This window comes from Vanellus vanellus, assembly GCF_965231255.1.
Source record: "Vanellus vanellus genome assembly, chromosome: 19".
NCBI classification, from domain to species: Eukaryota; Metazoa; Chordata; class Aves; order Charadriiformes; family Charadriidae; genus Vanellus; species Vanellus vanellus.
The window spans coordinates 3,578,853-4,139,917 of NC_138924.1; the positions used below are offsets into that span (position 1 = coordinate 3,578,853).

Below are 561,065 nucleotides of genomic sequence, written 5' to 3' on the forward strand. Positions count from 1 at the left end.
ACCTCGGAATCGTGTTTCTTTGTTTCCTAATTGGAGATGCCACAGGTTTGAGCATCAGGCAGAAACATGAAAGACTTCAGATTTTGATGCCAACTGCTCAGATGTCAAACTGTATCTCTAATTGGGGTCACTGATACAGATCTTTGCCCTTCTTTTGGCTGCTGTCTTTGTGCCGTCTCCTACATTTGTTTGGGCTTTTATTAACTCATGTGATCATTTGCATCTAACTCCACAGCAAATGCAAGTCCAGAGCCAGAAGCTAAAACTGCAGCGGCCTTGAAACACTTCTACCTGCCATCAAAACCCTCCGGTGGCCTGAAAAGACCAAGATTTGAGCGGACCGAAATCCCATAAAACAAATAAAGCGGCGCATTACACTGGGAAAAGCTGTCACGAGCGACTTTGATCCTGCGTCTGCTACCATCCGCCCTCCAGCAGAGCGCGGCCGCTGCTCTCAGGGCAGGTTCGCTCGGTGAAAAGGCTGTGACCCTCCTGCAGCCCGGAGGGATGCCCGGCAATGACCACCCTACGGTGACACCGCGCGTTGCTGCTTGGGACGACAGCAAAGCCACAAGCCCCAGGGCATCTCGCTTCGCCGGTGGCTCGTGCTGGGCTGCCTTTACCTACAGACAAGCCGGGATGTTTCTTCTCTTTGGCTTCTCACGCCGCCCTCACGCCGGCATTAGCTCCCACCACGTCTCGCCCGTGCGCGGCTCTCAGCAGACACAAAGCACAAGTTAAATCCGCGCGGTGGTTAGTAACTGTTCGGCGCCTTTAGGTTCTGCTGCCAAACTCCACCAGTGGAACAGAAGTAAAATTGCAGGAATTTCAAAGAACATCCCTCAATTTACAGGGTTGCTTCTTATACGGGGCAAAGCAGCCCAGGGCTCCCCTGGACGCTCTCAGCAACGCCACTCGCAGCTCCTGGTCCAGCATTATGGAACCTGTGGAGCATCAGCGGGATCAGCCTGTACTTACTGTGGGAGCTTCTCCCCCCGGAAGGCATCGAAGCCTCTTAGAAAATCATAAATAGTGAAGACTTTTGCCAAATGAAAAGCTTTTCCTGGTTCAGAAGCCGGTTAAATGCACACAACCGAAATTGCTTTTGTGCCTTTCCAAGTCTGGAGCGGCAGGAGGGTGGACACGAGAGGGCCTGGAGGGGTCTCGCTCCTTGGGGAGCCCGAAACCACCTCCCCACTTAATCCAAACCTGTTCCTGCTCCAGAGCAAACGGGACTCGAGGGTGCCGGTCTCTGATGCTCGTAAGGACTGGTTCCCTCATCTGTCACAGCGCTGCAGTTTGGTACCACTGCTCCTGCAGCTCTGCAGGTGAATTTTTACACCTTTGATCTAAATTGAAGACATCAGTGGCAAACGAAGCATTAAAACGTGTCAGACCTCTTGGCTTCAAGCGCTGGGGACACTAAGGATTTTCTTGAGCGGCCAAAGCATGACAAGGTCTGTCCGGGGGTGGCCCTCCTGCGCTTACTCCTACCTACAAATGCTATTTATCAATAATATACGTAATAAAATAAGTACTTTTAAGAGCAAGGCAACACTTTTTATTTTTATTTAAAAAGGCCTTGATGGCAGGAATATAGTGTAAAAATCATTGGAAAAACTAAAAGGCATTGATACATATTGGAATATACACTTTTTACATAAATTACATTTATTTATTTATTTATTTATTCTTTCATTTGAGGTTCTTATTCGGTATTGAGGTCTAATAGTTAATAGGTCCTGGGATCTGGACGTTTAGACCACCATAGTCTAACATGTACATGTTCATGGGCCATTGCTGAAAGAGAGGGAGAGAAAAAGAAGGCAAAAGTCTCTGTTAGGACACAACACAAAACCATGCATACATCAAATCTCTGACATGTTCCGACAAGGGCTGTTGCTCCCACTTTCCAAATAAGATAAAAGAACCAACCCCAAACCAAAACACCACTGGCAAACCTGACCAAAAAACCTTCTAAGTTTAAATTTCTGTTGTGCTGGTTTTTATAAATTATTTTTTAAAAGCATTTGGTATGATCCACAACCGAAGCCAAGCCCTGAGGGAGCGCAGTTGGACACATCTCCCTGATTTCGTTTCCTATTTTCGCAGTTTTGCTGCATGCCGGAGCTCTGCATTGCTCTTGGGACGGAGCCGGAGTGACGCTCCTGGTGCAGCTCAGACCACGGGGGGACTGCCGAGTCCTGCCGAGCCCAGTGGGGTCGGGGGATTTGCTCGAGCCCATCTCACGTGCGGCTCCCGCCAACACTGAGCATCGCCCCGAGGCACTCGGCAGGATTGATGCAGGAGAGCGCTGAGGGGCAGCGGGAACTTTGCTCCGCTGACCCCCTCCCCCAACAAAGCCGGCAGGAAAAGGGAGTCCCAAAACTGCGTCCCCTCCTTCGCCAAACCTGCTTGTGCCATTTTATGTCACACTTTATAGTGTTTGTCAGGCGGAGGGACGTGGTGACGGTTCAAGGAGAGCAGAGAGCAGCATCCTGAAGCGGAAAGATAGGTAGGCAGTAACCCCCCTAATATTTGGAAGGCTTTACCACAAGTGAGATCTGATTTGTTGATGATGTAGACTCCATATTGGAAGAGGAGGAAGAGGAAGATGAGGAAGAGGAAGATACCGAGTTCCCTTCGGAGATCCTCTTCCGCTTCCGTTTGGGAACGCTGGTGTCTTTCTCTGCAGGGAGAGAGGGAAAGCATGAGGTGTCCGAGCCCTGCCGCTGGGCCAACCCGCCGCTCCAACCTCTCCTCCAGCTGAGCATCCCCCCGCGGAGATCCACTGTGCCACCGCTGGTGACACGGGCTTGGCCTCCAAGGACCTGGCGCAGAGCTGCCAGCTTTCCTCGGGCAGTGGTGAAGAAAATCCCCCAAATAAATGAACACCAAACTCCAGCACTTACGGAGCCTGACATCCCACAGACTTGTGTCCGTGCTGGATGCTTTGGGGCTGTGAAGGTGCCAGCTGTGATGACAATATGTCCATATATATCTTTCTGCATATATGATATACCCATATATATCTGCATATATAAAGTTTCTCGTGCATCTCCTTTTACATCAGGTTGCAGGGATGCTCTTGCTTGCCAGATCTCTCTCTACCTAGCCACCTATTTTCATAAATCTAATAGGTTCCTAATTATCTCTGGGGCTGCTAATTCTGACACATTTGATTAAAACTGGCTGAGATTTATTGGGGAGGATGGGACAGAGAAACACATTTGCAGTGATGACAGAAACCTTGTTCCTTAGAAGCTCAACTGCTAAACGATGGCCCAAATTAAAGGCTTTAACCAGTGAATAAATTGCTCATGGTGAGTAAATTGCTAATGGGAAAGGGATAATCAAATCCTCCAGAATATGCTGAAAGTTTGAGTTTAAGCCCGGTCTGTCCCTAGCTCACAGAAGTGCAGTTGTCTGAGAGGATGGTTTGCTCCTGAACAGACACTGAGCCTGACTTTTCTTTTTCTAGGTAGGATCTTCTCCCCAGCCTCCCCCTGTCCCCATCCATTTTACCCATGTATTCTCTCTGCCACAGGGCAGGGAAAACCATGATTATTTCTTAGCCCTCCGCTTACCTGTTTGTTTGGCCTCAGTGCAGATTTCGGCAAATGGCCTGTGTAAGAGACAAGGGGGTGAGAGCAGGCGGACGCTGTCATTTCTCCCCTATGCTCCTGTCCACACCGGCACGCAGCCCAGACCCTGACCCCGACCCCGAGCTGCCTCCTCCAACACCCTGCTGCGTGGGCATGGGACATGGAGCCTCCCCACTGCTCCCCGGAGGGAAGCAACCCGAAATTACTCAGCCGGGTCTCTGAGCTGTCCTGTTATCTGCCCCTGCGCCATGCTCCTTCCCAGCATCATCATCTCAAATGGTACAATAAAGAGGGGATAAAACATCTCTGCTAACGCTTCCCTGTGCCCACCCGTGGCCGAGTGCATCCCTGCGGCACAGGACAGTGGATGCTGGGGATGGAGCGGGTCCTCCATGGGTATGCGGTGGCATAGCCCCACTCTGGTAGCCCTGTGGTGACTTACCCCACTTGCGGCTGGAGAAACAAGGGCAACGCTTAAGCGTCAATTAATTTCTGTTGTTAATGAACAGAAACCTTCCCCAGTCATAGAGCTGGGGGAACTTACTGGAGCTGGTTTATAATCACCATCCGGATGCTCTCCCGTGCCTTCAGGATCTTCTCCAGCCGATGGATGTCGTAGGTATTGGGGTTTCTGAAAGGGATATCGTCCGGCAACCCGGTAACCTCCACAGCGTCAGGACTGTCCCTGATGAGTTTATAGGGCACCATGACGGGCCGGTTCAAGCCCAGAGCCTCTCCTGTAACGGCAGAGCAGAGGACAACACACCGGCTTTACCCCACAGGGCTCCAGATCCAACCTACCGAAGGACCAAGAGTCCTGGGAGGACTTTGGGCAGCCATGGCTGCTGTGATGCCCAACCTTTGCTGCAGCCACGTCCCACCCCGCCGGTTCACGTCTGCCAGCCCGGTTTATTGCCTGCTCTGTTAGTCTCCATTTAGCATCCTGCCAGGAATCTCAGGGGAGGGCTATTTTACAGGACCAGCACTTGCAGATCCAGCTCTGCTCCATGCAGAGGACTCCTATAGCACCAGCCGGTGGCTGGGCCAGCAGCAGCAGCGTGGGAGACAGCCCAGGAGAGGGGAAAACTGGGAGAGATTTGCCCATCTCCTCTTGCCTCCAGCTGTCTGCAGGCTTGGGGGTCACTGCAGTAGGGATCACATCCATCACTCATCGTCACATTGCTCCTGCCCATTTTTTGCACCACTGTATCTCTTTGGCCTCCACAACACCCTACGGCAGCGAAATACCGTGATTTCATTCCTTGCCGCATTAAAAGCACTTCCTTCTGCACGATTTAAACCTGCTGCCCATCTCTCCGAGTACCCTTTTCGTTCCTGCACCAGGGGGAGCAGTGAACGTCCCTCTCCTGTGCCGGTCCTGACTGCAAGAGCTCGCTCTTGCCTCCTGTCGCTGCAGCCTCCAAACCTGGAGCTGTGAGCCGCCCCGCAGGCACATTCCTGGCTTTCCTTGCAGGGGGTTTGTCCCTGCAGCCCACCTGGCATCTTGTGCTCCATAAACTATGCCTGGACCATGGGAACCAGGGGATCTGCTGTAGGCTCAGCCCCGCCATGGGCCAAGTGCTGCTGAGCCGGGGTGGATGGGGATGCTCAGAGCATGGTACCAGCTTCTCTAGGGAGCTGCGCCCAACCGCTGGCACCTCCAAGGGGGAAAATCCGCCCCCAAAGCAGCCCATGCTGCGAGCAGCACCCCAAAAAAAAAACGGGTTTGTGGGGGATGAGCAGCCTTGACAAGGGGAAAACAGAGAAAGGAGGGCAATGACATTCCCTGCTGCTTTGCTATCATTTGGGCTATTTTCCTTCTCCTTCAGGCAACGATTCTGGGGAGAAAGATGAGACGCCGCACCAAACAGTGGGGTGCCATCGAGCCGCCGTGGCCCAGCTGCGCAACCCTGGGGTCTCAAGGGTTGCCAAATAACCGGCCAGCACTTACACAAGTCATGCCCCAACAGGGACAGCCACAAGCAGCGGCAGCCTGTACCCACAGGGCTGAGAGGGTGACGCCGCTCGGGACCGTGTGTCCCGCGCCTGGCTCCTACGCTCCCCCCACCCGGCTGCTATTCCTCCTGCGCCTTTTCCCAACGCCGAGTGGAAGGAGGGATTTGTTTGGCAGCACGAGGAGCCTGCAATTGGCATTTTTAGATCTTCTTCAGTCTCCTGACCTCCTTTTCCAGCCAGCTTTTCCCCAGCCGTGCCCCACGCCGGGCTGCGGCTCCAGCCTTGCTCCCAGCCCCGCAGGCAGAGCGGGCAGGGGCTGCCTGCCAGCAGGCTGGCGCAGGGCAGGCACGCTCAGCGCGCACGCCATGGCTCATGCCGGCTCGGGACATGTTAAAAACACATCAAAGGCCGACAGCAGACTGAACAAATCCTGCTCCTCGGCTGCGTTTTTGCATCCTCCCTTCCCTCGCCAAGGAGGAGCTGTCAACAAGAAGGTCACGGTCCCACCTGCCGAGAGCGGGACTCGGGAATGTCCCCGGGGACGGGCTGTAATGGGAAGCAGTGGGACGAAACCTGCGCTGCAGCAGGCTGCTGTGCGCTTGGCCTATAAATAGAGGCCTTCAGTTGAATTAATTTTAACTATGGCTGCTGTCAGCAAAAACAAACCCGCTTGGCGATGCGTGCAGATGGGAGACTCACCGTATTTTTCATTGAAAAGCTCTTTCACTTGCTCTCGGAGAATCACCTTCTCCCCGAGCCTGTTGGCATCGTCCTCATCTGCAAAGCAAAAAAGGACAGGGAATAAAATAGCCCGTTTCTTTCTGAGCCCCTGGAAAACCCATCCCACTGTCACAAAGCACGACGGTGTCTCTGTCCCTCTGCCCCAGCGTGGCGTGGGGACACCTCGGAGGCGGCTGCTCTGCACTTGCACCTCGCGTCGCCTTTTAGAGCCGTGCAAAGTAACTATAAAATGCTGCCAAATCTGCATTTGCCACACGCTGCCACGGCTGAGAGCATTTTACATCCACTTTGCGGTGCTGTAAATGACTGCAAAATATGCAGAGCAACGGAGACTCAGGCCCTCGGTGCCATGAATGCTCCCACAAGTGACATCAAGGAATGAGATAGCACTTTTATAGCTGGGCTCCTAAGTACAGTATTGTTTTATAATATGCCATATAATCAGCTTGGCTTTACTAGCTTTTTTAATTAGCCTCATCGTGCCAAACACTTTCTCCTCCGTTCTCTCATTTCAAACGACGTGCCTATGGCGGTAGATTTTTCCTCCCGGCTACTCAGCATCCTCCGGGGGCTCCAGGAAAAACAACTGGGGTCGGTACCAGCCCCCTTTGATGCTTTTTAACCCCACAGGTATAAAGTACCGATCGAATGAACCTCGTCCGCCTCTCAATGGGGTCACCCCTCCGGCCCCGAGCCAGCTGGGGTGCACAGACCCCAGTGGGGTCTCCTCCTGGAGAGGAGGCATCACCACCACGAGCCTTGCTGCGCCCAAGGCAGGCATTTTCACCCAGGCTGGCACGCCACGGGGTGGAAATCCAGGATGGTTATTTAAAACATCAAGGTGAGCGCTGCAAACCTCAACATGAGGGACCGGAGTATCCTCTGCCCCAGGTCTGCAGCTATTTAATTGGATTTTGAGCAATCACGTGATATTTGACTCTGATTTCGAGCAATCACACCATTTTGATTTTGGTTTTAAGCAATCACGTGGCTTGCAATTTTTGTTTTAAACGCAAGCTGAAAACCTGATGTGAGTCCCTGCCTCCCTGCGTGGGGCCCCAGAGCCCAGCGCTCAGCACCCCCAGCAGAAATCACACGCCTCGGCCATCCTGCTGCTGGGGGTCCTGGGGAGAAGCTGGCACCCTTAAATCTCCACACCCTTCTACTGCAGGGTACGGCCTCCAAAACCTCTTCTTCCCATGGAAAACAATAGTTTTGTCTGAATATAACTAGGGGAAAAAAAAAAAAAAAAGGGAGAAATTTCTGCGAAGGAACCTCTGGGCCAAGTCATGCTTCAAATCCAGAAATGGCAACAAAGCAGCTTGAAAGGGATGGAGCAAAAAATAAACAAAATAGAAGAAAATCAAATAAATGTCACCAAGGAGCTCTGATTTCAAGAACCAAGACCTTGCCTTGCGGTGCCGCTCCCGAGGCCACAGCAGGCCGGCGGAGGCAAAGCCTGCGGGCTCCCTCTGTGACTTCCTTGTCATTGATGCTCAGTTTCTGGGCTGTATATACACACCCGTACGGATGTGTAGATGGTAGCAGACAAAGAAACACCCAAATTAAGTGCTCTCACTCATGTAATTCTGTTGGACTGAAAAACGCAGCAGCTCTTTCCTTTCCGCTCATGCCCCGAGCAACCCGAGCGCAAGAAACAAGATCCCAAGGGGGATGTTCTTCCACCTTGTGGTGGGCAGGACTCCCCAGTTCCCATCCAAGGACTTGAACGCCATGAAAAACCCGGTACTGAGCATGCGTAACAGAGAAGCCAGAGAGGAGGCTCCAGCCGGTGGCACTGCTTCCTGGGAACATGCCCCTTCATCCCCAAGAGGGATCTCCATCTACCTTTGACTTTATCCATTTGGCTTTGGGGAATAATCAACTCAAGGAAGCCACTGGCACCTCTGGAATGTGCTGAGTCCTTCCCATAAAGCAGGTTGATGCATGCTGCTAGGTTCAGCTCAGCGTTATCTTTTTTTTTTTTAATTAAAAAAGGTAGCCAGTTGATTGACTTATTTTTTTCCCAATCCTACTTGCCTGAAGCTAGGACACCTGCACTCCGTAGGCACTCGCATACGAGAGGTCCCATTTTTAAAGCACCATTTGCTCTTTTCCAATAGGACTTGTCAGAGCCTGACATTTCTTTTAGAAACACCAAGTCATATTTAGTAGTTATTAAAAATGGGGTTTAGGTGTCTGCTGTTGGACAACGGGATCTGAAACACTGCCTGTTCTTCTAGTGACTTTAAAAAACCACAACAAAACCAAATCCAAAATATCCCATGGACCAATAATGGTTCTGTCTGGGTTTGCGATGCCACGTGCAGAGCCCCGATCTCAGCGGTGGAGCCGTGGCACGTCCGGGCAGGGTACCTGGCAGAGCCTTCCTCCTCCCCGTGCCCCCGCCAGCATCCCGGGGTGCTGCTCCAGGTCATGCACGTCCTCCCCCCAGCCACCGCACTCGGAGTAACACGCTCCCGTTAGCCAAACCCCCAGCGTGAAGCCTGTTTCATCAGGGAAACAGCCACTGCCCAACACACCCCACCGGGAAAGCAGCTCAGGTCCCTTCGTCAGGCAATCCCGGTTGTGTCCCAGAAACACCCAGCCGGGGTAGGCTGCTTACAGCGCTCAGGATCTGACCCTGAACCTTCAGAGGATAAACACACACCTCTTCCCCCTTCCAGCTTCGCTGGGTGCAATTCAGTTACACCCCTGTGCGAACTGGGAATAAACCCGCTGACGGCTGAGGCTCTCCCACAGTCACTCAGGTTTAAATACAGTTCGAATTAGCTCAACATATGCATGTTTTCAAAGCGGAGCTCCAAGCTTGCGGGAGCAGGCAATTAACAGCTCAACACGCGGCCAGAATCCCAGCTGATGGGCTAAGGCTGGATCTGCTGGAGATACGCCATGCCCTACCATGGATACAGGCAGGAGAGCTCTTCTTTACTCCGGGAAATTAGTATATATGTTAAATCCCCGGAGCCTACACGACTGCACGCCAGCTCTGGCGCAGAGTATGTGTTAAAGCAAAGCAAAAAAAAAAAAAAAAAAAAAAAAAAATCCCAACCCAAGTCCGTGCAAGCTCTCCTTGTGAATGGCAAGTGGATTTTTTTTTAACAAATTAATTGCTTGGACACATGGATGAGCTGAGGATAACGTGGAAGGTTGGTTCGTCTGGAGCAGAACCGGCACAGCTGCCCAAGGACTGCAGCCACAGTGCTTAGAAATGCAGAGAGGATTAATAACAACAATAAAATACTGTTAAACACATTCTGCATAATTCAGTTCTTGGTATCACAGGGAAACAGAGCAGAGAGGAAAAAAAAAATACCTGAAATTTGGGGGTTTAAGACATTTTCATTCCCATATTAAAACGCAAGTGCATTTCTTGTCTGCTACCATCTACGATGCATCAACTGAGCTACGTACCATTCAAGGCAGCGTAGGCTTTTTCCAATGATGTTATCCGTCTAGGGGCTACAGCGCAAGTTAAAAGAAGACAAAAAAAAAAAAAAAAAAAAAAGAGAGAGAAAGAAAAAGAGAGCCATGAGTGCCGCAGCTTGGTTTCTTGGTCACAAACAAAAGCAAAACCCAGGATGACACTGTCCACTGTCCCTAGCAGCTTAAAATTCCTCCGGTCCCAAGGCCCCTTGGCACAGAGATGCTTTCAGTAGCTAAATAACTGCCCGGTGAGCCGGGCGGGCTGGGCTGGGCTCTCCACCACACACCAGGGATCTGGTTTGGGATGTGCTTGAGCCAGTGAGCATCTCCCGAGCTACGCCGCATGCCTGAGCAGCTCGAGGTCCACACGTGCCCAGGGACACGCGGCCGAATCGCAGCGTTTACGGCACGTGCCAAACCCGCAGCGGTTGTGCTGCGCGGCCACGCCGGAGGAGAAAAAAAAAATATCTGAGGTTAAAGCAGATGAAAAGCAAACAGGGAAACTGTGTCAGTTCTGCAGCAACAGGGAGGGAACAGGAGAAAAAGAGATCCCTAAGGAGAGGCTGGTGCTCGCCACCAACTCCGAAGTGACGAGCGATATCAAAAAGAAATGAATTTCCTGGGGAAAAGCAGCAGCGATGGGGGTTAGGGCCAGAATTTCTATGATGGGCAAAAGGAGGAATGAAGCGGCTCATCACACTGAAGCCGGCAGCCATGGGGAGAGCTGGCAGGGGGGACGGGGGCTGTGAGTCGCGGCACCGGGGAGGCGCTTGCTGCCAAATTGCAGCACGCGGCCACCGGCAAACTGGAGGGGATGGGGGGAGAGAGCAGGGGTGCATGTCCAAATTTGCTGAGCGGAGATACGAGCAATTTGAAGTAGCTCAAACTATGCACCAAAGATTTCAAGCAGGCTCAGGAAAGCAGCCACTGCAGCCCTTCAGTTCAGCAGCACCAAAGGAGCAGGGTTTCGGTGCAGACCGGGGCGCTGAGCCGAACCCTGCACCGCCTGGGCTGCAGGTGGACAAATCCTGCCGTAAGGGGCTGGCGGCTGCAGCACGGCCGCTCGCTGCCACGCGGCACGACCCAGCCAGAAGATAAGCCATGCTGCCCATCACCCGGTCCCCTCAATCGCTGGGTGACATCCTGCCCCTGTGGACACCCTGCGGGCAGCACATATGCAATGCAAAGGGGAAGAGACGCAGATGGGTCCCACCGGTGCAGGGAAAGCCAAGCTAGAGTCCAAGCCAAGAGGGGACAAGGTCCTGGCATAGCTCCTGTCAAGGAGAAATGCAGGCAGGAGCACAGGCAGGAGCGCAGGCAGGCAGCGAGGAAGAGAAGCACACAACAGCATCTTTCCAATGGGAATCAGAAACGGTTTAAGAAGGGCAGCACGGCATTGCGTTGGGTTGGCAGCATTTGCAGCGTTTCAGGTGAAGATTTCAAGGTGCTGTTATGAAATCACACTGATTAAGAAAGAGAATTAAAATTTCTTGTCCTGCTAACCCACACGTGCTGCTCAGCTTTAACCAGCATCCCGCCAGGCTCACGGCTGCTGCGCTGCATGACCCGGAGCACATCACTAAGTGCCGGACCACAGCCAGGATGCAGCTGCACCCATCTTGATGGGCACCCTGAAAAAAGGGGGGTTTGGGGTTTCTGAAGGACGTGTCAGGAGGACGTGAGGCTGGTGGGGTTGGGAGGGAGGCAAGAGCAAAGCAAACACGAGGGCTGGGATGAGCTGGACAACGGCGCTGCCTTTCCATCGGCGCAAGGATGCCACGCATGCAGGAAAGGAGACAAAAAAGAGGCAAAGAAAAAGGTGGTTGAAATCGCAGAGGTGCTTAAAACCAGAAGTGGTAGAAACATTAACCAGCTGAACACTAAAAAATAATTCACTCCAGATAACAGGAAAGCAGATCAGAAGGAAAAATAACCCGGCTGCTCCCGTGGGGGTTAAACGTCAGGGCTGGGGAGTGAAGGGAGAGGGGCATGGACCTCAAAAAGCAACCTGGTGATGGAGCTAGATGCACTCTGCTCCCATCACCGCTCCATCAAATGCTTTCCTCTTTTCTTTTTTTCTTGCTAAGAGTTTCCAACGTGAGGCACATCTCATCAAAGTCTTGAGGAGGATTGTGCTCTCGTGATTAAAAAAAAAAAAAAAAAAATATATATATATAAAAAGCATGCCTGGATGTGTGGTTTTTTTAATTAAAGAACACTGCCTGCCCTACTTTATTAATTGGAGTATGGGAAATAATCTATCAGGGTGGTAGAGAGTTTGGGGAATAGGACAGATGGAGCTGGTGTACATTTTCAATCAAAGCACATAAAAATTAACATACAGAAAGATTTTTTGTGTGTGTGCTAGATTACTTATGCTTGATTTTTTTTACTTTTTTTTTTTTTTCAAAGGCTCAAATTAAGCCTGTTTTGTATCTCTGTGCCTCAGGAAAGAAGAAAAGAAAGGATAAGTGCTGTGTTTATAGCACTGGAGCTTCACCCCTGCTCTCCCACTTGTGTTTTAATGCCGAGAGACCGTTCTGCTTTCAAAAAGGGGTTTTGAAGGTCTTTTTTGCAGAGCAGAGACCAGTGGTGGGGAAAAAAGAAATTGGAAAGCAAAAGGAAAATCTCTGGATGCCAGGAGGGTTGTGCACTGGGTCAAAGCCCCCGGGGGCCCACGTGGGTACAGTGATGGCAGAGGCACCGGTGACCTCGAGGCCATTGTCCCACCTTCGAAAGCAGCTGCAAATCCACACTGCAGAAGGCGACTGCAGCCACTGACCTCCTCCGGGAGCTGGGCAGCACCACCGGCTTTATTTTTCCAAAAAACAGCCTCATTCTCCCCCAAAAACCACGTTCTTCTGCAAACAGCATCCCTGCAGGCACGCACCCCCCAGCTGCCTCACCCCCCCACTGCGACACATTAGGGGGGAGATACCGCCTCAACAGAGAAATTACAGATTATCTTGAGCAAAAAGCACGCGAAGCGCTCAGATTATATTGAAATCCTTTTATCTGTTTCTGTCGCACTTAAAAAAACGGGTGTCCCCAAAAGAGAGCAATAAGGAGGGCAGCCCTCCGCGGTCCTGCAGCTATCTGGGATGCTCTTTGCAATGCAGGAGGTGCACAACTTGTTTAAAGCAAATTAAACCCTGGAATTTAACCTAAAGGCAACTCAATTCATTCCAAAGTGATTTTTTAAAAAAAAAAAAAGCTAAATTTCCCTTTTCCCTTAAAACGTGTACTTTTCATGTAATTTTTAGCCAAAATGATCCACAATAACCGTAACTTCCCTTATATTCATACAGTCATCTCCTGGGCTTTCCAGCTTTTAGACGCCTTTGCAATGCCATCCTGCTTGGGAGTAACTATTGCTTTCATTTTAACGCTCCTCTGCGAAATAAGAGTGATTTTCATTGATTTTGTTTTAACGCCAAGCACGCACTTCTGTCGCTGCTCTTCATTTTACATGGCAGGACTTTACTACACAAGACTGAGGTAAAAAGAACACTCTTAAATTTAAATTTTTAATGATCTATGACTAGTTGGCAATCATTAATTTTGTTAAGGCAGATGAAAAGCGATCAAAGCCAAGGCAGCGAACGTACCACTGTGTTGCCACCATCCACTTTGGTGTAATGGGGTGGAAAAGCAGACGCGAGGTTAATTGCTCTGTCAACGGGGATTTTTTGGGGGGCAAAACACAAACAGCTTTTTTTTCTCAAGGAGAGGTTCCAGTGGTAGTCTGACTACTAGAAAATAATTATAAGTCCTGGAATTGTCTCCAAAGATTTAGCAAATATATGAAAGAGTCTATAACAAATTGAGATGTCAAGTAAGAAAAACCCCTCACCCGCGACTGCCCTTATTTAAAACCCCCATGGGAGGAGAGGGTGCGAAGCCCCGAGCCCAGCAGGGATGCCGCGAACTCCTCCCGAGCCTGCTCGGGTACCACAATACACAGAATAAAATGTGTCTTTGGGTTTGTGCTAGCATGGGCTAGCCCATGGCGGGAGCGTTCAGCTGGAGGAGGAAAAAAAAATGTTTTGCATCGAAAAGAAAATCAATTTCCTCTACATCTCTATCTATCAGGCTGCGTTTCCAAGCCAGCTGGCAGGTTGAAGTATTTGCCTTCTGATGTGCTCCTTTGTTAATGGTGTGATTTGTGTCAGATCAGCGTCTCTTAACATAATTATACCGATTACGGCAGAGGAATGGGAAGACAAGATGCGGCTGGAGGAGCGGATACATCCTCGGCTCACTCCGGTGTTACAGCCACGTAATTCCGTGGAAAACCAGAGTTCTGCGAAACTTGCATTTCCCTGAGGGCTTATTTAAGGTCCAGCGGATGCGAGCCCACACCTTGCTGCTTAGGACTGAAAGACAAGAAGTCTAAATCCAAGGTGCACGGCGGTCTTGGGGGACCTCCCCATCGACTTGGCTGGGCCATAAACAAGGATGCAGAGGGCTGACACTCAGACTATGCCCTGGATTGAATTTCTCAGACAGCTCGCCTTCTGCTAGAGCCCTCTCGGGTGTCTAACACCTTTTTGCTGTTCCCAATAAGGGCATATAAATGTTTTTGTCTCTATCATATCTGTCTTCTCTAAATTGTGCCATCCCCATGGAGGCTGGCCAAGGAAATGAGAAGCCATCAATAAAGACGACAACGCTTTTTGCACCCATCTGTGCTCTTCCAACAGTTGTAATTACAGACATTTAAAACCGAGACAGGTTTTTACCCGCGTTTCTGATGGCAGCTCTCTTTCCTGGGCAGCCCAGAAGTGAGAGACAGAGCTACCGCAGCGATGCACGGGGAAGGATGCGGCTCCGGGCTGGTGATTTCTGCAGCTGAGTACGGAGTGCACCCGGGACACCCCGTCCTCCCCTCTCCCCTGGTGTTTCCACACGCGGGATGCCCAAGAGCTGGCGAGGGCTTTCACTGCCACGCTGCTACAGCCCGATGCGGACCCTGTGGTTAATCACCCCCTCACCGTGACCCTCCCACGCCACTGAACCTACCAGCTCATTGCAGCACTTATTTATTTTTAAGAAAACGCTTAAGAAAGCGAGTGCTTTCTTAAATACAGAACGCAGACCCCTGCCCTAGATTAGCTCTTGAAAAATGCTGTCATTTCAAGGCAACAGCAGCAGTACCGATGGGTGATGCTGAGGCCAGCTGTCTCAGTCAGGGGAACTTCAGCCAATGCACCAAACAATAACAAAACCAAAGTGGGCACCCAGGAAAGTGAGGTCAGGGCACCCTTCCTCCAGCTGATAAAATTATTGCTCGCCATCCGCACCTTACAACTCCCTGACCAGCACTAAACACTCGGCCAACGCATTGCTTAGGCAAAAAGGCATCATCACTTACCGGGTTTGGGGATGAGTCCTTGAAAAGGCCTGTAAAAAATAAGGAAAAAAAAGAGATTTAAAATGAAATGCCACTGGGAAGCCAACATGCCTGGACCGAACATCCTCCTGCAGCCCAGGGAGGGTTAGGGATCAGCCGGTCCCTCGCATGCTGTGCTATGACTCATGTGGGACCAGCAGGAGCTCTGCGGGGAGGGGGTCCCTGCGGTCCCTGGGGACACACGCCCTGCTCAGGCAGCACGTGCCATGTTGGTAAGAAGCCAGACAACGTGGCCCAATAACAGGGTGATGAAGCCACTCTTAAAACCTGTTTTTTCCCTGTCTCACGTTACAGTGATAAAGTGTCTTTCTCCTCCTCGCTTGTGGCCCATCACATTTGGCTGCAAAACCTGCAGGACGCCCCGGGAACGGCCAGTGCCTGACACCTCTCGGAGTGCTGCGGGACCCTGAGCACTGCGTTTCACCAGCAGTAAATCCAGCAACGTTTCTCCCGTCTCAAGCCTTCTAGAAAAGGGGCTGGGATTTCTCTGCCTGTGCATCCATCGCATCGAGCACCACGTTTTCTCCCACTGGTGCCTTCCCCACCACCTCCCCAGGCAGCGGACGGGAGGAAAGAGCAGGAGTCTCTATTTTATGGTCTCCTCCTTTCTGTCGAACCACAAGCTGCCAACTTAATTGTTGCCTTGGGGGCTGGAGGCATTCATAGTATTTACAGCCCTGCTCTGATGGGGCTGGCAGAGCCTGGGGTTCATTTAGGTCAGCTCCCTCCTCTCCCCATCCTGCCCGGCAGGGTGGCTGACACCTCTCGCTACGTACCTCGTCACGGTGAACTTGATTTTATCGGCCACGGCCAATATCCTCTCCAGGTTCTGCGAGCCAAAGGTGCACGGCTTCCTGAAGGGGATCCCGGGGGGCAGCCCCTCTATAATCACCGACCCCGGATTGCTCTTGATCCGCTTGTATGGCACTTGCACGGGGTATTTAATCCCCAAGGCCTCACCTGGGAGAGAAGCGAGCGGTAAGCAAGCAGGACCCCAGGGACACCATTTCTACCACAGATCTGGTGCCATCCCTAGCCCTGCCAAAGGACAGCGCAGCGTGAGCAGGTCGCTCGAGGCACCGTGTCAAGCATTAGGACCCACATTTTCAGGCTGGGAGTGGAAGGGTCCCAAAGCAGCCACGAGCACACAGCAGAGCTGGTGGGGCCAAGGAGAGACATTGTCCTGTATGATGATGCCCATGCGGTGAAAAGCCGCTGTTCTTTGCTTTGGGACATAATTCAACATGTTTGTCGGAGACATGGACAGTGGGGTTGAGTGCACCCTCAGCAAGTTTGCTGATGATGTGTGGCGAGGTAGACACGCTGGAGGGGAGGGATGCCATCCAAAGGGACCTGGACAGGCTGGAGAGGTGGGTCCAAGCCAACCTCATGCAGTTCAACAAGGCCAAGTGTAAGGTCCTACATCTGGATCGGGGCAATCCCCAAGCACAACTCCAGGCTGGGCGGGGAATGACTGGAGAGCAGCCCTGAGGAGAAGGACCTGGGGGCACTGATTGATGAGAAGCTCAACAGGAGCCAGCAATGTGCGATAAACAGCCCAGAAGGCCAACCGTATCCTGGGCTGCATCAGAAGAAGTGTGGCCAGCAGGTCAAGGGAGGGGATTCTGCCCCTCCACTCTTGTGAGACCCCACCTGGAGTACTGTGTCCAGCTCTGGAGCGCCCAATGTAGGAAAGACATGGACCTGTTGGAGCGGGGCCAGAGGAGGGCCATGAGGATGATTCGAGGGCTGGAGCACCTCTGCTGGGAGGACAGGCTGAGAGAGTTGGGGCTGTTCAGCCTGGAGAAGAGAAGGCTCCAGGGAGACCTCAGAGCCCCTTCCAGTGCCTAAAAGGGCTACAGGAGAGCTGGGGAGGGACTGTTTACAAGGGCATGTAGTGATAGGACGGGGGGGAACGGGTTTAAACTGGAAGAGGGCAGGTTCAGATTAAACATTAGGAAGAAATTTTTCCCTGTGAGGGCAGTGAGCCCCTGGCGCAGGTTGCCCAGAGAAGCTGTGGCTGCCCCATCCCTGGAGGTGGTCAAGGCCAGGTTGGACGGGGCTTGGAGCAACCTGGGCTGGGGGGAGGGGTCCCTGCCCAGGGCAGTGGGGTGGAACGAGATGATCTTCAAGGTCCCTTCCAACCTAAACCATTCTATGATTCTATAATTATTTGGAGATAACTCCATAGGCACTTTCCCTTTTTGAGGTCTGGCTGCAGGACCAAGACTACACATTTTCTTGCGAGTAATTGCTCTTGCGGGTACCTGGGAAGCTGCACAAGTCTTACCCCTGCCTAGAAAACGGGGATAGCGGCATTTCCCTGCCTTGCTTGATAAAGCACAGGGGCCAGGGCAGGGAGGCCGTGGGAGTGCCCTGCAGAGCCCGGGTGGGTGCCCTGGGGACAAGAGGAGCAGCATCTACTCGTTCCCCAAAACTCCTGCGAGTGCTCGCTACGGCCTCTCCTTAATCCCTTTCCAACCTCCCGCCACCCCCAGCGCTCCCACAGCTCTGCAATTCGCCGCTAATGAATTTACCATCGTTGTTCTTCACGGAGAGGGGGGTTAAAAGAAAAACCAAACCGTGTCCAGGGAGAGCAGGCAGCGGGAAGGGCTGCGACACACTCCTCATCACGGGCTCCCCCGTGCTGCACGGGAGCTGCCTACGCAGCAAAGAGCACCGATTCCCAGACCCACCGTTCCCTCCCCGGCCCCGGGAGGTGCCAGCCGCTCATGGGGGAGGCAAGAGAAAGCACCTGGCAAGGAGGAATTGGGAGGAAAGGGGAGGGATAGGGAGCAAAAAAATCAGGAGGCATAAGGGGGAATAAAACTGACTCCCACCCAGATTTCTCACCGTATTTCTTATTGAACAGGTCCTGGACTTGTTCCCGCAGCGTGTTAGCGATGTCTATTCTGGAAAGCCTGGCATCATAATTTTCTGTAAAATAAAGAAACAATTATGGACTTCTGCTGGTAAATTAAAAGGCACTCTGTGACTTTTAAGTAATGCCATTTTCTAATTATAGGAAAGTCCTTATCTTGCAATTAGCTAATCTCTGGAGTGGCCCATTCAAAGTCCTTAAAAATAATCTAAACAGAAATATGTTTTTTTTTTTCCCCCGCCTGTTTGCTAAGAATAAAAGCCGCATGAAATCGAAGATTCAGTTGCAATAATTACCGGCGTTAAAATAAAACGCACTCCAAAACCTCTCTGAAAAGCCAAAGCCTTTGAAAAGGCTCCGTCCCTCTCTGCAAACCCTTGCAGGCCCCTGTGGCCCGAGGTAAAGGGATGCTCAAGCAGGGCAGCGCTCGCCTCCCCAGCCCCCGGGCTGCTCTCCATCGCTCCCTTCCCTGATGGAGCCACTGTGCTGGCTGTGTGCTGGATGTGAGCAGTGTTTATACAACCATCACCCAGGTGGAAAAAGCCCCAGAAAAGGCAAACTCCGAGGCTTGCAAGACTTAATTATGCATCTCACAAGGTCAGACGGTGAGATAAGCAAAGCTGGTTAATTAGGGCACCAGCCAGAGCGTTTCAAGCCTCTTCCTTGGACCTACGGGACTGCCCGCCCCGGCTGTGCGTCTTGTCTTCTGGTTGTCCGTCCTTCCCATCCTTTCACCTCACCTCCTCCTGTCCTCTACTCTCCCTCCCATCCTTGCCTTGCCCTGCTCCTCTGCCCACCCATGGAGCCCTGACACCCCACGCTGGACCCTTCCCACATCTTTGCTCTACGCAGCCCCCAAAACAGGTCAGGGACTCTGCCTCCAACTCCCCCCAGGTGCCTCCAGGCCCTTACCTTGAAATCCCTGTCTCTTCACAGCATCCTCCAGCAGCGCCTCGCTTGAGTCCCTCTCGCTGGCAGCTGAGACAGGGGACATAAGAGGAATTAGGGTTTGCAGTGCTGCCGAAGGGGATGCACAAGAGGGGGTTTCCAGCCAAAAAACGAGGTGGGGAGGGAAGGCAAGAGACGCACTGTAGGAAAACGCTCTCACTCCTCTCCTACCTAGTCCTTAACGGCCCGGCTGCCGGGCGTCTCGCAGCCTACCTTTGGCTGCCGGGCTGTCCGATGCCGGCTCCTTTACGCCCTCGGCCAGCAGCTCCGGTCTGGAAAACAGCAAGAAGCAGTGGGCACACAGGTGAGCTTGCTGGCCAGCAACACCCCCCTCCTCCAGCATCCCCTAGGACAATACTCGTACAGCCACAAACCACTAACCACATCTGCCTAATGCAATTTTAAGGCTCCTGCAATACAGCGGGGAAACTTTGGAAGTAATTTTCATGCTGAGACTCTTTAGTGAGCTGACATGATGCTCCCTGGGATGAGATTAAGCTGGTGATGGCTGAGCAGCTTAACTCAGCAGCTACAGACTTTTAGGAGACACGGTCCTGCACATTTCTCAGGAATGGGAGAAGACATGCACGGCTCCTTTCATCATACTGTTGGCCCCCAAAATTGTCACTTGGGTATCTAGTGCTAAAACTGCACAGCGGGGCTCATTATAAGCTGTGCTGAAGCTGCGCTACAGAGAAACAAATCTGGGATGAGGACAGGAGAAAGCCCAAAGCACAGTCAGGCTGGCCTGGGAGCTGCTGGTCTGATGCCACATAATCTCCGTGCTCCCAACATTTATTTTCCATTTCAGCCACCCACTGGCACTGGATGCATCACCTCTCACCTCTGCAAGGGAGGCTGAGTGAGCATTTGGGTGAGACACCCCAGAAAATACTGAAAGGCATTTTTAAATCTGTCTCTGCTGGATCCGTTCCCTCTGTCAAAGCAATGCTGTTATGTCATGTCAGTCGTGGCTTCTCACAGCCCCCCAGCTCCTGGTGACACCTCCCTGCTCCCTAGCACAAGGACAGCATCTTCCCTGATGCCCACAGCATCTCACTGAGGCACAGATGTGCACATCTGGACCTCAGCCAGAGCCACTTCCCATAAGAAAACCCTCCGGGGCTCCCAGCACCTCTCCTTCCCCCACGCCTCAGCACCCTGAAGGTTAAAGTTAAAGGTTCTGGCTCCTCTCGCCCACCCTCGGGTGCTCCCTGCTGCTGTGGCCAAACCTTTGCAAAAGTGGGTTAAAATCCCAAAAGGCATCGAAGGAGAGATAACAACAACACTGCTGCCTCTCAGGGATGGCTCCAACAAGGCAACAACCCTTGGGTTACTTCTAATCAAGCAAATTTATTGAAAATGACCAAGTGATGGATGTTGCCCAGGACACTGCACAGCAGCCAGAGCTCCGAGCAGGAACATCCCCCCAAGGGACAACCGCTCCACCTGCCTTACCTTTTAATGACAAACTGGATGTTGTTGCTCGCTTGCAGAATCTTCTTCAGCTTGGCAATCCCGAAGCAGTTGGGGCGCCGCAGCAGGATGCCCTCCGGCAAGCCCACGACAAACAGGTCCTCGGGATACATCAGGAACTTGGAGTAGGGAACTTTGACCGGCTCTGATATTCCTATGGCTTTCGCTGCGTGGGGACCAAATCTCATTAGTTTGTTGGACCTCCACATCAGGTCAAAGCAGCTGCATCCCCAGCGCTTCACCTTGCCCAAGAGCATCCCAGCCCATCTCCTTTCCCCTGGTCATGACGGGCTCTGGCAGTCCAGGGGCCCCAGCTCAGCTCTGCCCCCGGCTTTCGGGGACTGCCAGGTAGAGCCACGTCTCCTGGTCCTGCCAGTGGCAAAAACTTTCTGCCAGCTCTCAAAATGCACATGTGACCTCACTTGGATTTTTTTCTGGGTTAAATAATCTTCATAAAAAGGGGTGAGCAGAGCATGCTGAATGCCAGCCCCCGGCACTGGGGTCCCACCAGCCTTCCTTGGCTGACCCCCTCAGGTGGAAAACCCCCTCTGATATTTCATACAAGTGATGGGGGAAACACTTTGGTCCTTCCCTCCACAGGAGGAAGGCTGAAGGTGATGGCAGCAATTCCTGGGCTGCAGCCAGCAAAAAGGCATCGAGGAAACCAAGGGGAAGAGCTGCAATAACAAGGCCCGGAGAGATTTCAAATGCATTTGTAAGCCCAGCAGACAGCAAATGAACAAATTAGATTGCACCTTTACTCAGCTGCTGGTTTGGAAATGGTAGGTGACATTTCTGAGCAATTAGGAGCTCCCCACGGCAGAGGCCGGCACTCGGCATGATGAACGTGTGTTAATGACCATCTTACCATATCTCGTGTTGAACAAAATTTCAACTTGTTTCCTCAAATGACTTAAAACGTCCCCTATACCATCTGCAAAAAAAAAAAAAAGAAAAAGAAAAGAAAAAGAAATTCTCTGAGGCAAACAACGCACAGTGCAGCTGAGCAGCCCCTGACCCCCGGCAGAGCCGGCCATGCACTCTTCATGCCTCCCAGATTGGTTCCAGTCCTCCGGCAGCTGCCTCCAAGCTCATCCCCGAGCAAGGAAGGGCAGCAATGCACCTGCCTCAGAGCCGTGCTAATAGCAGGGAGGAAAAAAAATAGGGGAAAAAGTAAATCTGGGCAAGAGAGGGGAGGAGAGAGCCCAGGAACATGGCTGTGCTTTTCTGCACCCAGCTTTTCCCAGGCTGAATGATAAGGTAGGAAACCCAACCCAAAATACATCTGTGTTCATCCATCCTTCCCAAAACTTGCAATCATAGAATCATAGAATGGTTTAGGTTGGAAGGGACCTTGAAGATCATCTGTTTCCGACCCCCCTGCCCTGGGCAGGGACACCTCCCCCCAGCCCAGGTTGCTCCAAGCCCCGTCCAACCTGGCCTTGACCACCTCCAGGGATGGGGCAGCCACAGCTTCCCTGGGCAATGATGAGGTGATGTTTGGGGTTCATCGTTCACTCACCTGATCCCTCCATCTGCTTTTCTTCATGTCGTGACTCCTCGCTGGGCCCCTTCTCTGTCCCTGCTGAGGGAGAGGAGGGTTAGCCATGGCCAGTGCCAGCGAAACCAGACCAGACATGAACAGGAGGGCTGCGAGTCTGCCACAGTTCCCCAACCTCCCTCTCCCCTCACTAAGCTCTGAGCACGCGTCCCAGCACAGGCTCAGGCTGGCAGCATCACGCCAGGAGCTCCACAAGTGGAATAAACCCATCGCCTGCATCCAAGAGGTCTGTCCGCCCTTCGACATGGGCCTCCTGGGAGAGGCAAGACCCAGCACTCGGCATGAGTGAGGGCAGCTGCAGCATTGGCACAAATGCCTCAGGGTAAATCCCAGTCATGAGCTGGGTAGAGGGTTTGCAGCAAGCTGGGCCTGGAGAGAGGCTGAGAAGGACCAGCGGTGCTGGAAAAGTCACGAGAGTTTGTTCTGTCAGAGCTCCCAGATGGCCTGATTGAAGCCACAACTCCAGAAGTGGGTCCCGACTCTATCGCTTTGGCTCTTAAATGGGGTTTACTCATTTCTGACACACGCACGAACTGCCGTGCCCCCGCACAGTCCCTCGGATGCTTCATTTCTGGTACCTGCTACCGACTCTAGGATGTAGTTCGTCTCCTCCGAGGCCATGTGCGTGGGCACTGGGTCGTGCATCTCATCCGAACCAGGCGATCGGTCTGCGGACAAAACCCCACGGGCAGCTTTTGTTTCGAGGATGGGGGCACCGTCCCCAAAACAGGGTTCAGAGGGTCCTGGCCCATCAGCAAGGGGTGTGCAAAGGGTCCCCTGCTCCCAGGAGGCCCACACACCACGGACCCCCACCAGGAGCTGCTCCAGGGGTGCATCTGCCCTCTTCCTTCCCCGGACAACTCGGAGGTCGTCCCTGAAACACACCTGATCTCTCAGCCTGAGAGAAAGGAGCAAAAGTTTCTTCCTAACCTATGCAGAAGGTGAAGAGCAAGAATAGTTCAAAATTATTTACTTGGTTTAATTCCATGTAGACACTCAATTTTGGCTTAAGAAGTTAATGCTGCTTGATTTAGCTACTCCACTGTGGGAAAACTATTCCACTAAAAATGCTTTCCTCCCCCAAATCACACCTCCTTGGGTTTCCCTTACGTAATCTGTATGCCCTCTTCATTTAAACCCGTCTCCCCTAATGCTGGACTCTCCAGTGCCCTCAAAGAGCTATCCAAATTTAGCTTTAAATAAGCCTTCAGCTAGTTTAAATACTTCAATCAGGTCACTTCTTAATCGTCACCTCACAGGATAAATAATCCAAATTTCATCAATTTCTCCCTGTAGGTGAACATCTCTTTTCTATTAATCCTCCTCCCTGCCCTCAGCTGTACTCCCTCTGATTGAACTCGATCTTCAAATAAACTAAGAAAAGGTGGACTCTGGACTTGAAGTGTGATCTGCCCGGCACTGGAGAAGTGATAACACCTCCTCCTCCTCCTCGCACACACCGCCAGCTCGCCAGGTATTAGCTTTCTTCTCTTCCATTAGCTGCCAAGCTGAAAATTAAAATGTTTGATCTACTGCTGTACCTTGTGCCTTCTCCCTCCCCTCAAATCAGGACATAACCATACGTTAAGTCCATTCTATGATAAGCCTGGTGTGACTCCCCAAATATCCCTGTATTAAGGAGAATGCCGGGTGCAACAGAGATCGCCCCAGCCCGGTGGGGCTGGGTGTCACTGCTGTCCCCAGCATCACTCACCATTGGGCATGTCAGGAGCCCCGTTGCTGCCCTCATTCTGGTGAGATTATTAATTAATGTTTGTAAAGCACACTGAAAATGCAAAGTGCTAACTATCCAGTCATTAAACCCTGAGGATCATCCTACCATCCGGTATGCTATCCAGGTCAGCTAAGTGGAAATCGACTCTCCCGGCTGCCCCTCAAGCACCCAACCACTCATCTCCATCACCACCCATTGCCACTGACCTCTCGGGGCAGAAACATAGGGAAATACATCAGCATCACCGATTCCAACACGTTTTCAACACGTACTTAATATTAAACCTGTTCTTATGAACACTTCATAACCAGGCTGGTTTTCTAAATTAAGGTCCTCATCAAAAGCATCCCATGCTTGATACCTGGGATCCTCCAAGCCTGCGCGTGAAGGAAAGCAGCAAACCACGCTCGCTTTCTCCAGGGGAAAGGCAACACAGAAAAGCGATGAAGGAGAGTGAGAAACAAGAGCAAGCCCTAAACCACCTTGCACTACTGCCAGGAAACCCACTAATTCCTGATATGATCCTTAATATGACCTCCAGTGAAGAAAGACTAGGGCATGGGGGGACCTTCCAAGCGAGGAGATACCCCCACAAACACCTCTTCTCAAAGCAACACGCCGAGATGCCACACAGCAGCGCTGCCTGTGCAGAGGCCACTGCACACAGCCGGTACCCCAGCACCTACCTGGCACGGTGATCTGGATGATGTCCAGCTCGTCCGGCTCGATTTTGATCTGCCTGATCCCACCCAGCTCTCCTGAGGTACCTACCAGGGAAAGGCAACGAAAGGCAATCGCCAACAGGAACAAGAGATGCCGCATCTGCCCACCAGTGTGGGCAGGGAAACCATGGCAGGCCATGACTTCAGTGCCAGCTGAGCATCCTGCAGCAACGAGGCTTTAGCCAAGTGGCCCAGTGGCATCAAGGCCATGGCAAGGAGGAACCCAAAGGATGTCTGCGGGCATGGCCTCTGCAAACAGTTCAGCTGGCAGGAGCTGTTAGTGCCCTCAAACTGGCCACCAGCCCTTGTTACGCACTCGTTTCCTGGCGTACTTCACTTAAAACAAACTGGGTCGCCAACAATCACTGGTTGGGACACAGGAGGACCCATTTCCAGTGGGCGTTCCTGGCATTTTTAATGCTCCCAAACTCATGTTTGGGACCAGCTCCTCTGTGGACCTGTGCTTTGGGAGGGCCGACTGCAGCCACATCACATCAGGGCATGACCAGCTGAACCCCAGCAAAATTCAGCGTGGTTTGAACGCCTGCAGAGGCTGCCCCGGGAGGATGCTGCCTACTGTGCTGAGCCCAGCTGCCTCTTATCTCCACATAAATTTCCCCATTTCGGGTGGGACCTCAGCTGCCTGGAGCTGAGTCAGAGCCTGCAACTTGGGCGGGCAGGACAGCCAGGCTCAGTGCGGCATTGCAATGGGTCCAACCTGCTAAACCTGGGGAAAAGCACTTCTCGTTTGCAGTGCTCAGAGCACTGACACCACTGATTTCTTGTGACCCAACAGTGGCAGCTTTCAGGGAGAAGGGAACTCAAGCATCATTTTTTAAGCACGTGCTTAAGTCTTGTTATTTCAATTTATGCACTTTTGGGACCCAGCTGGAGGGTCACAGGGTAGGAGTTTTCATCTCTGCATCTATCAAATGGGGATAAAATCCTGAGAGAACTGCCCTGTGGGGCAACCAGGTAACTGGTGCCACACATCCAAGTTACTTTGCAGGAAGCTTTGTCTAGTTCCCCCCTCCCCCATCCCCCAATATCACTATTTTGCAAGAAAAAAAAAAAAAATTATTCCTCACCTGGTTCACAGCTTTCAGAAACACTACACTTCTCGGACCTGGCAAGGAAAGGAGACAAGAGAGGTGGTAATGGAGCAACCAAAGAGAGAGCTTAAACCCCAGCGATGTTGTGTAGGACTGAGCCTGGCAGGAGGGAGAAACACCGCAGCTCCCTGCGATGCCAGGCAAGGGCTGCGGAGGGGTCCTCGGGGACACTGTACCCACTGTCCCAGGTGTGGCACGGCATCCGTGGCTGCAAGGAGAAGCCAGGGTCTGTGGGTTTCTCTGCAACCAAGCCCTGCTCCCAAACTCTCCCCTGGCATCAGCCCTGCTGCTAGACACTGATGGATGTAACCACAGCAGAGAGCTCCTGAAAGCAAGAGGGGTTTTAAGCTTGGTTTTAAACTTGGTCGACTCCATCACTTTGCGGCAGAGAGTGGTGCATAAAGTATCATTACAATGTGGTTACTCGTGGAGCTAAAGCAAATAGGGAGAAAGGAAAAAAGTCAATTGATTTGGTAAATATTTATTCTGCCCTGAAAACTGGGCGCTATCCCAAACCTGTGTCTACAGTTAACTTTGCAGGCTCAGGAATTTACCCAAGGTGTTCAGCATCCAAATGAGATTGCTTTGCATTCTCAGGATGCATTTGCTTTCTGTCTCTCTCCTTAAACAAGAACAACCACAGCGCTTTGGCAGTAAACGATCTAAGGAACAGCACTGGAAAACACGCTCCTCCACAACGCTGGTCCTTCAGGAGGAAGGAAAACCCTTCTGAGCCAGCACCACATCCCTGTTGGCTCAGGGGGATGTTCAAAAGCACTCCTCGCTCGCCTAAATTCACTCAGTGGTGTCAGCAGAACAAATTACGGGCACTGTGAGGGAAGCCAGGAGTGCTCTTGAAATGTTCTCCCTAAACGTGGTATGGGTGGACAGGATCTCTGGTTTTGAAAGTACTGTATATATAACCTAGGAGCCTTGGGAAGGCGGGGGTTAAACTCTCCCACTTCAGGTCAAAGTCAACCTTTCCCAAGGGAAATTTGGGAGGAGGGCTTCCCTGGGGGGTACGTTTCCACCCCGCAGTGTCTGGCCCTTCTCCTTGGAGTATCTGGCACTGCTCTTTCCCTGGGACTGGACTCTGACCTGGGTGGACCACTGCTATGGAAATGCTCTGCTCCAACCAGGGAACCGAGGTTTCTCATTCCCAGGAAGAACAAAGTGGGATTTGAATATCCCTGTATTTGAATATTCCTGCAGATAGGTGTTACCGATGCATTGGGAGATTTTGGGGGATTTAAGTTCACCCCCGCGGCAGGTGAAGCAAGCTGTACCCCACCACTGCAGTTCATGACTCCCTCTGTAACCAGAGGTGCATGAGAAGCTTGGGGTCCGTGGCCCGATTCAATATGCACGCACACAGCGTAAAGCAGGAACAAGGCACAATACACACAGCACACATAGCTAGGATAAATTTGAAAGGGACCCCAGGATGATCTTCACGTTGTGTGACATTCACACCAGTGGAAGGTTGTCGGCCCGGCCCAGCCTACATCACAGCACCACCACGGGGAGGGTGATCTGCATGCGTCTGGGTACAAACCACCCCTAAAAAACCCTATTTTTCCCCCACAGGGTCTTCTAGAGCGGTTTTACCGCACCGTGCAACCCCTACCTGGCCCACAGCTGGGGTGCGGCAGGCGAGACTGGGATGGCACAGCATCGGTGAGGACAGAGTGGGGAACACAAGCCTCTGGCTGCCCTCAGAGCTCTGCAGCGGCAAACCTCAGCTCCCACCCCATCGGCACACTCCCACAGACACACGTCAGCTGATTGTCTACCTATTTCTTTGCAGAAACCAGCTCGGCATCCCTAATATCCTGTCCTTCCACCTCCTTGTTTCCAGTCACACCTATTTAACTGCACAGTAGGATCTTCTGCGGGAAAAATTAAAAGTGTCCTAATTGCAAATGTTAACAAATGAACGGGAAAACGAGAAGCCTCAGGCTGGGTTTCAGCCCTGCAGCGTGCTGAGGCCAGTGGTATTTGAAGCATCACCGTTCCCCCTGGCATCCAGCACGCAACGGATGCTCTGCCACTCCCCAAGTCTAAACGCCTCCAGACACGGAGCGACTCAGCAAGGTGCAGAGAGCAATCCAGAGCTGGCTAAGAAATGGTTTTGTAGCTAAGCCCCAGCTGGGGATCCTGGAGATTCAAGTTTAATTCCCCATAACATCAGTGAAGCACCTCAGGCTGAGACCCAGCCCAGTCGAGTTCCCACCACAGACATCTCTGGTGAAGATTCTCATCCAGAATCCCTTCATCACTGGGAGGAGAAACAGGCACTTGTGGCGTGTGATTCCTCCAACCCGTTTTAAATGGTTGGAAAGGGCCGACTCTCCCGGTGCACTGAGCTCACTGCTGATGAAAGGTGCCGGAGTGACTCAGCCAGCCCCGCTCCGGCACAGATGCTCAAAGGCGGCCATCGCCAGCCTCCCTCCGGCACAGCGGGCAAGTGGCCGTGCTGCCACGGCCCTGCTTCACCAGCACAGCATTTGGGGTTGCTGTCCTTTGGGGGTGACACCTGCACGCTGAGCACCGACCATTTCAACCCAGGTACAATGTCAATGCCCAGAGCAAACCAACATCACCCACAGAGACCTGGTCCAGGCAAGCCAACCCAACCACTCGTCATCTTAACCCCCTTCCCATGCCCATGGTTGGCTCTGCCTTGCATCACAGCAGGTTCACGTCAATGAAGAACCAAGGAGGGAAGGGAACCCCACGCATGCCACGGAGGAGACAAGCTACCCCATCTCCCCATCCCAGCCTGCAGAAGATACTGACTCCATAGCACAGTCCACAGCCCCGGCTGGTGGAGATGTCAGCACTGGGCAACAAGACTTTGTGCCAGAGAGGCTGAGGAGCGCTTGCTCCTACAGCCCTGCTCCTGAGCCTCCCTGCAGCCGGTGGCCCCCAGCATGGGTGTGCGGATGGACATCCCAGCAAAGCTCATTTTGCTGCTCGTAAATCCATCCACAGTCGAGCAGTCTGTGCGGGGCAAGACTGGGAAAGGGCTCCTTTCCCTGCGGCACAGCCTCACCCGCGAGCACCAGTCATACTGCTACAAACTGCTGCCCCACTTCTCTTATTTAAAGTGATCTTAAAGATAAATGTTGGGGCTAAACATTAACTTGCTTCTGACCAGCTGAAGCAAAAATGAAGGAAACTGGGGCTACACGGAGAGAAATACCTTCTGGATCTCCCAGCACGGGTTGGAAAGCAGTGCCGTATGCTCCATAGGCACTGCCAGCACGTTACTGACCAGTCTAGATCGTGGCACGGTTTTACCAGAAACCGGTATTCTCATAAAAAGCCTCCTGCCCCAATGAACTCTATAACCCCACCTTTATTAAAACATCTGTTAATCCGCTATTAGTGTCCCTGTGAGCTTTATAAACAAGTAACGCTTAATTAGCAGGATGTTGTGTGATGATGCTGGCTGAGGGTGAATCCTTAGGCCATGCTTCAACACCAGAGATTGTTCCTGCAGGTAATCCCATCCTGCCCAGGCGCAGCCCTGATTTCATCAGTTTTGTACAAGATCAGTGATTCCAAACTTTGCTATTTTGGCTTACAATAGGACGGGGGTGCTCAGCCTCCTCGGGTGCCGGCTAGCTGAACCGTCGCAGGGGGTTTTTAGGGAGGCAGGAAAGCAAAGCCCTTACAGCCACTCACCTTCCCACCACCTTACCTACAACATCTCCCCAGCGCTGCACCTTACCGAATTGCACTCTCCCGCACCCATATTTCCCAGCTGATGTGCGCAGCAATAACCTGCTGTGCACGTTAACAACCCCAAAATAACTCTCTGAGGGATGTCACTTTGTGGTGGCTGAGGGACAGGAGTGCCACTTACCTGCTGTTGGCCTGAGAGGTCCCCACCAGGTCCAGCGTGGCCCCGCGGTGCGGCTCGGGGGAGATCTCCCCGGGGGGGCTGGAGGGCTCCAGCTTGGTTGGATCTTTGGTAAATTTGCTTCCTGGTGCCGGGCGCGTAGGGCGATTTTGGAAAGAAAAGCAAAACCAGAATTAGCAACCAGAGATGCCAACGATGCAGTTTTTCCACCCCGACTTGTTCCCTTCCTAGTCCCAGAGCTGAGGTCAGGGTGGGGGACAGGTTTTCAAGAGCCACCTGCTTGCAAAGAGACGGGTGCAGATTTAATTGGGTTTACACGTTAAAATAATAGCAAGACATTTGCTTAAACCTCTGCATAATTAAGTGTGTGGTAGGAAGCCCTGCTGGGGATGGAGCATCTCCAGAAAGGGCTGTCTGCCGGGACAGGGTGCTGAGAGGTGGGGACTGGGGTTGGGAAACCCAGGCAGGGCCAGGGCCATGGACCAGTGTCCCCAAAGTGGGGACAGCCCTGTCCCAAAGGAGGGGATGGGCTGTGCTGGATGGGAGCTCGGCAAAGCCCAGGGCAGCGGTGATACAGGCAGCTCCAAGCCCCACCTGCAGCAGGAGAAATCTCTGCTGCAGCAACACAGAGAGGGACAAAAGCATCCTGTCACCATGAAAAACCTCCTCTTTCCCTTCCCCGTTCCTCAGCAACCTGAAAGGAGCTGAAAAGAAACCTCAGCAATGACCTTGGAGATGAAAAGAGCGGTCTGAAGGCAGGGTAGGAAATGAACATTGGGCAGGGAAGGTGAGCGAAGAGCTGAAGGATTAGCGCTGGGGGAAGGAGGGAATGAAATTACGCCGCGAGGCTGCAGAAACCATGTAGGTGTCTTGTTAAACAGCGGCTGCCAAAGGCCCTTCGCTGGTCTCAAAGTGCCACCGTGACATCCCCACCCTTCCAAAACACATCCCGTCTGTGGGAAAATGAAGCTTTTCCTTTCGGCTCCAGACTGCAAGGGAAAAGGGCAGGGCTCTGGCAATGGGACCAGCAGCAATATAGAGCCTTAAAGACATTATTTATCTACCGACAGTCCAAAAGGCTCCTTTTAATTTGTGCTTTCTATGGACCAAATCTTGTTCTTGCAGCAGCGAAGCCTGCCTGAAGCTGCTACCCAGGGGAGTAGCAAAAATAGGTTTCCTAGCAGTGGTGGGTATTTTAATTAAAGGGTGAGCAAAACTGTACGGGGAAGCTTTGGGATACTTTGCAGTTGGCAATTTAAAATACAGCTCCGCTTGGAAAATAGTGTCTTTGCAAAAATGGCACCTCCTGACTCAGCAGATGCTTTTTTTTTTTTTTTTTTTGCACAGTCAGATGTGCTGACGCGAATCACAAAAAGCCAGGTTTAATGTGTTTTGCTCCTGGTAGCCCTGCAGGGACCAGGCAGGGGAGGGGGAACTGCCATCCGCCCCAGTCCTGCTGGGTTTGCTTCCTCATCTCCTAATTTCCACTTGCACCACCATCAGCGGCTCTTGAGCTGATGTACAGACATACACAATGCCTCCCCCCGGATACCAGCAATCCTGATGGATTTGCAAGGAAAATCCAAGCATCCCAAGACACAGTTCCGTGCTCCGTCCCTTGGGGACGAGTTACAGCTTAAAGAATCCTTTCCTTGAGAAACAAAGTCATTAATGGGGCTGGAGACAAAGAAACCCCCCACGGAGGTGGGACCCCCTCCAGGCTCTGCTGGAGGTCCCCTTTGAGTGGCTCTGGCATCATCGTCCCCAGGGAGCACCCCTGGGGCTGGGGCTGTCGTGGGGCCACAGGGGTTAATTCAGCCAGCAGAGATGCCAGACGAGAAGGTGGTGTCTGTCGGGAAAGCTGCCAGGCCAGTGTGCGGGGTTGGCAGCTTGAGACAAAAAAAAAACACCACAAAACAACAACCCCAAAACACGTCTTTACTTGCAAGCCAAGCCCAGGCGATCTGTGAGTGGGGCTGGGCGGTGATAAATTCGGGTGCAGTGCGACAGTTCAGGCAGGTATCAGTGCGGTGGGATGAGGGCAGCTGCTGGAGTGAGGGTCGGGTCGGACAGCACCAGTACCCGTCTCATTTTATTTGCCAAGAAGCGCTTCGCCTGGCTTCCCCAGCTCAAACCAAAACGAGCAAAAACACAGGGCAAAGAAAGCCGAAGAAACCCCCTCCCCAGGGTTTTGTCACTGAAAAAATGAATTTTTCTTGTTTTTCTTTTTAAAACAGTCAGCGGCTGGATGATGCTAGCACTTTGCAGCCAAAAAAAAAAAAAAAAAAACCAGAATAATTTACTAGTGAGGAACCCAGCAGTGATTTTTTCTTCCTCCTGAAAGCACAGAAACATGCTGTGTGTTGCCTGTAGCTGCAGTTTAGCCCGGCACAGAGAGGGGGAATTTCTCACTTAGACCTTCAAAACACTATTTAAGGGGCGCACAGTGCTTGTACAGATCCCAGGCGAAGGCAATCTCAGCACGCCCGGGTGTAGGGCACAGGCGAGGCTTCTCCTCACTGAGCATAACTGCACGTGTCCTACACTTTTGCTGCTTACAGGTGACATTATTTCAACTCTGCTTCTCTGGATAAACTTTCATTTTTGTGGGCAATAAATCAAAGGACATGGAGAACGTACCTGTAAAAATTCTCTCGTCAAACATCCTAGGAGGAAAGGAAAAAAAAAAGAGATTAGAAATAGGTGCTACTAATGACTGAATTTTAGGTTTTATTAACGAAGAACATTAAACCAAGTCAAAATGGTAGTTTTATTCATTCCCTAAAAAAAGGGAATGAATTTTCAGGGGGGGGAAAAAAAAAGCCTTTTAGCCTGTTGTGCAACCAAGCAATCTTACAGCACATGCTTTTTAACTAAAGTACCTTTAAATCTGCTTATAAGTCACTCTCTTCATTTAATTAACTTATTAAATGAGGCTGCAACAGCCTGGCTTTACCAAAAGACACAATGGGATTGAAGTAACTGTTGCTGGACCTTCACTTTATGATGTTGACCATCGACCAGATGCCCCCTCTCTCCTGAATATCACATTTTGGTGCCACCCATAACTTTGCTCATGGGAGCAAAGAGCGTTCAAGGGCACGTCCTGGGGCCTGATCCAGCCTGGTGCAGCCCAAGCAGTGCGGGACAAAGCTGCTCCTCCACTAGTCGACATCTGGAAAGCTAATTCCTTTTAGGATGCCTGAGTCCTGTTGATGTCAGTGATTTTAGCCCCCTTGGGAGCCTTAGCCGGGGTTTTTCTGCACCATCGTTTCACACCTCTAGCAGGGGAACAAAACAAGTGCTGCACAGGCAGGGATCGAATAAATAAATCATAAAGCGGATTTTCCTGACAGAGAAGCAAAGAGGGGTTGCATGGTGCAGAGATAACCGGGAAAGCGTCCACTCCTACTCCAGTGTAAATGCAGACACCAAGACACTACGCCCTGCCTGTAGGCGATACATCCTTATCATCGTATATATAGGATGTCCATAAGTGATCACCACAAAACAAGGTGGAGGGGAATCCCCGTGCGGCATGAATATGGATGTTCCTCCTCCCACCCAAAGGCACCGCTCCCATCCGCTGAATGCCATTGGAGAGAGTCATGCTGCAATCAAAGGGTCTCGATATCGCCCGAAATGCTTAGGGTGGCACCAGCAATGCCTGCACGGACTTACAACAGGGTGGCGGGGCTCGGGGTGACCATGGTACGGCCAGCCCTGCCACAGCCTTGCAAGAAAGACAGAGTGCGAGGGAAAACAGGGGTTGAGGAGACGGGGGAGGGAGGGGGGCAGAGCTGTGAAGCTCTTTTCCATAAAAAAGGCTAAAGTGAGTTTTGGGTGTCGAAACAAACCCTGTGAGCATGGAGGGAATGTAGCTTGAATCCCCGAGCCCCCTCGAGGCCATGCACTCTCCCTTGCCTTCCTCGCCACCCACCCACCTTTTGATGACAAAATGGATGTTGTGCCTCTCCTCCAGTATCCGCTTGAGTTTGGGGACACCGTAGGTGCAAGGTCTTTTGAAGGGTATTTTGTCCGGGATGCCGATGATTTCCACTGCCTCGGGGTCGCAGGCAATCTTCCGGTACGGGACGGGGACCATGTGGTCTAACCCCAAGGCTTCGGCTGAAAGGTGAATGCGTGGTTTTCACTTAAACATGCTTTTACTTTTACAGATGATAAAACGAAGGTGTAAAGGCTTGAACTCAAGTGCCTCCTGCCCTCTTCTCCTTTGCTTGTCCCAGAGGTGAGCCCTGGGAGCAGCTTGCCCACGGCAGATGGGACAACGGGGAGACAATGCAGCAGCAAACACAGCTAACGATGCCCTCCAAAACCCCCAAACACACCCGGTGTTGCTCAAACCAGGGGCGAGCTGGCCCACGTGCTGTCCCCAACCTCCCTGTGACCACAGCAGGTCACTGAGCTATATAATTCACAAGTTGCATAGCACATATTCAGTTCATAATTTACAGAGCTCATCTATAGCCCATATATAACTCACAAGTTACATAGCCCGTATTTATAGCCCATCTTTAACTCATGAATTACACAGCCCGATGAGGACGGTACAGGTGACAACCTCCAGCCCATCAACCCACTCCTGAGCTTACAGCGACCCAAACACCCAGGATCTAACCCAAAAGCACTGTCCATGGCAAGGGAAGTGCCAGCAACACCAGTAAGCCATGCAGGTGGAAAAAAAGCAGCTGCAATAAGGACAATTTTCTTTTTTCCCCTGCCACGTTAATTGAAAACGGTGGCGTGCCGGCGCTTCCCCTCGCCTGCAAGTGCCAGCAGGACCCGGGTGCTCTGACCTGGTGTGTCATGCTTCAGACCGGGGCTGTTTTACAGCCCAGTTGTAAATTCCTCGATGGTGGGGGGGGCTCCAAATAGAAATATTGACATAACCTTCAGCAGGCACCCAGAGACTGGGAGCTGCTGGGCTAAATGTGTTAGGAAGAGAAGGGAGCTCTAGCATATGGCTTCTGCTGCTGTGTTAGGGAACAAAAATGATTGCTATATAATGATATGCAAACCACAAGCGCTGCAGATGCATAATGGGATATTAACTCCTACTCACCATATCTGCTGTTAAACAGAATTTGCACGCACTCCCTAAGGGTGTTGATATCTTCAGTTTCTTTTATAAAACTGTCCCACTTATCTATCAAAACAAAATATAAGAAATAAGGAACTTCCATATGGTTCATACACAGCAGATGCACTTTTCTCGTGCGAAGCGCTGGGAAGCAGGAACAAGACTTTGCTTCTTTAAAAATAATGATTTCCCTCTTCCTGAGCAGATTCTGCCAGGCTGGCAGATAAGGTTTGGGCTTCCCCAGCCCCAGCCCCAAGCAACCTCCTCTGCAGCCGCGTGTGTGCAAAGCAGATTCCTAAGGAATGACCCCATAAAACTTCTCAACCCTGAAATGAAAGACCCTCCGGGACAGAGCAAACTCAACCTGAAATGAACTTTTGAAAGGCTCGGCCATTTCACAGAGGAGCTTTTTCATCTCCTTCTCTTTTCCAACTTTCCCACCCATATATACTTTTTTTTTTTTTAACGCAGGCAAGCAAGGGTTTTGATGTAAACACGTCAGCATTTTTAGGTTGCATTTCCCTTGGGTGGGGTGGAAGTGGGGAAATGGCAGAGTCTCCTCCCCATTGCTGATCCCCCCGGGCACCGCTGCAGAATCACGCCGGGGTTAGTGGGTTTTAGTTATTTTGAAATAACGCCAAGCTTTCGGCGGGTATTTGCTCTTTGCAGCTCGGGCAAACGGCCTCACCCAAAGCCGTGCCTCTGTTCCCCGTGCAGGAAGCGGGGATGGGATTTCCCAGCCGGCTGCCAGCGCTTGAGGACCCAGCGTCGTGGAGATGGCAGGGACAGACCCGTGCAGGGATGAAGGTCTCGGCTGTGATGCTGAGATGTTGCAGCAAGCAAAGGGAAAAATATCCCCCGCTGCAGCACCTCCAGCGCTGCTGGGTCCCTGCAGAGCGTGTGGTGATGGCTGGGAGACCGCTGGGGAGAGATGGGGCCAGGGGGAAACCTTTCCCTAAGAGGTGGCTGCCGGCCGCCCCCAGTGCCGGAGTGGGACACAGACCTGTCTTGTCGTGGACGATGGAGAAGAGGATGCGCTTCGATGAGTGCACATTCTGGATGAGGGGACCTCCGGAGACCGACGATTTCTGTCCTGGACAAGAGGGGAGACAAGGAGAAAGGGCTGATGAGAGCCTGACCGATGCTCCGGGCACCCGAACAAGCCCCAGGGTGCTGTCCCCCTTGCTGGTGATGCCGACCTGACTCCATCGGCTCTCCTCCATGCAACCCGGCGGGGTCCTGGCCAGACCAAGCCCCCACCGTCCCCCCCGGCTGCCCCTCCAGCCTTGTGGCACAGCACCCGGTGTTTCAGGGCAAAAATGGAGGTGCGCCTCAGAGACACCCGGGGAAGGGCCGCAGCAGCGCGACATGGCGGGGGTGGGGGGTGGGTCTGCTCATCTCCATACGGGCCAAGCTTTGCACCAATTTTCATCCGAGGACCACCAAAACACCCGGGCCTGTCCCCTGTCAGCGCCGGGGGGGGGTGGGCTTCGCACCAGGCCCTCGTCTGAGAGCAAACTCCAGGCTATTACCACAGCAGTCGCTGTACTCCTGTGAGGAAGGCACCTTCAGCTCTCCCGCGGGCCTGGGCAGCAGCGCCTCGCCGGCCGCGTTCGGCCCGGGCAGGCCGGAGGACACCTCTTGCTTTAGGTCGACGGCGAGCTGGGTCGGCAGCGAGACGCCGTATAAGAAGTTGGTGACGGCAACGGCGGAGGGGGCGTCCTGGCCGGCGGGTTTGGCCACGGGGCCGTTGGCACCAGAGTCCCGGCCGCCCTTGGAGGCGAGGGAGGTACAAGTCAACTCGACACTGGGGTTCGGCTCTCGGCTGGGCTCATCTGCTGGCCTGAGGGAAAGGAAGGGAGAAGAGGAGGAAAAAAAACCAGGTTCCTTCGTGTCTGTGGCACTGTTAAGCCGTGACAAGCAAGGATGCAGAGGGGGAAGGAGAGCCATGCCCGGGAGGGTGGGACAGGCTGCACTGCCGCTGCCGGGCTCTTTGTTTCAGAAATTACAGCCATCACCCAACCTCCTCCAGCTTCTTTAGGCACCTGCATCGTTTTTGTCCTCTTTAGGTGGAGCAGGTTGGTCTTACGGCAGTTCAAAGTGCTTATATTAGCTAGGGCAGAGCCACCTAGCTCCACAGCCCAGAGAATGTTTAAGGAGTAAAATGATTCGTGTGACCATAACCACTTGTCTCCATTGCCCATCCTGGCCCCCAGGACCCATGGCACATCCAACAGCGACCTTAGTCAGCCCAAGGATGAGCTTCAGACCCAGGAAGCCCATGTGCTTCACGTGAGACAAGCGGCCGTGAGCTTACAGACTGCTCAAATTCTGTGTGTCCTACTTTTAGCTGTCTCAGCCTGATTTTCCAGAAATGCCGAGCCTTCAGAGGAGGTATTCGGTAGTGCTCAGCATTTCTCTGAATGGATCCGAGGTGCCGCCAGCCAGGCAAACGCAGAAGAAACGCACCCAAAACCGCTGAGCCCCTTGCAAAAACATGGCCAAAATGGGGAGTTCGCCGCACCACGGTCCCCCTCCTCCCTCCTCGTCTGGCATTAAAAACCCCATTTCAGCCTGGGAAGAAGCTTGCAGCATTTACACTGGAAACCCCTCTGGAGACAGAAAAGCACTTAGCTTACCGCAGCGGAAATTTTGGCGGAGACACGTAAAGCGATGTGGTTAATGCGCACGTTTACACACGCTTATTATAGGAACAAGTCCAAAATGGTCTCGAGCCACCTGACACTGATGAACCTCCACGCAAGGCTGGGTTTGGCACGGCTGGACCCAGGTTTCTGGGTCTGGGGGAGAAGCTGGGACATGGGAGGGACCCTCCTGCCTGTTCCGCACAAAATCTCTGCCATCCACTGGTGTCTATAAGAGCCGCCATGCCAAGCGCTTGCTGCCCTCCTGCCCCTGTGGGGATCCCCCAAATTACCTTTTTAGCCTGAAGCGGATGCTGTGGCTGTGCTCTAAGATGGCCATCAGGGACTTCACGTCGTATTCCATGGGTTTCTTAAAGCTGATCCCCTCGGGCAAGCCAGCCACCGCCAGCGAGCCCGGCTCTTTCAGGAACCTCTCATACGGCAAAGGGACCACGCTGCTCTTCCCCACAGCTTCACCTGGGGAGGGGGCAGAGTTACACACCAGTGGGCACCCCACGCTCCAGACCACGGCCGAGCCGGGCTGGAAGAGTAAATGCAAGAGCAAGAGATCCCGACGGAAACGTTATGAGAAGAAAACCGCTTCCTACCTCCGCACTTAGCATGCAAGGCCCTCCAAGCCCTTTCTATAAGAGCTAATTAATAAAAAGCTCACAAAAGCCAATAAGCAGATGTCTCATCTTTTGGGTTGCACAGTAAAATCCTCAGTTGGGGTCACTTGGCACAAGCCCACCCCCCCGGCAGCGCCCGGACGCCTGCCAGCAAGGGATGTGGCCGCCGGCAAGCCGGGAGGGAGCCGAGAGCTGACAAAGGAGGCTGAAGGGCTCGCGCTGATTTTTATCTCGTGTTTACTGAGATATTCTGGGAACCTTATTTTCAGTCAGTTTTCTTATTTTACCTCCTGGAAGAATGGAAAGTACTCTGATTGCTGGTGCTGTCAGGTAGCCTGAATGCACTTTGAGAGACGAGGCAAAAAAAAGCCAACAGTCTCCCTTCATCCCACCATTCGCAGGCAGCACGAACGTCGATACGCTTGACTGCATCATCGCCTCCAGCAGCCCGGAAATCTCACCCGCTCCCCTTGACGATGGGCACAGAGTCCCCCCCGTGTCCCCACCACGCGAGGCTGGCTGCGTTGTACCTCTGACACCAAAATGCTTCCAAGGAGTTGGGAGCAAACGGCTTTCCCTTCCCTGGCAGTGGAAGATGACCAGCCAGCATCACAGCTATACAGAGATTTCCTAAACCGGCTAAAGAGCCCACGTGCCTAAACCGGGGATGCGTACGGTGCTCTCCAGCCAAGACACCGTCAGAAAATCAGCCCTTTCTGAAGGGTCTCAAGGAACGACCAAACTCTTGAGCTGCTCTCTGTGGAAAAATTACTTTGGAAACCTACCCAGATCACCGCGACCAATAAAGCTGGTGCTGAAAGCATGAAGCAGAAGAAACAGCCGTGCAGGAATGCGACCTGTCTGGCAAAGCACTGTCCAGATGCAGAACATCTGGCCACATGGCAAGGTGTCTGCGCCTTCGTCTCCAGGTTGAGGGGCAGGCAGAGGAGATTATAGGACCTTTAAATAGCTGTGGGATTTTATATTGTTGCTTTTCTTCAAAATCTTTTCTTTTTTCTCTCGTCTTTAAAAAAACAAAACGCCACCAAAAGATCTTACAGAAACCCTGGGAAACTTGTGGCACTGTCAGCAAGTCCTTATTAAAAGTGATTTCTTCAACATGTTCTTTGAAGCAACACGTGACAACTAACGATGTGCGACTTGCATGAGCCATCAAGGCTCCTTATAGGCAGGATGATGATGTTTTAATTAAGCCAATAACAGAAGTTTCAAACCAAACCTTTGCACCACAACACCACGAGTACAAGCCCGGAGAGCTCTGACAGTTTCCCTGCCCCGATGTACCAACTCTAGTGGCTTTCCACCTCCCTCCATCAACTCTCTTCACGATGGGGAGAAGCTCCCGATGCCCATGGCGGCTCCTTATCAACCCAACACTCAACAACTCCCCAAACATATTTTTATGGGGAATGCATCACTGTCAAAGTGACCTTCACCAAACCTCACGCTGCCGTGCAGAGACTCGTGGTTTAGCTAAAGAGAGACAATAATCATCATTAATGCCTGTTTAATAGAAGCCAGCGGTAATCAGTCATCCTGTTGGTGCGGAGATTACCCGGCTCTGGAGGGAATACGCGATCTTTTTGACTGAGCATTTTCTAAGATTTTTTGTTTCCAATCCCTGCTGATGGGAGGTGACTGAAAGGATAAAAAATAACCCCAACCTTAAGAAAGATAACTGTTAATTTCTGACAGTCCTCTCGATGTTGGGAACAGAATCACCCTGGGGCACATACTATCTCCTGCGGTATTTCTCCCCACTCAACCAGAAGAAGGTCTTCCCAGTGGGCATGCCGGGAGGGGAGCATCCACCTGGCGGGTTTCCCCTTCCAGCAGCTGGAAAGGGCTGATCCTACTGAATCAGCAGCAAAGGCAGAATTACACCCAACGTCAGAATTTCACCCAAAGACAGAATTACACCCAATGCCAGGCCAAAACCACCGGCCTGGGGATGCCCGGCCTCCTCCTGCCACAGCAATGCCGGCCACCCTGGGTTGGGGACCCGGCCAGCTTGTCCCCACGCACGTCTGCGCGCCTCAACAAGGTAAAGTGCATCACAAACTCATCCTGACGGATGGGCCACCCGGTCTGAATACCCCACGCAAATGCACCCTGGTCAAGAAATGTTATGCAATTACTTATTTATGGTATGTCATATATGAATAAGTCCCATATTCCTAGGAATTAAAGCCTGGGAGTCTCCCGGCAGCAGGACAAGACCTGCAGCTCAGAGCAGGGATCCAACCAGCGCTGAAACACCCTCACCGCCACATTCCCTTGGCTCTGCTGTGTTTCTCCTTCCTTCCTGCTTGGACCCAGCCTTTTGAAGGCAGCGAGAGGATTTGATTACCCCCGTTAATGGGAATATCGCCTCCAAGTCCTCTAAGTGGTTTCAGAAAACCTCAGCGACCGCTCGTCCCCGGGGAAAAGGATGCCATCTCCCCTTTCTGTCTGTGAAGCCTGCAGCAGGCGCTGGCGCGGCGAGGGTCGAGCAACAGCCAGCAGCAGCGAATCCTGCGTGCGAGCCCAGGGCGGTTGGTGGGAGCACCCGTTATCCCCCTCCCGCTGTGGTGGCAGAGCCTGTCCCCAAACCCAGCACATAAACAGGGGTAACACCTGCACTTCAGGCTCAGGGAGACCCGCACAGCCCCGGCAGAGCTTGGCAGCACACTCCAAATCCCAAATGGCAATGGGGAGTTGCACCCAGGAAAGCAAAACACCCGGTTCTGTAGCTGGTCCGGCCACACGGCCTGAACCCCTCCTTCCGCCCCAAAGCATCACACTGGGCTAATGCAACCCTCTCAGTGGCACGGGGGAATATTGGGGTTCACCACTCTGTTTTTCCAACCCAACCTCGCTTTTCCTACCCGCGCCAGCACAGCTCCAGAGGTGCTGCCGGGGGACGAGCCGGGAGCACTGCAACCACCTCCAGCCACTCCTTGGGGGCTCCAGCAGGGACCTCCCGAGCAAGAAGGCGGCGCTGCCGCCGCTCGAGCCTCCGCAGATTGGGCCCGGAGGGAGCTCTGCAACCCACTGGGTTACATATCAACAGCCATATGGTCATCTACATTTTAATTGCAGAAGCTTTATTGCCGGGGATGATGCATGTGCTGGAACGGCACCAGCTCGTCTCTCGGAGTCGGGGCTGCGGGGCCGCCTGCTAGAAAAATCATCTTTTTTCTTTTAAATAGACTTGCCAGGGAAAGGGGTGAGAGAGTCTCTGCAGAGCCCCGACACAGCACTTGAGAAAGAGGTGCTGTAGATGTGGCGTCAGGGGTAAAGGGGTGCTTGAAAATCACACTCGGGGCACGGCAGAGGCTTCCCCTGGCCGAGGGGACAGAAGATGCTCCCCCCAGCACGGGGAAATTTTTTGCCCAGTTTAGGGCACTGGAAAGTGAAGAAGCAGTGGCCGGGTCCCATCTCAACGCAACGCTAACCCTACGCAGGAGCACGTCCCGCCATGCCGCCCCTGCCAGGCGCCTGCTCCCTCGCTGGGGAGCCGGGCTGGGGCCAAAAGCCGCATCTGGCGGCAGCGCTGGGCAGCTCAGCGAGCCCCGGGGGCAATCCAAATCCCCAAATGGAAGCGTGAAGGTTCTTACTATAAAGCACATCAAACACTTCCTCTACCATCTTCCTGAGGAGGTACACGTCTGATCCCTGGTCCGGGGAGACCCTGAGCACGCTTCGCCCGCACTCCTTTGCCTTCTTCTGCACCTCCGCGTCCTGCTCCTTCCTCTGCTGGACTCCTGCGGGGGGAGAGGAGAAAACAGGAGATGCTGGGGTGCGGAGAGGGTCCGTGGGTGATGCCGTGCATGCTTTTGAGTGGCTGCAAAGCGATCAAACCCTCTGGATGGGTTACGCCAACTTCAACCAGGGCTGAACAAACTGCCCATCAAACCCCATGCAAGATGAGGGGGTCCCATGGGTGCCAGGCTCCTCTCCACCCCCACGGCGTCTGCTAAGTCCTCTGGCCAGGTCCCCTGCATCTCCCACCCCCCCACCCCCCCCAGACCCCGGCTTAGATGGGGCCACGGCGCTTGGCACCCCGCAGCGTGCAGGGGAAGGTGTCAGCGTGGGCAGCAGTGCCAGCAGCGCTGCCGAGAGCCGGGCTGGTCCCCGCCAGCCGGGGACATGCTCATCCCATGCGTGCCCCCCCCCTTCCCTGGTTTTACCCTCTCAGCTGCACTGAAACTGTTGTGATTAATTGGGCAGCGCATTTCTTTTCTCTGGTTTCAATCTGCTTAGCCTTCAATCTCTCAGGAAAAGAAAATCCGCCTTTCTTGGAGGCTTTTTTACCCTTCAGCATCACGTAGCTTGGTAATACCAGCTATTTCCTGCTAATTTCCCCCATTAAACCTCAAATAAAGCATATCTTCGGCAACGACTTCCTTGCATCTCTAAACGCACAGAAAATTAAACACTACAAGTACATTATTGCCATTCTATCCAAAACGATTCGCAAGGGATTTTTGGTGGCGGACTAATTCCTTCATCATCCTCGACAGGCTCCTGCCGGTGATCGGCCGTGGATGCTGCCTGGGCGCTCAAGGAGGAGCTCGAGGATCCCTCCCGTGAAAAGAGCCCGTGGCTGGGACATCACTGGGATGGGGACGAGGACCACCTGTGGTACCCACAGAATTAGACATAAGAAAGAGGACAGCCACCCAACACCGTGCAACCCCTGGCAAGCTCTGCATCCCTCCCACAGCGCAGGGAAATGGGCCCTGGAAAACTTTTTTGGGGTGTTTTACCAAGGTGGTGAAATGCATCCGCACCCACACCCTCCTACAACTGACTCTCCCTCCTGGCTGGGCGCTAACTCTCCTCCGTTGACATTAATCCTGATCACTGTCAAGTTCCCCCCGTGCGCCAGGAAAGGCTGAGCCAGAGGTTCAGATAAAGGAGGGCGCTCAAGCGAGGTCTGCGCGCCCAGAGAGATAAGAGGCTTCTTACATCTCCCAGCGATGTCTGCTTTAGATTACTCCAGATCCTTTCTAAGGGGGCAGCTAGACCATAAATCAGAGGCACTTCCAGGGATGCTTTCCACTGCGTGCCAGTTGTAAGAGCTTTATGGAGGGGAGTTGAGCCTGGGCCATTTATAATTCAAGACAGAGTTATCACGTTTCACCCTGTCTCCAGCATCAGCCGCTTCGCCCAAACCTCATTGTCAAGATTTTGTGCTTTCAACCAGACGTGACCGTTTCATTTTGACAAAGGCGTAAATGAAACCAAAGGAGAGGGAAATCAGGATCTAATGCCTGGCACCTTGCCCCAGCACAGCGGTAGGTCACCGGTCAGGATATACATATACATATATATTTCTAAAAGTGAGATTTGCAGATGGTCATCAATATTGCGAGCTCTAGGGAGACGCAGTTGGCATTTAATACATAAGAAGGAGCTCCCTCCCTTTGGCCACCCCACTGCCGTTCACCGCTCGGGTACCTCCCTGCCTCTGGCGGGTGGTGGGAAGGGGAGGCAGAGTCGCCCACAAATGCAGGAAACGTCCCCAAAACGCCTCCTGTCCTGCAAAACGCAATTCACCAAAGCGGAGGACAACCAGTGGCGGCTCTCCCAGATGCGTATGGCATGGCGGAGGTGGCGGGCAGCTGCCCAGGGCAGGCAGGATGGGGCAGAGCAGAGCCTTGGCAGGGAGCCGCTCCTGCAAAGCCGTGCCGGCTCACCTCGCACACGTGCAGCGAATAACCCGAGCAGACAGCGACCCTGGCAGCTTTACAGCGCTAATGTTTTCACTAGAGCGGACTCTTCCTGAGCAATCTCGCCAATGGATTAAGCACCAATATGGTTTCCATCAACACCACGTGTGCGCACACACAGCCGGGTCCTTTCTCTCCACCGACATCCCGCCGTGGGCAGCGTGTGTGAGCGGATCAGGGTCTGGGGTCCCCCCAGGTCTGGGGTCCCCCGCAGCACCAAAGCCAGATCCCGTCCCAGCTCTTGCACGGAGCGGGGAAAGCAGTGGTAGGTTCTCCATGGATGATGCCATCCAAGAAATGCAGGTCCCCTTCCACAGCACAGCTCCCACCTTCCCCTCAGCTCCCAGGCTGTTTTCAGGGAGCCGGCAGAGGCACGGCGGCAGGACAGAGGGCTGGGTGCCAGCCTCACCACACGCAGGGCTGCCACCAGTCCCACGTGTCCCTGCGATACCTAGTGACCCCAATCTGAGACCGGAGAGACCATGGCTCTTGCTCAAGTCATCTCTTCACCACTGGTAACCCCTCAAAAAAATAAGCAGCTCCACAACCAACACTCCCAGCTCCCAAATCCATCCCTGTTTTTCCAAAACCAGGAAAAAAGCCTTGGCCCAAGAACGCCTCTCTGCTTCTGGGGGATCACCAGGACAAACTATTTCTGCTAAGTCCTCAAAAGCCACTCTGGCACACCGGTAATGTGGCCACAGGCTGACAGCAGCCACCCAGCCCCGTGCTACCTCAGGGATGCTTTCGGAGAGGAGAGCTGAGGCACGTAGAACCCTCCCTGGGAGTGGAGAGGATCCGGCCGCAGTTCCCACCCACTTTCTCCATCACTTTGAACACCGCTCAGCCCCACGGACAGACAGCGCCGCGGTGCCCCCCGAACCACAACCCCTCCGTGCACAGTGGGGGTCCCGGCTGGCACAATTGGTGCACCAACGGCGGTACAGGAGAAGACCGCGCCGGCAGAGATACTCACTGCAAAACTTCTGGAAGTCGGCTTGCAGCTCCTTGCGGGCGCTGAGGAAGACCCGTCCCTTCTCGGTGCCCACCACGAAGGCGCTCTCCTCGTGGACGGCGATGCAGGCCACCTCCGCGTTCAGCTTGGAGAGCGCCGAGCACTGCGGGGAGGCACCGGGGAGGTCAGAGCGGCCACGGGAGCATCCGCGCTTGGCACCCTCTGCCATTTTCCAGTGGGATTTTCTTCCCCCCATCAAAAGCAATGTTCTGGTTTTGGTCAGAATTTCACGGGGTTTATGACATCCCCTAAACACTTCAGCAACTTTACAGCTCCAGAAGGGTGTCTGGCGGAGCTACGCTGTGCTGGAGAACAAGAACTATTTACCCATCATTTCGCTTCACTTTTTCCTATCCTAAAAGTAAATATTTTATAGTATTTCTTGAAAAGAAAACATTCCTGTAAAACAACCCCAAACCAACAACAATTTATATTTTTCCACCAGGTCTAATGAAATAAGGAGCACGGGAATCTTATTTCAGCTGCAGAACACTAATATGGTCAAAGTCTGGATTAGTTGAACAATTCTTCTTGTACAGTTATGCAAAACATTAAAGAGATGGAAAAGACTTCCTCCATTAATCCATTTTATGTAACGTGCGCTTCCTGCTCGACATAATACACATGTATATGCGTTTTTATTATTATTTTTTATATTATAATAGTTACGCAGTGCCGGCAGCATGAGTCATATTCCCATAGCTACAGCGCTGACGCTATGAAGACGCTATCCCCAGGTCACGATTTAAATGGGTGAAACGGGGGGGGATTTTCCCATCGGCAGCCCCGGTTAGACACGTCGCCTGTCCCCCGGCACCACGGAGGGGCTGGAGGACGCTGGTGGCCGGGGAGGGAGCAGGGCAGCAGCTGCCCATGGACCAACCCGCCAGAGCTACCTTCAGCTCCCCGCATGCATTTACCGCCAGTCTTTGCGTGGGCTCAAACCAGTCTCTATACTGGGTCATTCTACCTCCTGCTCATCTTCTTCAAGAAGAGGGTATTGAATCACATCCCTCAAAATAGCTATTTTTAAGAAACCTCCCTTCAAGAACCCAGCAGCAAATCAAAGTGTTTGGCTCAAAATACCCAACTCTCAAAAAATAAATATAAAAACTAGGGGATGTGAGATTTGGAGGGCAGACCGAATCCAAACCCTGAGCCCGCTTGGCGATGCACGCGGTGGCCCCATGGTTTATTTATCATGCGCGCAGGTAGGCTTCAGTGGGTGCAGAGCCCGGCCCCGGCGAAGCGCTGGGATAAAGGCTGAATTTCAGGAGCAGCCTGGCCTCCTAGCCCTGGTGTCAGCACGTAACGAGGACTGCGGAATAATGTATATTCATCAAGAAGCCAAACTACGATAACACGATTTGCTGTACGGGATGGCACGTGTATAAATCATCAAAGCCACTTGGGGTGCGTCAGCTTCGGAGAACCTGCTCCTTAGTGGGGTGGTGATGGGTAAAAAGAAGGAAATTAGTATTAGCAAAAAAAAAAAAACCCTACCTGCATAGAGTAGAAGACGCATCCAAGATAAATATGTTAAATACGTCTTGGCTTTAAAAAGGGAGGGCTATTTAGCACGTCGCATTGCATTAGATATTTGTTACTACACACCCGCTTTCCCTTCTTGATCACATTCACAGTTAAAAATAAGATTAGCTCTGGTCCACAAGACTTAATCCAGACAGTTATCTTGTTTATGTAAGCACGGCTGACTTAGGCAAGGTTTCCACCGGGAATTCTACGTCAAAAGATATGAAAGTTATTTTCTTTGTTCTCGGAGATAAAAGCCATTGTTCTCCTGTTGTGTAAAAGCTCACGGTAACATTGGTAAAACATCAAGAAAAAAAAAAACCCAACCACCCTACATTCGGTTGATACCAACATAAATATTAATGGGAAAACAATACACATCTGAGATTAACTTGGGCTGACTTTATGATCCTTACGGCTGTCAGGGCGGGAGAGGATTTTTATTTCCCGGCTCTGGCAGCTCCCTGGGTTTTCTGGCAGCGGAGGGGAGCGGGATGAGCCCGGCAGCCCTCCTGCTCCAGCCCCGCTCCCAGCCAGCCCCGTTAGAGGGAGGCGAAAGGAAGGAGGGGGACGGGGATGCCACCGGCCTCTTACCATGGAGTCTAAGGCAGACACTAAGCTGGTGATGATTTCGTCTTTCTGGGGAAAAAACATATTCCACTGGTCAGCTCTGGAGGTGCTGAGCGTCACGTCTAAAGGCTTCCCTGCCAGGGCCATATTCACCTGGAAAGAGGAAAAAAAAAAGGTACATGCATTGCTGTTACTGCCGGAGAGCGGGCTCTGAGCATCGCTGGTGCAGCCCAACACCAGCGTGTGCCATAGGCTACGTATGGTACAACACCAGCATGGATGCACAGGGGAAACTGAGGCACAGAGCAAGGCCGGTACCAGCCTGAGCCCCACGTTCCCCACATTTCTGCTAAAGGCAGATAATTGCGGACGCTGCCGAGCTGTAACCAGACCCCAGGGCCGATGCTGCGTGTCCCAGCAGTGGCCAGGTCACCTCCGCCCTCGGGACTCCCCGTTGGGGAGATGCCATCACCACACAGGGCGCGCCGGACCGACCGCGCGGTGGGACACCCTGGACGAGCAGGCTGCGGCCGTGCCGAGCCGGAGGACGCAGCGCTGAAGCGGACACAGAGCACTCCCATGCCCGAGCTGTGCAGGCAGCAGAGAGCAGGAGGTGACGCATGCGTCCCTGCGAGGACACTGTGCCGACTGCCCCCACCCCTACACCCTGGGTAAGAGGAGAGCCTGGCACCCAAAGGTGTTCCCAAAACTGGTCAAAGCCACTGGGTGCTCTGCCTTCACCCCGCGGGAGAGAGGCAGCTCATGGCGAGGGGCTCCGTCATCAAATCATCCCACCCTGCAGCTCCTGGGGGACAGTGCCAGCGGGAGCAGGACCGGGCGGCACACAGGGACCCCCCATCCGAGAAGGGGCTCAGCCTCCTTCCCTTGCCACAAAACGGGGAAAAAAGGGGGGGAAATGCCAGGGCCTGGCCACATGTGCAGCGACTGTGCCAGGTCTCTGCAGCTGGCACACACATCTCCCCATGACGCATATTGACGCCGATGCTGCAGGGGAAACTGAGGCAGAGGTTCACCGTGCATAAATCACCCCACTCCCATGCTGGGGCACCCCCACCCGATACAGCATCACCCCCCAGCACCCAAGACGGTCCCCGCTCTGGCTATCGCCCCTCCATCCGCAGGGCAGCGTCGCACCGCCTGGCTTTAATCCTGCGAATAAAGGGTGGCAAATTAGCCGGCAACGCTCGGGAGCCACTCAAACCAGATCGTAAATCATGTGCTCGAAGCCGCAAGCGGATAAAAGAGGCCGGAGAATTTCTAACGAGGCGAAACCGGCAGGAGCCAGGGAATATGAATGAAGCTGCCCGCGCGTAACTCGATTTGCGGCGCAGCCGATAACCACGGCCACTCGGCCCCGCTGAGAACAAGGGTTAAAAGTCAACAGCAAAAACCCAAATTCACCTTCCCGCGCCGGTTCGCGCCCATGTCCAGGCAGACGGAATTTGCACGCAAAGCGGGGCCGTGCTGCCCCTTGCAACCAGGGAAAAGGTGGGTTTTGGCCCAAAATGACAAGTGCCCCCATGCCGGCCTCTCTGCAGGTGCCTGAGCACGCACAGGGCAGGGGGCTGAAAACCTCGCTGTTACGTGGCTGGGCAAATCAAGCTAACGGGGGTGCAACACGCTAACGAGGGCGGAGACAACTCCCTGTTAAACAATAACGCCTGAATTTCAGAAATCGCTCTCGTCAGGACCTCCAGGCTGGTCTTAACAGCACCGACTGCCCAAACAAAGCTGACGGCTCAGTCTTCTCCTCCAGAATGATCTTGGGATAAAAAAAAAACCCCAAACCAGGCATCACCTTGGAGAATAAAGCCGGAAACGGAAGGCAGGGTCCCGCAGCCTGGGTGCTACCGCCTCCGGCACGGCCCCCCCGCTGGGGACAGGGCTCTGCCGGGCACCTCCAGCTTCACCATCACCAAGGCTTGCGGCAACGCCGGGAAACGGTCTGCCTTGCTCCAGCCCTGCACTTTGTGCACGCATGGATGGACGGACGGACGGATGAGGGGCCGTTTCACGTGCAAGCTCCCGAGCAGCTCCCTGCGCGCAGCCCTGTCGGTGCAGGGAACTCAAGATTCCTTCTTTTAATCGATGCTGTCTTAATAAGAGGTGCCCTGTTGCAGCTGGCAGGGAGCAGCGAGGCGACGGCGGTGCCGATGCCGGCCCTGAGCCGCTCTCCCGGCCCGCAGGACACGGGGCAGCCCCTACACTGGGCTGGGACCAGCCATCACCTGGGGGTTGCCACTGGGAACGGGCTCGGTCCAGCGAGCATCAGTCCCTTCTCAACCCCCTCACATGCACTCACTTGGAAAACAGCCTTATTTTGATGCCTGTATCTATTTCTGAGTGTCCTAATTATTATTAAATATGACTGCTACGACTTGGATGCCCTTGTTGCCTTCCGGCAGCGTTTTGGAGAGCCGGTCCCTGCCTCGGTGGGGCTGCTCGCGGCCCCTCGGAGAGCTCAAGCTGCATCAACCTGCTCGGCCACGGCCTCCCACGGGAATCGGCACTCACCGGGATGAGATTCCTCTCCCTTGGCTGCAGAGAGCAAAGCCATGAGCTGGATCCGGCCCCAGAGGGGGAACCAAAGGGAAAACCCGGGATAACGTCAGTGGGAAGTGGGGCAGGACCCCTGCGCCCCCTCCCTACCCGCTCCCGGCTCTGCAGGAGACCGGGATAAAAATAACCCCTTTCACCTGGCGGATCGTTTAATAAGGAAAAGGACAAATCACTCAACAAGAAAAAAAATCATAATAAAAATATGACCCAAGTAATACAACAGGAATTTAAGGGATGGGGGCACAATATTCCTGTAAAGCTTTTAATCATTTATGGTCACGAAGAGCAGTGACAGCGGATTTAGAAAAGGGGGGAAATAAAAGGGAGGAAAAAAACTTCACGGCATGCGCTAGGCTTATTCAAATCAAATTAAGACGTACGGCTTGAAGTTGTTTGTCTAATCAAAGGGAAAGTAATCTTTAGGAAAACTGGGGTAAACCATTCTTATAGCAGTTAGGGCCAGCGGCAGGCAGCGAGGCGGGTAGGGTGGGTGCGGAGCATCCTACCCCCCTTCCCGGGGCTCCACACAGCCATCCTGCTGAAATCCCACCTCGGGGCACACAACGAGGGATTGACTTCCTCCTCCCGGATGACAGCAGGGAGAGGGGTGCTCAGGTCCAGCCCCAGCCCCATCCCACCTACGCAGCCCGAGTCCCGTCCCCAGGGCGCAGGGTGACTCAGGGACCGTCACGTCGCTGTCACGGCAAACGTTTGCAGATTGGCTTTATATTTTTTAATATTAAAAAAAGTAAATGAATTAGTCTATTATTTATTTTTATTATTCTTTAATTATCCCCGACCCCGAATGAGTCTTGCGGGGACGGGGGTGCAGTGCCACAGCCGGTGCGGCACACGGGCCATCGCCTGCTCGGCTCTTACGACACCTCCTTCCTCGCCTCCCTCTATAATCCTGGGAAAGATTAGAAATTTGGCCCCGGGGGAGTTTCGCTCATGAATCACCTGGGCTGCCGCAAAGGAAAAGCAGGCGCGCAGGGAGGCTCCCGAACCCCTGCCGAAACACCAGTGCTCCCCCCCAAACCCTACGCCCGCAGCACGAGCATCCCACCTCCATCCCCCCGACCGCTGCCGCGGGGCAGCATCTCTCCCCAAAATAAACATCCTCCAGTCTTGTGTGCTGCGTCACCATTTCCAAAGTGTTTGGAGCAAACAAAACAGTAAAAAAAAATACCCAACAAGCCAACGACAACCCCCCAAAGGAAATTTCCAAGCAGAAAACTGTGTTATCGTATCCCCTGCCCAGGGAGGTGGTGGAGTCCCCTTCTCCGGAGATTTTCCAGACCCGCCTGGATGCAGTCCTGAGTGATGTGCTCCGGGCAGTCCTGCTTTGGCAGGGGAGTTGGACTCTAGAGGTCCCTTCCAACTCTGAAAATTCCGTGATTCCATGATCCCTTAAATTATAAACAGCTACAATTAGGAGAAAGCAAGGGGAGTTTATGCGAGCCAGCAGCTCGCACAGCACAGCACCGCACCAGCATCGCCTGCCGGGCTGCCGTTCGGTTCACGGGTGCTGCAAACTCCTGGTGTTGACTTTTGTCCCCTTTCTTCTTGCTCATTTTTTCAAGCCTTACAGCAATTCCCAGCCCCGTGTCGCAACCAGAACCAACAGAATCCTATTTATTAAGCCGAGCTGGTGTTTCCGCACTGCATGGTGGAGCTTGAAGAAGGACCACTGCCGTGCTCCCCGCTGCTTTCACCTTGCTGGGTATGATAAGCCTTATTTAGCATAAACCCCAAAATCCAGTTTCCCAAAGGGAGCCATGCACTCGCCTGGGATTCACAAAACCGAGATGAACTTCTTGCCGGCTCTCCCTGTGCCCGCTGCTCCTTTGGGCCACCCCTGCCATCAGTAAAAAGGCAATAACCCATTTTTTAGGAATTACCCTGGGTCAAACCCAGTGCAGAGCAGGAGGTGCCGTGAGATGGGAACAGTCAAACGCCCAGGAGGGACCGAGGACATCCTGCATCGGCTTCCTTTTACATTGCTTTCTACCAATACTGGTTTTAAACTGAATTCAGCGACTGATACATTTTATTCCTGCAGCTCTACTGTGTCTCACAAGTGTAACCTTGGGGATTTTCACCGCATGAAGTATCTCCCATAATGAGGACACCAGACCACTCACAACCATTGCAGGGCAAAGCATCAGACGGTCCGTGCCCGGACCCAAACCCACCAGCGCCAGGTGGGTACAACGGCTTCCAGCTCAACCCTTAAACCACCAACCGCATCCACGGGCGACAAGCCGGAGGACACCGGCTCAGCCGCGGCACCAAGGAAATGCCACCGGCACGGAGCGTGTCAGGGTCTGATGGCAGCAAGGGAGAAAAGAAAAGCAGGGAAGCAGCGTGGAGAGCCCCAAACAGGCACCACCAGTGCTCCCCCCCTTGCCCTACGGACATCGCAGCATCACCACGGAAATCCCCCCCGCGCACCCGCCCGGGATGTTTATAAAACCGCCGGCCGCGTGGGCTGGCTCCCAGTTCGGGGAACCAAACACGGATTTAAACTAATGAGAGCTTTGACCGTTCAGCATGTTGGGGGCAGGGGGGAGAAGGGGGGAAAAAAAAAAAAAAGAAAAAAAGACTATCACGCCAGTCCTGCCTACAGCTCTACTCAAGAGTGGCTGGAAATCATCCACTCGTTTTTCCAGGAAAATTCTGCCTATTGCTTCAGCCGTGCTGGTGAGACCATGGGAAGCCCAAATGAGCCAGTCCCAATTGCAGCAAAATATTTAAAAAATTTAAATAAATCAATATATATTGAATATAGATATTCATATATATATCTATATCTATCTTAGTGGTAGGTCTTGACATGGACTTACAGCCCATTTCCCCTCTCGGGGAGAGGGGGGGCAGCCTGGGGGTGTGCTAGAGCAGGGGAAGGCGCTGCTGGGTGGGGGTAATCAGGCTACCAGGCACCAAAAGGACTTTTGAAGGTGGCATTTGGGCTTCTTGGCCACCCAAGACACTCAATAAGCCGTGGGACATTGGGTGCCACGTTCGGCTGCCTCCATCCTCCCGGGACCAAGGGACCAGGACCGGCACCCGCAGCCCATCTGGCAGGAAGGGGATGTGACACCGCACATGGATGTAATGATGACCCGATGAGACGACAGTGATTTTATTTGTAATTGCCTTTTACTCCAGGAGGGCATATTTAAAGGGGATTTTTAAAAATTACACTGGCCCTGGAGGACATTTAAGCAATTAGCCCTGGCTATCATTAAACACGCTTTAAAATCCATCAGGACCTGTCCTGATAGGAGCCAGAGGGACAAATAATGTCCTTTGCTAGCACCGGGACAGCATTCCTCCTCCAACGGAGGGGACCGTCCCCCGTGTCCCCGCCAGGGACATCGCTTTGGGGCAGGCAGGACCCACGCTAAGGGTTATCTCACTGACTCAGGAGGTATTTCTCTGCCCCCCCCCTCCATCTCGGGGAGTTTTGAGGTCCCTTTTTTGGCCGGTGCCTGTTAGCGGCGAGGTGCCCGGCGAGCTGGAGCCGCTTCAGCAAAAAGCCCTGGAAACCACACAAACCACAGTGGGGCGAAAGCTGGGGGTAGGGACCAGGCTTCAGTTTCAACTTGCGGTTTTTTTCTAATCACTCCAGCAAACACCGGGATCAGCGGAGCGGGCGGATGCGACCGAAGCTGTATCAGATGCGGGAACACCGCGGCACAGCCCCGTGCTCCCCGAATAACCGGCCCTGGGGTTTTTGCGGCAGCGGTGGAGATGTCTGCCCCACGCGGGCGACCTGCTTGCGGCACGATGGCTTTAACCCGCCCGTGCCACCTGGCTAAACCCTTATGCCGAATTGGGTGCCAGCCTCCGGCCCCTGCGGTCACATCCTCTCCAACCCGAGCCGGCGCAGGGCAAAGCCACGCAACTCGTGCTGGGACGGTTTATTGCTTCCCTAACGAAGCTTCGTTAGCAGGCAGTCGGGGAGCGGCGCGGTCGGCACCGATGCCATTGGCGCAGCGCATAACTGGGGTGCTGGGCTCTCACAAAATGCCCAGAAACACCCTCAAATGTCTACACACCCCAAGAAGCCCTCAAATTCCTAATCCCTGCCCCCCATGTGGGTGCCCCTGAGGCATAGCCTTCCCGGGGCAGGCAAGGGGGGGGGCTCTGGGTCTTTGGGGACCCCAGGTGCCACCCTGCCGATGCACCCGCTGTGAACCAGCACCCACCGAGGTCACATCTCCATCCGGTGCACCCTCAGCCCCATAACCTGATCCAACTGCTGCCCCATAACCACTGCCACATCTCCACATCCACAAATTCCCTTTTATTTTTTTTTATTTTGCTACTTTTCAAGCCGATACCTTTTTGCCAAAGTCTGAAAGCAGCAGAGGTGGGGGGCAAACAGCCCCCGGCACAGACTGGGGCACCCGACAGCTTGTGCCCACCTCCTCGCCGTGCCGGCAGCCCTCACCCCGCAGGCTCTGCCGGCTCTCCCCAAAATTATTTCCCCCCAACTCCTTCCTGCCGGTTGGTCCCAGGCAGAACGAGCTCCCACCACCGGACTCCTCCTCCCCTGTTTTATTTTACCGACAAAACCCAGGGCAGCCGCTGGAAAAGCTCCTCACGTACACGCCGGCACCACAACATCCACCGGCATCGCCGCCTCAGCTCCGCTTTCCCGGATAATCCGGCGCCTGCCGCGGTTTAGTCCCACTTATAAAAGAAGCAAAGAGCAAACCGGGGGCTCCCGCGGGGGGACGTATCCGCAGCAGGAATTTAGCATCCCCCCCCTCCCCAACCAGGGCGTTGCATTCTGCTGCCGCCTTGATTTCCTTAAGCCTGGCCTAGGCGCGCACACACGTATAATATAGTAAAATTATAGCAGGCTTCTGTCTAGCGCAAAGAGAGACGGATGAGGATCAAGTGCCCTTCAGAAGCTGCGTCTCATCTCCCCCAGGATAAACACTTTCATGTCGCGGCGGCTGCTGGGGGGGATCGCTCTGCCTGCGGAGCTCGAGCAGCGCAGCTTTCAGCTCCAGACGAGTTTCCACGCCGCAATCTCACGGCAGGCAGGCGCAGAGGCTCTCGCTTCCAGCAACTGCCTCTTCATTTATTAAAGAAAAGAGAAAAAATAATAAGGAAAAAAGGGGGTGGGGGGAGTAAGCGTTAATCGGAGCGTTCCCACCATTGCAGGGATGCTGTGAGCACTACGCAAGGAAAGCGGCCGCGGCTGAGCCGGATCCTGCCCCGGCGGCCCCACATGGATGGTTGGGGGCGGTGAAGCTGGAGATGAGGTTCACGGTGTTCGATGGGTGGGCAAAGGCACCCAGCCGTGGGGACCTGGGTGCTTACACGGCTCCCAGGGTCCAGCCTCCCTCTGCAGAGGGATGCCCAGCCCCGAAACCCAGCCCGCGGTGGGGAGTTCAGCACCCCGTTCCGTACAGCCCGGACACAACCCAGTGCTTTGCAGTTCCTAGAAGGAGAGGCGAGCAGCGAGGGCAGGGATCCGGCGTCCCACGCGCCGGGGCTCAGGTTGCACTTCCCAGAAGCGGGCGGCCGGGGGAAGCCAAAATTAGCAGGTGACGAATTCTGCCCCTCGGTACATCCCCTGCCCCAGCGCCGCAGCCACTGCCCGCAGGGAACCGACCGCACAGCCTGGCTATGGCAAGGAGATGCCGGAGATACCTTGCCTAGATCAGAAACCCAGCTGAAACGAGCCCAGAAGCCACGGGATGACCTGCAGGGAAGGCCTTGGGGTTGCAGCGACCTCAGTGCCCGGCCCCGTATGCCCTCGCACCCCTCTACCGATACCCGGGTCCAACGCTGCACACCCGAAGGGGCGCTGGGGTTGGGCGGGGGAGGACGGGAGATTGAGTTTCCAGCCCCTGGTTCAGCGGCGCGTAAGCTAATGCTGGGGTTATTTAAAGCCCGAGTTTTAGCAGCGTTCAGCTACTGGTTGCGTGATCAGGATAAAAAATCGCAATCCTAATTCCTGGCCCCCCGGTGCCTATGGCAACTGGTATCCGTCTCCTTGGAAACTAATCTCGTGGTATTTGAACAATGTACCAAGGGCCTTTAATCTCCCAAACACTGTAAATCTTTATTCTAGCCTGCTCTCCTCCTACCCCAAGAGCCAACATAAAAAGCCTGTTGTTTTCCGTGCAGTCACCGAGAGCCTAACTTGAATTTTATATTACACAGGCACATGCTTTTTTGCCTTTTTTTTTTTTTTCTTCCCCCTTCCCTTTTTTTTCCCCTCTAAATTAAAGAAAAATCCCACGTGTATGATGTCCGCAGGTGCTGCAGCACCAGCCCCGCATCCCAGTACGAGGTTTGCTTTCTCCGGATGGTACCCCATGCCCCATCCCGGCTGTCACCCCAGTTTGCGTGCCCCACCTTGCATTTGTCTAACTGGCCGCTGCTCCCGATAATAACAATAATAATAATAATAAATTATCTAGCAAGAAAAAAAAAAATGCCCAAACTGCAAATACACAAAACCACAGTGCCCGGGCTGGGGGCAACGAGTTTGCAAGGGCTCAGCAGAGGATGGTCCACCCCAGCCCTCGCCGTGGGAGCAGATGCTGGCGAGCACCTCGTCTTCCTCCTCCACGCTCAACCCCGATGCTTTTTTCTTTTGCGAAGCCGCTGTTGATGGCACCGACCCCCCCCCACTCCCAGGCAAGGCTGGGGTAGCCCCATCCCCCCCTACGCTGACCCCGGCCCACGGCCACCACTGCTCATCGCCCGCTTTCTGCTCTGCCCAGGTAATTACCTCTGCGTAAGGAGGTCTCTGACAGAGAGCCGCTACCTAATCTCATTACGCTTTAATTTTATCTCTAATATTTCTCTCTGGTTGCCAGTGTCTCTGTATCGAGTATTCCCCGTGTTACAGGACAGGCTATTTGTTAATCCCAGGCCTGACTCTATGCTACATAAATAAGCTCAATAAAAGGATAAAATGGCTTTCTAAGGGGATGAAAGGATGCTGGGAGACGGGAGCTCCCTGCTCCCTCAGCTCCCCCCTCCTGCCCCGCTCCCTCCTCCCTCAATTTATTTTATGGGATGAGTCGGAAAGGCAACAGCACGTCCCAGGTCGCCCCAGCGCTTGCCCTCTGCTCCGGCGCCGTGGCGGGGAGCACATGTGCCGCGAGCCGGTGCTGGCTGCGCCGCCTCGACGCCTGCCCGGAGTCGGGCGTCCCGCACGGGCAGGTGACTCACCACCAGTGACGGAGGAGCGTTTGGTGAAGCCGAGCACACACCCGCCCCGGTGTGACCCTTCAAGGCAGCCGAGCAGTGCCGCCGGCGAGGAGGGATGCTGCCGGCAGCTGCCCGCCCCGACTGGCCGGGATCCCCATTTCCTCCCCGGGCAGCCTCTGGCCGCGGCACCAGCCCCAAACCTGCTGTTTCTCAGCCAAACCCCGCCATTACCACGGCGCTATCAGGGCTCGGCATCACCGCCGGCTGCCAGACGCAAACAGCCGCGGGTGCTGCGTGGCCCCCACCCACCCCAGGCAGACATCACCCTCCATCAGCGCTCAGCTGACATGCCAGGAGCCACCGGCTCGGGCCCAGGACGGCTCTGGCTTCCCCAGGTCCTGGTGACACAACCAGGGACGCCACACCGGGTCCTGCCATACTGCTCCTGCAGCAGCAGCTCCGTGGCTTGGGGGGGGTCCCCGAGGGTCCCCAGCCCGTGGTCGGGCTCCCCAGTGGCTGGTAGAGCCGTGCACCTCCAGTCGAGGTGTCCCCACTGGCGTGACCATCCCCACAGCCCTGGAGAAGGAGATTCGCCGGTGTCTAATATAGCTTGGGCGCACATCAAAATTCCCCCCCCTGTATTCATGGGAGGCTCGGGTTAGTTGTTTTTTTGTTATGTTTTTTTTTTGTTGTTGGGGTTTTTTTGGTTTTTTTTTGTTGTTTTTTTTTTTTTTAACGCCTGAGCACCACAAGTAGTGGCGCAGCCCTGCCATGCTGGGTGGCAGCCAGCCAGCAGGCGAGGGACAGGCAGACAGACGGACGAGGACAAACCCACACCCGGAGACGGCGATTACACCCCGGCAAAGTTCCAAGCGGCCGATTCCTCAGCGATGCCGCTGTTCCTCGGGGAGCTGCCCACGTCCATTGGGGGCCTTCACCCGGGAAGGGCAACGGAGCATCCCGGCGGGGTCCCCGGTGGTGCCGGGGTGCCGCCTCACCACCCCGGCGGGGTTTGGGGTGCGGTGCGGTGGGGAGGGCGGCAGGCGCGGGGCGGAGGTGGCGGGAGCGGCTCTGATCGCCGGCGATTTGCGCCGTGACTCAAAGGCTGGTGGCGACAGGGCCGGCCACGGGGAGCCCCGCGAGGGCTGCCCCGGGCTGGCCACCATCCGGCCCTCAAATACAGCCAGGCCCTCTCCCGCGTGCTTCTGCTGGGAGTCACTCCAGGACAAAGTGACCTGGACGCTGCCATCTCCTCCCTCCCGGCACACGCCGGTGCTCAGGCTCCGACGCGGTGTCCTGGGCCTGCAGTTCCCTTCCCCTGACGCCTCAACCCCCCCGAAGCACGCGAGCCCTTTTTTCCCAGGGGAAAGCTGGCTCCGGATCAGCCCCGGTCCCTATAAGCGCGGGGGGCCGGTGGGTCCCTCCCCGGTGTGCCGGTGTCCTGGTTTGAGGTTCAGCTCACCCACCCTGCAGCCGCCCAGCGCTGCCCTCCTGTCTCGCTCGCCCCATTTCAGGGGGGTTCAGCAAGGGAAATCGGTCGGCAGAGGGGTCCGTCCCCCCCCAAGGACACTGAGCGCCAGCCCTGAGCCCCCGCGGCGCCAGCACCACCGCGACACGGGTACGGGGCCGGAGGAGCCCGAGGTCTGGCAGGAACGCATGTTCCCCCCTGTTAAATTCCAGCTTAATTCTCATTTCCATTGTGTTATGAAACACATTATCTGTTGAAACTAAGTCAACAGTTGTTTGCATTTACGTGTAAACACAGCGAATATTAGGAACGGGGCCAGCATTATATTTGCATCCGAAATGCCGCCTGCACTGCCCTCTCTCCCTGGCTCCTCTCCATCCCTGCAGTCAGACACGGGCACGTGGGGAGATGGCGAAACCCAAGACCAGAGCAGCCTGAGAAGAGGAAAAACCACCTTGTTTTTCCCTCTCTCTATTTTTATTTTTGTGCAGCGGGAGGAAAAAAAAAAACAAAAAAAAACCACAAACCAAACCCCATCCCTTTAAACCCACAAAACGCACCGACACGCGCACCCCTTCATCTCAGGCCCAAACTCAAACCGCTTCAAATTCCCAATGATACGCATATCTTATCGGGCCTGCTTTGCATAGCGCATAAATATTTATTTGCTTTTAATCCTGCAAAGCAAACCTGCCTCATGGCACGTTTCCCTTCATGGGCAGCTCCGGCGCCCGACGAAGCGCCGTCCCAAATTCGGAGCCAGCTTTAGGTGCAAGCAGGGAAACCGGCAACCCAACGCCCAGCACCCAACGCCTCTTGGGGTGCCCGGGGTGGGTTCGGGGGGTGCCGAGGCGGCTGTAGGGTACCCCGGTTCCTCACCGCTGTAGAAAGCAAGAGCCCAGCTCAGACACCCCACAAACAACAGAAAAATAAACACATGTGCATCGTGGTTTGGGTGTGGGAGGCGGCTCGACGCCGATTTAGCTCCGGGATGGTGATGCTTCCAGGAGAGGCCATACCTCTCTGGGCCAACCCCTCAAAAAAAAAAAAAAAAAAAAAAAAAGATTTTCGGAGCTCTGCAAGGGGAGAGCACCTTGTCACGGGGAAGGCAAAGCGCACGTAGCTCTGTTTTTGGGCTCGCAGCTTGTTTTTCATACATGCCGGGTTGAAAAATGGAAACCCTCCAAAGTCTTCAACCATGAGATGGGAAATGAGGGGTTGCACCACTGGGTACCAGCTCAGGCTCTCCGGCACCCCAGTTCAGGATGCCACCAGCACGGACCCGTACCCTGAACCCTGCCGAGACCCACACAACCTCATACCCCACCAAACTTATAGAAAACCATAAAAAAATGAGAATTTTCAAATACCAAATCACCCCAGTGCCAAAAATCCCTTAATTACCTCTTGCTTCAGCCAGGAGGAGGGGAAGCAGTGCGCTCGCCCGCATCCGTCCGTGCTCCGCTGCGATCAAAGCATTCAGCTGGGGACCCACGGACCCAGAGATTGGGAATTAATTTCTTAATCAATTCCCCTTAAATGGGCAGTAAGCGATTAGGCAGCGGGCTGCCGCCACCGGGCAGCGCGGGTGCCGAGCCCGGGAGAGCCGGTGAGCTCCGGGCACAGCTCTTCACACCGCACAGAGCCGCAGAGTGGGTAAACACGGACTGCTTTATACTGGGCAAGTAAATATTTAAATAGGCGGGTTTATTTCGGCTGCTCTGCCGCCCTGCCTCATCCTCCGCGAAGTCGCTGACCCAGGCGGAGCCCAAAAACCTGATTAAGAGTAAAATGCCGCTTCCCACCCCCGCCGCAAGGTGGGAGGAATTGCCTTAACCTCTCCCCGAGAGCGGTGATCTGAGACCAGGAGGAGCAATAGCCCCAGCGCCCCTACAAGAGGCCTTCCCTGGGTGCCGAGCGTGATCCCGCATCTCTCCAGCATCTTCAAGGAGCATCCCTCGCAGCCCGAAACCGCGACCCCTGGGATGTCAGCACCTCCGAGGAGAGGTACCGCTCCATCCCCACAAACGCCTCCCCCGGCCCATCGCCTCGCTGCCGGGGACACGAAGCCCCCCGAAGAGGCAGCCCGGCTCTCCCCAGCATCCTTCCAGCTACTCGACATACCAAGGGCAATAAAAAGAGAGACTCAAGCAGAAAGCAAAATCAATACCGAAAAGGAAGGTTCTGGGCTTGAACGCCTTTCGTAGCATCACTGGTGAAAAGCAGGTTAGTGAAGGGGGGGGGGGGGGGGGGGGGGGAAGGACAGAAAAACCCTGAGTGCACCCACAGCACACGGATTTAAAAGGGATGGAGTTTGCCGTAAGGTCTCCCATAGGCGCCACTGATGGTTTCTAGACGGGGAGCACGCAGGGGGGTGCAGACCCAGCCCGGCACCCCCCCCAGCCTGATCATCCGACCACAAGCGAAGAGTTATGGGGAGAGGAAGAGCACGCAGACCCCGGCGCCACATCCTGGCCCCCACCCGTGCCATGCCGGCGTGCAGCCCGGCTGCTGCTGTTTGGCTTTTGGGGTGCGCGGAGATACGAGGAGGGTGGGGGGGCCTGGGGACAGCCGGCGCCAGGAGGAGAGCCGCCCTCCCACTGCGCTCCTCGCCCACGGCCCCGACAGGAGCCGTCTCCCTTCCTGCTCTTCTGGTCCTGCATCTCCCACACCTCCGACGGGCTGACTCCAGCTGCCGACGGGCATCGGCTCCCCAGCGGGGTCAGCAACCGGGGGGAGGCGGCCATGTGCCGCGGCAAGGCCACCCACCGCTCTGGGTGCGGATGAGACCCCCATGCCAGGAGAAAGCCGGCATCCCGGAGCATCCTCAGCAGCAGCTACCCACAGCAGCGCCAGCCTCCGCATTATTTTTAATTATTGGGTTTAAAATAATAAAGGATGCCTACGTGCTCCGACGCATCGATGGCAACCCAGCACGATCCCCGCTGTTAAAAATAGCCCTTTCCAGGAGCGCGGCTGCCAGCCACCCACGGGCACCCTTGGCCCCGCGGGACGGGTGCTCTCCGCTCCATCCATCGGCATCACCGCGCCGGGTCCACGGCACGCCGGAAGGTCAGCGAGCACAGAGTTCTGCATCATACACGCAGAACAAAAATAAAATAAATCAACCAAGAGCCAGAAAAATATTCAGATTCTTCCGAACGCTGCAGAAATGATACCTACGCTGCTCAGCAAGAAAGAAATAAACCAGGAGAAAGAAAATTTATGGGCGATGAAGCCACGACCCAAGCGTTCTGCTTTCAGGGAGCATGTAAAGACGAGGGGATTTGTGCGCCACAAGGTGCGGAGGGGAGGCAAGCATCGCCCTCGCCGGCAGCTAAAGTAGAGGAAACTTTTGCATGGCTGCGGCAGCGCTGGAGTCGGGCTTTTATCATGGAGAACCTCGTGCGCAGGCAGCGATAGGGCTGGATTTCGGCAGGTGTAATTCCCACGGAGATAAAGACCTTGTTTTTCAACAAGCAGCGGCATCGTACATAAATTACAACGGCAAACACGGGGAAACAAAGAGGTTTTCAAGAGAGCGCGTAATCCTTGGAGGGGCGGCTCAGGGAAAGCTGGCGGCTGGTTGCGGGAAGATGATGTGGGAGAGACGCGAGGCTGATCTCGTGCTCTCCCACCCCCCAGGAAAGGAATAAACCTTTGGGCAGGGTGGGGGAAAAAAAAAAAAAAATAATCCACCTGAATGATAAGCATTTGAGGGGCCTGGGATGGAGGTGAGATTTTTTTCATGCCGGATGCTGGGTGCCCGCTCTTCCCTGCGGCAGGATCCAGCAAGGAGCCGTGGGAAGGGCATGGACCACGGGGAAGGATCCCATGTGGGAAGGGATGGATCCATCCCGGAGCCAGGTCTTTGCTCCGGGAGTTTGCACAGGGAGGGCTGGGGACACCCCGCACCGGACTGGTCATCCCACAGCGCTCTCCCCTCACGTTCGCCTCTCCCGTGTCTTTTATTTTATTTTTTTTCCTCCCCCTCTCTTTTTAAATAAAATAAATACAACCTGACGCTAACTCTAACGGCTTTAATAAATGCTTAATGTCCTGTTAAAGGTCGCCCGCCGCCTGCTCCTGCCACAGATGTGTAGTAACGGCACACGGGCCGCTCGGTTGGCACCGCGCCGTCTCGGCGGGGTCCCGACGTGTGGCACGCTCCTCTCCCCAGCCCGGCGTCCCCCCCAGGACGTGGCCGGGCAGCGGTGGCAGGGGGCTGGCGCATGCAGCGAACCCCCAACTAACCCCCCCTGCGGTCGATGCAAGCCGAGCTTCATCTGGGCGCACAGGAGGTGTTTGAAGGGTTTTGGTTTGTTTTTTTTGGGGGGGTGGCAAAAATACCGAGCTCCAGCTCAGGGTAAAATGCCGTCATTTCACTTCAGGGGTTTCCAGGCATTTTTCCCCAGAAAGACGAGATGAAATTACAGCCCGGTGATGCCCCTAAAGGGTGCGGAGCAATTTATTTTCAGTGATCCTCCTCTAATGAAGCTAATTTATAACCTTGTCAGAAAGCGCACGCAGACTTGGGGCACCGCCGCGGCTCCCTACCCCCCCCCCTCCCCCCCCAAGCCTTTCCCAGGATGAAAACCTCCAACCCAAACCCCAACCAGGATGTTTATTTAAGGCCCAAAACCCCAAAGGCACTTTAAACAAGCAGAGTTCCTCACATATTTTGCCGACCGAGCGTGATCCTTCCTGCCGGCGATTGCAAAAGGGCTTCCAGCACCCCGGGGGGGGGGGGGATTGCCGGGGGGGTCCCTGCTGCCACCAGGACAGGGCTGTCCCACCGCTCGGATGGGAGCAAGGATGGTGCTGTGGGACCCACGGACCTGGTGGCATCTTGGGGTGTCCCTGCGGACCACAGCACCCCCACGCATCAGGGTCTCCACAGCTTGGCAACGCGGTGACCCACTTTTGGGGGGACTTTGCCGATGACCCCATTGCCATCCCAACAGCCCCACGGCGCTCCCACGGGCATCGCTCCTCACCCGCCGGAAGGGTTCAACAGCTCATCCCCCGCCTGGTTAAAAGGGAGGAAACCAAAAGGAAAAGTCCTTTTTCCACCCGTACCAACCACTCGCGTTTCTCCTAGGACGTGCAAGACCCGCGGCGGACACCGGCAAGAGGGAGCCGGGGCGAAGCGGCACGGCAGGCAGCTCCCACCACGCAGCAACGCTTTAGCGGATGGTGGATCGTAACATCGTTATATTTACCTAACGAGATGGCTTTATCGTAGCCCTCCAACAATATAGCCAGAGCGTCTAAAGGCGGCGGCCAACTCCTGGGCTTTGACAACCCAGGTGCCAAAAAAAAAAAAAAAAAAAAGAAATAAAATATATACTTTTTAAACCTATATATAATCACGACTTCAGAGGTCACGTTAATACACTGATTTTTTTTTTTCTCCCCCTATGCTAAAATGCATGTGACTCGTATGCACCAAAAACGATGTACAATTCAATGCTTTAAATCCTTCTAAGTGCCGGCGAGCGGAGCTGCGGCAGCAATTTGGGTGATGCCACAGTGCGCAGGGCTCAAACCCCAACGGACCCAGCCCAGGACACGCGACGCGTGTGCCAGAGACTATACTCCCCCGTGCAAGGATTATCGGTCACTATTTGCACCGCAAACGGGGTCCTGGCTTGCTAAATACTAATGCAATACAAATAATAAAGATAAATCCCACATATTTAATCATTACCAGAGCTCTGGGTGGAAATGATAATCAGGCCCCTACTAATTAGGGAGACATAATCCTGCCTTTCCTACAGGTTTTTCCATCCCTGTCTCCTGCCCTGCAACGAAAGAAGCAGAAAACCGACCTGATGAGGAGGAGCGTGACTTTGATGGGAACCTCAAATAGGTCCCAAAGCCCGACCGCAGCAGGCACAGCCCCGTCTCACCGCTGCTGGGGGACCTACGCCAAAATACCCATCCCGGGGGGTGCTCAGCGCCGGTCCAGCCCACGCAAACCATCCAGAATGCAAACCATCCTTTGGGGCTCCTTTCGGGAAGGTCTGAGCAGCAGCATCCATCCAGGGAAAACCCTACCACCGCAACGGGGTCTCTGCCCTGCAGCGGGGCACGGAGCGGCAGCCCAAAAACCTCATCTCAAGCTTTGTCCTAAACCTTTCAGCATCCCGGAGGGTCTCCCCGACGGCAGGCAGGGGAAGGCAGCGTCTGCCTTACCGGCACTGCTCCCCGCTGCCGTCACCCACGCGACACGCCACGCGTGCTCTCCGGCGCCGAGCGCTTGTAAAGTGGCCGGGCTTAATTTCAGGCGCGAGGATTGCCACTAATTGGCAGGGTTGGCTTTGCCTCTTTCATCTGTGCGTGCCAGTGGGGGGGGGGGGGGCGGGGGGGGGGGAGGGGGTTCTACCCACCTCCGGGGAGCCACCTCCATCCCTGGCACCATCCCCACCGCCCAGGGCCAACCCTTCGGTGGCACCAGGCTGGAGCTCCAGCAGCAGACGAGCGAGGCGGCGGCCAGTGTCCCAAGGCAAGGTCACCTCACCCAGGCACTAAGGAGCGGGTGGTGTCCCAGGCAGGAGAAACGTCCACGGGAACGCAGCCGGAGGTAAAGGCAAGATGAGAGCTCTGCCAAAACTCAGGCACGGAGACCCACTAGTCCCCCGTAAAGACAGGCAAAGCATCTTCTTGCACAGCGACCGGATAAAACCAAGGAGGTCTTCTCCACCCGCTACAATGATTTCACTTCCCCACTGTCACCTCGCTCCAGAGGACTCCCTCTCCACTCACCACGAGTTTTCCCTAAGCCAGACTAACCTCCTCTATGTTCTTCCAACCAGCAGTTACCACAGGGAAAACTTTGAGGGGTTTTTGCCCTTTTTTTTTTTTTTTTTTTTAAGCGAGGGTGAAGGAAGCTCCTGGACGGCTTCGCCACTGGCACAACCCATGGCTGGGGTCCCACGGGTCCACCCCCTGCCTCCAGCGGGGACTGGGCTTAGCTCCAACCTCTCTACCAAACATCTCTTCTCACGTAAAAGAGATTTTTCAGCCCCACTTCAAACTACCCCACCAAGTGGTTACCAGGGCCTGGGCACCATGCGTTTCTCTTGGAAACATGCAAATCCCTCCAACCTCTGTCCACCCATTACAAGGGGAAGTTTCTCCTCCAGGAACATCCCAGATAAGCAGGACGCACAACCCCTGGCAGCAACCAGCACTTGCCCACATCACCAAAAAGTGCAAGAAATGCTCCAAAAAAGGTTACAAAAAACCCATCCTGCCCACCAGTTTTCCTCCTGGCCATCTCCAGAGGGACCTATGCCCCAAAGCACCCTCCGAGCTCGCAGGTTTTACTCTGCCCGTTGGGGGTCCAGGAGCGGGGCAGCAGCAGGTCCATTGCTCCCACCATAAGCATTTGCGCCCACCACTTGCGCGGCTCAGGGGTGCCGCCAGGTCCCAGCGCGCCCCATAGGGGACATGACCCACAGGCAGGGGACATCGGGGTTTGTGCCCTCCAATCTTCCAGGGCAGAGGTTCCAGGCACGCAGGAAGGCACTGGACAGCACATTTCCAGGATCCCTCCTGGGTCCACACCGACCTCCCCGCCGGCGTTTGCTCCTTTTGATGTTGCAGATTTAAAGAAAATGAAGACAGAAACCTCATCCCTCACGTGAGAGGTGGAGATCAGCTCTGAGGGGGGAAAGCCCTGGTAAAGGACGGTGACATCCATGAGGGTGTGCAGCAGCAGAGGGATGCTCCTCACCGATCCCCCGCTCATCCCACTGCGGTTAATTCTCCTCTTAAACCAGCCAGAGCAGCACGGAGCAGAGACAAGGCAACGTGAAGCCAGAAAACTCAAACAGAAGCTGTTTGTGTGCAGGAATGTAAATCCCACCTCGGTGCAGCCCGGTCTTGAGGAGGGGATCTGCGTACCGAGCGCTTTTCTTCACGGCATCCCACCTACGGCAAAACCTCGCTGCCGCTGTAGGCGAGTCCCTCCGGAATCACCACCAAAGCCTTTGTAAGGTGGCGTTTGGCAGTGACCCCCGATCCAGGACAAGACTGGGGGGTATTCCCACAGCAGCGATGCCCCAGCTGCTTTGGGGGATTTCTCCAGCAGCAGCCCCCCAGTCCAGCCCATCGCTCCACCACCACCGTGGGGGCACCACACGGCAGGGATGAGCTCCCACCCGGACATTTTTCTCTTGGGCTCAAAGCAAATCCAACCAACTGGGCTGCGCTAAGAAGTGAAGCATCGAACTGGTGAGCAAAAAAAACCACCCCAAATTCCCAATCCATAAAGCCCTTCTGGACCCTGGCCACCACACAGCCCCGGACCAGACCGAGGGCTCCTGACCTCTTTTTAAAGACAATGCTTCAAGAGATTTAAATAAAACATGTCCGGGGAAGAGAGAGACGGCAACAGGGCAGAGTAAGGTCCCAAGAAACCTTGCTCCAGTCTGCAGAGACCCACTGCCCCTCCAGCAAAGGTCCGGCCGGAGCTGCTCGCTGTCCCCAGCCCCGCTGCTTGGGCCAACATCCAGATGGACACCAGGAGGCCCTTCCCGACAGCTTCCAGCTGGGCTCTTCCCAAGAAATGAATCAATAAATACATTTTTAGCCCCTGGATGGATATCTCCATCCTCAGAAGGGGGTCCCAGTAGGTCCTTTCCTCTACTCTTCCCTGTCCTCGAGGAGAAGGCTTCTAGTGGTGGCAAACCCACCCCGCGTGCCTTCAGCATCTGCCTCTGCTGCCCCTGAAGGTTTGTCCTTCCCAACGAGGCGCAACACACGCAGCCGTGGCCGGAGGGCCGGGAGCAGGGTGTGGGTACCACCACAGCCCCTCGCCCACCCACCCCCTTCCCCTAAGCTCAGCCACACGGGGAGCAGCAGTCCCCATCCACACCTCTTCTTCCACGATGAGCCACCACCACCACCACCGCCACATCCACCCGCCACAGGCATCTGCAAATGGATGCCGGTGGCACAAGGAATAACCGCACCCCTCCACCGAGGGGCAGGGCAGGGCAGGGCGCTGCTGGCCAAGCCGGGGATGGCCACGCTGAGCCCTGCACCCACCCCAGGGGCCAGCCCTGCAGCGGGCAACCAGCCGGGGACAGGGACGAGCCCGGCTGGAGTCCCTCCGCATTCCTCCAGCCTGGCCGGCGGGGCGCAGCCAACGAAATTCCCGAAGGAAGTACAGGGCATTGATAATTGCCGAAAAAAATCTGAGCTATTTCCTGCGGGAGCAGCAGATGGGAATCCCCCGTTAGCTCCAACAGTGAGAGGTCGCTTGTTTCGGTCTGTGATTTTTGGGGTTTGGGGTTTTTTTTCCTCTTTTCCTTTAAGCAGAGCATCGCTCAAGTCATACATGATGCACATCATGTGGGACAGCCAGACCTGCCTCCTACGTGCTGATCTGAAAGTTCACCCTCCTTGTCACCTCCTGCCCCACACAAAGTCCCACCAGATGTCTGCCAGCACCGAGCTGGGCTCCTGGGACAGCGGCGGGCTGCCAGCGAGGGCACCGCGTCTCTCCTCCGGGCTGGTAGGACAGGTTGCTAAATACATCCCCGAGCAGGTTCCTTCCCTCCTTTCCCTGCTCCTCATCAGCAAACCTACACCAGCAGCGACCCGCGGCAGCACCAGCAGCTCCTCCGCCAAGATGTGAAAGCCCTCCCGGGAGGGGACAGCAGAGGGAGGCGGCGGTGGCCAATGGCACGTGTCCCCTTTGTCACCCCTCGGTTCCCGCAAGCACCCATGAGGGCAGCCGCCCGACCCCTTTGCCTGCCCGCACCCAGCGGTGACACATCCTGGGCAGGATTCACCCCAAAAACATGGCCTTGAGAGGCAACACCAGCTCGGACAGCAGCGGCGCATGGGAAAACCAGTGGCATGGCCCCAAACCGGGGCACCCCCTCCCTGGGGGTCACCGGGACGCCAGCTCCGCAGGGGCGAGGAGACAGGAGCAGGGGACCCACGGGCGGCCGCAGGGCCACAGCGTGCTGCCGCGGCTCAAAGGCGACCCTGACACCTGACCGGCTGCTTGATATCACCCCGCCGGCGGCACGCGCTGCCGCGCCGGGGGCCCGTGGGACACGGCAGAGGCGCTGAGCTGTGGCCTTTAGCATCCCATCCCCTCGGCCACTGGTGGGGTCGGGTCTGGTGCCGGTGACCGCCGCACCGCTTTCCCATTTCAGAGCCAGCGCTGTGGCCGTTTCCACAGGAGGAGGGAATTCCACAGGCTCGGACAGGCGACGGCCAGCGTAGTGGGTCTGGCTGTGTCGGTGGGGACCGGAGACCCGGGATCCCATGGAATTAAAGGTGCTCGCGACTGCAGGATTATTCCCCAGTTGCAGCACTTTCAGCAGCTCCTCCGGCAGGAGCGGCACAGAGAGCAGACACCCCGAAGCCAGGGGCTCCCATCATCCGAGGCTCCATGCCGACAGCCCCACGCGGTCCCTCCATCCGGAGCGTGCACACCAATGGGCGACGGATGAGTCAGGATGCCAAGCGACCGACCCCGAAGCCCCCGCAACACCCGGCCCCGTGGCTCTGCAGCGATGCGATGCTCAGCAGCACCGGCACCTCCCGAAGCGCTCTCGCCCAGGCGTGCCCGGCGCCCGCCACGAACACCCGGGGATTACCTGTGCGGCGCCGCCGGGTCCAAGGCTCACTCCGGCGCAAGACGCATTAATAGGATCTCTCCGATTTACAGCTTATCCCAGATAAACCCACCGCCAGCCCCACGCACTGGAAGGACAAGGGCACACGCTCCCCAGGGAGCAACTTTCTCCCCACCACGGTCATCCCCGCGCACTGGGAAACCTCCGCTTGTCCCTGCCAGCACCGGGGAGCCGCAGAGGATGTCTGTCCCTCCAGTGCCGGTGCCGAGGCCGGGTCACCAGCCCAGCTGAAGCCCCGAGCGCTTCGTCAGCTCAACCCTGCGTTTCTATTTCCAGCCGCGCTGCCGCCGTTCCCCGCGCCGGCGGAGAGGGAGGCGAGCCCCGGCAGAGCCCTGCTCGCAGCTTCCCTTCCAGCCCGGCACCACCAGACGCAGCCGGGGCAGGTGGTGGCCCTGGAGCTGCCTTAGAGGGGACGTGGGACACCGTCGCGCTGGTGGGCACCAAAGGCCAACCCCACATCCCCTGCCCGACTGCCCCAGCACCCCCCAGCGCTATCAAACCCTCCCCCCAGCCCTACTGCTCCCTGCATCCCCCTACCCTACCACCCCAAACACCCCCCCAGCACTATCACCCCCAACCCCTAATGCCCCCCCCCCCCCGCCTCCTGGCATCCCCCCACAGCCCAGATGGACCTCACCAACCCCAAGCCCCATCATCACCCCAAGCGTTTACCCCCCCTGCCCAGCCCCAATGAGCTCAACACCCCTCCAGCCATAATACCCCCAGCATCTCCCCCAAGCCCTACAGCCCCCCCGACATCCCCCCCCAGCCCTAATACCCCCCCCAACATCCCTGATAGCCCTATTGCCCTGCAGCATCCCCCAGCCTTAATGCCTCCCACACACACCTCTCAGCCCTATTCCTCCCCAGCATCCCCCAACCCTAATGCCCCCCTGCCCCCCCCAGAACTATCCTCCCCAGTATCCCTATTGCCTCCCTGCACTCTCCCAGCCACGGTGAGCCCAGCATTCCACCTTGGAGCCCTACTGCCCCCAGCCCTGTTGCCCCCCTACACTACCTCAGCCCTAATAAGCCAAGCATCCCCCAGCAGCCCTATCACCCCCCAGCAGCCCCCCCTAGCCCTAATGCCCCCCTGCAATCCCCCAGCCCTATCACCCCCCAGCATCCTCCTGCAGCCCTGATACCCCCCGTACACTCCCCCAGCCCTAATAAGCCAAGCATCCCCCCTCCAGCCCCATCACCTCCCCAGCATCTCTCAAGCCCTAATGCCCCCCTGCATCCCCCAGCCCCAATGCCCCCCAGCCCTAATGCTCCCCTGCATCTCCCAGCCCCATCACCCCCCCAGCATCCCCCAAGCCCTAATGCCCCCCGGCACTCTCCCAGCCCCAACGAGCCCCGCATCCCGCCCAGCCCTATCCCTCCCCAGCCCTCTTGCCCCCCCCCCCCCGCCAACCCCCGAGCCCTAACACCCCACCACCCCCCCCGCACCCCTCCAGCCCCATCTCACCCAGCATCCCCCAACCCCCGCATCCCCCCGCCACCCCCGGGGACCGGGACCGGGGAAACACACACAGGCACAGACACACACACACCCCCACCGGAGAAGGGGAAGGGGAAGTGGGGGGGGGGGGCAAAACTTTTCCTTACCGCGGGCGTCTCGGGCGCGGCGCTCCTGCCTCCCCCGGCGAGGCTGCGCGGGAGCGGCGGGGGCGGGCGGGCGGGGGCCGGGATGGAGCCGCCTCCCGCCGCCTCCCGCCGCTTCCCTCCTCCCCGGGCGGAGCCGCTACTCTCCGGTGGGGGCTTAAAGGGAAGAGAAGAAGAGGAGGAGGATGAAAAGGAGGGGGGTGTTAAAAAAAAAAAAAAAAGAACAACAAAAAAAAAAACACCACACCACCCACCTCTAAACCCGTGCCGGGGGGGGGGCGGGGGGGGGGGCTGAGGGGGGGTGGAGAGCAGCTCTTTGTTCTGTAATCCCAGTAAAAGTGCCAGCCATTCGCCCCGCCGCTAATCCCAACCCCGCTCAACGGCACCATCCATTGGCTGCCATTTACATACGGGATTAACCAGCCCGATAACGGGGGGGGGGACGGACGGACGAACACACAGGAGTCCTTTAGAGTCGTTTTAAGTCGTTTCATGCCGTGCCGAGGCGCGCCGAGCCGTGCCGAGCCGGAACGGCTCGGCACGGCTCGGCGCGCCTCGGCACGGCGAGTGCCGGAGGGGTTCTTATGGGGGTGCAATGGGGACCTATCGCCACCTGTTGGTGTTGGCACGGCTGGTCTTGGCACGGTGTGGCTCGGTACGGTGCGGTCCGTGCACGGCTTGGCTGGGTTTGGTGTGGTTTGGCACGCTACAGCGTCGCTTTGCCCGCTTACGGCTCGGTTAGGTTTGGTTCGGCGCGGTCCTTGGCGTGGATCGGCGCGGTGCGGCATAGCATGGCTTGGCGCGGTGGTTTGGCACAGTTTTGCCCCCTCGCCGGGGCTCGGCTCAGCTCAGTGTGGCATGGTATGGCCCTGCCCGGTGTGGCATGGCTTGGTCTTGCACGGATCGGCACGGCCTGGCCCCACACGGCTTGGCCGGCATGACATGGCTTGGCACAGCATGGCATGACATAGCACGGCGTGGCACAGCTCGGCACAGCCTTGCCCCACATGGGTCAGCATGGCATGGCAAGGCATGGCACGGCACGGCACAGCTCAGCACACCCTTGCCCCACGCGGCTTGGCGCAGCATGGCTTGGCCCAGCCTGACATGGTGTAGCATGGCATGGCACAGCTCAGCACAGCCTGGCCCCGTGTGGCTTGACTCGGCTTGGCATGGTATGGCTTGGCATGGCTCAGCTCAACACGGCATGGCACAGCTCGGCATAGCTCAGCTCAACATGGCATGACATGGCATGACAGCACGGCATGGCACAGCTCAGCACAGCGTTGCCCCACGTGGCTCAGCATGGCATGGCATGGCATGGCATGGCGTGGCATGGCACGGCACAGCTCAGCACACCCTTGCCCCATGCGGCTTGGCGCAGCATGGCTTGGCCCAGCCTGACATGGTGTAGCATGGCATGGCACAGCTCAGCACAGCCCGGCCCCACGTGGCTTGATTCAGCTTGGCATGGTATGGCTTGGCATGGCTCAGCTCAACATGGCATGGCACAGCATGGCATGGCACAGCTCGGCATAGCTCAGCTCGACATGGCATGGCATGGCATGACAGCACGGCATGGCACAGCTCAGCACAGCCTTGCCCCACGTGGCTCAGCATGGCATGGCGTGGCATGGCACGGCACAGCTCAGCACATCCTTGCCCCATGCGGCTTGGCGCAGCATGGCTTGGCCCAGCCTGACATGGTGTAGCATGGCATGGCACAGCTCAGCACAGCCCGGCCCCACATGGCTTGATTCGGCTTGGCATGGTATGGCGTGGCATGGCTCAGCTCGACATGGCATGGCATGGTGTGGCACAGCACGGCACGGCACAGCTTGGCACAGCCTTGGCCCATGTGGCTCGGCTTGGCTCAGCGTGTCATGGCTCAGCTCAGCATGGCATGGCATGACACGGCATGGCACAGCTCAACACAGCCGGGCCCCATGTGGCTTGACTTGACTTGACTTGGCATGGCATGGCATGGCTCGGCATGGCACGGCACAGCTCAGCACAGCCTGGCCCCACATGGCTCAGCTCGGCAAAGCTTGGCTCAGCACGGTGTGACTTGGCACGGCACAGCTTGGTATGGCCTGACCCTAAATGGCTTAGCATGGCATGGCATGGCATGGCATGGCATGGCACAGCCTTGCCCCAGGTGGCTCGGCGTGGCTCAGCATGGTGTGGCACGGCATGGAATGGCATGGCATGGCTTGGCACAGCATAGCACGGCTTGGCACAGTCTTGCCCCACATAGTTCAGCTCGGCATGGCTTGGCTCAGCATGGCACAGCTCAGCGTGGCCCAGTGTGGCACCGCACAGCCCTGCTTGGCACGGCATGGTCTGGCTTGGTGTGGCACATCACGGCATGGCGTGACGTGACGTGGCACAGCTCGGCACAGCATGGCACAGTCTGGCACTCTATAGCCCACCTCTGCACAGCCCAGCCCGGCATGGCACCGCTTGGCACAGCCTGGCACAGCCCAGCCCGGCGTGCCCATTCGGAGCACACTGTTCACCAGAGCCAGACACGACGATGCCGGCAGTCCACCCTATCTGTGCTGCTGCCATCCCCGGTGCCGTCCCCGGCTGTCCCTGCCCGGTGGCACAGAGACCACGGCCACGGTTGCCGGCTGGGAAGATGACCCACAAGGCGGAAATGATTATTTTCCGAGTTCCTCGCTGCATATTAAGGAATGGCAAATTAAAACAAATGAAAAACTATTAAAAATAACTTGACAGCGTTTTAACCTCAAAAGTTTGGAAACTGCTGACAGGTTTTTTTCCCTTTGAAGCGCACACATTATGCAGCTGCTCCATTAGCTGGATTTTGTTTTAAATAAGTGATGATTTATTACCGCTCCAGGGCCATGGGGAGCAGAAAACATTTTAAGAGAAAACACTTTTTTTTTCCAGTATGTGGAGGAGCGGGGAAGGGGCTTTTCGGCACTGTCGAGCCCCACGCAAGCGCCCAGCACTCTCTCCATCCCTCCCCGTGGCATCAGGCCTGGCAAACTCATGGCACTGGTAGCGGCAGGCTGGGTGCTGTGCGGGGTCCCAGCGAAACCCCGAGAGGGATGAAGGGTTTGGTGGGACGGGGCTCCTCGGGGCAGGCTGGGGTGGCCGGAGCTGGTCCCAAATCACACCCGGCATCGGCTGTCCCCGGGAGCGCGAATGGAGAGCGCAAACACACCTGCTGAGGAATTCAATGGAAGATCTCACTCTGAAAAAAGAAATCAGGGCATCTTTTGGCTAATTATCTTTAAGTCAGACCCACCCTCCCCCCCCCCCCCAAAAAAAAAAATCCACCGAAATTAATTTAATTAGGTCACGGGAGCGCAGGAGTGGAACGAGGGGGAGCTGCCTGCCAAGGACGGGCAGGTTTCTGCGCAGGACTCGGCTGCCCCGCTCTCGCCGGGGCTCTCCATCACCTCCATGGCACCCGTGGCCCCTGACCAAGGAAAACTGTGCAACTTTAAATAAAAAAAAAGGAAAAAATGTGTATTATGCTGCAACATGCAGCTGCCTCGGCCCCCGCTCTGCGCCCCGGCGGGGCTGTGGCCCTGAGTGCCCATCGCAGCCTCGCGGTTCCCATAGCCCCAAAGGAGCAGCTAAACCGGTCAGAGAAACACAATGCGGTCGGTATTTTGGGAATTAAGCAGCCCCGTGCGCGTGTTTGACTCACCACACTGCAAATACGCTGCAGGGCGACGCTTCTCGGAGCCCCCCGGAGGACGCCGGCCCTCGGAGGGGACCTTGGCACAGAGGGTTTCTGAGGTCCTTTGGTTGAAGACCAACATCTGGCTGGCTCCAGATGTGCAGGGAGCCATCCTGCTCTTTGGCCTCACTCCAGCAGGGACCCCAAGAGCTGGTCACAAGGGACCCCAGTGCTGAGCCCCGGGGGATGGCTCTGTGCCAGCTGGCTTCGGGGTCCCGTTTTGCTCCTCACCCTTGGGGACCGTGAACCAAAATAAGGTTGGAGACCCATGGGTGCCACCTTCAGTCACTGGTGTGTGAGTGGAGAGCTCAGCTCCCACGGCCAGCAGCAGGTCCCAACAGAGCCTCTGCGTCGGGTGGCTGTCCCCAGGCAGGGCTGCGGGCGCTTGGGAAGGGGAGAGGCCAAAACACTCCTGAAATTTGGAGAAGGAACCCAGGAAGATGGTGTGGAGGAGGGTGGGCTGTGGGCTGAACCGCACGAGTGCCGGGAGGGACGGGCTGAACCGCAACTCGGCCGCTCGGGGAGGTGTCCTGGGGCTGCTGCCGGGTGGGGGCTACGGCCTTCAGGGGGGAGGTTGACCATCTGGTGGGACCCCAGATGTCCTCCAGATGTTCCACTGGAACTGAGTCCACGCAGGTGCACTGAGCGGCCCTGAGCCCCCATCCTCTAGGGATGCTCACGCTTACTAAAAGGCCGCCCCGGTCCACCCAGGGGACGGATGCGATGCCTCAAATTTTCCCATCTATGCCCATCTCTAACTGAGCCCACCACAGGAGGACAAAAGCGGGGGGCAAGACATTTTATTTGGGGACCGAAACAATGAGCCGCACAAACCCATCCAGCCAGGCGACCGGTGCGAGAGGGATGGTTTAATCTGCTCTATCTGCAGCAATAAAGAAGTTCCTTGTCACAGCGCCGACAAAAGAAAAGGCAACATCGCCAGAAAACAATCCTATCTGCAGAAAGATTTCTTTTTTTTTTTTTTTTTTTAATTTGTTAATTAGTGACTGCTGGGCATCACAAGAACCGTTGTTTTCTCTGATATGCTGATTTCTTCTGTCTCTCGGTGGAATTGGAGATCACAAAAATAAAAAAAAAAAAAGAAAAAAAAAGAAAAGCTGCTTCTTTAGAAGAGGGAACGGGGAAAAGTTTTAGTAAGGTCAGGAGAAATTTAATTGAAAGAATGAGTTTATTTCTTCTTTCCTAAAGGGGTATTGTGTTCTTTTGCTAGAGCAAATTGCTGGTTAAAATGACTGAGGCAAAACAAAATGGTTTTTAAATTATAGATCAAAGAGCGGGACGTTTCTGGAAGCCCCCCACAACTCCTCGCTGCCCGGCACGTCTCGGGTGGGCAGTGGGGACGACGTGGGGAGATGGCACTGCCCTGCGCGCTCCTGCCACCGGCGTCACCTGGAGCGGGGCTGGGAGACGCAAAATCCATGCGAGGAAAAGCCCAGAGGAGAAAGTACGGGGGGTCTGCGGCTGTGGGTGAGAAGCTTGGAGGGTTAGAGGGGGGAAAAAAAGAGCTTTTCAATCCAGCTCTTGCACTTGGAGCAACAAGACTGTGCACGCAGCAAATTAATCGCTGTTTTTCCGGCTGTGTTTGCAGCGAATCCCTCCCGTGCCGAAACCACCTCGTGCGGGGAGAGCCGTGCGCTCAGGCAGCCGAAAGTACTATTAGTTCTTTTGCAAGATAGAATCATAGAAAGGTTTAGGTCGGAAGGGACCTTGAAGATCATCGAGTTCCAACCCCCCTGCCATAGGCAGGGACACCTCCCACTCGACCAGGTTGCCCAAGGCCACGTCCAGCCTGGCCTTGAACACCTCCAGGGATGGGGCCTCAACAACCTCTCTGGGCAACCTGTGCCAGTGCCTCACCACCCTCACAGGGAAAAACTTCTTCCTAATGCTTAATCTGAACCTGCCCTCTTCCATTAAACCCGTTACCCCTCGCCCTAGTAAGAGTCCATGCCCGAGTAAGAAGTCCCTCCCCAGCTCTCCTGTAGGCCCTTTAGGCACTGGAAGGCCTCAATAAGATCTCCCCGGAGCCTTCTCTTCTCCAGGCTGAACACCCCCAACTCTCTCAGCCTCTCCTCACAGGAGAGGTGCTCCAGCCCTCGGATCATCCTCGTGGCCCTCCTCTGGACACGCTCCAGCAGGTCCATGTCCTTCTTATGTTGGGGACTCCAGAGCTGGAGGCAGTACTGCAGGTAGACGCTATTGAGTAAAACTGGCCGGGATTCCCTGCAAAACCCCAGCTGGTATCTGTTGGGCCCAAACATATTTGTAGAAAGATCAGAAAGAAAACAACCCCTCTCTCCGTTCCCTGCCCGCTGGGGCGTAGCGGGTGGCTTATAGCGCGTATTTACTCTGCCTATCTGCGTTCCGCACATCTCTCTGCGGCGCCGGCTGCCGGCAGCTGTGCCGTCCTTTGAACGCTGCGCTGCAAAAAGAGTTTGCTCCGGCGCAACAGATAAAACGCTTTTCCAGTTGTGGTGCGTGCGCTCGCTTGAATTATTTCCATGCTAATGAGAGCCCAGCCAGGCGCTCCCAAACCGGAGCCTCCGGACAGCATCCTGGGGAGCAGAGCGGGGAGATTTCCATTTTCCGACCTCCCGCGGGCAGGAGGGCTGCTGCGGGTTCCGGCAGCATCCCTGGGGGGGTCCACCAGCCCAACCCATGGCCCCGGGATCCCCTCTGCAGACTTCAGGTATCCACCCGGGACCGGGGAGGCCCCATCCATGGAAACCCCGGTGTGGGAAGGCAGGCATTGGGGTTATCCCTGCGCCCCGTTTCTGCCGAAAGCATCACCTCCTCCGGCGGCGGGGGACGAGGGGCTGCCGGGGGAGCACCGGCCCTGAGCCCTGCCCAAAGGTGCGCTGATATTCATATATTTTTAATCAAACCCGCAGCTAAGGTTACAGCCCCAGTCCTTGAAATCACCGCGTAATTTCGCAGTGAGGCTCCGGCTTTGCCCATCGGCACTTTCCCCGCGGGGCTGCAGCCCCAGCGAAGCTCCTCACCCCCCGCCCCCTGCCCAAGCTGCTTTTGGCCCCCCAACTCGTGCCCAGCAAAGCCGTCCCCACTGGAGGACCCGCTCCCTTGCAGCCCACCCGCTCCCACGCCGGGTATGAACCGAGAGCATCGGTGCTCTGCAGGCGTGGGGGCTCGGTGCCGGTGCTCCCACGGCGCTGCCGGTCCGGCACAGCCCACCCGGTGCCCACCCGCTGGCGCCCTTGCAGCGCCGATGCCAAGGGCAGGAGGCATTGACATTCCCGGTGGGTCCGCGCAGCGCTAAAGTAAACTTAACGACGTTATCCGCCGATCTGGTAATTAATACCCTGGATGCTTTTTATTGGAACGAGTGAGGGCCAGGACATGCCGGGGGTTTTAATGAAGGGCCATGCCGAGAGGCGCATCCCCCCCGGTGTCCCCTGGCAGGGGCCGTGCTGGGGGGATGCCGGGGGGAGGTTTGGGGTCCGGGGGGCTGCGTGGGGTGCCTTGCGCCCCACATCGGGTGCCTCGGAGCGGTCCCAGCCCCGCACCCACCTCACCAGCCCGTGCCCCGGGCTTTCCCTCCCCACGCGCTGCAGCGAAGAGCCACGCCGGACCCCGCTGGGTCTTTTTTTGAATGAGATGCTTTCAAGATCTTTAAATATTAGGCAAGAAGCGTTTTCCCCAGCTCTGGCTGTGCCACGCTCCGCAGCACCCGTTCGGGGCAGGGACAGGCAGAGACCCACTGCCCGACCCCGGCGGGGACACGGGGAACCGTTTTGCTCCAAAACTGCTGTATCTTCCGTTGATCCCGCTGCTATTTTTAATACAGATGCCTTATTGAGATTCAAATGAATGTTTCAAATCCTCACTCCTTTGCATAATTCTTTTTAATTAACACTTCAAAGGTTTGAACACAAGATCTGTGCTATTTCCCTAACGAAGTTGACTGAACCTCCTTTCCCCCAAAGCTGCCGCGCCACGTTTCCGAGGGCGAAAGCCGGGGACGGGGCTGTCCCCCGTGTCCCCTGTGTGGGGGGGTGACGGCGCCTGGGCTCGGGCGCTGCAGAAATGGGAGCTAAGGGAAGAGAGGGGGGCGATGGCCGCGGTGCTGGGCAGGGGCCGCCATGCCATCACCCACCGCCGCAGCCTGCTCGGCACACGCCGAGTGGGGATCCGGCCCGAGTTCGGCACAGAAACGGCATTTGAAGGGAATACGGTGAAGGCCACCGTCGACCGCTGTCCCCTGACCCGGCACCGGCTGCTGCTATAACACAGCCGTGACCCCCCCAGGGCGAACAGAACCTCCCCAAAAAGGAGCACCCCGTCTCCAGGCTGCATTTGGGTCACATTTTCAATTTTGGCAGCGCCCGAAAGGCCTAAAGCTGCTTCTCTTCCTCCTGAAATTGTACTTTAAAAATAAAACCTGAAGCTGTCGCACACTCGCCTTCACTGGGAAGAGCAGCGGGAGCTTTTCCTCAGCCGTCCCCAGAGCCGGGAGGGCGCAAAGCCCCGAGGTTGCGGCAGACCCGGGAGAGACGGAGGGAGCTCAGGTCCCCCTCGGAGCCTCTCCCCATCTCCGCACCCACGGGGTCCCCCCAGCTGGAGCCGGAGCAGCCCCACTTGGCAGGATCGGGCCCCTGAAGAGCAGCGCGGCGCAACAACCGGGGAAATGAGCTTCAGTTTTAATTCCTGCAAGTGCAGAAATGATTAGACACAACAAAATTGTATAATTAGTAGGATTTAATAAGAGACCGTCCCAGACAGGCAAAAGAAGTGGGTTAGACAGTGGCCTTTGTTCAGCTACAAAAGACATTAATTTGCAAATACTCTTAATATTCATTTTTTGTTATTTAGACTGATATTTTGAAAGTCTGCGATAAAATGAGAAATCTGGACTAAGCATTCCAGTTGCATTTCCAAGCGCAGGAATCCAGCTTTGATGTTCCCCTTGATAACATCTTTTTAGAGCCTTGACTGCATCAAATTAAATTCTGATTACCCTGATAGTGCAATACAGCTTCCAAATGTATTCAGGTGACTTTTTGTTCTGGAAGGAAATTAGCTATTTTGACAAGGATGCTTGTCAAAAGAGATGCAGAGAGATGGGGAGGAAACAGCACGTTCTCAGCCCCGATTTCGGCACCGGGGCTGCGGCGTCCCTCCAAGCCGGGCTCGCTGGCGCGGGGGCTGCAGCAGGGAGGGGACACGGGCAGTCCCTCCAAAAGCATTTTTGCACCTTTGGTGGCCCACAGGTCTCCCAGCACCAAGAAGAGGTCTGGTACAGCCGCCCCCTCCGGAGGGGACAGCCCAAAGGGACGTGCCCTTGGGTGGCAAGTCCTGGGGAAGCCTGGACCACAGGTGGCCAAAGGATGCGCAGTTACAGCGGGGCGGCCACATCCACGCAGAGATGTCCCCTCTGCATGTGCCCCTGTGCAGAGAGGTCACTTCATGTCTCATTCTTACCTGGATTAAACCCATCTCTGAAGCATCCATCCAGCTGGGGGCACGAGCACAGCATCCCCAGGGGGATGAGGTCCCTAACGTGGATGAGGAAGGACGTCCCACCCATCGCCTCTTCTGTGCCCCAGGAGGAGGTCGGGAACCCCGTGCCATCCTCACCCCATCCATTTTCACGCAGCGGCACCGCTGCCCGGCCCGGGCTCCGCTCCTCGGCTGGATGCTGGGATGAAAAGAAAGTGCAAATATTATTGTTGGCAGAGATTACCAGCTCCCCCACAGTGATTTAGGCATCTTTAAACTTCATGTTTTATTAATCCTCGCCGTACGATTAACAGCGCTGAAATGTGGTGTCTGCAAACAAAGGCAGGAGCTACAGCGTTATCTCTACGAGATACCGGGGCCTGGGCACCTGATGGTAAATATGCCTGTTAATGAATTATATAGTGGAACTATGTAAAAGATGGAGCTGAAGTCACCTGCCCTGAGCAGGGACGTGGTGCTCACGGCCTTCGCCTCCTGCCTGGGGCTGCCCACCCCCCGCCCAGAGCCCAGGGAAGGGCTGGAGTGATGGAAAACGCAGTTTGCTGCCCGCTCTCCTGGGGAGAGCCTCCTGTCCCCAAAAACCAGTCCTTCCTGGGTGCATCTCCCTCCAGGAGTGTTGGCTGCAAAAGAGGACGTGGTTGGTGACCTTACGGGCAGCGTGGGGGCCGCTCAACAGCCACCGCTGGAGCGGTCCCCTCCCCCGCTGGCAGCCCCGGCAACGCAGAGGGGACCGACGGAGAGGGGGGTCACAAACCTTGAAGGGGCGATTGGGGGCTGAGCCGTGACAGCGGGGCCACGCACGCGCTCCCCACGGCGGAGCCGCTTGGCTGGGACAGGATCGCACCCTTCGGCGCTGCCCAGCAGCTTCGCACCCGGTGGTCCTTAGGGGCGAGCGGCAGCAGCCGCCTCCTAAAGCGAAGAGCGGGGAAGATAACGACTGCTTCAGCTGCCTCCCCACGCCGGGCCGAGCCCGGATGGACCTCCCTGTGCCCGCAGATGAAGTGAAGTTCAAAGAAACCATCCTCCTTCCCGCCGCTGGAGGACAGCGAAGCGCACAGCAGCAGCAGCAGATGCCATCAGCACCCGCTCTAGAAAGGGGCAATGGGGTGACCCAGGGACTCGCCCTTCCCACCCCAGCGATTTTAGGAGAACCCGAGACCCCGCGCAGCGCCAGGGAGCTGGCGAAGGAAGGGAGGGGCTGAAGTTCTTTGGTTTCGGCAGCAGCTCTTACACACCTTGAAAAAACAAAATAGCAGGGTGTCACGCACCGCACGGTCCAGACCGTGTTACAGCTCTGGAATAAGACTACTGCTGGTTCTCAGGGTTTTATGGTCAGTCACCTCTAATTTTCCGGGGGCCTCGCTCCGGAATCCACCCATTGCCTGCAAACCTCACCAGCTATTCAGAAGTTTAAAACATTCAGGTAATGCTGGTGGCGGAGAGCTTTGTGGAAGTCCAGGAAAAGCAGCAGCCAGGAGACAAGGAAAAAAGCACCCCAGTATTTTCTTAAATCCCAGGACAGCTGGCAATACTGGGAAATGCCAGCCTTTCTGTAGAGCATCTACAGCCCGTGGGCGCAGGAAAACACGGGAGAGATGGATGGATGGTTGGTTGCTTTATAGGGTGCTGCTGAGCTGTGGCAGAGCTCGTGGGCAGTCAAGGAAATTCCCAACTGAGAGATGCTGTACCATGATAAAGAAAAAACAAAACAAAACAAAACAAGACGAGAAAAAGCCCCCCAAGCCCTGGAGTAGATTCCCCCAGTCTTGACCCATGAGCACAGCATGAGCCCACGATGCTCAGAGCACCCATGGGGGGGGGGGGGGAGGGGGGAATGAGGGGGATTCAACTACCGTCTCGGCCCCAGCAAAATGAAGGGAGCACCGCTCAGGGGAGGGGGTGCCAGTCCCCAGGTGGGCTTAGATGGAGCTGCGCCCCGCGACACTCCCAGTGGGTCCGGACGAAGCTCCAGTGCCGCTGGCTCCGGGTCCCGCTTCGGCAGGAGGGACATGCCAAAGCCCTGGGGTGGAGCTGGGAAGGGAAAGTACCCCCCTCTCCCCTTGCCCCCAGCCCCTTCCAGCTCCCCAGGGCTTGTGCGCCGCACACCACCCTTCACACACCCCCAGCAGCCCCGGGGCGCCCGACTTCAGCCACAGAGTTTATTGTTTAGTAACGAGCTCACCACACCAGCAAGCCAGGACAGGGGTCAATGGTACATGAATACAGATCTGTAGTAGTTACACAGACTGAGATTTGTACAGCTTTTGTACAGAGGAAGAAATAAAACGAATCAAATAACAAAATAGACATTAGCAGTCGAACCTTTTTTTTTTTGTCTTTTTTTTTTTTTTTTATATCATACTAACAAAATCTGATAGCCAAAAAATGACTAAGCTACAAAATTGTAATACATACTGTACGGGTAAAAGGTTATCATCCATTTATACATCTAGTATCGTCTTTATTCTGGTAACTTACATGAGGCCTATAGGATCTTAGTGTATTAATAATTCCCTACGAGATAGTGTTGAGCTGCTAAAGCTGCCGAACAACGGAGTAATAGAATTTTTATTAAGACTTACAGTGTCATTTGCATCATTTTTGTTTTAACGAAACCCTCATGCATCTCTACTGCAAGCCAGAGGAACCGCCGGCGGCTGGGGGGAGGCGAGAGCTGCAAAGCCTTGGCTGGACGCTTGGCACCCGTCGCTCCGTGCTGCCCCTCGCTCCCGCTCTCCGGAGGCTGCAGGAAGGATAAAGCCGAAATCACCAACCAAGACCGATTCTTTTCCCTTTGGTCTGGAGGGTTAGAGAAGAAACCACTAAACACGGAACGGTCTCCATTTCAAAGACTTTTTTTCGCTGGGTAACGTGTCGGCCTTCAGCAGAAGAGCATCGCTAACGGCTGGGGCGACGCGGGCGGCCGTGAGGGCTGCGCTCACAGCCGGCGTGCCGGTCCTCCCCCTGGTGCGGAGGGCTCCAGCGGTGCGCTGCCTCCCGCTCCCCACCCGGCACCGCTGCTGCCAGGCACGATGCTCGGGATGCGGCTCCAGCTGTGAAAGCAGCCTGGCGCGCACAGGCTGGGAGAGGGGCTGGGGAGAACACAGACACCCCCCCAGTACCACCTCACGGGGACTGAGATGCGCGCAAGGCTGAAGCCGAAGGGGGAGCGAAGGCACAAACAAGAGGCGGTCCCCGACCGACAACAGGAGCCGGGATGCCCCCGGCTCCAATGCCCTTGAGAATCTCCCCGAAAGAACCAAGCCAGTAAGACCAAATATCGTGAAGTACTTTATACACCACCACATCGGCAAAAATAGCACTTAAACTTACAAATAAATAGAGGGGCTGGGGAATCTCCTCCTTGTCCTTTCCAAGTTTGTCCCTAGTTTGGTCTCGCACAACCTCAGAGGGGCAGCCGGAGGCGGGTGCCCTTGGGAAGCCTGTGGCAGTTTTGGAGAGGGAGGACACGACGGGTGTCCAACCCCCCTCCTGGCCACTTCACAGGCTTGAGCCAAAACCCAGACGACACGGGTGATGACATGCCCTGTTGACCCTGCAGCCAGTCCTGTTTGGGGGGGCATCTGCCACGGACCTGCACCCCAGGGGGGTGGGGACACAGGGGACCTGGCTGTACCCCGCCACCCGCTCCGATACGGCCCTGCAACACAGAGACTGCACAGCCTCCGCAGACAGCCAAGAAGTGCCATCAGCTCCTGGCTGATCCTTAGGGAGCAGCACAGCTACTTACAGCCAGAGGAGCCCATCACCACTAACTTTAAACCTGCTCTGACCCATCTGCTGCTGCTCTGCATTGTCACCCGAGCCAGGTCTGAGCCGCTCACAGGGGATGGTCCCTGGGAGGAGACAGGAGCCAGAGACTCCTCTGCCACCACTGCCACCCTAACAACTTCAGATCTGATTCATGGAACTAAATATGTGGTCCCCATAACCACTCCTGGGGGATCCCGCCCTGTGAGGAGCCAAAGGTTCACCAAGGAAGGTGGAAAGTGCAGGTACCTCTCCTCTGTAGATGAAGGCAGCTGGGTCACAAGTCACCAGAAGACCTATCAGGGAAAATAAGTTACAAACCAGCATGGGCTCTGCCACCTGCAGGTGCCTGGGAAGCCCTGAGCACAGAGACAGGAGGCACTGCAAGCAGCACCATTAGCTCCACTCAAGCCAGGAGGCACCGTTAGCTCCACTCAAGCCAGGAGGCACCGTTAGCTCCACTCAAGCCAGGAGGCACCGTTAGCTCCACTCAAGCCAGGAGGCACCGTTAGCTCCACTCAAGCCAGGAGGCACCGTTAGCTCCACTCAAGCCAGGAGGAGCTGCAGCCGTGACTTCAGAGACCATCCAGCCAACAGGAGCGCTTTGGGAAACACCAGCCCTAAATTCTTCAAAACAACAGCTCCCAATGGGGTATTCACTGTCGTGGGCTGTAACAACGAACAGCCCCTCTGGGGTTTTCCCAAATTGCTTAGGAGATGAACACACCAACCAGAAGGATTTCGGAGATTACCCCTGTAATCCCTTGGGAAAGTTCCAGAGCTCGGCAGAGATGTGGCAATTTTCCTGGTGATTCGTAAGAGCTGATGAAACCCTTCTACAAGGCAGGACGGGACCCCATCCGAATGATTTCCAGCCAATTAGACCCCAGGCTCGCTCTCCCTCTCCCTGCCACATGCCGGATTTAAGCCATGTTTTTGGACCTGCTTTATTCCCCTGAAACCCTCTTCCTCTCTCATCCTCCCGTCCAATGGAGGGAGATCACCAATCCTGCATCAAAGGAGCAGGGTCTGGTATTGTATAGTGGCCCAGATTCAGCAACGTCCTCCTCGTGGCAGAATTGCAGCCAGGAAGCCCAGGTCCTTCCCAGGTTGCTTCTGGCTGCCCGTCCTTCAAGGAAGGAGGAGTGTGACAACCCACTAAGAAAATGTAACACAACTTTGTAGGAAATCAGGGCCAAAAGCAATGAAGCCAACACGCCGTGATGTTCATCTGCCTGTGGTCTGGCTCAGATCTCCTCTCTCAGCGGTCTCTTCTGTCTCATCCTCTTTCACAGGTGCCCCATCGTAACGAGAGCTTCTGAAGACTGGAGGAGTCGGGCACTAACTGGGGGAAGTCTGGTAAAATATTGCTGTGACTCTTCCCTGTGGTACTGAAGAGTGAATCTGAAGTGGACACCCTCACACCTTTAAGAGCATATTGTCCCCTTCCTCCACCCTAATGTCCCTCAGGAGCTGCGGTGCAAAGTTGAAGAGAAGAGTAAAGCCTTCGGAAGAAGGAACAAGCCCTTGCCTGGGCCTGCACTGCTGTGTGTGGACACAAGAGCTGTGTGGGCTCCAGTCTTGGATTCCTTCTGCTCCCAACGCTCGTACTCGGGTCACGCACAGAGGATCGCTGCGCCCACCAAATACAGCCAACCAGTACTGCGTGAACGCTCACAGCAGCACCTTGGCCTCCTCCGTTCCTGGTAGCAGGGGATGGGTATCATACTGAAGAGCCAAGGACAGCCCTGGAGGGTGGCCAGGTGATCCCCAATTAGCTGTTAAATTAAATAGGCAAGGAGGGAGCCACCTCCTCAAGGCATCTGTCGCACACTGACTGCAGCCAGCGTGGAGCCCTCAGGCCGGCGATGCCGAGATCCGGCCAGCCGTGGAGTCCTGCGCTCAAAAAAGACCCAATAAACCACAGCAGGAGTGAGGAGGACCAGGCTGGGCAGCCTGGCCGCAGCCAGGGCACCCGAGGCCCGCTCAGCCATCTCTGCAGGAGTGAAGACCAACCACACCTGAGCGAGGTGTGCCTGTCCCCAAATTCAGACCCACCACAGCTCCTCCCCAAACAGCAACGGGTGAGAAACAAAATAAATATCCCTCTGAAATCGGATTATTTCCCACTACATGCTATGATACAAGGACTAAGTGCAGCCTCCGTGCTCTAGAACAGTGATGTCTTCTACAAGGCGAGGAGGGAAATGTGTTCCCACACCCCATCTTCCTCAGCCTACGCGGCAACAGTCAGCCCAGCAGGTTTCACTCGCTTGTGCAGGTCTTCAAGACACCGGGGTGGGTGGAAGGGAAGGGACAGACCACGTGGGCAGCACGCAGCCTCTGGGCACGCGCTTTGGAGTTGAACACCACAAGGAAATCCCTTTGCAGCTCTCCTGTGGGGTCACTGGGACTCGCTGACACTTCAGCCACCGTTAGGGGCAGCTGTCATCCAGCCCACATCAGCTGGTGGGACAAGGGCAGCTCACGCAATACAAATTCCACAGTCAAAACCAATACAGTAAGAAAACCAAACCCAGAGAGTTCTTTCTGCTCCCTCCTGGAGCCTTGGAAAACTGGGCGCCAGGATTGTCCTGATTACATCAGTTAGTATATTATAAACATCGTCCTGCTTTAAAGTGAAAATACTGTGTCTGGTCTTCTGGAGGTGCTAAAGCCAGATGGGGTATCGTTTTTCCTGACTGTGCACAGGAGCTGATACTGGCGTGAAATGGTCCTCTTCACCTCTTCTCCATCAGAGCTTCTCCTGGAAGAGAAGAGACCTTGTTAGGCAAAACGAAGGTAAGCACAGAGGTCTTTATACAGAAGAGGAAACGGGCGGAGAGCGGGATGCCACCAGGCCTGCCATGTCCTGACCCACTGCTCTGCCCAGTAAGCCACACCACCTCTTCCTCAGGCTGGCCAGCCTGCCTGTAAGGAAGTGAAGTCTGAGGCTACATCATGAAAACCATGGGACACCAGGACAGCATGTCCCAAAAATGCCAGCCATGTAAAGGGGACAGCAGAGATCTGAGACAGAGCAGGCTCCAGCTGAGGCTGCCAGGAGAAGAGTCATACAGGCACTGACTCAGGAGATGGACAGGGAACTCCCTTCCCCCCGCGTCTCCCAGAGCAAGCGCCCGTCGCACCTCAGCGTGCATCTCACGAGCACCTTCCTGACGGCTTCAAGTAGTTCCAATGGTGAGGCGAGGTTCCCACCACGCTGGGAACTGGAGTTGTGCAGAGCCCCACGCATTCGCTGTGAGAATGGCGGAGTCAAGCTTTGCTGGCCAAACTGCCTCCATCCAAGAGCTGTCCCCAGCACAGCAGGCAAGAAACCACGTGAAGCAGTCACCGTTTTAAACTTAAACAGCATTCTGCTTATAACTTACCTCTTGCTTGTGGGACTTATCCTGCTGGTGAATCCCGTTAGCAGACCCAGAATTTCCAACAGTCTGCAACAGAGAATGGATAATACTGAAGAGGGACACAGAGCGTCGTGGTTTTGCCTACAAGCGCCAAGATGTGGCAAGACTGCCGCCTCCTTCCTTAGCAGCCCGCTCCCACACAAGGAGAAGAGAATGCAAAAATCCCACCCCGCTTTTGGCAAGAAGCTTCCTGCCCTCTGCACCCCGGCCCAATCCCCGCGCATCCCGGATTGCATCCTTCCCAGCTGCAAAACATCCCCCAAGTTCCTTACGGACACAGACCCGCTCTTCGCTTCTGACTTAAATCCCGATAAACAAACCCTCAGCCAAGGGCAGCGTTAGCTGCAGAACACGGCACGGCGAACGTCCCAGCAGCGAAAAGGACATTTGCCATTCCCCATTTCCCGTCTCTGGGGACAAGTCTGGCAGTCAGGACAGGCTGTGCTATCTTTAGAAAGCTCAAGAAACATTATAAATGTTTTAAAAAGTTCTTTATCAGGGATAATATGGAGCCCTTCAGCTTCAAAATGACAGTACAACCAGCACAAGCAAGAGAAGAAAGCTGCAGCCCGAAGTCACAGCACGCCAGATGTCCGTTGCTTGGGTCTTGGTAATCAGATTCGCAGTTGTTGGTGAATTGCTGATGGCAGCAAACCCAGACATTTAGGGGAGACAAGACTGTAAGGTTTAAACCCCATCATTACAAGAGTCCCAGCTCCCCAGCTTCTGTTCTCTCTGTGACCATGAAGGTGCATAAGATCAACCCTATGGGACAGAGGTTCAGTCTGGGCAGGAAAAACGGGCAGAGACTGAAAGCGAGCTCTGCTTTGAGAGCCCAAACTGTTTGCCAAGCAGCGAATCCTACCCGGATGGATGGCGGCTGCAGTGAGTGGGTCTGCACCCACGACCGCAGGCGATTCAGGCCTTACACAAGGCAACACACCCTACCTGCCGCACACCCCATCTGTGCGCCAAGCGGCTATGGGATACCAGGAATTCGGTTTGAAATTTGGTCTCAGCACATGGCCACGATAATGAACACAAAGTGCTGTAATTCACTTGATATTAAATAAAAAAAAAAAAAGCTCCCAGAGCAATCACGGCAAATTCTCCAAGAAAAGGCCCGAGTGCCAAATCCTCGGCATTTCCTGCAAAGCTGCGAGCTCGGGGTCTCCCAAGACATGGAGAAGGCAAAGATCCTCTTCCTCTATTACAGGACAGACACTTTGCAGCTGCAGGCACGGAGACAGCAAGGCAGCAATTACTCCACAACGAGGCGAAGACCCAGTGCCGTTACGCTGCCCCAGCTCCTGCACCGCCTCGTCCAGCAGCAGCAAGGCCGGCCACGCACATGGAGGACGGCGGTGGGCGATGAAGGCTGCGAAGGGAGAGCAGCAGCAGCAGCTTGTGGTAATTAGAGATTTCCTTCTGGAGCGCGCTGCCGAGTGAAGGCTTTGCAGACAAAGGGAGAGCGATGCCAAGGCAGAGCCCTGGGCAACAGCTGCCGCCGTCAGAGAGGAGAGGGGAGGTCAGGAGGTAGTGCAGAATGCGTTACAGCAGAAACGTGGCTTCGGGGGGGGGGGGGGGAAGAACCATCAATTCCCTGACTATCGCACCAGGATCTCTTTAGGCCAACAACATCCTCAGGCTCAGCCCGAAAGCCCCCAGTTACCAATTCCCCTTCGTACGGGGAAGGATGAACAGATATCATACTGAAACTAGGGAGCTTTGATCCAGGCGTCCTTGTAACCAGGCACGTTAAAAAGCTGACATCAATAGAAGTTTGAAGCCTCGCTTCCCGCAATAATCCTCCGTCTGTCTCTCAGTGCCACGGTTTGTAGTTGAAGGCATAATACTATCTTGTCGTATCTCTAAGATTTCTTAAACGTGAAAGTATCAAAGTAATACTGGGGATAGATTAGCTGACCTCATAAGGTCCATTCCAACACACTTTATGTAAGATTAGTTATTTTCTACAGTTGGGGAAGAAATAATTACCACCGGGAGACAGGAATGCGAGAGGGAAGATTTCCTGTTCTCAAGGGACTTGGCATTAAAGCAAACGGAGAATAACTTTCCCCACCCCTCCCATAGCTCACAGCAGATGAGGTTGTCATGATGCATTCTCATTTGACACACAGCAATTACGGCAGAAGCTAAAGTCACTCCGGAGGTACCGACAGGATTATAGTACGTCTTGGACTGCCACAAACTTGTCATCACGACTACAGCTGTCCTGTCTGGTGCTGGCAGACGGCTGCTGCCGCTGCGCTGCGGGATATAAAGAGACTGTCTGCAACACACAGATGCTCAGCTGAGCCAGCAGAGCTTTCAGGGCTGCAATTTTTACCGTGTACCCTTCTCCTTGCTGCCTCCCTGCAAGTACTACTGCAATGCAAACGGCACTCGGTGTATCCGCAAACGGTGTGGAAGAAAATGACACAGGAGGAGGAGAAGACTTGACACCCCCAGATTACCTACCACGACATATCTGCACCTGCATCAGGGAAAGCAAGCGCTCTGCCCGTTCTCCGTGCCTAGCGGCTTGTCCTGTACTATCCTAAGGTATCTGCTTGAATGTGAGTTGTAGCTCATTACTGCAAGAGAAAGACATTTTTCAGCTAAGAATTTAAATGAGCAAGGACAAGCGGAGCACTGGTGGCTCTGAAAGCCAAGAGCTGGTTGCAGACACAAGAGAAAATACAGCTAGAAGAATAAAAAAGGACACGAAGCACAAAGCTTGGCACAAGGGGCAGGTCGCTTCACAGGAGGAATCAGTCACAGGTACGAGACAAAGAGCCAAATGTGCAGAGTCAAGTTATTTGCAGCCTTCTAGTTCACAAAAAAAGATTGCAATGAAAACAACAGAACCGGTTTTGCTTTTTTCAGAAGAAACAAGGAGGGACCAAAGGAAGTTGGGAAGAGAAGATAGCAACCGGAATGGGAACCTTCATAGTCCATCAGCAAGATCAGATACAGAGGTGCCTCCAGGAACTGGTTAGAGAAATGGAAAATGGTTTCCCAGTTACCTCCAAAGTTTCTGCTTATAGACTGCAAGGAAATAAACTTCTCGAAGAACAGGGATGGCAGAAACCCTCAACTTTTATATTCTAACGTGCCTAATTCTAACGCAAGGATATGCAGCCGCACATCACTGTACACAGAGAACAGTTACTCACGCTGCAACCTTACCCAAAACACCCCATTTAGCAATCAATCTTGCAGAGCACAAGAGGATCGGCAATTACCAATTAGCAAGGCTTTTCTTAGTTTTAAGCTACCTGTGTTTTCTCAGAGGAGAGCCTCATCGCTTCCATGAGCTTCTCCATCTGGTGGCCCTGCTCCAGCGCATTGCGTAGGACATCCTCCGTGCTGACGAGCCGGTGCTGCAGCCGGATCACTTCCGACTCTGACGAGGGGTCGATCAAGGAGTATCGCCTCTGATCTGTTACAGATTTTTCCTTGTCCTTGTACAGCAAAGGGAAAATAGGAGCACGTTAGATTAAAGCCAGTAACTACAGACACTAAGCAAAGTCGAAATCCACAGTAACTCATGTAACTGTGTTTTGATTTCAACAGTAGATGGGGTCAGAGCACAACTCTGAAGGCAATCCTATCAAATGCAACCAGCAGCAGCTCCAATTTGTTCCCAGTCAAGTTCAAATAAATTATTCACATTTCAACCACTGGAGGACACTGAAGTACACAGGAATTAGAGGACATTGCTTATTCCTAGACCAGAGGATGCGTAAGACAACGTGGGGTAGCTGACTGACCTTCAGTTTCTCCTACAGATTTTAGCCCTATTTATCCATGGATCTAAAAACCAGTGGGAACAGAACGCTGCAGAAAGGGCAGATGGACATTTTTGCTGCTTAATGAGGTGCTGCTAAGCCAGTCCACAGCTCACCGGCGCTGTCAAGGAAGTTTCCACCAGATGCTCAGTAGCACAAAGGAAAGGATGAGGACTTGGAGTAAGGGTGAAGGGCTACAACCCCCCCATGAGCAGCACAGAGCCCTCCGGCCCCCAGGCCAAGGCCAGGAGGGGTTTTGGTGCCCTCACCAGCACAACCAGTTTCTCTCGCAGCCCCTTGATGTCATCTTTGAGCTTCTGTTCCTTCAGCCGCCACTCTGCCTTGTGCACCTCCCGGCTCAGGTCCCGCTCTGGCCCAGGCGAGTGCCGGTTCGCCTCCAGTAACAACGCTCTCAGCTCGTTCAGGCTCCTGGAAGAAGCAGCACAAAAAGGTGAAGACCTTTCCAGAGCCCCCACACCAACTGCGGTCCTGCCACATTCCCTCCCCACCTTAGTTACAGGTCCAAAGAAAGGCCAGCGAGCAATCCTGACCCAACTCCCACCACTTCAGGGGCTTCAGCTCTCCTGTCCTCCCCACCGCACCAGCTGCGAAGAGACTGGGACCCCCACCGGGCGCCGTGTTTCAGAGCCAGCTTAGCTGGCTTGTAGAGGACTTCATTCGGCACCTACACGGGCAGCGCGCTGTCTTGCAGCTGCAGGTGAGCAGTGAAAGGGCAGTCGCTCTGGTAATTCACAGCCCCTAATTTTAACCCGATCTCCCCACGAGCATCTCTAAAGAACAGGAAAGCCGGGGGCTGGACTTCAATTCAACCTTCAGATTGTTTTTTTTGGTGGTAAACTCCAGCACTCCGAACGAACACACACACACACAGCCCCCTGTCTCCAGCTCCGTCCTTCAGACCTGCACACTGACCTTTCCTTCTTGAGTAGCTCCTGGCTAATCAGGACCAGCTGCCCTGAAGCATCGTGTGTTTTCTTGGTCAAGGCTTCTAGTTCACCTTCCAGCCTCTTCTTTTCTTTTAACACCGTATCGGCCTTCTTTTCCACCGTTTTGCATTTATTTTCCAAAGCTACGAGAAGCGGAGGATACAGGGGGAAGAAAAGCCGCTTAGTCCTTTACTTACACTCCCGCTTTTTGCCTTATTCCCTTCCCACTCCTAACAGCACAGGTTTGATAAGCTCTGCATCTAACTCTGTTTAAGAGGAGATCTCGGAAACACCACGCCCGACTCCTTTTATTTCTGCCTCTTTCAACTTTTGCCATTCAATGAGCCCAAAAACCCCTTCTCACAGGATACAGAAATCTTCTGCAGGATTTTTTATTCACCTCCCGATAAGAGACCAGAACTCCTGAACAAATTTTTTTTTTTTACCAACAATATCCGCTAACAGACAGGCAGTGCCACGTTTTACCCCTGCCCTTTCCGGCACCCGGGCCCTTGTTCAAGCCCCGTACGGAGGAGGAGCAGGGAAACACCTGGTTCCCACCAGCACTGGATTAGGGAAACTTACCACTTACTTGGGCCCTTAGAGTATCAGTCTGGGACACCAGCGACGACACCTCTTTGTCTCTTTTACTCAGCTTGTCTTGGAGGTCTGCGGGACAATGAAAAGGAAAGAGAAAGATGAGAAGTTTGGAAAATGCTTTGCGCAGATTCAGGAAGGTATCGAGCGTCCGGCACGGGTCGAGGTGCGACAGGGGCACGGTGCGGGTACCCTCCATTGGCAGAGAAGCAGCAGGAGACAGAAACGGGTGTTTCTCACTGCATCTCCGTCAGATCTCATCCAGGTATTAGGAGGCGGGATGCACAGCTGGGAAGCCATATCGGACAGGTTTAAGAAAGCAACCACAAGGCGAGGGGGGGGGGGGGGGAAATAGGGAACAAAACATTAATAAAAAACAAGGAAAGGAAGTTTCAGCACATTTCTTTGTGTTACCCCGCACACTGGAAGGCAGAAAGAGTTTCAAAAGACATGTTTTCTGGAACTGATGTATTTCCACACTTAGAGACGTAGATTTGAAGTACGATGCTTTTATCTGAACTGGTTGTTTTTAGTACATCCTATATATGGCTCATCCTGTGTTGAAACATGCTGGACCTAGTTACGTTATGTACTCCCAAGGCGGGAATTAGCTTTTTAACCAGCATAAGATTTGGTATAGCATACATATCATCCTGTACCTGTAAAGACAGCGATGAGGCTGACTGAGCTCCCAGCTAGCGTTGGGGGCAGGCGGAAATAGGACAAAGCACCTCTGTCTGAATCCACAAACAGCTGGAGGGACACTCAAATGAGGGTTCTATTAAGCAAAGTTTAAGCCTGCAAAAGCCCCCAGTAACCTCTGTTTAGATGGCTACATCCTCAGCAGGACTTCAACAAGGGCTTTGCAGAGAACAGACTCCTTAGATGTGAACAAGTGAGAAAAAGCTATGCTCCCATAAGCCAAATGCCATTTGAACTGTGGCAAGTTAGTTCTTTAGAGATCACCTTTGCAATCTACACTGGTAAGGCTCTTCTCATTAAAAAAAAAAAAAAAAAAACAAAAAACAAACAAAAAACCCTTAAGGAAAGTGAAGAAAAATGTGAGTTTCCTGGGAATGAGCAAGGGAAGAAGTGATCTGGAAGCACCTTACATGTTGGAAAAGCCCTGGGTCCCTCACAGACACCCAAAAGCATCCACCACGCACAGCGATGTGGTAGGACATTGCTCCCAGCAGAGACCATCTGGGCCATCCAGCTCCAGTCTTGCCAGGCCTGCTGTTGCTCAGACCAGGGGTTACAGCTTACCCTCTTTGGGAGGGAGGCCGGGCACAATTCAGTTTCCAAGCTACATCGTACAAATTTCCCGAGTGCACAAATTCCGTCTCTTGTTAAAAGGATGGGTTTGATTTATAGTGAGCTTAATATAAAAAGTAACCCCCATTATCTTAAGCCAATCACATGAATATCTACCATTAACAGTCCCCTCCTAGGAATTAATTACGTTTAGTGTCTGCGTTTTACCTGCTGCACAATCAGGGATGGGATGGGATGGGATGGAAGCGTGCCCGTTTCCCCAGATCTGCCTCCAGCTTGCACCATCTGCATGGTGAGCGTGTAACATAAAAATGAAAACATCTACCCCTACATTTGCTCAGCTAGATTAGACAAAAAAAAAAAAAGCCAGACAACAAATGCCATCCAGCAAAACCCGAGAGACGAAACCGCTTTCTCAGCCCCTTCCACACAGCCGTCCCTGCGAGAGCAGAAAGTCAAAGGAAGGCACAGGAGTCACTAGAACAGGGTGTTCCAGGACAAAATGACAAAATTTCATACCTTCCATAGTCTGCTTCATCTTTATCTTTTCTTCTGAAATATCATTAGTTTCAATCATCTGAAATGTAAAATATGAAATGTAAAACAGCCTTTTGCCCAAAGATTCAAAGCAAAGTTAACAACCAAAGCCCCATCCAAAGCAGAAGTGTACCCCGCACCCAAGTTACGATGTTTTACATCCTTCCTGAGAGAGCAACAAAGGCTTTTGAGGAGTTGCTTCTCTAGCTGGGTACCACTGAAGGCGAACCGGTACCATCCGAGAGTGCCAATGCCCAACAGGCAGCTGAGCGCTACAGTGAGATTCACCCGGAGGAAAAAGACCTCAGGCTTTCCCTGTGAGCTGTGGTTCCGGCTTTCACACCCCCAGAGTTTGTGCAGCGCGATGGAAGAGCTGCTCTCCTTCGACCCAGTCTCCCACGGTTATCCACAGCAAATATTCAGGTACAAATGCTCTTTAGCATTCAACTTGAGACCCATCAGGCAACAAGTTCCTCAGCTCCTACAGAATCTAACTGTACCCAACTGTACCTTTGGCCAACATCAGTGGTATGAGTTTCAACAAGGGCAAGTGCCAGGTCCTGCACTTGGGCCACAGTAACCCCGTGCAGCGCTACAGGCCTGGGGAGGGGTGGCTGGAAAGCTGCCGGGCAGAAAGAGACCTGGGGGTTCGAATGGACAAGCGGCTGAATGTGAGCCGGCAGTGTGCCCAGGTGGCCAAGAAAGCCAATGGCATCCTGGCATGTATTAGAAATAGCGTGGCCAGCAGAAGTAGGGAGGCGATTGTGCCCCTGTACTCAGCACTGGTGAGGCCACACCTCGAGTATTGTGTCCAGTTTTGGGCACCTCAATACAAGAGAGATATGGAGGTGCTGGAGCGAGTGCAGAGGAGGGCAACGGAGCTGGTGAAGGGCCTCGCAGGCAAATCATATGAAGAGCGGTTGAAGGAGCTGGGACTGTTTAGTTTGAGGAGGAAGAAGCTGAGAGGAAACTTCATCACTCTCTACAACTATTTGAAAGGACACTGTAGAGAGATTGGTGCTGGTCTCTTCTCACAGGTAATTAATGACAGAACAAGAGGGAATGGCTTCAAGCTCCAACAGGGTAGGTTTAGACTGAACATTAGGAAAGAATTTTTCACAGAAAGGGTGGTCGGGCATTGGAATAGACTGCCCAGGGAGGTGGTTGAGTCACCATCCCTGGATGTGTTTGAGAGACATTTAGATGTGGTGTTGGGGGATACGGTGTAGGGGAGAACTTTGTAGAGTAGGGTAGATGGTTGGACTCGATGATCCCAAGGGTCTCTTCCAACCTAGACAATTCTATGATTCTATGATTCAAAGTTATAAAAACTGTAATAAAACATTGATAAAATAATTACTAGAGAATAAATAAATAAATAAAAAATAATAAAAAGCAAATGCTGGTCCATATAGAGGATTCTGCCTTTTCCCCATTCTCTTTTGTATTCTGCTGCAATGAAAAGCATAAAGCCAGAGACCACGGAGCTCACAGCCAAGCTTTCCATTGCGGAAGCCACAATTCAGCCCTTCGAGCCTCTTCATGTGCAGCAGCAGCCTTCGGTGGGACCTCAGCGCACACCCAAGATCAAGCAGTTGCTGTACCCACCACTGCTGAAAGCCCCGAGGTCAGTCCCCGAGAGCCTGAGTGGGCTGCAGGATACGTCTAAGAGAAGCAGGAGCACACCCAAAGGGGAAATACGCTGCCTGATGTACTTTCGGTGCAGAAAAACTATTTAACTGCTCTTTGGAAGCGCAGTTGTGGCTCTCCCTTGAAGGTCTAGGAAAAACAGCACCATTTGTGGTCACAAGACATCTGTTTGTTTAAAGTATTTAGACAGTTAATACTGCAGCCACAGTAAATCAGCTAAGATAATTTAAAATAGAATTTGTCCTATGACACTCAAAGGCTTTCACCCATGCATTTCTTCTCCCGTTTTCCTGATTTTAATCAACACATAGTTAAAATAATTATTTCAAGACTCCCTGGTTCTAATCCTGTACCTATGTCCCCCAGAGCCCTCTCATTTATTTATCGGGCTCTGGAACAACCCTCCAGCTTCTTATTTCACATTCATTCCTGTTTGAATATTGGCTATAACGTGTGACGTGTTCTAATAACAACCCGCTTCTCCCAGGGCCTTGGCTGTACTTATTGTTCACGACTGTCTTTACTAGATGAAAGACGCTGAGCAACCCTTGAAACACCATTAATGCTGTAGACTCTTCCTTGAACTTTTGCCTCTCCTGTCCAGTTGAGCGTGCCCTTTTGCAGGTATGAACCTCTGACCACAGTAATTCATGGGCTTGACTTTGCTGCCCAGAGGTGCAACCGATTTCAACGGGGCCATCGGCAAAATTAAACATAGGCATTGTATTCACTTCATTGGCACCTCAGTCTGGAGCAGCGACTACATCGCCAGCGACAGATTTCAAACGAGTATTCTTAAAACGTGCGCATTTCATGGCTTATTTTCATTTTCTGCATCCCCACCGGGACAAGTTGTAAGTTGGCTTTTTGCTCATTTCCCATGCAAAACCCAAACACAAACAGGGGTCCAGCCTAGAGCCAGGAGTGGCGATCTCCCCCCTCACTCCGGTGTAAAGCCTTGTGTCCCTGTGCCACACCACAAAGATAGTGTCGCAAATAGTCAAAAAAATGAGGATGATGTAAAAAGACACAAAGGCCGCAGAAAACGGACCTCTTTATATTACTGCCGCTTTCATTCTAGCCTTCCCAGGGAGGCTCAGGACCCACATTCAACCAGGCACTTTATTTGCCCAGCCTGGTGCCATCCTGACCGTCGCTAACAGCCCTTCCACTACCAATTCTCAATGTCAACATTTCCATGGGGCTCCCATAAACGCTGCGAAGCCTCCCCGCTGCCTCTGCCGCATTGCTGGCACACACCTCCCACCCAGTCCCATCAGCTCAGCCCCCTAACTGAGGGGGCTCAAACCATGCCCCACGTGCTGAGCATACTCCATGCGCTATCTCAGCACGGACAATGACTCTTCTTCCACCCCGTCCTCCACCTGCCCCTAAAGGACCTTGCTCACTAACACTTGCTGCAGCTCCTTGGAGGACGACAGCTGTATTCTAGAAACACTTTTTCAGGTAAGAACACTGCTTGCTCAGGATGAGAGCCCACCCCTGCTCAACCACAATAGCCCTATTCTGCTGCCACAGCACTCAAGTGCCTTCAAGCCCAGATGTGGCCCACGTGCTTCTCTTGACTCTTATTTCTTCTAATGGTGCCACTGTACTGGCTTTCAAGAGTGGAAAGACACCTTCAGCATGGAGATGCAGTGCAGGAAAAGCACTATCAATGGAAGGTAAAAACATCCAGATACTTTGAGGCATAAAAGCCTCAGAAAACTGCACGAGGCAGCAGCTGAGGGCTGCTCCTAGGAAGGGTTACTAACAGTGATGATAAACAAGCAAAACAATCCAGAAGTCATACATTTGCATGCTGAGAAGGATGTAGGGCCTCCATGGACTGCAGCTTGTTCTCTAAGACAAGCACTTTTTCCTGCAATCTGTGGATCTCCTGTTTGCTCTGGGCTTCTGTTTTCTGTAATGTTTCATAGTCCAACATCTTCTTCTCAGCCAAAGAAATCTGCTCTTTCAAGAAAGCTATCGCTTGTGTCTGATCTTTATATTCACCATGAAGTTTCTCCAGTTCATGTACCCTCAGCTCAGCATCCCGACACTTGTCCTTCACATCCTGGAGCTCAAGAAGGTGCTGATTGCTTTTGGTTTCCAGTTGCATTTTCCAGTTGCTGTTGCTTTTTTCCACTTCATCCACAGCCTCCTGCAACTTCAGTTTCAGACTCTCTTTCTCCTTTATATGAACGGCTGTCTCAATGTCATGCTTTGCTTTCAGGTTCTCCAACTCAAGCTGGTGCTCCATCTTTATACTCTCCACCACTGCCTTCAGTTCCACAATCTCCTTGTGCTGGGTGTCAGGGCCTGTGTTCAATGTGGCTTTCAGGTCCTCCAGAGACTTCTGGTGGTCAGATGCTAACGTGTCCAACTTGGACTTCCAGTTGTCCATGAGCCCCATGTTCTCATTAGTGGCTTGCTGAACTTTATGCTTTAGGTCAACGATTTCCTGCGAGTACTTCTCATTGACAGATTTCAGCTTCTCCATCTCCTGCTGGTACTTCTTTAATGTCTTCTCGTACTTCTCCTTTAGCTGGCTGCTCTCCTTCTGATGCTCCTTGTTGGCGGACAGCAGTTGATCTCGTAGACGAAGAGCCTCTGACTGCAAGCCAAGGTTGTGCTCAGGGGTCTCTGCTTGGTGAGAGCTCCTGAGGCACTGCCGAAGCTCATCCACCTCGCTGCGCCTCAGGCTCAGCTCCTCCTCCAGCTGCAGGATCCTGGACTTCTCTGCTACCGTGGTTAACTGCAACACGACAGAGAAGACAAAGTCAGTCCCCACCTCCCATCGCTGCATCCTGCCTTAAAAGGCAAGTGTGCTCCAAAAGTAAGTGTGCTCCAGTGGAAGTAAATCCAAAGTACATTAGTCAAAGTTCAAATAAACAGGAAAGGAATACCCAGCACCCTCCAATCTGAGCACAGCTTTGCACCAGGGTAACCATCACCGATAACTCTTAACAGTTATGTCTTTGTGCCAATTGCAATTTGTTTTCTTCTAATAGGAACCTCTCGTTTTCCACAGAGAAACACACATCTTTGAAACAACCCTTGAAATTCGCTAGAGAGCAACAGTGGTTTATGAAAAATAATGTCCTGAAAGGGCATTATGTTTCCAGACCAGGCATCTTGCCAGATGATGCACAGAGGAAATGTGACTGCACATGCAGGAATATCACAAGCATTGAAACCAGCATTAAGCATATCACGTTCCCTTTATTGCTCAGCAATCCTCAGCCTACAGACCTCTCCTCTGCATCGTAATTCATTTACCCTGGTGTAAAAAGGAAAAGGGATTTTTTTTTTTTACACGTGAGTAATTGTTAGAGTTTATTAGCAAAGTAAAAATAACGTAGAAGGCTGGAGGATGCAAGACAATAAAGCTGGCCATGGTTAACATTGAGCACAAGGGCTACGGATCAGCGTCTTACGATCTGAACGTAACCTAACAGGGCCGAACTGCCTGCGAGTCACAGGGAGGTCAGGGGGCTGCAGCTATGGATGGAGAAGAGGAGATTTGACCGGGTGAACCATTAGAAAAAGGCAGAAGAAACAGGAAACCAAGCCAAAACACAAGCGATCAATTGCATTTCATTTCAATTGCCATGTTCCCCACTAACCATCAGCCCCGGAGGCTGGGTGGTTTTATTTTAGATGGGCAAGGAGGCGTTCAAACCACTTCGCCCGTTTGGAGAACCTCACGTCTGTGTTTTCTACAGCTCTAACAAATCCACTGGTGAGGAGCAAGCTCGCCGCGGGCAAGTTCGCCGCTTCCCACACCACACCAGCACGAAAAAGCCCTTTCCACATCTGGCTGCTTTTAGGTTTGGGTGCGTTGTTCATCTGGGCAGCCTGTCCTGTCGCAGGCATGGCCAAGGATCAGAGCTGGTCCACCTGCACTCACCAGTATCTTCCATTTCAGACGGCGGCTCCCACAGCTGGAGGGAGGACAGAGGGAATGCTGATTGCAATGTTATTTTCTGTTACGGCCTGGGGGAGCCTCGAGGCAGAATGAAGTGTGCAGCAGGGTGCAGATATTATTCGGGCATGTTAATTGAAAGATGAATGTGAAGAGTTCATGTGTCAAATGGTGGCATGGGGCAGAGAAGCAAACTCAATCCGAGAAACAAGTCCCCACACAAGAAGCAAAGCTCAAAATCATATCATACTACCGATTCCAGGAGAGAGAGAGCAAAGAAAAAAACAAACAAACAAAACAAACCAGGGAAGCCTAAATCCAAGCCAAAACCCAATCAACCCCACAAACCAAATAAAAAAAAAAAGAAACCCAAAGCGAGGCGTCATGAGCATCAACGCAGGGGGCAAGCGCGCCGTTCTGCAGGCAGGGCAAGTGGGGGTCGATTACCCTGGTGTCCTCTAATTCTCTGAGGAGTTTCTCAGCCTGTGCCTTCTCAAACAGCAGGCTCTGCTCGAGCTCCCGTATTCGGGCATGCTCCAACTGCGTCTGAGTCTGGTCACACATAGGGAAAAAAGAACAGCGGAGATGGGAAAAGGGGAAGGGAGAGAGAGAGAAAGAGAGGGAAAGAGAAGGCTGCAACATCATCTTCAGTGTACAAGACAAGGAAAGGCAGTTCACAACAGGAGGAGAATAAAGATCCAAACAAGCAGGAAAAATCCAACCAAACAGAAAGTGGTCACTACGGGATTTTACATGGTACTCGTAGCGGCTAGCCACAAGAAAACAGAATCTGGGATGGGAAATCATCCCTCTGCATTAGAAATCTGCTTCAGTGATTTCCTGCACCAAGACTATACCGAAGACGCTTCCTAAAAAGCAAAGCCCCCGCTGCTGCAGACCACCAGTACAAGACCCTTGCACCACAGAAGAGAATGCAAAGACCTTGCAGTGATTCTCCGCATCTCTCCTCAAGACGTATCACGCCGTAGACTGAAAAGAGTTGGACATTCCCATCCTCTTTTTGCTTCGGAGACAGCTTGAACCCTGTACTATGTGAGGGGGGAAAAAAAAAAAAGCAGGTCGTACTGTACACAGCATGTTGCTAAACCCCAAAATACACTGCACTGAAAGCAAATCAAAGAAATTTAGACACCAAACTGTTACATAAATCAGTGCTTTAGGTTTGAATAGGACTGCTATGAATTTCAAAGTGATTTTTGCACACCATGACTCTAACAGTCTTGTACAGAAAAGAGAACTATTTTTTGCTTTGTTGGTGTGTTTTTTGGTTTTTGGTTTTTTTTTTTTTTTTTTTTTTAAACAGATAAGTAAACTAAGCACAAGAAGTTTATGTAACCTGCCAAATCCAGGAGCGTTGACTCAGGGCATTGCTTTGGTGCCCTTCACTTTTAAAGCAGAAGTACCATATAGCTGCACTGGGTGGCAAACCTCACTGCAAAACGACCACTGCAATATCATGTAAAATTTCCCATAAATAAAAGAGGGGATGTGGGAAAATGCATGCAGACTCTGGCCTTCACATTTATTTTTTTTTTAGCTTACAAAACCAACATTTTCCTTTGAATTAAACCAGACCTACCAAAAAACAAACAAACTTTATCAGAACTTTTTTTTTTTACCCCTGTTTTCTGCCCTTCATTTGCCATATAATTATTCACTTCCTCCTCTTTCTATTGGAACCAGTTTTAGGGATTTTCTGCCCTTTCCTACAATAAGGCAGGTTTTGGTTAGTTGGGTGCGAACGATGGTAACTGAAGTCTGCAAAAATCCATGTTTTCTCTTATAGCTTGAAAGGTATTAAGTACATAGTCATAGATTGTCAAGATCTCAACTGCCAGATATATCCAGACTACTCCATATTTTATGTGGTTTATATTTGACCCCGGAAGGAGGCAAAAAAGATGTGGTCTCAAAACCCCAAATAATATCACTGAAGTGCAAAAGTTGGCTGAAAGCATCCTAATAAGAAAAATAAAGAAATTTCATTTTGTACTGAGTGGCTTCTCTCGCTCTCTGCAAAGCTCAAGGATGCACATCTCAAGATGGAGCTCCAGCCTCGATTTAACTTACAGAGGTAATTATTCCATTGACACTAAAGAATTTTCCTCAATTTACACTAGCTCAAAATCCTCAAGTCAAACTTCAGCCATACAAACTTTTGAAATTATCTTAACTGGTGGCAGCATGTCAGATATTGGCTACCTGAAGATGCTGACCTAGTACCAAACTAATCTCTGAATGTCCCAAAGAAACTCTCTCAAGACTCCTGAGGTTGGCACTCAAGTTCCCAGCCAAGCTTGCTCAGTATCTACCAATCCTGTTATTTTCCAACTCTGGAAAAACACATGAAATTAGAGGAGAAAGATAATCAGGGAAGAAAGTTAGATTAACTGTTTTACAGTCCTTAAAGATAGCTTCACTGAAGATTTGCATCAAATCCTGTGTTATTTCTTACTTTATGCAACTTGGTTTGCCTAGCCAGTATGACTCAGAGCCTCAAATCCAAAGTTTTCCTGCAATTTGAGGAATTTCAGATCTGAATTTTAGACTTACTTCTTGCTATTAGCCTTAAATTACTCGTCACAAATTACAAACTGACTTTCCACCTGTGTTCGGTCTATGAGGGAGGCTCCAGGAGATGAGCACGAGAGATAAAACTCTTCAAGAAACTATTTCCTATAACAACAGTCTTCCACCATAAAAAGCCTTTCTTAAAAGGTTTTGGTTTCCTGCAATTGCTTTTCACCTTCCAAAGCACTATAGCATCAGCGTTGCCAACCAGGATGAAAAACGGGTTGAATACACAACTACGTTTCAAGGCGAAATCCACAGCTCCTCCTTCTCTGTCAGAGGTCCAAAAACTGGACCCGTATCTCCAGGCTTCAGACACATTGATTTCTTCGACCAAAGAGCTCCTAGGGATGCTGCCTGCCACGCTCACCACCCGAGAGTCCCAGCTTTGTTCAAAACCCACATGATATTATGAGAAATACCACGGGATTTAGGCTAACCTTCAGCAGAAACCCTAGATCCGGGGACCACGGAGGAGATAATTGTTTCTTACCATCATCCTCCTCCAAGTTACTCAGAAGAGGGCCACTGGCATAGGAGGACTACAAGACCAGAGAAGGGAAGACAACTGTCACTGGGTTTTGCTTCTGGTATTTGGATGGTCAGTCGAGCTCTAGCGAGGGATGTGAAGGGCTGTGCTAGCAGGTTGGCTTCATTGTGATTTTACGTGAAGAATATCAGGGACAGTCATTTCCGAGGAAACGTACTGCAACATGAAGGAGGACTTATCCCCCCGATTTCCAATGAGAGATTTTTTTTTTCTTTAAGTGAATTACTTGCTTCTGGAAATCTTACCTGTCTCCACCACACAGCAGGAAGGTGAGAACTAACTCCAGCAGGTCAATCATTCAGTCTGAGCATCCAAATTAGACAGGACAAAATGTAAAAACTGACCACAGCAAAGCCCTCTGACAGTGTCTGTGCTGTCACTGGTGTTGGACCCACAGGGGAACATCCCAGTTCTCTGGATCGCAGGAAACCAATCTGCTCCATGACTCCTTCCTAAGAAGTTATTTGTTCTTCTGTACAGGTGAACATGGAAGCGGGGACAGGACCCTGGGAGCCTGCAAGAAGCTTGGCCACATCCCCATTGCAAAGCAACTCTTTCTCAGCCCAAATGAAAGTTGGATCTATCCTCTATTTGGGACCTGCACTCATAAGAGCACTTATGTCACAGCAACTTATCATCTTGCTAAAACATCGTGGCTTTTTTTTTTTTTTAAATATATCTAAATATACCTGCTAGGCAACCCTGGTCCCATTGCCATTATTCCACTCCAAAGGGAGCGATGGATCACTCACTCTTCTCTCTAAAGCACTGGGGAAACCTATCGTCTAAGCTCAGGAACCAACAGAAACCTGACTTTGCACCCACGCACCAGGCAGAAACTGCGCTTGCTGTCTTTTAGCAACAGTCTGCTACCAGCGCATTGCCGATTTCTACCCTGTCAAAGACATTACTCTGCTTCAACTTCTGGATAAAGAGGAGAGCTTTATGCCAAGAGCGTCAAAGCCATAGCAACACACTCCATCGCCTAGTTTTCCCATTTTCCTGGGCTTTTATTGATATGACCGACAGTGAAGCACAGGAGCAGGTCCCTTGGCATTTCTGGCTGTTACTAACCTCACGCTCTAGCTAAAGACAAGGGAAAGTCCCAATTTAGACACGTAGAGCAGAGCCTTGCTTTCACAGAAGTATTTTCTTTGCCTCCAACCCCCCAAAAAGCCTCCCACTCAAGTGCAAGCCCCCAACACCACTTCCAGTTTGCACAACATTCACTGCAACAGCATCACTCCGAGCGACCGCCCTTCCAAACGAAAGGGTATCCTCGCGTCAAACCCCACGCTTGTGAGCGGAGGACTCCAGACGAGGATACCGCAGGTCAAATAATACACGGCATTTCAGCTGGAATAGAACGGCCTCTGACTGGGAGACCGTGCACGTGCCAAGCTGCTGCTAATAACAGGACACTGCAGGGACGGCGACTGAGCAGTCAAATAATTTCTACAGTGGAAAAACGTATGTTGAAATGCATTCAAGATACAGTCAGATTTTTAACACGGCTTGGCAACTTACGGTGACATTTAAAGCCAGGCTGGCTGCCTGTGATTAATTCTAGGCAGCTCCTGGCATTATTAGTCACTGGCAGCGTACCAAACGACCACCTTCACAGTTTATACCACCGTGTTCGCAGCAGGTCCAAAGCCATCAATATAGATAAAGTATTGTTTAGAGTTGAGTAAAAGGTGGCAGGAATTACTCAAGTGAGGCCCCACATGCGATTTCAGGTTTTGACCCCACATTTTGGTAAAGCTGTTAGGAATTACCTCCAGATCCCCCTTCGTGATGGATTCTTCCTCCACAAGGAACTGCAAGTCCTCCACTTTCCTGGGGAGGGGAAAAGGCACAAATAGCAATCAGTAACGCTCAGATGAGCATCCCATTCCGGAGCAGCCATTGCACATGGGCCTCCCTTGCACAACCAAAGTCTGAGAGATACAGACAACCTTTGTAGACCAGGTTGCTCCAAGCCCCGTCCAACCTGGCCTTGAACACCTCCAGGGACAGGGCAGCCACAGCTTCTCTGGGCAACCTGGGCCAGTGCCTCACCACCCTCAGGATAAAGAATTTCTTCCCGATATCTAATCTAAATCTCCCCTCTTTCAGTGTAAAACCGTTATCCCTTGTCCTATCCCTACACTCCCTGACAAAGAGTCCCTCCCCAAATTGTCTTGTTCCACACAGAGCAAGACAGTTAATAAACAAGCCTTCCACATCGCAAACGCTTGCCTTCGCGCAAGGTACACGCTCACAGACATGCTGCTTCTGCTGCACCACCTCTCAGCAAGCACGATGGCTGTTCACCGACACCAGGATCCCAAAAACATGAAAGCCACAACCAGGTTTCACTGGTTATCTTACTCTGTTATCCTGCAGCTGAGCAGTGGGCAATTCCTCTGCCAAACGCACAGGGGCCATACGAAATATTCCATGGGAATCGGAGCCTCTGCCTTCTTGGCAGAGGGTGGGCAACGCTGAACGTTTCCACAACGTGGAACTGGTGAGCTACCCTGGCAGAAACGCCTTCACCAGAGACCGTATAGGCCAGTTGTGCATAAATGCACCTAAAACCACACGCAGAAATGCGGACGTGCCTAGGACTCTTTTGCAAAGTCTGAAAGGTCCAATAACGATAAAAAAAAACCCAAATTCAATCTTCTGCTAAACTCAGTCCTCTTTACTGCTTTTAAAAACGGGCAATAATGAGGACGTCGAGCTGGCAGCCAGATGTAAGGACTCCAATTCTGTTACAGATAAAAATAGCTGTGAGTGTACATATCTAACTTCATAAACAAGCTTCCTTGTCTAAACCTCCTCTAATTAGAGGAGGCATCTGTTGATATTTAGGAAAGAACTCAGCTGCCTTGGGTTAAAGGGCCTCCTGGAGCTGGGAAAGCGAGCTGCCTACCAGGGGAACGGGGAGACTTGTGCACAAAAGAAGTTTGTCCTCAGGAGGGGCATCACTCGATTGAAATCAACACTGTTTTCAGTTACTTAATACACAGACATGTCTTTCTATTCCCACTGAAGAGTTTAATTATATATATGGAGCAGCTGGACCGCAAGAATGACAAGCAGATCTTCACTCTTATCCAGAGAGGAAATGTATGCATCTTCATATATACACGGATGGGGCCTCTGGGATGCGGGGAGATGACGAATCACACTAAGTAAGGCTGTACGCCAGTTTGATTTCCCTTCCTCAGAAGGAACGTCCTTAAGATCAGCACATCACAAATAGAGGAGAAAGATGTGGTCTTTAATAAAGCCAGGTTGTACATCTGGGATGGCCCACTCTGCAGAGCCCTGTTTATTACCCAGTCCTGTTATTTCATACTGTATCCTTAGCCAAGGACACTTGAAGGCATGGCTTTGTCACCATCCACACCCTTGCCGTGAGTTAGCCCCACCTGCACCGAGTAATTCCATTTTACACAGTGACACGGCTGAGTTTGGTCAGGGGATCAAATATCAGAGTAACTGGTATTACCGGAGCCCTTCGTTCCTTCAGGCAAATAACACTGCTTCTCCCTGCTTTCTGCTGGGAACTGAACTACAGGGAAGATGGCTGAAAACCCTCAATAACTTCACTGCCCAGCAGAAGACAAAGACTATTTGGCCTTCTACTGGCAGTGGCAGATCAACTGTTGGCCACTATTGTATTGTCAGTGCAACATTTCCCACGGGCAAATGCTCTTGGACAGGCAAGCAGCCTGTCAAATATTTATGAGGGGCATCACAGAAGTGCCAGCACTTAGAGTCCTAATCAGCAATGGAAGCTGATGACGGTTTGGTTTTTTCGTTGTTTATTATTTTTCTTCTAAAGTGCTACACGTATTTGGCAGGAAAGTATGTCCAATCATGAAACTCCTTTTGGCAACAAGCCAGAGCTGCCCCTATCCCAAGTGAGAGCTGCCCTGGCTGGGTGTTCATCTTCTGCCTCCCAACTGCATTGCAACAGCAGGGTACGTTCAGCTGCGCATATTCAAAAAAAACTTGGGACTGCTCACGTCACAAAAATTAGCTCACTGCAACCCCACCAAATGCTATAGCCTCGAGCCTCCTCTAAGAGCCATAAGACATAGCAACATATTTGAAGTACTGGAAGACATCCAAAGATGACTTTCCCAGTCACTTTCTTCTGCTTAGATCCAACGAATGACGTTCTCAGGTCAGAGCCTCATCTCCCCTGTGACTTCACCTCCTCCACACCCATCCACTCCCGCTTTACCTCTTCTCCTCTTCCAGCTGGTTCAACAGCTCAATCTTCTCCTTCTGCATCCCATCCACCAGGGCTCGTGCTCGCTGGAGGTTTCCTTCTGCCTCCGTGACATACTGCAGTAAAAAAACAAAAAAGAACCCGAGCCACAGAAGTTAGCAATGACTGAAGCACAGAGTTGTTTAAAAAAGGATCAGAACAAGGGAACACAATGTTTTGATGATCTGTTTCAGAGAACGCTATGGTAAGAAGGTAGATTTTCCAAAGAGCCCAGTATGTAGGTATTAAAAAGAAAAAAAACTGCTCAATCGCCGGCAGCTGTAAACTTGATCCATGTCTCAGTGCCTCTCTGACTTGAACCCTTTGGAGATTCCAGCTCTGATTAAGAGTTAAGAACTTGAAGCCTGAACAGTTTTGAAAATCTGGTCTGAGGTTACTAAGTGCAATTCAGCCCTGGTCATGAAGGATGAGAGACATTTCAGACTTGTGTTAATTCACTTCTCACCAGTAATTACTGGAAAATACTATACACGAGGAAGATGCCAGCTTGCAGTTCATTTGGCAATTTTTCCTGCGTTTCCAACAGGCAGGTGTGGCCCATCACACAGATATACAGTGCCACCCCTGCTCCCTTGTAGCTGACTGGGGTTTAGAAACACAAGCAAAGAATTTAGGGCAACAGCAGTCATTGAAGAGCCACATATTAACCAACAGCACAAACACAACTCCTCTCTAAGCATTCAAGTGCATAAAACATCATTTGTACGAATGCTTGAGCAAAAAAAGCTAGTATGATCAGGCTGTTTTCCTTACAGATCTCTTCACCTTATTAATGTGATAAAAACATCCTCTCTGACCTGAAAGCAGTGACATATGAACAGCGTTGATGTTCTCAGCGGTGTCCAATAGCATCAAAAAAACTACTGCAATGCAGTCACAGCCAAGGCCAGATTGGGTGGCTAAGGGGAACAAGTTTGCCCTCCACTTGCATTTCAGCATTCAAATGTATTGATCCACCAGGCACAAACCATCTACTGTCCTTTTTCTGCCACAGCCCTTTTTCTGCTCCTGGCTTGGGGTGGAGAAAGCGCGTGTTCCACTGGCAGGAGTTGGGAAAGAGACCCAGGTTAAACCCACCATGCAGGAAGCTGTCTCCCCGTGACAGACAGATATTCAGAGCGCAGGTTTCACATCAGGAAGCTATACACAGGTAACATTATCATGATCTGAAACTTCCAGAAGATGCCAGGTATTTGCGTGCTAGCAATAAAGCCACATAACCTCCTACCTGCTCGTGCTGGGCCTTCATGATGGCAATCTCTTTCTCCACCTCACAGATGTGGCTGGTGGCTTTGGCAACCTCAGCCCGCTCCAGGTCACGCTCTGCCAGTAGCTGTTCGATGTGCTGCTGCTTCTCTTTCAGCGCCTCCTGGAGAGCTGTGGTGCCAGAGATTTTACGGGCATATCGAGAAGAGGTCTCTGTCAGCTGGAAAAGGAGTTTAAAGAGAGACGGGGTAAAGCTATGTCCTTCCCAGTCTAGAGTAGCTTGAAGTCCCCTGTTAAATCTAGAACACAGCTCACCTACTGATCACAGAACCATAGAATAGTTTGAGTTGGAAGGGACCTTGAAGATCATCGAGTTCCAACCCCCCTGCCATGAGCAGGGACACCTCCCCCCAGCCCAGGTTGCTCCAAGCCCCGTCCAACCTGGCCTTGACCACCTCCAGGGATGGGGCAGCCACAGCTTCTCGGGGCAACCTGCGCCAGGGGCTCACCACTCTCAGGATAAAGAATTTCTTCCTGATATCTAATCTAAATATACCCATATCATTTATTAGGCTGTACAGAGCTGCTGTTCTGGCTCTGGACCCTACAGGTGGGGTTAACAAGTCTGCAAAACATCTGGACACTGCTGGCAAACTCAATAGCTCTGTTATGGTGCAATGAAAGGACCATTTCCCAAAGGACAGGACGTGGGGTGGGAACTGGGTCAGGAAAGACTATCATGTATTGTATGACCTGCCTTCTTAAACGTATGTTATCGATGCACTGCACTGGTGCAGTCCCAAACAGTGAGCTCAGCTGGGAGGACTGGTCTCAGCTGGGGACTGGTATGGGTTAGTTGGATTCACTCCCAGTGATGGATACTGCACTCTCGGCCCCTGCCAAGACGACTGCAGGTGCTATGCAGCACACACTACGGCAGAGTCAGAGCTTTGAATAATATTGCTGCCTGCTCGGGTGTCCGCCTGCTTGAATACCTTCCAAAATACGTGGCATGTGATCCAGGACAGTGTCACCCCTCCACAGTAAGACGCAGTCATTGCAGCAGCCACAACCACGCAGGACAAGAAACAATGGCATTTTTCTGCAGGGGTCCTGTATAAAACCTGCTCTTGACATCGGAGCTGAGATTTGTCCCAATGCAAATAGAGTTCAGGCTTTTTAATGGTCACAACTGCTCAGTTGTCACAACTCTTGTGTCCACGGAGGGAGTCCTGTTTATAAGGTGGGTAACAGTATCCCATACCCCACTCCCCTCATCTCATTGACAGTGAAGGAGCAGCTGCCTCAGTGCAGCTGCTGAAACAAAACCCCAACCCTCCCACTTAGTAGAGCCGGGTCACGGCAGAAGCGGACCACGACTGCACAGTCTGTTCAAAAAAGCCACTTACCAGCCCGCTGCGGCTGGGCCTGCCCCCAACAGACGATGCCACCGAGCTGACGGAGCTGATGGAGGAGCTGCTGGGGCTGTGGGTTAAGGCAGACACTCCCATGGCCATTCGTTTGCTCTTCTTTGCCTTGGCAGGGCTGGTTGACGGGAACCCAATCCGGATCACCTTGTGGATGGGAGCGAAGAGGCCAAACTTGGGAGGGCACTGAAAATACCTGTAATACAGGAGATGCACCGAGTCAGAAGCAGTAGAGCATCCATCTCGCCCAAGCGTCACAGAAGGGCCTTGCTAAGCAATGGGCAACCCCGTTCCTCAGCTCATCTCTTGGCGCTTTGCTGTGACATCGTTTCCTGCGTGCGAGCGGTTGGATTACTCTCCTCTCCTGCCACGTACAAGTAGTGGTAATCTCCATGTTTTCAGTTGTGGTGCTTAAGCGGGGAAACCCGAGATAACTGCCACGCGCTAGTTGCTGCGCACTTTGATGAGGTGCCAGGAAAGACCCACCTGGCAGCGCGGATAGCGCGAAGATCCCGGTACACAAACAGGGGGAGAGCACACGCGCTCCTTCCTTACCGCGACAAACCCACCTTCCCAAAACCTGCGTGTGCTCCCTACCCTGCTTTGCAAGAAAGTCACAAAGCAAAGCGCGTTGAGTAAAAAGATCTGAATCACACAGCTCTGTACAAACGTTCCTCTCAAAACAGAAGGGCAGAATGGCAGCTCCTAACTTTGAAGCTAAAAATACCATTACAGCAAACTCCAGCGTGTGCCATCTCCTCTGGGTGGCAGAGAAAGAGAAACCGGTTCCCAAGCAAACAAGCTTAGGAAGCAGCAAGCATAAAAAAGGGTAGATCAGATAATTACGGTGCAAGCTCTTTCCGCAATTGCAGTGAGTCTGATGGTTATGCCTCTCTGGAGCCCTCTTACAGAATACAAATGAGCCAAAACCCACAGAGTCAAACCTTGGAAACCCCTTCAGTACTTGGGCCGACCGGCTCAAGCCAGGGTTTATCTGTTGCTGGCCAGATGCACTGCGGCAAGTAAAACCAGATCACCTCCAGGCATCGCATCGCCTTGTTTCAAGGGAGTAGTCAATGCAGAAAACTGTCTCCATTACGAGTTCTTTCTCACAGGCTTCATAGTAAGGCTAGGACTAAATACGGGGCCCTATCCTAGTCTGTCTTATGTTAACATAAAAAACAGGTCCTAATGAATAAATGACACAAATCCAGCTTTGCTAGCACAAGTCTTCTGCCAGATGTGAGCAGCTGCTTTCCCAATTCCCTTTTATTTTTAAGTGCTGGCAGCCACACGGCTGTGTCACAGGCACATCTCTGTGCTCGGGAGGCCGGAGAACAGCCCCATCTCCAGCCAGATGAGAAAGTGATTCGTTTTCGACCATCTGCTCAAGCCTATTTTTTTTTCTACAACAATCTTAAAATAACAAACCAAAACCCTCTACCATCCAAAAATCACTTAGCCCTCTCTGCCTGCTGTTACCACAGGCTCTTGGCCTCGGAAGACCAGCCATACCGCAGGCTGACCTTGCTACGGAACAGAGACCCAAGGAAGAAAATCAATCTGACCTCTTGCAAACCAGCCAAAACCCGGCTCAGCATCATATTCTCCAACTGAAGTAGGCAAAGCCCCTTCCGCGGCTCTAAGCATAGACTGGTACTTGTGGCAGTACAACAATGCCAAAGTCCCTCAAAAGCCCCCCGACACCTCTTAGCTGTGTTTGCTCATTTTCTTTCATTCTGGACTAGAAGTGGTTGCAACTAACTTTTATAGTTCAGAAGCAGGAATTGAGTCCAGAACACTTGGCAGCAAAGGAAAAAAAAAAAAAATAAAAAAAGAAAATCTGCTTGAAATCCAAGAGCTGCTCTCACTGAGTGCTAAGGAGCTCTATACCCATGTCACAGAAAAGAAACGGGGAGGAAAAGTGGCATTGTGATGGCAATGCAAACTGCAGGTGGGAAACAGCACAGGAAATTTTGAAATAGATTAAAAAAAGTAAAAAATATCTTCAGTGTCCAAGGCCTGTAGCTGACGTGTTTCAGACTATGCAAAAGCAAAGGCAGTTTAGTGGGCAAAGACTCCCATAGGAACAGAGGCAGAGAAGGAATAACAGTAAATAAACGAGTAAAGGTTAATATATCAGAGATGAGTAAGCGGAACTTGCTCGGCTTGATGGATAAGAAACCAGAAAAACCACACCAGCATCTCTCTAGTTTCCTATGCAGACAGGAAAGCAGATGCAGCAAACCCCACGGTGTCTCAGCAGCACCCATCTGACGTATGGAGAGGGGCTCACCACCGTGAAATCCTTCTCCTCTCCATCACTGCTACCGAACCACAGCCTGCAGGCAGCCTCCGTCAGAGACCCATAAGCTGCTCCGGAAATCCTGGCCCTTCATCCTTCCCTTGATGCACATGAAGACCTGGATGTCCCTCCTGAACCTGCAGGAAAATCAGCGACCCTCCTCAAGTTTCAGGCGATTTACATTTGACTCAACTGGAGAACCCACAGCAGCAAAGATGGTGACAGAGTCCTTTGCTCACTCATTTGCCCACGTTTGCTCCCCTACTTCCACCAGCCCCCACTGTCTCGAGTTGCTTCTTTGGACCCGACTCCTGCTGTACCAGACAGCTCCTGCAGCAGCGAGCGCTGGCCTCAGGCAGCCAGGCAAAGGATGCTCACTAGATGGCAACCACCACCAAAGCACAGAGACTCTGAAGTCCTGGGCGGTCTCTGGCCAGGCTGATAACAAGGCCAAGTGCAGGGTCCTACACGTGGGTCAGGGCAATCCCAAGCACAAATCCAGGCTGGGCAGAGAACAGGTGGAGAGCAGCAGGACTTGGGGGTGTTGCTTGGTTAGAAGCTCAACATGAGTCAGCAACGTGCACTCACAGCCCAGAAAGCCAACCACATCCTGGGCTGCATCCCCAGCAGCGTGGCCAGCAAGGCAAGGGAGGGGATTCTGCCCCTCTACTCTGCTCTGGTGAGACCCCACCCGGAGTACTGCCTCCAGCTCTGGAGCCCCCAAACACAAGAAGGACATGGACCTGTTGGACCAAGTCCAGAGGAGGCCACAAAGACGATCCGAGGGGTGGAGCATCTCCTATGAGGACTGGCTGAGAGAGTTGGGGTTGTTCAGCCTGGAGAAGAGAAGGTTCCGGGGAGACCTTATCGTGGCCTTCCAGTACCTAAAGGAGCCTACAGCTGGAGGGGGACTCTTTATCAGGGGGTGTAGCGATAAGGCGAGGGATAACGGTTTTAACTGAAAGAGGGGAGATTTAGATTAGATATCAGGAAGTAATTCTTTACCCTGAGGGTGGTGAGCCCCTGGCGCAGGTTGCCCCGAGAAGCTGTGGCTGCCCCATCCCTGGAGGTGGTCAAGGCCAGGTTGGATGGGGCTTGGAGCAACCTGGGCTGGGGGGAGGTGTCCCTGCCTATGGCAGGGGGTTGGAACTAGATGATCTTTAATGTCCCTTCCAACTCTAACCATTCTATGATTCTGGCCAGACAAGCTCAGGGCAGCATCAGGAACCTCATGCCGCAGTGGCAAACTTGGGGAAGACTGTCTGAGGGGTGTCTGCACGCACAGAGGGAGTCAGTTGTACTATGTTGGCTTCTCCTCCAAAACCCTGCTGTTGAAACCAGTACATGCTATAAGAAAAATCAGAAGATTGGATGAAGGCTCAAAGGACGAGTAGGGACAATGCTGCAAGCCTGCAGCCACATCCCTGGTGGACAGAGAGCCCTTTAGCTGGAGGGTCCACATGTACCAATGCTGTATGGGCGAGTATCCGTTATTGCTAGAAGATCTGCAAAACCAGCCTGGATACAAGGGGCAGGGATGTCTTACAGACTTCCCTCAATCTTTGCTGTTTAATCCAAACCTCTTAATTCACTCTTGCTCCCTGATCCCTGCTGCGGACCTCATTTTTTCCTGCTCTTGGTAAAGTGTGGAAAAAAAAAAAGAGAAGCCTTGCAGACAGGGTACACACCATAACAACCTCAGCCAAGATGTAGCAGTTTCAGAAGATAGATGACTTCCAAAAGTTGGATTTTCAAAACACAGCAACAGAGGTGTGAGGACGAGAGGCAGAGCGCACACCCTTCCACTCACATCTGCCTTCCACACCTTCCGCACGCAGAGACAATAAATCATTTCTGACTACCCTGAAGATTCAGCTTAGAGATAATTTGTTGTATATGATAAAGAAAGCAGGGACTTGGATTCACTCCCTGACTTATTCTCTACCATCCTGGTTCTTTTCTTCTGAGAAAAGGCTGGAACTCAGCCATCTGCTGCCAATCATTTTCTACTTTCTTGTCCTGACATTGAACAAGGCAGTGTTTCTCTCCTTTCAAATGAAAACACATGGCTGCTGGATAAAACAAGGCTGATCCAACACAAGAAATGTTTATTACAGAACCTGAGATCTAACAAGGGAGGAACCAGTTCCTTGTTTCAAAGCTAAATCTCACCTCTAACGCAAGATTCCCTTAAGTAGCTCCAAGAAATCAACAGGATTTCCCACTAAAGGAACTTGTGAAAGACAAGGAATCGGTTCCGCCTGCATTTGAAGCGGGGTTAAAGTGCCGCTGTATAATTCAGATTTGAATATCCCCAAGCTCAGGATCTGAGGCTGGGGTTCATTCCCTTCTCTAACTTCCACAGGAACAGAAACAGCTCCTCAACAAGCCTGCCAGATGTCCTGCCTAGTTTTATAGATACTGACTTTTGTAAAGCTTTTTTTGAAAACAGTGGAGGTGGCTACGGAGTCAGAGGTGGTAAGATCAATCAGCAGACAGTTGTCACACTACAGAATTAATACAAGGACAGACAATGACCATCAACCGTTCTTTCATATCTCTGGAAATCCGTCCCCAGAAAGAACAGAACAAGCAACATTAAGCTGAGGAAAAAGAGAGAGTTGCATCTTTATCTTCTATAATTCTGACAGGGTGAATTATAGCGCAAGAAGCAAGTCTATGAAGGGACTACGTGGTAGAAAGCTGAGCTAATACGATCACAGAATCAATTTCTAGTAAAAACGAAATCCCACTATAAGGTACCTTCTCTCCCTACTCTCTCCTGTTTCCTGAAGTCACTCAGGTTACTTCTTTACAGACCTTATCTGATCCTGTTTTAAAATGCTCCAGTGATGAGGTTTCTATTGATCTTCCTGCAAAGATAGCCCAAAGCTTAAATGACTCGGAACTGGACTCTTCCTCCCAACTCACAATGTCCAACCAAACGCAGCCACACGCAGCCCTGAGTCCTCCTCCCCGGCCCCTTTGGCCCCCGGCCACCCTAGGAGGTGTGCAGGACCCTACATCCCCCAGGCTGGGTTTGAGCGCGCACAGTACCTTGTACCAGCAACCGCCCCGTCGTTCTTCCCCAGGGGTTCATCCAGCTCCACACCACACCACTCTCCTTTGGCAAAATCCGTCTCTCCCACGTAGCGCACAACTCCCGTCTTTGTCCCACCAACCTGTTGGAGATAAGATGCCAAGGGTTAGAGACAGCAGCAGGGGCACTGCCACAAGGGGACTGACGCTGGGATGGCTACGGGGGTGGGTGGAAGACATCAGTATTTTCTGCTTCAGATCTAATGAAACCAGAACAGATAGTTTTCATATCAAGTTCTCCTAGCACTAAAGCTGTCTGTCCAATAACTACAAGCAAGTTGACAAACTCCCACTTTTGGACCTGCCTGCCTGGAAGATGTCAGTACAAATATCATAGAATGGTTTAGGTTGGAAGGGACCCTAAAGATCATCTCGTTCCACCCCTCTGCCCTGGGCAGGGACACCTCCCCCCAGCCCAGGTTGCTCCAAGCCCCGTCCAACCTGGCCTTGAACACCTCCAGGGATGGGGCAGCCACAGCTTCTCGGGGCAACCTGCGCCAGGGGCTCACCACCCTCACAGGGAAAAATTTCTTCCTGATAGCTCATGTAAATCTCCCCTCTTTCAGTGTAAAACCATTCCCCCTTGTCCTATCACTCCATGCCCTTGTAAAAAGTCCCTCCCCAGCTCTCCTGCAGGCCCCCTTTAAGGTACCAGAAGGCCACTATAAGGTCTCTCTGAAGTCATCTCTTCTCCAGGCTGAACACCCCCAACTCTCTCAGCCTGTCCTCCCAGCAGAGGTGTTCCAGCCCTCGGATCATCTTTGTGGCCCTCCGTGGACCCGCTCCAACAGGTTCATGTCTTTCCTATTGTTGGGGGCTCCACAGCTGGAGGCAGTACTCCAGGTGGGATCTCAAGAGAGCAGAGTAGAGGGGCAGAATCCCCTCCCTCGCCCCGCTGGCCACACTTCTGATGCAGCCCAGGATACATATGAAAACATATTTCGAGGCGTCAGCAAAGTTCCTTGTGAGGCAATGAAGGAGTTTAAGCCCTCCAAGCGCAACTTACACCTGCCTTCTGTAAAGAACCAAGATCTGCACTAACGGGGTTTCAGTCCCGTGCTCTTTCAGCTGGCACTTCTGAGCAACACTGGGACAGGCCATCAAAGGGACAAGCTGAGCCAGGAAGGCACTCATCACTCCTCAGCTCATCCCCAACGCAGGGTTTGCTCGGATGGAGCGAAGAGCCCTCCCAGCAAACCTCTCCAAGTGGAAGTGTTTCGTACAGGAAAAAAAAACCCTCCCCTTTTACCTACACATCCCACATCGATTCGCGGCGGTAGCGTGCTGCACAGGAGAGGGTCTCGTCTCTCTGCTAGGCTGCCACTAGCACAGATTTATTTTTTTTTCTCTCCATGGAGAAATAAGAATAAATCACGCCTTTTGCTCCATATGTACACCTAAAGCTTCCAGTGTTCGGAGTAGACTCTAGGAGAGCATAAGTCAGGAACGTTTGAAGCTGTGTTTTGATCACTGCTATGAGAGCACATTTCGCCGAGCAGCAGCTGCCTCTGCGCTAGGGGCTCCTACTTACATACTTGTGCTGAGAAAAGAAAGACGGAAAAGTAGGAGGGTGGTTTTAAAGGTTCATATTTCAAGTAAATCAGCATATGAATTAAACCTTTTTCAGCCTACCTCTGCTAAAGCCTAGGTCCAAGGAAGAAAGCTTAAAAAATAAGTCTAAATTAAATTTGCAGCTTTATCTTGCATGACGGGCGGTTATCAATTTTCTTAATGTTAGGTTTCACATAAATGGTTATCAACAGAGTAATATTCTCCCACAGAAAACAAGTGATAACACTGAATTCTCCAGTTTTGTGTATTTTGTGTATTTACAGATTTACCAATTCTGAGTCCCTGAAAATTGTTTATGCAAAGGAGAAAATTTTCCCAGCCTAAAAAATCACTGCACCTGAATGGACTAGAGAACACAGCTCTGAAGCCTGGGTCCTACCTCGAGCCCTGGGAGGCTGCGTGGCAGCACACAGCTCGAGTTAGTCCGCTGCAATTTCTCTTGCTTAGCGATTCAGAGTGCTGCTTACGGAAAGACCTTTGTTGATGTTGTTCTCTTTGCTATAGGAAGGAGGAAAATAATTGCCAGCAGGAATAAGTATCACAAGAAAGCTTTCTGGTCCTACACTGTGTCCAGGAACAAAAAGATGATTGAATCTCAGTATTAGGTACTTGGCACGTTACAGATTTGAACAGTCATGGTAAAATTTTTTACCTAGCCCCTTTTTGATTTATTTGAGTTTGTACAGATTTAGTCTCTTAATATTAATGCAATGATACAATACCATTCTAATACATTTCTTTAGCTGCAAGCTGAACTCAATATAGGTGTAATTCATCTTAACGTGATTTATAGGACCTTATCATTGCTGGTAAGCTCCCTCAATCTTATTTTTATTGAATTTTAATTACAGATATTGAGCCACATTTCCTTTAGCAAGCCACCTGATTCTCTGACCCCACAGAGCCTCATGTAAACACCTTAAAAACCTGATGAGCTCCCTCCATCAGCGTGACTCTTACCAGGCTATTCTGGGACCTCTGCTAGAGGATGGCACTATCCTGTCCACGCAAACACCGCTCAGCTGCCTCCCCACAGATATTACTTGTTTTGAGAAAGCTGTTTCCAAGCAGGAGAGAAGATACCCAGCCCTACTGATACGCATGCCTAATTGCGCCAATACCTGAACTGCTCAGTAAGAGAGCAGGTCACGCTCCTACCCGAAAGCCATACATCAGTGAAGATGCCCAATGCAGACTGGGTCTAACACTCCCCCAAAAGGCAATGTAATTCTCTGCTTCCCAAGCAATGTATTTTCTTTTCTCTTTCCAAGCATTAATTATTCTGTCGTCTTTTCTATGAAATAGAGCGTTCTCTTCTCCCCCAAGGCAGAACGGACACATCTGCTCCCCGACAGCCTGGGCTCCCCCCATCCCCACAGGGTGGGCAGTACCGTCGCAAGCCAGTATCGGGCTGTCACACTCACATGCCAGCACTCGACCCTCTTGTTGAGCTTCCCGTCTTTTGGCAAGGCACACAGAAACTCTTATGGATGTAGAGCCTAGAAAATTCATCCGACTCAGACACGCAGATTTATTCAGCCCTGATAATCTGCTAATGCTGCTGAAATAAATAATGCGTTTTGGAAAAAGCCAGCTGGCAGGTCATATCTGTGCATGAAACAGCCTCGTCAAAAGAGAAGTGTTTGTTTCTATCAGACCTTTCAATAAATCAGAGGTACCACCTTGGAAGGAGGACAGAAGGCAGCTGTGAAAGGCAGGGGGGTAGGAATTGCACAGCGTAACTCACGGCAGCTCACAGCCGCCCCTCCTGCCCGTGCCAAGCTTTGACACCACGCTCCACAACCCAGGCATGAAGGACAGCCGGGCAGGGATGGCTCCTACTGCACTAACGCGACTGCCATCACCGCGCCAGAGCATTTCCACCCCACGAACATCTCAGCCTTGCCATGAGCATCAGTGCCACGAGCTTCTCTATGGAAAACTCGTCCGCATCAGTAACCGGAGCCACAATCACACCTTCCACTTGCCGAGTGTCTGGAGTGAAGCAGAGACAGACTTGAGACGGAACCCGTCCTTTTGCTAAAGCACCAGACCGCCCAGAGCTAACAGGGCTGCCAGCGAGCTCAGCTACACCCCACCAGTTCAGACAGGCCACGGCTTTTGGAGTTGACGGGTTTTGTTCAAAAAGGAACAAAGCTCCCAAAGCTTTTCCGAGAAGCCTTTAATAGTTACTTCACCAAAACTCTTACTGAGATTATTCATATCCAAGAGAATAGGATTTTACCAAAAGTAAAGTGTTTTTTTTTTTTTTTAGTTATAGTTGGTTTTGGAAAAAAAAAAAAAAATAAAATCAAAAAGCACCTAAAAATAGCTCTTTCTTGAAGCTCAAAAAAATATTGACACAGTGACATAGGATCTTTTGTTTTGGATGGTATTTTGACCAGCATCAATGTTCTAACAGTTTCTCTGCTTCAGGTAAAACCACTTACGATTAACTTCCAAGAAACTCATGGTGGTTCACACTCTCCAACCGGATTCAAGCGGCCTCAGAGCCACACGCCTCTGCTCCAGACTGAAGTTCTCTGCCTCGGCTCCAATGCCCTTCTCGTGCCTTTGACTAAAGGCCATCTTCCTGACCTGGCCTTTCCTCAAGGAAAGATCTCCAATAGTCTCAAGAGACAGTCTTGGGCTTGACCTTCACAACAAAATGAAGCCAGGAACGTTTTACGGACGTGTCCTAGCTGGTGAGTCAGAGAGGACAATGTGCGCTCGTAGGACATCCACATGCCTCCCCTGCTAACTCTAGTATCGCTGACGTGTTTTACCACGGTTTTCTCATCAAAACGACAAAATTGGATTCAGACCAGTATCCCAGGGCTGAAAAGACAATGATGCTAATCCTTCCAGACACCGTCTTCACCAGAGCTGCTAATAGATCATTTAAACAATTTACCAAACTAGCACCAGGCCATATCTCAATCCGGCTGCTGCAAGTCAGACTCCCTCCAGCCTGTGTTTGCTCTCGTCCCCTTACGTCCTCCCTGCTCCCCCCACAGCAGTTTCTCGCTCTCGGCAAGAACCTCCTACGCGGTCCTCAGCCCAGGGCGTGTGGGCAACGCACAGCTTGCGATACGCTCCAATACTGCTCAAGGAGAAAAGACAAATAGAATTCGTTCAGACCAACAGGGACTGTTCCCCACTATGGCACGCACGGTTCAGGGGCCAGCGGTGGTTGCAGACCCCTGTTTGGGCATTTCCCCAGGCGGAAACCAGGAGATGATGCTGTGCTCTCCGCTTAACGTTCCGATTTACCCATCTATATGTATTTTCTCAGCTGCTTTCCAAAACATTTCCACAAGACAGTGCCGCTGAGCAGCGGGTGGAGGTGGGAAGAGTAACCGCCCAAGTGCGGCACACTGCCATGCCGCCTCCGCGGGCTTCCCGTGCCTCACGCTGGGTCCCGGCGGAGCCCTGAAACTCTCCTACTGCTTCGCCTGTGGACGAGAAAGGAAAGGGACGGTGGGGAAAGGGCAGAAACAGACACTTTTACTCTGAGGACTTCTAACTACTTTTAACGTGCAGCACATAAGCTTACTCTCCGCACTGTTATGGGATGATACTACCAAGAAATAGGAGCTTACCTTTTTCGGACAAGTGCTGCTTGTTCCAGTCGGAGCCGCAGGCTGCAGCCAGCACGTGGACTGAAGCAGGCATCCTCTCCTTTGGGGACACGAGGGTTTTCCCCTCCCCCCCTCACACTCATCCACCCAACAAGCAGCGTATTTCTACCTGAGCTGAGCGTGGTAGAAGCCGCGTTTCCCACCGCACATGATTTAGCTCACGCGCCCTTCCGAGCATCGAGGCGATTTAGCTCTTCCAAGCGCTGACGGCAGCAGATTATCGTACAAGACTCGATTTATAGATTTTTGCAGCAGCGTGGATGTTTGGGTCCAGCCGTAACAGATCGCATGAAATGATGATCTGTAAGGACAAGGGGTGAACGCGCGCACCTATGGGAAATGCATCCCACGGCTTACTGGGGCTGCGTCCCCACTGACAGCCGGGCACAGCGGTCAGCCAGCTGGTGGTAAGGTGGAGATCTGGCTTGCGGTCAGGTTTGTCCGTAAATGCAACTTCCTTCAGGTGGCATTCGACCGTCAGCAGTTTCACCTGACCGGATAGTCGCTATGCCATCCGCGAACGCCAGAACGGGCTTTGAGGGCGAGGGGAAGAAGAGACAGGCAGGAATTACAGGACAGTCCTCCCTGCGTGAAGTGACAGGAATTTTTGTAGTTTCTTTTAATTCAACCGCTTATCTTTGTGCCTTCCCATCCCCATATAGCCCAACTCAGCATTGCCCGGGGACGAGTCTGGCAGCGCTGCTGACGCAAGACATTTGGGCACATTTATCTTTCAGGCACCAGTGAGAAAATAACATCCTCGGGATGTGGTGTAAGAGGAAAGCCTGGAATTACAGCATCCCCTCCAGAGGCTCGCTCTGATACAAAGTCCGCCCACGTTAATAATACATTTTGCTCCACCACAAGCCACTTACAACTCCTATTTAATGACAGATCTTGCACACAGAAGACCAGGACTGCCCAACGCATCGGCCCAAATGAATGGGCAGGAGGGTGGGTGCGTGCACAAAAAGCCTCCAAGGGTTAATGCGGCAGCGGGGCAGTTGCTTCAGGCTATTTATTTCCTCAGTTTCACCGCACTGACAGCGAGCGCTTGCTCCTGCGGGAGCAGCGGTCACGCCGCCGTGTTTCACACCACACCAGGGCGACGATCTACGGTGAGGAAAGAGTCTGGACTAGGAGACCTGGATATTTCCCTGTCTCTTAAATCCTGCAAACAAGGAGAAGGCTGCACTTCCCACTGCCTGTCACAAACCTCCATAGGGATGGAGCTCCATCCTTGCTACGCTCCTGGGCAAGGTCTCGGGGCTCTGCCGTACTGCTACGTTCTCCAGTAGTGAAACAGCAAGCGCTGGTCTCCTTACGGACCGTTGCAGGCTTTCAGCAGGCAGTGAAATAATAAAAATAACTTTCCCCGAAAATCCTACCTTGGTAGAACTACAGAAGAGGATCCTTTCTTCTTTGCTGCCTGGTTTGCAATAAGGAAACAGGTGTTGTGATTGTGTGTCTGTAAAGCCCATACAGGAGCATTGCTGCCCCTCTGAGACCCCAGCGAGCCAGGAGAGCTCTGACAGTTAACGAGGAAAAGAAAGAGGAGGAATCCTTCCTTCGTGACACCTCACGTGCCTTCGCAGCGGCAAGGCTTCCGTCTCAGGCACCGGAATAGCTCAAAGCGAGCCGGCAGCGGCAGAGCAAGCAGTCGTCTCTGCCCAAGGAGAAGGGCTTAGGCTGCAATTCTCCTCGCCGGGGGAGGCTTCTAATGGAAGTGATTTTCCACTCAGGTGGTTAACGGCTTTCCGCAGCTTCAGGCTGGCAGAGCAGGGCTGGGGTGGGGGCGTGCAGGGGGGATGCTAAAGAAAAGGACGTGATTAGCTTATACACGATAATTTTCTGTCATTTGCCAGGAGCCAGAGGTTGCAACACACCGCAGGCAAAAAACACTTTGCAGGGTACAATGGAGAAAATTATTATTAAAACCACACGCTCAGGGGGGAGCCCAGAGTCTACTCCACCAGCCTAGCCCAGCCCGCCGCGGCAGTCCTGCCCGTCCATCAGCTCTGTTGGGATCTCCCTGCTAGCGCCGCTTCTGCTGCTCCAGCATCTAGTCTGGTCTTGGCCACCTGCAAATTCTAGCAAAAAAAAAAAACCACAAACCCAGAATCCATCCAAAGGGTATCTGGGGCAACACCCCATAGCAATGGGGTCAACCAGCCCCTGGGACATAACCTGGCCTTTAAATAGTCTACATTTCAGTGCTGAAGAGTGCAATTCCAGTCAGGAGACCGAAGGATGGCTGAAGGGCAGAATACCTCTATTAAGAGGAATTTATTTTTTTTTTTTATTATTTTTTATTTAGACTGATGTATAGAGAACAGCCACCACCTTCCTACCCTTCTTCTAGAGCAACCTCATCTAGTTGAAGACGTCCCTGCTCATTGCAGGGGAGGTTGGACTAGATGACCTTTAAAGGTCCCTTTCAATCCAAACTATTCTATGATTCTTAAGAAAGCAATCACATCTAGGCTGGAATGAGCTCAGCTGCTGAGAATGCCTCCCCCCCCCCAAAGCATGCAAAATACATTTTCTTAGGCAAAAAACACAGCAGAGATTCCTCCCAAGCTGAAGATGCTCAGTTGCTCCATTGCTCTATTTCCATCCATTCTTTCCCTGGAGAAAGGCAACAAGCCAGCCTCACATTAACAGCAGCACTGCAGAGACTATCATACTTTGGGAAGCTCTATTCTTACTAAAGCAAAGGTTAATTGTTCCACATTCATTTGCCAGACTTCAAGAGATGAGTTCTACAATATTAGGGTGGGTTTTTCATCTCTCTAATGCAATTTTTGCATCTGTAGGAAAAAGTCCGAGTTAGAAAGTGCCAGAAGCAAATATTATCTAATTCTTCTAATGGAAAGCTTCTAATGGAAAGCTAAAAGTCACTTTTCACAACTGCTACAGTCAGAAAGGAACAAAGCCACTGAAAAGCAAAAAATGTCTCCAAGCTATAATGGACTGTAATGAAGTTAAAGAAAACCACTAGCAGGAAACGACCAGAACGCAGAGCAGTCAGGTGTCCGTCTTACAGACCTGGAAGGGACCCCTGCAACCGTGTGCTTCATCCATTGAGCAATTACAGAAAACACGGGTCCTCCCTCCCTTGAAAAGCCTTTGGTGGATCCCATCTGCCTAAAAGCCCTGCTCAAATAAAAAGATAATCTTTCAGAAAAGCACGGGCTAAGAGTAACAAAAACAACTAAAACTGTACCAATCCATAGAGGACGAGAGCAAAGATTTACTCAGGGAATTCGAGGCAACTCAGGTTACCCCAGAATTACTGTTTATGTATTCAAACACCAAACATGATTAGCTGACAACTCCATTACTAAAAAAAAGAAAAGCCATCTGCCAAGCCAAGCACGTGTTACTGAACCATAACAGCAAATTATTTCTTCTTGTTGTCCTTAGCTTTTCTTTTCCTGGACCTCTACTACTGCATGCAAACAATTCCTGATGTTTCTTTAAGCTGAGCAGTCCTGCTAGAGCCACTGAGATGCTGAGCTTGTTCCAAATCCACTCTTTTGGAACTATTTATTACACTAACAAATTTTACCTTGTAATATCCGGGGTGGATCAATCAGCAGGCAGGGAGGGAGGGCTTTTAAGGATGCACCTTCATTAAAATCAACCAAGCAACAACAATAAAAAAAACAAACAACAAAAACAAACAAACAAAAAAAAAAAAAACAACAAAACCAAAACCACCCCCAAAACCAACTCAACAGAAGCCAAGGGGAGAGATGCTAACAGCTTGTGTTGCACAGGTACGCCGAAATCTCAATCTGCGCGGGCCTCACTGCGGTAAGCGGAATCTTGAGTGGACTGACCCTGCCTCGGTGAGCTCACGGTCAGGAGAGGAGAGGAGTTAAACTACTAAGTCTGGAGAACGCTATTCCATTGCCTGGCTGGTTCAGAAAGAACAGAGCTAAGTTCACCACAGATTTTGTATTTTGCACTTTACCTTCTCCAACTGCTGCTCCTAAAATGGGAAGTTCCCACCTAATTGCTCTCCCCACTGCCTGCAACAGGCAGAGGGGAAAACGGGAGCAAACAAATAAACTCGAAGGAGGACAGACTCCCCAGGTTCATTTTTCCCCCCATGTGTGGCTGCTTTAACACACCAACACGAAGCATCGGTGCGTGTGTACACAGAGAAGGTCTCTGCCACCTCCCCCTGCCCACCCCTGCCCCGGGACCAGCAGCAGCTCTGCTGACAGCGGGGATGGGGAGGGAAGAGAGGCAGACTCTGGTGAACTCAGGAGGACGACAGACAAGCAAACCCTCGAGCAGTTGTCAGCTCCTGCTGCGATACAGAATGCAATGCACATTTTGGGCAAAATCTAAGAATATAAAACTTTCTCACCTCTACAGCTAGGACTATGAGCCCACATGTTCACCCCAGATTTACTAAGTGTCACATCCAGTGGGCACAAGCAGAACCCATCTTCACTTTTTTTTTTCCTTTGAAAATGAACAAACTTAAAACAGTCTTAAACTTTATTTAAATAAAGTGAAAACTATTGGACAACCCAACAGCATTTTGGTGTGCAAGCGCACTGCTAGCTTCAAAAGTGTACTTGCAATGCCAGAGATGCCTGACATTTGGACACAATAGGTCCCAAAATCGTCAGAGCTGGTTGGGGCATGTGAAATTTTGACTCAGAAGATGCTCACGGTCTGTCACAGCCTCTCAGTGCTCCCCAGCCTAGGGCTGCTCTGACACGGACCAGGCTGCCCATGGTCCCCATGGGACAGCAGAGAGGAAAGGAACCAACCCCATCAGCTTGAGCCCCAGCCTGCCCAGGGTTGCTGCTACGGCCAGCAGAAAAACTCACTCTCTGAGACCACAAAGGCCATTTGAGGCTGCCTCTTGCAGCCCCCCACCCTGCACACACTCCTGGCTCACATCGGCTGCGGAGCCACGTTCTACCAAAGCCGTTATTAACCAGATGGCAAGTCTGTCTACACTTCCCCTACCACCACTATTGGTATTGGAACCAGGTGCCCCAAGAAGGAAACGCTACACAGCTAACTTTAAATGGGAGCCAGATTGTCCAGGATGCGCAAAGACCGACCTGTCATCGCTGTCGGCCAGAGTCACCTTTATCTTTTAGATCCAGGGATATTACTGGGGATGCAGTCGCAACAGATCCGTCCTCAAATGCTTGGCTCTTCCAATATTTGATATCACAGTATGCATCACACACGCTAAACAAAAACTAAACTCTCATACAGAACTGCAAAACTAAACTCAGTTTTCCCATGTTTTGATATGTTTCTTTTTCTTCTAAACCTCCACTGAAAGCACTACTCCTTTGCTAGGACACAAATGGTGACGAGCTTGATGGCAAACTTCCAGTAAGCCACTTTTAGCACACGTGTGGCATTTTGGTTTAGGGTCATCAGGTACTCTAGTCTAGATAATGAAAACAACAGCAGAAATCAGATGTGAAAAACCCATCCACCAGAACAGTGATCTCCCCTGAAGTCCCACCCTTTTACAAAAATAATTGCAAGTTCCTTTCTGTACAGGAAAGGAGTTAGTGTCATCTCCAACATAGGAAAACTGAAGCACCAAGAGGCGAGTGATCAGCTGGGAGAGAGTCTTTACATATACTTGCAGAATATGTACGACCACATGCAACGAGACGCTCTGTTACAAGTTCCTCGAAAACCCTTATACACACCATTATGGGGAGTACCACTGGATTAGAAAATAATCATCAATGATTTTTCTCCTGTTTCCCTCCCACATTTCAATTGGCCTCTCTGACCTCATTCTACTGCTCAGGACTTGTCCAGTACAAGAAACACTCTAAAATATGTTCTCTTGCGTCGATGTGGAAAGAGAGAAGACACAGCATCCCAAATAACAGTGAATGCAGAAGTTCAATGCCTGCTTGGTCCAGGCATCCCCTTCCAAGGCCACAGTCCATCCCACACCTCACCACCAACTCTGTCCTCCTTTTGTCTTGTCCCGAGCTTGACCAGGAACACTTAGGGAGGGGACAAATCCTTGTCCTTTGCCTTTCTAGGAGGGCCCCGCAATCAACTCACCAGCACACGATCTCCAAGCCGTAAGTCCTTCTCCCCTTTTTTCACAGACCCACTGTCCGAGAGGTTAGATCCGGACTCGTTCCCCGTCTTCATGGCACTGTTGAGGACGCTCTCCCGCAGGGGGATGACGCGAGTGGAGAGAGGTGGTGTGGCTGTCCCCGAGTGCAGTGACAAGTTCTGAGCCGTCAAGGAGTCCACGGAGGGGGCGTCGCTTCCCGAGCCCTCAGCCACCGGCTGCCGCGTCAGCTTGGACGGTCGCGTAAAAATCCCTTGCAGCGGCTGGCATTCAAAATAACGTACTCCACCGACAGAGCCATCATTCTTACCCACCGGGTCATCCAGAACGACCCCTGCCCACTGGCCTGGAGCAAACTGCGTCTCCCCAAGATACTGGATCACACCTGGCTTCACTCCATTTACCCAGACACGTTCGCCCACCACAAAGTCTCCCAGGAAATCATCGCCCACCTCGGCAACCTTTGAACCCGACTTCTCGGCGCTGGCGGTGGAGGTGGTACCCTGCTTGTGTAAAGGCGAGCCTGTGAATCAAGGGAAAAGAGGTTTTGGTATGAGGAGAAATCCTAGAAGGCAGCCAAAACACCAGAAAAGGGTATTTACAAAAAAGAAACATCTGGGACCATGACTTGGGTTGCAGGTTTACACTAGGTGAAGGTTCAGAGCTGAGCGACCCCATTACTTACACATCTTCATTGGCAGGAAAGCAATCTCCACCGAAATCCCTGTACGCTGCCCAGTTTCTGCAGGTCTTGCACACAACATAAAGAACCAATCCTATGTCTTCATCCCCCTTCATAATACCCACTTACCCCCAGTCCCGGCACAGCACCGGAGGGTATTTTGCATGGCAGCACTAATGTGAATAAGCTCAAAGAGTCAGGAGGGGTGGTAGGTGCTTGAAGATCAAAAGGAGACCAACGCTGCTTTGAAGAATGATGCCAAAGTCATACTTTCATCCAAAAAAAAATAAAAAATGAAATAAGTGAGGTACTGATGTTTTAGTACCTGGTGCTATGAGAACTCCACGTGTCTGGATTCAGGCAGTCAGCCCAAGCATTGAGAGTCCCACCAAGGGCACTAATAGCTCCTATGGGACCGTGCAGCTGCCTTTGCAAATTACTCAGGTTTCCCAGCTGCTGCTGGGCCCTTTGCTGGAGCAGAAGCCAGCAGTGAGCAGACACCTGGGGTACGTCCAGTATAAACAGCATGGCTATAAACAGGAAGCATCTACGAACCCCTCCATGGGCCGACACACCGTGCACTGAACTCGATAAAACCTCCAAAGAACGCTCATATTCCGGCATCAGCCCGTCAAGCCGAATCCAGACCTCCAGCAACACTTTGCTGTGCTGGGAGAAGGAAAAGTGCAGGTGATGCTGGAAATTCACTGTCCCGCTCACACTCTCCAGCACACCCTTGGATGGGCCAAGCTCTCCGTAATACACAAGGAGGCCCTTAAACACGCGACTGTCGCCTGAAGGGGAGCAAAGACAACCCGAGCAAACGAGTTAGCAGTGACCCCACTCTTGCTGACCCCAGTGTCAAGCTCCTATCGCAAGCTTTCAGCCCAGGCCCCAGGGGAGAGAAAGATAAGGGCATATGGACTTCATTAAAACTCTCTGAAGGTTAAAGCAAGAGGTTAAGTAAAGCCCTAAGAGAAACCACACAAGAGATTGGGGAAATAAACTTGCAAAATAAGCCCAGTTCGGGGCTCCCCAGCTCAAGAAGGACAGGGAACTGCTGAAGAGGGTCCAGCAAAGGGCTACAAAGATGATGAGGGCACTGGAGCATCTCTCTTATGAGGAAAGGCTGAGGGACATGGGGCTGTTCAGTCTGGAGAAGAGAAGATTGAGGGGGGATCTTATCAATGCTTATAAATCCTTCAAGGGAGGGTGCCGGGGGGATGGGAACAGTCTTTTTCCAGTGGTGCCCAGTGACAGGACAAGAGGGAACGGGCACAAACATCACCATAGGGAGTTCCATCTCAGCCTGAGGAGGGACTTCTCTCCCGTGCGGGCGGCAGAGCACTGGCACAGCTGCCCAGAGAGGGGGGGGGAGTCTCCCACTCTGGAGCCATTCCAAACCTGCCTGGACGTGTCCTGTGCCACTGCTGGAGGTGCCCCTGCTCTGGTGGGGGGTGGGATGGGGGAGCTCCAGAGGGCCATTCCAACCCTTCACCATTCTGTGAAATAAGATCCAGCAAGTCATACACCCTGAACCTTCAGTCATCCTCAGCTCTGGGTAGCACTGAGGTGTGCTTGAAGTAGGGTGTATATGCATGAGACTTGGTCCCACATCCCCTGCGCTCAATGAAAGCTATCTGCACTCTTCGGCCAAACTTCAAGCTGAAATTTCCGGGTGCCACCAACCAGAAAAAATCCTAAAAACACATGCAGGATGAAATTTTTATGTGCTACCAGACAAGGCTGACAGAGAAAGTCTGAGCAGCTGCAGAGACAAGCCAAACTTGAGTGCTTATCTGAAATGAACTGCGAAACTCGTTCAGCCTCAGCCATCACTACTGCTCAGCCTGCACCATTTCTAGAGCTCTTTCAGAAGAAATGGGCCTGACAGATCACGCTCAGCTTCTAGAAAGCCTGAAGAAGCTCTCAAACCAAGATACTTCAAAGCTTTGCTAAAGGTCTAATGTCAGGGGAAAGAAAAAAGCAGGAGTGCTCCAGTGGTAGTATAAAGAATCCACAGTTTCTGCTAAACCAGCTGCATTAAGAGGGATTAAAATTGACGCTTTGGTTCTCATTAGACTCCAGAGTCGACACTCTTGCAAATCCCTATGGCACAACTGCACCGGTTGGTTTGTTTGTGGCTCCCGGAAGACAGCAGTAGCTCTGCCTGGTCCGAACCCGGCCTGGCCTGGGGCAGAGCAGCAGTTGAGGTACGATCGTACGAACTCCTCTTATGATCAGAATCGCCTCCAACCTGCTCACTAGGCTTGGGCTGGAGCTGGATTGGGAAAGTTAACCAAACGGGGCGTGTAAGAGGCCCATCCCACGATGGGTACAGAAAGCGCAGTAGCAGAAAGGCTGTTCCCAACCGAAAAGGTCAGCAGCAAGCGAGTCCGCGGCACTCCCAGCAAAGCTCAGCCAGCTCACCAGGAGAGAGGGACGTGCCGCAGTCCCTGAGCTGCCTTCTCTCGGCCTTTGGGCCCTGCTTCCTCAGCCTCACGCCTTCATTAACTAGTTGGGGTTTTTGGGGGGGGAAAATGCCCGACTTTCAAGCTCGTGTTACCCTCACTCTTGTAAAAGCCTACCTCAAAAGGAGCTCCATTAGGGGTATGGCATTACATCCAAGAGCTAGTTTCACCTTAAAGACTGGAAAACAAAAGACTATAAGGATGCTTAGAGATTTTGAGCTTTAGAAAAGACTTTAAATAAAAAAAGGGGGGGGGGGAAGAGAAAACAGGGTTCCATCCCTGTGAATCATAAAGACAACCATAAGCAGAAAATAAGGCCATCATTTTCATTTCAGTCTTACTAGCTCAAGACAGTAAAGCAGTTGGATTAGGAACCAACAAGTTACACTTTAAAAAGACTCTTTCAGTTTAATAACCAGAGTTGACTACAGGGTTTTAACACCAACGTCGTCTGTGGTACGTATAACTCTCCTTTCATGGGTATGAGGAAAAAAAAAAAAAATTAAATTAGAAACACAACTTACATCCTGGTTTCATGCTCGGCAGAGTGCCGCAACACACAGATCTCATGCCGCTGACGTGTTTGCGACAGATATGTGCAACGTGCCAAGCAGAACAGCCGAATTCAACTCTACTGAACAGGGAACTATACGCACAGAAATCGGGGGGGGGGGGGGGCTCTGCATCTGTATTCACGCAAGATCAAAGCTGTTTTTCTAGTCCTACTGGAGCCTGAGTTTCAGCACACTGGCAGTCTTTATTAGGGCCGTTAGTTAACGATCGAGATACAGGTTACATTAGCTCTCACCACCACCTCTGCAACGCGGCTGGGATAAGCAAACCCTTCAGCGGTGAAGCTCAAGCAAAGGAAGGCAGGAAGGCTGCCCAAGGCTGGACAAACAACGCAGCAGCATTTAAAACCACGACTAGACTCACCGTATTGCACTGCAAGAGCAAACACCTTCAAAAACTGACTTGGACTGGAAAAAAAAAGAACAGTTCGTTGGACTCTTGGCGTAACATTGTGTTCCCCGTAAAGTCCTGCTAAAATTTTGACTCTATGCGCTTCGTTCATTTTAGGTGCCTGTCTGACAGGCAGGGCTGCCCAACTACAGTAATTATACCATCTCAGGGAAACAGTCTAATTACAGGCTCCCAAGCAGAGCAGTGCAGTCAGAAGCATTATTAGTCTGTAGCATGAGGTGAACGAATGAAAAAGATAGGATTTAAAAGTGAGGAACTGCCTGAAGGTTCACATTCTTCTTTATTGCCGTGCTGTAGAAACTTGTACTTTACACGACCTTCATTACCCGCATATAAAATAATAACTAACCACCAATTTTCCTACAGTGCAGCTAACGGGCTTTTTTGCACTAGATTTCAGAGAGGCCAAGAGTCACTATGATCAAGCTAAATCCATTCTTCTTGGCTTCAGGTCTGATGGACCGATTAACCAGATGGCCAGACAGCATCCAGAGTAGTCTGAGAAGACTGAGCTCTGCTCCTCCCCCTTAGGGAGTCACCAGCCCTTCAGAAGGCAAAAGGTAGAGGTGAGCACCTTGTCTTCAATCCATGAGTATCTTAGGATAGCCCAAAACAGACATCAGATGACAGCACTGCTCTCCAAGACCTGACACCTGGAGTTACCCACTCTCCAGGCAGCTCTTACAGCTCATGGGAAAGCCACTTGAGTGCTCAGAATTCCTGAGCTTTCTCCAGCCTACAGGCACCGAAGGAGCTGGTCTATGCCTGTCTCGTTTGGATTTGCTGTTTCTGGAGAAGAAAAATCTTCTTGTTCTCGTCAGATTCCCCAATTAAACACCAAGTTTTAAGAAACTCACTAACAGCAAAGCGAGGGTACAGATCTCAGATATGAAGTTGGGAATGGAGCTACACAAGAGAAACAAACCCAACAAAATGTAGACAGTAGTTCCTACCCCAACCCTGCCATTACCTGATGATGCCAATAAAGAAGCCACACGAACTCTTGGAACGCCACTATTAGGAACCTAACTCACCGGCTCACCTGGAAGCCAGAGATGAGGAAAGCCCTTTCTCTCTTGGTCCGAGAGGATCTCCCGCTGCTGCTCTGTCCAAGACAAACCTTGCTTGCTAGACAAGACTGCGACAGCAGCTCCTCCCTCCCTGCCTCTCGCTGGGACCGGGCTCCAAGACACAACAAGCAGCAAGCAGGATCTCTTCCACTCGGGCTTTCCAACTTTACAACCCTATTGTGTTCATTAGCCGGCTCATTCTTTTCAGTTTAAATGGTCTTCCTGTAGGTCACAGCTTTCAGGGCTGAACAACAATGTATAAATCGAAGTCATACACAGCATCCACTAAAGGCACATCTTATCCGACTCTAAATCTCTATTTTCCCTTTAGCTTTTGTAACACCCGCACACGACGCATTAATAACCACCACAGCAGACCTGGTGCTCAGGACCCTTTCTGCAAACTTGTCCCATCAGTTTTAGAGGCCCACAGTGACAGGGCACCCCATACTGACAGGGCACCAATACTTCAGGAGCTGAACAAATTCCTCAGCCAGGAGCTGGAGAGGTTATAGGTTTTAACCGCAGCTTCAGCCTCTTCACATGACTCTTGTTACCGTGTCAATGAAAGCCATGTGTCTGAAAATCCCTGGAAGCACAAGGAGTTCTGCAAACAGGAGACGGACTTTTCCAGCTCTTGGAAACCTCTGCTGTAGGAAGGGGTGAACAGACAGCTTTGTAAGGCGAAGGAGCAAGAAACCTCCCTTCAAACAAGCTCTGAAAGTTGAAGCAGGAGGGAGAGAGCACTTGCTCTGCAGCATCAGCAGGAATAACCTTCCTTGCAGGATCCCCAATGAGACGCTCAGCCTCATACTATGTCTAAGTGCCATCCACATCCAGTGAAACCACGAAGCCTCTCACTCCCTCCACATCTTTCGACCTCCCACAGCACTTCAGTTGCTCCTTTCTTATCACTGAGCGAGTGAAACAAAGGGGGAAGGAAACTTCTTTCTGAATGGGAGGAGGGAGAGGAAGAAAAAAAAAAAATAAAATAGTTTAGCACGAGAAGCAGTGCATAGTGAGTGTTGCCCATGTATTTCCTACTCCCTGCAGAACCCTTCTGTAATGTTACTGCTCCCGAGACACATGCCAGGCACCCCAACTGCCAAAGAAATCAGAAATGCAACAGCCTGTTGCGTTGCCATGGGAATCGGGAGACAGGCAGTTAATTGATAAAATGGAGGCACATTAGATTTAAAAGAAAAAAAAAAAAAAAAAAAAAGAGAAAAAAAGAGATATACCAGAGAAGTGTCTCATGCCAAGAAGGGAGGGAGAAATGAGAAAACGCGTGATATTTACAAAAAGAGCTTTACAATGCCCCCAGGAGAGGTCTTTTTCCTTCTGCATTTTAATTTTCACAGGTTTTTACCCTCAAATCCCAGCACATCACAAGACAGCCTTACAAGTAGCACAGAACTGCCCATCCCCTCCTGGGCTGCATTCCCTCTCCATGGCAATCAATACGCTTCTCATCCACCAGCCAGGCAAGAAAAGCTGTACTGGCCTGGCAGAAGCATCGCTGTCACAAGACCTGAAGACACTACAGCCTCATCTCACTGGCCCACACTATAGATGTCCCCAGCCTGCGACAGGACACCATGCCTGGCAGCTCGTGAGCATCTCTGAGTGCGCAGCTCTGCCACCAAACTAACTAGTCAAAAAACTTTGGTACCAGCTCTGCTGCCTCCCAGCCCAGGCAGGGCTTCAGGACAGCCCTGTGACCAGGGGACCGTAACGCCCATTCGAAGCCAAGAGAGATTTTGCCAGCTGGAAAACCCCACTGCTGGTCACAGGGGTACCACCTGAAAGGAATAATGCAGGTTTTTACTGCCACAAGGATTCGGTAAGAGCCTAAGAGGCACGAGAGCAGCCTGGCTCACCACATGGTTCAATGCGCAGGTCTCCCGTGGTCTCAGCTGGGATGTCAGACACTGTTCAAGCTGCAGCCTGTACTCAGGGCACCAAACTCTTGTGGTGGATGATACTTTCCCACTCAACAGACCACCACTCTCCACTGAGAGCTGGAGGAATACAATAGCGGTGTGCTGTCTTTACAACCAAGCACCTATCACCTCCTGGCTCTGTTTTTTTTACCCGTTGCTCTTACATTGCAAGCATTGTAAGCCTCTCTGGGTCTGCAATGCCATTTCACCTCCAACCATAATACTACAGAAATTCACTACATGACGGACAGCAGAGCTGATTAGAGCTTCCCCTAAAGAGAGGGAAACAAAGAAGGACGTGCGGAGCAGGTCTACTGGGCAAGAGACAAGGAGGAACAACCTGCTGCACCTCCAGGAGCTGCCACCTGCATGGGCAGGGAGACAGGGCTTCATTTGATAGGATGAGGGGTAACAGTTTTAAACTGAAAGAGGGGAGATTTAGATTAGATATCAGGAAGAAATTCTTTATCCTGGGGGCGGTGAGCCCCTGGCGCAGGTTGCCCTGAGAAGCTGTGGCTGCCCCATCCCTGGAGGTGGTCAAGGCCAGGTTGGACGGGGCTTGGAGCAACCTGGGCTGGGGGGAGGTGTCCCTGCCCAGGGCAGGGGGGTGGAATGAGATGATCTTTAAGGTCTCTTCCAACTCTAACCATTCTACGATTTGGCAGCATCATCAGCAACTATGCAGGCGGATGAGCTCTCCCACGGGAGAAGGGCTGGTGTGCGCTGCCTTCGCAGCGCTCGGTGATGGTGCAGCTTCACTACATCTATTTCTAGGTTCCCACACAGGGACTGGAGCTTCTCAAAGCAGCTTGGATTACATAAACATGACGTTGTTGGCAATCAAGTGAAAGCCAGCCCACCCTGCTGTACCCAAATTCAAAATTATTGAGCGCAGCAACAAAGCAGCTGTTTTCTGAAAGATTTATCACGGCCCTTTCAAGCTGAGGGATAAGGCAGAAAGAGAGAGGGAAGAAGCAACCGACTGCGAGAGAAAGCAATGCTTTGCCAGTGACAGCCGAATGCCCGGCAGCACATTGTGGGAGGAAGCAGCCCGAGAGATTTATGGCTGACTTAGAAACAACGACTGAAAGCTCTGCAAGTTCAAAGCTGAAAAGTTGGGGCTGTAATCGCCTGTCCCATGGGACTTAAATGCAATCACTGGCAAGAGAAAAGCTCCGCATCTGGCACCCTGGAAATCTATTGCCCCTGCCGTTCCCTCGGATAACCCCCGCAGTGTGGGTATTAAGGTCTGGTACAACTTCAGCATCACTGGCTCTGGCTCCTTTGAAGAGGAGATGTACCTAGAAAGAAACTTGCAATGAGGGGGAAGGAAAAGAAGACAGTAAGAAAGTGAACAAGAATTATGAATGAGCAAGTAAAAGCGAATGAGAACCACCGCGAAGTTGCTTCGCACTGAATGCGAGGAGATGCCCATTGAGGCAGACATTTGGCTTCACAAGGGCAGCTGGGAAGGGCACTGAACCTCAAACAGACGTACTGAACAAAGGCTTTCTTATAAAGGTCTCATTCAAGAGGCTGACTGGTACAAAATCTGGTCGGCCATGGGCGAGATGTGCACTCGTGGCGCCCGCTGGGGACGGGAGGGATGGAGGACCCAGGGGTTCACCAGCTATGCTAGATCAGATGCAGTATAATTCTTCAAGTAAACAAACAGCAACGATCTATATTTGTCACGCGTGAGGATTTTAAGTTTTTCAAATAAACAATGGTATTCAACAGAATATGCAAAGCAGATAGGTTTTGGCAGCACAGGGCACTGGGGAGGCGAGTGACTAGTAGAAAACGCACGAGATTTCTTTCACTGAGGGATAATTAACTTGCAGCATATGGATGGATCTATTCATCTCAAGATTACAGTCTTAATTTTTACATAATTATTATTTTTAAAACCGTAAGTATATTCTTTCAACGTTCATGTTTCAATACCCCATTCAACATTTTCCAGTCTGAAAACAGGGCCCATCTATCACACCTTTGGGGCAGCAGCCTGTTTTCCCAGAAAATAATGACAACAAAAATCCCACAATTTCAAGGGTGTTTCAGGTTTGATAAAGAGAACAGCACACCCGTGCCTTTCTCCCCAGCTTGTGCCACCCCCAGTCTCCAGAAATAAGTCTCAGACACATTTGAAAAACTAGTACTATACTAAAGTAACCCCTCGTATATTACGGAGTAATACAGGCTTCATTCTTTCATAAATAAATAATAAAATCACTTCACCTAGAGAATACTCCACTTGGAAGCATTACTTACTTTATTCACCATAGCTTATTCTGACTAAAGGATAGCTTTTTCCCACTTAAACAAGCCCTTAGCTGTAAATCTCCAATAAGTCCTGTCCCACCAGCCCCGCATCCAAACTGGGCTACCTTCCCAGACCGTTGCAACTAATAAAAGACCTAAGGACAGAAAGGAGCGTTAGAAAGCAGCCCGATACGGTGGTAACCCATGAGACAGCCCCGAAAGCGAGCACGCCAACTGGGGGAGATACACTCACAGGGATGGTGAGCTTCCTTCCAGCAGCCCAAGCGATGCGCCGTGTAACACAACCTCCCCTCGAACCACCAGCACGCACTCACACGCCTCTCTGGCTCTCCGGCTGCATAGCTGTCACCACACCATATGTTCAGCTTCTTTATAAATCCCGCACAAAGCTAACTTTCTTAGAGTCTTTTCTTTTCAAAGAAGCATGGAAAAGCTTGGGGATGAGCTCAGTCTCAACCCGCCATGTCTGCAAACCCCATGCACAGTCCGCAGTTTCTCAGGCTGTGGGAATCTGTAAGGCACAAGCGTGGTTTCGGGGCTGCTATTACGGAAGTGAAGACAGCTGCTCTCAGTGAGCTGATCCGATGACAAAAGGAAAGAAAAGGAGGCAGACACAGGTCTTTAATGAGACATTTATAAACGATTTCCCAGGCAGAGCACTGGCACGAGCACAGAGAGAGGAGCAGTCTCAGGACACCTTCTGAACTGGAGAAATTTATCTTGAGTACCAAACATCGTAAAGGGCAGCCAAGCAAAGCATAGTGCTTTCGCTCCACCAGAAAAGCGATCAAGAGCAGGGTTTTGAAATTTCACAGCCTTTTTAAGCGTAGGATTTTCGCTCGGGCATCAGTCCCACGTAAAACCCACTCGGACGGGCTCTGGTGCCATTCCTAACCAGCTACAGCACTAACTGGAAAAGATGAGCAGGCAAGCAGCACATTGCTCAAGCAGGTGCACACAGAAAGGACATTGATGTATTCACTCAGAAACAATGGAATTAGCTCACTACCAATAAAACGCAGAAGAAAAAGTACCAAAAACCAGCCTGGCTTGGTCCATCAAGAGAGTAATTATTATATGATCATATGGGAGCCAGACCAAGAGATCAGCGGCTCCAAGACCAATAGTTCTGTACCGGGAACGTGATGCAGAAGAAGTCGCTGTGTGCGCGTAACTCAGGATATTTACTCCCAGGACATAACCCGAGCAGCCGTGCACAAGCAGAGTGACCATACATCTAACAATCCAGGGGAAAGGAAGGTTAAACGACCCGGAGAGAGACAAGTTCAACTTTGACTTTGGCACAGACTGCCTTTGGGTATAGTACTTACTCCAGCTATCTAACGAGCATTATAACCCTCTCTTACACCCCTGCAGCACTCAGATGATCTGGTTACCCCCCTCAAGTCAGATTAGCCGCACCGTAGGGCAGCATTTTGGCTGGCACGCCAGTTGATGAGCCATACCGCTCATACCTGTGCTCCTGCCGCACTAGCAGCTCAGGCCCAGCAGCGTTTCGGAGGCCCCCGCGGCCCCAGCTCAAGCTTAAAGCATCCTTGAATTCAAACCAGGGGTGCATTTGCGCAGCTGAAAATTGTAAGCTCAAGGCAGAGAGTGCTCTGCCGGCACCCGGGAGGTGCTCCCCATGGGAAGGGCTAGACATGTAGCAACAGACCACATCAGTAAGATCTTCCCTACTCTCGATAACAACTTCTCATTTCTACCTGCTGAACCTCAGCAACATTTCCTAGCTACTAGCAGAAGCTTTTCTCCGAGTTTCTGATATTATCTCGCTCTGCTTCCCTCTGGCAGGAGGTGGGCTCATCTTCACAGCGATTGCTCTTTGCAAGAGCTCACAGCCTGCAGCCCTGAAAGGTGCCTTCTCTTGCCCTGTCTGCAACTGGTTTTGGGGGGGTGGGGGGGAAGTACAAAAACTTAACGCCTGACATGTAATAACGAAGGAAGATACTTGGTTAGCGCCTTATCAGCGTGCTAAGAGAGGCTCGTTCTCGGCGTAACCGGCTGTCCTGGAAGACAGCAGAGAGTAAAGCCACTGTTAATTGAACCACGGGGACAGTTGCAGCAGAAAGGCAAGCACCAGGCTTCCTGCCTTCTATGTAGGTTTTTTCCCTCTTCTTCGTAGAAATGTGACAGTAACACAATTATACCATCTCTCTGAATCATCCATCCAACTTGCCTGAAAGAGGGACGCTTTAGGGGCCATCTGCAGCATCCCCAGGATCCCAGGGGAACCGTAGGAGAGGTAAGAGACCAACATCTCTTAATTGCCAAACAAACTCGTGCACAACTCTAGGGCTGCGCTCTGCTGCAACACAGCTTGGATTCATTACTTCATCACCCATTTATTTTTGCGGCCATACATCCGTGCGCAGATCGCACAGACTATACATCTCCGCAAAGGTCACACAATAGACTGATTGTACACAGATCCAGGCTACGCAGAATGCAGAGTTTGTTGGGCTGGTTTTGTTTTGCCTAATCTTATAAAAAGGATATTTGAGAGCAGATTAACATTGAGTCATCTACTTTATCCCAAATATCTGGCTTAAACAGCTAAGTACCCAATTCAAAAGGCAATGAGCTGTACACGAACAGGCACTATTTGCAGAAAACCCAAATCACCTATGTGCAGCGGATGTCTAACCCTTCTTTTTTTTTTGAGAAAAACAAACAAACAAACAAACAAAAAAAAAACAAACAAAAAAACAAACACACGCCACGATCCAGATCTGACCCTAAAAAATATCTGAGCTATGACATGAACATAGAAACCCGCAGCAGGTATCTCAAACCCAACAGCTATAACTCTCAGAAATGATACGTTATACCCTTCCAGGGGTAATGGTGGGCAAAGCGAGAAGCAGTGGTTGTAGGGAAATCCATAATGTGAGCTCATGGACAAAGCTGTGGAAGCTGGATAGTCGAGCTGCAGAAAAATCTCAGCCCATGGTCCCACCAGGCTTACTGCCTTTGGGCACACGGCAGGATCCCAGTGCCAGTACATCTTACCGGTTTGAAAGACACGTGTGGACTACCCCTCCCTCTTATGCTACTTCTTCAGAAGTTTTTAGGCTTTTATCCTGTGAACGCACCTGGCCAGGGCAGCAGTCAGTCAGTGAGGATGAAGTCTCCAAGTCTTTTTTGGGGTCAGGATTTTCTCAACATCATACATTCCTTATTTGAATCTTTTTGTTCAAGGTCTGCATCAAGCCTGTCTAATTTCTGGCATTGGTTTTTTTTTTTTTTTTTTGAGCAAATACCTCCAAATAGAATACTTTGCAATAACCTATTATGTGAAATAAATTATACAGCAATACATAAGGCTCCTGTCATCTTCAGCGATGTGAATCCAAAACAACTGTGTGAAATAAGACAAGCACCCCCCAAGCGCAGGACTGAGATGTTTGCCCTATACGCTTAATGACTGCGTACCCTCAGCCAAATTACAACTGCGCTAATGCTTACAGACGCAGCACTTCAGTCACTGAAAAGGACTACGGGAAGCAGCGGCAGAGAAGGGAGCTGCTGGTGCCAGGAGCGGGAAGGCAAGAGGCCAGAAAGACCTGCTGGCCAGAATAACCGTTCCACTTTCACCGCTGACTCGCAGGGTGACACGGGGCAAGACCTAGTTAGTTCTCCAGCTTGTCTTGTGTGGTAAAACGTGGCAAATACTGATCTACCTCAGAGCCTCAGGCTTCATGGGAGGGGGGGGGACTGACTCACAGCTCGTGCTTGGTAGGAATTCCTAAAGCAGCTTGGGAATACTCTCGCAGCAGCAATTAACTCCTGCGTAACAGTGCCCTGCAAATTAGAGCAGCGGCAGTGTGCTAGACCGCACAAAGCGACTCCCGAATGCTTGGCGTAGGTTTGGGTTGTAAGAGGTACTCACGGCAAAGTTCGGCACTGCCTTCCTCCGCAGCCATTTAAAGTCCCCGGGCACAAATATGTCCTTTCTCACAAAGGATTCTGTAAACAAGAGCGCGCGAGTAGAGCGCTCTGCAGCATCCTCCAGCCCATCCGCCACCCAGACGCAGCACACAGGACACACATTTACTGTGCTGGAAAACAGCATTGCCGAAACAGCCACATTTTGTAGTAGAGACACCATCCACTGTGCCCTCAACCGAATTGCTTAAGCCACAGACAGCCCAGTTTTGAGAACGCGTATTATTTTAAATTAAGTATTGTAGTATATGGAGGTTTTTTTTTAACAGACCACACTATCACATAAAAAACAATTTCTTTCTTTTATGGAGATATTACTTCCCAGCATCTTTATTAAAAAAGGAAGTAAAAACCCTACTAAACCCAAAATAAATAGAGAAAAATATCCAAGTATTTTAAAGGCTTTTGTGGAGACCAGCTCACCCATTTAACTCCTTGCAAGGAAGATGCTCACATGCGGGGTCAGTGCGTGACAGTTAAATCCAACCAGTGGCCAATACTATGGAGCAACAGTCTGATGCCACTGTAATCCTATGGATTCTCATCCCAAATCCATCTATGCCAAAGGGAATCTTTCCTTTGATTTCAATGAATATTGGCTCAGGCCGCTAATGATTAATCTGCTCTTGCGGGATTAGTTCATTTGTTTGAGGCAGAACATGCAGGAGCAGATTCGGCCCCGAAGCTGCACCCTTACTCCAACGGGTGTAACCGCGGACAGACTGACGTTACTGCAGACTTACACCAGCCCCACTGAATAGGATTTGGTTCATTATATTCAAACCACCATAAGCCGAACATCTGTGGGAAGCAGATTTTCTTTCCCTGCTGCTCTGCAAGGAGCTACAGGCAGAGAGAGCGGGAGGGCATCTGACCTCCATATGCCTTCGGCGCGCGCTCGCATCTCATTCTACAGCGAGCGCGCTGAATATTACGGATTAACTATATCAAATCCTCCTAAGAGCATCTAATGATTAAGACAATTAAAACCAGACTCCCAGTTGTTGTCTCTAGATGTCACCCGTAAAGCTGATTTAATCAAGATTGACTCCATGCCCATTTATATTGCTCGCAACGTACCAAACCACCTCTCCTTGGGAGAGCAACGCTGCCGAAGGTCCTTCCCTTCTTCAAGGGCGGGAACAGAAGGGGTGGGGGAACCACCACCTCCAAGAACTCCCTAGAAAAGCCAGTACAAGAGGCATTTCAGACTGCAGGTTGGCAGACAGAGTGGATCATGAAGGGGATGTGTGAGCTGAATGCAAGCCCTATGCAAATAGTCAAGCAGTTGGTCCACAACCGTGCCAGAAAACACTGGGCTTCTGGATGGGGATTAGAAGCAAATACGCAGGGTCCCACCAGAGCATCCGTGTCCACGAGCAAATGGATTCATACAGAGCATCGTGACCTACACGCAGGGCATTTCAGTCACCCCACAGTAACGATGAACCAACACGCTCAGGCTCTAATGAGCGCTCAGCAAAGCTTCTACGGTGGTTGTCCCAGTTCCTACACCACAGCTGTGCTGACCATCAGCCACCACGGCTCCTCTCCCAATTCAGCTGTACATCAATCCTAAATCAGCAAACCAGCAACTCTCACTTGCAGTTTTTTCCTGGGCAGCCCTTGAAAACCCACTCTTGTTTTCTTTGAGATATCTGATAACTTCTTGAACCGACGCCTGCCTGTGTGTACGCGGATACCCTAGCTGTTACTACTCAGTAAGAGAGAATCTGCTGATACAGCAGTAGTCAGAGGCATTTGGTCTTCAGACATGCTCCTTGGCACTGCCCAATTCCCCCAGGAGCCAAAGATGCTGTGTACACAGACCCGTTAAGATAAAGCAAGACCTAATCGAACTTCACAGACACCGATGACGCATTTCCAGCGCCAATCACTCATCTGACTTGAGGAATATCCATTCACGCTTGCAGCACGGATTTAACTGAGGACAGCGCTGGGATGAGAGCTGACAATACCCATCGCTCCATGAGGCCTGAAGCAAAATAGCAAAAACCAAATGTTTGCTAGAAATAATAGCAGCCTTTGGCCCCACGATGTGGGGGCTTTTCTCGCAATTCACCAGTGCGCTACACCCCAAGTTAATATTAATCAAGAGCCACAAAGCCTTTGAATAGACAAGAATCAGCTCCCTGTGTCTGTGCCAGTCAATCAGCTGCTCCGGCTACTACAATCCCACTTCTTTTGCTTCAGACAAAACAGTAGTTTAGTATCTTTCATATTTATTTGGGAATAAGAATTAATAGATTGATACAAAACCAGGCAGCTTCAGCAATATTTCTTGTTAGCTTAACAAAAAAGTCTATGCTAAGGCACTGCCAAACCATCAGCGAGTACCTGAGAATAACCTACCCAAGCTCTCTCTTACTACCAAGGCACGAATTCTTCATCCAGGACATCTTACCTCCCTCTGCGTTACTGCAAAATAATCCCAGAGGCAACAGAAATTACTTCTTATTGCTGTGCATCCAGCCAATTTACTCCAACAAAACCCTGAGAAAATTTAAGGGCAGACAACTGATTTCCAAGTTAATTTACCGAGATGCTGCTGTTAACCCTGTTGCAGATAAGTAAAAAAAAAAAAAAAAAAAAAAACAAAAAACAATGATTTCCCACTGAGGGAGGTAAGAGCAAGGCACTAATCCTACAGAGGAGCTCAGGTGAGATTTAGACTCCTCAGGCAGAATTCATGCAGGTATCGGTCATTAACAATGGGGCTTAGATGTATGTATGTGAAGAAACTTTTCTGTATAGAATTGCCGAGTCCCTGAAAACTATAGCAGCAGCCCTCAGAAGATAGCTGCGTTCCTAGAAAACACATCAGAAGACAAAATTAACTCCACCCCCTTCCCCCAAAAATTCAAAACCCAATTCAACCCTGACAAAAAAAGATTACGCCGCACAATTTTCATAGGAAACCTCTTTTAATTGCAAAGGGGAGCCTGGGATATAACCCGCGGAGTCCCGTCTGTTTGACCCCCTGTTGGCCTCTCCTCCTCATCCTCCGACGCTGGGAGCGATCCGTCCTGTTCGGGCTGGAGGGACAGCTCTGATCACACATCCCACCTACCCACGCGAGCTCAGGGACTGCACGCAGCGAGCCCATCCCAGCCAAACACCATCCCCACCCGAACCCAGCCCTGGACAACGTGAGGCTCATCCCCTCAGCACACAGTAACTGTCCCCCGGCCCACAACCAGCCTCAGCTGATTAGGAACCAGAAACCAAGAGCAACTACCCACCCCAATAACAAGCTTATAAAACCCTCATTACAACATACTTCGTTTAATTACCCTACGGAGCCAGTCATCTAGCACTCTTTAATAGCCCTGCAAGCCCTCCAGTCCGCTTTGCTTTTATTTTAGCGAACAAAAGCGTCGTACGGTGTTTGCAAAGGCGGACATTATGTCAGCAAGTAGTTCTGCACGTTTATTTTTCATCAAAAATAACGTATGTACACTCATATGAACATGAGAAGGCATTCCCAGGCTCCTGGCAACGCTGTACGGTTTAGCTATGAAAGCGTAGTTTTTGGCGGTAAAACCGGGCACCCGCCGAAAAACAGTTTTGAAACTCATAGCCGTGCCTAAATAGGATATTCAGGTCACAGATACTCGCACCTGCCCCATCAGAAGGACGGGGTCCGTCTGTAAGATTCAAGATCCAGGCTGGATTCAGACTGGATGCGTTTAAGTTTCACAGAAAATAGAACAGGTTTAGGCTTTTTTGCCTACAGCGCTGAAGTCCCAGTGCTGCCCAGCTCCATCTGCAAATACTAATTTCCCTTTTTCCCCCCCCTTCCCCCTTTTGCCAGAGTTCTTTAATTCAAGAAGAGATTTAAGAACCATAAAAAAGCACTGTAAGCGAACACCAGAGCCAGCTGACAGCAAAATGCAGTAGGGAAGGCAAGATTTTCTCCTCTAACCAAGTTACTCTAATGCTGCTCTGCGCAGACAAAAACCACTCTGAAATGGGAACGGTTCCTTTCCCCGCGGCTTTCACCTGTTCCACCAGCTGGGAGGGCTGTGTGGACCCATTCATCACAGCTTCCATTCTCTCTCCATCCTGCAACTCCAGGGGAAAGCAGGCTTTTCCAGGGGGAGAGTGGGAAAGAAACCAAGACATATGAGCTTTGTAAGTAACAAGAAATCCAAACATTAGACTGAGCCCTTTACCAGTGACCCACACCTTTTGCACAGAAACCTCTCCTGCACATGGGGTTGAGAGCAGTAACTTTCTTTACTTGAAGCATGGGAAATAAGCCAATGCATTTGTGGGAAACCCTCAGCCGAGACAGCTAGAGATGAATTTTCAGTCTGGTTTTAAGGAAAGTAGTTACCACAAAGCAGCAGAACTTATTTTTTTCCATTGTTCCAGCTTTATGGGAAAGAAGGGAGGGAGACAGTCGATGTGGACACCACTCATCGAGGCTAATGATTTCCAAGAGCCCACGTCAGGTGCCAGTGCCCCACTGACTTTCACTGGAAATGACCATTTCAGCTCCTTCACAAAAAAAAAAAAAACAACCAAACAACAAAACAACCAATCCCAAACGCACAACAAGCCAATGGACCTAACGCAGAATACCACCACAAAAAGCCCCGATACCTCACAGGCGGTTGAAAGTGCCAGCTCAGGCAGGAGACACGGTAACTCTCCGCTCCAGAAAAATTCAGAGAGGACTCTCCACGAGCTGGTAAGAAACAGGGGCTCTGAATAAGTTTCGAGGAAAAATAACTTGGGTATACTGAGCCAGCTTGTTACACACACTATGACTACATCACATACGGTCTCTGTGGAAACCTAAAGCCATGAATCGTGAAATTATATATATATATATACACACAGCATCGTACATCTGCATCAATCCTCTGTTCTGCTGTGTAAGATGTGAGTTATTAAGAGTATATGGAAGTGTTTAACAGGGTACATCTCCACTGCCTGGGAAAGGAAGAGAGATGAAAGACGGATGAGAGACACTTGACTTCCTACAAAAGATTACGAACAGAGAGCTGGGGAAAAGAGAAAGAAGAAATCAAAGCATCGTTGTGTATTCCGGTCTAAGTACGGTACACCTCCTTGCACTTTTGCAGACAAGACTGATCAGTTTGTGGGAAGGTAGGAGGAAGAAAGAGTGAAGCCTTCCAAAATTCATTTGCATCTAATGGCTCGCTGACAACTCTCTGGTGCAACTGAAGAACAAGCACCTTCTTTTGACACCCAATCTGGAAGATACAACCTAGATGTGGGGTCTTTCTGAGCCAGCCCGGGGCTACCGCAGCCAAGAGAGAGCTCAGAGCCAACAGCCTGTACATTGTTACAGTTTAGTTCTGTACTTTATTAGATTTATGGTTTTCTATTGCAGCTGTATTTCAAGCTTTTGGGATTTCTGCCCGCCCCCAAGGTAGCAAATTCAAAAAGAGCAATGTTGCAGCTCTGTATTTTGTAATCCAAAGCACGCCGGTTTTCCTCCGCTAAGCTGCAGGGCTCAGACGGTTCACCAAATGCCTAAGAAAACGGAGAAGTCTCTACTGGTGCTTTTGGCAAGAGGCAGGTAAGTGGGGAGGCAACGCCTGAGTTCAGAAAAACCCAGTACTCCGAGATCCCCCCAGAGTCAGGCAAACCCCGACAGGCTCCCAGAAGCGCTCTCAGTGCGCAGACGAGCCCGCAGAGCTCACGCGGACGGACGTTCAGGGACAGCACAGGGCAGAGCTCGTGGTTTCTGCAGGGCTTCCCAAACGCCTCGCGTACAGCCTCCTTCCTGCGGCTTTTGAAGATGTGATGTAAAGCTTGGTATCTTTAGAGGATCCTTCCATCCCATCTATCGCATTGAGGGCACTTTCCTGGAGAGTGACATAAGACGGGAGAAAAGCAGAAAAAGCCCTTTGCAATATTCACATTAAACACACAAAAGAAAGTTGTTTTCGGCCGCTCCATCTCTGCCATTGTCCCAACACTGTGACAGCGGGGAAAGCCCTCGGTGCTGACTGCACACCTGCAGATCTAACAGCCCTCCGGCCGGCACACAGCTACCTCCTCCGGAGAAAGCCGGGTTATCCGTACTGCTGGCAATTAACAGCAGTGACGCACTTGGAGGCCAGAGGTTGAGCGGCGCAGGTCAGCAAGAGAGAAGAGCGAGGATGGGGCAAAGCTCCATCACCTTCCTGTGTCCCAGACCCGATTAATCCCCGGAAAGGTAATGAAATCCAGTCTCCAGGACCATCTATCACCAGGTCCTGTGGCTGCAAGTATCCTCCAAGTTGTGGTTAGGATCCTCCTGCTGTGGTTAGGATCTTAGTGATGTGGACACTTGGTTCTGAAACAGAATTAAACCACTTTGACAGGAGAAAAAAATAAATAAATTAAAAAAAAAAGTATTTTCTCTTGGCGTTTCTCCCCACCGACGGCTGAATCCCACGGCCGTCTGTGCTGCAGTGGGCCCCGCAGCCAGCAGAGGTGCTGCCGCTCTCAGAGGGGCACACAGCAAAGTCAAGAGGATTGCGAGACGCACGCTTTGCTCACCACTTCTCACTGTCATTGGAAAGGAGATGAGCAGGAGGCAGCGAGGGGCCGGCCAGGCCTTTGGAGAGATTTGCAGGAGGAAGAGCAGGTACAGGCCACGCACGGACACGGCGGTAGCTCTGTGCAGGGGACAGAGCGAGAAAACGATGCTGGGGATGACAAAGAGTCCTATCGCAGCCATCCACTGAGCACACGCTGGGTGAACCGCCCCGCCACGCTCTGTTCTCACCTTCCAGGTAGGAACAGCTCAGTGCTGCGACTGCTCCGGCAGCGCCGCGACTCCGGCAAAGCCCCCTGCACCATCCCGAGGGGCAGAGGAGCAGCAGCGCAGCTCACAGCACAGCGGTACAAACCCACCATCCCAAGAATCCTCCCCTTCTCAAAACATACGTTTTTCCAGGAATATAACTCATTTCAGAACTTCTCAGGCAAAGGTCAGACTGAGTTTGGTGCAGATTCTGCCGGCGCTCGGCCGGCTTTGCTGCACATCCATCACAGTGACGGATGGCTGTGGCTGAACAAGGGACAAAGAAGCTCCAGCAAACAAGCGCCGCATTCAGCTGGAGGGCTGCGTGGGACCCCGGTGCCGACTATCAGTGCTGACTAACTCTTTCATACCGCAACACACGCATCGCCTGTGTTTGCCGAGATGCCTCTGAGCAAAGCCTCCCAGGGGAAGACAGGCCTGGCATCTTCTTCTCTCATTTTTGGGTGGCTTGGTTTTTTTTTGGGGGGGGGGGTGTGTTTTTGTTTTTTGGGTTTTTTTTTTTTTGATTGATAAAAATCAACTGAAGATAACCCCACGCCACACCGCGACTATAAATCCAGCATGAAGCACCTTGAGAGGGTCACAACCGGTAGCTAAATAGTCACTTCACTGGAGTTCTTCAAGTTCATTTCTCAAAGACAGCTAGGCACTAAGAGAAGCAAGGGGGAGATACAGAAATGGGTCTGGGGGATAACTTCAAAACAGACAGCCAAACCTATAAACTTATCCTAAGAATTTCCTTTCTCAATCTGTGCTTCCCTCTAGCAAACAGAAATAAGGAAGCTTCAGTGTCTTTGATTTGGATGCTGAATTAAGAAATTAGTCTTTCCAACACTGAAACCCACTCAAACACAGAAGAGTGCAATTCAACCGTCTGCCTCCACATCTAGGGCCAAGTCCTCAGCTGAGGAAGAGCGGTGCCGCTCCCCCTCCCTACAGGGCTGTATTACGCTGAAAGATCTGGAACTCAGCCCAGGATCTCATGCAGTAACCGGCCCCTCACACAAGACCTTGCACACGTGCAAAAGAACAAGTCAAAACTATGGTTTTTACAATACCGTTCAAGGAAAGAAGGTACAGAGCGGGAGAGATGATACACATGCCATCAGTCACTGAAAGAAGAGGAGGCTCAGCGGAAGAAATCCATGAGCAAAGCAGAGCCCCTGATGCGCAGTAAGAGAGCAGAGCCCGGGTCGCCTGGCAGTGAGCGGGGTCTTTGCACCGAAGTCCTGCGTGGAGTCCTGTGCCTGAACCACCCTCTCGATGGAGAACGGTCATGGGACAAGGGCACGTGGCTCCAGCACAACGGAAACTTCAGAGATGGGTTTTTTCGTTTGTTTTGTTTAACTAACACTTCCGCATTACCCTGACAAGAGACAGCGTTGTCTGCTGACCCTCATGTTTGCAGTGTCATTACCACAGACTAATTTGTCATAGCATGCTAAAGAAAATTTTGTCCAATATTATTCCCTATACTAAAAACGTTGCCTGACAGGTACAAGGCTTTCCTGCTTCTGCCAAACACTATATATTTTTGGGGACTGAAGCATACAGCAAAGTAACCAGGCACATGGGCAGTGTCCCGAATTATTTTGGGACAAGAGGCTGACAGATCTCAAGAAGCAACCAGCGGCATTGTCCAATGAAAGTGTAATATACAAGCAATTGATAGGATAGGCATCATCCCGATGCTTTTCCCCAGAATGAAGAGGAAAGCCTTTGTCAAAGGGAAATGAAAAACATTACATACAAAACTCGCACTTTGAATATTTGCTAAATTATACGTAATAAAAAAAACAACCCAGCAGTCAAAGAGGCCAGAAAAATTAGTCCTAAGCGAAACACACTTCAAACTCTTTTGCAGTGTTAATTATACTGTATAATGGCAGTCTGTCTAGCTTAAATATACACTGGATATAGATCAACGGACAGTAAAGCGTGCGTATGCATACCTACATAAGCCATTATTCAACTCCCAGTGCTTCAAATGATTCTGTTCAAACAAAGGCACTAATTTGAGGTAATCAGCACAGGACAAATCGCCTCGAGTGCCTGGTTCTTATTCTTGCATTATCACAGGCCAGAAGCAATGGCTACAGGACAGTGTTTGAGAAGGATCACGGGTGAGGTTCCCTTCTCCCCAGTTATTACCAGCTCTTCAAATGTTAGTGTCTGTACAGGTACGCACACGCAAAGAAGCAAGACAGTAGGCAGCACCTCTCTGATATACTGGAGGATCCATCTGTCTCCCACCCACTCCACAACCTGCCCGGTTTGTGCATTACTCGGGAGAGGGAGGCCATTTACTCACCCCATTACACTTGTTCTGATCCACGCTCACGATCAATCTACGTACAGATGGGGAATTTCACATCCTACTGAACGCGGGCACTATTAGGCCTTCGCCTTTAAGCCAGGTGATCGCCCGGATCAGCTCATGCCCCTGCTGAATTAAGTCCTTACCTTCTTTTGAACCAGTGGTGACGGCAGCTGCAGTGGTCCCTGACGCCCGTCCCACCGGGCTGGAGTGCTTCCCGGCCCTGCCGGGGATTTTAAGTCCACTTGGCTTCAGCATGTTTGCCGTCTCCTGTGTCTCGGGCTCGTATTGCCAGTGCCTCAAAGAGCTCTCCTGGTATCACCGTTCAGGCTTCTCGATGATGGACCTCTTCTTCCATCGTCACAGACCTGGGAGAGAAGAGCACAAAGAAATCAGATCGAGAACGGGTGGGAGAGCACCAAACAAGCTCCTGAGAAGAAGTGCCCAGCTGCCTCCTCACCTCCCTGGGAGGGCCACGATCTTTCATTCCTTCTCCTGTAAAACAAGGGTGATCATTGCCTTCATCTCCCATCTTAATGTTGCATTCTTTTCCCCAGTCTTGCAGTCCCACTTTAACCCTGGAGTCCCGGACCAAAGCAGAAGCCTCCCAGAACGACCAACCAAGAATTTAAAATCAATTTGGGATCCGAGTGATGGGAATTGTTGTCTGGTTTTAAATTCTAAAGTCTCAGCTCACGCATCAGCCAAGAGCCGGTTCTGCTGCTCTATGAAAGCACTGTCAGAGCCCTTAACGAAGGCATACTAACGACCCTCAGTACGACACCTTTGGCGCACGACCCCCATTTTCACCAGACTTCAGGGCAGCCTCTCCAAATTCACAGGAGTCATCCAAGATGGGGCTTTTCAGATCCCTTCATTAAGAACAAATCCAAAACTTCATTACAGAAAAAGGGCATCTAACCCCATGGATTTGCAGTAACACTGAAAAAAACTTTCCAAAATCTCAGCATGACTCTACCAAACTACTCGTGAAGTCACATAACTCTTCCCTATGCCATTCCCTTCCCGGTAAGCAAACGGAATAACGCCTCCGAATTTTTTTGCAAGGATGTTGCATTAACAAGCACACAACTCCTCGAGCAAAAAATTTTATGACAAGAAAAGAAAAATAAAGGAAATGACTAAGCTGCTTTAAAAAAAAATATGCAAAAACATTCCTAATGGATAAAGAAAAAACAATCAAAAACTTGAGACTATCAGCCAAAAGGAAGCTAAGGCTGGCTGGGCGAGCAGGGTGCGATGCGGAGGGAAGAAGGTGTGAGCCAGGGACAATGCCAACGTAACAGAGGGACTTGCAAGAAGAGCAAAGCAAGGACCAGCCAGATGCCAGGGGACACCCAGACCTGCCTCCTGGGCCAAGGGAAGAGGCAGCCTGCTGCAGGCAGCACCCCGGAGAATTAACATAGCAGAGATTTACAGATGCTGCGAGGGGGGAACTGCAATAGCGGGGACGGGAAGTGATTAAGGCATGAGTAAGGATTTCACCAGAGGCTTGGTCAGAGCGAGGGGAGGGCTGGCTGGGCTTCCAGGGAAAGCTGCAAGCAGACACAGAGGAGGAAAAACCGCAAGGAGAATTCCAAAACTGTATTCTTGATGGCTCACAAATATCTGAGACACCAACAAGCATTTCAGCAGTAAGAGCCTGTTGTCCCACGCCAGCTTAGAGAGACAAAAGAAAGGAGGGATCAGCAGAGAGCGCCAGGGGAAGGAGCCTGAGTGAGAACCCAAGGGATCAAGCCCCATCTCTTCCCCACGTCCCCTACAAAGGATGTTCAACACCTGGAGTGGGTTCAGACACCTGCAGACAGCACCAACTGCGGAGCATTCAGCTTACACAGAAGTCAGGGCTGTTTACGAGAAGCGGGATGCTTCGACCAAATCATGGGCAACGGCCAAGAGCAAGCAGTTCTTGTTAAGGCAGAGAAAAACCAGTCCTCCTGCAACAGAGCCAGGGAGGAGCAGACGCTGACCCAGAGCTGGACAGCAGGCTGCAGCTTCCAGCTCTATTTAGTAAAAAATAGGGAGATAAGTAACAGAATCTGGAGGTGAGAAACATTGATCAGCCTGGCTCATAAGCCATCAGACATCTCCCTCCCACCCACTCCATCTCATATGACACATTTTGCCCAGGGCTAGCTTTGATTTTACAAAGCAACTTGATTTCTAGCACTTCTGCTGGCAGGTGATGGGCTCTACCGAGAGATCCCACCCCACCTCCATCACCTTCAACCTGAAGGTTCGCTCTCTTCACAATACGGCCTTCCTCCTAGATTTACACATCTCGTCGCCCGGTCCTACCTTTTGGTTACGAGGTTTGTTGCCATACTTGTCATTAAGCAAGCTGGGGACGCTGCTTCTCCCAGATCAAACACGATGGCTGGTTGAATCCACAACCGGGAATGTGCATGGGGGAAGGATCAAAGGACACAGGGGAAGGATAAAACAGCAGTGGGGAAGAATCTAAGCAGGAAAGGGCGCCAGAAGAATGAAACTATTTTACAGTTTGTCAGGCCTCTGCTAGAGGGAGTCTTTAGATCCCCAACTTTGCAGCCAGAACCACGTAAACTTTAGGGAGACAGCGAATTTAGTCTGTTCCTCTATTTTGCTGCTCATCTATGAAGAGTCAGGAAACTTCAGTTCGTTCTCCCTCCACTAATTGTCCCTGAAGATCAGCTGGGCACAGAAGTCACAGGATATTGTGATACTCTGCTCCTTCTCAGGATAACTGGATTTTATTTTTACACAGGGGGAAGAGAAATAAGAGGAAGTGCATTCCCACTGCATAAAGATTTCTGCCAGAAACCTTTATGCAAACACATTTGCTTTCAACATACTAATGCTGAAAAACAAATGAACTCCACAGGCTGCTAATTAAGCTACCCTCTGAACAGATAGCTTCTTTTATCCAGAAATACAATCACCACGGCTAGTTCATGGCCACGCTCCCCGGGGGCTCCGCACCACACACCACATTCAAGAACTTCTGAAGTGCCACCCTGCAGGACAGCCAGGCACCCCCCGCGTGTCCAGCCACGCTCGGCTCATAGCAAAGTCTGATGGGGGTTAAATCCCGTATCTGAAGTTCATCCTCATCTCCAAGAGCTTCAGACCGACCAAAGCCAGGAAACGGGGATGACTGCCTGAGCGTATACTTGCACACTCATCACCACACAGGGAAATGAGGACAAACTCGAGTAAATTTTACTATAAATGCAGCTTGTTAGAAACACAGATAAAACTGGACAGGATAAAACTTGACACTGGCGCAGGTTGCCCCGAGAAGCTGTGGCTGCCCCATCCCTGGAGGTGTTCAAGGCCCGGTTGGACGGGGCTTGGAGCAACCTGGGCTGGGGGGAGGTGTCCCTGCCCAGGGCAGGGGGGTGGGACGAGATGATCTTCAAGGTCCCTTCCGACTCTAACCATTCTATATTTCTATGAAGAATAAATGTCTGGGACATTTTTAAAGAAGTCTATGCCTTCTGCTAGGGACAGGCACTCCTGCTCTGTCACTGGTTTCTCCCCCACTTGAACATAAAAATATATGAGCAGATCTTTAGGAAGCTCTGTATGCCGAGCACAGAGCTCTTCTGAATGACACCATTAGGTCATCTTCAGAACCCAAAGCAGTGCTGCCCTGAGCCATCCAAGTCCCACATTATCGTCCAACTGAGTGATGCAGCTTTTGTGCTGCAGAAATATCCTCAGCCTGGGACACAGGCCAGTATCTCCACAGGGCACTGCCCTGCTCCATTAGAGATAACAACCTGCTCTGAGCTCCCATATCGTACCCTCGGCATCCCAACAGGCTCTATTAACAGAGCCCTTCTGAAAAAATCTGTTTCCAGCAGTAGACGCTGAACATAGGAAAACATGATGGCATAAGAAATGCATAAGCTATTTTCTCTTTCCTACTCCTCATATTACCTGCACACGCTGTAAGCTTTGCTGTCCTGTATAACTTCATGGAATTGTTACTTTCTCCAGACACACTGTTTAAAAAAAAAAAAAAAACACCACAAACTACCATCTTCCCCTGTGGATACTCTGGGTCCCTCAGCTCTGCTTATTTTGTTTTTCTTCATTTCCCAAGATGACACAGATGATAAGGATTTTCTAGATCTCTGCTAGATTCTCCCTGCAATCTTTTCATACTGGGATGAATGGTTCTGTCTGTTCCCACAACCAAGAAAAGCATCCCAGGAATGCACACTATGAAAGCCTGCTTCAAATGACCAAAACATTCTGTTCTCCATCTTTCCATCAGAAAAGGGGACAGCTGGATCTGAGTCACCTAGGCTCAGACTCAAAAAGGGCAACAGTTCTCAAATAAGTACAGATGTACATCCAAAAACTATCTTTCACCAGGAGCAATATCTCTGGATATGCAAGTGTCTACAACGCTGGCCAGTCATCAGAACAGCACGCATTGAAAACAGAAAAACAACTGGAGATGCTTAGACTTCAATTATTTCTCAAATGTGGTAGAGGAATAACAACACAAAGCACGGGTCGGAAGCAAAAGCCTTTGTCAGTCTTGGCAATATCACTTATCTACACATTTCTCCGCTTCATCCATCCCTCCTACCCTCATCAAGGCACACGAGTACTTTCTGGCCACGTGGAATGCTATCCCATTCAGGATGGAGAGAAGCAACAAAGCAGACTCCCAGGTTCAGTCTGCATCCCAGAAGGAAGACCTCATGGGTATGTGCCAATGTGAGGATCTGTTCACCTCGACATATTGAGCGAAACAACTGCAAGACACAGGAACAGGTTTCCAGACACCAGACTGAGTTGGCCTGCATCCCATCCCGCGCCTGGGGCCTCCTTCTGGATGGATCTAGATGCAAGAAGTGTTTACCCACTGCGAAACCCCAGGCAAGGCACAGGGGCTTCGCTGCGAATGCAGACCCAAGCGGAATGTAGACCAGCTGCGTCTGAATACTACTGTAACAGTATGTATCTTGCAGGGAAATAACTCCTTATTTCTTAGAATTAAGCACATAGCCAAAAAAGCGAGTACCAAAATTTAGGTTTCTCATTTTCTAAATTTGGAATTCCACATGTAAGAAGTGAAATTTAAAGTCTGCAGTCACACACACACTTTTCAGGACAAGGGCCCATAAAAAAGAAAGAACAGTATCTAGTTACCAGACTGAAGGAAATCAAGGTTATCGTGTTGTACGGAAGGTTGGTGATAAAGACAGACAATGCAGAGAAGCAGTAAAAACACCTTTTTTTTTTTAAAAACAATCTTGACTCATGCAAATAATCAGCGACTTCAAAGGGAAGAGTTTACACAATAAAGTCTTTCTGTTTTTACCTACTCCCATCTAAGATAATCTTTGGAGAAGCAATTGTTTGTGCCATTATTTAAAACGCTATGCCAGCTTTCCTCACGCTCATACTACGGATTAGGGACACGGGGGTTTGGGATGCAGCCCTATGGCAGCACATCTCCAAGCGGAGAGAACGCAAGGAAAGCTTCAGCCATTTTCCGGGCTATCGTAAGATGACGTGGAGGTGTGGCTGAATCTGCACAAAGACTCCTTGCGTTAGTAAGAGAGTCACAGCTCGGAAAAACCAGGAATTCTGTCTGCAGCTGCTCTGACAAGGTAATAACAGCGACTCTATATGGAGTTGTGGAAAGTGCATTTTATGTCTGCAAGGTAAACCCCCATCCTCTACAGGAAAGAGGAACGATCCATGCAGTGTGTAGCTGGGGAAGGTCCAACAGCACTTTGGTTTCAAGACATCCTTTGCATGCATGCTCAGGAGAGTTAAACATGAAGGAGGAACTACATTTTCTACGCACGTTGTGTCTTTCAACAAGAGCACAGAGCCTTGAGCAGGTTGCTGGGTTTGGCCCCGTAGCCTCCGCCATTCAGGAACCTCTGGGACTCTGGACAAGAGCAAACCTACCTTAGCACAGCCCCAGAACAAGCTCTGCTGCCCACAGACGCACAGCTGCCTGTCCAGCAATTTGTTCTCGCACGTGTCACACTCCCCACGCAGAATCTCCCACTGAAAACAGCACTTCAGCATCAGGCCCGGTAAATGCTGAAAGCAATACCCGGAGGCCAACATCTCCCTGAAAACAAGCTGCTAGAGAATAATTTGGTCCACCGATAGCTGGAGGAGCTCTTCACTCACTCCAACAATAAGCACACAAAATAAAAGCGAAAAGCTTTCAGTGCCAACTCTGGTATTCGCTTACTAGGCCTTACGCAAAGCCTTTACTGGCCTGAAGATACTGATTTTTTTTTTTTTTTTTTTTTTCTCCTAAGTTAAAGTTTTTTCTTTTCTTGTTTCTGAGTATTTGGTTGCATCCACTTCATATTTCTAAACTTTTTCCGCACTTTCCCTGCTTTGGGAAAATGAGCTTGTCGGGCAATAAAGCTCCATCTCCCGGAGCTGTCACTCTGGGATACGTTATTGCCCAACCGACCGTCAGCCAGAGGCACGGACAGGCAGAGATTCGGTGCCCCAGGCTCACAACCCCACAATACCGACCGTGCTGCAAAGACAGGCCAGGGATTTAAGAATATAATTTTGTCTTGAAATCAAAATCCAAAGGCCAGGCTCAACCCTCTCGGTCTTCTGCGAAAGGGAGAGGCAACGAAGCCGATCAACACAGAGACAGGATCTGATAAAGCCGAACCGCAGCTTTGCAAATAGAGACAGAGATTACGCTGAGAAGGAAGGGCAATTTATCTTTTAATTCCTTAAGACGTTCCATCCGGTCCAAGGTAATCATACCGTCGCCTTCTCACTTCTCCGATTAGTTACTCCTTCTGACAAGCAATCAGAAACCCATTTCTGAAGCACGTGGCAGATTAGGATTAAATCCTTTCACTTAATTGAAGTATAGAGGAAATAAGAGATGCTCATTCTTAATTAAGGCCAGACTCCTCTCCCAAGAAAACCTTTCCTTCTCCCACAGAGGGAGCAGAAGTAGAGTACTACAGGAACGAAAGAAAGGAGCATATTGCCTTCAGTTACACACAGGGAAAACCAGAGGATCCTGGTGTCCTCCATCAGCCATCAGGGTTTTTTCTCCCTTCCCGCTGAAGAATTCACATTGGTTCTCCAGCCCTAAAGCTCTATTGTTACTATGTAGTCCCCCTCACACAGCCGAAAGGATGTTAACCTCTGAAAAAGCCTGTGTTTAGTCTTTTTTTCTCACTCAAGTTTTGTAATTATTAGCACAGAATGCAAAGGGAAAGCGTAGAGATCTTTTATTTAAAAACGTAGATATTTTTTAAGCTAGATCTAACCGCTATGATAGATTAATCACCCTGTGATTTAGTTACAAAACAACGGTCATTAGAGGAAGAATGTGCAAAAACAGCCTATTGCACTCTAGCTAAAAACTACAGTGCAAAACCCGAGGCAGTGTGGGGAAAAAAACCCAAAGGACATTCAAAGAAGTCATCATATACAAACTGGGGAGTAATTATGGGCTTGCTGATGAGCTCAGGCTCCCCGCGCTGGCAAAACGCCTACCGAAAACTGACACAGTAGATAGCAGAGCAAAACTAGCTCTAATTTGTGGGAAAAATCCCGGGGATGATCTTGGATCTACATGAGCTCCTGCACGCTGGAGTTAAGCCCTGGCAGCAGGGGACAGTGACCCTCCAGAAATACATTGGGGCATGACACCAAAACTGCAGAGCTCACTTGGAAAGCAAACAGAATACCCAGGGAGATTTCAGAACTGCTATCCTCCAGGTCGATTCAGCCGTCATACAAAGGCCATTCCATTCCACAAAAGGTTTCTCTACAATTCAAGGGGCTTTGACAAAATTCAAGTTTCCTATTTGCAGAAAGTGATGTTTATCACAAAACAGTATCGCAGAATCCTAGAATAGTTTAGGTTGGAAGGGCCCTTGGAGATCATCTGGTTCCACCCCCCCCGCCCTGGGCAGGGACACCTCCCCCCAGCCCAGGTTGCTCCAAGCCCCGTCCAACCCAGCCTTGAACACCTCCAGGGATGGGGCAGCCACAGCTTCTCGGGGCACCCTGCGCCAGGGGCTCACCACCCTCACAGGGAAAAATTTCTTCCTAATATCTCATCTAAATCTCCCCTCCTTTAGTGTGAAGCCATTCCCCCTCCTCCTATCACTACATGCCCTCGTAAAAAGTCCCTCCCCAGCTCTCCTGTAGCGCCTTTAGGGACTGGAAGGCCACAATAAGGTCTCCCCAGAGCCTTCTCTTCTCCAGGCTGAACGACCCCAACTCCCTCAGCCTCTCCTCTGGAAAAGTAACATGAAGAAAGCACATAGAGTGCAGGAAAGGCAATGATACATGATAAACGTACTCTGCTAATGGCTTGGTATTTTACTATTGGAGAAACTATTTCTTTAATTAAATATGAGCTATACAGTAACTAAGCCATGCTACACACCCTGTGCAAAGCTGCACAAGCATCAGAACTTTTGGAATTTCCTGGCTTTTCCCCTGCTTGATTTACTGCACCATTAAGGTTCACCCTGGCACTTAATCTGTTACTCACTGGAGCTCAAGTTAACGTACAGATTTTGATTTGTGCGCTCCTCTAATCTACCCTCTGCCCTGGACTTTGATTATCACAGAATCACAGGATTTTCAGGGTTGGAAAGGACCTCTAGAGATCACCCAGCCCAACTTCCCTGCCAAAGCAGGATTGCCCAGAGCACATCACTCAGGACCGCATCCAGGCGGGTCTTGAAAATCTCCACAGAAGGGGACTCCACCCCCTCCCTGGGCAGCCTGTGCCAGTGCTCTGGCACCCTCACAGTAAAGAAGTGTTTCCGTGTATTTGAACAGAACTTCCTATGTTCCAACTTGTGCCCATTACCCCTCGTCCTGTCACTGGGAACCATTGAGAAGAGCCTGGCTCCATCCTCCTTCAACCCACCCTTTAGATACTTGTACGCCATAATAAGGTCTCCCCTCAGCCTTCTCTTCTCCAGGCTAAAGAGTCCCAGCTCTCTCAGCCTTTCCTCATAAGGGAGGTGCTCCAAGCCCTTCATCATCTTAGTTTCCCTTCGCTGGACTCGCTCCAGCAGTTCCCTGTCCCTCTTGAAGTGGGGAGCCCAAAACTGGACACAATATTCCAGTTGTGGCCTCACCAGTGCAGAGTAGAGGGGGAGAATGACCTCCCTCGACCTACTGGCCACACTCTTCCCGATGCAGCCCAGGATTCCATTGGCCTTTTTGGCGACAAGGGCACATTGCTGGGCCATGGATAATTTACTGTCTACCACGACCCCCAGATCCTTCTCCTCCGAGCTGCTTCCCAGCAGGTCCGCCCCTAACCTGTACTGGTGCCTAGCATTCTTCCTCCCCAGGTGCAGGACCTTGCACTTGGTTTTGTTGAACCTCATTAGGTTCTTCTCTGCCCAGCTCTCCAGCCTGTCCAGGTCACGCTGGATGGCAGCACAGCCCTCTGGGGTGTCAGCCACCCCACCCAGTTTGGTATCATCAGCAAACTTGCTGAGGATACACTCTGTCCCCTCATCCAGGTCATTAATGAATATATTAAACAAAATTGGACCGAGTATTGACCCCTGGGGGACACCACTGGTTACAGGCCTCCAACTAGACTCTGTGCCGCTGATCACAACCCTCTGAGTCCTGTCCCGCAGCCAACTCTCAATCCACCTCACTGTCACCTCATCTAGCCCATACTTCCTCAGCTTCCTAATGAGGATGTCATGGGAGACAGTGTCAAAAGCCTTGCTGAAGTCAAGGTAGATGACATCCACGACTTTCCCCTCATCCAGCCAACCAGTTATAACATCATAGAAAGCTATCAGATTGGTCAAGCATGATTTACCCTTGGTAAATCCATGTTGACCACTTCCAATAACTTCCTGTTCCTCAACGTGTTTGGAGATGACATCCAGAATGAGTCGCTCCATTACCTTCCCAGGGACAGAGGTGAGACTAACTGGTCTGTAGTTCCCTGGGTCCTCCTTCTAGTCTTTTTTGAAGATTGGAGTGATGTCGGCCTTCCTCCAGTCCTCAGGCACCTCTCCTGTTCTCCATGACCATTCAAAGACGATGGAGAGTGGTCTAGCAATAACATCCGCCAGCTCTCTCAGCACTCGCGGATGCATGCCATCAGGACCCATGGACTCGTGAATGTCCAGCTTGACCAAGTGGTCTCTGACACGGTCCTCCTCAACTGAGGGAAAATCTTCCAATTCCACTGGCCTTTTTGGCAACAAGGGCACATCGCTGGGCCATGGATAATTTACTGTCTACAGTAAACACAGTATTATACAGTATTATGAAACAAAACCAGTACCCAGGTCTCTCCCACCCTGATTTTTCCCTCTTCTACGAGCTGCACCTGCAAATGAAGACTTCTTTGCAGGCCAGCCCTGGTTTGTAGACTGTAACTGAAAGGCTGGAGCAGCAAAGAGCTGAAAACAGGTAGCAACCGCTCTCCCTAGCTTTTTTTAATTTCTCTTTGCACGTTTAAGTTTTTTGAAACTGGGAATTTTGTTTTCACTTTCAGTGCAGTGTTATGACAGCCTGTCTGATGGCAGTGCAGCTGGACCAGTTTAAACTTGCAGATTGTTCGATTAAAAGACAGCAAAGAAAATAGCATTGGAATGCAACGTGTTTCAGGGGTAACAGAAACCCCCTTGGGACACATCGGGCTTGCTGCTGAAGCCCCCCACTGTGTTCCACTGATGCTGCCCAATATCTACACACACTCTCAAAACAGGAAAAGGGCTGACATTAATGCAGTCGCACATTTAATGTGGTTCGGTATGCAGAGGGGACCTTGTCCTTACAGCAGGCACAAGAGCGAAGCCTGCGCCGGGCCACTGGTCCTGCAGGGGTGAGGTCTGGCACAGAGCCCCTCTAAGAAAGCCCCAATGCAAACGGCGGCACATTAAGGGAAAACTGACGCTGCCCCTCCACAAGCTGCTGATGCTCCAGGCAGGGATGCAGGATAGGAAAGGACCGCCCTGCACCCGACACAACCCCTTTCGTTCCGTTATAAAGCTGCCTTACAAGATTTTTTTCACTCCTGCAGTTCAGCAGTGTTGGTTTCGGCTTCTGTTGGCTGGGAACCCCCCACCAGTTGCCAGTCCAGATTTCTTCAAGCCGACCTCCTGCGCACGTACCTGCTCTGCCCTTTGCACAACTCTGACACTCTCCCATCGTGTCCAATCCGCCTGTGACAGCTTTGTCCCTTCTCCGCCTTCACCGCGTTGTTTTAAACAAGCAGTGCTCTCCTTTGAGAGGTCCTGAGAGACAAGACTTGCCAATTCCTGGTTCATTTTAGCAGACCTTCTCTAAATCTCCATCCCTTGAATTCAGTCTGTTTCAGAGATGGGCAACCTGCAATGCACACTGCATCCTGGGCCACGTCTCACCAGGCCTTGGAGAAACTCTGTGCCAAATACGATGGGCTAACATGATCTCATTCCTTCAATCAAAGCAACTGTTCCCAAAAGCTGAAAGAATAACTAACCCATCTTCACACTCTGACTGTTCAGAGCAAGGCGAGACACAACAGGAGGTAAGCTGGAAAGGAGATACACACCATCACCGCATGGTTGAGACGCAGCACTGACAGCCAGGACTCCTGCTTTCTTCTACAGTGGTCAGGACTCTCCTTGCCACAAGAAGAGGGATGACAATGGTACCAAGCTGGCAAACAGAAGAGTGGTAGACCAGGAGGGTTACACCACTGGTACCTATTGAAAGATCCAAGATCACCACACCAAAGATGCTGCAGAGGAGCAAACCCACTCTTCTCCCAGAGCACTAAGGCTCTGTGTGAGCCCATCCCCTCTACCCACACTCAAGCACCCTGCTTCCCACCACCACGCTGGCAGCGGTAGAGCAACACTGGATGCCGTTCTCCCCTAGAGGACCCTCCTCCTCCTCCCAGCCCATTCACCAGCCTGCGCTCAGCCTCGCACCTAAGCAGCTGACTCCTGGGCTACGTGCACTAATTGCTGCTTTCTCCTGAGCTTCTGTACAAATACTTTCCCAGGACCTCAGCTGAAACCAACATATCTACACAACTCCCACCAGAACCCATGGTGGAGACAGGGAGACCAGTAATCTAGGAAGCTTGGGTTTGGCCAGTATGCGTTAATCGTGGAGTTTCCTACTTTACCACCTGCAACGCCAGTACAAAGGTGCTTAGAAAACCTAGTTCAGATAGCTCACAAACCTTATAGCACAAGAAAGAACATGTCTCTTATTCTAATTACATCCCAATCAATCACCAAAACCATAATCATTTTGGCAAGTTATATCAAATTGGATCTTATCCATCAACCTTGTTCCATTATTCCCTCCTGCCTTGCGGTTCATCTCACCCACACCTTACCATCTGCAGAGGCCGTAGAGAAACAGAGATCGTAGCTCAAAGCCTCTGGGCACTAAGGCACCCACTAAGGCACCACAGCACGGCAGGATGGCTACCTAGTACGTTATACCAGAGGAGGTTAGAGGTGACCGTTTCTAGGGGGTGCTAAAAGAAACCACCATCCTATGCAGTCAGACGGCAAGGCAGGTGGAGACCGAACATGCTCAGCGCGCTGCCCATGCTCCAGCGGGACTCGTTGGGCTGGCTAGGACAAGAGAGGCTGTCACAACAGCAATCGCGCACATCTGGGAAAGGCTGTCGATCCCAATCTCCTCCCACAGCAGCACAGACCTCGCAAGAGCTGGACTGCTCTACAGCCTGGTTTTAATTCCGTGCCACCGGGAAGCACGCGTGTGCCTAACGTATATAGATGCTGGCAGCCAAGAGGAACAGGTCTGGCTAGATGGATTGGTGCTAAAACGGGATTTAACGTATCGTATCCCTGGAGATAAGAGTGATGCTGAAGGGGTGAACCCAGCCTGCACGCAGGTAGGCAGGACAGATGGATCAACCCACCACACTCCTGGAGTGTCGCAGCACTACATGTTCTAGCCGGAGCTTTAGAGAGCCACCACGTGTCCCTAGCTGCTCCTTCACTTCTTACAGAAACAACCCATCTCTAACGCAAGCGTCGTTAATCTCTCCTCTAATGCAGGTAAGACCACAACCATGATTTTGTACAGAGATCAAGACATAATCTCACCTAGCCAAGCAAGCACGGAGCTGTTACAAGCAGCAGCCCGAGTATGTTACAACGCAGGACATTGGCATGACATCTCTAACACAGACAGGTCCTCTTTCAACAAAAAAGGAAGAACAAAAACCAAGTCGTCACTTCTTCTAACAAGGACAATCAATGTTTCCAGCGCCCTAAGGCAGAGTATATCATAGCATTCCATAAACCTGAACCCAACAATCACCCAAAAGACTTTGACACTTCCATGTCAGTGTGCTGGAAGTGCTCCCACACCTTCCTGCTGTCTAGCCAGTGTGCTTCAGGGGCACATTCAGAGACAAAAAGGGAAAAATGCTTGCAGATGCTTTGGAAACATCAAGATTAAGCTCATAGGAAGAATTGCTATCATCAGTATCATTCACCAGAAATATATATAAATATACATACACATATAAACATAAATTTTGCCGATGGATGAGATGTAGCAAGTTCAAAAAGCTATTCCATAGATCCCAATAAAAGACTAGGTAAATGGACATGTAACAGGTGACCTGTGTAAGGCAAAGTAGCTTCCTCTGCCTCAGCAGCATGTTCCGCGCCAGCCTGCCTTTTTGTGCCGTACTGCCCATCATTAAATCCCCATTCGGAAGGGCTGGCAGACTGGCCATCAGCTAGAAGGTCCCAAACTTGCCAGAAGTTCGGGGGGGGGGGGAGGGAAAGGGCACTTACTCAAGGTTGCTGACTGACCTACTCCAGTTTGCATAGTAAGGATCTCGGTTATAAAACAAATAGCTATAAGCTAAATATAGCTAAGGAGCAGACTTTAATCACCAGGATAGGCTTCACACAGAGGGCTGACAGGAGCCACTGAGGTAGCCCGGCACACAATATATGACAGTGAAATATGAGGCTAAAAAGCCCATCAAACACATCTCATGACATAAGCGCCTCTCCACATCTTCCAGGAGAGGCCTCTTTTTCTAGGGAGGTTTGTTCCCCAGCCAGGACATCCAGGGGACGCGCTTGCAAGTCATGAATGGGAGTATTTGCAAGGGATGGGAAAGTGCTGCTTGTTTCAACAGGCAGCTGCTTTTTGCGCCTGTCAGGATTACTGAAAAGTTTCCAGCACTAATTGGCAGACACAGAAGTTTTCAGAGCATGATGCAACAGATAAAGGGGGAGGAATACGTCAAAGGAAGAGAAAGAACAGACCAGCCACAGAAAGCCTTCGTTAGTGACGATGCCAGAGGTTAGTGCCTTGGTTTGGAAGCCTTCCTCTGCCCCTCCGGAAGATGTGCTGCAAGAGAAGTTGGCGCTGCAACAGAAGTTGTGCTGGTTTTGTCAATGGAACACCTTTGTACAACAGCAGGCAGACACACAGAGTGACAGTGACAACAAACAAAACAAGGGGAGACACACACTACGCAGTTCTAACTACAACATTAATTCAAACTGTCCAGAGAGGTTCAGAAACTCCCTCATTGCCCACGCTACCCCTTAAAAAAAAAAAAAAAAAGTCTTCAAACCTCTGCCTTGAATGACAGAGATGAAGACAGATCTAACCTGAAACAGCCAAATGGATCAGACGGCCTCTTGAATTTTCTGCCACCCCAAGTTTTTGTGAAGTCCTTTCAGTGTAACCAATATCCACGTAGCCTTTGCTATACAACGCAAGTTATTCACCAGAACAAAACAGGATTCATTTTGACCAAGAGCTCTGGCACAAGCAATACAATTTTATTTGCATTATCTTTTCAAAGGAATGGTGTGAGGGAGCACAGGAGAGGGATTAAAAAGCACCAAATAGTGATAAAAGAGTTCCAAGATCCAAATATCCAACATCCATAGTGCATTTCATTCACAGACCTCAAAGGAGGTCAGAACCGCATCACCCATTTTGCACCTGGGAAAATCAGATACAGAGAAGGAAAAGATTTTTCTTAAGATTACTCAAAAAACAGTGTCAGAGATGAATAGTTGCCTGACTCAATTAGGCATCACTCTCTCTCTCTGAATATCCAGCACATCAAAGGACCTGGGAAGTCTTTCTGAAGTGTTTACTTTATAGACACAGAGTATAAATACTTTTCGAAAATAATCATTTGGCTTTCCCAGGCACAGATGGAGTTATCAAGGGAGTCAGCGTCAGAGTTCAGAACATTCGCTCTCAAAATAAACCAAACAAGCTTCAGATTGTCTCTGTGCTTCAGCACAGACAGGGATGGGGAGATAGAGACTTCATTGCTGGCTCAGAACCCGCAGCACGGCATCTCGCTAGTCTGTGCCACATTTCTCTGCAACTGGCCAGGTGGGCAAACACAAGCATAATAAAAATAAATCACTGAAACGAAAGTACCATCTAATTCCAGTGCCAATTCAAGTCAGCATCATATTTCATTCCATCACAGTGAAGTAAAAAAAAAAAAAAATTAAACTGTGACAACAAAATATGACAATGCTTGGTTTGATTTCTTCACGCATCTTTCATTGCTTATGCTGCCTCCAAAACAACCCTGGGTATTTTACAGACACAGCTTCGCACATTTAGATAACAAAACCAGTGCCACTGCATGGGAATGATTTCCAGAAAGTCTGATGCAGAGATATTGTGAGGTTTGGGGTTTTTTAATAGGTTTTCTTTAGGTTGTTTTTTTTTTTTTCCCCCCAGGAGTAGCAGTAAGTATCAGTTTAAGGTGCCAAACTCAGAGTCACATGCAATGAAGTCATTTTTCCACTGGTAGCTACAGCAAGAGCTACTGCACAATCACATAAGAGCAAGGAATTAAAGCCAACTATGAGGAAAGTGAAGTCGCTTTGTCCTGTTTAGCATCGCAGTCCAACAAAGTACAAAAGACAAACAGCCCACAGGGTCCTCTCAGCAGAGCAGGGGGAAATGCTCTGAGCACGGTGGTACTGCAGAAAAAGACTTTGTGCATCGATGCACTGACAGACTTCTGTGTTTCTCTGTCAGCATCAGCCAGAGACGAGAGCTTTCCCACGGGGTGGGAAGGACTGCCGCATGGAGAAGGCAGGATTAGAGGAGACTCAGGAAGACCAAGGCCAATTCCTTTCTCTAACCCGGGCTTCTGGAGCAACCTCGGACAGTTAGTCACCTTTATTCAGCAACTTACCTAGTTTTAGAAAACTGGCCAGTAAAACAAAGCCCCAGTCTTGCTGGGGTCCAACATCACCAGTACTACCAGCCAAGGTGCTCTCCCAGGCAAACAAGACCTGAAATTCTGCTGTAAATATCACAAGAACAGTGATAAGAGAACAACAGCCAGAGACTGTTGGCCAACTCAGCAACAGAGCAGCAGAAAACACGCTTTCTCGCCCCGTGTCAGCAACTTTCTTGGTCATTCTTATGCTCAGACCCCTTGGGAGATGGAGGGGGAAAGTGGTCACAAGGTATTTATAAATTATATTTATGAAAAAAAAATAGATCTCTCTATAAATACCTATGAATAACTCTATAAATAACCATACCATAATATGCATACCAACGTCTAGCATAAGTTAGCAATGTTACACTCAGGCCTAGCTCCCTGTACCTGGGCTTCCCCAGAGCTTTAAAAGTATATAAACCTCGCCAGGCACCGTACGCACTCTGCAAACTGGTACTGACACAGCGTATCCGGGGGATGGAACTTGCTTTATATATTGTCTCTTGTCCCCACCGGAATTATAACATACACACCCCACCCAAGCTTATTCATTTCTCCAAGTTTCATGGCTAGAGGAGGCATTTTGATAAATAAAACCAGCAACCTCAATCAAGAGGTGGAATCTGCGCCCTTACCCATTTGAACCACCCAGTAACACAAGGGAAGAAGGACTGGCATGTGTGTACTCTTACATAGCTGTATCCCTTGACACTGGGAAAAAAAAAAAAAAAAAAAAAAAAAAAAAATCACACTTTGGGTCCTTCATCATTTCTTCTGCCAGAGCAAAAGCACAAGTGAGGAAAAAGAGGAAACACACCAGGAACTGCTACTTGCTGGAGTAAATTATGGCAGTCTCCAAGGCTAGAGGCGGCAGGAAGCCAAGCAGGAGAGGAGCACATACCAACCCCTGGCCTCAGTAGATAATCCAGTCCATACTTATCCCAAGAGCATCTCCAGAAACACATCGGTTCTAATTGAAGGCAGACCCCATACCCATGTGCATGAGTGCTCCTGAAATGATTCCAGCACAGCTTCTCTCCGCTGTGCCTGCAATGGCTGGTGCTAAGGGTTTAACTTGTTGTTTGTCTCCGAGCTGAGCCTTTGAAGTCCTGTGCTCTCAGTCATCTCTGGCAGGCACAGTGACACCTTTTCGTGACGACACAGCTGCTTGATGCAGACACCTCTCCTTCCTAGCCCTGACAGGCTATAACAGCAGGCAGGTAACTTCTTAAAATGCCAAATCCCAGACCCAGGTTTAAGACCAGGCAGCTACACCATTTTTAAAGCACCGCTTCCCCGGTGACGATGGGGCAGGACTGACCCATGCTGACTAAAGGGGCTCTCTCGGAGCACCGCTGAGTAGAGGGATGCTGCTAAGCAGGCGGCAGAGCAGAGGCTGAGGCCAACAAGCCCGGCCAGGCACCCTGAATATATCTCTGTCCACACACAGACCAATTCTTCTCAAATTGCAAGTCACCTTCAAGGAAGCACTTCTAGCCAACAGTAACGGATGGGCTGGTGAAACTTGACATCCATTCCAGCAGGATGAGTTCCTGAGATGAGGTTTGCAGGACCACGAGACTGACGCTCAACAGAGCGGCAAATAAAGAGTCGGTGCTGACACAGTGCTTTGTCTCCCAGCACTTCCCAAACGCCGCTGCAGCCTGCCGATACCCCGCAGATAACAACGCGGGCCTCTGCCTCCGTCCCTGGATGCTTCCCCATCAGACAGACCATTTGCTGGTTTGTACCGGGAGGTGCGAGGGGCAGAGACCTGCTCCCCCTGCCCTGCCATCCACCCCCCGAGCGGTACGCGCACGCCAGCAGCCCGACCCAGTTGGGCCTTCCCCAGATGCACATCCCCTTGCCACAAACCAAAAAAACCCAACCCTATCAGACCCTGCAGTATGTAGTTAATGTCACTATCTGTCTCGTTAAAGAACAAAACGCCAGGGAGGAGGCTGAGCCCGGCTTCCCGCAGACAAAAGAACATTTTTCCTCCCGTTTCAACCCCGAACCTCGCCGGGCACCGAGCACCACCGGTTCTCACCTCCATCCTCCCGGCATCGGGCCCCGCTTCTCCCGGCCGGAACCGGTCGCTGTGACACCCCCCCCCCCCCCCCCGGGTCCGTCCGCCGCCAAACCCACGCCCCGCCGCCGAGCTGCCGCGGCCCCGCGCGGCTGTGCAGCCCCGCAGCCCCCCGACCTCCCTCCCCACCGCCCCGCTGGGGTGGCCAAGGCGGCGGCGACCCTCGGCGGCGGCACCGACCCTCCCGGCCCATGGCGGGGACGGTGCCGTTCCTCCCCCGCCCGGGCTCGGTGCTCTCCCGGGGCTCAGCCGCCGCCCCGGCAGCGCCGCACACCCCCGCTCGCCCCGGGCTCTCCCCGCACCGGGCTTCAGCCATCCCCTCCTTTGTTGCCGGCGCGGCGCGGGCCGGCGGAGGCGCTCCCCGCCGTCCCCACCGTCCCCCCGCCCGCCACGGTCCCCCTTACCCTCTGGCAGCCCGCCGGGGAGCGGAGCGGCAGCCTCCGTGCCGCCGCCGGCTGCAGCCCCTGGCAGGCGGCCGCCGTGCCACTCCCTGCGGGGCCGAGCCGGGACGGAGGGAGCTGGGCGGGACTGGCGGAGGAGGAGGATGATGATGAGGAGGAGGATGCTGAGGCCGCCGGCGCGGCTCCCCCCTCCCTCCCTCCCTCCCTCCTCCCGGCCGCCGCCTGCGGGGGCGCGGCCGGGCCCTGCGGCCCGCGCGAACAAAGGGGCCGGGCCCGGAGCCGCCCCGCGCCGAAATCCTCTTGGTTGCCGGGCGCCGGCGCCGCCGGAAAACGGGTGGGAGGGTGGAAAGGCAGCGCGGAGGCTCCTCCTGGCTGCCTACAGCCCCTGGCACCCCTCTCTTTAAAAAAAACATATATATATATAAATAAAATAAAATCATTAAGTTCACCTTTTGCTCGGCTGAGATGCGGCCTCCCTTCTTCGCGGCCGTGGGTCGGGTCTCTGGAAAGGAGGAGCTCTCTGAGCCCACTTGAATTTACGTGGTAGCGAATTTGATTGATATGGGAAGGGCAGGAGGAGTCGGAGGTGCTTCCTGGAAAAAAAAAAAAAAAGAAAGAAAAAAAAAAAGAAAAGGAGAGAGTCCTAATTACTAGGGATTTGCTATGGACTGCAGCAAAGAGAAAGCACCTGCAGCCGTGGTAACTGGTTCATGCAAAGCTGGGCAGGGTGGGCTGAGCTGATCATCACCACTGGTCCATCACCACCTCTCTGCTGGTAACTCCCAGAACCGCGCCTGGGCTGGCGTTGGATGGAGACGTAACAGCGTAGGGACATACCCAGTGTCTGCGCCCTGGGATTGCCTCTTTAATTTGGAGGGGAGCGGAAGTGCTTCATACAAGGGCCACGACTGTATCTGCTGTGCTCTACAGACCCCCCCACACCCCCCAACGGGCAGTGATTTCACACACCAGCCCCTCGGCAGGAGACCCCAGGCCATGCACTAAGGAAGGAGCATCCCACCTGGCAACAGTCCTGAAATCTGAGGCTGTCGCTCTGCTCCGTATCCCCTGCGTGAGCCCAGCAAAGCACAACTGAGATGCAAGTGAAGGAGATGGAGGCGCAAAGCGGAGGAGAACAAAGCTGAGGTCAACCGAGCATCATCCGGAAGATGAGATTTGACAGCCCTGGCCTCAGCAAGACAATCCACCCCAGGAGGCAGCCGCAAGCATCCTCATTTCTCATTTTCCAGCATGCAGAGGGGAAGCCAAAGCGAAGAGAAGTGAAATTGGCTGGTCCAAGTCAAAAATAGAACCTGAAGCACCTGACTGACGCCTCTGCTTCAACTGTCGGTTCACTGTCTTTCCCTGATATTTTCCCGACATCCAAGCTCAAGTCATTGCTTTGCGGTTCTGGATACAAGATTTTTTTGTCTCCTCTCCAATCTGTAGTTGCCCAGGGAGACAGTATGTCACCAGAAGAAGAGCTAGATGAGAAGGTGCCTACTGAATCAGGCTCTGGACTCCAACAGGAGGTCTCGTTTCTCTGGCCAGCGCCACCCCTGCCAGTTCATATCCTCAGGTCCAAGTTTCTTTCCTTATCCAAACAGTGATGGAGCGATGATGGTCACCTCCCTTTGCGAGTTCCAGAGAGACTAATGAGAAGCGTTACATGCACTTTGTAGGAAGGAAGAATGTAAATGTAGAGCAGTTTAAAAAAAAAACCAAACCAAAACAAACAAACAAAAAAACCCAAAAAACAACCAACAACCTCTTTAATGTTTTCAGGTGCTTCAGGGCAGGATTTCAAATCTGCTATTGCTCAGAAGTTAAACCTTCTCATTTTTGCTCAATCGCATGATTTTATGCTATATTTTATATACGCTAATTTGTTCTCATTACAAAAACTTCCATATAAATGTTTCATTTACAGCCCTACATCTATGTTACAACAAAGAAGGGCAGCAAGTCCGGGGCTCTACTTTGCCTGCCAGTAGCCTGTGGTACGCGCAGCCACTCAACGCCGTCTCCTGTCCTCAGTCTCGAATTGTCGCAGACCGGGGGCCACGCTGGCGCCTTTCTCCTTGCTTCTCCATTTCAGCAGCAGCAATCTTAAATTTTCCAAGCACTTTTGTTTTCTTCTTTAGAACTCGGTCATCCCAAGGGCTCTGCGTGCAAATAGTCATACACTGTAAAGACAATACATATTTATATTTTACGTTCCAGCAGTGACTGGAGGCATCCTGGCCGTCGCGGCAGGCACCGTGTGCTCCCCGGAGAAGAGGCAGACCCGCACCACGGAGTCAGGTTTCCCTCGTGCGTTCTGCAGCGCTGATGCAAAACCGAGAGGAGAATCGAGCCCACTGGTTTCAATAAGATGAAGCTGGAAAAATTTCTCTCTTAAGTCATTTCCTTGCATCATTTTGATAAATCTGCCTCTCTGACTAAACTTTCTCAGGGGAATTTCCAGGGAGAAAAGGAAAGATCATCCAGGGCCAGAGCACTGATGTGGCTGAAGTACCTGTAGACTTGAATTTGTGTCTTTCCCATCAAGCGTGCTCCCACAAAGCCGGCCCTCAGTTTTTGCTGTACCTGCTTTTCACAAACAAAGCTGCAGGATGAAAACGAATGTTGAAATCCTATAATTCCGCAGCACGGCGCTACTGTTTCCCAATAACCGTTTAATTATTCACAGGGGCTGAGTGCAGGCTCACAACCCTGCACCGGTGATCCCAGACACGGGGACGCACAGGAGCCCCTTAAGTTTTCAGCCTATGAATTCATGGGGACGTGTTAATTCTACACAGGTGAGCAGAGCCACGACTTTCAATTAAACCATTGCATGTAGAAAGCTGGTCCGCAATCTCTGCCACTTCTGAGCTATCACATTTCCTAACAAACCTCTTGCTATGCACTACCCTCCTATTTTACGGATATGATATATATTTTGTTTTGAAAAGCAGCTTCTCACAAATAGTCAAAACTGTCTGCACTTGACTGATCCGTTATTCTGATTTAGTAAGTATTTGCATTAGCTGGTGGGATCACTAAAAAGCTTCACAGCTGTTTTCTTTTGAATTATCCTGACCAACCGAAGCATTACACAGATAAAGTAATGTAAAAACCAAGGGAATACTCACGCATGCATCTAGGGAAACCAAAAGAGCAAACATTTTGTGTTTTGCTATTATCTGTATTGTTTGACTAAGGACAGCAGATAAGAAATGGCCAAAGCGTTCGAGTATCTTTCCATTTTATTAGCCAGCAGCAGGAGATGAAGCACCTCTCCACAAAGAGCTGATGAGACACTTGATTTGTCACATACCAATAGGTTACACTTCCTAAAGCCCCGATCCTGCACTTCTTCCCCAAAGGCAGCTACCTTTGAAGGCTACAGAGAGCATATATAGGTCATGTGAAGTGGTGACATCAGGACCTCAGAAGTCAACAAAAGCGTCAGAGTTGAATCCTTTCAGTCTTTTCCCTACCACGTGCCTAGAAATCCCTGCCAGATACACCCCGTTGCCCTGCCAATGTACTGTGGGAACTGAGCGGTGGCAGCAACAACTGTCTTTCTTTGAAAATATTGTGCAACTTCATTACTGTCAACTTGCAGTTGTGTGATTTCCATCATCTCAAAGGTGCAGCCGCAACAAAAGCGCAAGTTCTTACTATTCATTCACGCTGACACTATAAATAGCCTGCTGCGTTCGGTGGCAGAGCACAACATTCCAGCATTGGTAGGAGAAACAAGATTAAAGCAGTGATGTAAAGAAAAGCTGCTTTATTTCCTTTGATTACAGAGCTGCTGAAATAACTTCTTATCTTGAGCATGAGGGACTGCTTTAGGCCTTACCCATTCTAGGCCAAGACTAAAGTTCAGAAACTTCTTGTAAACAGCTTTTAAACTCTTAAGACTTCACACAGTTGCAAGGAGTTGCCAAGCGGCGCCATCTTTTCAGGCATTTGAGAGCCACTGCAAAGCCCCTAATATCCAGCAGATTCTGTTGTGGAAGATTCCTTAGGTGGAAGATTCCTTCTTAGGTGGAAGAAACCTCTCATCGTTCTTCAGACGTCTGTACCCCGGCCAACCGTCTAGACTTCCTATATAATGAGTGCAGAGAAACAGGCACAGGGGCGTAATTCCCCTCATCACACTGCAGACGTCTAAAATGGATTAATCGCTCTCTAACAATGCTCGCTTCCATCCAGGAATTACAGGGGTAGTCGAGAATTGGGCCAAATGAGATGTTTAAAGTTAAGTGATATAAATTCCACTCGTCTTCCTTCCAGAAACGCTCAGCAGAGCCGACGACGCTTATTTGGGTGCGTGTAGACCAGACATGCGTGTTAGGTACGTTCTTGCCTGAAGGCCTGACTTTGTTCTGTTTCCCCGAAGGAAATTAGACTGTTGGCCAGGATTCAACAGGGGCAAGATGTGGCTCCAGGACCCTTCAGGGGAGCACACGTGGCTGGTACAGTGTGACGGAAAGTGCTCTGAAAGAAGGCTTTCTACTAGGCTGACTGCCGGGCGTTCCTACACACTTGTTCACATGAAAGAAAGCGTGGGTGGAAATATGTTGAAGGATCATGGCAGTTCTCACTAGTTATGAAGATCAAGAGGAGCTCTTACTGCTTTTTTAGTGTATTTCCTATACTGAAATTAGTGCGTTAACTGTTACTTAAACTTCAACCATCAGTATAATTTAATCATTAGCACAGTCTGGTTCCTGTTGTTCTACATTTTTCAAGTAAACTACCTTGCTGCAGTAGCAATGACTCAGGAACGTGGGACAGCACTCCCTGCAAGTGCCACACGCTAAAATGGACCACACCGCACGATCGAAGAAATAGTGTAATTTTCATCCCAAAGACTGTTCCCTATCCACGAGCCCAAAGGCAAGTGGGGTTTTCAAAGAAATTCAGCATCCATTAAGAGGAGGCCTTCTGAAATTCTGTCCTCTGATACTATGTTTGTCCAAATGACCTACACAAGGTCACACTGGCAGTGCAGAACTTGGAATAGCTCTTTTTTTAAAGTAGATTGTCGCCAACCTTTCATCCAAAGATGACGCTCCTCTGTACAGATGAAGTAAATGAGTCATGGAGAGAAAAAATAACGTATCTGTGAACATCCAGCTGAAACAGAAATATGTTGGTGGACATCTACATTTCAGTGTTGAACCTCTACAACTAAGCATCAGCAACAGAAAGTAATACGGGAAGACCGGAGCATGGAGAGACTGAAGGGAGATTTGGCACGAATGAGTATAATATTCATAGGGGGGCAGCAAAAAACCGGAGGTTAAGCAGTGGGCAAGCCATTCTAAGCAGTGCTCCCAGCCCAGCCCAGCCCCACGTATTTATTTTCATTGTCTTTGTTATTGCCCAAAAGCTTGTTGCTTGTCTGAATCGAGACTAAAGATCAGGCTGTCTTTTGCTCGTCCATTTTTTAAAGATCAGGACCACTGGCAGTTGCACTTAGCCAGGCTTGTACAAATAAAGGGACTTTTATGCCTACTGACCTCAAAGGTGAGCAAACATCACCTCTATTTTATAGACTCGGGAATCGAAATTGGGAGGGATTGGTTTCTCTTGCCAAGGCCCACGCTAAGGCAGCAGCACAGCCGGGTGCAGCACGCAGGTGCCCAGGCTCTGGGCATTATCGTGTTGTACTTCACTCAGTTCATGCATTTCTTTTTATACACATCCCAGTCAGAGAAGAAAGGCAGCCTTCGAGCTCCCAGCACGCTCTCCTATACCCTATTCATCAGGTGAAGCTGCAGCCTATTTTATAAAGGCTCTGGTAACTCGCTGTATACTTCCGTGTCGCTCAGTGTATCCTCAGGAAAATACAAGTAGACAAAGATCACTCATAATGGGGCAACTCTGCATTTTTCCAGTTGTCAAAACATCATGTATACCAGCACCGTTTGCTTGCAAACCATCCAAGCTCTGTCTCTGTGCGTTGCAGATCAAAATTATTTCTGGCTCGCTTACTATTTTTCATTGTACATCAAAAAATTATTCCCTTCTGCTGCTGCCACTCCAAGTACGTGCCACCAGACTTTTCCCGTTGTTGTCAGCGGTGTGAAGATCTATTGTTTTCTCCGACCTGGTTGAACGGGGACTGTAACAAATTGGAGCCAGCCTGTACTTGATGAAAAAAAAACCAAAACAGTCTATTTCCCTCTTGTTTGGGCCCTGACACAAATACTATTTCAAACCAAATAGCAGCACCAGATGTTTTCTACCAGAGCTACAGAATGTGCAGCGGCTGTAAGAGGCATGAGTCCCGTTTCCTTTGCATGAACTGGAGTGCGTTAGAAGATCAAAGATGAAGGACGGGAGGCAGGACAAAAAAGCTTCCTATCTGTGCCTAGAACTTGAGAAAAGATTTCAGTATCTACAACCGAAGCTGCGTTTACTGGGGAAGGGGAGGGAAACGAGCTCCAATTCCGACACTTAGAGAAAAGCCAGACTTTTTAAATGTCTCCGGCAGGCAATGAATGGAGCTGGCGTGGACAGCTGGCCTGCCTGCGGGCACTGACCGCTGAAACACCCAGTCCTGCCACTTCAGTTTCTTAGCCTTTAATTCTCCAGAAAAGCAAGGCTATCCCCCCAAAAGGCACCGACACTGTAATTTAACATAGGGCATGCTTTCCCAGAAGATCCCAAAGCACACATAGAATCACAGAATGGTTTGGGTTGGAAGGGATCTTAAAGCTCATCCAGTCGTGTGTCCCCCCTGCCCTGGGCAGGGACACCTCCCCCCAGCCCAGGTTGCTCCAAGCCCCGTCCAACCTGGCCTTGACCACCTCCAGGGATGGGGCAGCCACAGCTTCTCGGGGCAACCTAGGCCAGTGTGAAAAATTTCTTCCTAATGTCTAATCTAAATCTACCTTCTTCCAGTTTGAAGCCATTCCCCCTCGTCCTATCAGACAAAAACGATCTTCATAACAAGCTGCAGATGAGAAAAGTGAAGCATAAAGACTTAAGTTTACGTGACTTACAGTCCCCTTGCAGAATCACTTACAGTCCACTAATTTCCAGCCATAAGCTAGTTGTTCCCAGCCAGCTTTGCCTACTGGGTGATAACCCCAAATTAATGAGCTGTGCTGGCTCCATACCGAGGTGTGGAGCATTAGCAGTTTTCTCGTGTAAGGCAGAAGGAGCGCAGAAAGGGTAGGAGGCCATCCGCAGCGCAACTAGCTGCCCTCTACTTCCTGCAAACGTATGTGTGTTTTTAATTAAGGAGAGGTTTCAACCAAAGACCCTGACCAACCTAACTTAAATACCGCAGTAATGAGCATAGCATAAATACACAGCTCAAAACCCACAGCACATCCTGTTCCAGAGTTGATGCAGGGGAATGGGCTGCTAGCCTGTCTCTGGGAGAGTGCTGGATGGTAATTAAACTGCATTTTGTTCTCTTTCCACAGAAATGTCCATGCAACTGAAGCAAGCTATTCTGGTACAGAGGAACTATCTACCATACCTTAGAATTTCAGTTTTCCCACCATAGCACGTTTCCACCATCAGCCCATTCAACCATCCACTGATCCCAGCTGTCATTTTTCAGTATGACATGAAAAGGTTTAAAGAATCGGTGTGATGTCTTTATAAAAAGGAGATTATTTCTTTATGCATGTGACAGCAGAGTAGCAAGATGCCCCAAAAGACCTCACTCACTGACTGGATATAGCTGCAGTGATTACCAGGTGGAAAGGGCAGTCATGACTCCCAAAAATCCCAGTCTTACCAAAACGGATATAGAAAGGTTGAGAACGCCTGATCCTTTGCCAGCTGTTTGTTTTCAGTTTAGAATATTTATTACAGAAAATCCTTTATAATGTGGATTTTGTCTGTCAAATGCCGTGATATAACCCAGATCCAGGAACTTTGCACACACTTCTTCAGTTTCCTGCCAATTTATTTTTAATTAATTGCACCACATAAATTTTATTATATGTTCCAATATGGAAGAATCACTGTGACGATGCTGCCAGTGTGGCTTTCTATAGAGCATTGTATGGGGACATGTGACTATTGGACTCTAATCCAGTTTCTGGTTTTATCGCTAGTGTAAAGTGGGAACTCCCTCTGTCTCAATAGCTGTTTTCACTAACAGCGAAAGAGGAACAATGATTCCGACCTGGTCTGTAAAGTGCTTTGAGTTGACCAGACTAGATGTGGAAGGTACCCATTCCAATAGCTTACGCTGCCTACTCTGACGTCTGTCTCAGCCCTGAATACTCACAGACAAGCTCAGTGAACGCTGCAAACACTCAGTCCTCCTCAGTCCTGGCAGAACTGACAACTAGCCCTGATCTTGAATGTGCCCTATAGCCACTAGCCACTAGCCCAACAGCGCCCGTAAAGCACACGCTTACTCCCTTTCATAACGAAAGGCATGCAGACACACAAGAGCTGCGTTTAGAAACAGGGCATGCAGTAATTACACTCAATATTCCTGATAAGACCGCGTGACGTGTCCCTCTCTGAAAATGCCAGGGCAGTCCTACCTTCACACAACGCAAATGCACTATAGGCGTCGCGGGTTTGTCCGGTGGAAAATACCAACTTCTCAGCTGGGAAGATATAAAGGAAGGAAGGAAGGAAAGGAGGTAAACGGCCTGTTCTTTCACCCTCTTCAGAAGAAACGCAATCTGAGGAGGGTGGCAACAAATATGAAGTTAACAAGTGGAAAAATATAATTAAGGTAAATTAACCTGTGGAACTCAACGCCAGAATATATTAAAGGTAATTAAGATAATCATACTGCAGCAGCAGCTATGTTAATTCTAATTAGAATAAAAAAGTATTAGGCAACCCTTAACTCTTAATGAAAAATAAACTTCTCTGAACGGATTCTATAATTGTTTGGTGTCACACTTGAGGTTTGACTCTCTTTTCTTTGAGCCTGTGATAACAGTCAGCTTCGCAGAGGGGATGTTTGCTTGAACGCGCTCTGGTCTGTTCCAGTAGGTAATTCACCTGTACCTTTTCTTTTATATTCTTTGCAATACACCTAAGAATGCTTGTGGCAAAAGAACAGAAATAATGGATTACTATCGGAGATATTTATTGAAGAAAGGAAATAAGACATTAATAGAGTCTTTTTTTGTGTGAAAAAAACCATAAAAATATGAATTAAGCCATGTCGCACCCGTCTAGCATGCAAATTGTACGTATAGCTACAGAAATGAGATGAAGAGATTTGCAAACTGGGCTTAAAATGTCATGGAAACAGCTGGCCTCCCAACAGACTGAAAATTCATTTCCTTGTATACAGGCAAGTATGGCAGAGAAACCCACCCACTCGCATCCGTACCTATGTATCGCACCAAAAGCTACGACATTTAAGCAGACTATAAATACTGACCAAAAACCCTAACAAATAATCAAATCTCATTGAGTTTGGTTTTTTGGTTTGTTTTTTTTTTTTTTTTTTTTTTTTGCAAGTGGGTTTGTTTTAAGAGATTATTAATACTTTGTGACATCAAGGTCGTAAAACGAAGCCACCGCCATATCGCAATTCCAGAGAAAATTGCCTTGAGAATGACATACTGCAGTGACCTTCAGGCCCCGCTAGTTAAGGAGTTGAAGTCTGACAGTTTCCCCACTTCCAATCCCCAGCTCATGCAGATGCCCCTTCACAGGGCTGACATGACTGATCTGAGGAAGAACAGCTCAGCCCCGCAGTTGTTTCCATAGAAAATAAAGAGGATATTAGATGTTAACCCCTCTAAATGGCCCTTCAGACTCACCGGGCAGTTTCCCTCTCCCTATCCCCACGCTGCAAAAAAGCCTTATCGCTACATTTAAAGATCAGTTTGTGTACCTGGTGGATCTAGAAGTGCGTAAGCAGGTCAGTCTGGGCGGCAGATGAAAAGAAACTAGAACTTTGTTGGATTCGTTCCATCATCGCTGCCTCAAGACTGTATTGTTTTGAGAGGTGTGGTGTGCGGAACACGCTCTGCAAGGCTGTATCACAGAGGCAGGCAGGAGGGGGTAATACTTCTCCCCTACGAGTGTAGGCTCGAAGGAGGCAGGTGTCATTCCCAACACAAAAGGAGACCCGTCCCACAACAATTTTGGCACTTGTTTGCATGGGACTGCCAAAGCCACGGGCTTAGCTAGGATGCGCTGCCGCCCAGCTCGGCTGGAAGCCAGTCTCCGATCTCTGCAGCAGCAGATTATTTGCAATCGTTTTCCACCTCCGCAACCCTCTGGCCTACAGCAGGCTGTATGAAAATATCAATGAGAAAGATGGTTTTTGTCCCCCACTGCAATGAAATCGCATCCAAGCGCCCGGTGCTGGGAAGCACGTCATGCTGCCGGTCCGCCCGTTTCAATAGCGAACCGAGGCCCCAGTTTAGCAAAAGTCCTAAGTGCGGGTTTAACTTCACACGTGGGAGCAACCCCTATGAAATTAATTAGATCAGGCAGACCATGGAAGTCAGCTCCATACTAAGTGTGGACTGTTCTGCTGTGGCTTGCAGGTGCACAGCCCCCTGTCAGGATCAGGCCTTTCCCTGCACTATATTGTCTTGAGGCAGCAGAACACAGGTGCGATGGGATGCCGTTAGAGACAACACTAAGCTTTTAGTTTGTAAATCCTTTATTTCTTCAAAAAAGATCATCTTTACTGCAGCATTTGATTTTCCAATTATATTCTTGCCTTTTACCCTGTTTTCCAGCTGCATAAGGAAGTCAAATGCCTTGCTCAAGGTTACACTGACTGATCTACCGGGGAAATAAAGACTATTTCTGGCAGCTGAGGTGTCTTTTCAACCATTCATTTTCATAAAATTATAGTTTTAATAAACCCCTTTATAACCTACAGTCCTGCCAGATGAGGTGTGTCTAGTTCATCTGCACTGCTTTCGCTCCACGTGCCTGCCTCTACACACTATATTCTGTAGCACCTTTACCATGAGGTTACTTTCAATAAGTAATAATAATATTTCCATCCCGAGATGAAATTTACTAAGCACAGTTGTGTATATTACAGTGCACTGAAACAAGCGATGTTCGTAAAGGGCATTTTGCTGTATTCTGGTTGCATCGTGTCGAACCTTCACATCCACTAACAGTTAATTGTGTCAAACCTTCACATCCACTAACAGTTAAACCCAACGAAGCGGCTGACTGATAAACCATACAATCAAACCCGTTCGTATAGCTGCTATAGATTCGTTTTACAACAGAGATTGCGTGTGCAGCCGTCTTTCTCTATTCTGCTCCAACACGTCTCCTAAGATGAAGCAATTCAGTGCGGGTGGCATTTGTATTCTGTATCATCTATCTAGAGATGAACTCCCGAAAGGCAGCTCAAGCCCGGCTCATATTCACCTTAACGACTGTATGTAAGATTTTTCTGCCCTTTCAGCGCCTTTAGCACTTGATGTCAGCATGCATTTCAGGAGGTCGTTAACTAGGAATTCACTGATCAGACAAAGAGGGTTGTCTCCGAAGAACAGTATGGTCACAGAGGACTGACTTATGGCACACGCAATTTATAGAGCCCTATCTGCTTGGGAAGCAGCTTACCTGGTGAAGAATCCTCCTATCGTGCAGCAGTAAACAATATCTTACATTAATGGCAACAGAATCACTGACCAAATAACTCGAACGACTGCATTTAACACCCAGAGAAGCGGGTGAGATAACTGGATAATAATCAAATAACCATTGTAGGGGTGGGGGAATCCGTGTTTCATGTTTAGGGGTTAAAAGGAGTATTTTTCAACATCTAAGACCTTTTCCTGAGCTACTGGTCAGTTTGTATTTATACAAGTAAACTTATATAGTGCCATACACAAATGTCCTGCATGTAGAAACATGTAGGTGGACATGTTCTGCAGTGCACAAATGTAATTGGGTGAGTAATTAAAGGAAAAACTCAGTTGTACTCAATGTAGTGGACAAAGGCCATATTCTAGGCCAAAACACCCTCTTCTTGGGCAAGACATTTCGCACTTTCCTGTTTCAGTTTCGCTATCTGTATATTGGCAGTATCTTTTTTCCAGCAAGCGTGCTGCCTGGATGAACAAAGTTTTTAGCCATTCAGTTAAGGATTCTATCAAAATATTGCTAGTAAGCGTACATGCAGAACTGGAAAGCTGAATCCCAGAGCACTCTTGGAAACTATTATAAAAATACACGTATATCTAGCAAACTGGCCTGTTCTCAGCTGATAGGAGTACTGAATTCAGGTGTTGTGTTAAGAGAATGATGAAGAAAGGGAAACAGTAATGGTGTAGGAGTCAGTCTCTGTTCTCAGCTCTGGTACCAGTCTAACAGTCAAAAGCAATCCCTGCATAAAAAGCTTTGCTTGGTGACCTGGAAGTCTCCAAGAAAAAATTGTTTAGGGAGATAATAGTTCCCAAAGCCCGGGAAGAACATACTAAATACTTTCGTGGGTAAGACAACGCATTGCTATTTACTCATATGGGTAAGAAAGTGGCATTCAACACCCCTTCACCTCATCCGTCAAGTTCTGTCTTCAAAGTATGGGAGTACAAGCACAGCCATCAAGAGGCTAAATGCTTTTATTTAACATTATTAGATGCATAGCATGTCTATTAAATCTGAACAAGATGCCAAGTTAGGAGGAGCTGCAAGGAAAGCAGAAACGTTAAGCTAATGCAAAATAATCTTGATAAACTGTAGAAACAGATGCAAAAAAAGAGATGTGATTCAGCTAAGACAAGTGATTGTACAACTCTGCGTTCATCTGGACAAACGTACACAGAAAAAAGGGGAACACCAGGAAAATATTTGCTGGTTGCAACAGCCTGAAAACCAAACATTAGCCAGCGATGTGCTCTGAGGAAAAGATAAATCATGGATAATTTCAGTTCAAACTGAAACATTTAAGTTGCTCAGTTGCAAACTGCTTGAAACAAAGCGAGCTGCTCCTCAGTCTCAGCTCCAGGCAGCGCAGTTCTCACTGGAAACAGTCCCAAGACGAAATCCTGGAGCTGCTCCCTCTCTTCCCTGGTCTCCCTGCCTGCGAGGGCGGAGGCATCACCAACCACAGCAATAAAGAGCAGTGGCCACACCAGCTGGCAGTGGTTTCCTCCCTTCATGGCTCCAGGAGAACGGCTCATATTTTATTCATGAAAAATGAGGCCTCTGGAGGACTAAGCAAAAAAAAAAAAAAAAAAAAAAACACCAACCAAAAAAAAAATCCACCAACAAAACAGGAAGTAAATAGTTCTCGGGGCCACTTGGTCGTGAGCTGGCCAACGTCCAAAGCCTCAAGGAGGAGAAGCGGGGGCGGAGGGTGGAAGCATGACAGCTCCCTTCCTACCAGCCCTCCTGCGATGGTAGGAAGGAGGATCACAAAGCGCAAACTGCACCCCCGGTGTCCTGTGCGGTGACCCAGGGCGGCAGGGAACAGACTCGGCTGGTGCCCTGCAGTGGGGGTCCTGCAGGGAGTCCCAGCATCGCGGGGGGAAGGCATGCTGCTGGGTCAGCGTGGATGCACACCAGATGGGATAGCTCCAGAGTTTGGTTTGGAGAAGCTGATATTCACCCCAACCGTTTGCATAAGCTTTGGGTTCTCCAGGTAATCCCTCTCCCCACTTTGCCGCACTCCTCTTGCACCCTAAAACTACATCACCCTAAAGGGTGTTCTGCACATGCTTTCAGAAGAGGATCACAACTGAGCTGAGAATAAGCCCCATCGTGGGAGAAGAGATCTTGTCCTCCCACATAGCCAGGCAGCCCTCATCCATTTCCTTGTGCCCCCAACAACAACCACCCTTAATATCAGTAGAGAAAATTTTCTGCAATCCTGCACTTTCCTGAGAAGACCCACATGAAGCTGCAGATGTAATTTGTCGGCCACTAACTGGAGACACACAAGTGTCCCGTGAGCTCTAATTGTGTGCGGAGGAGCAACCGTCCATCCCCTCACGGCTCAAACCTAACGCACAGCACTGGCTGTTCCTAATTTCATAAGCCTGTTTCTGAACGCTAATTATTTTGCACAGGACGCTACAACAAGACCTTTCCGAGAAGCCTGAACTCCTCCTCACAGATTTCTGGAATCTGCAGGGAAAGAAAGAAGCTACCTATTACTTTCTGACAGATTTCCTAAAAGAGGACACACGCAGGAAAAGATTTATCTCTTGAAAATTACAAAAGAAATGTAGCATTTTACATTAACTTCCCTCCTTCGTTGTTTTAATTACCCTCTAATGAATATTAGCCCTCAGAATATCTCCCCTGCAGGGCTAAGCAAATGAGAAGCAAGTCATAGCAGTGCAGGCAGAATGAAGGAAGGGAAAAAACCAAGACAATAAAAAAACCCACACATCAGGAGAGGCAGAAAAATGTGCCCTGGTAGGCAGCAGCCGACAGCCATTTAATAATGTCAACATTTCATATGCAAGGCTTTCCTGGGTGGCAGTAAAACGTATGGATTAATAACGGCATGTGGTGGGATTAGATAAAAAATAAATTAATATTTAAAGTGCTCTTAATGGTATGGGGGGCAAGGGGAGGAAGAAATAATTCTCTATCAGTGCAAGCATCACCTAAGATTACTGTTGCAGAAAGAAATTTCAAAAGTGACAAAACCCCCTACAGACCACCCTCAAATTAAATCCTGGTTTTACTCAAGTCTGTGGGAGTCTCCTCCTGCCGTACCACAGGACTAGGACTACACTCATTTCTCATTAGCTAGCTTGTTTTTAAGGTCCCACTCCAACGCATCCAGCTGCCTCCAGCATGCAAAGGCGCAAAGCCCACTGGAAACTGAAGCTCAGGCAGACAAATTCCGAGTTGGTATCGGAAACCTCAGCCTTCAGGGCCAGGACACTGCTCTGCTCCTCAGTTACCGACAGTTTCTCCCTTGCAAATGCACGCACCCCCGTTCCCCGCTCTACAAAACTTAGCCGCAAATATCTACAACTGAGATAAAAAGAAAACCACAACACTAAAACCTCCCATAATAGAGAAATAGTTTAAGTGCTCTAACCAAAAGCCAGTTTAAACAGACAGAAACTCTTCACCCTGTGACTTGCAGTGTGAAAGCTATACAAACCACCGAGGAAGCTGATCAAGCACAGCTTCTACGCAACCAAAGTCCTCTTCGATGCTTTGGACGCCTGAAACAAAGGAGACTGGTACAAGCATTTTCCCTTCCTGATACAGTTAAAGCTGCTCTGCGGAACCGCAGGTAAAAAAAACTACAGAAGAAGGGATATATGAGCAAGTGTTTAACTTGATTATATTAACTGTTAATTTGTCACACCATTAAAGCAAGAATACTAGACAAGACAGGCAAACCGTCTAATCTTGTTTGAAGCACTCTGTATCCTTACATAGCACTCAAATGCAGCAAAAAGTGACAAATTACTCTGCTACTTATACGGAGCTATCGACATCGGAACTTACTGCCCTTTTCTGTTGGGTTTGCATTTCGGAGGACTACCACCTTACAACGGGTCAGTAGAAAGAAGAGGAGCAACCTGGCTGCAGGGAAATCGGGTACCTTCAGGGAAGTGACTACACACCAGGAGATACTCCAACCCGACTGTTCAAACCCACAGGTGAATATCACTCATTCGGTAAGGCGCGCTCTGGTATGACTTTTTCACTCGGAAGGTGCAAACCCCAGACAACTGACACAGGGAATAAACTTTTTCTCGCCTCACCCTCATTTCTCAGACTTCTGTGAGAAAGTCAATACTGTAGCGCTCGCAACAATGAACAACAAAATGTCTTTCATGTGAGGATATACTGAACCGAATTAAGGCAAGGGAAACTTAGGGAGGCAGCCCTAAATTTAGGGAGTTAGCCCAGGTGGGATGGAGCCTGGATTGCGGGGTTAATATCCAAAGATTTACCTCCGCAGGAGTGTCTTGTCACATCTCAGGATGGTACCGGGAGTTCTAGGGCCACCCTGGCACCACGCTGGACTGCGGCCAACTCTAACCACACAGTGCCAGCTAGTGCAGCACCCGGGTTTCGCTGGACTTTAACCCCATAAAACAAAATACAGCTTCACCCAGTAACGCAGACTGTTCCCTTTCATGTTCTTAGATTAAGGAAAGGTTCGCGAGCCGTTTTCTCTTGGGACGATCAAAGACTGAGAACATATATTGGTATTATGATTCTATGATTATGCTCTAGCCTTAATATAATATACCGATTCATCATTTAAATCCCAAATTGATACACTGCTACTAAAATGAATCTTAAGAGTACAAGTCCTATTTTTCATTGCCTATGTAGGCAAAACCACACCAAACATTTGGAGTAAAATTCATCCATACACACAGAAATCTGAAGATAACAACCACATTTTTATTTTTGTCAGATTTTTCTCACTTCCTCTATCATTAGCACTCTACAGTCAAGCCAGACTCGACTCTTACCATAATCTTTTGCTAAATTCCTCCTTTACGCTTCGGGAACTTCCCAGTTTGGAATACTGCAGCTCTTCCTTCTGATATTTCTAAATCCACGCTCTGCAGACTTGAAGGAATCCAGCCTGCTACAGTCTGATAATTCCTGGGCTCCCGATAAACAACAACATTATTGCGTTTTCATCTTTTACATACAGAAAATGAGCACAACTGAATTTTATTTAAGATTCGTTGCATTCAGCCAAACAAGGACTCTGATCCAGTTTTGCCCAGCATTTAAGAGGCTACAACTGAAATGGATTGCATAATGTCATGCAGTACCCATTAGGGGCAGTCAGTGGAGTATAGTACCAGACTGCTGACGTAAGGAATGAACACAAGGAAGTACAAATGCCGGATGCACTAGAAGAAGTATCGTGCTATATCATGGCTGCACTGTGTCTGACCAAAAGTCAAACAATACTGTAACTATTAAAAGAATAAAATCCACTTTGTATCAACTTTGTTGCAAATTTCCTTTGAAGTTTCTGATAAAACATCGGTTGAGTCAGTCCACGTTCCCATTATTATGGGAAACGGAGCCCACAGAGACCACGCATTATGCCTGAAAACACAACCTAAGTGGCACACTGGTAAAAGAATGGATGAACCCAGACTGTCTACCTCCATTTCAAACTACTGGGTGGTACCATTCATCAGAGCTTCGCTGACACAGCCCCCAAATCACCCTGGTTTTGCACCAGCTTGGGGCTGAGTCTTCAAGCAGAAGGCTCACAGAGCCATCAGGTTCTTTCTTCTTCTTCATCAAGATCTTCTTTCTTATGCAAGGGAGTCCCAGCAAGGCACTCACCACTGCAGGATGCTCTTTGCAACGCCTACATTTAGCAACAGGATTCATGCACGCAACCGCTTTCTCAGCTTCCTCAGTGAAAAGGGGGAGTCTGTGTCCTCCCCAGAGGGAGGCGCTTGTGCAAAAGGAACCCTGCCACAGTCACTAACGGTGACAGGAGAAGTGGAGGAGAGAAGGTACTGCTCCAGGCCAGCCCCAAGCTGCGAGCGCAAGCATCCAAGCGCTCACAGGGTGACTGCCGCAAGGAGAAAAGCACGGCAAGGACACAGGATCATTCCCCTCTCCTACGCTTTCAGCTTTATCAACAGTGTTAGCAGCCAACAGCTGCATTTTGGCATCTAGGAAAATGTGTGCTTAAAGGAGTTACCTTTTTTTTCAGACAAAAGAGGAATTCTAGGAGAAAGTCTATTCTCTTGGCTGTCACGTGTGACCCTATGTGGCTTTTAATACAGGTGTCCATACTCCCTCTACTGACTGAAGCTGTAACCACATGGCTGGTCTTGTACTGGACACTCGTCGTTCTCTATTATGTGCTTAAAAAAAAAAAAAAAGAAAACAAAAAGAAAGGAAATTTCAATTACGTTGTCTTAAGTATCCAAAGAGCAGGAGAACAGCACTAGCAGGTCACTGCTCCTGTATCCTTTTCTTGGAACCTAGTGTAAAGCACTGGACGAATTAAAATCTGTTCGTCAACACACATAAAAAAATCATAATAAAGCCTCTCTGGCTTAAAACTGCAGTGACCTAAATCCATGCTTTTAAGTATTTTCAGATGCTTATAGAAAAGAATTGTAAATACTTACAACATTGGAGTCTACTGGTAGCAATAAGCTGAAATTGATCTTTGCAGCTACTCTGTCACCATGGTCTCTGATTTGCCTCACTGCTGGCAGCATGAATTTCCTAACTGCAGACTAAGACGGCATGCTGCCTATAATTTCGTGTGGTAGCATTAAAAAAAAACCCAAACATTGAAAGGTACTTAATGAAAACATAAAAAGCAAGGAAATGCTGTGAATAAAAGCGCTCAGGTAACAGGGCAGGCAGATGTCACGCTGTATTTACCCAGACTGTGCCGGTGAGCTGCCATTGCTCTGCAGCTGCTAGAGATGCTAATGAGAGGGGAAGGATAAGGCAGTGGATGGGAAAATAAACTAGGAGATGGCAATGTGCTGGTGGAGAGTGAATGTTGCAACCTCAGCCATTATATTTAGGAAGAAATTTTAAATGGCACACATAACGTTGGCTCAGAGCAGCACAACTGTACCTCCCAGAGACAGTCTATGGATAAATACATGAAGGCTGCAGGGTGCTATGATGCTACAAGAACAACGACAAATAAATAACCTGCGTATACTGACAATGTTATCCCTGGTTTTGCTCTTGGAGCTCAAGCAGAGCAGCTCTACAGCAATCAGGGTCCCTGTCAGTCCGGGTGCAGACATGTCAAGCCCATGAAACCCCCTAATACGGTGATGCCCTATTTCATAAAGCACCAGTCCAGCCTCCCTTCTAACCACCCCATCATTACTTTCACTCCTGGTATTTTTTGTACCAGCTTCGCTTTATGCTTTCAGCCTCAGTGAGCACCAGATGAAATGGTTGGTAGCATCAGAATTCATTCTACTGTCTCCAACCTAAGTGTGTGAAAGGGAGAGAGCGTGATCAGGGAACAGCCTCAGAGGGGACTGCAGACTCCGCATTTCCCTGGCAGCAAGACCATCTGTGCTACGTGACCTACTTGTGGCTGCTGAACAACAGCACGCTGCAATAGGAGGTGACAGCTTTAACTGAGACCGCAGGGCTGATGGGGACGGGCAATGGACAGCCGAAGGAACTTTACACTTCTCTTAACACTGTGATTTAAGATCTCAGCCCCTGGCCTTTTAGTCCTGCTGGATAACTTATATTACTGTTAGCCCTAACAATAATGGTAAGCTGAACTCACAGATTTAACCTAAAAGCAAAACGAACTTGAATCCTGAACAGTTCTCGCCTCCCTCCCAAAACCACAATAAGAATTTTATTACTTATCTGTACTGAATATGCAGTACAGATACTTACTTTCACTAATGATAGCCTAAAGTTTGTTTCTTCTCTTATCCTTTATTTCTACTGCTTTCTGGATTTTACACCTGACATCCCCTGTTGTAATTTCATCACTGTTGCTCTTCGCTGTCTTTAACTACTGCCTCAGCTTCAATGTCTTCACTAATTTCAACTTCTTGTTCAAATTCAAAACAAATTTCACCAAGCATAGCATGCAAAACAGCAATTCTTTTGCCAAAACTTAAGCATTTACCCAACACTGACGAAACCTGCTGCATTGGGCTTTCCTTTCCCTGCAGGAGCTAGAGTACGAGCCCTTGACTGGAACCGATCTGAGAAAAGCCTCCATATGGTCTTTACAGGACCCGTTCCCTACATCAAGCACCTGCAGCTGGGAGTTCCTTGCTCCTGGGATGACCACAAGATCACTGTTTATTTCTCTGATGTTGATCTCCATTACTAGTAGTACATGTAGTTTGAATACACTCACGAGGAGCATTCCCCTTGCTAACTAAGTCACTAGCAAAAAGCCTTTATCTATACTAATTCAAACACTTTGTAAGTTTTTCTATATATCTTTTGGGGTGGGAGGGAGACAGGTCAGAAAGAATAATCTTAAATTCAGGGTTATTCTCCTTTCAGGATAATACAGTACATCTACTGCATGCATGTGTATTTGGGCACTGTTGATGACACATCAAAAGAGTTCTGCCATTTCAGCACTGAATTTGGAATTCATTTTATCCTGGATCTACCCTGTGATCTCAACAGACGGACTACAATATAAACAGTTCGCACTTTGGGACAGATGGGTTTTAAAACTCACTTAGGCTCAGGTCTGCCTATCCACCTGACACACATCCCTAGTGATATCGTTGTGCCCTCAATAAATACTCTTTCCATGTTTGGTAAACCACAGAACCACTGCGGATGAGTGAGGAGTTACTACCTATACAGGGACTGCAGCGCTTTAGAAGACCGTGCTCCAGAGAAACACACATTGCAACTGGTTTGCAGAAACATATCACAAAATCTGTCATCAGGCTCTCTGCAACAATTCTTATGAATAGGCTTTCTTACTGTCCTCTGGGTGCTTATCAGCAGCAATCCTGTACATACAGTGGGAGAATTAACGCTGGCCAGAAAATTGTATCTTATCTAGAGGCTGGTACTTCCTAAGAGCATAACAACTGTTTAATTTGGCAAGAAACCAAAGCATGTCCGGTGTGCTGTACTGACAGACTGTTATGACCAGCAGTGCTGTATGCAGCTGCAGTATTTCACTGTCTCACGTCAGGCTCTGCTGAGTACTGCAGTAAGTTGAATCCGAAGACAAGAGTAACATAATGAGTTTGAGGTATTACAGGAACAATGTATTCATCCGGTATGCATGCTACAGTCCGAATACTGAAAAAACATGCCAACTGTTTCACCCTCATGGGCCACATAATTGTGTTATTTAATTTCCTACTCTACCTCCAACAGAGGCGAAGTTAATCCACAGTTAATTCAGCCAGCCATGTAAAGGCTGCAGACCACTTATGATTTCACCTTTATATAACACATCATAGACCACTAAGAACCATTTACAGCTATTAATAAAAAAAAAATGCAAAAAAAAGATTAAAGCACTGGCCACCCTGCCTACCTAAAAACTCCAATATAAGACTGCACTTTGCATAACAGAAACATCACCCTCCAGAGCTTTAGAGCCTTACAAGTAACTTGGCAAAATCTATCACTGTCAGGCCACAAGCCGACCCAGTTCCACAGGCTGAAGGCAACGCTCTCTCACCTGTAAACATTTGTGTGCCAACCTCAAAACCCCAAGTAACAGGCACTGACAATAACACTGGAATGCAAATGTTGTGGCAAGTGATAGGAAGTTACTCCCTTAAAGGGGCATCACCACTCACAGAGCTTCAAATATGATCCATTCCAAGCTCCTGCCTCGCACCGGTGTAAAAGTAGAAACACTTCCCAATGAATCAGAGCCCAGACTGAAGGGCATATCCTCTGCTCACTGAGCCAATACAAATGTCATTGACTATGTGGAGCATAAGCAGAGCTTAAAGATGTATCAAGGCCCCAGTACATACTGAGGTTTAAAGCTAGCACTGATACTGAAATTCTAACGGTAGCACCAGAACCACGCCCTTCCATTGTAACATAACTACTTGCAGTATTTTGCGATGCATCTTTTGTTGTTTTCATTTTATAGGGGGAAATGAAGGTAGCTAGAAGAAGAAACAAAGGTTTAGACTCCTGAAGTGCAAAGATACTACTGTTTTTATTAATGACTTTAACACTTAACCAGTCACCAGGACAGGAAAAGCACCCAGACTCCCGCCCAGGCGAGCACAAGGCCCCCCCTCAGCCGTGCAGAGAGCGGCCCCAGCCCTGACCGCCAGTCCGCCCTCAGCAGAGCCCAGCCCCCGCCCAGGGCCCGGCCTGTCGCCCCCCCGCCTCTCCCCCGCGGCCTCACAGAGCTCCCAGGCCGCCAGCCCCGGCAGCAGAACGCCTGCAGCGCCCACCCCCGCGGAAGGCCACCGCAGCCGCGCAGGGAGCGCGGGGGAGGACCCTCCCCGCGGCCTTCACCGTCCCGCCCTGCGAGGCGGGCCCGGCAGCGCGGCCCTCCCCTCACGGAGGCGGCGGGGAGACAGGGGCCGGGCCGGGCCAGCCGCCGCCGGGATGGAGATGGAGGTGGAGGCCGTAGAGGACGAGAAGGCCGGGCCCGCGGCAGGCGAGAAGCGGGGCTCCGCCGACCCGCCGGGGGCCGGTGCTGCCGCTGGCGGCCATTACGAGCTGCCCTGGTGAGCGCCGGGGGCGGCGCGGCCTAGCCGGAGAGAGCGGGCGGCTCTCGGGCGCCTGCGAGATGGAGCCAGGGGCGGGCGGCAAGGCCGGGGGCGCGCGGCCATTGGTGCAGAGCGCGGCGGGAGGCGGGGCCTGGCGGCGCGATAGCCTATGGAGCGCGAGGGGGGGCGGGACGCGCTGTTGGCGGGAAGGTGGGGGCGCGCGCCGCTCCGTGGGGCCTGTAGTCGCAGGGCGCCTCCGCTGAGGCGGTGGTGTAGGCCCATCCCTGACTCCCGCTGCGGGGCGGCCCTGTCCCTGTCCCTGTCCCTGTCCCTGGGCAAGGCCCCGGCGCTTACGGCCTTGCCCCTGTGCCCGCCGAGCTGGGTCTGACTCGGAGGTGGGGGGTCATGGTAGCCATGAGGGCTCTCTGCCTGCACCCGGTAACCTGCCCGGGCAGGGCTGGGGCCTGTGAGGTGGGAGAGGGCACCGGGCAGCCTCGGGTGGAAAGCAAGAAGTCGCTGTCGCGTCCAAAGTCAGCCCCGCCTTGGGTTAATCACGGAGGGACGAGAGAGCGCACAGCACCGAGCTTGAGGTTCCCGGTGCACAGGGCGACATCTCCCCTTCACCCCGATAGCAGGCTGAGGCGCCAGCGCCAAACTCCTCTCCGAGTTGAGCACTTTCCTACTCCTTTTCCTTTTTTATACTAGTGGAAGTAAAACAGCCTTTCGGGAATTAGTGGGATGCTGTGCTTAGCGGTGAGGGGGGACCCTGTGGTGTCTACGCTAAAGACACGTTATGTCGTCTTTGTCCTGTGCTATCTTAACGTGATCCTCCTTTCCTGTCCGTGTAAAGCACTATTAAAGTTTCATTAGATGTGCTGAAGCGTGTGGGGTTTTGCTTTTACAGGGTGGAAAAATACAGACCCATGAAACTATGTGAAATAGTTGGAAATGAAGATACTGTGAGCAGGTTGGAGGTGTGTAGCTGTCCCTTTGGTTTTTTAGGGGTTAGCTCAAAAAACCCCACATTTCTGCACAGTTCCACAGAGCAGTAAAAGCACTTTTGTATTTTTGCATCCATACTTGGGTATGTGGAAAAAACCTTTCTGATTTATGCAAGAAATTACATGTTTAAGGACACATTTGAGTGGTGTTTTAAGGAAACGTGCCTTTTTGAAATGGGATATTGTTTAAATTGGCCCTGTTTTGATACAACTTAGAAAATTTGTAGCTGTTATAATAATATTGTTTCAATGAATAAATATAATTTATATAACAACAGAAAGAAACACAAATATCATGTTTTCTGGAAGAAAAATATTTTCTTTGACAAATTAGTTTGTAAACATCGCATTTGTTAACAGAAAGTTTATACTAGCAAACATTAACAAAGAAAAGGCAAGAGTACTAAAGACCTGTGAGATTAAGCGCTTCTGAGTTTTTCCATATTATTCTAGGGGCTGATTTCTAATGGTTCAATAAAAAAAAAAAGAAAGCAGCAAGGTCCAAAAAAATGAAAGCACAGTTAAGAAAATAATGGGTTAGCTTTGTTGCTCAAAAATAGAATAGAATTGGAAACTATTTGTTCCCATTATTTTCTTATTTAATTTTATTATTGTTCTTCCTTAGGTCTTTGCAAAAGAGGGGAATGTACCAAATATTATAATTGCTGTAAGTATTGCTGTGTTGTACTGTATTTCACTGTGTTGGTCCTGGCTTCTGAAATCTAGCCACAATAGCCTCCCAGTGTAGATTTGCATTGTGCCTGAATGTATTGGTAAGAGAGATGTTGACTGTAAGGTCACGGAGCAATGTTCTTGGGAGAATACAAAAGAAATAAACTACTTGGTAAAAACTTACTTGGCCCTTAGGTGCCAAATGAGGCATCTCTTGTGCTTCTTCCTGCAGCGTTTCTCTCCTGTTGGAGGCAGCGTCCTGAATTCAGGCAGCTTCTAGCCTGATGTTCTCTCTGCAGATCCTCCTTTGCAGCTGTTTTTCATAACTGGGGAACACTGTAGAGAGTACAACTTCGAAAATGACATTAAGCTTACTAGCAGTTGCTGCATTTTTCATTTTTAGGGTCCCCCAGGAACAGGTAAAACCACCAGTATCCTTTGCTTGGCTCGTGCTCTGCTTGGTCCTGCGTTAAAGGATGCTGTTTTGGAGCTGAATGCCTCAAATGACAGGTGAGAATGAATAAACCTTATTTAACTTAAAACTTTTAATGAAGAAGCAAGTATCCATTTTTGTTCAACTCAGGCTGGCGTGATAGGCTTAATGCTATATTAAGGCCTCTAGTACTTATTTTAATGCATTTTTTTCAACTAAAAGTTAAGCAATCTTTGGTGTCCAACTATCAATGTAGATATTATTACTTGATGTTTTATAAACTTGATGGATACTTTCATGCACAAAAATAGGAACAGATGGAGTGCAGAATCCATAATGGTACTGTTTTCTTGAATTTACTTTGAAGAATTAAGCTTCCTGCATTCATGAAGATCCTCTGAAGAATGAAAAGCGAACAAAGTGTTTGTAATGAAATTCTTCAGTGCTTAGGAAAAAAAGTGAAGTGATAGAAATTAGGGCTATAAGGGCAGTTGGGGATTAAAATGTAGCATAAAAGTGTTAGGTATGTGGAGGACACTGACTCTACCCCAAGGATCAGGCACTACGGGCTAATTATATTTCCCAAGTTCTGTAGCGACCCATCCTGAAGCATTCTGAGGACGTTTCCTAGAGGATTGTTTATGAGCCTTTGTTAATATCAGTTATAGAAGAGCTATAGAATCACAACATCCATTTTTCTAAACAGAACAAAAAAAGTAAAATCCTTTATTTTTAAAAGAAAGGTTTTGTTGGAACTCTGTCTAGGAAAGCGTCCGTGTTGTACTAAAATGGTGCAGTCTATCCAGTTGTTTTTCTTACACTCTTCTGACTTATAGCTGGATTTGTGGCTGTGGCTGTATGAAGCACTGGCAAAATAGCAAAGCAGTCTTAAATGCTTCTGCCTTTGCTCATTTATTACCCCAACCTTTTGCCAAACTTTTATGGCAACTCTTTTGTCCTTTTATGGCAGTACTGTAAGAGAGGTTACTGATATATATATACACAATACTGTTAAATTATTTTTTCAAAACCTCCAAAAACCGAGGAGTATCGGTGTTTAAATCTGAATCAGTTAGGCAGCCTGGCATATAACATGGCTTCACAACAGTTATACTGGCACAGCTGAAGGGGCAGGAACAAACAGCAGGAGAATAGGGAGCTCAGCAGGGCTTCAGCCACCGTGGCTGATGAATAAAATCTATTATGTCATTTCACCCAACTGATCACAAATCACTTGAATTATTGTTCCAGAGGCATTGACGTTGTGAGAAACAAAATCAAAATGTTTGCCCAGCAAAAGGTCACACTTCCAAAAGGTCGGCATAAAATAATCATCCTTGATGAAGCAGACAGGTGCGTCGTTTTTTTTTTCTTGACCTCAGCTACTATGTGAAATGCATTGTATCTGTCCTGTCTTCAGAGCTGCTGTCTTGGATGGTGTTAGATATTTCTGTCAGGCTCTAATTTGATAGGAAATAAATACACATTGAACACTGTTCTTATGAGATTACTCATATCGGAGATCTTTGCTTCAAAGAAGATGCTAAATATTGGGGTGGAAGGCTCTGGCATTTAGCTGGATGTGCAATAGCATCTTCCAGTTTACTGGTTCTTTCTCTTTGAAAAGAGTCTGGCTTATGTGGACAATTTCAGTAGATGAAAACAGGACATTCTACTCCATCTGTATACAAGTAGTAGTATTCTTCGTAGCATTCTTCAGAGTATTAATGGTTTAATTTTGTGTGTTAGTTTTATGGGGGTCTTGGTGACTACCTGCATTGCGGGGTGATTTATTCACATGACTAGAAAAAGCTGCTTAGTTTACCAAACCAGAATATTAAGTAATTTACAAAGCACTGTCTAATACCAGTAAACTCTGAAGCTTGTCTAAAAATAGGTATTAGGCTGCACTTATAAGTCAGTGAAGGGCAAAATCTGTCCTAACTCCTTTTCTCCCTCAGCATGACAGACGGAGCACAGCAAGCTTTGAGAAGAACAATGGAAATTTATTCCAAAACAACGCGCTTCGCACTTGCGTGCAACGCCTCTGACAAAATCATAGGTAAAGTGCTGGTAGTCCCTGGGTGTTTTTGTCATGTGTTCTCCATACTGTTGGCTAACCTCCAAGACAGTTTTCAGAAGTACCTCAGACGTGCTTATTGCAAGAAACCACGGTACTCCCGAAAAATCAAACCACTTTTACTTACAGCTAATAAAAGAAGAGTATATTTGTGTAGTCAGTGAATTGTCTGAACAGCTGTTTTTGATGGATGGTGCTATGGATGACTGCAGAAGCAGATTTCTCATACTTTGGGCTTATTCTCCATCCAACTCTGCCACACTTTAAGATGTATTGTATAATGGGTATTGAACCCCTTTTGTTGTCCTGCTTTCTGAAACATAAAAGTTTGCTTATAGGCTAATATTGTAGACCTTTAGACTTTTCTTGTTTAGCAATGATAAAAATATACATTCAGAAAACCAGGAGAACAGAAGAAGCTGAGCTTCTTTATTTGCACATATCTGGGAAAACTCAAGTAGCACATTTGGGCTCAAGTGAAGGCCTGTAACAATGCTTAAGGAGATGCTATATTCTGTCTGGAGCTAACACATTCTTTTTTTTAAAAGACAAAAAAATATGAGTTGGAAACTGAAGTAGCTTCTTCCAAGATGAAAACAAATGGTATTTTTATAAGAAAAGAAGGAAATGCTAATTACACATCTCTGTCCTCAGAACCTATTCAATCCCGGTGCGCAGTGCTGCGTTACACCAAGCTGACAGATTCACAAATCCTTGCAAGGCTACTTAAAATTGTTGAGAAAGAGGATGTACCATATACAGATGACGGACTAGAAGCCATTATCTTCACAGCCCAAGGAGATATGAGACAGGTAAAAGAAGAAAGGCTATTAAACAAAGGCTTCTGTTCAAAGCAAAAAACCTCTTGAATTGTTGCTCTTGAGGATTTATCTTTGGAGGGGTAAAGCAAAGGGGTTGTGACCTGTGGCACAAGAAAAACTAAACTATTTGTGTTTGTGAGGTTTTAAGGTGGGTCTGCTCCTTAGAAATGAATTGGTGGGAAGCAGATACCAAGTTTGGGGGAGGAAGCAAAGTCTGCATACATTTGTGGTTTACTCTGTTGCTTAATTGAAAACTGCTTATTTGGTATCAATTTCTGAAAAGTGTATTTCACCCTGAGGAGGGGAGTGAGAAGTCAAGCACTTCAGAAAATAAATGAAGTCTTATTTTTTATTTCACAGGCATTAAACAACTTACAGTCCACGTATTCTGGATTTGGCTTTATAAACAGTGAAAATGTCTTTAAGGTTAGTCATAGCGTAAAACAGTGATGCTAGAAGTTGAGCACTACAGCTGTGCGAGACCTTCGGTCAGGTATCTGAGTCTTTGAAAGTGCTTTGCCAGTTTGCAGACAGCACTATGTAAGTAGCAATTATGGCATTAGGGGGTGAAAAAGCACATGTGCCTTTTGAAAAGGGAGAGAGCGCTTGCAGTCCCTAATGGCACACCTGAGACTTTGTGGCTTTCCAGCTCTCTCAAAGCACACGAATCGCATAACTGCTGGGAAATTTCACAGTGATAAGTTCTGAGTCTGTTACTTGGGCGTTCTCATTTCGTGCTATTGAGTGTGCCACGGCAGGAGAGCTGTGTTACCAGAAAAGTCACATTACATAAAATTTAACCTGTGTTACAGAATGTGTCTGATTCAGTACTTCAACTGTATAGAAGCTTGGTGGAAACACCAGGTGTTTAACGCAGAGTCTTCTAATATTTTGAAGTGTAATATTTCCCTTTGATACAGGTATGTGACGAGCCTCATCCTCTGCTTGTGAAAGAAATGATACAACACTGCATAAATGCAAATATTGATGAAGCATACAAGGTTGGTTTTCATGTGTCATGTCTGTGTAGACAGACACTTTTTCTCTACAGAATTCTTGTCTGTTTTGAAGAATTCACAGTGTGCGGGTTTTTCTAAGATAAGGGCAATACCATGTAGAGGAGGATGAATTAAGTCCTTTTTATGCAGGGGTCTGTTCAGATGAATAAGCCAACAAGCAACAAATCAAGTTGTATTGAAATTACTTACTAAACAATTGAGGTTAAATAATTTGATAAATAGTACATGCAGTTCCAGTAGTTATATACAGCTGTTCCAAAAGTGAATATGCTTGACTCACCTGGTAAGTTTTGCAAATAAATGTAGGATTATTCTTGCCTGCACAGATTCTTGCCCACCTGTGGCGGCTTGGATACTCTCCAGAAGATGTGATTGGCAACATCTTCCGTGTCTGTAAAACCTTCCAAATGCCAGAATATCTGAAACTGGAATTTATCAAGGTTAGTACTAACCTACCTCCAGGTCTTTAGAGCCTTTTTAAGAAAAGGACATGATTCCTAAAACAGGGGCAGCCTCAGGGTTTTCTCTTTGAGATTTGCTGTGTATTCATGCAAAAAAGTATTTCTTAACTTCTTATTACTTTCTTTCACACTCTGCGTCATCAGTTTGTCAGTAAGAATGGTCACTTGAAGTTTAAAGTCTAACCACCCACAGGAATGCCAAAAGTCACTTTAGTGATCAACCAGAATTAATAACAAATGCAACGCTGGCTGAATTTATTATTTACATCAAAGCTTCAAATAACTCCTTGAGAACTTTCTTCAAGACCATACTTGATTCTAGTCCAACAGATAGTAAAATGTTAAATTATATTAACAGCCAGTTGATAAATGGTAAACTGGTGTAATGGAATCACTCTTCAGATTTAAAACCTGTCCTCAAATATATGCACCTTGCTCCTTACACAAAGGGAGTGGGGAAATAGAGGCTTTGATTAAAAAAAAAAAAAAAAAGAAAAAAAAAACATTCTAGTGGGTCTACATGAGAAGATATGTTTTTCTTAAGTTCGGGTGACTCTGAAGTTGGTCTGTTAGCAGTAAGGGCTATGTTCTATTTATTCATTAATCATACTATGCATAGACTGGGCGAGAAAACAGGAGATTTCACAATGTCTCTATCACCAGGAAATTGGCTACACTCATATGAAGATAGCAGAAGGTGTGAACTCACTTTTACAAATGGCTGGACTGCTGGCCAGGCTGTGTCAGAAGACCGCAGCCCCTGCTGCAAGTTAGCTGTGCCGCCGAGCAGGAGCCCGCATTCTGGAGGGGGGAGGACGGGTGCACAAGGTCCGCAGCTCCCTCTGCTTCCTGAACGCTGCATGCAGACAGCCTCTTCCCTTGGGTTTGCTACAGAGCGGAAGACTAACAAGGTTCTATTGTAAAAATGGTTTGTACTTTTTTTATTTAGACCAATAAAGCTTTAAAATCTACTTTAACCCAAGAACTCTCACCTGTTGTGTGGCCGAGGTAGAAGAGAGGACTAGGACAGTCCAGAGCAGTAAGGTCTGTCTAAGGCGCTCCACAAAACTGCTCATGTCAGTGGTACTGAGCCATAATGTCAGGAGAAACAAAAATTGACTCTTGTTGTTAGTGATTGCACTTCAAGCCCGGTCACCAGTGGTGGAGACCAAGACGAAAACATTTTTGCACAAAATAAGGCATTTAACGAAGTTATAATTAAGGGAGGCTGAGCAGGTGCCACTCCGGGGTGCTCTTTATGTACTGTGGGTAAGGAAGGTATTTTCACTAAACATATGAAAGAGAAATATTACACATTTCTTAATGGTGCCAACTATTTATTTTGGATACTTCTTTAAAAAATTTACCAAGTTCTGGGATGATCTGCATTTGAGTTCCCTTTTCTGTTCTTGCTGTCCAGGTTAGGTAATGTCATTTTACTATCGTTTGAGCATAGCAAACAGCTACAGCATCGTTTTCCTGTCTGTTCAGCTTTGGAAACCACCCTGCCAGCACAGATGAGCAATGGAGTGTGAAACGCAGAGTGAAAGCAAATATAAATTGAATTTGACCACCTCCATAACAGCTCTGAGAAATGTGTCTCCATGCAGAGCTATCGTAATCTAATCAAGTGCATTCTGATTATAGCAGTCTAATGAAGCATGGTAGAGGTACAAGTTACTGGTGTCTGCATTTCACCCTCCCCGTTCTGTTGAAGTTTTGCCCCCCCAAGTATTGAACTGCCCCCAGCACAGCGGTGTCGGTGTCAAAGTGATCTCCACTGGCAGCGTAGCCGGCTGCAGTCTGAAGACCTTGACAGAGAGCTGCTGGAGAGAGTCCAGCGTAGGGCAACTAAGATGATTAAGGGAGTGGAGCATCTCCCTTATGAGGAAAGACTGAGGGAGCTGGGTCTCTTTAGTTTGGAGAAGAGGAGACTGAGGGGTGATCTTATTAGCGTTTATAAATATATAAAGGGGGAATGTCATGAGGATGGAGCCAGGCTCTTCTCAGTGGCGACCAGTGATAGGACAAGGGGTAATGGATTCAAGCTGGAACACAAGAGGTTCCACTTAAATTTGAGAAGAAACTTCTCAGTGAGGGTGACAGAGCACTGGAACAGGCTGCCCAGGGAGGTTGTGGAGTCTCCTTCTCTGGAGACATTCAAAACTCGCCTGGACGCCTTCCTGTGCAACCTCATCTAGGTGTTCCTGCTCCGACAGGGGGATTGGACTAGATGATCTTTTTGAGGTCCCTTCCAATCCCTAGCATACTGTGATACTATGATACTGTGACCGGCCCTTGTCCTGGCGCAGGAGCTGGTCGCGGGCTGGTCATGGCCTCTGTTACTGTCTTCACCACAAGGGTAACGGCTTTCAGCAGCAAGAGCTGGTAGCATCATAAATTGCCCCGTCAAGACTTTCTGCGGCTCCTCTGACAGAGCCTGACGACAAGCCGTTTTAATTCATAGCGCAGGAGAGGAGGTTAATTGACAGCTGAAGCGCAGACACATTTAAGCTTGCTCCCAAATGGAATAAAGCAAACAGCTCTTAGAATAATGGATGTACCACTCAAAAGTACACTTTTTCCTTCACTAGATGTGTATCAAATTTACCTTTTGATTCTCAGCCAGGGAATTGTCACTACTAGCACCAACACTGTTAAATATACAACTAAGAATTTAGTATTAAGGGGTTTAAGCTGCTGAGTTCTCTACAGACACAGAGTCAGTTTTTTTTCCCTGAAAACCTTAAATAAAGCACACTTAAAGAGTAGTTAATTTTGCTTTGGCTGTACGTCCCAGCCAGCCTACTCTGTCATTGCTTTCTAGTCAAATGTGTTCAGGGCTGACTGGGGAAGGAAGAGGTGTTGCTGTGGAGATTCCACAGGACAGCACACGTCGTGTTGGGAGGACCCATGAGGTGGGTCCGTACCCCACTGGACGTACCCACCTGCACGTCGCCTGCTTTGCTGTGGTGGTGCCAGTAGAAGAGGCAGGAACACGGAGCGTCACAGTCCCCGTTCCTACCTGGTTTAAATGGTTTTCTTCTTGGCTGTACTCAGCAGCTGCTTTTCAGCTCCGGCTTGGAGCTGATTCTTTTCTGGGCTAATCCTCTACAGCACTGGGAGGGACGTAGTCATACTCGCTCTTCCTGAGAAGAGGAACAGTTTCGATCCGAGAGGCCACCAACGCAGCCTGTTCTACCAAAGGTGGTTGCTCACCCTCTCTGAGAGCAGAGCTCCTGCTCCCTGGCAGCTCCCCCGCTCCGTCAGAGCCACGCCGGCCGTGCCAAAACTACTTTTCTAATGCATCTTAAATTGAAAACAGGAAGCGAATTGCTCACTTGGCTGCCTACCTGATGCGAGGGAAGAGATACAGGGACCCAGGGGAGCTCGGGGAGATGTCGTTTCTCCTTGCATGATGTTCAGACGACGCAGGATCTGGCAGTTTTGGTTGAGCACCCGAAATCCTTGCACACCTCAAAACGAGTCCTGAAACGCACCCACACGTATGTACTCGCTCGTTGCAAAGAAAAAACGTTAAGGGGTTTCAGAACGAGAGTGTTCATAACGGCGATGAAAGTTCCCGTAACAGCCGCTGGATATCTTCCAGCGTAATGAGATCACTGGCTGAAAAGTACTTCAGGAGCTTCGCAAAGCTGAGAAAGGATTTACCCCTCTCTGCGGCTGGCTGTCGGGGGGAGCGGCAGGGGGACTTGCTCAGACTCCCGGTAAGAGGAGGGAACATACTCCATACCCAGCTCCCTGCCCTGCCTGCTTCGGCACCGTGACTTTCAAACTCAGACTTTGGCAGTGAAGGAACCTTATACCAGGAAAACGTAATCGGTCTAATCCGCCTCCCTGCTGAGCGAGGAGGGCAGTAAATCTTGTATTTTAATGTTTTGATTGTGTACTCACCTAATGGCTAGAATGTTCTGGGAGTTCTCTAGCTGGATCTGCTCCTGTGTGCCAAGGATCTTCTACTGCTGCTAATCTTCTCCTAATCATTTAATGGCTCTCTCCGGTTACGTGGTGAATCACCAGTAGGTGTAACACCACGGAAAACAGAGCTCGCACTTCCCCTCCAGCACAAAATCCAGTCTGCAGCACTCCATGGAAAGCGGGAGCGTCTTGAGGTGCTGAGTTAGCCACCAATGACGAAGCAAGGATGACAATTCCATGGCCCTGCGAGGGCAGGGCACACTGTCTCAGTAACGAAGGCATCTCCTCCTGCCTGTGAGCCTGGGCAGAGCCAGCGCAGGCTGTGGTTGGCGCCGTGTCTGCCCCGGGCTCACTGGGACGCTGGCGTACCCCCCACCGCAAGCTTTTTGCAGAGCCTTTAACCATCAGGAAACCAGTGGGCACGAGTAGAAGCTGGGCTGGGGCAAGCAGAAAGCTGGGCTGCAGCTGACTGCATGTGCATACAGCCCTGAAGGACGCTAGATTTTCACTGTTGTAACAGTCCTGTGGAAGCTGGAACCAATGCATTCGTAGGAGCTACAAGGAAATCTCCTCCTCAGCCACACTCCAAACCACCCACCAACCGTGGCCACCCTTGGTCTCAGTGATTCTGCTAAAGATACAGCCAAGTCATCTGCAGGAGGAAGCATCCAACATCATAGAATCATAGAATGGTTTAGGTTGGAAGGGACCTTGAAGATCATCTCGTTCCACCCCACCAGCCCAGGTTGCTCCAAGCCCCGTCCAACCTGGCCTTGACCACCTCCAGGGATGGGGCAGCCACAGCTTCTCTGGGCAAGCTACGCCAGGGGCTCACCACCCTCACAGTGAAAAATTTCTTCGTTTTATCTAATCTAAATCTCCCCTGTTCCAGTTTGAAGCCATTTCCCCTCGTCCTGTCGCTACATGCCCGTGTAAAAAGTCCCTCTCCAGCTTTCTTGTAGGCCCCCTTCAGGTACTGGAAGGAGCTATAAGTTCTCCCCAGAGCCTTCTCTTCTCCAGGCTGAACACCCCCAACTCTCTCAGCCTGTCCTCACAGCAGAGGGGCTCCAGCCCTCGGAGCATCTTTATGGCTTATTCTGGCCCCACTCCAACAGGTCCATGTCCTTCTTGTGCTGAGGACTCCAAAGCTGGATGCAGTACTCCACATCTCCTCCCACTCCAGGGCTGGCTTGCCTTTAGCTCCATTTCTCTGCTCACTCTTACCTGCCCCAGAGTCATGAGTATGGGCTGTGTCCCTTCTTGAAGGACAGTTTTCTGAACTCATTTTGAAGAAGGCAGCTTTAAGGAGCTACCTTTTCTCCCCATCAGATCCCACACACCACTTCATGTTGTCTCACTTGCTCCCATCTCTGTCTCACTCAACCACGCAGACACCACCTGCATCACAGCAAACCCTAATAAAACAGTAGATTTTCTCTGGAGGCTTTTCAATTTTAATAAATAAGTGGTACAATGGTGACAAATCTGTGCTTCGGGGCTCAAGAGACAAGGGTTACGTTTCAGCCTGATGTTCCCTATGGCAATACTGAGAGACTGGTGGAGTTTGAGGCTGGCAGCTCTGGCTTGGACCTTCTCCGTTGTTGCAGGGTCTTTGTATAGTTATAAAACAGGTACTGAAACTCAAGGAAAAGTGCCATAGACAAATACTGGGAATTACAAGCTGTATATAAGGCAGGATTTAATCCTCTTTAGTCTTTAGCTTTTGTGAACAGGTCAGTATCTCATTTAGTTCCAGCGAACCACTGCTGTTGTAAAAGCAAGCCCTGCCTCGCCGGTTCCTCTCTTGTAGGAAACCGCTTCTGTCGGAGAGCGTAGGAACCGAATCGGAACATAATCCCTATGTCTTAACACCATCCTGCAGGAGTCACCCTGACAAACTAAGTAGCTGGCTGCATCACTGCTCAGCAATTTAAAGATTCATTTCAAGCTTAACAGGAGAAAACATTGCACGGACTGGCCACCCTCCCTCAAGTAGTCGTGGAGGGAAATGAGACGGGATAACGAGCTCTTGGCTTGGCTGTGGTCGCTGTCGGGCAGAGTGCTTTCTCCAGTGGCGGGTTTGCGGTTGGACTTCTGTGGGACTTCAGACGGAGCATTTCTTCCTTTGAGCGGTGCCCCTTCTACGTGATCTTAGGCACAATTTGGAGAAGAGATTTCACCGAGGGATCGAAGCCTCCCCTCTCCCTGTGTGTGTGCTCGCTGGGTGCGCTCTTACAGCTCAGCAAAAGATTTCTTCAGACTTTATGCAGAATACTTGAAATAAGAGGGAGAAAAAAATAGTGAGTCCGCTGACTTTTAATCCCTCCTTTCCACTTCTTACCTCTGCCGCCTGCTACGTTTTCTTTCCAGGGACAAGTAGTGAGGTACACCACAAACTGTCCACACCTAAGCAGAAGCTCCAGTCCTGCTCCCGGACAATGCTCCCTGAGCTGAGCAGAGAGCACAGAGGTGCCAGGAGCCCAAATTCACCCCCCCTTGGTGGAGAACCTGTGCTGGCATTTGTTGGCTGTACATGGGGATTTTATAGCATTACTCCACTAGCAAAGGCCATAACAGAGACAATGTTAGTTTACTTACAGAGCTGCCAGAAGCTACTTACACACATATATATGAGATAGCATTTTGCTAGGGCTTATGAGTGGAGGTTTTCCCAGAAAATCTGTGCAGGACAGCAGGACAGCTATTCCTCCCTCTTCAACCTTCCCAGCATCATATCACTCAGGGAGAGTGGATTTATGGGAGCCTCTATGCTGTTTTCATGATTGCTCTCCACCAAATCAGGTGTGGTCATTACAGCAGCTTTGTTAATCATTTTGGGCATCGATCAGCCCCGATTGTGCCTCTCCCAGCTCTGAAGGCTGTGGGCACCCTCCCCGTTACAAACGGCAAACAGAGCAGGTTGGTGTGATGGAGCCACTCTCAGAGCAAAAAGCAGTGCCACGCTGCAACTAACGCACAAATGCAACCCCTTCCTCCTCAAAATTTCTCTGTGGAAGAGAAATAAATGCAGAATTGCTTATAAAAGTTACCATTATAGCACTTTTCATTTTTTCATGGATAATGTGGCCTCCTTCCCTCCAGGTGCGTAGCCAACGCAACGCCTGGCTATTCCATAAACACCTTCTGAAAAGAAGTTGTTTCTCTGCAAACAAGCAAGTTGCTCTGCAAACCCATCTGAAACAGTCCATTTTTATGATATTCTCTTGGTTTGCTCCAGCTGAAGCCAGGAGAAGTGCCTGGCAGTGGGCTCCCACGTTCAGCCGCGTCCCGGCAGAGGCCGGTGCGGGAGTGTGGGGAGCAGCGGTTGTCCGTGGGCAGGGAAGAGACGTTCACCAGGCTGAGGTGTATTTGCTGCTGGCCAGACCACCCTGCGTCTGCTGTTGGGAAGCGACTCGCGTGCCACGAGTGACACACACTGAATCCTTGGCCAAAAAGCACAACCTGCCTTCGGCGCAGCTTCCCCTTCCAGCACAGGCTCTGCGAGTAAGAGCGAACGCTGCTGGGACGGGCTGCTGAAGTTCAACGCACACGCTGTAACGGGGAGAATAGGGTCACTGCGCTTTGCCTGGCAGGGACAAATCTTAAACTCTCTGCATGGCTTCGGAAAGATCCGATTTTGGGGGCTGCCCGCCAGCGGTGCCCACAGTTTGGGGAATATGGAACCCTGTAATTAGAGCTGCCAGCACGAGGCATAAGGACGATCCTGCTGGGTCTCTGCAGGTGCTCAAACAGTAAAAACCCGACAAGGAGAGCGATACTGGTCCCAGTCCCTCTCCCCACTGGAGTCCTAGTCCAGTCTGGAGCAGGGTGAGCAGCACCACATGCTCTAACCAGCATGTAGAGACACCACAGATCCATACATCAGCACAGCGGTGGTTTATTTTCCTCTTTCCCTTTCCCAGTGAGCCACGTACGCTTGTCTGCTGAGAACTCAGCTGGCGTTTGCTGCAAGCTCTCCACAAAGCCTCTAAGAGCCCATTTGGAGCTGTGACAGCCAACGCAGAACCTGTCACTGCGTTTGGTATATCTGGGGCTGCTTTTCTTCCATACATCACCATGCATCTACTGACACCGTCTTGTATCACCCGCTCATTCAGTGTCATGCAATCTCCCTGCAGCTCTCTGCAGATGGTTTTTACTTTTAACTGCCTTGAGTCATTCTTTATCAGCAGCATCAGGTTGCTGCAGATAACGGGGCAGGATATGCGGTCGTAGCGGAGCAGGCAGGGCTCAGCTGAGCCCAGGGAATCCCTTACGCCGCTCAGCCTCCGAGCTGCACAGACCGGAGGGCTTTGGGGGTTCCTGCCTGCAGCACCCAGCAGTGCCGCCCAAAGCTGCTCTGAAGCGGTTTTTGAATTCCTGTTAGAGGAGGGTGGTGCTGGGACACGGGTTTTGACAAATTTGTCGGTGTTAGTCAGGCTTGGTGTCAGCCAGAGCCCTGGCACGGCACGGAGAGGGCTGCTGGGCACTGCCGGCAAGGGGCACAGCTCCAGCAGAGCTCTCTCTGGCACAAACAAAATCCTCCCACCCCGAAATGAATACATCAACCGTTTGCTCTCTTTTTACCTTTGCTTGGACGGCGGGGCAGGGCCTGATGCAGGGGTCGTGTTGACATAGTCTGGCTCGTCGTCCGGGCTTTCTGTCTGCAGGGCTGGGAGCGAGGATGGGAAGCACTGGTCAGTAAGCGGCGCGGTCCAAAAACACGTACACACTATAGACACACTGTGCATCCTGCCAGTATTTAGTCTTTGGTACTGGCACGTTTTTGCGCCTTGGCTAAGAAACCTTAGATCACAGCATGAAGGTCTCCTCGAAAGGGCTTCGAAGTGGTCACGGCAAATCTGCAAACACTCTGCGAGCAGCTGGTGTGGACGGCTTTTGGGAGCCAAAAGAGGCAGACTTCGATTTAATCAAGAGAGTGCGCAAACAGGATAACAAGAATCAGTTTGCTTGGGCAGCTTCCACACCAGAGACGGAAAGCTCTTCAATATATATGTATACATTCACCACTATCTCCCAGGCCAGAGAACCCCCTGCACTGCACAGGAAGCCACGTGTTAGACGAAACTGCTGTATAAAGGTTAGCTTAAGAACTACGCGCCCCCGATTAGTGCAGGAGAGTCACCAGCTCGACGTGCATGCTGCACATGTCTTTGTCAGAGGGGATTACAAGGCTGAGCTTGCACCAGGGCAACTTCAGAACGTAAGAGGATACAAGACATGAAGAGCGCCGTTCTTCTGTAGCATCCCGTGGTCCGGGTTTAGGCACAGCCACCTCCATGGTGGCCTTTCAAGTGCCAGAAACACCACGGCCCATCAGAGCAGCATTCAATCACAAGCGCGTGTAGCATTTTGCACATTGCCTTAGACGTTTATCGCATATGATTGGGGAAAAAATAACTGAAGACAGGAGTGATGGCTGCATTGCCCTGAACATGGTCTATACTGGTCACCCTGCCCACAAGCCCCATCCCTAAATAGTAAACAATTGCTGAGAACATACCTTTTGCGTGCTGGAGTTTCCAGACGTGTATCGCCGGGCTGTTCTCATAGTCTACACCGTCATCTGTGACTAAGAAGAGTTTGGACAGGATGATGCTGAACAGTGAATGGACTAAAAACAGACCTTTGTGAAACCCCCCTCCTACCGCCGCCCCCTGACCGCCCTGTGCACGTGGCCGAGTTTCCAGCTGGGTGGCTGCCGTCCTGCCCCAGGTCTGCTGATGCTGCCTCATCACTTTTCCAGCCCTGACCACGTGCCTGGGTGTCTGCGGGCACAGACGGGGATCAGACTGGTCCCTGCTGCTCCTGCCCCCTCTAATCACCCCGTACAAAGCCAGGCAGGAGCAGGGCAGGCTCCAGCACTGCAGAAAGCGTGTTAATTCGCTGAAGGAAACCGGCTTGACTTCCTATTTTGATTGCAACATCCTAGGAGAGAAGCTGGAGGGCCCTAAGCAGACACTGTGGTCCAACATCATCCTCCAGCGGCTCACTGCCTGGATGTGGTGAGAAACCTGAGCCGGGGGCTGGAACCATCATCAATCTCGGCTGTAACAACACTGAAAGACCTACAGAAGCAATGCAGACCCCAAAGCTCCTGAATTGCTGCAAAGATCTCCTAATCAAAGGGATCAGCTCGGAGGTGAGCTCAGCCAGTAAGGTATCACCATATGTGTTTTCCTGCAGAAAGGGGAGATGCTGCACATCTGCTCTGTGCCTGTGGCAGCCCCGGCAGCCCCGCTCCATGGGGCTGATAGAATCATAGAATCATAGAATTGTTGAGGTTGGAAGGGACCTTTAAGATCATCAAGTCCAACCATTGATAGGGAGAGCTGAGCCTGTGAACGAGGGGGGTTTCCCTCTGCTGAGCAGGTCATTGTCCCTCTCTGCGCTTCCTGATACCTTTGTGCGACACACACGGACCACGACAGCAGCACACCTACCCAGATCGGAGCCGTGAGACACTCCAATGACGACATTTTGATAGGAATGGGAATCCTCCTCTTTCTCTGGCGGAGAGAATAAAGATGGGGGAAAAAGGGCTTAAGGAAGCATAGGTGACCAGGGAAGATCCCTCAGCACCTGCAGGAGAGGGCTGTTCCCCACAACAAAACAGACATTAGCTAAAGAAACGTTAGTCTTGGCGACAGCCTGCGCTCACCCAGGGATGGAACATCCCCAGCACAGTAGAACCAGGCGATCGCTGCCCCACAGGAGAACCATCACCGATGACGTGGCGCACTGGCCGAGCCTCTCCGGCCACGGCACCATCCACAGAGCCACCTGAGGGCAGCGACCAAAGCTGGACCTGGGGCACCATAACTTTTCTTACATGTAGGACTAAAACCCGATAAGCACAATTACTAGCCCTACAGCAGCCCCTAAGGCGAACAGGGGGAGGGCCAGCTCCAGCGAGGGGTGAAAGCCCAGGCTCCCAGCCCAGGGGAGCAGTCGGGAGGGGGTTTTCCTTCCCAGTGAGCGTTAAGCTTGTGGCTGCCGCGTCTTCTTGGGCTTAGTTTCAGGGAAGGAACCGAGCCCCAGTCCAAGCACAACATCTGTCTGAGCCCCATACACAAATCTATTAGCGTCTAGAACCAAAATCTGCTTAAAAAAATTAAAAAAACAACCAACCAAAAAAACCCAACAAACGAAACCAAGCTCTTTGTTCTGTTGCTGGTTATTTCAGCTCTCTCGATGGGCCCATGAGCAGCTGAGCCACGTGAGTCCCTGTATTGCTAACCTCAAAACCTGCATCCACCGATGCTGACAACACCGCCGACACCCCACAGTCGGTGCGCTCACGGCACCCGAGCTGGAAAAACCTGCAGGCAGTGTCACACTGCTGCTGCCCACCCCGCTCCTCCAAAACCTCACTGAAGGGGAGAAGCACCGAGCACGGCAGGTCGACCCATCTCAGCCATGACGGCAATAACGCACAGATGTAGGGAAGAAAAGCCTCATGGGCTCCCTGAAGCCAGGGGACAGCCGGGCTGGTGGCTGGAGGAGAAACCCATCTTGCTGGTGTGGAGACCTTACCGTTGGGTGGTGTGAAGAACCTGACACAGTTGTAGTAATCCAGAGATATGGGCTCCCTGCGAGAAGAAGAGCTGCCGTTAGCTTCTCCTGCCCGAGGCGGCCCAGGGCCTTCCCAGCCTGAGCCACAAGAGAGCCAGGACCACACTGGGACCAGTATGGCTCCGTTCCACCAGGCAGCAACCAGTTACTTACACGTAGGCAGCGTCTCCTCGCAGGCAGTCCTCTGCAAGCACAAAGGGTCCGCCGTCAGCACGCACCACACCATCGCACGGACTCAAACCGCCATCCCAAAGCACAGCCGGGGAACTTCCCCGGGCGCAGCTATGGCGGATGTCCCCGGCAGCCAGAAGGCCCCGACACGTCCCCAAAGCCCTTCCACAGGCAGAGCCAGGGGGGAGGCAGCCCTGACGCACCCCTGGCCCTGAGAGACCACTTCTCCTGGACGGATCCCGCTGGCTGGCAGGGGGATGGGGAACGTCCTCCCGCGTTTGGGAAAGGAGAGCGCGGCCCCACATGCCGATAATCCTCTTAGGGCAAGCGCCAGCTCATGCTGCCCTGGGAGGGAGCCGGGGGCTTGCGAGCATCCCGGCCCCCTCCGCTCCGACCATTAATGAGGTCAGCGCACGTCTTATGAAGCAATCACTAAATTAACCAAGCCGGAGCTCCGCCAGCTGTGGTGTTGGCCGCCTGTGCACTCCCATCCCTGGTAACCCCCCGGCGCCGCGGCAGCCCTCCCTCCCCGCACCCCCGGGCTGTGGCCGCACCATTTACCTGTCAGGAAATTCTGGTACCGGAGCTCCGTCCCGCTCCCTGGGGAGATGCAGAGCGGCTCGTTACGTTCGGGCTGAGCGATAGGAGCCATTTGGTGATGGAGCCACTGACTATTTCCATATCAGCAGCTCTGCCCGGCTTCGCTCGGGGGACGTGGCAGCAAGGCTGGAGGCCCCAGGGCAGCCAGGGATGACATGTCAAATAATGTGGCCCTGTGGCTCTAACCAGGGCTGGTCAGCTGTAGCAGCATGAGCACTGGATTTTAAACTGAGACCCAGTCTAGTTCTTCAGAATCTTAAATACTCTACCTGGAGCACTGCCTCCAGCTCTGGAGCCCCCAACGTAGGAAAGACATGGACCTGTTGGAGCGGGGCCAGAGGAGGCCATGAAGTTGCTCTGAGGGCTGGAGCCCCTCTGCTGTGAGGACAGGCTGAGAGAGTTGGGGGTGTTCAGCCTGGAGAAGAGAAGGCTCCAGGGAGACCTTAGAGCCCCTTCCAGTCCCTAAAGGGGCTACAGGAGAGCTGGAGAGGGACTCTCAATCAGGGAGCGGACCCATAGGATGAGGGGGAACAGTTTTACACTGAAAGAGGGGAGATTTGCATGAGCTATCAGGAAGAAATTTTTCCCTGTGAGGGCAGTGAGCCCCTGGTGCAGGTTTCCCCAAGAAGCTGTGGCTGCCCCATCCCTGGAGGTGTTCAAGGCCAGGTTGGACGGGGCTTGGAGCAACCTGGGCTGGGGGGAGGTGTCCCTGCCCAGGGCAGGGGGGTGGAATGAGGTGATCTTCAAGGTCCCTTCCAACTCTAACCGTGCAGTGATTCTACAATTAAGTGTTGCTGCACAGACCAGCCACAAGTATCGTGGGTAGGTGCTAATAACAGCAGTTAATTTTATCATCGCCCAGCTTGTTTCCAGGATAACCCCCAGTCCTGCCCTGCCCGGGGTCCCGGCACTGAGTAACCAGCCCCTCAGAGGCTCCATCTTCCCCAAACTGGTGTGAGCTCCCAGCCAGCGCCTACACAAACGAGCTGAGATTTGCAACATCCCCATTTGTGAATTTTGTGGTAGGTGGCTGCGGGGATGGAGAGAGCTTTGACCCAGTGCCCATCCCGGGGGAGCTGCTCACCGTATCCAGCATGGCGGGAGGCACCGAGCTCCTTGGGGGCTTTCCTGAAAGAGAGAAAAGGGAGCTACAATCCCAGGTCTGAGCAAACCATACCAGGGGTTACAGACCACAGCGATGACTACGTCAGAAGGACCATCCGTGAAACCTCCCTGTGAGTTTACACAGGAAACACATCAAGCAATGGGAAATGAAGAGTTTGGGGTCAAATCCCAAGATGGGAATAGCTACGTCTTAATATCACAGCTGAGTTATTGCAGCCATGTAGTTCTTGGGTGTTTTGGTTATGGGGAGAAGCGGATTTCTCGTGTCAAACTGCTTATAACCAAAGAATGGCCATTTCTTTTTCATGACGTATCTATTACAGACAGCCACAGCTCATTTCCTTGGGTTCAATTTGAATGGTTGCCAGTAGAATTCAGTCAGACTGAAGAATATCCAGAAAAAGTCTAAACCCACTATTGACCATCAATAAATTAAGCAACCTGATCTACTTGAAGATGTCCCTGCTCATTGCAGGGGGGGTTGGACTAGACGACCTTTAAAGGTCCCTTCCAACCCAAACTATTCTATGTTTCTAAGAATATCCCAAGCCACATTTATAGGGTCCAGAACCCAATCCCAAACATTCACATACGTTGGGTGAACTTCATCCAACCTCGGCTCTACAGCTAGGTTTTGTTCGGGTATTTTTACCTACCTTGCTATTGATAAGTTTTCAGTTTCCTTAATTTGCTCCAGCCTTCGGGTTGTAGCTAGCACCAAGAACAAAACAAGATGTTAATGATTATGGCAGCAGCAGATATTTCAATGAGCACAGAGCATCCACGAGAAAGGATTCCCAGGCACTGCCAAGCATTTTTCTAATGCATCCCAAAACAGCTTCCAAACCATTCCTCAAAAGTGCATAAATGGCCAGAATGGGAAACAAATAGAGGAAAAGCTGATGTCTGTGCAGACTGCAGAGCGAGCAAACACACAGTGGAGGAAGCTACAATCCCAACCGTGGCTTTTTTTCCCATTGTCCCCCAAACCCGCTTGATTCGGGAGCCTTTCCTGCGCTCAGCACCCTTCCCTTCACACTGTGAGGTGCCCTGAGAAGGTCGTCAGCTTTGGTCGGGCTGGGCTGAAGCAAAGACTCGTAGGGCGGGTTGTGGGGCTCGGGCCAAGACAGGTCCCGGGGAGGGGAGCGTCCCCTTAGAGCCAGTCTGCAGGCGGTGACATTTAATACAGACCCCGTCGGCAGCTCGTTTCAGGGTAAAAATCAAAAGGTTATCGCCTAACCCAACTTGCCGCAGGAAGCAGCAAGACAGTGATGATAAATGAGTCACTCCTATCGATTCGGGTTCACCCACACAGGGCGAGCAGAGTTGTTTGAAGAGCCCAAGTTAATAAGGCGTTGCATTTCAATGACATTGCTTTGGTGATTTATTTTCAATGCGAAGGGAGATTTTTTCCTAGAGCTCAGAATTCGCATTGCTAGAAGCATCTAAGGTGGCTTTGACGTCTCAGTGTAATATCATTTCACAGCCTGGCTTCCAGGTGACCCTTTTATTTCTACTTTCCCGCCGTTCTGTGCAGGCAGGAGCCCTGTGCAATGTTCATACTCACTGGAATGGGATCGAATCACCTCAAACCTCTGCTGGCTTTCGAGCCTGGAAAAAATAGAGGTACAACCTCAACTGAATGTTGGGGTCTACGTCAAGAAAAAGCAGATGCAAGAGACCTCCCTGTCTGGCGAGCGGAGGTGAAATACCGAGGTGCATCGCTCAGCGCGGCAGGCAGGACCCACACGAGCTGGGAGCAGTTTCCCAGACTCCTCTTTGACCCTTTAAAGTCAAAATGTGCTTATGGACCACTGGCAGAGCCGCCAACATCTGCTCAGGGAAGGAAGGACCCCGGGAATGAGGAAAACATCATTTAGGATGATTCCTACTCCGACAAGTTATGCAGCAGTTCAGGCCAGAAGAGCATTTTCACCCACAAAAAAAAAAAGTTGTTCACCCATGAAATGGCATCAAATCCCACTGCTTCACCTCTGCCGTTGTCCCTGCCCCTCCCAACATCCCTTACCATCAACCCAAAAGAAATAACATATGCGATCAGCAATAAAAGTAACAAACGTGCCCAATAACCTCTCTACTTTTTAGTTAACAGGAGAGCTGCTCTTCAGAGCACGACAGGATTCAACGGCTCTTCTATTGCAGGTGCACAGAGGCACTTATTAACTCTCATTTTGGGACCCTGAAAGTGTCCCTCTCTGCCCCCAGCCTTTCATTCGGGTCACTCCCCCATCCCAAGGCGGCATTCACGGCACAGGGCTGGCGGGGACATGAGGGGTCAGGCAAAGGCCCTCACTGCAAAGGCTGCAAATGTACAGAGGTAAACCACTTGGCTCACAAAAAGCCCAAACTAACCCAAAACACAAAAAGAGCACACAATGCCACGAGCCTGAAGTCCAACCCCCTCACCCAGATATAAATTTCAAGAAGTGGGGACGATTCACGCCGAGCCCGCGGGGGACGGAGCCTGCGCTGCCTTTTCCACGGCTCCGCGATGTCCATCGCCGCAGCCTTTGCCCCGGGCGAGCGGGGCAGAAAGAAACACCCCGACCCCACGGAGGCCTTCGCAGAGGCCCCTCTGCACCGCGTTTGCTCCCGTATCAAAGCTTACCAGCCAGCTTTTTTTTTTTTTTTTTTTTTTTTTTTTTATATATATCTCATTTAGCTGTGGTTTGTCTGTTGCTGAAGGAAATAAGGGGGTGTGCGTGTGCGTACGCGGCGTTTCCTTCGCTGCCTGCGCGGCAGGTCGGTGGTTGCTCTGGCACAGGGTCCCGCCAGCACCAGCCCAGGGAAGGGTCTCCTTTACGAAGTTACCCACCTCTCTACCTCGTCTCGGGGCACGAGGGGACAGGATAAGGACTCGCCCTTCCAATTCTCCCAGACCTTTTTTCCAACTAGTTAATGACTCACAGGCATCACCGTCACAGCTTCAGTTTCATTTTGGATTATTCTTTGTGAAGGCATCACACCTCCGGCAGCGCCCCGGGCTGAGGCACGCTGCCCCGCATGCCCCGTTTCGGGAATATTTGTTATAAATCCAGATTTCAGCTGTGAAGCATGGAGCGGGCCTGGCTCTGGCCAGGCTCTCACCCCGGCTGAGCTGTTTTGGGGGAGATTGGAACGCAATTGTGAAAGGCAACTTACTGGCTCCTCCGCTCACTCGGCTGCTTCTCGCGCTTGGTACCTGCAAGACAAGGGAGGGGAAGAAAAGCTCTCAAGAAAGGATGATTTGGGAGTTAAAGATCAGAACGCCCAATGAAACACATTCACAAATGTGCACGCGAGGACAGCGGAGGCAGCCGGCAGCAGTTGCAATAGGGTTTTGATTTTTTTTTTTTTTCAACCATGTCTTGAGCATCGCATTTGTCTCGCACACCGCAAAGCAAGCAAGCCATTCCTGTCCCCAAACCCCCACCCCGCAGCCTCTCCCGCCCCCAGTAAAGCCCCCCCAGTGCTCAGAGATGGGCTCGAACTCCCAGTGGGGAGGGTGCTCGCCCCCCTTCCTTTGTATTTAATGTACATATCAATATATCCCCCAGGCTCTCCTTTCATGCCTGCCCACCCCAGAGATTTGTGCATGCAGAGATGCTCCTCCCGGCTGGCGTGTCCCAAAGCCACCCACCACCGTGCCCGTGGAGAGGGGTCCGCAGCCCACAGCACTGCACCCGCCCTGGGGAAGGGGTGCTGCAGGGTTGGGGGGTCCTTCCCCCCTCCATCAGCTGCTCCCTGACCACCAGCAGAGACCTTTCCCACCTCAACCTGCTGGGATCATCCCTGCGAGGGCAGAGCTCCACATGGCTCAGCAGGACCAAACCCACCCGGAGGGGCCATCCCAAGAGGAAAGGGTCTGCCCAGTGTGACCGCCCCGGGGGAGCCGCGGGAAGGACCTTACCGGAGAGCTGGCACTTGATGCAGAGGCTGACGGCGGCTCCGAGCAGCATCAGCGCGGCGGCCGCCCACAGCAGCTCCAGCTGCGCCATGGCCCGGCCGCATCCAGCCTGAAACACAGCGCCGAGGGGCATCCCGTGAGCATGGGGGGCTGCACCGCTCGGGAAGCCTTCACCCCCCAAAGAGCCACGTGCTCTCCGCCTCCGCAGCCCCAAAGAGCCAGGGGATGCTGTAGAGACGTTAGGGTGATATTAATTACCTGGGGGCGGCGGTGGCAACGCCCGTTCCCCCATCTGCTCCGCTCTGCACCCGCTTGGAGCCCCAGGAGGACCCGAGCACACCCCGGCGCCCACCCCAGCGCCGAACCTTCATTTCACCGCCGGGACGGAGAGGAGGCTCACCGGGTCTCCCCGCAGCGCACCGGCACAAGGAGGAGAAACCCACTTGGGTGTACTCAGTGCCAATCCCATAACCCACATTCCCATCATCAAACATTAGCAGCAGATATTATTTTTTAATATTCAGACGAGAGGGCAAGAGGGGAGGCACTCTGAAATATTCAAAGCTGCCAGGGCCTTTGTACAAGCGCTCCGGTTATTTCCCTGCAGCGTGGAATTACTTTAAATGTTAAATTCCACACACTTTTTTCCTGCGCTGGGTTGGCTCAGGCACCAGCTCTTCCCCGCCTCCCCACGACAGGCTCTTCCACAAACAGCAGCTAACATTTTGTAATAATCAGCATGATTCGCCTTCAATTTCTTCCTTTAAAATACAAAACATCCTATAAATACCACAGAAAACAGCCTGCTGGGACTGGGAAAGATTGTTGAGCCCATTCCTATTCCCCAGGGCCGGATTTTCTGTGCTTACAGATTATTTTAATTTATTTTTGTTTTTAATAAACTACTTTGGCCCCGAGGGATGGAGATGCTTCAACTTGCCAGAGGCCAGTGTGTCGTTGCTCTGCCTGGGAAGAAGCTTTCCTACCGCCTAACCCGAATCTCCCTCGTTCCGAGTCATGACCGTATGGTATTGGCATAGCCACTGTGGATGAAAAAAAGTTCATATATATATATGTATGTAAAATTAATAACTAAAATAATTCAAAATCATTAAACAAGTATCAATAACAGACGATGGAAAAGAGCAGCCTGATGCTGCCCTGCTCAGCACCTTCTGCCTCCATGTGCGTAAAGCAGAATAAATAGCGTTTCCCTGCCCAAACCGCAAGCCAGAACGATACCCCCTTCCCACGGGAGAAACACGGAAGGTCTCCTCGCAGCAGCCGACCCTCTCGGTGCCGAGCAAGCCCGTGCGGCCGAGGATGCCGGTGGGATGTTTGTGGTCCGGTTTGGCACTGGAGTCCCAGTCCTACACCAGAGTCCTGATTGCCAGGGCACGTATTCCTACTCGCAGGCTGCCTGGGCTCCCCAGGGCACGGCGGCTCCCGGCACTCGCCCCACCGCGGCTTTGCTCTTTGCAGACCCCTCCAGAGACCTTTCCCCGCAGAGTTTCTCGCGGCGCTTGCTGAAGAAGCTGGGATGAGTCGTTTTAGATTAACGCCGCGCTCAGACCCCCGCGGACCCACCCCGGAGGGGCAGGACCAGCACCCCCAGCCGCAGCCGGGACGTCGGGGACAGAGCCTGGTCACAACCATGTGCTTCCTCACATCGTTTTTCCATGGCTCGACATCCCCCCTGGAAATCATGAGCTGTGGATCATCTCTGATGCATCTGCAAGAGGCAGCTAAGGGAAGTTGGCCCACAGCTGGTGACCGAAATTCATCATACAAAGGGCTGTAACGCTGCTGGTTTGGGTGGGGTTTTTTATTTTGGTTATTGTTTTTTGAGGGGTTTTCGCCTCTTTTTTTTTTTTTCCCCCCTTTCTTTTTTTTTTTTTTTTTTTCTCTCAAAGTAAAGGCAAGGCAGAGCTGAAGGCACCCGACAACACTGACCTAGTTTGTACCTTTGTAGGACAGACCGCCGTCTCCCTTCTAGAGCCGGTTTTGTTTCTGCAGCGGCGCAGTAACGCAGCGAACCCCGGCTGCTCCCGGGCCCCTCGCTCGCCACCAACACGAAAAGCGGTTATTTGCAGGGGCCGCGACCCGGGCACCGCACATCCCATCCCCGGCACGGCCTCCCCCAGTCATATCTCCCACGGGCACCCGGTGACGAGCACACCACCAGCCCCGAGGTCGTCATTTGTGTTCGCAGACCCCCACGTCCCTGGAAATCGTTCCTTTTGGTGCAAAACCTCCTCTCGGGAGGAGCTGGTGGAGGAAGGTGATGAACAGATTTATGACAAGCAGAAGGCTGGAGGCACTTACTCACGGCTGGCGGGATATAAATAAAATATTTGGAAGGCTGAACGTGCTTTCCCTCTTCTCCGCCTTGGGGAGAGGGCGAAGAGAATAAATGAGGCACTGGGGGCTGCGATGAGGCCCCACTGTCTCAGGAGGACGCACGGAGTGAATAACTTGCTGATCAGCCCTGCTCTTGAGATGCTGAATTCAAACGCGGGGAGAAAACAGGTTCCCTTCTAGTTTCAGCTCTTCAGGAGTAAAATTCAGAGCGCGGCAAAATGCCCTCTTCTCTTTATACACTTCTCTCTTCTCCTTTTATATGTTGCTTTTTGTTGGTTTTTTTTTTTTCCCCCACCTTTTTTTACCAGCAGAAGTTTCTCCTCACAGGAGGAAGCCAGTTTGGCCACAGCGTGTGCCTCCGGCACCGAGTGCTGCCCGAGCACCGAAATGCCCCCGGAGCAGCCGCTGCGAGCAAGCCGTGGAAGGCGAGCGAGATGCCGGAGGCGGGATAGAGTCGTGATCTCCGCAGCGCGGCACCGCTCCTACGAGGAGGAAGCGCGCCGTCCCCAACAGGGGCTGCTCTTCTCGTGGCCTCAGCTATTTTTAGCAATCAAGAGAAATGAATTTTTTTTTTTTTTTAAAGAAAACAAAAAAGAATTAATGGGAAGAAAACAAAAATGGGAAGAATTAATGAACTCGCAAAAGATCATTCACTCCACGCGTGCCAGGTCTTGCCAGCCCGGCTGCTGGTGCGGAAGGTTTCTAGTCCTAAATTAAGGATTTAACCCAGTAATGGGGCTCACCGTACACAGCCAAGGGAAGGAGAGGTTGTTTTATCAGGGGAGACCGAAAGGTCTCTCGCTTTTCGGTCAACTAAAGCGGAGAGTGAGAGTACCTGGACATTCACTGTCCGAGAGAAAAACCAAAGTGAGAAAAACTGTTTAAATTTAAATAAGACAACACTGGCGTAAAAACAAATGGGTATAAGCTGGATTTGCGCAGGCTAGAAATCAACCTCCTAATGGATGGAAAGTCTGGAAGAACTTTCCAACAGCAGCAGAAGAGGCAAAAAGCTCACTTAAAACCCCTTTAAGAGTACTTAATACGTACTTCAACTTTTCTGCCGAAAACCCAGGAGAGCGAGGAATGCGTTGATGTGGTGTCAGTGAAAATGGCTGCTTTTCTGTAAGATCGTTTCTGCTGAAGTCATTTTAGCCCTTCGCAGATGTCAAGCCCACCCCTCCCCCCCCAAGTTTACAGTGCAAGATAAAGACCAAAAATTGCAGGTTTATGTCAGGTATTCAACCTATTTGTAAAAAAAAAAAAAAAAAAAAAAAAAAGGAAAAAAAAAAAAGCCAAAAGGGAAATACAAAACAGTCGTCTTCTCTCCAAAAAGTTTTGTGGTCTGCACCAGTTTGCGATGATAAATTAAGACTAATCCAGACCGATTCGATGAGTCACCGGCGTGAAATATAAAGTGGAGAGTTTATTTAAAACCTCGCCATATGAAATTTAGCACACGGACTTGTTGAACAGATGCAATATTCAGCTTGACTCAATGTCTCTAACGTTTCTAAGAAAAGCAGCGCTACTTTTCTGTTTGTCTACGTCGCACAGATTGCCGCCGAAAGTGCCCTCACTTTAGAAATTCAAGTCTCAGATCAAGGACACTCCTGTGGTTGGAACCACTTTAATGGCTCAGCAGCGCTGAGCCTCCAGAAAAACTCCTTTCCAGGGTCTGCTCATCCCCTTTCCTACCAGATTTTATGCCAGCAGATGTTTTCTTAGGAAAGCTGCTACGGCATAGATAAAGTCTGGGTTTGTACAGCTCTTCATGCTTTATTTTATGCCAGGGGAGCAGTAGATGCATTTTGGCAGAGCACAGGACAAGAGGGAAAATTGCAATTGATAAATCAACTTTAAGAGAGATTATAACTTTGTAAAATGCTTTAAAAAAACTCAGTTTTTTTAAATCCTAATCACAACAAGCACAGCAGCGTAAGGAGGCGATTCACAGAAATATCTTGTATCGGTCCTTAACCCCCCCGCCCCCCCCCGTCTCAGGCAGCAGCAAAGCCACGCTGTGTCCTTCGCCACCCCCGCCGAGCCCGGGGGGCGCCGCGTTCCGAACTGCGGGCACAGGTGACCCACACGTATGTAACTAAGTACTCGCGCGCACTCCAGAGCGATGAAAATGAGCCGATATCACACAAGATTATCCCATAATTATCCTGTTTCGCTAAAGCGTTCACCTCAAGGCCCGTATGAGACTGAACATCGACCGCAAGAGAAAACTGATGCAAAGATAAAGCTCTTTCCTACCTACGATCAGCAACCGCCAGCACTTATATGCGGTAAAATAAAGATATTCATATACATGACACCAATCAGCCCTGAAATGGATGGAAAACCCAGAAAGTGTAGTTAAAGTCATCTATTTCGATTGGGCTTTGGAAGGGGAAACAGCACGGGCTGCAGCGGTCCCAGGAGCTACAGGCAGGAGCCAGAAGCAGGATTTGGGATAAGGGCGGCTCAGCTCATCCTGAACCTTCCAGAACTGTTTAGCAGATGTTAACACAGAAATAATGCAATTTAAAAAAAAAAAGCGCCGTGCTGCCATCAGCAGCTGGGGTGGGGAGATGTAAAGAATAGTACGGTTAAACGGGCAGTCCGGGTGGGATGGGACAGACCCTCATTGTGGGTCCAGAGGGGTGTCAGCGCTGCTGAGAAGAGATATTTGGTAATTTTCCCACCTTGGAGCTCATCAGGTGATGGCCGTGAGCAGCGGCGAGGGGTAACGTCCAGCGTGTTGCTTTCCAGAAGGGTTTGGCAGGGATGACCTTGGACCATCTTTAAAAGGGTCACCGAGATGTGGCCTGGGATCTCTGAGCTCACCCAAATGAGTGGGACACCCCACCTGCCCCAAAGCCTCCACACGAACCCCGTGCACCCCCATCCCTCCCCCCCCATCCCGCCTTACCCGCAGCCTCAGCCGCTCTCCCCCATCCGTCCCATCTCCTCCCGCGTCTCACGGCCGCGGCCACCGACGCTGGAGCCGGTTCCTCCGGGGCTCGTTAGCCAGTTTCTGGTTTCCTGTCATCATCTGAATGACTAACCCCGACATCCGCCGCTCGGCCGGTCAGCCCCTCGCCGGCTCACGAGGGGACCCGCGGGCGGCGCTCGCACAGGCTCACCCCGGGCAGTCTCTCGCAGAAGCTTTTCCGTTTGTCGGCCGCGGGGAGAGGAGAAGCTCGGGCGGTGAGGAACCACACACACCGCCGCCGTCCCTTCCCGAGCAGCTCCTGCTTGAGGTTCACATGGGGCCGGTGCCCCTCAAAAAAAAGCCTTTGCTGGATTGAACACCACACACTGGAAGCAGCAGTAAAGCTCATAGCGGATAAAGCAAATAGCAAGCCTTCTCTTAGTTTTTGCAGAAAAGATGATATCAAGCCTCAAAAAAGCAGCAAATAGCCTGTGGTCACCATTGCTAATGGCCAAACCTGGAGCTCCTGCCCAGAGCTGTAAGGATGAAACAATTTCTTGTGCTTCAGCGGTGGCAGTTTACAGACATCAGGCATGATGTCACCATACTCTAAAAAAAATTAAAAAAAAATTAGTAGCTCTTTAATTTTTTTTGGTGCTTGACTAGAATAAAGATGGTTTATGAATTATTGGGAATTTATCTACGGGCTTAGAGCTCTGTCACGGTATATGAACTACGTGCACTGCTCTAGGACCAGGACAGCGCGCAGCGCGCGCAGCAACCGTGTGTAGTTGTAAGTACCGGAGGGCAACAGCGCGCCGGGCACAGGCTCTGCCGCGCAGACCAACAACGCTCCACCCTGCCTCTCGCTAAGGCTCTGTAACACCTCGCTTACATACAGCCACGTGAAACATTCCATAAAGGGAAACTTCATTATATTTAAATCGGAGCACTCCCAAGCTGCCACGACCATCGTCTACATCCATCTCTCTCCGTGTCAGAAGGGGACTCTTCTATCACAAAAACGATAAAGAGCCACCTGTTTTCAACTGTCGCAACTCTGGGATGGAGCTTCGCTACGGCGCTTTCAGAGGAAGCATTGCTTCGCTAAGCTACTTCACCACGGTACGGGCAAAGACATCCAGGCTTCCTCTCTCCCAGTCCTAACCTGAGGTGCAAAAATAATTGCTCACACGCGCCTCCGAGCTGCTCCCACACAAAACGCGGGTGCAGACGCCTCTCTTGAGATCCGCGCGTGTAATCTGAACCAGAGACCAGAAGAGAGACAGCCAGCTCCGAACTGCCTGCACGGTTTCTGGCTGGTCCCTGTGTGAGGAATATCGCATAGCGGGAAATGCTTTTCTGACTGCTAAAACAGCTGCTACAAAATTGGCACTTCCTGCAGAGGTCTTAGCAGTGAAGTTCTTTAGAGCAGAACTGATGCTCTGAACATGCCAGAAACAATCACCGTTTGTCTCTCATATGAGAGATTTCTTTCGTTAGGAACAGCCGCTGCTGAAAAGGCACTGGGCATTTGCTTATGGGTTCCCTGATGGGTCTCACAGCTTCAGAGATGACTCACCGCGGCGGCAGGGACAGTGCCACAGCTGGCAGGGGCTGCGGCAGAGCCACCTCCCGTTAGTCCCCCGGTTGTCTCCTGGCCTGAGGCAGGTCCAGCTGCTCCAGCGCAGGTGGAGGCGGCCGCCGTGCCCGGGGAGCCGCAGCGCGAGCGAGGAGTGCCGGCGGTGCAGAGCGATGGGGTCACCCACCCCCAGTGCCTTACGGCAGCTCTCAGGCAGAGCGACGCCCTTCAAAGACATCAGTCCTTTTGGGAGATCAACCCCTCAATTTCTGGCTTTGATTAGAAGGTGACTACTGCAGCAATACAGAGTGGTACAGACACCGTCTCCCTTCTTTGTATCTCTGACGAGAAGGGCGCGATGCAGAGGTTTGGATGAGAGCCCTCACACTGAGCACCTACCGACGCAGCCACACGTTCTGCTCTTTGCGGGGACAGACCATCCCTCTCCCCGACACGCGGACAAGAACCCGCCAGACATCAAACCTGGCTTGTCACACCAGGCTTTCCCCTGTAACCCCTGTGCCTCACCTAGACCTGCCGCTGGAAACCCTTTCTGCTCTGATAAAAGGCCAAAGACAGAGGAGCACCACGCTTTAATCTACTGCGACAAGAGATAGAAAATGCCACGTTACAATTTCACCTTTCCGTGTCCATTTCAAAGCTTTCCCGTTTCAGCTGGGTTTTGTTCCACCCCCCCCCCATAACAAACACAAAGCATTGACTCCTTCAATCAGTTTTATCAGCTAACCAAACCTGCCTTTTTTTTTTTTTATCCCCGCTGTGACCCCTAGCTAACGGGCTGGCAGAAGAGCTCTTCAGGCCCAGAGAGGCTGTGAGCACCCACCTTCCCCCCGCCCAGCTTACCTACTGGGGCTGGGAGACCCAATACCCCAGGGGACGGGTTTATATCCTTTCAGACAAAGGTGGGGGCTGCTCAAGGACCAGCTGGTTCTGCTCACACCAGCTGCTGCGACTAACGCTGATGAGAAATCCTCAGCCAAAAGACGATGAGAAATGAATGTACCATCTAAACTCGACCTTTCCAGAGAAACACACCCCAGGCTGAAAGTTTTGAGGAACCCTTTCCGAGCTCCAAAAGGCTCTTTTTCCCAGAGCTCGTAAACTTTGTGAGTCAAGCGTTGCCCACTTTGCAGGAGACCGGTGCTCAAATCCCCCTTGCTTTGGGACCAGAACAAGCCCACACCTCATCCCAACCGCTAATTATTTGCTTTGCCAAATTTTCAGGGCAGCTTTAACGAAAGCCACGTCCCGGAGGAAATCTTCTGACACGCTAAGGTAGCGCACGCGCGGTTTCGTATCAACCGAGAAACGGCTTTCCTCTTGGCTGTCACCACGCGAGCGTGTCCCCAGCTGCAGGGGAAGTGCCACCTCCTCCCCTGCCCCAGCTGCACGCCCCGCTGCAAATCTCATCTCGCCCGGCCCGACACCCGGAGCTGCTGCCTTACAGCGGAAGGTACGTGCTGCCACCACCCAGTGGAAAGACAGCTCGCAGCCAGGATTTCTGGGTGCTTTACAAAAATTTGGCCAAATAAAGTTTGCAAAGACTGATCCCGTACATCCTGATAGCGCTATAAAGCTTCTCCCCATTCTTATCCTGCTTAGTTCGTCCTCGTAGACGCAGTAATTCTTACATTTGAACACAAAACCCTAGAAGGTTTGAATGGTTTTATTTGATTTTTTTTTTATACAGCAATACAAATTATACAGATTCATTACAGTACAGATTTCGCAGGGGTTTATAGAGGTACTTAGTGATTTTTTTTGGTTTATTTAAAAGAAAGAGGCAGATCTTGGGAGCACGGTGACATGAACAAAACACTTTCATGGTAGGAAGCAAACTCCTACCGTGCTGAACACTAACCTGGCTGAAACTTACTGGGTGGAAAGGTGGTGGCAGCGTTCCCGGTAATAACATACCCAAAACATCAACCCTGGGGTACTCCAGAGCTTTACACAAGATTTGTGAGCTTACAGGTAAGCAGGTTGTTTCTCTAACAGCGCAGAATGTCCTTAAAGCCTTTGGACGCACTTTGCTACAAAGGGGACAGAAATGAGGGAAGCCGATATGAAAATTAACCTGCCGTTGAGCGGGCAACGTCGTGCAACAGTGTCGTTGCAGCTATGGAAAAGGAAACCATAAAATTCTTCAGATTTAGTCACCCAAACAGCTACAGGAGATGAGGAACATGATCTTAGACCTAATAACAGCGACAGCATCATTCAAAACTGCCCCAGGATGGCAAGTCTTGGCCACAGTCCCTCTCTGCCATGACCGGCTTTGGGACACATAGCAGAACTTCGGAAATACAAGGTCAACATTGGAGACTCTTTAGCAGGGCCAGCGCATCTCAGCAGTTGGGCGAACAGCTTGTTGCTACTATGGGAGGGCAAATAAGTCACCCTCAGGGGCACAGATTTAACTTGACTCTATCGCAGCTCGTCATCTGACTATGTGAGCACTCCTCCACCTCTTTCTTCAGCCATCAGAACAATGTTCATGACAACACGCACAAAGAGCCCCCTCAGATGCCGGGACAGACTTGCACGGTCCAGTGAGCTGGCAACGCACCAGTGCCAGCACTGGGCTGCTGCCATCAGAGGACTGGGATTAGCTCTCCCAGGAGCACCCCTGAGCTGGGGAGCTCAGCGGGGTTTGTTTTGGTGGTCGACAGTGGAGTTTTGCAGCACGTCGGATGCGCATTGCTTACTCCTGCGTGCTGTCCCACAGCTCTTCCAGGGACACCACACCGGCCTTCCCCACCCGGAGAAACACAACAACACGCCTCCTAATCCAATTTCCCTTCCAAAACCCGTCTGCTGCATTCCTGAATTCACTTTTGTTTTTTTTTTTAAGTTCAAGCTTGAAGACAGCTCTGCACAGCTACTAGAAATAACTTGGTGAAAATATGAATAGCCACAAAGTGAATGATCTGTTTGTTATTGCTGCCAGTAACCGCCTTGGTCTGGGCTTTGCCATGCCAGGCTCAGCTGTAAGCTGCAGGTACAATTAAGCATTACAGTTTAAGCCCTAACTGCTTTTTGCTGGTGGGAGGGGGTAAAATAATCTCGCTTCCTCCTACGAAACGTAAATGCCACATTCATCTACTAAATCTAGTTTTGTCAACTGTCGATACAAGCTAGTTTGATAAGCTTCTGTACAGGAAAATGTTAATCGATTAGATTTTTGAAGGGGGAAAAGAAAAAGGAGTAGAGGAGTCTGACCCTAAGCCATACAGGAAGCATGACGCAGAATGGGCCAAAGAAACCAGGCAATGCGTTAATGTTCACATATGAAGAACTACTTAAAAAAAAAATAAAAATTGGATGATACTGGAATTAAGACTGCATTCAGTAGTGGGAAACACTTGACCAAACAAGTATTAGCAGATGCAGAAAAGTATTTATAGGAACGAGATGAGCCGTTTTCCATCTCTGTACCTTTCTTACAACTCAGAGTTACTTTCCCCCATGCAGAGTGATGAAATTATTGCTTCCCCTGCCAGGAGGTTTGAGAGACCGGCTACGAGCACGCCTGGTGGCAGCAGCTGAAGGCCACCGCCTTCACAGAGCTAGCCCTGCTCTGACACTCCAAACTCAGGCCACCATTCTTGCAGGGCAGCCAGGACACACGCTGCTCCTGCAAGAGGCTCCAGAGCAGGAGTTGGATTCTGTGCTCAACCTGTGGTCAGAGCAGGTCTAGAGAGAGTGCACCGAGTAGCCAGAAGGCAAAACACTTCCCATCCTTTCATGCTATGGAAAGCTGCAACACCAGCAAGGTAAGAGCTTGTTTCCTCAATAAAAACACAGCTCTCCTTCTTTTAACTTCCCCTGCAGCGCGCATATACATCAAAGACACAGGGCAACAGCCTCATTAACAGTTAAGTCTAGTGGGAAACAGGGCAGCTGAGAAAAGTTGGGAGAAACCAGGCAAGCCAGCAGCAAGCTGATCTATTTACTTTGTCTTGCCACAAGGACTCCACATGACACCAATCACTACTCAAAGGGGAAGGACGCACATTTCACCATGTACTGGGCAGAGGGCAGCAGAAACCAGCCTGTGGGAAAGGGCAGGACCAGCTGGATGACCTGCAAGCACAGCACTCCCAAACCCTGCCCGGCAGCCTCAGCTATCTAACGGACCTTACACTGAAGCCACAGGACAAAGAACTTGGCTTCGCTTCCATAACTTCTACTTCCCTGTGTCCTGCACGTTCCAGCGCTTGTTTCAATCAGATTCCTCCCCTTTATCTTTTCCTCCTCCCCCCCCCAAATTTCTGTAAGAATGGGTCTGGTACAGCTTCCCCACAAAATTTAAGGAAGCAAGTTTCCAAATTAACACAATGTTTGAAAACTGAAGAGGGGAAGAACATGCTATAGCAGACTCAAATAAAGACCAATGTTAAATATTACTTAATGTTTTCTTTTATTTAAAAGATCATTCACAAAATACCATATCCATAAATTTATTTTGTTATGAAGCAGAATGTGTTAAGTGTTTGAAATTCTCTTTTCCTTTTTTTTTTTTTGTTTTGACATTTAAAAGTCAACTGTTTTGACTAGATGTGAGCTTTTATATGGGAATTCGTTCTTAAAAATCTTTTCCACATTGAAGATGTAAATAGGTCAATTATTGGTTTGGAATACAACCACACAAATGCATGTCTGTCTTAAATTAAGTATTAGTGTTAGACAAATGGTTCTTATCTCAGAAGCAGATTAAGTGACAGGCAGAAGGAAGGAAAGAGTAGTTCTGTAAATTGCTGGGACTCTGACATTACAAAGGTAACTTTAGGGAAGAAATTCACTACTAGCAGCAACGCTGCTGGTAGCAAAGGAGCTTCCAAACTCCTCTTGTGAGTACTCTGGTGTGCTGGCTGTTTTTTCTGGAAGCTGTCAGCACTATCATTAGGGGCCCAAGATTTGCTCATGCATTGGACGTACCCACACTTCAGTGTTATAGATCCAGGTTTTGTTTTTTAAACACTAATGACCTCTCTCCTCTTGCTCCAGCCTCCCCTCCCTTCTCCCACACAAGAACTGGCACGAAACATTTCAAGTGAAGAGAGATGCAGCAATTAGAGACGCTTTTTACCCAAACTTCTACATGAAGAGAATCTCTAGCAGAATGATTTCTAATCTGCTATTTTTCAAGGTATCCTGAAAGCAGAGGTCTTAAAACTGTACACCACTGGGCAAAGAAATACAGGGGATAATGGCAATTACATACTGCAATGGTGAAGTATACACTCCTTAAACAAAAATAAAAAAGTCAATTTTATTGGTAGAAACTTTAAAAATTTACCAAACATGTAAAACCCAAAAAAAAGTAAGCAGAAAGAGCCAGTGAGGAGTTGTGCTCAAACAGGCACATTTTTGCAGCACTAACCTTGAGCTCAGAGGTGTAGTATCACACCATTTTGACACCAACAGACAGCCCCCAGCAAGAGCCTGCTGGCAGATGCTGTATCCATACTGATTCCACCAGTTATTCACCAGGCTTCTTGTCAGCCAATTTCATTTGCATCTTAAACTGATACTTCCTGGTAACCTGTGTGAAAGGGCAGCTTTACCCCTTTAGTTTCATAAGGGGCTCTGCTGTATACAGTAACTGTCATCAATTGTCATAAATGGTATTTCACTACTCTGTTAGAACTGTAAATTTCTCTGTTCAACTCATCTGGACTCTCCAGTTTTCCTCTTCAGAGCCACAGCAATACAGAACAAGACATGCAGGTCAGAAGAGGAGCACTGAGGAAGTAAAAGGAAACGATACAGGGCAATAACTAAGTCTAACCTGTGCTTCTAAAAGTAAAACAAACCCAGAAAGGAAGAAGTTGAAGCAGCACCTTTGTCCAGAGACCTCCACACTCGTGGAAGCAGCTACACTGCCTTATCTACTGGCAACTGCGCTGCTTGGAAGGAAACAGAAGAAGGAAACTCAGCACAAAGCAGGCACTAGATACAGCAAAGCCAAGAACGTACTAAAAACCACTTGTTAACAGCTGACATGCATTCACAAGCTCTGTGTTTTCGGTTTCAAAGAGGACAAATGCCAGATGGCAGGAATGGTAAACTGCAGGGTTGACATTCCAGCAGAGCTAGTCACTCTGTACTGTCTTGCTTTTTCTCCCGCCTCCCCATTCCCTCTCAACCCCAAACTCAGTCGTGCTCTTTTACTACTTCCTCCCGGGGCTTGGCTCCACCGAAGATAGCAGAGTTTGGGTTGGCTACTTGATTGAGTGGAGTAGCAACTGTTCGAGGTTTGAGCTGAAGTCGGGGCCGCTGTGCTCTTTCCTCTGAAAGAAAAAACATTAAGGTTTTAAGATCCGTCTGTCAAGGGTAGTAGCTTTAACCTGACAAAGAAAGCAAGAGTCTCCTTCATGAAGGAAGACTGAATTTCAGAAGATATAAAGATTTTACCTTCTGTTGGCTCTCTGAAGTCCATGGAAGATCCACGAAGGGGAGGCCCATCTCTGAAGCGACCAGTGCCACCACTTCCCATTGAGGCACCTGGTGGTCGCCGGTCTCCAGGGCGGGTTCCTCTACCCCGGCCTCCCAAGAAGTCGTCATCTTTGAATCCTGAAGACGGAAGACAGTGAATTTAAGCAGCATATTTTGCGATGCTTTTAAACTAGATTTTTATGCGGGTGACTGGAAAACTTTGCAAGTCACTGCTGTCAATCCAAGATGATGCACTGAGAGGCTTTGTCTGTAGACAGAGTGCTTCACGGATCTCTAACACGTTCTAGAAGAGTCATACAGATTCCATTTGATACCAAGTATACTATGCCAAGTTCAGAAACCGCTTTATCCACCTAGAGGCTTACTGGAGCATTGGAGAGTGGGTCATAAAGTGAGCTTAAAATAAGAGCTTCAGCTGCAACTTCAGACTGCTAACACCATTAGCTGAATTCAGAGACAACACTGGAAGTACCCAGAGTACTTTTGTAGCCAGAAGATCACACTGGCTACAGCCTTAGCGTGAAATCGGCAGGAGCAGAGCAAATGGGAAAATAGCTAGGGAGTAGTGACATATACAGTCCTTATAAAACAAAGCCTTTGAAAAACAGAGCAAAACACCAAGGCTTTTAGTTGTACTATAAATGGAGCAGGCATTTACTAGACTATTGAAAGAGCTGAGGGGGAAAAAAAGTAATTAGACTTTAAATATGAAACTGATTACATTTCTTCAGTTTATGATTGAACAAAAATAATTAAGAACTGTCACTGGCCAGAGTTTCATTCTGTACCAATGACTATCCTAGAATATCTCTCCAAGCCCTCATCATCTGCAGTCAATGGGAGGAAGATACTTCAGGCACACCTAAGGGGAATATACTCCGTTTTTCAGGAACTGCCTGGAAGAGAAAGTTGTTTTGCTCCCATCTGAGATTTTCCTTTCCACTTCAGTATTTGGCAGAGTTGCAGAACTGTCCCTTACTTCAGTGCCAAACAGCCATCTTTAAAGACTTGATCCGGAGCAAGGTTGTACAACCTGAGAAGAAAAGCTTCCGTAGCAACTAATACTTATGCTAAACTTCTGGCTCACAAATCACTCATCCAGCATCTAACAAGCTGAAACGCATCCACATTTGAAGAAGCTGCCAAAAAAAGTATAAAGCTATGACACCAGAGTGCTCAGCTACGAAGGCAGGTTAAGCACAGCACTGCAGCAAGCTTTCTCTCTCCCGCACCATGCTTCAGTTTCATGCCAGTGGCAAGGGCACACTTTGTTACGGCTCCTTCTACTTTGTCCATTCCACTCACGCAGAGACCAGACATGGCAAAGTTGCACTTGCCAGCATCTCCCCATCAGAAAATGGACCAAACCCACAATTTCAGAGGACAAAAGCAATTCTGTTAATGTCACCCTGGAGTCTAATAGCTAGAAACTGACTAGAAGTGAAGAGCAAAGCCAGTGGCTCCATGGCAAGCTCAGTCATTTTGCTGCAACTTGCATTACTCTAACAGGTCTAAAAGTTTAGGAACATTATGCATTTAAAAGTGCTTTGGAAAGCTAACACATCTTTGGAGAAGTCAGTTGCTTCAGCGATACACATGTAATGATGTCACATCTCCTTAAGAAAGTGAAAGCCTCTGCTCTGAAAGAATACAATACCAGCTTTTTCACAGGATCTGTCTGTTTCTGCTACTATTCAAGAAAGGTACTTGGCCTCATGTTTGAGAAATGCTTAAAACCTAGACACCATAGGCTACATTTGAACAAGTATTTTGTTATTTAGGATTGTTTCATAAAATTTAGAATCAGGACTCCTCCCTCTGTTATATGGCAATGGAAGATTGCCACAAAGAATCCCACTGCAGCTGTAGGTTGTCCAAAGTTGGCATACAGTAGATTCAATCAAAACAGCAATGGGGACAAATGTAGCCGACATGAAAAAAGGCACAGAAATGTTCTTATTAGGCTGCCTATCTGTATAAGTGTTAATACTGATACCAGAATTGAAGTCATCTCTGGAATCCCATCCACCTCCTCTGGATTCTCGGGAACCTCCTCCCATTCCTAGGAAAAAAGCCACAATTGTGTTCAGGTCTGAAGCTGTGGGCAAAACTGATCAAGGGGATACCAACCCAAAGTTTCAGTCCTTCAATATCACAAGTCATGCTGCTGGAAAATCCTTTCATTTCGGTACTACCAAGTTCCATTTCACAGGAATAAAAGGTTAGCTTAAGTTAACCAAGAATAAGCCGTCAGAAAAGTTTCTCTAATACACATTCAATGGAAACCTTCAGTGAGTCTAGTTCAATTACGCTTCAACAACAGCAAAGCCTGTTTTTACACTGGAACAGGAGATCCATAGCCCAAAATAAGTATTTGTCAACTTGTGATTACTTAGCTTAGTCGCTTTTCTTACATCATAATAAAATAGTAGCAGATCAGACTGTTGAGCTTACAATTGTCCTCTGCAAAACACTGTACATTACTAGGGGTATTGGTCTCACTTCCTGGGCTAGGAGTGACAACACGTTCAGCTTTTGGACACAAAGCGCATCTATTCCAGACATTTCAGGAGCAGCAGCGGCTAGGTTAGAAATGTATATATACATATAAGATTTCTTCTTCCTACATAAAGAAAGGTGTCTACTTGCATGCCGTGTCTTAGCATTAGTTAGCACCAGAAGTCATAACTACAACCATCATATTTAAGAACCTAGTCAGAAAAATGCAGGTCACCTCTGTCATCAGGCCCGCCACCTTTTCTGAAGCCAAAGCCACCTTTATCCTGTTTTCTGCCTTCTGCTATGTCCACTCGGAGTGATCGATCACCCAAAAGCTGTTAAAGAAAGGGGAGAATCTCTTCAGAATGTACCATATGGGCTGCCAAGGAGTTTGAGACTTGTGCTTATCTTTTTATTTCACAAATTAATTGCAAGTATACTTACTGCACCATCATACGTAAGAGCTTCCTTGAGTGACTCCACCTCATCGAACTCTACGTAACAAAATCCTGCAAGAAGAACCTCACAAGTTAATACCAGCACTTTAAAAGGCCTTTGTAAGAAGCTATGCTTCCTGCATATCTGCTAATAGCCTCTCTTCTCTTTCAAACATCAGCTACAATACAGTAACTGCAAGACGTATGCAACTCAGACACCAAACATTATCAACAATGAATGCGTTACCTATGCCTATTAATGATGGGGATAAATCCTGAAACAGAACTCTGCAAGGGCACTAAGCAAAACACCAAGAGCCTGATTAATTCCCCTTACCATAGGGTTCTTATGACAGTGTAGATTTGATCTATGCCTTTAGACAGTTATTTAGATGAATATTGACATTTGGTTATTAGTATTTTTAAATAAGAACCTGAAGTACCCACTCGGCCTGATTTTGTGTCATCGCATCATTTAGTGAATTTATTCCACTTCTAAGACCCTCTGTTAACAGAGCCAAGTCTTTCTCCCCACTAAAAGTTATAAATATACTCTTTCCACTGGCCAATTCCAATGGAAATTGGATTTGCATCCTCTAAAATAATTGTCTGAATGGCTCATCTACTTGCTTTTCCTCCCTGTCTACTTAAAAAAAAAAAAAAAGACAGAGCCGAAGCAATGGGACTCTTCTGAACTAAAGAAAGATCGTGTAAGTACTCAACACTGAAGGTCATGGATCTTAAGTGGGTCAGACACTTCAGTTTTGTACTAATTCATACAAGAGAAACAAGGTTTGAGAAAGTGCCATTATGGCAGGGCAAATATTGACTCTTGTCACTCAGGTTAGTCTATCTTAAGATGATGGAAGTAACAGTGAATCTCATTCAAATTAATGTTTATTTTTGAGTGAATGAGAAACCTGCATAAGTCAACATAAAAAAAAAAAAACCAAAAACAAACACAGACCAAGAAAGTAACCACACTTTATAAAGTAGAGACTGAAATTCCCCATTAGAAGTACCTTATTTTTTCCTACCGGTTAACCATGTACAACCAGAACAACTCTGAACACTCACCTTTAAATTTGTCTGTTTCCTTGTCTCTGACTAGTCGTACACTCCTTACACTGAGATCCTTGAAGATGGCATCTATGTCTCCTTGAACAGTGTTGAAAGGTAAATTTCCCACATATGCTGTGAAAGGGGGTTCTGTTGGCAGCTCTTTCTGTTTGCGGGAACCAAGGCCGCCACCACGAGACCTGTTGAAAAAAAAAGAAAAGCCCACTGTCTTTGGAACTTGGCTCCCGGCGCAGCCAGTGATACAATATATAGCACTGCTCAGGTGCTGTTTGACTTTTTGGAAGTGGATTTTTCCAGAACTTCGGTTAGTTTTTCTATCCTTTTGCCTGTATTTGCCACCTCCACTATCAGCCAACTCCTTTCTAGTATTACCTGGTGCAGTACTTCAGGAGGAAAAACAAATGAACAATATATTTAAATACATTACAGGTGAACTCAATAACAAAGTGATGAATGAACTTTCTCATCCCACAATCCATTAAGAAAAGCAACATAAGGTTCTCTCTACTGTCCCCTACTCAAAAACAGTACTTCTTAAGAAACACATCCTAGACCACATTTTAAGATGAATTTATAGCAGCAAAGAAATACTTGCATGGCACAGGCTTGTCAGCTTATCCTGAAATTAAGCTGGATCCAATGCTTTTAACTAAATAGTATATTATCAACATCCACTCCAGTCATCTAAATTATTGCAGCAGCATTTAGCTTAACAGAAACATCTTATCCTAACGCTGAAGTTATTGCCATAACTGTCAGATACCTGGACTGGAATACTTTGAATTGAACACATAATAAAAAGCTTGGTGTTCTAAGGCAGAGAAACCAATTCCAGTGCTATCTGGGTGTTTACTTCTTCCTTTGCCTCATGAATTACAGGCTGAGGTAACTCTCAGTCTCAGTTAAAGCTATAGGCATTGGTTGCTGAAAAACTAGACTGTACCACTTAAATTCTTTACTGTATTAATGTAACAAATCTGTGCATTACTTTCCTGTAGACCCTAATCTTCTAAAACTAACTTTGATCTCCTTTACAGAGAGCAAGATTTGTATTGTGGGTGCACAGCAACCTTAAGTTATAGCTCCTGGACTTCCAGACTACAGGATGCCACTGTCACTGGTTCTGACACCATTTGCCCCACCTAAGCAATCTTTGACTTTCACCCGAGATGCCTACTACTCTGCCCATGTTCTCTTCAACACCTTACTTTCACTGGCCTTTGTTTATGTCTGCTTCCTTTCCCAGAGGCTCACTGTGCATTTAAAAGCACAGCGGAACACAAACTGTACCAAACCAGGATTTGCTAGTGTGACATGGACTAATTAGATTTCTGCAGAGTCCCACCTAAATACAGAAGGTCAAATAATTTTATTATTTCCTTTTATTTTGGCTGGCTGCATGCAGCCAGAAAATCCATTGGGCTATCAATGTACTTGTCCACTTTTTTTTTTTCATTCCTGAATAAATATTTTATTACTAACAAATCAGATAATGCAGAAATCTTGAATAAGATTCCTTAACTCTTCCTAGGTAAGCCTGTCACTTGTGCCTTTTTATGGTAGCAGCTCTTGCAGGAGTCATTTGTCACCAACACTATCAGCAGGCTGCTAAACGTACTCGAATCACAACCTACATATCTTTAATTAGTGTCCATCCAGGTTCATATTTTAGCATTTTTGACAATATCCCTTTGTCTCATTAAGAAGGCAGAGTCAAAAACATACTGGAGAACTAAAGCTGCTCCAGTTGGGTGCTCTGTACGTACAGCAGAATTAGCTTTAGTCACAAGACTTAAGTTTTAAGAGGAACTCATGAAAGGCAAGTTGCCCATCTAAAAAATTCCATAACATGCAGTCCTACACCTTTGTCCTTAATTGTCACCTATGGCCTTACAAACAGCTATAAAAATCAAGTTTTTGGATGCAAATTAAATTAAATTACAGGATTTTAGTGTTCTATAGGAACATCAAAATTGCTTCAGCTGAGTTTAAAAGGAGCATTCCCTCCTTCTACACATTCTCACACAGTTTCTTGGACTGCCAGTCATCTGGTTCAATAAGCTGAGTCACCTAAAATCTTGCCCTAAAGTTGAATTCTCAGCCAATCTAGATCAACAAGGTGATCTGGACAGCTGCAAAGAGCACTCATGACAACACAGAAAGAAGAATGAAAGCAAGGGCTTGAACTACAGCTTTCAACAGCAACCTCTGCTCAGATCTATTTGAGCTGCTTCTGAAACCACACCCTCAAGTTAGCAATCCCCAAAAGAATTTTTGGGCTACAGACAATCCTTGTTTCTACCATAGCATACCACAACTTCACAGGGTGCATGTGTGGAAATCCATGCCCTATTGTGCAATCCCTACTGATATAAAGTCAGAAAATGAAATATTCTTTTTGAACTTGATTCGTTAGGGCCTCAGTTATCAAAGATATCAAATATCAACCATATATTTGTTATTTTAATCTCCATTTGAAGAATAGGAATGGTCAATAACTAGGTTCCAAACTAAGTTTTCTACAGAATCCAGGTATAGTAACAAAAAAAGAAACTGTTTCTACACTTCCCTACAGTCTTTCAATGCTGAAAGGCCAGGGCCGGGGGGGGAAGGCCAACTTCAGTAACCAAACAATGAGATTGAAAGAAGATGCTCTCATTTGTAACAAAACAGGACAAAAGTCAACTATAATTAAAAACATCTCTGAACTAAGTGAACTGGGTCACACCAACCAAAGTGTTAAATGAATATCTGTATTTCCCACTTAGTGGAACTTTTGCTCAGACACAATTAGGTAATAATTATGTCATCTTAACGTGGGAATCTGAAACACAACTATTTGATTTCTTTTTCAGGAAACCAAAGCAGAAAGCTAAAGAGAAAGCTTGCTTCTAGCAAATGCAGATGCAAACATCCCTATAATTAGACTCACTTTTTGCTGGACTGAGTTAAATGACATCATAAGGCCATATTGGGGTGAAAGAACAACAAACCATCATTTTGAAGACATTCTTTTAGAAAGTTTAGTTATTCTCTCCAGAACACAAGATCTGTCAAAAGTCCAAAACAAAGAATATTCTGAAAGCTAGTTTTTAATTTTAATAGCTTTTCACTAAGGATCAAAACAACAGCTCAGTATTTGTCTTTTTGCACAGCAGAGAACAGCCTAGCTGGATTCCAACATTAGTGCTTTACCAGAGGCAGCCTAAGGCTCAGCAGGACGCAAGTTTTGTCCAGACTCTCCAAGACCACAACTCTAAATAAATACCCAATTTATCCAAGCAATCCAGTACATCTCTACAGTGAGCATTAAATGTCTAACAAAAACCTTACCCAAGCATAAAAATTAGGAGACATTTATTAACACTAAATTGGTTAAGACAAGATCCAAAATGCCAGAAGGATAAAGACTAGCTCTCTATTTTCACTTATTAAAGAGCACTTCAGCAGATGAATCTTAACTTTTGAGTAAGGTGCCCAGAACTAAGCCCAGTGCTTAAAGCCACACCAAAATAAACACCCTACCAGCAAGTCAGGAGTGATAAATACTCAGTTTCTTTCAACTTTGAGAAGCTCTACAGATGTTTGGGGAGTTTCAGCTAGACCTCAGTATGCTCACGTACAGATTTTTTTTTTTTTGGTCAAATTTTGGGCTCCAAAACACTTATCAAAAAGCTTTTATAGTAAGCCTTTTGTTACTAAAGTCAGCAGCATGTTCTGCATCTGGAATAACCTGACTTTTGGATACCATAGTATTATGCTTCAGCTTTTTATCAGTGCACTGGAAAAATCCCCTGTCTTGTCACACCAGTCATATTCTGTTGCTCTTCCACCATAATGCCAAAAAGTATGAGAAAGAGGCATGTATCTTATATAAGTTCAAGCTTATGGGGCACTACTATTTTCTACCTGTCACACTTAAATCCTATGTTCACTCTCTATACAGACCAAAGCTTATGCAAAATGCAACTTCCACAAAAAATAGAAGCACCTAAAAATGAGTAGGATTCACTTTAAGTTAACATGAGATTCTTTAATTAGAACCTTCAAGAACAGTCATGTTTTCATTACACTACAGATATTACAAGAATTCATACAAAGCAGAGACTTGTTAAGGTCTGAAATTGTGAATTACCCATTAGTAACTTACTAGTAATAGTGATGAATTAAATGCAAGTAGGAGTTGCACTCCACATTAATAATAGCATCTGAGGCTTAAAGCTACAGCTAATTCAGAATAAGTACATTTTATCATCTGCAAAGGCATCTACTAAACAGCAGGACACCTTTAACTCACCAAACCAAGTATCCACATCTTGCCTGAGAGGAAGTTTAAGTACTCTATTAAAGAAATCTGAATATGAAAGTAACATTTTAACTTTAAGTTTGTTACTTCATAGAATGTGCCTGCATTGACTAGGGCAGACTGAATAGTAACAAGTGAATTTATTACGTGTGTCAAGTGCCACTTTACACTGCTGTGAAGGTTATTTGTTAAAGAAGTTAAAAAACAATATAACTGTAAGTTATCATTACACTCGTTAAGATCTGTTCACAAAGACAGTTTATTTCACAGGTTTATGTCTACTTTTTTATTTTAGTGCGCACAGAAACTTATATGGCACCAACCTTCAAAAGAGTAAATTGCTAATTGTATCTTTCTAACCTGATTTAAGACAAACTTCGTAATTGCTGGTTATTGCTTTTGGAGCTCCTCCCCCATAGGTACTCTCCAGCAAAGAAACTGAGATGAGACAAGCCTTATTCCGAAGGATCAGGGATTTGGAGTCAGCACCCGGAGCCGCGGATAAGGCAGGACAGCGGCTCACAGCCCTCCCGGGCCGGAGGCACCACAAAGCCCTCCCGCTCCCTCCCCGCCGCGGGCATCGCAACGCTGCCCGCTCTCAGGGGCACCTCGCCGTGCCGAGCTCGTCCCGCCACAACAGGGGCTTCTCGCTCCCCTACAGTCTTTAACGGGAAGCTCCCTCCTCCCATCTCCCGGTCCGTCCCTCCAGAAGCTCCTCACGGCCTACCTTGGCTCTGGCCCAGCATCTCCCCAAATCCCCCACCTCCCACCCCCCCTCGCCTCCGGGCCGGCGGGAACACAGCGACACCCTCCTCCTCCCGCCCCTTCCCGACGCTCCCAAACCTCCAGGCCCTAAACCTTGCGGCACTCGCCCCGCGCAGCGAGGGGACGCCTGCTACCCCCTCCCGGGGCACCGCAGCCTCCTCGCCTCACAAAGCGTGCCCGCCAATGCCGGAGGGAAACGCGCCCCGCCGGCCTCACCCCCATCCCCCGGAGAACGGAAGACGGCGGAGCAAGACGGGCCCGAAAGGTTCATAGGGGCACCGTCCCCGCGTCCCTTTCTCCACCCGCCCCCCCGCCGTGCCCGCCCGCCATCTCCACAGGGAAAGGGGCAGGCTAGGCCCTGCCCGGCCGCGCCCCCTCCTCGCCCGGCCGGGGGGGCGCGGAGCGCCACTCCCTTCTTCCCTCCCTGCTCCGGGGGGAGCCCCTCGGCGCTCCCCAGCGGCCCAGGCCCCAGCACCGCCCGCAGCGCCGCGCTCACCCCCGGCCGCCGCCGAAGCTGCTGTAGGCCCGATCGTCGTAAGGATCAAAATCCGCCATCGCCACCTCAGCCTCCTCCCCGTGCGAGCGTGACAGGACCGCGCCCGCAGGACCCCGCGCCGCTTATATACGGCGGGGCCCGGGCCAGGGCTGCCCCTAGCGGTGCCTGTCTCCAGCTCCCCGCCCCGCCGGGGCTGTCCGCGCTACTGCCTGTCACGAAAGTCCCGGCGCTCGGGCGCTCCCCCGCCGCCGCCGCAGGCTCTCGCTTGCCCGGCCGCGGCTCTGGCTGTGCCGCCTTCCCGGGATCGCCTGCGGTACGGGTTGGGAAGGTCGGGGCTGGGCGGTTATCGGGGGCGCAAGCCTAGGCTTCTGGCCCTGAAGCGTGCGTTGGCCGCCCCGGTGTGTTCGTCGCTGTCCCTAAATCGTCTCGGGGTCGCTGCGGAAGAGATCAAAGGCGGAGGTGGCTCGTGCTCCGGGCGGTGCGGTTGTTCCTCGCACCCCTGCGTCTGGCAGGAGTGCAGAGCCGGGGAGGCAGGCAGCAAACGGGCACGATTTTTGTGGCGAATAGTGCTGCGGTTTATTGTAAATAAAGATAATGGGCTGATTTGTTGGAACGGATACGTTTCCTTTCCCTAGGCTGTTACTTCACGCTTTGTAATAAAACCACAAGGCAGATTCTCATACCACGACCGATTGTGCCAATACGCCTTAATGTCCCTCTGACCCACCCCCGGCTGGAGCACCGGACACGGGGACGTGGGGGGGAATATGGCGCCGAGGGGAACGCGGGGCTGAGGAGAAGCCGCGGCCCTGAGGGAGCGCGAAGCTGCTGAGGGGAGCGCGGGGCTGAGGAGAAGCCGCGGCCCTGAGGGTACGGTGGAGGCCGCGGCCGCGGGGTGTGACAGGCCCGTCCCCGCGGCCCTGAGGGAGCGCGGGGCTGAGGAGGAGCCGCGGCCCTGAGGGTACGGTGGAGGCCGCGGGGGGGTGACGAGCCCGTCCCCGCCCGGGCCCCGCTGCCCCGGAAGAGGCGGGACGGACGGCGGCGGCCCCACGTGCGGCGGCATGGCGGAGCGGGAGGGCCAGGGCGGCGGCGTGGTGGCCGACCCCCGCGGGGTGCTGCGGCAGGGCCGCGTCTTCCTCGACTTCTTCTGGGACATCGCCAAGCCGGAGCAGGAGGTGCGGCTGGCGGCCACCGAGAACCTCCTGCGGCACCTGCAGGAGGGCAAGAAGGTGAGGCGGGGGCCGGGGCCGGCGGAGGGGCTGTGGGTTCGGGCAGCGGCACGGCGGGGAGCCGGCCGGGCCTGCGGCGGGGCGGGGAGGGGAGGGGGGTCCGGGAGCCCCGCGGGGTTCGGAGGAGTGTGGGCACCGCCGGAGCTGAGGGTCTGTTTTTTCAGGACGATGAGCTGAAGTACACTCTCAAGCGTCTGGTGGAAGGACTGGGAGCCACCCGCAAGGCCGCCCGCCCTGGCTTCAGCCTGGCCCTGGCGCAGGTCAGTGTTTGGCAGAGCAGAGCAGAGCAGAGCGCTCTGCGGCCCCTCGCCAGCTCCAGTCAGTTCCTGGGGTCCCCCTTTGCTGCTTGTGAGGAGGCTGGAGGGGCTCCCATCTTGGCAGCTTCTGCGTGCAGAGATGGCAGAGAAGGCTCTTTCGGCGAGCATAGGAAAACTGTGCCGTTTTAAATGGTGCTAGTCTCTTTTAGAAGCACTTATAAAGATATGAGCTATACCGATATCACACTCATGCCACAGAATTTTGCCCTGCCTCAAGAACCATCACTAATTTGTAAACTCTGATGAGTTTTTCAAATATGCTGCATTTAGAACTGTTGTGAATTCTTAAAATTGATGTGCTCCTGGTGTTGGGTTGTTTATGTGGGAGATTGGAAAGGGCAACCCTTTAACATACACTTCAATGATTTTTTTTTTTCCTCCCTGCTATTTGAGTCTGTAACATAGCAAAGAGTCCCACCAATGGGATCACCATTGGGATCTGACCTCATCTCACTGAAGAAATTGATAGTGCAGAGGAGCCTGTGTTCTTCCCAGTTAGATCAGGCTTTGCATGTGATGAAAAGCCTTGTTGCTTCTGTTACAGGGTCATGCAGTTGCAGCAAAATGTTCTCATTAGTAATCCTGCTAAGTTACGTATAGGGGAAAAAAAAGGAATACCAGCAGGTATATTTATGTCTACATATATTTATGTCCTATTCTGACACATTTTCTACTGATCTAGTTGTCTCTATTCTGGCCTAATAAAGTAGCACATCTGCTGCTATGCTGAACAACAGTTTGGCTCTGTTTTGGCTGAACTTGATAAAACTTCATAAAATGGAAGAACTGCAAACTGAACTATTCCATCCATCTCCTCAGGTTTTACAGGCTTTTGAGGAAATTCCAATGTGCAGTGTCCTGGAACAGATAAAAGAAAAACACAATCTGGAAAAAGGGAAAAAGGTGAGTCAGTTCATAGCAGTGTTGACCACAGCTAGTTTAAATTAACCATTCTCTATTCTTTGAAGGCTTGATGCCTGGATACCATAGTTTTGGGGTTCTTGCTAAGGCAAATGACCGTAATGAAACAATGGAAATATTTATAAAAACTGGAAGTTGATGACATTGTCATCTGGCCCTGTTTAGCTGACATTCGTGTGACAGAAAGGTAATCTAGGATAGTTCTTAAACATAGTGGAAGGGCTTGCTTTTCAGTGTGTTTTCTTCATAAGTCAGGGTGTTCAAGACTAGATCTTCCACGAGTCTTGTTCCACTGATCAGAGCTATAGCTGAATGTGAAATCTAATGGCTCGGTGAGGTGGATTTTTAACCCTCCCTTTTTTTTTTTTTTCCTATTCAGAAACTTGTGGAAAGTGCTGCTTTTGGAAACTTCTTTGGAGTTATGGCTCTGTTTCAATCTGGCCGGCTTGTTAAGGTAACGTTACCGTTGTTGTTTGTCAGTACTGGTTCTAGGGCTGTCTGAAGCAGAGAGAGGATCTGGAGGGAAAGGCTGGGTTGTTGGCTGGCAGACGAGATGGCACTTGAAGCATCACATTCAGTTAATTTCTTTTACATTGTCCATCAGCTTTTTGTGCCTTTTAAATGTCTGTTCCTTTCCTGACTAGAATGTAGGAACTGTGTTAGATAGTACAGAAGGTTTCTACCTCTCCTGGAAGGAAGGCATCTGTTTTCATACACAGCCAGAAACACCGCTCTGGGGAAAGCTGAGTGGCCTCTCAGGAAGAAATTGTGTAGATTTCTTATTACAAGTGGATTTAAGGGTCTCGAGAGTGGACTATTACCTGAGCCTTCAGCTTAATCTTTGATATATGTCATCTCGTTTTGGTTTATCTTTCCTTTCTAGGACCGGAAGGCTCTGCTGGAGAGCATCCAGCTTCTCCAGCAACTGGCACATCACCAAAAATACCTCAGAGATCTCCCTTGCAAAACTCTTATTGACATCATCTCTCAGGTATAGCCACAGCGTGTGGTGGGTGGGAGGAGGGAGGACTTTGCTTCAGGGACTGCTTTCTCCTTAGTTTATTCATAGTTAAAAGTTAAAAGGGGGTGTGTGTGGAAGAGTGAACTTGAACTGTGGGAGCTGTTTTCTATATTGTCTGTGGGCAGATGCTTTTATTCTGGGAAGAATGCTCTGGTTTAGCTTAGTCTGATTTCATCATGGACAAACCCATAGTCTGTTTTTTCCCAGTTGACTTGCTTGGGTGGTATATTAGACCCTCTGCTCTTTTGAAAAGAAGTATGCTGAAAACTCTGGACAGCAGACCTTTTTTATGCACCAAGCTGGGGCCTAAGGTTGAATTTTGGGCTGTTGGGAGTGAAAGGTTGTAGGGACATGGAGTAAAGGAACTCTTGAGTATGTAGTAAAAGAAGAGAGTTTGTTTATTTCCTTCTTTGTGGATATTGTTTGTAGATGTGAAGACTAACAGTGTTAAATCAAAATTAAATAATGTTTCATATGGAAGTGTTCTGGGTCATTTAGCCTTGATGTTAAATTTAAATGTATTTTGAATCCAATCTTTAAAAAATACAATTTAAAGCAGGTTTTGCGCATTTCTTATTTTATTGATGAAAACGTTGGATCTAGTTTTCTCCAAAGCCATTGAACAGTTATTTACCAGCAAATCCTATTGAAACAAATAATTTGTTTTTGGAAAGTATAATTAAAAGCTGGTACAAGAGTGTTTCCTCCTCCCTGGGCTGAATAGCTGTACAGTCAGGAGCAGTCAGACAGCAAGAGAACAATTGCAGCTGGAGTCAGTTGACCAGAATTGCTATCTGATGACAACATATTGTCCTACTCCACATGGTTAAGCACCTGGGGACTTTATGTCAGTACTGGACACATCCATTATTTATTTTTGATTGTGTCACCATAGAGACTATTTCCAAAGTTTCCAGAACACTGCAAGCTTTTAGTAAAATGCCCTACAATGTGGATATTTTAATATACTACACAGCAAGTTAGTAAAATGCCCTCAGATGTTTCTCATGTGCTCTCACCTTCATTCTTGTCTAGGTTCCTGAAACTGTGTTTGAGGAGGTCCTGTTTGGCATCTTGCAAAATGACCTCGCTTCAGCCTTCACGTCTCCAGATAACCTGCACCTTCTGCTTGTGGGCATGCAGAAATTCCCCAGTGTTCTGAAACCTCGAAATCTGAAGAAGCTGTTTGGCTCACCTACTGTTGTAAATGAGGAAAATATTCCCAGGTAGGTTCTTAAGTAAAGAGCATTAAACGCAACATTCTCGGTCTCTTGGCTAGCAGTGAGAGAAATGTGGCTTTCATTCTGATGCCTGCCTGTATTTGCCACTGCAGGTGCTGTTAAGGGTTAGGCACCAGCTGTTATGCAGGTTCCTAAATTACAGCGCTCTCATTTCTCCCAAGAGGCACAGCCTCAAGTGCTTAGGAAATGTTCTGTGTCCTTCAGCAGGATGACTTTGGCCTTCAGCAGTCCCCTTCCAGGCCATGTCTCGCTCATTATTTTCTTTCTTCTAGACTTATAGGACTTCTGCAAAGTGTTGCCAAGTCTGAAAAGAAGGACAAGAAATTGCCCAATGTAGCGTTTGATTTGTTACAAGTTTCACTGAAGGAAGGTGCCTTTGAACTGTTCTGGAAAGAAGGTGTAGAGGATGGGCTACTGAAGGAGAAATCGGGACCTGTGAGGTTTGTTTTAACATATGTTGTTGTTTTCCATATTATCCTTCTATTTCTTGCCCCAGTCTTTCTGCTGCTGCTTGGTGGTGGGATGGAGCATGTGGTTTCTCAAGAACAATGTGAGAACACTTGCTTTTGGTTATTTAGGTATTCATGAGAAACTATAGGGAGCCTAAATCTAGGAGTTAGTAAGATTTCTCATAGAATTGTGATGTTTAAAAGATTTGGGGTTAAATTTTAACTTGGACATAAAAGTGATGCACCTCATTGGGCATAGAGGTGTCTTAGATAGCTTGCTCCTACAAGATTTGTTAGAGGAACTGTACTGTCCCTTTCTTTCTAAGTGGTTGAGAGGGAGAGTCATTTGGCTTTGTGTGGTTTAAGGACAGCTCCTGTGTAGACAAACCCTAGTTAGGAAATTTGTGGACTTGTGCTTTGTGGGATGGACTGAATTAAAATGCCTGGATGTGTTTGGATTCTGACATAGTCTCTGTTTTTAAGTAGGATATGGCTGTGGCTGACATAACAGTAGCTATTTCAGCTCCTTTTTCAAGTCTAATACTAGGTCTTAGAGGGATTAAGTGGTCTGTTGAGACTCATGCTGTATAAAAATGATGCAATGGAGTACAAATCTGCGAGCATTTTGGGGGAACATAATTTAATTTGGAGCATAGCAAGGCAGTCTGTGGCCAGGTTTAAATCTTTCTTAGATCAAGAGTTTAAAAGTTGTAGAGGTGCACTGACAAAAAATTTTCTTAACATATTCCATGAGTATCACAGTGAAAGGAAACCATTTTCCAAGCCTGAGCAGTTGAGCTCTTGTTTTTCGTGGCTTGGGTAAATCTGAAAATACCCTTTGTTTGCTCAAGTGTTGCTTTTTTTAGCCGGATTTCCTGCAGAAATCAGGCTAGTGCTGTCCATCTAATAACTCCTGGGCCTGTTGACCAATTCTGAACAAATTTGACAGCAAGTTGCTGTCAAAACTAAGTATATTTGTGTAGTCAAAAACTAAGTTTTTATTAGGCCTGTGGAAATAAATATCTGGGGAGAAGAGATCCAGAAAGTGGATCAAGGAAGGAACTGCTGGTGAAGGCTCATCTTCAACAGCAGAAGACCTGCTATAGGGAGAGTTCTTAGCAGCTATACTAGTCAGAAGGAGAGCTTTGTGCAGTAGGATTTTTGAACCCAGGATCCATGAATTTTTGACTTCTGCCTTCCTGCATGCTCCATGTAGCCTGCCCCACCACTTCTCTGTCTCACCCTTGTGTGTGGCTTTACTGCTGTGCCTCTACCTGAGGGAATCTTCTTTGTTTCCACTCAGTTACATGTGCTACCGGTTGCTGGGCAGTGCTCTCCCCTTGTTGTCTCTGGATCAGCTACAGATGGTTCTCAAAGGGAAGGTGATGCAGCACTATGGAGAACACGTGGTAACGACTCAGGTAGGTCTTCTGAAAGTACTCATGCTCAGGGGTAAAGACCCTGTCCTAAACAGAAGTCCTCTCTACCCCCCTTTCTAGTTTCACATTGTCTTGTATAAAAAAAGTTTATGTAATTTTAGACCTTGGACTCTTACTAAAAGTGAGGTTACTATACGACCACTGTTTGCAATGGGCTGAGTATGGACTGTGTTTAATTATCATTGCCTATTTGTGTATTTTCATCCCAACTTATTTTAAGGGTTTTGAAATGGTTCAGCACTGATCCACCTGCTTTCATTGATGTTGCTGAGAAAGTTCTAATGATGGGGGAAGCAGAGGAAGGGCAGCCCTCAGCACATTGACAATGTCATATGTCATCCTTTAACAGTCCTTTTGATTTTGCGTGTCCAGAAACTCTTTTTTTGTCTGTCATTGTGCTGGGTGTTGCATGAACATTTGAAGGCAAAGACAAAAAGGGACAACTCATGCTTTTCTTTATGTTAGTGGCTTGTTTCAATAAGCACATCTGAGGTTTAAGTACAGATTTTATTTGGGAATTGGATTTTGGAACTCCTCTTTCTCCTCCTCTCCTGGGAAGCTGGCAAACAACACAGCCTTGCAATAAAGGGAGGAAGAATAAAAGGGGAATACTGATAAAAACAGGTTTTGGCTTGGCTTTTTGTGGTAACATAGGTCCAACTCCTCACGTGGGTCCAAAAATCATTGCCTTCTCTTGGGAGGAACAGGACTTTGCAGTCTTTCTCTTCTGGTATCAAAGCAGCAATAGATGTGCCTGTTTGCTCTGAAAATAATGCTTACCATGGGGCCGCCCTGTATGAACCAACTCTCTCCAGGCTTTATCCACCGACTTAGTTGTTTTCCTGTTTCTTGCTTTTTATGCATGTTGGCACAGTGAATTAGGCCATGTTCTTTCATGTCCATCAAAAAATTTGTTAATTTAATTCCTGTCTGAAACATGCAAATCCACTGAAGACAATGATTGTCTAAATGGAAAGAGAAACCCCTAATATTGTTGATGATGAGGAAGTAGAGAAGATCTTAGTTTGAATTTGTTGTTGTTGTGGGTTTGTTTCGTTCCTTGACACCGGTTGTTTATTTTGGAGAGCAAATACTGTTGTTTTGTACTTTCTTAGGGGATTCTAGTTGTTGGAGATGGAACTAGACAAAGCTCGAGTCTGATATTTACTGACAGTTATCTTCCTGAATCCACTTTTTTTCAATGGGGGAGCCAATGTACTTGATTTGCTTTTGTTGAGAGATGATTGATGATGCCCCTGTTGTGAGTTATTAGCCTAATTACAGCAATCTCTCCTGGAGTTTTTATCCCAGTTTTCATATTGATGCACAAGTATTGAGCTCTCCAACAGTGGAAGCAGGAGCTTGCTTACTTGTGTTTTGTGTGAGATTTCTTGCAGGGGTATTTATATCATAATTGGATGGATTTGCAGTTAATTAGGAATTTATAGCCCCTTTATTTAACAGAACAGTGTTCCCTAGACTTTCATTACTGTTCCTGCTCCTGCCAGGTCACTGTATTCATTGTGACACTATAGCAAACAAGTTGTTTTATTAATTCATGAAAGTTGCATTACGTTTTTGGAACGAAGCCACAGTTTGCCCTCTTTGAGGTTTCTACAGTTATGGTGTTTGTTTTTTTCCCAGAACAAATGAGTAGGATTGAACACTGGGGGCCATGAAAGAACATAAGAAAATGGGATGTGTGGTGAGATGGGACATGTCCTGGTGGTTTGCCTGCTGCTGGACAGCCTTCCAAGGCCAGCAGCCTGCCAGCTGTATGCCTTGCAGATCAGTGGCGGGGCTGAGGATAGAACAAACTGACAACACCTCAGGATATGTTTTTTAGGTTAAACATGTCAACTCCCCCTCCTTTCAGAATGCTTCAACGCTTCTGAGACACCAGGGAGAGGAGGTGGGATTTGTTCTACCCACTGTAGGTCAGCAGGCTCTGGGGCTCCTAGATGAGACCAGAATTGATGTGGGGGAGTTTACAAATTGAGGGAAAGTCTAAGGCAGATGATGTGAGAAGCATCCTGCGCTTTCACCCAGATAAACAGCTCATCAGCCTAGGAGCTTAGCCGCACTGGCCAGCGTGTGCTCCAGCCCACTGAAGCTTGACTGTTTGGGAAAGCCCATATTAAAGGGCTGAAGTTGGTACGTGATAGGTTTCTGTGGTTCCTTACAGTGGTTGCTCCTATATGAGGAATACCGTAAGGTAAAATTGATGACCTGCTGTATGCCTTATGACAAATGTTCAGGCACGTGACTTTAATTTACTTACTGCAATCAAATCTGTAAAGTGATTTGTACTCATAAAGACACTGAGATTCAGTGTGAGGTTCCTAACCTGCTTGTTTGACCATGTTTTTCAGCTTCCAGACCGATTTAAGTTTGCTCCAGAGATGGAAGCATATATAGATGAATTTCTGAACAGCTGTGATGACCTGGAGAGGCAGCTGGCAGTGATGATCGGCTTCTCTACGCTCACCAATCACGGCAATCCAGTGTTTTCCAGCTCCTCCAGGGTAGTCAGACACCTGCAGCCAGTGGCATTGCAAAGATACATTGACTGGCTCAAAGATATGTTCCTCAGGCCAGACTTGGACTGTTGTTTAGACTTCTCAAGTAACCGGCAAAAACAGAATCAGGAAAATGTAAACATGTGAGTGTATAGATGATGCACCTTCCTCTTTTCTTTCTGTTTTGTGATTAAAGTAGCTGCCTGGGTGAAGTCTGGTTTGGGCAGCTGCCGTCGGCTGGTTGTTTTGCTATGAATTGACAATTGTCACCTGTTCTGTTTCCTCTGTCCCAGAAGGTTTAGCCCCAGCATCTGACTCTTGCTGGGACAAAATTCAATTCTGCAAATAGGAGCAAACATGGTGAGAACCAGCCTGCCTGACCAAAGCAGACTGGATGACCAAAGAAGCCTTTTTTCTTGTTTTTCTAGCCCTGACAAGCCCTTTGGCAAAAATCTCCAGTGGCTTCCATTTTCACTACAGACTCTCAGGTCTTTGTAGGAATTGTGCATCTCTTTTATCTGATTATTAAACTGGCTTGAGTGCTCTCGTCTCCTTAGCCCACAGCAGAGCACCCACTTCCATGTCTTAAGAGTAGCCTGTAAATACTATATCCTTGATTAACATTTGTAGCAATTTCTAGATAGAGAAACTTCCCAAGAGAAGGTTCTGTCCTTTGTGGTGCTGCTGCTTGCTGAATACCCACAACTTGGTGCTGTGGTTATTGGGTTACTTGAGAGGGCCTTTTCCAAGGAAGATGTAAGCTGTTAAAACAGTATGTCTGTGTGTTACTTGTGCACCTGTAACCCCTCTCTACTGACTACTGCAATTCTTGAATTGCTTTTTGCTAAACTGCAGTACCTGGGTAAATAGACTGTCTTTGGCATAGTAAAAGGCAAACTTGGGAAGATTATATCTTTTCTTATGTACCTATTGCTTTCTTAGTACATAACTTTGCCATCATTAGTGTAAGCCTCTAAGTGTCTGAAAGTCACTTCTCACTGTAGTGGATTGTGTGGTTTGCGTTTATTTTGGGATAGTGTTCAAACTACTGATTGTGTCCACTTCCTTATTGAAAGAGCACACCATAAGATGGCTCGGTTAAGAAAATGGGTCATGCACCGACTTTCTACCATCATTGAAAGTCCAGTGAAAAAAGAAGAATGCCTTGTGATGGACATTTCCAGGTAAGAATGATTTAAAGACTTAATACCACATGGGCTTGGAATAGTTCTGTTTAGCTCCATAGCAGTATTCGAAGTAAGCTGTCCCCATGACACTAGGCAAATTCCGTAATGGAAATATTCCATAACATAAATTGTTTAAGAGACTACGTTCTGTTTTCAAAATACTGTCTGCAAACTTGAGCAAACTCTTGTCCTAAGTAGTTCAGTCACTTAAAATCACCTTAGTCACATCTGTTTTCAGTCAATTTTAGGTTCCTGTTATCTAGACTGCTTGAGGATATTCATTGTAATCTTTGCATCAGATCTTAATAAGTATTTATCTGTTGGTTTAAAAGTCGTGGAGAATAAGACCCGAATCTGACAGTCTGAGTATTGTATTGTGTGGTGTCAAGTGTTGGCACTTCACTTTTGTGAAGTCCTGAGCATCATTCTGTCTTCTTTACCCTGTGTGTCTTGAGGAAAGGGTATTATTAAAAATAGTGACTTTTTTTTTCAGTGCATCATCATCCTTGAATAAAAACGTGGTGAATATCTGATGCTATTTGGTTTGCACATGTGGGCTGGTTTTGCTTTGTTAGGACCAAGCTGGCTCTTAATTTTGTCCTTGTTTCTGTCTGTTCTAGGTTTTGCTTCTTCCATGCTTTCTTTGAAGCTAAGAAAAAGACTTCCCAAATACCTGAGGCGAATGTCCTTCCATCAGACCCCCTAGATGAACAGTTTCATTCAGTGGCAGAAAACTACTTCTTTGGGTAAGGATTTTGCATGCTTTAAGCTTGGAAATTTCTCTTTTTCCTGAGGATAAGACCAGCCTACAAATGGCAGGGCAAGAGGTTTGGGATTGTGAACTGCTATTGGAGCATTTGTTTGACTCCAGGACTGGGGAATGGTGTTTTTTAAGGAAATCCTAGATGAATTTCCCAAAGATCCTTAAGTTTTGTCCAATAAAAACATAATTTTGCATGGCAAACCTGCTGAGTATGTTTGTGATGATCAGGTAGGTGTAGAGTTGAGCTCGGACTGCTTTTTCTCATAAGGTTTCCATTGCCTCTGTTGCAAGCTGGAAGTGGAAGGACACAAGAGAGAGGTGTTGAGGTTGTGCGGGTTGCTGTTGGCTTTCTGTCCGCTCTGCATGCGAGCTGCTGATGGCTCTGCAGTCTTCCCTGTACTAAGGGAAATGGAGTTGGTAATAATAGATGCTTTTAGGTGATCGCCAGAGCTGGTGCTCCAGCCTCAGTAGAGAGAAAGCAGAGGACATGGTGGGGCACAGAATAGGAAATAACTGTCAGTGTCCTTGGGGGCACCAGCTGTGCTTGGAGACACCAAGACAATGAGCTGTACATTACTGTGCTTGAATACATGCATGGGTTGAAACTTAGGCCCTGTGAATCTGGGTTGCAATGAGTGACCAGAGCTCTGGGATGAGAGTACCGTACTGGTGGGCGTTATTTTGGAAAGTGTGAGAAGGTCATTTGGTTCCTCTGACAGTAACATGCTGGCTGTTTTTCTTTGCAGGTTGCTTCAGACTTTAAACACCTTGGCTGTATTGGGGGATACAGCAAAGGCTGCAGCCTTGAGGGAGAAGCATATCCATGGTGTGACTGCAGACGGGAAACTGTGGATCTTTCTCCTTGTTGAGTATGCCAACAAGCTGCTCTCTAGTGAGCATGTCAAAGTTGTGAAGCCTTTTACCAAGGGACAGAGGGATGCCTGGGAGAGGTGAGATTTGACCAACACAAGAGAAATTTTATTCTCTCGTCCTGCTGTTGTTCTGGCAACTGTAGTAGAGCTATTTCACAGCAGTGGCAGTTCTGTTTCTTCCCTTTGAGTATCCTGCACCTGTGACTAGGTTTCAGAATGCCTCTGTCTTTCTCATCACCCCGTTCCTTTATTCCTCTTCCTTCTGTTTGTGAAGTATGTGTAGGTGGCCGTGTCCTTTTCTATTTTTGCTCATAATCCCTGTCCCAAACATGATTGTAACTCTGCTAATCTTTTCCCCTAATAATGCCTGTACTAATTTCTCAGTGACACTTTTCTGGTGCTCTTTTCTGAGCTTGATTTCCCATAAAGGTCTATGCCTTGGCTGTAGTATTAGGCATCTAGCCTGTGCCCAAGTGCTGAGGTTTTTATAAGCTACACAAGGTGAGATGCTCTTGTTGGGTTATGATTGTATACCGTATGTATGTTCAAATTCAATAAATTAAATGTTAAGTACAGAAAATGGAACTATAGATTTGGTCATGGTTTTTGTCTGATCATAAGAGATGATTTGCTGTTGTGAAAGACTCAAAAGGGTTTATTTCTTCAGAACACTTCAGTCTGTGAAGAATCTGCAGAAGAAGGAAAATAAATCAGACAGTGCCAAAGTCGTTGCTTTCCAGCAACTTCTGCTTTTAATGGCCATTCATCTTTTCAAGGTAAGACCTCTGAAACATATCTGAGTGGTGTAAAATGATAGCTGGACTTTCTGAGCACTGAGCTGAAGAGTTTCTTTGCGTTCAGAGATCCAACCTTTCACAGCCTCTGGCTGCTAGAAATGAACAATTGGCAGCTAATAAACTGATTTGTACACTGACTGTAGACAACTTAAAAAGGGCAAAGCTTGGCCTGAACATTGGTTTTGCCCTTGATTCGCTGTTGAGTGGAGCAGTTTTAATTAGACTCATATTTTCTTCTGCAAAGGGGTTGTAGTAGCTCATTTTAATAACTGTACCTATTTCGAGAGGTGCTTAGATTTGGGATGTATTCTTTCTGTTGCTCTTGGTAGTGGGGAATTCGGAGAGGGTGTTTACTGTCTGCTTGTGATCAAACAGAATCCATCTGAAACAATGGATGTTCTGAGTGACCTTCTGAACTGCACAGAGAGGGCATTCAGCAAAGAACCTAAGACGAAAAAGGCTGGTGAGTCCTTCCTACAGAAAGAAATGAAGTGGATTTATTAACGGTCTGTCAGAAGACGGCAGTTCTGCATTAGTGAAGCACTCTGACTGCATCAGTTCTGGCTTGATGCACTTATCCCCAGGAGAATCTCCTCTCCTTCATTCTCTTTCTTTGTCTTTCTAAATCTCTAGTCTCTTGCTCCAGATGTCTATCCAAACCCTCAGTGAGTTGCGTTCCTGCATGCCTATTAAAGGATAGGTGGGCTTCAGAGCTGGCCATTGTTCAGATGAGCAGTGTCCAAGGGAGTTTATTCTCTTTGAGTCCTTGTTCTGTGCTGGCCAAGAGCTTGGAGCGGTGGTATCTATCTGCCAAGGCAAAGCTGTGGGCTGTCATAATAGCTGGCAAGCCTGAAACTTAGGACTTTCAGAGCTCAAATTCTGGGCAAACTAAATGTGTCCTGAGTGTAGATACAGCCTGTTTGATGATTTAGGCTAGTCTTCATTTAGGACCTGCGGAGCTAGGTTGTAATTCGACCAGGAAAGAACCTGGCTTCGTCTTCAGACTTCCTCTCTGTCTATGGTTTTGTTGTTCTCCTTAAATATGTGTGTAAATTTGAGGGTACTGTGAAAATAAAAGCTGTAATTCTATGGTGGCTTGGTTTTACGTAGATCAGGATTCCCAGACTTTTGGACTAATGGACCATTTTCAAATGTGAGCACTTCTCATGGGCTGCTGTGACTCCTGATTTCGTTGGAAACACTATAAAATGTGTATACTTTTGCTGACTAGCTGCTGATTGCTTTAATGTGGCTAAGTAGGTGTCGCGTGATTTGCAGAACCGCTAATCTAAGTAATGATTTAGCGAATAGTAGGTTTTGTTACCTGGTAAGGCTTTGGAGTGGCCTGAAGACAATTTCAAGCATGTTTCTCCCTATGGTTAGTAGCCTTCCAGTACAGCTACAGTCTTTAGCTTCACCCCTGATTTTTTTCTGGTCTGTACTTCTAATAGTCAGGTAGGAGGACTGTCATCTTTTCCTTGATGACGTTTTCTGCAGTCTGTTATTGATGTGCCAGCACAGTGTTTTTGCCTCTTCCTGTCATTGTTTGTTTGTTCCTGTGCAGACAATGCAGAGCCAGGATGGATTGAGGTGATGGTGGAAATCCTTCTGTCCCTCCTTGCCCAGCCCAGCCTACTCATACGTAGGATTTCCAGGAGCGTGTTTGTACGGATATGCCCTAATCTGACCAAGAGGGGCTTGCAGCTGATCCTGGATGTAAGTAACTAGTAGGGCATTGTGTTGTTCACCTGTCTTGTCTTTAACAGATATATAAGCATGTCTCTATTTTGGGATTAAATAAAAGCTTCCTAGATTTAGAAAATGTCTGATAATGTGTGCTACTGAATTTTAAATGTAGCTTACATGTAGCTTGCAGAGAGTTGTGTTTTTTTTTTTTGTTTGTTTGTTTGTTTTGTTTGTTTTTTTTATGGGAGCCTGAGACCTGCTATCTTTAAGCTGTATTCTTTGGTAGTTTTAGGCTGAAGAAATTCCTGGGTCAGTTTATATAGCTGATAGATTTTATACATTAGTATAAATGGTAACAACTTATTTTTCCTAGAAAGGCTAAGCATAGAGGTGCTAAAAATAAGTGATACTGAAAATCTGAATTGATCGTACCACTGAGTAAGGTGGTGTCTTCTGAGAGAGTAATATGTGGATTGCAAAGGTGAGCTGTCAGGTGCTTTATATGATGAACCTAATACTTCATTTGTAGAAAATCGAAATGTGTGATGTCACTAGTCTCTTCAGTTTTCTCCACCTTTTTTGTTTCTTATAGAAAGAACTTAGAATATCATGTTTACTAATACGCTAAGCCATGAAGTTGAATGCCCTTACTTACTATTTCATTATTTAACTGGCATACTGTGCCAAAATTCCTGTCTGTTGTACAGAAGAAATGCATCAAAACAAAACACTGAAAAAACAAAAGTCCCTCTTATTTGCAGGTTCTTGACCCATACCAGGAGCAAAATGAAGAAAGTGCTGTTGTTGTGATGGAAGAATCGAAAAAAAAGATCAAATCTGCCCAGGACATGGTAATTGATGTGCCATTGCCAGTGACAAATACTGTCCAGACCTTCACTGTTTAAATATCATGTTTTTCCTGATCTGTGGTAATAGACATAATTGTATTTCTCTGTCTTGAGTAAAATGGCTATTAAGATTTATTTTAAAAGTGCAACACACAAATGGCTTGTTGGAAGTGCATGTTTATTAGTCTTCTGGCCTTGAAGGAAAATGCTGTTGTAGGTATGGCTGTTTGAATAGAAGACTTCCTGAGAGCAAGTGACTGCATCCTGAAAGTAGCATAGACCTCCCTCCTTTGCAGGCACAGACCGAATCACTGCTGTGATGCACAGCCATCTGAATTCAGGGTTTAAGAACTGCAGAGATTCTAGTCACAAAGCATTACAAGCATTAGCAGAAAGGAGAGGCAGATTGGGGCTGTTACTTCAGACGTTCCTTGCAAACTTCTTTTTGATGCTCATTTAATATGACAGAGAAGTCTGTATTATGTTCTGCTTTTGGCTTTTGTGAAGATCTGGTATCTCATTATCTGAGGTGTCTTTACTTGAATCTGAGGGCTGGAAGCAAGGTAGGGGGGTGAGGGGAGGCTTGAGTTTTTATTTCTGAACACCTGAGAATTGAGTAGGGCTTGAAGAACAGTGGAGTCAGGAGATGAACTTTTGTTCCTCAGGACGAGGAAGGAAGTGAGGACTCCTCAGATGAAGGTGACACTGAAGAAGAGAATGACAGTGGAGAGGAGGAAAAGAATGAAGAAGTTGATGATGATTTTCGCAGTCAGCTGATGAATGTTCTCCAAGCAGGGAATGCATTGGTACGTTTTCACTGCCTACCTTGATACAGATACCAGGAGGTTTGGGGTGGTGAAAGATTAGCTAATGCACACATCCTGTCTGAGCCCATGCAGTGATAACCCTGGCCGTCATCTTTGTATGGCATTTGAAGCAAGAGGTCAGGATCTTCAAAGCAAGCTGTGGGAATGAGTCACTTGTTCTTTTATTTATTGTTAGTGTGTCTTGAGTGCTTTAGCTTGTCCAGTCTAGCCTGATGTAGCTTGTATTCCTGCCTGTAATAAATGAGATTGATGTGAACTAAAGCACTGAGATACTATTACATGGTGCCTGTATTGGCTGGCCTGTGCGGAGGAGTGTGATCTCTGTAGGCCACTCTGGAGACTTCTTGTAGCAGCGTTGGAGTGTGGTTTAATGATTCCTATAAAAGCTACAGACATAACAACATATTAACCTCTTTACTGAAGGAGCAGCAACCCAGAGGGAGTCAGTGTCAAAACCTCAGCCTCTTCCCTCTCCTGATCCTCTTACTCTACATGTTAGTACTGTGCAGCCTGGATTACCTGATAGAAAATATAACCTAGATTTCTCATGGGTCTGAGCATCTGTTTTCCCTCCCCATGTTGTTATTCTGGGTCTAGAGGTAGCTGCATCCCTACTGGGAGTCTGGTCTTGGTTATGGTTTTCTCTGCCCTGTCTTTTTGAAGTACATGAGATGACATGTTGTTTTTGAATTCTAAAAACAAAAGGGAGGAGATGACAGTGATGAAGAGCTGGATGATGAGGCTATGATGGCTCTTGACAAGAACATCTCAGCCCTTTTTGCAGAGCAGCAGAAACGGATCCAGGCGAAGAAGGATGAGAAAGACAAGATACGGAAAGAGACAATCCTACGGAGAGATTTCAAGATTAAGGTGGGAGATAAGTGTTTGGTGTGAAGACCTCTGGCTTACTAGCACATTAGTTGTAACCTACTGCATAGCATGAACTACTTAACACTGACGAGTTTGGACATTCATGTATGTCATAAGATCGTGGAGGTTGGGTCTGGGTTGTTTTGGCTTTGTACAGCACCTGGCACAGCAATATCGTGGTCAGTGCCTGGGGCTTCACGGGCCTACTTCAAAAAAAGACTGTGCTTTCAGCAAGTGAACTGTGGTTTCCATTTGCTGATCTGAAATGCTTCAATTTATTAGATACTTCCCCACACCTACCCAAAGGTAGGTGTCTGTCAGTTTTGGTAAACTGGACAAGTTTGATCTCCCCTAATGTGTCATGCATAAAATCTCTCTGGTAATTTTGCAGTGTAAGTTTGGGGGGGTTTTGGCTTGTTATGCTAGTAAAATCAGGAGGATTATGATTAACACCCTGTCCTGGTTTGAGGTGTAACAGAACCAATTTTCTTTTCAGTAATTTTACTTTTGAGTAAAATCGCGACCCACACTCTGGTTATCTGTGACTGCAATACTGACTTCAGGCCACCTGGTGTCAGCGTGGACTGTCTGGGATATTCGGGCATCCAGGGACAGCTCCAGCCACTCGTGTATGGAGATGTCTGTTGTGAGGTTAGCCAAGATGAAGGCTCAACGGTGTAGTGAGCCATTGGCTTTACTGCATTTTCATTCTGATACTGTGCTCTGAGAGGCTGATTTTATGCTAATGCACTGTCTGGAAGTCGAAGGGGGCTTGCAGGGGTGAGAGCTATCAGTGATGCTAACGGAGATCTGTGCCTAGTGATAGTGACTGCAGGTCTGGCCAGGTAGCAGTGAGTCTCATACCTGCTGTTTCTAAATAGTGTCACTGCACAAAATAGGCTGAAGTCAACAGATAGCCTTTAATCTGCAGTTTTGAATTTTTAATTTTCTGTTTCTCGTGCCCTAGCAGTACAAATGATAGCAGAAGGTGTACAGATCTCAGCTTCAAATAGTTTTCTTCAGCCCCCTCCAGCTGCTATGTAGCCCACTCCAGCCTGAAGGAGCTGCTCTGGGTAGATCCATCATGTTTCCCTGACTGTATTAGTTCTCACATCAGTACTTGTTTGTTTGCAGGTGCTGGATCTGATTGAAGCATTCCTGACTAAACAATCAGAGAACCCATTGGTGTTTGACATCATTGAGCCCCTGCTTCATGTGATTGAACAATGCATGAGCTCAGACTCTGATAAGCAGGAGATTGACTTCCTCCAGAAAACGGCCAATATCTTCAGGTAAGTGTCCTTAGTCCTCCAGTAATAGGCAATGGCTTTTGATAGACATCAGTGGTGCTGGTTGAATCCCAGAAGTTGGTCTTTCTAGGTCCAAAGAGAGTTGCTGTGCTTATGGATTGTGTAGAATTAGATTACCAGCACCACACACGAACACAATGCTTAGTCATAAGCTGCAGGAAAAACATCAGGATCTGGGTTTTCTAGTCTAAGGAACTTCATGTGTCAAACCTGTTTGCAGGTGAAAACCTTAGGAATGAACTTTGGTATTGCAGGCATGGTGCCATGTCACTGAATATCTCCACAGGCCTCTGACCTCTGAGTCAGGCCATGCAACAGCTCCTTAGGCTTACAGCGTTGCTGCCATGGCTGGAATGAAACTCCCAACACGTTATTATTGAGACAGGCAGAGTGCAAATTCTCTCTGTTCATGGCCAGAAGTGAGGCATCATACAAGCTAGACACAGACATAGTGCATGATGTGTGACATGGTGTGTCTTCTGTACACCACTCCCTGACATCCTCAGCACTGCTCTAAAGCATTTTCAGCACTGCTCTCTACCCCCTGTTGAGAAACAGTTTGCAGAAACAGGGTTTGAGGCAGCCAGTCCCCTTTGTGGGAGCTCTGGAGGAATGCTGGCTGATGCCTAAATAGGTGCTTGAAGGTGAAAAGCAGTAAGTTTCCTCATCTGTCTTGCCACAGCAGTGAATTCCTCTTTTGCTGCCCAGAGCTAGCACCATTTTTGTTCATGTGTCGCCCTGAGCCCAGTGATAAGGATTCATAACCACCTGTCTCCCAGAGCTCTTTCTGTAGGTAATGGCTTTGGGTTTGTTTCTAATGCTTTTCCAGGAACTCATTGTGCCGAACTAAGCAGTACTGCAAGAGAGTGGATGCCCTGCAAGAAGATTTGCATGCCTTTGTGGAGAGGCTTGTGAAGAAGGCCTGCAAGCACACTGACTCTTCAGTGGCTCTCTATTATTTCAGGTGAGTGTTAAAAAGGAGCGTCTCTACTCGGCGCTGTGGGCTGGTCTGTAAGCAGATGTAATACTGCATGTTAAAACAGAGAAGTGAGAGATTGGATGAAGGCTAGGTGCCAGCATCTGTGTCATAACATGAGGACTAGTCGGTCATCCTGGCAGTATGGAGCACTTTCAAACAGATGTCCGTTTTTTGGTGATCATTTTCTATGGGCTCTGTGATACAGAAATGATCTGGTACAGCTTTGCGGATAGTGATGGGAAGTGCTTCCTTGAGGCTTCATCGGGGAGTAATGAATTGTGTGTGATTCAGGGCAGGCATGAGTGTAACTTACAGTCAATCTGCAATGATTGCTCATTACAGTCAAACTGCAATGATACAGTGGTTTTACTGTCTCCGTGATAGCATAATGAGGACAATAATGATAATGAGTCGTGATTGTACATACCAATAATTACTTTGCTGCTGAATACAGGTGAATTAAGATAAGCTGTATGCGTATTTGTTAGGAAACATGGGCAATCTTGCTGTTTCCTGGTTTAAATGGGAGTGACGCTTACCAGTAGGCCCTCTTGGGACTTGCAGGCAGTTTCAGGAGGACTTTCATACTCTGTCTGGGATTTCTCAACACAACTGTGTGTGCAGTGGGTAGCACATTGCATGGTCAACTCAGCCTGGCTTGTGGCTGTGAAGGAACCACGGTACTTCCTGACAACAAGGGGCTGGCTGTGTGTGCTGCATGGCTCCCTGACAGCTTCCTGGCAGTGGCAGTCCTGAGTGGAGCCATGCCCAGTTAATACAACATTTCTCAAAAGCAGCAGACTGTCTGCACGCTCTCTCAGTTGATATGCCCGAGTTCTTCAGGCACACAGCAGCCTGGGCTGAGAGGGCTGCACTGCAGCGCTGGCTGAGCTGGGCAGGCTCGGAAATTCTGGGCAAATGCAGAAGTCCTCAAGCAGTGCTAGTCAAAAGCGTGAGCTTTAGGAAATCAGGCTGATAGTGGGGATGCCTGACTGCAGTGATAGATAATGAAATGATGCGGCGTTCTTAGATTTATTTTTCTTTAGGTCTGGCAAGAGTGGGTTAGACTGAGAGAAGGGGCTCTCTTGGACTCTTTAACCTCCCTTGGTACAGAATAAGCTGCCTGCATCATTTGGCCTCTGCCCTCAGGTAGTTTTGCAGTAGCGCCGTGATGCTGTGGTAACTGCTACGTTCTCCCCTTTTCCTTTTCTTTTTTAGTGCCTCATTATACCTGCTCAAAGTGTTGAGAGGAAACACATCTGATAAGTCATCAACAACTCCCGCCCCTCTGCCAGAGAAACAGAGCAACACCGTCCCGCAGGCTTGTCAGGTAAGACAGCAAGCTTCTCTTGAGGCAGTGATTTTTGCCAGTAATGTTGCATTACCCCATTTCTGTGAGTGGGCCTTGTTTATTCAGTCTCACTATTCCTTCTGCCTCCAGATACGTGGGTTACAAATTTCAAAACTGTCACCAGACCACATACTCTGATGTTCACAGAAAAAAAACCCTGTTGCATTCCCTTTCCCCTTCTGGCCCTCACCCTCCTGCCTCTTCAGTGCCTGCTTGCCCATAGCCACCAGGGGCTGCTGATGTACCGTGGATCCAAGTTAATTGCTGAAGAAGCCTGATGTGTATTTATGCTGCTTTTCTGGCTGATTGGCTGTTCTTTTCTGTTAACCTCTTGGCAGTCAGTCTGAGTTCTTTTCAGGGAGGGTGCTGAGGAGCAGGGAGGCACAGGACAGTGGTGGATGAGAGTGAACTCCTATCTCTGAGGTTTGGCCTGAGTTATCTCAGAGAGAAGAGAGTGTGGAGCAGCCCTGATTGTGGTGGTAGTTGTCTGCAGAGAGTCTTCATCTGGTTGCGTTATGGGTGTCTATTACTTGGGGAGCCTTACTGTCTGGTCCCCTTTCACCTACTGTCTCTGCTGAATTTCACAGGTCTCTGAACTTGGTGATCCTATATATTGGGCAGCCCAGTCCAGTCACCTCCACTAGAGGCCTAGCAAGTAATGTTTCACCAGCTAGCCTCTGAACCGCTCAAATTGTGTGCAGGAATTAGTGCCTTAATCCTGTTGACATTTTGCGTGGGAGGAAAATAAACAGGGTTACCTCATGACAAGGGAGGGCTTGGAAGTTACAAACACTGAGATATTATTAGCGGCTGAAAAGATAGCCAATGTTTCTAAGGCTTAGTGAGAGACTGAGAGTGTTAATCCAAGCAGCTCTTGTTCTGTGCTAGGCTTTTCTGGAAAGAAAAACAAAGTGGGAGATTGGTGGGGAATATAAACAACATACTTAACGTTGAGGCTAGAGTGGGACATGCTTCACAGCATCCTTGTGTAGATTCACAGGGAAGGCACTGTTCCTGCAGGAACAGAGCTGTGGTCATGACCAGCCAAGGACACAATCAGTAACTCAAGTGAGTTACCGGTTTGAGGGAAGTGACACAGTTCAGATTGTGTGGTGCTGATGCTGTGTTGAGGCTGGGAAGGTTTTGTAGTGGGAAACCAGAGACACAGGTGTGGGGTGTTTCCAGTGAGCAGTGCTTTGTGAGCATATATGGGGCTTTTCAGTAAGCAGAAAAGTGGAATTAGAGCAGACCCTATGATGTAGTGGCCAAATTTATGGAAAAGCCTGTTACTATAAAAGAAATTTTTTACAGTAAACATCTGCATGGGAGGAGGAATCAATTTTTTTTCCCTGCAGATGTGTATGTCAAATAAGTGCTATGTATAGACACTTGGCTACGAAACAGGTCATATATTTCAAGAGCCATCTCCCCTGTTCCACTCTAGGCTGCATTCAGCTGCAGTAGCACTGGAGTTTGATGTGAGAAGGGAACACATGAACATGGCTTTAACTTGCTATGAGGCCATGGAAAAATTGCTTGGGCAGAGATTTGCAAAAGGCCCACCCACTATTGTGAAGATCACTTCTTTGAGCCCCTGGGCCTTAAGTTTTTCTTTCTTCCTAGAGTGCTGTGCTTCCCTGGCAATAGGAGAACAGTCGGGAATGTTGGGATGCGATGCTCCACACTTAGCTCTTCATTCACCTCTGTGTTGTTAGTTTAGATCCATATGGCCGGTTGCTGCATGTCTGGGTTTCTTATTCCCCGCCAGAGGGGGATATTAGAACGTTTATACGGTTCTGGGATTGCTGGATCCCTGATCAGAGCTAGGGCTTGTCTGCTGATTACTCGGACATAGCTGCTAAGTGTATATAGATCTGGATATCTACATACACTAATATTTACAGATTCAGATAGCTCTACAGCTGAGAACACGATGTGCACAGCACAGCTGCTGCAGGATGGTCTTTGAGCGCTCTGTGAACCTGATATGTGTTAGATATGCCCACCACAAACCTAGAAGCAGAGCCTCCACACTACATCACACTACATGTAGTGTATGTAGTCTTACTAGAAAGCTGTGCTGCCCTTCACTAATGTGGTCATACGGCTGTTGGTATTTGAGAGAGCATGTTTGGGGCCCACTTTGTTGTATCTTCATGGTTCTGTGTTGTATCTCATAGGCCTGTATCATATCAAGTACCCAAGAATATCTAGTTGTTGGAAAAATCCATGTGCATTGGTAGAAATGAATTACTTCATTTCTGGTGATTCACCCTTGCATTTCACAGGAAACTTTTTTGTTCTGCTTTTTCCCTATAGCTTTTGAGCACAGGTTGTTTGGATATGGAGAGGGTGACTGTAATATATCGGCAAGCACTGACACAACTCTTGACTCAACGGAAGAGTGCCCTTACAAGCTCCATGTTCCATGATCTCTTCAGACGCTTCCCGGTAAGTGTTGCTGGTTGTGTGGTATGTTGTCTTCCGGTGCTTACAAAGTATGGTTGTAATTCTAGGGGAAGTAGGGAGAGAAATTTCTCCGCTTTATTGCAGGCTTTTAAAACCGCAGTAAGGTTTCCTAGGATCTTCTCCCGCTCAGACTCTTAATACTGCGTGTTTTGATAGCAGCACTGCAGAAGGCCAGGATCTCATGTGTGGTTTGGATTGGGGTACTTACTGCATGGAGAACATCAATGAACACAAGGCTGCTCTTCAAAGCATAGCCTAAGAAGCTCTAGTTTTTAACCAGTATTCAAGACAACATGGATTAGCAAGGTTTGCACAAAGGCAGAGGGGGCAGCTTGTTTAAACAGCTAATATAGCTCCTGTCCAGCTTTGCTGTGATTGCATGCTCAGTTTATCACTTTTCTTCCAAGAAGACTGTAGAGCAATGAGTCTAACTGGAATCTAATCTGCAAGCTGGATGTTCAGACGGTGTCAGTGTCTGAAATGTTTGAGGTATTTCCTGCAAACTTGACCTATGCCTGGAGCTGGTCTCCACTATGAGGACAGCCAGTTTTTAAGAAACAGGCCTTGAGTCTGAATGTTATACAGTTCTTCAAGGATTTTTAGGTCAGAGTGAGGTAGAGACAGTTGCCAGAAACCTTTTCTCAAGAGGTTCAACCTGACGGGATGGTGGGAGGAGACATAGGCTTGTGTAACTGGGGGAAGATGCTTTCAGACTCTGAGGGAATCTGTGCAGGAGAGAGTTCTTTTGCATACTGGGTTTCTTAGAACACCAGCCCGTGATGCCACGCATGTAAGTTTATGAAATAGGGGGAAGAGAAGAGTTGTGTCCACATGGACAGCAAGCTTAAGATCCCATCTGCAGTTTTCTAGAGCCGGTGGATTCCATGTGACTGTTCCTTGCAGTCTTTTAAAATCTCCAAGCTTATCCCTTTTATAAAAGAAAGGTAATGATATATACAGATACTGGCCTGTTTAAAGCTGGGCTTTGCCCATTTGCTAGAGCTGTCTGTTCTTTTAATAGTCTTCTTACTCCCAAAAAGAAGCCATTTTGGGTGGTGTGGTTGGAATAACCATTTGCACAATATGTCAGTGAACGGTGCAGCAAATTGCTGTCCATGCTTTGTTGGGGCCAGACCTTCCAGTGCCTGATAGACAGCGTTAGAGATATGCCAGTAAGGTACATGCAGTCCAGATACTTTCTCATTTCTTGCGCCTGGGTTCCTTGTGCCCCTCAATTTGGAAATATTTTGCCCATAAACATAGAAAGTGATGGATTGGGCCAGAACAGAGGCTCATCAAGCTTTGCTGACAGGTACCCCTCCTCTAGAAAGGTTGTTTTGATGAAGACTTGTTGCAAGGGAGGACTTTAAGGTAACCTGTCTCCAGAGAGGCTTTTACCCTGACACAGTTGTTCTGGCCCCTTTAGCATGTGGGTTCAGATCTTTCCCCAAGCTCTGACATTCTCCACTCTAACTCAGCATGTTCTCCTTTGCCTCTGGGACTCTTCCTCTGTGCGAAGTGAACTGCTTACGTAAAGTATCAGGCAGATGCAGACTTAAATAAAGAACAATGCAGAACACAGGAGGTGAAATCTTTGCCTGATTTTTCCAGTTTAAGAGTTTTGCTGCTGAGTTCCTTGTGATCAAGATTTCACTCAAGGCTGGTGTGAGCCAAGCTGTTAATTTTCAAATAAGCTGTTGCTGATCTCTGGGCATTTTTCTCTCTAGAGGCATTTTCTTCTCACTCAAGAAGCTGTGTAAAATATAGACTGTTTTGCTTGAAAAACAAACCTGTCTATCAGCCAACCGCTAATAAGAGACTGGGTCTTTCTTTGTTACAGATCATGTGTAAGCCATTAGTAGATACTCTTGTCAAGTCTATCACAGCAGGAGCCAGGCAACATCACCAGGTAAGAAGGAAAGCAAACAAACAAAGCTGTATTAAATAGTCAATTTTAGAAGTCACTTAATCACGGCAGCTCAGATGATGCTTATCGCTGCCTCTAGGGCTGTCCAATTTCGGGAAGTGGGCTTCGGGGAGGGGGGACAGCTGTTGCAAATACTGCTTGCCGCTTTAGGTATGTGACTGAAGTTGTGGAAGTAGCTTATATATTCGCCGTCGTGCGGGGTTCTTTGATAGTGTGTCCTTTAAGAACTGCCTGCAGCATGATTGTTGTAGGGGTTGCGTTCAGTTGCTCATTCCTTGATTAAGTACTTATTGGTAAGATGTTCCTCTGTATTAATGCAGCCTGTTATAATCCTTTCCTCCTAATGCTAAGTCAAGGTTAGCTTCTTGAGTCTGTTCCACGCCTTGCCAGCTGTCCTGCATTAGAAAACACGGGCTTTGTGCTTCTGTCTCGTTTAAAACCACCTGTACTATAGATCTGATTTTTGATGGTTGATTGCATGTGCCTGACCAACAGAAAATTAGTGGAGCCTTATCAATAAAACATTGCAGGGTGAGTGCACAGCTCACTGTTGCATGAGCAGGGAATGGGGCCTCTCAGCGTTTTAGTGGGGGTGCCTTACACGCAGTTAATAACCAAAACCCCTTTAGGCCAGTAGCACCGTGTCTCAAACTTTCCCACCCCCTAGCAGTAATGTGCGTCTGTCCCCTGCAGAAGTGCATCCTAGATTGACCTTTCTGTTTCATAAATAGCTGTTTTATTGTTTCTGATCATTGGAGGGAATGTGAAGGGCTAGGTATGTGTTCACAGTAAGGTTGCTTTACATTGTTAGTGTAAATTGCATTTCAGGCTCTTTTACCCAACAGGAATGGCTCTGATTTAAAGAAGAGCAAAAAAAGAGAGTGAATTAAGCTATTAGTAATTTCAGTGGATAGAAATAAGGATGCGTTACACAAATAACAAGCGAATTAATTGTAAGGCACGTACTTGATCCTATCCTCAAGAGACCAGAACAGCATCCCAAGCAGACAGCTTCATTTATGTGGCTATCTTTGCTTCCCCATAGGGAATAGCATTGTCCTTCTTTCAGGGCTTCCACACTTATCTGCTCAAGCTTTGTTTCCAGAGCCTGTTTATCTGTGGGTGGGAGGAGTAGGGGAGGATGTGTGGTGCACTGTGTGTGGGAGACTGGATAGAGAACACGGATATACTACTGTTTAAACAAAGGCAACATGGAGAGTAAGCTGTGCAGAGCCTGTGGAGCTTGGAGTTGCAGCTTTACATTTTTGTGCACACTGCTTCCTTTTCAGGAATTCTGGCTTCCTCTCATCAAATGTTCAATTTTACAGGTTTTCAATTAAATTTTCCCACTGATTCTCAATGCAAGTATGCTCTGGTGGTATCCCAGGGGGTAGGGGGCAAGCTAGATGTGTGTGTGGCAAAGTGATGTCATGGGTAAAGCAGGAGGATGACTTTTCGGGAGTCTGCAGCTCCTGCCAGCCTCTGGGGGAGCGAGGTAGAGGGGCTCAGCTGCCAACAGGGCTGTCCTAACTCAGAGTCCTGAGGACGCCAAAGGTCTCCTGATACTCTTGACTTTGGCCAGCCCCAATGGTCGAGAGGTAAGTGGGTTAGTCACCCATTTTCAGCCCCTGAACATTGGCCTTTAGTTGTCTCTGGGACTAAGCTACTTTAACATGAGGCTTAATTTCCCTTCTAACACTCCTATTATTAATGCTCATCGTTCTGGCTATGCCTGCTGCATCTGTATGAACAGCTAATCCCACTGTGATTTTGACTTCTTGGCTCTGCAGATCCCTTTGGCAGGGAGTCCTCGGGGCCGTGCTGGGTGGGGAGAGCCGTGCTCTGTGCAGGAAGGTGGGGGCTCACAGCTCTGGCCAGGGGTTGTCCGGGGGCTCTGGCCCAGCAGGGCTGCTGGCCGCTCTCCCAGCTGGCTTGGGGAGGCCCTTCCCAAGGGGGTAGGAAAAGTGGATGCGCCTTCAGGTTGGGCTTTTAGGTAGTTTTGAACAAAAGGAAAAGCGGTTCATGAGGAGGATGTAGGGGGAAGAGTTCCTTCCTCCTCACCCCAAGTACCTGGGCATTTGTGAGAGCAGCATTGGAGGTAAGGGGTCTGTTCCATCTCTCCTCTCGGCAAGACTGGTCCCCGAGTTTTTTAAGGCAAGGTCTTGCAGCCACTGGCGTACGTGTCCAGCTCTTGTTTCAGGGGTCTCTGCTCTTGCTGGGGCCTCTAGGGTAAAGTCAGACTTGATCACTAAGTGATCACCCCGGACTAGCCCAGTTGAGGGGATTTGCAGCGCTTTTCCTGTGTGCTCCGTACACCACACTGTGTACAGCGAGGCCCGGACCTCCCTGGGCTCTTGTCAAGAAACAACAAACTCCAAATTGTATGTGAAATGTTGTTCCTGTGCTTTCTGTTGTGGGCTGCTGCAGGTCTGCTGAACTCAATTTCTGGGCAGTTGTAAGTGAGAGAGGATCCTCTAGGAAATGCAGGGGCCGTTCAAATGCTGCTCAGCTGGCGTTGGCTTGGAGAGGAGCAGTCTGGCCTCTCCAGCCCCAGCCATTTGTCCTGACCCCAGGGACCTCGCTGTCTGCCTGGTGCCCAAGTGTTCATGCTGTTACATCACAAAATAGACATGAGGATGATTTGGCTGAAAACTTACCTTCTCCTTGCACATGTATCTCCCCCCCCCCCCCCCCTTTGCTATATTAAAATTAACTTTGATCAATTGTGTTGCTCAGAGCACAGGGATAATCCGTTGAGGGGAAGGAGTGGCTGGGTGAAAGCTGCGATTTATTTCATCAAACTGCAGTGCTGGTTAACATGAAATTACGGCTCCTGTGAAGTGAGTACAAGAATATTGGAAAGCAGAGTTTGTCTGTGTGGACTGTCGGCTGTAGCTAGTGACTCGGGCAACTGGTTCTTGCATTGCTGCAGCCTTTCTGTGCATCCTGTCTCCCTCAGTTGCTCATGTCTAAAACCCTCATCGAACATTGAACGCTCAGCAGCAGTGTTGTGTCTGTAAAGACAAAGGTGTTTGTAGCTATGGATGGGTATTACATGCCTTTCTGGGGGATGCATTTCTTTGGCCTGTGTGATTGCTCTGGAGAAGGGTCTTCTGGAGATATCCAAAGGTGGGTGTATCAGAGGGTGCATCTTGATGCAAAGCTTAGCGGGAAAAAAAGGAAGCTTTAGAACAAGAACTGTAGATAGTGTGACTGACATCAGGTCAGCCCTTTTCCTCTGACAACTCTTCCTATGTGCCTAAAGCAGCAGTAAGTTTGTTCACCTCCATACTGAATTAATTTGTGAGATAAAAGGAATAGCACTTTGGGGGGTTAGAGCTCTTAAGGCAGTTTTAAACCTGGCTCACAGTGGTTGGGTTAGTAGGTTTTCTGAGCAGTAAGCTCAACCTGTATAAGAAGTTATAAAATGGAAAGGTGAATTTGCAGTGGACTTATTGAGACTGAACTTGAAACTGAAGCTTGTACGTGTGGACAAGTTCTTTTCCTCTGATGTTACTCGTGGAGCACGGATGCCTGCAGGAGACAGTAATACAGCAGTTTCCCTGGAAAAGGAAAGAGCTGGAAATATTGGTGTCATTTGTGAGTGGGGGAAGGCAAGACCATGGAGAGAGGGTTGTCATCCCACCCTGAATTTGCTTAGTACCCGTTTAAACCTATACATCAGAAAGATAGAAGATAAAGATCTGTGTGACAGTGGATCTGCAAAAATCACCTAATTTCTGGCAGTTCATGCATCTGAGCTGGACTTCTTGACTTCTGTGAGACCACACTGACTGCAGGACACTACGAATCATATTCTGCCAGTTCAAATGGTGCTTTGAATGCTTAGTGTTACCTGTTGGCTGGCTTATGTTTCCAATTTTGCATTTCTTGAAATGTGGAGCTAAAGAAGGAAGACTGCTGTCCCAAAGGTGCCTGTGTGCAAGTTAAAATGCTTCAGGCTTTTAAAAAATGAACACACTAATGTTTAGTTGTCTTTCATTTCTTGTACAGAGAAATCTGGTGGGTTTTGCTGTGGGTTTTTTGTGTTTTTTTTTTTCTACTACAGTAGCAGTTGGGATCTTTTTCCTAAACTCTTCTTGATCCTTGCTTTCCCATATGTATAAGTTAAACCAACATACACCTTAAAGCTTCACTGTTTTCTCAGAATATGCCCTGCCTCATGCCTGGGATGTGTTCTAGCACTGTTGTCTGCTGTAGAAAGAAGTGGATAGAAATTGTATGAGATTACTATATTGTAAGCAGCTGCTATGAAGCTTTTCAAGAGGACCTGTAGTGTGTGAGACGTGCTACAACTTAAAGTAAAGAAGAAAGAAGGTGGTAAAGAATGAAATTTTTTGGGTCGTCTAATCCAGCTTGTTGGATGCAGTTTTGAGGACTGAGGTCCTAAAGATCAGTCACACTAACTATGACCTTGTGCTTGCGGTAATGGCCAGCAGAAATGTCTTCAGCAGTAGGAAAACGGGACTGGTGCATACCTCACAATCTTTTTGTACATATAGGCAGATTTTCCTGGTAAGAGAAATCTATCAAGTGCTTACACCTGAGTAAAGTGGAGCTAACATGCCGTACGTGCGTGCATTACTGCATACATAAATGTGCTCTGAGTAGCTTAGGTACAAATGACAGCTGGGGATATAGTCTCCAGTGATAAGACTGGTATGGGAAAGTGGCAAGTCATCAAAAATGGAGCTTGTGTTATACCCTTGAGTTGACCTACAGGTAATGAATTGCATTAAGCTTCTGGCACAGATGATCCCGTTGGCAGTGCAAAGCCTTGCAGTGAGCCAAGCAGAATGTGTGTGGTGCTGACAGGTGGGGGAGGCTTGTGCTGTTCTATTGACTAAGGATGTTGCTGTCAGTCCGATGTCTTCCACAAGCACTAAACACATTCTCTCAAATTCTGTTCAGAAAAAAAAATGTGTGTGAGCTTGTTCTCGCTTCCTCCTTTCTTAATACAATTCGATCTTACTACTGCAATTGTTTTCCAGGAGACCTTAACCTTCAAATTACTTCCTTGTGTCTTGTTTCAGTGGGTGCAGTACTGCTTTTTCAATACACACAAAAGGCTTGCTTTTTTGGCTTATGCTGGTGGAGCGTAAACCAGGGATCAAGATGTGTTTAATTTAATGATTGTTGCATGACTCAGCTGCATACCGGAACGCTCCTGAGCCTTAGGTGAGGAATGTCTTCCTGGTTTATTTTTAGCAGTATCAGTATAGCTACAGTAACATGCAGTTCTGTAACTGTGTGCGGTCTTGGGCTGTCCCTCTGATGCTGTTACAGCACAAACCCCTTGGTGGTGGTACATGGTTAATTGTGATGAGGTTCTCGCTGCAGTGCCCCCCCCCCTTCTCATACATGCTGGGGCTGCCAGCAGACTGGATGAGTCCATGAACTAATGCTTTTGCCCTAAAAACTTCCTCTGTTAGTCTGAGGATCAAGCGAAGAAGGAAAATGTGTGGCTGGTTGCATTGTGGTACCCAGGCTTACGGCTGATGCAGGCTTCTGCAGGCAAGTGCATACTCCGGGTGCCAGCTCTGAACTGGAAATAGGCTGAAGCACAGCCTCTCGGGAAGTCTGGACTGGAACGGCGTGCTTTTCCCTGAGAGATCCAGCTTGTTGACTAGCGATATTGGAACCAGTTTGGAAAGGAAGACTAATAAATGAAACATCCACTGCTACCAGCAGTAAGGTGTTTCCCCATCTCGCCTATACTGGCAAGCGCTTAGACCACTTCTGGTCTGTAACTTTTTCTTAGGGTTTAGGCAAATGATTTGATACCTGTCCCTTGTTCTTTTCCTTTGGGAAAGGCACTAGGAGTGTACATTTCAACACAGCCTTTGCAATTATTTTTGCACTGTGATCACACATCAGTTTGAATACCATCCTGTCTTCTTATTTACGTTTAAAGCTGATTGAGGATGTTGCAGTAGCTGGGAGCGTAATGATGCTGTATTTGTCCATCAGGTGACTTTATTTTCTGCGATTTGGCTAGAACTCTGCAAAGCTGAGCAGAGCTGTCATGAAACTAATAAAAGTCATTTTACTTAGTGTGGAGATGAGAATGGGCACTGAGACAGAGTTCAAAATGTCATCTTATGTCATACAGATTCATTAATATTTCAAAATGTGTTTTTATAAAGCAGTCTGTGACAAGGAACCCTTTAAAATCTATCTAATAGAAAGTGTATTTTAGGTAAGTTACTAATTAATCTTGGTGCTTTGGCAGTCTCCCCAAAGGGATCAAACATATATAGACATAATTTTACAGAACTGTGCCAGAGCTGCCATCACCAGAAGAGTAAAATATGATCCCAAAATCCCGCCAAAGAGGTCTTGGCTGCTTGACAGTTATCTCTCTGAACGGTTTATGTCCTATGTAAATGTCTAAGTTAAAAAGTAATTAAACTTTAATACAGCAAGAATAGTAAAAGCACTGCAAAGCATCAGAAGCCAGCACCCCTCTGCGTGTATGTGTGGGAGAATTCCTCCTCGTGCTGTGATAGATGAATGGATCGTTACATTAATGCACTGTGCCTTGCCTGCATTCTCACAGAGAGCTTCCAGCAGGTGGTATAGGAAGGACTTGTTATGGAATATTTTGCATAAGCTGTTACTAATAATGAAGCAAAATAAACCTGCCCAGATAAGTACCATCACCAGTTCAGCTCTGCCTCCGTTGCATCAGAAACGAGAGCGTAGCTGCTGGTGCTAGCTAAGCAATAGCCCATGACTGAAAGGTACCATTCCTCTATCCCCTTGGCAGAGGTAGGACATGCTGCCTGTGTCCTCTGTAGAGGTGTCACTAGGGGGAGAGCTCACCCCGGGGTCCGGTGGAGGTGAGCAGACCTTCAGAGGGTGAGTTACCCACAGGCAGTGATAGCTTCTTGTGTGATGTAGTGTTACAGTGGCTGTTGCCTGCAGACTTCTTCCTTTTTGTCTTCCTCTGTTCAGTACGTGTCCTCTCTTTAAAGAAGAGAAAATATTTGCAGCTGGAAAATGTATGTCAAACTGACATGCTTTGGTTCCAGTGTCCTGCTGCCGTTCCTGTTTTTGTTTTGTGTAAGGAGACGGTCAAGGAGATCCTGTGTTTTGTAAGGTAAGACTGAACTATGGGTGGGCCCTTGCACATTTTTGAGCTATCTGATCATGCACCAGTGAATCCCCATGACATATACTGGCTCTAGCTATGTAAACTGTCCCTCTGAAGTCGAAGGGGAAGCACTTGAATGCTTAAGTGCTTTGCTGGGTCAGGGCCAGAGTGCTCTGCATTTTTGTGTAGAGATTTTTCATTCCTAGACCTTTAGGATGGTTGTGGATGTGGATTATTGCATCCCAGCCTTTCATTTTTGAGAGTGTTTCTTGCATTGGGAGAGCTCAAAGAAACTGTCTTCCTTTGGCGAGTTGGAGGACATTGACAGCTTCTATAAATAGTCTCTGAAGTTCTTTGGAAAGGCGTCTGATGCCATAATAAAATGTAGCACTCTCTGATGAGCTGCTTTATAAGCCATGTTTCTGTCTCCCTTTCCTCTCACTTTGTGTGAGGTGGTTGAAAATTTAAAAGGATGTTTAAATTTTTCAGGTCCTCCTGACTGCATTTAAGCTGAGTGCTTGAAATCCCATGGCACGAGGTTTTACTTGTATTTGCATTGAGAACTTTGTGTGCTCATGGTGTGCTTCAGCTGTACAAGGGACCCCTGTCACTGAATCCGCGGGGTCTCTTTGGAACATCGAGCATGTCGTTAGCTGTTTATGTTTGTTTATTTTTTCCATCATATTGGGTGTTTTGGTTGCAGTTCGTGGGGCCTTTTAATGGCCCCTATGTCTTTTGCAAAAAGTGTCTAGCAGATAGATACCTGCATTGCCCACGTACAAATCCATAACGATACCAGACATTAATTGACTGGGACAGAGAAACTGCCCTGTTAGCAGTCCCAGTCTTTATATTCCACCATACTCAGTGCAGCACAAACAGAACATGAAAAAGCTCCTTCTTGCCTCTTTATTCCGATCCTGGAGATATAGACTGTGTTTATTCTGCTTGCTACTGTTCAGCCGATTGTGTTGGTGATCATGTAGCAAATCCTCAGTCGTGGAGGAAACATTCTGGTCTATTACTGGGAAGAAATAAGAAAATTGAAAGGTCACATACGCTTTAGTTGTTACTGTAGACACAGCTGCTGGCAAGAGCTATCCACAGTTGGGACTGAACAGTAGCATTAACGGCTCCGCTTATCGGATGGTCTTGCTGAGTTAGCTTTATACCATACTGCAGTGATTTTTGAACGCCAAGTGATTTCCTAGCCTCCTAAATTAAACTTGCCATCTGACACATGGGGAGTTGATAGTTTTTAAAAAGCGAGTGAGCCACCCAAGTGTGTTCTGCTCAGCCTGACAAACATAGCCCCTTCGACAATTTGACGAGTAGATATTTGTGTAGAGCAAAGGGGGAAAGTTTGCTTGGAGACAAGGTCATTGCCATGTGTTTAATAACAGCAGAACAAAAACAGGAGGGGAAGAAATGTCTGTGGTGGTGATTAAATTGGTGACTATCTCAGTTATATGGGTTCGAGTTATATTCATGCTACAAAACATTATAAAAATGCTACAAAACATTATAAAAATGTCAGGATAGAATCCTGTTTTGTTGAAGTTTTGGGTAATGATTTCTGCTGTGTTTACAGTGGGCTATTGGATCTTGGTTTGGAAATACTAGCAAGTGTTTTGAAAGGGGGTTTTGTTGGCAAGTGAAGAAAGATGAGGGCTTCCCCAGCGTAAAATGAAGTGCCAACCTGGGCTGCATTCACTGACAAGGGTGTTCTTAAGAGTTTGTGTAGAAAGTGGTAGGTCCCTTTCTGTTGTTGTTTGCAGGTGGGGGATGAGTGGGGTTTGGCTGCTTCTGTTTCTGCTTTCCCTTGGTGTGTATTAAAATGCCACTCTGCAAAAGTTAAAGCACAAGAAAAGAGTTAGGATTTCTCAGCAACCTCCTAGCAGAACAGGGTCTCAAGCCATGTCCCTCTCCCCAAGGGCAGTGTGCAGTCTGTCGTGTCACAGTGCTTCTCTCAGTGGATTCTGCAGAATGAAAAGATCTGCTGGTGAGTGTCCGAATCAGTGAATTTGCAAAGTTCAACCCAGTACAATATAAAACTTTTTTTTTTCTTGGCTTAGCAATGCTGTTTATTTCAATGTTCCAAGCGAACAATTTTACTGATGTGAGTACTTTTTTTTTTTTTTATGCTGCTTGAAAGCTAAGCTTCAATAGTTGACGTTTGAGTGAATTGGAATTCTAATTTCTCATTATCTGCTGATAAATGTTCTCAAAAGATGAAAACCTTTGTCCTTGCAACATCAAGCCCCGTCTAGTGAATTGGGGACAGCAGCTAAAAGGCACACAGTACCTTAGCAACATGGTTTTGTTGTGTTTTTTTTTTTTGTTTGTTTTGTTTTTTGAATGCGTACTTCTCTTAAATCTCCTAAATTATTAAATTTGACTTTAGTGAAATCTCTTTAAATAGGCTGCATTATGTGGCAGCTGCCTTCTGAATAGCCTAAGAAAATCCTATTGCATGTCTCTCCTGAGTTGAGGAAAATTGGCTTAGAAATTGAGGAGCCACCGGGCTTAGAAAGTGTTGGGAGCAGCAGCCAGGTGAAGGGAACTGGAGGGGACAGGTTTGGTTTTGGTCTTACCAAGGTGTGCACGTAACTTGAGGTGTCAGTGAAGCTTCTTGATGTTTGATAATACATTGTGTATATTTGTAAAATAAAAATTGACAAAATTAAAGCTTTGGGGATAGGTTGGTTGTTCTTTTTCTTTCTAAGAGAAAGCCAGAGTTGAGAGAAAGGATAGTGCCCCAGATGATTTCGCAGGAGATCTATTGAAATTTGGTAATGTTTCTTTGAGCCTTCGCTACTGGGACGTTCTGTGAGAATCTTTGCTTTGATTTCTTAACAAAAGAGCGTTTCTTGCTCTGGTGTTTAGAGTGAGGAGCTTGTAAAGGCAAAGTGGAAACGCTCCAAAATAAACACGGCCATATTAAGAAACTAAATTGTCTTAGATTTTTTTTTTTTTTAAATTGTGACTTTGTTCTTAACTTGGGAGAGAAGTATATTTGGGAGTGGAGAGGGAAATGGGCATGTTTCCTGATTGTTGTTATTATTTTTTAATGTGGGAAAGGAGAGACTTGGACGCATTGCGTAGAATCCGTTGCTGTTCTTTGCTGCTCTGGTCTCAGCATGCCCTATGGTACCAATATTCCCCAGCAATGTTTCAGTCCTCTAATTGGGCATTATGGAAAGAGCAAGAAAACATCAGTGCTCAGGGGCACTAATCTGTGTTCTGCTACTGATTTATCTTGTGTTCTCATGGCTCACTTAATTATGGCATCTTTTTATTTCTCAAGAATTTAGGATAATAAGATATTGATTATTTTTTTTTTTTTTGAGGGAAACATTAAGACTGATTGGCCTTTCTGATATGGTAAGTGGTTACCCCTGGGAGAAATGAATCTCTGTGTTCACCAAAGCAGCAGACCAATATATGGATTGTTCTGTATGGATTGCTGTGTCCGGAGGGTCTGCCTCTTGGTCTCTGGTGAAAGAAGAGCACAAGGCAAATGTCTTCGCCAGCCCTGAATGCTCACAAGCTCTATCTTTGTTGCACGCAAATGAAATACTCAAAGCCAGTATCTTATACCATCAGCCAGGCCTGGCCCAGGAGTCCAGTGTGTTATTTTATATGTTCATTGTTTTGACTGCCCAGATGTGCTGCAGACCCTTCATCTCGGGCAGAAAGCCTGCCAGTGAAGCCCAGCATTTAACGTGAAGATATCCTCTGAAGAGTTGCAGTGTCAGATCTTCTCCCTGTGTGTACTAGCTCATCTCTACTGCCTTTAAAATTTAGCAGCATCTTATTTCTGTCACTAGTTCTTGTTAGATTGTGGTGACCATAGGAGGGAGCTTTGATTTTATTTTATTTTAAATTACTTTTCAATGATCCCCCCCCTCCCTTTCCCAGCTGCCAACAGAACAGTGCTGAAGGAATCAGCTGTATGTGTGCCCACTTGTATTGGGTACAAATGTCCTGTTGCAGTGAGCAGGCTCTCGCAAATGGGTTCCTCTGGTAGGCAAGTGTAAGATGGGGCTTTTGCTCGGACAAGAACATCCTCCAGAGCGCTGTTTGCAGAGGAACCAAGCATGGAAACAAACCCACTCCTCAGCAGCAGTGGAGAGAAAGTGATTTGCAGAGTTGCGGATAAAACAAATTAAATAATGATGTTTTAGGGCACGAGGAAACCTGTATGTAAGTGAATACTGTATATACACCCTGATCTGCAGGCAGGCTGCTCCAGTGTCTTGACTGGGTTTTCTGCTGGCTCAAGTACGTGGAATTGTAAAGTCATAGAATGGTTTAGGTTGGAAGGCACCTTGAAGATCATCTCATTCCAACCCCCCTGCCATGAGCAGGGACACCTCCCCCCAGCCCAGGTTGCTCCAAGCCCCATCCAACCTGGCCTTGAACATCTCCAGGGATGGGGTGGCCACAGCTTCTCTGGGCAACCTGTGCCAGGGGCTCACCGCTCTCAGCGTGAAAAATTTCTTCCTGATATCCAATCTAAATCTCTCTTCTTCCAGTTTGAAGCCATTCCCCCTCGTCCTATCACTACATGCCCTTGTAACCAGTCCCTCCCCAGCTCTCCCGTAGGCCCCCTTTATGTACTGGAAGGCCGCTATAAGGTCTCCCTGGCGCCTTCTCTTCTCCAGGCTGAACAACATTTAAAAAACCATACTGGTGTGACTGTGTCAGTGAAGGCAATGACTATTTTTACCTGTAGGGCAAAAGCTGACATAACTTGTTTAGGTGCAGCGGTGTTATAAAAATGAGGTTTCTATGGGTTGTAGCTCATTCCACGTTTTCAGCCAGATTGAGCGGTGGTGGTTTAAGTGCTTGTGTCTCTCAATAGCTGTTTTCATCTTGTGGAGGAGGAGGATGTGCCACCATAGCTAATGTGATAAAACTTTCTGTAGTGTAGACAAGTACTCAGTAGCAGCAGAATGAAGTTAACAGCCCATCTGATCGATGCGACAGCTGCTGTTCAGAGCCTTGGGAATAGTAGCAGAATTGTATAGATTTCTTAACTTCTCATTGCTGCTGCTTAAAGCAGGACATCTGAGACATGGGTGAAGAGGTTTATGAAGGATAATAAAAATAAAGAGGAGAGGGGAGTCAGCAGGAGGGGTAGAAAGATGGAGCTTTCTTCACAGTCGGTTTTGTCTCAAGTGCTGTCTTCCAGGGAGCTTTGTTCTTTTTCAGTAAGCAGGGTAGTAAAACTTCAAATCCAAAAGCAGAGCTTCCAAAGGGGGGGGCCAAGATCTGAGTGCAGCACCGCGTCCTGTGCTTTTGGTTTTCCCCTACTTGCAGGTGTTCTAGCAAGAGATTTCCACCATCCCGGAGTCGTTGGTGTTGAGCCTGTCTTGTGGAGGTGAGAGACCCAATTCCCCTGCTACCTAACAGATGATGAGCAGGTGATTGCTTTTCCATTTTTTCCATTGCTGAGATAGTGACCAGGCAGTTGGCCCGCACTAGGAGTTACTGGGGTCATACGTTCCAACAGCTTAAGAGGACACACAAACCCTTGTGTTGGCAAACTAGTTTAGCTTGTTCAGAAACTAGCTAGAGAGGGAAGTTGGCTGTTTCAGAGTTTTAAAAATAGAAATTGAAATGAAAAAAAAACACAAGCCCAACAGTGTTTATTGATAATTTTTTGCACTAGAAGGCCTAAACAGATCATCTACATGATGATGATGATCAAATGAGCAAAATGTGTCTCTTGTGTGACAGTTATTTTCAATGTGCTAATATGCAAGCTGTTGTGGGTTGTTTAAAGGTTCCCGTATCTGTGGAAATCTGCTTTTTTATTAGGAAGGAGGAACAGGTACAATCTACTTTGCATGCAACTGGGTTGCCGTGCAGGTTGGCTGATTCTAAAACACTGAAAATTGCGAGGGCTTGATGACCTAGGGTGTTTCGGGGGGAGTACACTGAGTAAGATTGCCTTTCTCGTAAAATGTGATTTAGGTGTTGCTTAAATGCTTTACATGTTGTAATTAACTAGCCTTGGAAAATTTTTCTTATCCATTTGTTGAAGGAGCTTAATTTAAGCTGTAAAATACTATTTGTTTTGATCACTTCTTGGCAAAGAGAATTTTGTTCCTGGGCTCGTAAATCTCCTAGTTGGTGTATTTTTTATTTTTGGCAAGGCCAGGCTGAGGGAGGGCTTAGGAAGAAACTACTTTCTGGCCCGGAGCGTGGTGTTTGGTGAAGAGGGAAGGTGTGGGAGCAGGGGCAGTGGTTGATGGTGGAGGGGCTCTGATCAGTGTTGGCTGCGATATCGTGCCTTGGCTGTTCCTGGAGGCAGGAGGGCACATTTGCAGACTTAGAAACTGGTGTCTGGTAGGACAACTTCTGTGCTGGCCAAATTGTATCCTGCTGACCTTCTGCTTGCCTCAAACAGCAATATTAGACCTTGTCAAGGCTGGCTGAGGAAAGAGCTGATTCTTGAAAGAGCTGATTGATTTTCTGAAAACACTGGATTGTAGCAGGAAATACTGAGTTCTGCTCCTGAGACGCGTGACCATGCAGAAGAGAGCTTCTTGGTCTTTCCTGGGCCAGCGTGAGCTCTCTCTGACTCTGCTTGCAAGCACCAGGAGTCTGTGTAGAGATGGGTAACACGGCGTTCCTGCTGAGAGCAGGCTGCAAAGCCCAGGCACCGTGCTGTGGCAGTGCTGTTGCCAGGCGGGTTTTGCCCGTGTCCCTGTGTGTGATGGGGGCTGCAGACAAGAGCTCTGTGCAGGAGGGTTTCTCGCCCTAGCGGCTGTGGTGCGGTGCACAGCAGGGCTCCGAGCTCTGCTGGAGCCGGGCAGAGTCAGCCAGGACAGAGGAGGCAGCCAGGAGCAGGGTGCAGGAAAGGCACTCCCTGGGACCCTTAATCAGAGGGGACAACAGGGTGAATTTGGGGTAAAAGTAGATGTCTAATTTAGAGTCGTAGAATCATAGAATGGTTTATGTTGGAAGGGACCTTGGACATCATCCAAGGTAGAATGGTTTAGGTTGGAAGGGACCTTGGAGATCATTCCACCTCCCTGCCATGGGCAGGGACACCTTCCACCAGCCCAGGTTGCTCCAAGCCCCGTCCAACCTGGCCTTGAACACCTCCAGGGATGGGGCAGCCACAGCTTCTCTGGGCAACCTAGGCCAATGTGAAAAATTTCTTCCTAATGTCTAATCTAAATCTACCTTCTTCCAGTTTGAAGCCATTACCCCTCATCCTGTCACTACAGGATGCTGCCTTGGAGCATTGGCAGCACATTCTTAAACCAAGAAATAGTTCTGGAGATAGATGCTCAGGTGTCCTGGCATGGGCAGGTCTGTATAACTGAACATGCTGGCCAAGTTATCGTAACGTGTCCCAGAATGCGCTGCCACTTGCCACTCGGAAACCTTTTATATAGTGGCTAAATGAGAATTTCAGCTTCACTGCTTGCGTGTGCCTTGTTTCAGCAGCGGTGAGGAAGTTAAAAATTAATTTTCAGTCTCAAAAATAGTTTTCTTAAGCCACAGCCAGGGCTTTGCCTTGTCCTCCCTTCCCCTTGAATTTGAAACATGTATGGAACGTGTGTGTGTGTGTGTGCGTGGCCTGTGTGAAATACTGCAATTACAGCTTGGGGATTGAGGACAATTGATTTGGCAAGTGTTTCTTATTCACCTCTGGTTTTTGATTTTACATCTAAAGCCTTCAAATAAGTTTTGTACGTTTTAAATAAATAATTGGCATTTGATGCTTGTTCAGTGAGGATACTTCTTAAAGATTTTGAAGGATAATTTTTTGTTTGTCTGTAACTTAGGAAAGAGGGGTTTTTTGGGTTGCTTTTTTTTTGTTTTTCTCTCTTCTTGCCTCCCCCAGAGAATTTGCAGCTGGGTCCTGTTGAGGTCAACAGGCTGTGTGAAACTCCAAACTATTAAGTTAGTCACAAGTTTAAGTCCTCTGTTAAGTATTGTCATGCCAGTTCCTAGCCAAAAAGACTGTCTTACACACAGTGTTGGAGTGCTCAGTGTTTTATAATTCTGATTATTATGTGTCAAGGAACATTAGGAAACTTGCATGTATATAGCATACATTGAACTGCTGCTGTTTCTGTACTACCTGCTGTGAATTTGCTGTACGGAACAGGGAGAGCCACTGTTGTGGGCCTTATTCTTCTTTCCCTTTCATAATTTACCTTTTTGAATAAGCTTCTAGGCTGTCCTAACTTGGACTCTGCCTGCCAAACCATATCAAACGAACTTGTAGCTTATAGGCTCAGAAATGCTCAAATGCACGGAACAAATGTGTTAAGAGACATGAAAAGCAAAGCCTGAAACTCAAGACTGCTCTGTTGGAGCCTTTGTTTCCAACCCACACCCAATGTAAATGTAAAAACAGTGTGGTTTAGCTGTGGAGCAGAAACGGGGGTAGATTGGCACGTGCTTCATGGCTTTGCATGCTATTTGTTTTCTTTTTACAAAAGCTTTGACAGCAATTGGAAGAGATTTTGCTGTGATGCTCTGGATGTCCTGCCCTGTAGTAACAAATGACAGGTTATTCTCCTATAACTAATAGTCCTGTTAGCTGGAGCTTGATGTGGGTTTGTTTTTTGGGGGGGGGGTGGGTGTCATGGTGTTTATTTGTTTTTTTTAAATATGTAACAAGTTGCAGATATCTGAGGAATTTATTTCATAGTTCAACTATATCTTAAAATTCAAAGAAAACTTGTTTAGGATTTCCCATATTCTTGGCATATGTTCTTTTATCCCAGCTTTCCTTGTAGCATTTGTCACGAATGCAGTATGTGATTCATATGATTGCAGTCTCGAAGGGCTTGGTAGGTGAGAACTGCTAGAAAAGTGCAATTATTTTTTGCCATATCCCTATGGTTGTAGAATAGTCTTAATGCTAAGGATTACGTACTGAGTGCTGCTGTTTTATAACGTGTGCTGGCTCTGAATCAGATGTGCTGGCAGGTCAGGTTATGCTGTAGCTTTGCTGCTGTAGCACGTATGCCAGAAGGGAGACATCAGTGCTCTGAAATACCAGTAGCCTGTGTGGTGTGATACCACCTGTATATTTTTGTCTCCTGGACTTCCAAGAGCAGTGAAATGATGATAGCGCTAAAGCTCCTGATGCTTCTTCAGTTCTAAAAATATATTTGAGTTGCACAAACTTGTAATTTTCCAGTTAACGTTTTCTTTTTGTATATATATTACATATATAAAAGGAAAAAGAAGTTCTTGCCATGCTGGTGACATGCTCCGTGTTGCTAGAACTGTGTCCACGATGCAAAACTGATAGGCATAAGGTGGGGAAAATCCATCTTCTTGTCAACGCTTGTAAGCATTTAAACTCCCCACTGCTTCTGTTATAATGTGCAGGGAGATCTCATGTAGCTCAAATACTGTCCTGGGTCAGAGCTAGTGAGGCGTTTCTGTCCTGCCATGTGCTTCAGGCAAGCCAGGTACACCTACTGCCTCTCTCCTGTAAGCTGGAAGTGCCGTGAGGGAATTTGGAAGGGTTAATCAGCTGCAGCCTGCAAGCTGCTTTGAGATTGTCAACAAAATGGCTGTGTGAAAACTCAGACTTGGTGTTTGGCATGTTGCGGTGTGGGCACATCTTCAGTTTCTTGCTCCTCAGATGGTGGCAGTGGGTGACTGCTGATTTCGGTGCCTTTTCTCATGGGAGTGTGTCTGTGTGGTATCTTTTTTTTTCACTTGCCTGCAAAGCCGTCTCCAGCCAGCCTCCTAAAACACTAGGGGCTGAGAAAAGCATCTCTTTTCCCATCAGAAACGAGCGTCTTCCTATTAACAGTGTGCTTTTCTTTGAAAAACAACCCTGAATTTAGGTCATGCCTTCATCTCTTCAACCTTGCAAACAGAACCTCTACATCATTGCAAAAGCTTGTTTGTTTTTGGCTTTTCTCTTTCACAACTGCAGGGATTGAAAGCCGTCTTGATCTGTTCCCCTGCGTCCAGCTCACCTGGATGGTGAGTCACCTGGATGGTGACCGGGAGAGCTGCTTTGCTGACCTACGGGGCTGCTACGCCTCTGCTAGATATTTGTTTTCAATAAGAAAACAGTGGCTGAATTGGTAGGGGTTAATCCGTTGCTTGCCATTTCAAATAGTCAGGCTGCATGTCTTGTCCTTCCCTGCGCAGGGTAAAGGTAGGTTGAAAAACCCAGCGACCCGCCAGCCTGCGCTCGGCTTTAGCATCTAAATAAGGTAGGTGAGCACATCTGGGAATTACCAGTTACTGCAGTGAGCACCTTTAGTATTTCAGAAATAAATCTTGGCTGTTTATACTGAATGGCATTTTGTGTAATCATTGTAGATAAGAAAGCAATAAACAAAGCTGGCAGAAAATCACAGGGTCAGCACTGCAGTTAGTTATTATTTGATCTCTTCTCCCACATGGACGGATAATGAGCGTTTCTGCCTCATTTAGTCACAGGGTTGATAGATATATGTGGGAGTGTATATATGTATCTACTATCCCTGCTTGAAGAGACTTCACTTTTATTTATTTTTTTTTACTATTTCATGGTCTTTCTTTTTAAAAACTGACATTGGGGAGAAAATGTTTTGATTAGGCAACTGGGTGGCTCCTAGGGCGCAGGATGGGCTGCAGCATTCTCCTCTGCTCTTAATAAAAAGCTCTAATGTGGCTGTCAACTGCTTCTAACTATTGTCACACGTTTTCATTTCAGAGATTGTGCATATGGGGGATGACAACTTTCTCTTCTGAACTGGACTGGAATTTGGTAGCTGGGACTCTTGGGTCTTCTGCTATTTTTGTCCATTTGTGAAGCGTTGATAATACTTGGCGCTCTTGTAGAGCTGTCATGAACACAGCAGGCTTGATTTGGCACTGAGAAAATGCAGAGAATCCTCTATGATATTCTTGGGAGCAGCCTCCAAAATTGCCAAACAATCAAACATTCAAAAAAATCAGTGATGGAGGGGCAGGAGGGAGAGGGACAGAACTGGGTAGCTCTTGAGCTCCAGGTCTGTGCTGGATTTTGTGGGAGTACTTTCCAAACTTTGAATTGCTGCTGGTTTGCGAGGTGATGGTAAAACACGCAACTGGTCCCTGTATCGTGTATGAAAAACACATCGTGGACACGTTAAAGGTAAATGGTGGACTGTGAGAAATTATGGGGGTTGCTAGTGTTCTGATGCGAAAAATTTGAGGTAGCTGGAATAGCTCGGCTGCTCCTAAGGTGTTCCGTGTGTGGCCTTGCACTTCAAAAGTCTTGGTGAGGAGGTCGGAGTTGGTTGTTTGTTTAAGGTCAGTACCTCCTCTGGTGAACAGGTCCCAGTTGCATCTGAGGAAGCTGTGAGAAAGCAGGCAGGAATCAGACATGCGATGTGTGTGTTGGGGAAGTTGCCTTTTACAACTGTTTCTTTTTTCTACTGCTCAGCAAGGAGAGGGCTTGTGTCTTTGAGCGCAAGCTTGTAAAATGCTGCTTTTTATTTTTTTTAAATGTGTGTGAATGAGAACATCTTGCATGCGTGCATTCATGTCATTTTTTTGCACACATGTCTTTTCTTGCATGCATGCACAGACACACTAGAACCTGTGTTTCACAGAACAGAAAATAAGTAGATTTTGCGACTATTTTTTATTTCTTAAGGATGTTTTTGGATTACTAGTACTGTCACAGGAGCACCACCAAATGGTAGTGGCACGTGTTTTGAGACGTGGATAGCAGTGGGAAGAACCTCATTCCAGGACGTGGCTTGAAAAATCCTCTGAGCAGCCTCACTTTGTTTGAGGCCGTTTTCATAAAAAGCATTGAGTGTCTGGGCTCCGAACGATCGGGCTAGTGTGATGTGTCGGGGTGGGCGAGTAAGATGGCTTGCGGTATCTGGAAGCTCTGACTAGCCCTCTAAAGTGGGGGCGAGGGGAGGATGAACGTTCACTTACAAATGCATAGATGTTCACATCTCTTTCAGCCGCATCGTGTCCATTTATGTGAGAAGATAAACCAAGGAAAACGAACTGCAAAGAGAGCGCTTTTCCTTTGTGACCTCAAGGAAATGGTTCCTAGAGATCTCACTCACTTTGGGTCTTTCCTTACTTTTGCAAAGTGCTCATAGTCTTAGCCCATCTTATATTAGGTGGTAAAGCATGTATTACCTGGTCAAGCTCCTGGAGGTCATGAAAGCAATTCCCCTTTGAGTGTTTAAAATCCTTTTTTGCAAATCCTGCCAGGGACTATTCTATGGGGAGCTATTTCCTGCTCTTCCAGCCAGTGGTTTGACGTTTCTCAGCCCTGACAGATGAACTTGTGGCTGAAAAGTCATTGCTGAGGACTGTTATTTTCCCAGGTGATGTGGCAGCTTTGTGGTCCTGGTGGCTAGATTTTTTTCTCCGAGTACATTTACCTGTTAACCAATCTTCAGATGACATCCAGGATCCTTTTTCGCATGCTGATAGATGCTGTGATCGAGGTGTGATGGTTGTACCTCTGTCTAAAGAAGAAACTTGGTGCCCCTCCTGTTTTGGTTTGAACTTGCTGAGATAGGATGGCATCAGCGGGAAGAGCGGGAAGTGCTGTTTCTTACTGGGTTTACCCTTGGACTGGGATTGCAGAACTGGGTTTTAGTTTTGGTTCTGTCCCTGAATTTTCTGGTTAACTCCACTGATGTCAGTTCTTCTCCCTGTGGTTTAACTTTCGCTACTTAACTGTGCAGTTTGCTCTGGAAAAATAGGCTATATGAGAGCTACGTGTTAATAACTAGCTCTAGGAATAGAAGAGTCACTGACTCTGTGATGAGTACGGTAACCTTAAACTACAGCATTGCATGGTACTGGGCTCTGAGGACCTTGTAATTATTAGTGTCATGTTTTCTCTCTGACTGAGATGTTCTTAAGCTAAATTTTATTTCAACCAGCAAGTAAATCTTTATTTTTATTCTTTCAAATGAGAAAAGTTGTTCATGCTTAGTAGTAAATGATCATTGGGTTAAAAAACAATCAGGAAACACAGGATTGTGTTGAGTACAGCAATAGCAATGTTTTAATTATGTGAAACTCAAAACATATTTTCTCTTTGCTTGAATCTATTATTCGGGCTGGAGGCATGAAAGCTATGAGTGTGACAAAATTACTAAAGAGCGATAGCACCAGCCAGGATTCTCAGATGACTGGGTGTTTTGACTTTCTCATTTATGACACACAGGAGGGAATGTTCTGTGGGTTTTTTCCTTTCTTTAAAATAATTTTCAAGCTTAGTGCTTACTGAGGACTAGGTCCCGTTCAGGGTCTGTTGTCAGTCCAGCATTTGTGTCTCAGGTCTCCAGAGCTCCTTGGTCCTTTGGATGGCTTTGAATTCTTTCCGGTTCTCTTCCTCGTTGACTTGCAGTGCTCCCACCCACTGCTGAGTGGTACTATTCCAGAGCAGGTCCTTGTCACTGTTGCCTCTGGTCGCCTCTTGAGTGAATCTGTAGTCCTGAGGTACTATTAGGGTGGCTTAACAGGACCCTGCTCTGTGCTTTGCACCCACTTGCAGTATGAATGCTTCGGTAATTGTCAAAGAAGAGACAGTGCCTTGAGGTCTGTGACCCTGCCTGAGCCTTTCAGAATGAATTATGGCCTTTCATCTCCTCGAGGGTCACGTTCTCTTTGTAATTGCACTGAAGTGACTTTCCACTACATTTGCTATATGCATGCAGACATGCCATAATTTGTTCTGTAAGACACAGCCTCCCCCTAATTACAAGGAATATGTAAGCTTGCCTGCCTTGAATATGGCATTAGGGTGCTCTCTCTCATTAAATCAACGTAAATCTTTTGATGTAGTCTCGTTGGTTCCCTGCCACGTTTTCTTCCTTGAGTAAAATACAGAATTTCTGTTTGTGAGTGAAAATTCACTCAGTTTGGATAATTCTCTTTGTTGGCCATACTGATGCAAACTGGATGGAACTTAGGTGGATGTATGACTTTACTCTTGTAACACAAATATGAGTGCTGGAATTATCCAGGTGGGGGACCTGTGTTCAGTGTCCCGTCCCTCCCAGAAGCCTGGAGTATGTTGTATAGGAAACATGGACCTTCTTGAGCTCGTGAGGTGTCCTGTTCAATTGCCTACAACTTTGGATTGTCTTACTGCTCTCGGGAGATCCAAGGATTTCTTCTCTTCCCTCACTTTGAATTCTTTAGTAAATAGTTCCCTAAAAATGCTCCAGTAGAAGTGTGAGTACCGTACGGCCAGTTTTTAGTCTCTTGCTACATGTTTTCTAGGACATGTTTCCTTGGACCCAAGGGGTGTCGGGAGGCCAGGGTGGGTATCATCAGGCTGCGTTTTTTCTTGAGGCCTCTAAGCTTTTGATTTCAATGGTGTCTTTGATAAAGAGTTTTACAAACTCTGCTCTGCTCTGCTTGTTTCCTATAGGATGGGTTCAGTTGCAATGTGTGGTTAAAAAATGGCAGCCCTTGCTTTCTCTGGATGAGATTAACCCTTGATGTAATTCCTAGTGATTTTTAGTATTTATACCTGCATTTAATTTCTCTCTGTGTGATGGCATCTAGAGGCAATATCTTTTCTTTTTATGGGGGTAGAATTTGCTCACTAACTCTATTCTGCTACAAAAGTTTTCCCTTTAAATCCTCTAAACTATTTGCACTAATCCCCATTGGTGTATTCTGTGCATTTCTATAATTTAATTTTGTCTATTGCTGTGTTTTTCTTGTACCTAAGAAAGCCTTAAAATAGGAATTTTGGAATAAAAAAGGAGTTGCAAGGAGATTGCAGATTACTGTTGGTTTTCTGGTGGCTACTCTTTTCATTGCTGTGTTAATGTAGAGGCTTAATGAGCAAGTTTGACTCCAGGGCAAGGCTGAGTGCTGCTCTGAAGAGCAGTTTCCATCTAGGGTTCCTTTGAAACGAAGCATTTGCTAACCTGCCAGCTTTTATTTTTATTTGTGCCTACTGCATTCATCAGGCCACGGTAGAGCATACAGTCACGCAAAGGCCTGCCTGAAGACTTTTGGAGACTGAAAGTGATGCACTCAGAGCAGCTACTGAAGCATATTTTGGATATTAATGCTTCAATCTAGAAGCAGCATGATTTCTCCCCTCCCCTTTGACCTCCTCTTTTAAGTCCATGCATTCAACCAGAAGCCACCACTCCTGAGGAGTGACTCTACTAGGGTCCAGAGGATATTTTCTAACAGAGCGACATACATGTTGGTGAGGTTACGCAGCACCTGTAACATGGCATTCCCCGGATGCTGTGCTTAGCTGTTTGCTTCGGCAGGGTATTCGCATTGCTAACACCTTCCCTAGAGAGCGCGGAGTTTCACATCTCCTCTCCCCTTTCTCTTTCAGGGCCAAGCCTGTGTGCTTCTCCACAAGGTTCTGCTACTTCCTGAGCTGAAGCTCAGCATGACAGAGGAGGAGTGGGAGGAATTGATCAGAGAAAGCATCAGCCAAGTGACAGAGGTAACAAGCTTCAACATGTTAAATGTATAGATAGCACCTAATGGGTGCTGCCTTTGCTAGCGTGGTGCTCATTCTCAGAGCTGGAGGCTGTGGCTGTGCTCGGCTTAACTGATTTTAGAGGGGTTGTGCCTGCTTGCACCAGGTTCTGAGCAGTGTCCACCGGGATTACAGCATTCTTGTAACACTGCTGTTTAGATCTATTTTCACAGAGTGTAAGAAATATGCCTGGTACAGCTCAGCAGTGCCTGTGTATGGATCCAAGAGACAGAGCTCGAGTTTTAGGGAATACACTCATACAGATCAATTTAAAGTAGTTTTAAAAAATAAGTTATGAATTGAAAGGTACTGTTCTTATCTACTTAATTTCAGAAAATGGAAAGAGATAGAGCTGAGGTGCACTAGACTTCTGACTCCTGGTGCATTGCAGGCCCTTGTGGACCAGACTCCCTTGCTAATATTGTTTAGCGGGGAAACCTTAAAATACATTGGAAAATAATTTATACAGAAAAAACAGTGACAGAAATTGCAGGGCACCTGTTTCAGTGGCAAGCACAGATTGTACCTGAAGACAGTGTTTGTGTGCAACTGTTTTGTAGGAGTTGATCTGTGGGACAGGAGACTGAAGAAGCAAATACCATCCAATTATATTCTTGTGGATTGACGTGGGGTGAACTGAGCAGCCAAATTAATGTTATGATGTGGTGACTAAACTTGATGACATGGGAGATTCCAGTCTTGGTGTTCCTATGTAACTGTAGTGTTGGCCTCTTACTAAGTGTGGCTTTAATTCTTTACTTCTTTAAATGCTGGTTACGTGGTAATTTGGGCCGTTCTGTAATTTACCATATTGAAACAGAACGATTACTTCTGTTTCCTTTTGTCAAGGAGGGACAAAATCTAAGCAAGTATAAATCAAGGAATCAGAGGTGCTGTTTATAATTCTTGAGGAAGCAGGTAATCCTGGGTTTCGTTAAATAGCTTTTATTTAATGGTTATATCGGGAATCCAACGGGTGGAGTTAGGGATGATTTTATTTTCCAGCTACACAAAATGTGCCACTCCTTCCAACCCGGTCATCTCCATGTTTCTCTCTAGCAGCTGAGTACCTGCAGGACTTGGTGATTCACAGGGAAACCACAAACATTTACAATGCCTTTATGTTGTTCTTGTCAGGGAAAGTTTAGCAACTTGCAACCCATCCAGTATTTTAATGGGCTTTGCTACTGAAGCTTCCTCAGTCCCTCTCATTTCTGTGGTCATCTGTGTTTAAAGAAAAATTCCTGGGAAATATTGTCAGGTTTTTTGGGCTGTCCAAGGTATACCCTGTGGGCAAGAGGCCTCCCGTACTCTTAACTGGCAGTGGCATGTAGGTGTTAGTTCTCTTTTTGGCCTGAAAAAGCCCTGACATAACATTTTTATAGAGTGCTCTGTTGGTGGACATGCATGTATTGGGTTTTGTCTCCCTTCCTCCTGCTCCCCCCTTCCACTGACACAGTGCTGGTATGGCTCCTTGGAGCTGGGGCAGCTGCACATCTTTAAATGTTGCTGTAATTAGGAGGGATCAAGGACTTTATATTCCGTATAACACTTTTTTGATTCATAGCCAAAGGCTGACACTTGTGCTGCAAAACTTTCTAAAACTGCAAAAGGTATTCTGTGACTTTTTGGTGGCACAGAAATGCTCATGTGTCTGAGTAACAGCTGTAAAAACATGCAGTGGCTCTATGGTGTAGTAGAACAATGTTCATATCATGACTGATCTCTTTCGGAGATGGTAAAAATTCCTTGTAGCAGAAATCAGAGGCTGGAAACTGAGCAAAATTAGAATTTGCAGAAAGTACATATTTGTCAAGGAGAGTAATCCATCATTAAAATAGCTTATTGTTATTAGAGTTTATTAGCTCTGAATCTCCAGGTGGAGACTGTTTGCTTGACTGAAAGAGGAGCTGCAGGTTGGGTGGAAGTTACGGGATTGATACTGAAATTATGGGGTGAGTTTGCTTGGCTTGTGTTAGGCAAGGGCTTGGGCTAAACGATAGTGCTTTCTGTCCCTGATGTCCACGCATGCGTCTGGTTACCGAGAGGGGAGGGAGGGCATTTGCAGAACTGAGAGTTTCTCCTGCACCTCAGTCTTGTCGCTCTCTTCCCCTGAGACTTGTTTCGGTGGGCCATTCCAGCTGAGCCATGATTTTGGAGGTGGGCGTGTAAGTAGATGTTGGCACGTGAGTGCTTACCCATGAGAACCTCGGCTGAGAGCAGCAGGTCATGATGCTGTGGATAGTGATGAAGTTTATTGCCCCACCTCTAGTTGAAAGGTCTGCATTTGCCGTCACTGGCCGTTCCTGCCACCATCCCTCACAAATAGCTGTTTTAAGAGGAATAAATGATGATACAGAATTTTATACATTTCTTTGACCTAAAGAGAAGTCTGAAATAACCTGGAAGGACCAAGTCTTTGGCTATACTGATGTGCACTTGTAATTCAAGCAGCAATATTGTTCAGGAGGAAGCTGTCACCTGAAGGCTTTGCTCACTGCGTCCTTGGTCAGGTTTGCAGCTATGGGGCTGGTAGCTCTTGAAGCGCAGGATTGCCATTGCAGGTGTAAGGCTGTGAGAGGGGATAGGGTGCTGTCTCCTGGTGTCTGCCTTCTCATCCTGTCTTGCCTCAGGGGTTGCGTTGCATACCTACAGGCCACTTGGTGAGGAGCAGGGAGCCTGGGGTCGCTTTAGGCAGTGATATGTACTGGAACTGGGAAAGAAGCAATGTGAGAAAACTGCAGTCTTGGATATCATTGAATTATGCCTGCAAAACTAAGAGGCAGATGAGAGAGAATCAATGGTCAGGAACTTTAAATGAAGAGACAGTTTCCTGAAATAGCAGCTCCGGCTGCTGCGAGGCGATGGCTCTTGAGCTTACATAAGCTAACTCGACCTTATTTGTTCCCAAAATGTTTAAGCATGCTTATAAAACATATATCACAGTCATGAGACATTCATGTTTGCCATCTCCTTACTGTCAGCGAGGGAAGTCTTGATATCCTAGTGGGTACTTGGGAGCGGACTTGTTCTTGTGAGAGCCCTGCTTGCTGTGGGTGCTCTTGGCTCGTTCTGCTGGGTCACCTGGGCAGAAAACCTTGTCCACAAGCCCTGGGACCACACAGGTGAGGAAGCAGAGAAATAGTTCTGGCACAGTTTTGGCCTCCAAAGTCCTAAATAGTTACTTTACACAAAGCAGAACCTTGCTACAGTTGTTCAGTTTTATTATGGGAAACATTGAACGTTATTATGTTCAAGTTTATAATGTTGGGAGTCTAGGCAGCTCCGTTGTGTTTACAGTATAAAGAAGTAGAGATGGTTCGTGTTGTGAATGACAGAGCTCACCTGGGATGCTGGAGCCTCTGATAGAGACTCCTTCCTCTTCGAGAGCTTTGTTCTTTTATCAGTAGGTCTCAAAGCGCTCTACAAAGGAAATTCAAACCAGTGAGTTGTTGATGTAATGAAGAAAGTATTTTGCAGAAACCCAAGAGCTAATGTGTTTAGTTTACAAAAGTTGTTCACCCTGTTTTACAGATGACACGCTTGTCTGGGAGCTGAGCCCAGAAGCAAACTTGGGTCTCCCGAGACATCCCAGAAACCCTCTTTGTGTATGGACAATCTGACTGTTTCTTAACTTGCCTTTGGAACAGGCCAGTGTGTCGGATAGCAATCTCTGTCCCCATGTTATCTGAGGAGCATGCGGGTCGTTTTGAGTTCAGACAGGCCCAATTCATGCAGTGAGGCTAGTGGCAGAACCGGAGAGGTCCAATTTTCCCGTTCCACACAGGGAACTGTAGCACAGTTTTGGTGAGGGCTCTCTGTGGGGCTGCCGGGCTCACACGCTGTCTTCTTGACTTTGTCAAGCTCCTCTCAATTTGGTCTTTCAGTTCTCCCAGTTGTCATTGTGGGCACATTTTGGCGTTTGTTCCCCTTGGTGGATGTATTTCTGTTTTCTTTCTGATATGTTACAAAATTGCTGTCTTGGCTTTAGAGTGATCTTGAAGACGTGCCAATTTTTTAGTAACACATTGACAGATTTGGGGCAGGAAGCTCCAGGATCTGAATATGTAGTTTCGTTACCTTTTTTTTTTTTTGTCATCCCTTTCCCAGGGACTGGCTTGCCCTCCTGAACTGAGGTGCTTTGTGTAACTCCTGACTTATGCTGAAACTCCCAGTTACGATGTGAAAGTCAAGGGGAAGTGGCAAAGGATTTTGAGGACTGTTCCAGAAAAAGTACATTTTCGTGGCTGAGCAACTTGAAAACAAAACAACCCTCAGAAAAGCTGTTGGTAAAACTGCTTTCTCTGGCTTGTACACAGCAGTTTCCTGAGGGTTTCCTTTGTCTGTCTTCTGCAGTACGTACATCATAGGAAGGGCCCAACTTTACTGCTATTTTTTCCTTCGCTTGTTTTGTCAATGTCACATCCTGCATAAGGGACGGGCAGAGCAGATAGTGTTCGAGTTGGCTGTTTGATGCCAAAATTGGATGAAGGCAGCCTGGAATGTAAAAATGCTCATAGAATCTGGTACCTAACTTCAGTGCAAGACCAAAGCACTTCCAGTCACCAGTATTGGATAATTAGATAAATAGACACGTAACCCTAATGAGACGCATGTGATGCCTCCTTCCGCTTAAGTGGTTACTTAGACTTGGACTGGGCAAGCAACTGTGTGTGTAGAAAGGCGTGAACGAAGGCAGATGGGGGATTACATGGCCTGTGCAAGGGATGGCATAGGTAACCCAAGACCTCTTTTCCAAGACTCATATCATTTGATTGTTATTGTATGCTCTCTGAAGACTTTTATTGTATGGCGTTAGGCGGTTTTGTTGCCGTTGTGTTGTTCAGCTAGGGATTTAAAATAGCTAGCTGGAGCCACTCAGAATGTGGGGGGGAGAGAGGGATATACTATATAGCCTTCCAGCATAGACATGCCCTTCATTTCTGAAGGGCATCACATTTGATTATCGGTGTCTTAATTTGTAGGGAGATAAATTATTAACAGTGACTTCATCAAATCTCAAAAAAAAAACCAGGTTCTTCAATTTTTTTTCTTGAAGATTGCCTGAACTTTTATCTGTCCGTCTTTATAAATTCTTAATTCGTTGCCCTTTCTCAGCCTCTTAGCTTGTAAAATGAGGCCAGTAGTGATTTAACTGATATCTTTGACGTGCTTTCAGAATACTGGATGTCTCTATGGAGAATTCATTCTCCTCTGTTCCCTCAGCTGTCCTGTATGGTTTTTCTCTGCTGCATTTTCATACAGTCTATGGAAAACAAAACAAAAAAATCTTTAAACTTGGGAAAGCGTTGACATTTTCTGTGAGAATGGCTTCTGGATTTTTGGGCTCTTCCCTCTAATAAAACCCAAACTAAACATTGCAAAAAATGCCCTTTAGTTATACCCTTCAGCATGTGGATCTGCTTCTTCCCCACCTTCTCTCTCTCTCTGGGTCGGGGACAAGCAGAAGCTTGGTGGTTCCCTTCCCTTTGTCAGCGTTTTTTGATGACTTGTTTCTGCTAGAGACGCAAGGAAAAGAAGTTTTGAACAGTTATACTTTCGGTCTTCAGAAACTTAGTGAGAGGGAACAGAGGGAGGAAGGATTGTCATTGCTTTCTTTCCTCCTTTCAGTGCTCTCGGCAGCAGCTGCTGTGCTGTTCAGATGGGTGGTGTGAGAACCTCTCCTCATGTGCTTGTGTGACCTGCAGACACGGAGCTGGAAATGGATCTGGCTCTGTGGATGGATGGAAACTGGTGTGAAGTGGCATACTCGGCCTATCTCCCTTTGTTGTCGTCCATTACTTAGCCTTAAGTTCTAGCTTGGATTCTTCTGTTGTATAGTGAACATTGTCATGAAAGGAAGTATGTGGGGGTGGCTTATCTGGGTTTTGGGAAGCTCAGAGTTGACTCCTGGCTCTGTCGTGGTCTGTGTGAGTCAGTCGTGTTACTTGGCCTCTCTCAGCCTCTGTAAAATGGAGGGAATGATGCTGGATTGCCGCTTACCTCTCAGCAGAACTGTGAGAGTAATTACAGGTGAGGGTGAGGGTGCTTACGTTGGATAATAACAGGAGCTATGAGCATACAGAATACTAAAATACTTCACTTGGTTGTCAGTTTGTTATTAGCCTCTAAATAGCAGAGGAAGGCTGTGCCCCTCCCAGACCTCTCAGCTTACCTGTATGCGGACATGGGAAGTCTTGGGCTTTGGCTCAGGTAATGGCCACGCTCTTGTAGGGCCCCAAACCCACTTGCTGGGGCCCCTCTGGATGTGACTCCACCGAAGGGACCTGAGCCACAACAGCAGCGAGATGCCAGACTGCGTCTTTGCTCTGGGACCCTGCATGCAAGCACGGAGCTAGGGCAAAGCTTTAGCTTTCACAGGCGGTGTGGGAGCAGTCAGCATACTGAAGTCAAATCTCTTAAGCGCTTTCTCGTCGTGACTGTGGACGTCAGTAGGGTGGAAATTTTGCTGAACTGTTTGCTGCTGGGGAAGAGCGTTTACCTTAGCAACCTTGGGCTGTGCCAGGGGGTGTAAGGTCGTGCAGGGTGGGTGGAGGTATGTGTTTTGCTGGAGGTGCTTGGCACTGTATTCAGCCATGAGTCTGCACATTTATCCATCAGCATCAGGTCTGTTACGGGGGAAGAGGGGGGAAGGATGGAGATAGCGCAGCATGCGGAAAGAATGCAGGTTGGCCAGGCTTCTCCAGCTCAGGGAGCAGTGATGGATCTGTCAGGCTGATCCCACGGAGGGGAAGGGCCGTTTGTTTTGAACAATGAAATAGGCTGAAAGACGTGCTGGGAATGCATAAATATTAAGTGGTGTTCAAACTTCCAGCTAGGAAATGTACTTGGCCGTTGGTAGCAGAACGCTCCTCTGCACTCTTGAGATACTGCTGTGTCTTGTAAGTCTGGGCTAAGTGTGTCCCCCGCTGTGGAACCTGTGAGAGGGGAAGAGGTACGGGCAGGCTGAGATTGCAGGCGGGTGTGAATGACTTCCAGAAACATCGCCTGGCTCCATATAACAGCATTTCCCATCTCCCCTGCAGGGAAAGCTGGGCAGCGGCTGGGATGCTGACTTTGACTCTAGATGCACATGCACCACTTTTTGCTGTATTGCAAGTTTCAGTGGAGTCTTGGGCTTAGACTAAAATCCTACCTGGGAAGCTGAGGCATGGAGCTGCGTGGTTAACTAGCTGGCAGCCCTCTGTCCTACTGTATGACTGAATTACTGCAGGTATTCACCTGCTGTGCTCTAACAAACTTGTTTTATACTTTGTGAAGATGAAGAAACGCTGTGAAGTGCAATGAGAGATGGAATGAAGGTCGGATCCTGCAGTAGCTGGGATATTTCCATATGTGATGCGGGAATTAGGAATATAAGAAAAAACACTGCTTGATAAGATGCTGGGGATGTGCTGTTCTCCTTGTAGAAGTCCTGGAAGCAGAGAGCTTTGGATCCAGGAGTGCCATCCACCAAAAACAGCCAGAGGCTTTTGGAAGCAGCATATTTGACATAACAAAACAAAACCACCTCTGCCAGCTGAATCCATGTAGGGTGAGGCAGGAACCGTATTGCTGTATTGGCTTGAGATGAGATGGGAGTTCCAGCTGTGAAAACTGCTTCGATATTTTTTCCTTTTGGAAAATGACCTGCCCAGATCTGCTGACAGCTCAGATGCACAGGCATGATTAACCATCACAGGTATTACTGAGCTGTAACTGGAACTGAGACTCCCTGTAAGTGGGACTGGCTGTTACTGAAGGAGCAGAGTAAGAAAAGGAGAAAATGGGAGAAAAACAACGTAGTCAGCAAGCGATGTAAGTGTGGCTGTTAAATATAAGCCATGTGGTCTCTCTGCTTTTAGTATCGAGGGATTGGGTGACTCCTAGGTTGGTAATGCTTTCGGAGGGCAGGGGAAGGGAGAGTTGGATACCTTTGCGAACAGCACATGGCAGAGAATCACAGAACAGGTGGTTGGACAAGTTTTTCTGGGTTTTTGCTTACCCCTCCACCACTGACCTGTGGCATAGCTGGAAGCAAAACCGCTGCTTTGTGCCTCAGTCTTGCTATGTAAAATGGAGATACTTGCCAACCTTGTGCAAGTCTTTTGTGATCCGATCAGTGTCTGAGGCTTTCCTAAGGCTGCTGCAGATGACTGAAATACTGCTTTGCTTTTTAAGGCATGTTTGCCATGTGTTGCAGTTTGCCATCTGTTACATAATAGCTTTTGCTTTAATTTTATGACTGTATTTTATACATTCCCCAAACGAACTCACGGTAGGCCTGTAAAATTATTGACCTACGCAGTTGGGGTGGCAGTGCGAATTTAATCTTTTACATAGCTGAGTGAGGGAGCAGACCAAAGCAATCTGCTGTGCAAACCCATAACACACAGACAACGGTCAGTACCTTACGTAGCAAGAAGTTACGACAAATACTTTGGAAGGCTGCTTTTGAGGTTTGGACCCGGTTCCTATTGAAGAGACTCGGGATTTCATTCCTTGGGAGCAGTTCCCCAAGGCTCGCCAGCAGCCCCAGTCCAAAGTCAGCTTCTTTTACGTATTGATGTCACATGCTAACACAAAGCCCATTGAAGCAGATGCTCCACTGTGTACACTCCCTGCTATGGGAGGAGGAGAGTGAAGCAACGCCTGTCAGAAGATACCATCTCATGTCATGCGTAATGGGGAAGTACTCTGAGACAGTGGTGATGAGATCAGGACAGTAAGTGACAGTGAGCTGAGCAGGAATTGGACTAAAGTCTTTAAGGATGCTTGACTGTCTCGACCATACCACATGCAGAGGTGCTGGTGTTTTTGTGCTCGTTGGAGTAAATTTCTTTTTTACCCTTTGTAGCAGAAGAGAAAGGCAAAAGACTCGTATTGAGAAATAGCAAGACTTTATCTGACTCCAGCTTCCTTAAAGCCAATCCATTTTGCTTCCAGACTAGAGAAAATTGTGCGTTCTGTAGGAATTCATTATCTGTTGCTCCTTTGCTGTTCCTTTGGCTTCTCCGCCCACCCCCACCCTCTTCCTCATTCCTTCCTGGTCTTTGAGAGCTGGTTGAAAGTGATCCATTTCAGTAGGGATCTATTTGTTTGCAGAGCACTTAAATTGTACTGGATTACTTCTGGCTATTTATGCTGGTGGAACTGTGCTTGTGTTTCCAGACTCATGCAAAACACTGCTTTTAATATAGATGCTTGGTCTTGCAGCTGTGATGTCGCTAAACAAGTGGTATCTTCCATCTCCAGCTGGGCAAGCCACTGTTTTCATTCTGCAGGTCTGCATGAATTTGGTTGGGCACCCCAAACTAGACACGCGTTCCAATTTCCCAAGCACCTGAAAACTGCTTGCAGACTTCTGAAAATCAGCCCTACAGGTGTTGTTCAGAGCTATAGAACTTTTCTATTGACTTCAGTAGGATTTGTTTCAAACCCTTCAAAGCGTCAGGGCAATTCTGGGACGTAGGGATGGCAGCAAGAACAGACAGAGTCAAGACAGCGCGATTTAAATGCAGTCATTTACATCACTCATCCACAGCGAAGAAAAAATACAATTTATTTTTAACACCTTCTTAATTCCAAAATGTTTGTATATTAAAAAGATGAAATGACAGTTGACTTTACTGTGGCTCCTTCTCACAGTACTGTCCTAATTCCTCTTGTCCTGAAGAGCTGACAATCCATACTGATTTTCTCTCGCCGTGAACTTGTACACAACTTAGCAAAATAGGGATCTCAACTTAATGGCCTCTCTGAAAGCTACTTTAACCACAAGTAATGACTGTTAGCCTGGCAATATCTTGTTCTTCAAATTGCAAAGAAAATTTTCATGCAAATCAGGCTTTTTTCTTTTCATAATTGATTTTCTGATTATTGTTATTATTATTTATTGTGGTAAGCCCAATAAATGGCATGTGCATGGCCCCGTGGGGTGTTAACATCCTACCTGTGAAGTTTTTGGGTTTGGTTTGTTTTTTTAAATCACACACCCTTTATTTGTTTCTTATTTTACCTGAGAGACTTTAGAGCTGCTGAATTGTGTGACCTTGTAGGTTAATGGCAGCTCTGGAATAGAGTTGCAGTGCATCTATCTGTATCAGGAGAGAGCAATTAGCAAGTTATTGACAGTCAGATGAAATTATGGCATAAATTCCAGCCAGCAGAACATGGTGGCTTTCTAATACAGGGCTTGAGTGGACCATCCAGGTCAGGAAATAACTGTATCTTTATTATTCAAAAAAGATACTCCCAGGGTGTGGAGTCCTGTACAGATAGTAAATAATTCTACTTGAAGACTGCTGTTCCTGCAGATATGTTATCTGGTCTCCCCACTTTTTCTGCTGAAATTGTTCCTTTGACTCTTGCTTGCCATCATTATTTTTCTCTTGTGGGCATCGTTACTGAAAGAGCTTGCTTTGGGGAATAAATTTCTTACTTCTGTTAGTGTCTGCGAGGATTTTTTTACTTTATGCTGATATAGATGGAGAATAGTTTTGCTCAGAGTCCTTAAAATTGCTTCCAGTCTGAATGGAGCAAAAGCAATCTAATGGGAGAGATTGCATCTCCTGGAGAACGACGACCTTCCACCACTGGGTGCAGGTCCGGCGCAGCATTCGGAGTATCATTGATGCATGTTGCCTGAGGCACCGAGGACGCTGAGCCTGGGGTGGACCTTGCCCTTTGGCCGGGCTGGCGTGTTCAGACTCCGAGCGGAGGTGGGCTTGGCTACAAGTGCAGCCTCCTCCAGAGAAACAGGCTGTGATGGGGCACGCCGCTGTCTACAATAAGCTTGTCCCTGCAAATCCTATCTCCTATTAGTGTAATCCATGCAAGCTGTGGGGCTCGCTGTGCGCATCACACAGAAATATAGTGGGGAAGAAAACTCCCGTGTTAGCGGGGCTGCGAGGACCAGCTGCAGGCGGAGGATCAGTACCCCTGAGCCCCTGGGCCGCCTCTTTGATCCAGCTGCCTTTTTATGGCTATTTTCTGCCCTTCTCCACTTGTAAATAACACTGGCTTTTATTTGACCTGTCTTTGGAGTGATTTTCCTCTAAGCCAGACCTTTCAGTGTCTCAGAGACCCTGCAGCACATAAAGGGAACACAAAGAGATGAGATTTTTCTCTCAGTCATTTCAGTGAATTTAAGCTTGATTGACAAGCCCTGTTCTAGTGCTGGCAACTGGGATTTCCTAGGCGTAAGTGTTAATGGATTTTTGCATTAGCGCTTTATGTGTAAATCCCAGCTTCTGCAGCTGAGTAGCTGTTGTCCCTCAGGTGAGTCTGTTGTCTGGCAGTCTCCTGGCCTGTCCGTGGCGGGGGCGGATATTGTCTTCCCTCTTTTTTTTCCAGGAGGCAGCAACACGTCTCCAGTTGTGCTTTAGCTTAGAAACCAGAGAGCGCAGCAGGGTTGTGCCTCTGTGGTATGCTTGCTCTTATTTTGTCCAGTTGTTTCTTAATTAACCTGGGCATCAGCAGCTTCCACCGTGTACCCTCCTGAGCATTTCCAGAGTTTGGTGGGCTTTGTGTTCCGTGTTCCAGCGTTATTTTGGTGTCAGGCTGATCCTGCCAATTGTTATTCATTTTCTGCTTTCTCCCAAGAAGTCATTTGTTTTCCCCATTTAATGTGTGTTCCTTCTCCATCTCTTCATTTAACGTGCAGAGTTTGAAAATGGTTGGCAAGTGTATGCTGAAGGCTGAGAAAGAGAAAGTTGGCAAGAGCTTGGACCTGTTGAACTTCCTCCTCAAAACTGTGGCGGTGCAGGTGAGTGACCTGATGTGTGGCAAATGGTTGTTCTTCTGAATACCACCAAGGCCTCTTTTAAATGTCACCCTTCGATTTTACCTTGTGACTGCTCCATCCCACCTCATTTCTTAACAAAGGCCCTCCCTGGAGGGAATGCCTAGCTGGGTTTGAGGACAGAAAGGCCCTCATGTCTGAAGGAGTGGTCCATAGCTCTTGTGAGTTGATCTCCAACAGCTTGTTGAAGAATTTGTGCAGTGTTCTGCAAATGCATGTGGCATCTTCTTTCTTACCAGCAGAAATACAGCCTGGGATACAGTGAGGATGTGCTGGGTTTTGTCCCAGGTGATTGTTCTGTCCTCTCCGCTGAACTCCAGAGATTTTAGTTTTCAGAAACTGAAACTTAATTAGAAGCTTTGTGAGGGGGAGTGAAGCTTTGTTCTGGGGCTTTGTTTTCCCTAATGAAAAACGTCTTTTTTGAACATGGGAAGATTTTCTTCTATAAGTGACAAAATAAGTCTTCAACATGGTCTTATTTACTGGAGCAAAGTAACAGAAGCAGCAGAATTGCTGAAACCCAGTTTCCTACTGATAAGCACTGAGCTCACACTGCAGACTTTTTCTTTGTGAAGACCTAATAGGAAAGTGGGTGGAGGAGAGAGATTATTTCCAGGACTTTTGTAGGAACTGAATAGCCTTTGAGACGCCCCTTTCTGTCCGGTTTTACTGAAATTATCCAGTGGGTTACAGAAGCTGTAGAGGCAGCCAGAGGCAGCATGATTGCATCCTTTAGAAACCAGCCTGAAAATGCTGTCGCTTTTCTTTTAGACAGTAACATAGTCATGTGTCTTCTTCCCCCTGCTCCCAGCCACGGACTGAAAAGGAAAGAGGACCAAAGCACCTTTCAGTCCCTTTTATGCCAGTACAATTCCAGCTGTTAGACTCATGCCTCTCATGCTAGAGGCCCAGTTTTCAAACAAACCCTGTACCTGATGGCGTGGTGTGACTCACCAATTTTTGCCCCCGAATCCAAGTGATGTTGCAAATGGGCTCAGGGCAGCGGCTTGGAGAAGCCAGGCAGGATTGGTTATTCCTGCCACAGTTTTATCCTGAGTCTGGCCTGTGCCCTGCTGCTGCGAGTGTCCCTTCTGTGTTCAGTCTGCAGATTGTCTGTTTGTACTTGCCTCATGCAGAACCTGCGTGTGAAGTTGACAGAGTTGGAGAAAGTGCTGGTAGCTCTGAACTGGCCAGAACGCATTGGGAATTCAGCACGCCTCGACTCTCTCTACTGGAACGTCATGCGCTGGCTGAACTATACGTATGTATGCTTGGCACTCTGGCTTCTTGGCTTGCCTGGGGGACTGCCTGCCTGTCCTACTTGCCTTCGCTGATGTGGGGAAGTAGGAAGAGAGAGGAAGTCAAGGCACTGAGCTCAGGCTTGAGTTTTGAGTTAAATGGAGCTCCTGGGTTGGTGAGATTGAAAGGCTTGTTGTTGTGCTTCTTTGGAACAGTGCTAGGCTCATTGTTTCCGGTGCTTACATGCTTAGGATTGGTCCTTGATTGAAGGGATTGTCAAGCATGTCTGATATCTGGTCCTGTCCTGCCAGCAGAGGTAAGACAGCCGATCACCCAAGGATAGAATGCCTGCTTGCAGCAGTCCCCAGTAGTGGCCTGGTTTAATAGCCATTGCCAAAGTTACAGAGGAATTTCTAGGCTAGGATGAGTCACTAAGCCCTTTCCACGTCACTGTGGATTGATTCTGCAAATGTGAGGCTGGAGGGAATGAGTAGCTGTTCTGGGAAGTGACTGGGTACCAGAGAGTACGTGCCAGGACCTTTAATCTTCTCCAGTGATTTTTGAGCTCCTTAGCGTTTGGATCTCCAGTCTGATGCTTGGAGTGGTTGTCTTGCAGCTCTGAAAGCTGGGGAGCATTCAGTGTTTATGCTTTAGTGTTCCTGTGTTAAATGGCAGCTGGATTTGACTTTTGCTCCAGGGAAAAAAAAAAAAGTGTGGGATCTTTTTCTCCTTTCTATCAATATCTTGCAATCAGAACTTTTGTTTCTCCTTCCTGCTGACAGTATGTAGTGAGACACACAGCATTTCCCAGTGTGAGACTTTCCCAGTCTCACACAGGTCCCCTGGCATCGTACTGCCAGGGCTGGCACAAGGGTAAGGCCTGGTTTAGGAGCTAGTAGAGACTGTGGCTAGGAGGGGGTTGCTGAGGTAGGAAATGCTGAGCTTGTGCATGCTGTCTGAGGAAGGGATTGGGGTTCAGGGGTGCAGCCTGCTGATACTTTTGGTGCCATCTTACTGTGACACCCAGAGATCTTTGTGCAGGTGAGTTGGAACAAGCCTACAGCACGTGTGGTTTGTGCACAAGATCCTGATGGAGGTGCTGAGAAGCAAGTGCTAACTTCAGGTTGTCAGGATAGTGTTTTTTTCATCCTGAGGAGACGTGACTTGAAAAAAGCTTCACATCGAAAACCAGGCTATGGAATTAGAGCCTGGCTCCTTTTCAGGATTCTGCTCTGGGGACTGAGCCGGTGCAGAGCAGCATAGACTGGGTGGTAGGGAAGGTCTTGACAGACTCTGTTGGAGACTAGCAGTAGTGGTGGCTGTCTTGCATGCGCACAAAGGCTGCCTAGATGAGACTGGAATGGTTTGTTGGGGGTTCTTGCTGGAAGACCTCTTCGGATTGTTAACCCAGTCACCTTGGACAGACAGACAGTGTCTCAGTAGCCTTGCAGCAGGGCCACAGGCAGATGTGCTCAAGAAGGTGGTAAGTAACTGTACTTACCTGGTCTGTGGAATGGGTATTCCTTCTCAAGTCTCCATGTGCCTTCCTGAGTCCTGGTCCTGCTCCTGCTGTTCATTTAACCAGTTGCTGTGCAGACTGAGAACCACCTCCAGGGATAACGTTCATCCTTGCAGCATGCCTATGCTTCCTGTGCCTTTCTTGTGCTTCTGCCTGTTCATGGACTGCTTGTAGCATGGATCACACTGCTCTCTGGCTGTAAACTAAGTTGCTCTTGATCTTTGGTGTTCTGTCTGCAGGAAGCCCAAGAAAGAGAAGCCAGCCAATAAGCCTGCACAGGAAGCAGAGCCACTTAAGCGGAAGAAGAAAGGCTTCCTGCCAGAGACCAAGAAACGCAAGAATCGCAAGAAAGGCATCCAGGAGAATGGGGTAGCACCAGTAACAGGTGAAGATGGAGAACCAGAAGCCTCAGAGGAGCAGCCCCTGGGAACAGAAACCCCCAAGCAGAAGAAAGGCTTTGTGCCTGGTAGTGGCAAACACAAGAATCAGACCAGAGGGGTCAGGGAGAATGGGGTGGCAATGGAGGGCAGTGAGGAGGAAGCTGTTAGTGGAGGAGGTGCTGTGACTGCCAAGAAGAAGAAGAAGAAGAAGGAGAATATGAACAGAAAAAGAAAAGGTGGTGCAGGCAATGAAGCTGAGCAGGTTCCAGCTGCAAAGAAAACCAAGCGGAGTGTCAGCCAGGAGACCCAGCAGAAGCAGGGCAAAGCCAACCAGCAGAAGCAGGGCAAAGCCAACCAGCAGAAGCAGGGCAAAGCCAACCAGCAGAAGCAGGGCAAAGCCAAGAAGAAAAGAAAAGAGAAAAAAACTCCAGTGCTGCAGGAGTAAACTCCATGGACTCACCTGGGCCTGGCATGGCTAGCGTGGCTCAGAGGACTGGTTTAGTATCTTTTCTAACTATAGTTTTTATGTCCTCCATGACTTTAAATAAACCTTCCATGATGCTGAGCTGTAAAGCTGTGGGTCTGACTTGTGGGGAAGGTTCAGCTGGAGCACAGGGAACTTCAGAAGGTCACATACCCTCCAGGCTCTGGTAGATGCCCACTCTCTCTTCTCTGGCAGTGCCAAACAGCCTGTGCTTGGGAGAACAGCATCCTGTCTTCATGATTTCCCAAGGCAGAAGTGAGATGCTTGTTTGGATTTCTTGGGGAGTTGCGGTAGGTGTGTTGGCACTGCGGAGTTGTTTGGTCAAGCCCTGTGTGAGGTTCAGAAGTTACCCCTAAAGGCACGTTTCTGTCCTGCCTAGGCCCAGCAGTACTCACAGCTTTTTCAGTCTGGAAGTTGCTGACTCTCTTAAATGCCTGGAGTTAAATGGGTTTGCACATGCATATTCTGGGGTCACATACATCCAGTGTGGCCACTCAGGTGTCATCGGTAACGACCGTTATCTGGCTTTCTTGCCTTCATGCTGCTGGGTACAGGAGGAGTGATGGCCCCTGTGATAGCACAAGGGACATCAGTAAAACAGTGAAACAATTGAAATGGTTGATGGATTTCCTAGTCTGCCAGGCCAGCAGGCTCTGTGCAGCCGTGCAAGGCACCTGGGACCAGCAGGCTTACAACAGTCTATGAAGGTGACTGCTTGGAACTGCATCTGCTTATTTATCCCCAGATATGTCAGAATGCCATCGCCCCGTTGGAGAGGCCAGGAGCAGGTTCTCCGATGTGTTGGGTACCTGGTTCTTGTTGAGAGCTGAGTCTCAAAGTGTTTGAAACCCTACTCATGTGGTTGCCTCTAAAGCCTTCTCCCTCCTTTTCTCACCCCCACCTGCTGACCACCTTGCTCCTGGAGGCCGGAAGGTGTGGGTTGGTGGCTGGCCCTGACTCCTGTCCCAGCATTGGAGGGAGCGGGTTCCATGAAGGCCCAGGTGCTCTTCTTCCTGCAGAGGAGTTTGGTGGTGGCTTCTGTCAGAAGCAGGTGGCTGCTGGCAGAGTGGAGGGCCCTGGAGCAGGGCTGCTCCTGCTGTGCCTTTGGTTCTCGTCCCGCAGGTGGGTTGGTACCACCGAACCATAGATAAGGGCACTGGAAATGTCATGTTGCTTTTGGAGGGAGTGAGAGAAGAGCTGCAAAGGGCTGTGTTTGCCCATGGCTATTTATCTGCCTTTGCAATGATTCTTTTCTCAAATGGCATAAAACTCCCCGGGACACAGCTGCTGGCAGCAATGCAAACATGTTCAGTTGCAGACCCCTGGGTAGGTGCAGCCGCCTTCTCGTTTCCATGTCACGGCAGTGATCCTGCAAGGTCTGCCGCGCATCCTAAGGAGCGCGCTGGCTCCTGGTAGCTCCTGTTACTGTGCCCACCTGCTGGCAGAGTTCAGCAGAGAACGTCCTTCTTTTCCCTGCCTTTCACTTTTTGCCTTCACAGCTGGCTTCCTCTGGTGCTGGAGGGACGCAGGACTGAGGAGCACTGTCGTTGCCTTGGAGGATGCAGCCCTTGGGTGTCCTGGATGAGGAGGAGTAGGCGGACCAGAGCTGGACTCTGCAGGAGGGCAGGAGGTGAAGGGGAGCTCTGCAAGGTTGCCAGGTTCCCTTAGCGTATGAAGGGAACTCTCCTTTTGCCCACACTTGCTAACTGTTGGCCTCCAGCCTCAGCAGGCTTTGCAGGAGTCACTGGTCCCCAAGCAGGATGGAGGCTTCGGCTGCCAGTAGTGGTCAGGACAATGCAGATCAGACCTTCAGTGAAGTAGCTGGTGCTTGCATCTGTGTGGTGCTCCCACACTAATCTGAGCAATTTAGGGCCAGACTTGTCCTGCTGGACCTTTTCTCCCAAGCCACTTATTAATCTGAAGGTTGTTGTAGGGTCTTGAGTGGCAGCCTTGAGTGTTGCAGCCTGCAGAAGAGCTGGAAGTCCTTGTTCCCTGTCAGGAGGTATTGGCAATTACTGTTGCCAATCTTGTCTCCAAGACAAAGGGCACCTCTGCTTCAAAGGGACTGTTGGTACTGGGGACGCTGCCATTTAATGCTGGAAGCTGGTTCATTGCCTTGTTAAAAACCTCAATCCCAGCTAAGCCCCTCCAGATGTCTCCTGAGTGATGACTTTTAGTATATTATGCAAATGCAGCATATAAGAGGCCAGAGGTCAGGGCTGTCCGTGTTTAATGATCTGGAGATGCTCTGGAGGGGAGCGGGGGGTTTGAATCTGAACACTGTCTTCACTAAAGATTTCTTTCCTTCTTTCTGTGCCTGTAAGTAGGCCATCCTGGGACTTTGTACCACTGGCCCTGCAGAACCAGAGGAGAAACAGCATGCAGGTGTGGTGGGTGGGAAGCAAGGTGAGCGCACAGGTACGTGGGTGTGTTGGGAGTGGGAAGACAGCGTTAAGAGTCCACTGGTCTGTCTCTTTGGATGTGCAGCAGGGCAGCGGCTTGATTGTGTCGTAGGAGCTGAGCCTGCTGCTCACCTCAGTAGGGCTGTGAGCCACCTAGAGCAGGGCCAGGGCCATGCTGCACCAGGCTCTCCAGTTTGGGTGATGCCACTTCACCCTTCTGTGGTAGCATGAGCCTGTTCCTGGGCCTGGCAGGAGATGGGCAGAGCAGGTACTGGGGCCTTCTGCCCCCGTGAGGCTTTTGGGGTGAAGCCTTGTCTGAGAGTGTCCCCCCCTCAGCTGGTGTGGTTTCTGCCCCGTAGAGCATGCTGAGTTGTTTTAAGGACCAGTTGAGCTCTCCATCACTTGCAAGCTCAGAGATGCAATTGTAGCCAAGTGGTGGGACAGCAGAAGGTCCTGGTGAAAGTCACAGTGTTGTAGAAAGAGCCTTTCACAGTGCTGTCAGCAGGCTGAAGCCTACTTCCCCTGCACATGGCAGGGCCAGTGTTTTTACTAGGGATAGGCATCATTTTCTCTATCTACTCTTTCTAGCTTGCTGCTGCAATATAGGACTAGTTCAAACAGCAGGTTTTGACTTAACAGTGCACAGGAGTGAACTGGGTGAGAGCTCTCTCCAGGCAGCTCAGGTGGCGAAGGGAGGGAACCTTCTCCTGTCTGCAGGGAGAACATCTGCCTGGCTCCCCAGAACCACTGCGCTCCAGCCATGGCCACTGCTGCCGGGTGAGTCCTTGCCCACATGAGCGTCAGCTGCGTGGGCTAGCTGAGCCACTCCGGGCTATCTGCCAGGGGCACAGGGGGTGAGGGTTCATGCGGATCAGTTTGTCACTGTCCTTTTAGGGAGACACCGGGAAAGGGCAAAGCATGGGGCCGAAGCCATGCCAGCCGTTGTTTCTGACTGAGCGGTGGCAATTGGGTAGTGCTCGCTGTCAGCGGCCCAGCTGGAGAGGTTCACTTTGACTTCCACCCTGCAGCATGGAGGCTGCCGTGCTCCTCTGTGTTTAGTCTTCAGCACTTGCAGAGCGGTCAAGGGGAAAAGGGACAGGAGAGCTGCAAAGCATTGTGCGAGTTGTGCTTCGGTAACAACTCCTCTGCCAATTAAATTACCTGACTTCAGGCTGGCTTTGATGCGCAGTTTGTGGAAAGCAATCACTAATCCACCAAATCAAATCATGTTTCACCGGCACTTGTTTGTGCCTTTAACAATCGCAAAGGTTTCATTTTGCTTGATTTCATGTCCTGTCTGTTGCTGGACCTTTAGGGCTTTAGGGGATAGAGCGCTCTTTGATTTTAATGAAGCCTTTTCTTTCCAGCTGTCCTGGGCTCAGACGCTCTTTGGCAGTGATAAGAGCTCAAGGGTTCTTCTGAATGCAACAAAACGGCCAGAGGCCCTGGGGCACTGAGCTCTTCGGGGACACTGCTGGAGACTGGCCTTTGTCCCAGGCTGGTGGAGTCCGGGAAGGAGCAGGGCTGGGAACCGCCTCGCCCAGTCTGCTGCGTGCGCGAAGGCTGGGGTCTATTTTAACCCAAGTCATGGCTGTTTGGTCCCAAGGTGTGTGAAGACTCTCCCTGCTGCCTGTGACTGTCTCAAGAGTCAGTGCTGAGCTGCTAGTGGAGGATGTGGACAGGGCATAAAGGCTGCGACAAGGCTGGCTCGTCTGCGCAGGGGAGTGAGGCTGCTCGTGGCAGGCAGGTGAAGCTGGGCGGTAAAATGTGCTTCTCTGCAAAGGGGATTAAAAATCTATTTGTACCAAGCTGAGCCTCTGCTGGACCAGCTGTGTTCAGGTCTCTGTCCTCCCTCTGAACCTCATCATTGCAGATGAGATCAGTCTTGATCAGGCTATGGCTTTCAGACCTCTGCCACGGCAGGAGGCCATGCCTGCCGTTTGTCGAGGCAAAAGGGAGCTCGGCCGCCTCGCTGACAAGCCTGGTGGGGAATTAGCCAGGCTGTAGCAGTGGGAGCTTAAATGCTGCAGGAGCAGCCCTGGGTTTTAGTGCCAGCAACGTGTTACTGTGGGGTGGCAGTGCCATACAGTAGTGCAAAGGGATGGTGCTGATGTGTCACTTGTGGCCAGAATGCTTTGGAGCATCGCTGCTAAGTGGCAAATACAGTAGCTGTGATCAACTCAGCAGCAGCCAGTCCTCTGCTAGAGACAAGTAGTTGCAACAGTTTTTACTTTGAAGTGTGGGACAACACAACCAGAGATTTTTCTGAGTTGCTCTTGCTGCTAAGACATGAGGCCTGAGCTTATTTCCAGCTGCTCCAGACTTGTGTAAAATTGTACAATATGGCCTGGGCAGGTTCAAGATGTACTTGGGAGACACCTAAAAGCCAGGGAAGACACATGCCTGGTCTTGCTGTCATCACGAACACTTCACGGTGAGTCCAGCAGGCAGAATGGTGAGTTGTATTTTTAGTTTTCTCCCTTTCTCAGGCAAAGAAGAACCTGTCCTCCCAAATTGTAGTTGAAGGAGGCCTTAATGGCAACATTTCTCTGCTGTCTCTTAAAGGCGTAATTCCTTATAATCACAAACCCTAAGGTTAGAGGAATTGGCTCAAACTGGGGTGCTAACAAGGTTTGTAGTGTTAAGGTTTTATTTTTGAAGTAATATGTACTTTGTGTCACACAGAGATATTTTTTTTGCCAGGGACAACAGAAGATGGTTGCAGATCAGGAGAGAAAGAGAAGTGGCCATGCAGGCAGGACCTCTTTGTACAACTGTGGCAAATGCAGCAGCATTACCTACTGCATAAATGGCATCAACTTGTACAAGGCAGCAGCGGCTTCGCAAGGTGACACACAGCTGTGGTGTCAGCATGTGCTGGGGATGGTTACTGCAGTCGCCCTGTGCAAGTCCGAGCAGTGAGGCTGCTGTCTGTCAGTCAGACTGCAGATGGCCTCGGTAAGAGTGCTATAGAAACAGCCTGGGGGGATGGGGGGGGATTTATGGAAAGGGAAGGCTGCCGGGGGGGTGCTGGAAGAGTGAGAGTACACATGCATGTGTATGTTCATGATCAATAAAAAAAAAAATGTGACCAGTACAGTCAGGTTAGCAGTTGGTTGATGGACACTAAAGCTGCTGAGCTTCAAAGCTCAGCTGCTGGAACATCAGAATTTATAAAATTATGCTTAATCAAGTCATTTACACAGTGTGATTAAGCTGAAAGCCCTGTGATGCGCTGCCAAAAGGTGATCAGGGTTGATTGTTGAAGAGACAAATCCTTTGCTTGCAGGGCTGTCCTGGCCTGGACACTTGAACTGTGCTGAAGGACAAGAACGCTGAAGGGAGGTGCTGCGGGGACTGTAGGAGCGGTCTCTTCCATGGCTGGTAAGGGGATACTCACATGCACCTTGTCCGTGCTGCTGCAGCAGAGCAGGGCAGGAGAAGAGGTGTGCTGAAGAGCAGAACCAGTGCCCTGTCTCCTTCATTTGCCCGCAAGTGAGATGCCACCATCCTGTGAAGCTGGCAGGCATGGCTGGTGCAGGACCCCTGGAGAAGGGCAGCCTTGGTGCCTACCGTCACTACCACTTGAGGATGAATTTTCTGGCCTGGATCCTGCCCATCTTCCTGAGCACCTGACCCATAGCTACCACCACCTTAGCTGTCCTCATCAGTCAGATCAGCCAGGTCTTTCAGCTGTGACGTGAGTCGTTGCTGTGCAGCGAGGGGGATGGAGCAGGACGCTGTTTCCGTGGCCCCCACTGACTGTCACCCACCACCCCTCTGCTCCTTCTGACTGTCCCTGCTCATGGTGTTAACTTTTCTAAACAAGCTCCAGGCAGGCTGGTGTCCAGGTAGGGTCATTGCTGTCCACAAAGTGTTCCGGGCAGCAGCTGTGTGGCCGGCAGAGCTCGCGGCAGCCTTGTCCCAGGGACCAGCCCTGCAGACAGCAACCACAGGAGTGTGCAACCGAAGCAAGAGGTGACACAAGAAAGAGAGCCAGGAGGTAAGTTTTAAATACTTTTATTTCTTAATTTACATAAAGGTATATATTTGGCTTATTTATCTTTTTTTTTATACTCTGAGATTCACAATCAATTGCTCTTAAAAAATAAAATAGTCATTTGCTTCTGAAAGAAATCAGAAAACTATTTTATACTCCTCCCTTGTATAACAAGAAAATATACTATATACTCCCGTACATCACGTAGCAAAAGTGACTGTAAGTGCTGGTTTACCAAACAATAAAGCAAATGGAGAAGAAAACAAACAATTAGGACGGAGGGTGCAGAGAGGAGCTCTGCTTTCGAGTACAGCTGTTCTTCTATGGGGTTTAGTCACCCTGAGGTTCTCTCTTAGCTAGTCTATAAAAGGGGCTCACCCCGATCCTCGCTCTGTGAGCGAAGGCAGCAGGAGGCATTATAGTTACTCAGGTTGGCAGCTTGCTGCTTTTTGGGTAATTTGCTTGCCTCACTGTGCCATTCCCATTACCTCTATTCCTTTTGCTGTGTACGAGTTGCCTAATTGCTTCTGTAGTGGGTGCGTTGGTGCAAATGCGGTATTAGCTGTGAAGGGAGTTAATGCTTGCTTAAAAAAAACAGCATTTATGAGGTGGAGTAGAAGAAAGCCCTCGTGATTCACTGAGGGGCGTCTTGGACCCTCCTTGCTGCACTCTGGACACCCTGATGAATGCAGCAAGGCTGCATCTAACGTAGGTCCTGCAGAGTGCGGGGAGATCGGAAGGACCCTGTGCCTTGAGGCAAACCATTGCAACGGTTGACCCTCGGGCAGAGGTGGGGAACAGGGCAGAGTACTGGGAAGGACCAGTAGCAGCCCTGAGGAACAGGGTGAGGCAGCAGGGACCAGGGAGTGGGGACAAGACACAGCAGCACCAGCCGATAACCTCGACACCTTTCCCCTGGCGTGGCTCCCTGTCCTGAGGAGATGTGTATGTACTGGGATGAGAGGCCGTGAGTGGTGCTCCTGCCTTATGGTAGTATTCTCCCATGTTTTCAAATGTATCCAAGGGCTCCAGTTTGGGTATTCGTATTCTAATTTTCAGACATTCACATGAAGTGATTTTGTGTGCAATAGATCAGTGGCTTTAAAGGTATTTCTGTCCTTATTGGGACCATTTAATTTTGTGTTGAAGTTTAGAACCACTAAGTAGTAGTTCAGGTCATCAAGGTTAAGTGATGGGCTGGAATCTTGCTTCATTTGGTGTGATGGATACTAAAATACACAGATTCTTTATTAAAAGCTAATTATCTTTTCCTATTAGCAGCCTATAAAACCAGAAACACTAATTTTAATGAGGGTTGTTACTCAGCTTGGATATAAGTAATATGCATTCAGTCTAGACTTCTTCTCATTCCAGAAACACTTCCTATGTGCACACCAAAGATTGTTCCGCTGCTTCTGCGCTGCTCCACAAAAGTCAACAACAAAATGGCCCTAACAGCTTCCCAGCCCGGTGTTCTTACCTACATAAAACAGAACCACAGGAGAAACCGGCACTCTATCGCATGCTAAGTCCAGCGTTCAGCACCAGTATTGTACAATACTGTAAGTCTTTTGTTTTAATAACGGGGAACTTCTGACCTCTAGCAGAGTACAGGAACACAACATCGCTTGTTTATACAGCATCACACCAGCCAGTACCTCAGCTTTGCACATGAAGAAAGTGAGGCCAGGCAGTGACTTTCCTCAAGCCACACACTGGCAGAAACGGGCCAGGGAACACTATGTTAGAATCCAGGGAAGAGGCTTATATGGCAACACAGGTCCAGTTTCTGTTTGGTAATACATATGCTTCATGTCTAGACTTGATGTGCCTCTTACTACCTTAATCTACAGACCCTTGATCTAATGGAGCTGGTTTCCCTCTAATAGACCAAATACCTTTATAGAAGCACTAACGGAACAATTCTTCACAGCTAAACCAAGAAACACTCAACAAGAACCTCAGCCTTTCAGCTTCTGGCCATTCGAGTTTTGGTCATCAACGTGTAAAAGAGCAGCAGCGTCCACAGGAGGTGGAAAGGCCGAGTTTCCTTTCTATTCAGTTCTTCTCCTCTGAGCTGTCATAGCTGCTGCTTTGGCTTCCCTCTCTTAGCCTGGAACATGCAGGAGCAGGGATTGAGGGATCCCTTGGCGTGGAACTGCTGCAGGTAGGACTCACTCCTCACTCCCTCGCTTGCTCCCTTCCCTCTTTCCTTGTTCCAAAGAAAGCCACAGCACTTTCCTTCATACGCACAGAGGATAAAGTGGCCTCCTGTAGCAGCACTGTGCTTCTCTGACAAGGATCGGGGCTTGGCACCGACAAGGAGAGCTAGTGAAATTACAAAACACTTAAGTTCCCTTTTCATTGTTGATTCCTGAGAATTACGTTTAAGGACAATTCCTAATCTCTGAACTTTAGCAGGAATGCTTCATTTTGTTGACAGTAAATGCTACAACAGAGAGAACCTATAAAAAAGGCAATTTAGGAAATGTGGCTAATCTTCTTTGGTCTTGGAGATGAAATGACTGATTGTTGGGTTGCTTTTTGTTTCTTTTTAAACAGCTTAACAAAGAATTTCTTAATGGGAATCAGAAATTCATGTGCCTTTAAAGCCAAGTGTTTGGCTCCTAGACTACAGAGGCGGTATTTCCCCTATGAATGTAAATAGTGGCACGAGGTGGGAAATGAAGCATTGTTTTGGATTTGCTTTGCTTTATTATTTCTAGCACCCACTTGCTGTTCTCCAGAGGATGCCCAGGCACTCGAGGAAAATTTCTGGCTCTCATTTAGCCAAATCTTAAAGCTATTGTTAAGGTATTTTAGGTGACAAAGCAACCTTTGCAGAAGAGTCCTGTGGAGTTTGAGAAGGAGGAAAGGCTCACGTTCTTACAGGAGTCACCCTCAGAACCCATCTGCCTGGGCAGAGACTGGCTACACGGGGAGTATCAACCAGTTCACTGGTAACTGGAATTACTGACCATCTCCACTACAACGCTGTACTGTAGGTCCTTGCACATCCTGGAAGTGAACGGGAGATAAACCCCAGACTTACTAACAGTACCCTCCTGTGTCTCTGAACAGACTTACACCACAATCAGCGCAGGCAGCTTCCAGACTTAACTCACATCCAGTCCCAGTTTGGCATTTCCTTTGCTGATTCAGTCCTACATTCAGCCCAACCGCAGCCACTTGTTCAACATGAGCACAAGAGTGAGGTGCATTTACCTGCTCGAGGTGTGTGCTAAACTCCAGGGGAGTATCTAAACTGTGGGAGACACCAAAACAGTCAAAAGGGAGTGGGGACTTCACAGAACCAATGCCCTTTCTCTGGGAGCCCGACTCTTTCTCCAGGGCCCGTGCTCGCCTGCTTGCCCCATGCTGTTGCTGCATCAAGCTGACGTAGCATAAATTTGGCTTGTGGAGGTCAAGTGTAGGAAACAAGACTCCAGTGAAATGGCACTCTGTCTTCTTTACAGACACATGCTTCTGCATTTGAGACTAACACAGTTCAGACACTGGCCTTGTATATTAAAGATCTCAAATGCATCTTCATAAAGTTAAAAGCGAGCAACTGATGCCCCAGTAAGAGCAGTCTGGGACTGTGCATGCCTGAAACCTAAGCATTGTTCCAAAGGAAACGGCTACAGTAGAGTATCAGCCACCTGCTTTGAAAATACTGACGGAGGGAGAATTAGCGTTGGCAATAGGGGTAATACGATATGCACGTAAACAAAGCACAATGTCACTGGCACAGCAGTATTGCACTACCAGGCCCTAGGTAAAGCAATTCAGCCAGATGGATTTTGGTATTTTAAAGACCTGTGAACCTCCTAGGCAAGGCTGAATTTAGCACATTGAGCAAACTCCAGAGCCCCTGGGTATTTATGTCCAAAGTTCTTCTGGGCCTTTCTGTAACAACCACCGGTATACCCAGTGCAGCGAAACTCTCTCCTCTGTCCCATTGCTCAGCCTCAGGTGACAGGTAGTCATCCACTGGAGGTCTTCTACGGTGCCCTTGCAGGGCCTGGTACCAGAGCATTGAGATGAGGAGAGCTGTGGACGTTACTCGTGTCTGGTATGGTTGCACAGGCAGCTCCAGATTTTAAATGTTTAAATAAAAACTGTTTATCTAAATATATATATATATATCTGTCATCTAATGTTTTCAGCAGAGATAAAGCATCTTATGACATATTTAAATAAAAAATAATAATCTGAATTGAACCTTCAGTGTTAAAGAAAAAGTGATGTACAGAAAAGGTCCCCAACTAGTGCAGTCTCTGGGTGCAGGAGTGCTGACAGAACAGCAGCATTCGATAGGACATAAGTTGCCCTATAAATGATGCGGACTTCATTGGCTACAACTAAAACCATATACACAATCTACAGTCACTCACTTGGGTAGCACATTGTGGGTCCAGTGGACAGTTGCTTTCGATGCTCAGAGGAACCTGTGAACGTCCTTACGCTGAAGAAGCACTTGTGTTCCAGGCTGCCCTGCTCACCTCCTGGTGCCTGACCCCGCAGGCCGGAGTGGTGTGATTGATTTGGTGCTGGATAACCCTTCCAGGGTGGTGTGGAGCTGAAGGATCCACCAGTTTCCAGTACGGAAGGGCTTCGAGCTTGAGATTGGTGTGGTGGTGGTAGGAGCAGGAGTCCACATGTTGTTTCCTTCACTGGCAACTGCAAACGAAGAAGAGGAAAAGGTGGTTAATGGGGTAGTCACAGGCATTGACTGGTGATGGTGAACACATGCACCCCAGCTTTGTGGTGGGTGGCTAAGAGACACCTTGCCTCCATGCAAGTGAGCGGCTAGCACAGGTTGACCAGTCTGGAGACAGCACTTTGGGATGTACTGTAGGCTTTTGGAACTGGAAACACAAATACACTGTAATCCAGGCAAAATCTGCCCATGGAAGTGAACCAGTAGCAGGTGTAGACTCCTGTCCATATTACTTAAGGGCATCAACCATGTCTTGTTTCTGTCAGTTGTGTAGGTACAACTGTTCATGATGTGGGTTGAAACAGCTCAGCGGATAAAAAGGTTGATTTTTACTGGGTTGTTTTTAACCTCATCAGTTCGCTAAAGAAAACTGAGACTCCGTCTTGCCCTAAATTGTCACTTTTCAAAACTGCTGTCCTGTGGAGAGCCCAGTTCAGGGGGTCAGTCCAGCACACACATCCCCAGCAGCAGCACTCCGCTATCAGTATTACAAGGGAGAGCAGACACGGGCTTCCTCCCAGCACGCTGGTGGTCTATGCTTGCTTTAAAGAGCAACATCAGCACATCTATTGACTGGTGAGATACCGCTTGTGCATGTGGCGGCATATCTAAGTGGCCAGCAGCTTTCCTAGCTTGAGTGGAAAGGAGAACCAGTTCTCTCACTGCAGGATTTCCTGTGAGGGGCTCTGTGTTCCATGTTGTGCAGGAAATTGCCCCGACCTTAAAAATCAGTGACTGTTGGGTTACAGAAAAATTCCCTGTAACAGTGGTCTGGTTTCTCTCAACCTGTATAAAACTGGACCAAAAGAGAAGAAAAAACAGTGAAAAAAAAAAAAACCTTGGTGTGCACAGGACACAAGTGTTCAGGGGTTTATAACACAAGTCTCAGCAGCACCACCTAAGATTTGCTCCCAGATTTTTGAGGCCTTTTTTTTTTAAAAAAAAATAAATAAAAACCGCTTTGTCTCAAAGCTACTGATAAATGACAATGTGTGAGCGCACATCCACCCGGAGACTGCAAGGTACAGGCAGGCCTATTCTATCCGTAGCCTGTACCAGCATATATTCCCCTCTGTGGAAATAACACATCTGCTGTACCAGAGATTGTATTAAATCTTTTCCCCCAAAAGGCCATTCTTAAGTGTGTTACTGAGTTCTGATTTTATGATTACTCTTTCAATGCATTTAATTTATGGGAAAGAAATCTCCTCTACAAAAACTCGCTTTAATTAATTTTGGCTACAGTAAAATGCTAGGAAGTGTTTATCAATCGTTGCAGCTCTGAGCTGCAATGCTGGGACTGTTGGCGAGTGATAAGAATAGCATGACCACAAGGGAGAAGAAAGGGCAGTGGGAGTGGAACTCTCCCTCTGGCACGCTGCCGAGGCCTCGGCTCCGTCGCCGTGGATCAAGGGTTGCAGTGGGGACAGTCCTCACAACAACATGTGAGTTCATGTGCTGCCAGGAAGCATTTTTCTGCAGAAAATTTGGAATATGCTAGTAATGGTCATTTGATAGCGAGCAGATGTTGGACCAAGGGCAACGCAGCAGCAGGTTTTATGAACGCAAGATACGTTCTGAGCTCTGGCCTCGGACAGTCACACCTGCTGCTGGTCGAGTCAGTCGGGGTTGCGTGGTCTCATCTGCTCAAAGCAGGGAGCACCAGGTTTCTGGAAGCAACGCAGTACAACAAAGGACACTTGAGTTGGCCCCTGGTTTCCCTGTTCTTGGTTTGCTCCGATTTGGGTTGAGGGTAGCAGAGGTGCAGACCGTGGCTGTCTGAGGTTAACTTCTTTCCAACTTCTAAGGAAGGAAAGGGGTGGATAGGGGTTTTGGAGTGGGTGGGTAGCTTGAAAACAGTTGCTGGTTTGGGTCACTCACCATCTCAGACTTTCACAGAGGCTGGTGGCATCACAAGTTGATTCACCCTGGTGGAGGGAAAACAAAAGTAACATGTGAGGGCTGCAGTTAGCCAACAAACAGGCTCCTAAAACCACACCAGTCTATTAAATCCAGGTTCGTGTTGATTAACAGTTTCTAAAGAGACAGGACATTAATAACCGTCCTGCACAATGGTATAAAGCTGAAACCCCCTCACAGTGGTGTCTGATAGCAATTCTGACAATTGCTGGAACATGCCAAGTAGCATCGCTGACACTAATTGATGAGGATTTGGGAAGGTCCCAAAGGCGTTCAGACGTAGCAATCGTTTCCCTAAGCCAGTAACAAGACTGTTTATGCAGCGGCTGTTGAATGGTGTCCTTCAGACTGACAGCATAAATGTAAACAGTCACCACCGATAAAAATTAAAGTCAGAAAAAAAGGCGCTGTCTTTCAGTTTTCAGCTGAAGACCTGCTGCTGCTCCAGCCAACTGCTCCCAAGGGATGGTTGGAGTCAGTGGGGACTGGAGTGTCACCAGGCGGAAACCGTTCTCGGAAATGTGCTGCCCTGCACCTCCTGCCACCGAGGGCAGCAAGGGGACCTGCTCCCGCTTGCTCTGCGGGGTCCCCAGGGGAAAGACAGCAATAGTTTTACAAAGTTCATCCCTTAGACCCGCTCCTTCTCATTGCAACTCGGCCTTCCTCCTCAACAGCTCTCCCGCTGCAGCACAGCGCCTCTCCTCTCTCCCGCGCTGGTCACACGTCCCAGAGCGTGGTTACTTCGGGACAGGAGCAAGCTCCCTTGCTAGCGCTGAGCGCAGCAGGGACTGTAAGGAAGACAAGTCACCCTCGGACTCTGAGACCTTTGGGACTTGCCTTCTATCTCGGATGCTCACTGACGTCAGCGGGAATGCCTGGATTCTTTAGTAATGACACTGGAAAACCCCCACCCCACTTGAGGTGGTTTGATGTGGCCCCATTTGAGTGCGTTTACCAAAAGCATTCTAGCTGTACTCAGCCACTGGGACAAGAAACACGAGTCGCAAAGTAAGAGTCTTCTCATACCATTTGGCTGTGCCAACTTCAAATAACAAATAAACCAAACCAGCAGTCCTTTATACCTTAGTGGATTGCAGCAGGATTTTGCCATCACATGCAAAAGCACAGCTTCTTTCTCAATCCCTGAAAAACTTGAGCAGGTTTACAGGGAAGATCACAGAAACCATCACTGCCTGAAATCCTCCCAGGTAAGAACTGCCCAGTGAAACATCATTTTCCTTTTGAAAATGCTGATTCATTAAAACTCATCTGTGGCTCTTCACCAGACTCCTATACCTGACCCCGGACACCCTTTCCTGCTGGAAAGGGATGGTGCAGGATTCAGACATGCATTCCAGGATAAAAATTAACCAGTGGTTAGGGGACACCTTCCAAGAAATCTCTGCATCAGAAATGAGCCCAGTTCAGCTCCTAACTTCACTCCAACCTCACAGAAAGTTTGGCTCTAAGGTGCACAGAAGCCCCTGTGCCTTTTCTGCCTTTTGAGGTCAGAAACTGAAATATTTTTGATTCAGGAGCTGACCTGGATAGAATAGACCCCAAATAGTATTACCAGTCTTGGTAACCCTACTGCATGGGACATCACATTGTACCGAACACTGTAACTGTGCTTTAACTATCAGAATACATCAGAGAGGTCAAACAGAGTCCCTTGTAACTCCACAGTCAGCTTTAGAAGTAGGAACCAAACTGTGATATGTTACGAAGCCATCACGGAATACTAGAACTCCAGAGGTTTGAATGAGCCATGTTGTTTGAAAGTCGTGTCCCTTAACGTGTAATTCGTGCCACATGTTTACAAGACACAGAATATATACAGAAAAAGGTTAGTTTTGCCATCACTTTCTCTTTAGCCCAGAGAACCCACCTGCATCGCTGACAGGCGAACGGCAAACACACACACAACTTCCCTTTGTACAGTTCAGCCTCCTGTGGGATAAAATGTACCTTCCACAGAAGTACCGATGTCGTCCCCAAGTCACGCGAGTTACTCGTTCTTTGCATTTTAACACATTTCTCTCAACTTCCGCTTTATCTCTCTTTTACAGATGGGACCTGAGGCCTCGAGGGGCTCGTCCTGAAATGCATTTAGAAGATTTCACGGGAAATTAGACCCCACGTGACTTGAGAACCTGCCGGGGAGAGAAGTGACTTTCAGGGATCACAAAGGAAGCCAGCGGGCGGAAGAGGGAACGGCAATAGTCTCCCAAATTTCGGTCAGCGCAGCCCTCATTCTCTCCAAAGCACTGCGGTGCGCAGTGGGCGCTGGCTGATGCACAGCCCGATTGCCGTGAGGCTCAGCTGACAGGTGGCAGCGGGTCAGCTGTGAATTTTTTATTCTTTAAAGCAAAACCACTAATAATAAATTTTAGATTCTCTTAGGTGGTAAAATGTAGTAGATGGACTCAAGCTAACACGGCTCAAGAGCATCTAAATCCCTCTTGAAGTCCCACTTGCCTTTCTAATAATGATAATCCCACACTGAATAGATTGTCGCTTCCGATTTGGGGATATCTGCTGACTGAACGTTGGTTCCTAAATTGTTCTGTTTTCTCTGCAGTGTTTTCTCAAGATTGTGAATGTTTTCATTCCTTCAAGAGAGCCGGGTGGGAACCACTCTGTTATTTCCTGAGGGGGAGGAAACTTACCCAAATTGCCTTTCAAGAACAGAAGCTGTACAACTTTTTTAGTTTTTATGGGCTCCTCCAGCAGTTAAGGATGTGGCTGACTCCTTCTAACCTCATCATTTCCTCCCCTGTCAAACCTAAATATTTCTCCTAGATCCTATCAAACCGTTTCCATGTAGTGTGACAGCATCTATAATTCTGAAGTATTTATAAAACTGTCTGTTTAATATTAAACTACATGCTCCAGAGCTGTTAAATATTTATACTATGTAAAATGGATCTAATTTCCCAACACCTCAGCCGGTTAGAGAAGAGAACTGCATAAGAAAAAGAAGACAAATTTAAGGTAACAGATGAGTGGCCAGGATCTTTTACAGGTCAGCTGTACCCTACTTTGTTTCAGGAATTGTGCGGAGATGAGTCTCCAAATGCAGTGTCCCGTTCCATCCGGCCAGTCACCAAGCCAACAGGTACTGGAGATGGCAGTTCACCACAAGGGCAGCGCTGCTGTGCAGTTCCCGGCACAATCTGGGCCTTACGAGGCCTTTCAGAGAGGTTTTGCTGCTCACATCCAATCCGAGGATGCTCTGCTCCACCCTGCGCCCGCAAGAATAAAACCCAGATCTCCCTCCTCACCTGCACCTCCATCTGCTCCAGCAGTTTGGGATGAAGTTGTGAGAAGCAGCTGCAGGATATACGTCCCACTGACTTTCCATAACATACCGGGTACCGAGTGTTTGAGCTCCATGAATGCATCATCTCTGTTCATGAGCTCAAACTCAAGCAGGCAACGGGACGTCAAGAAGGAGACCACACTTCACTGTGTGCGGCACCATCGTGCACAAGACTCCAAGAGAAAGGCTGTGCTTGTATAAAGCTGTAGGGAATGCTGCCTACACCATTTAACGTTAACTTTCGTACGCAACGTAAGCAACACACACATTTCACTATCCTACAGCGTTCCAAAAGCCCCGTTTTCCTGCTATCTAAACAAGTCAGGCTCTGGTTTTTGTACCAGAGAAGCTTATTAGGAAGTAACGTCCTAACTTTTACGGCCTGCTGTACTTAACATCACTTAACTTTTACAACCAACAATAAAATGCTTCGGTGGGGTCCTTCTAGCCTGCAAATAACTCATTTTTTGACTAGCAGGAGCTCATTCAGCAGACGAGTATTGGGGCTCCAGGGGCAGCTGCATCACTGTACTGAGCAGCAGCTCCTGCCTGTGATGAAGGATCCTTTTCCTTCCTTCGTTCCACCGGAGAGGATTCTGTTCCTGAAGTACCATGCAATATGCTATAAAGTGCCAGTTTGCAGCAGCGCCTTAGGAAGGGATACCAGCGTAACCGTCAGTAATGGCACCCTTCCCCAGATTCCTCCATCTCTGAAGTTTCTCAGATGTTGCTGGGGCGGGGGGGAGACCTCTCCAAAAGGCCTTGTGAACACACAGAAATCAGAAATTTTAGGTGGTGAAATGTTTAAAAGGATAGATAGCCTTGAAAGGCAATGAGACTTTATGGCCTTAAATCTATGAAGAACAAATCTATTTTTCAAATACAGCTAGTCAAAGGGGGTTTTTGGCATCAAAGCATTAGAGCCGGTGACACACTCCGCCTGTGTACGATGACGGCAGCAGCCCGGCCAGGTGCAGCACTCTGCAAATCCCACCACTGAGCCTCGTGGGTGGCATTCCCTCCCAGCGCTGCTGTCCGAAACCGTGCAAGAAAAATAGAGGCTAAGGATTTTCATTTGTAGCTCCGCACCTGTCTGACCTTCAGATGTAACGGTGAATTTTATGGGCTGATAAATGAACATGGGAAGTTACTTGCACCTGGGCTTGGCTCTTGCTGTAGTTATCACTGTATTCCTGCAGATAACCCACAAAGCAGTTACGGAGTAGGAGAGCTGGGGCAGCCTTCCACACCGGGTTTCTTGATCTTCAAACGCACACAAGCTCGGGTCCGTCAGGTCAGTTAAAACCGTAGGGTGGAAGTGATGCTGTCACTGGGGGCTCCCTGACACTTGAAAGAGGAGAACTGTGGTGGCAGCTGGAAGGAGGAAAGAGATCATGAAGACAGAGGAGCATAAAGTGGGCTTAGGCACAGGCAAAGGTCTCTCTCTGCACAATAACCACCTCCTGATTTACCAGCTGGCGTTCAGAAAGGGAGAAAAGTCAGGAAAGTGTACGTTCCACACATACCGGGCTCGCTTCATCCACCACCTCCTTACTGCAGGGATCGACTGCCTTAAATATATCCTCCCCAAAGCCAATTGCCAAAACACATTAACATTTTAGTAAACAAAGGAGGGCAACGGACACGAGTTTACAGACCGTCCCACTCATATTTTCCACCCCTGTCTGCACACTGTCATCACCCTCACAAACAGAGGCCGCTTCCAGAGGATGTGGAGGCTGTTGCAGTTGGCCCGCCAGCGGTACGAACAGGTAACACGGGACCAGGAAACACCTTAAAAACCCAACCGACCACATTATCACACCTCATTCATACTCTGCACAGACCCTACCGCTCTGTCGCACCGGTATTTCATCATAGGGGGATTTATAGCTGCATTTCACTGGGATTTTGTCACATATCCCTTGAGGACTTTGAATCGGTCAAACTCGAGTCTCATCTCGTGATGCCCAATGCCAACAGGGCCGCGCACGTGGGCACCGAGCTCCTGCAGAGATTTCTGTCCCTGAAACAAATCAAAGTCGTCCACGGCTATTCTGCTTTCTTGTTTCGCTCGCTGCCGTACCGGCTGCGGCTGCTCTTTCAGCCCGGCTCTGCACGGCTCCCGTCAGCACAACACACCGGTCCCAACCACACACTTCACCAAGAGCAAAACCAGCGGTCTGGAGAGTCCAGGTCAAGGGCGTACCTTTTATGCCCTTCATTGCACAGAGTTTTTAATCAAGCAGTTTAGAATGTAAATACGTTAGCGGTGACTGTCCTCCAGTAACAAAGCACAGTTGCCATTTTTGCTTGCCATTGGAGGGAGATGGCTTTGGTTCCCCGCTCTGCAAGGGAGCTCTCCCGGGATGCTGAACAAACCGTGAGGTTCACTTGTGCCATCTGCTCCCTAAAAAATGGCTGCAGAGCCATTACCTCCCGAGCAAGGTGCAAGAACAGCCAAATGAAGGATTGCTTCCAGAGAGCGTGGCCTGTTTGAACTGAGCCCAAGCTATTTTGATAGTTAAGTCAGTAACTTTAAGACAAGGCACACAGGCCTAAAAACATGCATTCCTGCAGAAGCTCAGAGCTTGGATTTAAAAGTCTCCTAGTTTGCTGCAGCCGAAAACAATGACTGAAAGTGAAGATGCATGAAAGGTGAGCAATAATAATAATAATACATCAACCTGGAAAGATCCCAGCGAGCAGTACAGGGACAGGACTGGCACAGCTAAAAATAGTCTGCACCGAGCTGCCTGATGCATTGTGACGGGTTCATCCAGCCTCCCAGGAACGGGCTCTGTTTGATGAGGCTGAGGTCAGTTTGCTAAAGGAAAAGGATCCTAAGCAGAACTCTAACAACATTTAACAAAGAATCAGGCAAAGATGTATAAAAGTATAGGCTGGATGCCTATACTCACTCATTTCTGGATGATCTTTAAGATCCCTTTCAACCTAGACCATTCTATGATGGTTTCTAGTGGGAGGTGTCCCTGCCCAAGGCAGGGGGTTGGGACTAGATGATCTTCAAGGTCCCTTCCAACCTAAACCGTTCTACGATTCTGCCCAGAGAGGAAGCCTGGGGCTCGTGTACATCTGAAGCGCTCCAAGGCAAGGCTCAACCAGGACCTGGGTGTGTGCAGCCCTCCCGGTGGCCACAGGCACAGAGTCGCCCTTCCCTCAGGGAAACAGAGGCAGTGGCTCTGTCTGTACGGAGCAGCAGCTCTCATGGGGACAGCCTGACGGGAGCTCCGTGCCGGGGCTGACGGGTGCTCCGCCGGCTGCACTAAAGAAATGAATTGGCTGAAATCCCCTCTTCTTCCTGCGCGTCAGTGGGTTTAGTGAGCGGAATGATAATCGTGTACAGCAAATACATTTTTTTCTATCTGTTCGGTACGGCCCCCTAAAGCTGCGCAGACTCTGTTAGTATTTTCCATCTGTTCATTTAATGTAGGTGCCCAGCGTATTTGCCTCCAGAGGAAGAAACATAGGTCAGCTTCTATTTTTCCTCTTTTGTAGATATTGACAGAGGAGAAAACTGGCACAAAGCAAAAATCAATAACCTTTCCTTCTATTTTTCCAGGCAGCTGCAACAGAACAGATGTGAAGACGAGTGGTTAACGGCACCCAATAGGGTATGAAGGCCTTGGATGGAAATGAACTCCAGAGATAAATCTGCTGTACTGCTCTGCGGTGGGACGCTAACAGGCAGCGAAGACGCAGGTCTCTGGAGCTCTCAAAACTTTGTGCCTGAGTCTGTCCCTGGATGTATAATCCTGCCAGATAACGATGGTCTCAGAATTCAGGTGGTGGGATTTTTAGTGCTGTAGAAGATGTAACACCGTACTCTCATGTCCACTGTAATAATGGAGGAAAGAGGAAGCGGAGGGCATCATTGGATGGGAAAGGGGATAAAACATGACATAAAAAGCAGATATGATCTAATTAAATCTTTAAACAGAAAATCCTGTAGAACTTCCTGATACTACTTGATTAGAAATAAACTTCTTTTACCCTCCAAAATAACTGCCTCCTGCTACAGCTCTATTCGCCAGCCCCTGAGCTACCAGGTGTGGGGCACTGTCCTTCTCTTCTGCTCTGCTGCAAGTCTGGGCAAGCCCTGTCTGCCATGCGGCAGTGGTCTGGCAGCAAATTTAGGAAGGACTGAGCCAGAGCACTTAAGACGCTCCTTATTGAATCGCTGGAAGGAATACTGCGACGGTTTTGTCCCTGTTCACTAAAAGATGCCATTCGGGCCCGAGACCCAACCAGCAGTGAATTACTGTAACTACACCTACACAGCTTGCTGAAAATCTGCCTTGCAGATTTCTCCACATGAAGAGGTCATCTACTATTACAAAAGTCAATACCTTCATAATATGTTCTGTGACCAGAACAGAAACAGACTAGCAGGGCTGAATTTTTCATGATTTGTTCTATTTCCTTGTGCCAGAAAGGGTTTCTGGCTCGGGAGGCTGCCTCCTCCCCAGCGCTCCAGTTGCCCGTGTGGAATGTGAGCAGATTCCGTACCTGTGCCAGGGCAGCCTTCGCAAAAAGACTGTCTTAGCGTGAGTCTAAAATATCCTCCTGCGTGATAACGTACCTGCATGCCAAGAACTGTCCTTTGCAACGACAATGCGAACTGACATATCGAATCCATTGTAGGCATATAGGTTTAAGTGCCCCTTGTACCTTGTGGGCAAGTGCTTTTAATCCCGTTTTACCGCTGAGGAGCGTTTTAGGGACAGCGTGTGGCTTCTTGAAGGTCACAGCAGAGTCCGTAGCCAAGACAGAAGTAGGATTCCAAGTGGTTCTTGATCTGCTGCTCTTCTTGGATGAGTAAACTTTGCCTTCCTATAACTTCAGGCACATGGAGAAATTCCATTCTTGCTGTAGAACAGCACTTAAGTAGCTAGGAATAGTCTAGGAATACTGCCTGCCTTTCTCCGCGGCACAGGAGATTAACCTCGCAAGGGCAGTATACGTGGGGCTTGATGGGCTTGGAGGACCATGATGTTCTGCCTGCAGCCTCTTCCGCAGCCCGCGGTGAGCAAGAGCTATGCCAGCACCAGCTGGCGCGATCCCTCTGCCTGTACTTAAGCAAAGCCCCTGCTGCCAACAATTAACTTGAACAGCATATTTCAAATGCCATGAGCGTAAGGACCACAATTGAGCTCAAAACGTCTGTGAACAACCGAGCTGACCTTTGACATCTCCCTCCCTAACCTGCAGGAAATCCGCAGGTTGACAACACCAACAGAACAAATCAGTATTTTTTCTATACGAGACCGTATTTTCCATCTACGTGAAACCAGCAGCTCCCAACTGAAGAAGCAAACCAGTATTTAAAATTCAGCCAGTCCCAAACCATTACATTCTTACATTTGCTAGTTCTGTTCACGGAGTTACAAACGTAGCTAGTAAACAGGAGAAAAAACAACAGCTCCACAAGCAGGCTTTTTCCACCAATAATAAAACTACTTAAATTTTTGCCACCTCTTCCCTTCATACTCCCAACCCTTCGATTCCATATGAACCATCTAATAGTCTCATCTTATTCCATCTGCAGTCTATGCGTCTTTATCATCCCACTCTCGGATATTCAGAACACACTTTGCCTCTTCTTCCATCATCACAGATCCTCTGCATCCTCATCTGGGCATTTTGCTGTAAATTCACACGCCTTCAAGGCCGAGGACATCTTACCTGGGCTAACAGAGCGTTGTGAGTTTAGAGCACTGTAGGAAATGTTTAATTATTGTTCTTCTTTTGTAAAGTAAAAAAAAACAAACAAAGCAATCATTATTCCCCCTAAATAGCTGAATATCAGCAGTGAGTGAACTGTTCCTCAAATACCCCTGGTATTTAACTGTTTGGTTAAAACCACTTGCCGGACCCAAAATCCTCAAATTCAAACTCAGCTGCAGTGCAGCACCGAAACATCTCTCTACAGCAAGTGTCCAGTCTCTTTAAAAAACCCCTCGCAATACATCTTAAAATATTTCATAGAAGAAATACTCTTTTTAGTAATGCAAACTGCCAGAATGGAACACGCCGTGTATTGGTGTAGCGTTCCAGTTTAATACCTGTGACACTATTAATGGAGGGGACTCTGTCCTTTGCTGGCAACAACATGAGGTCATCTGATGGGTCCTCTCTGTCTCTAAGTGCTGCCACAGAAAAATCAGAGGAAAAAAAAAAAAGGGTTGACAACTCTGCGAGTCCTTCCCCTGCCCCACATAATAGAATCTGCAAAGCAAAAATAAGGTCAGACACTTTCAAATTGCTGCAATAGGAGAACTGGGAGATCATTTTATATCTAGTTCTAGAAAAGGCTAAAAATAAGCCTGATGTGAGGCAGAAGACAGAGTCTGAAAATGGATTATTCTCATTTTTCCTGTAATGTAATTTGCAGATGTGCCGTGTTTAAGAGAGCAGAAAAGGTGCACAGACTGGGGATTGCTCTTTTTGGGGTTTGCACTATCTAGTCTGTAATGAGTATTCTCTGTCTAGTGTTTGTACCCACCACTTTTAAAAGGAAATGTTCATCAGCACTGCTACTCAGCACGAGTTTCCACACCTGATCAAAGGTGTTAACAGCAATTTTTTTTTCTTATTAAATGCTTAAGTTTAATTTTAGGAGAGAAGAAAAACCTACTAGAGCTGTTTAAATAACCCAATTCTGGTCATGTAAACAAATGGGTGAACCACTGAGGCTCACAGGTCTCTGTAGCGCTGAGTGGTGGCTACTTAAACACTCACATTCTTTTGTTCTGACGGGCTGCATCGGTGCAGCAATTTATTCCTGTCGGCGTCTGCACCAGCGATACACACTGCAGTTGCATCCTGCTGCCTGATCTGCATTGCTGTAGCTTTGCCGAAAATATCCAGTCTGTCTCCTGCAGGATGCAGAGAGGGACTGAACAACGACACAACTTGGGTATCTATCCACAGCATCTTTCTGTACCTCTGAAAGGGTATGGGGGTAAAAAAAAAAAAAAAAGAAATCTCATGCTTCCAGGTATAAAATCAGGGATTAAATAAAAACATGATAAAAAAAAATCCTTTGAGGGGCAGACTGTCCAACACCTGCCCAGGGTGGTGTTTCTCAGGAAAAATCTAGGTGAGTTTGGATTTCCCCTCCGGAACAACCGGGAGTGGCGGTTGCTGGAGACAGGAGTGCAGAACCACTCTGCGCCCGCTGCGGAGCATCAGCGGCGCTCCAGGTCTGCGCCCGTGCAGAGACAGAGGATCACTGCTCAGCAAAGCTCCAGGCGCTTAACGCTCACCCCGACTGCCCAGAAACGCATCATGTTACACCCTAATTACATTACAGTGATTTACACACCCTGGCACCCAAAAGTTGTCACAGCTTGGGGAAAGGACTTTTTTTTTTTCATAATAAAAAAGGCATTCTTCCCAATTGCCGGTGAAGCCATTGCTCCTAATAAGTACACCAATGTGGGCGTTTCTTCTGCAGCGATCTGGGGTGAAGCTTTGTTTTTTCAAGTTATCTGTGTCACGAGCAAAGAAGAGGACATGGCCCGCAGAGGCAATTCTCAGCAGTCCTGAGCTTTCACTTGCGAGGAGTGAAGTACCCAAAGCACTGCTGACCTCGGAACGTTGCCTTCTGGCTGATACCTGCCGAGGCTGCGCCGGCATCCGTGACGGAGTGAGGGAATAAGAGTGAGGTCATCAGATTTCTGATTCGTTTCTGCAGGGCTCTGCCATGGCAAGATCCTGGACTTGTACGTATCGTCTTCCAGGGGGTATCAAAGTATAGCTCAGGTCTCGCAAGTTTTCATCAAGCGAGTAAGAGAAATACAGCACAGAGTGCAGTGGTGTTTGGAAATAACATATGACCGCTTTAACCCTCCACTGCAGTACTACAGAACAGGAATGGAACAACGATATAGTCAAGTGGAATCACAGTGGGAATTGTAGTTGAGTGGTTTAAAGAAAGAACTGAAGTATTTATTATTACTAGTGCATAAAAGCTCTTACAGAAACCATTCTTAACCATTTTCTCTCTCTTATCACTTTGGAAGGGTGGGATTAAATTTGTGTTATAAAAATTGCACCAAAAACGATTGGAATATAATAGAGAGTGATGTACTATATCGCATTCTCTGCTAGTCCTAAATTTACTAAAAGCCTCTTTAAGCTGTCAGACTTCTGAAGCAGTATGAAAATAGTTTTAAAAGAATTGTGATTTTTTTAAAAAATAGAATTGCTGTATAAAGAATTTTTTTCTCACGAGTGTTTTTGTGAGAGGGGCAGCCTTATTGACTGGAATTCCTGTGCTAAAAAAGCAACCTACAAAATATGCCAGGAATTGTGGCAATGATAAAAGTAGTGTAAAAAAAAAAGTCACGAGGCACTGAAAGCCTGGAAATTCTGTTTTTGAAAGGAAGTGTGGTGGAAACTGGAGGAAGCTTTACAGGAAGGAGAGGCTGCTGTCCTGATAGTCTGTCCTGCCTGGAAGAAGAAATTATCTCTAAGCAAACGCCCAGAGACCGGTACACAAAGGAACAAACAAACGAAAAAATCCCAGCAATAAAACCCTGGACTACTTTTCACAGAAGCATGGAAAGTAAAGCTGGGAAAGCTTAATTTCCATAGGCAGAGCTGCAGAGAGCAGCGTTACACTGCTTTGCTTCCCTCTTAGTTCCTTAGAGAGGTCTGTGACATCTGCCCCGTGTGCCCTGACCCCACTGGTGATGAATGGGTTTAATCTCTGGCGCGTGACACCAGCGTTCGCGATTCCCGTAGGTTAATTGATTTCTTTTGGCAAAGACCCTTTCCAAGTCCCGTTGTCTGAGCAGCATGACTGGCTGCAGAGGGAAAACAAGGCATCTCGGAAAAGAAATCCTCCTGTACCCAGCGAGTAACGGGAAGGGGCAGGAGGGAGGACCGGCCGGGCACAGAGCCGTCCTTGCCAAAGGTGGGCACTGCCAAGCGCAGATGCTCTGTCGGATGGGTGGGAGCTGGACGTCCGATTTGGAATCAGCATGGAGGTTTTGGCTGCTAATAGCAAAACGCTCTGTTGTCTTTCCTCTCCCAGGCAAGCGCGCAGCTAATAACAAACAAATCCTCCCCCACCAATTCTTCCCAGGAGACCACTGAACCTGTCAGCAACGGCAGACGGGACCCGATCGACAGCACAGACACCGCTGCCCGTGGCAGGGAGAGGAGCCCCGCGCCGCCGTTGCCAGCCTTATCCCAGCCTTATTCCAGACCCGATCTTGCTGTTCAGTAACGTGTCAAACCTGAATTAAGCTGCGCTCTCCAGGAATCCGACTGTAGGACGCCAGGGTATTTTTAACATGGGAGTGGGCATATCCCAGAAACAGGGTGGTAGAAGCCGTTTGAGAGGAATTATTTTGTTAACTGTTATTTATGACAACTGTTCTCTCTCTGTATCCGAGCCAGTTCAGTAGCTGAATAATAAAAAAAAATCACAAACAAATGGGAATCAGACAAACTAGGAAAAGGACAGATGCTGAGAGAGAGAGAGCAACAAAACCAGGGATGAACCCCAAATATGTTTCTTCAAAAAGCGTCCTGGTAACTGGCTGGGACGCTGGAATGCTCTGGACGTGAACAGAGTAGAGCCAAATCTGCTCAGGCTGGGCAGCGCCAGCCAGAAATAACCACTCTAATGCAGGAGAAAGCAGAGCTGTGGGATGGGACCTCCCTCCTCCAGTAGCGCTGCTGCAGAGCTGGTGTTTTGGTACACCCTAAAAGAGCCCCGTAAAACTCACCCGCGCTGGCACCCGAGCAAAGCCACCCCACGAGCGATCAGCCCGCGCCCCGTAGGGCCTCCCGAGAAAGCCCTCTTCTGTGAGAACCAACTGGGGAGAACAGAGCAGTGCCTGGGGTAAAGGTCCAGGTGGGGTTCGATGTGCTGAGAAAGATGGGAGTGACCCAAAATTCGCCAGTACCTGAACACTAACACCCTCCTTCACCACCTGAGATGCTGTCACGCTGGCGTCGTGCCACACTGGCAACACACACAGCGCAATGGGATACATCTCCCCACCATAACTGTAAGTGGAATGAGCACTCTCCCCTCTGAATGTAGTGAAGACCAACGCCAAAGTTCTCCTAGAAACAGGTGGGGGCCCTGGGCGAAGGCCAACGCTCAGGCTACGCAAGGGGGATTTCATCTGCTGCGTTGTATTACTGGCTGATCAGAAAAAGCCACCCTGAGCATCTAGAAACTTATGTTCACCTTGCAATGTCCCCAGGTGATCGCTACTTAGCCTCACATATACCGCTTCTGTGCACGACTGCAGAACCGGGGCTGGAAGGCAGCCCGAGAGCAGTTCCCACCTTCCTGCCTCAAGACCAAGCCAGGGAAGCCTTCAGGAACACATGACAGCTTCCATGTCTTCTCCAAATAATCTGCTGTAGTAGCACCTACCTCTTTTTTCTCTTAGGAAGTCCTTCCTAACATCTACTCTCCGATTTCACTTAAATTTAATTTAAAGTGTAATTTATTACCTGCATATAAGGGCTTTAAAGCAGGCACACATCAGTCATGTCGCATCTCCAAAGCCACCCTGAAGTTCAGCTGTGCAGGACTTAACCTCCTTACAGGATACACGATGAGGTCTTGTTTTCTCCATCGTGTTTAAACACCTCATTATAGGGAGAATGTGTATGTCTAAAGGCACCAGGAGGCAGAAAACCTTTCCTCTCTCTGGTATTTGTGTGTATTAGTAAAAGGAACATGGAACTGCTCCTACAGGGCCCCAGCACCATCTGTGGCACTGCTTCCAAATCTCTTGTATCCATCTGATATGAAGTATGAGCCAGAAAATATCACCAAAACCATTCACACACTTACGTCAACCTCCAAACACCTTGTTTTCCTTCTAGCTGTACAATGTCTAGTGCCAGTGATACGTCAGGGCCCTTCTCTTTAAGGTAGAGCAAGGTCTGCTCTGCTCTTTGTGTGCAGAATTCCACGGGCTGTGAACAAGCCTGCACTGTATTTCTTCACTCCACATATCTACGTCTGCGTCATTAAGCCGACACAAACCCTTGCGCAGCGAGATTTACAGTGGGAGAGCCCGCTCACGCAACATTCCCGTCATCGCGGATGGCCGACGCAGCGCTGGTGGTACAACGGCACGCCTGCGTCGTCGTTCTTCACCCAACGCAAACGGCTCTTGCAGCCAAGCCGCAGGAACGATACCTCCTCCTCCCAGCGGGAGAAAGGCAAAGGCAACTCATAGCCAACACCAGACTAGTCACCTGCCCCCATATTCAGCATGACATTATACATAGATACTCTTATTTTTTGACAATTATGAGAAAGAGACTAACCCCAGAAGTTTGTATGTCATGTGGAAGCGTCTTCTGAATTACTGTAGTTGCCAACCGTGAGGTGGTCCGAATCGGTTTCTTTACTGAAAAACAGTAGCTTTTTTTTTACAAGCTGCAATGAGGGACTGGGAAAGACTATCTTTCATACAGCGACCCCTGAGCACGTGTGTCCCCACATTCACAGCTTTCCTCCTCTTGCCTGATGTTCCTGCGTATTGGAGGTAGCGAGCAGGGCACGGGGGGCTGGACGGGACTGTGGGCTCAAAGTTGACCGCCAAGCTCTGTAGAGTATCTCTCGCTCTTCGCCCAGCAGTCCACGTGTTCCAGCACACAGCAACCCCTCAACACAGAGGGGCTGGGCTGTGGCGTGCTCACCCAAGGGTAAGAGGGGCCTGTGACCTCAAATACGGTGCTCCCCTCCAGGCCATATGGCCAACAACCGAGATCCACCAGAGCAGAAGCGTGTAAAGGGTGCCCAGCCAGCATGACCCACGCCCCGGTGCTTCGTGCAGCCTCATGCACTCCACTGAGCTGAGGTTCTTAACACACAACCCAACATCCTTGACCCGGGATGGACCAAGGCCAGGAAAAGGGTACAAGCACAACGTTCACGAGAGAAAACAGGCTGCGGTACCTCCCCATTTGCAATCGCCAGGTTACTCACTGTTGTTCAGCTTTGGCTCGGTCACTTAGGAAGAAGAGAGCTGTGGCCAGGAAGAACATCCCTCCTAGGACAACGACAAACGGGCAGAGCATGAGTGCATACCCCAAGCTGAGGAACTCCCAGACTGGGGACTCCTTTGTGCTTTGTCGTATTAGGTCTGAGATCTAGGAGAGAAGGGAAAAAAAAAAAAAAAACACCAAATTAGTCACTTAGATGAAAGAGAGACATGGTTATGGTTAAGGGAACATGATTCACTCTACAAGTGCCCCCTGAACATATGCATGGAGTTTAAAATGGAACAGTGTGTTCAGTAAGGGCTGAATGTTCCTTGCACGCTTCAGTTGTCCACAGGCCACCCTGGAGATGGGGCAACTTATGCTGCGAGCAGCTCGGCAGGGGTTCTTCTCTACCTCTCACACTCTTCTGTCCCGATTCTTCCCACAGCCCTCTCCATGTTCTCCCTGGCTGCTTCATTGACTGCATCCGTGGGTGTCTATCCTTGCTGTACTGACCAAGCCTCCTGATCAGTCAATCACAGAATGGTTTACGTTGGAAGGGACTTTGAATATCATCCAGTTCCACCCCCCCTGCCCTGGGTAGGGACACCTCCCCCCAGCCCAGGTTGCTCCAAGCCCCGTCCAACCTGGCCTTGACCACCTCCAGGGATGGGGCAGCCACAGTTTCTCTGGGCAACCTGCACCAGGGGCTCACCACCCTCACAGGGAAAAATTTCTTCCTAATATCTAATCTAAATCTCCCTTCTTCCGGTTTGAAGCTATTCTGCCTCGTCCTATCACTACATGCCCTTGTAAAAAGTCCCTCCCCAGCTCTTCTGTAGCCCCTTTAGGGACTGGAATTCCACAATAAGGTCTCCCCGGAGCCTTCTCTTCTGCCAGGCTGAAAAACCGCAACTCTCCGCCTGTCCTCATCAGAGAGGGGCTCCAGCCCTCGCAGGATCTTTGTGGCCCTCCTCTGGGCCTTCAACAGGTCCATGTCTTTCCTATATTGGGGGCTCCAGAGCTGGAGGCATTACTCCAGGTGAGGTGTCACCAGAGTAGAGTAGAGGGGAAGAATCACCTCCCTCCTGCCATTTCTATCAAGTCCTGCTTAGTCCTACACCTTCCCTACCTTTCTGCAAAAGCATTTATTAATTTCCATTTCTGTGTATTGAGTGGGAACGGGGAAATGTTCTTCACGGAACAGAAAAAGCAGAGATCCCATCTGATTTTCAGAAACAGAACTTGAACGTGGGTTTTTTATCCCCATGTCTGAGGTATGGGCTTCATTCCCTCCTCTACCCTCCCGGGCTTGCTGCACTTCCAAGTGTAACTGTGCGCAGGACCTGACTCTGCCCCCCGGGCTTAGACGAGGTCTGTCGCACAGGGGCTGCGCTCACACCGAAGGACACACACCACCGAGTTTATGGGCAAAGCCAACCTGCATCTTCCCACAGCCGAAAAGCACAATTATATGAAAGTAAACGCAAGTTTGCACTTACAGGAAGGAGCAGTGACATGCAATGGCAGTATTTAGTTCGTTATGAAAAGCTTTTGCTAAAACCCAGCAATATTTAATGACTGTCTGTAGCTAAAACAATCACATTTTAATATTTACTGTCCAGCAAACAACTTTACTCTCCATAAATCCAACGGAGCAGTAGGGGTGAGGCTCAAGGCATTGGCTATTTAAATGTCCAACTCTGTTTTTATCTGTGACATTTCGTTGAGGCAGAAATACAGGTTTACACCAAAAGACTGCAGGGAATTTGCAACAAAATCCTACTGCCGCGCACACACGCAGATCGGTTCCAGAAATAGTTGAAGCTAGTGCAGCATCTTCTAAACTGCTGCATCACTGCTAATAAAAGAGGTGGCATCAGACACAAGCGACAAGCAAAATCTGACGTTCGGGGCTTAAATCCTGACCATCAAGCGAGGACATGTCACACGCCGGAGGAACGGCCGGTTCCCGGCCCCGCAGGCTGCTGCGGTGACATGGAAGGTAAACGCCCGCGAAGAGATGCCTCAGCAGAGGCCAAGCACAGCAGGAGGGGACAGGAGGATGACACTCGTGGGGACCCAGGTGAGCAGGTGGCAGAGCGTGTCTTAGCAGGGAGACTCTGGAGCGTTGGTGGTCTCGGTGCCTTCACGTCCGTCTCACAGCTCGGCCCGGCTCCTGCTGGAGCGAAGGAAAGGAGGTGCAACCACTGCACGTGGAAGAGCAGAAGACCAACCACCTTTCCACACGGAGCGTTCTTAAGTAGAGAGGAGTGAATAAACACGGGAAGAATGTATCTACAGAAAGAATTTGAAGGTTTTTAGCCAGACTTCTCTGTTTCGTTCCCTGCCCTAGAAAGGAGGAGGAGAAACTTTCAGTGCTTGGGGTATCGCTAAGGAAACGTTCCCATTCTCTCAACCAGAACTTTATTCACAGCGTGTAACACACACAGGGCAAAACAAGAGTGTTGTGAACAAGTCTCACGTGAGAAGTTATGGTTAAAAAAAAGTCCTTAGACCAAAGGTAAATAACAGTGGCTATTAGTCTGAGCGACTTATTAAAAAATAGCAACAAGACTTGAAGGTGAAAAGAATGCACCCACAGGAAATGAGCAGAGCGCACACAGCACCCAGAAGACTGGGACATCACCTGGCAATTTATGCCCTCTTGTATCCAGACACCTCAATTCCCAACATTTCCCTTACTCGTCATTATGAACCAAAATCTGGCATCGAACCAGCCCCTCTGTGTGCAATAGCCAGAATTGAGGCTATTCTAAAGCAGAAATTTAGAAATTCTATGCCACTTTTCATTTTTTGTGAATGGATACAATTATCCTCCAAAAGGACCAGACAATAAATCACTCGACAAACTGATATGATAAATCAGCAGTAGAGGATGAAAAGCCAGGCATGCGCTCCTGATTGCTTTCTCTTACGGACGACATGACATTCTAAGCTAAAACCAGCTTTGAAAATGTAAAGTCTCCAACAAACAGAACTCCCAGTGCAGCTTGCCCCGCATCGCGTCTAAGGCATCGCGTTGACCTTTTATACCAACAAATCTTGTTAATATTGAATCTCACACCTCTTTCATTTTTAACCCAACATCTTGTGCAAGTGCCTGTTTTAGAAAAAGCAGTGTTTCCTCCCACGCAGGGTGGAATTCTTCCCACCAAGCCAGCCGGCCTTTCTCATCTGGGTTTCATACAAGCCCCCCAGCCACGTCTGCATCTCTTAACTCGAGAACTTTATCAGGGCCCACATATATGTTTTTGCTGTTAACTTACAGTCACTGTTCCCTGTTGTTTTCTTCCGCTCAGTTACGAGCCACCTGCTAAGGCTGGAACTTTGGCATCTCCTCTCAAGAGGACACAGGACATAATTACAGACTCAGGCTCCAAAAACGACACACTGTCTGCCAAACGGTCTGCTCTGTACTGCCAATTTTTGGCTTTCCAGACTCCTTGCAATGATAGCATCCCGAGTTGTCTAACTGTGACTTGGCAAGACCCAGTCTCGCATCACATTCGGTGTCTTCTCTCTATCGCGAGTAACAAAAAGTGCCAGTTTTTCGGCATGGAGTCAGGTGTGGGACTCCTTTCTTTGTTCTGCCAATTGGTGGGCGGCAAAAAACTTCAAAACATTTACCCAAAAACTTGGGGGTGGAAAATCAATAAGGAAATCCTGCTGCTGCTTTGCGGTCTAATCAAAAGTCTTTGATACCATCCTAACTATGAAAGTTCACGTTGTCTTTTCCCTCGCCACGTAACACAGATGTCAGACCCAAAGGAATGACTTTGCTAAATAAACTTCAGCCGATGGCATTTTTACAGCAGAATACAAAGGGGGTGTGCTCAGCCCGTGGCAGCCAACTGGATGGAGTCCCGCTAGAGAAAACACCCACTTCAGCTGCAGCGGGCATGACCCCAAACCCCCCAAATCTCCGACTGTCTCTCAATCGGAGTGCAGAAGACAGCAAAGGAAAAAAGGGAAACTTCATTACCTTCCTTGGGAAGCACGTGCTGTGTTTTAGGGAACACCGGACGGGCTATTAATGTAATAAAAGCTCAGGTAGGCTGAAGCCCGAGGAAGAGGTTTGTTTCTGTGTTACTGCCCCTCCTGGACAGCACAAGCGGATAAATTAAACTGATTTACTAATTTGACAATGTAACGGTAACAACATCTTTGCAATCATCGTTTCATCTACCCTGTCTCATTGCCGAGTCACACATCTCAATTCCTCTACAACTGCTTGATTTTTCTAAATTTCTGATGTTGCCCCTTGGGCACAAATCTTGCTACGTAAAAGGATATTTCCACTGCGGTATCTGGCACAAATACCTGATTTTCATTATCAGTGATGTGATACAAGCCCGGTTCTCCCTGGCTCCTCTCTACAGCACAGTTCCCTAACACAGCGGTCCCGGTAACCCCACAATACCACCCCAGTTGTTTGGGTTCACCCACTCCGAATTCAGAGATGCATGTGAAAGATTTCTTTGATTTTTTTAAAAAAAATCTAATATGAATGCAAATGAGGACTAGAAAACAAAAATAAGGGATTCTATAAAGTAAACAATTTGCTGGACCTGTGGGGGAGCACCAACATTTATACTGTGCTAAATGGCATGACAAATACATTATAAAAAGAGGAAGTAAAAGCCAACTATTCTATGATATGCATTCTGAAAGCCACAGAAAGGTAAAAACAATCATATTAGAAAAGTTATTTCCATTTCAACATTGGCATGTTTGGATGTTCGAGGGCAAAAAACAAAAAGCCAAACGCCGTTAATCTTAATTGTGTTCTTTTGAGATCGCAAACCAATTGAATACTTGTCTGGTGACGATATCGATACCCTGCACTTGCGCGTGGTACCCGAGCCTGCCCAGCAGGACCCGGAGCACGGCCCGTGGCTGGCTCAGCGGTTTCTGCCCTCCTGCCCCCTCCCAGGATGAGCACGTTGCCGACGATAAGCAGTGCCTCCTTGAAAGGGCTGCAGTAAATGAAAAGAGTCGATCAAGGCTTCTGCTTGCAATGCCAGCAAATGGACTTTGTACATCTGTTGGCGTCACAGCAACTTTTACCTCCGGACAACCTTTGCTCCGGTTAACAGGAGAGGGATGGAAGTCTATTTTCGTCATGTCATGAACTGCCTTTCTCTCCGGGTCTGGTCTGCCCATGAGTTTTATAAGTTGACACTGGACTTTCTCCTGTCCTAGCAAGGAGATGTCTTGGGGCAACCGTGGAATTGAGGAACACGGCTCAGGTGACAGGGCACACGTACCTAAACGTGATGGACCACGGTTTGGAAGCACGCCCTTTAGCAGCACCCCTGTCCCCAGGGAAGAGGCCAGGACACTCGTCTCTCCTTGCAGCACAGGTCCCTTCCCTGCCGGTACGTCCCAGGAGGAGGAAGCCATTCCCACCACGTTGCAGGAATCAGACACCTCATTCCGAAAGATGCTCAGCACCATGGGAACTCTGTGTCCATGCTGGGAGTTCACAGGGTCCTTGGCAGCTCAGAAAGGAGCCGCTCATTTAATGAGATTTTTAGTGCACTGAAAAGGAGTGACAGAGCAGGTGGGACAGAGCTTGAAATATTTGACTGAAACAACAACCAGCTCTGGATTTTGGAGCTTTCTTTAATGAGATACTTTTACAGACTTTAAACGTCCGTTTATCAAAAGCACTGAGAACTTGCACTTCTAACCAAAGTCACGGGAAATGACAAGTGCAAGGCAGCTCTGCAAAAAAACCAGAACAGGCTGTGAACCCTCGGCAAAGAGCGTTTTATGTATGGGAAGTCTTTGGGGTTTTTTAGGGCAGATTTAAATCATGTTCATTGCTGAGTCATCAGAAGCAGGAAGCTTGTTAGCCCGTTGCAACGAGGAGATAAATCCTGTGTGGATTGGTCTCCAGGTGCTTCATTCTCCCCCTTTTTTCTTTTTTTCTTTTTTTTTTTTTTTTTTTTTTTTGCCACTGACAGCCATGTCAAAGATTTGGCCTTTCCCTGCACTATGACTAAGGCTTTTAATTACTCAGCTCAGGCAGGACCAGAGAAATCCTCAATGTAAAGTTGCTGCTTGAAGAAACAGCTAATAAGGACGAGGAGCTGGAGGCTCTCTTCCTGGCACGATTTCCCCGGCACGCGTACATCGGCTGTTGGACTGCGAGGGTTCAGCCCCATTTTACCCACCACAACCTGGGCCATACGCACGCGTGAAGGTGGGGGAAGATCTCTAGAGGAGGAGCGATACCCTTGGGGCTGCAGAACACCACTCAAGCAGCTGGCACAGGGTAAAGAAACACAGAATAATAAAAAACCACACATGTGTATCACATTTCATCTACGGTCTCCATCAGGTGATGGGAGATGCTGCCTACACACACTCATATATACTATAAATATTAGAACGCGTAACATGCTGCAAAAAACAAGACAGAGACCTCTGTTCCATCCTTAATCCCACAACAGCAGTGGAAATGCTCTGAATAGTGGGTAAACCAGAGAGTGGTGCTGGGAGAACAATTTGCACATTTTTGTTACAGGAAACATTTGCCTTTTTGAACTAAAGTTCACCTCGCCCCGTGCTTTGGCAGAGGAGCCAGTCCTACGTAATCACCAGCAGGCACGGCGTGGGCCACATTTGAGGAACGGCCACACGGGTCAGACAGGGACAAAAAGCCCAGACTGCGGCATCGCATCGCAACGATCCACTTTATTCCGCTGCCCTGCCTTTAAGTCCGACAGCAGCGGATTTGCGCCCCGACAGGCTGTGGCCTGCTTTAATCTAGCAAACGAAATCGGGAAAAAAACATTACTCCGGAGTAAGCATGTCCACAGAGCTACTCGGCCACAGCATTTTAAACCATAAAATATGAATTTTACACCGTAATGCATGAATTCCGCTTCCTCGGGCAGGCAAGCCTTTACGTATTGATGTACTTCCTATGCAGATATATTTACTCGCAGGGGTAAACGCCTTTGAAAGCAAATCAACAAAAAGGCTGTCTCAAATTGGGACAAGAAGGCTGTGAAATCTACACCTCCAATTATAACTCTCATTAAAAAAGTATCTTAATTGCTGCATTTACTACAATTTTCCTTGAGTTGCCCCTAATCAAATGCTGATCTGCCTTCCCTGACACTCTGCACCAGTGATAATTAACACTGTTCTGCTAACTACTTGCTAAAGGAAGGTCATTAGCATTCTTGCTATTTAAGTAGCTCATTAGATCTAGTTTATCAACCTACTCACATAAGAAAGTTGGGGAAGGGAGAAAAGTGATGGGTGACAAGTGATAGGCTTATTCTTAAAATTTTTGTAGGCAATAGGAGCTGCATAAAGCCCCTTCAAAACAAAGCAGAACAGCTCAGATTTGCTTACAATTAATTACAAGGCTATAGAATTGTTTTGGTAGGAAGACACCTTTAAGATCATTGAGTCCAACCGTTAACCCGGCACTGCCAAGGTACCGCTAAACCATGTCCCTCAGCACCACATCTCCACATCTTTTAAACACCCCTTTTCCTAAAGAAGACCGTTGGAGGAGAAGACGCCCGTGCAGACATCTGATCTCTGCCGCCAGGCGAAGCAGCACGGCCGGGCACTGCCAACCGGCACCGCCTCCAGCGCCGGCGTCTGCCAAGAGAAGGCCACCAGAGACCCAGCAATGCAGGGAGCGCTGCCGTTCGCAGAACTAGGGGTGGACAGAACAGAGAGCTTTTGCAGGACCCGCAGCACACAGAGGAGGGATTGGGGTCCCCCCCTGTCACAGAGCCTGGCTGCCAGACCATGGCACGCTGTCCTGACGCTGCTTGGCCAGAGAGGCTGGAATCAGAGAATCATAGAATCGTTGAGGTTGGAAGAGACCTTTAAGATCACTGAGTCCAACCACTAACCATGGAGGTTGTGTCCCTCAGGTAAGTTGAAGACACGGCAGCCCAGGAGGTCAGGACGGGTGGGTACCACCACCAGCGGAGTACAGGGAATAGCTTTTATTTAGCCCATCAGCGAGAGCTGGTGGAGGAGAGCTGATGTCTGGCACTTTAAAACACCATCTCACACGCTGACGTTGCCAGGTGACAAGCAGATACCGACAGGTTTCAATCCCTAGACCTGAGGGATGGTGGCACAGGGGAGTGAGAAAGAATTTAACAAAGCAGGAAGCTAAGAGGAGAGCCAACAGCCCCAGGACAGCGTGTGCCCGCAGCCGCAATTCCCCCGGCACACGTGGAGAGCGCAAAGCCATGGGCGCCGGTGTCCCGTCGCAGCCAGGGCCAGAAGCACGGCAAGGGCGGGAGAGGAAAGCACTGCTGCGCCCAGATAGGAAGCAAAGGACAGAGCTGGGGGACGGAAAGAGAAAGTACCAAGGCACAGCCTCGAAAGAAAAAACTGACTGCCCGTACTTCAGCGAGTACGTCAGCGAGTAGAGGAAGATGGTGTTTGTGTGAAGGAATAATGCAAACCCTGAGTAGGGAAGACAGGGTCACGCATGCATGTGCACAGATGAACATACAAGCGCAGACTCACCGGCACTCCTTACAGTTACTTAAGTTTATATAAAAAGATATAACCAGAATTAATAATAGAAAGAGCTGGAGCTACGATGCAGCCTGAGAAGAGTTAACTTTATTTCACGTTCTGCTGCTGGCTACCTCCACCCAGCTCTTCTGAGTCTGAAATGCTGTCAAGGTATTTGGGCACGGGAAGAGCAGTTAGAAGACCTTTATTTGATACTCAACATGAGTGGTGGGATTTGGGGTATTTCTCTTAACTGTTCCGTGCTTCAGCGACCATGTCTGCATAGTAGGACCTTTTCAAAGACAGAAAAGTATTGGAGATACTTTGGAGTATCTCCAATTGGAGTATTGGAGTGTAATGCACTGAATGAGTGAAATGTCTCACTGACTACCTCAAGAATAAAGCATAGCATTATACTCCCAAGTTGTTAAACAGGAATTATTTAAACTCTGCAGGTGATCACAAAGATCCTGAAAAAGTTACAGTTATCTTGGAATAAAAACTGTCTCACCTAATGAAATACTGCAGCAATGCCTATTCTTATTTGTGAATGAATAGGCAGCGCTGATTTATAGTAATTGATCTCAGTGCTTGGCAGGTAGTAAAACCTTACGCAAATTACAGCTGCCACCCTAAACCTGCATTTGCATAACTTCTTTGTAAGTCAACCTTAAGCCTTTTTACCGTAATAATAAAAGTTGTCAATATTTAAAAAGACATGAAAAATAACCATACATACATGCTTCCTTCCACTTAGCTTTTCAACACTGACATATAATTGGTGCTTCGGGTGACTGTAAGGAACGGCACCGCAAGGTTTGGAACTGGGGGAGATTACAGAAAAATCAGAGTCTGACCTTCAACTCTTACGGCACACCACAGAGCAAGGCAGCGATGGCACGCGTGAGGCTGCAGCTGTTAAGTACTTTCTATGTTCCACATGAGGACTATAAGATCAATACAACATTTATTGGGATCCATCGAACAGGGACAACTGCCCGCGACGGCTTAGTCCTACAAGGAGATGGGTATCTGGTCCTTTATTAAGAGCACTGCCAGAGGGAATCTCACTACGAACTCACCCAAACTATGTAAGATTCCAGCCATATTAGATCAAAACATTGCTCCCTGCTTTAGCGAGGGAGCTTTAGGCAGATTTTGTAAGCGGTCAGAAGAAAAGGCAGATCTTCAGGATCTCAGATGAGCACTGAGTGCTCAGGAGGCCGCGTTTCACCAATTCCGAGCACGCCTGGCACTGCAGTGCCATTGATTTGTCCTGCCTCTCTCTTTCAAGACCTACACCCTGCCCTTGGTCTGCTTCAAGGCACCTCTGGAGTAGCAGCAGGGTGAGCTGATGTCTTCAGGCTGGGGATTCCCAGAAGGACTATGGGAATCGGGTTCCCAAATTTCCCTTAAAGCCCACAGGAGTAGGTTGCTTAGCTCCCAGACTGCCTTGAAAATCCTAGCCGTAATCCCAGCCGCTTCTGCAACCTGCCCAAGCGAGATTTCAGTCCTGCACGAAAGTCTCCATCCTACACCGCAGCTGGACAATTCCAATAACAAACACCTTCAACAATCAAGTTGATCACCTCTCTTAGCTCTGGTGGAGAAATTGGCTGTTTATCTTTTCGCTCTAAATAGTATTTGTTGTTCTGCGAAAGCTGCAGTTGACCTTTCATCCATCGCAGCACAGGGAGCGTGAGTCAGCCAGAGGCTACAGAAATAGGTGCTGGTACCTCCCGTGACACGAGTGCTTCACGCCTGCTCTCCTGCCACAGCGCCTTGTACTCGAGTAGTCTCCTCCCAAATGAGGACTGCCCAACAAGTACAGCATGAGAAGAGAGTAATTCAAAATCATAATTAATATTTTCCCAGTCTAAAGAAAGCCTAAGGCAGCTATTAAATTGGGGTTAAGCATATTTCAGGCAAGCGTCCTTAAGTAACTCACAACTTGCTTGATCTCTGAATACCAGAAGGGCAAAGCGCATTATTTTCTACAACCAAAGTTCTTTTTTAAAAAATCTGTGACACTAAAGAGCCCTGGGCAACCTTCAAGATTAATTGCAATCATTCCGGGTCCTCGCCGTTCCTCCCGGACATCCCTCTTACGTAAGAAAAAGCACGAACGTGCAGCAGAGTCACCTGAGACAGCCTCGCCGGCATCTCAGACCCTGCGGAGGCCGTCTCAGCGCCGGCATTCAGAGCAGGCTGGCCTGCTGATTTCATTCTCCTTCTCCACATTCCCCATGTCGCCTGCCCTGCACAAAGCAGTCTCTTCCACTCATTCCTTTGTTCTTGCCAAATAATTTCTAAAATAAGATAATTTCTCCCTGGGTGCCCAGAACAGAGTAAGCCAAATTGTACATATTTATCCTCTTGAGATATTTCTCATTTCTTTGGTCCGTTCAGCCTTATCTGTATCTGTCTCTTCATGTATATATCTGTATCTGTCTCTTCACGTATACTTCAGAAGGCTACAGAGTGAATATATCATTTTGGGGAGCTTGCATTCAAGAGTAAATATTTATGTATATATAAATATATGTACACAAAATTAAATATATATAAATAAATACATATAGATACACACACCAGTGTCTATGGGATGAATAGATGAGAAATTACATTTTAAAAAAAGAAAAAGCCCACAGCACCCAGCAGCTGTGTCACACACAGAGCGGTACTAAGCTGGAAGAGCACATCAAAGTTCCATCTCTCAGGTGATGGGACTAGTGAAGATCCCAGCCACATCACTGGAAAATTGTAGCACCTTCAACATAACACCAGCGGTGTCACTTAGGGCTTTACACGGAAGCTACTATATTTCACAAATGGTGATCCGTGTTCTCTGAAACGCAGTGCATCAAACTCCACGGAAGGGTGCAAGGGAAAGAAATTACCCCAGTACATCTAGACTTCTTTTCCTCATTACATTTCTCAGGCCTTATATTTTCATCCGTGAATGTTCCCTGATTGCCAGCTTTTGGAGCAGGGTCTTGTTCAGCTCTGCACTAAGACAATGGTGGCATAATAAGGGAGATCTCCAGTCAGACCAAGGCCAAAAACTGCAGCAGTAATAGAAAGGAATACTGCTAATAAAACAACAAAACATACACACCAGAAAGGAATCATAGAATGGTTTAAATTGGAAGGGACCTTGAAGATAATCTAGTCCCAACCCCCTGCCCTGGGCAGGGACACCTCCCCCCAGCCCAGGTTGCTCCAAGCCCCGTCCAACCTGGCCTTGAACACCTCCAGGGAAGGTGCAGTCACAGCTTCTCGGGGCAACCTGGGCCAGGGGCTCATCAACCTCACAGGGAAATTTTCTCCCTAATATCTATTCTAAATCTCCCTTCTTCCAGTTTGAAGCCATTCCCCCTCATCCTATCACTACATGCTCTTGTATAAAGTCCCTCCCCAGCTCTCCTGTAGGGCCCCTTTAGGGACTGGAAGGGGTTCTAAGGTCTCCCCGGAGCCTTCTCTTCTCCAGGCTGAACACTCCCAACTCTCTCAGCCTGTCCTCACAGCAGAGCTGTTCCATCCCTCAGATCATCTTTGTGGCCCTCCTCTGGACCCACTCCAACACGTTCATGTCTTTCCTATTGTTGGGGGCTCCCGAGCTGGACGCAGTACTCCAGGTGGGGTCTCACCAGAGAATCATAGAATGGTTTAGATTGGAAAGGACCTTGAAGATCATCAAGTTACAACCCCCCTGCCATAGAATACTAATAAAAAAACCAAAATATACACACCCATCATGCCACACCATCATTTGTTATCATAGAAAGCAGGTTCAAAAGATGAGCAGGGCAGAACAGCTGCCTGTTGCTACCCATAAACAGGTATTTGGCTTACGAGACCAGATCAACAGTGAAAGACACACACACGAGACTGTTCCAATCTAATTTCTAATGAACCTACGTCCACATCACAGAAGCAACCACTCTCCCTTTACAGAGCTCTCCATAAGCTTCACAAACACCCTAGGCTAAAAAAGATATAGAAGCTCTCTTCTCTACCCAAGTGGTCCTTCCAGGTTGGGACTGCAGCCCACGGGTAACACGAGCATGTGAAAAAGCTGCATTGCACTGCACCACTTCCCATTCCGCTGATAAATACGGCTGCCTTCCCTACATGGCTTAACTTGGCATTTTAGATAAGCGGTTAGTAAACAAAAACAAACACAGGCACAAACCCCTGCCAAAACCTGCTGTGAGCACTTACAAATCCAATCAGATAAGGACTGCCAGCATCTCCCAGGAGGTGTGAAGTGAAACTCTGCAAGGCCACGGCGGTTGCACGGCGTGTTGGAATGACCACATACTGCAAAGAAGAAGGGGAAAGAAAAAAAAATATACATAAGGAGACTGAACTAAAGAACCCATCCAGCCGTCTTGCATCGCTCAGTTTATGCCCAGGTCAGGACGAAGTAAAGAAGGTGCCCCAGCCATCGGTGGCAGACACAGCCATTGTTCAGCCCATGGGTGGCTCCAGCAACTGGGGAGCTCTGGTGCCCTTCCTGGCTTTCCAGTGCTCCCGATGGCAGGTGTGGAGGGAGGTGCTCCTCTCATAAGCACTGAATACATGAGTTTGACTAAAAACTTCATCCCCGAGACACTGCTCTTGCTCCTCAGCCTGTATTTTGCTTGGCTGAAGGGGAGAGCAAAGTTGGAGGTTGCCTGCAGCACACAGCTCGCTCAGCGCCGCCAGCCTTCAAACAAGGGCTTTGCTGTCACCTGGGATACCGTGGGTTTTCCACAATAAACATATCATTTTGTTTCCTAAGCCATAAATAATTCATATTAGTACGAAAGGTCACACATCCTCCCCTCCCACTCCATCTCTAGCCACTTTTCTTTTTTCTCAAAAATTTGCCGTTCCACTTGTGAAACGTAACAAAGACACATTAGGAAAATTTTCCATAGCCAAGATATTGTAGTTTGGGCTCCACTCCTCTCATCGGACACTACACCCTCAGCCAGGTCATGCAGAATCAGTTTGTCTACACAGAATCAGTAGAAAACACAAATTATTTTCCCGTTAAGGGACCAGAGCTCACAGAAAACATGGAAGGGGATGAAAGATTAAAAAAGAAAAAAAAAACAACAAATCCCCGTCCTGTGGAATGACCTAAATTTTATGACACACATTTAGGAGCAGAAAAAAAGTAATTGTTTCCTGCATAAAACTTGTGAAAGAAGCTGGCGAAGAACATCTGCTTCAAGTACACATAGCCCAGTTTAGCAATTGACCCTGTCTTGATTTAAAGGCTGTAAGTAATGAAGAATTCAATAGATCTCTAAATCCAAGTGAGCTTTGGTTCCACTTCTAAGCACTGAATCCCATTCTGCCTTTTTCTGTTTCTCTGACGAGCTATCTGCCCTGCCAGAAATGATTCCCTCCTTCAGCTGTTTGTAGACCGCGATCCCGTTTACTTCTCTCCTTTCTCGCTGATGGCCTTCCATAGCAGGGATGCCTTCCCAGGCATCAATTCATTCTTGCGATCCTTTCCTGAAGCCATTTATTAATTAAATGTGACATTTCCGGACTGGCATATCCCCAGCTAGAGACACACAGAGATGAATTTACCTCAACTGACTGAGAACTCATTGCTCAACAGCGCCGTATCTCAGGGCACGGGAGCAGAAGCACTGCTTCAGGGCTTTGACTCTGCTTCTTATGGCAGGGGAGCTGCCCGGTCCGCAGCAGGAAGAGTTAGCCATTAAAAAAGGAAAGAAAAAGCACTAAGATCATAGAATCACAGAATCATAGAAAGGTTTAGGTTGGAAGGGACCTTGAAGATCACCGAGTTCCAACCCCCCTGCCATAGACAGGGACACCTCCCTCTAGACCAGGTTGCCCAAGGCCACGTCCAGCCTGGCCTTGAACACCTCCAGGGATGGGGCCTCAACAACCTCTCTGGGCAACCTGTGCCAGTGCCTCACCACCCTCACAGTGAAAAACTTCTTCCTAATGTTTAATCTAAACCTGCCCTCTTCCAGTTTAAAGCCATTCCCCCTCGTCCTATCACTACATGCCCGAGTAAGAAGTCCTTCCCCAGCTCTCCTGTAGGCCCCCTTTAGGCACTGGAAGGCCGCAGTAAGATCTCCCCAGAGCCTTCTCTTCTCCAGGCTGAACACCCCCAACTCTCTCAGCCTGTCCTCCCAGCAGAGGTGCTCCAGCCCTCGGATCATCCTCATGGCTCTCCTCTGGACGCACTCCTGCAGGTCCATGTCCTTCTTATGCTGGTACTCCAGGTGGGGTCTCACAAGAGTGGAGTAGAGGAGCAGAATCACCTCCTTTGACCTGCTGGCCACACTTCTTCTGATGCAGCCCAGGATACGGTTGGCCTTCTGGGCTACGATCGCACACTGCTGGCTCCTGTTGAGCTTCTCGTCAATCAGCACCCCCAGGTCCTTCTCCTCAGGGCTGCTCTCCAGTCATTCCCTGCCGAGCCTGTATTTGTGCTTGAGGATTGCCCCGACCCAGATGTAGGACCTTACACTTGGCCTTGTTGAACTGCATGAGGTTGGCTTGGACCCACCTTTGCAGCCTGTCCAGGTTTCTTTGGATGGCATCCCTCCCCTCCAGTGTCTACCTCGCCAAACAGCTGATCCACACTAGAAGAGAGCTGATGCCTATTTAGAATGACCGTGGCACTCCAAGCAGAGACAATTAGGAACAATGGGTAAAAATAGATTAAATGCTTTTCCTTAGGGTTTTAACATGTGCTTTGAGAATGACCTGCCAGTTCTTTCATTACTGGTTTGACAAAGCCGCAAATGCACACTGCTAATGCACTTTGATGCCACATATTAATCGGGTACCCTGTTAAACTCCTGTTGTGCAACAGAAGAGCAAAAGTTGATCAGATCCACAGCAGCCACCTGGCAGACACTGTCCTTTTGCATCCAGGACTCAAAACAAGACTTGAAGGCTCACAGAAATCCCGAGAGGGAAATAAGGTCTCGACTTTATTAGAGAGACGGAAAGGTACTGAAGGTCATGCTGCGAACAGTAGGAGAGCCACAGAATTCATTACCATTCCCCAAAGGTGCGGGGTAATGGGGGCAACCTGGATACATTAGACAGAAGAAAAGAAAAGAAAAAAGTTATTGTTCTTCTTCCCACCTGGCCCCAGTTCACACAGGTGCAATGGAGAAGCATTCTGCTCGAGAAATGAGCATCTGAGATGATAAAGTGAAATTCTACCTAATTCAAGAGTCCAGAGTCATGCAGATCTGTGAAACAGGGAATTTTAAACTTACGTTAAAATATCTTTCTTTCTTTAAAGTTTATGTTAATAAATCTGGAGCAGAAAGCCTGCCTGGCTCTACCTTCTATCCATCTTCTTAGCAAAATGACAAAGGAAATGGCAAATTTATTCAAAACTTTCCATTTCCAACTTACCATTTTCAGGGAGTGGCAGTGAATTGGTGCCAGCTGGAGGAAAACGTTTGAATTATACCTCCATCATATGTGTGTGTGCGTATATATATTTATACACACAAATACACACACACACACACTATACATGATTTTGCATGTATACGTGTATTATGCATACATGCAGCTTTGCAAGTAGCAATACAATTTCCAGCAAGTTTCCAGCTTGCCTAGCTAAAGAAGTCTGGCACTATAAAGTGCCAAAACTTAGTAAATTTAGTCTGAATTTCAAGTGGACCCCACCTCCACCTCCCACCTCCCCAAACCAAAATCCCAACATGTGGCAAGCAAATGAACATGAGATTTTTCCTTCTGCTATAAAAAAATATTGGAAAGAAAAAAAGGCTTAAACCAGCATCTCCAAAACACCAAAACCCCCTCCGCCCCATCCCTGCTTAACAAGCGTTTCACTGATGGAGAGGAAGCAGTTGGTAGCACACATTATCTACTGTTCTAGGAAGACAGCAGTAAATTACAGCTCTAAATGGGCATTTTGATACTAAAATAGACCTAAATTCAAACCATACATGGCCTGGTTTGAACATCCCACAGAACCTGGAGGTGGGAGAGCCGCAGCGGCCGAGGCAGAAGCCCGTGGGATCATCCTGGCTCATGTCCGACTCCAGGTTCGGCGGCCGGCAGCACAGGGGATGGGCTGGGAGGCTGACCAAGCAGCTTTGGCAAACCTCTCCTCTTTAAATAGAGGTTCTGAAAGGCCATGGTTTACTGCTGACATCCCCTTCCTGGGGTGAAACCAGCAGGATGAGTTGGTCTGAAGTAATTTAACCAGGAAAGCCAAGGAAAGATCACCCTGTTCCCAGTAAAAGGCCATGTGCCAAAGAGGTAAGTCCTGGTGTCTACGTCTAATCTTTGATAGAAAACTCTAAAACACTTTGCTACTCTTTCTGGGTCAGACAGTAATCTTCAGTACAACACATAGTGGCCTCTTTCAGCACCAAAAGCAAAGAAAACTTTTGCTAACTCCATTCCACCCACTGACCCAGCTTGGACACGGTGGCCCTCTTGTAACTACTGTTCAGAAAAGGCAAATGCTGTGACCCAGAGAAACCAGACCTTCACTCAAGCTAGGCAGACACTGTCTAAAAAAAAAAGACTTTTAAATGAAGTAAAAGGAGGCTGACCTGGTTTCCAAATCACAGCACAACACGGAGTGGTACAGATGCATCTGCAAGCCCTGGCCCACAGAAGGGCAGAGAAGCCCCTTGGCACCTCCTGCCTGGTCAGAGCTGTGCTCAGGTGTTTGAAGGGGGCTGTGCACCTTATAGAATCATAGAATGGTTTGGGTTGGAAGGGACCTTAAAGATCACCTGGTTCCAACCCCCCTGCCCTGGGAAGGGACACCTCCCACCAGCCCAGGTTGCTCCAAGCCCCATCCAACCTGGCCTTGAACGCCTCCAGGGATGGGGCAGCCACAGCTTCTCTGGGCAACCTGCGCCAGTGAGTGAGTGCCTCACCACCCTCAGAGTGAAAGATTTCTTCCTAATATCTAATTTAAATCTCCCTTCTTCCAGTTTAAAGCCATTCCCCCTTGTCCTATCTCCTTCCTTCAAAGGCACTCCTCACCCCGCCGTAAAAGCTAAACCACAGCACGCAGGTTACTGGTGTGTGGAGGCACACTGGGAGAAGCAACAATGAGAACTTCTGAGAACGCTATTTATCTTCAGCTGTAAAAATAGGGCAGTGTTGTATCCTACATAAATAATTGTTTTTTATGTATAGGGAAGGTAATCAGAACAAAAGCAACATTCCCCCACGCCTGCAGCACAGCTGAGCACCGGTCTACGCCTGTTCCAAGCCTAAAGGAAGACTACCTACAGCAAAACATCAAGGCTAGTCTCCTCCATGGCAGCTCACGATCGTTTAGGAAGAACTAATGCTTTAAAAGAAAAAATAACTATGAAGAGCATTTTCCGCATGGGTATCAGGACTTTGCATAAACTGGAGGATGGCTTTTCTCATCAAAGACCTAAAGAGATTGTGATCACAATAGCTGAGGCCCTTTAAATTGCCTGCTGGCTCTTGGGCAGAAATGCCACCAAGCCTCTGTCAATCGTCTTTGGTTTTGAGATGTGCTATGGAGGAACAACCCCACTATTAGGACCAGATTCCACAAAGTCCCAAGCACTCAGCACGTCTCGATGTCACACGCTCGCCCGCTGCACCGAAGCTCATTCGTTATTGCTGTTACAAGGCAGTTTTAATGCTACTTTGGGCTACTGGTAATTTTGAGGCCAATTTGCAAAGATGGTTGATAAAATCTGTTTCATAATTAGCACGCTCCATAAGAACCATCCCCCCACTTCCCTAAGCACCATCGGAGCATGTGCCTGGGAGGAGATTTGGAGAGTTGCGCTCAGGAGAATAAGGTCTGGTTTGTACAAATTTGCATTTGGAACAAATATCAGCCTTGTAAAATCTCAGGCAGTGCAGTGCATTCTGCAGCTCTGACAGTTTATCAAACCCAGCGCTCAGCACCTTTTCCTGCAGACGATTTGCGGAGCTGCGCACCGACCGCTACGCTGGCAAGAGCAGTAGATGCGATGGAAGCACGCACCTATGAAGAGCCAACAATTAAATTCGAAGATAATAAGCAAACATCCTTGTTTTGCCAAGGAAATTAAACTTGTAAAACCTCTGGAGATGCTTACCGACTTGCCAGATAGGGTTCTTAAGCAGTCACAAGATGTGTAAACCTTAGGAGAGCTATGCTAAATCATTTGGGATGCAGTTTCCAAAAAGCCTCACTTCTGGCATAATGAAATCAGTGGGAGCGTTCAGCCAGTATTAAGAGCTTTTTATCCACGAAAACAGGATAATATTTACGTATATGATGAAAGTGTTGTTAAGCTTACGCTAATAATGCTTTTAAATTCCTCGTCAGCCTCAGGCAAGAACAAACACACTTCTGATTACACCAAATAAATAGTAATCAGTAGAAATTAATTTGCCAAACATTTAAAGTGCATCTCGCTAAAGCACATCCACACCTTTCTCTGGGTAGGACTTCTTCTAAAGCTGTCTGTCAAACACGGTTATAGCCCTGGCTCTCACCTGTTGTCTGACTAAACATCCCCTCAAACCCCTTGTGTGATACGAATGCACTTCAGACCATCTCTCTACAGGCTTGCATTGATCTAAGTGGATGTTTACATTTATTTGTATAGCACTTTTCCAGGTCTATTCGTGCTGATAATGCATTAAGCTGGACATTATATATGACACTCGGTTCATTTGTCTAAACACACAAGAGAACAGCTAGCTTAAGAGTCGGCATCAATTACCAAAATCCAATTTTTAACACGGTTTTAGTTTCTTCCCTGTGTTTTGTAAACGGCAACTGAGAAATTATTTCCAGTTATGTCCAACCATTTCTTGCGGAGTTCTTTTGCACTAAAGCAGCATAAATAACTGCAAATGCATCCCTGCAAACTGCAGCTGCCTATGGGATGCTGGTCACATAAGACAGATGGCAAACCCTACAAAAGGTGCAGGACACTGAAGACACATTGAAATCAATACAAAAAAAATCTCAGTAATTAAATGGGACGATGATGGCATCCTTAGTACAGCTGATATTACAAAGTAGTTGGTTGAAAAATATCTTTTGGGGTTAGCTTGAGACAACATAGGCCAAGTTTCAGCTCGCTCTCTGGCACAGGTTTTCTGGAGGACCCTGGACGTGTCCGACAGGTACCCTCCCTCCAGCCGCTCTTTGAGAGTCACTGCTGGAGGACTGCAGATGTGCTCCATGGCCAAGCCCTTACCTGTTTCAGCCAATGCTAATGAGGACATAAAAGATCTGCTATTTAAGCCCATCAGCAAATTCTGACCAGAGAGAGCTGGGAGCGCTCCGGGGAACATGCCAGCCCAAGGCAGGATGCAGCAGGGAGCGCTGGCAGGAGGCAGTACTGAGCAACTACAAATACTGTACTGTAATTTCTTCCTCAGCACAGCTGTCTGTAGCCTGCACATCTGTCTAAGTGTTGAGATATCACTTCACGAACAGCCACGGCAGCCTTGAACTCAGCACAAGCTGCAAAACCCATGTAAGTACAGAGTCACCACGCACGTACTTGGGTGTTGACTCCGTACATGCCCATGTACAGCTCTACCACACTAAACCTAAACTGGCAGGAGGAACGAACCTCGGTAATTAAAAGCTACCTAAGACTACTGAAGTACGCTGATAACCTTTGTTCCTCCATGCTTTGTTCACATCTGAGAGGAGCGGAATTAACCACCCCACCTCCCAAAGCACTCTCTGCACAAATGAGTTAAAGATTGAAAGCTCATCAGTCAATGCAGCTATGGCAACTACAGCACTACCTTCAAACATAAGCACAACCTTGAACTTAAATCATAAGCAGAACTTAAGCAGAAGCTTGAAGTTGAATCAATATATCAACACCATTAACTTCACATCTAGCAATACCGAGCCAGATTGTTTTCTCGTGGATGTTTGCATAAGCAACAAATACAAGTCAAGGGAGTTTTCTATCGATGCCAGACTGATTATATTTTTAGTTCTGTCAACAACCTGCCAAAAGACCTCGGGCAAGTCCTGGAATGGTTCTGTGCCCTAGTTTCCTTCGTTTACATACAATAAGCAACAAGTAACCTCCCTCACAATGCGATTTCAACATCCAGTATGCTTGAGAGGCTCCATACGTCTCTGATGGAAGCATCTACAAAACGCGCAAGGCTCTCTAACAAACGTCCAGACTATTTCACATGAAAATCTAGCTGCTGAGGTCAGCTTGCTGATTTGAAAGACTTAAAAAGCTCTGTGGTGGGGAAAGAATGGAAAATGAAGGACATGAGGTGAAAAGTCCCTGAGAGTTTCCTCTCGGCCGAGGTGGACATAGTCCAAAAATTCTTTATACTTTCTTTTCCTCTATCCTCTCCCAGAGGTGGTTTTCTATTGTGCATGTGTTGAATGGTAGGTTTGCTGGAGTTGAGCCAGAGAGAGAGGTAGATGGCTGCCTTTGTGGTCAGAGGAGGGAGGGAGGGAGGGAGGGAAGGATTTCCTATCGCAGAACAAAGCGGAGTTATTGATAACAAAATCCACTAACGTGCTGACTATTAGGAAATGCTGGCTGTTTTCTTTGCATATGGGGGTGCAAATAGGTAACATTTGGGGAAACAATTTCAATTCAGTAATGGTGTCCCTTCTGGAAATTTTCTCTCTCTGGTGCTTGGAACAAAGAATAAGAATCGTCGTCTTTCCTTTTTCTCTCTCTATCACACTTTCCTTTCAAGCAAGTTAAAAAAAGAAAGAAAGAAAAAAAAAAGAATAGGCTGAAGTAGAGGTTAGGCATTTGCAAAAAATGGTGAACTTCAGGTTGTTCTTGCAAGCTGACAAGCTGCTCTGGCCATCAGAAGGGAAAGACGCTGTTCCAAAGTACACTCACCATTAGTATGTCTGCTGTGATAGCCCAGTTTGAAAACAGAAGAGTTTCTCCGATAAAAATGCAAATCTGTTGTAACAAAACACAAAAAGGAGACGATTTATTCACTTGACATTCAAGGGAAAAATAACCTGTCACAAACTTTGCTTTGTTGCTTATTTGTTTCAAACCTACACAATACACTCCTTGTTACTCTTGTGGTTTATCCTGAATATTAGAAAACTATAGATTTTTATCAGAGCTCTAGAGGGTTGGCCTGCAACTTCGTTAGTGTAAACTGTTTATGATCTACAGGGCAGCTAAATAAAAGGCTGACACATTTGGTATCAGAAGAACATGAGAAGCCAGCGAGAAGAGACAGCCCTGGGATTCCACACTTGCATCATTCTGTTCCAAAAAGCCAGTTAGAAAAGGCAAGAAGGCCACAACTCCCCAAAACACAGTCGTTTTCATCCCTAGGAATTAAGTTATGTGTTAAGCTTTGTAGCAAACCAAACGAGGTTCCCCACCCACTGTGTGCAAGATCCCTTCCCTCCCCTGTTGGCATATTGCTGTCCTTTTTGAGGGGGATATAGGTCTGCGCACTATAACAACTTAAGCATTACATTGGTGATATCTACGTACAGTCAGGATAGGACCTAAGTGTGGGTTTCGCAACATCAGTGTCTTACGTTGAAATATAACTCTTGACTCCATGGAGATGGCCAACAAGATACATTAAAAGCCCCGTGTATGTAGTGGGATGATAGCTTCTTTTTGTGTTAGTGATCAGCCACCGCATATCCTCTCCACCTCTGGCACTGTCCTCGCTTACTCCCATCCCATACCACCTTCTCAGCTGGGCTGGTACAACAGAGGCAAGCAGGGATTCAGACCAGGAAACTGAGATGGAGCAAAGAATCTTCCGTTGGGGGGAAGCAGGGTAAGAGGGGCTTGCTTTGCTTATTTTTCTTATTTTTAACCCAAATCAGTTCCCTGGTGCAGTTCACTAAATGGTTCTACAAACACAGCAGTTGAAGAACTGGAAATGATCAAGAGGAGAAACCAATTTAACCTGGCCTCATCATTAAAACAAATGTTCATCAAACTGAGTCCAAGGGAGCAAGGGTGACATGGCTTCAGGAGGAACACAGCCTTCACCAAAAAGCTTTTACCCATATTTCAATCATTAGACTTTTGCTTTTATGCTGTAGCCTAACAATTTAACCAAGAAATATGTAGGTTCAACAGGATGAAAAAACAAGGATGGACAATATTCCACACACACATTTCCCTCTTCCTCTGTGTATTATGAACAACATAGACAAAGCACTCGGTAAATAACCAGACTCATAAAAACCAGCTCCCCGCAACCAAGACGACAAGCAAGATTCCTTTACCAGAGGTCCCCCAAAAGGTTGCTTTCTGCCCAGCTAACCCATTTCTTCTTGTGGCATCTAGAGAGAAAACATTACTCCTGGAACCCCTATTGGTAGTTGGAGATAACAGCTATGAAGATTTGGACTCTGGTAACTGAAGACTCCACTTTTAATTGCCTTACATTCAATTTTTGTTATGTTGACCATGCTACAATTTGTTCATGAAACAAAGCCGGCAAGAAATGCACGGCACACTTTGCTCTGAGGAAACATTCAGATGGCTGTTGTTTGGTGGTGTCCTTGGGAGCTCTGAGGGGCCGACAGTCCCAGTCACTCTCCCAGTCCCTGTTGCTTGCATAGGTGCAGTTTGGGGTGGCAGGAGGACCTCCAAGATCCGAGCTTTGGCTTGGATGTGACCACCACAATTGTCTTTCCCACACACGTGTTGAGACTGCCCAAACCCCCCAGACCATCGTGTCACCGCCAGGAACAGTTTGCTTTATTTAGCAAGTCTTACGCATTGACCTACAGAAAGCTTCCTCTATTTGTTTCTAAAATTGTCTTTGTTTCCCACACATTCTCCCTCCCTCACCCCTCTTTCTGTGACTGGATCTGCTTCCTCTGTGATGGTGTCTGAGCCAGTCATTACAGCCCAGCTGGTCCGTGAGGAAATCTCCTCTTTCCATGTTCCCACTGTCCACTGGTCTGCCTTGAACCTGGCTCTCACTGGAAATGACAACTGCCAAGCTAAGAAACATGGATCCAACGAATCAAGGTGCTGATGGGACTTGAAGCCACGTGTCATGTAGCAAGGACATACCGGAGCCCCAGGTGGGCTCTTGGGACCTGCTCTGAAAACTGTCCTACTACAGCTTCGCAGCCGCTGTTGCTGGGGTTCTGAGGCTGGAGAGATTAAATTGAGCTGGGGAAAGATGCAATCACACTTCTGAATGCAGCATCGGCATGCCCTGCCTGTTCAGGCAGTACTGCAAACAAGCAGTTGCTTGCCGTAAGGTTAAACAAAGTGCATACACGTAAAATACATATAGTTGTTACACGCAGCAAGCGAAACTTGCCCCCTTCTGCAGGAATTCAGCACAAGCCCTATAAATAAATCACTGAAATGCTACAAACTTCAGAGGGCACCAGTTTTGATTGCTGAACGTGTATTTCACTCAACGTGTTTCTGTGAAACACGTGCTTAATATGTGGGTACTGGTGAAAGGAAAAGAGGAACAAGAGGAAAATCAAGAAGTAGGACAAAAGATACTGACACTAAAAATGTCTGTCCTTCAGCTGCTAATGGGGATTTATAAAATGAGTTCATCCACTGCAAAGGGCATATGAGGATTTGTGGCATTTCTGCTGGAGAGAGAATCTAGGGATGCTTACTGCAAATAGGGCAGCCTCCAGAACAGATCAATAGCTCCTGAAACGGTCACGGTTTTGACTCCCCACACACTTTTCAAAGCCTCCTTTTACACTGAGATTTCAGGTCTAAACATATATCCTCTTCTGAATCCAGCTGTGTTGTAGAATATCTCGCTATCTCCATTTGGTGTCCAGTTGCTCATCTGTGATGAGCTGATAGAAGTTATGTCGCCCTCAAGTCTTCTGTTTATGTGATCAGTTAGCAAATTCTGATTCCCAAAAACGATAAGCAAAGCAGCTGCAGAGTGGTCGCACCAGCAGCTCTCACAGCAAGATCTAAGCAGGTTATAAACTCCTTCCATGGCTATCTGCAAAGCGCGTATCTATCTACATCTTCATTATCTGTATTTCTCTTTGAAATGCTGGGTATGACTCCCAGATGCACTCTTGAACATGAAGCAAGTCTAACTCCGTCTCAGTCTTGGGCAACACGGATGCCTCAGCAGTAGGTAAGCCACCAACACCATGTCAACTGGAAGCCCCTGGAGTTGAGCCTGAGATGCTGTAAAAGCTCTATGGCAAGGCTCTGCCCTGGGAGTTGCTGTTTCTGCAAGATCGTAAAATGTCTTCGAGGAATTGAAATAGATGCTGAAATTGAGGTACAACAGGAAACTGGAAGAGCGTAAAAAGGAAGGCAAAGCAAAGCACGTCTCTCCAGTCACCTGGAAATTTCAACTAGTCTAAAATCGGCTGTTGAAATGTCCGAGTAGTGTGATACAGTGATGCCATAGAGCCAATGGGTTTCAAGAGACAGGTTTGAAAACCAACACTTCAAAGAGTACATATTTCGGAAAGAGTGGGACCTAAACATATGCAAACTGCTGTTTTAAGGAGCTGGACTACAACACACAAATACACCTGCTGCCAGGAAAATAGAATAGGAACGGCTTGGACTATGGATCCCAGCAAGATAGTAAAAGATAGAAATACAAGTGTCTGGGCAGCTAAGTGATACAGAATGCTGTTCTATTCCACCTTTCCAGCCACTTCTACCACTGCCAATAATTTACTGGCTTAGTATGAAAAGACTGGATGAAAAAAAGAAGTCCGTCTACCTGCTCCAGGTAGGAGTGGCTGCTACAGAACTGGAATAGCTATTGCCCTGAGGGACCAAAACCACCTGCAAGACAGGACTGAGCAGAGGAGAAAAAGTACGTGTGTTCCGGGGAGGAACAGAGCAGACAGTTGGCAGCCTGTAAGGGACAAGGTGGTCGTGCCAAAGGATATGCAGGTCTTTTCCAAAAAAAACAAACCCCCAAAAGCCAAGAAATTAAAAAGCAGGGGCTCTGCCGGTTCTTGCTGGAGTGCTGAACACTGTTTATGCTGATGCCACTATCAGTTGAAATTAAAAACTCTCGACTGTTAACTAGAGCAGGGAGGAAGATGGTGCTCTGGTGGCCACCACAGCCCAGTGTGACAGAACACCATCTCATGGGGACCCATCTAAATGCTTAGAAGTGATAATTTTAAGGCTGTGAGCCAAAGAGGGGTCCAAAACCAGTAACCCTTTAATTTTAGCATGGTGTGATCAATGGCAGAAGTCTAAGGACAGTCTCAAAACAGAAGGTATGGAAATACCACCGTGTTGGGGAACAGACCAGAACATTGCTCTTGCCGTTCACAGTCGTACAGAACTCAAGGATGGTGTTTCAGGATGACAGCCAGAACACAGCTGTCGTGGAAGCTATCAGAGATGAGAAAATGCACGCATAAATTTTACTGTATTCTTTCCAGACCAAGCTATTATCATGGATTTTGAGATAAGGAAGGTAACCTAGTCCATCATGCTTGTCCACCCTATCTAAGTTTTCCTACTCCAGACCCAGAGAATGGGCTCTCCTTCATTTTGGACCAATGAGACTTTAAACCAGAGCATAATGAGAGACTGCTATACCATGCAGCCTTGCAAAACAGGTCTCCTAGTGAAATAAAAGGGAATTAAACACTCGGGAAGCCTGTGAGATTGCAATAGCATTGAATGGCATGGAAAAACAAGGGCTCGCGTTTGAAACTTGCCCTGAAAAGTCAATTCAACTAATACGTAGCACCACCATGATAACACTTTGTGTTGTGAGACATCGCTAGCTCCAACGCAGACCTGTTCTCTCAGCGGGGTTAGCACCTGTAAACATTAACAGCAACAGGGGGTGTGTCGTTGCTTTGTTTGTATTAATTTATAGCGGGTGGGTTGGCCACAGACCATCTAACTCCAGGTGATCTACAAACATTAATGATCTAAGCTACCCTGACCCTAAGTTGAGAATCCTCATTTTTGCAGAGGCAAAACAAAGTTAAATAACTTGCCCACTGTCACGGGTAGGATGTATAGAGAGAGTTCAGATTGCCGATTCCCCAATGGGCACATTACTGGACTCTTATCTGCTTTCTATGCATGAGGCTTCCAGCAGCAGAGAAAGCGTATTTAGGGCTGGGGAGAGGCAGGGTTACCTGCAGCAAATGTACGCGTCAGCCTAACAGCGTCAGCAGATAGACTTATAGTCCTCATACCCCCTCCATATGCAGATATAACTTCCTTTGCAAATCATTGACTCTTTATTAGATTTACTGCTCATGCATAATAAAATAAATTGTTTCTAAGATTGGTTAAATGATACCATCTGTATTTATATATTTACACAATGTAGAATAGTCATGCAGCTATTGAAAAAAAAAAGAAATAAAAATGAAAATGAGACTAATAACCACCTTTTGTTGCAAAATTTTTGAAAACACTATTTCCAGCTTAATAAGGGAGGGCTTTCTGCATAAAGAGACTAGATGCCACAAATGAACATGTCTGTCATCAGGTCTGAGAAAGGAGAAAATCACAGGTCTGGCTGCACAAAGAGGGGGAGGGGAGGGGCACGTGGAGGGATGTGACAAATCTCTTCTCGTGGAGACGGCTCACCACGAAAGGAGGGCCAACACTTGACCACCAATAACACCCTCTTACAGGTTGTCTGAGGGGATCGTTTTCCTGCTGAATGAAAGGGTAGCTCTAGACCGTGCCACGAACCAGGGGAGCGAATCTCCTTCTGACACTTCCTAAATAGCCAGAGTAGGCGTTCTTGGTTCTGTCTCAATGTCTTTAAATTTTCACTCTTTCTTCTTGATTCTCAATAACGATGGCAGCTATTGAAATCCTCAGAAAATAACCACGGCTAGGCTAGTGCTAGAAACACAGAGAAAGAAGGGGCCGCAGTAGATTGGTTGCTTGGTTAACTGTAAATCCATTCTCACGCTGGGCGGAGTGTGCGCTGCAGCGTGGAAGCTAAGGATGGGCTTTCAGAAATTATCCCACTACACCGACCATCTCATGCTTTCCCTTCAAAAACTTTTCCCAAGTCCCGGGCTGCCCTCTAGTACATTGAAAGAAAAACTGGGACCTGTTCAGTGTACTGGATTTCTACTCTCTACCAAAAGCAAGATTCCGGCCTGAGGCTGGATTATTATACTTAAGTTTTTTCTTTTCCCTTCAGTCTATTTGTCTGGATTTATATGATTTCCTTTTACATACTTCGATTACAAACACTCTGGGAGGGGCCATATCTTAATCCGCATTAGTGCAGCATCATGTATTGTGGGTTCCTGGGCTATGACTAGGACTTTCAGGTGCTGTGGTAATACAGATAACAACAAATTGAAATTACACGGTAATTAATACTGGTCTGCAGCACCCTACCTAGTTATGGAAATTAATGGTACTTACAGGCAGCCAAAAGCATGCCCACAGACAAGTTATACTGTAATTATAATTTGGTACCATTGCAGCTACAATACCCTTATTGCAAGGGAAGTGGCCAATTTTCCTGTACCAAAACATGAAGCAAGAGCGGTAGAGGTATGGATCGAGGTATAGATAGAGCAACCCGAAGGCAGGGAGCTGTGGGTTTCCATGCATGCGCTAAATCCCCAGCTCTACATTCTGGTGACGGTTAGCAAGGGGATAAGCAGTTGAGATATCCTTTTCCCTCCAGGCACACCTAGGTCATGCCAAAATGCCAAGGGGCAAAATGAAGGACATTCACGGAATCACGGAGTTTTCAGAGTTGGAAGGGACCTCTAGAGATCATCTAGTCCAACTCCCCTGCTAAAGCAGGATTGCCCGGAGCACATTACTCAGGACTGCATCCAGGCGGGGCTTGAACATCTCCAGAGAAGGGGACTCCACCACCTCCCTGGGCAGCCTGTGCCAGTGCTCTGTCACCCTCACCGTAAAGAAGTTTTTCCGTGTATTTGAACGGAACTTCCTATGTTCTAACTTGTGCCCATTACCCCTCGTCCTGTCACTGGGAACCATTGAGAAGAGCCTGGCTCCAGGGGAAGAGCAAACCCAACAGAAGGGGAAGAGCAAACCCAACATCTCAGGGTTCCCGCAGGGGACAATGCACACAGTCTTCCAAGGAGTTTGTAGAGAGGGTAAGAGTGAGATGGGCAAACGCAAAGGATTGTACTTACGTAGGCTCCCACAATGCTGCTCTTGGCAGCAACGAAGATCAGACAGATGAAGATGGCTGATCCGAGCATGCCAACAGCACAGACAAGGGGATCAGCTCGCTGAGTTTTTAACCGGCACCATTTGGTTGCCCCAGCCCCTGTGATTACACCCAGGAAGCCAGTGAAGCATGTGATTGCTCCGAAGATCAAACTATTAAGAAGAAGAAGAAAAAAAGAAAAAAAAAAAAGAGACAGGTGGGTTGGGGTTTTTTTTGGGAGTTTTTCCCAAAAATGGGTATGGTCTTTGAACAAATTATTAGGGTAAACTGACTAATGGAAATCTGCTTTGCAAATTAAAAATAAAACAAATGAGCTCCCCTGCTGAGTGCTTGCGATTTTAGCACTCTTCCCCTGCAATTAAGAAAAACACAGCATGTGAAATTCAGCCTTGTGCACACACAGGCACTGATCGACATGCAGAGAGGTGCAAAGGGCTCATACTGCTGCTTTGTGCAGATCTGAGCTTCCTCTCAAGTGCATTGCGCAGCTAATTATGCATGCACAAAACTAAGTACTAACCTGCCCACAGATCATGGAAGGGGAAATCACGGACAGAACAGGCACGGGGAAGCTTAAGGGAAAGGAAACCTAACAAGACTCTAAATACCAGTGACTTTCAACATACTTTGACTTTCTAACTCCTTTCAGACCACTTCAGAGAAGCTTGATTGGATTATTTTGCTGTTACGTTACGCATTTGAAATGTGTTAATTTAAATTTAAAGAGCCAGGAGCCGTCAAGGATTCTCCATACTGTATGTGCAAGACTCGGATTACAGAGTCTTTGGCAACTACATTACAGTAGCTCCGGGGCAGCTCAAAATATAGGTGTCATCAAGGAGTGGAAAAGTCCTCTTTGTGAACAGCAGATGGGCAGTTTGACTGGAGCTGTATTTTCTGCTCACTGCATTTTTGCGGAATAGACCGAGGCTGCCCGCTGGGCGCTCTAGTTGATGGTACTCCAAACCACTAAGTAGTTTACTTGAGATGGGATTGTGTCAGCTAGAGCAAGAAGGTTTTCCTAATGTTATTTTTCCCCCTCACAGGCTAAAAAGCAAAAGGGCTGACAAAAGGCAGTTTTTCGTATCTTTTATTCACCTGGAGAAATGCCTTTTTTAGCATTTTATGTTTTGTGGCATCATGGTGAAGCACAAAACGATGAATTACTTTCCACAGCTTACGTGCTGCAAGTGATATTATATAACTGGGACTGAAAAACCAAACCACCGGGTACCATCCAGCAATCCAGACCAAAGCCTCCCAGATCTCTGCACCGTTTTCCAGCAAAACTCAGCACACAGAGTAGTATACAGAGCAATGAAACACGGTGAAGTCCCCCCTCACACAGAAAGAGAATTCTTCAGGGTCAGCTCCTTGCAGGCTTTAGGGGCACCCCGAATTACAGCCACCACCGTGGCCACCCAATCTGCCAGCTGATTCTGCCACTATCACAGAAAACAGCGTGGGTCCGCAGAAACCCATTTCTCTCTCAGCTCTCCGAGCATCTAAGGCAAAGACAGCAACCTCTTTTCTACCTCCGCACTATCGCCTGGGAACTAAGACAGAGCTGAGGTCATTGCTTCTCCCTTGGTTTGACTTCACGCGATGAAGAAAAGAAGAGAAATAAAACCCAGTTTACAATCGCAGCATTTCCTATCATTGTTGCAAAGATCTAGAGGAAATTACAGACATTCTAGTAACTTGACTCCGTGGGACTTGCCTGTTTCCTCTGGTAAATAAGCCCCCACTCCCTTTTCCCCCTCTTTAAAGCAGCGGAGTATGAATCTCACCTATCTTTGGTGCCGCAGGGCTGTGAGCTGCAAGTCTCTGCCGTCTTCTGCACGACCTGCGCCCTGTGCAGGTAGAGAGGGATCCACATGCCAAGGGCCCCTGTGGCAAAGGAGACAGCTGAGGTGGCCAACGATGAGAACACGTAGCTGCGGCTGTGGAGACACAAGAGGCAAAACCAAGAGGTTTAGTGGGAAAAGTGGGAAAGCAGGAGCCCCAGGACGGGAGCCAGTGACAAAACACAGTGTTCCCCCATACTAGCCACCTCCCTTTGCCAAGGGACAGAGATAACGGAAGGTACAAAGCAAGAAAGCAAGGGAGAATAAGAGGCATGGAATATTTCTTCATACGTGATGCTCCATTGATAATAATGTACTTAACTCTTCAGAGGTGCTTCAAAGAGACCGTTTTCCATGGGACCGTTGCAGAAGACAATCAGTATTTAGTCACTAAGACATGATCTGTGAATTACAGGCCTTCCACTGTAATATTCCCTGTTTACCTGGACTACCAGTTTCCCTTCTCCCTCCCTATCCATGCCACCATATGATTACCACTTGGATAAACTAACAAAAAAAGTAATATAGAAATATCGATAAATTAACCATTATCACTTTCCATAGTCCTTTGATACTGGATGACAATACCGGGAAGGCATTCTAGCCAGCAGTTCTAAAAATGACGGACACCGTAAATGTCCGATCAGAATTCCAACGTAACACTGAATTGATGAGTGCAAGCATTTGCAGATTCACAGGGAAGCTTTCTGGAAGCAAGCACAGCTGCTTAAACGCTTGTGAGCGTGTCATCTTTTATGCACATATAGAAGCACCCAAGCACATTCAGTGCTCATGCATTCAGTCACACGTGGTTGTAAAAACATATATATTTAAACTTGCCATGTAGCGCAAGCTTTTTTATATTTTCTCCTCTTAAATTGCTCTGGCATTTAACTCTCTCTTTTGGCTCAGCAGAGTAGTTCTTTCAAGGAAGAAAAAGGATCTAAGCATCTGAGCAACAGTGGCACAACAATTAATACAGGAACACTGCAATTTCTGCACTTCAAAAGCCTTGATTTGTCTGAAGTATGAGCCAAACAAAGCAGAGTCTCTCTTAGATCTGAATCTTGGAAAGGTTAGAGCAAAAGCTGGGGTCCATCACTGCCATTGCAGTCGATCCCTCAGGAAACTGTAACTGTGATTTTCTTTCCCAGGCCCCCAGACTAAGCTTCCTGCAACTCCCTGCCCGCTGTCGTGTCCCAGCCTCCGCGCGAGGAGGTACAGGCCACTGGGTGTTCCAGTTAAACACTAGAGGCAAAACATGGTTTGTACTAGAGCTCTCTTACTTTCTAATCAGCGCTTTCATGTCTCTTAGCCAGGAGGTCCGAGCCTTCAGCTGTCCCCCAAGTTGTTCAACATTTCCTCTTTTAGCAGCAGGTACGAATATCAAGATGAGTGTCCCTGTTATCATTCCCAGGAGCGGAGATACCTGCAAGAAAGGACCAGGGAATTAGCACACAAGTCAGCAGGGTTTGCTTTGACTAATCAGTAAGAACCAGATTACATTAGTTTCATTTCAGCGACTCAGTTCTTTACTGCCAGACAGAACCTGTAAGAACCCCGAAGCATCTGCTCCTCTCCTTCCTCCCTGTCATTCCCTGGACTCTCTCATCTCCCTCTGGAAGCAGGTAGCTTTGAGAACACTCTCATTAAAGCAGTCCATTTCTTTATGTTATTAAAGCACCGAAAGTCATCTAAATACGGTTCAACTCTTTGGAAACCTACTCCCAGTTGGGCTAAGCGACCAACTGGTTTCTGGGAGAGTGCAGGAGGTTTTTGAGGGCCACCAGGCCAAGTGAAAGATTTCTGGATGTAGGGAGCACGCTGGCTTTGACAATCCTTGCCTGACATGCATCCCTCTTCCAGCTAACCCATAATGGCTTCCCACTTTCAGGCAGCTTCCTCAGATTACCGCAGTGTACAGCAGACCAAGAAACATTGAAAATTCAGGCTGGAAGATAGGAAAACGACACATTCAGGGATTAGGTTTCCCAGTTTCCAATCCCATCTCCCAGTCACTAGACAAAAATAGAAAGCTTCCACAGTGTTTTGCAAACTACAAAAAACATGATTCTTGTTCTGACACTGAAATTCCACCATTGCCAGAATAGAAAAGAGCTCCATTAGGAAAACAGGAACACGGATTTTCACCGAACTATCATCTCTTCTATACATGCCATATTAAAAATAGATTCCTGTTAAAAAAAAATAAAAATGCTTCCAATAATAACCCGAGAATGGCCTTTACACATAGAGGAGTGTTTCATGTCCAGAGATGACAAAGCCAGAATTCTTCTAGGGAAGGAAAGGGAAGACAAAAATATTTCAGAACTGGAAAGTCAGGAAAACCCCTCATCCCAGGACAAATGAAGCCTGGCACAGTATCCTTATTACAATTGAACACCAGACACAGCACTGGGGGAAAAAAAAAAGGAAATGCTGGGATTTTCTAGGGTAATTTAATTTAAAGTCTCTTTGATTTTTAGCTACAGGCTTAATCCCCCAACAGGACAATATCAGTGGATACTCAGTAATGCTCCAGTGAAACACTGACATTACCACTAGATCCAGAGACAAAGCTGCCACTTGTCAAAATGCCCTTCTGTTTTCTTCAGCCCACTGAAGTACAGATTATTCCTGGCCTCCCATGGATTTGAAAGCCACAGGAGATCACAGAGGGAAGCATCACTTAGTGGAATCTTTCACGTCTTGCAAGAACACAATAATTGCCACAGGGCGGAGGCTGCTTTACACCCATGTCTGGAACATGTGCTGTTTGACCACAAGAACGAAGCAACACCATCCAAAGCAACCATCACAGAAGTGTGCAGCTTGTCAGATTCCCCAGGATTTTGCCCAGTCGGGGAATGATGCATCAATGTGTCATTTATAGCGGAGATCATGACCACATAAGGGGTACAGCGTTGACGTCAGCCTGGATTTGTCAGGATAACTATGGAGACTTCATCTGAAGAAAGATGCTAGTGAGGATTTCTTCGCACAAACAAATCATTTGGGGTTTACAGATGCAAACACGAATGCTCCAATGTGTCAACCTCATTAAAGCCCACTGACCAGGAGGAGGGGCTTTGGGGTTTCTTGTATCTTGTGCTGGCCTCTGCTCAAACGTTAATTTTACCCTCAAAGCATTTCAGCTGTTGAATGAGGTAGCCACCCTCTTGGTGTGAAGCTGTAGGCTATTAAACTTTTCATTTCAGGTTCACAGCTGGAAACTCCTCTCCGCTCCCCTCGCTGCAGATGAACCGTTCATGGTGATTTTCCTGGCGTTGCTTACCCTCGCCGGACGGGGAGGGAATGGCCTGTGTCACAGGAGGGCACGTTTGCTTGAGATGAGAACCCACATATTTTATCACCTGCTGTTATAAACGGTGTTGGCCTGAGCTTCATGAGATTCATTGTCTTCATGAAGTGCCAGGGCCAGAGAATGCACCTCACGGGGGCTCGTGCCACCCAGACAGCCAAAGGTCAGACAACAGTTCTGCTGGGCCGCTTCCTCCCGGCTCTTTCAAGACATCTTTGTGTGCAGGATCTGTTTGTGCCTATGTGATTGGAGTGTATTATCTTTTCAACACATTTATCAAGGTCCCAAGAGGTTAAAATAGAAGGAAACCGACTGTCTCAGGGCAGAAAAACAAGCGGAAACTGGAACAAAGTGTTTTTTCCTCAAAGCAGGAAGCCATTCTCGGAGTTTCTTGACAGCAGGGGACTGAAAGACTGTGGAGTTGATTTAAGGCCAATGCCTCGTCTTCCCATCCCCATCAAGAAATCAGGGTTGACTGATAATAAAGTGATTGGAAAATTCTTGTTCCCAGGCAGGCAAAAAAACCAAGTACAACAAGCCAAAACCACATACCTTTCCCATTTGCTTAGAGAATGCATCTGCTATGCACTTAATATCCATAGATGTAATTTCCAATCCTTTACTTTCTACATATAACAACAGGTTGAGGAATTGTGTGATAGAACTCTTCCTAACACTGATGAACTGATGCAACTGTAATTGAGATGTTATTAAGGGTGGCTTACCCGCAACGCCCAGTGCCAGTCTCCAGCAACCTGCTTCACGCTTGACCCAGTGATGTATCCCAAGCCACTGCAAGAAATACAAAGATGAGAGTCAGTCAGAGCTTTAACAGAGTACCGCAATCACAGCTGTTCTTAAACAAAGATAAAAAGAAGCACAATCAATTCCCCTGCAGGGAATTGAAAGAAACATGGGGGATGAAGCGGATGGTGGCTAATACGTAACTCTTCCCAGCACTGTTGATCTAAAAAAGCTCAAATCTGATGGAAATTCAGACACTGATCTCAAGTTTATAGCTGACCTTTCAATCTACAGTGGAGGGAAACAAAGCCTCAAAAAGAATTTATTTCCCAATTCAATTTCTACATCAGGCCTTTCTGTGCACTAATAGGAATACTTAACAGTTTTATGTTCAAGCTCTCAGCTAAGAAGTGCCCTTCAAGGACACACCATATTCTATCATTAAATCTTTACTTGCCATTTAATAGCACTTGGTTCTAATTACCCATGAAGAGACCATTTTTCATAAGCTTATAAGAAAAAAACAAGAAGAGCATGCAAGACAGTGTGATGGGAGAACATCAGACCTGAAGCTCAGAAATCCCCTCTGAAGAAAAAGGAGCAGCAGGACCTTCGGCCACATGCTATGATTTACACTGTGGTAACAAAAGGCGGCTCACAGGAGACTATATCCATGTGAATGTAGCCATGCTTCTCTCAAAGTTAACTGAATGGATGTGAATTTCCTTTTATTTTTTTCCAAACTGCTGCATTTGTTGCTGAGATTGCCTTGGCTAAAAGTTGCCAGGACTGCTGCGGGGCAGCTGTCAGCCATCACATGCCTTTACTGAACAGTCTGCTAAGTTTTGGGGGTTGCCACCTATAATCACCCCAAAACCGGGCTTTTTACGCAGACCAGCCCCAAAATCAAACCGTGGATCCAAACCTCTGTTGGGTATTGAGAGAATTAAGTCCCAGAATCAGACTCAACAGGATGAATATTTGTCATTTCTTGCTAGCCATTGTTCACGGAATTCTCTATGTAAATACTTGGCGTCCTTGGCCCTCTTGGGAAAATATTCTTTCCACCACTTAGGGACTTGGCTATCTCTTTTTCCTCAAGAGCAAATGGATGTTTGTGAGTTTTATCCCAGGGATGAGTGCTCTAACCTGTAAAATGCACCACCCTAAACCAGAAGTTCTTCCTGGAGTTGGTGGGGGGATTAAACTGCTGCTCATTTTTTTCCTGCTGGAAATGAAGCCACGATGCCACTTTTGCGCAGGATGTTGTCCAGCTCTGGGAATCGGTATGCAAACTATGCGAACCCACCCTGCCTCACAATAGAGGGTCAGCCATTACTTAAGAAAAATAAAAATAATTAAAAATAAAAATTAAAAAAAAATCACAGATTCCCTCCAGTCCCAACAATCAGATACTGCATTGGGCTGATACGGGAACTCCACTGAAAGAAAGCGCCAGAGGAAATAACTAGTCCGAATCTGAGCCTGCCTCTTGCTTTCATGGGGCACCTATGGGTTTGGCTCTCCTCCGCTGCTCTGCGTTAACACTGAGTGTGAACGATCACTACAGCTTCTCTCTTCAGCCTTCCCCATTTCTCCTAACTGCTGTTTCCGTGGCAATAGCAGTAAAACGTCCTGGCCACTGCTACCGCAACTACCAACTCATCGAAGATTGGCTTAGCTGCGTTTTCCAAACTTAAGTCAGATTGGCCAAATTCAAGGGTGGGAGGAATTTGAGCTTAAACTGAAAATATTTTTAAAAGTCAAAACTTCCATTTGTGTATGTTATACAGCATGAAACCTCGGATATTAAGACTGTCACATAAAAGCAGGTACCCATCGGCTCGCTTTTGAAAACTCAGCCCAGTGTCTCAAGAGACCTTGGTTTGACAGAAACCTGAACGACATTGCCTAAAGAAGGCCTGAACCTGACATGAATCAAAGCAACAATTCAGAGAACCGATATAACATTATTTAAAATGACAGTTTAATGTAATAATGCAAAAAAAAAAAAAATCAGCTAAATATTTTGATTCCACTTCCACCCAGTTGCTGTAAAAAAAAAAAATCTTTCCCGCTAATTCCCAAAAGTCAGACGTGAACCAGTAACAGAGCTAGAAAAAGAACCTAATTCCTGCAACTAATTAGTCACTGCTCACAATATTTTCCTGTCTAAACCATTCCAACCAAAGATAAAAGAACTATCATCATTAGCAACTTAAGGTCTGTGTGAGCTGACTTTAAAGAAAAGCCCAAACTAGATGAAAGCAGCATTATGTCACTTACCTGCCAAGAGGAATTGCGAAGTAGAAAACGGACAGCATTAGGGTCCTTGTGTTTTTGGTGAAAAGGTCTCCTATGATGGTCGGTGCAATAGTGGAGTAACTTGCTTCACCGATACCAACCAAACCTCGCGAGAGCACAAGAAGCCAGAAATACTGAGAAAAGGAAAAAAAAAAAAAAACACATTAGCAGGCGTCCCCTTATCTTTTTGAATTCAGGATGGACAACAGCGAAAACTGCGCAAACAGGGAAACAGAAGCCCACGTGGCTGCAGAGTGACCCCCTTGTGTGCATTTATTTTTTAAAACCACAGACTCTTTCTATTTGCCTCTTGCTGTGGAGGAAAGGGACTATATTTTTTTTTTTTTTGGTGAAGATTTACAGGCATGAGAGAGAAGCAGTAATAATACACGTTTACCCAGTGGCACTCAAGATGATGATCTAAGGCGGGCAGAAGACCCCCCGTTTGCTCTCGGGGTGCTGCTCGCTCGCGTTAAGCCCAAGCGCCAGCAGCCTGAGGAAGGCGTAGGAGGTGGAGGAGCACAAGGAACCCGCTCTGGGATCCAGGGAATACCTGCCCAGCGCAGCCCCGACCTCCCCCGCGTGCCAGGGGACAAGTTACGACTGGTGAAATCTTAAAGGCTCTTCGAAGCCGTGACAGAGGTGAACCTGCACTCCCCCAACCTCTCGATTTTCTCCTCGATTAGAAGCTCCCAAATAAGGGAAGTTTTTCAAAGTTGCCAAGCACCTATCTCGCTCCCCTCACCCTGGAAAAAAAAGCACAGATTCCCCCCGCCCCCTTCGCAGCAGGAAGGCAGAGTGAGCCAACGCTGAGCGCTGCTGAAAAACCTCAGGGCACAAAGCTGAGCTGAGACACACACCGTCACAAGAGGTAAGACCTGAGCTTTACTGGGAACCACCAGTGCGCCCAGTAAGCGGGACCACCAGGAGAGGGGTTCAGAGCCACGCCGGGCAAGGGCACAGGCTGCAAAGGCATTAAAGCACTACGCGCCCTTCTGAGTAAAGGGCAGTCCCACAGCACGGGGAGAGGGACTTCACGTTCAGCACAACATAGCCTAAAACGGACAAAAAGGAATTGTTCACCTCTCGGGACCTGATTTTCAAGCCGACCTCTTTCGCTACCCTTGCAGCCAGGTGCTGCTGCGTGACGGCATCAGGCACGATGCTCTGACGCCCGAATCCCCGACACACGAGCGCTACCACCTTCTCGGCCACCTAAGCAGCGTGAGCTACACCCAGAAGTAATTGTGGGTGCAGAAATTAAACAGTCAATTGCAGAAAACTGTAAGCACAGGGAAATCTATTTCTACAAATGCAACCTGTACAAATCCTCAATTTACTGTTATTATCCTATAGATCATTTGTGAGAAGAAGAGCAGTTCTTAGGTGTTTAAACACGAAAGTGCTTTGAGAGCCATGAGCGATTCCCGTTCCAGACGGGGAAAAGCTGAGTTTCAGGGATGTGACTGCCTTTCTGCCCTACAGCAAAGCTAAGCCAGAACACAGGGCTCTTGTTCTCAAATAAGGAAAATGCCATGCGGACATCAAGCCACGTGCCTCAGTCATAAATACATCCATCAGCAGACAAAAATCTACCACTGACACACGTTTTCATGGTTCTCCGCACCGTAACCCTCTGGCTGAGAAGAATTTCCTGAGGATTCCTGCAGTCACACAAAACATACTTCTGCGCACTCTTCACTTCCTCTTATTTTGATGTAAATTCTGCATTAATACCTATTTTCGGAGCGTATACAAGTTCCTTGTTCGCTGGCAGGGCGTTTGCAGCGCTGCTATCATTCATATATCTCCCATAAGCTGCACATACGTAACAGGCACACGTGGGTGTATGCAGAAAAGGCAATACTGTGACTCACGCGATTTAATTTATGCCAATTACCCAATGTTAAACCACTCCGCTGCAGAAATATGCTGACAATGATCGCTGCACAGGTAACCAATGTGTTTGGAATGAGCAACAGTATTTATAACGTGCTGAATGAGTTAGTCATGCAGAATTCCAAAGCGGGGGAACCGGAGGCTGATTTTGGTTTCTGAAGAGGTTCAGGTCTGGATCACAGAGAGGGTGACAGGCAAATAGTCATCCGCCAGACCTGGGGTGAGTACGTACACGGTGTCAGTTACACCTGTAGAATGACAAATTTGCAAATGCACTGGATATTCCTCAAATTTGAAATGTCTACATAAAAATGACACAAGTTTGTGCTCACCAGCCAGTATCACTCCCAGTGAATGCACTGGGCAGGAGTTTCCTCCAAATGAGGCTGTTATAAGGTTTCTCTTACAATCCTTGCATAAAGCAGGAAAACTGTACAAAGTTTTCCTGTTGTGAAGAGTGACTCGGTTCCATCCAAACCATTGAATCAGAGTCCCAATACAATGAAGTCACCCGCAACAAGTAACACGTTCATTCTTCTCCCCCAGTTCCTCCTCCCTGGCTTATCCCATGCTTACACACTCCAAATATCTGTTTAATAATTAAACTATGTTCTCTGAAGCAGCAGTTTCCAAATTTAAGTCATGAGATTCTGACTTCAGTTGGCAATAAAAGCAGTTTTATAAAAGCATAACCTACACAGAGACATGAACGGTGTTGTCCTTCTGAGACGATCCACTCCTGACTACAGACGATGCAGCTATTTCGGTGTAACTACCAGGTAAAACATACAAAAGACTAAAACAATATTAGGGAATTATTCATAATCGGTTCTATGTTGTGCCTGGTTTCAGAGCTCTGTATCCAGGATTAAAGAGCTAATGCCTCTTCTCATCCCACCGAAAGACCTCTGGATCTTTGGCTAGCACACACCCTATGGGAACCTACACAACAAAATTACGCAGTAATTGGTTACATTAGGCTAGAACCCCCAGTCTGCCATCTCTAATCAGTCAAAACTTAAGTTTTCACCATCTCCAAAGAGCGAGAGGTGGGTAGCTCCCCAAGACAAAAAGTTGTCCTTTCAGAGAGAGGCCTCATCTTTTCATTTTTCATATTGGAAGAAAAAATATAAACAACAAAACAACTCCAAAATTCTTATGCTGCTACTCATTTGGACCACAGACATACCATGAACCACTTAGAAACTGTTCCCAAAACCACGATGTGTGCAATATAGACAACTGCTATTTTACGAGTGTGTCTATTTACATACACATACACCCATATGAACATCTCTCTCCCTCTCCGGGTGTATGTGAACATGACAACCAACATAAACAAGCGGGCACGCCGGCCGTGACCCACCCAGAGGAAGCACCATTCTCCTCCACAGCTGTAGCAGCACTCTTCTAACATTTCCTCCGTGCTGGATTTCCCCCCAAGTGCTTTTTCCTCTTTGTCCTACCCCAAAATTCTCAGCACTTTAGTGAGACAAAAAGGGCTGACACCAGCCAAATTCTTCGCTACATTATCTGTGCTTAAAAGCCATACAGGCAGCTAAGACTTTTAACTGCATTTCTGCTTGGGGAACGGTGAAATAGATACATACAAAAGCAGCTTATTCCTTTCTACATTACTTCGGAGCTCTTCTGTAATTTGTTCATCTGTGCAAATAGTCCTCATTCTGGCAGGAAAATTGAAAACACCTGAGTCAGCACCTGAGCTTATTCCTTTTCCATAGGTTAAGCTCAGTGTCTTTTTCTCTGAGTCAGTGCTTGCAACTGAAGTTTTTTGAAACAAAGCTCTTGCAGCAAACTATTTACGTCTTTAATTTTGGTTAGCAGGCACGTCAGAGATGCCTGCACCTCCATGAGAGCCACCACCATCTCCTGGTTTGTAGAGATGCAATGGTTTTCTTCTGCGTTCTGCGCGGCAGAACGCCCCGTCCCTGCCTGCCTTCAGCCCGCCGTGCCGCAGCGACCATCGCAGGGGGACGCCTGAACCACACAGCGCGGCTGCTACGAGCTCTGGGGGCAGTTCAGTATGTGAAGGCGCTCCAAGACCCTTTCTCCAACTTGCGTGCACCTCAAAGGGGATGATGAGATACAAGCCAGGGAAGATTCCTGTATACAATAAACCATCAACATATGGAAAGACCAGCGGCTGACCGAGATCCAGAAGCACCACAGTCTTGCTAGGAATTTCCCATTCAAGAGATGCCATCACCAGGAACTAGCGCAGAGAAAGCACTCATACATGCCCGTGTGAGGTAGGTAAGTCAACGGACCTGCTCTCTTCTCCCCATCTCTTAACTCTACGGAAGGAAAAATACGCCCTAGTTCTAAACGCTGGAAGACTTTACTACTTTGTGATTTGAAGACTAACAAACCCAAACAAAAAAAGAAACCAAATCCCCCCAAACAGATAGGACCTTTGGAAGGGATACAAATCCTTATGCCTGAGGGAATGCACCAATGGCTAACAGGAACACACTACCTACTAACTTCTAAATTTCTGAAACCATCAGCAAACCACAGGCAACCGCAGCAACAGCTCATCGGGTCAGACGGACCTGGTCTGATCACTGTTGCTAATGTCACTATCCTACTAGAAGCTACAGGTGTGACACAATCCTTCCGGAATTTTCATCCAATAAAAGTTTTCATTACTGACTTAAATATTTATAATGTGCCACAAGATAGTGCATGTATTTTCTCTGCAAAGTATGATGTTTATAACACACATTTTCATACTGATTTTACTCTCACTCTCATGCACACATAAATGTTTGATGGCCAGGGACACGTGACTAGCTTTAATCGTATTTGGACAAACCTCCTAATTACACATTTATCCTAGTTGTATAGACCATTGAGCGAGTAACACATGTTTTAATGGGTCTAATTACAGCTTTAACTTCTTTCTCTTTTTTTAATTAGTTAACAAAAGGAATTAAGCCACAGTTCTCTAAAAGATTAGCTGTCAGTGATAAACCTATAATCTGCCAAATATGTGTACAACTCTGAACCACCAGATTTACTGTCTAAAGAATCATATGATCCTTAAGCTTCAGTTTTTAAGTATTTGCATTTGAATGCGGAGCAGCTTGCAAGGGTCGCACAAAACAAGCTGAACCCACACTTCTTTCACATTAGGGACACACGACACGATGCGATCACACAGATACAGCCAACCGAGTACAAATTACTAGTACGGATGCACAGCACCAGTGCAAGCCATGCTCTGAACTGATGTTGCTGGTCTAAAAGAGCTCGGGCAGTAGCCCTAGCAGAGGGCTACAAAGATGATGAGGGGATTGGAACATCTCTCTTATGAGGAAAGGCTGAGGGACTTGGGATTTTTAGTCTAGAGAAAAGAAGACGGAGGGGGGGTCTTATTAATGCTTACAAATCCTTAAAGGGAGGGTGCCAGGGGGGATTGGAACAGTCTTTTTCCAGTGGTGCCCAGTGACAGGAATAGAGGGAATGGGCACAAACTTGAGCATAGGAAGTTCCATCTCAACACGAGGAGGAACTTCTTTCCTTTGAGGGTGGCAGAGCACTGGCACAGCTGCCCAGAGAGGTAAATCCGGCTGGACACCATCCTGTGCAACCTGCTGTAGGTGCCCCTGCTCTGGCAGGGGGGTTGGACTAGATGATCTCCAGAGGTCCCTCCCAACCCTGACCATTCTGTGATTCTGTAAAAGAAGGATCTTTTATACAGCTACAGCAACTGCACCCACACCCTTTCCTATATGAGAATATTGAGTTGACCTCCTACGGATTCTACATTTAGCTTCTGCAAAAGAGGGCTCAGCACCATGAATTTCCATATTTGAACTGCTGAGGTCTGTCGTATTTTCCTTGTTTTATTATATAAATACTATGCAGCAAACAAGGACACAGAATGAGGGTCTGCATCCTTGGAAAGAAGATGTGCATAAGGAAAACCATCCATGCCACCAGGCAGCTGGGATTGCCACACAAAGCCTGAAATACACGCGTGTGGACTGACAATAAGGTAAGGAGAAAGCACTGGGATTGATTTAATTTCCCTGAGTTTCTAGACAAAACTCAGTTGAGCTGCACTGCAGTTACATTCTTGTATTCCTACAGCCGGCAAGGTCTCGCACCAACAACATCCCGGGCACCGCTGCAGTCACAAGCGATCAGTCAGATCAACCGAAGATAGATAAATCTGATATACCGCAGGAGGCAGCTGACCAAAGTAAAACCTACAGAACCCAAATGTATATTCAAGGGCTGCACAACAGTGGTCCCTTTTGACAGCTACACTTATACACAAGCATTTGTCTTCCCAAGCAGAAACTGTGTTTTCTGGCCAGCCAACCACCACTTGCCCTTGTGCTCCATGAATTCTTCCCAACCGTATCGGTACTTTGAAGGGATCTAAGCCTTCACCACAGGTACGCAATGATGTACCATTAACCATGACTCAAACCAAACCAGGGACAGGCTTCTGAGTATCAGTATTGTGACTAAGAGCATTGGCTCCTGTAAACTCACAGTTCACATTCCAGATCGTTAGCTGAGAGTCACTAGAAGAGCTGAGCAATGGAATGACATTACAAATGCAGGTGACATATTTGCTTAAACACTGAAGACTCCATTTCTCATAGCCCTCCCAGTAATGATGAAGTCACCTTTAAGAATCTGAAAGTTTCCAAGTCAAACAGGGACATTGACGTATCATGAAAGACAAGATGACATTAAACAATGATGTTCATGTTTTAAATTCCATTCTGTGTCTGGGTGGATGACAAAGTCTACAGCAGAATAGATAAGCCTAAATACATCTTCCAGCTCTGTGCACCTCTAAAACTTTACAAATTTTGCATACCTATAACCAGGGCACATGGCTTCCATTGGTGGCTACAAGTCCTGGGTCCACACACTGAATAGGCACGTGTCAAATCTAGATATGGACCACAAAGTCACACGCCCTACCTTCTCAAACACGACTGATTCAAAGTCTCCTTTAATAAAAGGAGAATAAATATTGTAAAGAGCTAGAGAGGTATTGCATATTTAGTACTGGTGAATTGTTCTGTGCCAATCTTGAAGAACATGTCTTCCTGTCAAGTCCTGCCCAGACTTTTAAGCAACTGAATATTCATGCCAATTTTTGGCCTTTTGGTCTTACTGCATGGGAGATCTTTGTGCAGGAACAAAGGCTGATGAGTATCTACCTTTATCTACAAGTAATCTTAACTAATCCCTCAAGGGGATTGCCAGCAGAGAGACCAAAATGCAAAATAACATGGGGGCAGAACTGTTCAGTGTGAGGTTTTGTTGATCGGTACTTTTCTCCCCCATTAATAGGTTGGGAAAGCATTGTTTTCAGGAGTTCCTACAACCAAAAGGAGTTGATTGTGTTTCATCTCTGGGTGGCATAGATAGCAACTAGCCAGGATACATGCTTGTATGGAGTCTGGTTGGTGACAGGTTGATGAGTTATCAGCTCTGATGCAATGCTGTGAGCTATCAGTATTTTATCTGTTTTCTGTAGAGATACAAGTGCACTTAGAGGTTTATGCTACAGTTACTTGTCTGATAAATATAACTATGAACTACCCTTCTCACCTCCAACAAGATGTTCTTTCCTTATCAGACGTGAGTCACACTGGCAGGGTAGCCTGGGGGAGATTCACTGCAGTTTCTGGTTCTTTTGTCATTTGGCCCTCTGCAGACACGCGATTGGGCTTAGACTCCCCTTTTCTTCCCTCATTGTGTGTCATCACTTTCCCATAACCACTTTTCACTTCCCATCTCTACAATCACAACTGCCTTTTAAGTCAGTACCACACTCAACATTTCCTGTAACTTCTATCACCACTGGATTTCAATTCTATAGTCTCCTCCCTTCAAGTTGAACTTGATGGCAAGCTCATCTTTCATCACCATTTTCAAACTGCTCCTCTCCTTTGCGTGCACGTCACAGATCATAGAATAGTTGAGATTGGAAGGGACCTCTGGAGACAGTCTAGTCCGAGCCCCTTGCTCAAGGGGGGGGTCAACTACAACAGGTTGCTCAAGACTACATCCAGTTGAGTTTTGAATGTCTCCAAGGATGGAGAAGCCACAGCCTTGCTGGTCAACCTGTTTCCAGTATTTGATCATCCTCACAGTACAAATGTTTCTTCTTACGTTTAAATGGAATTTCCTGTATTTTAGTTTGTGCTTGTTGCCTCATCTTTTCACTGGGCACCACTGAGAAGAGTCTGGCTCCATCTTTACTGTTTCCCGTTGGGTAATGATACACACTGAAGCAGCATTACAGGCTCTCTAGGGACAGCAGCACAGTTCTAGAGTGACGATGCCACTTTAGCAAAGGCAAGTTATTCAAAATCTCAGTTAAATCCATAGGGCAGACAACATCTCACCTACTGCGTCTCTGTTGCATTCACCCTAAAAAGTTTTTTCTTCCTCACCTGGCTTCCCTGAAGTCTGCTTGGGCATGGGAAGTATACAAGTTTAAGTATTTGTGTCCAATGAAGGATGCTTCTCTTACCCAAAGGTCTTCCCCTGAGCTCTGAAGAGCAGGTCACCAACACTTAAGTGAAAATGCCCTGAGCTTTCCTTCAAGTATTCACACCTTCTATTCACACATTCACATTCGGTTTATTTACACATGCTTATTATATGCTGGCTGGAGGTTATAAACATGTTACAGATGAGACCACTACACCATAACAAGATTTAAAAGCAAGCTACTGAGTTATTGAAACCTTAGTACACTTGATTAATCATTTGGCTCAAGGGTCAACATATAAACCCTTTGCAATTAGGATGGACTTATACTATAGCTTCTAAAGCAGGTCTGATTCTTCTACAGCACCCATCTACACTATGTCACACACTTCACAACTTCAGCTCATTTGCATGTATTAAGTGTCCTGCCAGCTCTCAGCACCTCACCTTTGAACAATTCCCTTTTAGGAAAATTCAGCTGGTATTCAGAGCCCTGCAAGGAGAAGAGACACTACAGCGAGTAGAAAGAGAACAAAATACATATTTAAATATAGAAATGAGCAAGGGAGATGAAGCAAAGTCCACTCACCTTTCCTATGACTGTCTCTAGTATTTGTTAATGGCTTTAGTTCTCCCAGGTGCCCTGTTCAGGCGCACTTAATTGAATGTGGAAAGCTTTATTTGGAAATGTACTCGAGATTCTTGCTGATTAAAGTGTCCTTATTTTATGAGATTTACATTATTATTTAGTACATAAAAATAAACAATAAAACCTGTAAGATATTCCTTTTTCACTCATCACACCCTTCAATCAGCAGCTAAAATGTTTAACTACTGGATACCTACAGATAGGCTCTAAAGCAAAGCACCTAATTAAGCACTCTGGAGAAAAAACAAAAACAAAACCACCCTGGAAGTGGCAAGGCTCCCACAGCGCTTCCCAGAGTCAGCAGGGAGCTGCTGTGTGCTTTGCAGGTACAAAAATCAGGGCCAAGATTTTCTTAGCTACTTGCAAATTTTGAACGTGAAATTCCCTTTCAACATTAAAATTGCAGCGTCTGAAATCCCAATTCCCAGCGCTGCCCTCCCTTCAAACTGTGGCAGACCTGAGACGCTCTTCTATCATTTTTCAGCCACCTTTGGATAGCACCACAGAAAAAAAAAGCAAAAAGGAAAGAAAAAAAGAGTAAGCCTAATTCCTATTCTCCATCCAATTAGGTAATGTAATTACAAGACACTGGGTGATGAAGCAGCACCACCGAGCCCTGACAATAGCCTCAGTTAAGACAAAGCAGCATTTCAGCATTCTAATTGAAGGGCATTTCATCTGATTGACCTGCCTGTGGTAAAAATATGACACGACACTCAAATGGTGGGATTTATGTTCTTCTCAATTTAGTCTCTTGGTCATTAATATTGCATTAATGACAGGGGTCTGGAACGTAATTGGAAGGAATATAACAGATTACCTTGCTTATTCACCAGAACACCATCCGGTGGGGTGCCACGTGCATAGCTACTTATAAAACAGACCTTAAAGAAAAAGGCTGATGTTTTCAAATAAATCACAGGGATCACAAAGAGCCCTATGTTACCAGCACCTGCGAGGACACTGAGTTAAAGCACTCCTTTTCATCCTTGTGGCCCGGGTGTAAGACACGAACGGAGGATTCCGTAGCATTTCATACGGCTGAAACAGTGGTCATTTATCCGTGTTACAAAACCATTACACGCAGTTCGGCCAGAATGTATCTTCCAAAACTGCTCCCCTGAGAACCTTAATAGTTCTGGGTCGGAAGCAAACTGTTGCTGTTTGTTCCAGATCTGTCAGGTGGGACACACTTATCAGCCCTTGCAACAAATATCTCTGGCAGTCAGCACTATCACCATTCCCTTCCTGAGACGTGCAAAGACAATCATGAAATCATCACAAAAATAGGGATTGGGAGATCTACAACATATTTTTGCAACTGCGGAAACAATGCAAGGCTCTTGACACACATAAGTTTTCAAATACTAATAGCTGGAATATGACCTGGCATACGTGAAACCAAAGAATATTCAGAGGCGGTAACGGGGTGCTGTGTTCCAGCCACAGCTGTGGCACAAGCGAAGACTGAATACGAGCCAACAACTACCAGATTCTTCAGAACAAATAGTCACAGGTGCTGATAAATAACACTAACAACATCTTCACCTTCAGTGATACCCATAGAAACGTGTAAGATCTAACCACATCAGCCTGACGGGCGGCCTTGGCTCAGACACTCTGGTTTGGACCAACACTTAAAACAAAATTTAGTCAAATCCAACAGACAGGTGTCATTCTTGGAGAGCGCAACCCCATGTACCTATCCCCGAGACAACTGCACAAACTATGATTCCTCAGCACCCTTTGAAAAAAGCATCAGGCAATGACTGAGACACCCCGGTGTGAGTGTTTTGCTCTAACTATATGCATTTTCAAGGGCAGAACAAGTTTTGAGAGTTCACGAAGGACACGTTTTAGTGGAATGCCCCAAGGTTTGCATGAAATTACCACAAACAAAGTTACAGTCCCAGAAACTTTACCAGCAACTGTTGGTTCCGCTGATTCTTGGCACATTTTACTTTGCATATGCTAAAAATTTAAGTACACCAGCAGGTCAGACCTTTGAGGCAACTTTGCTGAAAAGCCATCCGAATCATTCCAAACTCTGACATTTTTTCTTGCTGCTGTCTGTTTTGCCACCTCTCTGGCTTGCCGGCTCCACCAAGACCCAGAAGCCCCCAGGTACCGTACGGAAGGCCGACCTTGCAGGACGTTGGGCCTACACCTGAGGGGGGTCTCATTGTCAGCATCAGATTTCCAAAGAGAAACACGCATCTACCAATTCCTCCCACCTCCCACCTTCTTATTATTCATGATCTTCTTTGAGCAGTTGTTATATGGCTAGCTGAAGCGTTATTAATTGGCAAGGTTTTGTCACGCTGTAGCTTCATTTCATTCTCTACAGCCAGCCTGTTTGACAGACTGACAATCCTATTTAACTGTATTAAATGCATTTGCATGTTTTGTCACTATCTTCTCATGAGACTTTGTCAATCATGTTTTCAGACATGATGATCAGCACCGTGCCCAGGGATTTCCAGCTCAAAATCTATTACATGGGTTTGAGATTAGTACTCTAATTCAACGGTATCTGAATTACAAATGCACTGTTTTGTGTGGCACGTGAACTTTACGCATTTAAAAGAAATGTCAACACTTCAAAAGACTAATTTAGCACCCAGTACTGTAAGACATTTCCCATCTTCACACTATTTGCACATTACTCGGAACACAATGGTCCTTTTTTCAGCCTTTATGCATGACCCAGGAGGCCGCAGACCGCGTGTGCCATTGAAGAAGCACTTACGCCTCCTGTAGTATGACTGATGCTTTTGTAGCAGTGGGGAACCAAGAGCTCAACCAAGGAAAGGCCCAAATCCATACTTTTGCATCTGAACACAAGCCAAAGAGGCTGCATAACACTTTCCCTCTGCTGCATCCTGTTCTTCAGGACAATATGCACAAGTTTCAAGAACCACCAAGGCCCTTGTTTCAGGCCTCCTACTGAGCCTAAAACTGGGTTAAATGAATTGTTTTCTTCGTCTGTGAGGCATCGATACTCAAACTCTCCTGAAGCATCATGCTTCTTCCCAAGTCAGAAGCCTCAAGAACACAAGCAGAAGCTGCCTCGTTTACATTCATGCTAAGTACACATCAGCTTACATCCTTAAAAAACAGCAATGTTTCTCCAGACCCATATTTCACACCCCAGTGCAGCATGAAGAGACATGTTCTACCCCACCAACTTGGCATCTTCTCAATACCCTCGATACACAATTATTGGGGAAGCCCATTCCCAAAGGAACAGGATGGCAAGGTGCCACCCAGATGCTGCAGCAGTGACGTGCTTTGCCTCCCCAACTCTTTTGCCCGAGCCAGAGGTCCCCAACTGCTGAAGCACAGCATGCGACCATGGAACACTGCGCCAGGAATGACTCCTCTTCCTCAGGTCGCAACTACTACTGCCAGGATCACATTAAGCTGATAGGAAAATTTATCATTCTTTACTCTATATTTTTTACATTTGCTTGGAAACTTAAACTTACACGCAGCATTACATATTTTTTTTCCTTCTTTTTTTTTATTTTTTTCCCAGCTGATTCAATCCTAGTCTTTTTAAGGAGCATTTCCCCTTTCTTCCATTCCTAGGATGTTTTGAATGGGGCAGAGCTTAAGATGATGTAATAATTATTTATAAAGCGCTATAGAGCCTTACAATAAGAGAGGGTTGAAGCAATGAGACATCCTTTTTGTGTCCCATCAGCATGCTCTGGGGTTAGACCTCTGCTGCGGTACCACAAGCAGAATATACATTTTAATAGACAGCACAAGAAGAAGCAATGCTTCCAAGACATGCACAGCCTGGCAATGAAATAAATATGCCTTCTTCCATCTGCCTCCTCAGCAAGTAACTGACCCAGGTGAGATTTCCTGCTCCCACACAATAAAAGCGGGACAGGCAAGATGATAGGTACAAACAGGCATCGCTTCCGAACCATCCATTAACTGACATAGCGGCTGAACTTTCCTACTCTTCAACCTAGAGACTTTAAATTCAGGTTTCTGCATAAAAATGGGACAAAGCTGTAAAGGTCTTTGGCCTATAAAGATCTTTCATGCTGGCACTGCAGTCCCCAGCTGTTGTCTCCAGGCATTTTCATGATCCGATGAAACAGCATTAAATGTAAGCATATTGATTTAAAAAGATGTCGGGTCTGACTCAATTCCCACAAAGACACACAAAAGGTTCCCACAGACTTCCAAAGCAGGAGACCACAATCCCAGACCCTATGATAACGATTGCAACATCTTCCAGTAACCTGGATAACCAACAGTTCTCTAAAAAAGGAGTAGGCAATTATGGGGAGCCCTCCCCCAGACCCACTGCAAATTGGCGTTAAGCCTTGAGCCTATTCCTTGGTACGTTCCCAGCACAAACCTCTGTCCGCCTGCTCCAGAAAACGCCTGAGCTCTGAAGAGAAGCTCTGACATTTCAGTGCAAATCGCCGCCTTCAGCTCAATGTACCGATGCCAGAAGCCTCCACAGCAGCACGCGTCAGTTCAGGTGAGTTATGGCACCCACCAATAGAAACACCTCTTCTTTCAGCATCCGCAGCATTTGATTCAGATATTGCGCCATTTCAGACCGACTAACGACCCAAGGGCAGGTAGCAGAGGGCAGGAGGCACACTTATGAACGTAACAGCAGATGATGGGGTGATTTGAGAAGTTTGAAGGGGACGTGGTGCCAGGCTGCTTCTACCCGGGGGGTGTGATCTTGGTTGCTCCTGGGTCCTGGGGGGGGAGAGCAGAACCGACCCTCTTCCAGACGCACTGCAGACAGGGAATGCCATGTACGGTACAGATATTCCTTACGATAGTGTCCTGAAGTTCATTTTTCTCACCACATGAATAAGCTGAGTAATCTTTGGAACTATACTGTCTCTCTCACAGCAGCCATCACCAGCTGTGTTTTCAATAACTCTTCCCAAATGCTGTACAGATACACAGATGTAGATACTGGAGGGAAAAAAGAACCAACTTGGAGCAGAAGATACAACACTTCAATTTCTGATAACACCTATGAAAAGCCGCCTCCTCTCACAGATTGGCTTTTGGGGGCTGATGCTCTGACAACACCCTAACCGGTTTTTCATTTATAGTTTCCTGAGGGACATGTAGAAAGGGACAAGGTAGGAATATAAAGCAGATAGGAGACAAACACACGACAGTCATTCTGCACTCTATTTCAGCAAGCTGCAACTATTTCATCTATATAAATCTTCTCCCATCTCTTCTGTTCTAGGTCAGCAAAATCCGAGGGAACAATGAGGACCCAAGATTCAAGAGTTCAAATCATTACACTTGTCTGTGCAAGGGAGGATGGTGCTCTTGCATGAAAACAGTTTCCCACACAGTATTTGCTATCGGTTGTGCTGGAGATGCTAGCAGCCTTGACAGATACCCAGAAAACCTTAAGACCAGCCCGGCCAATGCTTTGTTATTGACGGAATAACCAACAGAGTATTCTTTTCCTACAGTGCACCTCACATAATTCATATTAAAAAAATGCAAAACAGTACAACAGATAAGAGTGCTGGGAATAGCACTGGGAAGGAGCTGCAGGTGCTTTCTTGCTGGAGAGGATTCAAAGAAATGGTGCCTTTCAATTCCCATAGAAACCCCAGGGAGCATGGATTTTGTTACGTCTTGACCTCGTCCTAGCAAGAGCTGGAGAGCCAAGCAACCACGGAAACACAGAGGCAGCTTCTCACTGCAGAACTGCTCCAGGAACCCCACAATTCCGACCTCCCGAGAACTGCAGTTTTGGAGATCTCATGCCCATGCCGAGCAGCCGGACAGGTGTAGGTACATATAACCAGCCCTGAGGTATGTCCATCTCTTCTCCTGATGGGCAATGCCCTCACCAGCACATTGCAGCGCAAGGAAGAGTTTTGCACAGCACGATGCTGAAGGGGGAGGCAGGTCTAAAGGGGGCGGTGGGAATTATCGTTCTTCAAAGCATCTGCTTTCAGACATACGGGAGAGGGAAAGCGAGGCAGGATCAGTCCGTAAGGAATTTCACTCCACAGTGTGAAGTGGTGGCGAAGAGCCTTATCCTTTCCCCTCTCTCCTGGGACTTCAGAGCCACCCAGCACAGCATCCCCCCTCCCCTGGCACCCACTGCCCCCCAGCCCAGCAGCTCTCCTGTGGCAGGGAGGGAGTCCTGAGAGCTGGGGAGAAGAGGAGATGAAGGGATTGTCATGTTTGATCTTAACAGAGCAAAGCAGGAGCAGGCTACAGCTGGCAGGCAGTGGTGCAGGGCACGATGCCAGCGTGGCACACACCACCCTAACAGTAGCAGCCAGAAATCTGAGCGTTGGCACCGCTGGCGGTCAGAATAGCAGCACTACCGCAGTATGGTACCCACCCTCATCTCTCCTCCGGGATAACTGGACTGCGTTTCTCCCGAGCAGCCTAGCAAAAGGGCAAGCGCGCAGAAATCCAAATGTCAACAGCATATGCTCATCTATAGGGTTCCAGTAGCATATTAAAGGCTGGCAAATCCACCGGAGCGGGCTGACCGCCTCTGTCCATGAACATCCCATGTTAGTTCCAGCCTCAATTTCTGCAACAGCCCCACGAACTGTCAGGAATCGCGTGTGAGGGCTGGGATTGAATGGATGTGCAGCAGACTGCACAGAGTCGCTTAGGAGAATCTAATTTGCCTTCGTTCTAAAAGAGAGCTCTGTTCAATAACAATAGGATGGAACAGTGGGATATAAACATCCCAGTAATTCATGGTGACTTCAAAGATAACACTCCGTACCCTTCTTATACATAAAACGATGGCTTGGGGCTTGTAGTTTTGTTTGTTTCTGTTTTTTTTTTTTTTTTTTTTTTTCAAACTGTGGATTTATCTTGCACAGTGGAAGCAGTATGTTTTATAATACAACTTCTGCCAGAGCATGTAAGACTAAATTTTTTTTTTTTCTTGTCCTTGGAGTGAATCATCGTGTGTAGGGGGTGGGGTTGGTTTATGTTTATGTTTTTTAAAATTAACCCAGCTAACCATTTATTCCATTCTGCACATAATTTGTTGCTTCTCTCTTAGCACTCCTTGAAAGACAAGCTTGGGAAATAAATATACATCTGGCAAGTCTGAAAGATGGGACTTTAACAAGCACTGCAGGCTAACTGGAATTCCACAGTGGACTATTTGCTTCCTCTTTCAGAGATAAATCAAAAGGAAAGGAAAAGAAAAACAACAGTAGTAGAAATACCTATCCAGATTTACTTGCAGCGGGAGCAAAAAGGTTTTATCACGTTAGCTCTATCAACATTTAAACAAAAATATTTACCAAGAACCGGGGGATTCAAAAGCACATTCCTGGTTTGCCTTCTTAATTCTTTGCTTTTCCATTTCCAAACTTCCCACCATGCGCCGCTCTGATGTCTCCCAGCAAACCCACATTACCACAGCCCGGTCTGGCTGATTATGAGGTGCGCTCGGTCTCCCGGCCTGCTGGAGCCAAACCACTCAGCAGAATACTTTGCTCGTGTGTAAAACAGCATCCCTTTCGCAGAGAAAAGTGCTTTATTCAGGATATTTACCCGGGGAATAGCAGTGTTTCACAAGACCGGGAGAACAGTCTGCGATTTTCCACCTCCAGGCTCTTCCTTGCTTTAAGAAAGCGGTGTCTGCCCACGAGGGTCCTGCTCTCCCGGGAGCTGGCGCTAAGAGGGGGAGGAAGGTTAGCACCCGCAGCAAACTTTCAGCTACAACAAATTTCTGCCCCAAGAAGTCGGCTGTGACAACTACTATTATGACTAATAGACATGGGTGTCCAGGCAGCCCGAAACAAACCCTCGGCACACGGCCGGATCGCTCCCGATAACCCAGGTTGTTTCCCGTGAAACTATGCAGAAAGAGAGAAACGGTGCAATTGGGACTACAGACTCTTCGCAGTGAGCTCCTGGAACCTAAACCTGCTCCAGATGCTCAGCCGCAACCCCGGCAAACAGGCACTGCGCTCATCAGAACGCCAGCTAGAGGAAAAACTGGTTACTTATTAAAGCGGAGTTTGCATTGACGCAGAGGAAGACAGACACATATTTAGCTTTTTGTGCGGATAGAAATGCATTCTGGAAGAGAAACCCCGCGAAGTTTGCGTGCTCGGTGCCTGTCTCTGTGATACAGCCCCACACTGCACGGCTCCTCGCTTGTTTTTTGCTGCTTTATTACGGAGCGTGAACCGACAACCAGACAGCGTTTTCTCCCAAAGCTTGCCAAAAGCCAAAACAGCCCAAGAAAGGGGTTTGCAGGTGAAAGTACCAAAATTTGTGTACCCGCAGGTGCAGAACTGATTAAAAGGGAGGCAATTTCTAAGCAGGTGTTTGTACTTACAAAATACAAATTAAGATATATACATACTCCATTGAAGTTTCTATAAATGGAGTTAATCTAGAGAAATGTCTAAATATGTACCAAATTTAACTAATCTTAGATTAATGAACAAGTTTGTTAATGATTTTTTTACGCAACTTTTATTTTAGGAAATGCTAAACAGTTTTATATAGAGCAGAAACGTGCAAGTATCAGAGAGCAGACGACTCATTTCTTATTTTTCTATAGAGAAATTGTGCTCTAATATAAATTATCAAATCGCACTATTTGACTGAATAAAAAGTAACCTATTCAATATTATCAATTAAGCCTTGTTACTTTCTGATTATTTTCTTTATGTAACTTTATCACTAGCTATTTTTATCCATGAAACCAGGAGTATTTATGGAATCACTCTTTGATATGGTATTTATTTGGGTTTCTTATTTTGATTTGTTTTAAAGGTAATTTAAGACTTCATGAAGAGTAACCAAACATTTAAGTATCTAGTTGTCCTGTTTCTATTTTGCTATGCAAGGAATTAATGCATTGTTGTTTTCTGTTACTATTACCTCCTGTATACCCTGGAACTACCCTTAAATTTTGGTCTGATTATCTTTTCCTTTGTGAGAGCTTATTATTTAGTTATTTAGTAGCTAGTAGCGGATGAGAGTCATTCTTCATTTATTTGACGGTGATTATTCCATGTTAAGAACCCAAAGTTATTTGGTAATAAATAACTAAGGATATTTTAATAAATGGTTACAAACCTTAATGCAGTGTTCTCTTAGCAACTACGCATCTGCATGGCATATATATCAAACTCCCTGCTTTATCTGCCGATTTTCAGTCATTCTCTTTCTAACCCAAACAGCATGAAATAGCATTTAGATAGTATCTTAGATGAACTGTTTCATTGTGCTCCAATCCTTTTTTCCAGATCAAAATCCATCACTCTGGGATAGTTTCTCACTCCGTGTCCTCTTCTTGCCACATCGGTATTTCTTTATTGAATTACTTGACAGATAAGAATTAACATGTCCTTTTCCGTATGCTCGTTTGCACAATAAATTACAAATAATCAAGATACTCAGTCAAATGATAGCATTTTGATTGTTTTCGTTTAAGTGTCCAAATTTTAGCAAGAAACTAATATTAACAACACACTGCCAAAACCCATTACAAATTGGGTGCCTTCGGAGTCCACCAGCTCTGTAGCTGCCTTCTGCCTTTGTTAAGCTGTCTCTTTCCATTTACACTCCAAATTTGAACTCGGCGGATGTGTACTCTATTTAATCACACACTGATAGCATGCACGAGGCACTAGACACTGTCAAAATTTGAAGGCAGGCAATCCCTGAAGACGGTTTGCTATTTCTATGCAATGGCTATCATTTCTCGCCTAGTTCAGTATTTTTCCTGTCGCCACAAAAAAGGGGTTTACTGTATTTCAATGGGCTCAGCCTGTGCCAACTTGCTCCTTCTAGCCTGGTGTTTTCATGTGGACTTACCTACTGACAGTAGCCTCACTACTGCTTTTATTTACGCCAGCAAAGAGTTTTTCATATTTCACCTCCTAGCCTTCCTCCCTGACAAACACACATACAGCCTTAAAAGAAAGAAAGAAAAAATATTGAGAGAAGAGCGAGTGTTTTGCTCCTCAAATGATTCCTAGAAGACAAAGATCAGGAAAAATGCCTAGTTAGTCACTGGATAAAGAAAAAAATCTGCATCAGCTCTTCTTTGACCCCTTTTCTCATTAGTAATTCAGGAATTTACCCTGTTCAATGTGGCATGTCTTCCCAATTAGCAACCAAGCCTCCAAAAAGGACACCAAAGTGGTAGGGATACCATGTGAAGACGGGGTTATATTCTTATGACCTTGCTCAACTGCTGCAGCCATTGGGTAGAGCACATCCATACAGCAGCTGCAAAGTTTTCCATAATCTCCTGGAGTCGATAAGAAGAGCTGGGCACGAGACCTCTTGCTTCACAGATAAGTTTTCCGGTAGAGGTGAGGATCACAGTAAAATCGGGAAAGGGGACTCTTGTCTGTATTGGGGTGGTTTTTGTCCAAGGTCGTAGTTTGGGTCCAGAGTTGCTACTGATGCAAATCCAGGAGGAATTAACACAGGTCTGGCTATTTTGATCTTGTCTCTTTTGTGACTTCCAAAACATTGCGATTTGGATTCCAAACATAATCCGGTTTTATAAACACTATTCTCCCTTTCTTGGGCTAAAAATATGCCATTTCCACTCTGAGCTCCTGTATTCTGATGACCATGTATATTAATCCATGAACTACTTTGGCTAATGCGCCCCAAATCCTTAAACTGAAAATCAACTCTGAAAACGTAGATTACATCAGTCCAGCTCCAGTGTTCCACTCTCGGCAACTACAGGACTAGATCCACTGCAGAGAGAGTGACGAGAACCTGAGCATGAATGTGCGGTCATAACGTGAGATGCGTTTATAAGCAGGTAATTGGTTCCTTCATAAAATGCTTCCCTCTTTGAGCTCTGGTCACAGCTGCTTTTGCAGAATGTTATGGAGATAAATTTAAAAAACAATAACAAAAACACACACAAAAAAGAAAAGAAAACTAAACCACCCTCTTCATTTTATATGGGAGATGTTCTTTCTCTGGAAAGGATGCTTCCTAGCCAATTATAAACCAGAGTGATTTACTGAGTTAAAGGCTTCTACATTTGGCCATACGCATTTATCTTTAGAAATGCAGCAACAATCAACGCAACACGAAAGCCAGCCAGACGCGTGACTGCCACTGCCCACTTTGGGTGGAAATTCTCTGTTACTAGAAACTGCAGAGCATGTGCGTGGGCAGGAGGGAGCAGGGCGGAGAGGTTTAGTCCCCGGTTGTCATTCTTTAGGCGTGACCACAATGCTGCAATCTCTGGAACGCGGCTGGACAGAACGGATGAGGAATGCCCCTGCCTCCCTTGGGGAAATCAGCCTGATGATGCCAGGAGCTGTGATTTGTCTCTCCAGGAATGCTGCCACCTGCAGCAATTAAACCTCCTCTATAACATGATTTAAACAAGAGGATATTTTTTCCACAGAAACTGCCAGATCATTGTTTCCTCCAAGTGCCTCTGACAGGCAAGAAAATTAATGCAACGAGGAGACCTCGAAATGGGGTACTGTGGCTGCCCGGAAAGCAGGTGAGGGATGCTGCGCATATAGCTTGGCAAAATTAAGTGAGCCTGACAACTCCATCATCAGTTCCCCAGCCTTATCCATCAACCAGCGTTAAAGGAGCTGAAACTACATCTGATCCCTATGCTACCGTCCACCTTCACCGCCTTTGTCAGACAGGAAACAAAGCGCATGCGTAAAACCGCTGCTAGATGCGTTTTGTCATCCAACATACCACAAGCAGACCTCCCAACAAACTCCAACAACTTCTCTTACATATCAGAAGACAATAGAGGCACTATATAGACATGGATATCTTTTTTTCAAGTCTTATTTTAAAGCCTTTTAAAGTTTCTTTAGAATCGCCCTCACAACAAAACCCTTATTATCAACAGAAATTCTTGCTTAGATATACCTCACCTCTTAGTTTTCATGAATGCGGATGAATAACAGCTTTCACAGATAAGAAAACGCAGTTACACAGACCACACTTTACCCACGAAAGGTCAGGTATTGCAACACACTGTACGTCAAACACATGGCAGAGGGACACGTTCCCCTCGGGCACGCTGGCGTGGGGAATGGGGAGTTTCCAGGAACATACCGTCCAGCTTTGCGAAGATCTTACCTGTTCCGTGATGAAGGAGCTTGAGAAAGTGACAGCTGACCAAAAGAAGATCCCACAGCTGAGAATGATCTTTCTGTTGAAACGGTCACCGAGGTAACCAAAGATAGGTGCCGCAACCATGAAACTACAGATGAAAACTGCAAAGGAGAGAAAAAGGAAAGAAACGTTTAATAAACACCAGGCCAAGAACATGAAAACTGATTTTCTGCAAGCCAAACCCTCTAGAGAGCAGTTCCATTTAATTAGACATTCTGCAGCCCTGACTTACAAAGCTGCCAGGCCTTCACAAGTCAGCGTTTCCCTAATCAAACTGATTTTTCATTCCCAGAGAAACTTCAGAGCTGTGAACCTGCCTGACACGGGGAAGCACCAGCCCCTGGCAGTCTGCTGCGGGGATGGGCAAAACCAGGACTGACTAAACGAAGAGCTTCTGCCCAAATGTCACCGAGAAGGGGAAGTGGAAGTTGGGAGGAATTTCAAGCCAACGGAAAGCAAGGTGAGGGCTCCTTGTTGGCTCTTGCAGCAGAGACCAGAGACAAACAGGCCACAGCAACTGGAGTTCTTTCATCTTTCCTGGCAGTATTTTAAGGCAGCTGTGGCGCAGTGAGGCAAAGCAGTTAACATTACCATCACCCTACTGGCACCAGCCCTGTCGTTAGACAGAAAACTCCTGTCTCCTCATCAGGTCCTTTAACCAGTACTGAACTTGTATTTAAACCCATCACTGAGCAACAATGTCATTAAAAGAAAGCGTTTTAACCTAACAAAGCCCAAACAGCCCAGGAACATCCTCTTCTGAAAAACTACGAGTTCACCTTTCCCCTTTGCTTCCCCCCCAAAAAACCCAAAGCATTAACCCCAGTAGGAACGAGGCTCTCGCTAGAACAACCTCTGCAAAACCTCCCCAGCTTCAGCACCCACTCCTCCAGCCCAGTGCAGAACCACCTGCCCAGTGACACCACTGCAAACACCTGACACGAGCCGCCCACACCGTGTTCACGACTGATTTGGAACTCGGCAGCAATTGCCAGATTTTAAGCTGATTTATACCTGGCTCTTGTCTCTCCACATCAGAGATCTGGATGAGAGCAACTGCATTGATTTTACTGCCATGCAGTATGAGCTTTTTCTTTCACTGACGGTCTTGGGTTCAAGAGACCCAGAAGGATTTGGGTGGGACACTGGAAGAGCCGGAGATCATAGAATGGTTTAGGTTGGAAGGGACCTTGAAGATCATCTCGCTCCACCCCCCTGCCCTGGGCAGGGACACCTCCCGCTGGAGACCCCTCTTTAGTCACGGAATTATGACTCTCATTAATTATGGGGCAGTCTTTGGAAGGCGGGGTGGGCTTTCGGTACTGTCTAACCCTAGCTCTTCACTTTTAGTAATGTAAAAGGGGGTGTGGGGGGGATAGAATAGGGGAAAAAACCGGCAAGAGCAGCGGACACACCCCTTTGGTTGGAATGCGTTTATACAATTAAAGTGGTTAAGACCCAAATTATGAATTTTTCATGGATGATGATATACGATAGCTCAAAAATGTGCAGAATGCTGAACTATGAAATGATTTAAACGTCTCTTTTTAATGTATTAAAATGTCAAAGCTGCTTTATAAATAATACATAGCCATTTGCATCTATATTTTGTGAGCCATATGATTGTGTGTATATCACTTTTGCACTGTGATATTTGATAGGAATTACAGATTTACTCTTTTTACATTTAGAGTAAAATAAACGGAGATACTGCAGACGTGTTAAGACATGAAAAGAAGCACGTGCAACATTATATCACACATATTTCAATAGTAATGCTGCGAGCGACGCTGAAGCTCAGAGGCGCATAAGGTCTATTGATAGAAGGCTCAGTCCCTGCATCTCCCCCCAAATCCCCATCCTTGTAGCCCCCCCACTGCCGGCACAGAGCCCAGCTTTGCTGGACGGGGCTGCTTGTTGCATTGTGCCTCCAGCCCCCATCTTTGCCCACGCGAGCTCCCACCCAGCCGGCCCACGCAAGGCTCAGGGTAGCCCAAGAGCCCCACCGTTGTGCTGAGCCAGGTTCCCTGCTCCATGGCAGGACAGGGACTGCCTGGGGGAATAAATGTTCATTTTCCTACACATTTTGTCACGCTCGCCCACCCCTGCAGCACAGTCCAGCTCCATTCCTGCAACCCTCGGTCTCCAGTGAACTTGGCTCTAGTAGACCAAAAGCGGCTCACAAACCTCTGCTCCACAAGGGTACATCTGCACTGGCCCCAGTCCAACAAGGCACTCAAGCACATGCTTACATGAAGCACTTTAGAGTCATCAATTCCACGATTAAGTGCTTTCCTGAATTAACACCAAAGCGCTCGGCACCTCGCAAAGCGGGTGCGGCAACCTGGCACGAAGGGTTCATCGGGGACGAGAAGCAGAAAATGAGTCTGACTCGTACAGAGCAGCGCGCCCATTGCAATTTGACCTTCCCCTTGGAAGGACACTGAAATTCATTCATCTCAGAATGAGATATTCTGCTGTTTTTACAGTGTAAAAAGACACAGAGCTAAAAAAGCTTCCAAGGGAAAATTAGGAAGATCCAAGTCAGCGTCCCACTGTTTCAAATATCGAATAACCTGATTAATTCAACTTTGAGAGATGGAGGGTGTGATCCAAAATTCACATTAATCAGTGGGATTATTAGCTTCAGTGACCTCTGGATCATAAATGCAAAGTCTAGAATTTGGGCAAAAGTAGGCAAAAAGCACAAACCTCCTCTTTCCAACAAAACAAAGTGACAAAAAGATCACCCAGTGCCTTTCCAACAGCACACATCCTGCTGTTACTCAAATCCCTTCGGAGAATTTATTTTTGGAAGATTCTGAACTGAGCTGCGAGCTTTGTCCCCGGTAAGCTGCTGACTTGACAGCTCCACAAGGTGTAAAACGAAAGGACAACGGACCCTAATAAATAACAGGTAATGGAACACAGCTGTCATAATAATAAATGCAATTTATATCACAGTATTTATGACCCAAATATGCACTGGAGCCTTGATTGACTCAAATAAATGCAGAATATGACGGCTGTGCGGTCTGTCAAAAGGATCGGCCTGTTGTAGGCATTTCGCACGAATCAATTTTTGCAATTACTCCTGCAAACGACAGCTGAGCCCCCTGAACGGCACACCGGGTCGGCAGCGCAGAGGTGAACGGATGTAGGGCATGTTATATGGTGGGATGGAAACCCGCGTTACTCCAGACCAGCAGACAACTAACCACCACGAAGGAGAGCTCTTATCCAGAAGACAGAAAACTGCCCGCGCCTTCAGTTGGAGAGCAGGGCAGCAGAAACAGGATTAATTAGCAGCGGAAGATGGGCACAGCATAAGGCAGAGGGCTGCACTCCCGTTAAGGAGCCAGGCACTTGTGCCAGCCTCTTCCTACCCGGCTCCTCTCCCCTCCCCTCTCCCACAGCATCTTCTGCTCCTCGCCCTCACCCACACCCAATATTTTTAGACCAAAATTAACACCCCAGTGACACCACAGCAGTTGCAGCTTTGGCTCAACCCACTGCCCCAAATCTTTCATATTAGGAGAGCGCCATGACAGAGGCCAGTGTTTTGTTTGCCTCTTCCCAATCAAGGGCTCCTCTTCCCATTTACACTTAAAGCCATCTCAGAATATTACCAACCCTTGAAGAGACGTACAGCGCAAGCCAGGGCAGAGTTAGGAGTCCATTGGGATTTGGGATGAGCTACTGAGAAGGTAGTGATGGCTTTCGGAGCACCTGTGGGCCGGTATAGCCGTGTCAGTCACCATTACGTATGCCATACAGCTAATTTCTCTTGGTAAATGACCTCCAACAGTGCCAGCAGAAGCAGCTTGGTCCCAGCGCTGGGTGGAGCTGAGACACATTTCTGCAGAAGCAAATTATGGTGTGAGCAACAGATGAATCAACAGACACATAATGAATGCCACCCCAGGAGGGAGGCGCTTTTAAGTACAGGTATTTTCAAAAGGAGATCACATTTGTCTTTATACCTCCCTTTGTGGCGGAGCCACTGAAATGCCGACTGTGGTGAGAACACAGGAAGAGTATAATTGCCCAAACAGGATGGCTCGGTGTCTATTTCTGCCTCCGAATGCCTGTCCCACCCCGTACAGGTGCACAGGCACCGTCCCAGCCAGCACTGCCCAGCTTTTTCCGTGCACGGCTGGAATTACAAAAATGTACAGCATTAAAAAAAGATATATTAAAAAAAAAAAAAATCTTACACTTCCCTCTCCTCTCCTCCACCCAAACACCCACGGGAGAGGGAAAACATCCTCCCCGGCCTCTGTTGCTGCCTTCACGTAGCACAGCCTCGGTCACTGCCCGGGGATTGCGGTGGGGAGCTCTGCCCTCTCTGGGGCTCTCTGGGTGCCCCGTGGAAAAGCAACACCCCAGAGAGCGGAAGCAAAGGAGATGAGAGGAGAGGGAGAAAACATAGACTTCATATTTAACAGTCACAAAAAGCTCCTCCCTGCTGGAACGAGGCTTCCTTGCTCTTATTTTTCTCTGCTTTCCCTCCAAACAAAAATTTCCCAGCGTGACTCTACAGCCGTTCCCCAGAACGGCTCTGACCCACCAGCCTTCCACCCCTCGGTTCCAAACCCATTGCCGTCCCAGTCGCACTTGCTCTTTTCTTACAGGAGCTGCTCCTGCCAGCAGGTCGCCCGCGCAGCAGGACCAAGAGGGGAGCGAGGCACGGACAGGGGCACTCACAGAGGCTCCTCCGTTACTGGAAGGCTGTGAGGATCACAGGCACCTCCGAGAAAAGATCCTTTCTTTCCCTTTTGACTTCACACACACAGGGTTTATTTTTTCCTACCATGAATACTTCTAGAAAGGTTCAGGTTCAGGTTCAGGTAAAAATAGCTCGCTCGCTCTATGCAGGGATGCTCGACAAGTAAAAAAAAACCTAGTGGCTATCTTTGAGCTCTGAGTCAGCATGAAACCGTATGTACGCGTCTAATTGAGTGCTGACAACGTGTTTGGCTCTGTGGAAGGCAGACCCAGGCAGCCTCTGCCTCAAGGGACCGACAATCCACTTCGACACAGCAAAGAACGCTGTGCTGCGAGGTTGTTAATATTTTCCCAACAACAAATTTCCAAACAATGAGAATACCTAAACACCCAGCTCCCTCTGGATGGGATAATTTACGGGTGTGAACAAGCACAATCCTGCTCCTCCTGCACGAGACGCTGCCCTGCCGGGCTTTCTTCGAGCCACTTCTACTCCAGGGACTTTTGGTCGCAAACGCACGTGCTTGTGAAGCTGCTGATGGGACCGGCTGCCGTCTACCTGCAATGGCGAATAAAAGACCCTCCCAACAGCCCGACCAACCCCTCTGTTTCAGAGACATGTTTTTGCAATGTTCCTTTTTTTAAATTTTCATTTGCATTACAGTTTTATGCTATAATACTACTACTGAGCACATACATGGCATGTTTAATCACAGTGAGGCTTGGGACAATTTAGAAAGGAAGTTAAACATCATTAATTTCCTTAGCCCTGAAGTAGAAATTAAGACACAGGAAAGTGACCTGCCCAGGGTGAACTACAGAAATCTTGACCCCACATAGGTCTGCCAGTTTCAGCAGTGTCCTGTTTACAGGACCATAACTATGCTAAAGGTATTCTTGAAGGTCTACAATCACAATTAAAAGCTTTTTTTTTTTTTTTTCTCTTACCGCACCATCCAAGCTGAGCAAGACCAGAGATCCTTTCATGCTACTTACCATTGAACCTCATAGCTCAGACACAACACGGTGATGAGACCAAGTGATATCTGACTATGGGGCACTCCAAGGCCCTGGGAAAACTCAGCAATGTGATTTAAAACATTCATTTTTTGATGGAGATGAATTCTTACAATACAATTGCTCATAAAAAATATCACCCTTGAAATCATCATTATCACAAAACTCTACTATAGGTACACTGTTACATCACTCTCCACGTGGTCTTGGTTTTACTCAATTTCTAATTCAACAGCCAACAGATGGACCACGTTACTGTGTTCCACCAAGTGCAGAACGCAAGATCACTGGGTCCAGACTACCACGCAGACTCGAGGTTTCTGACAAGCGTAAGGAGCTCTGAAACACACCATCAGTTCCGTATGTCATATAAAGCTGTCACATGCTGACAGCATCAAACATGGGAGCCTTAAAAAAAAAAGGCTCAAGAACACACCAAATCAACTGGACTTAAGTATACAAATGTTGGGTTTGGACACGGCCTGAAATGCTCTCCCAGAACAGATCACAGTCCAAGACGAAATAGAGAATTTCATAACCACCTCATTCTTGTACGCTTGTGTCCTCAGCAAATTAATGAGGAGAAAAGCAGTGCTTTAAAAGGTGTGGACCTAATTACTCCCACTGTTTACATTTCTCTCGTGTATCTCTGTTTGGCAGGATGCTCGAGATGGCGCTTCCCTCGCTGCAGATGCCCCTCATCAGTATTCAAACTCCAATCTCATCTTCTCCATAGGGAGCATGTTGCACCATGCGGTGCCAGTTTTTTTCCTTAGAGCAAACTGCTATAAAATATAAACAACATGTTTAGGATGACTACATACACATGCAGCTGACATACACATTTACATTGAGAAGAAGGCTGCTGTACCATACCACTCAGCCTCATTTGCTGTGACAGGGTCAGAACCCGGCTACAAAAACAGAGTTATGAAGACAGACAAGGCTTGAACACAGCTTTCCTGGCAAGTCTGTCATCGACTCAACATCACGCAAGATGCAGCCCCGGGAAGAATTCAGTACTGATAATTCCACCCCTTTTCCTCGCTGCAGAAACCAGGTTCTTCCAAGAGTTAGCCCTTATATTCCCAGAAAAGGATATCCTGAAAGCTTGCTTTGTTCACCTTAGCCAACAAGAATAATTGCTTCAGTGGGAATTGCTGGGAAATCCACTCCTTGGAAACAGAAAATCAGATACGAATAGCCAGAAAACCAATCCAATAACACACTAAAGCCACCTGAGCTTTGAGAGGAGCTGTACTGGGCAAAGTAGCAACCACTATGGTCAAATATAAGTAATTGCTGTCAAAACTACCATACATCGTGTATATCATTGATCCATGCAGCAGTGAGTATGTGATGTTACGGATGTGAGAGGTATTTCACTCACTCTGTGCATTGCTGCACCGGGATGGAGAAATACTCCTCTGCAGTCCCAAATGCCCAGAAAACAGCTACAAGAAATAACTCCAACAAAAGCGAAGCCTAAAAAGGGCAACAACCCTTACACTGAGCACTGCCGGGACTGGCAAAGACTAGAGTCCCACGGCAGCTCCTGACAGGAGGAGCCTTACAGACAAAAGCATTAAAATACAAATCAAACCATGAAATGTTCAACTCAACTAATCCATCTGCAAGTGCTGCGGCATGGCCAGCAGTGGAAGCAAACCCAAAGCCGTAAGACGTGAACTACTGTCATTCTGGTCTTCTAAAGAGCCCGTTTGAAGGGCTGTTTGGAGGATACAGGACAGTTTGATCACCACCAGTGAGAAGTGGCTACGACCAGTGAGCTGTCAACTGGCTGCCGGGCTGAGACCGGCACGTGCCTGCAGCCGGCGGTGTTACCGCTCAGCACCAGAAGACAGAGAGAGACCCAGAAAGGATCAGGCACAATGCACCACAGAGAGCACGAACCCTGCCGTAATACGTACTGCCTCCCACATAAACTTAAAGGAAAGACAAACAACGTCTCCAGCCTGCTTTTCAATACACCTAAGCTAGCATCTCCATAAACCTCTGTGGTCCTCACTTCCACAGTCCACAGCATATCAGCACTCCCGAAGGAGTAGTAACGATGCTCCTCTCACTTAGGGCTCACAAATACTACTAGAACGATCCAAAGTTTGAAACCAGTCTGACTCAGGCAATCAGCGTTGTACAGGAAAAGGAAAACTAGTTTTGACTTAAAAGCCAAGATCTGAAACAGCACTCAGATTCTCCACTTTTTTAAAAAAATAATTTCCAATATTATGTCAAAATTGAAGCTGCATTTAAGGATTCGGCTGTTCATATCTTGCTTATAGCTAACGCAATTAAGTAGAAGGTTATTCACAGGTTATTATTTCACAACCATTTTCCACATCCACTGAGGTCCAACTCTATCATGCTGTACTTCAAAACGCTTTATCTTAGCGTGCAGTGGAAAAGCTGGGATTTTACTGGGCTGGTCAGTCTCTCTGGATGTCCAGCAAATTTAGTTGGAGCGGGAGCTAACTTGTTACTAGATTAAATTTTGAACAGCTGTACACACAGAACATAATTTAAAGAGAAAGGAGGAAAAGCCCAAACTCATCGCTTTTGCCTTTGGGCATCGACATCTTCACACCTGGGTCAGTTCCACAACCTGGTTCATTGCACAGTGGGCAAAAAGAGGGGGCAGGAATGGGAAGCTGTGGCAGAGGTTGCTTTCCATGGCAGTGCCGTACAAAGGGCATGCCAATTATTGCCTAAGACAGCATTAGATCGCTGACGCTTCGCAGCAGCACCCAGAAAATGAGCTTGTCTGTCTGTTTAAACTCTGCTTTTGCATTTCTTACCTTTCGGAAATGAATGATTAAATAAGTCAAGGCCCCTTTTGTTTTCTAGCCACTTCCACTTCAAATTGTATTTCTGCAAAATGCTTTTAGGGTGGTTTGATTTAGGTTCCTGACCAAAGTCAACGGAAGGACTCCCGCTTGATTCAGTGGGCATTAGAGCTGAGTTTTTTGTTTAGGTGTAACTGCCTACGAATCCCCGATGGCAGCACAGATTAGAACCTCTTTACCAGTAAACAGTTTTACTCCTTGTAAGTTTACTGCATCCCTGTAACATAAAAGGTTATCACTGGGAAGAGTACAGAGAGCATCAAAAAGAATCGTCAAAAGGATGAAACAGGGCCTTGTACAGTAAAACATTAAACATACTGGAATAGAAACAACTGATGTGGGATATAGAGAGATCTAGCACCATGAGTAGCACAAAAAAGGGGAAAACTGAACCACCTCCTCCCTTAGAAGACTGACCTGGTGGCATCAAAGAAGGCTGGCAGCCACAAAATTCAAATCAAAGGAGGTATTTCATGCGCAAAACTTACCTAACTGGGATTTTATCACAGGAGGCTATGGGAGCTCAGCGTTTATCTTATTTCAGAACAGGGTTGGACAAAAACTTGGGAGAATAGTAACATAAGGATTGTTAAAGAGAACTCCTCTTGTTCAGAAAGTCCTCAGCTATCCAGTTGATAGGGTATACCAGGGAACTATCACCATAATCTTGTCCTGTTCTGTTATTTTTTGCCCTGTATATGTGCTTTTGATCACAAAAAGACTGAATAATATACTAAAATGACCTCTGGTCTGCACAGATACAACTATTCCCATGTTATTCTGAAAAAAAAATAAAAAATTAGGAAGACAAAATTGCATCTGCATCACTTCTTCCAGCTTGATTAGGTAATGGCTTATTAACATGTTACCGTGTTGCACCTAAAATTATTTCTAAAAGATGGAACACAGTTCATAGTTACATTTCTAAAACCACAAGTGACCTCGTCCCTGCACATGCACACTCCCAAGGTAAAGTAATGAAACACCCAGTCAGTTAACAGAAGCTGTGTCCCATTGCGATTTCTTCTCCATTTGACTTTGGCTGCTTGAGAAACTTCGCCAATTAACAGAGTGGAGCAAAAGAGGACATCATCCCTTCCTGGCTGCAGCCTCGGTGCTCGCTCAATGCGCGACACGGGCCGGTTTGCCATTGTGTAATCAGTTGCAGGGATACTCATTAACTTAGCTAGCCAATGAGGATGGATCCGTATTCATTCTGCTCAATCCTGAGTTAGACATGAGGTCCCAGAGGTGCACCGATCAGTCAACAGCTTTGCAGCACTGCAACATCGTGAGTGACACTCCTACAAGATTGGTTTTTTCCTCAACACGACTAAAATACCCCTGAAACCACCTTAGCTGCTGTTGTAGAAACAGCCAGGAATCACTCCTAGCGCTCATGCAAGTCTGCAGCTGAACGAACAGCAGTTTTGCTTTTCCCTTTCTCTGTGGTTCTCCAGGAGGTTCCGTCCAGCTGAGAGCTTCAATCCCAACGAACGCCCCAGCGGGGAGGAGGGCTGCTCTCACCTGCCCGGAGGATGCGGCGCCCATACCCAGGGCTCAGGAGCAGAGACGCGTGTCTTGAGAAAAGTATTTAAATAACATAGGCATAATTTATTATATTCTATTCCCTTCCTGTACTTGAGATCTTTCTTTTTCTGTTGCATTCAGGATGCCGGGCGCAGGCTACAGCTGTGTCCGCAGCAGCCTTGGGAAAGAAAGGTGAGACCATTTTGGAAGAACTGGTCAGACTCTGCCTTGTGCCAGTACCAGAGCCCGTGTGCCCACCTGGAGAGCAAAATCAGGGGCTGCTGAGGACAGCGGACGACCCTTGTCTCTTTTCTGGCGGGTCCCTGATCTACGGCGCCGCAGAGCAAGCGCGGGGCAGGCGGTGCAGGCGGGGGCCAGGAGCGCGCCGGTGTCCTCAGGGCAGGACCAGCGACCCGCACCATCGTCCACACAGCCGTCCCACCACCGCGCGCACCCAAACACACCCAGAAACGACAGCCTAAAGCTGATAATGCCGAGTAATCTAAATCCCTTGATCCTTGAAATCTGCGTTGAGCACCGAGAATGAGATTTAACTAGCAATAAAATACTTTACATCCGTTATTATCTTAATAGAATGATACATCATTTGTATCTGCTGTAACGAGAAACAATGGTCCTCGTTTCCAATTTGAGACAGAGAGGGAAGGCTGTTTTCCTCCTAAAATGAGGTTTACTATCCTTCTTTACAACTGCACCACTAATCCCGCATCCTACCTCAACTAACATTTGAATTTCCAATCATTAACTAGTGTGCATTAGGAGATATTTCATCTCGCAGAGAAATCCATCTCGAAACCTACTCCCTGCAGCAGCAGCAGCAGCACAGGAGAGAGATGAGACACTTTGAAAGTATGGTGTATTACTAATAAATTCTTTGCTAAATGTAATTCACCGACAGCAGCGGCTTCCTAAGAAAAACAGCGCAATAGGAACCACTTCCACTTCTCTTTAGAGTGGAATCAAGAGCTGCTCGTGCCACAGTACTGAGGGAAACGCTGCAAGAAATGTTCATCTGACATATTCTTATCCCAGAGACAGACTTCAGGTTTGTTTGGGTTTGTTTTTAAAAGGAAATTAACAGATAAATGCCTATTCCAGAGTAGGGACACCTTGCTAACCTCTACACATGAGTTTGTCATAGCTGCTGGTGGCATTTACAAAGCAGGAGAAACCCTGCAAAGACCAAACTTACAGAATCATAGAATCACAGAATCGTTTTGGGTGGAAAAGACCTTTAAGAAGTCATACGCTTCAGTAATACACCGTACAAACTGCCCGGGCACAGGAGAGCGAACTCAGTCTCAGTCCCACTCCGGAGCGAGGGATTCGGGGAAGGCTGGGGCACAGACGCTGGTTTGGCTGGTAGCCCCAGCCGGAACGTGACCCTCAGCCACCGCCTCCTGCCAGGGCCACCAACGTGGGGGGATTTCGCAGCTCTCGGCCCTGAGGGCTGTGCTGGTGGGAACAGAGGGGACGCCGAGAGTGGCAAGGAAAAAGCTCCATCAAACCTTGCAGATCCACATGGCTCCGCTTTGGGAACGCGGGGACACACAGCTCCTCGCTGGCGTTCTCCCCAGGCAGCCAGTGGGACTGATTGATTTCTTTTTCATTATTATCACAGTTCTTTAGGGGGCTGCTATACCATCTATAGTGGGCTTGGCAAAACACACACTCCTTCTTTTGAAGGGAAAACGACCATACTCTCATTTTAATTATGCAATTGGCTATCAACTAACCCAGCACTGACCGCCTCCATGCAACCATTTTCTACTCTGGCTAGGACAGAGGTATGAAACGAGACTTTGCTCTCAAGCTTTTCACATCCATCATTGACATCCACCAAAGTGGTCCTACCGAGAGTTCAAACTGAAGATACATCTGCAGATTACATCACTTGGGAAAGCACGTAAAGAGCGGGGAAATGGAGAGGGAAAGGCTTTGGGGTTAACGAGAGACCACCAGTGCGCGCCGGGCCCTGCTTCGGCGTTACCCCCGAAGCACAGGAGCGGAGCACCGATGTCTGGATGGGGAAGGACAAAAAATCACGTTCACAGCGCGCCTTTGTACGTGTGCAAATAAAAGTGTGTCAGGGTTTGGTAAGCAAACTCCTTTGGCATCGTTGTTCTGCCAAACTGTTACCTTTCCAATTCAAGCCATACATCTTCAAGAGTGCTTTTCACAGGTCAGTAAAATAGCAACTTTTAAAATCAGGAAAACCTCAATAACTAAGAAAATTATCAATCTGAAGGGAAAATTGCTGATTCATCTCTGTGTCGCAGCCAACTTCCTTCACAGAGGTCAGTTCACATCCTTCTAAATTTCTAATCTAACTTCACCCTGGGCTTACGCTGCCCGCCTCTAGTGATCTGGAGGAAGGCAAACATTTGTCACATTAAACTGAATTTTAAGGGATGAAAATACATTACCTCTCATCACAAGAACTTCCAGAGGACATCTGAAATACCTGACTTTTACTCACTCGCTCTAAGATGCAGGCAGCATCGACCAGGGGTATTGCTCTTAAAATCCTGCCATCTGCAGCCTTATGCTAATTCTCTTTTCTTGGAAACAGAAATCACCATGGAATGGGCACGCGCTAAAATCCACAGAAGATACGGATATAGAAGCAAGTGTGGGTAATTGCTTTTGTTTGATGTGAATCCAACAGCCTGGCATTGTTTTATTTTCCTCAGTTTTTGCTCCAACTTTGGCCCCTCCCAGGGACCCCAATGCTTGATATAAATAGCTTCCTATTTATTTGCGGAGGAAGCATATATATTTCTTAATGCTGCCCACCAAACCCTTACTTCTAAAAAGCCACTTGCCAGTCACAGAGGGAATTTCAGTATTTTGTCCTGCTCGATTGCCCACTTTCCCCCTCCCCCCCCCGAGTTGCCTGTAAAATACAACAGCATCTCGTGCAATGACAGCTCGTGCTATATAAAGTACCCCCAAACCGCATGGATTTCACAGCGGAAATTTCTACAGTGCTGACCAGGTTTCAATTCGAAGCAGCAACACAGGAGGGGAGAGAAGCATCTCTCGATGGTATCCTTAACAGCAGCGTCCATCTTTTTGCCGAAGGCGTTGGCAGGGTATAAATAACGACAAGCCCCCCGATAAAAGATCTTTTATGTAACCTCGGGAGACCAATTCATAAGAACGCGAGAACAACGGCAACAGATCAGAAAACCAGGTAGTCCCGCGTCCTGTCCGGGACGGTGACAGCAATCAGATCCTCCCAAGGAAAGTACACAAAATTCCTACGCAGGCAGCTGAATTAAGCCCTCTCAAGAATTGTAATGTCTTATCTACGTAAAGATTTGGTCTTTTAAGCTCTGGCCCTGACAACACTCCTTGTGGCATTCATTTCCACAAGCTAACTGTTCACCGAAAACTTTTTGGGGTGCTTTCCAGCAAACTCCCCTGTACTGATTGTCTCTGCACAATGAGGGAAACAGAAGGAAAACACCCCCCCCACCTTTTCAAGACATTAATTACTTTATGCGCTTTTACATTACACCCCCCTCCCCTATTTTTAAGAATGAGCAAATTACTAATACAGATTATCTTTCAAACTACTCCCGTAAGAAGGAAGCGAAGGGTGTGCATGTGAAGACCAAATGTGAGCGCGAGCAGGGGCCGGGGCCGGCTGAATGGGACCAGACGCGTTGGCCAAGAGCGTGGTGCGTGCCCTGGCTGTCTAGTTTCATTATGAGTCATGAACTCTCTGAAAGGCAAGGAAGGAACCATTTGCGCTCTTCACTTACCCTGTACCCTGAAATAATATTAAACCACCGAACCTGGGCTGGTCATCAGCACCACGTGGGCCAGGGAGGGGTCAGGACGTGCCAGGCAGCAAGATCTATTTTGGCAGAAAGCAAAGCTCCAGCCCCTCAGCAGTCCCCACACTGCCTTCTCTTGCTGCTAAATGTGTCAGGTCACTCCTCCTGTGCTTCTCTTAGGGACTGGCACCTAAACTGCAAGAGACGGGCTTTCCCACCAGCCACCACAGGTCCACGGGCGAGGCAGAGAAGTGAACCAAAGAATCATAGAAAGGTTTAGGTTGGAAGGGACCTTGAAGATCATCGAGTTCCAATCCCCCTGCCATAGGCAGGGACACCTCCCACCAGCCCAGGTTGCCCAAGGCCACATCCAGCCTGGCCTTGAACACCTCTAGGGATGGGGCCTCAACAACCTCTCTGGGCAACCTGTTCCAGTGCCTTACCACCGTCAAAGCAAAAAACTTCTTCCTAATGTTTAATCTAAACCTGCCCTCTTCCAGTTTAAAGCCATTCCCCCTCGTCCTATCACTACATGCCCGAGTAAGAAGTCCCTCCCCAGCTCTCCTGTAGGCCCTTTAGACACTGGAAGGCCGCAGTAAGATCTCCCCGGAGCCTTCTCTTCTCCAGGCTGAACAACCCCAACTCTCTCAGCCTGTCCTCCCAGCAGAGGTGCTCCAGCCCTCGGATCATCCTCATGGCTCTCCTCTGGACCCGCTCCAACAGGTCCATGTCCTTCTTATGTTGGGGACTCCAGAGCTGGATGCAGTACTGCAGGTGGGGTCTCACGAGAGTGGAGTAGAGGGGCAGAATCCCCTCCTTTGACCTGCTGGCCACACTTCTTCTGATGCAGCCCAGGTTGCGGTTGGCCTTCTGGGCTGCGATCGCACATTGCTGGCTCCTGTTGAGCTTCTCGTCAATCAGCACCCCCAGGTCCTTCTCCTCAGGGCTGCTCTCCAGCCATTCCCCGCCCAGCCTGGAGTTGTGCTTGGGGATTGCCCTGACCCAGATGCAGGACCTTACACTTGGCCTTGTTGAACTGCATGAGGTTGGCTTGGACCTACCTCTGCAGCCTGTCCAGGTCTCTCTGGATGGCATCACTCCCCTCAAAGAAGAACGTGATCTTATGACATCCAGAATGCCTGCAACTGCCACCGCTCCGCATGTCCAGCACGCTTTAGAAGGAGTCTCACCATCATTTAAGCAACAGTGGTCTGAGCACACTTCCCACCCAATTCCACACGATGCCCATCAGCACTTAACGGACTCTCTGCCAGGGTACGGAGCTTATCCGGCTACTTTTTCACATGCCAGCAACATTTCAATAGGCTTTTGTACCACAAAGTAAATACAAAGAAACATTGCTATCGACTGCAATTTGCAATTACATACTGACTAGTAGGACAAGAGAGCTGAACAAGCTGCAGGCCGCAAATAAACACCGACAATGACAAGCAGTCTCCATCCTACCATGAAGAGGGATCACGGAGTATGTAAGGAAGCCTCTCTCACAGTTGTAAGCGGCTACTGCTATTTGACAGAAATTATTCGCTGATTCAATTTTGCCTGCAATATTTAGAAATGCTCTTGCTTCTTGCTGTTATAAACGGCAATTTAGACAAAGAGCGAGAGGTTCAGAGTGGCCAGGTGGCCTTCAAAAAGGGATAAATTCATTTAAGGAAATTGATGAAATACTGATGTATCCCAATGTTTAATTTGCCATGGTTTGTAAAAGGAAAAGGATCATAACAGGACAAGAGGTAACGGGCACAAACTTGAATATAGGAAGTTCCATCTTAACATGAGGAGAACCTTCTTTACTTTGAGGGTGGCAGAGCACTGGCACAGCTGCCCAGAGAGGTGGGGGAGTCTCCCACTCTGGAGCCATTCCAAACTCGCCTGGACATGTCCTGTGCCACTGCTGGAGGTGCCCCTGCTCTGGCGGGGGGTGGGACTGGGGGAGCTCCAGAGGGCCCTTCCAACCCTCACCAGTCTGGGATTCTGTGATAACTACACTGGAGAACAAATCAGGTGTCTGTCCGTCTTAAAATTGTTATTTCTAAGATTATGACCCGCGTAAATTTCCAGTGTCATCCCTGACTTGCAAACCCACTTTAATATCAAGTTGAACTGCAGCTCCAGGAGTGAGTTTCGCAACTAAACCAGCATCTGCGGACAAAAGAACGTGACCTCTGTAAAAGATCCAGAGTCAATAGTAGTTTTAACAGCCACAGTACATGACTGGACCCTGTTTTAAATTATCCCTTGTTTTAAATTTCTTCTGACTAGTATCTTTCAGGTAGAATGAGTGCTACCGGAAAACAACATACTGAAATGAATCCTGCATTGCGCAAGGTTTGCAAACGCAATGCCTTCATGCATCATCAATTACATTAATGGAAAAAAGGAAAGACAATATTTGGTGAATCCAGGGATTGTTGACATATTAAAAATGCCCATTTCAATTCTACCTGTGTAGAAGGTGAGACTGATGACTGTGCAGTGGCCCACCTGAAGTCAGTTTGAGTTCAGCGCCTATGCCATGCCATTCCCTAGAGGCCACACCACAGTAAATGCCCCAAGATGCCAGCTCAGCTTCGTCATCAGCAGTCCTGTACAGCCAAAAACTGAACCTTGGGGGAAAACTTGTCATGGTGCTGCCGGCAGTTTGTCTGTTGGCTAGACAAAGGAGTCTATGAATCCAAACCGAACAAGTTCAGTAAGTACAAACAAGGAGAATTAACGTCTTACACAATGCAAACATTTTCTCAGGTCAGTGTGTTTATATTGTCCAAGTCATTGGACGGTATAACATTAGCAGCTGCTAGGAATATCTCACTGGGGAGCTTTTAGCGAAAATTCAACATCCATTGTATAATATCCTCTATTATTACCTTTGCTGCCATAAAACATCCTCAGTGAGAACACGGGCAACTTTGGACAACTTGCTTTTCAGGAAAATCTGTTCTCTCTCTGCATTTTTTTTCCCAGAGTTATTTTCTTTTAATATTTTCTCTTTGTCTTGCCACCCTCCCCCCCAAATATGACATATTTTGTATGATACCTGCTAATAATTTGCCGTATGATTACATCCATGGGTTTCAAAGCGGTTAGCATGCAGCATGATTGCTATGTTAGCCAAAAAGCTGGAAGTAACTGATGGCTCCGGATGGGTAAAGCAGCAATGAAGCCCCTGCAGGTCTGGGCTGGCGATGCCAGCCGAGGGAGGCGCGACGATGTGCAGACCCACACCGCAATGGAGCATGGAGACATGGAGACCTCACCCCTCGGCAGGTTAGATACACGTTTGGGGATTTATAGCCTTAGTGGTCTTGTGAAGAGCTGGAAGGTCGTGTTTCCAAAGGATGCTCAACTCGGCTTCACTTCACATACCCAAACCTGAATGTCATAGAATCATAGGATCGTTTTGCTTGGAAGAGACCTTTACGATCATCAAGTCCAACCGTTAACCCAGCGCTGCCAAGTTACCACTAAACCACGTCCCTCAGCACCACGTCTACACATCTTTTAAATACCTCCAGGGGTGGCGACTCAACCACTTCCCCGAGCAGCCTGTTCCGATGCTTGATAACCCTTTGGGTGAACAGATTTTTCCTAATATCCATCCTAAACCTCCCTTGGTGCAACTTGAGGCTGTTTCCCCATGTCCTATCGCCTGTTCCTTGGGAGAAGAGACCGACCCCCCCTCGCTACCCCCTCCTTTCAGGGAGCCGTGGAGAGCGATCAGGTCTCCCCTCGGCCTCCTTTTCTCCAGGCTGAACACCCCCAGTTCCCTCAGCTGCTCCTCATAGGACTTGTGCTCCAGACCCCTCACCTTGTGAACAATGAATTTTGCACGCTAACAACTAAAGGCCCAGGACACCGGACAGCACAGAGCCAGAGCAGGGCACTAGTCTACTAGATGGCACTTGTTATTGTGCCCACATCTAAAACATCTGTCCCTTGACAGGGACTCTGTAGGACCTTCAGATAATAGCCAACTTGCCAGGGTGGTGTTGTGACAGATCGTGACAGATACTAGGGAAGCTAAACATCTTGAAGAAGTAGGTTTCTTTAGAAGAAGATCTCGTCACTTTTTATTAGAAATGCAACAAAACAGCCCTTAGAGACAGGTCCTCTTTCCAGGCCCAAGTGACTAAGCAAAAGCAACCTCGTAGCTGGTGACGGTTTCAGCATCCAGAGCTACACCAACACAGTTGTCCCTTAGATTTATACATTCCAGCAGTGCTCCTGTGCACCCCTGCTCGGGGGACATCACACGGGCAGCATTTGATGGTGGAAGATGTGAATTTAAAAACAAAATTGGGGAGGGACGGCGAAGGATGGGGGAGGAGGGGACACCAAAACAGCAAAATTATAAGACATTTTCATGTTCCTGTTCTGTAATTTTACTGTCAAGAAGATTGATAAAGGAGATGGATTCATCTAGTCAAAGACTTGCATGGTTCTCACCATAATAACTCTTTACATCAGCCCTTCTGAACTGATATCTATTTTTAGTATCAGATTTTTAGAGGATCCTCAATTCAGTCGCTAATTTTGAGCTTGCAATTTACCCTGGGAGCAATTTTGCTGGTGGAATTAGTGCCACTTAACTCCTTTGATTTGCAGGCACAATTAGTAAGTTACGCATTTATATATCCTAAACTACACCTGTAAAACAGAAGGTTGCTTTTAAAACCAGTCCATATGCTTAAATTGAATGCAACACTGTTCAATGACACATGCATCTCTAAAGCCCCCTGCACATTCCCGAGTAAGCAAAAAACCCCACTTATTTGGGTTTTTTTTTGCGGCAAAGTTACTCCTTAACTCACGCATCTTTCTTACATGACTCATTCTAGTCACAAAGGCTCTCATGAAGTAGTACCTTTCTTTGTCATACTTTGTCAATGATTTCTAGTTCTCAAGAGGTGTGGCCACAGGCACTAAGGCAATTTTATTGTTATTTATATTGCCAGGTAGGTTGGACAAAACCACAGGACGCTGAAGATAAAGGCACAGAGCTGAGAGCTAACACCATCAATGGCTGTGGTGAGCAGGACCGCACGAGTCCCAGGGTGGGTCGAGGGAAGGATAAAACCAGTTAACTGTTTAGGCAGAATTAAAAACAAAGATTTTGGAGCATATTTCAAACATCTTTCAAGGAAAACAAAACAAAACAAGCCCAAGCCCCCAGAAAACCCCAGACAGATAAATCCTATCCTGAAAATTCCACTCGGCCAAAACTCTAACGAGGTCAGTTTTATCGAGCACTTCATCACAGGCTTACAGGGTAGGTGACTGCCTTGCCTCTACAAACTGACGATCTAGAGAAGAAACGGAACAGGGAAAAGACCCAGCGAAGGGGGCACCTCGGGCAGTGTCATCAGCAGAATTGTAAACAGAAATCACAGCTCAAACTGCTTTACCTGTACTGCCTCCCTAACTCATTTCCAAGTCAAGCCCAATAGTAATTTATTGTAACCATCCATTTCAAATCAATGTGGCTCCAAATAAAGTTAAAGTTACTATAACCTCTTAATTGTTTAAGGCAACTCTTTGCAGGAAAGGTATATTACTATTAATGTTCTCACAGTTCAACACCGCTGTCCCACAAGAGAATAAATTAGAGTTGCCAACATCTCCAATTCAGCCCATGTACAAAGAACAAAGAGAATGATGCAGTGGGAGAATATGTAAAAAATCTTGCTTCTGTAAACATTAGCAGATGAAAAGGTTGGAAGGAGGAAATGGTTAAAACTGTCCAAATGTTTAATTAGGAATAACCTGTTGTGTAACTGAGTGGGGGAACAAAAGAGGTCAGAACTGAACTTTCTCTGGAAACATCCTGTCCCCTGAAAGCCAGAGCCCTTCCCTGCTTGCAGCAGCAGAGAACGCGAGAATGTGTGTGAACCTCTCCTCCTCCTATTCATCCCATCAAATAACTGTTTGTTTTCCATCTGAGATTTAAAAAATTAAGCCATCCTCAGTCACTTGACTAAAACTTGAAAACAACTGAAGAGAGTTTTAGCATCAAACATACATTTACATTTTTTGTGAGAACTAACTTTGAATTGGGGTAAGTAATGGACTATTGGACTAACGGTCAGTAATATTTTCCCTCCAAAACCAGGTTCCCCTGCACAATCTAAGCAGAAACTTGATCTTTGCACTATAATCTTGCATCAGAATACAGGAAAAATCCTGGGATATGTGCACGTACTTGAGGTAGTGGGAGCGCACCGGGAGATTTCTTTGGAACAATACACCATTTATGCAATTCAGACTTACTTGTGTTAACTGGAATCTAGTTCTGCAGGCTGGTAACGCTACCGAATACCACAAGGAATGTTCACGTTTTATGTAACTGATGCCCTGGGATTCATTTTCAAAGCCAGGTACATGTGTCTACAAATGAGTCACTCCCCCTCAAGTGTGTGTGCGCCTATACACAGGAATCACTGCAGCCCACCCTGAAACGTACTTCCTTCTGCCTGGAATGCACCAGTTAAAGGCTATGGTCCCCAAAATTGTGTTCCATAAGGTAACAGCAAGTTTTTTGCAGCCAGCCACACAGCTATATTATTACTTTTAAAGTGGTCTGATGATAAATCACTATAAAAGTTTGATTGTAAGGATGCAGAGCGCTCTGGTACGCAGCCCAAAAGGTTTGAGAAGCACTGGTTTGGAGGAAAAGCCACCTGGAACTCAAGACAGGACACATGAGAGAAGGAAAACGATCATATGGGCTGGTCTAGGACCCCACCATTCCCACTACTACAAAAGCACCCTGGTACTTCCAGGGTCTACCAAATGCCTACAGCATTACAACAGCTAACAGCCATGCTCTTGCTTCATTACAAGGCGGTACCTTCAGCACGCCACAGCTCCTCCGCACTCTGGCAAGACCATTTGGTTTACCCAAACGATCTCTCTCAAACCAAACACCTCCTCCAACGGCAACGCTTCCAATGATACTACGCTAATTTGGAAATCGCCCACTGGGCACAGACCAAACCTGACCTTCTTATCCCCCGATCTCAGGTCCCTGTACGAATATAGCTGCTTACATTTTTCACAACACAGCATGTCGACCTGCAGAACTGTAGGTTGTGCTCTAAGAAAATAAAAGTTCTTCAGGTGTGGGAGGCAAGACAAAACCAAAACAATCTTAAAATAAATCTTTTTAAGAGAGAACAACACTTATGGCTCCCCTGGGATGAAGCACATTAAATATACAAAACGCACTATAAAAGTTAGTTCTATTTTCTCACTCCCAGTTCATAGATGACCCTGATCCAACTTCCCTTAAAGTCAAGGCAAAAAGTCTCCCCTCTGGTCTAACATTTACCCTTAAACTCAGGCCCAACAGGTACCGGCAGCAACTGGATGCACAGATCCACATCAGGGTACAGAGAAGGCATATAGAGCTCCTTCTGATTTAACCACATACAAACACTGCTCTGCTCATCACACTTGAAAATTAAACTAAACTTACCGGCTCAGTGAAAAGCAAGTATTAAAGCTAAGCAGGTTTTCCACTTACTACCAAAAGCTTTTGCAGAGGGCAAGGAAAAAAAGCAAGCTACTGTGCTGGTATGGGGCTGTGTTTTGGGTTTTTTGCTGAAAACAGTGCTGGTAATACAGAGATGTTCCCGTTACTGCCGCGCAGCGCTTACACAGAGGCAGGGGCTTTTCTGCTCCTCTCCCCACCCCACCAGCGATGGGCTGGGGGGCACAAGGAGCCGGGAGGGGACACAGCCGGGAGAGCTGACCCCGACTGACCACAGGGATATCCCATACCGTATGATGCCACGGTCGGTACATAAAGCTGGGGACGAAGAAGTAAGGGGGGGGGGCGTTCAGAGTGATGGGGTTTGTCTTCCCCAGTCACCGTTCCGCGCGATGGAGCCCGGCTGTCCGGGGGATGGCTGAACACCCGCCTGCGATGGGACACAGGGAAGGAATTCCTTGTTTGGCTTTGCCTGTGCGTGGCTTTTGCTCTACCTATTAAACTGTCTTTACCTCAACCCACAAGTTTTCTCACTTTTAATCTCCCGATTCTGTCACCCATCCCACCGGGGGTAAGGAAGCGAGCGGCTGTGCGGTGCCTGATTGCTGGATGGGGTTAAACCATGACAGCTACACGTGAGGTATTGAACATAAGTACACACCTCTCTCTTCCAGCAACTGGTAGACATTAGATGTCTAATAACAGCATGAAAACAATTGTTAAAGTAACTCAAACATTCATCTCCCTCTTTCAGAAGTCCAAATATGGTGTTAATGAAAAAAGCAAAGGTGACAAGAGCAGCTCTTCTGAGCTATTTGTGCATGAAACGGTGCAGACGCCTGCTACGTGCAATTGCATAGCTGCTGTTAAGGGGAAGCTGTTGTTTAAAAGCACTATGCAATACCGACAAAAATCCCACCTTCCACTACAAAGAGCCTGAATGAAATTCTGAGGTTTGAGGAACACGTGTAGGGGGAGATGGACAGGCTATGTTAAAAACTGTTAGGGCTTTGGGTGGAACCATAACTACTTCTCTAAAATCTGTGGGAAATCTCTCCCTTCGTTATTATAATAAATTGCAGAAATGAACACAGCCTTGGCAAGAGGTGTTTGAACTACAGCCGTAGGGAAAAGAGGCCAGAATCGACTTACAGAACAGACGTGCCACAGGCAGCACAAGTGCAAGTTTCTCTTGCAGCAACCAGCCCACGGTACCTGCCCTGTCGCAAAGGCCAACAGTTAGGACAAACCTTCCTTCCGCACAGCAGGAAGACGGGATGGGAAAATGAATTGTTATGTTGTGTTAGTGGCCATGCAGTATCATAAAATCAAGATATTAATGAAGACAAGCCAGTCTGGAGCGTTTCCCTGTTCTAGTAGCCTGCACTCGCTTGCTGACATGTACAGTTAAAAGACTAAGTGCCACACTGGCTCAAGCACTTACCTCCTATCAGCAGGAGGCAAGGGCATCTTCCCGTCCCTCCCCTGCCCCGTCTTCCCCCCTGAGATTATTTACTTTGCAATCCAGGGCTGTCCAGTGAGAGCGCGCACTGTAAACAACATTTTTATAGCTTGGTCCTCGGTGCCTGGGGGGCTGGGCTAGGGCACAAACACATTTTGTTTATATATAACCTGCTCGCTGATTTGAGAAAATGCTTTCATTCTTGATTGCAGAGGGATTTCCAAATAGGCTTAACTGCTTTCATGAATCAGACCCGCCGACTGCCGTGACTTCTCAGCGTATCAGACGCCACTCTAGCACACAGGGAAAAAGGACTGCGGGAACTTGTAACAGGCTTAGGCGGGCAATAATCAGGCTCTGGACTATCTCGACTCACTCTACCTTGATAAGTAAAAGACCCACCCTTGTCACAACATTAATCGAAGCACATTGAACACAGAGCCCTGTTTTTTCATCTTTATTGCTTAAACTGGAGCTGTCCTATACAAACGGTTTAATCCCTGGATCAGCCGCATGCTACAGAAGGCTGGAGAAGTTCAGAAAAAATGATACGTTATCAGGTCTGGAGGAGGAAAGGGGAAAAAGGTTTTAATCATCCTTGATAGGATTTAAGAAGATCTCCTTCTGGCAGAAAGAGAGCTCTACCTTGTCCTGGCATTCAGAGCCCCAGATTGCCAGGAAAGCAACCTAGATTTAAGAACTCTTCCCCCCAACCATGCTAAGTGAACACGACAGTGGTATGACCTGCTCTGGGTATGGCACAGTGGTCCAAACCACTTGCAGTCATAAATCAAGAAGAGCAACTACAAAGCATTCTGTCTTGCCTTCTGGCTTGGACACCCGAGATACCAGGGCTCTGGGAGATGCTCTGGTGTAAGAAGTCATTCCCTCAAAAGGAAAGCCCATGAATTTTAAATGGAAAACAGGAAGGCATCCAGAAGATGGGTTCCTCTGTTCTAGCAAGAAGAGCAGTTAAGCAGGTGCAGTAGGAAGTGAAAGATGAAGATTTGATTCAGTTATGCATAGCACAGACGAGGAGCAAGACAGTTTCTATTCAGGTAGAAGCAGATGGTAGAAAAGAAACATGTGGCACCTGCAACTCGTGTAACGCACACATATTCAAGGTTAGCTTCTCATCCAGGGGCAGTGGGCTCTGCGTGGAATAAATAAAAAACATTAAAGCCGACAGGCTGTCATCATAAGCCAATGACAAGAAGATGGGAGTCAAAGGGAGTTGAAAGAAAAGCCTTCAATTTAGCAAGTCTGATTTATCCTGTCATTGCACTCTACTATTTCAAGTCCCCTGCTCACTTCACATGCCTATAGCTTGGCTGATACAATCACGGCACACCGGAGCTGCTAACATCTTTGCAAGGCTGCAATCTAGTGTGAGGTTACACCAGGTCAGCTCAAGAGGTAGGGAAACTCAGGTAGATAAAGGTTTCACCTTTCAAACGAACAGAGGGTTTAGTTGGAATTGACCCTTACAGGAAAAATGAGCCCACAAAAACACTTAAGAAAGTACCTGGCATTGCCAGACTTCCTGGGAAGCCAGGGGCTGAAAGGCATTTGGGAGAACGCCCATCTCTCTCCACGTGAGATGAGACAAGCTCTTTCAGAGCCCCAGTTATCTACGATTATTCACCTTTAATGAGTCCTTCCAGATCACTCATTCCTTACGTTTCCTTGCTTCTGACCTTACGGTATAAACTTTTGATTACCAGGGTTTCCTCTAATGACATCTCTGTGCTCCTTCTGAAGACAGACACATTTCTCCTCTGCATTTCAATGGAACCCTCGCCATGCCCTCCATTCGATGCCTCACAGTTTCTGCTTGCAGAAGTCCCCACTGTTTTATGTGCCTTCCCCTGAGCTTGAGCTGCCTAGGGTAGAAAATTAAGGTGCCCATTAACAAGGACCAAATCTCTGGGTCTAAGCATTAACCGAGTCGAATGCTGCGCGTTCAGGAACTGGACCGCAGTTCTCATTCTGGCTCAGCCTCAGACCCGCTGTGTGACTTTGGGCAGGTCATTTCTCCCATCTGGCTTTCTTGGTTTCCCCATCTGTAGAAAAGGGCAAGACTCATTATCCCTCCGGATACAAAACATCCCGAGATCTACAGAAGACAAACTGTGTTGCGAGCCAGGCACTATTATTATTGTTGCTCTGGTGTGCTAAATAGACACTGGCAAGAGACACAAAAGCAACATAAATCCAAGGGCAAGGAAAGCAGACAGAGCAATAAAGCACAAAAATTGAAGAAAGAAGAGGAAAAAATCTAGTGAAAACCAGAGTACAGCAACGGGGCCCTACTCCTGTGGTCTAAGTATACATGGAAGGATAGCGCTATTTTGAAGCGGTTCTACAAACCCAGTTGTCCATCTTCTCACTCTTTGTGTTTTTAGAGGCCTGTTGTTTTGGTGAGTCCAAATTGCTGCTCCTACCTAACTCCATGCGTGGGAAAGAGTTTTTTCTACGGTTTGGCTTATAAATGTATTGACTGACGACAGCTGTACAGCTCAAGTAGGCAAGGAGATGCTCCATCACCTTCTGAGACCAGCCAGGATTATCCTTTCTCCAGCTGGGGAAGGCATCCAGTAAGAAACGAAAAGCACGAGAGTGCTTGGATGCAGACCTGCAGGACAGTTCAGTGAACTGAACTGATATTTATATAGCTGCATATGTAGTGCTTTAAAAAGGAAGATCCGCACAGAATTACAACATCATCAAGAGATAACTGAGGCTCTGGAATCAACGCCTGTTACTCTGCAATGCTACTGAGGAAGCAGCAGTTGTGATCCATCTGTCAGCGTGTCCTTTGCTGTCACAGGGTGCTCGCTGCAGAGACTACCACGTTCTGCTCCTTTCCATTATGGATGAGGCTGGAGCGTCCCTATGATTTTTCTGTATGGGAGTTACGGTGCCCCTCTAAGCAGTTTGCACTACATCTCTTAGGCAAAGAGCGGCTTCTATCTTGGGATTAATATAAAAGATGACAAAAATTCAAATTCTGTCTTTGCAATTCCTAAGGAACCAGTCCCCTTTGCTTTCCAGAGAGCAGCAGAAGCTGCGAGCGTGAGTTGGCGTTTGAATGTTTGGAGTGAGAGAGCTGAGATTGGCTGTGCCTGCAAAGAACGGGTTATGGCATGAATGCAGGGTCATACATTGCCTTTGGTGGATTTCTTTTCCCCTCGCTGTTTGAGTTTTCAGCACCATCTCTTCCTAAAACTGTGTGCAGCCTTGTTTCTCAGTTAAAAGGATTTTTTTTTATTATTTTTTTAAGGCCTGTTTGATGAGCAATATGAACTGCCAGTGACTACTACATTTCACTCCCCCTCATTAACATTGTAAATTAATTTAGGACTCATTTAGATGCAGGATTAACAACCTGAGGACTCATCCACTCTTTATTCAGAGGACATATTCAGGATGAGCAGCCTTTCGTCTCACATCACTCAATTAGTTAGCAGGACCATCTCTTGGGAATAAAATGATATTTCCGTCTCTGCTTGCAAAGGAACTGTTCAAGGTCAAGGCAGAGGTCTGGGAGACATCAGTCCTGGTCCCAGCTCTGCTATAGGCGTCCTCTGCAACCTCGGCCAAACGCTTTTACACTTTGCATCCATTTTCCCCAATTTACGTGTCTGGAGAGGTCAGACTTAGAGAACAGACAAAAGATGAAAAGTGGTGTTTGTGGTGGTTTAGGGCAGCGTGGTTTATTTCACAGGGGTCACGGGTACACGGGCCACGGGCCGGCTGCCAACACAGAAACTTATTAATTGTATTACTTCAGCTTAACAAGTTCTCAGTTATGTGCCCCTACCCTTACTTACATGAAACGGTGTTTTACTTTGTGAGAACCCTGTTCCTGTGATGGCATTATGATTAATACCTTATTACCTATATTTCAGGGGCAGAGTCAGGCCCTCAGTTTTCGGGTCAGAAAAAAAAAAAAAAACCCCAACAAGAGAAAATGTTGCTTTTCTTAAAGCAACAGTTATCAGTTACAAAACCCATGACACACTCAGCAGCAATGTTGCAATACTTCAGTGATGCTGTTTTCAGGTGCCCTGTGTGTTTGCTGGAGAAATAAATAACACTTCTTGCAATTAACAAATGAAATGCCCCGTTGGAGCTCAGCTCTTACTTGCTGTCAGTAAATCATCTGCACAAGGACTTCATCCACTGAGGGGAATGAAGATTAAATATATGCTTTGGCAAGTGTCATTTGCTACCAGAATATTTTCTTGAAGGCACTTTGTGTCTAATGATACATTGAGGACCTGTTCCTCTGAGTACAATAAATAAATACAAATAACTGCTGTAGAAAAGAGCCTGACAGACAACTAGTGCCACGTTGGGCACAACTGATTGATGCTACTTATATTCAGTAACACTTGTAAAGCTCAGGCCTTCTGTTCTGGACACGTGCTGCACACATCAGCTTAGCTGAACTCTGCCGTCCCACAAGGAGAGCATTTTTAAGGCCCTAATACAAACTGTTCTTCATCGTTTGTATGGCAAAATTACCGAGAAGCTGTAACCACAGATGAGGACCCCGCTGTATCACGGGTGGCAGAAAATAAAAAGGAGGAGATACTGCAGTGGTTCACGCAGTTTGAAACCAAAGGCCAACCGACAGAGCTCCAGAACATTCTCACCTCTGGTGTGATCATATATGAATGATTTTGTACGCTGTATTGTTAGCTACAGCTTCACGGCCAAGCTCCTGATGGGCACTTGGTATCCACTGTAACAGGATAAGAAAAAAGGCATAGAAAAAAAAAAAAAGTCTTTCTGGCACACTATTTCTAATCCTAATTGAATTCTAATTCTTTCAGAGATATAATTGTTCCAGTGTGGTTCCTTCAGACAGATGACAGTGACAACATAACCGCAGCACCACAAATCTATGACTCCAACTAATAATTCTGTAGAAAGTTTCCAAACCAGACTGTTTCTCTCCTTAAAATACTGCGTTTGCTCTCTGGCTAGTCCTTTCAGCTCTCCGGAAAGACCAAAAGTGCTGTCATAACGACACGCGACTGCGACTCAAGGTCACCAAACCCAGCCTGTTGACAGAGGCGCTCTGCTAAACCACCTCGGCACCAGAGGTCAGAAAAGCTGCGTTTGTCCCGGGGTTGTACAGCTCTGCCTGCAGATATCTGCAACGTTAAAACATCTGCTACATTAGAAGGACACCACCGTTGCAATAATCCTTCTTCCTTAAATACACGGAGAGAAACGTCTGAAGCTAACAGCACCAAAATCATAGGGATATTGTTAATCCATGAGCTACCATGAATGCAATGATTGTAAGACCTTCCCGCAGTTTTCACCCTCAGGTACTTGTCCTGATGAGTTTTACATTTTCATGCCACACTGTACTCCCAATTACTGTACATTCAGCAGATTCTCCGCAGAGCACATGAAGGGCATCATACATCACACTTATTACCAACCTGCAGAGAGTTAAGAGAAGTGAGAACAACAGCATCCCGCTGTTGGTTTATCATGAGTTTTCTGATCTAGGGGAAGTAGCCATCTCCCATGTGAATTTAATTGTCATAGATAATATCATTAGGTTTGTTTGGTTTTGGCCCATTCTGCACTCAAGTCATTCTGAGCCCCGATCTCCTGCCCACCAGCAAATCAAAACCAAAACCCCCCTTGTGTTCGCTCATCTTCCTAATCAGAGTATATTTCACAGCCAACGTGCCCGAGGGCAGTAACTGAAGAAGTCCAAAAGCACCCTTCTGAGAAGAGGAAGGTTACAAAAACCAGCGAGAAACAAATACCCTTACCTGTCTGTAACAAGCCGGCCCCGCTGTCTTTGACTCCAAAGTGCTGCTGGATGTCCAGTAACACACCTGCGAGGAAAACAGAGGGAAGAAACTCAGTGTCTCCAGCCTTTGAAAAGCATACAACTCAAACTTCTCGTGAAGCATCAGCAAAGCTTCAAATTCCAGTCATTCAGACACATAACTTCTGATGTTTAAACACTGGCTTCTTTTCTATGCATGCATAGTCAGTAATTTTGGGCTACTGCAATAAAAGCAGGGGTGGGTAGATATAACACCACGCAAAGAGTTTGGGAATGAAATCCTCGTGCATGAGAAACTGGTCGTTCCTTTTTACTTAAATGAGATCCAGATTTTCTTTTTGTTTGTTTTCTGTAGAATCCAGATCCCTTACTTCTGTTATTTTACAGAAATACAGGGAAACTGATTCTGCGCCTTCAAATGCTTTGATGAGACAGCCAAATTGAATCCAAGACAAGTTTTAACAAATCTCTGTTGGTAGGAGATATGACACATCGATAAGAGCAAGGATGGAAGTTTTCACACGTGACTAGTTCCAGGGGGTTCTCATTTCCAAAACAAATGTAGAAAACAAATGTAGAAAATAAATTTAAAATAGCTTAGTAAAGGTGGGTAAATGACCAAACGCTTAGCTTTAAAGCAACTACAAGCAGAGCCAAACCCAACCTTCTCTTCCCTGAACCCCCAATATACTAGTTGGCATAAGCAAAATTAACAGGTTTTGTAGTATTTGCATATTCAGCTAGATTTAGCACTTAGGCATCAAACACACTAATACAGGTGATGTCAGGTACATACAAGCAGGCGTGCTTTTGCAACCAACCAGCCAACAGGGAAAACCCACAAGAGAGTTTTTACAACCCATCTTGGGGGGGACACGTTCACCAAGCAGGAGACGGTCCAGTTGTGTCAGATACAGATCGATCCATAGGTCTGAATGTTTGTCTATGGTCTAAATAAACTGCACTCTGACTTTTTTGGGTCTGGAACAGAGACAGCTGCTCTCTGAATATCTGGGACTTCCTTATTTAGGCAATTGTCTTCCTCAAAACTGAGGATATGCAAGTTTTTTGTTTTGTTTTGTTTTTTTTCAAAATGAGAAACACCATTCTCCAACTATACTGAACATCTACAAAAGTTCACCTCCAGTTCAAAATTTGATCCAAGGCTGTATCCACAGTGATTCTGCTCATCACCACAGGTCATGGGAATCAACTCAGCACCAACCTGAACTCACTCACCATAAATATCTTAGCTTTTGGGACTGCCAGGATGACACTAAATGACAAACACAGAGATAAAAGACCCAGAGATAACTATTCCCAGAAGACATCTGGGACAATGCCAAGAAAACAGGCATAAAAGTACTAAAGGAAAAAAAGATAGAAGGAAGGAAGGAAAAAGCAAGAAAGCTCATTTATCCTATTCCATATTACTTGTACATCACCATTTACTCAGGGCAGCGTTCAGGTTGGCTTTAGACTACCAATATCTGCCCAGTAACATTAGTTCAACATCTTACAACAAACCCCACTTCTGTGCTCTATCAGACCGTTTCGCCCCGAGCAGAGAAGGCTGGGGGCGGGGAAGGGCAAACATCTTATCAATGTGCACCAACACCTGATAGGAGAGGGGGTAAAGAAGACAGAGCCAGGGAGCCAGGCTTTCCACATGGTGCCCAGTGAAAAGAAGCAAAGGGCACAAACTGAAATCCAGAAAATTCCATTTAAACATAAGAAAAGACCTTTTTACCGTGAGGGTGGTCAAACACCGGAACAGGTTGTCCAGAGAGGCTGTGGATTCCCCATCCCTGGAGATATTCAAAACCCAATAGAATGAGGTCCTGAGCAACCTGCTCTAGTTGACCCTGCATTTAGCAGGGGCTTAGACTAGATGATATCCTGAGGTCGCTTCCAACTTCAATTATTCTGCAATTCTGTAATTTTCTGCATTATTAAGCACCTGATTAATAAGGACAAGTTAGAACATAGGAAGTTCCGTTCAAATACACGGAAAAACTTCTTTACAGTGAGGGTGACAGAGCACTGGCACAGGCTGCCCAGGGAGGTTGTGGAGTCCCCTTCTCTGGAGATGTTCAAGACCCACCTGGATGCAGTCCTGAGTAATTTGCTCTGGGCAATCCTGCTTTGGCAGGGGAGTTGGACTAGATGATCTCTAGAGGTCCCTTCCAACTCTGATAATTCTGTGATTCTGTGATTACATCCAGCCTGACACAGTGTTCCCCTAGTCCTTCTTTTCATTTGGAGCATTGCTGTCTACTATAATCCAACAGGAACTTCTCAGCTTCCTCTTGGATGGCAGGTTTACCTCCATTTCCAAAGTGCCCTGGCATTTCTTGGCTGTCCTTCCCTCATTTGCTCCATTAATAACTGAGATATCATTATCCAGGCAATATCTGATGAACAAAAATAAATTTTGCATTTGCCTAGCAAAACTCTCTGTGGCTTAGATGACTTACTCCTCTTGGTGTCCCACTCTTTCACAAAAAAAAAACAGTTCTCTTGCAACCCAACCTAGAAACCTTCCTTCTTCCTTGGCTTAACCAGCTCTGAACACCTTCAATTTGTGCTCCATTTTTGGTTGGTCCCAGACCTCCCACATCAGGTGAAGCTCAGCAAGTCAGAACAACTTGTGGGTACTACAATCCCTATTTCGTAAAACATGAACCCATCAACATTCTCAAGAAGAACATGGAAGAAGGGAGGAAATACCGAATACAGTGTTTCCTTGTGCTCTCCTGTCATCACTCAGCTGTGATGAAAGGAAATGAAACATCCCCTGTAGCTGAGCCCCAGACACTCCAGCTGGAGAAGCCAAGTCAGATGGACCCAAGGCTCTCCTTACTTTTACAGATATATTTAATACAAGACTTAATGTGTGCAGGTATGTCACTGGGTGGCCAGAGTGATGCCCATTCACCTCCTGATCCACGGGCAAATGGCTTCCTGGTGGATGCCATGCTCCGGTTCAGCCCATCAACTTGCAGCTTCTTTCCTTTCAGTAACAAAGGGCTGAGTTTTGCACCCACCTTTCTTTCAGGATGGGGCTTCAACACCCACTAACATGATGAGAGATTTTCATTTTAATAATTAAACTCTGTGAAACAGGCTACAAGCATATTACCTAAAAGGTGCGAAGAAAAACAAAGCAGTTAAAGACTAAACCAGGGACACTGCAACTGTACCGCTCCCAGCAAATGCTCTAATTAGGAGGGCAGCTGATGAAGAAACGTATTCTGAAGTGGGTGCAGACAGACCACCTTGATGTCAGCTTCATAGAATCATAGAACGGTTTGGGTTGGAAGGGACCTTAAAGATCATCTCGTTCCAACCCCCTGTGTCCTGGGCAGGGACACCTCCCACCAGCCCAGGTTGCTCCAAGCCCCGTCCAACCTGGCCTTGAACACCTCCAGGGATGGGGCAGCCACAGCTTCTCGGGGCAACCTGCGCCAGTGAGTGCCTCACCAGCCTCAGAGTAAAAAATGTCTTCCTAATATCTAATCTAAATCTACCTTCCTCCAGTTTGAAGCCATTCCCTGTCATCCTATCACGGTAGAAACCTCTGTGCTGAAGCAATCGCCAAGCAGGATCCATACCTTGTACGCTAGCAGGTGCGCAAGAGCCCAGAGCAAGCCAGTAACAGAATCTCACCTGTGCAAGAGCAAAATGGCACAACCTACTGTCCTGCCACAGGATACCAAAGGGATCGATTCAGTGATGGGAAAAAGGAGACGAAGAGCCGTAGCCCTGCCTTATTAAAACTGTCTGAGGAGGCAGATCCTTTGAGCAGGGAGGTTGGACTAGATTTACCTCCACAGGTCCCTCCCAGTCCCAACTACTCTGGGATTTTGTGCTCCTAATCCCATGATGGAACGCACACCCACCTCCAGAGCTCCCTCCACCACCCCGAAACGTGCCTGCCCTGCCTACAGCAGCATGTTCCCAGCCGTGCCAGAATGGCAGAGAGGCACATCAAACCACCAAAGTTATGAGGAGCAGGAGCCTGGGATGTGATGGAAAATATAGCCTCAGAAAGAAGAATTTCTTTGAATTTGCATCAGAAACCAGAACAGCAAGTGCAAGGGATTAGGATGGTGCCTACACAGTAAAGCAGAGGAGGTCTTCCAGTTCATTGCAAAGAAATTACCTGTCCAGTGACAATGGCTTTACAGTTCTACAAGAGATCGTACTGTGTTCTACAAGATTGAACCACTGTGGCCACAAATGAAATACATTAGGAGACTGAAGCACAGCCACCTTGGATTAAGCCCACAACTTCATTCTGGTGGTGCAGAGGCAAGTGGGTTCTGCGCACAGTCATTGCAACAAGACAATATAGAACCACAATTATAAGTCCTGTGTAAGCTTGGAAGAAGGTCTCAGGTGATTAAGAGAGATCTGCATGTCTAATTGGCATGGATTTCCTACTCCAAGTCTATTTTATATTCTCTTTGGACTACAGGTGTTTTGATATGGGATTTAGAGCATTCAATTAAAGGCAGCAGCAAGCAGGTGATGCAACGCATCTGTGAAGTGATAGGAGTTTCTCTCTGCTGCGGGAGTTTTCCTGCTCAGCACGCTCACATGGGAAGACACTCCTCCTCTCTTAAATGTGCTCAGCTCTGTTTCCACCTCACCATGGCGATGACTCACCCCGACCTTTAATAAGATTTAGGGATACAATTAAGCAATGATAGACCAGGGGAGAATACAGGAAAATGATAGAGCATTTTACTTTCCCTTCTGCCTCTAGATGATGGGAAGGCAGAGCTATCAGGAACCAGGCTCCAGACAATGACCACGTTGCTTGTAGAGATGTGCTCCCAGGTGTCCCACAACACCTGATGCAATCCAAGAAAGGAAATCTGCCACATGTGGCTAACAAGGCCTTCCTTGGATTAAAGTTCATACCTACGTCCCAGGACAACCTCAAAATAGCCATGGGCAGGTGTCCTGGTTTGAGGCAGCAGTCTCCCTGACACAGCCTCTCAGCAGGGCTGATGGCCGTTTGGGATGTCTTTATGATTACATGGCACACGTTAATGCTATCACCTATTATTTCTTAAGCACATTCGGCATTTTCAGGACTGGACAAACAGACAGGAAACACGGTGCCAACCTTCCAAAGTATCTTACCAGCTGAACCAGACACTGTTAACGCTGATGTAGAGCTTGGGACTCAATGAGATGAAACAGGGGCAGTACCTAGCCAGGAGCGCTGATCAAGATGGGCACAGAGACAGGACTTGCTGGGAAACCCAGGCAGAGGAATGACTAGTAACTTCAGCCCTATCTAGGTTCCTTTCCTAGCCCTGCCGCGCTAGTGTCTAAGTACCTGACAAAGACACCAGGGCAGCTATCGGATTTTTGCGGGCACTGGGCACAAAGAGGACTTCTAAGAGCAATTTGGAGGACAAAAGGTCTTTGGGTGTGGAGTGTTAGATAGGGAGGGAATGTCAAGTAAATGGGGAAGAGGAACGTGGCTGACCTCATCCACTCTCAGTGTCAAAGGGTTTCTAGGGTCTGGTGCAGGATCCATCATCCTCTCGCCTCCCATTCTTTAATGGCCATTTCACAAACAGCAAATATAAACAACCTGAATCCAGGGCTTTTGGAATGCAGGTCCACGTTTAACGGCCTAGGTTCTCTCTGATTTAGGGGAAATGCTTTAGGAAAGATGAACTTCTCTGGAAGTGCAAAGTTCAGGCTTCAAAGAAGAAAGGAGGGGGTACAGATCACACGTGAGACAAACTGCTCGCCCAGTTCCTGAACAGAGCTACAACCCAACAACAGTTGCAGGACTGGAAGGTCATCTGACATGGGGTAAAAAGATGCTCTGAACAGAAGCTCGTCTTAATACAGATGTTTCTTATGTTAACCATCATTTACAGAACCACTCCAGGGCAGATCTAGTGTGCCTTGGTTATCCTCCACATTTAAAAGAAACGTGGGCTCTTTGTTGAACTACTGCTACCTGTATATATGGACAAAGAGTCACCATGGTAAGAAACAATGTTCATAAGCTAAGCCACAATGCAATCACAATTTCAAAGCAAAAAGACATTAGAGCTTCCCTGGGAGAGCCCCGTGTTCCACTCACCAAAACAAAACATTATGATTTGGTTCCAAAGTGCTTCCAAGGCAGGTGTAAAACACAGAGTTGGCCCGGGCACCGAGCACAGCGCTACAGAAACAAAGGCCCGGGTTTCCAGCTCACTGAGCCTTGAATCGGGAACGCCAACACACATTCTTTAAACACTGCGTGTGTGCTGCGACACCGCTGGCCAACGCAACCACTTAAAAAGCGCATGCATTTTTAAAGGTGGCTTTTAATGGGGAAAAAAAATACGGTGCTGGAAAGGAACCAGCACACGACTTTCCAGGCGACACAGGCCAGCAGTGACAGCAACCCCAGCACCATCCCTCCTCCACTGCAGCCCCGGGCTTGCCCCGCTCTTTGGGGAAGCCCCAGGGGAGGTGGAGGAGAGCCCCATCACACACTCTCGTGGGTCCCAAAGAGCCACAGTGGACTCTGTACCCACACCTCTTCTTCCTCCATCACCTGTTGCTGCCGACCTTTCCTCCTTACGAAGGCACATTCCTTCCCAGGCTGTGCTCCCTGGTTCTTCCAGGACCGGTTCCCTCAGGTGGAGGTAACTGAGCTGGGCTAGCCAAGCCCTGGCCTCCCAGCCATCACAGGCACCAGCCACCTTCCTGCCACCGGGCCCTTCCTCATGCCTGCAGCCATACTCAACCTGCTTCAAATAAGGCGTTAAGGAGACATAGGAGTGGTGTACACACCTGCCTGTTCAGAGACATGTGAAAAGATGAGGTGGAGAGAAGTTTATTCTGAGGTCTGTGTGATTACATCTTGACTGCAACCCCGAGGTGTGACTGCAGTTCACACAGCGATCCCCAAGCTTCAAACGAGCTGGCTTCGGCTCAGCCGCCCACTAGCGATTCAACCCCGTCTTGACAATTTGGACCCTATTTAAATACTCAGCTGCAGAAAACCACCGTGGTAGCGGTCGCCCTGCTGATAGTCGTACCTCGAGACAAATTCCCACTGCCACCAGAAGTAGCAAGTGTAGAAGTAAAGCGCAGTGCCACCTCCTCTGGATCGCCATGAAGATTGCCATTCCCTGTCCTGCACGCAAAATGAGCATGGCTGCTCTTTAAGGATTGCTAAACGAGCGGCAACGTCTTGCTCGAAAACATTGGCAGGACCTTCCTTAGATCATACACGCAGACTTTCCTTCTGCAAAACTCATTTCCACCGTTGCACGCCACAACAACACGCACTGGTGAAACAGCCTTTGGTTTTGAAATAGCATTGCAGGATTAAAAAGAGACAAACAAAACAAAACCGGCAACTAGACGAATCACAACAAGGGTTTCCTAAGACCTGCTTACACTGGTATACAAGAAGCTGGTGACCTAGAAAGCAGGAGACGAAACTGCCGGCCCCCACCATGGCACATCCAGAAAGGGGTTTCCCTGGGCGACACGGCACAGCGCTGGGATGAGAGGAGTCCAGCGCGGCAGCTCAAGGCGACGTCCCAGTGCCCAGCACAGCAGCCACGCACCGGCCATCAGACAGCTGCTAAAAAAAAAATCTGCTGCCAGAAGCCCAGGGTAGGCAAACGTGGGAGTTCAAAGACTTCCCAGACACCCGCAGCCTCCCGCTACCTGCACGCAGCGAAAGGTGACGGCTCCTCTCAGGAGGTCGTGTTTAAGCGCGGGCGCACGCCGGGGCGATGGCACAGGAGGTTTTGCTGGTTACCCTCAGCATCCCACGGGCCATCGTCAGCACAGGCGTTCTACACCACTGCTTGGGAAATGAAAGAAAAATTTCTGCCGGTTTCGTAGTGACATTCCTCTTCTGAATCGAAAACCAACATTATCCTCAGAGACCCGCACCACCTGTTGCACCCACTTTTTCCACTCAATGTTTTTATCATTATTATAATATCAGTGGGGAAGCAGCTGAGCCATTCGCTCGTTCCCAAAGGCTATTGGGCTTACCTGCTCGGCGTGTAACAACTAATTAAGCATTAGGAAAAAACATAAGGAATGCAATTAACCAAGGGCTTGGAGAAGAAAATATATTAAACCCCAACTTCTCCCTCTCTCTGGCTTGGGCCAGGTAGTAATAAGTGATGGTTCCTCTAACACAGCTCAAACTCCACTGTAATGTTGTATGCAAAGCACAAAATTGTCTGCAAGAGTGGGAGGGGATATAAATGTTCATCAGGTGTAGAATCGATTAGCACAAAGCATCATTAGCGCAGGGTCAGGGCGCCTAGGGAACGCAGCGCAGGACAGCTAGTCCTGCTCAGATTAAAAAGAAAAAAAAACACAACAACCCAAAACAAAACAAATAGGAATCTGAATGCAACCATGGCTGCCAAATGCTGGGTGTCTCGCTGGCAAAACCACACCCTAATCAAATCCCTCATCTCCCTAATTATAGCGTAGGCCTGTTCCCAGGACCATGGCTGGGAAGGAAGCCCTTGTCAAATGGGGAACATGGGATACTCGGCCAACACGAGCCCAAGAGCTTAAATAAATTCCGAAACATGGAAGATTTTCCACTTATGATGCGACGCAAAAAGAGCTCTCACCAGCAAAACTGCACAATGACATGGATCAAATCAGAGACTAAGCTCACAGTGTCGCTTCGCTCTTATTCCCACCCCCACCATACAGCTCCCTATTAAGAGATCCTTCGTTTCACCCCCGCCTCATCCCCCTTTGGGACTCCTGCCGCAGCCCATCTTAACCAGCCTTGCAGTGCCCGCAAGCCGAGGAAAGACTTCAATTAGAGGTAAGTGATGCGATCTGGCTAAAAGGACAGGCTCAAATGAATCGGCACCTAGACCCGGCCTGAAACCCAAACTTATTCAATGAGAGTTGGAAAGATTCCTTATGTGGAATGGTAAAAATCAGAAGCTGTTACAACTTCTAACAGCAAACAGAAAGGTAAGTAGCATCTCAGGTTTATGTTAGTGACCTGAAATGACAGGAATCATTACCAGCCCTCAGACGAAGCCGGCCAGACCTTTCTCCCACACCCAGCTCATCTCGGGACCGAGGTCAGACCCCTCCTAGTTCTTTAACCGGCCCAAACCAAGCAGGGCACGCTTCCCGCTGCGATACCTCTGCTCCAACACAGGATAAAACACCACCGTTACTGATGAAAAAGGCTACGCTTGGGATGTTTTAGATCTAATCAGCAGCCTTAACATATTTTCAGACCAAATCGCAGAGCCTCAAAAAATAAGGACATTATTGTCCCACTTATTCAAATCTTCGACAATTCAAGGGCTCTCCCTGTTCATACTCTCTTTGTGCACGCTACGGCAGGAAAAAGTGGGCCTGCCACCAAAAGCTTTAGTTGTCTTCTGGCTTTCTCATCTTTACAGAAGACTAACAAGTCTAGCTAATTCATGCAATGAAACATATCTCAGAGACTTTGTATATGAACTAATTAAAATAAATCAAACCAGTATAGATAATGATAGAGCAAATCAAGTGCATATGAATTCAGCCAGTGACTCACCACTCCCTTGTTTTCCTTATTGGAAAACTTGCCGTACCGCCGTACCGGAGTGACAATGAGTCAGGAAACTGGCATGAACCACAGATGGCAAGGAAATTAAAATAAGCACCTACAACATCTTATTTTGGAGAGATTTGGGAGATTTTTGCTGGCTTTGTACGGATGTGGCTATGGACTTCACAGCTCTATTCTTGTGGTTTTCTGGCTAGACAAAATCAACAAAGGGAAGAGTCACTTACGCGTTCTCCTACAGACAATATATAACGATTCAGCTCTTGTTCTCAGAATCAAATTGATGCCTTTACTTTTACACCCTCTTGCCTATATTTTAACCAAATACCTTTGACACACACTACCATATCCTACCAACCGTTCGACATCACCTTATCTACTAAATAGGCAGATATTACTCGCTTAGAACCAGCCAAAGTACGTGCAAATATTTTAACAGTACTAAACCGAGAACTAATGGCACGCATGACACGAGGATAACCGTTCTCGGCCTAATTCTGTGCCAGCATAACCTCTGGCTGGTCTCTTTGTCGGCCGCCTCATTCAGGCAGACCACGAGAGCTTGCACTTATCTTCTGACACAGCCCCTGTCGGACCGGAGATTTTCAGGCAGGTCGGGAACACGAAAGCCCACCACAACGCCTGTGCTATCAGGTGTCCCTTCTGTGCCCGGGCAGCTGTGCCTCTGGGGCTGTCAGTACATCACGTTTCACTACAAGAAAATTCGATTCAAAACATTAAATTGAAAAAAATTATTTAGAGAGAAATAAAAACAACACGCAGATTTCCAGGTCCTGAAGACTAAGGGAAGAAAGCGGCTATGTCCTCTAAAGTCACAGACCCTCGGGAGGGAGGATTTTTTACCTACTCCCTCCCCTTTTTTAGCCACACGTGCTTTTGTGACACAGAAGACTGAGATTTGAGTGAACAACTGGGGTAATTAGGGACTGATGATTTACAGCAAATGACAGCTAATTTCTCCAGTTAAGAAGATTTCTATCAAATCTGCAGAAATACGCGCTCAGATTGGACATACTTCCAAGTCACTGCATCTCATCTCTCATTTGCATTTTCCTTCTGCTTAGCAATGCCTCGAAGCTATTTTGGAACATCACAAGTTGTCCAGGGCACGCTGGCATATTTGTACATAATTGTAAGGAGCTTTCTGTTCTTTTTTACTACAAAGAATGTTTTATAAAATGCAGGGGAGATTCCAGATGCAGAGGTGCCCTGGTACAGGGTGGCCTGCAGAAGACCAGCAGCAGGCGGTAAGACAGGGAATGCCAGACACATTCCACCAGTTTCTCAGTCAAAGCATGACACATCCACTGTCCTGGGCTAATTAAGAGTTCTGGTAATCAACTTCAGGTCAGCATAGGGGTATACGAGCGCATCTCCAGCGCTTCTGCCAAGCTGCATACAGGTTTTAAAAAGCGGCTTTGCAATGTTAGTTAATGGCCACTACGCAAATCTCCCTCTGCGACCCAGACCTGGAGAGGATCGCGAGGCTTTCAGTGCAAAAGCAGGAAAAGCTGGAATGGCCCATCACATATCCTCCCACAGATGAAAACCTGCATAAAACTGTGACGCCAAGTTGGTGCCCACTTCTAAGATGTCAGGAAATCTGTAAAAAAAACCCTGAACCCAAAGTCCCGCTATTTCAAGTAGCTACCTAAATCTTCTTGGTTTGACTTCCAGATGAAAAAGCTCTTGGCTGCAGATAAAAATACCTACCCTAACTTTAGGAATCCCAGAATGGTCCTTACTGTCACATATATGCTTCAAACACGTCCGAGACACCACTGCTGAACATGGCAAATAGGTTTACGAGTCTGTCATCCTGCATAAAGAAAGGAGGACGCAGCTACGCCGAGGCCACCCTTGCACGCCGCTCCCTTCCATCCACTCATTTTCCCTGCTCTCTCCGGAGCACCATAACCAGGACGTTCTGGGTCTCCTCACCCATCTCCTGATCCGGAGAGCGCTATGACTGTACAGCGGCTCCTCACACCCAATCCATGGTCCCTTCCTCCTTCCCCTCCCCGTTCTCTGTTCACTCGGGGAACCCTCCCATCCCAAGTGCATTGACCTACTCAAGACGCCCACTACACGCATGATGTGTGTCCTGTCTAGAGGAGCTTTTGTCATATCCTCACATGACCTGAGGGAGACATTTTTCCCGCAGATGAGGCTTGTGGGTGTATTACCACACCCTGCCAACGTAGGCTCCTGGAACCCTCTTGTGTTTTCCCCCATAACTATTTAAAGCAGCCGCTGCAGTCAGTCCTCTAATCACGGGCATTTTTAAGTCGGTGTAGGAGTGGAAATGCCCTTCTATCATTGCCCGCTCCAACACCTCCCACTGATTGAAAATGTCTTTCCCTGAGCGCAAAGCAACGCCACGCTCCTCCCTCAGCGCACACGCAGGTGTGCACGCACCTCCCGCAGAAACGCATTAAGCGTTTGGATTTCATTCCGCGTCCTGGTCAAGCCGCGCTAGGAAACGATCAAGCACGGTGGCCAACTGTCAACGGCGGCTTTAGTTATTCTAAGCAACGTGTCTTCAAATTCATCCAGCTGCCAAGGCAAGTGGCTTTGTAGAGTTAATTAGTAAGGCGCACAGGCATTCAAAGAAGATGCGTGTGGGGCACCAGAGCTTGTTAAGGAACCCAGAGCTCGCCCACAGCACTATTAGGCAAAAGAGAAAAGAAACCAGCTTTGGCCTTATCACAGGAGATTATTTAAATGCATCAGTCTCGCTTCTGAAATACGACCGATTAAAGAATTTACTGTGTTCCACAATAGCTCCATGGCTGATACAGCAGTAAAAGCCATGTATTAAACCTTATACCTGCACGAGGGTGCGTACTTAGCTGAGAATAGAGTGCACTAAAATAAGCACGACACCTCGGGCTTATCTATAATTGGAAGGGGTCATCGGTGCCGCCACGTGAATACAGCCATACCAGGAAACCCTCACAGCACAAACAGGGCTGGCCCCATTTTATTTATAGAGCGTTTTATTTGGTGCGAGTTGTAGCAATTTCTGAAGCTAAAACACCCTCCACAGCCAGCAGAGGTTTTGGGTGGCTGCATCACCACAGGACCCTGTGAGAAGGGCCGGGTACCAGCGATGCACACCCACCCCAGCAAACCCCAAATTCGACCCAAGCATAAGAGACGGGACTGCTCTGTTCCCAGTCCTGACACTACATCACTGTTTAACCTTGGGTAAGTTATTTGATCGTGCAGAATTTCAGAGTCTGCATTAGCCTAATGAAGATAATAACAATAATCATGTGTGTCACAGATACAGTAGGGCTTGGTTATTACGTTCTTGTGAAGCGCTTAGAAGAGCCCCAGATGAAAGGGAAATTAGGAGAAGGGAGATTAATTGTAAGACATGCGCATCCCAAATAAAAAACAGACAGGAGCATTTTTGTTGTTGCTGTTATTAGGAGACAGAGTCTCTCTGATTTAGGGCAGCTTTTATTTCTGCGTTGGTAAAGCAGACCCATTTTAACCACTTTCCATGTTCAAACTTTATTTGTAGATTGTGGGTAGGTGATAAAGGCTGCTGAGCCTCTGATATTGCAAACATAAAGGCCTTTGATCAAAGGTCTGATTGCACAGTAAGTGCCGTCTGCGACAAAGCTGACAGGTCTGCCTGCGTTTTAACTGTTGCGAGGCAAAACAAAGCATCAAAAATTTACTGCCACTCCGAAGGAAAGAGTAGGATGGGAGAAAAGGAAACATTTCCTGTGGATAAACACAGCCCAGTGAGCATAGTCACCAGCCAGAAATGTTGCAGTGAAATTCTATGAACAAGCGCTCGGGAACATAACGAGGCTCGTGCAAACAGAAACATCTTTTCCCCAGCACTTTTCCCCTAGGAAGCACTAAGCATTTATCATTTCGGACAGCATCGCCCGTTTTAAACATGGGGAAAGGACCGCGGTGAGAGACAAGGCAATAGATCTCAGCTCCTGTATGAAGAAGTGACACAGCCCAGAAAGAGACTCCAGCTCCCTTCTTCTCCCCCACGCCCCAGCCTGGACCACTGTCCGCTGGAGAAGACTTCTTCCTCGGCCAGGGATGAACCCACCTCCTCCCGCAGCGCGCCAGGAGCCACGCTCCAATTCAACATCACCCACTGATAAATGCCGTTCCAACTCTTTAATGCCACTGTGTGAATTTCAAAGTGATACCAAATTCCATGAACTATCCCTTCAGGGCATTCAGTAATGAATTCCTTAAAAAATAGATGAGTACAGGAAACTGGAGGAAAAAAAGTAATAATTGTACATTTCTTTCCAGGACACAGAAAAACCTTTCCTGCACCTTGCACGGAAAGTTTTCTGTTTTTTTTTTAAAAATAGGTGGTATTAAACCCTTCATTTCTCAAGAGTCATTTTTTTTTTTAAATTGCTGTCAGCAAGTGACCTACACTTCAATATGTGATAATTAACAATGCACTAGAAGAAAAAAAAGGACATAGCCTCCACTCGTTTGAGGAGACACTGCAAACCAGCTAGCTAAAGGAGGAGTTTGGGTTTCCCCCCTTAACCATAAACAGCGAAAGGCTTTAATTTGTTAAGCTTCTGCTCATGAAATGCGCATTAATTCCTTAATGACAGGTGCACCTCAGAGTCAGGACAGCTAATCACAAGATCAAGAGTTAACCACAGCACACAGCTCAGAGAAGCCCACATCTTTTTCAAAGAAAGGCTTGGCGAGGTCCCACAAGCCAGTTCACAGCAAGTTTATATCAAAAAAACTATTTCCTAAAAGCAGAACTAATGATCCCTGCTTTCATATGGCTTTACGTCTTGAGAGGGCATTCTCCAAGCTTTTCCAGAGGTGGCGGACGTTCAAAATCTTTTGCCTTTGCGGTTTCTTTCACGTCTAATAAGCATTAAGCTCATGTTACAGGGACTCCCTCATTTCCCTGGCTCCAAATTTCTACAGAACCTCTAGCAGCATCGCATTTTTGAGAAGTCTTCCTTCTTCAAGCATGGCCAAAATTGGCCAAGGGATTAGAACAGTAAGGGGTGAGGGGAATAAAGAATGACCTTGACAGAGACTGACCCACAAAACACCCTCCGTTTAAAAGAAACTGCTTCCATTGCAATTCATGTCTTCATTTACTGGAACTGCTAAAGTTATTTTATTTTGGTCACAGTGGCCACATTTTATCCCAGAGTGACTTTCCTGTTTCAGCACAGCTACACGCGTTATAGACCCGAGGCCAGCCACGGGGGCCTTTCCTCTCTACACAGAAGCAAATCAGCAGCATTAATTACTCCACTGTATCGATAAACTCTGAGACCCGTGCGTTATCCCCTGTCAGCTACAACTCCCACTTCTGTTAGTCAGCATTGTCAGTCTTTTAGTAAGATAAACCACCACACAATTTCGGTGAAAAACAGACCTTGCAAAATTTCTTGCAATGACATTTAATAACCTGAAGTTTCCTAGCCGGGCAATAAAACATCGCTTTGGGGATAGGCAGTCCCTAACTCTCATTCCTCATCTCAGGATGTTTTTATGTGTGAAGTGGAAAACTGTTAAATCTTTAGAGATAATGAAGACTGGACACAGGTGCTGCATGTAAGGGACTATCACTGAAATAGTATTCATCTTTCCCTCCATACCCACACTCCACTTATGCACAGAAATATCTGAAGAGCCGAAGAGATGGGGTCAGGAAGAAAACGCTTAGCCACCGAACTTGTACAGAACATAAAAGGCAGAGCTCCCTTTGAAGAAACAGCCTGTTGGGGTCCTGTGAACGCACCTTCTCACTGAATAGAGAAGAAAAAGAAAAGATCCATTTTAAAATTAAAAGGCAACCCAGTCCTCAATCTGAACAGTAATCCAACGCTCTTTAATACCAGTGACTGAAGCGTGGGACCAAAGGCACTTCTTTTAGGACACATATCAATCCTGCTGATTATTTATTCCTGACTTAGATGTTGAGCAGAAAATAAAGCATCTTAGTTGTATGCCCATTAGAATGCTGCATAATATAAGGGGGATGAAATAAATAAAAAGCAGTGCCAGTCTGAGGCAAAGGAGAAAAAAGCCCTCAATGCCATCTGAATATTGAAAGTAACTCACAGAAGTATTGCAAAGCGCCCGTGCGGTCAGTAAATTTAAAGTAAATGAGGACTCAGGAAGTCCTGCAAAGTCTGAGCACCACAATCAGTGCTATCGGATAAAGCGATGCTCAGATAAAGTCAAGTCCTTGTCGAGCATTCTGCTGTGGGGGTATACATGCTGCAGGCGGAGAGCAGACCGAGGGTGTTGCGTAAGTGTGCCATGGCCAAAAGCCGTTATCCCTTCCGCCCGGGACGCCGGCTGGGCCCACGCTGACTACGGGCGCCCACACGATCTGCAAGCTGCCTGCAGGGAAGCTGGGCTGGGCTGGGGGACGTCCACCGACCGCCGCTTAGGTCAGTCCCTCAGCGCTGAACCAAGAGACGCGTGGTCTGTACACAAGTGCAGAACACACCACAGTGCGAATACAGCTCACCGCTGAACGTGCTTTAGCATATTGAGGCGGCAGGGAAACCCACGAGGACCTCACGAGATAGATACGCGAGACACGAAGAACTTCACTTTCAAAGAGGCAAACGCCAAGCTGGTGAGGGCGCTTTCAAGCCAGTCCAACAGCCCGACAGGAACGCCACCCAAACACCAGCAGATAGCTCTGGGCAGGTCTGGACAGGCAGTCCAGGTGTTCCCAGGAGGTACGCGCTCTGCCAAGGGAGCCGCAGCATTCCTCACCAACCTCCGCCCGCGTTGGAATGGTTTGCAGATGGGGTCCCAGAAGTCTTTTACTCTGGAAGGTATTCCCCGCAAGGTATTGAGCACGATGGAAACGAAAACAAGAGAAAATTAATCTTTTCATTAATTTAGAAAGATGCAATTCATGACTCATAGCAAGCTTGTATAAATAAATGGCGTTGTTTAAATCCTATTTGTAATCATACTTCAAGCCAGAGACTTTCAAAGCTGCACCGAGAATATAGCATCCAATTGTCTAATTTATTGTTATTTTAAGCAGGTACTGTATGCCCAAATTCCCTTGGCAGATTATATCTCAGCTTAAGTGTTTTGCTAGAGGTAATTTTCGCATGTTCATGACAGCAGCCGTGAGAGGAAGGAAATCAAACAAAAGAGAATTCCATCTATGTTGGCCAATTTCTTCCTCTCTCTGTGGCAAGCTGAGAGACTTGTGCTCAGCTGCAAAGCTGTGCACTGGCGGCGCTCTGCCTGGTTTGGCACGTAAGAGAAAGCAGAAGTGAGGAAGGACCAAAGGCAAGTGGTCTGGGAAAGGAAACAAACCTGTAGGCTGTCTTTACCGGCCGTGCATCTCTTCGAAATATGAAAAACTGCTCTTTGTGCTACGCCTGCTCACTATACTTGCCACCTGTTCATTACAGCGCTGGTAATTAATAAGGAACAAATACTCCTAAGTAGATCACCTTGAAAGTCTTGTTCATACTTCATCAGCTTCCTGCAGTCCCCAACCACACACTTAAACTTCATAAGGATCAAAAATGTTTAGAAAAGTAGAAGTTACTGAGGGGAAGATCATTTGTGCCAATACGTATATAAATCTGGAACACCAATCTGCCTCGGAAATGAGACTTATTAACACCTCGCCTGAAATACCCCAGGCGTGCTTAAAAGGCACCTGGTGATCCCCAGGGAAACTGATGCAATTTTAAGGAACTGTCACATAGCTGGTTGTTCTTGAAAAGTTGGACAGAGAACAAAAATGGTTGGAGAAGTGCCTATCACGTATCTACTGCTTTTTAATGCCTATCACAGTGCTGCAGTGTCGCATGAAATCTAAGAGATGTAGCAAACACATGGAAAATTAGCATCCTCCTAATATCTATCCCTGCTAATTGCCAGAAGGATCATAGTCACCCATTTATTCACTACAGAAGTTGAGATGGGAGTTACCATCTGTCCTTTTCTCAAGGCACTGTTTTAACCAAGAGAGATTTCTCCATGAAAGTACAAGCAAATCCTAAAATCTTATATTTACTAGGACTGCAAGATATATATATATGGAGAGAGAGAGAGTCAGAAAAAAAAACCTGTTCCCTAAAACAGTTTAACTTTTTTTTTTCCTGCTGCTAGAATATCTGGACTGCTCAATGAAGAGACTTGCCTCTCACATCAACTCAAACTGCCATGCAACGGATTTGATTTTGGTTTGTCTCCTGCTCATTTTGCTCCTGCTTTGTGATGAATCTGGTTGAGGAATCAGAACTGCTCCATGTGCACTAAAACAGAATCCAAGTATAGTGTTTTTTCCTTCTCTGTTCAGAAACTCAATTTTTATATGATCCTTACTTAAAAATACACAAATAACCTTATCCAATCTTGAACTGACTTCAAATTTCCTTCTTTGCTTAGCTGCCTTCCTACCTAGTGTCTGCTACAGGTAAGAAAATACAACTTGATATCTGAAATGGCAGAGCCTGAGAATTCTCTTGCAATTCCTTTTAAATGATCTGGAATTTCAGAGAACACTATTAATTCACCTCCTCGTAGGTGGGGTCTCAAACTGCTGTTCGCTATCTTCTGATGCTCCAAGGGCCCAGAGAAGGACTGCAGATATGCCAGGACCACTGACGATGTTAGATGTTAGAAGATGCCGGTGTTAGAAACAATAAAGACATTTGTCAAATGCAGACATGCTCCACCCTACTCCTACCTTGGTTTTTGCATAAATTCCTAGTTTGATGTTGTTATTAATACCACTTTTTGGGGATGAGGAGAAAGAAAATGTTCACCTCAGGCACACCACCCTAGGATACCGCAAAAAGAAAAGACTGCATAAAATATCTATAGACATAAGGATCCTGCTGTGTGCTGGAGGCATAATACATCTCCATTCAGCTAAATTGTGCCATAGAGAAGCAGAGAAAAACTGCAGAAATTGCTTTGAAAACAAAACCAAAAAAGTGTTTTCCTGGAGCCATCATCAGGTTGGCTTGTCAGATCAGATGCCTTTTTTTTGTGCGCTCCATTCAAACGCAAAGAAAACGCTTGAAGAAAATTGCTAGTTCCGATATTTACACCCTTCCCATACGCAGCTGGAGTGAGATTTCTGCCGCGGTGGAGCAACAGCATCGACAAAACAGTCTAAACCCAATGGCAGTCATACTGCAAGAACTATTTAAACACATATGCAAAAGGTTTCTTGATTCCCTGCTACATGCTCTCTAATAAACTTTATGCTTATACAATTTTTAAGTACTTATTTTTACAGCAAGTTTTAGAGAAATGGGCCGTTTCAGGGTACAGACTATGATCTTGGAAGTAGAACTGAAGGAAGGAGGTTAATAAAGGCAGATGGAGTCATGAGAAACCTTCTCCCTACTTCAGCGAGGAAAGCAGAAGCTTCACAGAAGGCAAACCTTTCTGGAGTCACCAGCAGACATTTGTCTCGTTTTAGCTTCCCATCTGACAACAGCGTACACCCCGCCTCATGCTGTGGCTTTTTAAGGAAACACACAACCAGCCCTAACTTTTTAAGAAGTAGGATTTAAGAACTGCCACCTCCTGTGCGTTTGTTTACCCTTGTGATATTTGGCACTCTCCTTAAAACAGCTGCTACTGCAGTTACCGAATTCGTTCAAGACTAAACTCTTCAGAGTTGCATGGTTGTGCGGAAAATCCCCAAAACAGGGAAAAAAAAAAACCAGGCTCCAGACCCAGAATACAACTCAATCACACCCAAAAATTTTCACAGCAAACTCAAACAGTGTGCTCATTATTGTGGCAATTAATATCTGTAAGGTTCCATCAGATACCCCCCCCTTTATTTTTTTTTTTTTTTTCCAAACAGAACAAAAATGATTCCTAATACAGAGAGCTTGCTTAGACAAAAGCCAACAAGGCCACACATTAATAGAGAGACAAATGAAAGGAGAACGCAAGAAAACAACGCATCGTTTCTGTCACTCTGAGAGGTATCCTGACCAACTCAACGCCACCTTTTTCACGTAACTGCTGTGAAACGAGCCCTGCTCCTGTAAAACCAGAAGTAAATAAAATCCTCTGCCCTTTTGCTTTGCTACCAAAACACTACTACGGCTACCTGGCCTGACAAAGGACAAATTATTTGTCTGTTTTTTTACCCCCACTAAAATGTAATTGCTTCATCTTCGCTATCTGATGGGCGCAGTGTCCCAGCACTTTGCTTATCAGCTGCTTGTTCCCACCTACCTGTCCTGCCCGGACCCACCGGCTGCTGCTCCCCACGTCACTTGCCAAAGCAACTACTTGTGTGGCCACGGCCACCATTGGGGGGGGGAACAAAAGCACCTGGAAGGGAAAGGGGAATGTGTCTTTTTGTTTTACTTTCTCCTCCCTGCAGTAAAACAGTAAGTGATTTGCCTTATAAGACAAAATTAACAATGCCCCTGCCTACAGCTACCCAAGTAAGCCTTCAGAAACGACCGAGCACATCTTATTTCAGCAGAAGCACATCCTGATGCTCACCTCCAGCTAGATAGATTCCTTCCAGAGCCTCCTCAAGTGCTTTGAGTTACCACAATTCCCTCTCCGAGCCCTTCATATTAATTGATGTGCTCTGAATTACATCATCAATTTCTGTCAAAGTACAGGTATTTAAATGCCATCCATCGTCATATTTTTACTTAAAAGCCCTTACCCTCTGTCTCCCTTCCACACACACACTCTCTCAGCATAACGCAGGGAAAGCTTCATGTTTTAATACACACTAACATCAGCCGCAAACAAGAGGTGTGAAAGGAAATTAGGTATGCAAGTCAATTCATTCACAAATTAACTGCCTCTTCATTTGCAGGAGCATGGTGCTTCGCCACACTGGAAAGTGCCTGCCAAACAGGAGGCGGCTGGGGAGCATCAGCGCTTTCCCAGCAGCTGGAAAACAACTGGAGCAGGTAGATGAAAAGATGCCTTTGTTTCTCTGAGGTGCCATTTCAGGATCGACCTCCTCTAGTTGCTGTTCTCAGTTTCCAAACACAAGGCAGACAGCAGCATCACCACCAACACTGGGATATTAATAATAATTAACTCGCTCACAGGACCACTGTGAGTACCAATTATTTGTGAGGAGTGCTGATGCGTTAGACAGTCGCGCTGTGCTGGGTGGGAAAGCAGAGCTGGAGAGGCTGTGCCCAGTTATCCAGGAGGGTCACTCTGGAACGTGGGCCATCCGTGTTGCTCATTGTCCCCACCAAACTCCTGTGAGATGGCTGAGCCTCCTCTCCCCATCCTCCCTCTCTGTGCTGTCCCGCTTCCAGCGCATCTTCCCGGGACGCGGCAGGGTTGAAGAGTACAGTGACTACTGCAAAAGGGTCCACTCTTGTGGACCATAGGACTCTGCGGTAAAATAAACAGCAATAATTTGTGGCAGTGTCCAAAACCTAGCTTGAGCTCTCTGTTCCTTCTTCCATTATCCTTTCTAACACAGGAAAATAAAGTAGTAAAATCTTGATCTCATTTTTACAGTATGAACACTCGCTCTGCAACTGCCCTACATTCACACTAACACGAAGAGACAGCAGCCCAACTATTTTCCTTATAAACTTCACATTACTCAACTTTGATCAAGATATGAATATCATTTCCTTTCTGAAACTTTTTGACCCAAAATAAGCATTCCTCCTTCACAAACTTTTTTTTTTTTTAATACAAACCCACTACTAACATTTCACAGCACGTTTGAAGAATAAATGGTTGCAGCCTATCAAGCAAAGCATTTTGCTTAAATGACACACTCTTCTTTTGTAAAATTACAGAACGTGGTTTTCCCTCCTGGCTGTAGCAGGGACCACACAGAAGCGCACTGCAGCACCGCTGCTGCTGCACCACGCACGCATCCCGCAAACTTCTGCTTCAGCTCTGGAGCCCCCAACACAGGAAAGACATGGACCTGTTGGAGTGGGTCCAGAGCAGGGCCATGAAGATGATCCGAGGGACGGAGCACCTCTCCACTGAAGACAGGCTGAGAGAGTTGGGGTTGTTCAGCCTGGAGAAGAGAAGGCTCCAGGGAGACCTTATAGTGGCATGCTGGTATCTGAAGGGGGCCTACAAGAAAGCTGGGGATGGACATTTTGCAAGGGCATGTAGTGATAGGACGACAGGGGGAATGGCTTCAAACTGGGAGAAGGGAGATTTAGATGAGATATTAGGAAGAAATTTTTCACTCAGGGCGGTGAGCCCCTGGCGCAGGTTGCCCCGAGAAGCTGTGGCTGCCCCATCCCTGGAGGTGTTCAAGGCCGGGTTGGACGGGGCTTGGAGCAACCTGGGCTGGGGGGAGGTGTCCCTGCCCAGGACACGGGGGGTTGGAAGGAGATGATCTTCAAGATCCCTTCCAACCTAAACCATTCTATGATATTAACATAGAACCCCATTAATGTGCTCAGAAGCAGAGATAACGATGGTCAGCCTTACTGGTTGAGGGCTGCCAACAGCAGAGAGATCCCTATCATACATCAGGAAGGGTCAGTGAAGGAATTGGCACACACAGAGGTATGGCACAGGCGATCCATGCACCAAGCAGAGAGCTCCTGTCTCCCACCAGTCATTGCTGTTGCTCATCTGCACAGCACACAGCACGACAGAGTCCTTAATTGCAATTCCTAACTGTCAATGGAAATAGTACATAATTAGTACATAACCAAAAAGCCTTCCCCAGGCATTTCAGATTTGTTTAAGAAGCATCAATGACTACATTAGTAAGTAAAAAAAAAGTCCACTAAATTTTAGAGTTGAGCAGAAAAGTAAAAATATCTGGAGCTTAAAGTATCCTTGTACTTCAAGACCGACCTTCGTCCACAGGTTAGGTTACATCATAAGCCCTTGAAGATATGAATGGTTCCGTTAATTGCATTTCCTTGTCACGTCCTCTTACTTGAGAAATCCATACTAAGGCTATGAGTACAGTAACGGTTATAATAACAACCGGGGATGCCCAGAGGATAAAACTGATGTAAAAAGCAAACAACAAAGAATAAGGTTTAATTTCTCAGGGCTCCTAAAAAAACCCCGAACAAACAACAACACAAAAAACACCAAGATGAAACCCAACTGAAACGATGAAAACCAGATGAAAGTGCAACTCAGATCCTTTCTCTTTTCATCTCAACATTTCAAGTTCTCAGACTTTGTAATAAATGATACATTCTTTCAGTTCATGACACAACAATTAAACATATGGCCTAAAATGAGAGACTGGGTGCTAGCGGAAACCCAAAGCACGTAGCTAGTGATTTCAAACCAGCCAAAGACTCATCGCAGTATCTCACCCTTCCACTAGCTGATCGGAATTAAAGAGCAGAACACACTATTTGGGAGATTCTTGGATTTTGCATAGCAAACACCTCAGAATTTTCCCTGCAATAGCTCTTGATTTCACTTTTTTTTTTTTTTTTTTTTTTTTAAGTGTCCTAGAAGAGGACAGCCTGGTTCTCCGGCACATCCTTCTGCTGGATGGTTACACCACTGCCAAAGAACACAAACATCTCTCTACAGCCAACACGCGACCCAAGCACATGGATTACACCTACGGAAGGCACCTTCTGCACCCCAGCACCCTGCCACAGCTGCTCAGTCCTCCCCCAGAGGCAAGCGTCCCTACCTCGATTAAACAGAAAGAGACCAAGGAGTTTAAAACATTCAAAACTCCAGCTCAGAAAGAGCGAGCTGCCAGTGGCCAACATTTCTAAGGGCAAAATTACAGCGTGTGGGAATTACAGATCTGCAGACAAACCAGCAATTTGTGAGGAATTCAAGCCACCAGAATCGACAAATTAGGACCACAATGCTAACAAAATTAGACACAGCCTCCTTTTAACCTCATCTCTATTTTTAAGGTCTTTCTTTTAAAAAAAAAAAAAAAAAAAAAAGTTCTGTATTTGTTCCGTTGTTAAAGTTTCCATGAAATTGGGCTGAAAGCAACTGTTTAGGAACGAAGTTTCCCTGTACTTTACTCTCATTACCTTCAAATGTGTGAAATTATGCCCATGCTTGCACACGGAGGTTTCTCTCAGCCAATTAACAGAGTGGCAGAGTCACCCAGCAAATATAAAACTCAGTAGCAACATGAAAAATTCCATAATCTTTGCAAATATGCTGTCTGACAGGAGGCTGTCAGCTGGAGGATTTTTTAATTTTGTTTTAATTTTATTTTTTTTTTTACATTCCCTTGCATTCTTCAATCATCTCCCCAGTTGGGGACACTGCTAGAGTCAAAAGGCAGCTCTTCCCCAACGCGCCTCTTGCTCATCTACATGTCGATAGCCTGAACTATGGAAAAACAAAATAAGAACTAAGCCAATTTCCACCCCCCTCCGCTCAATAACAATAAAAATTTAAAACCATGCCTGCTCATTTTGATAATTACTCTAACAGTCCATCTAAGCATGGCCTCTCAGTCCCCGGCTCCAAAGGCAAAACCAAAACCTGGAGGAGAAGGAGGAAACGGCTCATCTGCCGAACACAATGTTCGGAAGTGCGAGGTGAACCCTCCTCACCAAAGCGAGATGAATGTTCCCACCCGAGCACAAAGAAAGGGTCCATATTTCATATATTTTCTATTGTTTGAGCTTGCTTCTACATAAGGAACTACATTTAGCAATCACCAATGGGAGATTTTCAGCAGCTAAAAAGATTAATGTTTTTAACTGTGGAATAGCAGAAGCAGCAAGGCAGGCTGCACCCGTTCCGTTCCACCAACGTTCTCCAATTCTGACACACAGATCCACCCTTCCATGGATACGGTCACCTCTGTAACAGCCACCAGTGAGACGTGCGACATACACTGCCCAAAGAACAACATCGCACGAAAATTATCCGCAATGAGGGGGCTGCAGCAACGAACCCAAAAGGAAACCAAATGCCACATTTTGCTGCTTAGTCTAAGCAGGGCTCGGGGAAAGCTCCGCCGCACAGTGCTGTCTCTGTGATTTTCAGTGATGGAAAGGGAGTGGATACAGAGCCTGCGTGGAATCAAACAGTTCTGGATTGAAACAAGTGAATACTTTGAAGTGTATGATATTTAAAGGAGGCGGCTTCACGACATAAGGAAATATCCCGTAGGTAGTGACGGAGGCGGTGCTTTCAAATTCCCACATTGAAAAAAAGCGTTGGTTTGTCTCCGAGGGGTTCAGCAGACGGTGGTGGAAGGACTTGAGCCGAGCAGGCAGAGCCAGCAGGTCTGGCAGCCCACGGCCCTTTCCCACCGGCGCGCTGCCGCACGTGGCTCCCACCAGGCGAAGCGCAGCCCCGACGGCAGAGGTGCCGGGCAGACGCGGTCCCGCGCGGGGAAAGGCGACAGCCCTGCACCCCGGCGAAGGCGCAGCGCCCAGAAGATCTGAATAGAAACAGCGAGGGAGGCTTTACCAACCTACAGCGGGTTTCAAATAGAGGTCTGCAGTGTTCCACGAGCGACTGCTACCGTCTCGAATGACCCCGCATCCTTGCGCGGCTCTCACCCCGCACCAACTGCTGCTGATTTGGGTCGCTGCCTTTCTTTATGCATTTAACAGAAACCTCCTAACACTGCCCTTTCTGGCTTTCGTTATAGCTCTGAAAGCACTCTTCAGCCGGACCCTGTAAAAATATAATGCAGAGTGTTTATGGACAAAGACAAGCTTTAGAAGACTGGCAAGGAATTAAGCATCCTTAAAACTATTAATTGAGGTGGAAAGAACAGGGAACGCTTATCAGCACAGGCTGCTGGCACACCAGGTCATGGCAGCAGCCAGCAACGGCAGGTGCAAACGATGCAATCCGCGGGCAGATTCTAGAGGGACAGCTTTCTAACAGAGGAGCTCTTCTCCGCTGGGGCCGGTGCCGCTGTTTAATTCGATTAGACACAAGCGAGAGCCTGGGGGAGGCAGAGAAGGGGAGGAGGAGGAGGGAGGACCCTCTCAGCACCCAGCGCGGACCCTACGGGGCGCGTGCAGCTGCAGCCACGCGGCGGGGGCTCTGCGCAGCGGTCCCCAGCAAAATTACAGGGGCATCAGACAGCTGACATGGCACGATCCTCCGGTAGACAAAAAAAAAAAAAAGATTACTTGCTTTCCCCTCAGCAAACCACATGCCGCATAGCAATTTGGGCTGGAAAGATGCTATCCCAGATTTAAAGGGAAACTAATGTGTTAAAGGAAACACATCGTAGGGCAGGACTGACACTCCGTCCCCAACGGTTGCAGGTGCTGCACTCTCTCAGCTCATCACCCAGTCTTTTACCACCTGGCTTTTTAAGAGCTGCCAAGAGACTCTTTTCTAACCATAACTTGTAACCTAAAAGTACCCAAAGTGTGCTTTTGCTTCCCTCTAGCCCTGAAACCCTATAGAAGTCCCCGGGGGACTGTTTCTTTAAAAGACAGAATGATTCAGTCTCTATCGCTTTCTGGGTTAAAAGGGAAAAAACCCAAAACAAAAATCCCACCAGAGTCTAGAATCAGGTCCTCCAGACTAAGCACAAGAACGTCACTACAGAAAATTGCTCTTGTTGAGATATTTAGGTACAATTTATTTTTTTTTTTAACCTACCTTAAAATTGTCATGACACTACCTACCGGAGTCTAAATTATACTTTCAAAATTATACGTATTAATACCTAAAGTGTGTTATTATAAAGCAGCAGATATATTTTAGAAACACCATACTTGGAAACCTAGTTTTTAAAATAGAAACTTTGTGCATGACTCTAAGATCCGTATTTTAGGTCTCCTGTTTTTCCAACTCAATAGTAGGAGAGTCAAATAGAGTCCACATGCTCGAATGGGAGCTGCAAACAGTCATCTTCTGTATTATGTCAATGGCATTGATTAAAAACAAACAAACAAACCAAAAAAAAAAAAAGGCAAACCTTACTCCTGCAGAACAAAAGAAACCCCTGAAAACAGTGGAAAAACTGTACTGCTAATAAATTTTCTTCTTACCAGCTTCCTTCACTAAAGCCAAACTCATACAAGCAAAAAGTTTTATGTCTTCGTTTTAATATACCAAGAAAACCGAAGCAGTGAAAAATAGTGCATTTGCCAGCCAAAAGCGTGATTAAACGAAATTTACAAACAGCTTAATTATCAGATTGGTGATTTAAATCCACTAACTAGAGAGGTCCACACCGTGGCTGACCCTGCCTGCTGTTTTCTGGCAGTCTCTGCACAGGGACCAGAGGCTGAATGTCCACGAGCATCCGGACAATCCCAACTCTCCCACTGCCGGGCTTGTTCTGCGTACACAAACCTCTCGCCACGGACCAAATCGCGCAGGACATCTCTCCCGCTCGAGACTGAAGCAGTTTGCACTTCAGTTGCACGAGTCTTCGAGTGAATCAACCCAAACATCGGCAGGTTACAACGTCCAGCAGTTCCTAAATGGCAATGAACATCTTTCCTATTGCCCTAGAAAACGTGAAGGGGTAGGATAATAGAACTTGACTGAATGGGATTGAGTCGGATTGAAACCTCTCTCCGGCCACTCACGTAACTTGGGTTTTTATTCAAACATCAGCTCTACCGCTAATTTTTTCTTGTTAAGTAAAGTGGCTTTCAGCAATGCGAGTGATTTAAATGTACACTTGTGAAGCAAATGTAAGCTCGCAATGATGTACAGAGTTTGACATTTATACCATTCTATATTTTTTAACATAATATGACTACAGAAGCATTACTAATTTTGAGTCACTTCCAAATGAGGAAAAGATATTTAACAGGAACAATGAAATGCAGAGCAAAAGTGATTTACTTCTCTCTTCTTCAGCTACTTTTGCAATCCCTCTCGATCCACAGTCCAAAACCCTGATAATTTTGGTAGCTTTGAAATAACTTAAAGCACACCCATGGCACCTTGAGTAGCTGCCAAAAATATGCCTTAATATCACACGCATCTTAGCACACCTTTAAGGACAAAGGTAATTTTAACCCTACTCGAAAAAGTGTTTTAGCTTCTAGGAGCTCTACTGAATCATGACATGAGAGACAAAGAACCTCTGGAAGGGCACTACGCAGTGACTCAACGAACGTGTTTTCACTAGAAATAACCTCCGAGAAGCGCAGCTCTTCTCCCTCCACTGTATCTGCAACTTTTGAGACACGCAGGTTCAGAAAGATGCCCTACTCCTCCAGTGCCCCCAACCCCAGCGACTTCAGAATTGAACCCAAAACTTAATTTAAATAGTGAAAGGTCTACCCAATTTCACGGGTGTTAAGACACATCTAAAACAGCACGCCAGCTTCCAAAACTGGTGACACATCTAAGCTTACAAAATAACCGCAAGCGATATCCTTTATGCCAAACTGGAATTTGCCAACATGTAAGACAGTGCAAATTATGACTACCTAAAAATACTTATTTTATGAAGGAAATAGCAAGTGACCCGACACTTCAGCAGTTCTACCAAGACCCTGCTACAATGAAATAGGCAAGAGAAGCAAACTCATTAATTTTATTGCTTTTTTCGGCACTTCTGTACAGTTCAAAGTACAGCCCAGAACGGGCACACACACAGCAGTACGTGCTAGGGAAGCGTTGCAAACTGCTCAGGAGCATCCAGCACCTGCATACGTATAAAAAGTAGATTAAATGAACACTGAAGTAAACGAAATATAGTCAGTTATTCCCCCAACAGGGAAGAAATGCTGTTGGGGAGAAAGGCAGGGAGGAAGGGCAGAGCACACACTGAGTGTGGAGTGCTAGCGGTGAGTGCCCAACCTTTGGCCAGAATTAGCACCCAACCACCTCCCGTTCTGACCAGTGACTCAAGGTTTTTCATTAGGGATTGTGCAATTAATTATGCAGCCTGTCTGCAACCACAGATGAACAAAAACACCGGGATTCCTCTCATTTAGAGAAAAAAGAAAAAAAAATATATCTCCCTTGCCTTAATACCAGTTGGGAATAAAATACACAAACACACTCTTTAGTGCCCCAACACCATGGCTTAATTGATCATCAGAAGCTCAGGAACCTCAGCACATTGGTGTTACGGTCAAAAAATCAATGACTAGAAACCAACACCTTTGTATTTTCCATATCTGGTTATGGGAAAGTCATCACGGAGAGATCAATGTTCGCCCTTCCAAGCACTATTACCCAGGTACTTTGTTTGGTATTTCTGAGTTACAAGTTCCTCAAAAATTGCAAAGGAAAAAAAAAAAAAAAGTCTCATCTGCTAATACTATCACATTTCCTTGCTTTTCGTCCTCCTCTTTCTCTTCCCCATCAGAGAAGGAACTAACACATCCAAGACGGAGCCGATCAGGAACCGTCAGTTTTAATCAGAGCACCGTAGCTGTCAGTCACCGGTGGCCCTTGGGTATTTTGTTTCCTGAATATATGAGAGATTGTTACCCTGAGAGTTAGTCAGCATTTCTGGCTGCCAGACGGAAATAACAAGACTATTATAAATGTTTTAATATTAGTATAGCTGCAACAGTATTTGTGTTCCATGAGCTTAACACACGAGCGCGTGCAATGGCCACTCTTTATGAGCCACACAGGTGCATTCGGTAAAAATGAAGAAATCATTTTTCCTTATTGCACAGTTTCTTTCCTAACGTACCCAACATTTATGAATAGTGTTTCAATTCTATATTAATTATTATTTAGCACTGACAGTACGCCTGGAACTGCACAAAATTAGTCCCTGCCCCGAAAGTGCTTAAGCAGCCCTGATTCAGTGTCCCGTAACCAACATTTCACAGACCAGCCTGTGCGGGGACCAAAGCCCGGACAGCAGCGCACCTTGGTCAGCTGAGGTCCCACCAAATTATTTAACTCCTGCTGCTCGGGACAGCCAAGCCACAGTGGGTCTAGCTGGGATAAAGTTTACCAGCATAAGCCTGTTGGAGAAAACCACCCAACGCTAAAGGCAACGGAAAAACAAGAATCCAGTATTTTATGCACAGCAAGGGCACGGGGTGGTTTTTTAAACTTCCCAGACTGCACACCTGGTAGCAGAACTGTGCTCCAGCGACTATATACACCAGCATAAAGGCCAACCGTCCACGGTCATCACCACAACTCAGGCGCAGATCAGGCAACAGAGAGGTGACAGGCAGAGAGACCTGAAAATTGCAGATCAACAACAGGGCAAGTGTCCCCCTTTCAGATCTGTGCTGCTCTGCTGGCGGGCTCTCCCGAAGGATCGCTGCTCTGAGATGAGAATACGCAGAGAGAGCAGCTCGTCACATCCCAGGAGCCCAAGTTAACCTTCGGGCAGGTTTCATTCAAGCCCTGCGGCCTTCACGCGGACAGAAGTCCTGTCGCCCCTGTCAGTTCACCCACTCTTGTTGTTTTCCACATTGCCAAGAACACAGGGCTCACGTTCTAAGACAATAATGACATGTTTTTAATACAAATAAAGAAAATGGGGAGCTATGAAACAAATAATTAACTGTGTGCTGTTATTTACATAATTATTGGCAGAAGCCTGAACAAGGAGTAAAATGGATTACTGCAGTTTTGGTTCAATGCAGCCTTAAAATAAAATAAAAAAACAAACAAACAAAAAAAAAAAACCCAAAAAAACAACTGAACCAACGGACATCACATGCCAAGGCTGAAAGGATTTTCATTCCAGCATGTGGCTCCCTCGCTCTGCCAGCCAAGCTCTGAGCTGCTACTGCAGCTATTCTCCGGGTAAACCCTGATCTTTTCCCTCTGCTGTTCTGTTCAGCCACTGCAGTTGCCAGCAGAAGTATAGGAAAGGTATTAAAAAAAAAAAAAAATAGGAGATAATATTGTTCACCAACAACATAACCCTAGTATGTTCATATCGCTGAAGCCTGAATTTAGGTCTGGCAAGGCACGAAGCTGAGTTTTTCTTGTGTTGCTCTCCCTTCTCTTCAACTAAAATCGCTGTGATTTCAGTTGTGGTAAGATCAGCAGTTCTAGAGAAGGATGATTGATATTTATTCCCTCAAAAACAGAAGTACAGAATAGGTGGGAGCAGCTACGTTGCTCTCACGACATTATTGCTGTCGAGAAGGATCAGCCTGACAGAAGAACTCAACGCCTTACTCTGCCGTTTCATATTTTGAGAGATAACACGGTGGTTCCCAACCATGCCTGGCATGGTGGCTTTCACATGAAGCAGCATCATGAAGTGTGGAAAGAGACCACCAGAAGGTCCTGAACAGCTCATTCAAGAGCCTTCAAAAGAAACCTTCAGCCACTCCTGACTGGCAACAGGTCCAAAGGAACGACCTCAAAAGTGATGGATTCTACATCCCTTCAGTCATCCAGGATCCCTTAACGTTCTCACTTTCCTGATTATTTATACTGTTGTAAAACCAGAAGCACGGAAATCAGTGTTCCCTGCCTTTCACTTCCTTTCCCTGCAACCCTACAGAAATAGCCGGGTTACATCAGACAGAAACACCCACAAAATAACAATGAAAACAGATGTGTCAAAAAAAGAAAAAAATGTGTATGCGATGCCTGCTGTGCGTGCCGATTCTAAGTAAAGTACTTGTCCAGTCTATGAATAGCACGGTGAACTATTTTAATAGTACCAAACCCAAAGGGAGGTTCTAGTAGTTAAGAGCTCAGAACTAAGGGTATGGGCTTGGGGGTTTGCTGTGGGGTTTTTGTTGTTGTTGTTTGGGTTTTGGTTGGGTTTGGTTTTTTGCCTGTACCTGTCTCATATCTGCTTCTTGACTTTCAGACCAGTTCACCAAAAATGCAATTTTCAAGAGAGATCCATGCCAAGTTCTGTACCCAAACTTCTCTAGAAACCACCAGTTGTTGTTCACCAGACTTACACCTCTCTGGCCTTTAAGCCGAAGCCCACTTTGCTCAACTCCCATCAACTTCCATGGCCCCTTAGGCACGTCACAGGTCCTTTGTAGAACTCATTTCAAACATATGTTATTTTTTTCTAGAACACTCAACACCCTATATCCATAGTACCAATTTCCAGAGAACTCTCTCAACCACCAGAAGGGTGTCATCCTCCATCATCCATCTTCAACAGACATCTTCACACTTTCTCCTGTGATGCTCATCATATTTGGTAGATGCTCTCTGTAAAAACTTGATGAAAGCTACCGTTGTCTTCCCTCAAATCCCTCCTCAGTCTTTGGACACACTGCCTACCAAATAAGTCATATCTGCTGATCTCCTCGGGCCCCTTACGCTAACCAATACTGTCTCTTGTGCCCTTCCAGACTCTCCCATCCATAGCCTACAGGTTTCTATTATCTCTTGATCTATATGGATTATAAGTACCTTGGGTGCACCTTCTGATTCAGTAGAAGCTGCACAATGATGTCCTGGTTTACAATACACATAAAGCAATGATGATGCGAACAGGCAACTCAGCAGGAGTTCTGATCTCTGAATTTCCTAATTTCCCATCCGTAAAATAAAACTATGCTTTCCCACTGAATCTCCTGAATAGGTACCATCGGCCTTTATTAACAATTACAAGGATTCTCAAGACCTTTACAAACCTTATTTCATTCAGGCAAGACATTATAACACCTTTCAATCACAAGTTCCTTGGCACTTGAAAGCCCACACAAGGGCTATGGGATTTCAAATTAGGGGAAAAGTCAACAGCTTTTAAGAACATCTGTTGAACTTAGTAGCCCACCACACTACCTAATTTGCAGCTTATTTGCCTCTGATGTACAGTCTACCAGAAACAATAAAGAATAAACATATAATAAATAGGAACAACTAAAACCAAGTTGACTGATGGAATTCAACCCTATTACAGCTTGGCACAGTATTGGAAAAGTCCTGAAGGAATGAATACAGAATTCCCACACTTTTGACCAGAGAAGCTTCTCCACACAGCTTCTGATATTGACAGTCTCTGAGATCAAGGGACTAGTAAGATCCTCACATTATTTTTAAGGACACACTCAATATTTATGAGGATCTTAACTCCATGTAATAAAGGCCACATTTGCTGGCTGTGATGACTTGGATGCTTTGGGGATAAAATTAATCAACATGCATGAAAGAGGATCTCAGAGTCAAACAGGAAAATCTGCACATAATAACAAAGATAGTAACTATCTGGCAAACCTACATCACAAGGAAGAAAAATACTATGATTAAACATAATAAGATTTCACTTGAAATGTAAAATACTCTGGAACGAATCCTGCCAAGTCGCGTAAGAACGGGCAAACAGGAAGCTGCTGACTATACAATAAAGCCCATCACACCGGGAAAACACAATGTCGGAGAACTAGATGTTACTACACAGTCCTTGTTGCTGTGCCACAGAGTGCTTTCTGTCGCCTGCTTTTGAAGTGCGTGAGGTTCAGTCCTCCTAGCTTTTGCTCACAGTGCAGTGCTGCTTGAATTTGGAGCTGGTAACAGGTACCTATTGTCTGGGCACTACATTGTCTCCTTTTTGCAAATTCTCACATGCGCGAGCCAGTGGCACTGCTGGCTCAAGTAGGCTCTGTCAATATTCTTTTCTAATATTTTCCAATATTATACTCCTTCCACAGCTGAGTCCTCGGTTGATATTAGCTCAACAAGAGACAAAAAAATGAAGAGCCTGCACTGCCACTTAATGGTTTCCTCCCTGAAACTATAAGCATGGAGCATAGTCAGGTTACAACGGGTACAAGGGGCTCACTCTATGCCATTACATATATGACATCTCAGCCTGCATGAAGATCATTCCGTATGGAACACGCTACGAGGTAATATATTACTATCACAAATGTGAGTTCACAAATAAAAAGAAGCAGTTTTGGCTTATAAAGTCTTGAACGTCTTTGCACCTGAGACTTAGTGTTGAACCTTTCCTAACCCTTCGGTTATAGCTTGTACTACATAGTTTTAAACTTGACTTTCAACTTTCAGTAATCATTTGCATGCATGTATCTTCAAAGAATGGTATTTGATTTGCAACTATGTGTTGTAATGAGAGGCTAATTAACACAAATATGGTTATTAGCAAGTTACAGACATATACAGGACAAAAACAGCAGGCCAAAGCCTATGGCGTACTGTGTCACAGGGATACTGAACCTCACAGATCAACTTATACCAGCCAAGACTCTGCCACCAACTACATTACCACAGGCAAATCCCCAACACTCTACAACTCTGCTTCCCCTTCTGTAGTGGGATAGTAAGGCTCATTTACTTTGCTGGGTAGTTCTCCAGCTTAATTAAATCATTACCTTTAAATTAAAGGCACTACAGAAATGCCAGGAAGTAGCATCTGAATTAGAAGGTGGAGGTGACACCCTAATGAAGCAAGACTATTTTCATCGTCAACAGCAGGCATAGTAAAAGGTCATCCATGGCATAATTGTGAAACCACATTCCAAGCATCTGAAGGTAAGATGACTTTTCCCAAAACTTCATTAAGGAAGAAGGTATGTCCCAGCATCACCAGATGGCTGAACTGCTGTAGTTTCACAGGTAATCTACAATGGTTTCATTACTGCTACTTTTCCCTTTTCCTTACTCTTTGCTTTCCTAATAGCAGCAAAATATCACAGCTCTTGAAAGAATGTTTTTTCCACAGGCAACTGTTTTCAGCACGATCAAAGCCCTATTAAGAAAATTGCAGAGGATCATTTCCCTGCAAGTCAGTAATGTTCAGCACAGAGTTTTCAACCTTTTCTTCAGAAGAGCCACGGTAGAGGCCCTCCTACGTTTTGTCTGGCACAGCTTCTCCCAAATATCATTATATTTTAACATACACCACACACACTGGAAATTTCCAACTCTGCGTAAACATAAGGACATTATTGAAAGATTCCGCTATTACTGCGCAGGCTTTTTACTTTTAAAGTATTGGAAGAAACTTATTCTTAAAGCACAAGAAGCAGGCCAGGCCTCAGTGGAGGCCCGGTTTCGTCCCAAAAGAGCTGCAACACAGTGGCAGGTGTGAAGCTGTAGATGTCCTGTACCTCAGAAACTGTGCTCGAGTTCTGCCGTGGAACATCCCAGATACCAAAAGGCACATCCCATCCTAAACTCACTTAATCCCTCCTGGGAAGTCATTAAACCCAAACTAGGGAAACAGGCAGTGACTTCCTTGTTTCTCGCACCTGAAAAAAGATTACCCACGAACAACTCATTATACACAGTGTCTTTGTATCCAGAGTGTAAACACCAAGGAATACCATGTTTGCTCTTTACTTTTTAGCAACACAAAAGCATTTGCTTTTTACTTTTAGGAGCAAGATGTGCTGTAGGAGAGGTCAGCCTGGTTCCTTCTATTACCCAGATCTCCTTGCATCAACTGCATGCAGATTATCTAGCTTCTGGGCAGTTATGTTAGAAAATAGTAGAAGACACCCAGGGAATTACATTTGCAACAAAGACCTCCATATACGATCTTTTTTTCTAGTGACTAAATACATACTTGCATATGCTTATTATATATACACACACTAAATATATACTTGTGTTTGTGACCAGGAAGACTAAAATGGTTGCAACCAAGTTTTCAAGTAAGATAAAAGATGTACTTGTAGTATCGTGCCCATGAAACTGGATTCTCTGTTCACTTGTGTCTGTCTGTCAGCTGCCTACTAATTGCTTTTGAGTCCACTGACCTGCTTCTGACTAAATTTGACAGCAGGAAGAAGTCCCAAAGCTCCCAACACTTTCATTTAAAAAAAAAAATAATGGTTGGGCAGAGGAGCAACTCTTATAAGACAAGAAGATAAAGGTTAATGACAAAGGTCAAGTCTTATTTGACGTTAGAGAACCCACAGGAGGGATCACCCTAGAGACACAAATCCTCAGGAACCAGTTTCCATTGGGGCTGCTGCTCTTCTAACACTTGTTTCAAATAGAGCTGGAACCAGAAATTAATTCCAGTTCTCACAACAGTTCACTGGCCTTAGGTAAATCATAACTTCTGATGCTACTTCCCCTGCCATAACGTGGCTAGTGTTAAACTCCCTTATTACGTTGCTGCAACAATTCATATTTGAAATGTACTTTGAAGGTCTGAAGAGCTGTATTCACTAATTATTACCTGTCTTGAGACATGAGCTGAATATTCAAAGTGCTAGCTTGATTCATATGCAAGTGCACGTCACATAAGCATATGGTATGCACTAAGACTCAAAATATAAAAGCAAAGATTGCTTTTAACGAAGGATTTATAATGAAGTCAGTTTTGAGCTCAAAACACATCATTTTTATTACTGCAGCTCTTCCATTAGACAGGACTTAAACTATTCCTTGTTTTGGATTAGCACTTTATGAAATGCCAGTTTGAAAAATAAATACGAGTTGACAGAAGGCGAAAAGATCATGCGAAATTTGATTCTGTCCCTAAAGGAAAGTCTGATGTCTGAGATTTTAAACCTCTGATATCAAGCTGAAAGCTAACAGATAAGTTCCACAGTTACTGGGCACTGCAAAACCAGAGCTTCTCCTAGAAACACTGGCAATCGTAGCACTGGGACTGGCAGTGCTACAGCACAGCCAGCGGGCATCTTCATCCTCTGGTCAGGCACTTTCCAGCCTTCCCAGAAACGAAGATGCTTCTGCCCTCCTTTGCCAGAGCATCCCACGCCTTCTGTTCTTGCAGGCAGAAAAATCAGATGATAAAGGTCTTGTTGAAAGTACTAGAGCAAATAGGTGGAGCAAGATAATGCTTTACTTAAAAAAAAAAAAATAATTAACAAGTAGACTGAGTGTGCATGAGGCGGAGGATAGCTTCCTGAAAAAGAAACTTCCCATGCATTAAAGGAAAATGGTGCTTTGTGGTAAGTCTATTTACTAGCGAGATTCCTGTTTGAGGGTGAGGGAGTCAACTACAATTTCCTTCAGTAATATCAGCTCAACCTTCTATCCTCAAGCTTCCTCCTGTAACATACTGACTACCAACCGAGTACTCAGTACTTCCCAACACTGGCCTTTAGGCTTCCTGAAGGAGCAAACTCCATCTAAAAATAATAATAATAAAAAAGCCCCAACGGTGTCAGTTCTGTTTTCCTTCTAATCCTCCCCATCTCCCTACCCCAGACAAAACAAAGCCAACCTGGCCAACTTATTCTGACAACAGCCCCTAGATTTACGTCCCTTGCGCTCTACTACTGCCCTACAAACATACATTATTTTAATGTAGCATAAACAAATACCTGATTTGTTTAACAGCACATTGAGTCCTAGTGATTAAAACGTGTATATGCATAGAGCGAAATTTATACGTGCACAAACCCCTTTATAAGCTCTAAAGATAAAATTATCAGTATTGCCAAACACAGAATATGCATTCTACTTTAATTACATGAGACAGTTGAATACCAACAAGCCTGCTTCGTTTCTAATTAGAAAAACTTCAGTAATCATTTTCTTCCCCGCTGTTATTGCCTGACAAGAATAAATGAGGAGTCCCCTCCAGGGACTGTACAGTAAACACACCCCAACACACGGTTCTTTCAGGGCTGAGCTTCCCGGTGGCGGCAGTCACCGGGGCACACCGTGCCTTCCCCCCGCCCCGGTGAAACGCATCCGTCGGGGAGTGCGTGATTTTAAAAGGTTTACCCCCAGAAAAAAAAAAAAAAAAAAAAAACAAAACACAACAACAACCAAAAAACCAACAACAAAAAACACAAACACAAACAAAACAAAACAAACCAGCGGCTTTTCCCTGCGGCTGCCTTGGCCGCTCCTCCCGCGCATCGCCCCAGCCGCGACCCGGCGGCTCTGCTGTCACCCGCTCGGTGACAGGGACCCCCCCGACTCCTCCGGCCGGAGGGACCCCGCACAAAGCCGAGGGGACGGACATGCTCCGGCGCTGTGTTCACCCACGGGAAGGGACGAGCGCCATCGCTTTTACACACACACACACCCCCCCCCCCGGCAGCGCGGCACCTGTCCCCGCAGCCCCGACACTACCGATAACGCCCCCCCCCCCCCCCTCCCCGCAGGACCCCACGGAGCGACCCCCGCCTCTGCCAGCCCTGCCCGGCACCGCTCCTCTCCCCCCCCCCCCCAAAAAAAAAAAAAAAAAAGAAAACACCTACTCCGCCACCGAGCCCGGACAAACAAAGGACACCTCCTTTTATTTTTCCATAAAATTCCAACCGGAGGACAATACCGGAGGTGCTGCACAACGGGCACCGGCCGCAGCCGGCCACACCGCATCCCCACCGCCCGCTTACTCCAGCCCGGGCACGGCCAACCGGAGCCCCTCATAATCCCCCGCCCCGGCTCCCGGCCGCCGAGCCCCGCTGCTCCCCGCCCCCCCGGGACCGCGGCTGTCCCCACCTCCCGCCGCAGCGGGGAGGGCGGCGGACGGAGCGGGGGGTGCCCTCACCTGCCACCGTGTACCGGTCCAGGTAGTTGAGCACGTTGCCCACGCTGAGGATACCGGCGGCCGCCACACGGGCCCGGCCGAGGCTCGGCGCCTTGTGGCGGGCGGCCGGGCGGTCGGAGTGCTTGCCGGCGACTGGCGGGTTCATCCTGCCGGACAGGGTCTGCACCTCGCCCTCGGCGCCCCGGCCGCAGCAGCCCCGTTCGCCGCCGCCGTCCTCCTCCTCCTCCTCGTCGCCGGCTCGGAGCCGCCCGCCGCAGCCCGGGCTGCTGCCGGAGGAGCCGTCGCTTTCCAGGCACATCATGGGCAACCGCGGCGCGCAGGAGCCGGCGCGGAGTGACCGCCGGTGCGCGCTCAGCGCCGCATCATCCCGCCGCCGCCGCCTGCGGGACCGGCCGCCGCCGCCGCCTCTGACAGCTGCCCGGGGCGGGGCGAGGCCCGGCGCACGCTCCGCCCCCGCGCGGCCCGCCCCGCCCCAACGGCCGCGCGCAGCCGCTCGCGCCCCGCCCAGCCCCGGCAGGGGTCTCCTCAGCCCGCCCCGCCCCCCCCCCCCCCCCCCCCCCCCGTCTCCTCAGCCCGCCTCAGGCAGCGCCTCAGGGCCGGGGCTGACCCACTCGGCCTCGACGGCGCGGCGGGACGAAGCGATCCGTTCCTTTTACCTGGGGTTTATTGTTCTGCAGTACGCTGTGGAACGCGTATGATGGGCAGATCGGGTGTAGTTAGCTGGCGAAAAAAATTACCCAAGAAAAACACAGGATGCGAGGCCATGCCAATGGTGGCTTGTATCCACCACCAAACTCCACCGGCCCACCCTCAGATCTGTTTTCAAGGACAAACCCGTCCAATAAACAACAACAACAACAACAACAACAAAAGTCTCCTTGCCTGCTTTTCAACTCCCAGAACTGTCTGCAGACGGCCTCTGGCTGGGGAGGGCTGGTGTGAGGCAGCACGATGGCAGCCACAGAGCAGCTTCCCTCAGGAGCGACCCACAGCTTCAAAGGAGGCAAGATTGCTCCAAAATTCCCCCTGCTAAAGCAGTTTCGTCCTGCTCTCTCTAAGGTTCCACCTTTGAGCTAAGAACGGCCAAAAGAAATTCCATTTCAAAAGGAGAAGTCTTCAAAGAGATAAAAGTGTTCACAACCAGAGCGGCTCCAGCCTGTCGTACCTGTAGTAAAACTACAAAAGCTAACTAAAAACAGAGAAATATAATAACTGCTAGAGAGGTAACCCGCACTTGTCCAAGAACAGCAGGTTACGATTTTGGATTTCTCGGAGTTTGTTGATCTCGCCTACGAAACTGTATCATGACTAAAGCCTTTGTCTCCAGGATATGCATTTAAACAAAACCCCCGTCACCCACCTCCGGGGAAACCGGGAGTTACTCACGGCACAAGGCAGTGTGTGTGTGCTCAGCACACCTGGCTGGCTCACACCCTCCCGGCACAGCCCACACCCACCACACCAGGGACCGACTGTGCCGGCAACCGGGTGAGATACTGCAAAAGGAACCCCCGGCACGGCATGCTACAGGTGGAAAGGGCACTTTCTGGTGAGTCAGCGTGCCATTCAGCGCTGTTGGAGCAGTGCGCCGTTGAGGAAAGCAGCAAGCACCATTTCTGATGACACACGACACTCCCAAAATGTGGTAAAGTGACATTTTTATGTTGAGAATAGGTATGCACACATGTTCCGGAGCTAGTTTCGGTAACAGAAACAACATAGCTGGATTAGTATAGGATAACCTTCTGGTTGACTTGTCCAAGTCTAGGGAATCATTTTTTACTCCATAGCAGCATCTGCAGTTCAGATGTGACCGACATGGTAAACTGCTTCTTCACATTCCCACTCATTTCAGAATTTCCAGAATTACTGGTGTACACTAAATGTAGTCAAGTGACAGTGCTCACCAGAATATTCTATAGCCTGAAAAGGCAAAAGCAGGGTAGAACTGGGGGGGGAGGGGGGGGGGGCGCGAAAAAAAAGAAAAGAGTGAAATAGCTTCACAAAGACCACATAGCTTGGCCAGCAGCGGGGGCAAAACCTGCGCACCAAGTTAGACATATCAGGCACAAAACGCAGCTGAACTACAGGTGCAAGGAGTTCCACAGAGGCCAGCCAAAGAATCCAGGAACCCTCAAATGTGTATGGTCTGCTCCAAAGTCTATTCCACTCTTTTTTCACTGCTTGGGCTACCCCTGGGCTTTGCACACAGAAAAATGTTCAGAAGATGTTAACGAAATTAAAAGGTAAGGCACAATTAAAGACTTTAGTCTTACAGATCAAATAGTTCCCCTGAAAGCAACTAAACAAGCACAGTTTTCTTAAGAAACAGAACTTTAATTTAAATTCTTTCTATTCATTTGTAACTAATACCAAGCATACACACACAGGTGACACTGAAGCCAAAGTGGCTTCCCGCACTTTAAAATAACTGCCTAAAAAGGCTGCGGAGTGGCTTCTCCGAATCCCCTCGATCCAGCAGCAAAAAAAAATAATAATAAAAAAAAAAAAGATAACCAGCCCAAATACCGACTTATTATTAAAGGCCAACATACATGCTCCATAGTTCAGGCAGGGTTCTGATGGCCACTGAACACAGAGCAATGCAGGACCAAGCTGAAGGGGCTTACAAGAGCATCCTTTGATTTCTGACACAGAGAGGAGTTCCTGCTCAGAGAGATCTACAGACACAACACACAGAGGCATTGGTTAGGCAGTTAGTTACACGGACATGCAGGGTTTTACAGACAACTCTGACACCCTCGACTGTGCGTGGAAACTCAGACAAGCTGAGCAGATGCCAGTGCATCCATGTCATGAGATTTATGCAAAGAAAAAGCGGAGGGAACTGGAAAAAACGTGATGGAATTGGCTTTACTGGCAGGATGATTCATATGACTGAACTGCTAAAATCACTGGTTACTACCTCTTAAGACGAACAGAGTAGGTTCTAGCTTAGAGACATTGCTGGGTTTTGCTGTTACAGGTTGTTGAGAGGCAATTTGATTACAGTGTGCAAGTTCTATCATGGGGAGAAAAATGCCAGGTCCAAGAGCTCTAATCAAGTGGGAAAAGGCATAGCAAGAACCAGAACAATGGCTGAGAGCTGGAGTTAGAAAAATCCTAATGAATCATCTGGTTCACATTTGTTACAGAGTGATTATCCTCCAGAACAAAATGTTAAAGAAGGGTCGTACTCTCTGTCCCTTTACGTCCTTGGATCCAGGTTGATTGCCTTTCTAGAAAGTGCATCATTGACCTCAAACATGAGCTATTTTACTCCACCCAGAGAGAACTGGTTGTCATATGATGGAGGTCAGGCCAGATAGGTTAAAGTCCCAGCCCTGAAGATAGGAGTTCTTACTCAGCTTACCAAGCACACAACATTTTCTTCCCCCACTTCAGTCACGAGATTGATCTGAGCTTCGCTCCTGGGAAGGGACAGTACACTAACCTAACCTTGAAATGGTGATTGCAAAACAACAGTGTTCTCATAGCCCTGGTGATAAAGATGGACAGCATCTTTCTAGAAACTGGTGGTACTGTGTTCTATCTAAAAGCTAGGAAGCTTCCTCACGCTGGAAACACTACCAAGGGGTGTGTAGATACAATTAAAAGCAAGTCTGATCTTCGCTACGTTATCCTTCTGCTTCTTCCTGATTATGCATGTCATTTCTGCTCCAGAATGAGCTCTGGCCAGTTTCTGTGGATTCCAGCTAACAGATATTAACTAGGGATAAGAGAATCAGCAAAGAAGTGACATAGCCTTGGGCACGTCTCTAAAAGCGCCTCAGCCCATACCCCATCGCTGTCTTGTCCCGGTGGCCTCAAACGCAGGTATGTGGTCTGGGTGAGACCAAATGAAACCATGCACGAGTCCTTAACACCATGCTCTGCTGAAAGGTACTTGCAGAGTGTTCAACGAGGAAAAGAACAAATTCACTTGTTAGTAGCCCTACTTTCTCCCAGTACGGTCAACAGAGCTTATCCCTTCAGGAATTATTTTCTTCGTTTCATTATTTTGTTAGTATCTTAAAAGCTTGAAAATGTTTATTTTATTTTATCCTAGTCTGCACTTATTGATTTTCCCCATCTCCAGAGTTCTAGAGATGGTGAGTATGAGCAAAAGCACTTCTGTTTGACAACAGCTATAATTTATCTTTGAGGAAACAAAACCACATTTGGCAGTGCAGCAATATTAACTACAGTGACATAGTCCAGTAGCTGGTCCATGGGCTAGACCTGGCCCATGGGAAGTTTATAACCAGCCTGCCACCTTCTCCCCCAAGGGGCAGTGGCTGATCCCCCAGTGCTAGGTGCCAGCAACTGCCTTCTGTCTCACCTCCTGCCACCTCGCCAGCTGTTGCTGTGACAGGAAGAGAGGAGGGGGCTGTTTGCAGAGGAGAGTGGGGGTGAGACCACCAGTGGAAGGCAAAACCCAGACTTGAGCCCTGTTGACAACCAGGTTGGACCTTAACTAATCTAAGCAGTTACTGCAGCCTGAGGCACTAGACCATCAAGAGAACATCACATTGCTGTTTTGGAAATAATGAAAATTAAAAGAAAATGCCTTTCCATTTCTAGCCCAGCTTACTTAAAATCCAGAGTCCCTCCTTAGTTAATAAAAATCTTGGAAAAATTACTTTTTGTACTTCAAAGTAACAATAATCTCTAATACTTAACTGCGAAAGGACTGCAGTCTCCCTGAAGTAATGCTTTTCCAAAGTGTACACGAGTTTAGCCACCACTATCACTAGGAGCAGTAACCACCTACGATAGTAGGTAGACATGGTAGGCCGTAAGTAATTATGACTCAAAATTACTTTTGTCTTTTTCCCATGTTTGCTTAAGCTGGTTCAAAATCAGGACTCAAACACAAGGGGACACACACACACACAGTCTCTCACTTAAGAAAAATAAAGCTACACAGAACACAAAACTACAAGATCACAAACCTCAGATTTAGGTTATCCAGATAGAAGCCTTAACCTGGCCAGATTTTATGAAATGTTGTAACCTCAGGTGCAAATCGCAGGACAACGGCAGAACTGTCTTAGCCCTACCCATTCTTGGACTTCAAACAGATTGCAGCTCTGCAAGAACAAGAATAACAACCCTGCAATTACACACCTACATTCCCCATTATGCCCACTGCATCTCCTGGCCTCTTTTTTCTTCAGAAACTTCTTAGCTGAATTAACCTGTTACTATCTATTGATATTACACTGCAGCATTTACAAGCTCATCCAGCTCAGAAGCTTCTTATGTTAGATGCTGTACCAGGGAGACCTGCTGAGCGTCGAGCAGGTATTCCAAGCCAGCGAAGGGGGATACACATTAGCACGTACCTCCATGTTTTCTCGCAGTCACTCTCTCAAACAGTCTCCTTAAACTGCCTAGAGGGACCAGGCCCTTAATTTTGCCATTTAAGATGTGTGTTCCACGCTCAGTGATGTGAATAACCCCCTGGTTATCATCCTTTTCCCTCCACACTCCTATATGACACATCTCACTGAGGAGAGCTTTGGGCACTGGTGTGCTGAAACCTGTTTGTGCAGGGTGCCATATGCACAGAGCAACACAGCCAGACCATGTCACCTTCAGAACAATTTCATTAAGCAGAGAAGATACGAACAGTGCCCCAAGGTGCACAGAAGTTTTAAAATCTCTCCAAAGGAAAATTAGGCTTAATCTCAGTGTTGAAAACATAGTGCTGTTTTAATTCCTTGAATTCAACAGACACACGATGGAGGCAGAGGCAGTGAACCAAAGAAAAAAAATCCATGAACAGAAGCTGACATCACAAGGCCCAGTTCCTTTCTGACCCTCACACTATAGTGCTTGAAATGATAAATTGGATGCAGAAGAAGCTGTATTTCCATGCAAACATCTAGCTTTTGCAACAATACAAGCAGCTGGTCTCACCCTACCCTACAATCCTACATAAATGCCTGAATATTTGTTTGTGAATTTTTCAGTTACAACATTTGTGTAGCGTTCCAGCCTGCCTGGCGTATAATATCTCATGCCAAAAAAACCTAAAGAACACAACAAAAAAATCCCTCCAAACCACCCCAGAACACCCTACCCTCCCCACACCCAACAAGAAAAAACACATGCAGACTCCAAACCAAAAATCTACAGGCTCAGCAGACCACTCAATCACAGTATCCAGAGGCAGTTGGTGCAGCAGGCAAACACCACCACTGTCCTCTGCGATTTCTTAGTGAGTGGCCTTTGATGTTCAGGACTGTTGAATGTAGTGATCCCTCTCAAAACACTGACCTTCATTATACTCAGAGAATTCTCAATGCTCTAAATAAACGGAGTTTGTGGTCCCAACTCAGGTCCCAGTGGGGACTACAATTACTAGTATGCCACATTTTTGGCAAGTTTTGTCCCATGTTTGAATGAAGAATGTTGAGTCTGAACTACTGCCTCCTCCCACTAGAGGAGTCAGATTCTGCAGATGATAACATGCATATTTGCCATTAGCATCCCACTTCTCAGAACAACTAAATACTTGAGGTCTGATTAACTAGCATTTAAGACTCCAGTGTGGCATGGATAGTTACAGAAATAGCATTCTTGCACTACCCCAGCATTTTAGGAAGGGACTGCCAGGTCCATGTGGGAGCAGAGGAATCCCAAAACAATAAGGACAGACCCAGCAGTTACCAATTTATGAACAGCTTCCTGGCATCTTACAAAAGGGCCCAAGCCATGAGAAGGGGATCCTTACAAAAACAACATTAACAGAAAAGGTTCCACTGTTTGGTTTTGCGCACATGAGGACAGATGAAAGATGAGGTCACACAAAGTGGCACAGGCTGAAACTGTACAGCTCTAACTGCATGGTTTTCTCAGTCAAGTTGACTTAAATCGTTTCAAGACCAAATTTCCTCGAGCAACTTTGAAAATTCCAGCTTAATACTAGCATCTGTAATTAGGGCTGAGCATCCACTGTCCCAGACATTGTCCCCAGAATTACAATCCCAGTTTCATAACCTCATGTGATTTATGTTAATACATCATCAGGGTCACTTGAATTTATAGTATTCCATGTGGTCTGAAGCATTTGCAGTTAAAGAAACAGCTATAGCCACATCACCTGAAGGGCCAATACGTGCTTTTGGAAGAGGGGTTTATTTTATTTCGCACTTAGTCATTTTCATGCCTTTTCAGCATTTACCGTGAAGCCATTTGGTTTATAATAGGATATTGGGGATGCACTCTTCTGGACTAACAGCAATTACATCCTTGGACTGAATGATTGCCTACAATTATATGGGACAGGATTTGACAACTAGGTGTATAGGATAGGAGGAACCAGCTGTTATTCTTAGTGGTTCAACAGGCTGAGGCTCCAAAGTCCACACTGCTGACTGGTCCACTAGATGAAACAAAACAGAACATGCAGGGGTTGCTTCACTGGTGAATTGCTCTGCCTAGCTTGTGAAGAGACCAAGAACATGGGTCAAAGAGCTCTTGGTATAGAATTTGCTGTGATATACAATGAGCATTAAAAGAGAAAAAAAAAAAAGGCAAAGTCATTCTTCAAAGCCAAAGTACTACTCCAAAGAGAGCTAGGTTTCTACCCAAGGTAATGGTGGTTACAGGTACCAAGGAGATTCTCTGAAGGGATCACAGTTTGAATGTAGTCAAGATCAGGGAATTTAAGAGCAATTTGAAGAAGAACATCCAAATTATTCCGAGATCATTCACGTCTTAAAAGGAAAGAGGAAAAAGGAGGTTCTCAATCCACTGCCTCGCGGTATAAAGTAGCTTGGAGTAGGATGTGGGTAGATTTGAACTTAAGCATATCTTTTATGCGGTGGAGAGCTAAGGGAGAGAAAAATTTAGTGAGATAGATGCAGAGTAGAGGAGCATGTGCTGCCAATTAAAAAGCTAACTGCAAATCTGTAAGTTATTATCAACTGCTATTTCGTAGTTCAAGCAATCTTGCGTCCTAACCAGAAGTTTTAAATTAGGCTTCATTTTCAACACGAAAGGGAACTGATCACTTAATTAAATGTTAGTTGTGATTCACATAGGCATGTTTAACCTGGATCATCTTTCTTGTATGCAAACAGGACATAGCCAGTGAGTAATTACCTGACCAGTGTACAGTGCTTGGTGTTTTAACAGGGCCTGTTTCACAAAGCCAAAACAATCACGAGTCCAATTACTCAAGAGAAAAGTTAGAGAATGATAATGATCTATGAAGCCACTCATTTACTGAGAAAGAGGCTATAAAATACATACTATTACCATAAAAAGGACAAATTTTCATAAATTGGAATTTAGAAATTAAACACATTTATAATGAAGCAAAAGAACACGATATTCTCTAAACATTATTGTAATTTTCAAGTCTATTTTAACATGAGTAGCGTTGACAGTATACCACCTCATCATTAGATAAAGGAGTAGAGCTGTCAGCAGCAGCCTATGCTGCAGACTAAGGCTTAGACACTTTTAAGTCAGAACTTCAGAGATTGTTAAGAGAGCGGGATGAGGGCCCTCTGGTCTGCTGACATGAGACATGCTGATAACTGTTAACAGAGAGAACTTCCAGAAGCCTGGAAGGATGCTCATGTCGTGCCAGTATTTTATAAACATAAATACAGGCCTGCCGGCGTGGCATCAGTCCTGAGTAAAATGATCTAAAGGCTGACATGGGACTCTATGAATAGAGAAACAGGGGGGATCATGTAATTAGTACCACCAAACAAAAGTTTATTAAAAGGTAGAACTTGCTAAATTAAATTGATTTTTATTTTAATGGGATCAAAAGTTTGCTTGCCTGCTGAAAGGTAGCAATATCACTGTAATGGACTTTTGCACAACACTTAACTTGATATCACGTGGTGTGCTGATTAGGGATCCACAACAGGTCAGACTTAACATGACACATTACGTGAATTAAACCTGGCTGTATAATAAATCAAAAAATGTAATTATAAGTGGAGATATATTATTAAGCATATTTCTGAAGGAATCCCTGAGGAGCTTTAGCTCTGTTTTAGTACATAGTTTTTTAGTGACAAGTAAGAAAGCAATCAATAACTATGCTCCAGTGCTATAGCATTTAGTAAATAAGGACAGCAGACCTTACTGCTGGATTGCTTGGCAAGTTAGAATAATATGTTTCAATGTCTAGAAACACAGACCGTAGGTCTTACAGGACAAAGAATTTTACTCTGGAAAGCAATCACTTTGGAAAGGTGACTAGGCTGATAGTGAAAAGTCAATTTAACCTGAGTTCCCAGTGCAGTGCTGGAGGCAAAAGCGCTGTGAATGCCACAGGAACCTGGAGTAGGAACCAAGTGCCATCACCTTTCAGTTGTGGTGTCACATCTATTTCTGACACAGCAAGTATAGCTTTGCTGACTACCACTCAAGAAGGCTGTTGATAAATAGAAGAGCACTCTGGAAACAGCTGCAAGAAAGATGACGGGGCTGGGAAAAATGTTTTATAACAAAACTTTTACAAGCCAAGGGCCGATCTGCACAGGTTTTTGTGCAACACACAAGACAACTAGTTCAATCATTAGAGTCATTTGTGTGACAAAACTAAAAAAGCCCTTACCAGCTCGAGTGTGAAGGTACACAGATACAAACAACAAAGATGCATGTTTATTAATAATGAGGATAATTAGCTGGACCAATTCATTGGCAATTGTACCAGTTCTACTTTACCAAAAATTATTCAAGTCAAAAGTAGTTGTTTGGGTTTTGTTTTCTGGGATTTTTTTTTTTTTTAAACCTGTGTAGTTCAAACAGGAAACAATTTACAGGAGTCTGTAGCTATAACATACAGGCTATCAGATTAAATAGCCAGAACAGGTCCCATCTGCTCTGATCATCTGTTTTTAAATATAGTCAAACTCAACATAAATGTCTATACACATATGCATATACATTTGTGCATATATATACACACACATAGGTATACATAAAAAACAAGAATAAAACTTAGGGCAAGCTTTTCTGTTTGTTCAAATGCTTTTTGCTTTCTGAGTAAGTATGAAGGCGGTGGAGGGGGGAGACTTTAAATACAGTGGCAATAGGTGCTGCTGAAGAGCCTCAGTGACAGCTGTTCTTATCACTTGTCTATTTCTAAGCTCATTGCTGCAGGACATAATGACCCACAACTGATATATGGTAAGAGGGCAAGTTTTATAAGCTTTGCTAAATAACAGAGAATTACAAAGTCGAAATAAAGCTAGAGGGCATTGCTTAAGCACTTAATTCTCAAGAATACAACAAACTTCTTGGAACTACTTTTTCCAGCTAGCTCTTTTTAAGCAGCTAATTCTTCTAAGATAGATACATCAGCATAACTACTGCTCATTTGAGCTGCTGGAGCTGATCTTCTCCAGCTTCATCCTGAAATGCAACCTGCAGCAAGACCAATGTGCAGCTCTTCTTACATCCAATTGAATAACCATACAACCCAAGGCAAAAGGAACAAGGTAATACTATGTGTACAAGTGTAGCACTGGAAATTCGGTCACTCTCCTGCTGTTCAGGGTGATCTGCCGGGACACCTACAGCATAAGCTCCTACTCTCCTTCAAAGCACCAGATCACACACAACTAAGGTAGTGAAGCCTTCAACTGAACAATTCTTGCTGCATCCCAGTTTACTAGAAAACACTTTGGTTCCAGGCAGAGCCTCTGTCTTTTTTTTTTTTCTTCTTTAAGACAGTGCTGAGCATCCATTGGCAGTGGCAGACTTCTTCACTATAAAGAGGGCTGGGCTGCATATTGGAAAAACCCACGCCAGCAGGAAGAATATTGTAAGTTCTCCAACCTGCATCATTTCCTAAATGACTCAAACAGCAATATTCACACAGATGTATCCTATGCCTTATTTTATGAATTCCATACATTCACCAGTATCACTGTAAAGAACATTAAAAATAAAACTTTTGCAAGTGAGGTCCATGTCTTGCAGTAGAGGATATGGTTGAATGCAACTGTAACTCACATTTTCCTGCCATTCTTAAGTTGTACAAACTGCCATCAGCAGTTCCTTTAATTGAATTAGAGCCTGGTTGTAGAATCAGGAAACCTGTTTTCTGCTCCGCGGGGGAGAGAATGTAAACGGAGAGGCTGGCATGTGTTCTTTAAGAATACATGCATTCAACATTGATTCACAGGCAGTTCTGAAAACATTGTAGCAAAATGTGTATTGGCCAGAAATCCAGCCAGTTATCCCCCAAACCAGAGGTGAGTGGCATTTGGTAAACACTGATGGAGATAACCAGACTCCACCTTAATGCTGCCCCTAAAAAATAGTTCAATTTCCAGCCACATAGGAAAAAAAATATTATCTTCTGATGCCACCTGGTGCTTTTAATGTCAACTAGTTCAGTTGTGCCTGCATTATCCTCCCCATAAAACATGGGGCTGGAGAGGTTTTCCAGACCTCCATTTTCTAAAGTATGTTTCTTCTCCCCACAGCTCCAGTTTGGAGACTCTTTTAAAGCCTCCCTGTTCTGAGGATTATAAATTTTTATCTTGTTTCCTGACTAAGTCCATTCCTGGCTCATTCATACCCTTTTGCTCTTTGACTAATGCTGTCCTTTGGTTTAAATAAATTTCTCTTCCTGTTGTTCATTCCTGCAGTGTATTTACAGATGGAATCTCGCCCCTTACAGGGTAGACTCTTTCCTTCTCTCATAAAATGGGTTCCTAGGATGACTGAGAAATAGATAACTTTTTCCTTCAGTTGCTTCAGAGTAAAACTCTAGGTAAGCAACTCTAGGTAACGTTCATTCCTGCTTTGTACAGTGCATTCACACCCCCTTATCCTTTCCTGATTACTAGAATTGCAATTGCATTTTTCCCACCTGGCAGGTCAGATCCATGCTTTGACTGGCCCTTACGTCTTATTCTTCTCCCTCATCTGACTGCACCTAGATGTTGTGCATAGCAGAAAACCTCATTGATCTGTAGGTTCATAATCATGCATTTTGCATTGCTGAATTTTATCCATTTCGGTTCCATTACATTTTAAAATTCTCCATAAACGTAAACCAATACAAATATTGAACAAGATCACACTTATTGTTAGGATCATCTCTCTACCCTCATCTCATTTCAGTGTTGCCTGGTATGTCCTCTCTTCTCCACCTATATGGTCCTATTCTCAAAGGACAGATTTGTCCGAATACTTTATGCTGCTATATTCCAGTTCTTTCAGTATGCTGGAGCGGAGAGTTCTGTACTCGGAAGAAATCCTGGTAATATTTGTACAACAGCTGACAAAGAAATTCCAGACCTTTTCCATATTCAAGTACGTTGGTTTCCCTAATCAGTTTTCCCTTTGAAACAGAAAATCTGAATCGCAAAACTTCTTTTGTTTATCCTTCCATTTAATTTAAATAGAATCAATTTATGATCATCCAAGCTAGGATAATGTTTTTCAGCAACTTCTTTTTTGTATCCTTAACACTTGCAAGAATCATATTTGAAGTCATATCATCTCCAGTTGATTTGGGCACATTTTGGTGAGAAAAACCTAGTAGATATTATATCCAGGACTATCTGACCTTATATTTAATAGCATTTGCTCTCCAGTCTATTATCTGGGAGGTTTGTCTTCATATGCTAGCTCCCAGTAATATGTCTCTCTTTAATAACACTGCAAAGATTTCATGCAGATATGATTCTTATAAAAGAGAGAAGCCTTCTAGCACCGACCTGGCAGATGCTGTCCCTTTCTGGTTCCTTACAGCCTTCCTTATCATTAGCACGAGACAAAAAGGGGAACAGTTGTCGTACTTGGAGTTTTCTGGATATTGCAGATGGATTTCAGAGAAGTGATTTACACAACTTCCAGGTTGCAAGGAAGACTGAGAAGTTTGAAATCGCACCATAAAGTCAAACTTTTATGCTAGAAAAAACAACTAGCACAAAGCCTGGCATTAGTTCTGTTTGCACAAGCATTAGACTGCGCCACAGCCAGAAGATAATAGCTGTGAAAGCTTATTTTATTATCACTGTTGATCCCATCTGCAAAATATTTTCTACCATTATGCAAAATAGGCTCAGTGATACCCTTGAATCTTCAGCTTTTGCTTATAGAAGCAAAACCCAGGTCTTGGAAATATTACTGTTGAAAAAAGCTGCCAGATCTTTCTCTCTGAAGAAACCACAACTTGTTGAACTGCAAAGTCCTTCACAATACACCAGCCACAGAACTTTTATCACCACAGAGTAGCCAGCCCTTGATACCACGTGAATGTGCTGTGGGTTTTCTTTTCCATATAAGTATTTTTAGCATTTGGGTTTTCCTTTATTTTTGGTGGACTGAACTCCCTGAGGAATGGGTGTTGAAATACAATGAGCTTTCTCGCATCTGAGCACCATGGGAATAGCCTTGGTCTCCTCCGCAGCCCATGGAGAAGTGTGCCATAAACCCAACATAATTAAGTAACTGACTTCTTACAAGGCAGCTTTCCTTCCTAGCACTTGGAAACATCCTCCTCCCATACAAATGTGGTAGAGCTGATTTACAGATTGTTTGGATCACAGAGGTTGGAGCTGATTTGGTTTTGTTAGTTATCACTGAGAGGGTGAGAAAAACTAGTTTTATAGGAGGCAGAACCCGAGCTGACTCCAGGCCATATGAATGTCCTGCTCCATCTAACCAGCTCACCAGAGAGGTGTGGTTTTGGCACAACATCAGGAAAAATTATACCAGATAAATAAGTGCAATTCTGGCAGACTCCATTGCTGGTCCTGGACAAACCGCTTACTTTCTTCCTCAACTCAATAGTCACCAAGTAAAACTAAAGTCTCCCTGAAGAGATAAGGTAGTACCACTTTGGTGGAAACATGGTAAAAAATGAGGCTAGCCAAATGGGTGCAAGCCTTTGCATAGATAAACCCACAGAACGCTCACTTGTTCACAGTCAGCTTAAAAACAAAAAAAGTTAGAAGTGTCCCCTACAAGACCCATACAAATATCTATAGGTTATACCTGTACAACTCTCTCATATGGACAGTCTTCAGCTTATCCATGAGCATTTCCAAGGGGAACTCAATGTCTGTAATCATCTCTGAAGTGATGCACACATACTCAAACATCCAGACAGTCCAAATAAGATTCTAGGAGAGCAGTGAGTTTCTCTCTCTTCTCAGCCCTGATTCGTCTGAGCAGCTGGAAAGCAAACGACCAGGAAAGCTGTCACCACCAACTAGTGTGGCAGGTGTGCCCCAGCTAAGCGATAATGGCTGTGGAGCCATCCCACTGGCATTTTACTTCCTTACATAGGAAATCCAAGGCTAGGGGCCAACTTCTTCCAGAATCATCATCTGGGTTTGTAGATGTGAAAAGAAATGATCCCTTCAGAAAGGGCCTGCCAGCAACCTGACTTGTCCTTCTGGTCATTAATAGTGGCAAAGAGCTCCAGGCTGGGTGTTCTGCAATGGGAAGGCATCTACCCATCATGTGTCAGGCCTCAAACAGGTACATCTCCCACCAGCTGTGAGCCTGCTTATTGAAAGGACCCTAAAGGTAGGAAGGTGAAAAAAAAAAAAAAAAGAAAAACCAAAAACACAAAAGAAAGAGCAGCCAGACCTCAAGTAGCAACCAGAACTCATTGCTGTGCAAGACCTGACAAATACAGCAGCCAGTTGCTGACAAGTTCAGTGACAGCCTCCAGACAAGCCACTGTCACCCTGTCCGTGCTAGTACCCGAGGGCAGTGGGAATTCCCTCCAAACCAGCTCTCCGCAGGCTGTTGCCCACCTCTTCTGGCATGAGCTTACATAATGCACAAGAACCTATGTGCCTCTGCAGGGCACAGCCGCCAGCCCATGCTCCTCATACCTTTGGCTGCAACTCTCCTTTAGTCCAGGCCTTTTGCACCAACACCTTTACTTTTATTTTTCTGGTTTCTTTTGAAAAGAATTCTTTCTGTGTGAGGGGAGAGGCAGGGCCTGCACAATGGAGAGGGCCCCGAATCCTTTACCTTCAGGCACTGTATGCTTCTTTGGCGGGGAGGCTGTTCTTTCAAAGCACTGTGAGTGAGTCAAAGGAGGCTACTTACATGGTACTTGTTGCAAGGACAAAACATTTTATAGCTGCAGATTTACATACCGGAGCAGAGAATTAGCCAGGAGTTTTAGTTAAAGTATTTGAATATAAGATGTTTGATAAGGGAAACCGCAGAATCCTAGACTCATAGAACGGTTTAGGTTGGAAGGAACCTTAAAGATCATCTAATTCCAACCCCAGAAGAGTCTCACAGTTTTGGATGAAGCAGAAACCTCTCAGGAAATGAACTGTGACAGCTACTCCAGAGCCCTGATAGAGAAGCACCACCGCCCTGGCATGTGGCAGAAGGGGCCGCATCTGCCCCATGGGCCTTTGTGGCATAACAAGCCCAGAAGCACGAACATTTCTGTCACTGTGGGGTTTTTACCTTGCTGAGCAATCTGGTAGCGCCTCCAGTTTCTTGAAATTGCTGTGTTGAGGCATCCGTCTAATTTTGTATCCTACTCCCGTAACAGAGTTCATACTGCAAGCCTGGAAATAGAGATAGACTCCACCAGGTCCATGCTGCCCAGGGTTAAGTCTTCTCCTCACACCTCCCAGTATGCACATTACCAGAAAGCACAAGAATGTGCTCCCATTCCCTGGTGGCAGCAGGACTTCAGCATAGCTTGCAAAACACTTTGCAAGTCTCTGATGGCAGGTGCAATAGAAACATTATTTACTGCTATATTTTCCTGGCAGCTTTCCTAGATGTTCCTCAGAGCAGATGGAGAAGGAGCAGCGCTAACACTGAAGCTGTGGGTGCAATCATTCACACATGCCTAATACTCTTCTGAGTAGCGATCACTTCACTCAGTACGGACAAGCGTGCTTACCATTGGTACAACAGCCAGAGTCCCTCCCCTACACAGCAACCCAAAAAATATGGATGTCAAAAGAATAAAGTTAAAAAGTTTATCAAGAAGTTTTGTTTGGGATATGGTTGAGGCATCAAGGAATGTACCTAACCTTGCATAGGATGTGAAACAAAACGTTTCTTATGTGTTCTCTTGCAGTTGCTGCAAGACATAAGATAGCAAAAAATACAACTTCTGGACCAAAATTGAGCCATGAGTGTATCCCAAACTAACCTTGGGTAATTACAGCGCTAAAATACACACCCCTTTGTGAATAAAGAGCACACTAAACAGGTAACCTCCCTTAATGTTTTAAACATGAGCTTAGATGCACAGGTGTAGTTAGGAGTGGGGAATGAATCATTATTGACCAATCAGCTGTATTTTACCATTATAATTATTGGGCAGTTGGAAATGTATAGTGTGCTGGCTGTTGTTAAATGCCCGGCACCCGATTCTGCAGAACTGACATAAAACCAAGTATCTTGACTTGGTATGTTGATTGGCTCTCGCACACCAGGTGAAGAAGCATTATTTAGGGACAATACTGTTGACAGAGAGCTTCCCTAGGCAGTTAGGAAGGGGCTTGTTGCTCCCAGGAGCCATAAGTCTGAGAGTCACAGCAAAGGAGCAGTGATGAGGAAAAATATGTGAAGTATTTTCCTCCACCCCCAGGGGACAGGTCGCAATCCTATTAGCATGAAGCAGGGGGAAGGGGGGGGAAGAAGGCTTTGAGTATTGTAACCAAACAACCTTGCAGGAACAAGGAAATACTCTGTTTCTTGCAGAACAGTGTGAGCAACCAGATGCATTAGAAATCCCAAATCCTCAGCACACATGACTCACCTTAAATCCCCTCCAATACTTCCTCACCTTTCATTTCACAGCCCCTAACGGGCAGTGAGAGCGCATGCCCTGTACATGAGCCAGAGACGTGGTTTGCTGAACCTGGGAGGTCAGCAGCAGGTGCAGAGCATACCTTCATAGGGAATGTTTCTCTGGGTGTACCCGTGCAGTGCCCTGAGTGGCTATACTCAACCTGGAACATAAGTAAGGGCTTCCTACGTTAGTCAAAATTTCTTGTAAAAAGTGACAGAACAAGTAGAAGGGGGGAAAAATCCTCAAAGCAATTTGAAAATACTCATACAGTGAAGACTGTTGTTACACCAGCTCAGTCACAGCAATTTAAATGCATATCCTGGTGCACACTGGCACTCCTTTCCCATGCGGACAGGGTTCCCAAGGCTAATACCCTGCAGTATGCTGTGGCCATCCCAGCAGGGCAGCCAAGCAGAACACCAGTCACTTGCGTTTGAGCCCCATTGTTTGGACAGGACAATGGTGGGAATAACACCTATCTCTGCCTTGGAAAAGGCCAGCACAAGATCTGTTCATATTCTCCGCTTCCCTTCCCCCTTGACCTCCCCTCCAGCCTCTGAAAAATCAGGTACAGGTGACAGACTGTCCTTCTGCAGGGAGGGGTGAGCCCAGGTCCTGCAAGCCTGTGTCACCACATCACCGTCTCTGCTCTTTCAGAGGGCAGGCAGCTCCCTCTCCTGGTGGACGGCCATCTGCCACCTTCAGATCACCTACAGACACGGTTGCATGAGGACTAAGTTCCCCAGTCCGCTGTCTTCTGTCCATGGGAGCTAAACTGGCAAGCACAGACTGACTTCTTTGCGCGTAACCAATATGCTCCAGACGAAAAGTGAAAATAGAAGAGGAGAGCATCTAGTTAATGTCTTTCATCTATGTCAGATAGCCTTCACCCTGCAGTTGAACTTCAGGCCAGGTTAGTTTGCAAATATTTCTAGGTGAAGGAAATGCTTGAAGATAAAAAGGGTGGTGAGTTATCTGCATCTCAATCACACCCAGTGGATGGTGGGGCCCCATTCTTCTCTGCATACAACCCCTCCCACATATGGTGAAAAACCATCATTGCCGCATGGTGCTTCATGTGAGTTAAGAAAACACAAGGTGCAGTAGAAATCCCCACAGGACAGATGGGAGTCTGTGGCACAGAGCAGTTAGATGATGTGATAAAGGTCTCACTGAAAGTCTGTAGCAAAGCCAGGGGCTGAATACAGATGTCAAAGGCCAGTAACACTTCCGTGCTTTCCCCAGGGAATATTCTAAAAATCGACACTATCAAAATTCACTTAGATTATATAGGCTTGGAAAAATACCTTCCCTGCCAAATTCTATCCTTACCTCCAGAAAGCATCCCTGTCCATTCCTCCCCTGACCTCTAGTGGTTTAGGCATTGTCTATGCTGAAGTGAAAAGTGACTGTGCTGGTTCTGGTGCAGTAAAATGCAGTCTTTCTCCAGTAAAAACAAGCATTTAAACAGAAACTGAATCCTTAGAGCCTCCAAATGACATTTGGAACTTGTCAAGTTTGAACTAGACAAGCCTGGTTTGTTTTTACTCTTTGTAAACCTGGTTTTGCAGAAAGCAAAGAAAGTTTTTCAGAGGAAATATTAACCTTGGTTTTGCCATTCCTAAGCTTAAGCATGCGCAGGTTTCTAAGGAATCACTCTGTTCCTCTTGCAGACTAAATGTGGGAGGGGGAAGAATTTGGGAGGTGCCTACAAACCCAAATAATACAGGGACGTCAGAACTTGGGACAGTCTTCTCAGAGACATCCACTAACATAGTAGCCAATTCAACCAACCATGTGCCTGTAACCCAGATCTGGTTACCTATAAAATATCCTTGTCTGGGTAAATGGAGAAAAACATATCATGCTTTAGTTTTGAGCTTTCTGAATGGAGGGTGCCATTACAAAGTAGTTTGCTGCCACATTGAGTGCGTGGGATTTGTCTGGATACTTTGTGAAGAAATAAGACTTGAACCAGAACGTACCTGATATCCTGTTTCTTTAATGAATTAAAGAATTGTTGTCTTTACACTGCTTGTAAAGACAACTACAAGGTCATTGTGCCTTAGCTCTAATTGCTGTATGACACAGATATGGATATGCCAACAGAAAGCCAGGAGCTACTAAAGGAACATACACTTCCAAAAGGATTATTTGCCTCCATCTCGTTGATCTTACCATCATAACTTGGACCAAAGCCTCCTCTTCCATTTCATGTCACCATCTCAAAAAACCCAACCAACCAACCAAAAAAACCCAACAAAGAAAAACCCAACCAACAACCAAGGAAAAGAACATATTCCCCCTTCTGTCTCTTCCTATTAATTTACCACTGCAAACAGAGCCCAGCCAAATGAAGAAGTCTGGCTCACCCATCCAGATAACCTGGAAATGGTCAAACCATATTTTTAGCTGCATCATATCCTCCCATTGCCTCAATCTTCAGGCCATTCAGGCAATGACTGCCAGTGGTCTGTCAGGGATCCAATGCACAGCCCCATATACTAAATAATTAATACTGAACATGTTTACAAATTGAATTTTCCTTCTGCTGTCTCCATTCATTTCACTCATTGATGATGAGGGACCTTACGAGGCTGTTAAGCACTAAAACCTCCCCACGGCAGCTGACCTTGACGGCCTGCACTGCAAGGAGCAGGGGAACACCTCGCACAATAAGCCTTACAGAAACACTGGAAGTGCTCCCACTGGTGATGCTGCCTCAGAAGTCGTGCTGGTCCCTGCCAGAACAGGGAACTAGTAGTCCAGGAGCCTGCTTTGGGTACTAAAGTGCTGTAACCACTGATGAAATACACCATTTCCTAACCAGTTTCCTTGGCAGACTCATTTCGAGGTAAAGAACAAAGAAGATACTTCTCCTCTTCTAATTGGAAGATGGCAAGCACTTATAGATGCTGCTGTATGCACTGGCAAGCGATATTTCTCTCCGGGGAGCGTCTCCTGTATGCCTGCTGTGGTCAGTTAGATGGATGAAAGCACAGACTGTATTTTTTTGAGCTGCCTTATATATATGAGCTTCCATTCACCTACAGCAGCCTCTGAGTTCTATCTTGTCTTCAGGCTCGTGCCAGAATGAGAAGGCTCTTAGGTTATAAATAGCTAGATTCTCTTTTAGCTTATAAAACAAAAAAAATTGCTAAGAGACAACACAGCTTTTTTTACTTTCTATTTTCCAGAAAACTAAACAAAAACAAAATTTCAGTAGAACACATTTTAAAACTTGTTAAATCTAAGTAAATTTCTACACTATGCATTATTTTCAAATGAAAAGCGTTTTCTGGCCAAAAAAAAAGTTCAGCAAACTCAGACCCGCATTTTGAGGAAATGAGATTTCCAGAGTATGCAACAGGAGTGTGGTACTACTTGAGGATTACACAAAGGCACAGCATACTGCACAGTAATTAATTTGTTTTAACATGCCACACTACGATATAATAAGGGCAGAGCATTTACAGCAGCACCTCCAAATTTTCTTGGAATGTAAGACCCCATTCTGCTGAGAACCCATAATTACACTTCTGTTATTTTGGATCAGTATGTTACCAATCATCTCAACAGACCAGGCAGAGCAAACAGAAGCATCTAGAAAAAGCAGTTATGAGCAAATCTGGAATTTAAACTCAGTCCAATAGGTAGCTCAGTGCCACATGAAACACTAGCATTTATGCTTTTTTTGTAGCTTATGAGACCTGTAATGACCCTCAGTCTTCTGCATGAACAGGTATCTCCCATCTAGTTATTACAGAGTGTCCTGGTTTCAGCTGAGTTAATTTTCTTTCTAGCGATTACTGTATTTTCAGATTTGGTATGACAGGAATGTTAATAATGCATATTGGTTTAGTTGTTGCTAAGTGATGTTTATACTACAGTCAAGGACTTCTCTCAGCTTCCCATAGAAGCCGAGAAGGAGCATAGACAGAACAACAGAATGGCCAAAGGAATATTGCATACTATAGACGTCATGCTCGCTATATAAACAGGGGTTGGCCAGAGCAGGGAATCCACAATCACTACTCAGGTCGGGCTGGGCAACCAATTCACCAGATGGTGAGAGTGACTTGTGCCTTGTACGTTCTTTTACCATTATTATTATTGTTATTTTCCATTTCCATTACTGTGCTATTAAACTGTCTTTATCTCAAACCACAAGGGTTTCCCCCCCCCCCCCCCCCCCCCTTCTTGGGGGGAAAGGGGGAGTGAGCGAGAGGCTGCGTTGTCCTAGTTGCTGGCTGGGGTTAAACCATGACACAAAGGTCTTTGGACCTTAGGCCTTGCATCTAAGGAAAGAAAACGTTAAAATAATAAGATAAATATAGTTTGCTATATTTGAAGCACCAGAAGGTCCCTAACTGGGTTACTGACCTCGTGAGAGTAACTCTTGTTTCTTCCAGAGACTCTTGCACACCTAGCCTTCATTACCACTGTTTGGGGGTAAAACCACAAGTGATGCTCTTACCCAAGCTCTCCTGTTTTTCGTCCCCTTCTGCCAACAGCAGCAGAAACTGCTCATTGCTCTCTCTGCTCCATTAGCTAAAGCAGTCCTTGCAAGAAGAACAGGGACATGGGGAAGATTACGGCAGAAATCGACTCTCTGCTTTTTCTAACCAGGAATAGTTCCAGGTGGTCAATGGCTCATAATTTGCTATTGACTTCGAAATGGATTCCTAATAATCTTCTTGTCGAGAGGATGCAGTAAAAAGCAAGAGAAAGGTGGGCAGAGGAGCCTGGAAAAGATGTTTTATTGCTCAGTAAGAGGCAAAGCAGTTCTTCCCTGTAATTTTTAACTCCAAGGACCTGCTCTCTTTCCCAGCTTCAAGTCGTGAGTTTCAGCCAAAAAAACAGATCCCAGACTACCTTCAGAGCCCTTACAGGGGATGTCTAAAACATTAGGATAGCAGCAGGAGTCTTTGCATGCACTTGTCAATAATGCTGAGAATAAAACCATTTGCAGGAACAAGGATCCGTTTGTGAATGGAGAGAGAGCAAATATTTTCACCTAACTTTCTTTGCAACCAGTCTTTCAAACTCTCTCTGTTCCTGGCATCACACAATGTTCCTTAAAGCAAGAAGTTACCTTCCACTATAAAAATATATTCTCAGCTATCAGAATAAACGAGACGCGGATGGAAGCTAACGCAGCAGCCATTCAGTTTGCTTTGAACTGCACGTTAGTCACATAACTGCAGAACACCCAAGTGTCATACAGGACTTGGCAGGTACAATTCAACACCAGATATGTAAAAAATTAAATCATCCAAGCTTCAGGCAGAGGGGTTGGGTGCTACAAGGCGTTACAGCTTTTCTACAGAAATTCTGCTACCTGTTAGAAAAGTTGCTTAAAACTATTAGCTTTACAGCAGTGCTTTTTTTATTTGTCTGCCTTCATCCAGGAACGTTCCCAGAAGAGGTGGCTATTTTCAACTTTCTTCTACCTAACCCACTCAGATGGGCAAGAGCAACCTCCTCCTCCTAAAAGCTGAAGTTTCTTCCACGCAGCTTGATCCTCAGCCCACATTTGCAGGAGTGGAAACACAGCCAGATCCTTCCAGGCATTTCCAGCTGACATTGTTCAAATCTCTCTTTATGCCAAGGCCATCCTGTACCTTACTTTCCCTAGCTCTTGGATTCTGATGTACAAAAATTGCCAAATGCCCATCAGTCTGTGTTCCCCCCCCAGACAATTTCCCCTGCATCACATGCAGAAACCCTGAGAGCCACTTGCTGTTCCTAAAACATCCTACTCCTGCCCTGGTTTGTTATTGCAGGGCTGTTCTTGGCCATATGTACCTTTTGAAAAGGACAAGACGATTCATACTTAGGGCTGTGTGAGATTTCCACATGCTTTCAGTTCTGTTTTCTTGTCTGCTCATTTTTTTGCTCAAGATACTGCTTTGACGCAATTAAAATTATTTATTTAGAAGTAACATCGGTTATTTATATAGCTTTTTACATGTCCCCGGCTTGAGTAAGGGACAGATAGAAATGTCACCGCTCTAAGAGCCATTCAGTTTAGCAGCTGACATATGGCCCGACTGCCTGAGCCCAGTCCCCTGCCGCGGGGGCAGACAGCCTCGCACTGGGCTTTCAGTCCAGAGGGATACGCAGCTCTCACATCACACACAGCTCTGAGGCCGGCCTGAAATTTGGCAACCAGGCCACAATTATTACGTGTCACAAAGACCACTGAAAAGGTCAGGTCACCACAAGTGGCTTTGGTCCCTGAGAGGGTGTTGTTGAATAGGGAGTGCCCTGACAGTCCTAAGAAATCACCTTGCTATAGGGGAGACATGAGCTCCAACAGCACCAGCTAATGGGAACATCAACATTTGTTCCTAACTTGAAATTGATCGTCAGTTTAACCTTGAATATGACAGAATACATCATCCACACCTAAAAGATTTTAGCATCGCTCACAGCAGTAGCCTTCCAAAGAGATTTAGGGTGGGTCTGTATGCATTTAACTAGCCAGCACACATCTTGATTTCACAAAGAGTATCTACAGAATTAGATCAGTAAATGCTGCCAGTAACATTTCACTGCAACAAGTTACCACAGAGACCCAGACTCTGATATCAATCATCACATCTACGAAACGACTCTCACTGGCCTCATTCTTTAAAGTCAGACAGGTTCCCTGAGACTTTAGCATGGGATTTTTCTAAATGCACCTAATGGGAGCACATATCTCCATCAGTAATATTTTAGAAAATAACACTTCTTACAGGCCATTTCATTTTGTTACTAGACCTCATTTTCTTGCTGTTATTTACATGGGCTTTATTACCTTAGCTGCTGTCCAGCTCCTGCTCTTGGATGTACTGAACCTCACAAACACCCAGTGATGTTGGTGCCCCCATTTTAGTAATGAGGGCCCAAGGTATAACGATTACATCTCTACTGTACTGGGGAAGGAGAGAGAGACCTTGATAACTCAGAATAACTGGGTTTAAGAGACTCAACACTATCAAATATGAAGGTTGTGGCAGAGTAAGGCTCCGCCGAGTTCTATGCACATGACTATCTTTGTTTAACTTTCTGCCATAATTCCTTAAAAAATTAATCTTGGAGGAGAGCCTGCTGAGTCCATTGAGGAGTTTTCCAGAAGGAGATTTCTGTCAGCTTGGGTGTCGTTGTGGGGATACTGCTGTCTCTGCAACACGTACAGTTTGCCAGCACAGAAGCATAGGAGGAGATCAAACCCAACAGCCAGAATTAAGAATGTAGAAAAATTTCCTCCTCACTTTTCACACTCCCGTGGGGTTCTTGTTCAGATCTATTTTGACATGATTGCTTTGGGGTTTAATGCTAATAACGATAAATTTAATTGCAATCTTGCTATTCCCTCTGAAATCATAAGGGATACATGTAAATAATTTGAAGGGAATAATTGCTTTCACTGCACTTTCCCATAAAGGAAATCAATGAGGAAAGAACCATCCATACATTGGTGTTGATATGTCCTCCAGAGATGAGTTCACCTATACCAGAAGGCACTGGACCAGATTGCATCCTCAGTGGTGTTAATTTACATGCAAAGCTCCCAAAGGCTGGGTTTGGGAAGCCTTCCAGCAAATGAAGAGATTCCCTGTGGTCACTTCAAAGTGGTACACAGTGATTATTTTTCTTTCTCTTTCCCTGTTTTGATGAGACTGGGGTTACTCTAGGTATGCTGCCAACTCCCATTCACTTATCTTTTTACCATCTGCTTCTGATAACTTTTGTGTGTGTCAGACACTTCAGATTTTTATTATCCATAGTTAATGCAACTGTCTGGGAACCTTTCCCTGTCTGTCCTCCCCTCCCTTTCTTCCAGTCCTGAGCAAGCAGTAATGGAAAAAGAGAGAAAAGAGTGATCCTGTTATTCCCAAGATGCCTTGACTTAGCACCTCTCACTTAATAGAATCTGCATCAACACACCATGACATACTATAGCATCAGTTATTAACACACCATGGTTGTATTTCAACAAGTTCCCCTGTTCATAAAGTGTTTTTGATTATCCCTCAGTTTTGTTGCTGACAGTGATAGTCCACAACCTCTCCACAGCAAGTGGAACTTCTTCATGCTTACAGGGAGACGCATAGGGTGGTGTCACCACCATCAAGACAGAGGAGACCTAAAGAAATCTTTCTTTTTTGCAGTACCCCAGCCAGGGTATCTTTGAGACAGAAGTCAAGACCACAGCATGACTGTCTGCACTATGAAGGCATGGTTACAAGGACCCGCAAGGAGACGTTTTTTCTAGCTTGAATTAGCCCAGCAGTAAAAGAATAATACAAAAAACATGAAACAGGGCTATTGGATCCACTCAAGTGGGAAAAAAAAAAAAAAAAGGTTGGGATATCCCAGCCACAGATGGAACACCAGCCACTGAGGGTGACATTACAGGCAGTGCATATTTGGCAGCTTTATTTAAATCTTTGGATGGAGTCCACAGACCTGCTTATATCTTTGTGCTGGCCGGGAGAAAGACACCCCAGGAAAGCAGCAGGTCAGGGCCAGTAAGAGGTACCACGGGTGAACTCTTTGAAAAATAAATGCAAAATAAATATATGAAAAGCTTCTTCCTGCATGTAATCTTACTGCCAGAAAGTTAATAGAGCAGAGTTAGCCCACTGAGTGTCTGGTCTTTAGCTGGCAGCGCATACACCAAGCTGCTCCACCTGCTCACAGAGAGAAGGAGCACTCCAAGGCAGAGCAAGAAATGCCCCTCAGATTCAGATTTGCTGGAACTTCAGCAAGACCTTCGGGTCACTGCAGTGTTTTAAGTTCCGGAGAAGCTGCTGATCATGCCACAACAGACAGCTTCATCATTCAACAAAACCCGTGTGCAGACAGCCAGTGGAGCTGTTACATTCATTAAAACAAAAACAAACAAACAAAAAAACAACCAAAACCACACACACAAAAAGGAAAAGGTATAGCTGCATTTACTGGCTGAAAATGCCCACGTGGCAGTTCAACTCGAGCTTCCCTTGACTTGAAGTCTATGAACATGTTTTCACCTCACTAAAGATAAATAAAACATTGCCATTGCAAAGCCTTACTCTGAAAAGAAAGCCTGCAAAGGGATGCTGGTAGAACAGTAGATTTCTCATGGCATTTTGTTTTGATAGGCTTTGTATACTTAGTGATAGATATGACAGCTCTTCCTCAAACTACATGAAGCTTTCACATACTAATGCAGAAAGGTAAGAGTAAAGTTTACCGTTAAGTAAGGATTTTGGTTTTCTTTTTTTTTTTTTTTCTAAACCAAACTCTGCTTACAATGAGAAGCTACTTATCAGAGCTGATTGCAGGCTGTGAAGTGCATGTATTTAACACCAAAAAGAGCAGCTAGTACTGCAGGGCTCTTAATTCATTTGTGGGAAGTCAATGGTGAGGATGTAACTATCTTTGATAGGTGACAGTGACACCTTACCCTCAATAGCCACAAGCATTCCAGACGTCCAGATCCCTCACCACTGCCCAGCAATATGATCCTCTTTGCATTAAGTACTGACATCAGTGCAGTTTTGATATAAAGAGTATAGAACAACTTACACAACAAGCATGTTCGTGATCTTCCTCAAGAAAATCCTGTAAGCGTAAGAAGTGACATTTAATTAGATGGGTAGAGGGAAGGCAGAAGTAGTCTGCACTGGGAGGACAATTCCTACCTGGGACAGGGAATAAGAGAACAGTACGAGGACAGTTGTTGCCTTTTTGCTATTCTAACGGAAAAGAGGAGTGGGCAGTTGCCTGGCCACTGCACTGAGCTGAGAGGGATAAAGGTCAGCGAAGGGAAGCTGCCTGGCGGACTGCAAATCTAGACCCTGTGCTGAGTTTAGGTGTGGGTCCGTGGTTAGCACTACACCTCTGCATTTCACAGGAGAAGTAGAAAGGCAAGACACAGTTTGCCCCAAAGGCTAAAGGCAGCAGCCATCCTCTTTTGGTATACAAGAAGCACAGGGACTAGCAAGGGTGCCACTCACAGGCATGATATGAAGATTTACAGAATACATGCTGTTGGAGCAAATCAGGGTTTTGCTAAAATATGTATGTGCACTAAATAAAATATCAAGTGATAAAAATACATCTCTGTCCCAATTCATTCTGCTCTGCCAGGAAGGCTCAGCAGTCTGTATAGCTTTACAAGCGCTCTCTTCTGCGTGACGCTGAACTTTGGTCCTCAGCTGTTTTACTCCTGACAGCTACGTGACAAGAGCGTTCTGCTGACAGATATTGATCACATTAGGTGTCTCCCCGCATCTGTGCCAGGATTGCTTCTGAGCTTATAATCTTTTGCAGTTTTTTGCTTTTAAATGGACCGTTATGAACCAAACATGCAGGCTCTAACTTCAAAAATCCCTTGAATTCTCTGGATGCGATAGGAATTATAAAACACTTCACCATAACATAGATTTGCATTGGGGTTTTTAGTCAGGGCTCTTACCAAGTGAAGGTGAAGGCACATTAAGTAACAGCAGGTGCAAATGTCGAAGTGCTCCATTGACCTTTGTACAAAGGCTCGTGCCACCTCAGTCCCCACACAACACAAGTGGATTCACTGCTCCTGTCCACTTTCTAAATCAAGTCTGACAAGCAGCTGCTGAGAGCCACGAGCTATGGAGCTCCCTTTTAAGTCCCCGCCTGTAAGCAGGGGACAAAGCAAGGCTAAGTCAATTCTTACGGGTCCCCGCAGGCACAGCCGCCATGTGTCCAGTCTTTCAGTGACTTCCCCCACGTGCTGTCTCCGTCCTCAGCCTCGTAGGGCACTTGTTCGGAGCACTGCCAGGGCAGCAGGCAGACAGCGCTGATACACCCTCCCTTCCAGAAAGCCATCTTTGCCCTTTCCCCAAGATTGAAAGCATTTTGGGTTAACAGTTCACTTCCACTAGGATCCTTTAGGATTTTTCCAGCAAAGGTTATTTTAGGGTTCTAAAACATCAATTATGGTTTAGTTTCTTTTATGCTGATTGAAAAGATCTAGGCAGAACTGCATGCCCCAGCACACACCATCCTCTCTCCCTGATGTTTGTGCCGTCTTTGGCACACTTGAGTTTCCAGCAGAGTCCAGGCCATCTCCGACATGATGTCTTTCCTTTGAGGGTGGCAGAGCACTGGCACAGGCTGCCCAGAGAGGCTGTGGAGTTTCCTTATCTGGAAAGATTCAAAACCTGCCTGGACGCGTTCCTGTGCAACCTGCTCTGGGTGACCCTGGTCTGGCAGGGGGGATGGACTAGATGATCTCCAGAGGTCCCTTCCAGCCCCTGCCAGTCTGGGATTACCGAGCAGCACCTGGGCAAGGACAGCAAGTGTTTTGTGTCAGCTTAAGAAATCCTGCTACCATTGGAATCAATGTTACCAATGATTGTCATAGACGCTGATGCCAAGTGTTTTGAAGATGTCACAATCCCCCATCCTCATTTAGACCAGTTGGAAAGGTATTTTATTTCTTTGCACAACTGGCCCTAAACATCTGAACTGAGAGCCACAATCTGCATCACAGAAATGAAAAAGATGGCTAGTGTTCATCTGTACTGGCTCAAGTTGGCTTTTAGTGGAGATTTAGATGAAAGCTCACCATCAGCTAGAATGCCTGCTGCCCAGTTGAGTCCTCTCCCAAGCGCAAGTCTGAGCTATGAGCCTAATTTCTGAAGCCACCAAGAGGATTTTATCCAGGGTCTATTAGCCATTGTAGCAACAGGAAGTACATTACCATGGAACAACTCACAAGAAAATAGCTTAGATTTACAGTGCAATTTAAACTGGGAAATTAAGTCGCCCCAGGTGTAGCCGGAGTAAACTCCTTGTAACAGGAAGCAAGATTGAGTGAAAACTGAGCAGGAATGTCTCCAGAAAGGGGTGTGTGTCTCATTTTCCTAGAGACTTAATATCTATTTTGCATTAAGAATTGTACCTTTTATCCAAATTTTTACCATAATCCTATGCGCATACAACAAATGCTTTGACTCACTACATACACGGATAGAAATATAAATCCATTTGCAACCAGTATTGTGCAGATATAGCAAATTACATTCCTGTACACAAACAATTGTTTTCCAAAATATTTGTGTGTATGCTGTTGTTCGTATGCGTCTTCATGAAATATTACTAAGTCTAGAGTACACACAGAGACATCATTGTGTGTGGATCACAGTCTCACACTATCATGATGACATGATGTTAAATGCTCATACCATGTTGAAAATTCAATGAAGTGAGAAGTCTGGTTTACATAGTTCTAGAGCAAAACCCAACAGGGCAAAGGGGGGGGGGGGGGGGGGGGAGAAAAAAAGAGACACCCACAAGCTTTACCATAGCTGTCAAAATAAAATAAATTAAAAAAAAAAATCAAGGGAAAGATATCAAGTGTGTACAGCACTGTGCACTAAAAATTGCATTACATGGTTGAGCAAACACAGTAAAATACTCCCAAGAGCTCTCTTCCCTTCCTGTAGGGCAATCCAGATCCTTGAATAAGGCTCAGATACAGCCCCCTGCATACGCCTGCCGGGGGAAGCCAGCTGGGAGGCAAACCCTTTGTCCTGCACGGGAACTACCTGTATTTCTAACCCCTTTTGCAAGGTAAAGCACAATGGGGAGCTGCTGCTCCCAGCCCACAGAGACAGGGGAAGCCTGTGCACGCCGATTTCCTTTTCCACTTCACAGAGCTCACCGGTAACTCCTAACCTAGTGCAGATCTGGATACAGCCTGTGCTAGCAAGTGAGCCGGCATTGCCTACCGCTATGCGTAGCAAAGGACTCCAGGATAATTAAACCACAGCACGATCCCTGCTCTGCCTCCGGGGCAGCAAAACTGGCCCCTTTCATCTCAGGCTGGGCATTCTAACGCAGCTCTGCAAGTCTGCCCAAGCAACCTCTCCGCACATAATATCCCCAATGGCATCTTTAATTATTTACACAGCAAAGGATTCCACATTTGCCTTTTATATAGCATAATTGGCTTGCTCATTTTGGGAAAAAGCTAAATAATGTTTTACTGCCATGCTCCCCCTCCCCATGCTTTGAATTTGTACATACGTTCACAGATCTCGATTGCAGAACGACTCCACTAGGCTTTTTGAACTAGTCCTAAAGTGTTAGTTCTGCTCATGTCTAAGGTATAAGGCAAAAAAAAAAAAAAATCCCGAACAACAACAACAAAAAAAAAAACCCAAACCACAACACCCCAAAATTCAACAAAACTCCCCACCAAAATGTAACTGAAGAAAAAAGTAAATAGTACTTCACTACTCACTAGCATTGTGTGGTAATGACTAGATTGCTGCACATTACCAGGACAAGACACTGGATACTTCTTTCAGGTCAGAGGTGATGGGGTATATTGGCTTGGTCAGGTTTTTCTTATCTAAGAACTGGAGTATGCCCGTGGAGAAAGGAGGATGACAGGACTTACGCACTGACATTGGACCATTTTGTTCACTTCCCACTGATCACAGAACAGTCGGAGTCCAGCATCCCTATAAAGCCCACTTCTTTAAGCGTCTGGCTTTAGCTATCCAAGTTGGAAAGCGGGAACCTATGCAGAGAATGTGTGAAGAGTTGAGCACTTCTATTTTTCCTCTTGTTCAGAACCATATACTGGAACAGTTTTACAGTCATAACCAACGATGACAATCAATGGCCAGTTAATTTATGCATTTAATTCAAGGATTTGACCTGGAGATGGCAGGAAAACATATATAATCTGCCTCAGTTTCTGGAGAAAAGCCATTCCAATACCTTAGCACATAAACAACAATCTAGCGTCTCGTAGAAACCAAATCTTTCTACTGTGTAACATTCAAGTTTTCAGAGCTGCAGCTATGAAAAACACCCACCAGGACAAAGCAGACTAAAATCCAGGTTCTGACTAGACCAGGTGCATGTAGCCAGAGGGCCTCACTGCAAAGGAATAATCCCTTGACTTCTTGGTACAAGGAAAAGTGTGGATCGAATGCCTCTTTGTAAAAAGGCAGCCTGGAAACTGTGTGTGCAAACTTCTCTGTCTCTGTGTCAGATGAGAGCTATCCCATGGGACCAGGGAGACCAGTCAATAAACATGCGGTGTTTGTTCACTCAAAAGCGATGTTCTGCCACCAGTGATGAAGACATCCTCCATAGGAAGCTACAACTTCAAAGCAGCTAATGGCAAGAGTGGAAACCACAGTAAGTGTGTGACTGTCAAAGAGGTCACACAAAGGTCTTCCAACACTCCCCTTCACACAACAGTGAATTTGTGGAGAGATGCAAGTTGAGGGATGATATAGTATTGCACCTGCTTTAGTCCACAGATTTTTTTCCAGTGGGTCTGCATTTCTAAAGCCAAGTTCTATAAATAAGCAAGTTTTACTGTTCCTATTATATTTTGATTTGCATACAAACCGTTACAAACAAAACCATTACAAGTTATTTACACCCATAATATCTAAAATTCCTCCATTGCATCTTCATGACCTTGGCTGTTGTCTGTCCTGCTTCTCTTCCATAATTTGAATTTGTAAAGCCATATTTTTCATGCTCTGACTGTTTTGCCCTGCCTAATCCTAAAGTATCTCATTTTCATTAAGGCATCTTGGGTCCCAGCAGGTAAATGAGTGCATTTGAGACAAATTTACCAAAGGCAAAACTGAAAATTCTGATTTGCACATCAAGTAGCATCTCATCTGTAGCGCCAGGTACATAAAGTTAAATACTACAGTGACATTTCCCTTCCAAGGCCGTGTTTCAAATCTCACTGCACTCACTGCTCCAATTTTGAATTCTGTGCAAGGGAGCAAGCGAAACCTACACAATTATCCTCTTGAAATAGGCTCATTTATATTAAGAGCAAATGAAAGTACGTCTGAGATGAACATCCTTAGTTTGACAGAGGAGCAATGCCTCTGCATATTGGTAATAAGACAAATTGTTAGAAGAACACTGGTTTGTAAAGTGGTTGTATTTATGAAAACACTGGAAATGCTGCTTAAATGTGTTGACCTCTTAAAGGCAATTACTGACTTTATGATTACAGTTCAGATTAGTAATATATTGTGCTGAGTCCTCTGAGAAATATTCAGGAATAGAAATCTAATTGAATTTTATATCTTCTTTCTGTACATTCCTTGTGCCTTCCATCAGAAAAGCTTCCATTTCAAGAAAACCTGGGATGCTTTAGCCTGAACCCCTGCAATGTCTCTGATGTTACAGTCCGGTAGAAAAGGGCCTTCCAATGCACCTGGACAGCTAAACTGACTGCCGAAGCTGAAAGGCAACCTACTTTGATGTGAAAGAAAATGCTTCGTTACATCATCTAACTTACCTAGGGAAATCAGGGTGGAAAAAAAAATAAATTAACACATGTTAAGAAAAAAAAGTAGATCTATATCAGTAAAAATAATTTCTGCATGAGATAACCAGAACAATTTTTAGGTGAGGCAAGCCTGCCATAGTTCTCCTTTTCACTGGGGCAAAATTTCTCTCTTCTGCAGAAAAGCTGAGCATGTTTGTGTGTGTGTGTGTCCCCCCGCCCTAGGGTTACCTCAGATAGACACATTCTGGTGAAAATTCTGGCCTTTTGTTTGGATCCTATCACTGGCATCTGTTCTTATGCTTCATAAGCTGCTCAAGCAGGGAGTGTAGGAAGAACATACACATCTGTTAACAGGGCATGACAATCTCTTGGAGAAATCATACTTTGAGTGGGGTTACAGAACGGACTGTATTCCCATGCCATCCTGTAATGATCTGTGGTGACGCAAATGCCCATTACACAAGCATGGCTGCATCCTCACAAGACTAGTGAAGAATATTGCAACTTTCTGCGTAGACAAGTCCCAGACATCCTTTAGCAGAGCTCCCCTGTGCCTCTATTGGGACTGTCTCACTTAAAACATGATACACCAAACAGCCTCCTGCCTTGCTTCCACCAATTATGATCCACCAGGGATGCCAAAATTAAGAGCATTAAGAGCAATAGTAAAGAGACAAAGAGCAGAAAGCATAATTCAAAGCAACACCCCTATCACATCACAGGTTTTACTTGCATCTCATTCCAATGCTTTGTTGGAAGTTAGATAACTTCCTCATCACAAGGAAGACAGAGGCTTCTGTCAGGACTCAGATGATTGCTTCTTAGACATGCTTCACCCTACAGTGACGCTCAATCACTAAAAGCCCAAAATGCTTATGTGTCCTGACATTTGGAAGTCAGATCAGTGATATATTTAATTCTGTGATCCTATTAGGAGGCAGGAAGGGCTAAATTACAAATAAATACAACGGGAGTTAATTTCTGCAGTAAAAAAAAAAAAAAAAATCTCACTTTAAATTCCAATTCTAGACAAAATGCAGGTATTCTCCAATGCTCAGTATTGCTCATGATGGCAAAGTATTTACACATGGCAGATGAGAAGCAGCTGGAAGGGGGTGACTTGACTGCTCACAGGCTTTGCAAAACCACTGATACAAAACAAGGCAAGTTCACTGTCTTACCAAAACCTGGCTGCAGTCAGACCTCCTGAGCAAGGAATTCCCAGTGAAAGGCACTGCTGGAGTCAACGCATTTTGAAAACTATGCGGAATGAAAGCTCCTGTTACCCTACAGGCTATTGTCCCATTGCAGCCTCTTCAATCCTCTCACCTCTGGGGGTTACAGTACAAGGAAACACAGGAGTAGCTCATCTCAGCATCCTTATGAAAATACTTACTGTTTGTGTTTTCTTTCCTCCTTCAGATCTTCAACAGCTTTCACACAGAAGCATTGCAGCTCGTCATACATACGGCCAAACCACAGATCTTTGTTTTCCGGCCAAAGTCACATACTCAGTTACCTGTCCCCTGGTACAATTCAAGTATCCTCCTCTTGCTCAAATGCTAGACATGTGGGACACAGCAAGAAAACCACCGAAACATTTCACATGGAAACGGGCAGAGTATCTAAATACAGAACTTCCTTTTCACAATTTGGAGCAGCGCAATTCCAAAGAGAGAACCCCCTCATACAGGGCTCCTGGTAAGAAAGTTTGAGTAAATCAGCCTCAGACATATTTCTGTCAGAAGCTCTCAAAACCACACCATTTAATATTGGAAAATGAAGCTTTATTGAAGTCTTTTCCATTGGTCTCTCCCTGTGAGATTTTATCCCGGGTCCCAGGTCACCTCCTATTAGAAGACCACTTAAGCATTGCAAAATCACTGAGAAAATACACCAGGAGCTCCTTGGACCATATCTATCAGATGTTTAAAAACACCTAGTATCACATAGAATCAAATATTCACTATGCCCTGGAAGGATGCATAGGGTCACTTTAAAGCATCAATAGTACAGACTCTCTGTCATTAAAGTAAATAATTGATTTCTCTTGCTACTGGCTGGGAAACAAATCCTTAGCTGATGATGGACCTAAGCTTTGTCTTTATCAGTCAGGACTAATTCTGTTGTCTGATCGCTCAAACTTTAGAATAGAATCATAGAATGGTTTAGGTTGGAAAAGACCTTGAAGATCACCAAGTTCCAACCCCCCTGCCATAGACAGGGACACGTCCCACTAGACCAGGTTGCCCAAGACCACGTCCAGCGTGGCCTTGAACACCTCCAGGGATGGGGCCTCAACATCCTCTCTGGGCAACCTGTTCCAGTGCCTTACCACCCTTAAAGTGAAAAAGTTCTTCCTAATGTTTAATCTAAACTTTACCCTGCTGGTCTGCATATCACAGCCAAAGTTTATCCCTGAGGTCACTGCATTTGTAATTAGCATTTCAAAATCTCTGTGAATGGAAAACACTACATAAAGTGTCAGGGTTTTTTTGTTGGTTTTGTTTTTTTTTTTTTTTTTTTTTTTTAATGAACTGCTGTTCTGTTTCTTTAATAGTTTTAGTTCTCACTAGTGCCCAACTCTTACCGATTTGTTAAGTCCAATTAGTCAGTATTCAAACGTGCCATGCATTAATTTGGGCACTGCTCAAATCCCACACAGATTCCATATGAAAATGGATTATTTGAATTTTAAACACAGTCTGTTCTTCCAATTCCGACATATTAAGCAAGCTCACAAGCCATTAAGGCCATAAAATGCCAGTTGACCTAACAACCCGCAGTGGTAGGGAATGAAGAAAGCTATTTACCTTATTAACTGATGCTCAGAAGCAAGAGGTACATCTAAACTTTCATTCTGTATCCTTTGATTTCTCCAACATTTGGATGAGCTCCGGATGCTAGACTGCCTTAGCCTCTGCACAGAGCCATTGGCCATTCCAACACAGAATCAGAACCCTGAGATTCCCCAGTGCCAGAAAGCACTCCAGCTTTCTCAGGCCACAGCCACAGAACACAAATCACCCTGCCTGCTTCACCTTTTTGAATATGATAATTAAGTCATTTTAGCTAATGGGCTTTAAATACATCTTTTAGGGTAGTCTAGACCACTCATGGAGACTACTCCTTAGCATTGTCTTCAGAGCAAGGAGGTATCTTTTATATTTCTGTGCCAATTTGTATCGAAGCAAAGGCACAGGCTGATCAGACCTCAGTTAAAGCCACTCAAAACCAGTTAAAGCCACACAAAAGCCCCTGCTCCTTCTCTCACTGATGCTAGCTGCAATCAAGTTTACCAAGGTTTTGCTTCTGTTACAATTTCTGCACTTAGCTTTGGGATAAAATTCTCCTTTTTGAGGTGAAGGAACAGTCACATACACCAGCCTTTCAAGGTTCACCCGTTGCCTCTGGCACATAAATCTGTGGACATTTGCTTGTCTAGACTGGGAACGCATGGGGTGGTAGCTAGACTATTGACGTTAGCATGGAGAAAGTGCATTTTAACACATGCATTAAAGTACGCTCTACCTCTGCTAATGCATTTTAGCAATCTAGCACAGACATTGCCTCTTTGAGTCAGTCTAGACAAGGCCATAGAGTCTCTTTGGAATCCAGGCTGAGCACTTGACAACCGTTTCCCAGAATTGCAATAGCTTTATTTTAATTCAGCACGATAGCACCTTCCAAACACAGGAACCTGCAAAATAAATGTTTCAGGGTTCATATCAGGGTTAGCCCGACTCCTTTGGCAATGCTTCTTCCTCCAAATAAGTGCAGAAATTATAAGAGAAAAACAAAACCACCCAAATGATGACAACAATCCAGGACAAGAATGATTAGTAAAATTACCTTAAGGTGAAAAAAATGCAGGACTGCCAAGATCTTGGTAAATAACAAGCCCTGTAATTCCACCACTGAATCTTCCATAAGGCATCAATATTCAAAAAGGTGATGGTATGCTCAAATTATGCAGTAGTAAATGAAAGGGAAACTATTTGGCTCTCCACACAGCATCAGAAAAAAGCAAAGAAAAACCTCAGAGAAAAGTGGGGTGGTTTCAGCTGCCATGGTCTTTAGGCACAGCTAAGTTGGTAGTTCTTTTCGAAATGAATGTGGGAGCAGGAAGGGGGATTGACAAATCACCCCCAAAATGTTGTTTCACAACATTGCCCTGGCAACAGGATCAGTTCTGTGTATCAGCATGACATGAAAACTGATTAACTCTCTAGGTCCTACAGACCCCAAGATGAGCAAATAAAGGATTACTTTTTTACTTCACTAATGGAATTGCATGTACATGTTAATTTGGGGGGTGGGAGAGAGAAATTTGGGCAGGGGGGAACACTACAGATTCGCTTTGGGGTAAACAAGTACACAAGTTTTTCCAGATGCACAGAAAAAAAGCTCTTCACTTTTGACCAAAGAGCATCTTTAGCCCAAATGAAGTATTTCATGTTGCCTTTGTGATATGTAACACTTAAAAAAATCCTCCAAGATTGATATTTTTTCCATTTCAAGTTTTACATTTCCAAAGTAAAAGTCAGTTTTTCAACTGAAAGTCTTAAAGCAAAATGCTTTGGTATTTTAAAAGTGCCATCCTTTTTCCTTTTGTCACTTTTAGCTAAAATTATTTGCAAGCTCCTTCACTTTCCTCTGTAAATTTGAAAGCCAGTATAGCTGGTCAGGCGTTCAGTGCTGAACACAGCAAAGGTGATTCTTATTGCAACTGTCCCCTGGGATTAAGGCACATTGTAGTACAGACACATCCTTAGTCACCACGTCTGATAACATTTTTTAAGCTATCAAGGACTGCCTAGTATGAATGCTCTATATCCTAGGAGCCCTTTGCAATTCCTGTTTTGATCTGCCTTAAATCTCCTGGCCAGCACAACAGGATTGTTGTACATAAGAGGAATGACAGAGAACAACTAAAACTCCCCATGTTTGAATTCATTTAATTGCGTCTTTGCTGCCCATTTTTTTTCTGCAGCAACTGTCCTTTCAGCATAGTCTTTATCTGGATATAATTAAGCCGGTAAGTAGCAAAGAAGAAACCAAAGAGCTCTGTCTGATCACTGCAGTGGAGATTAAACAAAAGCTATTGTGTAGGAGACACCTGAGTTTTCCTCGCGCAGGTGCCAGCTGTGAACACTTCACTAGTGAGGGAGAGCCCAACTTCTGTAAGCAAGGAGAGAAGACACTGTCTCAAGGGCCTGGCAAATTTTTTTTCAGAGATGGACAGTGACAACACAGAGACATTGCTTCATTGTGCTGCTCTCTCCTGACTTGGAGTAGCTTTGCCCTGCAGCATTGACCCAGAAGATGGACAGTCCAGGGAGCAGATCACCACCTTACTGCACCTTCTGGAACACCGTGTTCACCCATGTCTGAGGTGCCATCCACAGCTTTCCTCTCAGCAATACTCTGAGCTGCTCCAGGGTCGATTTCCCCATGAACTGTAGGAAAATACATGTCTTTCCGTGGAGGAGAGACTCGTGAGAACTCATCAAGAGACTATGAAATGATTTAATATTTAGTCCTGCAGAATGGGAGAATACCAGCCTTCCTGCTACCAGCATTTTGGCACTTGCCATGCCCCTTGTATGCCAGCCAGCTTGGGCTGAAATTGCCTCTGGGCTCACCTGATGGCTGAATGGGAAAGGGACTGCGTCCTCGTAGGGGCAGCCTTATGCACAGAAAGCAACAGTTGTAAGCAACTGGCCAAGCAGCTTCTACAGCTGGCTAGCTGGACATCTTGTTAGCAATGGTCTGAGCCACACATTCCCTCTGCTGCTGCTGTTTGCAAGCACCCGATTGCTGTGGTGCCAACTTTCCTGCGGCCGAGGAGCTCATCAGAATCATAATCACAAGGCAGATCTTCAAAAATACTGATTTTTTTCCCCTTCACTCTCTGCATCTTAATGATGTATTTGGGAATGCTGATATTATAAGCAGAAAGAAAAAAAAAATCTTTCCCTTCAGAACAATCCCAGCAGGAGCCTTCTGTGTCTCCCTATGAGAAGAATTGCTTTTATGTTATGCTTAATGACTGAGCAACCACACAAGCAGCGCAACAGGCAAAGTCATCTGTTGAGATAACAAGGAACTCTCCACGCATTTAGATTCTCCACATCTCAGACACTTGTGAGCTTTCATACTGTTCCCAGTGCTGCTGAGGATGTGCCTCTCAACCCATTCTCCATCCCAGCCCCCAGCTGGTAAGCCTGTGGGAAGCAAAGACAGAAGGTGAATTTGACAGTCACTCCCTCAGATAAATCAGTGCCAAAATGAGTCTAGAGTTTCGATTTCTCAACTGCTTTCTCAGTCTTCACCAAAATCTACTTTACAAACAAGACTTGCCAAGGCTTCAAACCTTAACCAAGCATCCCAGTTCCATGACACCAAACTAATCAATAAAAATGATGAAATTGGAGAAAACAAAAACTGAAGCAATTTTAAAAAGCGCAAAACTGTCCTACCACACAGGCAGATGAGGCCACACATAGAAATACGCTTTGCTGTCTGAATGGAAAAATGAAGAAGTAGTGGGCTATATTTTGCAATGGAAGATCAAGCTTCTACTACCCTTGCCATTCACAGATCAAAATCATCAAAATTCACTAAAGCAAGAAGGAAAGAAAGGCATCTATGCTACTAGAGAATGAGAGATGAGGACAAAGAAATAAAAATAGAGGTGTAGAGTCCTTTGACATTACTCAGGAGAGAAAGGCTTTTTTCATGGATTTAAATTAAAACTGTGCAAGGAGAGCACTTTGCTGGTAAAAGACGGATGGCTGTCATTAGCATGAATAAACTTGTCTGACACATTTTGTCTGCAACCCTTCACTGTAGCAGGGAGGGCAGAACCTCACCAGATTGTTGTGGCTAAAAAAAATTCACCAGAGTAATGGTGGAATAAAGTCACTGAAAAAAAAATATATTTTTTAATCCACTTACAATTGTGCTATTAAGGATTCAACTCCAACACATATCTCCTTTTTAGAAAGAGGAAAAAGGTTCTTTTTGCTTGACTTACAAAGGAAATACCGCATACGCAACTGTGATCTACACACCTATCAGTATCTGTGACCTCTGCTGCCAGAATTTCTCAAATCTCTGCCAAAAGTTTAGTAATCTCATTCTAGTGATGTAGAAAGTCTGACTCTGGATGATGAACCTGGAAATGGCAACCTTATGAAATGAAAGTGTAAATTACATTTTTCCAACACAGCAATATGTTTGTTCCTCCCTCTGGTTTTGGAGAAAGCTCAGTGAGGGTTCCCGGGCAGAGACGGGTCTGGCAGTCAGGACTGTGCATGCACCTACGGAGCAGCAATGGACAGCCTGGGGGTTGTTGGTTTGGGGGCCAGGGGAAGTAGCCAGCAGAATGGGTTGCTTGTTTTCTCCACACATTTAAGTAGTGGTTAAGCTCTATGAACTTGCTCCATCAGCATTTGGTACCAGTTACAGGAATGTTTTGTCTCCTTCATACCCTGCTGCACAAGCACATTAATTTTGGAGTACAGGCTGCCTCAGCTTGCAGGCAGGGAACAACAGGCACCAACACTGGCAACAGGACTACTTAAAACTAGAATTCTCCACTAGACCTGGGGCTTATGGAAGGTCAAACCTCATCCATCAACAGCGGAACACCATTTAAAAAGACACACAGATTTCTGCTGCAGTTGAAGAGCAGAAAACAGCGTATTTGCAAAACAGATTTACATTCAGCATTGTATTTTATGCCTTAAATTTGATGCCACTGAAGGGCATCTGATGTCTCCGATTTTGCTTCCACATTGGAACAGCAGAGCAGGCAAAAGCAGGACCAGTTTTGGGTGCCTGCTTGACCAGATAAATAAGGCTTCCATGCACTTTCCCCGACCTTCTTGATCTTTGGACTCCACTGGTGCTGCTGACTGAGTATGCCAGCTACTGCTGGTGGTAGAACACTCTCAGGCACTAGAAGGATTTACACTCTCAAGGTAGTTGCTTCTCTCTTCCATAACAAGTGCAGCTTTATTTCACAACCTTAGCACAGCAATCCAGGCTGGATCCACATCTTGTATGTGACAATTCATCATTCCATTGCTAAAACACCCCCAAACCCCTCAGGTGTTATTAAGGATGAATGAAGCACTACACTTCCTGTTCTCAGTTGTTAAGCACTTTAGGTAGATACTGTATCGCACTAGAGATGAGAGTATATTTAACTTTTACCAGGCCACATCTTTCCCTGTTTGCCAGGCAAGATGTACGATGCAGGCATACAACACAGGCTGGTTCTGTTGGCTGGCTCACAGTGTGATATAATGTGAGTTTACATCAGTGTGGTGCAATCCTGGCAGCGCAGCCTCTCCCACAGAGGAGAGCACAGACGCAAGCTCAGATAAGCACATGTCAGAAGGGAAGAGGAGGTATTTCCATCTAACTTTGTTCTTTAAATGTGTTTGAAGATGTAAATACTCAGCGCTCTGGAGAAGGGGTGAGTGGCCCTCCCTCCTGTGACGAGATCAGCTCTTCATGAGTCAGCAGGCAGCCCTCCAAAGCTCAGGGCTACATCTTGAGCTTCCAGCCTGCTTCCTGCCGTGCCGTCTGCTTCATTTATATTTTATTCTGTTCCCTCCAGGACAGTGCTCTGTCCTGCTCCCTCTGAAGGCAACCTGCATGCAATGAGCACAAGTGCTTAGTAAAGGCTGAGTCCAACGCATACCATCTGCTGGGGAGCAAGAACCACCCAAAGAGAGGAGCTTGGCTGGAGAAGTGGCCTGGCGCTCAGTATCAAAGTCTCATGCAAACCCCCGAGACTCACAAACACAGATTCCTAGGAAGGCAGGAGTTTCTAGATGTTCCAGCACACTGGAAGTCATAAAGATCAAAGAAAATGTTTGCTATGTGCAGGAGGAAGTGTTGCTTAGCCCAGCTCTTCCATGAAGCTCAAGACAATTATCACTGTTAGTGTGACAAATTAACAGCAACTCTACATTATTAATTCTTCTAAAGGTCTCAAATTTACCAAGGGTGATAGGGAAAAATATACCACCCTCCAAACCCATCACAGAGGGTTTGCAGTTAGAGATCCTTTAAAGGTCATTTTCCAGAGAGCTCAATATTCCATATGCCATGCTATTGAAAATACCCGGCACATATTTAGGGTAATGGAAAAGACATTTTCGTAACACTGATGCCAAATGCAACTGCTACGCTCTTGATAACATAATTCCTACAGCTTCCTGTGAAAACACAGGGAGCAGATACCAGGCAGCTTGTAAATAGCAAAATAGGTCAGACCTATAAGCTGCTGAAGTCCCAATGCTTAACAAGAAACCCTGCAGCAGATAGTTATTAGATAATACAGCTGTAGAAAAAGGTGTGTTTTTTCTAAGCTGCAGTTAGAGGAGCAGACATATTTTGAAGAGCTTTCTCTCCTAAATTGATATTATTATTAACTGTATTAAACATGGCACAAGTGTGTCTGGACAGGCTGTATTCAAGGAACTTGTGCACAGATTGCACTTCCATGCAAGCAGCATGACCTGGAGGTACAGTAAACTCATGACACAATAAATGCTGTATCAGACAGGTAGGAATTTCTTCTTGATTACAGTAGAAGAGCAGGTACAGACACTTAACAGCACACACATTCCACAAAAGAGAAAGTCTCTCGTTAACTATTTAGATACCTCCTTCTGGTGGTGCAGGGGGAAATGTATTAAATCTTGTGCTGATGGTTCCATGTACACTAGGGATTTGACCATCTGTTTTTAACTCTTTTTATTCTACTTAAATAATAAGACCACTCCAACAGTCAGTAGCATTTGCCTCTAAGCATGGACTCAGAGACATTAGCAGTGTAGGAATTCAGCTTCACAAGTGTCAGAATTTACATGTTTGCTTCCATCCTGACCTGAAATAAACCGAGGGCTTTTCTGTGCCAACAGAGCAGCCTCAGCCCAAAGCAGGCACTTAGCTACTAGCTAGGGTACTACGCTGAAAATGCTGGTTCAAACTTGTGCTTTTTCTCTTCTTGACCACAGATTTGGCCCTAAATCCACTTTAGGCAGGGGTTGAGACTAGCCCATGAGTTAATCTCAGATATTTAAAAACAAAAATTTATAGAAAAAAGTTTTGGTCAGAACAAAACCACAAATCCACAAGAACAATGTGCTGAACTGTGCTCCAGAATGTCAGGCCTTCCCTTCCTGAGCAGAGCTTTCAGCAATCTTTGATGATATTTGAAATTTTTTTTTTTTTTTTAAGTTGTTCAGATGTTTTCCAGGAAATGACATTTAAAGCTGATGTTGGACAATGGAATTGATTGGACTGCTTCAGAAGCAGCATCATGGAGCAGCATCCAGCATTTTGTCAGTAAGCAGTAATAGGTATTACACATGAGCGCTCAGGACAGAAATCAGTTCTCTTTCATGTGATCTCATTTTCCTGATGAGCAAAACCTTTATTTAATGAAGTATTGCAATTGGTTCAATCCTGCAGCAGCACTACTGACTTACTGTGTAAAGAAAAGTTGCTGCAGAGAGAACAAGACAACTAAAGAAAAAGGAAGCTACACTTCAATCTTTCGGGGAGATTGTACGATTACAACAAAGTTAAATCAAGAGATTAAGTCAATACTCATTTGCCAACAAAATCTTATGCATGACATGGAACAGTTTCTTCACTTTTTAACCAAAGTCTGAAATGCAAATTTAATTTTTATTAAAGAGAGATCAGTCTAGCGTTACAGGAACACTGCAAAAGTAACTTCCAGTTTTAAATTCACTATTACCCTTTCACTAGTGGTATCCTGAGGCACCAGCGTGGATCAGATATCCTTCAGTGCCAGGTACTGGATGCACTCCTATAAACAAGGCAGTGCTACTTTTCTTCCCAAAATAGCTTACACTTCAGGAACAGACAGGCCATCAGTCATCTCCCTGCATGCAGGGGATCACTACAAGACACTCCAACTCCCTTCACTGGCCAGACGTTTGACAGAAGCAGTGAATTTTTAGCAAGTAATAGAGAAAGTTGAATAAACAACGCACCTCGGAGAGCACTTTCACCGCAGCCATAACTCTTTGCACATAACAGCAGTTAGAGTGTGCCCAGGCTTATCTGAGATTGCTCAGTGCTGTTCTTACACAGCTTGTTTCAAATTGTTTATGGAGTTCAAAGAAAATTCTTATGAGTAAGAGTCAGCCTACACATTGAGAGCTCAATCTGAACACGCTTTGCATGGTGTGAACGTAGTGAGAGGTGCCAACACCCTTCACCCCAACCCAAATTAATGCACCATCACAGCCTTCAGTCAGGTAAGGATGCCTAACTCATTTTGAGAGCTGTCAGCTAGACGCAAGGCACGCTTGGCTTGCCCAGTTTTAGAAACCAATGCAAATGTGACCAGTAGGGAGTTGCCAAATCTCCAATACTTAATTTATGGCACTATGATAAGAGTCAAAATTAAGCTGCATCCAGGGCAAAGTAATTAAAACCATGACTGGGGAAAGGTCCTACTCGCATCTGTCTCATGTGCGTTTATCTGGTACAGAAACACGTTAGCATTATCCCTGCAGGGTTCAGAGGACGTCGCCCACCTCAGCAGTGCATCATTAGAGGCTTTGAAGTTGCAAAAGCTACATGAATGCTAAATCATTCATCCCACTTGCATTCACCGCAGGAATTGTTGCTAGAAACACAAGTGAGATGAGCACTGGTGTAGGGACAAAGTTTGTAACAGAGTCCGATGGCTTTACGTTGCCTACCTGCTAGGGAAACAGCTCTGCTACCCATATTCACTGCCTGACAATAGCAATGGCTTTCAGTCTTGTCTTTTTTTTTTTTTTAATCTACATAATTGTTAAAATTCACTTTTCAGCATTTACTGGACATACATTTTAGGAGAAGCTTGGATTGGTCGCAACCAGCTAGCTTACATGAAGATTGAAGATGGCAGTGGAGAGGCAACAGAGTCTAACAATAGCGCTGTGGCTTTCCATTAGGCACGAAACCATCTTTTCATTCAATATGCTGCATGAAGTGCAGAATATTCACATAGGTTGTCTGTGGCAGAACCAAAAAAGGAAATCCATTTCTGGTAGTTCTCCCTGGAGAGGACCTGCCTTACATAAACCATAAGAGACACCACAGCTGGAGTCCTTTCTACCAAAGCAGAGTAACAGACCTCTTTGCAAGCTCCAGGCATGTGTAACCCTCTGAACAGGAAGCATTATCATTCTCCAGCAGGCGAGAAAAAAAAACAATAAACTTGGTAGCTTGTCTTAAAAAAAGTCTAGGGGTCTTGGATTCTAGTACACTTCCCCAGCCAGCAGCATCTTCCCTCCTGTTAATAAATGGCAGCACATAAAGAGCAGTATGCATCAGCTGGCATACAGGTGAATTATTGTGGAAAACCTGGCTTCAAACCCTCTCTCAAGATGGAGTAGAAAACAGCGTAGTCTCCAGTTATCTATTATTATTCATCATTAGAGAAAGAAGAGTCTTACAGTGATAGCTTACATAGCAAGACATCTCCAAAACTAAATTAGCTGTCCTGCCACAGCTATTTTTTCTTATTCTCTTCAACCTGCTCTGTCAGTTAATCTCAATGAGGTCAGCAGAACACAGTGCATATACCAGCCACTTTGCTACACTCCGCAATGGGAAAGTACCTACAAGCTGCTTGTATGGCTTCTCCAGCCTTTTTGCCCAGTTGCACAGGGGACCCAGAGCTTATGGAGCTAGGAAACATCCCACTTTCTTTGGATGTTTTTGGGTTCATTACCTGGCCTTCGAGGACCTTGCTGTCACTCATAAGCAAAAGCATTTTGGTGTGTGTGTGCTTCAATACAGAAAATTAAGCTCAGAGCAAGTCCCTGGTAAATGAAATGGGGAAAAAATAAAAGTTATCTCCATAAGAAGAGAGTCAAACTACCACAACCAGCCCTTCGGTTATTAGAAGATTACTTTGGGGCAGAAACGGAGTTAAACAAAGGCTGTACCATATGTAGTGTGCAATGCTTTCAGTTGCACGACATGCTCTCATTTAGATGGTGTCATTCACAGCACAAGTTAAACAAGATGTTTCAGAAAATGAGCTTTTCAGGCAAACAAGGATTTCAGGCAATATCCTAATTCTTGAACACAGCCTATTGACAGCGATCTACATATGACAGGAAAGCTCCCTAGCAGATGGGGAACTGGCAGGCTGTTTTGATAGCTGCAGTCCAAGGAAGATTGCCACTGAAAACTCTGACAGTTCTATAGCAGCATAGACAAACTAAATACACAAACTGTAAATATAATTAAAAGGACTAGAGGGATTGGTTATCAAGGGAGAACTAGGAGGGTTTGAAAGGTATATGTGGAAATATTTAGGCTAACACATAGGAGTTGTATGACAACATTAAAATACGAGAATGATGAGTATCGGGAAAAGAATAAATTCATGGTGAAATCCACAAAGCTGTTTACTAAAACTACAGATACACTTAACTAAGACAATTAAAAGCTATAAGCAGGCATGACATTTAAGGAAAAAAGCCTATAGGAAACAATCTGGAATCAGCACAGAATAAGTAATCCAATACAGTTTTCATTACTAAGTCTTACAAAGGACACGCTGCAGCCCACAGATGACGTGCCCACATACGACATGCGCATACACACACACACAGTTGCCATCTCTCCACACTTACTTGGTTTCTATATTTTTAGGTCTCTTGGTTCAGCACCAATATAGTCATTTCTGATATGATATTAGGATTTGCCTTCTCAGAGTCAACAACATTGAGATTTGTCTGTCAGGGATACACGCTCAGACCTCCACGTGTGCCCACAGTAGGGAGAGGCCGGAGCAGCCCACTCCTGAGGGTCAGACACCCCACAACAGTGCAGGGTTTGGAGTGACCAAGCAGGCAGCCCTGGCACGGCAGCTGTGGTCTGACACCCTTCCAGATGGAGGGGCAGCACAGCAGGCACTCACGGTGCTCCGCAAAGCCAAAGACATTCAGACAGCCTGTTTACAGATGGGCATGCTGTCAGTTAAAGTAGATGACAAAAAATGCTCTGCACAGAGTTTACTCTTTTAGCTGACAAATATCAAACAGATTGTGTGTCCATTCAAGGTGCATATTAATTTTCCTCTTCATTGTACTTACTCATTAAGTATTACTGTTACTCTCAGTCACGTTCTCTTTATACCTAGTGTAACAGCAACGCCTGACTTCAAACCCCTCGAGCTAAAGGAAAGCTCCTCTGAGACCCCTCCAAGCAACGACAGAAAGAGCATCCAGTGTGATGGGGGACAGAAACCAGTAACACTCCTGGGGGTATGGAGGTTATACAGGAACAGTGCACTCTTCTTACATGAACACCAGTAAGGTCACCTCCCAAACACATGACAGACAGTTGTACATTTTATCTTCAGGTTTTGTGTTTGAGATTAATTAGTCACGGGCCAACAACTCATTCAAAGCATAGTTAACAAACATAAGCTTACCAACACCATCACTAAGATTCCCTTCTGTAGTCAGCAGTCTTCTTGTAGCTAGACACACACGTTTTCTGAAGGACACTTTCTTTTCCTTCCCTCCAAGGAATGCTCTTTGTTCCATAATACTTCTTACACTTCCTCTCTCAGACAGTTGTCTGAGACCTTGAAGCTGTTTGACTTTCTATTTCTCTATGGATACAGAAATCTGTCTTAATATTTCAGAGGTTTTTTGGTATATTTAAAGCCAGCCTTGAGCACCCCAATGCATACCTGTTACTGGAGACTCCAGTCAGCAATATCCTGAGCACGGCAAACCAAAAATGTTTCCTAAACAAAGCAGCATTAGCTGCGTTAAAGTATTTGCCATTTACAATAAAATATTTACTGCTAAGAGAGATATACAAACAGAAAATAACAGAGAAGCTTAGCTAAAATCCTGTGAGTTCTCACAAGACTTAGAAGACCACCTATATCTGGGACAAGACTGAAGTAAGCTTGCAGTGGTCTAATTTAACATGAGAGAGAACACATGGTTGCTATTAAAGAAGTAATCAGCATAATCAAAGTCACCTGTAACAGTCAAAGCATTTGTAAACTAGAAAGTAAGGATGTCTGAGCACCATGTACCTTTACAAAACATTAGCAAAGTTAATATTTGCCAAGATTGTGCATTTAATGAAATTTTAAAATAGGAGTAATGCAAGGGCAATATAAAGTGATTGATGAAGGCACACTAAATATGGGCAAAGTACATAGCCCAAGATATAGTTTACAATAACGTAAAATATGTGATTTCTGTATTAAAAGCTACACCCTGGTTTCAGCAGATTTCCTGCAGAGATCAATATTGAATAACCATTCCTGCTACCCCCCTACTAAATCAAAGAGATTGGGATTCTGAAATGGTTGGGGTGTGGATTTTAGTAACAGGAGTTTAACATCCCTCTTCTGGTTACTGCTGTACAAGCGTAATGTAGCATTATTAATTTTCATGGAAGTTTTTGGAGGAGAAATGTAATTAAATGACATATATAACGGCATTGTCTGGCAGCACTGTGGACGACTGTTTTAAGGAGAAGTATTGCAATAAATGCACTGCCACCCCTGAATTTGTCTCTCAGATGGAGCTTCTCAGTGACATAGAGAATTTAGAGTTGCCACGCCACCAGTGTTGGGCCAGGAGTTAAACCAGGACTTTATCACACAGGTGAATAATTCCTACTCTGGAGAGAGAGAGAGAGACAGACAGACAGACAGACAGACAGACTCACACAGTGATGTTAAAGTAACACCACCCTTAGCTTGCCAGGAGCGTGTAGCTATTTCACTCCCTTATAGCCAGTTTAGTGTCTTCAAAAGCAGGTGGATATATTTTTCCTTTGCCTCTTTTCACCACAAGTCTTTTCAACACAGAGCAGATCACGACTCTTTATTTTTTAAAGCAGTGTTTTCAGTTCTGCTGGGTTTGGCAAGTCTCCCTGCACGCATGACTGTTTCTTCTTGACAGACTGAGACACCCTCCAGCCATCTACAGAAATGAATCTTCATTTGTATTTCATCTTTCCACTTAAGTAATTCGCTTTCTACTTCAAGTCACTATATTTATTTTTAAAATTAATCAACACATGTGTGTGCTTTATCCCATAATACAGCAAATGGGCTTGTTGCCACTGACGCTCTACAAAAGTACTTCTAAAGCTGTTTTTCACTAGATGAGATTTTTCAGAAGCAGGAGCTGTGTCTGGCCAATAGACACTTTTCTGTGTTCCTGTGTCCCTTCTGCTGTCACAGAAAGACAGATGGCCCTTGTGAGCACCACGTAAAACTCAAGTTTCTCTCAGTCTCCAACTGTTTGGAAGCAACGGTCAGGGCTCAGTTCCCTTCGACTCCACCCCCAATTAATAAGTGACTAGATTTTCCTAACTGCTCTGCACAGTATATCCTGTAGCAATGCTGGCCAAAAGTGTAACAGTCTCAGCTGAAGATGCAAAATATTTTGGAAAACACAGCATTTCTTTAAGTAGCTCCGAGGGATTGTGCAATGAGTTCTCCAGTGGTTAAATCTGTGTACTCCTATAGTGTCAGATTCATTTAAAGTGGGATCTTGCACCTTGTCTGACCAGATCATGATAATATAAAACAATTCAATGTTAGTCTCAAACTGTACATCGTTGCTGTGTATCAGCATTTTTTGCAGATATTAACAGAAAATCTTGCTTCTACTGAAATTTTGTCAGCATCTTCTATCAGGGCAGACACAGGAGTAATTTTACCAGATCGGACCAGTGAAAAACTAGTATCTTGCCTCCATCAGGGCCCAGCCTGGGTTACTTCAGGAAAAAAATGCAAGAAACACTGTATAGGCTTTAAAACTACCGTCTAATCTTGTATTAAAACAGCTCCCTAAGAAACTTTGAAGTAAATGTTGTTCATCTCATGGATTTTTTTCTCATTGCTCACAAAAACCTTTGGAAATGTTTATTTGTATTTACCTCTCAGTGCCGCTGGTACAAAGGAAGTATCCAGTGGTCTTCTCTTTTGGTTTTATTTTGGTGGTGGGAAATGCTTTGCTTCAAGAAATCTTACAATAGTTTTGGACAACAGAGTTCGACGAGACAATTGTGCAAGGAAAATATAAACAGCTTGGATTTTAACTTCATAGCCTTCTGTGATTTCATCCTCTCTTGATTCCTTGCTCTTTTCCTATGAAGGAGGGTGGTGAAGCCTGTAAAGCATGTCATCTTTGTTGAGATAGTGCAGCGAAGTTTTAGAGACTCTTTTTCTATCAGGCATTGCAAAAATGTAGCCCTTTCACTCTTATCTGTCTCCTCCTCAGAGCAAGTAGTCACAACCATTCAGGAACTCTCTCTTCTGAATAATTCTGGTATTTGAGTGATGCACACGAATTTGTCACTTGCCAGATCTTGGGTGAGAGGGTACAGAGGTATCTCACTGCCACAGCTATTCCACTGGCTCAAGTCCAACTGTCTTCTCAGTACTGTGTTTTGTGTGTGTATATATATGTTAAGCATCAGACTGCAGTGTTTAATGTACTGGTAAAATTACAATGCAACCAGTAACAGACACTTCATGAACAACACCCTGATTTTATAAACAGACCTAAATTGTCTCCAAAGTTACTACACCACTTTAAAAAGGAGTGTCATACACATCATACTTTTCAAAAGACAAACACAGCCCGGGGTTATTGCAAGGTGTGAAGTAAAACGATGTTTGGATAGCAATTATAACATTCTTCACTATTACATATAAGTATCAGAGGAATACAAATTACTTTGATCTCAGGAAGAGGCAGTGCAGTATTCCAGGTAGAGTTTAGCAGACATTTATTTCATGAAAAGCTTCATTAGCCTGACTCATTTTACATCACATTAGGTTCAGACACTCTGGTTTAGCATATGCTCACTTTCTTCCACTCTTACATTCCTTCCTCATCTGTCAAATCCTCCCTGAACGCTTTTTCTAGACACCATCATTAGCTTCCGTCACCACCCCTTGCACACTACACCATTAAAAGATGCTGATTCAGAAAATACTTCATCTGGCACTAAAAATACCCTCTAAGAGGAAGGCTGAAAGGATTCATCTTGGCTACAGAAAATTAATTTTCATAAAATTTAATTTGCATACTACGCTCAACAGAATTCCCTTTCACATCCTTCATGATACAGGATCTAGTCAACAAAAATTGGTGAGACTTCCACATCACTACACTCAAGAGATAGAAGCCATCAAGTCTTTGTCCTGGAATTCCTGTGGGAAAGCCGATAGCTTTCTACCTACCTAGAGTACCTCTTTTAATCAGACATTTGGCAGCACCTTTTCTCCTTTTTGTGGATCCCTACTATCTGCCCCTAATCCTGTCATCTCTCCTTTGATTTTCCCACCTTCAGCTTTCTTTTTGTTATAGTCCTGGCTTTGTGTGCCATTAAGTTATGGCACTAAGCATGTTTAAATTCATGCCAATTAAAGCTGCAGAGCAGTGAGCTCTCCAGAGAAAACTCACCTGTTCTTTGCTGGTTTAGGCTGTAAGAACCGAGCATTTGAAAGCTCTACTGTAGCCTCTGTGAAAATCTGATCGTGACTCTGGCACTCTCTGTTGGCCCTTTGCTGCCCACATCCCCTGCTCTGGTGGCTGTTATTTCAAAGCCTTGCAGAACAGTCTTCTCCCCAACTCCTTCTGAGCAAAGTCAGCAGGTAAATCTGGTGAGGTGGTCTCACAAAGCAATCTGTGTGGAAGAAGTGTGTGGCTTCACTCACTCCCCTGTGAGGCTGAGAGGCTTCAGGTTCGCTGGGTAGCTGGTTTGTACATTCAGATTTGTCAGAACAAACTTGGGTTTTTTTTAAAGATGAAAAAGAGAAACTGAAGAAATCTGGAGGAAAGTCAGGACTTAAATGCTGTAAAGTAACCATGGTTTAGGTACTCCATCTTAACTCACTGCAGGACATTTTTCTAGTCCAAAAAGGAACAGCAAGATAATTGAAATCTCACCTGCTCTGGCAATGCTATCAGTGAATACCATTGGGAACATTTTTAATTAGCATTTTAATTATCGGCATCTACTTTGGAGCCCTCTTAAAACTTTTTGAAACAGATCTGTGCAAAGAGAACCTTACTACTACATGAAAATGCAAGGCTGGATCACAGTTTCTTTGAGTTTCCATCCCTACCTATGCACCAGACAATTTGCTTCAGTGAACGGGCAGTAATGCTCAGTTACTCTTCTCATCCACATGAGGAATAGTGCTGTAAATCCAACAGCAAAACTGCAAGGGACAAGTCTAAAGGACACTGTAAACCCACCTGTGATTGCTGCAACACAGTGAGCTCTGGACACTCACCAGAGGGAAGCACTACGTGCTAGCAGGGAACACACCAGCCTAAGAATTAAGACAGCCAAGTTCAAATCCCTGCCATACCGTAACTGATACACTTCTCTGGGCTCTATTGCCACTAAAAAAATCACAGATGACAAATCCGTCTTGGTGAAATACTACTCAGTTGGGTTTTGGGGGGGGGGGGGTTGCAAGTTACAAGTGAACTGAATTTTATATTCTTCCCTCCTCCACATTTCATTCTTTTTTAAACAGATATGATCTCATAAGATGGGAGAAAAGTACAATACTGGTGCCAAAGTCCTCTTCTCAGTCTCTTCAGAAGCTGAGAGAACTACTGGCAGTAGCCCAGGGAAAGCAACAAAGAACAGTACAAGTTTGGATAGCAGATAGACTTGCAAACCTAAGAGCAATGCAAAGTAAACCAAACACGAGAACGAATGATGATTGGCAGAGATATGATGAGTCTACTGCTCAAAATGAAAGTGCTATGAATAATTAGCCACCTCTGACCCAGGAAAACATTGACTTCATTTGCAGCACAAAACTGATTGCAGATGGTATTGGGGAGGAGAATCAAGCTATTCACTGCGTTTTCCCCTCATCACAAAAATTCATTTCCTCTCTACTGTTGAGCAATGAAGTATACCTGATTGGATCTGCTGAACTGACTTCCCATAGAAGATTTGGAAGGAAGAATTAAAGAGCCCATGGGGTGATGCTAAAGGTAATCCTATTAAAACAGTGGGTTAGAGGAGAAAATGCACATATATTTCCTATTTTAATAAAGAATTAAAATAAATCCCTTAAAAGAACAAATTTATTTGCACATTTCTTTGAAATCCTAGTGTCATTGTTGCTGAATGGGTTGCTGGATATCAGTGCATGAATGAGAACATTTCTCATTCCCTACTCCTCCTCTTGTTCATTCCCATTACTGCTCACTTCTTCCCCCTTTGCCAGCTGCTCCCTGCCTTCCTCCTCCCCTGCTTTCTCTGCACGCCTGCCAGCCCTCGCTCCATCTGCCTCACGTCCCTGCTGAGAACCAGCTCTTGGCCAGCCTTGGCTGATGGTAGGTCTCACCTTCACACGGACGACAGCTTCATTCTGGGCTGTCAGCACTCCCTGGCCACTGTAACGCATTTCCTACAGCCATGACTCCAAGGCTTACAAGAGAGAAAATGCAAAGATCCATTCCTACAGTAGGCTGAGATACTCATCTCCTGTGTGTTCTTGTCCAGCACCTGTACCTTTCCTCAGCTGACATCAGAAGAGTGAGGCATCTCAGACTGGAAAGAAGCCTGAAGATAAAGAATAGCTTTATCCCTCATTATCCCTTGCCACAGCCTTTGTCTAGTGGAGGGTAGGATGGAGCAAAGCCTGACTAGGAAGAAAATACAAATGGCTCAAAACTGTCTCTCTGGCAACCTCCATTGCCTTCAGCATGTACAGCGTTTGACATATGCAGGTACTCATTCGAAATCAGATATTCCAACCTCTCTGTTGAATGCTGCCTCAGAACAAATGAGTTTTAACACTGGCTTTCCAGGGCCATTCATTAGAAGTAAAGACTAAAGCCTAGGAGGTGGAGGAGGAGGTATTTGGATCCTTTTCTTGCACTTCCACAGCATCACTGGAGGGCAGAGGTTTCTCATGTCAGGAAGAAAAACAGGCATCTTAAAGTAGGCAGCTCAGCTTGGGTTTAAGGCAATGCTCAAGAAGGGAAATGTACTTAGTTTTTGTGAGTCTGCTCTGGAATTGTTGGGATCACAAAAAATCCAACCACTTGTCGAAGCAGACCCATACTGTGGCCACACCTCCTCTCTACGCAGTTATGAGCTCCCTACTAGATCTCTCTCTTCACTTAAAAAAGCTATCCTTTTTTTGGTTAAACATTTGCTTTTCATGGAAAATCAGCAAATCCAAATCTTTCCCCTTTCCTCCCACACTTTGCCCTTAAAAAAAATGATAAAAGTTCCTTAATAAAGTTGATAAGTCCAGGCAACCCCAGTAAGGATGAAAATTTTCTTCTCTCCCAGAGACAGAAAACTGGATTCCTTCAAAGCCACCAATGTCCATGCTTCAGTCCTGTTGTTTCTGTCCATCTCACCCTTTCCAATAGCACTTTGAGCCTCTGGTGAAGTGCAGCAAAGAACATTAGTCATTGCACTAAATCAGGCGACACAGACCCCCTAAGACAATATGACAGTGTTTAACAATACAAACTAAATTTACAGAAGAAAGCAGCTGGTATGAAAATAACTGCATCTGCTTCACTACCGACATTCTCCCACTTGCATGTGCTTCGCAGCGATGATGATGAATCACATTTAATCACATGCTGTTGGAGAAGGATCAGACCACACAGTGTGACCAGGTTAATAGGTTGGAGATACGCGTATCTGATGCCCAATTAAAACAATTCTAAAAATAGAACTGCAATTTTCTTTAGGAGCTGTGCCTCCTCACTTTACAGATCAGTCAAGCAGCTCTTCCATGACTTCCAGGCAAAGAAAGGGCCAAAGAAAAATAATTCCCTTCCTCGGGTTACCATGCAATTCCAATTGCATTATTCTAGGTTACCCAGAGTAATTGGAGGGATGACTAAGAGAGACTGCTGGCTTGCAGAGGGTTTTGTGGTAAAAATCAGATCATGAACATAATGTTCTAGGATAAGATATTGCTTAAACACGATCTAGCTGTCATTAATCATCCTGTAGGTGAACCACCTCTAGTCACTCCTAACAGAAAAAACAGGCTCATATGTTTAATATAAAAAGAACTGGATTGCTTAACCAGCATTTTTCATCAATCACTTCTCCTCTTCACTCCATGCTCATACCTACATACCTCTTGTCATCATTCCACAAGGCTGCAGTGCTCTTAAAAATCAGAGATGGGGAGTCTGTGAGCCACATTTTATCCTGCTACCAGATGAATCCACAGTTATCCAAATGAGCTGAAGAAACATCTTTTCACCTGGTTTTACTGAGTAAGGATTCTCAGCAAGAATTCAGATGTCCTTTTTCACTCCACGTCCCCTTTTACTACAGCTCTGTCTGCTCCCAGCTCTGACATGACATGCCAGTTCCAGTGACATCTCTGCAGTGGCTCATCAACCCACACAAAGAACAAGTTAATTCACTGAAAATGTAAACTATTAGGGCAAAAAGCGATGAAGAAGTTAACATTTGCAGTATCTACCAGACTGAAGATTAAGAAGTACTTGCAGACCTGCATTTCTTTAAGTGATGTTTTCATTTAGCAGGCTAGAGATATTCTGGAAAAAAAATGGCTACAGTGAAGATTTCAAAAATGAGGTGCCTAAGATTAGGCTCCAAACCTCATAATTAAGTCTTTAAGTAAATGGCCTGATTTTCTTGCGTGTTGAACACACAGCTGCTCAGACCGCCTTCACTAGGCACAGAGGGAGGCAAGGCTCTTCAAAAAGAAAAAGAATAAAGAAAGAAAAGTCAGGCCACTCACTAGGGTACATCATGATGGAATTAAATAGCTAGTTCGAAGTCAGTACTGTCAAAAATGGTTGCCATTACCCTTTTTACATCAGTTTCAAGACTACTGCCCAACACTTTAAATACTGAAAAGAAAATTATACCTGCATACATGAATGCATGAATTTACCTTTAAATTCCATTTAAAAGCATTTTGTGTAATAATATAGAAAAATATTAACTGTAGGAAACAAACCACCACAGTATATGAGCAGATAAAGTCAGATCTTAGTACCATGATATGAGCAAAGTCCTGTACAGGTCAGATTTGTTCATTGTACAGAATCCTGATTTTACAGAGACAGTGCACGTCTCGAGCCCTGCTCTGGCTCCGTTGGCAGCGTTAGGCCTGCTGGGATTCAGGCACATTCCAAATCTGTGTACATTTAACTAGGCATTTACAAAGGACCTTTCTACAGTGGGATTTGACAGCACTTACATTAATCTCTCAAAATTGCAGCCATTTTATTACTGCAGGACATGCAGTAAATTTACATACTAATAACAAAACTGTTATGCAAACATTAAATTACACAAAGTGAGACCAACACAATTTGGTCAGCTATACAGCATTAGGATCAAGAGACTTTTCATATCGACCTCTGTTTCCCTTATAAATAAAAAGCTTTCTAAGAACCTTTCCAAGGCTTTATTGGATTACAGTAAAGATAATTATAGAACTGAGACGAACCCAGTGGCTCTCTTGTAATGGAAGACAGCCGGTTCCAGCTACTTGAACGCCAGCACAACTTGGCAGGGACCCACAGACATTGTTCTCTCATCACTTTTTTTTGCCTGTCTCGAGAGGTGATTTCTGAGCACCCTCCCAGGCAGCCACAACCAGCAGCATTGCAGGCAACGTAGGACAACTCAGTACTTGCAGGAGGCCTGAAGCGTGAACAATGTTTGCAGAACAGCAAAAGGATCTCTGAGGAAAACTTCGGCCATAAAGGTTTTGGGATAATGGAGAATTTTTAGGTTTCTTAGTTATTTTAGAATTTGCTTCAACAGACACTGCATCTGCACTTTAATGTGAGGAGGGGAAGGTAAAAAGGCAGAGATGATGGATCTACTGCTAAGAAAAAAATAATGTCAGCTACACCATAGATTTGGCTGATCTGGCCTTTCTGTACTCATATTATGTTATTGTCAGGTGGATGGTGTCTACTTCTTTTAGCTTACTTTCCAAACACGAACCAGTTAATTATTCTACAGATTCTAAACTAAGAGGACATCCATACCTAACGACAAACCAGTTGAATCTCTGGTCACTGGGCAACGGAGGGAGTACAAGGAAAGACAAGTGAAGGGGAGACGAGCAAGACAGAATTCAGCCGATTATTCTGCAATAGAATAGCAGGTGGGAAACTGCCAGTTCTTCATTGAAGGACTACTGACACAGGCCACCTGTGAAGGTGCTAAAGTCTTCTTCAGTGGAAGTTAGGGATGAGAGTAAAAAACCAGCCATCGGGGTTGGTACTGTTGTAACTGGTCCAGTCTCACCACAGGTCCCTCAGAACGACAGCAGCAAGCCTGAGCCTTTTTTTCAAAGCTAAGTTATGCTTTTGACACCCATGGCTACGTCAGGAGCATTATAAAGGACCACAGCTGTTAGGCAAAATATTTTGCACAAGGCAATTCAGCTGCACAAGTGATTAGGGCAGAGATCAATAAAACAGAGGAGCTTCTTAGGAGGGAGCAGCCTAGACAGAATATATAAATGTGTAGCCTGGAAAGCTGTGGTCTGCCATCTGCACACCTTCAGCCAGAGTAGAGAAAGATTTCTTAGGTGCTGTGAAACCCCTTTCAGGAGCAGAGCACAGGGCTACTTGCTTGACAAGCAGAGGGGGAGGGAGAGAAAAAGTTACTTAAAATGTCTTTGACAATTAAAATTCTGTTGATGGCAATCATCACTGGTGGAAGGAATCACTCTGGACAAGCAGTTATACACCATGGTACTGTTGTATCTTAGCCAAGTCCTGCCCACTTGATGCCTTTACAGGCATTTAGCAGAAGCTAGAAATTAGCACGACTCTGAAGGCAATTTTTATGCCAAGCAGAGTTCTAAAGCTTCTTTAAAAAACTACTCACATAAACAGCACTAAAGGTCAGTACCAATCACCTGTCCCTGCTTTGGGGAATAAGGGAAGGGGAGGAAAAGATCAAAATCATTACCTGAATGGACTTGCAAAATCTCATCTTTTGGGGCTGTTCCAAAGTGCCTCTTACGGCTATTTTGGTTTGAAAGAGCAAAGAAGAAATGTTAAAGGTAGGAGGAGAATACATGAACAGTTGCAGAAAATACAAGTTTTGTTGACTTGTTTGATTGTCACTTGTTTGATGCAGGGGACATAGATTCCAAGCAGCTTGAATGTTGCAGAACAAACTAGCTCAGTGACCAGCAGCTTCCAGCAGCAGCTCTTTCCAATCCAGACAGAGCAGCAAATTTAATAACTTCTTTAAGCCCCACCTTTTTTCTTACTTCTACCCAGCTGGAACCATAGAAAACAACTGGTATTTCAACTGATGCCGAAAGAGAATTTTGTTCCTTTGCTGGCTGTGTGACAGGACTTTGTGACTTTCTCAAACACAGGTGTTTGACAGCATGCAGTTCTGTGCCTACAGCCCCACTGCTTTCTGCTCTACCTCTTTGCTGACTGGTTTATATGTCTGCCACTTAGGTAAGATTTTATACGTGTGTATACCTATGTAATCTTAAGGCACATGTAATCTCACTAAAGAAGCAGGATATTAGGTAGATACAGCAAAAACAATCTCCAACCTTTGAAGAAGTCATGAGTCCCCTGCATGGTACTTGTGGCAGGAGGTGGTCAGCATGGACTCTGCATTTAAGTGAGAAAAGGTCATCAGAAACAAACCCCATAGAATTATCCACTTAAATTGTCTTGCTGCAATAGAGTATTCTAAGAAAAAAAAAAAAGGGGGGGGGGGGGGGAAGAGGGAGGGGGAATAGGAGTTTACCTCAGTATTTTTCAGATTAGTTTCATTAAATATTTTAGGGACTGGAAACCTATTGCAACCTCTTATGTCTCAAAATTACAGGATCCATCCTAATTGGAGAGTTATAAGCACACCAAAAAACTCAATAAGGAAAAGTAAGGCCTTCTTGAATGAGCTCATTTATATATAGGAATTCATTAGAAGCAATGAGTTTCTGAAACAGACTGAGAGAATGTGTGTTCCTTCACCTGCAAAGACTGGGTGGGATTTAAGCCTATGAAAAACATGATCATTTTCTAACAAAAGAAGGCAAGATGCAGATCAAGGCCAGAAACTTTTTCTAAGATGGCCAGAGGTCTGAGACACCCAATTGCTCAGGAGCCCTGGCACGCAAACCTCAAAACTCTGAGATTTAAACGAGGAGGCACCAGCAAAGCAGGCTGCTGGAAGAGGTTAAGGCTTGGGCATCAGCTGCCGGTGGAATTGCAATTGCAGGAGAGAGCTGTTGTTCTATCAACCAAACAGGAGAAGTAGAAGATCGCATGGATCAGACCTTGCGTGGTGTCTGAGAAGTGAACTACTTTAAAACTATACCTGAGGCTACTGAAACTGCTGCCTGATTAAAGGTGACATTTTGAAGCTACTGCTGTTGCAGCCAGTGATAGATTGACCTCGTTCACTTTCCTAGTCTGGGCAGGCCCATTTAAACATGCAAACTGATTTACAGTTCTTTTAGTTTTCTTAACATCATGCCAAGAAAACCAAAGGATATGAAGTCAATGCACATGTTGTATTTCACATTCTTTGTTACTCTACTTCAAGGGTTCTTTCAGAAACAGGAACAATTTAATCAAATGGATGTAGGCTTCTGTTTCATTTCTTACGAGTTACTGTCTTACATCTCAGACTGGCAAGCCAAGTCTCCGGCTAACTTCTGAGGTTTCAGAACAACCCTAATAGTATCAAGCTACGGGTTTAAAGTTAGTTTGTCACATTTCATATGAACAACCAAGGGTTAAAACATTTGATGACATACCTTGGCTTCATGTTGGGTTTTAGATTCAGATCACACTGAGATTCCTCTCAAAGATGCACAGAATAAACTCTAGCCAGAGTGAGTCTAACCATAGGGCTATCCCCAGCCCACTGAGTTGTGCTACATGCCGGACTCACTGGAAAATCACTGGGGAGCTCAACATTGGAGGATCTGGGGAGTGTCCAAGTGGTCTCATCTGTACCTCAGAGTAGTTTCAATCACTATTCAAATATCCTGGAGTTACAAATTCATCCCTCCAGAAGAATAAAAATATATCCTGCTGTTAAGGAAAGAAAACAAAACCAGGAAAATACACCTGAACAGAGATAACTTCAGTCTATCAGTATAGAGCAGCTTGACTATGGCATCCAGTGTGCTGCTTTGGTCACACTTCATTTTTTCAGCCCTGACGTAGTGGTAATAACACTAGATCTATCATGCAAAACCAAGAATTACTTCTAAGTTTGCTTTTGTGATTATGTATATGACTGGGAGCCCCCAGTGATAAAAAGCTATTTCTACTTTCAAAGTAAAGACTAGTAGCTCCTGTGAGCAGCTTAAAGAGCCATTCATCGCATACCATTACAGGATACAGAGTGTTTCTGCTTGAGGAAGGTCACGGTCACGGAAATCATCCGACCATACACAAATGACCAACTGGATTCTTTCTGTATGAAATAGCTTTGACAAACACTACGCCACTGGCCAACAGAAACCAATACTCTCCAAAGGTGGAAGAGCTGCTCACCATGAATGCTTTTCTTTTCAATATGTACAATTTTTGAGAGAAACTTCTGACACACGATTGGCAAAAGATTATCCTGGAGCCAAAGGCAGTGCAATGCCAGTTTGCAGCAATGTCCATTTTAATTTAACCTATTTTCTGAAGACCTTGCAAGAACGTTACAATGTCTGACTACAGATCTAAACAGTAGCCTTTGTTTCTGACTTAATTCAACCTCTTCAAGCATGGACATAGACACATTTGCATTCAAAAAGAAAAGATTAAAAGCTGTAAGACTGCAAAACCATATTAAAGAGGTAGGAAATTACTATATGCAGTCTTGAAGAACAACACACGGGCACTCTGAAATCTTGAATGCTATAACTTCATTCCCATTTTGTATTCAAATGCAAACTTGAACATCAATCTTTTGTGGGAATTGGACTCCACATCACTTCTCCAGTTTCCTTTCCTGCTTGCCTCTGATCTTTAGTTTCCTCTATTTCAGCCCATTTATTTCCTTGACACACCCCCACCTCCCACGGGCTTCACACATAATAAATGCAAGTGGGCAATGGGACATGATGGGACAGTTTTCACAGCAAAGTGAAGAAAATTCTTCTGCTCCAAGATCCTGTGCAGTAGCTCCAGTAGGCAGAAGGGGCTACTACAAAGGTCTGCTGCTTCTGAAGCCCTGGACCGCAGCATTGCTGCTGGGGCTGGGGCTGTGCTGCAGAACACACAACAGCTGGAGCAGTTATTCTCTGAAGGGCACCTGCGGAGAACATGTTGCCACCCAGCTGAAAGATTTCAGCCTTCTCGTGAACTGAATACAACTCCAGTGACATGCAGGCATGGAAAGAGGCACTACTGTGATTAGAGCAAAAACCTAAAGACTTCCCTAATGCCAATATTTATTTCAAGCACCAGAAGATGAAGCATTAACAACCTTTAAAAGTGTAGATCTGAGACACCAATGGTGCTGGAAAAGAAGTAGCTGAGAAAATTATCTTCTAAAAAAGTCCTACTTCAGTTGCCACAGAATATAATCCCAGAGCTCCATCCTCTGGCTCCACCACTTAAGACAACAAGCACCTCTCCCCACAAAATAATACATAATAATACAATAAATAATACAATAATAAACCAATAATACAAGAATAAGACAATAATACAAGAACAATAATACTAGCATAATACAAGACAGGCATTGCTGAATCCCCTCGCTCCTATGACAATCTTCCTGTAGCACCTACATCACTGAGGAAAAAAGAGTTTTCAAAGCAATTCCTCTTCTTGCTCCATGTTCTAACATAGACAGATCGGACTTTTATACTGTTGTTCCATGCAGCTCATTTTTGGTCTTAACAAATCTACGTGCTCCTTGCAAAAGCATTTCAACCTCTTCATTGTCCTTGTCTTCTGAACTTGGTTCCCAGTCAGAGTCTTCATCAGTAGGCTCACACTCCTCTTCCTCATCATCTAAGCCCTGGAGTGGAGTGCTCCCCAAAAGCCCCAGGGTGGAGTACTCAAAAAAAGTCAATCAATGAAGAGCTCCCAAAAAAACAAACAGTACAGCCCTCCTCCAGGGCAGTGTGGTGATGAATTCATCCAGAGCTGCACAGTGATGCATCCCAAAAAATGCTAGGTGATGAAGCTCCCCAAAAGAGCCAGACTGTGAATTTCCAAAAAAAGCACAATGGTAAAGCTCCCCTAAAAAAAGCCAGACAGTGAAGCAATGAAATAAAGCCAGATGGTGAAGCACTCTGAAAAAGCTTGACAGTGAAGCACTCCGAAAAAGTCCAGGAGTGGAGACCTTAAAAAAACTGAAATGGTGGAGTGTTCCCAAAAAGCCTCAAGGTGGAAAACTCCCCAAAGCCCCAGGCCAGAGCACCCCCAAAAAGCCCTGGGGTGAAGCGACCCAAAAAAGCCATGGGGTGAAGGGCTCCAAAATCCCAGGTGACAGTGACCTCCAAAAAGTCCCAGGGTGAAACACTCCCAAAAAGGCCTGGGGTGAAGAGCTCCCCAAAAGTCCCAGGGTGGAAAGCTGCCCAAACGCCTCCATCTGGAGCAACCTTAAAAAGCAGCGGGGTGGAGACCTCCAAAGGAAAACTGGTGTGAAGTGCTCAAAATATTGAAAAGGTGAAACACTTCAAAAAAGCCCCAAGCTGGAGAGCTCCCAAAAAGCCCCAGAGCAGAGAGCTCCAAAACCCCTATATACATACCTTACCACGCAATCCAAAATAAAACATGATATAAAAAAAAACACAGTACAAAATACAACACAATATGTGATGATGGGCTTCTCCAGGGCAGCACAGTGATGGGCTCCTCCAAGGCGGCACAGTGACAGGCTCCCCTGACACAACGCAATGAAGGGCTCCAAGACGAGCCAGGCAGCACAATGATAGACTCCTCCAGGGCAGCGAGGTGAATGGCTCCTCTTGGGTGGCGCAGTAAAGGGCTCCAGCAAGAGCTGGGTGGCACTATGAAGGGCTCCTTGGTGGCAGTGCAGTGAAGGGCTCCTCTGGTGTGGCACAGTAGAGGGATCCTGTGTGGCGGTGTGTTGAAGGGCTCCAAGAAAACCTGGGCAGTGCGATGAAGGGCTCCCTCTGGGGCAGCACGGTGAGCAGCTTTTCCTTGGTGGCATGGTGAAGAGATTCTCCAGGGTGGTGCAGTGAAGGGCTGCTCCTTGGGGGTGCAGTGAATGTCTTGTCAGGGCGGTGCGGTTAACAGCTTCTCTGAGGCGGAGCCAAACGAGCCAAATACCTAGCCAACCTACCCAGCCAGCTGCCCACCCAACCACCCACCCAACCTACCCAAGAAAACTACCGAGTCAACTACTGAGCCAGTGCCCAGGCACCCCTTGCTAGGCCTTGCCCCGGGCACCTGTTGCCTTCCGCAGCCCCGGGCCAGGCCAGGCTGGGCCAGTCCGACCTCTCCAAACACAGCGCCAATACAGAGGGGAGCCAGAGGGCTTGGAGCGGCAGGGAGGGCTGGGGCCACGCACAGCTCGATGCTGCGGAGTGGCAAGGCCCAGTTGATGCCAGGTTTGGTTCCCCCTAGGCTTTTCACCCCCCAAGAGGAGCTCTTCCACGTCAGTACCAACAGTATTCATGTTGACTCTCTGGACGAAAACCATTGAGGAATAAACTGGGAATATACGTGGTTGAGCATGCAGTAATCTCTTCTTCCCCGGCTGTCCAGACGCAACTTTGGTTCAGCATGGGCAAAATATGTGTTGCAGGATCCACAAAGACATTGTCTTTTGGAAGCCTTATTTAAAAGACACATTAATAAGCAGTTACAGTGTTAGAGGAAAAAATAAATATCCAGAAGCCTTTAAAACACCCCATGTGTATAAATTATGATCTTTGTTGACCGTTTTGAGGTCTGCTGATTACAAGCTCAATACAGAAATTCAGCATTTCACCATTTCAGCAAATAATCTGAGTCCTTGAGCACTGACACAGGAAAAATACTACTCAAAACTCCCACTGACATGCAGGGTTTGCTTCAGCCTCTGACAGAACTGGAGCTTCAGTTCTTCCAGAAACACCTCTGGAAAGCTCCCACATTCCAGTATTTCCCAGTTTTTGATCTTCCACAGCACAGGCATGTCCTTTGGCAGTGCCAAGTATAGAACAGCCCTGAAGAAAACCCAGGAGCAAGCCTGGCTCTCAGGGGGGTTGCTGCAAAGACCACAGCCTTTCCTCTGGGCTGAATTGAACAGGGTGACTTCACGGCAGTTCGGCCAGTAGTTACTACAGGCACAGTTGGTAGGAAAGTGTGGCCAGAAGGGCTTCTGCCAAACTGGGAAAGAATGTACAACAAAGTGGAAATCATGGGTATTCTCTTGAGGGTGAAATTATAATTTCTGTTGATACCAGAATCTTGCTAAATGGAGGCATTTAGTACCTGGAAGAGCTAGGTGGAGCTGGTTAAAGCTTCCAGCCTCCTGAGAGAGAGGCTGGTCTGGCTCCCTGGTGGAGGGGTTGAGGGCATCAGTGTCCAAGCAGGGAGACATGAAATGCACCACCCACTTCTCTCCCCTCCTCCTGACTGCTGAAGGTGCCTCATGAGGACAGCAGTGAGGCCGGGCACCCAACTGTGAGGTCATCTGAGCTGTGAATGACTGTCTCTGATGTCAGGCATGTGTTTCTTGCCTGACCATCACAAAGGGCCCCAGTTAGAACCAAGACAGAGGACAGTGCAGCTCCAGGGAGGCCCAGGCAGAGCTCAGAGCATCCTGCCTCTTGGCTTGGATGTCAGTCCTACCTAAATCCAGAAAAAAAAATAACAAAAATAAAAGTCCTCTCCCCTTACATCACAAAGAAAAGAGAGAAGCATTTGAAAAGATGGAATTGAACTAGTCAGCATGATCCTGCTAATTTCCAGGCGCTGATTTTCACAAAGGAGATGAGAGTAGGAGTAGGAATGAATTTGTCATGGACTTCATGTACCATCTACAGAACAGCATTTGGCATCTCTTGCTCATATGTCAAATGCGTGCCTCCATGGTATTCCAGATACAGTTTCTGATATTTTTTTTTTTAAAGAAGAATTTAATTCTGACTTAACAAAAGCAATAAATAGATCATCTCTTTCCAGGGCAAATCATGAAGATACCGACAGAGAAGTAATATCAAGCTGCTTAAATCCTACCATAGCTAAATAATGGGGAAAATGATTCTCAAGATCTTGGCCTCTCTGCCTGCATTTCAAGGAATCAGCTGTGGTGTTGGGGGCATCTGATTTGCAGCTGTCAATGATTTTTGCAATTTCAAACTTGATCTCTCAAGTTTGGCAACAGAGGTAGAATCTTGTGAATCTGTAAATTCAAGCTCAACACCTTTCATAGTATCACTTTACCTCATGAAATCAATTATTTACCAAAACAAATCATTACCTAATACCATCATCCCCGGACAATTTCAGAATTAGGCTGACATATAATACATGTCTCTATATTGCATACAAGAGACTTGAAGGACAATGCAAATCTTTATCGCAGTACACTTATATGCACCTTCTGAGAAATTCTGATAAAATCCTAAGGAAGGATTTGGCACTGCCATCATCATCAGCAAATAGCAGAGAATTAAACAAAATCAAAATAATTGTATGGCCTCAAATACTGATGTGCACTTGTCACAGAACTCTTCCATCAATTTCTGGGCATAAAGTGAAGAAACAGTAAATGGTATCTAGGGAAGGCACTGCTGTACAATATATTGCATTGGTGAATTTCACCTCATCTCAGAATTTAACTTTTCAACAAAGTAGCTGTTTGCCAGAGCCATGTGGATATTGTCAAACAGCACAGGTGGTACAGTAACTATGTACCAGATGAATCTCAGGCTCTTGTAAGTCCAATCTCAAGTGTGCAGTGAGTTGAGAAGGCCTTAAAGACTGGTTTTAGATCTCCCAAATTCATCCTACAATGAGGCATTGGTGCAAAGTGAATTGTTTTCCCTCTAGCTGGAAGACAAATGCTACAAATTTCACTATGTCTGCTGAATATAACAGAGGTTTCAATCCGAACATTGCTACCAGGTAGCTTAAAAAATAGCCTGGAAAATATTAAGCACTTAGGACCTCTACAACCTGATATGTCCATATCCAATAGTAAAAACTCCTTGTTGGACATGCATTCTCTTGCACCACATAGATTTCCAAAAAGTCAGTGGTATAATGGCTTTGACTAGTTTTTACAGCCAGAAAAAGTCGCTCAGTCTTTCAGAACACCAACTTTTATTTTAAAGGTGATTATTACACTCTACTGAGTGTCACAAAAACATTTCTCTATTATTTCCCATAATGGCACAAGCTCTGGCCAAATTTTAATACCTGGGTTTAAGTCAGGTTTCAGAACAGATTTTTTAAAAATTATGGAGAGAGAGGGAGAAACAAAAACCTGCAGTTGCTGTAGTATGCTATTTGTAATTACATTAGATATTCATAGTCATTACAGGAATATTGTGCTTTACAATCCTTATGATTTACTGGGAGAATCAGCCAAGATTCAGAATACTTCACAACTCGCTATCTTCCTCAGGCTTTGGCTTTAAGGTGCTGCTGGTAATGACACCACCTCAAACAATGAAAGTTGGATGCACTAATTGTGTCCTGTTTGACACATGGCATGACATTGTGACAATAGATACCACATGCAAAGTCTTGTGTGCTTCAGAGATAAGAGCTCAAAGGGATCATTATATTTCAGTGGTTTTACAGCTACTACTGTTCACTCATGAGAGGAGATACTTATCCAAGGCCTGAGGATACCCTGAAGAGCCTCAAAGGATTCTAAAGAAGCCGTTAACATATTACATATAAAACTATCACAACCCTCCACTCTTGAATGTGACACTGACTTTGATAATTTCTGCTTCTCTTGGTCATTTCAGACAATTGAAAACACTTCTTGTACTATCATCATTTTCCAAACTCTACAGGCAAATCTTATCCTGCTGAAAATTCATAGGCCTCCCTTCCTAATCTCCTTGAGACTTTCTGCCTTAAATGCTACTGTCTTGTTTAGGTTAGCAGTCGTGCCTGTGACAGCTCTATACACTACCTTCTGGAGCTCCCCAGCTCCACAGAATACTCGTGCCTGCTTCACAGATGGGGGAGGGTTGCCATATGCCAATGCAGTAGCAATTTTTGACTCACAGTCAAAAGCATCCCAAAAAGTCAGTATCCAGGATTTTCTGCCATATGGAGGAATAGTTATTTGGCCTTTTCTCTAGCTGTATCTCATTAAGCAAAAAGGAAAGAAAAAGGGAAGTACTTTCTTTTCGTCTTTGCAAATCTTGTCCCAGAGTTCATTTTCATTTGAAAGACAGCATTCATTTCTGGTACCTAGAAAACCAAGTCAGAGCAGAAGGAAGTTGTAAGAATCTAGATGATTAAGGATAGCATTCTGTCCAATTCAACAGGTTTTCTTTAAGTCTTTTACACTTTGTATATGACTTCTTTCAGGGAAGAGGGAGAAGGCTAGGACTGGTTCTACTAGGCTCAAAAAGACCAGAGCAGAAAAGGAACTGCACCTTTCATGAAGTCTGTAATGGTGTATTACCTACAGTAAAGCTATTTTATTACCTCCATAGAGAGCAGCGTTTTGAAGGTGTCACTGATACCATTTCCATGATCCTTGAGTGTTCCGCAGTCTGTTTTGCTCAATATGGGAGGTTTGTTTAATATGAGACTTTGCTGGGATTTTGCCTTTTATTTTTATATATAGAAATTAATGCAGTATTAACATAATGCAGATATTTGTGTTTTAACTTTATATAGAGCCAATATCATGGCTAATGTAAAAACAGGAAAGCAATCAGATACAGGTTTAAAAGTTATAAAGATATATAGAAACCTCAAAGCCGCTCTGCTTCCTTACCATCTTCCTCAATGTAGAAAGATGTCAAGAGGAAAAAAGCTCCTCCACAGACACCAACAAAAGCACACGTGATGAAGCTGTACTGCATGCTCCAGAAACTCCACTGGAATGAGTGAGCATTCTTGTCCTGGATAGCATGGGAGATCTAGGGAGTGAACAACGCTGTCCTTAATCTGAGATAACATCATCATCCTCGTTTGGTTTAAGCAGACTGTTTACAGTGTGGTCTTTGAAAAGAATAAAACTAGGCAGCTAAAGATGAAAAGCCTGCTACCAAAGTTTGTCAAACTCAGTACCCAATACACCTATACTTCACTGCTGTCCAGCTTCCATTTGGTCAAAGAATCTCTTTTCTTTTATAACTTCAGTGCCCCCAGTCACAAGAGTAGACAATGCTGCAACCAATGTTTATAATGTTTGGCAAACTTTAACTAATTTTACCATTTTCTAGCCCATCTCCAGATAGCTAGCACAGGACAGACATTTGGCAGTGAACTTTATCATTTCTTGGTGTTATTCTCTAACTTTATCCACCCCTGAACAGCATCAAATGGATACAAACAGGGGATTAGCATTGATACAGGCACAAGCAGCAACACTCATTAAGAAGGGAAGAACTGGAAATTAATTTAAGAGACAAGACTGGAGTCTGCTCTGGAGCCAAAAGACATTTGAGGAGTCATGGAGTGACATTATGAGGAACTGGGAAGAAGAAGATAACAGGCAGCTGCTTGCTGCTTTTTGCACAGGCTGGAGGATGACCTTGTAAAAGCTATAAATGATACACATGAATTTTATTTTTGTAGACAGAAAGAAAAGCTGATTTCAAGAAACTCAACAAGATTCAATACTAAACCCGGGAACTTAAAATCTCTTGTTAGCATAAACAAAAAGATGAACGTTGAATGCAGTCATTTTTATTCCTGCATTTGTTTTTGATGGTTAGAATACGATATGTGACTTGAAACACAGAAATATGAGACTCTTCAACCTTTGCTGGGTTCAGTATGATTATTTATGACAGTTTAAGCAGATAAGAGCAAGATCAACTCTAAATGGGCACCTAGGGACTACAACAAGCATAATGGCCAAAATACAAACCTAATGTATTTAATTTTAAAATGCTTAGTAAGAAAATCTCTGAAGCGCTGAGGGAAGAAAAACGGACTCTGAAAAAGACTGTTCCCTGACTCTCCAGCCAGTTTTTAAGCTAAAGGGTTAGCTGAAGCAGGTTAGTAAACAATAGCAAGACATGAATGCAGAAGATTTGGTGGTTAATCAACAGCAGACATGGGCAGAGTTGGTATATTCGTTCACAGAAGCATTCCAGAAGACAATGTTGTGCTCATTGCATAAGACCCCACTTGGGCATAGATCAGTTTTATTCCTGGATTTATTGTCTCAGTTCTTTGCAAAGTTGCAAGGTTACCTGAGGTTAATCTCATCTGGATAAGCTTTTTTGTCTTCACACTTTTTGATTAGCTGCTATTTAAGGCAACTGCATGCAAGGTACTGCATAAGAAGTATTCTGCACACAGTTATGCAGCAGCACATTCAGCAGGAAGCCTCAACTCTGCCTGTGCCTCAAAGGTGGCAAAGAACAGGGGCTAAGACATACAAACATTTCATCTTTCAGGCAGGAAGCATAAATCAATGGAATAATCAAAGAAGGGAGAATGCACAAGGACATATTTAAGCTTTTAAGAGACCTCCCGTTTTTGCATATCATTTCAGCCATTTTCCATGACACAGGGATGCCAGTTATTACGTTCCCCATGCATGCAGTCAAATCAGTGTGAAGGCAATAGTTTCATAACACACACCAATGGGCAAAGTGAACTCTTCATTTGCCAAAAAAAGAGCAGCAGGAGGAATCTCTCAGTGAGAGAGGGCTGTCTTCTCTGCCAGACAGATTACACTGTTGAGACTCTGGTTTTCACCCAGTTGAGGACAAGGGGGATCTCCTGTCTGACTGGACCAGCAGCAGGCACAGCTGCTGCAGGCACAGCTCACTCGGACATTTCTGTCTGGCCCTAACACTGTTAACATATGACAAAGAAAGAACAGATATTCCTGAGGTGAACTACTTAAAATAAACTTCCATATGAACAAATGTTTAAAGCAGCAACAATGACTCACTCTTTCTTCCGTGTCCAGTAAAGCAGAAAAATCAAAGTGGGTGATCGGTTAGCTACTGTGTGCAGAATTACTGTGTTTTAAATGAAAAATAATGAAGGAAGGAAACAACACTAACAGATATCATCCACTGGAACTAAAACAAATGAACTGCAGGGAGAAAATAGTACTAGGTTGCTTTGCCCAGAAGCACCAAAGATCAAGTAAATGTAGGAAGGGCAAAGAAATCAGGTCTCAAGCAATATGGGAATTCAAGGTTAAGGTAATTTGAGACCAGAGCTTTGAATGCCAAGTAGTAGCAAAAGGCAACCATTGCAGTCACTCTTGTCCTGATTTTCAAGAGAGCATTGACTAATTGCAAGATTTCAAATCTTAAGACTTGAATTAACAGTTTTAGGTTTCAAGATAAAAAATGGTATTTTGATTAATTTCCACAAAACTCCTCACAAACTTAGCAGAAAGCGCTTAAATCCAAGTACAATATCCATGACACTGTCTTTGCCAAAATGTATGCCTTCAGAAATTTATGAGTTTGCAAATTTAAAATCAAAATAAATTTCTACACACTGCATGGAATTACTCACACCTACAAGGTATAGGATTATATTCTACCTAACTGCAGCATAACAGGACCAGAAGTTGCATGCACGTAAAAATGTTTAGAAAAATGTCTTTTCGTATTCTAGTATCGAGGCCACAATTTGAGCAACTTCTAATTTTGGACCAGGAAGTACCTACAATTCGGTGAGTGTCTGTCTTCCAGTTTCTAAAAGTTCTACCCTAAGGAAAGTTCAATAAGCAGAGAATTCACTTACAGCACCAATGAGATATGGGCTGCCTGCATCTCCCAGCAAATGGCTCACCAAAATCTGCAGGGCAATAGCTGTAGACTGCCGTCTTGGTGTCACAACATACTGAAAGAAAATGAAACCCACAAGAGAATGAATATTAACAGAGCGAATCTCATAAAAGGCCAACTACTTATACATCATCCGAGAGAGATTACTATATTAATTTTTATATATTTCTTATTCAAATACTGTTTACAGACAGAGAAGCTATTCTGAGCAAAAGAGTACACTGGATGTTTTGTTGAGGAAAAAAACATTCAAGAAATCAATACACAAGGGGGAATGACAGTGAAGTAGGAAAAACATGACTCCCCTGCCTGCCCTTCACAGACTCACAGCAGCTTGTACAGATTCACTTGGCTATGCAACTAATAAAAACCTCCAGACAGTAACCCGTCCAATTGTACTGATTTACTAATAAGGACATTCAGCACTGACAGCCTCCGACAAAAATCTCTTACAACACTGTGTCAGCAGGCATGGTCTAGTCTGCTGGGGGGAAATGGCGTACCTGGGACCTGGAGTTCCTGGCTATAAAGGATATCATCTGAGACCTTGCAGACCACGTCAAGACAGAGGGCAGGGACGCAATCTGGCAGACCAGAAGGTGGCTGATGGTGCTTTGATGATGGCAGAAGTTTGCTGCTTGTAACTGGAAAGCACCTGAGATATAGCTAGTCTAGTAACAGCACCTCAAAATTATCATGCTTTTGACTGCACACAGTTTAAATAACAAATTGGAGAAGAAGATGTGGCGCACATCCAGCACACAAAAAAACATCACATAGATTAGAACTATTTTTTAAAATTAAGTATAGTCATTTTGGGGTAATAAGGGCTTTATGTCTGTGCTACTGAATATCAACTGTGCCTGAAGAAGTACAGTAGGATTCAATGTAATTTGTGTCTCTCTCTTTCAAGAATACATTTACACAAAACCACATTCACAGTCAGAATAAGACAGAAGCAATTTTCAACCTTCATACCTTTGTTTTTCACTCACTTGCTTATATCAGAGACGTAATGTTTAATATTCTCCCACTCCTCTATACCCCAACTTGATTTTTTGGGAACCTGATTTGAACACCACTCAGCGTGTCTCAAACACTAATTAATAGGGTGACTGGTGTTTTACCAAGAGACAAACTCAAGGTTTGAGTTGTGCCTCTATACCTGCTTTCAAAGAAACACTAATATGCATGAGAAGTTGTGTTTAGAAGGAAAAAAAAAATCCTGCTCTCACATTCAACTTAGAGTTTTATTATCATATTTTGTGTTTAAAGAGACCTCAGAATATTAGATTAAAAATATTTACCTACCACTAAGATGTAGCTATATCACAATAGCAACAACAATGCCACATCTTTAGGGTGGGTGAAACCCCATTAATGGATGTTAAAACAGGTGGGTAAGGAAGCAACATTGTCCAAGACACCAAGGTTAATTACTCTTGTGCGAATAAGTGCCACATGCAGTCAGGACCTATACGTACCAGTAACTTACAGCATTTTAACGATACTGAAACTACAATCCATGGCACAGATGCAGAAATGGGAAAGACAATAAGCTATATCAATGTAATGGTTTGCATTCAGGAGTGGACTGACAGAGGATACTGTAGCACTGCATTCCTTTCCCTCTTGCAGCCCTGCATTTGCAGGAGCTAGCATGACATATATTCTTGGTATGAAGATTGGTGCACATATAGAATGAAAAGACCTAAAAAATATTATTTTTATAAAAACCCATTCATAGAATTATGCATGATTTACATCTTGTAGTTTAAGTACCATGCCAAGCTTTTTCCATTGCTGTGGTTTTCACGCTCTCTCACACAAACATATTTCTACCATTTTCTCTCATGTTTGACAAGATGTATATGCTGCAAAGTCTTTCCCTAAAACACAGCTCTTCTGGGGGGTGCCAAGTTGGATAATTTTTCTCAGCAAGGTCACCTATTTTCACAAGGCCTGTATGAACTCAGGCCTTCCTGAGTTGTCTAACTCTCTATCAAATTGGGTTGAAATACATGGTTTTGAAACATAAAGAGAAAGCACAGACTGTAGCAAGTCTTGTTTCCTTAGGAAGTGAGGCTCTGGATCCCATTTAAATTTAACAGAGCATTTTATCTAAAACGAGAAAGAAAATAGACAGATTTCCTCCAACATAATTAGCAAAAATTATAGCCAACTTGGCTACTGTCCTCTTATCTCTGCCTAGTAAACTCTTCCTGTAGCCAGGGTTTTCTAAGCAGTACCATGCTTTACACCCTGCTGGAATGCCAGAAACACAACAATGAGCAGTGATGTCCTTTTTCCTACAGCCAAATTTCCTCTGTTCAGAAAGGGAGTTTCTCAAGAGCTCATATATATGTTCTTTCATTCCATGGATGACAAGGATTTCAGCTGCCAGTTCAGCCAATCTCACATGACTGTTCTTACACTGGCAGGGAACTGGATGCAGTGTGATGGCAACAAGCTATTAAAGTGGTTTTCTGTAACTCTGAAGCATATCATATCTAAAGAACAGTCCAACAGCTCCACCTCACTGTGGTCATGGCACACCTTGGCCTAGACTGAGAGCATGTAGTCTACCCAAGTTTTGTTTTCTCTCAGAACTTGCCTGGAATGCCAGATAAGCATCTGAATTTTGGGAAAAGGCTCTTGTACAGAAAGAGAAATAAAGAAACTACAGCAGAAAACTCTGAGCTTGGGAAGTAGACCTTGCTATGACAGACTGTACTAAACTGGAGACTGACAGTTCTTGGCTCTCCAAGTATATCATGTGATCTGTCCTAGATTCAGATTTCTTTTAATGATAATGACAGGCTCTGTTTGAGAAATACAAATGAAATATTTTTATGCACTTGGTATATTGTGGGCATTGCAGGCATGAAAAAAGATAAATGCACTTTTTCTCTCTCAGTTCCCTGCACCACTTCCTTACCACATTTATTTAATATCTCAAATCAGTAACTACAAGAGACACATGGAACAAAGCTGTAACAAGAAAAATGGAAAAGAAGGTTAGGACATTTCCTGTAGGTACCAGGCTCATACAAACTCTGCCTGTACCATTATTCAGGTTCTTCTGCACAATGGAAGCCATACGCAAGAACTCGATGCGCTGTAGGATTCACTCGAAAAAGAAGAAACTAAACACTCCCCACATAGGGACTTTGAAATAGCCATAGCATCCTGCCTGTCCATAGTGACTGTCCAGTTACCTATGCCATGTCAACAATGCAGATAACATCCTACACACTGTCATCTCCTAAAAGATCCCAGTCCAGATGCCTTGACAGATAAGCAGGATGCTCCAAACAGATATAGTTTGCAAACCCTGTTGTGCTGTCTCTGGAGGTTTTAGAGATCTTACTGCAGACTATGTGACAGAGCTGTCAGCTAAAAAAGCAGATGGAACAGACAGGCTGGTAAACGCTCCTATACCTCCTAGGGCACTTCCAAACAAGGATGGGGACATGTTGGTAGCCTTCCCAAACTCCTTATTAGCTTCCAGTTCCAGAACCTCCTACGCTTTTAGCTGCCAAAACCCTAAAAGACAGAGTTCTATTACCTCACAGACAGCAAACATATTTCATAAGGACCACTCCATGTACAGCCTCCCAGTGAGCCAGCATATTGAAAGCAAGGCAGCTACAGCACCGCTCCACTTGCACATTATGACTGTAGTTGCACAGTAGATACCTTCATGTTTACAGCTGAGTAAGAGGCACAAAGGTTGCTACATGCAATGCATCTTGATATATTAGCCACAAAGGAAGAAAGTCCTTATCATTCAGACAGCATCCTCCTTTGTCTTCAGCTCCACAGGTCGCAGGATAAATGAATTCCTAGCTACATTGTCTGGCTAGTAGTGTCATGTGGGAAGAAAGAAAAGTCATTTTCATGGCAAAATAAGAACATGCATTAGCAAATGCAGCCACATTATCAGAAATCCTACCAGTTCACATGGGAAACAATGCAAAAAGAGAAATTACTGTTGTTATCTGTGACACCCTTCAGTCAATGTAATAGCAGTAATACACTGAACCCATGGCTTTTCTGCAGGATGAAACACAACTCCCAAATAAGATTGCCACTGAATGAGCAGACATCCATAAATTCAGCTGAATTACATAATTTTTCTGATAAAACAGTTAGCAACATTTAGAATTCAACGGATCAAACCCAAAGCACACGCATGATAATACACTGCATGTCTGCTTGGAGGGGCAACCCACTACTACAGAGCTCTGCTCAGCCAAACTTTTCACCTTCTCACTTGCTGCCAATTGACACAATATTGCTTGTACCTAAACCCAAAAGATTCTAAAGTGAGGGGTGTCGGTCACTCCGGAGACAAGAACTTCCTCCTTTTCTGGGTTTATATGGATCCAGGATACGGCAATAATGCTCTGCATAGACTTCCTGCAGGCTGCAATATGATGCAGCATTCCCTAAGCAAGCTGAGACCCGAGTGACTGAACTGAATGAAAGCACAGCTCCTTGTACACTTTGCAATTTGGGTTCAGAAAGGAACTGAAGGAAAGAGCTGACAGTAATCACCTGCCTTACTTTCCCCATCATATATCAATAGTATCTAACTCAGTGAAGGCATCTTCCTCTTTAATGACAGAGGAGAGAATTAAAATGCAGATGTAAGAGTTCAAAGAAAAGTAAATTGAGAAACTTTAGAAAAAATCCTTCAATGGTGCCTCAACTGACGTAAAAAGGATACCAATTGTAATAGTATGTGGTTCTGTTGCAAAAAAAAAAAAAAAAGTTATTTCAAAATAAACTGAAATAGAAGCTAATAAAAAAATTCGGTTTCAACCAGTGATAGTTTTTCTGCATCTGTTCACTTCTTCAAGGCTACAGCTCCTCTCATAGGATAATTGTTTTTGACCACTCTTTGAGAGTCGAAGAAGAAACAAAACCCTCTTGCTGGTGGCTGAGGTTTTAAGCAGGCAACCAATTCACTAATGCTGACTGCAATTATTCTTTTTTTAATTAAAATTCCAGAGTGCAGAAAACTGACAGGTAGAGAGCAGTACCATGAAAGAGTAACTTGAGAACATAACACAATAGTCACTACCAGCAGTGCTTTGTTGAAGAACCATGAAATAGAAGTTGTTTCATTCATTCACCTCAATCAGAATGTAAAGAAAGATTCTTCAAGCTCCGAACTTTGAGGATAAACAGGCTCACGACAACAAGGCAAGGTCAAGTCAGTGGAAGGAAGAGTTCTGTAGTGCTTCACAGCTAGTTCCTTTTGTCACTAGACGATGCTCAGCATTTGGCTATGTACTTTCATATCCTTTTACATGGAAGATTGTAATAGAGATACTTTTGTCTCTGCTCAGTTTTTCTGCCACTTGTTTTTAGTTAGTTGTTAGGAATACCAAGCAAGTTGTATATCTGAGCAACTAAGTGACAGCAACCTCAGTTGTAAATTTTCAATTCCCGTGGTAGCAAGCAATGATTACAGCCTTGTGGGCAACTGTGTTCAACGAGCCACAGGCTGCAAATCTTCTTTACTATCCTAGACCCTTGTGACATGTTATTGTGCATCACTACATATTACCACATTCGCTGTGGTTCTTATATGAAAGAATTATTTTGACAGTGGGGTTTGCCGTAGCAACCTGCAGATAGACTTCAGCTGCCTTAGAATGCAAAACTATTACGGAAAATGGAAGATGCTCCCATGAATCTTGCTTAGGATCTTTTCATCTGCTGGTTTTCCATCATTAGCCTGAGGGTGGGAAACAGTCAGAGATTTCTGTTCTGCTTTGCCCTTACCTTTGGTTCTTCTCTCACTTGTTCCTGATGGCTTTACACAATTTCCCTACTTTGCCTTCTCTCAGTACCAACGGCATCAGCATTTTGCCTGTGCCATGCTTGTCTCAACAGTCTTGGTCTCTCAAGTAGCATCCTGCTTGAAATGTTTGGGTTATGGTCACACCCACTGTTCTGCAACACAGTCATCCCAAAAAAGAAGATTCTTCAAAGGCTTCAAAGATTCTCCGGGTCTCATTTGTGATACAGTACTCTACTCTTTGTAGAAAAGGATAGTGCTAATTTAGATGCTTTGTCTTATGCCCATGGCTAGCAACAAAAGGACTTTCAATCATTTTAATAGCTCTGTCTTTGGTACTTAAATCAGCTTTCTGCAGTTTGATTGCTAGATATGAACAAGGTAGACCATTTCCATGCTTATTTGACCAATAAACTATATTCAGCTTGTTCATACTATGGATTAAAAAAAAAAAGTCATGTAAACTACTTCATAAGACTGTGATGATCTGCGTAGTTCAGCGACAGTAACAATATCTGTTCCAGATATTGTTTTACACAGATACTGATTAGTGACTGTGGAGCCAAATTTTTCCTTTGAGTGTAAACTCAAGTATATTAAAAAATTACTAACCCTAAAAGCCTTTGCAATGATAAAAAAACCTAGCTGCTCATTGATATCTAGACTTACTGTGCCGCAAGATGTGTGTTTTTCACATCATTCCTTTCTAAAGAAAGTTACTGATGACAGAATTCAAGTGAAATAATGCACTGCTATTCTTTGGGCTTGTGGTGTCAGTCCTGGAATCCCCAAGAGTCTCATAAGCATTGCTGCTTGCCTAACGCTTTGGCAGTGCAGCACCACTATGAATTTGACTTGCAAGTGCTGGAATTTATCTGCACTGTATTCTGGAATAAGGGAACTTGCTAATAGTTCACAGAATGATGAACTGTAATGGATTCGCTAACTTCAGTTTACGGAATATTGGCTTTCCTTCATTTGGATCACCTTTTCAAACCTTTGGAGCACACATAGAAATCTCTGAGTACAGACAGAAAGTGACTCTCTTTCTGGTGCAGACCATTTTCTGGCAGACATCCAACAACACAGAGCTGTATAGAAAATCCAAACTAGTGTGGGCATCAGCAGCACTAGATAGTTCCACTTGCATGAGTTCCATCCAAATGGGTACATCTTTCTCGGCTTACAATGAACTTGGACTACCGCACCACCACACCTATACTGTTACTGTCATCTTTGCACAGCAGTACATTTTTGCACGTGATTACATCTCTAACGTTAGTAGGGTATCAATAAGGGTATTCTTAGTAAGATTTCATTCATCTCTTCCTAGAAGGCGGAGGTCCTTCTGACCACCAAGATGCAGGCTTATGAACAATATTATGTTGAGAAAGGCTGAGAAACTCAAAATAAGGAAATAGTTTCACAAGCACTTACCAACAGTATGTCTGTCACAACAGCCCAGTTTACAGACAGAAACAGTTCTCCAAATGCAATAAAAATCTGCAAAAAAAGAAGAAAGCAGTGACTATGTGCGCTGCATTGACCTTCTTTATTTTGAAAATGAAGGCAGGCTTACTGACCATGCTTATCTAAGAGTTATTGTACATAGCCATCTACTTATAAATTAAATACCTCTGTCTATGCTTACAAACACTAACTTTATCTTAAAAGGGGGGAAAGGAACCAGAGAAGGTATGTCGGTTGCTTTGTGTCACAAATCCTCAGCAGAAGAACCAAAATAGGAAACATATACCATTCTCCCAAATAAACTGTAATGAACTGCTGAACCCAAGAAGAGGAAAGCAAGAGCCTGTGAAGAGAAACATTCAGCACAGGTTTAAAAAGTGCTCAAAGATCTCCCTTCGCTCACATTTCCAAATGAAACCAATAGAACACCTCTATACCAGTACAAGTACTCTTAAAGGCTCCTTCAGAGAGATAACTTCCAAAATGAAATGGACTCCAAAAGAGACAAGCAGCCTCAAAGCCTTGGTGCCCTGTGGGAATTCCCTAATTCATCACAGATGGAGACTCAGCCATCAGGAAAAGTGGAAGAGCCCTCAACAGTTCTTACAGCTGTGGTCTTAGAAAAGATTAACCCTTTCAGCCAGCCCTGGACATAGATTTGAGCAGGCTGCACAGACTAATTGATACTTGAGGAAAGCATTAAAGCTACGCTATTAAGCTGGAGCACTTCTAGAAGGCAGAGACACAGACCACAAAGTTAGATGGCACTTAGGAAATAAAATCCATTATAACAAGTGCCAGCATCTTGTTCAGTAAGGTCTTGGTCAAGGTGCTGTATCTGGTTGATGAAAACACAGTCCTAAGAAAGGCACAGTGGCAAACTATCAGATGTTCTCAGAGGGGTAGCTCACATTCTCCTAAGAAGAACCAGATCTATTATATACATCTTCCTATGACACCCTCCTCTGTGTTTCTTGCCTGTACTGTTCATGTGTTTTCTTCTCCAAAGTTCCTTGAAGTACAGAGATATTTTGTACAGACCTTTATCCAGACATCTTTTCCTTTAAAATATTTCATATAGGTTTTCTAATTTGCAGCTGAATCTGTTCCTCCATACATAATTACTTTTCTTTAAGTTTTATAACAAATATCACTCGTTTCACATATTCCTTGACTATGTCTTAGCTCTTAGATTTATGCATCCCACTATCAAAGTCTCCACTGATACAACCTTGGCAGACCTTGCCTGTGCAAGAGACAAAATGCAATCATTCTTCTCGAATCCCATGACTGTTGCAATAACACTCTGTAGACTACAGAAACTATGCTGCATGCCAGTCTTAGCTGGAAAGCAAGTAACATCTTTTATTAGAGAACTTTGGGCCAAACACAAAATGAAACATGTTTATTGATTTGGGTAGCAATATCACACTGTTCAGCATTTTGCCAAGCCACCTGGCAATAAGGACTACCAATGTCAAATCTTGCAGCCACCAGAAAATATTAGCCCTTCACTGTCTTATTTCAAGCTAATACTTTCTGAACTCTCTTGGAAGATCCAAATTCATCAAGGACCTTCCTTTCTTTTTTTCCCCGATTCCATACAAATAAACTTTAAATGTGCTATTGCTTAACTTAGAATTGCAGCCTGTGAAGTGGTCAAAGCAGTACTCACAGGCAAATGCAGAAGTGCAGCTGAATCCTGCTATACAGTGATAATGGCATTAATTTATGTAAATTCTGTCAGTTATGTCATAGCTAGCAAGAGATAGAGCAGGTTAAAGTGAAACAGGAAGGAGAAAAAGAACAAAGGGATTTATTTAAATCCTGGCTGATACTTTAGGTATAATAAGATGCAAATACAGTGGTTAGTGCAGAAGGTTCTGAAGACTCTCAAACTGTTCCTAGATACCATCAATGGAATATATGGCTACCTGCTTTTACACATCAAATGACAGATGGGTCTATCTCCCTTATAGAAATCTTGGGATGTTTAGTACTTTTAAAGTATTGTTTCCAGTTTTCCTTTTTCTTCATATTTTTTCCATGTTATTTAATCACTACAAGCTCCTAAGAACAAGAGCATGTCATGCCTACTGCAAGAAAGTAAGTCAAATTCATCTTTAGGAAACAAGTTATGTGCTTCACCTAGAGTTCAAAGGAATAGGAATTAATGAAAAATTATCCATGGTAAGAAAATGTGACATTCAGTGGTTAAGGCCTCATACTCCAGAGAATAATTATTTCATACGTAATTAAGTTAACATTGGAGACGCAACTTTGTTAGCTTTGCTTTTCTTTCCTAAGGTTTTGTGTGGATTGCAGTTGTAAGGTCACTAGAAAAATTTAACTCAGACAGTTTTGGAAGGTAATCATTCTACAGATTGTATCAAAGTATTCTGTCTAAAACCAATATCAATTTTATACTTTCTCATGCAGCATAAATGCAATACGGTTGAATAGATGGCATACTCAGCCATCCAACTCCAAACCAACTGCAATCAATAAAGAGGAGAGAGTCATATGTTCTTTTCTTCAAAACAGGTGGAGATACCCTGGAAGTACTGTACTTGCTTAGGGAGAAGGGCTGAGGATGGCAGGAAAACAAGAGCAATGCTCTGTTTAAAGTATATCCTTCTCTTCCCACCATCTCTCCATATTCTTCATGCTGTCTCTTATTTTAAATAATGATTGAAAAGGTTTCCATTAAATTCGTGTAATCATGTTTGTAGCATGTCCATTCTAATCTAAGTGTACGTAGAAAAGAGTCACCTTAGAATCATAGAATGGTTTGTGTTGGAAGGTACCTTAAAGATCACCTAATTCCAATCCCCTTTGCCGTGGGCAGCGACACCTTCCACTAGACCAGGTTGCTCAAAGTCCCATCCAGCCTGGCCCCATCCAACCTTCTCCAGGATCCCCAACCTTTTTAACAGACAACACTTAAAGTTTGGTTTCCAAAGGATATAACCAGAATAACGTCCCAAATTTTAAGGGGGTTTTGCTTTGTAGATGACTGTTTACATTCATACCTAAAACTAATATGAAGAGAATTAGATTGTAATCAATGTCAGTGCCAAACACACATTCTACTTTTAAACAGTCACATGCCTCAGCAAAAAAGTAGGGAATCAGTATGGCTGGACCATATGTGGTCAATGATTTCTGTCTTTTCAAAAAGAACCACACCAGGCAGGTGTATCAGAGACAAGAGCTGCAGAATGCCTCCTTCAAAGGCAAGTTGCAGGGCAAGACTGCATCCTGATATAGCACTACCATCAAAGATAAGTCTGTTTAAATCTAAGTTATCGCAACACCAAATACTGTTCAAGGTTCCCAGTCACAGGGTTCAGTCATGACTTTTCAAAGCATCTGCTGCACTGCAGAGCACACATCTTTTGTCTTGTTTTGGATACAGGAACAAATTCAGACAGAGCCTCCTCTGATATAACAAAGGCAGGTAATTTTTCTCTGTCTTTTCAAAGGTAGTCTTTGAAATCAAGAACTGAGTGTCCAGAAAGAGGAGAGAAATTTCATTACGTTTCAGTTCACCTACCCCAACAGAAACCTTGGAAGTCCAGCCATATTTCCATGTTAACTTGAGGATTCTTGTGCTTTGAAACATTCCTTGCAGCTTTGGCCATAGCTAAATAAACCTGACTCGTTCCCTTTCATTATCCACCCAAGACAGTGGAAAGCACTATACAGAAACTACTGTAATTGCACACTGATGCACGTATGCTTTTTTGCTTCAGTACCTTCCACACTGGGAAGTGATGGAGACAGGTTTGCTAATGTCAGTGTGCCTGAGTAGACAGTGACCAGAAAGCCAGTTTTCTGCTAGTGTCCTACACAAATGGAAGATTTGTTTCAGTGGGACCTTCAAATTAGATGCACCAGCTGGCACACCGCTACAATTCTCACACCAGTACGAGTAGTGTCAGATCTTGTTTAGAAAGCAAGGAGAGGCATGGCTGGTGCCAGAGAAGGCAATAGTTAAGCAGCTGTAGTAGTAAGAGTACTAGAAGAATCAAGTGCTTAGATTCTGTACAATTTATTACCAACTGCACATTGTTATTACATTTTGGAACACCTGAATCAAGCACATCAAGCAAAAGACAAAATGGCAGTCTCTGGTTAAAAGACCAACTGGTCTGCCCAGGGGAAGAAACTTAAGGAACGCAGTTATCCATATCTCAGTTCAGAATTTCCTCCCAGATATGACACTGATTGGAAACTGAATGTTGTTTGCAAGAAGAGAAGCACTTAAATTTCTTTTTATCAGTCCTAATAAAAGGTATATTTTGTTAATTCAAAAGTATAATATTGATTCGCTCATCTAACACAGGCTGGCAAATGAAACTGTTGTTCTCCAACTTTAATGACAGAAAAAGAACTGAAGAACATAGTCAGAGTGGAACTATGTGGGAACCTGAGAAGCAGAAAAAGAAAATGGCTAATTCTTTTGGCACTTAGATCTCCTCTCTTGAATCTCAAAATAATCTTCAATTTCATATTTTGCTTTGTGAATACACACACAGACACACAAATCCATTTGTTTTTTCCCTTGGTGTAAAGGTGTTTTTCCACAGGAATACACATTCCTGAGGCGTCAAAAGGAAAACCTCTTTGCATAAGTGTTATTCTTAGAAGAAAAATAACTGCAAAAGTACCCTTTTGCAGAGAACTGTTGATTACTGTAATTAACTTTACTTGGATCCTCTTATTTATGTTAATCATGGTAATTGTGGCTATGGAGTCACAGGAAAACAGCTTGGAGTCCTTCCCTAGCTGTTACCAGATTATAGTTAAAATAAGGTTTACGTTCAGTTCCCTCTGACAGGGATTTTTTTGAACTATTCATCATTCCTAGTAAGTGTCTATTTTTCCCTTTACTGAGAACAGAATTTAAGTGGTTTATACTTCAGTTTGCATTGCCAAAAGCTTGACTTTGAAGATCAGCTAGTGATTTGGGGCTTTGAAGGTGATGGCCAAATTATTCTTAGCAAGAACTGTATGTATTGTACAGTCACAAGTACACCAATCTTTAAGTATTCAGAGAGCAAAAATAAATAAGAATACTAAATTAGTCACATAGCATTAAAAATTAACATAAGATCGAGGCTTCCTTTAACTACATTTTTGCATAAGGGACACACTAGCTTTATGCAGCTAATTACATAGGCTTACTATTCTCTTCCTTAGTGTGGGCAAACTCTGTAGGTCCTGAGGCCCAATTTATAATGTTCTGACTGGATGCCCTTTTTACTGGGCTAAATAACGCACAGCGTGGCTCTCGCAGGACAGACTGCAGCTGTGGGCAGTATTAGAGCAACATGCACAGTGCTTAGCCGGCAGGCCACCTTGTCGCAAGTCACTGAAATCTCTTAATGGTCTAGAAGATTACAAAGAATTCTGCAAAACCAACCCCTTGCCTCCTCCGCCCCCTTTCTTTTCTCCCCAGGATCCCAAAAGACATTTTGCTAATGATAGACAGATTGGCACTTACAAAAGTGGAAAGAATGTTTGTCTGGGCCACCATCAGAGCTATGTAGAGGCACAGAGCAGAAATGAACATGCTTGTGGCACAGATCAGAGGATCAGCTTTGTTGTTTATCTTCCTTAATCTTCTTGCAGCTTCTGCCCCAGCAATGACACCCAAGATCCCTGTCCCAATGGTGATGCCTCCAAATATTAGGCTGGTGACAAGAAAAGGATTCAGTTAAGCATAGTAAGGCCATACTGTGGAAAAAAAAAATGTTGTTACTTATACCCTTAGTTTCAGAGGAATCTTTAACGAGGGAACTTGAATTTTATTCCACCTGATCTAACCCTCCCACTCCTTCTAAATGGATGTAATCCCAAGCCTCAGTTGAAGCTATGCCTCTGCAACTGAGGCTCTATCATGCGGAGCAGTTATTTTCCCATTTACAGAGTAGGTGTTATGCACCCAGGCTCAAGGAGGACTCTTCTCACTATGACCTGGATTGGACATCCAGTGATTTAGAGGAGACACAGTCATCTTGGTTACCCTGTGAACCAATCTACTCAGTCATCCCTAAAACACAGATGGAATAACTCTGTATCGCAATCTGCTGCCTTGGAAGAGATCCTATCACGCAGAATTATATACTTCTAAATTATAACACTCTAGTTAGCACAGCTGAGATGAGTCACTTCTCTGACTATGGGAAACATCTACCACATCCCAAAAGAGTTCAAAGAATATTGACTAGTTAACTAGTGGGCGGTTCCATGTAGTATTTTCTGAACGCAGAATTTCAAATGCCACTCAGCTTTGTGTGTCTGCAAATGCTAATGTGTTCTCCAGGAATGACAAGTTCATGTTTTAAAAGTATATGTTTGAATAGCTTAGAAGATTCAGCTTCCAGAGGGACTTCCATATATGCTTTTCTCTCAGTCCCAAATGAGATCCTAATGACAAAGCAAGTCTCTTGCAACAAGACCAGTGGTGCCACTGATTGTTTAATGCATCGTAATTCTCCTGAGGCAAATGGGGACAGGAGCATTGTGTTCTGAGCACAACTGCTTTTAAATATTTCAGAGTGCCACATGATAAGTTCTGTACCTTTTTCTAAGCTTTCTCTGACTGCAAATCAAAGTAACCAGGTAGGATATGATCTATTCCTTTAAATTACAGTGCATCTACTTTTTAATTTCTTTCTGGGTGATTAGGAAGAATTCAATAATTCTACAAGAAAAAAGAAGACGTATTGCTATGCAAGATAACAAACTTTAAGCATATTTGTACTCTCCCTGTAAGTTCTTCAGAATTCAGATCCATCACTCACTATAGCTTGATAATGACAATATAGATTGTCACTAGGCACAATAACTATCTTAGAGATTTGTCTGGGAGAGGCAAGTTCCAAGGTGACATTAGTTGATCCAAGCATTCATGGAATTGTGTTTAGAAGATTCATGTGTTGTAAACTGCAGTTGAAATAAACCTAAAGCTGGAAGAAAAGGGAACAGTGAAAAATAAATCCAAGCATAGTTCAGCTGACAGGGAGTAGGAAAGTACAGAGGCCTACTCCTGGGGAAAGGCTACTATGGGATCTTTTGGGGCCTAAGAATGCTCACTTATCTGTCTGATCTGTTTGAAAGCATCTGCACAAAAACCTGAATAAAAACTTCATACTGCCTATTTATCTACCTTGAAAGGATTGAGACCTGAGTCAGCTGTGGTGCCATTTGAATTCGTGTTTCCAGGGAGTCTAAGTGACACAGCCCTGATCCTTAAACAAAGCCGCAACTGCTGAACCGACAGAGGGGAAAACGTCCTTAAAGTATCCCTGGGCGGGTCTGGGAATGTGCAGCTCAGTTCTCCCAGCACCATCAGCAACAGGTCTGACACAGTTGTTTATATTATGTTTCTTTACATCCCCATGGAATAACAGCCCCAACCCAGCCTTATGCTGCTTCTGGCACTAGCTTATGCCAAGGTTATTTTTAAAGCATCCTGTAAGAAGCAGTACATGAGGTTAAACTATCAGGTGCTCCATTTTACTACCCTGAAGACCATGTCTGCTCTAGCAACACTACCGTAGAATAATAATTCAGAAGGTGGATTAGAAAACAAAACACGGGCTAACACCTTCAGCTTAATAAAGGAAGTATTTAAACTGTATCTGTTAACAGATACAACAGAACAGTTTAAACCGTCCAGCTTCCCTTCTCTGCCCACCCTGAGCCAGACTCCTGAGTTCACTCCCTTCCTCGGCATTATTTGCTGTTAACTAATGTGCCAACAGTGGCATCCATGGAAGGAGAATTGCATTTCCCATTGAAGTACTTGCGGATAACTATTCAATCCATCTGGTTTGCACTACAACTCAGAAATCACTTTTGAATTGATTCAGTTATTCCATTGCAGAAAAACAAAAGAACCCCATTACCAGAGGACACACTCGAGGTGTGATTACTGCTTTTCCCCGTTAATTGCCTTTACCTGGAAAGACAATGTAGTAAGCAGGTAGTTCTTGTAAATCCATCGTGAAGGCAGAGACTGCAACCAGATTTGGGATGCCTCCAGAAGAAACGTAGGGACATGTGTATGGAGGCCACTGGTAGGGAGTCAGTACATAAAAGTGTCCCAGTGCTCACTGTTATTGAGGCTAGCCATGAAGACTCAAGGGGAACAACGAATACATTTTTTCTATTCTGGATAACACATTGTAAGGAGACAAATTCTACTCCTAGCTGGTGAAAAGTGATCTCTAAGAAGTTGTATTATGACTACTTTCAATTCCTCTCCTGTTGTAAATCGCCCTTGCCCATCCAACATTTGATACTTATTCATGAATCTTTATTGGTATGGACAGCCTCTGTAAGCAGAGCTCTACTGGCAGTTACTCACAAGACCAAATTATCCTGTTTTGATGTAACAATTATCGTACTAGATCAACTTCACCAAGCTTGCTTGATGCTGGGAGTCACAATGACCTGGCCAACACAGCAGTAGTTTCAAAGTCAGACTAACAAGAAGGTAACAGGAAAGTTACCAAAATACAGGATCTAAACATACTTAAATTGGTATTTACGTAGCTTGGAGTGCACAGTAAATTGTCAACTGAAGTCTCCTTGCTAAAGCTGCTCCTTTCCCTGCAAGTGTTCCTATTACTGCTTCTTTCCACTTTACTTAAATAGGGCTGGCAGCATCTTTCTAGTTAACTGAGGGATTATAAAAAAACCCAAACAAATAGGAGCGTCTCAGCATACTTGGAAGCAATTTAGTCTAACATTTACACCCAATTGCCCTCACAAGAAGTGTTCACAGTAACATCCTACCTTGTCCCTTTGGAAACAAACTGTGGCTTAGCACTGTGCAGTGTTTCCAAGTGTGTTTCCACAGCTGTGCACACCTCACCTGTTAGATGAATCGCATGTTTTACGGAGGCATGGTGATACAATGCCCTGGACAACCTGAGCCCTGTAAAGAAACACCGGTACCCACATTCCCAGGGCTCCAGTAACGAAGGCCATAGCAGTCAGACCCAGCGAGGACCAGACAAAACTCCAACTGAAAGTCAAAGGAAAGAAATGAGAGATATTAGAAAGGGGTGTGAGGATGCAAAAACAGGATGCAGATCTGATTGTCAATTAGAAAACGCTGGATTCTATAGAAGAAGAACACTCCAAAGACAGACAAGGTCCCAGGAAAGCAAGTCTTTAAAACTAAAAGCATTTAATCGGGACCGCGAGGAAGCAGTCTGCAGGCACCGGCAGTGCGGAGCCGGCTCTGGCGCAGCTGCACAGCGGCACCTGCTGTTCTCCGAGAGGATCCAACTCTTCCTTCCTGCCCCTGGCAAGGGCTTTCACAAACTGCAGAGTAACAGGAGTGAGAAACCTGCTGCAATCAGTGTTTTACCTCATCCTGCAGGTCAGCTGGTATTGCGTTTAATTTTTGTGTGATTAAAAGGAAGAGGTCATCTGCCAGCCACAGGTCAGCGGGTCAAAACACATATACAATAACTTTATAAACAATGTTGGGGTCTTACAGACCCTCACCTCTTGTATCAGAGGCGCGCCAGGCTCACAAATACCACGTAACAACTGCCTGAGACATGCTGATCCAACCTTCCTCAGGCAGTAAGAATTGCAGATAAAGTTACACCTGCAAAATATGCACTTTTACCAATCTAGCTTACCCTGCATGTTAAAGTAAGAGGGAAGCGGAAGCTTAGTAAAAAGTAGAGTTGGATTTGAATAGGAGCACACTGCTATCATAACTTTGCCTCCTTCTCCCTCCTCAAAATGGGAGGATAGCAGAAGCAAAGATATTTCTGATCTCTTGTGTAGCATTCCTGTAAAAGTGGAAGAAAGATTTTTATTAATGGTGTTGTAATCATCTCGTATACAGCATGAAATAGAAAGGAACTGAGCAGGTCATATTTCTAATAATGGAATGGTCATTCCTCAATGGAGGGAACCTTTGCTGCTAAAATCACTTACTTCTTGGCAAGTGATATGACATCTTGACACCAAGTAGCCTTGGCAGTTCTGTGTGCACCTGGTTTCTCAGCTGCTACTCGTATTGTGCCGGAGATGCTCAGTGCTCTGTGTGCTGCTATCCTTCTCTGGGTCCTGTGAGGGACCAGTAGGATCAGAAGAACCAATGCTAGACCTCCCATGCAAGGAGTTATCTGTAGACACAAGGCTGGTTAGATCAGGGATACCTTTTTTCTTATAGTGAAAACTCCACAGCAATTCAAATTCAGCGTTAGAATTACACATTGGAGAATCGCAGATATGTTCAGAAATAGATGTGACTTGCTGTTTGCAGGTCACATTTGTAAAGAAGAAGAGCAATTTTGGTGATTTATGGTCACTTTGGAGGAAAGATAACAGATCCTCTATCCCCATCATACAGATACATGATCACTCCCACTGATTTTGGAGAAAAACATGTGAAGAAAGAAAACTGTACCATAGTATTCTGGCCACAAATGCAAGAATCACTGATGCAGTCATCAGTATTATCTGAATAACATCAGACTGTTATTCCAGTAAACATTCTTCCCCACTCATCCTGTACTTGCTAGTTAATTTTATAGATAAGTTAGGAGGCTCTGACAAAGTACTTCCAAAGCAGTAGGTGTTCAGTATGGAGAGACATCACGATGACATGACCAGAACAGAAGAGGTTATTTTCTTGAAACCTTCAAATAACAGAAGTTGTTCCCAACAGCATTTCAGAAAATAATCTCTCTGTATTTTCCTGAAGAATTATACTGGTGCTACCAGTATAATGATAATTTTACCTTCAGTTTCCTCTGTTTGAGGAGGTCTTGGTGCACTGACAACCATTCCAAGTGTGTCCTCAGGTAAGAGGAACATCAGCACCTGCCCAGGCTGCTGTACAACTTCACCTATGCCTGCTTTCATTCTGCAAGAGCTAGGCATAAATCTGCCACTTGTCCTGCAGGGAGAGTTCTCTTAAACACCAAGTTCATGACCAGTCAGACAGTAGAAAGTCTTTCCACTGCTCACCTCTTCTAACACAATGAGCATAAATAATCCAAACCCCAGTGATGATTCTGATTTTACAGTGAATGGCTTAGCCATGAGTGAAAGTGAGTAACTCACCCTGAATGCCCAGTGCCAGTCACCTGTGACACGTGCCATGCCAGCTGCTAGGACATAACCAAGACCACTGTAAGCAACAGAAAGGAATAATCAGTAGGCATCAATGAATTCTCGCTGGCTGAAATGACATGTCTTACCAGATAAGGAGAACACAGAGAAGTATTTTGTCATAGTTTTCAAAATGGATAAACAGAAACAACTCTCACGGTCTATGCTAGTCTACTTGCCAGCCAGTATTAAAAAGAGAGTCTAACCTCCTCAGACCAGACTTAAGATGGTGGCAATAATGTCCTAGACTCCTGTGCCAGCCACATGAATTAAGCCCTGCAGGAATTCCTTTAGTTTTAATCTGCCTTCTGGGCTCAGCCTTGGCTACTTGCTCTAATAAAGAGTATGCCTCCAAACTACTTAAAAAGCCCTTCTCCACCTCTTCATCAGACGCAAAGTTAATTTAACTAAAAGAGGAGAGGGAAGTGCCAGTTATTCCTTGGGAGATGTTTAATGGAGGCTTCTTGAAAAGTTTGTCAAGTGAACAAATAGCTGAAAGCTTTTCTCGTCCAAAACCCAGAAATAAATTACCTACCCCCACGCACATATTTCTTTCAGCATTGATTCAATATTTTATTCAAAGCCTACCAGTTTTCAGAGTTTAGATGCTCCCTAAAAAATGTTGGGGGAAAGAGGCAAATTTTTCTTCAAGGTAAATATAGAAATAAACCTAACCATCTCTATTTAAAAATGCTAAGCAAGTGACAAGTCCTTTTGCAAGAGCCAATGCAAATATACATCAAAATATGTCTAATCAGGGCTCGGGGTATATTGAATTGCAGGTATGGTCAGACAGAATTTCGAAAGGCGGGTCAGTTACTAGCAAGAAAACCAACCTTCCCACTGGAATGAAGATATAGAAGATAGATAACATTGTGGTCCTTTTTCCTTCCTCAAACAGGTCTGCAATGATGGTGGGTGCTATTGTGGAATAACTGGCCGTGCCAATGCCAACTAGTCCTCGTGAAAGAAAGAATATCCAGCAATACTGCAGGCAAAAGACATATTATAGCCCAAGAAAGCCCATGCAAGAAAGAAAGCTTACTATTAAAGAGGTGCATTTTAGTGGATCAAATGTATCAGAGGAAAAAATAATTCAACTGCCTTTTGCATATGTCTGTATTCCCTCCACTCACACCTGCTTCCCTTGCATCCCACTGCTGTGCTTCCTACTTTCTGCACAGTAGTGACTTAGAGTGATGCCCAGAGGGAATCACAGGACAGGGTTGATAGACCACAAGCTTGCCAAACAAGCTGCTACACTGTTAAGGTCATAATCAACAAACATTCAGGACAAAAATAAGATCCCATCAATTGTGACAGTAATGCGTACATTCTCCATTGCCTAGGCTGGACTCTATCATCCCATAAAGCATTCCTGCACAAAGTCCATTTAGTACAGGCTTGGGGAGTGAGTGCTCACTGATAGTTTTTCCAAACGTGGTCAGAGAAGGACTCTATCAACTCCTGCAAGACGCATGCAGATCATTTTCATAGTACCCTCTAAAAAAGCAACATACCGATTCACTGATGAATGAACTGCCTAATGTTACACCAGACCAGAAGAAAATACCAGCTCCAAGGATGATCTTCCTATTGTATCGGTCACCGAGGTATCCAAAGATGGGGGCAGCCAGCATGTAACACAAGATGAACACTGGAAATCCAAGAAGGAGCAAAGACAATATTGGCCAAATTATTTTTATCTTGTGTACTCCTCACCCCTCAGACAAACTCAGGTCATTTTTTAGCGCAGAGATTAAAGGAAGGCTGAGTTTGCAGAACTAGTAGGTAGGTTGAAATTTAGAAAAAGATACATGCAGATTCAAAGAACCCTATACAAAAACAAAACATGTGAATTGCTCAAGTTCTGTATTTCTTGAGAAATTCCTTCATCTTTTCTGATTCATATACTGTGGGATTTTTGAAGGATACAACACCAGTCCTCCCTGAACCAAAGATTTTCAGTTTTGCATTGTAGTCAGCCTGCTCACAAGCGGAAGTGAGCAATACCATACACAAGTAGGAACTAGAAGAAAAAAGTAACTAGACTGTGTTTTAGGAACAGACCACATAGATGCAAGGCAATGTAAACTATCTGGAGTTAAGAGACTTTATTACCTGTTTGCAGTAGACCTGTATCCCCATCCCTAAGCTCGAAGTATTTCTGTATATTTAACAGGATCCCTGCAACAGAGTCAAACATTGAATGACAGCAAAGTACCCTGCTCATTCCTTGTAATTCTATTCATTTGCCAGCTCACAGATTTATTTCAAGAACAGCACTTGCAAGAACTACAGTATCTGTGGCTGCAGCATAATCAATGTCCTCACTATTTACTGATGTGATTTGAAATCAGTGTAGATCATGGTCTAGCCTAACAGCAGCACCAGCAGTTTTATAGCTGTTTCTCAGTGACTCGTGAACATATTCTGTGTTTAGGGTTTCCCTAGTGGTCTCAGAAATTTAAGTCAGTTGACTTCATTCAAACATTTTGCATCATTAAAACAGAACAATCAATTGTATTCACTCTTTCTGGTAGGCAATTATCAACACACAGAAATACTGTATTACAGGAACTTCAGTTTTGAACTAATAGAGTATTTAGAAAAAAATCACAGCTAACACAAGACTTGACCTGAACTACAACTTAATTTCAAACTAACTTTTACACTGAGCACCATTAAAAATGTTATGCCCTCCACATAACTGAAATAACTGGCCTGACCAGTTATTGGCAAATTACAAAGCGTTGATCTGATCAGCTCGGAACAGGGTAACAGATCAGAGGGGGGAAAGTCTGCATGATCACCATTTTTAACAAACTGAAGACTCAATTCCAGCTGACAATTAAGTGGAAGAGCTTTTTTTCTGTGTGAAGATTGATGCAAACTCTGTCAAACCCCGTGAGCAAAACTGCCAGGAAACCACAACTTCCTAACTGCCACCAGCTTACTTTTAAACAAATACTCAAGCCTCTCCTTCTTCACTTTCTTGTTAACTTAAATTTAACAATATGTTCATACATATGGACAGCCAAACTCAAGTGTACTGATGCAAGAATTCTGCAATGCAGCTGAATTCTAGCGCATGAACAGTATATTGCTGTGGTATAAACTGCACTACAGATTTCCCCCACGGCCAAGGAGGTCATAGACTTAACTTAAAATTGTTTTAGTCATATATTGTAACTAAAGTAGATGATTGATATTTCAAAGGCACTATCCCCACTTCTGTTCTTGAATTCTTACATGTCCATGAAGGTACCTTACTCACAAGAAACTGAGCATGTTAACAAGTAGGCAAGCTTTTCTTCACAGGACTTCTTGAAAATTTTAAGCTCTTAGCACGTACAGCAGCTAAAGAATAGTTCAAAGCCTGGAGTGAGCCAAATGACTGCTTGCACTTAGTACTTCCAACTGCATATCCTCCTAGCATCCCAGTTCTTGCTCAAAGATGTTTTCATCCTCTCCTGTCCCCTGCCCTTCTCCAGGGAAAGTTTCTTCACAATAGAACTCATACATTGAAGTTTTTCACTACCAGTCTTGCAGTATCATTCAGCATTCACTCCTACTTGTTTCCTTCTCTTTTATATATGCGGTTAAGAAGTCAAAAGAAAAAAAGTTTAAACTCCTAAACCCAATAGTCTCTCAATTTTTAGACACTGACTGAATATCTTAAATTTCTGAATGGCTTAAGTAGCAAAAAAAATTAGTTTGTGTGCTGTCACTAGATATTAATTCCAAATTTAACAATCCATCCTTTGGGTTTTTTCAAAGTTTTAAAACATTTATGATTCCCAGACCCCTCAGAAGTAAAACATAGAAAGCTGACAACATCTGTTTCCTCCTGATTTATAAATCAGATCCCTGGAAACATGATAGATGCTTAGGAGCGATGCTAAACAGAAGAATTTACAGAGACCACAGTTTACGTGGGAGGAAAAAACATAGATTTCCCACCAGTTTACTAGACACAATGCTTTACTCTTTGTGGCTAGGTAAAAATAAATAAATAAATAAATCACATTTTGGGAAAAGGATATTATTTATTAGAAAACAAGCTGTAAATTTGGTAAGTGATGCTTACGGAAGTGGGTCTCTGTTCTCTTTACACAATCATGTTATACTCTCCATTGCAGAAATCCCACAATTTCTAGCAGATCATGAGGAAGTTAAGCTTCCCCTAAACAAGCTTGCACAAAGACAACATTATTTTTGTACTTTTAATGGGGGAAACAGCATCACTATTATTCAGACAAAGGAATGCTGTATCTAATCTACTAGATCCAAAGAAAGCCTGGTAAGCTGCTGTAGACAATAAAGGGAAGCCTGTAGAATCCAGACACAAAAATGGACTAATCACTCTGTATGCTAAAGTCTGTTTATAAAAGACTTAGATTTAAAAATATGAATCTTAAGCATTTAACAAATGTGATTTTTATAAGTATTCTACTAAACATTAATAACTAATACATCATTTATTGGTCTTTCAAGTTTATAATTGGAAGTTTTGTTAAGTGTATGACCAACAAGCTAAAGCAGATAAGTGAGAAAGATTAAAAAGACATAAAGCATATCCTTACTTTAGAAGATATTTGTAACTACAAAGTAGAGCTATTGAGAACTTAAATTTATTTTTCCTTAGAAGAAGAAGAAAATAGGATCTCACCTGGTACAAGGAACCAATCCATGAAATTTATTAAATTCACATAGCACAGCACAGCAACTATCAGGTATTCTCTCTTTGCTGGCCTCTTCCTTGACACAAAAACGTCTGTACCTTGTCTTACATGTACTGCAGTAGCTCCATAACTCTGCTCCTCAGGAGGTGGCTGGGACTGCAAGCCTGTGTTTTCATGCGCATCAGGGTTTTGCATATTTCCCAGTGCAGAAAGTCACCAGAGATTATGAAGTGTTTCCTTAGTGCACCAAGCTGCAAGTCAATTTTTTGTTTGGGCTATGAGGAACTTCAATCACTATGGTCATTTCCGGCAATGAAGCCCAGCCACTAAAAACTGAAATTAAATGTGCCTTCCAGTAGGAAGAACTTTACAAAGAAAGAAGCTGCAGTCTTGTGCTTTTGCAACAGCAAAAGTGCTGAAGCGCTATACCTTGAAGACAAAAAGTAAGCAAAAACAAATGAAAAATAATCCATTGTGCACCCAAGAAACAAAAGTGCACAACTTTGCAATAATCTCACAGAAACTGCATAAGCAAAATTAATAATAATCTTCACTAAGGTCTCAGTGAGTTGCCTGAGCTAAAAATAGCCTTTCTAGAGAAGAGAAGGAAAGAAAAAAAAAGACACTCTCACTTGCTAGACCAGGTACCTATCTTTGACTTAAGCCCTCCTTTACTACAGACTTCTTGTGAAACTTTGGACAAGTCGTTTGCTTTGTCTGCACCTCAGATCTTTATTCCTGCCACACACACACCTTTGCCCTTTAAAGTAAGGCTACCTAGACTTGTCCCTGTCACCTGACCAGTCACTTCTCTCTGCTGCCACCCATCTGAACACTCAGAACAAAATCCTTTCTAATAAGGTCTTGAGTCAAATCAGCAGTTTAAGCAGAAGACTCATACTCCAGAGTACTTGCTGGTTTGGTTTGGGTTTTTTTAGTGGGGGAATACCAAACAAACAAACCAACCAACCTAAAACAAAAAAAAAACAACAACCCAGAATGCTACAGTAAGCAGAGAAAGGGAGATGGAAACAAAAACATTCTAACATTCTTCTTCAGCCCTTCTGGACCTGTGCACATTCCACAGTTCTGAATTGTGCAATGGGATTTCTTCCCTTTTCTCCCCCAAAAAGAGGTCTGAAAGAGGAAGAAAGGAGGACAAACAAAGGCATTCTTATTCTTTCGGGGTGTGCAGCTATCCTTCTTCCCTGTCTTTCTTCCGGCCACTCAGATTTGAAAATGTATTCTTACTTAATTCTCCCAACATCAGTTTTCCTATTATATTAATTATTTTTTAGACATATAATGATTCACGTGTCTTTTGAGCCATTTTGTGGTTTACCAACTTCAGAGGCTAATTTATTTTTTGCACCCTGTTAATAAAGTTTAAAGTGAAAATTAACAGTTAACTGTAAGTGTTTAAGAGTGAGGCAGCTAACTGGAATGAGTACAGATTACAGTTTATGACCCATGCATGAATACAAGTCAATGGTTGGGTTTTTTTCTTAAGAATTGTGTGTTTCACACTTCAGACTAAACTGAAAAACAAAATAGCATCTAGTATTCTTGGCCATTTTGTAAAATCCCCACTCCTTTACTTGGTGTGCTCAACACTGTAGTATTTCATTCTATCTTCATTTTGAGAAGATCTAGTTCTTCATGAACCAGAGGGCATGTTTAACTTAATCATGGGCAAGTCTATATTAATTTTATTTGAAGAGGGCTCTTTTTTTTGGTAACATCTCAGCTCTCAACTTTCTAAGGAAGGTTTTAGATATAGATTATGGGCATCTTCTGCTCAAGGGAGCTCCACAGAAGTCAGATTGTGCCTGAAAATATTTCAGAGTGTGTCAACTTACTATCAGGAAGCAATTTTTGCTCTCTATTCAGTATTATCACTACTACAGGCTATAGAACTTTCACTGAGTAAATGTCACATTATATATGCATCCCACTGCTTTATTAAACCAATGAAGTCAAGAGTTGGCTATACTTGGGAGCAATAAATCAGCACAATTTTGTAGAGATTAAAAACTTTATCTACATCCACAACCGTGGATAAAAAGAAAAATCTGCAAAAAATATTAAAAATACTTTGAAGAACTACAGCTAGCTTTAAAGGTGGGCAAGGCTTTATTTCAGCCCAAAAGCAAGGGGGAGGGGAAGGGGGGCAATCGCTGCAGCACCCCGCCGGACCGCTGGGTGGCGCTCCAACACAGGCACCGCGCACAGCCCGGACCCTCCCGCACCCCCCCGCCCCGGTGCTGAGCAGCGCAAGAGCCCTTCAAACGCCCCCGACGGCAACAGCAACAGGCCGAAGTAGAGCCTAAACAAGGGGTTGGAGACTCAAACTGAGGAATCTAAGCTGCTTGCGGCAGAGGTTCGTTAGCAATAAGAGGTGAAACAGTCAAAGTTGTGCTATTTTTTTTCATCTTTGTTCTCTCCATTCTCTTCTATGCAAGGTAGTAGTGGATCATAGAACCATAGAATCATAGAATGGTTAGACTTGGAAGGGACCTTAAAGATCATCTTGTTCCCAACCCCCCTGCCATGTGCAGGGACACCTCCCACCAGCCCAGGTTGCTACAAGCCCGGTCCAACCTGGCCTTGAACACCTCCAGGGATGGGGCAGCCACAGCTTCTCTGGGCTCTATATGTTTTAGAAGGAATATTTTCCACACTTGATGCCCAGCCACATCTCAAACCTTGTAAGGAAGGCCCCACGGGGCAGCTCGTCAAGATTTAACTCTCACTCTGGATAGCTTAAACATCTCTTGATCTGAATGTCCTTTGAGTTTCCAGGGCACATCCCAGATGGCTCTCAACTCCTGACATCTGCTGCCAAACTTGATGTTTGTAGACAGTTAAAAGCAGATTTTTAATTAATACTGTTATGGCAAGACCTCAGTTCTGCTTTCCTAAAATGGAATTTCCAAAGTCCACTTTTTCCGAAGACAGAGTCAGTTAAAACAGAAGATGTTCCTCACAAACACCAAAACATCAGTTCTGCACGCCTCTTAAACTCTTGATTCCCCTTTTGCCCTTCATTAAAGCTTCCAGACATCACTCCCACTCTATGCTTTTTGATGCTATCCTAGCTGGCCATTTTCCTATCTGCAGCACCAAACTTGTGAGCCAGGTTCTCATGTGGAACCTCAGTGCTGAACATACGGCACCTCTGCCACCGTTACTGGTACCAGGCATCCCCCTATTCGCATCGTCCCCTCTCTCCCTTACCTCAGTGTCACAAGCCATAGCCTTCCACCCACTCCATTTTTCACAGCTGGGTACAAGTCTGCAGTCGCCTCTAAAAGACTCTCTGTGATTTAGCCTTACTCTGTCAGCTTATATAGACATCATTCTTTGATAGCTGTCCTGCCTTTAACTGCCTATTTGTCCTTTTCTACGATTATGGTTTTCACGTTCATGCAGACAACACCACACCAAAAAATTCCTGCAAAACTTTGTCACAATCCACTTTAGCTGTGTGGGCTTCAGAATGTCGCTATACAATACAAGTCAACTTTTGTTAGGCAAGATTACAGTTCATTTCTTTATAGACAAATATTTTCTTTTTCCTATTTTTGTTCATTTCTGTCAGTCAGGATATGGACTTGGAACAAAGTGCAGTGTTTGCCTACATATGTAACATTAGGGGTGCCAGGTACCAATGCAATATAAAAAGTAGCTTTTTATCCCTCTCATACTCCCTTTACCAGCTCTGTTTTCATGACAGGGCATTTAAGCATAAGATCTCATAGCTGCGTCATGCAAGAAGTCACCAGCAGTTAAATCACAGAATCACAGAATGGTCAGGGTTGGAAGGGACCTCTGGAGATCATCTAGTCCAACACCCAACTACCCCCAACCCTTCTAAAGTAGTAGCAAGTCAGAACCTGCTTATATTAGGCATTTGGCACTCCACACACACAGCAACATATTTTCTTACACCATTCTGAATCTGGCTGTGGTACCAAAAGTTGTTTTGACGACTGAACCTGACAAATGCAACCGAGACTCCCCAGATGAACACACACATTTGGTGATAACTAGAACTGGTTGGCTGATAGTCAGCAGGCCAAGCCATGGGAGTTTTATGTGCTTAAGAAACCGGCCTGTTTCAACTAGAGCATTCAAGTAAGTTCTCCTTGGCTATTACTCACCTAGAGTGTCCAGTCCACCCAGGCACCCACTCAGCATCTGGGCAGCAGTCCTGTTGGGTCTTAGCTCCGCGCTATGTGCTCCCCCTGAGAGACTGAGGAACTACCCTTTCTTGGCCACACCGCTGCCCTGTGCTGCTGTTTTTAGGTTCAAAAAACACGGCAGCGGTGTGGGTAGGAGGCAGGTAACAAAGAGATGTCTTGTGCGCCTAAAGGCAGGGCTGCGTAAACCCACTAAGGCTCGTGGAAGCAGCAAGTGTAACCGCCGCTGGTGTATTTCTGTCAGTTTAACTAAACCCAGGTGAGACACTGCCAACAAACGTGCTGTGCTTGTAATCCAGACAGCACTGTTTACAGACAGCTGATTTGAGAGCTTCCAGTTTTCCCTGAAAGGATTTCCAAGTATTTACTACAAAATGTCTTCAAATGTATTTATTTATATATCCTCTAATGGTGGATGCTGCCACATCTGTAAAGAGTTTTGGAGGTTTTACCAGAGCTTTCCCAGAAAGCTACATCAGAAGTGGCATTAATAGTGAATCAATATGTCAGAAAGATATAAATTGAAAAATATTTTACTATCCTGATTAACTCCAAACCATTTCTATATACAAAACAAAAATAAACTTCTTAACCCACTGAATAGCAAACAGCAACAGAGAATTTGAAAGAATTGAATACGGAAATAATATTCATTGTTGACTAGATCTACCAATACTGATTTTAGAAAGTAAAGAATAAGCTGCTTTTGGTATCTTACCTCTCTCATGCATCACCCGGACAGAACATAAAGTAGCCAAAAGAAAATACATGCCTGTATGTATTTGCAAGCATATATGAGAATGGTCTGCATTTTGAGGTGTACATATTTTAAAACTATTGTGATGGAAACAAATTCATAAATCACAAGATTGTGCAAATAATTGAAATATGGATTGCTGCAAGACTTTGTAATTTTAGTGTCTGGCAAGATCAGAAAAATGAAATTTAACATAATTCTGGTAGACAGACAGCTTAATAAATGCATGTCTGGATCTACCTGAAATATTGCACTCCAAGGAGATTCAAAGACAATGATAATGACTACAAAGAGCTGCAGAGTAACAGAGATTTAGGTAAGAGGCTGTGGATTTTTAAAGGTTTGTCACTGTGGTCTCTATTTGAACCAAGGCTGCACACTTTTGGTTTTGAACCCAGTCTGCTATGATAAAACATAAAGACAAACTTGGACCTAGACTTTAATATCTGGGCTGCATGTCTGGAGGGACAGCAGTTTGACCGACAGTTTAAACCAAACAATGACCAACCTGACACAAGCTATTCAAATAATGTAATTATGTGGAAAATTCAGCATCATTTTCAATTTCAGATATATTATAGAATCAATAGTTCTCGTAAAAGACCATATTGCAAAACTCCAGGGATGACTCATCTATTAACGTGTATATTTTTCTTGCATTTCAGTCCTCTGGACTGTTGCACATTTGTCAAATTGTTATTCCCTTGGAATATAAAGCCTGTACTAGCCGAAAGGGAGGGAGCCTGAGTGCTTTCCTTCCGATGGAAGTTTGAGAGATTCTGCACCTGTAGTTTGTTGAATCTGCTCTATCTCAGTGTATTGTTTGTGGCCACATTTAGTCATGATTAACATTCAGGCAGCAGCTGCTAACAGGTTAAAATACTGTTATGAAATACTTAGGATTTTAGAATAAAATTTAGTAGCTGAATAACCAAGGCTAGATTGCCAACACTTTTTCTTCAGAGCTTTGCAGGCAGAACTAACAGTACAAGCCATTAGTCAATCTGCCTGTCTCTTGCCTTTGCATGCATCTTGTGGAACAAATATGTAGCAAGGGATTGAACCATTCAGACTAACAATCTTTATGAGTCCAGTACACTTCATGAGCAGTCTTCTGTTACCAAAAACACTTCAAGCAAACCAGCTGGACCACCTGTTCCACTATACACTTAATTGGAAAATATCTGCTTGGAAGATTCTCATTCTGAGTTTCAAAAAATACTACATTTTTAGTTACCGTATGCTTTTTACCTCCTCAGCCTGAATTTCCTTTTAAAATGCTTTCCTTCATGTTGCCTGGCTAGTAGCACAAACCACAGTGTGGATCCAGTGTACGCATACTTTAGCCTTGTGACAGCAGCCAACAAAATTTACACACTCTATACTGTAAAATCCACTTTTTTCATTATTACTGACAAATAAGCTATACCTAACTTTAAACTTCCTGGACTGCAGATCATGCTTGTGGTTGGGCAGGGAGGCTAGTTCAGACTCTTCTCCTACACACCTTTTTCATTAGGAAACAAACTGCAGTTTTATGAAAAATTTCTTGGGGTGCTTACCTAAATAACTCATTTCACAGGTAACATTCTCCTTGGTTGTATCCATATAATCCTGCCTCAAAAGGTATAGCAGAAGTAATTACAGTTCCAGCACATAATCGCAGAGCAGTAAAAGATGAACACACTCCAATTCTATTAACTGTTCCTTCCTTTTTCTCTGGGGGGGGGGGGGGGGGGAAGAAAAGAAAAAACCTTCTTTGTGAACATTTTGCATTAACATGAGACAAAGGAGGAAGCTGCACATCACTGGAACACAGCTTCCTCTTCTAGCTGAGATTTATTCAAGCACAGAACAGCTTGTTGAGGTCAAGAGAAGGGAGGCATTATAGTTACTACGCACCAAAGATACTATTTTGCTAACCAATTTAACTGTTTTTGCCTTTACCAGTTTTTTAGCTTAAGCTTACTTTTATTGGTGTATCTGATAACTGGATTTCTTGCATTTTAGGATTCAGGATGCTTCTGCCACAATTACAGCAGAAAAGGGCTGTGAAATCTGCGTGGATTTGGGAAGAAAACTGTGCAATTAAATGTCTGTTTAACCTATGTTTTGACCTTTCTACCATAGTGAAACATTCATCCCCAGAAGAACCATTAGTTGTCCACTGCAGTCTTCACTTCTATACACTGGAGCCCTCTTAATTAAGAAGACAGCATAACAGATAAGGAGCCATTTATTATGAGTAATGACAAACAGACGAGCATTGACAGAACAAAAATGGAGGCCTTTCCCTATGAGGCCTTTTCCTTCCTAGCCTCACTACCTCCAGACTGAAAGAGAAGACTATTTTGCAAGTCAACACAGTATTTTAATCACTACAGAGACCGTTAATGTTAGGGTTAACTAAAAACTTGAATAAACATAGATTTAAATAAAGAATAATCTAATTTAGTATTGAGAATGTCTACTTCTCAGAAGAGCGTCCTGCATAAAAAAAAAAAAAAAAATGTACTGTCACTCTCAATGCTTCCAGTAAGGCAAAGTGCAAGCTGTATTCACCCTTTTGGTAAGGGTAAGTACCTGAACACCCTATAGCCATGCATAATTGTTAGCACTGGGAAACAAATTCTGACAGCAACAAAAGAAAACTTTTAACATTTCAAAGCTCTGAGTTATACTAAGCCAAAGATGCTGACAGTTATTGTGCAAATACTTGGAAGTTCTTAAAGTTATGAAGCAATTTAGATAGGAAATTAGGATTAAAATATATCTATACTGTCACTGATAGGTACCTACCTTAGGCAGAGAGTAGCTTCCACTCCAACAACAAGAGAACAAATGCAGAAAGTGGCCAGTGTCACTCTTCTGGGCATCTTCTGTTTGTTTTTAATCAGCTAGTGATAAAGAAGTTTGTAAAAACCTTGACCAGTCAAACATCTGCTTTTAATGAAAAAAACAAAACAAAACAAAACAAAAATATCCATGAACGTGGAGAAAAAAAATGTAAAGGACAGTCTATCAGTTATATTGGTAATACTTTGGAGACAAAGAGTTGGAAAAAAGTCATTGCTCTGCTACCAATTTCCTTTGCTAAAGCAAAGGGACCTCAAGTCTCAAGCTCTAAAGCAAATGTTACCATTGATCCTTAAAAGGGAGAAAGAAAACAATAAACATTAAAACTTTGAAACATTTATACAGTTCTACTTAACATCTGATTTTTGTTAAATAACGCACACGATGTTTTCAGGCTTCAGCTCTTGGTTCTTCAGGCTCTGTTTTGCACACAATATTCTTTAAAAAATTTGCAACCACAGTAATAAAACCACAATGTGTATCATTTATATTTATTAATTACTTAGCAATAATAAAATATAAAGTAGACATACACATATCTTACACTTCTGTCTATTCATTCCCTACCTGGTCTGAAGATGGTCTCAAAAGGTCTTCCATACAAAATTCAAAGGTAAATTAAAAAAATCTGGCCTGTATTTCTTGCCTGGAATCATGCTGGCATTTGCACACTTCACACACTTTTGATACAGCATAATAACACAGAATTCTCATTACTTTAGTAGCTACTTTTGTTTAAAACAAGTTCAGCACCAGTGAAATAACTATTACCTCTTTGTTCTTAGGAGCCAGCAACCAGCAAAGTCTCTACTTCATACTTCAGAGTAGCTTTTAAGATGCTTTTCATTGACAGTCGATACTTAGTTTTTAATCATGTTCCCTTGTTATGTAACACTATTGTCTTAAGCTTAAAATAACACATAGCAGAAAACAATACTCTCATAATGCTATGACTGATCAATAAGAGCATTAATATCAACTTCAGCTGGTATATTTACTTGAAAAAAAGGTTTACAAGAATTTATTGTAAATCCCTAAGTTAAATGAAGCTAAGAAGAACCTTTGTTTCAAAGTCTAGAATAGTTGCAGGAGTTTAACTAGCTTCATCAAAGTCATGGAAGAACTATGGTCACTCAATTTTCCAAACTGTAAAAAAAAAGATTTTACCTCACAACAAGGCTTATGCCAATAGAATGTTTTCTGACGTGGTTCATTAAGATGCTTCCTTAAGAAAGAATTAAATTGTACAGAATAAGGAGGAGGTAAATCAGCAAAGTGATTAATCTGTTAAAAAATGCCAAATATAACTCAAGCCACCTGTGTTTTCACTGCCTCCATTCCCCCTCCCCCCTTTTCTCCTCCTCTGAGAAGTTCATAGTGTAGTTCTAACAGAAAAACAAACCTGTCATACACAGCAAGGCATTAAGACATTAAGATCAGAAAAATCCAGCACTGTAGCAAGATTGCAGCAAGAAGTTACCAGACTCCACAGGTCAGAGGCATTCATCCCTTTCGTCCACTCACCTATTTCTAGCAACAGGCCTGCTTGGCATTTCCTTCTCTACTTCAAAGCCCAGTTTTTCCTTGGTCTTCTGTTGAAATTAAATTCAATGCCAGAGTACCTGTCCATATTATAAGAATTACGGTAGTATATTTTTCCAACAGAAGCAAATACTGTGTTATATGATAACACTACAGCCCACAGGTATCTGTAGTTACACTATCTTAACCTGTTTTACTTCCCCTATGGGACTAATCCTCATGTGTTGTACAATTGCATTCAAATTAAGGGATTTGCCACTTGAACTATACCCATGTAGGTCGTATTGCTTATGCTCATGTATAGCCCTTCTACAGGTTACAATTACATCCATTGCTCTGTTAATCTCTATGGCAATTTGCTACGAAATACCTACTCGTCATGCATACATATTTTCTTCCCTTTTGTGCACTGTACTAATTTTGTACTAGCAAAGGCGCTAGAACGTGTCATGTACAAATATATCTCAAAGAACTGAAAGTTTACTGTTCTAGATGATTCCAGGAAAAAAATCTTTGTTGCCAAGTACTTTATATACCTCCTAATCAACAATTATCAGCCACAATTTGAGGTAAGTGGTATCAACTATGATACAGTCTGCAAATTGTGAGCAAAAGCAAAGAATTTACCAGTTTAAAAGGTGAAACAATTTTAAAAGTGTCATAGTGTCATTCTTTATTTAAAACCAAGTATGTCTGTCCTTTTAAAAACAGCCCTATTTAAAATAAAATGTGAAATAAGGGCAGCCTACACTACAGTGAAATCTAGAATCACTAAGTACAAAATATAAAAGCAGTCCAGGCTTGCTGCAGAAATTTCAGAGAAAGTCAAAACACCAAACTGGTGGGTGTTACTGAGTAAGTGGCTAGAAATAGCATATTGAGTGCTGAACCAGCTTTTTACAACACTAGCTTCATCTGCAGGTGCAGAAAGAAAGCTAATTCTTCATTTCAGTTTATTCAACAAGTTTATTTTGATTCCTGGTTCATTCAGAGATGAGAACTAAACTGGGATTTGAAAAATGAAGCCAGCTTGCTTTTCCCTTTTCCAAACTATGAGCAAAATCAAGATGCAGGATGATTAACTTGTGGGAGGATAAGATCTGGTAGTATTAATATCTTGTAAGCTGGGGGAGCTAACTGAACAGAAACCATCAGTTAAAAGCTCACAGCATCTAATAAACAAAAGATCTCAAATAGTACTTAATGACTTAAACAAAATCAAAAGTTTGAATAGATATATGTTGACATATCTTAAATCAATGACTACCCCTGTCCTTCTGACTGAATAAAGCAATGTCCTGCCAAGCACAAGGAATCTGCTTTTATTTAAGAAAAGGATTAAGAATTATAAATGTAAAATAAGATTAAAACAAATCATGTAAATTAAGATTTCCTGCTTGCCATTTTAAATCATGAATCAATTATTTAAATATCTGGTTTATGCCAACAATAGAAAAAGGAAGTAGTGAAAACAATATTTTAACTTCTGGCATCAGATTTATATACAAATAACCGTTCTCAAATATATGTCCTTGTTTTCTTCAAGTAAAATACTGCTGTTTATTTTCTTCCAGTAACAGGCCAGCATTTCAGAAAAGGCAAATCAATTACTACCTGCCTCATATTTCACATCCTTGTATTTGTTCCAAGGATTGAAAACTGACACAGCGGTGCATCTCATGACTGCTTTCCATCAGGTATATTAAACTGATTGTCAATTAGGTCAGGCTTTGCAGGTAGCAAAGCAAAAATTTCTCACACTCAGTTCTTTAGAAATATCAGCTAGAAAATCTTGGTTTTCATTTTAGTTTTACCTTTCCCATACCTCTTTTGGCATTCAAGCCAGTCTTTCATCATTACTTTAATTTCTGCTGTTTTCATTTGCTGCCATATTTTGAAGTCAACTGTTTCTCAGTAATAATGAGGGAAGAAATCCCATGTATTCTGCAAAAATTATGTCCATGTTGTGTAAAGTGAACACCTCTCAGGTGGGAGTTTTACCGTGATCCTAACATTAACAACTAGGCAAAGTCTTCGTTTCCCAGCTTGCTATCTGGTTAAGTAATAGTTTAAACTTATACAAATAGTTTAGAACAAGGTCATTCTGGCTTACCCAGGTCTTAAACAGTGCCTTCCTGCCAAAAGTCTGAGTAAACACCATCAGAAGAATCCATAAGGATTTCCTCCAGTTCCAGAAGCTGTTTTACCATGACCATTCCTGTCAAGGCTGATTCATACCAGAAATCTTATCCAAAAGTCATGTCAAAACACTTTGTTTAGGTGTCACCCTTCATTGAACAACTTAGTCTACCTCTACATACCTTCTCCTTGACTCAAGCAATCATTTTCCATGCTTCATGTCATAACCAAAACCTTTATCTGTGGTCAGTGACCTAGGTGGAGTACTACTGGATTTATTAAGGAATGACAGACAGACACATGGCAAGGTTTGAACATTAAAGCCATTGTGGTTTCATGTATCAGGGAATGAAAGTCAGGACCAGCTCCTATTTCTGGCTCCAGTGCAGCCTTGCTCTGGCATCTTGGGCAAGACATTTTAGCACCATGGACTGCCACACACATCCATCCTAACTATTTAGACTCTTACAGAAGAATGGAGATTCTTACCTCTACAGGAGATCACCAAGGATTAGTGTTAACCCAGCAGGACTCTGATCTTAGTTGGAGATCCAAACATTGCTACAATACAAGCAAATATAAACATTTTCATCATACTCCACAGGGATGTATGTTCTGAAGAGATGTGTTGTAGCAGCTGCAGCAATTCCCGTACCAGGTTTCTCTCTGTTTGCCATGGTACTGATTCACTGGTCCATTTTTTTCTAAGAAATGCCCCTTCTTCACACACACACACACACTTCCCAGTGAAACATGAGCCCAAAAACATTTGAGTAACAGATAAACTTTTGAACCTGTTATGTAGGAGTAGTCTTGAACTCACGCAAAATACTTTTGGCTAGACTGATGTGTTCAGCCCAGGTTTAGTCCTCTGCTTTATTTATAGGTCATACCTAATTGGGAACAAAACAGCTTTTAGTCCTTGTTTCGCTCTTATTCAAGCCAGCAGGGAGCTATGAATCAAAGACAAAATGCAGTGAATTGCCATCTCCTTTTTCCCAAATTCTCTCTTAACAAGGAATTTTCAGAGCATTTGCTTTTATGATACACATCCATGGTACTGGCCAAATGTTACCTTTCCATGCAAAATATGAAGAAGCAATTTGGATTTTACTACTCACAAGCAAATTCAGTCAAGGTTTATTCAAAAAGAGACTCCTTAGAGCAAACTACTTATGTATCAGCAAATGCACAGCAAAAACAAGTGTAAGGGAGGAGACCGGTACACCACAGCTCAGCAAACCTTTTCCTGGTGACAATTTGGGTCCAGAACACAAACCCTTAAAAACACTTAGCCTTTACTGTTAAGAAAACAACTTGTTGGCTAGATATAAACTGCAAGAATCTCAAGCCTGAAACATTATAATGGACATATAAATGGTCCCTGTTTCCCTAACAGGAACTTTTTTCTAAGCCTAAAAACTGATACCTCACATTGCTACCATTTAAAATGTCTCTTCACTGACTCCAGCATGTAAAATTAGATGAACATTGCAGAACATGTTACAGGGAGCTATCTCTATCTTACCACCAGCTTTTTGTTTTTGCCAAGAAGCTGAAGTAGGGGAGCAGATGTTGCTAACTGCGAATCCAGCTGGAAGACTCTACTGAACAGAAACTATCTACTAGTGTAATCTGTGATTTGTGTTGTGAATGAGGAATTGGGGGAGAAAGTCAAATGAAACACATCATATTCAAGGAAAGTAAGATGCTGAATTTGAAACCTTGATCCTTTTTAAGGTGACAGAAAAACTTCCAGGATTTCCTATTCTAACCACAAGATGAATGATTATGATAATATACCCTTGCCAAGGGAAAAGATTAATGCAGTAAGGGCCACAGCAAATGGCTGTAAGATCTGAACAGTCATACAAGAAATGGTCTCAGGAAAGAGAAAGTAATCTAAATTCTTACTGCCCTTCCATTTAACGCAGAGATGGAGAGATGGTTGCCGAGAGAGACATGTTTGCCTGGCAGAGACAGTAAAACAAATTTAAGGAAACGATCTCTCCTATCTCGAGATCTTTTCCTAAAATGTACTGCATGTTACCTCAGCAAACAGTAGGATAAGGTGTTTGTGCATAGGGAGTACAGAAAATAGATATGAACAGAAGAGAATATCACTTCATTGAGCCAGGGAAAGGCTTTTCTCGCTTTTCAGACAGCCTGTTGTGTTTAAGGACAGGCAACGTGAACTGTGAGCCAACAGAGTTCCCACTCTGCTGCAGCATGATGACTTCATTTCCATGACGGGATTCCACGGAGTCTTTATTGCTGTAAGGAAACACTAGACTAGTTTATGTCTTGGTCACACACCTGTCCTCACCAGCAGTAGCCATGTTCTACATTTTACAGCTGCACGCAAGGTGACTTGACAGAGCAAGGTTAGAGTACTTTAAGCTGTCAATGCTTCCTGGAATGAAACACATATTACTTTTATAAACTAGGGTTGAATGTGCTGCCAGAATAAAGGAATCCAGGTCATCTGTGCCAGCTTAAACCATATCCTTTCTCTCCCAACCCACAGCCTCCTTATGTTCCTTAGAAGGAAAATCGTACATGAGCCATAGGAGATCATAGAAAACTTCCCTTCTTAAGTAAGATGACTGCCAGCGAGTGACCTACTGTTGAACAATTCAGGATGATTTTGATTAATAGAATGTACTAGAAATAGAGTTGTTTCATATAACCTTTCAGTCTTCAATGCTGTAGTTAGGTCCTCTATTAATAGAACTGTCAGAAATGTGTACTCATGCCTGAACTGACATCAGGTACAGAAAGTTGAGTGAGTGAATTTAGTGCTGGCTTAACTGACATTGTGAACAAAGCCTACCTTTTATTCCTGAAAGAGAAATACCATCCACAACAGCGTCACTTCCCATCAACACGCCTGAATTCCAATCTGGGTGACTGTCTCTTAGCATGATAAGTTTACAAAATGTACTTGCACATGATAGCCTCCTATGTTTAAATGGATAGATTGTTTTTTAAGATTGAATGAACCTGACTGAAGCAATACAAAATACAAATACAAAACACATTTAGGAATTAGATTCAACCTACAAAGGAGAAAGGCTTTCACAAAGTCTTTCTTCAGCTAAGAACACCATTTATGAGATGAATTTCAGTAATAGTAGCATACACTGTGGGATGTCTTGTATCATCCTAGTTTAATCATTGAAGAGGACACAAATTTAATCAGAACTGCAAGAATATCTGGGAATAGTATTCTGATTAATTGTACTAGCACAGTAATGAAACTCTCAGACTATACTAGGGCTTCCAAATTGTAGCATGGGAAATGACTTTAGCACTGCCAACTAAAAACATCTCTCTTATAGGCTAGTTCTTTCCTTCATTGCAAGCCAAGTTTGGTGTTCACAAACAAAATAAACCCCTTGTAGTAGAAAAAATAGAGCACACTGTTTTTCTAAAGGATTTGAACATTTTGGCAAACCGATACAGGATAAATCCCTATGTAGTAATTTATTTCTGCAATAGAGCAGGGAGTTTCCTGCTTTTTGTCACTGGTAATAAAGGTTCATCCAGTTAGTCAGAAACTGCATTTCCTTCAGAATTAAAATGCAAAATCAGAGAATCCAGTGGGATGCTCAAAGCATATGGCAGAGGAGCAGAGCAGTCCATACCTTTTATACTGTGATAAACAGGCGTGTGAGACTAAAATATTTTTTACAATCAACACATGAATATACAAACAACCTGTATTTTTGTCAGTCCTTCCCATACCATTTACTTAATTCTTTGTGATACTCTCTTAATTTTTAGCTCTTCCTCTCAGCAGTGCCTGTCCTCAGACTTGCAGTCACCTTCCAAAACCTCCTTTTCTGAAGGCTTTTGCTGGAGATCCAAAATCAAGCCTACGTCCTTCAAGGATAAACTGACACAGGAGAGCCCCTTTACCTCACAAACACAGCAAGGAGTTTGACTTAGGCTTTTTATACCTCTTTCTCTTTCCTGGGCACATCTTCAGCAGCGAGCTCCCCCTCACAGAAGC

The 561,065-nt window shown here is 46.9% G+C and overlaps 8 protein-coding genes across 9 annotated transcripts; 2 read left to right on the forward strand and 6 right to left on the reverse strand.

Moving 5' to 3' along the window:
* Nucleotides 1–1,595: 1,595 nt before the first annotated feature.
* On the reverse strand, nucleotides 1,596–53,911 carry GTF2IRD1 (GTF2I repeat domain containing 1; the record flags this gene model as incomplete). Its single annotated transcript, XM_082492962.1, has 28 exons — nucleotides 1,596–1,800; nucleotides 2,553–2,689; nucleotides 3,588–3,625; nucleotides 4,150–4,342; nucleotides 6,261–6,338; nucleotides 9,738–9,785; nucleotides 15,124–15,152; nucleotides 15,939–16,122; nucleotides 18,016–18,099; nucleotides 18,956–19,021; nucleotides 19,205–19,263; nucleotides 20,450–20,633; nucleotides 21,336–21,401; nucleotides 21,990–22,052; nucleotides 22,607–22,696; nucleotides 24,450–24,530; nucleotides 25,574–25,611; nucleotides 29,469–29,589; nucleotides 32,106–32,131; nucleotides 33,410–33,593; nucleotides 34,549–34,632; nucleotides 35,570–35,659; nucleotides 36,099–36,409; nucleotides 37,505–37,688; nucleotides 41,461–41,607; nucleotides 44,555–44,696; nucleotides 46,721–46,849; nucleotides 53,894–53,911. The coding sequence occupies 28 exons, from the start codon at nucleotides 53,909–53,911 to the stop codon at nucleotides 1,726–1,728; spliced, it is 2,949 nt and encodes a 982-aa protein (XP_082349088.1). The 3' UTR covers nucleotides 1,596–1,725.
* A 31,912-nt stretch (nucleotides 53,912–85,823) lies between these two features.
* Nucleotides 85,824–148,907, reverse strand: CLIP2 (CAP-Gly domain containing linker protein 2; the record flags this gene model as incomplete). The annotated part of the gene is made up of 16 exons (XM_082493170.1): nucleotides 85,824–85,956; nucleotides 86,582–86,644; nucleotides 89,899–90,084; nucleotides 90,681–90,840; nucleotides 91,345–91,501; nucleotides 91,944–92,027; nucleotides 93,750–93,807; nucleotides 97,231–98,175; nucleotides 99,793–99,897; nucleotides 104,266–104,326; nucleotides 106,731–106,834; nucleotides 108,007–108,204; nucleotides 109,394–109,607; nucleotides 114,774–114,898; nucleotides 126,104–126,642; nucleotides 148,796–148,907. 16 exons carry the CDS (start codon nucleotides 148,905–148,907, stop codon nucleotides 85,945–85,947), a joined length of 3,123 nt encoding a protein of 1,040 aa, XP_082349296.1. The 3' UTR covers nucleotides 85,824–85,944.
* A 40,437-nt stretch (nucleotides 148,908–189,344) lies between these two features.
* RFC2 (replication factor C subunit 2) lies at nucleotides 189,345–196,930 on the forward strand. The gene is made up of 11 exons (XM_082493077.1): nucleotides 189,345–189,482; nucleotides 190,369–190,438; nucleotides 191,091–191,132; nucleotides 191,541–191,647; nucleotides 192,822–192,923; nucleotides 193,532–193,632; nucleotides 194,305–194,462; nucleotides 194,832–194,897; nucleotides 195,392–195,472; nucleotides 195,817–195,930; nucleotides 196,615–196,930. The coding sequence occupies exons 1-11, from the start codon at nucleotides 189,361–189,363 to the stop codon at nucleotides 196,723–196,725; spliced, it is 1,074 nt and encodes a 357-aa protein (XP_082349203.1). The 5' UTR covers nucleotides 189,345–189,360; the 3' UTR covers nucleotides 196,726–196,930.
* Nucleotides 196,931–201,335: 4,405 nt separating this feature from the next.
* On the reverse strand, nucleotides 201,336–213,380 carry LAT2 (linker for activation of T cells family member 2; the record flags this gene model as incomplete). The annotated part of the gene is made up of 12 exons (XM_082492904.1): nucleotides 201,336–202,164; nucleotides 204,478–204,562; nucleotides 205,415–205,483; nucleotides 206,355–206,420; nucleotides 207,448–207,503; nucleotides 207,640–207,670; nucleotides 208,219–208,257; nucleotides 209,342–209,385; nucleotides 210,039–210,093; nucleotides 210,950–210,993; nucleotides 212,545–212,584; nucleotides 213,293–213,380. 12 exons carry the CDS (start codon nucleotides 213,378–213,380, stop codon nucleotides 202,146–202,148), a joined length of 636 nt encoding a protein of 211 aa, XP_082349030.1. The 3' UTR covers nucleotides 201,336–202,145.
* An 11,258-nt stretch (nucleotides 213,381–224,638) lies between these two features.
* Nucleotides 224,639–236,309, reverse strand: EIF4H (eukaryotic translation initiation factor 4H). Of its 2 annotated transcripts, XM_082493317.1 has the most exons (7): nucleotides 236,222–236,309; nucleotides 230,652–230,833; nucleotides 229,582–229,646; nucleotides 229,373–229,472; nucleotides 228,635–228,700; nucleotides 226,597–226,755; nucleotides 224,639–226,472 (listed from the first exon to the last, which is right to left on the reverse strand). In XM_082493317.1, exons 1-7 carry the CDS (start codon nucleotides 236,278–236,280, stop codon nucleotides 226,336–226,338), a joined length of 768 nt encoding a protein of 255 aa, XP_082349443.1. In that variant the 5' UTR covers nucleotides 236,281–236,309; the 3' UTR covers nucleotides 224,639–226,335. The 2 variants fall into 2 exon arrangements, with proteins under 2 accessions (XP_082349443.1, XP_082349444.1); XM_082493318.1 differs by lacking the exon at nucleotides 228,635–228,700.
* Nucleotides 236,310–237,282: 973 nt separating this feature from the next.
* Nucleotides 237,283–299,344, forward strand: MYBBP1A (MYB binding protein 1a; the record flags this gene model as incomplete). Its single annotated transcript, XM_082492865.1, has 27 exons — nucleotides 237,283–237,450; nucleotides 237,615–237,710; nucleotides 238,587–238,670; nucleotides 239,068–239,142; nucleotides 239,572–239,679; nucleotides 240,745–240,935; nucleotides 241,223–241,390; nucleotides 242,703–242,820; nucleotides 245,211–245,500; nucleotides 246,434–246,541; nucleotides 247,165–247,290; nucleotides 248,054–248,257; nucleotides 248,847–248,955; nucleotides 249,352–249,439; nucleotides 250,541–250,692; nucleotides 251,424–251,513; nucleotides 252,176–252,316; nucleotides 253,043–253,207; nucleotides 254,342–254,499; nucleotides 255,347–255,481; nucleotides 256,715–256,826; nucleotides 259,167–259,298; nucleotides 261,157–261,225; nucleotides 283,689–283,802; nucleotides 295,504–295,605; nucleotides 296,778–296,902; nucleotides 298,639–299,344. 27 exons carry the CDS (start codon nucleotides 237,283–237,285, stop codon nucleotides 299,222–299,224), a joined length of 4,014 nt encoding a protein of 1,337 aa, XP_082348991.1. The 3' UTR covers nucleotides 299,225–299,344.
* A 12,929-nt stretch (nucleotides 299,345–312,273) lies between these two features.
* SPNS2 (SPNS lysolipid transporter 2, sphingosine-1-phosphate) lies at nucleotides 312,274–452,660 on the reverse strand (the record flags this gene model as incomplete). The annotated part of the gene is made up of 12 exons (XM_082493036.1): nucleotides 312,274–312,316; nucleotides 327,629–327,792; nucleotides 340,381–340,479; nucleotides 349,035–349,100; nucleotides 356,279–356,468; nucleotides 358,107–358,259; nucleotides 359,450–359,592; nucleotides 362,211–362,277; nucleotides 364,516–364,667; nucleotides 385,688–385,824; nucleotides 414,448–414,513; nucleotides 452,360–452,660. 12 exons carry the CDS (start codon nucleotides 452,658–452,660, stop codon nucleotides 312,274–312,276), a joined length of 1,581 nt encoding a protein of 526 aa, XP_082349162.1.
* Nucleotides 452,661–517,779: 65,119 nt separating this feature from the next.
* Nucleotides 517,780–545,749, reverse strand: LOC309679662 (protein spinster homolog 3-like; the record flags this gene model as incomplete). The annotated part of the gene is made up of 12 exons (XM_082493037.1): nucleotides 517,780–518,900; nucleotides 519,436–519,580; nucleotides 522,387–522,485; nucleotides 529,680–529,745; nucleotides 535,222–535,411; nucleotides 538,603–538,755; nucleotides 539,688–539,878; nucleotides 540,822–540,888; nucleotides 541,706–541,857; nucleotides 542,390–542,526; nucleotides 542,991–543,056; nucleotides 545,542–545,749. 12 exons carry the CDS (start codon nucleotides 545,747–545,749, stop codon nucleotides 518,785–518,787), a joined length of 1,590 nt encoding a protein of 529 aa, XP_082349163.1. The 3' UTR covers nucleotides 517,780–518,784.
* Nucleotides 545,750–561,065: the final 15,316 nt, after the last annotated feature.

What these genes read in the sequence shown, in the direction of transcription:
- RFC2 (XM_082493077.1), top strand. Translation starts at nt 189,361, where the DNA reads ATGGAGATGGAGGTGGAGGCCGTAGAGGACGAGAAGGCCGGGCCCGCG. An exon ending in ATACTGTGAGCAGGTTGGAG is followed by an intron (nt 190,439 to 191,090) that starts GTGTGTAGCTGT and finishes GTTCTTCCTTAG; the next exon opens with GTCTTTGCAAAAGAGGGGAA. An exon ending in ACAGTGAAAATGTCTTTAAG is followed by an intron (nt 194,898 to 195,391) that starts GTTAGTCATAGC and finishes CCTTTGATACAG; the next exon opens with GTATGTGACGAGCCTCATCC.
- EIF4H (XM_082493317.1), bottom strand. Translation starts at nt 236,280, where the DNA reads ATGGCGGATTTTGATCCTTACGACGATCGGGCCTACAGCAGCTTCGGC. An exon ending in GGAAACAGACAAATTTAAAG is followed by an intron (nt 229,647 to 230,651) that starts GTGAGTGTTCAG and finishes TTCTTCTTGCAG; the next exon opens with GATTTTGTTACGTAGAGTTC. An exon ending in CTTCAGAGAGCCAACAGAAG is followed by an intron (nt 226,473 to 226,596) that starts GTAAAATCTTTA and finishes TTTTTCTTTCAG; the next exon opens with AGGAAAGAGCACAGCGGCCC.